Source organism: Lissotriton vulgaris, chromosome 3_1 (genome assembly GCF_964263255.1).
Source record: "Lissotriton vulgaris chromosome 3_1, aLisVul1.2, whole genome shotgun sequence".
Lineage (NCBI taxonomy): Eukaryota > Metazoa > Chordata > Amphibia > Caudata > Salamandridae > Lissotriton > Lissotriton vulgaris.
In genome coordinates, this window is record NC_141689.1 from 1,374,675,482 (window position 1) to 1,375,252,197 (window position 576,716).

Sequence of the window (576,716 nt, forward strand, 5' to 3'; positions counted from 1 at the left end):
ACTGATGATGGAAGAATTTGGAATAAGAGTCGTGTAGTTGTTGTCGATCCTGATTTGTCTTTTTCAAGTGACCCTGCTCATAATGATGATTTATGCAATAACTTTCACTTGAGTTCTAACAGTTCCTTCGACAAGCCATCGTTTTCTTCTAAGAGAAGTCAAAGAACTCGTAAAGCTCCCTCTTATTTGAAAGACTATGTTTGAGCTTGTTTTCTTTTTGCTTATGCTTAAGTAATGTTTTTTTTTGCCTTCTTATTGTTATTCCTATGTATAGAAGGGAGATGTGTGATGTTCTCTACCTGTCCCCTTTAAGCCTCATAATTCTTTATTTGTATTCTTAGTTCTTAGAATGTACATGGACATGTATTCTGACTGAGTCAGTTGCTGTTGGCTGTTTTAGGATGAGGTTTTAATAAACCCACCTTACCCATTCAAATGTTTGATTCCTTATTTTATTGAATTAATAACAATTTTACACAGTGTGGCGACTGTCTACTGTAATGTTGCAGGCAGTTGCATTAGGATTTACTCGGTCAACATGTTTCCTGCCTATATAGTCGGAGAGATCTGGCGGCAATTCTTCAGGACCTAACTAAGAAGATAAATCGGCACTCAATTATTTGGTAATAAGGTGTATTAGCCTAGTTTTACCAGTTAAGTTGCACCAGAGGTGTCCGTAGGTGCAGTAGCCAATCTAAAATCTAGTCAATACTAGCCCCATCGTATTTCGGCATAGAATGGACACAGTAAAGTAACGATTGTTGCTGTCTCATGCCCACTCAGCAGAAGATCTTCCCTGCGGTGCCGGATCCGGGAGGTGGCAGTGACATCTTAACAGAGTAGGCTGTGCAGGTGTTCTGGGCAGGGTTTGGCTAGTTATAGTCATTTTCCATCAACATAGGTTTGGAGAATAAAACACGATACTTCCATAGACGGTAATGATATTCGAAATATGCTGTATAAGGAACTGACTGTCCGTCGTTCCATCTGCCAAATTTTGAGTTTACCACCATCAACAGAGTAAGGAGGCTGTGGATGAATGACAGACTTTCATCTGTCAAACTGCAATAGTCTAAATAGGATGGATGGATCTCCATGGGGCGATCTGTTAATCAGCTGGTTTTTGATGTGCCATCCATATCCACCAAACTCTAATTCTGGCCCCAAAATTTTAAAAGATGCTATTGGTTATCAAAATGACAGTTATTTCAGCTTTGAAATTTAGAGCCAGATAGCACTTGACCGATTTAGTAAAAAGATGATTCGCAAGCCCAGCTCTCCAGTGCTGCTGCACCACTCTGCTTCCTTCCCATTTTTCTGAGCGCTTTCTCCTGCTTTTGTCTAATTTTTCACTGCTTTCTTCTTCCTTTCCCAGTTTTATGGAGTGCTTTCTCCTGCTTTTGCCTCGTTTTATACTGCTTTCTCCATCCTTTCCATGTTTTTCTGCGTGCTTTCTCCTGTTTTTGCCTTGTTTTTCAATGCTTTCTCCTTACTTTCACCACGTTTTTCTGAGTACTTTCTCCTGCTCGTGTCTCGTTTTTACTGCCTTCTCCTTCATCTCCCCCATTTTTCTGCATGTTTTTTCCTGCTTTTGCCTAATTTTCAGTTCTTTCTCCTTACTTTCCCCTCATTTTTCGCAGAGCCTTCTCCTGCTTTTACCTATTTTTTATTGCTTTCTCCTTCCTTTGCCTACGTTTTTCCGAGTGCTTTCTTCTGCTTTTGCCTAGTTTTTTTACTGCTTTTTCCCTCCTCTCTCTTGTTTTTCTGAGTACTTTCTATTGCTTTTGCCTAATTTTTTACTGCTTTCTCCTTGTTTTCCCCCTGTTTATCTGGCTGTTTTATCCTGCTTTTTCCACTGTTTTTATTACTGCTTTCTCCATCCTTTCCCTCTGTTTTTCTCCTGCTTTTGCTTTGTTTGCCTCGTTTCTCACTGCTTTCTCCTTCCCTTTGTCCCACATTTCTGAGTGCTGTCTCCTGCTCGTCTCGCTTTACTGCTTTCTCCTTCTTCTTCCCCATTTTCTGAGTGTTTTCCCCGTGGAGCTCCTTGCAACTCCATCGCCTTGAGATCCTAACAGGTGATTTGCACCGCTTTATAAATGCTGATTGATGGATTGAACATATAGTTATGAAGTCGGACATGAGTTTTATGTTAGTGGAATAGGTGTGAACAATATGCGGCGAGAAATTGTATGTTTTGAGTATGCTGGAATTACCTTGTGAGAGACCTTAAGTGCACTGGGTCTATTTCCGTGACATTACCCAATGATGTGCTGATGATAAATCAGAGCCATTTAAACAAGCATTTGCAATGCAATAGGTCTCGCATTTGCAAAAGATAGAGCTATTGGCATTGTAAATAACAATTCCTTTTATTTATGTATTGGTTTTGAAAAGAGATAAATAAAGGGTATTGTCATTTACAATGCCAAGAGCTTAAAGTATTGCAAAATAGGAGACCTATTGCATTGCAAATGCTTGTTCTCACCTGAACACTGGTCATGAGTACTTTGCTGCTGGTTTCTGCCCATGCTGGAGTTTTCCACAAGTAATTGAGTAAAGGGAAAGTATCACATTTCAAAAGATAATACTGGTGGTGCCAGGCTGTGTTAGAGCGCCACCATGGTAACAAAAGCATGCCTGAATTGATTTATTTTATGCACGGCTCCTTACTAGATGCTATGATTTCTGTTCCACAAAGGCAAGAGGCATTGATCTGAAGTGTTCACACTGTGTACCACAGTAACATACAGTTTATCTGGTGCTCTGCTAGCTCAGTCATCCTATCGAGGAGATTCTCACTGCATGGTTAATTATGCAACTCCAATTAGCACCAGAATGAGAAATGTGCACATATTCTGAAATTTCTCAACATGTGCAGAAAAACCACTCACCCCATTTGTATTATGAATATGTGATGGGTTAAGTGTTCCTGTGTGTACAGAACGAAGAGAATGACAAGGAAAACCAAATAAGGGCTGGCAAGAGGTGATCAAAGGAGTGCAGGATGAGCGGAAGCTTTATGACTGAGAGGATATGGAGTTTCATACCTCACTCTGAAGTAAACTGCACCTGAAAGCTTTTGAGGAGTGTGATGAATAATTAGGCAGGCTTTATGAGGCATAGACAGAAACCATGAGATCAAGAAGAACCGAAGAGCTAGAGAGACTCGGCCAAGGAAAGGCAGTGGCGTCACTAGGGTTGGTGTCACCCGGTGCGGGTAACTCATGGTGTCACCCCCTCACGACTTACCGCATGGACCTCCTCCGCTCCGAGTCCGCCAGTGGACACAGTTGGTAAGTAACGTTTGTAAATGTAATCGCCTTTGGGACCTTATAAGTGTTTAGCCATGCAACGGTTGACATTGTTGCACCAAGGATATTGTGCTGCATAACTAAATACTTATAAGGTCCCAAAAGCGAGACCTATTGGCTATACCAATGCTTGTTTTTTTGCGTTAGTCGCAGTTGATCAGAATCGGCAACAAGCACTGTCAAAGTCAAAAGATTAGCTACCACTTTCAAAGGTGTGACCTCTTGGCTTTGCCAATTTTGATTTTGTCTGTGGGTGGGTTTCGGCAAAATTCTAGCATGGAAAACAAAATAGGCTTAATTATAAAAAAAAATGAATTGCAAAATATGTGTAATAAATTAGGGTTATGATTAACTGCTATGTTATGAAGGAATGTTGACTAATTGGATTAAGGTTTACATTTGTGTGGGAATTGTTGTTAGGGTAAGGGTCTGGCTTTGATAAGAGACCAAATTAGTCTGTAATCTGTATTTGTAAAGTGCACCTTTGGCCCTAGAGGCATCTTGCCACTTAATAACAGATGATTGTTGGTACTCATTTTATCGACCTCAGATGAATGAAAGGCTGGCTGGACCTTACAGACCTCGAACCTGTTATCAGGAGGTCAAACAGATTTCTGGATTGGATGCCTTATTTCCAAATTATTTTTTGGGAACTAAATAAGTAGGAAACAGGTTTTTCACATAACTGCACAAATTGTAGGTGTGAATCTATGATGCCTACAATTTAGTAGGTGCGAGTCTGCATCGTTTTGGAGTGCGTTATACTAGAAATGAGAGTATGTTGGTGACAGTGCCTAGGGAAAAACGGGTTTTTGTCTCTCCTCAGTGATCTAAGAGCAGTAGAGTGCCCTGGGGATAGAATGGGACGAGGGGGCATCATCTCAGTGCTCAAAGACCTCCATGTCCTGAGGTTTGCATTAGAGCAAGCTATCCATTAACAAGTGACAGGGACCAGAGGGCCACAGGTGCTCTAATGCTGAAAGCGTGGTGCCAAATATCTGTACCAGCTAATAGCAGAGAGATGAGAGGGGAAGTAGCCGAGCGGAGACCACTGTGTCTGCCGGCAGTGACTTCGAAGAGCCCTGAGGATGGAGAGGGGCAGCCAGAGACGGCAGCATGGGACAGGAAGGGTCAGAGAGGGCAGAGTGCGACAGGGAGGGCCAGCCGGGGAGGGTAGGATGGGACAGGGAGGGCCAGCCAGAGAGCGCAGAGTGGGACAGGGAGGGCCAGCCACAGAGGACTGGATAAGACAGTGAGGGCCAGCCAGAGAGGGCAAGATGGGACAGGGAGGGCCAGCCAGAGAGGGCAGAGTGGGAGAAGGAGGGCCTGCCAGAGAGGGCAAGATGGGACAGGGAGGGCCAGCCAGTGATGGCAGGATGGGACAGGGAGGGTCAGAGAGGGCAGAGTGGGACAGGGAGGACCGGCAGAGTGGGACAGGGAGGACCAGCCAGAGAGGGCAGAGTGGGACAGGGAGGGCCAGCCAGAGAGGGCAGGATGTACACAGTAAAGTCAATATGGCCGACTTCTTTTAAGAACAGTGGGCATGGCTCGGGCTGCAGATATTGTTTCAAAGATAATTTACTGATGAAGCATAAAGCTGAGAAGGCGGTGCGAGGTAACGTCCTGCACACAGAGAACACAGAGCATCCCCCACACAGCTCCCCGTGTCTCCCCGGGCTTCGATGAGCTATACATGCCAATGTATTACAATAATCCCTTGGTGGTCAGAGCCAAGGTGCAATTCATCCTGGAGTGAGTGAAGGCACCCCGCCCACAACTAGAACCTGAACTATCAGTCCACAGAGAAACACTGACGCAACAGCACCTCCCCGCATGCCCCCCCCCCCATCCCCCGCAGCCCTATTCACCTCCCAAGAGGGATTCCAAGGCAAGTGAAAGCCTTGCTGGCGCTAGGGAGAGCAAACACTGGTGGGTCACTGTCTGCCAAGTCTACCCAGTGGCCACAGGGCATCATTCTGAGCACCCAGAGAGACTGAAAGTAAACAGGGCTTTCAGAGCTTCCCTGTGAGACCGCAAGACAGTCTAGGAGCTAAGCTGCTGCCTGGTGCGTGAAAGGGGAGCAGCATCTTAAATTTCGGTTTTTGAAAAATATTGCACTAGCCATTTGTAATGTTGGTGGGAGTCCTGCCTCCCCAGCCCCCCTCACTTTTAGCCACCCCTAGGATCCCTCTAGGCAAAACAATGTTTAGGTCCTTGCAGATGTTGAATCAATTTTTCATTCACTAAAATGGGCCATGCTGAGTTGAAAATTATTTGACACCTTTTCTATTTAAAAAAAGCAATTCGATTTCGAGGCTTCCTTTTAGTGAAACCGCACACACAAACATGTATTTCAGTTTCAGTTCAGTTTAAATGTATTTGTTTGATAGGTTGCCGACTAGGCAAAACAAACATCACAATCAACACGTACAGTTAAAAATGACAAAAAATGTAAATGGAATTAATAATATATTAATACTATACATCTAAAAAGATGTATGCTAAAATTACAAATTGGTCTCACTTCAAGTTTATGTAAGTTATACAATACAAGAAATAAAAAAAACGCATCCAATTCCTGCTTCGAATCACATAAGTATCATTCCCCAGGACGTCTGCCCACCCACAACACGTTATAACATTTAATCTGTCCATTAATACGAAGAGGCCTCCATATAAGGCCATACCAGACATGAAACTACTTTTAGAGGAGCTCCTTCTATCTCCCTTCTGCTCATCTTGCCAGCTAAGCAAAAACGAAAGTGAAAGACTGGAAGCAGCATTTGTTTCCCTTATTTGATCAAACGTGCTAAATATAATCACTCCACTGTGTTGGTGGCTGGGCCCCTACCATAGGGTTTCTGGAAATAACCCTCAGCACTCCCCTGCCGAGATAGTTTAAGTGCGTGGTGGTGGCGTCAGTGGCGCACGTCAGAGGACTCCGCACAGCGCAGGGGATGGCCCAGGGCCGTCATTGGTAGCGCTGTAAGACTGACGGCCCTGGGACCCACAAACTTGTTACGCCGCCGCACATCGCACCATCTTCACTACTATGCTAGGTGGTGCGTGCGTGGCTGCGTGCACTGCAGTATTAGTTGCTTGTAGGCAGATTGGTGTCACCCCATGACGATGGTGTCAGGCAGGTGTCACCCGGTGCGGTCCGCACCCCCCGCACCCCCCTAGTGACGCCGCTGTTAATAACTACCATTTCGGAGCAAGTGCTGAGGAACATGGCGGCTGGTTGACGCTGGCTGTGGGAGCTCTGTTTCCGACTGGGTGAGCCTCCTCAATTCTGCCTCTTTCTGAGGCTGGATGTTATCTTTAGAAACAGTGAGAGTGCCGATATAATGTAGCATTTTAACTTATAGCATATTTTTGAATTATTTTTCCTTATTTTTTCTTATCCTTTACAGCGGGCTGCCTGAGCCTTGAGGCGGCAGGACCCTTGGGAGAGCCGGATGGACGTGGAGGCTGCCGCGATGGAGCTGCAGGCGGGGTCTAACGCTGAAGTGACAAACGCCAAGGAAGCCTGCTGCCGGGCGAGACTCTAACGTCGCATAAGGGCTGCGGCTGCAAGAATCAATTTTCGCGTTTCCAAACGCGCTAGTGCCGCAATTATATGGTCAGTGACGGGGTCTGAAGGGAAGGGCAGTACGCTTCACTGTGCCACCGGTGCTGCCAGAATTGGGGATTACTGTTTAACATACTTGTTGCCGGCTGTGCGGAGGTTCGAGGTTCCCCTGCAGCCAGGTGGCGAGGGGATGGACATTGTATCTGAGGGGAGCACAGTACCTGAAGAGCGCCTTGTAAAGCAGACACAGAAGGAGCCACGAGGGGGGGAAGGAGGTTGGGGAGGATAGCAGGCATAGCGAAGGGGGGGTTCTGAAGGCTATATCTGAGGGGCTAGCGCAGCCCGCCCTACTAGTAGATAAGAAAAGATACCAGCTACGCTCTCAGCTGGATAGAGAGTTTTTATTGCCCCGTACTGGTTGCTCAGGAGGGGTGGTCCCTCTTACACCACGACAGAAAAAGGAGAGGAGAGAAAAAAGCAAGACAGGGGAGGCTAAGAAGCGTAAAAACTGACCCCCTTTATTAAAGCCTACCCACCCACTGAAGTCCTTTTTTAAAATAATGGAGCAGGTGACTGCCTCCAAGGGATGGGGGCACCTTCTATCACTAGTACAGACAACGTCAGTCCCCTAAAGGTAGCCAAGCAGGCAGCCCTGCCCGCTAAAGCCACTGCCCATGCCATATTTTGGTAGAAAACAGGTATTCCCCACTATTGTTTGAGCCAGAGACAGATCTAGGGGCTGGTCAACTAGATCCTTCCCCCGAGGTAGTGGCAGTTTCGGCATCCCAGGTACCTCCAGAGCCCAGTCCCCAGACCACGGCTAGACCACTAGGTGACAATTTTGTGATTGATCCCACAGGGGCTCGGCTGGCAGAGATGGGTAGTGGTCATATCCAGCTTGGGATACTCCTCCAATCGGTTTGAGAGGATTTGCTCTCTAAATTTGAAATTTCTGAGGGGAATCACAAGGAGATAAATGAGAAATGCACCAGCCTTGAAACAAAACTAGACGATATCTGTAATCGGACGGAGGCACTGGAAGGGGAGGTTGCCACTCTGTCTGAAGTGTCTCAAGCCCATTCAAGAGACATAGCTGATCTAAAAGCTCAGAATAGAACGCTGCAAATGGATATGGAGCGACTGGAGATTCATGCCAGGAGGAATAATTTGAAATTTCTCAAGATACCTGAAGGGGCAGAAAATGGCGATGTAAAGTCTCTGATATGTAAGCTTCTAAGAGAAGGGGTGCTAAAAGACAAACCGGATATTGACCTTGAAAGCGAAATCCAGAGGGCACACAGGGACCCATTTAGGCAGCACCCCGACAGAAAAGCTCCAAGGAAGATCTTAGTTAACTTCCACACATACGCGGTAAAGGAGCTGATCTTAGGTAGGGCACTCACAGACACATCTCTCCAGATAAATTCAACAAAATACCTCATTCGTTCAGATGTAGGCAGAGTCACAGCACAGAGGCAGTGGGAGTTGGGGTCATGAATGTTTGACCTGAGGAGTCAGGGTGCGCAAGTCTTGATCAAATTCCCTGCCTCTTTGAAGGTGGTCTGGTGGAACAAAACTTATAGCTTTACTTCTCCTCAAGAAGTCGACAGTTTTTTAACCAACATGAAAGAAACTCAACGCTAGAATGATCTCCCTCCCCCCCCCTTTTTTTTTTTTAAAGGTCCATGGTCTACGGCTCAAGTTCGATAGGACAGACACACTGACAGCACCCCCTCACATCTAGTTTCTGTGTGGGGGGGGGGAATCAAATATACACACATATAAAATATGAAAAGTCAGGGGCTATGGGGAAAGCTAGAGTGATAGTAGTTATAAGGCATCTAGGGGAATATAAATTGAATAATATAAAATATATAATAAAAAAGGAAAAATTGTTTTTCTCGCCTCTAGATTAAGGAAGGGCACAGTTTTCTTTCTAGTTTTCCATAAACGGAGGTATATCCTTAGTTGGAACAGAGGGTTCCCAAGTGGCGACAAGATCGCCAAAGGTTACAGGTGAGGGTTCCTCAAGGGAGGTGGGAGGGTGCAGGGGGGTTGGGATCAGAAAAGGGAAAAAGCATTCCTCATATTACCATGAAAACAAATAAAGATAAGGCGCAACTCTCTAGTGGGAAAAGAATGGAAGCAGAATTAAGTCTCCTCCAAGATATTCTCTCAGATGACCAGCACATTTAATAAAATAAAAATTGTAAGTTGGAACGTAAATGGGTTAAGGGACAGCAAGAAAATTTTTAGAATCTGTGACTTCTTGAACAAATCAGGGGTCCATATTTGTCTGCTTGAGGAAACGCATTTAGAACCACAAGAGTGCAGGGCAGCATTTGGAAAGCATAGGTGGGTCAAAGACCTTCTCTGCTCGAACCAGAGTGGAAACACAAGAGGAGTGGCAATTATAATCTGTGCAAATGCCGGGATTAAGGTAGAGAGGTTTGAGGCTGACCATTCAGGCAGATGGCTGACTGCATCTCTTGTGGTTAATAGCTCACGGTTAGCATGTGCAGTCTACTATGGGCCTAATGTGAACTCTCCAGGGGCCCTGTTGAGCTTAAAAGCTAGCCTCTTGGCTCTGGCGATACCCATTATTATAGGAGGAGATTTTAACCTGATCTTTGATGCAACCTTGGATTGCACTTCCAGGGCCAAATTTGCCCCCCCCTCGCAAATCACAAATCGAGCTTAAAAACATCATGAAAGATTTCGACCTCTTAGATATCTGGAGGGTGAAGCATGGCAATGTGAGCGATTTCTCCTTCTATAGCCGCAGATACAGACATCATTCTAGAATCGACTTCTTTTTATTAGATCAGGTGCTTTTTCCTGCAGTAGATACTATATCATACATTCCAGCTTTACTTTCTGATCATTCCATGGTAGAACTAACAATTAAGCTTAAACAGGGGAAACAATTAAGAAGGTGGACTCTGGATAGGTCAATACTTCAAAAAGAGGAGGTAAAAAATGACTTGGAGCTGCAGGTAGGGGAGTATTTTAGGCTAAATTGCGGTACTACGACGGATCAAGTCGTATGGGAGGCCTTTAAGGCCTTTATGAGAGGATCCCTGAGCACATTAATGATTTGGAGAAATAAAACCAGGAGAAGGGCGGAAGAAGAATGTCTTCGCAAGATCAAACAAAAAGAGCAGCAGCTCCAGAGGGCATCGCTGGATCAGCAGACTAACCTGCTTTCTATACAAAGCGAGCTAGATTCCCTACGAGCGGAATATCAGGCTACATTAGATAACACACTTAAAGACAGATGGGAGGCAAGCAAACTGCAAACTTTCTCCTATGGGGAAAAGTGCGGATGACTTCTCGCCTGGAAGGCCAGGACAGACAGGGTCAGAAATCAGATCAAGGGTCTGTCCGTACGCAACACAGGGGTCACCACTTATGATGATGACCAGATCCGTGAGGAGGCCAAACTATTCATGCAGAATCTATATACAGAAGAGAATAGTTTTTCTTCTCAAAGAGCAGAGGTTTGCTTAAATCAGCTCGTGCTGCCTCAGTTAGCAGAGTCGGATAGAGCATTTTTGTCCTCAACTATAAGAGAGGGCGAAGTCCGAAATCAGATCAATAAAATGACCAAGGGAAAGGCAGCCGGCCCAGATGGGCTCCCGGTAGAGTTATATCTGATAGGCTTAGACAAGGTAGTTGGAATCAGATCAAAACAAAGCATTTGCAATGCAATAGGTCTCGCATTAGGAAAGTTTGAGCTATTGATCTTGTAAATGACAATTTATGTGTTGGTTTTGAAAATAGCTAAATTAATAGCTTTGTCATTTACAATGCCAATAGTTATAACTTTTGCAAATGTGACACCTACAACCTGGGGTTGCGCTGAGTGATGCTGTGGTGGTGCTGAGTGGTGCTGCGGTGGTGCTGAGTGGTGCTGTGGTGGTGCTTAGTAGTGCTGTGGTGGTGCTGGGTGGTGCTGAATGGTGCTGTGGTGGTGCTGAGTGGTGCTGTGGTGGTGCGGAGTGGTGCTGTGGTGGTGCGGAGTGGTGCTGTGGTGGTGCTGAGTGGTGCTGAGTGATAATGTGGTGGTGCTGAGTGATAATGTGGTGGTGCTGAGTGATGCTGGGGTAGCGTTGAGTGGTGCTGTGGTGTTGCCGAGTAGTGTTGTGGGGTTGCTGAGTGATGCTGTGGTGGTGCTGAGTGGTGCTGTGGTGGTGCCGAGTGGTGCTATGGTGGTGCTGTGGTGGTGCTGAGTGATGCTGTGGTGGTGCTGAGTGATGACGGGGTGGTGCTGAGTGATAATGTGGTGGTGCTGAGTGGTGCTGTGGTGGTGCTGAGTGATAATGTGGTGGTGCTCAGTGATAATGTGGTGGTGCTGAGTGATGGTGGGATAGCGTTGAGTAATGATGTGGCGATGCGGAGGGCAGAAAGGCACAAAAAACGAGTCTAACAGAGGGCAGAAGGGCAGAAAAACAACGGAAAAACTAATCTAACAGAGGGCAGAAGGGCACAAAAAACGAGTCTAACAGGGGGCAGAAAGGCACAACGAGACCTATTGCATAGCAAATGTTTGCTTTTGGTAGGTATATATAGTTGTGAACGGTACAGAACATTATGCAGCTGTGTTATAAAGTGTTTTTTTTAATTATGTCTGAGAGAGATGCAGTTACAGTGCTACCGGCGCAAGTACGTCTTTTGTGAGTAAGTAAAAAAAATCACAGAGTCCGGCTGGAGACAGTTTTTAATTAAGTTGACGTGTGAATGATATGCAAACAGTATCAGTTGGGTAGCTTTTAAAAAAAAAAAATTGAGCATACTGTCTGAAGTTTTTAGAAATCGCATCAGAGTGGAGAAGTAAGGAGGATGTGTGTGTCTAGCTTCGGCTCTACTGGCGCTGTGTCTAAAAATTTAAATTAAAAGAGGATGTCTGTGTGTGCTTTGTGATCAACTGGGGGCTCGGCAATGTTTACAGCTAACAGCTAACACTTGCAACTGCAAAGGCATCAATCAATCCGGAAGGCTACTGCCTTCTGTCCCACTGGCGTCACTTGTGTATTGCCTGTGAAGCACTTGCGAATGTAGCATGCAAATCTAAGTGGCTTTAGCGACAATGCCATGCTTTCAATGTTATATGTAAGTGTAATATTTTAGCTGTGCATGTTTAAATCAAAGTTGGTTTGTCCTGGCACTTTTGCTTCTTGTTGCAGGATATACATGTGAACGTTTTAAAAAAATGTTGCTGCTGTGAGACCAAGGATTTATGTCAGAAGTATTTTGTGAACACCTTTTACTATTATAGTGGGCCCCAAAAAAATTCGTACAGCTTCAGGCTGGTAAATGGTGTGCACTTTTGCATTCTTATGTGTGAAAGGAAGGGATAATTAGGGTTTGGCTGGAGACACGAGGTCGTGGGCATCAGATACTATGATATTTTTTGAGCAATTAACAAGACATATGCTTGCAGTATAGGAAACGATCAGTAGAAGGAAGAGGGGCACACTTATTTATAATTAAGCAAGGCAGACCAAACACACTGCTCTTGAAATGAAATAAAGAGACACGGCCTGGCGGCTGTGAATAATTAGGGGCGAGGAGAAATGCAAGACACGGCCTGGCGGCCGTGAAAGTGGGAGGGAGGCTGATTGCTTTGATGTGGACGTACAGAAGAGAAATGCATGAGGCCTTTGAAGTGAAGCTCTGGGAGGCAGGGGGCTCGGGGAGCACGTGCACGAGCACATGCACTCGACGAAATCCGCGATGGTTTCAGAGCTTGGTCGAGCCTCTATTCTCTCGTCCTATTTATCACTTACGTGATAGAATAGGACGAGACCTAAAAATGACCAAGGGAAAGGCAGCTGGCCCAGATGGGCTCCCGGTAGAGTTATATCTGATAGGCTTAGACAAGGTAGTTTCGGTCCTAACAAATTTGTTTACTAAAATATATCTTTCAGGTGAGACTACCCCACAAACTTGGTCAGAAGCCACTGTCACTCTGATCCTGAAACCTAATAAAGACCCCTTAACAATTGAGTCTTACAGGCCAATCTCGCTGCTAAACACTGACTATAAGATCTTTGCAGGGGTTTTGGCAGCGAGATTGGCTAGAGTTATAAAAACCATAGTACTTCAGGATCAGAGAGGCTTCATCTCAGGCAGGCCACTAAACGAACTAACATTTCAAGTTATTGCCGCCATAGATGTCACTACAGATAAGAAGCTTCCTTCGACTCTTGTAGCTATTGACGCCGCTAAGGCTTTTGATCAAGTAAATTGGTCATATCTATGGTTTGCATTATCCGGTTTTGGATTTCCAGAGAATTTTATAGCATCAATTGATCTCTTTATTCTAGCCCTCGAGCAAAAATTCTTGTAAATGGGCTCCTCACGGACTGGATCACAATATTGGGTGGAACCAGGCAAGGATGCCCCCTATCCCCCCTGTTGTTCAATTTATATATTGAACCATTTGCTTGCCAGTTAAGATCAGACCCTTTGATTAAACCTTTTAAAATCGCAGACCTAGCTTTAAAATTTGCCCTATATGCAGATGATTTGCTTATGTTCACCTCCAACCCGGACAAAGCTATCCCCAGGCTTTCGATCAGGCAGAGGCCTTTGGGGAAAACACGGAATACAACATTAATAAAGATAAAACCGAGATTATGCAATGGAACCGGAAGGTGGCGACTCCAGGTGTTAAGCCGCGAATTAGATATCTGGGCATACATCTGGCCCAAAATATTTCTGAGCTATCCAAATTAAACCTAACAAGAGTTTATAAGGATGTTTGCGGTTTACTTCAACAGTGGTCAGGCCTCCCGTTAAACATCTTTGGAAGGGTGAACCTAATCAAAATGATAATTTTACCAAAAATCACTTTTCTTTTCAACTCAATCCCACTAATTTTTAAGGTATCAGACATTGCCAAATTACAGGGAAAAATGGGTTCCTTCATCTGGAACACCAAGACATCAAGAATCTCTTGGAAAAAACTAAGGAGAAGTTTAAAAACAGGAGGGTTGGCTCTACCAGACCTACTCATTTATTGTCATTCCTTCCACTTTAAAAATGTCAGACTTTTGGCCGATAAGGCGGATGCATCCTCTTTAGGTCTTTTGTTTCAGGCATTACTACATGGCATTCCACAAGGGCAAGAATATTTTCTTTTTAAATATGTTGACCCAAAGTTCTATAAAAAGGTGAGGCTTAGGATCTTGGGTGCGGCCTTGATAAATTGGGCATATATTAGAAAAAGGCTTGGAATTCCATACTATGCACCGCAGGCCCCGACATGGGACTCTCCAGGGACGCCAGACTGTCTCAATGATCAGCTATCTCGCCCCCTTAAAGTCACAGGGTTAATATGTTGGCAAAGAATTCACAACTTATGGATTGGGAGTCCCTGTCTAGTTTGACTGGCGGGACTCTTACCCGGTTCAAATATTATCAATTGTCAGGGTGGTGGGCAACCATACCCTGGGATTTTGATACATCTAACCCAAAGTTTGATTTAGTATCGAGGAAGGGTGGTTGGAAGAGGGAGGTATCCTTGTGGTACTGGGCCCTGATTGAGGTAGAGGAAGTGATGGAACCCGAGCTCCAAAAATTGTGGGGTAGTGCTACTGGTCTAAATCTTAACAATATAAGGGACCAATGGGGGGACTCTTTCACTATCCTGCAGGCAGTTGTCAAATCAGCCCCTCTTAAGAGAAACCATCTCTTTACTATGTATAGAGTCTACATATCACCGAAAAAATTAGTTAAGATCACTGGCTTAGAACACTATTGTCCCAGGTGAAAACAATTGGCAGCTGATGACTTTCACATGTTTGTAGATTGTCCGATGATAATAAGCTATTGGACCAAAGTACAAGAATTCTTGTCCGATGTACTACATACACAATTGGAGGTCTCCATTGGGACTATCTTGTTTGGGTTAGATACAGATTATCATCTTAATGACATGGCGTCCAAATTTATTTTCTATGTCATCATCCTGGCAAGACGAGAAATATGTAGGGCCTAGAAAGATGTTAATGCCCCTACGTTTACAGAGTGCCTGAAACATATCATTTTCACAAGTGAATCCGATATAGCATGTGATAGCACAAGCTATGGTAAGGTCTGGGCGGCCCTTGTGGCTTGGCGAAACAAATGACGGTGATCCAATGATTTCACCTGGGCACTGTTGGTTCTTTCCTTCAAAGTAACACAGGGTCACCAAGATAGTGTGAAATGGAGTGGATTAAGAAAACAGTCGCAGCTAGAGGGTTATAACCCCTTCTCTCTCTCCATGGGTCTCAAACATCGGAACCGGTACATCTCGATTAGAGGGGAGAGGTCGGAATTTCCCATCTGGAACGCCTAAAAGGGTATATGAGGAATACAAAAAAAAAAAATAACTACCATTTCATGTTTTTGCTTCTCGCACTGCGGGAAAGCAGAAGGGTTTGGTTGAACAGGCAGGTAGGCTGGGCCGCTTTGCGAGCAAGGGAGGAGTGGTGTGCCTCCCAAACAGGTCATGCACACTCTGCCCTTTCTCCATGCAGGCTGTAATGCAGCCTACATGGAGAAAATGGTCTCCCCGTAAGCCCCTGGCTGGGAGGCATCCTCACCAATCACAACGCTGCCATTGCAGCATTGTGATTGGCTTAGGGTAGGGGAAGGAGTCTGCCTGCTCCCTGCTCCTGCCCAAAGCAGAAGTCCAGAGAGCAGGAGCAGGCGCCGAGAAAAGGCGGGACCCGGCCTTTGGACAGGTACTTTTTTTTTCATTGCTAGATTGAATCCCCCTCCTCCCCGCAATCAATACAGCTGTGACTGCATTTGTATGTAATAGGTATTGTATCACCTTCAGTGAACGTGATCTATGTATTCCAGCTACTACACGGATCGCCAGGTTGGTCGTGTTTACGTGTTTACACATGTGTGTAAAGGTTTGGAAGCTATCATGTCAGCTTGAACAGAACGTAAAATGTTCTTATGTTCCCGTGTCCAATGTGTTATTGAAAAATCTGTTCTAATTAAATCGGAGAATGGTTTTACCCCTTCTGCGTAATCCAAAATGTATGTTCTGCCAACCTTTTAACTGTGAGCATTTTGTACTGCGAATGTGCAAGTAGCTGTGTTTAAATGTCTGTAATCTAATAACAGATTGTTTGAATTATCTGGTTTCATTACAGGAAACAAAGGATTATTCATTGATGAGGTGCAGTTTTCAATTACACCTGGGAATTCAAGTTAGAATTCCCCTAACTTGTCTTTTTAGCTTCAGGTTTTATTGGGTATTGTCTCGGGGGTTTAGGAATTGATTTTAATGGGATTATCATGATGAGGTGACTCATCATCCCACCCAACATGATGGCGGTACAGTGCAGGAGCTAGCACTACCTCCCACTCCTTGGAGTAAGAACTTTTAATTGATTCCAGAACAAGGTTGGAGAAAGCTGGTAACATTACAGGTTCCCCGATTGGGACTCCCAGTACGAACTCAGATGGCCAGTCTTTTTCAGCCAAAAGAATATCATAACTATATGTCAGGTTTTCCCTAAATAGAGCCTTGATGTTTCTGGGTATATCCCCCTCAAAATTGCAGTGTTATTTTGTATAAACGATGGGGAACACTCAGCAGCGGTGCGTCCATTGGGGCGTAGGGGCGTAGCCCCACCAGCCACCATGGACGCATCGCGGCTGCCGGCCGTATCTAATTAAAATACACGCTGAACAATCAGCCGCCGGGAATTGCCAGGGGGGGTGGCCTGCTGCAGCTTGAGTGACAATCCACACACTCAGGCTGCAGCAGACGTAGTGCGCACGCAGTATGGGGAACTTACAGTGCTCATGCTTGGGAAAGTTGGCAACTTTCTCAAGCATGCGCACTGTAAGTTCCCCAGCGGGACCCAGGGGTGCTTGTTCGCCTGCCACAGTGCCCCAAGCCCGGGTCTCCAAAGGGCGACAGGGCGAGGGCAAATGTGTCCCCCTAGCCAATCCTGGCGCTGCATGCAGCGCCAGGATTGGCTGGTCCACCGGCGCAGCGTCCCATTGGATGCCGCGCGTGGGGGTGGCCCGGCATTCGTTGCTGAGTCATAGAGGCGGGAAGTCCAAGGAAGGGGGAAGCCAGAGGTGTTCGGGGTCGAGAAAGTAAGGCAGTCCTCAGACAGCGCAGACACCGGCAGCGGTAGGTGCAGAAGTGAATGAAGCACATAGAAACATTCGGAGAGGACGCGCGGAGCGTTTCAGGCAGAATTGCAGAAAATGCTGTTTATTTTGTAGCCGTGAACGATTGTTTAATTCATAGTATGGAGACTTGGTTTTCAAGCCGGTTCAGCTCAATAAAGTTGAGCCGCTAGTGCAGAAAGTTACCATACCTGAATCACCTCTAAGCGCTTGGTCGACAGTTGGGAATAGATAACATTGGAGGTGTAATTGTCCCTTGTAGTCAGGAATGAGGTTGGGGGGATGGGGCAGGCTGGGAGAACAGGTAAACCAGTTTTAATGCAGTCTTGCAAACCAAGGGCATGCATGGAAACTGTCTGCGTTTACTCTGGCAACAACTCGAGAACAACTCTGAAATCATCGTGACACCCAAGGGAGTGGTTCACCCTCACTTCCTGATGGAATTTATTCGTGCAAGTCGAATACAGTTCGTCTTTTGTAAATGTTCATGTTACTTTTCCCCCCTCACGATTGCCTTTACATCACCTTAACTGTTTTGCTGTTTCGTACACGCGGCAGCTCTCCCGTTGGCCCGCTTTGGAATCGGTGGTTCAGTAGTTCAGTGCAGGCATGTAGAAACCTTTGCCTCTGGGTTACCAATCCATATGTAATGCAGCCTTCTCTCACTTTGTCCACAGCTGCTGAGTTGATGGGAGTCTGTGTGAGGTGTGTTACTGGCCTGCAGCAAGTAGTGAATTAATTCTGAGCACATAAAACGCAGCTTGGCAAAAGTGCAAGGATTTATTTTCTTTCTGCCGAGGAAATCTGCAAATGCTGTGGTCCAGATATATGAGTAGCCATTAGAAACTGAAAATGTGTTTTACCATCCCCCCAGGATGTATGAGGTGTTCCGAGCCGTGCAATCTCTTGTTTCAATCCCCTGTGATCGCAGTGGGAAATTACGATCGCAAAAAAAAATGCTTGTCCTTCATCACTGTCTTCAGCACCGCCCAAAAAAATAAGGAGAAGGGACAATCTTTCAATAAGAGCAATGAATTAACAGTGGCAGCAAGCCGAAAACCCTTTTCTGCTGGCGATGTCTGCATTCACTGAGCTCCAATATTTCACAGTGACATTTGCATGGCACAGTTGTTCTGCCTTTCTTTTCACAGACTTACCCATTATAAAGAGGACTTCAAGTATTAAGAATGTCTTCATTTTGCCATATACCTTTGCACCTCCAACAAAAGTACGAAATGTTCTGCAGTAAAAGTGAAAATAGGGTGATGGAATGGTGTGATCACCAGACACCGGCAGCGGTATGGCTGACACCGATCCCAGGAGTTTGAAGGTGCTCAATTAAATACCAATGTGAAGAGGTCATTTAGCAGTGATTTACTTAACTAAAGGAAGCTTTATTCAGCCACGCCGCCACGGTTCTGTGAGTTGTGCTTCCAGGTTGTTCCAGACTTTCAGTCCCTGAACCCTGATGGATCTTCTTCTATGCTTTTACTTTTTGAGGCTCGTGGCGGGGACAGGCGATAAGAGGCAAATTGCAGGTTTCTGGTCAAAATGTCCCAATTACTGGATGTAGCCAGACATTTAGCGCCGTAGGCCTTGTGAATGATTTAGGGCAGTGGTTCTTAACCTGTGATCGGGGCACTCTCGAAGTCCGAAACTCCTACGCAGGGGGTTCATGAGTGTGTTCTTCGAGCTGGTGATGAGTGCATGTTAACTGTAGAAATTAGTAACAGGAAACAGATGGGCTTTACAGCCGGCATAAGCAGGCAAAAATGGCAACGTCCTTCATCAACCCTACGGAGGAAGAGAGCCCACGTGAGTTCTTTGAACCCTGAGCAGTGACCGTTTTGGAGCGGTTTTGAGTCCCACAGCAGATGTAGCAGAAATAATTACAAATTGCTGTTTTATGTTACGCTTGGAGACATGACAACTGTTAACATACAGACTTGTTGCTCCATAGCGCTGTTAACAGCTGCCATAAAATATACTCAGCTTTCACAGTACTTACTTTATCAGCTTTACAAGAATGACAGGCTGTATTTCCCACCAACATTTCAACCCTGTTGTTTGTATGCAGAGCTTCACAGCAGATGCATTTACCAACCGAGCTATCGCAAGCACCTGCACATATGTGGAATGCATAATTTGAGAGTATGTTAGCTTTTTTGTTGGGCACTTATAAATGCCACCTGGTTTCTGAGGGGTGTGCATGTATGTCTGCAGCTCTCTGAAAAGGATGGCCCTGCGCGGCCTGTTAGATCTTGGTTTTCCTTTTTCCACTTAGGGATCCTCAGCGACTGAAATGGCTTGAGGCAAAAGAATGCAGCAGAACCACTTGAGACCTCTTTTGCAGCCCAGCCAAAAAACACAGTGCTAGCTGCAGACTTTTCTGTCAGAGAGCCTTATTGGGTCTTGTCAGTGCTCCTTAAATTCCTTTGTGTTTATGTATTATGTGCGCTGTGTGACTAACTATTCTGGTTGGCATAAAGGTGCCTAAAATTTGATGTCAAAATCACGGACATGACTTCTGAAAACAGACAAAGTAAACATTTTGCGAAAGGGGTTCCTCATTGAACCCACACTCTACCCTATCCTTTCCAAGAGCTCCAGATGCCTTAACCCTCTCATCTTTTCCAATCGGGAACATTGCAGATTCTACTAGGTAGTAAATTCAGCCTGCTGATGTCAAATGTCTCCTGTAATCAATGTATTGAATCATGGACTACTGTGAGGGTCTTACTCTGCGTGGCATTAATACCGATAGTGGAAATGTCTGCAAAGAAGCTTCATTTGAAGGAATTAGCCAATTTCAAGTGAACAACAAAATTCTTCATCCAGAAATAGTGGAGTGCCGTGTAATTAAGACCGACTTAGAGTTGGAAGTCTTGCGCTACAGTAACAGGATCTCCAGCGAGGCCCATAAAGAGGTTATGAAAGCGGCTAAACTGGGGATGAAAGAGTACGAATTGGAAAGCCTGTTCCTGCATTATTGCTATAAACGTGGAGGCATGCGGCACACGTCATACACTTGCATATGTGGCAGTGGAGACAACTCATCCATTTTGCATTACGGGCATGCTGGAGCCCCAAATGAGAAGACCGTTGGTGATGGCGATTTGGTGAAAGTTCATCTGGGTGCAATATTTATGCCACATGGTCTGGGACATTTTCTTGGCATTGACATGCATGATGTTGGAGGCTACCCAGAGGGAGTTGAACGGAGTACGGAGCCTGGTCTCAAAAGCTTGCGTACTGGACGGATTCTTCAGGAAGGCATGGTGCTAACAATTGAACCAGGAATTTACTTTATTGATCACTTGCTCGACCAAGCACAGGCAGACCCCGCACAATCCCATTGCCAGTGTAAAGTTCTAAACTTGCTAGATTGATTCAGACATTGGCTCTGAGCAGCCGTCTGTGTCTGGCGTTTCTTGCAGAGCTACAGTGTTGTGATGAAAACTTCTCCTATGCACAGCCTTTCAGCAACCTCTGAAATGCAAGAGCGCATGAATTGGTGAAATGCAAATGCTGATTTTTACAATGTGAACATTACTGAATATCTGTTTTTATAAGATGATCATCCCTCTAAGGTGATTCAGATATAAACTATGCATTCTGTGTAACTGCTTTCTTTGATTAACTGTCGATAATCACGTTCATCTGGATAGGCTGCTTCTGCTGATAGCACTCATAATGTTGTTGGAGGAGTTATTGCTGTGTTGGTTATGTGACACGTTTGCAAAAAGGCATGAATTGTTATTTTTTATTATTATCATGTATGTGTTGACTTTGAGAGAAGGCGTCCAGTGTAGTTCACATGAAAGCTGAGTTTGATAGCTGCGCCGATGGTAGCAGAGGGATCAATTTTGCATTTTTTACAGGTTTCTCAAAATGTAGATCACTTGAATATTAGGATCATGGCGGTTCTGCAACTTTTCAACTAACTTATTTCTAGTCCACCTCTGTAGCCAGATCTTCCAGTTTTAAAGAACGTTGCTTGATTTCTGCCACTGCCAAGCCTATGCTTCACTGTCAGAGGCTTAATGCGCTGGACGTCTCTGGCAAAGTTCAAGTGACACTGCGAGCTCTGAAGGTTAGAGGTCACTTGCAACATTCAGACAAGGTCTCTGCATCACTAGTTTGTTTCACACCTATAGGCAAGACCACCAGAATTATGCGATTCTGTTGCCGCAGTGTTTTCTGCATAATCGGGGATTAGTAAGGTTAAATATTTGCCTTAACGCCGTTACCATGTGTAAAACTGTCAAAGTTATGAAGTAATATTATCAGAGTGTGGCACATTACACTGCACAATTTGACTTTTCTTGATGCATAATCTAGCCAACCCTGCCACATACTTTGGTCCTTCCCTGCCGCATAATTCCAGTGGCCTTGTCTCTAGGTGTTGCCGTATTACTTAGATTTAAGACATGCAAAACTATCCAGTAGTAGTCTGTGGCCATGCCCTCTCTGCCCCTCCCACCAACACATCTCCAAAACAGCGATGGTCTGTGGTCTAAAGCATTTATGTCATAGCTCTCTGTTGGACTCCATGATCACATGTTCCAATCCTAGCTTGCCCACTTAGCCTTTCATTTTTCTAAGGTCGATAAAATATATACCATTGAGTTGGATAACAATAGCATCCGCTTTTCCGCGTTAAGATAGCCATCGGTGAATGTATGTTTTACCTAAGCATGCGTTATATACCTTCTTTTATTGACGGGTACATCACAACTTTAGGTACACATGTATGCATGTCATTCAGGAACACTAACCTTCCCGGCTTTTAGGAAGAGTAACGCTGCCTTTGTCGCAGGACCTCACAGCTCCATCAAGTTTCTTGCCCATGTTTATGAAGCGACGTGTTTCAGAGTGTTGAAGTTATGCAAAGGGTGATGGGGCAGGAAATATGTTTTAGAACTCCCTCAGGGGGAGCTCTCCCTCTAAGCCTGTCTGGGGCATATTTTCTTTTTCTGGCTACTCCCTTGTTTACATCAAATATTTTTACTCTGTAATAATATCCCTGTACGTGCTTAATGTACTTAAAGGCAGCCTAGTGCATGACTTGTAACATTTTAGAATGTATCATGTGTGATGTTTCAGAGGATTTTTTATGCCTTTAGAGAGGCAAGCTGCTGCGCATAACTATTAGAAGATATCCATGAGCTGAATAATGGTGTTTAAATTACCAACAATGTCCATGAAGTCTTCCTACACACTCCTTTCACATTTCCATTTTATATTTAAAATGCATTACCTTAATCAGTCCAGTTTGCGCCTTAGGCAAGACATCATGGCTCACATTAGGGGCTTTTACAAGTGTGAATGTATGAAGCTCTGTGGTTATACTGAATAAGCAGCTACCTATGTTATGCCATCTATTAATGTAATAACTGCACTTTCACAATTGCTTTATTAACCTTCCTGCTTTCTCAAATTTGCTTGAAAATGCACGATTTTTCTTCAAAATTTTCTTGGGGGGGTTATCCCCCAAAACCCCCCTTTTGGGGTTCGGCCTCGCTCGCTGTGCTCGCTCGCTACGGTGCTGTATGCAAATCACTTTGCGCCCCACCACTTTCAAATGTCACCCACCGCCCCTGGGAACACTTACCCTAGTATCAGGTATCAGGTGTTTCCAACGTGATCTGCTCTCTCAGCGCTACTGCCGCCAGATAATTCATCAGGTTCCTGCAAGCTATTGTGACTTCTGCCATACTGTCCAGCATTGTCACTGCCCATTCCCTGTTCAGAAGCAGAGTCCTCAGTAGCCTGGGCAGGCCTTATTTTAATCCCAACTACTTTCTTCTTTTTGAATTGAGGTTTAGTATTCTCTGGTTTGTCTTCTTTTTTAATGATGTAGATTGATGAGCATTATGATTCCTTCTTCGGCTTCACATACTCTTCTGATCTGCTGTCTGACAGGCCACCTCTCTCCAAACCTGTATCGGATGACTCCTGAAAGGAACGGGAGGAACGTGTATCAGTATCCTGATACCTGTCAGGCGTTCTAATGATATCACAGTTTCTAAAATTATATTTCTTTTCAGTGGTCTCCTGTTGAGGAGACTCACCTCGTGATTGAGTTTTGTTTTTATTCTTTGTTTACTGTCCCATTTCTCCTTGTAAGAATTGGGTGCCTGCTTAGAGTTATCCTTTTCAGAATTAATCTTAACTTGTGGTTTCCCAGGTCTGGCTAGAAATTATCTCTACCCTGCATAGCATAGGTTTGTTTGATCATTTTAGGCAATTCCCGCACCTGTTGTGCATTAGTGAACTCCCTCAGATGTCGGAAAGCTATTAGAAAAACCAAAAAACAATTTTATGCGGACTCTATTCAACAGGCAGAACAGTCAAGCAAACAGATCTTTAAGGTGGTACAGTCTTTTTTTGAACCCAAGTGCATCGAGAGGGAGGTCCCTCCGTCACCTACTCTATGCGAAAACATCTCTGAGTTCTTCGACCAAAAAATCAAAAAAGTGTACGAATCCTTTAGGCCAGAAACAAAAACGGTGAAATCGGACCTTGCGATTAAAGATGAGATGGGTGATACCCTCACCCAATTCAAGACTATATCCCTGAGTGAGGTGAGACAAGAACTTGCCCGATGCAAATCCGGCTCTCCGGACGACCCATGTCCAGCCAAACTATGGGGCTCCTTAGCTGATTTTGTAGCCCCTACAATACAACAAATCTGGAATTCATCCACCGCTTCGGGAGTATTCCCGAACGTCTGGAAACATGCTACTCTCCTCCCGCTGAAAAAAAAACCTAATGGGGATCCAGATGACATTAGTAATCTTCGCCCGATCTCCCTATTAGCTGCCCCTGGAAAAATGTTTGAGAAAGTAATACAGCGCCAGCTGAGTAAATTCATAGAAGTAAATAAGATACTTCATGAGACACAATCAGGCTTTCGTCCCGGCTTTAATACGGAGACAGCGCTAATTGAGGTAGCCGAGTCAGTAAGGTGGTCGATGGATGCAGGCAACTCAGCGATGCTGGTACTCCTGGATCTGTCGGCCGCCTTCGACACGGTTGACCACACCAGACTACTGATGCGTCTGGCCGAGACAGGTATCCGTGACAAAGCACTGGGGTGGATACACTCGTATCTGTCCCAGAGAACACAGAAGGTGGCACTAGGGACGGTCTCTTCAGCACCCAAAGTCCTCAGTTGTGGAGTCCCGCAAGGGTCGGCACTCAGCCCCCTTTTGTTCAACATCTACCTCGCTCCTCTCTTTACGTTGATTGCCAACTGGGGTGTCAAGGCAATTTCTTATGCCGATGACACCCAGTTGGTATTTCCGTATTCAGAGGTGTCGCAGGAGTCCTTCTCGAACTTCAAAGGCTGTCTCCAAGATATTGCCTGTTGGATGAATACGAACAAATTAAAACTAAATGCCAATAAGACTGAAGTGATCTTCTTTGGAAAAGGCCCTACTCCTCCCTCAGAACTATGGTGGCCTACAGAGATGGGCCAAGCCCCCTTACCCAGCCGCACGGCAAAAAATCTTGGAGTGAGGTGGGACGATAGCCTGTCCTTTACCTCGCATATTCAACAAGTTGCCGGCTGTTGCTTGAGTAAGCTGAGGAACCTCCGTAAGATCCTGAGACTCCTCCCGGAGAGCTGCCGGAAAACTGTAATCCATGCCACTGTTACATCTAGGCTGGATTACGCCAACGGACTCTATCTGGGCCTACCAAAATACCTGACGCAAAAACTTCAGGGGGTCCAAAATGCGGCTGCGAGACTGCTGCTGCGAATCCCTTTCAAGCAGTCAGTCTCTCCGCATCTGCGATCACTGCATTGGCTTTCAGTTGCCAGCAGAATCAAATTTAAGGCACTCACGCTGGCCTTCAGGTCTCTGTATGGTACCTGCCCGGAGTACCTGAAAAGCCGGCTCCCGAGATACTCCCAAGCCCGCGCGCTGCGCTCCAATTGCAGCGTTCAATTGGCTGTCCCACAAACTAGAAGGGCTCGACTAGGAGGTCGAACTTTTTCGGCAAATGTTACAACATTATGGAACGCCTTACCCCCATCAATCCAGCAAGCCCCCTCCGAACCTTGCTTCAAGAAGTTGCTAAAGACTTGGCTCTTCACTCAACCCCGCTAACTCTCTCACTTCCCACCCCCAGGTCAACTGTGTTCTATTCTACTAGCGCCGGGATACCTCCTAGTGAGGTAGCTGTTCGCGCTTTAGAAAAAAATGCTGTATTTGGTGTATAGCTAATGCTACTGCTTCCCCCTTTATGTTACTATAGTTCTGGTATAAATGGCAGCGAAGACTGTACCCCAAGTTGCGCATTTTTTCACCAGGAGAGTCATCCCCATTGGCAATGGTTAATTTTCTGTGTTTTTCCTGTGGGCCCTTATGGGGAAAAACTGCTTCAAGCTGAATCCCTTTTAGTGCTATCCAGAATGGAATTTGCTCTCTACTGATGGGAATCTTGCCCATAACGGCATTCAGGGTTTGTGGGCTGATATTCATGGTAGCCAATTGCGATTGTATGGCTTGAGCAGTCCGTGCAGGGTTTACACTGAGTGTTCGCATTATGAACTATATAAGATTTCTGTAAAATGTTACTAAATCTCTGTATAGTGTATGCATTTCTGCTCTAGTTAATTTAGCAGTGTTAGGATGTGGTGTGCATGCAGCTAAGACCGGCCACGGCACTCCTTCTTTACTTAGCGGACCGAGTCTCACATTTTCTATTTTGTGGAGTGGGCTTCTTTAAACCAATTTACATGCTCTTGGTAAGAGAGAGGAATTTCTATGTCTTCATATGGAATGTATTCCTCTTGGGTTTAATTTTCGGTGTAGGTATGAAACCTTTGTATAAGGGGATTTGCAGCTGGGAATTTAACCCAGGAATAGAATACCTCTATTCTCAATGCTTTGTGTGCCTCAATCATGAAGGTAATGTCTCCACTCGTTGTCAGGAGACCATACAGTAATAATTTTAGAGTAATCGCATGTCTGCAAATCTCTGCTATATTTAGTTTGTTGTCGCCTTTGTCCCCAGACATTTTTTTAAAAATATTTGTGGGTATAGGGTTAGCACAATGTGGGAATTTGTATCCTACAAGCTTTAATAACCTACAGCCAGTACATAGGGTATTCCTTGGCAGATTTCCGTACCACCACAGATGTTTATGGTTTGGAGGTGAGCAGGAGTCTCTGCGAAAGCACAACTGAACAACTTACATAGACCATTAAATAAGACCTCAACCAACCTGGCGGTGCCATGTCATGTGGTTCCTACTGATCTATAGGATCTGCCATTTGTTGGACAACATAAACTTTGAGTGAGGTGCCTAGACTTATTCCAAGCACCCCTCAGAATATGTTGGTCTAGAGACCAGCTAGCTCATAGTGCCACTATAACCCTTCGAACCCAAAAAAGGAGCAAATGTTTCTGACAACCACTGACCATGTTAACCCTGCCCCCTCTGAAATCGCGGTAACAGATCAGGACCCTTCCGCTCAGCCAATCATGCTCTTTTATTCTCAGAGAAATATACAGAGAATAAACTGTGGGACGCTTTCAATATATTTATTGAACCATCATTCTTCTTCTATAAATTACATGTGCTGGGAAAATCAGAAGACAGAAGCAGGTGAAAGTGATTACAACAACCAAAAGAGTAAATAGCAGATTTAGTTCCACCATGGTGCTAAGACAGTGTATATATGCAGGCATATAAAACAAGGCATAATCAGGCGTACTCCTACTATGCAAACCCAACTCTGTGTGTGTCTAGAATGTGTGTGGGTGTAGAGCCAAGAATTCCCCCAAGGGATGATCCAACCCCATTACCCAACGGGAGAATGTGAAACCCTATCCTGGTCATGAATTGGACAACCCTTACAGAGGTGTCAGACTGCTGCGTGGTGAAGTCTCAGCATGCAGGGACCCTTGGTGTAAGCTGAAATACCTCCTCTGCTAATCCTTTGAGATGCTTATTATTTATAATAAAAAAGCATCCTTGGGCACCACGAGCAAGGCGATGGACAGATGGGGGTATAAAATGGTGGCACATTCAGAGTTCTCTTCGGGGTACAGGGGGGTAGTTATACTGGTACGGAAACGATTCCCATTAATAATACATAAAGCTAAAACTGATGGATCACGGAGGTTCGCAGCCATAATCACTCAGTGGGAGGGGCGACCCCTTCAATATAGTGTCCGTCTACATCCCCCCTGCACTACACACAGTGGTGCTCCCGGATCTCAGTGAGTTTCTACTTGACCTACCGGAGGGAGAACTACTCATTGGGGGGGACTTTAATGCCATTATGAATGAAGCCCTAGATAGATATCCTTTACGGGCAGGTAACTTGGGAGTGTCACACCTGGAGAGTTTTATGGATGCACTAGGTCTCACGGATGTGTGGAGGCGGCACCTCCCAGCAGAGCGCCAATTCACATACCACTCAGGGGTACACAATAGCCTACCGAGAATAGATCATTTCCTGGGATCGGCGGCCAGCCCTAAAAATATAGACAGTATAGAGATCTGACCGCGAAGCATCTCTGACCACTCCCCACTGCTTTTAAAATACACCCACTATCCCCAGAAAAGACGTTGTATCTACCCCATACGTCCCGGCTATTTGCAAGTCCCCAAGATTAGGCGGGCGCTTAAAAAGACGGCGGGCCATTACTTTCAAGAAAATGCCGGGTCGGTTGCTTCTCCGACCATCCTCTGGGAGGCGTTTAAAACAGTCCTCAGGGGACAGGCTATTGCCTCCATTACAGCACATAAACGGGAGAGGCAGCTGGAGCTGCAAAATCTAGAGCTAGAATTACACACCGCAGAGACCCAACATGCCAATGACCCAACCCCTGACACTTCCCACAACTTGCACCTCAAGCAGCGGCAACACAAAGAACACCTTACAGAATTGACCAGACAGCAGTTAGAGGCCACACGACACAAGATATATGACGTCGGTGATAAAGCCAGGAAATTACTGGCTTGGCTAGATAGAAGGGACAAAGGTGATAGATGGATAGGGCAACTTTGCTCAGAAGAGGTACAGGCAACAACCGACCCACGGACGATAGTGGGCACACTGGCACGGCACTTTCAGACAGTCTACTCATCAGACTCTGAGATGTCACTAGAGGAAGCACTGACTTACGTAAAAAGACCTAGCTATGCCCAAACTAACCCCGGAAGCAGCACAGGAACTAGAGGCAGATATCACGGCAGACGAGCTGCAGGTCGCAATCGGAGGGCTGCAGTCGGGTAAAGCTGTAGGACCAAATGGCATTCCTGTCGAACTCTACAAGAGGATGGCAGAGACCGTCGCACCTCACTTGTTAAATATGTTAACTGACAGTTTGAAAGTAGGCAAACTCCCACTGGACTCGCACGGCCACCATAGTGGCTATACCGAAACCGGGGAAACCTGTTGATAAGCGTACCTCCTATCGCCCTATCTCTTTGATAAATGCAGAGGCTAAGATCCTCGCAAAACTACTGCCTAATAGGCTCACACCTCATTTATCAGCGCTCATACACCCGGACTAATCAGGTTTCATGCCAGGTAGAAACACGGCCCTCAACCTGAGGAGATTACATGGAGTGCTTGCTCAAGCGGTTTATATACAGGAACCGGCGGTGGTGCTCTCGCACGTTACGCGGCTATACCTGGAACCCCCTGCTACGGCGATGGTTTAAAACATCGTAGGTGAAGATGCTGTCTTCCTTCATCAAACTCTGGCACGTGTAAATACAAAATCCAATGCCCAGAACCACTAGATGACACGCCATAATTACCCATAAAGTACATCGCTCTTTTCAATATTATCTGGAGTTTTCCAAATCAATATTAACCCCTGGACTATTACATAATATTGATCTTCTTTGCATAGCAGAAATTACTCTTCCAGTAGCAGTCAGAGGGATTTAACATTTCCGCCTTTATATATATGTACATGTCATGTACATGTGACTACAAATAGAAAAAAGAAAAACATTGCACTGCCCCTGCCATTTTTAACTTCTGTATAGATTTAGTATACATGTTAGTTTGTTGTTTCTTGTTTAAATGTCTTTGGCCCTGAGGAAGGTGATCTAATAACACACTATCACCGAAACGTACGTAGGCCGTACATCCATAAAAGATTTGGAAAAAGAATCAAAGATTGGTCAACAACACACAGATCAATGATTAATTGGTGAAATTCTTAAATCTATGTTCCAACAGTGAACCATCAACTATACCTTCGGGTTACTGTCCTATTTTGTTTAGTTTTGTTGATATGATGTCATGTATTTTTAAACCATTGTAGAGGTATGACTGGTATGTGAGAGTGTATGTATGTTAGTAATATGTTGCTTTGTTAGGGGCACTACCTTTTTCAAAATTGCACTTTATTCAATTGCACAAAAAATATAATGAATGTTTATGAACTTATGTGACAAAATAAAATGTACAGATGCACAAATCTTTATAAAATAATAGTTCAAACTAAAATCCAAATATAAAAAAGATAAATAAAAATATGTTTTAGTAATATCCTGATGTCTTGGCTTCTGTCTTTAGCATCCTTCTCATGTAAACGTTTTTAGGATATATTCCTTTGGTAAAAAGCAATATAGGTCTTTCTAGAGGTACCCTTTATGCATGGTGCTATCGCTAGATGCACAAATGGCATTTGACATGGTCAAATGGCCTTTTCTGTTCGCAGTGCTCCATCACCTGGGCTTTGGGCCAAACTTCTGTGCATGGGTTCAACTTTTACATACCAAACCAATGGCTCATGTCACTGCAAATGGTCACATCTCTAACGATTTTCCCCAGGCGAGAGGCACGCGCCAGGGCTGTCCCCTGTCACCACTGCTTTTTGCTCTGGTACTAGAACCCCTGGCAGTGTGAATACGGTGGGAGCCAATGATACGGGGCCTCAAATGGACAGACAGTTGGGAAGATTGCGTCTCCTTATATGCAGACGATATCCTGCTCTATCTGAATTCTCCTAGGTGTCCATACTGACCCTTCTAAATATCTGTACGATTTACGGTAGGGCGTCTGGGTACACCATTAAATGGTCCAAATCAATATTGTATGTGCTACACGGACCCCCACACATCTTCCTGAGAACTGCCTACTCCAGATTGCGGGGAGTACATTTAAATATTTGGGCATCTACGTCACCACCGACTCTGGGGAATTTTTTACCAGGAATCTGCAACCACCACTGGAACATCTCAAAAGAGATGTACGACATTGGGGAACACTGCTACTGACATTGTTGGGAAAAGCAGAGCTTTTCAAAATGATGGCTCTGCCCCGCTTCTTATATGTATTAGAGTATACGCCATGCCCGGTGTCACCAACTTACTTTAAGGCTATCACGGCGCAGGTCTCCGGCCTTCTATGGGGTAACAAGCCAGCATGAATTGCGCAATCCAAGTTGGTGCGCGGCTGGTACGATGGAGGAATAGCACTCCCAAATATACAACTTTATTACTGGGCGGCGCAACTGAAGGTAATTAATCAATGGCTGCATGCCCCACAGTCAGACCCAGCATTCAAGGCGGACAGAGCACTATTAGGCATGAGAGATATGCTCTCTCCCCTCTATGACAGGAAAATGACCCCAGCAATGATTGGACCACTAGGACATACAATTGTCCTATGGCATGCTGCCCAGGCCAAACTGGGATGGTGTGGGGTTCCGACCAAACTTACTCCACTGTGGGACACGAAGCGATTAGGCAGACTCAGAAAAAGTAAGAGCATATCCACAGGGGACATAGAAAACCTGCTAAGTCAAGGAAAGGTCAGGCCCAAGTTTGCCTGACTCTAAAATGGCGGCCAGAATCAATATCTGGATTGTCACTATGGGGACCTATTGAGGACTAAATTCTGATGAGGATCAGGTTTCTAGTCACAACTCCTTTTTAGTTTCACTCCTGACAAGAGGACTGAAGGCAAGAACGATGGGTTGTCCCACAATTCTACAGACTTTGGAGCTGTCCCTTGCATCTCTTCTCTCTCCACTCTTGACCTGGGGGCGAGATGGAGGACGAGGCAGTCGGTGCTTCCCAGTAACACTGGGACCGGTGCTTTGATGGAACTATTACCATGCCCCCCTGGGCGGATACCTTAACTGTTCATACTTACAGCGGAACCTGAGCAACCTTGGCCGATGCCCGGTGGAGCTGTCCTATGCAGCTATAGAGGAGTTTGGCTCTGGTTCACCACCTCGGCCGTCACCTACCCAGCCGGACATCTGACACTGTTTTCCTTGCCTCCCCGCTGTGCTTTCGGTACCCAGAGGTTGGTGAAGTCTTTGCAGTGTTTTTAACAGGAGGGAGAGTAAGGGAATTTACGTATACAAATGTGAGGTGGGAACTCCTGGTCCCCGGAACTAATAGTAATAACAATGAAGGAGTGCCCCCTGAATGAGAGGAAAAAAGCAATTTGCTTTCTCCTATTAGGTATGGCTACGTAAGCACAAAGTGCCCCAAACCTGTTAACTGGACAGTAGTAGTCCTTTAAGAAGACCCCTCACTCACCAACCTGGTTGGTGACATGCTTCATCATTGGGGTCCCACCCCATAGGCCGAGTGCCTATAGGGTGTGCTACGACACCTGACTACAGTGGAGCGGGATATTGTTTCTTTTTTATATGTGCTAATTACAAATGAGTGAAGGTATATTAAAAAGGGCCAGTACTACTCCGTTCAAGACTTTATTCCTGAGCGTCTGAACCCTAAATAAAACCAATGTGGCACCTTTGCCCAACTAGGAAGGCTTTGGTGTCTCGAGAAGTGTGATATATTAAAAAAAAATTAAAAATAGCTATGTGTGCTATGTGAAAGAAATTATAAAGTAAACTAGGTCTACATGTTTCAACCAATATAAAAAATTCTCTGGTTTTCGTCAGGACCGTGTGATTTACAAGGGAAGGTACGCACACGCTAAGGCGCGCCCTGCCCACATGTAATTTACAGACCACAAATAAGGGTCTGAATGTAAAAGTGTGTTCAATCCTGGATTCAGGAAAAAACACTTAAAGCGGTTACTGTCGCTTCCTGGGCTTCGGATGAACCAAGACGGCGATTCTCCGTCACTTTTTGAAAGCGGTCATCTGTCGGTAAAACCTACTTGGTTCCCGTGCGCGAAGCCCCGATGTAATCTTTGCAGTCCCTGAGACTTCAGAATAGGAGGCAAGTGCTACTTCAAGCCCTTGGAGATATTCAGCACAAGTAAAAGAAAGTTCAGTCCAGTTCTTTCACTGTCCAAGGCAGAAGCAGCAAGCAGCAACTGCAGGCCAACCCAACAGTTTAGGTATCTCCCGGAGCAACAACGTGCTCCGGTTTCCCTGTCCGCCTTAGACTGTGTATCTAGGGATCTCCAGTACTCCCCAGTACAAGTCTACTAGGGTACTCCCTACCGCATCTGGCAATTAAACTCACAGAACTTCAATACCAGACGGTAGTGCACCATTCACATTTAGTTTTCTCGGTTCTGATGAAGTGCCAACTGACCCGTTAGGGGCAAACTGGGCACAAAACATGTTGACCAACTGTACCTTTACAGCCCTTTAGGAAGATTATTCCCACAGAGGGGCATTCACACCGTTTTTAACCAGTCTAGAGCTACCTAATCCATTAAAACTTGACCTAAGTAGGACTGCTCCAGACCTATTTTACTTATCTCTCTCTCCTGTGCACTACCAAGCCCCCGCACGCACCCAACGGCTTCTTCAAAAAGATCCCCGATAAAGAGCCCCGTTTACGGGAGCCCGTTAGGCATTGCAGCGCCGGCCTGATAAGGGGAAAACGCCCTATGATGAAGCATGACATCCCCCAGGGTGTGTGAGGGCATCACGAAGAAAGACCTGCCTGTCTCCCACGGCCAGCCAGGAACTGCACACTCTCTTCAGACTTAGCTTCTTTGGGAGTCTGCGTGCAGGACCTCATAACTCGGCTCCATGTCCCTCATTTGTTAAAAAGTTTAACAAAGAGCTACTGCAGTTACACTGACATGTACTAGTATTCCTCCCTGCCCTGGAGGAAGCTGGAGCTGCGTGATAGCCACCCACCTGCGTGAACCATGCCAGAAGAGATCTCCAGCATGGCAGGAAAGTCCCAAAATAAAGGAACAAGGGAGGGAAAGGGGAGGTGCACAAAATAATGAAGGAGGAGGGAGAAGCTGATCGTTCTTTAAATTGCTGCATGTCCTGAGACTGACATGAGGAGCGATGTCCAGTAAGGTCCGGGCTTATGTGATATACCTTGATCCCCAAGTATCAGATAGAAGCAGGTTCGCAGGAACCCCCCCCCCCCCCCCCCCCCCCCAAATCAACAGCCCTTGGCTCCAATCCCTGCACCAGTGGGAACAGACAGGATTTTCCCAACTGACCAAAAGTCCCTACACACGTCCTACATCAGCCAGGAGGGAAACAACAACAAAAACATCGGAGTCCACATCTTGCAGATTGAGCAGGACACCATCTGCTTAAAGAGAAGCCACATTGAGCCTGTCATGCACTTGAAATGCCCCAGCCTAGCCCATCCACCCATGCCCGAGAAGCCAACAGCTCCATAGTCATGGCAAAGAGCAAAGGCGAAAGAGAGCAGCCCTGCATGGCACCACGCCAGACCATGAAGTGGCCTGATGTCACACTCACTCCCCAAAGTGGATCTGAGCTGTAGGGGACTTATGGAAGAGCTGGATATGCTTAGTAATGTAGGAGCCAAGGTTGAATCCCGCAAGACCGTAAAAAGGTAATCCAAGCTGAGGGAGTCTAAAGCCTTATAGATGACTAGTGCTGCTACTTTAGGCCAGGAGGTCTGTACCACATCCATGACCTGAAACAGCCAAGGAACACAAAGAGAGGTAGTCCGTTTAGGATTAAACCCTTTCTTGTCACTACAGATTAAACATGGCCGCACCAATTGGACCCTCCTGACCAGGGGCAAGCTCAAGATCTTATAGTCTACACTCAGAATGGCAATAGGGTGATAGGACGTCAGGTCCAATGGGTCCTTGCCCAGCTTAAGCAGCAAAGCTATGGTGATGTCACACATTGTGGCTGGGAGGCATCCGGCAGCCAATGCTCCCTCATAGAGCTGGAGGAGTCGTGGGCCCAAATCACCCCAAAAGAAATGATAAAACTCGGTAGGGAGGCCATCTGTCCCGGGAGTCTAATTTCCCTTGACTGTAAGGGGGGCCTCAAGGTCCTCCCACTCAAGCGGGGTCAGCCTAGGATGCTGTGCAGGGGCCAAGGATTCCCCAAGGGCAAGCAGAGGAGGGAGCCGGGGGCGAAAGAGATCAGTAGTAGGCCGTAAAGACATCATGAATTTCCAGGTGGGAGTGAAGGACACCCCCGTCTGGGGCACAAAGCTCAAGCACTGGTACCTGTCTAGTGTCCCTGTTAGCCAGCCAATCCAAAAGCTTACCCGACCAATCACAGTCTGCATCCGTTCTGGGAGTGTAGGATGTGAAGTCCAGGCATTGTAGCTGTTTCAGCAATGGAGTCTCTGTCTCACGGAGAGAGGCCGGGGTAGGCAGGGAAGGGTCCTCTGCCACCCGTCATTCTACATTTATGTAATTACATTCGGCCATCTCCAGCTCACAGAGAATCACAGGGCAGACACCAAACACCGCCTGTATAGTCTCACTCTGCAACACATCCTTAAAGGCCTCCAATTACACAGTTGGGGAAGAAGCTGTGCCTTTGTTATAGTTAAAGAATTACAGAATCTTAGTAGCAAGAGTGTTGCGAAAGGGAGAGTCCTCTAGGAACTCAGGGGAAAGCCGCCGAGTAGTTATGGGGAAAGAAATCCAACCCTAATAGAGATTTGCCACCATGGGGCTATTATCCTATAATTCCCTTCCATGACAATCTGAAGCCGTTGTATAGGGGGAGAGGATTTGAGAAGACACCATACAATCCAGCCGAGCATAGACCCTATGCAAATGTCAGTAAAAGAAGTAGAGTTGAATGCCTGCATTCTGGTGTGGCCAGACGTCTGAGAGCTCCCACTTGCACAGCCAGGCCTGCAGACTCACCGCATTAGCAATCGCGGGGGTGGAGGGTTAGAGTGGTCCAGGGCAGAATCCAGGAATGCATTAAAATTGACACCCAACAACCAAGGCAAATGATCCCAGCGCAATGGAACTAAAGAGAGGCGATGCAGGAACCAAGGCTGATCAGTATTGGGGGCATAAATGCACACCAGCAGGACATGATTACTGTTAGAAATTGGATCTCTGGTTGGCTAAGGCTTGAGCCAAAGCCACAAAGTGGGACTGTGGGGAACCTACAGCCAAGGTAGTGCACAGCCTGTGGACAGTAATGTCTCTACACAATTTTTAAAAAATGAACTTAGACCTGATTACACAAAGGTATTCAAAAAAGAGAATATTTTATATACGTGTTGCAGTTGCCTGATCATCATTCATCAATAACAAAAAAACATGATTATGAACATTATATGCATGCTGATAAACATGTATGCAAATTCAGAATATCCAATTTTTTAAACAATCGAATAACAAAAACAATCCATGTTTAAATGTGAGAAAATAACATTATAGGCTTCAGAAAGTTCCAAAATCCCAATGCATTTCGGGTTCGTATTGCTGAACCCTTCGTCAGGGGAATACGATTCTGTCAATTGAGGTGTCTTCTCAATTATGTTTCAAATTCCACAGTAATCTATGAAACAACAAAAAAGCAGTCATTATGCTGCTAGGAGAAGTGTGGCTCAGGGGTTAGAGGCGGCAGACCTGGAGCTTGAGTTCGGCCCTGGACCAGGGTTCAATTCCCCGCCTCGGCGGGTCTTGAGCTCAATAATCCCACGGACTCGATAATTCTCGCTCCGGTGCCTTCTCGACTCACGGGTTCACACTCTGCGACTCTGGGCAATAGCTTGCTTAATCTCCACATCGGCCCTTCGCGGCGGGATGCCTGGCTTTCACCTTGTGGATACCCTTCCGGGGTTATCTCACAGGGGAATACCAGGACGGGTTCCCTAAGCAAGCGCGGAGATGCCCCAGGGTAAGTCCTGCGCTATATAAGTTTCATACATTTACACATTTACACTATGATATTAGGGTTTGCACTCAGGGTTAAAGTAGGTGCTCTTTGAAAGGAAAATAATAGTGTATTATTTTTGAAGAAAAGAGGTATATTCTAACTGATAGGAATCACCAAAGCGTGTCACAATTATATATTGTGTGTATCCCATGACCCATTGTAATTTCAAAAGAATAACTAACAACGATTTGTAATGAACTTGCCTTATGAGGATTACGACGGGTGTTGTATGGTATCGTTACTGGACACATAAAGATCTGATGAAAAGAGAGCCAAGTTAAAGTAAACCTAGTTTACTCTGAAGCAAAATACGTAAGGCGTTAGGGGCGTGCACTCTCACCTGTAGATGTAAAAGTATCTACGCTCGTCAACACTCGGAGCGTAGAACAGATGCAGTAATACTCGAAAAGTGCCGAAGCGCTGTAAGGGATGTAAGCGAACACACTGTCAGAATCTCGAGTTCGCCGTGAAAATAAAATAAAATGCCAAGAGGGTGTTTGAATAAATATCGTGAACATACCCGTTAAGGATAAAGGTAGCGGAGCTACTGGAAACCCGTCCATGCGGAAGTAGTGAAACGCCGGTTAGGACAAGATGTCCCACAATGCTTTGCAATTTAAAGAGACAGTGTCTGGTTCAAGCTGACGTGGGTTTGTTACGTATTAAAGGGGACTGCGATAACTCATGGAAACTATAAACAACTTAAATGCGGTGTGACGAAGTGCCTCACAAAGAAGGGAAACCCGGTAAAAGTGCTCACGAGAGTCAAATAGTATATAAAAATGTACACGGAGCAATCAATGAATTTGTCGTATGAATGAAAAATGAGACGTATGTCTCGAAAAGTGCCACAGAGCGAATAGGTACATTTAAACGGGGCTAGAGTAAAGGAAAAAGGTGAAGAAAATAAAATAAAATTGGTGAAGAAAATAAAATAAAATTGAAAACGGAGAGAGAGATAGCTGAGTGCAAATCCTTTACAGGTTAGTCAGTAATGCATAAGTTCTCTTGTGTTACTGTTACAGAAAACATAACATTTCGTAATGGTCATTGAGCCCAAAGGGGGCTACTGTGCATAATGTCTTGATCCAATATGTTTCCCTACGTGCTAGGGATGTGTTTATATCAATGCCGGGGCTGTTATTAATGCGCTCTAGAACAGTAAAACACAATTGGGGTATGGTGTGTCCTGCTGTTTCCCAGTGCGAAGCTAAAGGGGAAGTCGAGTTTTTGTTTCTGATTCTACTTTTATGCTCAATTATGCGAGTTTTGATTTTTCTACTGGTTCTGCCTACATATACGAGGCCACAAGGGCATTTGATGGCATATATGACCTTGTCTGTGTTACAATCAGAATTGTGTTTTAATTTGATTGGATTACCCGTCTGTGGGTGCATGAAATTATTGCCTGAGATCACATTGCCACATTGTCCGCAGTTGTAGCATTTTGTCATGCCTTTGAAAACTTTCGTTGTCTCTATCTGTCGAGGCTTCAAGAGTTCCCGCAAGTTTTTTGACCTGTTGTGTGCAAATAGAGGAGGATTTGGAAAAAGCTGATGAAAATCGGGTTCATTATCAATGATTTCCCATCGTCTCTTGATTATGCTCTTAATATTTGCTGCTTGGGTAGAAAATTTTAGCACAAAAACTTCTCGCTGTGTTGTAGTCTTTTTTGGGGCACTTAGTAAGTCCTTCCTAGATTTTTTTGCTGTTTTTTCTTCAGCTTCCTTGAGTATTTGTGCTGGGTAACCTCTTACTTTGTAATTGTGCTTCTGATCTTCAATCAGTTGTGTGCATAATTGTTCATCAGATGTAATCCTCTTTATTCTTGTGAATTGCGACATTGGTAAATGTTTTTTCAATGAAAAGGGTGAGCGCTCTTGAAATGTAGTGCACTATTTACATCCGTGGGTTTTTTGTATACGGTAGTGGTTAAGCCAGATGTGGTTTTGTGAATCTCAATATCCAAAAAATGTATTTTATCCGTCTGAATATCATGGGTGAATTGAATTCTGGGATTATGTGTATTGAAGGTTCTGATTGTGTCTTCCAGCAGAGTTTTCGGTCCTTTCCATATGACTAGAATGTCATCAATGTAACGAAAAAAGGCGATAGAATGAGTTTTCCAAATGGGATTGTTAAGGATGTACTGATGCTCAAAGTGGGCCATGAAGGTATTCGCATATGAAGGGGCGCCGGGAAAGCCCATGGAAGTTCCGGTTCTCTGTAAATAAAACTTCTTCTGCCAAATGAAATAACTGTGATACAGTGAAAAATGTAACAGTTCCAAGAGAAAAATAGCTAGTTCAGGTGGTATGGTGGAGGCCAGCAACCTCCATTCCACTGCCTCTAAACCTTCATTGTGTGCTATGGATGTGTATAAAGCCACAACATCTATTGGTCATAGAAGAGTGTCTTTGTCAATTTCCGCTTGGATTGCATCTAGTTTCAGTAAACAGTCCGTTGTATATTTTATGTAGGTTTCCCAAGTCTGTACCAGTGGTTGTAGATGATGATCCACAAAATGTCCTACTGCCTCATGTATGGAGTTGCAACCAGCCACTATGGGTCTGAAGGGAGGTCTTAAGTTGTCTTTATGCATTTTGGGAAGCATATATATATGCGGTATTTTTGGAGTTAAGTTGACAAGGAATTTACCAGTATTGCTGTTGATGATGTTGTCCTCAACTGCTTTAGCAACGAGGTTGGTTAGCAAGCTGATAAGTGCATCTGTGGGATCTTCATCAAGTTGTGTATATGTATCTTCATCCAGTACCTGAGAATCTACGCTGGAATTGTAGAAAGTTGTATCAAGGACCACAAGGGCGCCGCCCTTGTCGGCCGGTTGGAATGTGATGGATTTGTCTTGTCTCAAGGACTGCAATGTGCGTCGTTCTTTTAGTGTCAAATTCGGTTTCCTAGGTTGACTGTATTTGATTGCCTGGAGATCCTTTTTTACAAGGAGTTCACATTCCAACCGTCCGACAAGGGCGGCGCCCTTGTGGTCCTTGATACAGCTTTCTACAACTCCAGCGTAGATTCTCATGTACTGGATGAAGATACATATACACAACTTGATGAAGATCCCACAGATGCACTTATCAGCTTGCTAACCAACCTCGTTGCTAAAGCAGTTGAGGACAACATCATCAACAGCAATACTGGTAAATTCCTTGTCAACTTAACTCCAAAAATACCGCATATATATATGCTTCCGAAAATGCATAAAGACAACTTAAGACCTCCCTTCAGACCCATAGTGGCTGGTTGCAACTCCATACATGAGGCAGTAGGACATTTTGTGGATCATCATCTACAACCACTGGTACAGACTTGGGAAACCTACATAAAAGATACAACGGACTGTTTACTGAAACTAGATGCAATCCAAGCGGAAATTGACAAAGACACTCTTCTATGTACAATAGATGTTGTGGCTTTATACACATCCATAGCACACAATGAAGGTTTAGAGGCAGTGGAATGGAGGTTGCTGGCCTCCACCATACCACCTGAACTAGCTATTTTTCTCTTGGAGCTGTTACATTTTTCACTGTATCACAGTTATTTCATTTGGCAGAAGAAGTTTTATTTACAGAGAACCGGAACTTTCATGGGCTTTCCCGGCGCCCCTTCATATGCGAATACCTTCATGGTCCACTTTGAGCATCAGTACATCCTTAACAATCCCATTTGGAAAACTCATTCTATCGCCTTTTTTCGTTACATTGATGACATTCTAGTCATATGGAAAGGACCCAAAACTCTGCTGGAAGACGCAATCAGAACCTTGAATACACATAATCCCAGAATTCAATTCACCCATGATATTCAGACGGATAAAATACATTTTTTGGATTTTGAGATTCACAAAACCACATCTCGCTTAACCACTACCGTATACAAAAAACCCACGGATGTAAATAGTGCACTACATTTCAAGAGCGCTCACCCTTTTTCATTGAAAAAACATTTACCAATGTCGCAATTCACAAGAATAAAGAGGATTACATCTGATGAACAATTATGCACACAACTGATTGAAGATCAGAAGCACAATTACAAAGTAAGAGGTTACCCAGCACAAATACTCAAGGAAGCTGAAGAAAAAACAGCAACAAAAATCTAGGAAGGACTTACTAAGTGCCCCAAAAAAGACTACAACACAGCGAGAAGTTTTTGTGCTAAAATTTTCCACCCAAGCAGCAAATATTAAGAGCATAATCAAGAGACGATGGGAAATCATTGATAATGAACCCGATTTTCATCAGCTTTTTCCAAATCCTCCTCTATTTGCACACAACAGGTCAAAAAACTTGCGGGAACTCTTGAAGCCTCGACAGATAGAGACAACGAAAGTTTTCAAAGGCATGACAAAATGCTACAACTGCGGACAATGTGGCAATGTGATCTCAGGCAATAATTTCATGCACCCACAGACGGGTAATCCAATCAAATTAAAACACAATTCTGATTGTAACACAGACAAGGTCATATATGCCATCAAATGCCCTTGTGGCCTCGTATATGTAGGCAGAACCAGTAGAAAAATCAAAACTCGCATAATTGAGCATAAAAGTAGAATCAGAAACAAAAACTCGACTTCCCCTTTAGCTTCGCACTGGGAAACAGCAGGACACACCATACCCCAATTGCGTTTTACTGTTCTAGAGCGCATTAATAACAGCCCCGGCATTGATATAAACACATCCCTAGCACGTAGGGAAACATATTGGATCAAGACATTATGCACGGTAGCCCCTTTGGGCTCAATGACCATTACGAAATGTTATGTTTTCTGTAACAGTAACAAAAGAGAACTTATGCATTACTGACTAACCTGTAAAGGATTTGCACTCAGCTATCTCTCTCTCCGTTTTCAATTTTATTTTATTTTCTTCACCACTTTTATTTTATTTTCTTCACCTTTTTCCTTTACTCTAGCACCGTTTAAATTTACCTATTCGCTCTGTGGCACTTTTCGAGACATACGTCTCATTTTTCATTCATACGACAAATTCATTGATTGCTCCGTGTACATTTTATATACTATTTGACTCTCGTGAGCACTTTTACCTGGTTTCCCTTCTTTGTGAGGCACTTCGTCACAACGCATTTAAGTTGTTTATAGTTTCCATGAGTTATCGCAGTCCCCTTCAATACGTAACAAACCCACGTCAGCTTGAACCAGACACTGTCTCTTTAAATTGCAAAGCATTGTGGGACATCTTGTCCTAACCGGCGTTTCACTACTTCCGCATGGACGGGTTTCCAGTAGCTCCGCTACCTTTATCCTTAACGGGTATGTTCACGATATTTATTCAAACACCCTCTTGGCATTTTATTTTATTTTCACGGCGAACTCGAGATTCTGACAGTGTGTTCGCTTACATCCCTTACAGCGCTTCGGCACTTTTCGAGTATTACTGCATCTGTTCTACGCTCCGAGTGTTGACAAGCGTAGATACTTTTACATCTACAGGTAAGAGTGCACGCCCCTAACGCCTTACGTATTTTGCTTCAGAGTAAACTAGGTTTACTTTAACTTGGCTCTCTTTTCATCAGATCTTTATGTGTCCAGTAACGATACCATACAACATCCGTCGTAATCCTCATATGGCAAGTTCATTACAAATCGTTGTTAGTTATTCTTTCTAAATTACAATGGGTCATGGGATACACACAATATATAATTGTGACAAGCTTTGGTGATTCCTATCAGTTAGAATATACCTCTTTTCTTCAAAAATAATACACTATTATTTTCCTTTCAAAGAGCACCTACTTTAACCCTGAGTGCAAACCCTAATATCATAGCAGCATAATGACTTCTTTTTTGTTGTGTCATAGATTACTGTGGAGTTTGAAACATAATTGAGAAGACACCTCAATTGACAGAATCGTATTCCCCTGACGAAGGGTTCAGCATTACGAACCCGAAATGCATTGGGATTTTGGAACTTTCTGAAGCCTATAATGTTATTTTCTCACATTTAAACATGGATTGTTTATGTTATTCGATTGTTTAAAAAATTGGATATTCTGAATTTGCATACATGTTTATCAGCATGCATATAATGTTCATAATCATGTTTTTTTGTTATTGATGAATAATGATCAGGCAACTGCAACACGTATATAAAATATTCTCTTTTTTGAATACCTTTGTGTAATCAGGTCTAAGTTCATTTTTTAAAAATTGTGTAGAGACATTACTGTCCACAGGCTGTGCACTACCTTGGCTGTGGGTTCCCCACAGTCCCACTTTGTAGTTTTGCATTTGAGAAAACACAGGGTCCTTTCTCAATACAGGCAGTAGCACGCAATTCCCTTACAACCAAGAAAAAAACCCTCACATTGTTCTAATATAATTACTAAACCTACTCAATTTAGGTGTGCAATCACAAGTCCACTATAGTTGAGCCAAAGCCAGGCAGAGACCACCACTCTAGTCAGGGCAAGGGAGTTACACGCCAAGATAACCTCTGCTCACCCCCTTGGGACACGAGCAGTCAGGCTTATCCCGGAGGCAATGTGTAAACAGTTTGCGCAACACACACACACAGCAGCTACACACTAGGCACACCACAACAGCAGACTCCACATAATGTTATTTAAAAATAGCCTTTGTATTATCATAAAACACAATAGATCATAATCGCACAAGGTACACTGTGTCAACTGGCACTGGGCAGTATTTACAGGGGATTATACACACCTGAAAGGGGCCAATTGGCCACTGTCAGAACCATCACAAAGTGAAATTAGCAAATGTAGAACATATACTAACTGTAGCACAAAGTATAGATGTAGAGCATGTAGGAAGGTGGATATCTGACTATATGGTTACCCCAACTTTTCGCCTAGTGTTTAGCTGGTTTTCAACTTAGTTGACCTGGGATCCTGCTATTCAGGGCTCCAGGCTATCTGCTCTCTCTGTAAAATGGACTCCATGTACTTTAGGTACATATCCAATTGGGATTGGGTCACCTTTGTGAACCCCTGTATAGTGTACCATAGGTACCCAGGGCATAGGTGCATCCAAGGTCTAACAGGGGCTGCAGCATGAATTATGCCACCCCTGGCTGGCCATCCAGACTGACACCACAGGCTGATCACTCAGCTTGGGCAAGGTGGTGTAATCACCCCTTGCTTAGATATAGTATACCTATATCTACCCTTATACATAGACACATATATACCTATAAGTCACTCCTTTGGCAGGCCTTGACAATCCTGAAGGCAGAGTGCTTGGTTCTATGTGAGATGGTGCTCTAGCATGAGCTGAGCCCGTCTGCAGCTTTCGGAACCATGTCCTTATAGCTGTTCTATGATATAGCCATACCATATACTCTTAAGTGCATTATAATCCTCGCGGTTAATGCTAACTTTGGTTTGGCTTTATCAAAACATGTTGTGTAAGGTGTCAAACACTTTGGAATACTACCCTCCCACCAGTTCTGGCGGCGGGGGTAGCCTTCCACCCTTCTAGCGGGAGAAGACATGTAGTTACTGCTTTACCCGGTTAAAGTTAAACAGAGCCTCAGCATCACAAAATGGATGCTGCTGCCACAGACACGAGTCTCAACTCCTGCAGCTGGATGAAACTCCCACCTCTCCTCAGCCCCGGGGATGCCTCCCTATGTGCAGTCTTGTTGTGGAGCTCTCACTGCATTGGGCGCAGGCACGGCAACCCGCAGGTGGGGTGGGCTCCCGCCAGACCAGGCTCCACTCGTCGGCGCACACACGGGGCTCTCCACCTGGCACCGGGAAGTCCTGGGAGGTGGGGTAGGCTCCCTTCCTCCCTTTCTTCACCGGTAACTTCCTCTCATCACGCGGCCCCGCCCACAACCAGGCAGGGCCGCCTGGCTTCCAAGCCGCGGTGGCAGCGGCCCGGCAACGTTTTTCGCCACTCCTGGGCTGCGGCGGTGATTCTTGATGTGGCGGCTATACGGGGTAGGCTCCCGTTCAATGGCAAAAACGCGGTGTGGGCACCCGCTATTAATTATTTTCCCGAAGCGGCCATAATGCGGGGTAGGCTCCCGCCAATCAAAATAAACGTGGAAAGTCACCAAAAATGCGGGGTAGGCACCCGCCAGAGAGCACGAACGTGGGATGGGCTCCCTGCTCGATTCTCACGCCAATTAGGGGAATCCTGAAGTCGTAGCTCAGGGGTGGAGGTTACAAGTAGAAGCTCTCCGCAAGGCGCTAGGTCCTGGGTCTCCAAGCAAAGTTCAGGGGGCACAAGGCTGGGCTTTGGCAGGCCAGCACACAGGGCCCACCAGCGGGGAGGCAGTCCCTTGTGGCGGTTCCTCCTGGAGCCCAGCAGCAGCAGCCCCCAGCGTCAGGACAAGTACAACAGAACATTTTCATGGGGTCACAGCCCCTTATTTTATACACATGTCCCCTTTGTGTCACAGCACAGGGTTTAGGGATACCAGTTAGAACTAGTATAGGGGAGCTTTGGAGCACTTTGTTGTGCTCAGCTCCTCTCTGCTTTGTCAGGTGGGGGCTAGGTGCTCAGACGCACCACAGGGGGCGGAGACAGGATTGTGGAGGGACAGCACAGCCCTATTCAGGTCCCAGGTGCAACTCCTCCCTCCCATCTAGATGCAGATCTCCCTATTCACCACTGGGAAGACTCATCCTAGCTCCTGGAGCCAACCACACCATCCAGCACCTGTCAATCACAAGCCAGACATGCAATTCACATCAGGCAGGGAGACACACAGTACACAGAAATGCCAACTTCTAAAAGTGGCACTTCTCCACCAGTCACCATAAATCTTCGCACACCATTGCGCAGCATTTATTTTCATGAGTTTGCACATACTAAACTCACCCCTGCACTCCTCTCATACCAGGAATTATCAGGGACACACAACTCCCCCATGCATTCCTATGGGAGGGCAGGCCAAACTCACCACACACACTCAGAGTGCGCACACACTTTACAATGTGACACAGTGTTAAAGTGCGCAGAGGCCAAAAACTACTAATATCAGGTCACAGAAGAGGCAAAAAGTTAAGGGGTGAACCTGCCAAAAGGGCCAAGTCCAACAAATACCATTCTGGTGCGCTTGCAGGAGCACACACCTGTCCTCCAAGTCAACCTCCTGGTGTTACACCTCCAATGGGACTCCTGCCCTCACCCAAATCAGGGCCACTCTTGCATACTGCTGAGAAGTCGGTGGCAAATACCTTTTCCCTCCATTGTTTCTTCAGTTTAAGCCCTTCCACCTTAGTGATGTGAGACTCCTGTAACATGACTATGAAGACGCCCTTCCGCTTAGGAAATGCATGTATGAGGTAATATTTGGCTAGTGTTTGCATCCCATGGTTATTCCAAGAGAGGACTGTATATTTCTGAGTTGTCATGGTGACCCTAGAAGACCAATCCCAGCCACTTCCCACTGGGTGACAAAAATATGAGGACGCTCAAACACCAAAGAGCAACAGAACCCCCCCCATAATGCAGTGAAGAAGCTCACATTTAATTAGACCACCCACAGATGTGACTTGAATAAGAAACAATAAAACAGAACAACAATTGACGGGCTGCAAGGCAACGGCCCAGCCACCCAAACAAGTACAGCAAACCATCCTAGAGGACAGCAAGCAGAGAGGGCACTGGCCTAGTGGGAACAGTCACACAAACGCTGCAATTAACAAGAAGAGTGGATGAGGAGCATCCAGGACAGAAAGGGGCGGGAGTAGTAGATAAGCGATATCTATCCAGCTCAGAGAATGTCATTAGTTATCTGAGGAGTCACTCTTGGCGGGGTGTTCCCATCGGAGACAGAAGGAGTAGTGGACCCATCCATGTCAGAGAAAGCTGACGAGGCGGTCAAGCGACCCACTGATGGAACACATAATGTTGCTGCAGAATCCAAGGCTGAGAGGAGGTCATATTGTGCCTGTTCTGGGGAGGGTGCAACAGGGATCCGTGGCCGGGTGGAGGCGTCCCGTTCAATGGCAACGACTAGGCCGCTCCATCCGTTCTTCCTGGATCACCGGGTTAGGTGAAAAAGTCTTGATCCAGTCACCAGCTTTGGAAGTTTCTTGAAAGAAATAGGATCTGTTGTCTCGGATCATCCTAAGCCTGGAGGGGAAGAGAAATGCATATGTGAGGCCCAGTTCTCGAAGTTTGTGCTTAACTCACAGGAAAAAGGCCCATTGGTGCTGCACCGCAAAAGTAAAGTCAGGGAAGAGCAGGATACAGTGGTTGTCCCGCGGGAGAGGAGCAGGCAGACTGGCTACCTGGAGAACAGCATCTCTATCCTTAAAAGTGTATCAGCTTGACAATGGGTCTCGGGGGAGGGGGGCCCCAGTGGGGGTTGACGGGCCGGGACCCGTGTGCTTGCTCGATGGAAAAGAACGGAGTGAGTTCCTCTGTGGGTATCAGTTCCTGAAACCATTCCTCCAAACAGGCAACCATGTTCGAGTTCTTTCTGTCTTCAGGAAGGCCAATAAGATAATCAATGGCTACTGCGTTCACCTTCAAGCTAAGGTGTGTGATCTCTGCGGCAGCCAGGATCGCATCAAGCTTATCCGGGCCAGATTGGGCGCCAGCGGGGTCCCTGTCCCTGCTGGGAGACCTGTTTGTAGTTGGAGCCCAAGGAAGTGGTGTCTTGGCTGATTCCATACACTCCATGTCATCAGTTACAGGGCCCCCAAAGTCTCAAGCCAGACTCCCAGCTCCGGGACGATTTGTAGAGGTCCAAAGGTAGAGTGGTCGGCTTACCCCCCCACCCCCCACAGACGATTCCTCCAGGTAAAGAGGAGCAGCTCCAGCAAGCAATAGGAGGTTAAACAGGAATCCGAAGGAGGAGCCCCTAAAGAATGTTCTGGGTGGGCCCCCTACCGATGCAGAGAGGCAGGGGGGCCAAGGGGCCAGGCCACAGAAGGAGGTCTCATGACCAATGGTATCCTCACAAAGCTGAGCCACAGATGGGCTCCAAGAGGCGGCTCCCAGGCCCCAGTGATGTGAGGCTCTCCGCCAGTCTTGACTAGCCTCGCGAAGGCCCCACCCATGTCAAGTCTGGAGGGCCAAGTTAAGAGCCCAGAGGTCCCCCTCCAGACGGAGCCATATTCTCAATGAAGCTCCAGGCCAGGTCCAGCGATGCAGCCCATACAGGGCAGGCCCCAGGCCAGACGGCAGAAGGGCGCACAATGCAGAGCCCCTTACCACTTCTGCCTACCTCTGGTAGGCCCCAGATCTCCAGGGGTTTGGCTGACGAAATCCTATGCTGGAACAAAGTCTACAGCCGAAACCCGCCAGCCACCTCCTCAAACACCTCGAAGGGAGCGTGACTGGAATCTGGGGTGGGAGCTTGTGACGGGGTGGGTACGCAAGACCCCGTGGCAGGGGATCAGACTACGCTTTGGTGGGCAGCCGCCCCTGTTTCACCTACCTCCATTGCCTCCATGCAGCCCCCTGACAGCCCGGACCGAGATGAATGGAAGGCTGGAGACCCGGATTATTGGTGGCCGACGATACAGGAACAAGAACCCTACACCTTTAAGGGATGGGAGACCTCCTTGGTAGCCACGCCCCCCTCCTTCAACGTGACGACGTCAAAAGAGCTCCGGGAACAAGAAGAGACGGACAACGTCTTCCCCGAGTCGAGTGGACGAGAGGAGAAAGCGAGCCGTTGCCCCGGAGGAAAAGAACTACTGACGAGCCCCGCTGTCGAGATCCTGAAGAGCCCAACAGACGAGACCTCGAGGAGCCCAGGAGACGAGACACAGAGGCCAGGAGAGCCGAGGAGGAGCGATCCGCCCCGCCACACGCCCACGGGAGGTGTGTGGCTCAAACAGGTACGGGGGCGTATGGCGGGTTGGATGGGACAACGTACCCTACCCCCATTTGAGTAATTGTACAGCCCCCTGTACAGTCGTCCTGCTTCCCCTACCCGCACGAGCACAATCCCGTCACGAACCTTCCTTTTGAAAAGTCAAGCGTGCACTGGTTTCCTTTACCCTCGGTCCCTGAGAGCGTGATGTATATATGATCCTAATATCCGGTTTCTCTTCTCCCCACGGTACGGGCGGAGCTGCCTTCGGGAGAAGAACGGACCAGTGATCCCGGCACCCTGGAGCCTCCCCGGACTACACCTTATGACCCTGCAGCATTTGCGCGGGAGCGCCTCACGAGCCGACAAAGAAAAACTTATACCAAACCTATAAAAATAAAGCCCTCCCTGAAAAGTCAAGTACCGTATTCAGCCTCTCCTTCAGTAGACACGACCTTTCCGTCCTCCCCTGTGATAAAAGCAAGCAGCACTAGCCAGGGGCACTTCCCCAACCCCGTACAGAGCTGCACTGTGACAAGCTCCCCTTTGTCAAATGTTGCACCCTGCCTCCGGGAGCTCAGCAGAAGAGCGAAGAAGGGCCTCCGTGACGGTGTGGCTGCAGGATGTGGTGGCCGGGGTCAGGAGTTTGCGAAATAGGTAACTGCCATGCTGTGCGGCCAGACGACGTTTGGAATTTTATTCAGTTTCTTGTGCAAATCAAGAACTGAAGACGCTCAGATGTGCGAGGATAGTTCATTCCTGGCTTTGGGAGCAAGGGATAGGGCCCAACCATCAGGCTTGGTTCTGCATATGCGAGGTATGTGTGAGAGTAGGAGTGTGGCTGAGAGGAGGTGCCAGGTAGGTATGTGGAAATTAATGTGATTGTTGAGGTAAGTGAGGCTGATGTTGTGCAAAGCTGTGTATGTGTGTAAGGAGTCTGAAGGTTGCAACCGATATCACCCCAGCACAGAACCAAGGCAGAGACAAGTGGTATATAAGCTCTTATATTTGCTATTCAGCCGGCAGTGGAATATAAAGTGAAGTTTCTCTGCTATTTGCCTTGCCAACTGGTACAAAATATTTTAAATTTAAACTGGCAGTCAAGTAAAAAATTAAGTTATTTTGCTATATGCTATATCAACAGTAAAATGGTACATTATCTCTGCTATTTAAAAACTGACATATTGAAGTTCCTTTAGAATTTCTTAGACCACTAGCCAAACAGTCAATAATCTCTACTATTTACATTGGAACATCATGCAATTTGAGGGAGTGGGGCCCTAGTTTTTCTAGATTTAAATTCCTCCAGATTCAAAGCTGGTACGCGGTACCGGGCGATTTAAAAGGAACCTCTAGTGAACTGGAGAAGCTTTTTCTAATCTTATTTTTAAAAAGGAAATTGCACTATGGTATTGGTTGATGCTTGAGATGGAGGATGGTCCTTTCACACTACCAGAGAGCCTGTGGGGAAATTGCTTGCCGGAGAACGCGACGGAAGACCAATGGCAAGTAACAATGTCCATGCTTTATAAAACAGTAAAACCTGCATATTTAAGGAGGAACCATTTTTTACGGTGCACATGGACTTCTGGACTCCACGAAGGCTTTCGAAATTTGGCTCAGGTGGAGTTGTGGCGTGTCCTAAGTGCAGAAGCCCGAAAGAAGATGATTTGCACATGTTTCTGCAGTGCCCGAAGATTCAGACCTTTTGGAAGACCGCGAGTAGTTGCCTGTCAAGTGTCCTAAATCTGCAGATCAAGGTAAGTGCTGAGCTGGTTATATTCGGAAGATCAGATCTGCAAGGTAAGGGCACGAGTGACTGCGCGAAGCTTGTATTCTATGCTGCACTTCTGGTTCGAAGAGAGCTATGTAAACTATGGGTCTCCCCTGTCACCCCAACAGAGGGTGGTTTGTTACAATCAATGAGATTTGTTGCTAAGTTGTATATTTCGTATCAGACGAGAAAAAGATATAATTTCTGGAAGCCTTTTCTAGCACAATAGGGTTGAAGGTTGGGAGTTATGGTTTTACAGTCCACTGATTAAGCCTTTATCTGCCTCGGCTGGTGGAAATCTCTGTGTATGCAGGAAGATAAGGAAAAGGGTTCAATTGTGTGGCTGAGGGAGGAGACCCTCCAGTGGCATTCAAGGGTGCTCCGGTCTCGGGGGCCTCTGTTCCCTAAGCTTTTATCTATCTACCCCCTATATCCAGTAAATGAGGTTGAAAACCCAAGGCGGTTTCGTAAGAAGAAAGGTGGCAACAAGGCAGATGAGGACAAGGACAAAGCAAATCATGCATATTGAGCTTTCTTTGCTATCTGCGTAGCTGCTGGCCAAAGAGCAGAAAAAATTCACAATGACCTGGCTGTCGTCTAAACAGCAACTACTCCCACGCAAAGATTTGCAACAGTTACGAGTCACAAATGTTGTTTTTAGGTCGAGCATAGCGGCAGCACGCATGCACTGCTCGCTCTGCGAGACTGCTATAGTAGTGTGGGAGAGAAGCCCACGCTCACTATCCACCCATATTTTTCTTTGGCTTGTGTCATTGTCTTTTGTAAAGCCAGCCTTCGGATTCGTTAATAGGCTTGTTTGTCCCTTCTTAGTATGGCCTTGTCTTCATTTGTAACCTCCCATTGCTACTGACCCTTTACTTCAGTTGTTACACAGGGCCTGTTATTTAGTCTTTAAGCACAATTTACTTTATCGAGTTTCTCTTACTGCAGGCCCGACATGCGCTGCTTTAGCTGAAACCACATGTTTTTAAGCAGGATGGCCGCCCCCGATACACGGGAGCAAGCTTTCAATCACTTTAACCGGCATTATTTCATGTCTGTTTTAACACCCCCCCACCCCATTAAAAGGTATTTAGAAATTATTAGGGAATTAAATTATGTGAATTCTAGGTATCACATAATCGTGTGCTAATGGGCTGAAGCTGACAACAGCACATCTGTGTTACTTGTCATCTGGACTAAAGGCACCGGACGGTTGTTTTCAAAAGACTGTTTTATTAACAACACCACCAATATCAATACCACAACTGCCAATACCACCACAACCAATACCCCCACCCCCACCCCCAACACCAATACCACCAGTGCCACCAATACCACCACGTCAGCGCCTCTCGCTCATTAGTAATAGCAGGGATACTGTAAGAGACCTTCCCTCCCGCCCTCCATGCCTGCCATAAAGCACAGCCCGCCCTGCACCAGGAAGTGAAGCCAGGGCCCTACTATGGCGGGTGTGTTTTTTATTAGGCCAAAGATAGCAATGGCTTTACGCAATGCCACTCTGCACACTCAAATCACAGAGAGGGCAGGAAATAGCACCGCCCTTCCTCCTAAGCCACGACAGTGTAATCACAGAGCGAGAGGTGTTGGAGCGCTTTGTTAGTGTTTATAGCTTGGATCATATGTAACTCTTACCTCACATTTTGTCTGTGTAATTTACAACACTTACACATCTTCACTGCACTATTTATTACTACCTTAAAGACGTCGCAGGCTGGGCTCTTCCTCTGATATTTACAATCTAACAAGTGGTCAAGAAGGCCCTTTATTGCAATGCAATAGGTATCACATTTGCAAGAGCTTAAGCTGTTAGTTTTCTAAATGACAATGCTTTTTTAAATTTGGTTTGTTTTAAAACCCAAAACATAAATAAAAGGCATTGTCATTTACAATGCCAATAACTGAAACTCGCATGAATGCAAGACCTATTGCATTGATGATGCTTGTTTCAACTAGCCAGCAAACTTTTTGACACAAGTCTGACCCTATATTAATCCTCTGGATGGGAAACCTTAAAATAAATAAACGTAGAAATCACATTGCCACAAAGTTGTTGTATTTATTATATCACACAAGAAACAGCTTTAAGGCAACATTTGAACAAGCCAATTATCCACAAACAGCACGTCCATTCTGTTTTCATCAAACATTTTTTCCCGATTTCAGAGCATTTGGCCCTCACATTCGATTTTAATAACACTATCCTAGGCAACAGCAGCTTTCAGTATTCCTTGGTTCTTCCAGTGACACAAGTCTTTCCTGCACAAAGTCAGTTAAAATGTATATACAAGTATTTATTACTTTCTTATAAATTATTTAGTTGATCTGCTCAAACTAAACTTTCTGGGAAATGTGTCTTATGCCCGTGAGTTGCAAATCCTTCTCAGTTAGGAAGCTTTGCCAGAGGTGATTTTTTTTTATTCGAAGACAGCATAATAGCACGGAGTTGGAATTCATGTTTATTTCTTAGTGCTGTCGCCCCGCGGCGGTGTCCAGGACCCAGGCTCGAAGGCATTGGCGGTGCTTGTGGGCTCTTCAGTAGTTTCATGCTTTCCGTAGTAAGCGGCAGAGGCATGCCCCTTTGTTCTGGTGTGCGTGGGCTCAGACACAAGTCCCTCCTTGTAGTCTCTCTCTCGTATCATCTTATCCTTCGCTGATGCCGCCTCGCCCTTTGCTTTAATCTGATGTCTGTACTGTTCGTTCTGGAGAAGTTCTTCGATCGTGGGCGGGTCTTTCCTCCTTCCTCGGATCCAGGCATCCCACTCTGAGGGTATGGTCTCAGTTTCATAGGTGTGCACATCGGAGCGTACCATTTCCACTGTTCGTCTTTTCCGGATAGTTTGGCCAGTCCACGTCTTCTGCTCTGGGACGATATAGTATTTGTTCCCAAGGTGGTCGGTGCCGACATGCTCTTTTACGAGCCCCAAAGTTCTCTGCAATAAGGATCTTATTATATTCATTGTTTAGTAGTGTGCCCGAGGTTGCTGTCATACATCAGTCTTCCAACTTGAAACGACGTGGAGAAGACGGAAAAGAACGATGGCGACCCACTGCTTCTTTTCAGGCTAAACTCAAATCACAGGACGGTTAAGCAACGTCATATCGACTAATTTCTTAGGATGAAAGTCGCCTCTCCAAGATGGGCGCCGACCTCGCGCGGATATCTCAAGGGCGTTTATTATTATTGTCCTTCATCTGTTTTCACAGCTGCTTTAGGTTACACTGCCAGTCATCGCGCATCACGCACCTGATATTTACATGCAGCTCATTAAGAGACGCCTCTAAGTAATTGAAAATGCCTGGTAACGGTGAGGAGCGTGGTTCCAATAGATTTGGAGAAGTTACTCCTTCACTCGAAACCGGTGAGTGAGGCGTATCGGTCCGTGTTACACAGCCAACGCTTTTTATGTATTTGTGTTTCTTCTTTCTCTGTATGAAGCGACGTTCTAAAGACGTGCGCTTCAAGCCTCGATTTCATTTTGCTGAGGTATGGCGTTGCAAGAGAAACAAGCATTGGCATAGCCAATATGTCTCGCCTTTGGGATCTTAGCAGTGTTTAGCCCGCGCCATAGCTGCCAAGGTTTCAGATTGCTATGTGTGACATTTTTATAACTTCAATGTAATAATGAGTGACAGTTCAACAACTATGAGTGACATTTTCTCTCGAGTAAAAAATGAAAACAAAGAAAACATAAATATCAGAAATTGCATCCATTTGAGCAAGGAGAAACTCTAAGAAGGTATTAAAGCTGTTGCAAAACACTAGAAATGGAAGAGCACTAACCGAAACAGTATCCATGATTGCAGTTCTCAGCCACAGAGTGCACACTCTGCAGCTATAATAATGCATAGATCAATAGGAGAAAGCTGAAAATACACAAAGCGCTTAGTACATGCCAGAGGCACTAAACAATAATTAAATATGCTATTAGGCATTGTGTGTTACCCATGTGATAATATGAACGACAGCTGTTACTTATTGCATGTGAAAGGTGGAAGTCACAGACAGTATACTTAAAAATTTGCAAACATTTGTGACAAGAATTTTCAATTCTATTAAGGACACGGAGGCGAGGATTATGCTTTCTCTATTTCTTTACTACCAACAGCAGCCAATAGGAACATAGTAAAGAAAAACAGTAAACTACAACTCCCATGAGCCCCTTGGCAACCATAGAGAGTACATGCTATATAAGCCACCATAGAGGACAACACTTCCTCTTTCTTTGTCCAGGAACCATAAACAGTCAAAAGTCATTGAAGAAAAGTACAGCCGACCATCCAGAAAGGAAAGTCCGAAGGCAGAACCGCAAAGAAGTCCAACAGGAAAACAGGCAACCACTCAAAAGCGCCGAAGGTGCATCAGGAAACACAGCAGATCCAGGCTCCAAGGCGCGGAAAACAGTGCAGGAAAGACCAAGATGAAGAATCACTTCTGGTCCGAACCTGAAAGAAAAACAGAGCCGTAACACATATCCCCAAAACCTTGGAAGGTAGCATCACATTGGATGGGGAAAAAATCAATGCAAAAAACAATGCAGATCATAGTAAAGCAAAGATGCAATATAACAATGCAGTAGAATACAAATGGGTGGGATAATCCTCGCCTCCGTGTCCTTAATAGAATTGAAAATTCTTGTCACGAATGTTTGCAAATTTTTAATTCTATGGCAGGACAGGAGGCTCAGATTATGCTTGTTCAAAGCTGGTCCACCACAACAGAGGCAATATCCACAATGGGTTTGAAATAAAATGTCTTAAACACAGTATCAGAAGACCAATCAGCTGTCTTCACAATGTCATGCAAACTCACACCAACATGAAAAGCCTTAGAGGCCATGGCACCCCTCGCGGAATGAGCGCCAAAGATGGAGACATCAATTCCTGCCTCAGACATAAGCCAGCGCACCCAACGAGCCAGAGTAGCTGGCGCCACAGGCTTAAAAGGCTTTTGCAAAGCAATCAATAACTGTCCAGACATATCCTGACGAAAAGGAGCAGTACTCACCTCATAATCCTTTATGCAGCGAACCACACACAATTGCGGATTGTGAGGAAACGCTGGGTAAGTGACAGTAGACAGATTAGTCTTGGTACGTCTGGAAACCGTAAAAGTAACGCCTTCTGGGGAAAAAGAACGACCCGCGAGATCCAACGCGCGGACATCCGAAACACGCTTACAAGATACTAAGCATAAAAGCATTGTCAATTTTGCAGACAACTGCTTACGAGACAGAGAAGCGTTGGGAGGCCAAGCTTCCAGAAAACGTAACACAATGGAGACATCCCATAGAGCGACATATTTCGGACATGGCGGTTTAGCCATCCGAACACCACGCAGCAATGTAGAGATGAGAGGATGCTCCCCAACAGGCTTCCCGTCGACCAAATCATGGCCCGCAGAGAGAGCGGAGCGAAAAGAATTGACAGTCCTGTAAGCAGAACCAGCAGAAGCGATGGAAGCAAGAAAATTAACCACTAGAGAGACATCTGCTGAAGCGGGATCCAGATTCCGTTCAGAACACCAATCACACCACCGACGGCAAGCTGACGCATAACGCTTGCGCGTGTTGGGGGCCCAAGCTTCACTGATAAATCTCTCAGCGTCTCCAGATAAGCCAGGGACTTTCCAGCGTTCCCCGAAAGACGCCACGCCACCAGACGGAGCTGGCCCGACAAAATTAGAGGATGTGGATGGAGCAGAGGATCCAACAGCAAGTTCCACTTCGTTGGAAGCAGGAATGGAGTCGAGCAACTCATTTCCAGAAGGTCCGGAAACCACGCTTGAGCTCTCCAAAGAGGAGTGATCAGAATGATCTCCGACAGAAACTGCTTCGTCCTGGCCAAGACTCGCGGAATCATCGCGAACGGGGGAAAAGCATAGCAAAGCTGAGGAGGCCAAGTCTGGAGAAAGGCATCCGTGGCCAGGGCCTCCGGATCCGGATGCCGGCTGTAAAACCTGATTCAGAAAAGGGGGTGGTGATGAACAGAGTGTCTGAATTAAGCAGACCACTCTTACCCAGTCCAAAGATCAGGGCTTGATCCATCACCGTTTTTTAGCTCACTGCACCATCCCAGCTCAGAACTTGGCTATATGCAAATTAGTCTGACCCTGGCCCAGTGCATCATGGGAACAGGGCAGACCAAACTACCAAGCCAATTCTTATACTGGGAAGGAAACAAGCTACCGGGGACCGGTTTCTGGCATTTCAGCCGTCTTTGGCCCGGCTTGCTTGAATCCTGATGGTGCAATGAGCAAGGGACTCACATCTGAGTATACCCTTCCACGCTTATGGTGGACAAAAATGATTCAGAAAAGGGGGTGGTGATGAACAGAGTGTCTGAATTAAGCAGACCACTCTTACCCAGTCCAAAGATCAGGGCTTGATCCATCACCGTTTTTTAGCTCACTGCACCATCCCAGCTCAGAACTTGGCTATATGCAAATTAGTCTGACCCTGGCCCAGTGCATCATGGGAACAGGGCAGACCAAACTACCAAGCCAATTCTTATACTGGGAAGGAAACAAGCTACCGGGGACCGGTTTCTGGTATTTCAGCCGTCTTCGGTTTGTTCACATATCGCACCGCTGAGATGTTGTCCATCCGGAGCAAAATGCAACAGCTGGTGGCCTGCGGAGCAAGGCTGCGGATCGCAAACGATCCCGCCAGAAGTTCCAGGCAGTTGATATGAAGGGCTAATTCGTCTTGAGACCAACGGCCGCCCGTCGTCAAGTCCCCGCAACGGGCTCCCCAGCCCCATAGACTCGCATCCGATTCCAAAACCAAGTCTGGAGTTGAGCCGAACAGGGCTTTCCCGTTCCAGGCTTCCATGTGATGGAGCCACCACATCATTTCCGATTTCGCATCCCTGGGACAGAGGAACAAGGTCGGAATACCGAAGACCCTTCTGCAAGTGTCGGATTTTGAGACGTTGCAGGGCCCGATAATGCAGGGGACCCGGAAAGATCGCCTGAATGGAAGAAGCCAATAGCCCGACAATCCGAGCGATCGACCGCAACGATACATTCGGTGCAGACAACAGTGACTTCAACTCCCTCTTGATAGACCTGACTTTCTGGGCAGGTAAAAGAAGTTGGCAAGAGACTGAGTCCACAAGGAAACCCAGAAACTCTATCAATTGAGTGGGTTGTAAATGAGACTTCTGCGGATTCACTAGAAATCCGAGAGACTGAAGTAGATCGATTGTCCAAGATAAATGGGAACGTAGTTGCCGCGGGCACTGAGCCATCAAAAGAATGTCGTCCAGATACACTATCAGTCGCACCCCCCGCGCACGCAGCGATTCCATGACTGGTCGCAGGAGCTTCGTGAAGTACCATGGGGCGGACGAGAGACCGAACGGGAGAACCGTGTACTCGAACCATTCCCCCAGCCATTGGAACTGCAGAAAATGGCGATGAGGTGGAAAGATGGGAATGGACAAGTAAGCGTCCTTCAAATCCAGGCGCACCATCCAGTCGCCCTTGCGAAGAAGATCCCTGAGAAGATGGATGCCCTCCATCTTGAAGTGGCGATAGACCACCCCGTTGTTGAATTCCTTCAGGTTGAGTACAAGGCGAGACCCTCCCCCTTTCTTCTCCACCAGAAACACATTGCTGACGAACCCCTGTGGATGGAGGGTCGTTCGCACAATGGCCCCCTTGAGAAGAAGAGAATCGATTTCCTTGGATATCACCTCCCGATCTCGTTGGGAAAAAACAAGGGGAGAAGGGACGGGACCCTGAAGGGGCGGGTGGTAGAACTCGATGAGGTACTCCTGAACTGTTTGTAATATCCAAGCATCGTTGGAGATCGAGCGCCAATTCTTTAGAAAACACTGAACCCTGCCCCCCAAAACAACACTGTCGTAAGGAATCAAGCTCACCTGTAGCGGAGTAATCTTGTCGTCCTCCTTGGCTTCCACCGTAGCCTCCCTTGTTGCCCTGTCCTCGACCTTTACGGAAGGGGTAGAAGGTCGTCTTAGACCCGGAATAGGACTGTTGCTGCTGCTGACGCTGTCCGCCTCCACCCTGGTGGGACTGTTGGCCACGTTGTTGACCAGAACCTCGGCCGAACGAACGTCCCCCAGATCGTCCGGCCTTGGCAAAAACCGGGCGGAACGCCCTGCGCAAGGAAGATTGTGCCTTGTCGAGGCCACTAAAGGTCGCCACAAATTTTGTCAGCTCCTTCAAAAATGGCTGACCAAATAGTAGACCTTGGGCTAGAGCACCGGATTGGACGTAGCAAGCTCAGACAAGCGTGGATCCATTTTCAGTAATATGGAACGCCTACGTTCCGTTGAAAGGGCACAGTTTGCGTTCCCCAGAAGACAGATAGCCCGTTGGGCCCAACCAATAAGTACATCGGGGTCAATGCCAGACGCCTCCCCTTGGGCTTGATACCCCAGATCCAGGATTTTAGTCAGGGGACCAAGAAGATCCAGCAACTTGTCCTGGCACAGGCGCCAAGAACGGTCAATCCCCTTTTTTGGGTCTTTATTAAATTTTTTAAGATAGGTCAAAATCGTGGGGTCGACCTCCGGGGTGTCAGCCAATTTATCCGCCAACTCCGGACGAGGGCACTCGGAGCGGAACCGAGAACGCACCTCCTGATCGAAAGAGTCACGGATATGGGCTTGGATATAATCCGCGACCTCTGGAGCAGGGCACCAAACTTTGGAATTAGGGTGTATGATATCCGTAGGCTCAAAGGTCAAGACCGGTGGATGGGAAGAGGCGTCTACAAAATGTTCTTTCCGGGATTTCTTAGCAGGAGGGGGACCAGAGGGACCTGAAGATGACGAAGAAGAGGTATCCTCCGTGTCAGGAGGCGGAAGATAAGAGTGACAAACTTTAGCAGGGGTAGACAAAGACTTGGCTAATCTTACAAAGTCCGACCTGTGAGGATTACTGGGCGACTTAGAGGAATGTTTGGAAGCAGAGGATGGAATCCAACCCTGTTGCTGGGCATAGTCAGTCAAATGACGCTTCAGCGGCCCAATTGCTCGGACCAGCGCAGTATTGACGGAATGTTGAACGCCCTGGTCAAGGGCATCGACTAAATCGTACTCAAACGATTCCTCCTGCTCCTCCTCATAATAATACTCCTCAGCGTCGACATATTCTGCCATGGTGATGAAAAAACAATGCACACCACTGAGGAAAAACAGGCAAAAATATATAAATATATAGATAAATATCTATATGCCCACAGAAGACCAAAAGGCAAAGGTCAGGTCACAATCAAGCGACCCTGTCAGGGGGGGTGACAGCCCCACGCAAGTTAGAAAGGTAGAGCAAGAACTCGACCAAAACAACTAGAATAGAATGTGGAGGGACCAGCTTGCGCATGAAAGACACCCTAGGCACCGCCTCTATAAGTTATACAGCCCAAAACCTTCCGTGAGGTAGAGGGCGTCAGAAGGAGCTCTCCGGCAGACAAGTGGGCAGAGGCAAGAAGAAAACGCCGCCTCTTAGCGTGTCCGGGCTCCTGTCACACGGAGCGTCAATAGTCGCCAACGCGCATGCGCGGTGGCGTGCCTGCAACCCGGAAGAGGAGCGACGCGCGACACGCGCGCGCGAGTCCCCGAGCTCCGGTCCCACTCCACCAAATACAGACACGGGCACAAGGCGCCCGCAAGTCCAGAGAGGCGAACACGCGCTCTCTAAGAAGCACAAGACAACGTCCTGACACAATGAAAAAACGCCAGCGGCAGCACTACATGCACACGCAAAGCGGCTGCAATGAAGGAATAAAGCGAAAAGCGGCGTACAGCAACTGTAACAGGACAGCAAGGTAAACAGGCAATTTACATGCAAGTAATACAATAAACGTAGAAAAGCACTTAACTGGCTGCGAAGCAGCAAAGAAAGAGGAAGTGTTGTCCTCTATGGTGGCTTATATAGCATGTACTCTCTATGGTTGCCTAGGGGCTCATGGGAGTTGTAGTTTACTGTTTTTCTTTACTATGTTCCTATTGGCTGCTGTTGGTAGTAAAGAAATAGAGAAAGCATAATCTGAGCCTCCTGTCCTGCCATAGAATCAATATTTCCATTACATTATGGTTTTACCAGGGCTGGCTATGTACTCATATTCTCGAGTCACTGTTTGGTTAATGTATAAAGCAAAAATAACACCTGCCTTTTTTTTACAGTATTTTGAAAGATTAAACCAGAAGCAGTAAGCACTGTGTTATTTGTAAATCTGCAGATATACACATCTGGTGTCACTGTCACTTGAGTTGCCAATAGCAATCCCCCCTGTAATTGGGCTACGAATCTGCATGCTCGAGGTTGTAGGCGCATTATGAATGTTATTGTGTGTTAGGGTGGCAAGTGAAAGGATATGTTCACGCAAGTTTACAGTCCTCCACTTCATCTGTGAGGGCCGGTGCACCGCCAGACGTCCGAGCATTTGAGTGCAAGTATGCACCGGACCGCTATGCTGTATAAACTTAAACAGACAGAATCTGACTCTCCCTAAAGGCTGCTGCTTCAGCCGGGAAAATCATTACAAGCATTTTTTAAACAAATACTATACAGGCCCACAGCTGTAACCAACTGCAGGCTACTGCTGTTGGAGAAAGGGATTCGCCGTAAAAAGGTTAATAACTACTCTGCGGCCAATCATTCTTAAGAGATTAAGAAATACAAAAAACAGAAAAAGAAGTGAAACAGCAGTAAGGGATACTTAAGAGCCGCACCACCTCGCTATATACAGGTCATAAACCTACTCCTGAGTTACGTTGCCCACCTCCTCAGTCCACTGCCAAAGGACCCAAAAATTATAAAACAGTACAAAAATGCACGGAGAGGCAACATGGATATTTCAAAGCATAAATGCACAGAACATGAATCAATCCGGTCTCTTCAGTGATTCCAAAAGGTGATCCCTTAATAGCTTCTTGGACCACTTGTGGCGTAAAGTGATGTAATAATACAGCCAACGCGTTTCGCCCCAGATGGGGCTTCCTCAGGGCAAATTTCGCAACGCACAAATCTTTATACCGATCACTGTGGTTCCAGGATCATTATATCGTAATACTTAAAAAATCTGTAAGGCATCAATCCATTTAGTACATATATCCACAAGGAAGCACTTTCAATTAATCTTCCACTTTGGATAGAGAGTTCACAGTCACTTGAAACACAACACAAATTATTCAATATGTATAGTACATTCCAAATCACAAAATTTCTTCTGGTCACTATGATAGGTGACAATCAGGAAAGCGTACTCCACAAACGTTACTGCATGTCAGCAGCTGCCTATAGTGAATGCACTAGAGCCCAACTGTCTTCCTCACCCAGTTTTGGATTCTACAGGCAGGCTGATGCACAGCATGGTTAAACAAGAAAATGCCCATTTTCTAATAGTGGCATTTTCCAACATGCAATTTAAAAACAAACTTCACCAAAAGATGTATCAGGGCTCGAAAAATCCACTTGCGCACTCGCATGGTCAAGCAAGATTTATTCAACACGAGCTACTTTTAGGGACTACTCACCCTTTCTGGCCAGTTGAAAAGCATCTAACTTCATTCATAGAAAAATGGAAATGTAGGAATACAAACTGACTTTTGACCTTTTGTCTCTGAAAGCAGAGCAAATGTGACAAGATAACATGATTTAAAGGCATCTTTATTGCTCACAAAATGAATGAGCAATAAAAATGCCTTCAAATCTTGTTTACTTGTCACATTTGCTGGCTTTCAGAGACAAAGGTTAAACATCAGTTTGTCTTCCTTCTTTTAGTTTTCTTTCTGGGACTAAGGTTAGAGGATTTTATTTTAAAGTGAAATGTGTGACAATTGAACTATGCAAAGCATGTTAAATGAAAGCCTGTAAGATGTCAGGCTTTTTTCTACCACAACACTGAAATTGCTAATTGAACTTTTCAAACATTTCAAATATATTTCACTAGTTATGAAGACCCATTGTTGTAATTCTGTGGTGAAACAAATATTTTTTTTAGGATCAAAACAAATTAGAACACTTTAGTTAGTGATGTGCAAAGTTTAAATATTTTTGCTGTAACCCAATTTCCAAACATTGTTTATGCACTATTATCAGTAAAACTACATTTAGTGGGAAAGTTTTGTGGCTATATCAATAGAAAATATGCTATCTGTAAATTACAGTGAACTATCACATCATTCTTTGGTAATACATTTATGAAAAGTGAGTTTTTAAATATTAACTGGGAATTATTACTGCTCCTGCCCAGATGACAATGCTACTAGTGAACTAAGGCCAGCCCAGGATCATGTGCACCCTATATATGGGCTAGATTATTAGGTCAAGTATATTATTGAAGTTACTAGACCTGCAGGTCTAGTAACATTTTTATGATTTTTCGAGCCCTTTGTATTGTGAGTTCAGAGACCCTTATCTCTAAATCTCTATGTGCTCCCAATGGGAAATTACTCCCCAAAGATATTTCAAGGCAATCCCCATGTTACCCTGTGGGAGAGATAGTCCTTAAAACAGTGAAACATGAAATTAGTAGTATTTCGCTATTAGGACATTTTAAAACACACCAGTACATGTCCTGCCTTTTAAACACTCTGCACCCTGCCCATGCGGCTGCCTTTCATGTGAAACAAGCATTTGCAATGCAATAGGTCTCGTATTCGGAAAGTTTGATCTATTGGTATTGTAAATGACACATTTTTTATTTATGTGTTGGTTTTGAAAATAGCGAAATTAATAGCTTTGTCATTTACTATGCCAATAGTTATAACTTTCGCAAATGTGACACCTATAGCATTTGTAATGCAATATGTGTTGTATTTTCCTGACTTAGATGTATTGATTTTTCAAATAACAATGGCTTTGAATTTTTTAAAATAATTAATACTTAAAAGTTATTGTAATTTATAATGGCAATAGCTCAAACTTTTGTAAATAACTTTTGTGAACATTATGTTCTGTGTATTTTATTGTGATGAAAATCCAAGAACAGAAGTGAAATATTAACATCTTTTTGTGACATTTGTAATAAAGCTTGAAACATTGAGAGAACATATTTGAACCAGTTGTTGTTGAATGGTTGCACAGATTGATGCAGTGGTGGCGCTGAGTGATGTTGTGGTGGCGACGAGTGATGCTGTGGCATTCAGTGATGCTGTGGTAGCGCATAGTGATGTTGTGGTGCCCCTGAGTGATGCTGTGGTGCCCCTGAGTGATGCTGTGGTGGTGCTGAGTGATGATTTTGGTGATGCGATAGAGGGAGGGCGATAGATAGAGGGAGGGCGATAGATAGAGGGAGGGCAATAGATAGAGGGAGGGCGATAGATAGCTAGAGGTAGGGCGATAGATAGAGGTAGGGCGATAGATAGAGGGCGATAGATAGAGTGAGGGCGATAGATAGAGTGAGGGTGATAGATAGATAGATAGATAGAGTGAGGGCGATAGATAGATAGTGTAATTATGTGGCGTGTAATTATGTGGCACTGGTATTTGGAGTGCATGTTGCGTTGAGCGTAGTGTAAATATGTAGCATATAATTATGTGGCACTGAGTGGTATTTGGAGTGTATGTTGCATTGAGTGCAGTGTAATTATGTGGTGTGTAATTATGTGGCACTGAGTGGTATTTTGAGTGTATGTTACATTGAGTGCAGTGTCATTATGTGGCGTGTAATGTGGCACTGAGTGGTATTTGGAGTGTATGTTGCATTGAGTGCTGTGTAAATATGTGGCGTGTAATTATGTGGCACTGAATGGTATTTAGAGTGTGAATGATAGCTGTGCATAGCTTCTTAATATTAGCATTCATCAATTGTATATGTATTTGCAAATCAGGTATATCACATTTGCCAATTTTGTCATGCCGTGTAAATGAATCAACTGTTTATAAATGCATGGATTACGCTTTAAATGTAGATCTGCTTAACATCCACTGGTTTGCGTTCACAGGCAAGTAGATAGATGTACGTGTATATGTCATTTAGATATGAATGAATACATTGCATACATATATTCAGATAGCAAAGACTGTATCTCAACTTTGACTCATAAAAGCACATTCGCTTTTACATGGGGAATATTATATTGGTGTGAAATCACCTCTTATGATATCACTTTTATGACATCACTGAGTGTGATGTCATTGTAAACTGCATATGCTAATTAGTCCCCCTCCAAGTTTTGGGGGAATTGCGCTTCAGGGGCATATCCAGTGTGTCATGGGTGCTGGTGCAAGGAAGAAACCCCCCAGGCTGCTGTTTGAATTATAAAATGCAGCAATAATCAGGGTTCAATGGGCCTCTCAGGCCTCTGGGCCCTGGTACCACTGCACCTGCTGCACCGGTGTAAGTTACGCCCCTGTAGTGCCGAGAATGGGGTTGCCTAATTATTTAGACTGCGTCAACATGCTCCCTAGCTGCAACCTGATTAAGCAAACGGAGGTGCCGGTGAAGGAAATAACCGAACATACTGGGATTAAACTTTCCATTGCCCTTCTGACTGACCCAAGGAAAATGGACTCCTCGTGCGTTGAATAACTTGTACCCATTAGATTCTTTTGTGCATCTTTCCAGTGCAGACCGGCCATGGCCCTCATTACAAGTGGTGTTTTGAGATAAATATCACCAGATCCAACTTGCCAATATTTCTGGGGAAAAATACGGCTTATGTGCAGTAAGAACCAACATTTTAATGTTACTCCTCAAGAGCTTGTGATAGGCGATAATTATCGAACTGGATAAAATACTGAGCAACTCGGTGTCGATTGTTATGCCCTCCAATTGCGGACAACTCGTATGAGGGCCTTTGCAGAGAAAATCAAAGGAAAAATACACGCTCTCAGCATTCTCTCATAAAATGGCTGTGAAAATGTGGGTGAATTTAGTAATATGTAGCGCGTGGAATGACTGTAACGTGTGATGTAAACTGAGAATTTGAATGCTCTGCTGCCTTGGAAAATAGATTGCGTTTTAGATATATTTTACTTATCTGGGGTTGTCTGGGGTCGTTCACAGTAACCGAAGTACCGTCTTCCGGTCCTGCCATGAAGTACAGTACTGCTTCTGCCTGGCTTTCCTGCACGCACTCCTTCACACAGTGGAAGAAAGTGTATAACGCCGCTGCCATCCGCAGAGTGGGTGTGGGGTGTAGTTGTTGAGTTAGCTCTCGATTCTACAAGGGGCAGTTGGCAAAGCTCCTGGGACGGTACAGTCACAACTCAAGTTTGCTGTCATCCGAGAGGGCAGCAAGGCTTATCTTTAGGTGAGAACAGAGAACTTAAAGAACAGCGTGGATGCGCTGAATCAATCAATGCTTGTCGTTTTTTATTGTTTTTAATTTTAACCTCAGCGTCCGACAAGCGATTGGCTGATCTTTGCAAATGTAAAAACTTGTTACTTGCCAGTTAATGACAACAAGGAAGTTGCATCTTGTCTGATGACACAAGACGCAGCTGCGACTGACTGCGTGAGTCCGGAACAAACACCACCTGACAACAGATGAAAAAGATATAAGGCAGAAAGAAAAGTGGAGGAAGGGAGGGACGTCAAAGAAGCTCTTTTATTCAGATACCGAGGAAAATAAGACAAGGGGGAGCAGTACGTATAGATGTGCTAAGCAGATGTTTTGGGAGTGACAGAAACATTATTGGTTAGCGGTAGGGGTAGAGAGGCAGAAAGACTGAAGAGAGAGCGGGAAACTAAAGCGAGACTAACAAGCTCTCGGCATTGCGTGGCGAGGGGCGGTGGAGCGGATTCCTTTGAAGTCTGATGCGGGGGAGCGGATTCCTTTGAAGTCTGATGCCGAGGCTCACAAGCTGACAAAGGGTGTGCGATGTGCACGCGCCTTGCTCACATGCACAGTAGGCAATCCGCCTTTGGGTGCGCTTTTGAAAGCCCTTACTTTAATTTTGACAAAGCATCCCTAACGGGATGGCTTCAGCGAGACCTAAAAAAGGAAAGTGTGGGCCTGGCAAGTGGGTGCACTTGCCAGATTGATATGACAGTTTAAAACTGCTCACACAAGACACTGCAGTGGCAGGTCTGAGACCGTTTTACAGGACTACTAGTGGGTGACACTATCAGTGCTACAGGCCTACTAGTAGCATTTAATTTACAGGCCCAAGGAACCCCTGGTGCACTTTACTAGAGACCCTCTAGAATAATCAAATATGCCAGTTATGATTATACCAATACAAATTACGCAGGGAACTCTTGCACTTTAGCACCGGCCAGCAAAGGTAAAGTGCCCAGAGTTTTAAAACTAGCAAAAATAAAATGCAGCATCCAGTCAAAAACAGGAGGTCAGAAGCAAAAAGACTGGGGAATTCACTTGAAACAATGCCAGGTCTAACAGACACTCTTTCAAAATCATGTTGAACATGAATAATCGCCTAATAACTTCCATCATAGATACTAGCGCTTCGATTGACATCATGCCAATGGAAAGTTTTAACAGCCTATCCCCTGTGCTTTGCTCCCTCCATCAGGGATGAAGGTGTATAGCTGGCCCGCTCCAGAGCCATTACAAAGCCAAGAGTATCAGTGCAAGCCACCTTTCAGTGCCTGCTTGTTCAGTTTTGCCACCACTGCTGAAATGTGGTTGATATTCCTCAACTACAACCTGTGTGCTCCCCTTTCAGGAGGGGGCGTGTTTTAAATACTACCCAAGCTGCTCCTGGTCAAAGAAAGGAACATGGGGAGCACCTAACCACGCGCTGTGAGATAACAAAGTTAAGGTTGATTCCTTGGCAGAACCCAAGTTGTGTGTGTTTTTAAAAAAAGTCGTAAGCTCTTGTGGAGCTTAATGCAATGTGCACCATGCAAATTAGGCTGAGGAGCGCTCACCACACACTGTTCTCTAACTGCCAAGAAGGAAATCCAAATAAAGCGCTCACCAGAAGCTAAGTTTTCAAAAGCATAGGGTGATCACTGGCGACACCAATCAGGGATAGATGCAGCAGGCCAGTGTGAGAACTTGGCCTGATATATGATGTCTCCAATTCTGGGGGCACCTTGTATCAGTCCAAACAATCCCTTATGGTGATGGTTGTAAGTCAACCTTATAGACAGGCTATCCTAAGGGTAGCATGGACTAAGCAGCCTTAAAGGCTTAACTCAAGAGGTCGTGTTACGCAAGCTGTTTTACCAATCACAATCCTGTAATATCAAATGAAAGGACACCACACAAGTTATATATTATAAAAATATATGTATTTATTACTAGAATAATCCTCTGTACTCTTTATGAGTGCAGAGGCACAAGCGTTTAAACAAAAGCACAGTTAAACATATGAAAGTTGCACAATTATGGATGAGGCCCAGGGGCCACGCAAACCATATATTAAGAAAGTGGTATAAGAGATACCAATCGAACAGTGGTTAGGCCTAGGGCCTAGGGAATCGCTGGGAGCAGTCGGGACTAGCAATGCTGAAGTCGGGAAAAGCCCGCGGGATTCGGGTGCAGCGCTTAAAGCACAGGCATGCACCAATGCAAAGTCAATGGTGCGTAAAAGTTATAAAGTTACTGTTTAAGGAGACTTCCGCTTAACCTAGAAGGATGAAACTTTAGACACATATACTAGAGGTGTTTACCAGTGTGGGAGCACCGGAGTTGCTGAGTTACCTCACCCACAGGAAGCGGGTGCACAGGTGCGAAGTAGTGTCGGGTTTCGTCAGCAGGTTGATGGTGCTTGGAGCTGAAGATGCTGCAGGCGTCGAGAAGAGAAGTGTCCGGTGTGATCCAAGGGTGGATCGAAGATATAGATGATCTGAAAGCAGAGGGGACAGAGTCTGGGTCACTTAGCAGTGACCAGGGTGGAACCAGGAAGGAACCAGGCAATGTCGGGCGCAATCAGGTCGTTGATGGGAAGCTTGTCTCCGCTGCCACGTGGACTCTGGGGCACGAGGGCGTCCAGGAGTGGATCACGAGCTGTCCCACGCAGGCTCTCGATGTCGGCGGTGTCGGCTTCCGGATTGGAGCAAACAATTCTTGGCAAGCGCAACCCACGCAGGATTCGAAGATCGCTTAATACTCGGACCAGGAAGGTCAGAGCGGGTGCTCCTTTTCAGGGGAGCGAGGGCAAGTCTGGAGCAACCAGACTCACAAGTTAGATTTCAAAGTTCGTCGGCACAGGGGCCACAAGCCAACGGGCAAGTGACCGGGCCAACGCGTTGAGCCAAAAGATGCAGAAGGGCCCCACGCAGCACTCGGTGAGTGTAGAGGGGTGAGCTTGGGTGCAAGAGAGGCTCAGGGCTGGGGCTTCTCAAACCCCAATGCACAGCTTTGAGGGTCACTCGTGGGCTGCACGGTCAGCGCCTCGTGGTCTTTCCAAGATGGCGGGCCCCACGCTTCCACTCGCCTCCACGGGTCTCAGCTCTGCAGGGACTGTGGATCGGGCTGTTAGAAGACAGGCACGCTTGGTCTTGTCGAACTCTGTCGCTCGAGTTCCGGCGAGAACTCCAACAAAGCCAACGTCGAGGTGCTGGATGGTGCCTGTTTGCACAGGGTGGTCACTCCTTGACCACAAGGGAGATTCTTCAGTCTTCTACGTCGAGTAGGATGTCGAAGGGTCCAGAGTTTCATTTCATAAGTTTCAGTCAGGATAATCTGAGTGCTTTGGCACTGCTCCCATTCTTATACCAATCTAGGGGGCTGGATTACCTGCTAGGTCCCTCCTATGGGTGGGACCCAGGAAGGGGGTGGTTACACCCCTTTCCCTTTGTCCAGGGTCGCGCTGGGACTGGGGCTGGTGTGCCCCAGAACCGGTTTGACCGGATTATGCAAGGGGAAGCCTTGTGCGCCCCAGGCGCTGTCTGATTTCATTCAGCCCTCCCTGCCCCAATACACTATCTCCTGTCTGGGGAGGTGTAGCACCTCCCTGCGACAGGAAACCCTTTGTCCAGGCCTCCTCTGCCAAGTTTCGGTCAGCAGCAGGAGGTCAGACTTGTGTCAGTGGCAGCAGCATCCATTTTGTGATGCTGAGGCTCTGGTTAGAATTAACCGCGTTTCAGTAAAGTAACATGTCTTCTCCCTCTAGAAGGGTGGAATGCTATCCCCGTCGACAGGAATGTCGAGGGGATAGTATTCCAAATCGTATGACACCTTTCATGTAATGCTTTGATAAAGCCAAACCAAAGTTAGCACATAACCGCGATGGATTATAATGCACTTAAGAGTATATGGTATGGCAATATCCCGGAACAGCTAAGTGAGTTGGTCCCGACAGCTGCAGACAGGCTCAGCTCATGCTAGAGCACCATCTCACATAAAACCAAGCACTCTGCCTCCAGGATTGTTAAGGCCTGCCATAGGAGTGACTTATAGGTATATATGTGTCCAGTTTTAAGTGTAGATATATATATATACTATATCTAAGCAAGGGGTGATTACACCACCTTGCCCCAGCTGAGTGATCAGCCAGTTGTGTCAATTTAAGAACCAGCCAGGGGTGGCAAAAGCTATGCTGCAGCCCCTGGTAGGCCTTGGATGCACCTATGCCCTTGGCACCTATAGTGCACTATATAGGGGCTGACAAGGTGTCCAGTACCAATTTGGTTATGCACCTAGGGTGCATGGAGTCCATTTTAAGGAGTGAGCAGAGAGCCTGGGGCCCTGATTAGCAGGGAACCAGGCCAACTAAGTCGAAAACCAGCTAAACACAAGGCAATAAATCTGGGGTAACCATAGTCAGGTGTCCACCTTCCTACAGCCAGCACACAGAGTCCTTTTAGGGAAGTAGGCAGTCTTTCTTACAGCCCAGCAGGCCACAGTTCAGCACAGCAAACAAGGGAGTTCAATGGCAGTTTCTCCTTGCAGCATAACAGCTCCTTCAGGTAAGATGCAGTCTATATATCTAGCAGTACCTGGTTACAAATCCCACACAGGGTCTAAAATCATGGGGTCAGAGCCCCTGTAATTGTACTTCTTATGCATTTGTTGAGGTAACTTCAATACAAACTTTAAAAGTGCACAACACCTCCATTCAATCCCAGCCCTGGCTCTACACAAACTACAGGGGGACTGAGACAGTATTGTGAAATGTGGGCACAGCCCTATTCAGGTGCAAGTGACAACTCCTCCCACCACTCTAGCTCAGGAAGACCCATTAGGATATGCTGGGTACGCTTTCGCTCCCTTTGTGACTGTCTAGAGCGAATGTGCAAAACAAGCTCCTGTCAGTCTAAACCAGATTCTGATTATAGTCAGGCTGCAAAGCACAAAGAGTCATAAGCACACAGAAATGCCCACTTCTAAAAGTGGCATTTTAAAAATAGTAATCTACTTTCACCAATAAGGGGGACTTATCACTACTATTACTAACATACATGACATGACAGCACTACTTCATATCAGAAATGACCACTGAAACACATACCAGGGAATTCCCAATGCAAACCTAAGAGCAGCCTCACAGGAGTGAGAAGTCAAATAGATTGTTTGTCACTGCCAGGATATGCCACACAACAGAGGCACATGTCCTACCTTTTACCTACACAGCACCCTCCCCATAGGGCTCCCTAGGGCCTACCTTAGGGTTGATTTATAGGCAGTAAAAGGGAAGTTTCATACTTGGCAAGTAACTTTAAATGCCAAGTCGCTGTGGCAGTAAACTGCTCATGCACGCCCTATAGTGGCAGAGACCTGATACCTGTTTGGAAGGCTACTTTTGTGGGTGGTGCAAGCAGCGCTGCAGTCCCACTAGTAGCATTTAATTTACAGGCCCTAGGTATATAGATACCCCCGTATAAGGGACTTACAGGTAAATTAAATATGCCAAATGGGTGTAGAACAGTATTACCAAGTTTAAAAGAGAGAGTACGTGCACTTTATCATTGATCAGCAGTGGTAAAGTACCTAGAGTCCTAAAACCAGTGAAAAGAGGTCAGAAAAAAACAGGCAGAAGCCAACATGTTTGGAGATAATGCTGCAAAAAGGGCCAAGTCCAACAACAGGAAGAAACTTTTAATCATCATTAAGAAATTCTCCAACCCGGCTGCCAAGATGCGGTCCCGGGGAGGCTGAAAATAGGTATAGCTGAACGCTTTCACCAACTAGGAACAGTGTGTCCACAAGGGAAATCGAACCCCCTGAGAGACCATGAAGTGCCATTAAGCACAATACCAACATCTGAAGTCAGTACAAACGTATGTATTTCGAGTTCGAACGCATGCTTTTGATAATAAGAGTGTTTTTTAATTTATCTCTCCCTATCTGGGGACATAGGAGTGGCAAATGCAGGGCTGGTCCCGGCATGGTCCTGAAGAAATGCTAGGGGTAGCATGAAACATGTTGACCATTCACTGAACCAATCCTCATTATAGGTTGGTTAACAGTGATACTCACCCCACTTTTAATATACCTGCCTAGGAGCATAATAAATCTGTTGAGGCCCACTAAGCACGGTATTTTTAACTCACCTACACCCACTCCACCACTTGTCTGCACTACACATAGTCTTTCACATTTAAAGTGCTCCTGCGTAGTTCGTGAGTCGTAGCACGTCCCTTTTCATAGAGCACTGGGATGGCCCCAATGATGAAGCATGTCACCGTGGGGCAACCCCGGTGAGTGAGGGGACACTAGAAAGAAAATTTTCTTTCCTGTAAGGTTTCACTGATCATTGAGGTCAGTTACCATAACATGAGCTAGGTCTCGGGACCCAGTAATCTGGATTCCAACTTGTGCATCAAGACTTTGGAGGGTGACCTAGTCTCTCATTCCTCCTTCTCCCCCTGTCTTATATCTACCTTTTACCCACACAGCACCCTCCCCATAGGGCTCCCTAGGGCCTACCTTAGGGTTGATCTATATGCAGTAAAAGGGAAGTTCCATACTTGGCAAGTAACTTTAAATGCCAAGTCGCTGTGGCAGTAAACTGCTCATGCACGCCCTGTAGTGGCAGAGACCTGATACCTGTTTGGAAGGCTACTTTTGTGGGTGGTGCAAGCAGCGCTGCAGTCCCACTAGTAGCATTTAATTTACAGGCCCTAGGTATATAGATACCCCCGTATAAGGGACTTACAGGTAAATTAAATATGCCAAATGGGTGTAGAACAGTATTACCAAGTTTAAAAGAGAGAGTATGTGCACTTTAGCATTGATCTGCAGTGGTAAAGTACCCAGAGTCCTAAAACCAGTGAAAAGAGGTCAGAAAAAAACAGGCGGGAGCCAAAATGTTTGGAGATAATGCTGCAAAAGGGGCCAAGTCCAACAAGCACCAACAACAGGAAGAAACTTTTAAACATCATTATGCAAAAATTCGCGCCACACGCAAGGGGTTATTAGAGTTAGAGGTTTTTGTCAAGTGAGCTGTCTGAAGATATCATTTGTTTTTCTCTAACACATAACATTTAAATAAATAGCCTGCTGATTAATATTTCAAAATATATTGGGTATTATGAAAGCACATTTTTTTTGTAATTAAGAAGTGTGATGCAAACAAAGAATTAAATAGGAGCAAAACAAACCTGAAAACCTTACTTGGTGATATGCAAATGACATGTTTGCAGGAACTCTATTTCCAAACATTATTGTTTGTACGCTATATAGGTTTATCAGTAAAACAGCATGTCAGTGGGAATGTTTGTGGCCATTTTAATGCAAAATATGCGGAATACTAATGACCGCATGCTACCACTTCATGCTGTAAGTATGTATTTATTAAAAGTAATAGTTTTTAAAAATGATTTGAGAAACATTCCTTCCCCCGCCCAGATGCCAATGCTGTTATTGAACTAAGAGGCAAGTCAGGGGTTATGTGTGTCCTGTGGCTAGATTTGTATTATATAAGGGAAAAAGTTTAGTCTAATAAATTAAACAAAATAGTTTTTTGTACAGCAGTCATGCTGAACTCGCACATTTGAAGATGCTTTCAAATGTGATAATGAAGAAAATGGCGGCTCAATGAATTAAAATAGTTGCCCACGTTCACATCATTTGAAACCAGTTTATGGGTCAAGAGCATTACAAATAGGTCGAGTAGATTATTTAAGTCACTAGACCTGAAGGTCCACTAACATTTGTATGATTTTTCTAGGTCTGACATGGACTCCAAATAATTTAATTTTTTTATTTTTTATTTTATTTTTTTAAATGTTATTTATTAAATTGTTGCAAAACAGAAAACACTAGACACAAAGAGAAAGTCCGTGCAAAATCACAATACACAGCATTAAGGTATAGTCCAAAACAGGCATAGAGTTACAATGATGAGCTTTATGGAGGCAGAAGGAACCAGGAATGATGAAGCAGCAGCACCAGAAAACCCATAGGGTCACGTCCACCCCAAACGGCGTGCAGAAAAGAACAATAACCAAGAGGGACAGAGGATCGCAGGAGCGTCAATGGAAATACAGTTAGGGGCCCGCACGGGCCAGCACCGGCGGCTGCCGCGGACCAAAGGCCAGCGGGGAGCGCGGGAGAGGCAGCGCCACCGGGGAGGAAGCGAGAGAGAAGGGATAGGTTGATAGAAGGCCAATCAGACAGCAAGGCGGGGGACACACAATACCTACTCTATGAACCTGGAGACAATACCCCCCCCCCAAAGGAACACACTTGGAAAGACTACAGCGGAGAGGCGCCGGGGGGATAAGGTAAGGAGAATAGTGACTGACCAACATCGGTAGCCACCTCGGGTGCGGGGCCGGCGGGGAGCGCAGGAGAGGCCGTGCCACTGGAGTAAGCGGGAAAGGAGATAGGCAACCAAGGGGGCCCAAATGTCGAGAGGGCGAGACCTGGTGGGCATCAAATCCCAAAACTCAGATTAGAGTGTCTGACAGCGAGCAGCATCCTCCAGCCAACTCGCAACCTTAGGAGCGGGCCGCCGACCCCAACACATGGCCACCCTACGCCTGGCCAGCACCAAAAGCATTGCAATCAGACGGCGAGAGGTATCAGAGCAAAATTTAATGAAGCTGAGGAGACACAGGAAAGGATCAGGGTTTACCACCTCGCCGGTAATGTCAGAGATAGTGGCGCAAACCACCTGCCAAAACTCTTGAACCTTAGGACAGAGCCATGCCAAATGAGCAAAGTCCGCAGCTGGGACGGCACAACGCCTACACGAGTCCTCAGGGATAAGCCCGAGCCGATGGAGAGGAACGGGAGTGCGGTAAAACCTGTGCAAGAACTTGAAATGAATCAAGCGGAGCCGATAATTCGGTGAGAGTTTTTTGGTTTGGCAGCAGCAATAAAGCCAGTCGGCCTCTGAGATATCAACACCAAGGTCCGCACCCCACGCATCACGCGTCCGAGTCGAGGAGATGGAGGATGAAGACAAGGCAAAAGCATATAATTTGGTGACCAACTTGTGTGCCGACGTGGAAGTATATACGAAATCCAGGGCCGGAAAGGTAGGGGGGGTTGTGGGAAGGTAGGATGCAGTTTCCGGCAAGTAGCCCGCAACTGATAGAACAAGAGCTTGTCCTGCAACAATGGGGACTCTGGAAGCGAGTAGAAGGAATTCTCCGTGTAGAGATAAGCTAAAGTCCTCTGGCCCAGCCGTACCGCATGGCGAGACATGCTAGAAAACTGAAGGGACGGGAAGTCCGGGTGGTCCATAATTGGCACCGCAGTGGTAGAGAGAAAAGAAAGACCAGTAAGCCGGCGCAAGGAGGATCATGCCCAGCGCAGTGTCTCAACCGTATCAACCTCTGTCCGAGGGCGCACCATAGGAGCGAACAGCGCAGTAGTTAGTGGGCAGGGGGAGGCGACGTCAGACTCCACCGCAAAGTGGGGCTGATAGGGGGTGGGGTGAAGCCAAAAATGCAAGAAGCTGGCCTGAGCGCATAGAGCTTAGAGCCGAAAGTCAGGCGCACCCAAACCGCCATCCAACATGGGCAAAGTCAGGATATCATAAGCTACCCTGGGTTGCCGACCCGCCCACACCAGCGAGGCAACCAAAGAACGCAGCCTACGGAAGAAATGAGAAGTTAGGGGGATAGGTATGTTTGAAAAGAGGTAAAGGAATTTAGGGAGGACCCCCATCTTGGCAATAGCGATGCGGCCGGCCAAGGACAACGGCAGACGGCTCCACAGTGGGATCTTGGATTCGAGCCAGTCAACCGCGCGCCCAAAGTTCGACCTCTAAAGGTCATCTAAGTCTCTACTCAGCCAGATGCCCAAGTAGCGCGTAGGCCTGGACGCCCACTCAAATGGGAAGCCCGGACGAAGGGGAGGGTAGCATCCGTCAATGGAAAAAAATGGACTTACTCCATTTTACCTGGATGCCCGAGAGACCGCCAAATCGAATAACCTCCCGCACAAATGGACTGAGGTTTTCCTGGGGGTGTCGGACATAAAGAGTGATATCGTCCGCATACATAGAAACTAGGAGGGAGCAGGACGAGAAACCAAGGCCTCTGTGAGTATGATGCTGCCGTAACCTAGCGGCCAGGGGCTCCATTGCAATGGCAAAAAGCATGGGCGATAGTGGGCACCCCTGAGGTTCCTCGGGTAATGTTGATGGGGTCGGACACCTGACCATTAATGCGAAGACGGGCGGTGGGACTGGTATAAAGGAGTTTAATATTAGTCAAATAGTGGGCGCTAAACCCATGCGTGGCAGAACGTAAAAAAGGAAGGACCTCTCCAGCATGTCAAACGGCTTTGTGGCGTCAAGCGGGGCAGCCACGACCGGAAGATTATGATTAATTTGGTGTAAAACGGAAAAAATCGTACGTAGGTTGTGGGAGGTAGCCCTACCAGGAATAAAACCAGATTGATCAGGGAGGGCAATGGTGGGCATTAGTAAAAGAAGACGAGATGTGATCAATTTGGCAAAGATTTTTTTTGTCGGTATTTATAAGGGAAAGGGGCGGTAGGAATCACGGCGGTCGGCGCGCTTGTCGGGTTTAAGGAGCAGAGTTATTAGAGCCTAACGGAGAGACGACGGAAAGATGCCTGTATCAAAAGACTCATTGTACATAGCCGCCAAGTGCAGTTCCAAGATGGTGGCGAACGATTTATAAAACGAGGCAGGCAGGCCGTCGAGACCCGGTGCCTTGTCACTTGGTAGGCTGCTGATGGCAGCTAGAATTTCTTCCCTGGAGAAAGGCTCGTCTAGGAATTTACGATGGTGGTCTTCGAGCCAAACAAGGGCAATGGACTTGAAATACTGATCAAACTCCTCAGGGGGAAGCGGGGAGCCGGCAGAGTAGAGCTGGGAGTAAAAGGCTTGGAAGGGGGACTTATTCTCCTCCGGTGAGGTGGTCCGGTCCGGACCACCATCACTAAGGGGTGTGATATAGGAAGCTGCACACGGAGGGCGCAAAAGGTTGGCTTGGGTGCGCCCCGGGCGGTCCCCCTCTCCAAAGCGACGGGCCCGACAACTCACGGTCGGCCTCCTCCGAAAAGTCAGAGTGTTTTTTACGCAGTAGCGCCAGCCTCTCGGGGCTAGGGCACGCTGCTTGGGCGGCATCCAAATCCCGGATCGCCCCCTCCAGTCCAGCCAGGGTGGAGCAAATCGAGCGGAGAACGCCCGCCTGTTTGGAAATACATTCTCCACGGATGAAAGCCTTGAAACCCTCCCATAGGGTGGAAGCAGAATCGATGGAACCCCCGTTTAGATCAAAATAGTTATTGATTGCGATTTGGATTTCATCGCAGAACAGTGTGTCCTTAAGGCCATTGGGAGAAAGACGCCAAGTGAAAGCCTGACGCTGAGAGCAGGGAGGCCGGAGAAGAAGCTGGTCCGGCGCATGATCGGAAAGGGTGCGGGCCATGTGTGTAACCTCAACGGTCCAGGACAGAACGTCTGGCGAGGTGAGCCAGAGATCGATTCTCGACCAACAACCCCTCACACCAGTAACGCAAGTGCCCTCCCGAGCACCGGGACGCAAATGCCGCCAGGCATCATAGAGCAAATGATCAGTTAAAATAGACGAAAGAGCAGTAGCGTCGCGTGGGTGGGACATGTAAGAACCAGAACGATCCAAAGTTGCGTTGAGAGTAACATTAAAATCCCCACCACAGACGACTGCCGCGGGACCGCAAGAGGAGATGAGATGCCAGATGTGATGAAAGAACTTCGGTTTCGGCCGTAAACTGCAGCAATGGTGACAGGCTGAGCCAGAAGCAAGCCATGTAGTACAACATACCTACCTTCCGGGTCAATGAGGGCACGGGAGGTCTGCCAGGGGAGACCATGACGCAACAGGATTGAAACGTCCCTTGCATAGGATGAGTACGTGGAAGAGTGGGATTCCCCCCGTGGCGAGACTGAAGTTTGTACATAGAGCCGGATAGCAGGCGCATCTCCTGTAAAAGGCATATGTCCACCCTATGGCGCTGAAGATGTGCATGAATTAGACGAGCCTTGCGGTAATCGTTCAGGCCGCGGACATTCCATGTCCAACATATTATTTCAGCCATAAGGAGCGTGTCGGGGAGCAGCATTGTGCAGAGCGAACAGCAGGCAGAACAATCTTACATAACACATGGTGAGAGCAGGGGGGTTGAAGGACAGCTGAGGGAGCACAAATAGGGAGCAGCACGGGGGAGTAGAGCCCACCCACAGGCGGTGACCAGCAACAAGTGGCATAAAAGGGCAGCGTAAGCTATTAACGAGCCATTCAGATTGGAAGGGCGTGGCGCAAAAGGAGAAGGTCTCAGCAGCCCAGAAGCTGTGAAACGGAGGGACGTGACCCATGAGGCAACAGGAGCATCTAAAGGGTATCCGGTGGAGCTGTGAGGCATAGTAGGAGAGTGCCATCTGGAAAGAACATAGAACAAGAGTCGGGACCATACCAGATGCAGAGTGATATCGAGCTGCGACGAAGTTGCGCAAATTATACAGTACAGCAACAGAGCAAATTGTTAGCGCAAACAGACATTAGTAACGAAGTTGTGCACAGAGCACAGTAATGTGTCAAAAAGCAAGCAAGAAGGAACCCACCCACCAGACCCCCCCCCCACCGAACCACCCCCAACAGCCCAGGTAAAAAGAGACCCGACCACCCCGCACCCACACCAACCCCCCAATCAGGCTGGGAACACCACCCACACCTCCCAGGGGACCCACAACTTGGAGGAAGCAACACATTTTGAACAATGGGAATCATCCTAGTGGGGTCATGGCAGGACTCGGCGGTCACCCCTGCTGAGGAGCAGGGTGGCCAAGCTATAGAGGAGTCACGACATCTGAAACAAAGTCACATATGAAACAAAGAAAGAACCATTGTCCGCACTGTTAATCATTATCACTTAAACGGTCGGCCGTTGCATGTAGAGACTTGGAGGGGGAGGATCTAGATTCCTTGTCCATACGCTTGGCAAAAGTGAGGGCTTCTCTGGGATCGGGGAAAACAAGTGTCTTGGAGCCTTGCCGGACCTGCCGGACCCTCAGCTTCGCCGGGTAGGCCAAAGAGTAGGAGACCCCGTGCTTCTGGAGGATGCGCTTGGCTGGCATGAACTCTCGCCTGCCGGCCTGAACAGTCAAAGTGTAGTCCGGATAAAAGGAAAGGGTGTTACCCTGATGGGTGATGGTAACCTTGTCGCGAGCCGCCCGGAGAATGGCATCACGATCACGGAAATTCAGGATCTTCGCCACTATAGATGGGGAGGTAGACCAGAACCAGGGTGCGGACCCAGGGAGCGATGGGCGTGCTCCGCAACAAAGAATGGAAACAAGACCTCCTCGAAGATTTCTATGAGGAGCTGTTCGACAAAGTCTTCCATCCTGGAGATGTTGGTGAACTCGGGAAGGCCCGTAATGCGATGGTTACTCCGACGGGAGCGGGCATCCAAATCCTCGTTCTTCTCCCGAATCACGGCCAGGATCTTGGCAATCTGGAGTAACTTCTGTCTATCCTGGGTGGCCGCATCCTCGACGTCGGATACCCTGGATTCCACGTGTAGAAGCCTGTTGTCGTGGGAGTCCACCCGGGCCTTCACGGAGTCGGGACGAGCTGTTGAAAAAGGTACAGGCAGAAGACCTTTTCCGAAGTTGCCCGGCGTTAGCCGCCTCTATACCCACTCAAGTTTATCAAACAAAGAGGCAGGCGCTGGAGACTGGAAGGCAGGAAACAGAAGTTTTATTCTCTCCGGAGGAGAAACACATCAGTTCGGACAGCAAGTATCGTCACGAGGTGCTCTAACCGCATCTCTGAGGCCTGGCCTCTTATACACAAGTTTATGATCTTTATTGCATGTAACACATTCTTGCAATGCTTTGAAGTATGAAAGGACATCCTCGGAGTCTCCCCTTCAGGCCCGTTCCCACACACATTTACAGTTGAAGTCCCCACCCCGGTCACAACAGGTGATGATTATCGCGCAGCTGGACATTCCGCCGATTCACGGAATGTGTGGGGTTGATCGGATCTCATAGGGTGGGGGCTTTGATCAATTCGAGGGTCCTTAAATGGGGGAAGCTTCCTACTGTACGGGGGGGCAATAAACAGTATCCGCAGGGTCAGGTGGCGGTCTGGGAACGAGGAAGACAAACGGGCACACAGGAAGAGGGGGTTTGTATCAAAGGACCTGGGACCTTGAAAGGGATGAAGGGAGGTGCCGCGCTGGGAACAGGATAGGATTCCGAGGCAGAGCCGCGCAGATGGGGAGGGTTTATGGCCCATGCATGAGAGAGCGGGGGGGTGACCAGTGCGTGGGGGGTGCTTGTGAGGGCGAAGAGCCGTGCTGGGGGTCAGTGGCGTGCAGAGGGTGGTTCTGACCAAGGTACCTAAAATGGCGGGTGTGCACGAAAAAAGTGTGGCATCGGGAGAGAAGGCAAGATGGCGCAGATAATGTTTACCAAACCGTATTAATTTTCCACAGAGCGGATAGTTGGTCGAGCTGGGAGGCTATGCCAGTGACAGTCGACTTGACCTCGAGCATGATAGCCTTCGGATCGTCATCTCGGCTCGATGGGGGGGAGGGCTCGACTTGTGTTCCATCGCCTCAGCGGAGTCAGTTCCGTCCGAGCCTGCGCCGTCCTGGCGCGAGTATCTCCGAAGGTCGAAGGCGATCTTGGGCTGCTTTGGGTCCGATTTCCCCATGACGATGTGCAGCGCTGGTGGGCCCCCAAACACCCAGGATGGAGAGCAAGCCGGCGATGCGAGAAGTAGCACCAATAGTCAATGGCCAGTAAAATAGGGTTAAACAGGGAGCACAATCCGGGAGGCGGTAGGAAGGCGGCACCCCAACGCTCCACCCCCAGCACAACACGTGGCCAGGCCCATGGCCTGGAATAAATGACAGCGGCCACAAACCAGTTCTGTGCAGAGCTGCCACCAGCAGGAGGAAAGAAGGACAAGAATGGGCCCCGGCAGGGTGAGGGGTGACCAGGCAAGAGACATCAAACCACTGGCACTGGGTCAACGTGGAACCCCACAGAACCAGTCCCTCCAGCAAGGAAGGAAGAAGCAGCACACAATTCCGGAGAGCAGCAGAAATGTGGAGGCCTCAGCTATCAGCAGCTAGCCACACAGCATAAAGTCCGGAGGGCAGGAGCAGAAGCGATGGGAGGAGGGCTCCAGCAGCCGCAGTCAGGGCCCAATCACCGCAGGTGCACCACACAAGAGGAATCAGAAGAACCGCAGAGCTCCTGGCAGGACAGCACAGCCGGGTCCCAGGCGGGGTAATCCACGACGTGCAGGAGCCCCAAAGTGTGCCAGGGAAGAAGGGCAGGGACAGACTCAACGCCGCGCCCACGCGAGCAGGCCCCAGGGTAGGGGATCAGGCGCAGCGGGAGAGCCCACGCAATGGTCCGTGAATGAAGCCCCCAGGGCAGCACGACCTCGCAGCGGGCGGCGGCCCCAGCGCCACTCAGCAGGAATTCGGCGATGTGCGGCGGTCGGCGCACGACCAAAGGGGAAACACCAGCAAGGGAGACAAGGGGGGCACGCGGCTGCCACAGCTCGGCGCTAGCGACGCTGCACCCAGCGCGGGGCCAAGGGAGAGTCTAGGCCGCAAAAAGGCCACAGCGCCGCCCAACCAAGCCGCTCAGCGGGCGGCCCCCAGCCCCGCCGGAGAACCCCCCCCAGCACTAGCGCGACTCACCACAGCAGTGTCGTCCGGTGGCCGTCGTCTGCGCCGCCCCACAGCAGTAAAGAAGAGCAGCTACGGTGGAGGCCCAGTCGGACTCCCGGGACAGAGGCCCAGTGCCGGTCACAAGGGGAGGAGCACAGCCGGGGGGTCACGTAGAAGCGCCGGATTTGCACAGGTGAGTGTGCGGTGCTCCCCCGATGCGGAATGCAGATAGACAGCGCAGAGATTGTGGCGATGTCTGCCGAATATTTGCGGATGTAAGAGCTTGGCCGGCAGAGCCCACTTAGAGTGCGGCCATACCACGCCCCCCTATGGACTCCAAATAATTGACGAATGTACAAGTGGACAAGTTAGCTAGATCAAGATTCATTACCATGAAAACTCTGCAACGCATCTTCCCACACATAGGATTTCCACAAAAGGTCCAGGGTACTAACTCTCTTGTACTGTCGAACCTTCCCATCCACAAAAAGGGCTCTAAGGATTTTCCATCAAACTATAGGCCTATAAGCCCAACAGACATTTCCCCCAAAATATTCTGTAGACCGTTATTGAGTTCACTTGAAACATGGATTGAAGCTGCTAATGCACTTTCATCCTTTCTGGTAGGTTTTAGAAAACAAGTAAGCTCCATTGATCAAGTGTTTAGATTAATTGCTATCTACTGGAAAATGGTGAATATCCGAAAAGCCCACTTGTATGTTGTTTTTGTTGACTTAAAAACCGATTTAGTCTCTTAATTCGGCTACACATAGACACTAATGCCCCAGTAATGTGGGGCGGGCAAGCAAGACAAGCTCACTGAGGTAATTGAGGTTGAGAGAGGGGTGCGCCAGGGTAGTGTGCTTGCTCCCACACATTTGTCCTGTATTTGAATGGTATTGTGGATGCTATAAGCTGTGTAGAAATGACGCCCCAAGGACTGTAGTACTTAAGACCCCCATTTTTAGGTCTCGCTGAGCAAGCACATGCGCTGCTCTGCGACATTTAGGTGAGTTTACAAACTGCCACTGCACACTTTAGCAGGCCTAGCGCTTGCGTTCACGCAAGCGTGCATGCACACAGCCGCCATTTGTCTTTCACGGGTCATTAGGAGCACCACTCGGCCGCACGTCTTGTGGCTCCTGCCATGTCTGCCTTTGGGCCGCACGTGTTTTTTTTTTTTTACTTTCTGCGCGAGGCGTGCGCTTGTTTTCTTTGCTTGCTGGTTCCAGTTTTAGCCACCCTGCTTGCGGGTTCCAGTTTTATCTACCCTGCTCTTTATATGAATGGTCTTCTCAATCCAATGCTCCTCCTCTTATCACCGGCGCTCCCCCTCTTATCATCCGGTGCTGCTTTGTTTCCTGCTATAATTTGCATGGAGTTATGATGATAACTGTCTCAAGCTAGCTTTCCATACGGTTGTCACATACTGGTGCTCCTCATTTTATTGCGCACTTCCTATTGCCTGCTACTTCTGTCATCCTCGTCTGTGGCCATCTAGGGGCATTACTTCTCTTCCACCAGTGGTGCTCCACCACAATGTTGGTATGTTTTACCTACCCTGCTCTTTATATTAACATTATAGTTTGGCTTCTCCTCCTGTTATCATCTGCAGCTTTTTCTCTTATCATCTGCTGTGGTTCCTGCTATAATTTGCATTGAGTTATGAAGAACACTGTCTCCAGATTGCTTTTCATATGGTTGTCACATACTGGTGCTCCTCAAGTTATCGCGCACTTCCTGTTGTCTGCTACTTCTCGTCATCCTCATCTGTGACTCTTTATGGGCATTACTTCTCTTCCACCATTGGGGCTCTGCCACAATGTTGGTCTGCTTTACCTACCCTGCTCTTTATATCAAGAGTGCTCTCAGTGTTATCGTTCGGCTGCAACTCCTCTTATCATCTGCGGATCCTCCTCTTATCTTATCTTCTGCTGTTGTATCGCTCTTCTGTCTTTCCTGCTATAATTTGCATTGAATTATGAGGATAACTGTCTCAAGATAGCTTTCCATACGGTTGTCACATACCGGTGCTCCTCATTTTATCGCGCACCTCCTGTTGTCTGCTACTTCTCGTCATCCTCGTATGTGACTCTTTAGGGGCATTACTTCCCTCCAGTGGTAATGCTCCACCAGTGTTGGTCAGTGGAGCCTCGGGGACTGACTGCAGCAGGTCAGCAGTCCTTGCTGTGCTTGGGCCTTCTTGTTAAAGCCTCTTCAAGGAGGTCACCATCTTACTCCCTTCTAATTTTGGCAGGATGCTCTGGAGTCAGTGCTGTGCAGGGTCACCTTGTTCGCCTAACCCCCCCCACCCTCCCTGTAACTGACCTTCCCACCCCTTCTAATGGTGGCAGGATGCTCTGGAGTCATTGCTGTGAGGGGCTCCTTGTTACACCCCTCCCCATACCTGACCCTCTCACCCCCTTCTAATGGTGGCAGGATGCTCTATGGGTCAGTGCCGGGCAAGGTCTCCTTGTTAGCCCCACCCCCTTCGAATGGTGGAAGGATGCAGTGGAATCAGTGCTGGGCAGGATCTCCTTGTTAGCCTACCCCCCAGTAACTGACCTTCCCACCCTCTTCTGATAGTGGCATATTGCTGTGGAGTCAGTGCTGGACAGGGTCTCATTGTTAGCCCCACCCCTCATAGCTGACTCTCTCCCTTTTAATGATAGGACGCTTTGGAGTCAGTGCTGTGCAGGGTCTCCTTGTTAACCTACCTCACCCAGAGCTCACTCTGAGCCCTTCTATTGGTGGCAGGACGCTCTTGAGTAATGGCTATCCAGGGTCTCCTTGTTAACTCCCTCCACCCGGAGCTCACTTTCTAACTCCCTTCTGTTTGTAGCTGAATGTTCTGGAGTCACTTCTGTGAAGGGTCTCCTAGGTCTCTTTATGGGATTTCACCAAGGCAGAGTTCCTTGCTGCTACACTGCTGACCCTGAGTTCTTAAGTGAAAATCATTCTTTTGCTGGTCCCCTGTGTAATTTTGGCCTGACCCAGGTATGTGCGGATTCTATTCCTGTGGAACCTATCAAGACTATCCCACTCCTCTTAGAGCCTGTGATCCAGGGTTATCTTATCAACGCCAGATCATAAATCAAAAATAAGACCGCTTTCAGTGATTTTGTCTCCCTGCGCAAACCTGGTTGGTTGTTTATCACAGAGACCTGGGCAAGGGGCTGCTCTGGCCCTGATCTTGCTGAAGCTATTCCCTATGGGTATAGCTTAGCTAGACTTGATAGGGTAGGTAAAATGGGAGGGGGGTTGGGTATTCTCTATAGGGATTCCTATACATGTCGTACTGAGCCCATTACCTCTCCCTCGGACCATTATCAGGCTTTATATTTTTCAATAAACATTCTCCCCACCGAAAGTTTTTCTGGGGTGCTATCCTATCGCCACCCTGGTTCTAGATCCTCTTTTAGTCAAGAGTTTAGTAACCTTTTGGAACCTTTAACCCTGCTTGGGGATTTTAATTTACATTTAGATATTTCATCATGTAAAGACACTCAATCCCTTCTGGCAACTCTAGGCTGCTGTGGCTTTTCGCAGTTGGTTACTAGCTCTACCCATTCTGCTGAACATATATTGGATGGCATATTTTCTAATAATTCTCGGATTGAGGTGGGATTGCCTCTACCTCTCTCCTGGTCAGATCATCATGATATGTTATGTTAATATGAATTTATAAAGCGCATTATCACCCAGGGGTCTCTAAGCGCTATCAGCGGACGTCCACCACCAGTTGAGGAGAGAATAGCCTGCTCAGAGAGGCCCCCATGCCTCTAAGAAAAGCACAGGCTTCAATCTCTTCCTGAATGGAAGGAGATCCGTTTCCTTACGTAGTTTAACTGGAAGGCTGTTCCCTGCCTGAGGAATTGTGGTTGAGAAAGCTCTACCACCCATGGACGAAAGGTTAAACCGGGGGCAGACCAGGTAGCAGGCATCAGCTGACCGAAGAGTCCTGCTCGGAGTATAGTTAGTCAGTCGGTTCTTAATATAGCTAGGAGCGAAGCCATGAATGGCCTTATGCGCAATACAGAGGCTTTTGGAATTTAGTTCTCTGTACAATCGGAAGCCAGTGTAGGTCCTGCAATAAGGGCGTGGCATGTGCATGTCTGGGTTTTTTGAAGATTGATCTGGCTGCGTCGTTCATTACACCCTGGAGCCTAGCCAGAAGATTTTTTCGTAGACCATAGTATAGAGAGTTACCATAATCGAGACGCAACAGAATCAGAGCTGAAACTGCCAGTCTAAGGGTGGCAAAGGACAACAGTGGAGACAGTTTCTGAAGCTGACGCATTAGACCGACACTGGTACCAACCACAGCCCACACCTGTTGTGTCATGGATAACAAGGCATCAATTTTGATACCAAGGCTTTTCACAGCCACGGCAGATTCAGGAAAGGGCCCCAGTTCTGAAGGCAAGAACAGATCATTCCAGGGCTTTGAGGCTGTGGTGACCGCTAAAACCTCCATTTTGTGAGGGTTTATTTTTAGCGAATTACCGACATCCAGTTGATGGTGAACTTGAGAATATCTTGCTTTCTCAAGTGAGCCCTAGGTGAATGGTCAATCTGGATCAGAATTTGAGTGTCGTCGGCATAGTTATAAACCCTGCAATCCATCTGGTTCAGTGCTGCAATCAGGGGCTGCAGATAGGCATTGAAAAGCAGGGGCGATAAAGCTGAACCCTGAGACACTCTGGGAGCGGTCCCTAAGGAAGGAGGTCAGCCAGGCCAAAGCCATGCCCTGAATCCCTAGATCCACAATCCGCGATAGTAATTGGCTATGATTAATGGTATCAAACGCGCGGATAGGTCCAGTAGTACCAGAGCACACTGTACTTTTCTGTCAGCCCTGAGTCTCAGATCGTCCAGCACGGAGAGCATAACCAATTCCGTGCTGGGATGGGCTCTGAACCCAGCCTGATTAGACTCGAGAAGATGGTTAGACTCCAGGTGCCAGGTAAGGGAATGTAGAACATGCTGTTCTAGAATTTTTTCCAGAAAAGGCAGCTGAGAAATTGGCCTAAAATTCTTTAAACTCTTAGGATCAGCGCCTGGTTTCTTTTAAAGCGGAATCACCCAGGCTTCCTTTAAATTGGATGGAACAAGCCCTGTTTCCAAGGAGCGATTCAGGAGTGAGAGCACTTTGTCCTCAATACCCGGCTATGCCGTCTTAAAATTTTTAGGAGGGCATGGGTCAGCTGGAGAGCCTGATTTCACACGTCCCACTAAGATGGACAGAAGCTCCTTGGTGAGTAAGGGCAAGGTGGTCAATAAATTTGTCGTCAGCCTGGGGGAGGGATAAGGAGGCTCAATTGAGCAGTGAAAGGTCGGGTGTGATGGTTTTCTGTCATCAAATCCTTTATCTTTCGCAGAAAAAAGGATTGAAAATCATGGTAATTCTTTTGATTAAAGGTAGATTTTTGCACCCTAACCTTCCTTAACTCATTTAGGATCCTAAAAACCTCTTTCTGAGGGTTAGCAGCCTCCGCGATAGCAGCCTCATAAAATTCGGCCTTCCGCAGTCGGATGGCTTTTTTATATGCGGCAAACTTCAGTACATAAGTGGAGTGGGCACTGGGTTCATGAGATTTGCGCCATGCTCTCTCACACTGACGAAGTGCTTGTTTTAGTTCTCTAAGTGTAGTGTTGTACCACGGTGTCCCCTTACCCTTGTCTACCAATCTGATCTTTCGGGCCGGTGCCACAACCTCGATGGCTTCCCTAAGTTTAGAAAGTAGGGTGGCGCTCTCAGTCTCCAAGCTGTCCTTACCGAGTGAATGGTTATCTGGGTGCAATAAGATGGTTGTCAGGTCGGTCGCGTTGACCTGCTTCCAACTGCGCAGTGTTTTTCATTCAGGCATGGCATTTGACCTTCTTGTGGAGAGAGGATATTGACCATCAATTAGATAATGGTCTGACCAGGAGCATGGAGAGATGACTATTGGGACCAATCAGCGGGCAAGATGACCAGACCAGATATAATGTATGACCTTTCTCATGTGTAGACCCACCCACCAGTCCTAGAGAGGTTTAAGCCTCTTCTAACTGCTTTGCCTGGCCGTCCTTCGAGGTTATTTCCCAGTGAAAATTAAAATCCCCAAGAACCACCATTCCTTGGTAACGAGTGCGGAGATCGTGAACTAGTTCCAAGAAAGGCTCCATAAACCTAGTTGAGGTGTGCGGTGGGCGGTAAACTAAGAGGAATACTGCACAGTCTGTAGGGGAGCAAAATTTGACTCCCAATACATCTGCACCTTCAATACTTTCAGAGCAAAGGGTTTCAGTTTTCAGTGCATGGTTAAAAAGAAAAGCTATGCCCCCCTCATATTATTAGGTTGATTAAAATGAATAGCAGTAAAATTAGGGGGCAGCGCCGCAACCAGATCCGGCACAGAAGATTCATTAAGCCACGTTTCTGTGACACATAAGAGGTCCAGGCTGTCTTCTTGTAGAAGCGAAAAGACCTGAAGCTGTGCTTCTGTAGTGAGCGGGTGTTAAGTAGTACAAACCTGCACCCTTGATGGCTGGCCTGCTTTAACGGATTTACCAGTAGTGGGGCATTATTTAACTTCCTTGGGTTTACGTGCAATTTGAGGCAGTCCCTCTCGCTCAAGTTTTGCCAGTAATCTATCGGGCAACGGATGGGCTCCATTCTTCAGGGAGAGCAGGCCCTTCTTAGAGTAGACAAAAAGGCATCCAGGGCTCGTAGCCCCTGGTCCCGGCCGGTCGCGGACGGGTGCAGACGGGCTTGCCTTTGGCGTGCCCACTGCGCGCATCCGCTGCCCGTCAGAGCCGGCATTCCCCTGAAGTAGTGGCTGACAGGGGTGGCCCGCCTTCGCCGTCCCCGGAAGAACGTCACTCCCTGGGGGGACGCAGCTATTGGTCGAAAGAGCCCTCCACTCAAACGCCACAACCCATGGTTGACCGGAGCCAATGACCGTTGGGGAGTGCGGAGGAAGGAGTCCGAAGCCGGGGGTAAGTCGGGAGAGAAAGTTTTAAAACATCAAGCTGTGCAATAGGATTAAATGTGCAATTTAAAACAGAATGTGCAAGTCTGAAGAACAGTTAAAAGAAGTGTGTAAATTAGATCACGAAAAGCGCTCTGGGCCGCTAGAAAACCTCTGAGTAGCGTAGCTAGCTCCTTACCAGGTAAGTGCGTCCGCTGCGCGTCAGATCCGGCATTCCCCTAAAGTAGTGGTTGACAGGGGGAAGGCCCGCCAAACCGTCCCCGGAAGTACGTCACTCCCTGGGGGGACCCGGCTATTGATCAGAAGAGCCCTCCACCCAAACGGCACAAGCCGTGGTGGACCGGGGGCCAATGACAGCTGGGGGGCGCGGCGAGGAGCACCTGAGGAAGGAGTCAGAAGCCGGGGGTAAGTCAAGAGAGGGAGTTTTAAAACATCAAGCTGTGCAATAGGATTAAAGGAGCAATTTAAAACAGAATGTGCAAGTCTGAAGAACAGTTTAATGAAGTGTGCAAATTAGATCACGAGAAGCGCTCTGGGCAGTCTAGAAAAACTCTGAGTAGCGTAGCTAGCGCCTCACCAGGTATGCGGTCCCTTTTAATTTCCAGACTTCAACATTTAATCTTCCCTTAGCTAGTAAAAAGATTGGCGAGGAAAGGAGAAACCTGAGTCGTATTAGTAAGGAGGATCTTGCTAAATACTTATTGAATTTCCAGTTTTCCAATCACCTGGATGTCAATCTAGCAGCAGAAGAATTGTCTAGTGGGTTGCTAGGAGCCTTAGACACTCAGGCCCCCTTTTCGAACCACTATGTAGCAAGAAGAAAACTCTCCGCTCCATGGTACTCGGACAAACTCAGAAAGCTGAGGCAAGCTTGCCGTAAGCAGGAAAGAATCTGGCAAATAGATCTGGCGCCTGTGGGTATGGAGCTACATAGACAGAGCTTAAGGGTCTATAAAGCGGCCATTATGGAGGAAAAAAGAATGTATTATTCCAAGATCACTGAATCTATGAAATCTTCAAGAGAGCTCTTCAAGGTCATTAACTCCCTTATCTCTCCTCCGGTTGCTGAATCTGTGGATTGCTCTCAAGAACTCTGTGACAGAATGGCATATTTTTTTGCACCAAGATTACTGATATATTCTATTCTGGAGGACTATAATGTTGGAAGGGCTATGTTGGTTAACTCTGTATCTGATTCTAATGTTTCAGTATTATTGGAGGACATACCTAAGTTATGCACTTTCCTTTGTATCTCACCTGAAATGACTGACCATCTTATAGAACGGGCCACCTCTGAGTCTCCTTTGGATGCCTGTCACCTAAAAGTGTTAAAACTTGGAAGGAAAGTTATTGTCCCTCACCTTACTGCAGTAATTAACATGGCTATTACTCTGGGACAGTATCCAATTCCTTGGAAAACTGCTGTGGTTAAACCACTTTAAAAAAAGCCTTCTCTGGACCCTTTGGAACAAAAAAATTATCGCCCCATCTCCTTGTTACCAGTCTCAGCTAAGATTATGGAGAGATATTTGAATTCCCTGCTTAGGACATTTCTATTTGACTATCAGTTGCTAGATGGCTCACAGCATGGCTTTAGAAGCCATCAAAGCACTGAGTCAGCGCTAACAGCAGTTCTTGACAACATCCGGGTTCAGGTCGATGCAGGGCACACTACCCTGCTGATTTTGCTCGATCTTACCGCAGCGTTTGACACCATATCTCCTTTGAGGCTGGTTGATCGCCTCAAGGAGATAGGGGTTGGGCTTCTCTCCTCCTTCCTCAGTGAAAGGTCACAGATAGTGAAAGTGGGCCATTTTTACTCAGCCTCCAATCCTCTAATATGTCGGGTGCCTCAGGGCTCTTCCCTGAGCCTTACCCTGTTTAATATTTATGTGGCCCCTCTAGCTAGTGTCGTAAGATCCTTTGGATTTGAGATACTGTCCTATGCTGAAGACACTCAAATGATGGTGTCCATTACTAACAGCATTAGAGAATCAGCCGCTAATTTTAACAACTGCATGCAGGCAGTCTCAGCTTGGATGGCTGGAAATTATCTCAAATTGAATGGGGGAAAAAATGAAGATCCTGATTTCTGGCAATGAACATGGTATCTGGACAAAGGAGTGGTGGACAGACGCGCTGGGTAGCTGCCCTTCTCCTGTATGCCATGGGAAAAATCTGGGTGTTATGGTTGATTCATCTCTGTCCGTGAATTTACAGATTGGCAGAACTGTGTCCACTTGTTTTGGAATAATCGGGCTGCTTAGAAAATTTCCCCATTTCTTTCCTTTGAATCCAGAAAACAGGCAGTAATTGCTCTGGTAATGTCCAGACTTGATTACTGCAGTGCTCTCTATCTGGGAATAAATAAGGGTCTGGTGCATCACCTTCAGCTAGTGCAGAATGCGGTAGCAAGGTTGGTGATGGACGTACCCAAGTACCACTCAGTCTCGGCCTCCCTCATCTCATTGCACTGGCTGCCTTTGGATATCAGACTACTTTTCAAGACTCTTTGCCTCACCTATAATGCTTTATATGGTTTGGGCCCGATGCTATTAAAGCAATGTTTCAGCGCTATGCCCCTACCAAACCAGCTTAGGTCAGCCAGCAAAAATTTGCTGGTAGTTCTGAGATATAAAAAGGTTAGGTGGGGAGGCAGGGCCTTCACCACCGCTGCTGCCAGGCTGTGGAATGCTCTTCCTGATAGACTAGCGGGTCTTTTGTCTCCTGCTCTATTTCGCAGGGCCTTGAAAAACCTGGCTCTTTTCTCAATCCATGATATGAGCATGTTTTTCTGGCTGTGCGCGGTCCTCTATAGCGCCTTAATTCCCTTGGGTTAAGTTTGCGCTTTACAAGTTAATTTCATTCCATATAGGTACCCCCCCCCCCCACCCCCCCCCCGGCAGTCCCCTCTGGAGCTCACTCTCTTTTAATCAGAAAAGGAAGCTCCGGAGTCATTACTGTGCAGGGCCTCCTTGTTGCAAAATGTCCCGGTTTTGGGTCTTCACGATCTGGTCATTTTATCCCTTCTCCATGCTCCTTGCGGTGGGTGCAAGCAACACTGTCAGGCAAGGAATGGCACCGGTTCTTAACAAGATGCATATTTTATAACCTTTTACATCCCCTTTCATGCTAGCCATTTCCCAGTTTACGTGGTGGACGGAAGGCTGAGTGGCCGTGACAGCCATTCCCATAATGATACTGCCAATTGACGTTTTGTTCCTGGCTCAAGCGTTCAACTCGCTGAGCTATTCCCCCCTCTGCTGGCCACAGTTTAACAGATGGTAGAAGAGTGAAGTATGACAGAACCCATATTTAAAATGAACTCTATTTTATTAATAGAGGCATGCACTTGAATCGTTGTTTATCTAGTGTGTTTTAAACTCAAGGTTCAAGCATGTGGCTTGAATAACAAGTATTGCCATAGCCAATAGGTCTCGCCTTTGGGACCGTATAAGTGTTTAGCCATGCAACAGTTAATGTTGTTGCACCAAGGATATTGTGCTGGATAACTTAACACTTATAAGGTCCCGAAGGCGAGACCTATTGGCTATGCCAATGCTTGTTTTAATTGCGGAATGACACCCTGTTGGTGTCAAAAACTCTTAACAATTGCATTTATAAGTGCTACACTATTGAAATATTGTATTGAGGAGAGTAGAACATTAACAAAAAACCTCCACAAAACTATATATATATATATATATATATATATATATATATATATATATATATATATATATATATATATATATATCGTTGCAACTTCTGTTCACCACGGCGATTCACACCAATATATCTGCAATACCTCGCAGCTGCGCTCACCTTTGGTGAATTACGAGGCAAGGACCAACTTGTAACAGCATACATTATTTATTGTCAAACAGACAGACTGCCATGACGCGTTTCGGCCGTCCCAGCGGCCTTGGTCACATGGCGTTACAATATGCTCAGCCCTATTTAAAGTGCAAAATGCAGTCACATGTCATTTGATGGATATAGAAGAAATACTATCAGTATAAATACATATACTTTGTAATTATAGTTACATTACTAGCTGTATAAATACCAAAAAACTTTATATTAATTTTAGACATTTTTATATATTATAACTAAAAATGTCTATAGAGTGTTTTGGAATAAAGAATAGCGTGTTACAATCACATAGCGCTATTACATAATACCTGCATGAATGCTGGTTCCAATCTCCAAAACATAGCTAAGTTATTTTATCCTCATCCATCTCACACTACATATCTTAAAATCCAAACTAAAACACGTGCTCACCAATACGTGCTCAAAATCATAACTAAGAAAAAACTAGTATATTCTATTGTTACATTTAAATAAATGAAATCATAAAGTGATCAACTTATACAAAAGATATGTTCAATTATAAATTGTTATCCAGTCACTAGGTATACTTGACAATGCATATTCTAAACGATCATCATTATCTCAACATTCATCATATATCCGTATTTTGCTCATATACCTATTTTGCATATCATGCATTACCACGAGGGTAGCATACATTGAGTAGCTTATAAAGTGACCTCGTGCTATAGTGCAATTTATTCAAAGTGACTGGTGCATAGAGATTTCAGAAACTTGACAGCGAGGGAAAAATGAGGAGATGAACGACTAGGGGAGAAGGAAAAAGACATTTTCATAAGTGTCAGTAGAATCTATTTCAAGACACAATTTTATGAACTAAATTCATACTGTACTTAGTGTGATAGATAGTATATTAAAATTCATTAGACCGGCATCCAATTAATCATGCCATTAAAACGAATTACAACAACACCATAAAATCGACCTAATATAAAAAGGATATCGGTGACATAACTAAAACCAGCAATCATAAAAGACACTTGGATAAAACTACCCTAATATCTAAAAGACGGCTAAAATCAATTATATCTATCGTATACATCGCAATTGTAAATATGTTTTCAATAAAAACAATATGATTTACACAATATAAATATGTATAAATACAAAGTGTGCAAATTGTGCAATGTATTAGTCCAATTCCTCTTTCCGGTCTGACTAAAGTGCTGTTAATATATGTCTATTTACCATGTATCTCACTACAATGCGGTCGCCAGTAGGTAGTTATAGTTAGGACCTAGTTTCCATAGGAAATCCACAACATTCTATTTGGAATAACTTTGGCGCTGGTGGACGAATCTTCGTGAATTTCTCCAAGAGAATGGCCTTCTCCGCTCCGCTTCTTCCCTGTAAGTTTGGGGGTGATTCGTCAAGTGGGGGCCGAGATAAAAGGGGGGTCCCAAAACGTGTTTTCCCCATGCAATTTTCCATAGGGACCTTTAGCCAGGGCTACAGCCCGAACGGCTGAATGGAATTACACCAAATTTGGCAGAGAGGTAGAGTTTGGGTGGTAGATTGTGCTTTTTGTTAAATGGTGTAAATCCGTTCAGTAGTTCCTGAGAAAATCAAAAGTAAAATCATAGCGATATCTAGAGACGAAGTACAGCACGCGTACCGAAATCCGTATAATTACGAGCACGAGCTGCTTGCTGATTGGATGTCAACTGTCTGTCAACACTCCAAACCAGGAAGTGTTTGCAGCCATCTTGTGACTCGGTAGAACCGCGTCACAAGAAAACAGTACAACGAAGTTGAAAAAAAAAGGAAAGGGGGCAGTGTAAAAAGATCCTGATCTTCTAGGCCTGCTCAGGGGGTCCCACATGGATCTTTAGGCTCCCAATTAAAAAAAAAAAAAAAAAGAAGAAATCGCGGGGTATGCGTATAGGTAAAAAAAACTAGAAATACTTTTTATTCTTAAATAGCCTCCCGGGGCCAAATCTCGGGGGCAATTTTTATCCATAAAGGGGGGGTTGTAAGGCCCCCTGAAGCCCCGGGGACCACCACCCCCTCAGGGTTTAAAAAAAAACCATATGTTTTCAGCTCCCCCTCCCCCTGTACACACACCGGGGACCGCTACCTTCCTGGGGCAGTATTATGTAAAATGACCTTTCAGCCCCGGGGAGCTGCACCCCCCGGGGCTTTTTAATGTTGGGAGGGGGTCGCAGGGCCCCCCCTCCTGGAGCTCTTGATGACCATGGGGATCACCGCCTCCTAGGGGATGTATGACGTTACAACGCATACTTTTACAACGCCTACCTTTACAACGCATTTTTTACACTGCAACATCCATTACAACGCATACCATTACAACGCATGTCATTACAACGAATTCTTTGAAACTACCTTTACAATGCATTCCACTACAACGCATACTACATTTACAACGCATACCATTACAACACATAACATTACATTGCATGTAAGGTAAGTATTGGATAGTGTAGGGGTAAACATTACTATTCTAACTCCAGGGGGTACAACAGTAGGGTAAGTATTGGATAGTGTAGGGGTAAAAATTACTATTCTAACTTCAGGGGGTGCAACAGTAGGGTAAGTGTTGGAGTGTAGGGGTTAAAATTACTATTCTAACTCCAGGGGGTGCATCAGTAGGGTAAGTAGTGGATAGTGTAGGAGTTAAAATTACTATTCTAACTCCGGGGGGTGCAACAGTAGGGTAAGTGTTGGATAGTGTAGGGGTTAAAATTACTATTCTAACTCCAGGGGGTGCAACAGTAGGGTAAGTGTTGGATAGTGTAAGTGTACTATGTGTTGTAATGCTATGCGTTGTAATGGTATGCGTTGTAATAACTGCGTTGTAATGACATGCGTTGTAGTAGTGTGCGTTGTAGTGTCATGCGTTGTAATGGTTGCGTTGTAAATGCATGCGTTGTAATGGATGTTGCGTTGTAAAAGTTTCGTTGTAATGGTAGTGCGTTTTAAAAGTAGCGTTGTAAAGGTTGTTTCCCCCTCCCAGGGCCGGCTCCTGCAGTGTCTCGGTGTGCCTACCCCCTGGACACTGCTGTTTGCTATGTTAGGGCGTGAGCGTCGCTGTTCCCACTTTACCACAGCAAACCGCTTTCCTATTTGAAAGAGAGAGCATGTTAATCTGGTCTCTCTTTCAAGTAGGAAAGCAGATTGGTTTTTGATAGAGAGAGCAGCATTTAAGCTGCTCTCTCTGACAAAGCAATGCTGGCTCTCGAAGGCGTGGGGAGGATCGTGGGGCATTGGGGTAAAAAAACAGGGCCATATTATCAACCCTGGGCGATAAAATTATCGCAGCTTTATCGGCAGGAAACTGCCGATAAAGTGGCGATAATGGGCTTGATAATATGCATTATGGAATTCCATTCGAAGCTCATGTTAGATGTGAAGGACATCTAACATGAGCTTCGATTGGAATTCCATAGAGCATATTATGAAGCCCATTATCGCCACTTTATCGGCAGTTTCCTGCCGATAAAGCAGCGATAATTGTATCGCCCATGCTTGATTATATGTGCTACAGTTCTTTTTGGGAATTCATTTTTCTGGTGAAAAAAAGAGCTATATTTCTATGATAGTATGTGAAACTTTCAGTTTTTTTGTGCACCAGTTGTACTCTCTATGGATGAGCAACCTTGTTTCCAAGCCCATGTGTCTTTCTTTTTCTTTAAGTTCGCCAAGCAAAGCTGTCCTCATTTCAGGTATTACATTTTCCGCTTTCTTTTCCTGGGCCATGTGTGTCAATCGCTGCTATACTTTTGTAATATATTAATAATCATATTGTCGAGGAGCCAAACGTTCATTACATACTTTGTCCCCCGCCATTTTAGTAGTTTTCCTCCGTTTTTTTTATACCTGTTACTTTCATTTTATCCTCTGCCTATCTTGTCTGTGATCGATGAGATGTCCTGTGTTTTTTCTTTGGCCTCCGATGTTATCAGACTTGGTGACACGTATACGTAAAAAGTATTTTGAAGCATGTAGGCCACAGCCATTACAACGCGTGTCCGTCACCAGAAAGCCATTATTATGCTTATGCCTTTATCATGGGTGGTAAATGTATGTGGCTAACATACTCGTGCTCCCATCATTATCATTGCAGGTTGTTCACCCACTCAGGGCTTGGGCACCATTAACTGAGTGACCAAAGAGGCCACGCATGTAGTAGTGGGCCCCCTTGTACGGTAGTTTGGGAACAACTCTAAATGCGCCCCGTCTTTTTTATACATAGGGTCACGTGTGTAGTGACTGATGTGCTGGATAGGTGTGGTGTGGGTGTATACCAGCCATGAGAGAGTGTGTGTCGATCTGACAACTAGACCTGCAACTAAGAAATCACTACAATGGAAATCTGGGCTTTGTACTGTTGTTGTGTTTTTCTGGTAGCGTAAGCACAGTAGGCTGTACTAATGTATTCAGTCTCGATTAATTTATCACCTCCCCCAGGGGCTTTTAAATGTTGGGAGAGGGGTCAATAATTGTTTTGACTTTTCTTCTTTAGTGTGCAGTGCTATATTGTTTTATAAAATGTATAAGTCTTCAAACTATCTTTACCCTTACGACGTACGTGCGATATTTCCGTAATTGATTTTAAAAGTAATATACAATTTTTTACAGTTTTAAAAAACTATTTTTATGATTATACCAGATAATGTCTTCTATTAATATGTACAAGAAATACATGAATATATGTTTTTGAATAATTAGAATATTACGTGGAGTATGTGTACGGGGCGCCGTATATGACATCACACAGGTTATTTTTTTTTTATTAAAAAAACGCAGGGTACGTGTTTTGGGCGAAAAAGAAAAAAAACGTGAAGCCCCCTTTATTGTTAATTAGCCTCCGGGGGGTGGGGTCAAATCTCTGGGGCAAATTGTTTTTCATAATGGGGGGCCTAGAGGGTCTCCCCTGCGCGGGGATCGCTATCCCCCGAATCTTTAACTATATGTATGCGTGGGGGCTCATGGCCCCCCAGGGACCGATTTCTCCTCCACTCGATCCCCCCCCCCCTCCCCCACCTCCGGGGCCTCTTTTTATTTAAAAAAACTGTGCAAAGGGATTTGCAAATGTGGTATTTTGGTTTCATTTCTGTCTTGTAGAGGATCCAAGGTTTTGTTGTACAGCCACTACTTTTCTGCCTGTTACCATAGTAACAGTTCATGGATCAGTTACGTGAGTACAGAGGTTAGAAGTTCACCACAATATGTTGCCAATTGAAATACTTACTGTGCTGGAGATTTATTTTTACTTCTTTTCATAGGAACCGTTAGTCGTAGAAGAAGTTTGTGGAAAAGTTTTATTACGGATTCCTTCCTGTTCGGGGAGTATTAGTGTAACGTGCTCCAAGCGGGACTTTACGAAGTTTGATGTTCATTGGCTGTAAAGTATTAAAAGTAGAAGGCTTAGCAGTCATTTCTTGCTCGTCTTTGGAACAAGATGGACATTTTAATGGGTAAAGTGTTCCGAACACAAGTTTGCTCCTTATTGGGTGGGAACTGCTCACTGTTGTCAGTGATATTGTGGTGCATTTTCCAAAGGAGTATGGGGAAAGAAAGTAGTAGAGGGCAGGTTAGGAACACTATTAACACTGTACAGTGCCCATAAGGTGGTAGAGAGGGATTATGAGGGAAACTATTTTTTTTATATGTTTGAGGGCCATTTATATAATTGCCGTGTGGTGTATAAATCACAGCGGAAAAATGAGTGTCTTGGGCTGTTTGTTTTTATCAAGTTTGTAGGTGACATACTTCTTAGGAGTACTATTTACTTATAATGTGGTGTTTACTTTCATGATGGGGAGGTGTGGTTGCGCAGCAAAAATTTCAGTCTTGGTTTGAAACAGTTTTTATTAAGCAAATACAAATAAACTATCTTCAGAAACTGTTGCAGTATATATGAAAGGGGTGACAATTAAAAATGGAATTCCATAAAATATCAGTTAAGCGTGGCTATATAGTTCATTTTTGTGCTACAGTTTGTAAAAGTGTTGCCCCACATTCTTGTTGATGTAAGAGGGCATCAGTTACTTTTAGATAAGGTAGAATAGAAGTGCTACAACAAACACTCCCGCACTACATTATCTCAGATCAAGAGAACAAGTAAAACAGTAAAATCTAAATTGTTTAATATTACATAGAAATGCATGCATTATTATTTTTAAAATTTGTATTCTGTACAATTCAGAAACGTGCTGTCGTAGTGTTTACAAGTTACAGACTGTTCCGCTAATAAATCACATACTCACCAAAGAATATATAGAATGTTACTCTTATAATATATAGTACAGGTCTTATATATTCTTTTGGGAGAAGGTGAATAGGAATCGCAAATAAGAATAGAAATTAGAAAATAACATTCAGAAATGTAGGGTTTATTAAGTATTTAAAGTAACAAAGTATGCATAGCTATATTGTAATATATATAAAAATATCTGATCAAGTTTTTATAAATATTTCATGATTATATTACAGATGGCGCTGAAAAATCTCCCATTCCTGTTCTGTAGCAATAGGACAATCTATTATAATATAACGATTGATACCATTGTTACAGTAAAAAGAAAAGGAAAATAAAGTTATGTATTTAACAGAACATCCATAATAAAATAGTTTTGAGCGGTAATTATTTATTGAACTTCTTTTCTCCGGGAGGTGAAAAAATTAGGTCTTCGTGGCGACGGAGCATAAACTCCTCTGAGATCATGACATTGCGAATAATAATATGTATATATTCTCACAGCATATGATCACAAGGGGAAAATAGACTGAAAGCCACAAGCCGGTAACGTTGCTTACTTATTGTTACTGTTTGTGACGATGGATTGTGAATTCCGCTAGGATCACTAAGACTATATAATATGTTAATATACATATTAACAGTATGTGATCTCTAGGGGAAAACATAATAACAAGTGTATCATTGTCACGTTGATTGTAAATGTTTAGGGTTTGCGTCGACAGGTTAGCAACACCTCTGGAGCGAAGTACAGTATCAATATTAAAAAAAGTCACTATATATAAGGTAAAAGGAGCCAGAAAAAGAGTAATATTTGTTATAATATATCTGTTTCTAAGAACAAGCTGCTGACGTTACAGAGAAAAAGGGAAAAACATGCAATAACATTTTTTTCTACATATAAATGTTTAAATATTGACAAATAGTCACAATTTATAACTAAGTACTATGCCATCTTGAAACAACTTACAACTCCGGAATATGTTTGTTGACGCAAAAAGAGAATCCGATGCTAGAGAACGGAACCCGAGATTGGCGATTCAGAAATAACTCGGGAAAACGAAACTAATTGCACAGTAGGTGTGGTTTATATAGTTTTTTGTTGTTTAGTAGTCTATGGAAGGAAGATGTGGCTCCACCTATGTAGATGGCACGTTTTGCAGTTTACACGTGCTCATGTTTTAACTGTTTTTCGTCTGCACGTGTTTGGAAAAGTTTCAAGCTGAAAGGTTTCGATTTTGATAGTAACACGTATAAGGTATTATTATCTACATACGTTGGAGAGTTTAAAAAGTGTTACTCGGTAAAATGTGTTCTTTGCATTTTCATGATTAAAGGCATCCAAATAGAAGACGTATAAAAAAATATCGTTATCATTAGAAGAAAAAAAAAGGTTTAATATTGTTATTTTTATGGTTCTTAATTTAGAAAATGCTAGCATTTGTAGATCGTAATCCTACCCTCGGAAAGGTGTGCTGGCGCTTGGTCCTTTGGAAGGTTATTAAATAATAAATGCCCTTTTCTATGCACCTGTAGACTTGGCTTTTAAACTTTCAATTGCCTAGTCTGTATATTTACACTTCCTCCAAACATTTTGGTACTGCTATTTTAGTATTGCAGTGAGCCATTCAGCAGTATGTGTTTATGTATACACTGTTCTAAAACTGAAGCTGCTGTACATTTTGCCAGACACTCTCCTTGCAGAATTGTAATAATTCAGCCAGTACCCAAGTAGTCATGGTGCAAAGTGAGCCTTAGGGCATGGACTGCTTCAAACTCCTATACACTATGCATGCAGTCTTCTATGCATGGGAAACTTGTCTTTTATAGCTTTTATAATCCAGTCTATATTCTTACACTTCCAGCAAACTCTTTGTGATTGCTGATTCAGTATTGTAGTGAAGTAGTCGGCAGAATGCCCTTATGTATGCACTGTGCTAAAAATGAAGCTAAATTCAGACAGACACTCTCCTTGAAGAACTGTAATTATCCAGTCAGTACTCAAGCAATCATGGTGCAAAGTAGGCCTCGGGCCATGCACTGCTTTAAACCTGTATAGAGTATGCATGCAGTCTTCTATGTAGGTGCACATTTGTTTTTTATACATTCAATTGTCCAGCCTGTATCATTAGACTTTCAAAATCACTCTCACTCTACTGTTTCAATATTGTAGTGAGCCATTCAGCAGTCGTTCCTTATATATGTACTGTGGTAAAACTGAAGTTCTTATAAATTCAGTCATGCACTCTCTTTGCAGAACTGTAATCATGCAGTCAGTACCCAAGTAATTATGGAGCAAAGTAGGCCTTAGTATATGGACTGCTTCAAACACCTATTTACTATGTATTTACTGTTCTATTCACCTGCAAATTTACCTTTTATATTTTGAATTCCCCAGTCTCTATCCTTACACTTCCAGCAAACACTCTGTCATTCCTGTTATAGTTTTTTAGTGACTCATTGATCAGTGTGTAGTAATCAATTCACTACATTGAAACAGTAATCAGCAGATGTACAATAAGTGGTTACATTCCCAGAGATATGGCAGTTAATGTGCACTGTGATATCAGCACAATGGATGCACCGTATTTACAATGTAGTGTATTATGGAGCAAAAGCGGCACAGATATGTGATGTATTTGTGTTGTGAAGGTGGTGCATTGCTTGACTTCCGTTCCAAGTCTAACACAGCTCCAGCAATGCTCTTGAGGTTTAATGCTCACAAAGCTGTGTCAATCCTTACACCTATTTCAAGCAGGTGCAGGGTTTTGACGTAGCATAGGACTAAAAGTGACTGAATTAAATATTATAGATTTCACTCAGTCACTTTTAGGAGGTGTTCCTATGCTAGAACACCTCCACTCCCTCCCCCCTCCTCTCTACGCAGGAAAGTCTCTTTCTGGCGCCGGGCTTTAGAATGTGATGCACCTTACATATTTTTTCCAGTTTTTTCCTTATAAAACGAGGAAAAGGGACTCTTGTTTTTGTTGAATACAAACCCATTTCTTTTTCCTAAAAAGGTTTCCTCCCAATACTTTTTGATCCCTTCCATATGCATCACATTGTAAATATCAGGTACTATGGTACATCTTTTGCAACACCGCTGCATCACAAAAGTGATGGAAAAGATGTGTAAAAGAGGTACAAGGGTGTCCTAACACATACAAATTCACCCAGGCAGTTTCACTAGCAGTGCAAATTGAAGTATAGACTTCTAACATATTTATATGGATGTGTTATATTGAAGTGCTGCGGAGGTAGTACAGTATAGTATAGGTAAACACCTTATACATTTATGCTGTAGCACTCTCTTATAGTTTTGCACTTTCACATTCACCATACACTACCAATTCATTCGTTCATTTATGCACTACACATTCATTCTGACAAAGTTTTACACACTAATATAGAAATAGAGTTCTTTTTTAAGCCAGTGGAGGTAGTTCTGAAAAGAAGTGGGTTTTTTTCTTTTGAGTTTTCTATTTTTTTTGTATTTTTTCAGCAAGTATTTAGTTGTTTTTTTTTAAACCAAAAAAATGAAACTGGAAACAAAAACTGTGGAACAGGAAGAAAAAAAAATATTATTGTTTTGGGCAACGGTGCTCTTCTTTGCTCTTCACAATGAGGTGAATAGACTGCTTACCGTAACAAAGGAGTTCTCTGCAAAATTTACAATGAATTGTAAGGTCTGCAAACTGAGGCACAATATTAGGATGCGGACTGCTCGAAGGAGGTGGTGGTGCAGTTGAGGTAGAAGGAACTGCAGGTTGAGGGTTTTCCTGGAACCTTTGTGTTGCCATCCTTCCATAATTATTTGGATGCAAATTTTTGACATGGCGAACCATTGAGGCTGTCCCGAAAGAGTACTTTTTAGTGGGGTCAGCCCTGGAAAGTGTAACCTCACAGATCTTGCATGTTACTTTCGGTACATTCACCTTTTTCTGTCCCTCCGGAAATGAAGAAAACTTCCAAATGAAAGCTTCTTTTCTCTTTTTCTGAGATGGCTCAGTAACAAAATCTTGCTTAGAGGAATGTACTAATGAAGTCTCTAAAAGAGCATCCAGTGTAGAGTTTGGTTGTAAAAGACTACAGCTCCACAGAATAGATGTTTTTCCTGGGAAAGTCGAAGTAGGATGATCAAAATGAGAGGGCTCTTTTAACAGTCAATCAAAACTCTCCCTTTATGGTCACATGACTTTGCGTAAGCTTACAGTGCTCTTACGGTGCTCTTAAGATGCGAGTATGTACGACGTACCTTTGCGATTTGTGTAATTGCTTTTAAAAGTAATAATCGGTTATTAAAAGTAAAAAAAAACTATTTTCATGATTGTCCTAGATACTGTCTTCCCTTAATATGTACATTAAATACATAAATATATCTTTTTGAACAATTAGAAACTTTTGCGCCGTACGCTTACGGGGCGCCGCATATGACGTCACGCAGAAGCGTTGATGCGATGCGATGCGCAAGGTCAAAGCGTATCTGTAACGAGTGCGCAGCTATGTGCAGACGACCATTTGCCGTACAAAGTGAGGTGCGATCACTGTACGAGTATGGTGCGATTACCCCAAAAAATATGAAAAGGGAATTATACAGATTGTAATTGTAAAAAATGAAAAAAAAATGTTTATATAAAAAAAAAATTGGGGGATTTAGTTTTGTTATTTTACATTGAGAATATGAAATATAATTTAAAAAATGAAATAAATACAAATATTTTTAATAAAAATGTAAGAAATTAGTATAAAAAGAAAGAAAAGTAATAATTTATACATTTAAAAATGATCATTTACTAAACCTTTGAAATTCACTGAAAAAACCATAGGTTTCAGCCACGTTATTGTTAGGAATTAGCATTTAAAAAACCTTGCAAATTCACTGAAAAAAACCATAGGTTTCGCACATGTTATAGTTAGCTGGAGATTTCACTCATACAAAACCACTGAAATTCCCCTGTTATAGCTAGTTCAGCTAACTATAACTCGCACGCCCGCAATGCACTGCTGATGACATCACATACTACATCACTCATGACATGGTCAGTGACATCACTCATGACATGGTCAGTGACATCACTCATGACATCACTGATGACATCTCAAGTGAATGTCACGTATATATATATATATATATATATATGTATATATATCACGCTCCAAACATCCTCCAGGAATCTCCTGAAATAGATAGCAGCACTCGTAGGGGTGGTTCCAAAAGATGTTTATTTGAAAACCAACAGCACTCCAACAAGACGCGTTTCGGCGTATAGCCTTCGAAGGCTATACGCCGAAACGCGTCTTGTTGGAGTGCTGTTGGTTTTCAAATAAACATCTTTTGGAACCACCCCTACGAGTGCTGCTATCTATTTCAGGAGATTCCTGGAGGATGTTTGGAGCGTGATATATGTAACGGGTACACCCCCGTTAAGCAGGCATCCGCTCGAAGTTGCGGCTGGCTGGTGTTTTGGAGCTTTAAATATATATATACATATATATATATATATATATATATATATATATATATATATATATATATATATATATATATACATACACACACATGTGAAGAAGGGTGTTTTCCATGTTTCACGGCGTGGTCCTGCCGGGAGCAATGCACCACCAGTGTTGAAGTGCGCCTTCACTGCCTGAAATCGGACCGAAGATGCAGCCTGCGAAAGCAATTAAGGCAGCGGCGCTACCAGGGACTTGATCTTGGTTCTGGCTCCAGCATACTGCAAAAGTCAAGATGCGAGGAAATCATGAATACAAACAAGCAAAAGAACTTGAAACATTACCCACTGGAGGGAATCAATGTTTCGGAATTGGAACTGCACTACAATAACCAGAATGCCAAAGTAAAGCCTACGAGAGGGCGAACATTATAAAATGCATCTAATTGGTTTTTGTGTGGTTCCTGCCGCCTTTGAAGAATCTGGCGCACCCTTTGAAAAAGGTCTGAGATAGACCGAAATGCATTAGGGAGAAAAGACAATGCCAGCGCTTTTGAAAACAAAAATAAACCTGCCGGTTTTATCGTGATTGTGTGCGGCTCATTCCTTCGTGAAGAAGGGTGTTTTCCATGTTTCACGACGTGGTCCTGCCGGGAGCAACGCACCACCAGTGTTGAAGTGCGCCTTCACTGCCTGAAATCGGACCGAAGATGCAGCCTGCGAAAGCAATTAAGGCAGCGGCGCTACCAGGGACTTGATCTTGGTTCTGGCTTCAGCATACTGCAAAAGTCAAGATGCGAGGAAATCACGAATACAAAAAAGCAAAAGAACTTGAAACATTACCCACTGTAGGGAATCAAAGCTTCGGAATTGGAACTGCACTACAATAACCAGAATGCCAAAGTAAAGCCTACGGGAGGGTGAACATTATAAAATGCATCTAATTGGTTTTTGTGTGGTTCCAGCCCCCTTTGAAGAATCTGGCTCACCCTATGAAAAAGGTCTGAGATAGACCGAAATGCATTAGGGAGAAAAGACAATGCCAGCACTTTTGAAAACAAAAATAAACCTGACAAAATAAACGGCTGCAAAAAAAAAAAAAAAAAAGTAATTGCCCACCGCTGCATGACGTTTTAAAAGAAGCGGAGAGAGAGAAAATGTATGGAACGCCCACGAATTGCCTCGCACAATGACGGACGCCTCTCAGTTCCAATGGCTAGCCTCTATTTATGGAGCTAGCCAATGGAACAGAGAGGCGGGACAAAGCCCCATACTGGTAAACAAAAGTTTTCGCCTGCGTGAACGCTGCTGCGCAGCGGATCGCCAGGCAAAACCTAAAAAGAAAGCGCTTTCACTGGCAAACTCTGTAAAGTGGTTCTAATATGTGTGGATGTAAATAACAATCTGGCCTGTCTGCTGACCACTCTGTATTGCTTAATTTAGGTATTTAATTTTTTTTCTCTCCGTCCCGAGGTTTTTCTTTGGAATTATAAAACGGTCAGGAAATGAGGAAATATCCAGCCAAAGTGTCCGCCTATTTTGGATCCATTTCACAGAGAAACAAATAAAGAAAAGGAGATGCAAGAGAGAGTACATAAGAGCTCTTGAAATCAGAACTTAAGCAGGAGCGAGACAGAGACAGAGACAGAAATGGGTATAAAGGAAAAGAGACAGTTTCCCCCCCCATCTCTGCCCTTCCCAGAACGCCGAGCCTTCCTGCAGCATAACAAAGGGCAGAGGGCAGGTGGCCTCTTTGACTCCCGGCAGGTCAAGTGCAGGGCCATTAGGTAGCGCTTTCACGCGCTAATGGCCCTGCCACAGACAGGAGAGAGAGGGGAAATTCTTTTGTCCCTTCGTCCCCCCCACCCTTGTCCCCCGTGTCCCCCCACTCCAAAATCTGGGGGGGATATATCCCCCGCGTCCCCTACACTTCCTATGCCCATGGGGAAGCCCAAGGAGATACGGTTCTGTGGTGTGTACAGTTTTCAGGATGATGTATTTACTGGGGCGGTGCGCCATTAGGGCGCGTGGGTGTTGCCTCACCAATTAATTTGAGGCACTCGACTCGGGCTGAGTAACAAGGGTTGCCGTCTGTCTCTCACGCACATTAAATGAAAATCCCAGGCCGCCGGAGGCAGTCAGCGGCAGCTCAGAAGAGGGCGGGGCAGCAGTTCAGTCAAAGTGTCTCGGTCATGAGTCATCATCATGACTCAATAATATGTATAAGCCAGGTGCCGGTTGGCGGAGCGCACAGCAAGAGTGTGCATGCTCTGTTAAGGGCTTAAAGAATTTTGCACCAGCCTGAACCTGTGCACTAGGCTGCCCATTAGAAGAGCGAGGGTTCTTCCATGCCGCTCTTCTAATGAGCAGCCTAGTGCGCAGGTTCGGGCTAGTCACAAAATTTCATAAGCCCTAAACAGAACATGCACACTACTGCTGCTCAAGCGAATCCTGGCGCTGCTGGAGCAGCATCAGGATTGGCTGAGACCGAGAGCTGAAACAATGGCACTGGCAGTGACAGGAAGCCCTCGCTGCCCCATGTTAGGCGCTTGCTCGAACTCATTCACCCACTCCGTACTTCTCCTCGGTGGTGGGGGCCCAGGGTGCCATGGTGACCGGACGGAGGGTCTCTGCTCAGGATTTGGATGCACCAGTCCCCTTTGGAGCCTTCAGACTTACGCTTCCTCGACCTCTTCAGAGAGCTATGCAGTATGTAGACACACTACTCATGCAGCGCGCACAGGCCTGAAGTGAAACCTCTTCTGCACAGTTGCGTTAGTTAATTTTCCGTTCAAGGGTAGGAGGCCAGAGGGTAGTGAATTGCCTGATACTTGTGAGGTACTTTTTTTTCTTTGTACGCTTAGATTTGACCTTTATTGAAAAGTACACTTTCTTTTGATTTTATTTCCTCCTCAGTTCCGACTTGGACCACAGCGCACTTTTTCTTAAACATTCTTGAAACAGCTGCTCTCTGAACGTTACAAAAAAAAGTGGACACCAGGAGTAGCTTACTAGCTTTTCCGTTTTGTTTCAAATTTATACAAAGTTGCTGGAGGGCATTGTGAACTGCAGATAATTCATTGTAAACAAAATATTTTCTTCGGCTGGTGTTAAAAATTGCATGTTTTAAAGCATGATCAGAATTTTATTTCTCCCTATTCTGTTACGTCAGCACCCTTTGTCTGTTTAATATTCAGAGTCTCGCTCTGCCCACTGTGTATTTATTACAGTTTTTTTTGCTCTGCTTGAATAGCAAGTCTTGATAGAGGTTGTTGTAGTGTTCTAGGGATTTTGGAATGTTCCCTGTGGGTTTCTCCTTAGTGTTCCGAATGGAACCTGGGCTTTGAAGGGGAGTTTGACGGTTGTTGTACTTGCTGTTGGCTGCTGCGCAGCACTTGTGCCATGGAATAAACACATCTTTATTCTACCTCAACTGTGTTACGGATGTATTTACTACAAAATACTTGGCGACGATACATGGGCACAAGTGTCTGTCGAACCCACGATAAGAGAGAAACTGAGTTACCTGTTTGTACTAGCCGAGATCTGCGAAGAAGTCGTTCGAAAAAGTGGCAGACGACGAAGAAGTTGCGGAGGTGACTGATTATTGAAAAAAAGGTACTGTGGCAAATATTTAAGAATTTACGCAGCTGCAGGAGTAGCAGCAGCGCAACCGTTTGAAGGGAAAAGATTGCATCTAAAAAAAGCTGCGCGCGCAACGTTAAGGTCAGCGCACCATTTTGCCAAAGGCGGACATATTTCAAGTAATTGCTGGTGTCTCTTAAACGGATCTACGCAACGCACGTGTGACGCATTGGATGTGGGTGCCATCTTGTGTGTACAAATAGAGACTAATCAGAGCGGCATTACGCTAGTGCATGTGACGTATTTGACGTGGACGCCATCTTGGGTGAAGCAAAAAAAAAAAGGCTGCATTTTCGAGGGAAACAACGTGCAAGATGATGAATATTTAATCGGAAAAAGTTGTTTTGGAAAATAACGAAGTGACGGAGCGTGTACACGGTGACACGCACACCTGTGAGAATGTATTATTAACTCTCCTTCGAGAAAAAGACAAATACGAAGAAAGAATCGAAGAGTGAAATCAACACCTTTTCTTTACTTATTTACCGAGATGTGATGTGCATGTCGAAGCAACAGAGAGCTGATGTGTTTCAACGGTGATGTGCACACCAGAGACAGTATTTTTTTAAAAATATTTAAGTGTTAATACATATTTTGATTTTTATTAATTTTATTTTAGAGTCAACAAGGATTATTGTAGGAGTTTAAGTGTGGCTATTCTTTACTATTTTATACAGAAGCTATGCAGTCTGTTACTCCTCCACCACCTTTTTTAGAAGTACCAGGAGAACCCCCCATTGCCTGGAAGAAATGGTATGTTGCTTTCACTAATTATCTTGGGGCGATTGGGGCTTCTCGTTACAGAGTGGAAAGGAAGAAATGTTTATTGTAAATACACTTGGGTTTGAGGGACGCTCCATTTTCAAACATCTTCAACCTTTAGTGCGTGCTCAAGAGGAGGAGGACATTGATGAATTTGTGGAAACAGTTAAAAAGCTTGAGTTACGTTTTGACGTTCAACCGAGTTTGGTTGTTATCAGACACAAGTTCTTTAAAAGAGAGCATAGGCATGGGGAGAAAGTTGAAGATTTTATTGCTGCACTACGCATGTTGAGTGCAGAGTGCCAGTTTGAGAATTTAAGAGATCAAATGATCAGGGATCAGTATATCTGTAAATGTGTTGACAAAGTATACAACAAAAATTGCTCTCTTTAGGAAATCCCACTCTTGAGGAAACAGTGCGTGTTGCAAAGAGCATTGAAATCTCGAAGCTTTCCGTGAAAGAGTTGGAAGAAAAGCAGACTTCTGTCGCTAGTAAGGAGGATAGTGTGAGTGTTGTTAAATTTAAAGAAAATAAAAATAGTGTGCCTATACGCACGGAGAACAAGTTTTTTAGGCAAACAAATATCTGTTTCAAATGTGGGTATTTTCCACATGTGAAGTCAGGACGTCCTTGTCCGGCTAAAAATGTGACATGTAGGACGTGCGGGAGGGTAGGACATTTTGCTAAAGTGTGTCAGAATGTGAAGAGAAATGTGTCTTACTTTCAAGACAACAAACAGGGTTCTCTTCTTCCTCTTCTTCTACTGCTGTGGCAAATGTGAGCGTGACTGATTACAGACAAGAGGAATTAGGGAATATTCAAGATGATTTGAGAGACATGGTTGTTGTTGTCGGGGATTTGCATGGTGGCTCTGACTTGTCAACAGAATGTGTGGATCCATATACCAATATAGGTGTAGGTGATAAGGTTGTGTGTTTATTGGTTGACTCTGGGGCGAGAATTACAATGTTGACTCAAGAATCATTTGATGAAATTTGGAGTGGTCGTGAATTGCAACCACCTGATAGATCTCCTGTCTCCTATGAGGGTAGGAAAATTGAGCTTGTAGGCTATTTGAGGACACGTTAGAGTTCAGAGGGAGGAACATTTTTGGTAAGATTTATGTATCCATCAAAGGATTGAATATTCTTGGGTGGTTCCATCAGGGTTTGTTCAAGATGGTGCTTAGGCCTGGAACTAAAGATCCAATTTCTATTGTTCAAACGGATGACTTCGTTGACAAATTGGTTGATCAGTTTCCATCTGTCTTTGGTGACGAACTTGGAGAAGTAAAAGGATTCATGCATACCATAAAGGTAAAGGATAATGCTATTCCTAATAAGCATAGGCTTAGGAATTTACCTTTTAGTGTTAGGAGTCAGCTGGAAGAGGAACTTAATGGCTTGTGTAAGAAGGGAATCATTGAGCCTTCTCTATGGCTTTCGCCACTTGTCGTCGCGAAGAAGAAAATTGGCGATCTTCGCGTTTGTGTGGACCTGCGTTGTTTAAATAAAAATATCTGGGTGGACTCGCATCCTCTGCCAAAAATCCCTGACATGTCGTCCTTGATTATTGGTTCCAAGTGGTTTAGTAAACTAGATTTAGCCTCAGCCTACCATCAGGTTGTTCTTGATCCGTCTTCTAGGCATCTCACAGCTTTTATTTCTTCAATTGGGTCCTTTCAGTACTGCCGCATGCCATTTGGATTGGCCTCTGCGGCAGCAGTTTTTCAAAGGATTATGTCTAACTTGTTAAGAAATATCAAGGGGGTCTTTGTCTTTCAAGATGATGTTTTAATTCATGGTTCCTCCTGTGAATCACATGATTATACTGTGCTGAAAGTCATGGAGGCATTGCGTGATGGAGGGATTGTTTTAAAAAAAGAAATTTTTTTTTTAGAGTTCGGAAAGTAGAGTATCTTGGTCATATTTTGTCCGAGCAAGGTGTGGAACCGAGACCGGTCTGGTTAAAGCTATTGTGGACAGTTCTTCTCCAAAAGACAAGGTCGGTCTTAAATCTTTTATTGGGTTGTGTGAATTTTATTCCCGGTTTATACCTGATTACGCATCAAAAGTGCAACCCCTTTCTAATATGCTTAAAAGGGATGTTCTTTTTCTTTGGGATGATAAGTGTCACTCTGTTTTCATTTGGATCAAAGAGCAACTTGTTGGTTCGAGAGTACTTAAACCTTTTGTTCCGAATGCTATGTGCACTATTACTGTTGATGCAAGTGGAGTTGGTTTGGGAGCTGTGCTCGCACAGAAGGTCAATGGGATTGAGCATACATTGGGTTATGCTTCAAGAGTTTTGCGTGGTGCGGAGTTTAATTTTGCCGTTATTGAGAGGGAACTCTTGGCATGCTGGTGGGCTATAAGAAAGTTCAGCCCATACATTTGGGGTAATCATTTTCAGTTAAGAACTGATCACAGCCCTTTGGTTTCAATTCTTTCTGCAACAAGGTGAAAGAGCACACTCCCAGAATTGCTCGTCTTTCCACAAAGTTGTTGCAATATGACTTTGACATAGTGTATATCCCTGGCAAAGAGAATGTTAGGGCTGACTATCTTTCAAGGCATCCACTATCTTCTCAGTCTGAAAATGACTGTGTAGAAGACTATGAAGATGAGGATTGTTTTGTAGCATACTTAGGTTCGGATGACATGTGTGCTATCAGTGAAGAGGAATGGAGAGAAGCACTCTCGAAGGATGTTCTTCTTTGTGAGGTTATCAATTGCATTAGGCATGGCTGGCCAAGGGAGAATAGTGTCCATTATTCTCTTCAAACATTTGTGAAGGTTGGAGATGAACTTTCAGTTGAAGGTGGACTTTTGGTTCGTAGTGACAAGTTGATACCTCCGGATGTGCTTAGAACAAGGATTGTGAAAGGTGCACATGAGGGGCATTTGGGTAAAACTTTAACCAAGAGAAGGGTTTGTGAGCATTTCTGGTGGCCGCAAATGGATAAAGACATTGATCTGCTCATTGATGAATGCGTGGTGTGCTCCAGTGCAGAGAAAAGTTTCAAGATACGGTCTCCACCACTTCAACCTATTCCTTTTCCTACAAGACCCTGGCAGAAGTTAGGAGTCAATTTAGTTGGTCCGTTTTATGCATTGCCTTCTACCTCTAGATATGCCATTGTGGCTATTGACTATTATTCAAAGTGGCCAGAGGTACGGTTCATTGGTGAGCCCAATTCCAAGAATGTGATAGACTTTCTGAAAGATTTGTTTTTGCGTGAGGGTTTCCCTTCTTCCTTGGTGAGTGATAATGGGGTGCAGTTCGCGAGTCAAGAGTTCAATTTATTTTTAAAACAAGGTGGCATCATTCATCTCAGAAGTGCTCTTTATCATCGCCAAACTAATGGTTTGGTCGAGCGTATGAATAGGGTGCTCAACAACTGTGTACAATGGGCCTTGTCTCAGAAATGTAATATTCAAAATGCTGTCAGATCCATGTTATGGTTCTATCGCACCACACCACACTCATAAACTAAAGTTTCTCCGTATGAGCTTCTTCGTGGGAGAAAACCGTGTTCAAAAATCTGTCCGGGATGGATGTCACATTGGGTGAAAACTAATTCCTTAGAGAATGTGCATAAAGAAGTGAGGCACAATGTTTCTCAGGCACAGTTCAAACAGAAATTGGTCTTTGACTCTAGAAAAAGAGTTTTTTCACAAAATTGTTTTGTAGGAGATAAGGCTCGCATTAAGATACCTACTCATAGAAGCAAAGGTGTTTTTAAGTTTTCTGATGTTTTTGTGGTGGACATAGTGTGTGGGAATGCTGTGAGAGTGGATGGTAAGAACTGGTGGAATGTCTCAAGGGTTGTTAAGATCAATAGGCAAACTTTTGATACTATTTTTGCTGACAAGGATTTTTCCTGTTCTCCTGGTCCTGGTACTGGGGGGCTTTCTTCTTCTTCTTCTCGAAATGTTGAGCCACATTCTGCCAATGGTTTGCGCAGGAGTACGCGTCAATGTCGCTTTCCTGCAAGATATAGTTGATGTTTGTTTCTGGTGTTACTTCTTTCTAGCTCTTTTCTTGGTTTTTCCTCTTCTTCCCTCCTTTGTCCTCTTTCCTTTCTTTTACTCTTTTTATTGAACTTTTTCTTCTTTTTATCTGCCTTCTGTCTCTTTTTGTTGTTGTATTGGAAGGGAGGGGATAATGTAGTGTTCTAGTGATTTTGGAATGTTCCCTGTGGGTTCCTCCTAAGTGTTCCGAATGGAACCTGGGTTTTGAAGGGGAATTTGACAGTTGTTGTACTGGCTGTTGGCTGCTGCGCAGCACTTGTGCCATAGAATAAACACATCTTTATTCTACCTCAACTGTGTTATGGATGTATTTACTACAGTTGTCTCTGAACACAAAGCAATAGAGGAGAGAGAAATGTTAAGTGTTTATTACAGCACATGGGGTTTCTGGAGATTGTTAATAACACTTAAAATCTGTGATGGATTTTATAATCTAGCACACATAATTAGAATGTTGTCTAAATGAATGTAGGGCATGGAGGGAATGCGACTTCTATTACGTATGGGTAAAAAAAAAAACCAAAGAAACATGTTATGGAGAACAACTGGGTCAGCATAGCGTTAAAACAGAAAAAATTTGTGGTACAGACGTTTAGAAATGTTGGGGTCATAAAAACAGTCTCGTGATCAACAAATGGCTGCCAGTTAAAATGCGATCATATAAAAATTTGCAGCAACAGATCAATAGCAGCAGATTACGATAAAATACGATCAAATAAAAAATACAGTTTTTACAGCTTAGAAGATGGGGTGCAGTTTAATTTAAACTATTACTTAAAAGTAAGCGCATTGGCAGACCCTTCCAGTTACTTCGTAAAATTGCGGTATGCAAAGCGTATATAGGTTGTAAGGCCTATATTTAAAGCTGTATTTTCAGGGCTCAGAGCTGCAATAATTGCCTGTCTACAGGTCCGAATGCCCAACCTGTTCCACTCCATTTTCAATTTGCGTCTGCGCTGTAGGGTAAGCTAGGGGCAAAGACAGACCACGTGCTCCAAGGTTTCATCCGTCTTACTGCACCCTCTGCACAATAAGACTTCTGACGTACGACGCCAAGGGGTTAAATCTTTTAAGAATTGCCAATCGCCCAAACTGATAACTAAAAAGCGAAGTTTTGAATACAGGGAGTAAGTGCAGGACAGGTAGGTAGCAGGGGATATCCGCCCATAGGAATTCACAACTGCCCATGCGTGTCTGCGTTTGGCAAAGTGGGCTTTGTCAATAATAAGGGAGCTCATTCTAACGCATTTCTTAATGCTGGTTTTAAATGCTGCCATGCTAGGATTGAGAGGCCCATAGGTCGCCCTCAGCCAATTCGCGGATGGAATCCTTAAAAAGGTGACCATACGAGCCCCCTGGGTTTTTCTGGGTAATGTCTAGCCACACTAGTGACTCAAGTGAGCCTATGTCTGCCTGTCTGAGTTTGTGGCAAAGATTTAAATACATGCTGGTGTTAGAAACTTCATAATTTAATAAGCCCAGTTCTAATCTGATTTGGGCTGCTGAGGCAGTTTTAGGCAAATTAAGAACTTTTTTATAGATTTTGGTCATGTGTTGGTTTAAGTTGGTATTTAGTTTACCCCTGAAAATCTCGATGCCATATGATAGGGTCGGCCCGATTTTTGCCCTCATAACTTCCAATAGAGGTGATAAACTTGGACCAGACAGATTTTTTGAGAGCTTAGAGAGGGTCACCTGTGGGGTCATGGCTTTTGCTGATATCTCATTGCGCTGTTTGGCAAGGTTTCCCCTAGAGTCGAAATTGACCCCTAAGTATTAATATGTGCTTCCTGTTGCAAGGCTCATGTTGTTATACAACCAACCACCACCAACATTGAATTTTCTTCCAAAGGTAACCACTTGGGTTTTCTTTAGCTTGACCTCTAGTTTATTCACGGTGGTGTAGTTGTATAATTTGTCCAGTAGCCTTTGCAGCTCTACCCGTGTTTGACTAAAAAGGACCAAGTCGTTAGCATATAGGAGGATGCTTATTGGCAAACCTCCCATCTTGGGTGGATGACTATTTGTTTCTTCTAGGGAAGCCGTCAGGTCTGCTATAAACAGGTTAAAAAGAAGTGGGGCCAGCACACATCCCTGTTTGACGCCTCTGGTTGTCATAATTTTCCGAGAGAGATGTGTGCCGGTCCCCAGTTTACCTTGAACCCATGTACCTGAGTGTAATTGAATAATCGCCACCAAAGGTTTTTCTGTGATCCCCCATTTTTTTTAGCTTTTCCCATAAGACAGCCCTGGGAACCCGGTCGAAGGCGGCTTTAAAGTCAACAAAACAACAAAAAACAGCCCTAGATGTGAAAAATGCTTTGTCAACAATTATGGACAATGTCAATAAGTTAGTCAGAGTTCCAGATTTGGCGGTAAAGCCGGTTTGGTTAATTGGAATCAAGTTGTTCTGGTCTGCCCATGTTCTCAACTCCTTCAAAAGAATACCTGCCTAGTGCTTAGCCTCAATGTCCAAAAGGGCAATTAATCTGTAGTTATTTGGGGAGGCGTGGGACCCTGATTTATAAATTGGATGAATTATTGCGCCACGCCACGAGACCGGTATGAGTGAAGTTCTTAGTGCAAAGTTGAAAAGGTTAGTTAGGTATCCTGACCAAAGACCTATTTCTGATTTAAACAAGTTCTGTGGTAAGCCGTTTGGGCCCGGACTCCGTCTGATCTTGCTTTTGACAATACCTTAGTAACCATTTCTTGGGTAGTTTGCAGATCTTCACAGCAGAGGTCTAAACGGCCAGAGGACGTCCTCCTGCTCCTGCTCGGACTTATTTCCGTCAAGTTGGAGGCGCATGTTTCTATAGGTGCTGTTCCCTCTGGAGACGTAAACTGGGCTGTCAGGAAGGCTAACCAGTCAGCTTCTTGAATATTTGCCGACCCAGAGCTAGATGAGCTAGTGTTATGGCGATTGATTAATACCCAGAATTTTCTTGTATTACGGTTTTTACTCTCCCATAATAATTTACACCAGAATTGATTTTGGTGGAGTTGTTTATCTTTTTGTAGAATCTGCCTAAATGATTTTTGAGCAGTTTTATACGCACTTAGAGCTCGTTGTTTCCTGGGGATTTCAAAACAGACCGCAAGGCATTGTGTCTGGATTTCTGGTTTGGCTTGAGATTGAAAACTGGTGACTAGAAGAAGCCTTGTAGGTGTGCTGTTTGGCAGGAAAGAGAGTTATCAGTTGTAAACAGAACGTCGACCATGCAGCGGTGGGGGAAGGCGCCAGGTCAGTTCCGCCTGTTATAAGAGCCAGACTAGCCTTCATAACGTTAGGGCTTATATCATCACTCCATCTTAGACGCTTCAAATTTTCAGTAAACGTTCCTGTACCTGTCATTGAGGCAGGTTTATGGTACTCTGGCTTTACGTTGAGGGTAATGATCTGGGGACGATGGTCGCTTTCCGTTCGAGGATGAATATCGAAGTTGCCCAGATGTTTAAGCAGGGCTGAATTGCAGATGGTGTAGTCTAAGTAAGATTGTTTGCGGCCATTTGTCCAAGTCCATTTTGGTGGAGTGTCATTTGTGGATCTGCCGTTCATTACCAGAAATCCGGCACTGTAAAGTTGCAGCACGCAAAGTTCACCAGGCCGCAGTAGGCTTGATTTGGTGGTTTGGACTGTGCCTCTGCCTCAGATAATGTGAATGGTAAAAGCCCTTCATAATCAGCAGTGTTACCCTGAAAGAGGTTGGTGTTAAAGTCCCCTGAGATTATACAATCAGAATGAGGTTGGTCCACAGCCAAGTCGCACACAATTTTCATTAAACGAGTTAGATGCTCCTTTTTTGTGCGCGTGCTCGGATTAATGTAGATGTTAAGAAATAAAAGTGGACGCTGTTTGCTCCATTTTTTTTTTTAAATAATTTTTATTGTAGTCACGCCATTGCATAGATATTCAGCACCATAAGTTTGAGCAGTTACATAATATGATTCGTTGTCTCATACACAGCCTTCGTGCCCACAACCCGGGGGTTGGGCGGCGATGATTTCACGGCTCTCCCACGCCTGATGTTTAAAGATAAAGGAGTAGCTGGTTTCCGGATTGTGGGTATGACTACTTTTACATCCCTGCCTAACAACGCGCTGAACCCCAACTCCCATCCCCTGCTCTAAAACCTGAGACCCCCCCCTGTCCCGCCCCGCCCCCCACCACCTGTCTATGGCCCTTGCAACGATCATTCCTCCATTCCTGAAGTGCTTTCTTCGCCTCCCCTGTATACCTGCCGCCCCTAGGTCATCAGCTTGCTCCTTCTACCCTTCCTGCCTCGGGGGCCTCCTCTTCCTCGTCTGCCTCGCTATCTCTGAGTGCCTGTACCATCACTTCCCATGAGGTCGCAGTGTCCTCCGCTCTCTGGCTAGGGGTCCTGCGCGCAAGCTGGTACCTGTGTGTGCTGTCAGCCGTCGCCCATTTCAGAAATTCTTGCCGCCACCTCCGGGGAGTCGGACCCACCCTCGCTTTCCAGTTCCTAGTGATCTCCCTCTTAGCCACCATCAACCCCATGTCAATAAACTTGCTCGTGTGTTTGTTTTTGGGGGTATGAGGGAACCAGTGTAAAAGACACTCCGCCGGTCCAAAGGCGATGGACCTTTCAGTTACTTCGTTCAATACGTCGCCTATGTCCTGCCAATAGTCCCGAAGGGCCGGGCACGCCCACAGCATATGCACTAATTCGACCCCCTCTTCCGGGCACCGGGGACAGGTCGCTGTTACCGCGCCGAAATACCTCCTGATCCTTCCCGGGGTCATGTACGCCCTATGCAGTACATAGTAGTGTATAAGGTGAAATCTAGCGTTTCTCGTGCTGTTGCGAGCCCTACGGACAAGCTGTGCCCACGTCGTGTCAGGTATGTCTTTACCCAGGTCCACCTCCCATTTGGCTTTCAGTGATGTAAGAGGAGGGAGATTCTCTCTCATCATTCTACTGTAGAGGCACGTCACCGCCTTGATAGTACCCGCTGACATCATGGTGTATTGGACGCTGTTTGCTCCATGAGTAGATTTTAACACCAAGTAGCCAGTCTTCATCAAAATTTAGGGGCACGATTGGGCCATTTAGAGTGTTTGAAACATAGATCGACATGCCGCCTTTAGGGTGGCCATAAGGGCAGTCTCTGATTGCCAGTTTCCAAAATTCAATAAAGCCGGTCACTGGACAATTTTGAGTCGTCCATGTTTCTTGAAGGGCTATAACAGTGTGCCCAAATATAAAGGAGTGTGTCTCCAAATTGGTAATTTTATGTTGAAGACCACTAATGTTCCAGGAACACAATGTAAAAGAGGGATGTGGCTCGGGATTTAAGAGATTTACAGATGGGGATGCTTGGGAACTTAATTGGGCCAAGGCCTTGCAGTTTTAAGTCTGCAAAGGGTGCTTCGCATGGTCAATCTATTTTCTTACAAGACAGGGCAGCTGGAAGCCATCCCCAATCTTGGGTTTTGTCAGAATTAAGGTCTGCACTCAAAAAACTTGGGTTCAGTTCTGTTGTTCCTAGGGCATTTTTTAAGATTGAGTATGGCCTAGTTTTAACTCCAATTCTAGGGGCTTCGGCTTTTGGCAGGGTGGCTGGCTGGATTAGCAGCACTGTGGGGTAACCTGGAGAGGAATAGGGATACATTTTAATGCCCATTCCCGAAAGGTAACCTTATGTTCTAATAGTGCTCGTGGCCAAGTGGCAGATCTGAATGATACCAGGGTAACCTCAGAGGGTTGTGTGCTTCTTGGTGGTAGAAATTGAATGGACTCAATATCGTCCGATGTGAGAGCCTCAAAACCCGGGGCACCATTCGCAAGTTTTAATATGTTTGACCTATTAAGGGTGTCATGCCGTCGTTTTGATTTATATTCGGGGGCCAAGAGTATTTTGAAGCCCTGAGGATCGCATTTAGCACCCTTGTTACTTGAGCTTGGGTTAGGCTGGGTTATTTTGTCGATTGAGGGGCCTACGTCTGATCCCAGTTGAGGTTGTAGAGGATCTAGTGAGCCTGACCTCAATGTCTGAGAGTTTATAGAAGGATTTGGTTTTTTATTGTAGATTACTTTTGAAAGGTTGGGTCCTGTGTTTAGTTTTTCCAACGGGGGTGAACTTGAGGGAAGAACTGATTGAGATTGTGTTGTCGGAACTGTGGCCAACTGTGTTATTGATTCGTTTGGTTTGACCCTAGATTTTTCAAAGACAGGCTGTGGCTCTAGTGCCGCTGCTTCAACGGATGTGGTATTGAGGTCGTGACTACAAACAGGAATCTGTTGGCAGGCACTTGGAGTTGAGTCTTCCATAGGTAGGCTTTGACAGGGGGTTATTAACTTTGGTGGTGATTGTAGGACACTTAGTTTTTTTTTATTAGCAGCAGTTACGAACAACGGAAATAATTTAGGAGGGTCGACTATTGGGTTTGATCTTAATTTATTTCTTATTTTACGACAACGTTTGCGCTCTCTCTTGCTGCAAGGAGGCAGGGGAGCAGGGAGTGTTTCAAGGTTGGGGACGATGGCAGCGGCTGGGTTGGGAAGCGACCCTGCCACATTAATGCCGATGGGATGTGTTTGCCCACTTGCTGACCAAATTTCTATGGCTGGTGATGCAGTCGGCTCTGCTGAGATAGAGGGACCTTTAGGTTGGTGGGGGTCGACTTGGTGGTAAATCTGAGTTATTGAAAAATCTGGTACCCCACTCGGGTGAGTCCTGATTGCAGGTGTAAACAAGGGGATGGGTAATTCTGGGTTCAAAGTTGTGGGTTTTTGGGGTAACTGATAGGAACAGTCGGGTAGACTGCCTCCCTTCAATTGCTTAACCTCGCTTATAACGGTGGATAAGAAGGCTGGAATCGAGGAGAGTGAGTCAATAATGGGAGAACAGCAACAGACAGACTGTACTAGTTTTGAGGATGATTGTGCTCCTATAATTAGGTTGTTCAATTTGTCCAGTTTGTTGTCGATCCCTGCTATAAACAGTGCTAAAGTGTTCAGTAGGCCAACCTGCGTGTCTAGTTTGTCCGAGTGGTAATTTAAAGCAGTAACTGTCAATTAAAAGGTTTGAAGTAGTTGAGGCCAGATGCTCAATGCTATGGACGCATCGTGATGTGGCTCTGTTTTTGATCTGGGATTAGGTGAATTTTGAGAATTTTTGCAGAAAATGGACAAATCCGCTAACAGTTGGTCATTTGGATCAGTTTTCTGTGGTGATATTGGAGAGGTTATTATTGCTGCTGGAGATGAATAGAGGCGTTGTTTGCAATTTGTCGAATCTAGACTCCCCTCTAGAGGGGTTGGGACACGTGGTAAAGGGGGGCTAAATATGTCCAAATTGGGAGCAGGATCCTTTTGTTCATGGATTTGTGGGAAAATTAAATGGAGGTGGGGCACAGGGGTGACCTCCCTGGGCACATAGGAGGTTTGAGATAACGGTGTTGAAAGGATCTCTGATTGCAGTGGTTGCAAGGCTTGGGAGCTTGAGTTATGAGTAAGGGTCACTGAGGGAGATTGGCCGGAGCAGGCATCTTGCTTATGAATATCATGAGGGAGGAAAAGCTGACCTAGTGAGGATTGGTAGCTTAGTGAATTGTTTTGAGTAACCCTCGCAAGACCCTCAGAGATGGTGTTCTGGTCGTCAGGTGCGGACCCAAAGATGTACACCTCAGCTGCGTTTGTAGCAAGTGCGTGCTTGACTCTGCAAGTTGATCAGACTTAGTTGCCTCCAAGGATTGAGCGGTAGGAGGGAACTTGGCCCCACCCGGAGCTTTTTAGAAGTAGTCCAAAAGGGAGAAAGATTTTAAACCGTTCGAAGATGGTGCGCAAGGGAGATGTATACTGCTATTATAGGTGTGGTGCCATCCATTTGATGGTAATTTAGGAGCCTTCAGTATGTCCGTAGAGGCCAATGGGCTCATGTGGTTGGCAGATGGGTGCTCCGCGTCGGTTGGCGACTGTTTTAGTTTCTTCCGTTTTAGTGCGGAGGGGGCTTTTCTTATTTTCCCAGATCTCATCACTTCAGTTATTGGATGTGGCTATTCAAAGCCAGTCAATTTGAGGGATAGTACAGGTGGACCTTTTTTCCAGACGCTCTCTATTTTGCCAGCTGCACTTGAATGTATTTACTGTGTACCGGAAGGATCATGAAGGATCGTGAAAAGACAGAATAACTCCAGCGCGGGGTTGCTAATCTCGTCTTGTCTTGACTTATCTTATCATAAGCAGCAGGTTCACATGGCTGGTGTTATGTGTGTGGGCACCCCCCGCACGCTTGGTCCCTACCCAACCCCTGCGTTCGCGGCCGCCTATCCACTGGTCTCAGCCACTCCAATGGCCTGTGGCCCGTGCTTTGGCTCCTAAAAACTCCCCCCACATGCGACACCGCCACCGACCAAGGGGGAGTCACACGTAGGGGAGTGAGTTAGCCGTTGCAACCGTGCCCCAATCGGGGTGGTGGGACCAGCAGTGGCGGCAGCGAGCTAGGGGGGTTGGCGGGGGCAGGGGGAGCAAAACCAAAGCTGGGAAGACGAAGCTGCCGAGCGTCCTGAGCGACTGAGCAGCAGGCAGAGGAGGGCGGTGGAGGGGAGTGAGCAAAGCAGAATGGAGGGGGAGTGAGCTAAGCAGAATGGAGCAGAGCGGGGGTGGCGAGGCGGGCGGAACAGGGACTTGGACCTAGGGTGCAGCCGCACTTTGGAGGCTCTCCTACTAGGGACCTACACCAAGCCGGTGGCTTGGGCAGAACCGGAGGAAGGATGGATCGAGGGGAAGTGTGGAAGGCTGGCAGGGGGGGGGGCACAATGCGACCAGGTGGGAGGGAGGTCTTAGTCTTTGGAGCGGCTCAAGGGCTCACCTTAACTCAGAGCTGAGTAACTAATACCGCCTCCACTCACCACCACTCACTTGGGCGACTTACATGACCCAGCGCCACCGCGTCTCCTTCCGCTACCTCAAAGGGTCCACAGCCAGCCACTACGACTCGCAGCCAGCACCTGGACTTCTGTCCACGGTCGCAGTGGCTCGCAGCCTGCACCTGCGTTAGTTCGCCCGCCACAGTCCGCTACAGCCTCAGCCACAAACCGCCACCACCTCCGCCGCGTCGCTCACCCGACTCCTCCCACCGACCACAACCTCTCCTGCGTCAGTACTTTTTACGCGCTCTGCAATGCACCTCCGTCGGTCAGTGGTTCGCAGCCTGTAACAAATGCGATGGGGCTTCAAGATAGAGTTGTCGGACTCCAGGTGAGAGATGATGAGAGCCTGGACCACCAACCTCTCTGAAGCGGGAGGGAGGAAAGGGAGAATTTTTCATAGCATCCTAAGCAAACCGTTGCAGATGGCTGGAGCTTTACTGCTTGGTCATTGAAGTTCAATGATTTATCCAGCCACATTCCTAGGCTCTTAATGGCTGGTTTTGGGGCAGATGAGGAACCCAAACATCCTGGCCAAATCAAAGCTTCTGATCTGAAAAATCTGGACCACTGTGAGAAAGGCGAAAACTAAAACGCGTTGGTGACGAGGCATTAAGTTCATTAATAATCACTGAAGTGTCCTGGAGTGTCCTGGCCATCTCTATACGGAGGGGATTTGTTGATATATTGTAGGGCTGCCGGAGCCCATCCGGGACCACCACAATACCCAGCGTCGGGTCTACAGATCTCGTTGATATAAATCTGGTGGTTGCCAGTAGGTAATTATAGTTAGGGCCTCGTTTCACTAGGAAAAGCTTTTTTTGACTTGCGTATAACTTAGGTGTCGTTTGACACCTATTCATGAAATGTTCCCAAAAAAAGCGCCCCACTTGCAAATATATTACTAAAGCAAATAGTGCAATAGCGCACTGCCATTTACTGAGAGCACATTTTCCATTGAAAAAACCACTACATATGTACAGACATACAGTTTTACTGATAAAACTAAATAGCACACAAATGTTAATGTGTGGAAATCCATGTTTAATGAATATCATTTGCACATTGGCAATTAAAGCCATCAGGATTGTTTTGATCCTATTAAAATCTTTGTTCCCATCTCAATTCAGAGTTACAAAAAAGTGTTCATTTTTGCTTTCCTAACTTCTTTGTTCTGAAATATGTGTTCATATCAATTTTGTGTGTGTTACAAAATGACACCCTACAGCCTTTCCTTTCATACTCCATGTACCCCAGCAACACTTTCACATAGTTCACTTTAAAAACTCCTCTCACTTTACAGTCAGGAAAAAAAGTAAACACCAATCCTCATATTAAAAGAAATAGCGGCAGTTTATCAGAAGACATTGCCTGACATTTGAGTTCTGTCTTTGAATGCACAGCAAATGTGACAGGACAAATACAAAATGTAAAGCCCTCTTTATTTATTGCTCTTTCACAACCCATAAGAAGTTGGCTGAGGATCCCCCAGTGGGTCCCGACCCACAGTGTGAGACACTGGAGTACTCACATAAGATGACAAGAGTTATTGACTGAAGTAAGTTATCTAATCAAAACTGTTGTGTATTTCTACATAATCCAATTGAATTTGGACCCTCTTTAAATTCTCAGTCATAAACAACTTCAACATCATCAGCTTGTAGGCTGCTGCATCTGTTATCCTATGTGCTTGGATCCAAGGTAGATTTGCACCAGGAATCAGAGACAAAGGACTTCCTACCAACTATACAGCCAACCTAAATTTCTGAGGTGTCCACCAGGACACAGTGAGCTCATGTTTACCTGAGTTGTCTCCTTTTGTGGTCAAATTGGTAACAAGATTTTCACGTTTCAAGAGAAAGGTCTGTAATAAATGAAGCCTGATTGCCTTTATACAAATTGGTGCCTTCATTCTAGACCCCTACAAGAAGATGTACCTTGTCTTTAAGGGGAATATTCACATTGCGGCCTGCTTCTCTAGGACCCCATTGGCTGCTTCTGAGTTCATTTCGCACTGGGGTACTCTCCCTTTGCGTCCTTCTCAAAAACAGGTTTTGAAACATGCCTTGAAAAAGGTTTACATTGTTTTCAACTCTGTGCCAAACTTAACAGACTCATCCTCTCAGTCAATGAGTCATGCAATATGTTTTTGGAAAGCTGTCAGTGCTGTAGCTTGTGTAATTGTTTATTATTCCACACCATCCTATATACTTTTGTGGTCCTGTACTACTGTTATCTAAATTCGCCTCAGAATTTGTAAGTTCTGGTTAGAAAATTATTTTTCTGCTAGGATACATTTTTTTTCTTTCACTCGCCCTCATTACTGCAAGTTTGTCTTCCTCTTGCCTGTATTTACAGTACTTCCACATCCACAGCATGCAACTTAGGTGAGCAGTTCTTTGTGCTAATTTCTTAAACTGTCCTGTCTGCGCCCTTATGAAGCTTAGGGAATATATGTGGAGCAGGGTATTTGATACATAATTCCTGTGTTCTCTCCTTGAGCAAATCTGGGATCCAACAGCCACTACGTCAAAGGTAATGACATTCCAGTGGGCCTTCAGTCTGACGCAATGCAAAACACCACCTGCTGCATGAGAAACATAGACAACACCTACTTGTTGGTATTGAGACGGGCCATTGAAAACAGTAGACTTTTACCCTGTATTGCTACCCAATCCTCTATAACTTGTTTGTTCTTCTGTGCGACACTTTACCTAAATTGAGGAACCTCGCTTGATCATTGGCTTCTATAGGTTACTGTTTCCCACACAAGCTATCACAACTTTATGGTGGTGGTAGATGTTGACTGCGTGGTCTGGCCCCCAACCTACTTCCACATCTTCCTCGCAGTCTGAAAACTCCTTACCTAATTACATGGAGCTGCCTGCCCCAGCTCTGCACTCCATTGAACAACAGTTACCACTACCAGACAACATGCAAGGGCACGCCATTTACCTCACTCAGCTGTTCCTATTAATGCACAGTGGTAAAGAGGGACAGTGTATGGTGTGGGGTGCACTCAGGACTCACATCATTTCTCAGTCTGCAGAATTCTGTGTCTCTGCAAGCCACTTTACCTTCATCTACCATTATGGAAATGCTAGGAAGAGGGCAATGGATCACACGATCTGCTTGATGATCTGCATGTTGCACCCGGTCCATAAGCAGCATGGTTTGTGTAAAAGGCTAACAACGAATTGAACGCTATTAAAGATAAAGCCTTTAGATTGTCCTCCGATTATTGGCGTGACGTTGAAATGATCCTTGTTTAAAGGCTTTATAGGCCGAATTATTAAAATCAAAATGGAACCAACAGTGTTCATCGTGATAGTCAATTTAGTAATAATAATCTACCTTTTTAGGTCAAACCTACTATGACATATTGTGGGCTTCACAAAGAACTTACAAGGGCTTGGAGCTTGCATTGCTTCCAATTAGTTGGATTTTCGGTCACTCTCATTTGCCCACTTCTTATTTGTATCCCAGCTTGTCAATCTTATATTTGTCTCTCCCCTGCAGTATAGCCTCTTTGCCATCTCTTTTGACCGACTGGCTTATATGCTTTCAGTGCTTGCTTTTCACGCTTTACTTCTTGCTTTTGGGTTAAGCATTCAGGAATGCACATTTTTTCCAGCTATCTCTCTCATCTATTCTCTCCTCCTGCACTCTTAGTTGCCATCTGTTGCGCATGTGGTGCTTCAACCCACCCCCTCCATGTTGTGCTCACTCACGTAAACTCCCCTATTGCTTTCTTGCCTGTTGCTTCTCCTCCCATCACTGCCTTCCATTTTGTTTCCCCTGTTGTGTACTTCTCTATTACCCGTTGCTTCACCTCCCCACCATCCCTATTGCTTCCCCCAACTGCACTCTCCTTCTCTCTTGCCTGTTCCCTTCTCGTCCCCGACCTCTTGTGTTGTTTCCCCCCTCACAAGTTCTCACACCAGACCTCCATGCTATTTCCTCCTTCATCAGCCCTCCGTGGTACTCCTTCACCCAGTCTTAAAAATATTTTTGATGGTAATTAATTTTTTTGAGGTTCCAGACTCAGATTGGTAAATGCTTGCATCATAATGCCTTTGTTTAACATTGTTTTTTCTTTTTTAGCCATACTACACCGATTCTGTACAGCATGAGTTTTACAATGCTTGTTTTGTTAGCTATAATAACTTTGTGGAAATGTGAGGTATATCTATTAGTTATCTTGCACCTTGAGCATTGTCTGAGACTTATCGATGACTGCACGACCTAATATTTCCACAACTTAAATTGAGCAAAAATCACGTTCCTTCTAATTTTGTTGCTTTATTTGTCTACGTTCGTCTGACTACTTAAGAGGTGCCATGACTTATCAAACACATTTACTGGATTTTGTTCTGTGCCCCGTGTACCCTCTACTTCACTTGGTAAAACGTATTATTCTGGAAGATTTATTTTTGCATGTTTGTGCAAGATCTGATTTTGTACGGACTAATTTAGGCAAGGCTATTTTAATTGATATTCAAAAGTACTTGAGGGCTCAATTCATAGTAGTTCTTCATCCTCCTTGATAAATGGCGCTGCGAAGTAGTTTAAGTGCCTAGGGAGGACCCCATATTATTTGACCGAGAAAGTTATCATTTCTAGTGGGTTCAGATGGCCTGTGGCCTTTTACACAGCAAGCAGATTGTTCTGATGTGAGCCTCTTTGGCAACCCTGGTAAAGACTACGAATCTTGCCTCACATACTAGCAAAAATGGGATCGCTTCAGATTTGGTGAAGCACAGAGGAGGAAGACAGAGCAATCATTTTATACTACTGCTGCCTCTTTCGTTACATGTGCACCGGTATGCCTTAGGAGTCTGGGCAGAGACCCATATGCAGGTAGGAGATTCCTGGAGGCTACATGAGATCCTCCATGCCACCCCACAAAATGCGTGATCAGGAGGTGCACTAATAGTGTGCCACTAACTACATAGTGCACAATTGCACACCACCAAAGAATCCATTTGCCCCTCCACAAGCTGGAAATTGAGATGTTTAGATCTAGAAACTCCACATAAGAAGGGACTGTGTAAGTAGGGATTTTGTAAAAGATCTGGCCTATGAATCTCTTTGGCTTCCCTGGCGCAGACTACAAATGTTGCCTTAAGTACAAGCAGACATGTGTTGTCTTCAGATTTGGGGAAGCACAGTGGAGGAAAACAGAGCAGTAATTCTAAACTGATGCTACCTCTTTCGTTACATGTACACCTGTCTGCCTTAGTTGTCAGGGCGGAGACCGATATGCAAGTTGGAAATTCCTGGGGCCTTCATGAGATCCTCTATGCCACTCTACAAAATACTTGCTCCAGAGGTGCACTAATAGCATGCCACTGAGTAGATTGTGCACAATTGACAATGCCAAATAGTCTCACTTCTCTACATATAAGTGACACCGATTGGCATTGTCAGTGCTTGTTGGTTGGTTGGTTGATAGCTTTATTTCGATATGCTAATATCATAAAAGCATTACAAAAATATATAAAACAGCACATCGTAAAAAACGGTATAATTTAAGAACAAGTCAGATAAAAGATTTCTATTTGTTCAACAAATAAGTTAATTCAAAAACGAATTAAATTGATATAGACAGTCTTTTTAAGCGGATCAACCATGGCATTTTAAAAATTTAGACACGCCACAAACTATGGGGGAGGATGTGTCAGTTAATAAAATCCGTAAGGCCACCATGTGCTGGCGAGTTCCCAATTGTCTACAAAGAGGTTTGAGCCAATGTCTTCTTGGGCGGGTGTAATCAGGGCATTCAAAAAAGAAATGAGCCACAGATTCGGGCCTAGTTGTGCATAGGGCGCAATGTGGTGATGCCTGCGCGGGCGTGTTCCATCTTGAGAGCAGGTCTCCTAGGGGTAGGGTGCCTACTCTAAATTTAATATAGAGTGCCCGGTCAGCAGAAATTGTAATTAGGTCCAGGTAAGGCTCAAAAGCAACAACGTCTTTTATTTTCAGGTAGGCTGCGGTGGATGTGCAGTGACGTGGATTGCTGATGAGCTGGGCAGAGACCCAATCCCAATATAGTTTTTTTAGGGTCGCCTTCGGCGGGGCAGATTGTGTAGTCCAGCAAGACCCCAGACCTAGGTCTCCCAGGAGATTTTTGATGTCCCTGAGCCACTTAATCTTGTGCCAGCCACCCATACCCATCACCTCTGACAGCCCGTCCGCATATGTTTTCAATTCGGGGACCCTCCACAGACAAGCCCATAAAAGAAGGGGCCAGAGGCGAGCCTGGTCCTTGATTGATTTACAACCCGCATCCAAAAGCACCGGGACTGTTGGAGTGCTCAACAGGATGGCCAGAAGGTCCTTCAGAAATGTATTCTCAGCCTTGGATAGAACCTCCGAGTTACCAAGGCCCCATAGCTCAGCCCCATAGAGAGATGCCGTGACAGCTCTGGCTTTATAAATGTCAATTACTGGAGCTACACATTGCTTGGATAAATTACGATACTCGCTCAACAATGCTCCCCCCACCCTTTTGTGGCTAAGGGTCATTTTATTGATGTGGGGTGTCCAGCTCATGACATCACTCATGCGAATCCCCAAGTAATCAAATTCTGAGACTCTCTCAAGGGGAACAGAATTCAGTACTGGAGGACGACCAAGCTTGCGGGGAGGGTGCATGATCAAATATTTAGTTTTGTCCACATTAATGACCAGCCCTCTTTTTGAGCAAAAATCCTGAAAGCGGTTCAAAAGCTTCTGGAGGCCCTGGGGAGTCTTTGAAATGAGGAGGGTGTCGTCGGCAAACAACAGGGTTGGAATCCTCATGCCCCCCAAAGAGGGGGCGTCTGCTGGCTCTTCAAGCAGGTGCTCTACCACACCATTCACGTACAGGGAAAATAGTGTGGGAGCTAATACACAACCCTGTCGGACACCCCTATTGACCGGGATCCTATCGGTCTTTTCCCCGTTCTGTCCCCATCGCACCTGGGCATAGTTGTCGTTATGCAATTTGATGAGAAGCAGTAGGATTTAAGGGGGCAGCCCGAGACCCTGCAAGACCCTCCAGAGTTCCTCCCTAGGAACCAGGTCAAAGGCAGTCTTTAAGTCTATAAAGGCCAGGTAGAGACTGCCTTTGCCCAGTTCCACCACCTTTCAGTGTAGAAGCAACAGTCTGAACACTTGCTCAATAGTTCCTGTACCGGAACGAAAACCTGCTTGTAAGTCGGACAATATGTGTTTTTCGTCTGCCCAGTGAAGAATCCTCCCCAAAATCGCTTTTCCCGCCACCTTCTGGGTTGAGTCTATGAGGCTTATTGGCCTGTAGTTCCCTGGTTGGTTCCGACAGCCCTTTTTAAAAATTGGAACTACCTCTGCCCCTTTCCAAGACTCAGGGACAGGACCTCCCTCTAGGATGGCGTTCAAAAGAGCAGATATCAGTATTCCCCATTCACCCTGATAGGCTCGTAGAAGATCCCCTGGCAGCCCATCAGGACCAGCTGCTTTCAGGGGTATCAGGGATTCAATCAAGTTCGTAACCTCCCGTGCAGTGAAGGGGTCAGTGGCTCTATCCAGTGAAAATGGGGGAAGGGAAAATGGGTCGTCGAGTGGCCCTTCTACAGCTGAATATAGGGCCTTAAAGTGGTTGAACCACGTCTGGGCTGGAATTGTGCAAGTCCTCAAGGTGTCATCAGGACGATTCCTACTGCCCACCAGGTCCCAAAAGCCTTTAGCGTCTCTCCCTCGACTTGCGGCCAGGAGATCTTGCCAAAAGTTATCCTCCCATTCCTTTTTTGCAATTTTCAAGCAATGTGAATATAACCTTCTGGTCTCCCTGGTCCTTGTTTGGGACTTAGATTTCACTGCTTCGACGAGCAGTGTCTTAGATTCCCTACACTTGCGGTTAAACCAACCCTGTCTTTTCCGGGGGCGTGACTTCGTCCCGTTGTGACTGGATGGGGCAATAAACAAATTACTTATGGCCTGGGTTAGATTGCAGAACCGGTCGAACAACTCCACCGGCCCACCCTCAAGAGAATCCAGATTGTCTGAGGCTGTGGCTAGGAGCTGCGTTATGATGGACATCTTCTCAACCGAGAGCGTGAGCTTAGCCCACTTCAGCCGTCTGCCACAGTTCGAGACAACTGTTTCACCGGGAACAGTGGCGCATGAAGGCGAACCCCCTATGCACTCTAACCACCAAGGAGACAAGGCAAGAGAGAGCAGATTGTGATCGCTCTTGACGGAGGATATGATCTCCATATCTTCCACCGAGCTCCATAGGTGGACGTCAAGAAGAATGTAGTCAATTCTTGACGTGTGGTTAGGCCTATTATACGTATGGGCTCCCGCTTTGTCGGATCTAGTCCTACCATTAAGGGCCCTCAGGTCAAACTCCATGGTAAGAGTTAACCTGGAGTGCCACTTCCGTCCATCTCTTGATTGGGCTAAGCTCTAAAGCCGGTATCCCCCTCCTATAGTCTTCCTCCTCCTGGTCTTGGGTGACTTCTGAGCCAAGAGGCTCAAACGTGCAGTTAAAGTCACCCGCGACCAGGGTACATGACTTGTGGGGGGAAGATCAAAGCAAACCCTCTAGAAGAGCTATAGTGGGTGATTGTCTGCCTCCCTTTATGCCCCGATATGCGAGACAGCAAGGACCCCCTGATACAGATCAAATTTCCTGGGTCCGGGCAAATAGCATGTGTGAGTAAAGTACCCAGGCAAATATTTTGAAACCTAGTAGCACATGAAAATTGGCTTGAGCCACACAGAGAAATGATAATACACTACTGTTTGTACATATTAGAATACAAATTTAATACTTGTTACAATAACATGATATTCAATAAAATCGATACATGATTATACACAAAAGATAAAAAAGTTTTTTGTAGCATTATAGCATATGCATAACTTCAATTCTTTAAATAGTTCATAAATTTAAAAACTGTTGGATGGTTTCCTGTCTCCTGTCTACGCGTTTCGACACTTTTACGTGCCTTCCTCAGGACTGTACCATCGTGCTATTATAAGGATGAAGCAAAGTAGATATATAGGGCCGAAAACAGAATAAATGTCCAGATGCCGTAAAAATTAGTATGAATGTCAATGAAGGCCAGATCCGACTTCTAAGGAAGCTCAGATTGACTAAGTTTCAAACTTTGTATGTAGACTTAGTAGTCACCTAGACACAATCTCCTTTTCAATGACAGCAGCTACTCTTGTGATGAATTTGTCCATCGTGCCTATCATAGAGCTCCCAGCGGCACCCTCTTCCCCACCCCTCAAAGCTTTCCCGGAACGGGTAGACATGTGGGCCTCTGAACCCCCAAGGAAACTACTAACTCTGGCACGAAAGATGGTAGATGTAAGGGGGGTGGCCCAGCCCAGCCTCTGACAGCCCCGGACTGCCACAGACTGCCCGCACTTTGCCCGGGCTTCGCTCGGCGTCCCGCTGGCGTCCCGCTGAGCGCCAAGCAACCTGTTAAGTAGTGGCCGTTGCAGGGGGGCCTGTCTCACTGGGTGCGCGGCCGTGCACACCTGAGCGACGCAGGGACTCCTGGTCTTCCGAGTCCCTGCTTGCACACGCCCTCTGTAGATGGTTCACTCCTCCTTGCAGCTTTCACAACCGCCCAACAGCCTTACAGCCTTAGCCCCTCGCTGCAAACGAGGAAGCAGCGGTATCCCGAGGGATAAAGAGCAGGCAGGCAGCTCCGTGGGTCCGTGGGTCCTTCGTCTCTCCCAGGTAACAACAGTGATTTGGGCGTCCCGTCAGTGCTTGTTTAAAATTGTCTTCAGTGTCTCGTATGGTTGATGTCGTATCTTCCACATTTCTGCTGCAGTTTTCTAGTAAGTGCTGAAATGCAGTTAACTGGTAGTGTATTAGATGCAGTGCTCCATTCAGAGTAGGACAGAATGCCCGGTCTACTGACAGCAAAACCGAAAAGCTCCTGTGGGCGAGTTAAACACAGAAATTGAAGAAAGCAACAAATAAAAGTGAAGCAACTGAGAAGGACAAGTAAGCCATCTAATTCTGAGCAAGGATTGGCTCTGTGGATTATTATTTAAAATGCTCTCTGTGACGAGATCTATAGCAAGACTGCAAAAATGTCTGCATGTTTGAAAAGCATCGATGGAAAAGTGGCAACAAAAGAGATATGACATTCTTTTCTAGTTTTAGAATGAGCATATGCGTAGGCAGTTAGGAATCTTCAAAGACAATAAAATAATTGCTGATGGGGTCTTCCAAAAAGGGAAATGTCAAGTACGTATTTTCTACATCTTGCAAAGAGGGTGCTCTACAGTTTGGTATCTTAACCTTGGATTGTATTAATCCTTCATATGCTTTCATCGTCTGCTTTTTTCAAATGTCAAACACCAAATAAGTAAATATCTTTGTTTTACATTGTAACGTTCCAATTCCTTTGTCATGAAAGAAATGAAAGAATTAAACATACATTTTTTTTCTTTTAAAAACATATTTTGCAATTTATCTATTCAATCCTGTGGAAAATAACAAGCTATCATGGTATCTATTAGGCTAATGCAGGTTCCGTTGTTCGTGTCACCACTGTGAATGGGTAGCTATACAGAAAATGAGGTTGCAAAGCCTTATGAGGTTCAAAGGTGCGCCGTAGTACACTTGTTAACACATGTAAGCTACTCTGGAACATTCTCACCGCTCATGTTGCTTGATTTTTGTATACATGTATGGTTTCTCAGAGGAAGGGCATACATGCGCCACACAGAAGGGCCGTAAAGCTCAAGATGCCATCCAGCACAGCCTGTGTCCAGCAGTTCCCGCCCAAAAATATGAAGAAGCCTGGAGCTTTATGGACCATGTACTACTGAAACAGCAATGAAAGCAGCCGCTGTACAGCGCTCTAGGACTGTGCTGTGAATTGAAATACAGAGCTCTTGAAAACATTTTAACTTCTGTCAGTCTCCATGGGCGGTATAATTTGCTATGATGATGGACATAAAGCGGCAAATGGGTATTGTTTGAGTGAAAGATGCGTTTCAGCTTTGCCGCCAGGATCTTGTTGCCGCCTGCTGTGCAGCTGTCTTTGTCCTAAGGGCCTTGGTGTCCCAGAAGCCCCCGGACCCTATGAGCAGGAGGAGTTGGGCAGCACGCCTGCACCGAATGCGCTGAAAAGCGCTGGTTGCCTCCTGCGGCGCGAGACCCGCAGGCCGCGTCCTGGCAAAGCCCGGGCTAAAAGTGCGCCCGTCCGCACCCGTCCAAACCCGGAGGAGGCTGGGTTGGGCCACCTCTCTTTGCTCTAGAAATCGTATGCAGAAGTATTTGGTGACCTTGTGGACAACCAGGACTGGACACTGGCGTAACGAAACTTGAGGAGGCCTCCCTGCAAGGTGCCTGGAGAGGTCCCCTCTGGGCTCAATCAGGGGCTCTCCGGCCAGAGTGCTGTGCCGATGGGGCTCTCTAGAGCTAGGGGCCCTCCGCACCACAGGGGCTGCGGGGGCCTGTGTTGCGCCCCTGGGACTGGAGCCTAAAAAACAAAGCATAAAGAAAGGAGCCTCGTGGATTGAACCCAGCTATATACACACACGAAGGTAGGAGGCGTTTGTTAATAACCTGAATAGAAATGAGAGGTTTGTCAGTGACCGCATCTTAGTTCCCCTTAACACTGCAGCTGTCCATCCTGTCCAATTAGTATTTACCCCTGTGTGAGAATAATGGGGAAACGCAGAGGTGCAACGTCCGCACCCCCAGGTCCTCCAGCCACAATGATGGAGGCATTTTTATCATGGGCTGCAGGGATTATATATGCGAACATTAAGCCGGTGGCCCGCCGGGTCTCTTGTTCGCCTGTTTCCCGACCACTATGGTTGAGGGGGGGGGGGGGGGGGTATTGTATTGCATCCTGCCCAAGAGATCCAGCTTGAACATGAATCCTCATTAAGCCAAGCTGGATCACCATCCTTGGCGACTGAGGGAGACCACGGCCCAGTGGTAGCCATAGTCAGCAACATCGGACTCAAGTTTACAGTCCCAATTATATTGATCAAGGGCCCGGGTGTTAAGGTCAAGGCAGGGGGATCACAAGCAGGGGCAGGTATGGGAGTAAAAAGGAAAGGTCCGGCTACGGGCTAAAGCCAAACTCCTAAGGGCAGAGGTGTCAGGACAGTGTGTTAGTAACCCGCAACCACTGTGTAAGGAGGACATGAATGCCATTATGGACGGCTGGATGGGAGCCTTGATGATTAACATTGAACGTAAATGTTACCCCAACATGCAACGTCTAGTCTCGATGGAGCAGGAGCTCACAAGGATTTTCCAAAATAGTCCTGCTGGGAAGATGGTTTCTCCTGGGGGGCTGCAACTGGCCCCTGTCCAATAGGCTACATAAACAGTGAGCAAAGTTCAAGTGGGTATAGGCCTCAATTAACACCTGTGCAAAGTAGTGCTAACCTCTTTCCCCAGCCTTTGGTGAACTTAAATCCCTTGGGTGGTGGTCCCTATGGGTGGAAACGGGGCACTGTAGTTTGTGTCCCGCAGTTTGTTCTGGTTCAGCCAAACCCCTCACGGGAGAGCTTGGAAGAGGTAGGGGTGTACTCCCAGAGACCCAGGCATCAGACCTCATGGGGGAGAGACCGAGGCAGAGGCTACCAGCGGTACATCTTCAACCAGAATCCTCTCTGTATGTAGTAGTACTTGGTAATGTTCTGGTGCTACCTGGGCGCCGTTAAAGAATTTGAGCAACTCAAGAACAAGGTACTGCATTGGTTGGACCCTAACACGTCTTTTGGCCTAAGGTTGGAAAAACACATCATTATGGCACGAAGAGTGTCCTGGGTTGGGAGGACTACAAAAACCCTGGCAGGAGACTGTATAATTGTCAACCTTAACAGACCACACCTAGTTGAGGGAATCTTACATTCAGTGTCACAGAATAATAAGGATGGGATTGTATCATCTATCATGGCCGTCCCCCTGGGGTATTTTAACAGATCCTTCACCCGTGCTTTGATGCCCAACAGGGTGGGCTCCTGGAGGCTCCCAGTTTATTCAGATCATCCTGAATTGACCTGTCAGGTGGCAGCTCAAGACATACCCCTTTACAACTCTTTTACACCTTTGGAATCATTGGACGCTTGTCATTGACTCATTGATACTGTTAAAGACTCCATAGAGACGGCATCAATTCACTGTAGGAAAAGCGAGTCTCCCTCTATAGGTCCTGGGGATGGTAAAGCTTGTAAATGTATTTCATGGAATGCTGCCGGAATAGCTTACAAGATTAAAGATCCTGGATGGATTAGTTATATAAAAGGTTTTAATTTCATCTATCTCCAGGACACGTGGTCTATTACTAACAGTTTCTTTCTTGAGGGATGTAAGACCTTTTGTGTACCAGCCATTCTTTCACGGGCGGGAAGACCAAAGGGTGGGCTGCTAATTTATGTCTCCCTGGACATACAGTGCCCCTTAAAGGAATTACCAACTGATAATGATTGTCTGCAGGCTTTATCTTTTTTTCCCAGGGGCCGGTAAACTTGTTGTTGTTGAACTTTAATAATGCCAATTCTGCATCTCCAAATGTTTGTAACATTGCTAGGATGGGCCCTTTTTGTAAGCAGAATGATTACTAAGGCTTCCCAGAATGGCTATCTTATGATTGCAGGAGATTTCAACATTCATCTATGTGGGGATCCAAACGCAGGCCCTATAACCAACATAGGATGCTCTCGGATAGTTGGTATGCATGTTGAACACACCCCACAGGGAGATAGTCTTACTGCCCTAGTCAATGAGTTTGATCTAATCATGTCTATGAGTAGGATGGGCCATGGCAGTAACCATATTAATCCAACATTTACTGGGACGGTGAGCTCAACGTTTATAGACTTCATTTTTGTTTCTAGCCCCTTCTTCCATAACCTGCTGTGCATCTCGACCACTTGGCCAAGACCTGGGATAACCCGTATGCAAGCATCTAGGTGAACATTAAGGACAACAGACCTCGGCAGAAGGCTAAGGTGGGCAAAGATAATCCCAGACACCTTTCATGAGTCCCTTTTGGCCAAGTGCAAGAGGGAGATTGATATCTGTACAATCGGTCCTGGGGAGGCAGGGGCTGTTCTGGAAGCATTCTCGGCCATCTCATGTACAATTGGTCTCCTGCTTAAGGCACCGCCCATGTTTTCGAAGGGTTGAATTACAAGATGGTTTGATCACGACTGCTCCTGTGCAGCCCGGAATCGAAGAGAGGCACTAGGCACTAACCCAAGGGATTCTGCTTGGGTAAAAGATTGTAGAGGGATATATAAAGCTGAACTAGCAAGGTGTAAAGCGGAGCTAAGGGAGGAGACAAGGAGTAGTATTATTGACGCATGTACCATGAAAAATAGTAATCGGTTCTGGAGTATTGTCATTTGTCCTTTTCTGTTAGGTGGAAACTCACAGGCCCTTGACGTACATACCACAGAAGATGAATGGGTTGGCTATTTCCAGGATATGTTCAGCAGTCCATCAGATCCAAGTCTAGCTGGTGGCGGAGGGAAGTCATCCCTTGTCTTCACAGCAGATGAAGTTAGCAAGGGTATAGCAGGGTTGTCCAGGAACAAGACACCAGGACCTGATGGTATCCCTCTGGACCTGTACTTATCTAACCCCCAGTTGTGGGTACCAATCCTTACTACCGTTTTAAATGCTGCAATAAGAGGGGAGTTGCTTAGAACTTGGTCCCTATCCACCATTGTTCCGGTCTTCAAAAAAGGGAATAGGGATAGTACCCTCTGTTATAGACCCATATCCCTATTGGACTCCTCAGTTATAGTGATGGTAAGTTTTTTTGGATAGGCTGTCCACATGGGCAGATGGCAATAGCATCCTAACCAACATCCAGTATGGTTTTCGTCCAGGAGGTCTATAGTTGATCAATGTGTGAATTTATACATGATCATCAACAAGTATACCATTGCTCGATCTGGTAGTATATATTTGGCCTTCATGGACTTGTCTTTCGCTTTCAAACGTTTAAACAGAAACAAGTTATGGGAGACCCTGCTGGGTATGGGCGTGGACAAAGACATTGTCCTCTTTCTCTGTGAGCTTTTTTACATTTATTTTTTTAACTTTATTTATGCCTTTCCATCAATACAAAGAAACAGATAAGCATGAATGCTTAGCAGTCCAAAACCAAAAGATGTCACAGCCTTCCAGAATCAGCATCTACAGTGTCTAAAAGAAGATTCAACAAAAACACTAAATAAGAAAACAAATTGCATCAATAATAGCGTGGTATATTAGGGTCTGTAAGCCAGCCTCACTCATAACTGTGACCAGTAGCAGTATCCCCTTCAGGTAGCCATGTCTCCCACTTGCCCTGACTGGAGCAATTCCTGAATGCGGTACATTTTCTATTATGAGTATGATAATATGTAGACCAGACTTTCGAGCAGAATCCCCCCACTCCTGTCGGAACAATTCCCTGCTCTAACTGCGTTTCATTTTCTTGTCTAAGAGCCTCAACATATGACTTGTATGGACCCCAGATGTCCTTAGGGCGGGATGTGCTGGGTATTGTGTCTGCATAAAGCTCACTGTTCATGTTACAATATGCGATACTACGCAGCCATAGTATAAATCTCCCATCTTAGTCAGGTCAAAATTTGTCAGGGTACGTTTGGATGTGATGGGAATCAGTTGAGGATTAACAATAGGAAGGGCGGAAGAGTAGAGCCTCTCCGTTCCAGTGACCCGGCATAGTTTGTGCCATGCCCAACTCGTGGAAGATACAGTCTGACTATCGACAGGGTCTCTGAGAAAGCCTAAGGGTAAACCCTCCGACAGGCGCCCGGGTGATACCAGGTCTGCTGCCGGTCCCAAATAGGGAATACGGACGTCAGGATGATACCAAGAAAAAGCATAACTGCTCTGGCTACCAGATAATAGAGCTGAAAATCTGGCACATTATAGCCCCCTCTCTTATAGGGTAACGTGAGGACTGCCCAGGGGACCCATGCTTGTTTACCCCCCTAACAAGTTTACTCCGAAGTGAATGAAATGTGTTAAAAAAATTATTGGTGAGGGGAATCGGTATGTTATTCAAGAAATACAAAAATTTGGGTAGGACTACCATTTAAATAATGGCCACACGTCCTGCTATCAACAGGGGTAACTTCAACCATTTTTCTATCTGAATGTCAAGTGCATCTATAGCCCTACCATAATTGAGACCGAGTATTTGGGATCTATCCAGGTGAATATGAATGCCCAAGTACTTTAACGACTCAGTACACCATTCCAGAAGAAACTCCAGTTTCCATGGTTTCGTGCTGGGTGTAAGTGGAAAGATAACCGACTTATGCCAATTTATGCCCTGTCTTGAAAAGTTGCCATAGCGGATAATCTCCCTGATCAGCTCTGTCAAATTATCCTGGGGGTTGCCTGACATATAAGGTAGTGTTGTCGGCATATAACGATACCAATAAGGGGCCAGTATTGAATTGTAATCCCCTGTGTAGGTGTTTTTCCTAAAAATGACGTATGAGGGGTCCATGGCCAGAATGAACAATAACAGGGATAATGGGCAGCCCTGTCTTGTCCCTTGCGTTAACTGAAAAGGATTGGGAAGAGTGCCATTTGACCGCAATAGGGCTGTTGGTGTATTATATAAAAGGGTTGTTGTGGTAATAAAATCCAAAGGCATGCCCATGCGGCGCATTATGGAGAGGAAAAAGGACCATTCCAGAGATCAAAGGCCTTCTCCATGTCTAGAAGGATGGCGGCCGCAGGGGTCTCTGGGTCGATCCTGTGGAGGATCGAGAACAGTGTGCAGATATTCAGGGAGGTGGAGCGATGAGGCACAAACCACGATTGAGCTGGGGAAATTATAAATTGAGACAGCCTGTTGGAGATGACCTTAGCCAATCTCTTATAATTTAAATTTAGCTGGGACAGCGGATGATATGAGCCACATTGCGTAGGGTCTTTGCCAGATTTGGGAAGAAGGATTATAACCGTCTCGCGAGGGGTATGAGGAAGAATCTGTTGTTCTAAGGCCTCTGCATATACTTCAATAAGTTTAGGGGCCAGAATGTCTTTGAATGTTTTGTAAAATTCGCCTGTGAATACGTCCAACCCGGGAGCCGAGGAACCACGAATGATGTCAATGGCAAGAAGCACATCCACTACAGGAATAGGTTCAGCCAAGAAGTCCTGCATGTATTTTTCCAGGTATACCAACGCAACTTCATCCATGTAACCTTCTTGTGCTGCTTCATCTTCTCCAAGTGTGGGCGTATATAAATTGGAGAAGAACCTCAGAAAGCTATTCTGGATGTCTTTGGTGGGGAATAAGTGTGTGCGTCAGGGGACTTTAGCTCAGTGATCTATGTTTTGTGATACGGCGGACGCAATAATTGTGCAAGGGCCCTGCCGGGTCTCTCCCCCTCTCTGTATCTTCTAGCAGTCTGGTATTCACCCCAAAACAGAATTTCCCTTTCTGCTGTATTCCTGTAGTCCTCTAATAACACCAGTTGTCTCTGTTCATTCGTGGGAGATGCACGTCGCATTGAAGTCTCATCTAGTGTCTTGAGATCTAGCTCCAGTGTCAGCAGTGTGTTGCATAAATCTCCAAGGATGCCAGCATGTTTTGGTGTACATGTGCCCCGGAGGACTGCTTTAAACCCTCCCAGAGGACTGCCCATGAGTCTACCGAACCAGTGATTAAATCAAAATAGTGGACTATAGTCTCTTGTGTTTCTGCCCTAAAAACTTCATCTTGAAGCACACGGTTAGGGAACCGCCATTGTCGTTCAAATCCCTCTGGGCGGGGTAACTCTAACTGTAATTTAACCGGGGAGTGATCAGAATAAGTCCTAGGCAGAGTCTCCAACTGTGTGCACCAGCCGTATATGTCGGTCGAGAGGAGCCAATAGTCTATCATGGTCCATGTTTTGTGCTGTCCTGAATAGTGTGTGTACTCTGTCGTGTTGGGGTTGCGTTTCCACCAGACATCTAATAAAGAGAACTTATCGCATAGCTCGGGGTTTGGTGTCCTGTGCCCCTGATGTACTATCCATGACAGGGTCAGGTAAGAGATTAAAGTCTCCGCCCACCAGCACCGTCTGCCGGTCAAGCTTGTCTATATGGGAAGACAGGGCATGGAAAAAATCAGGGGCGTCAACATTGGGGGCGTATATGCACAGAAATGTCACAATTCCTGCAAGATAGGATACCAGAAACTGTTAAATATCAACCTTTATTGTCCTGTTGTACAGAACTCGTGCGGAAAGGACACCTCTGTTGTGAATCAAAATGGCTTTCCCCCTAGCATAATTACTATAATTCGCAAAATACCTATTTGCTCCCTAGCTAGACCCAAAGTGCGCCCTGCCAGTCTTGGGCAGATGAGTTTCATGTAAAAATGCAACATCCACCCTGTGCCTCGCTAAATAGTGCATGATCTGACGTAGCTTACGATTGTCATTTAAGCCTCGCACATTCCATGAGATTAGAGTGAGGCCCAATGGACACTCAACATTACAGAACCTGGTCATCTAAATACTGTAATGATCCCATTATTGCAAACTGTCTACTCTGGATAGCAGTGATCGATGTGAAATATTGTAACCTCACCTGAACGGATTGACTCATACTAGAAATACCCCGCCCCCCCACCCCACCCAGCCAATCCCCAATCGGGGAAGGGCCAAACTCCAAATGAAAATGAACAAAAAGTACCAAAATACTTTACATAGCAATGACATTCTCAAAAAACAGTACCCCAATATGAACTGAATTATCAGATATACCACGGGGGCAGCAACGCCCCGGCTGGACTCTTGCAAAATTGTGTGACTTGTTCCTGAAGGGTGAAACCTAAAAGAATGTCAAATAACAGAGCAATCATCCAGTGCCAGAATTCGAGAATAGTTCTGCGCTTGCATCTGAGCCGCTATGTGGGGGTAAGGGCCTGGACCTGGCCCCATCTGCGAGATTGTTCCTCTATTTGTATATTTTGCAGAACTCCTGTGCCTCCGACAGATTGTAAAATTCGGGCCCTTCCATCCACATCCACCCTCAACCGAGCAAGATACAGCATTCCATAGCGCAAATTCAGGTTTCTCAGGGCGGCCTTAACACTGTTGAATTTCCGCCTAGCATCCTGCTCCATGGCGGTGAAGTCTGGATAGAAGGATAACTTGGCGCCCTGCCAGTCACCTCTCCCTTTTCTCTTGCTAAGTGCAGGATTGTATCCCTGTCCCTGAAGTTCATGACATGTGCCACAATAGGCCTGAGAGGAAGACCAGAGTTTGCACGAGGGCCCAGAGAGCTATGTGCTCTCTCTATGACAAAACATTTATTTTAAATTTGAAAAGCAAATCTTCAAAGTTGATGAGAAAATGACATACAAAGAAAACACAACATCAGAACAGTTAAATCACAAAGCAAAAACAGGCAATTGCATACACCAAAATTGCAAAGTATACAGACATTGAAAAAATGAGTGAATAAATCTTTTTAGTTAGAGGTGTCGAATTTCAAAATCAGGTAGGCCTCTTTTTGGGCGAGGCGTGCGTCCGGGTCTCCACTTCCTCCTCTAATGATTCGTTGACGAACCTCTTGAGTGGTCTTCCCAATGTACTCAAGAGGTTCGTCAACGAATCATCCAACATCGATCGAGAATAAATAACAAGATTCTGACAGCCCCCATTGTCTCGCACTTTTTGCAACATAAACACTCAGCCAATGACATCAAATGGACCATGCTTGCGGTCATTAGAGGAGGAAGTGGAGACCCGGACGCACGCCTCGCCCAAAAAGAGGCCTACCTGATTTTGAAATTTGAAAATAATTGTTTGATGAAATGTACTATCCCGCCGTAGACAAAGTTCGTATTTGTGCAATTACGTTCTGTCCGTGATGAAATCGTTACTACCACCATGAACGTGTATGTACACTGATGTCCTGTCCGTGATGAAATCATTGTATTGGGACTTGGTTATTGCCACCATGAACGTGTACGTGTTACTCAAGGCATTCCTGACTCGCTCTGCAATAACTTGACAGTAACTACACATTAGATACTACGTTTCTGGTAATAAGGGACGTGTTGGTAGTACATTGCGAATCCTGCAGGTACTTAGATCATGCCTGCTACAGTTTAGGATACACAATAGCCTTGTGCTAAGAGATGCTGCCAGGTTCGGGACGCACATTTAACATCCCAGTCACTGAGTCGTGACCCTGTAAGACTACGAATACCAGCATTCCCGGCTGACCCTTTTGTCCTTTTTCGCTTTCGCTTATCAAGAAAGCTCTTAACAACTGATTCCCTGGCCGGCGCCAAGGACTCCCGGAACGCCTTAGCAGCGGACCTGATCTCCGTTTGACTTGTAAGTCGTTGTTTGACTTTGTGTCGCGGTTTGGATCAAAATTGTATCCGCTTTTCTATACGGGTCACTACATGTTTCTGACATTGCCCCCCACAGTTTGGAACTGCGGCAGATTTATTCCCGCCTCACTCGAACAAGAACCTCCGAAGCTGCTCGAGTTTCCAGACTGCACTCAGGTAGGCTGAACGCCGCCTTCTATACACGATGTTTTGCGGTACGGCTGCATGTATCTGGCGGCTACCGATTTTTGCGGGTACTCATGACTCCTCACTTCTCTTTCTTTAAGACACTAAAGATGAGAGTGTGGTCACACTTCACAACAGCGTTCCGCTGGGCGGACGCCAAGTATCCCTGACACCGACCGAACTGGCTCAGGTAATTGAGCTTCCCCTAATTTCCACTCAGCTCCGTGAATATGCAACAGTGACCGAATCTTCCATCCTGACTGCCTCCCCTTTTATTTTTATTTTTGTAGAGAGCCATTGTCCTGTTCACAGTGTTCGCTGTCACCCGTGCAATTACCTGTGCTCGCGGTGCAGGTAAATTCTTATTTTTATGTATATATGTCGAGATAGAGAGGGTGTATATATTGTGAGACCACATTTTTGACACCATCCCTTAAATTTTCCCTACAGTGAGTACTCCAGTCCCTGTCCTGAGGAGAACCGAGAACTATGTTGGTTCGAAACGCGTAGACCCCCAGCCTGTGACAAGAAGGAAGTGTGCGACTTGGGACTAACTTACCCCACAGTGGTGGGCCCTAGTTTGCAACTAGATAGAATACAGAGTCACAGGTCGTGTGGATAGGCAGGCAGTCGTTTTCCACCTTGCATTCCGCCTGTCCACTGGTATTGCAGTCAAAGGACTGGTTTTGCATTTGATTCTTAATGTTTTTGATTTTTCAATTGATTTGTATTGTCTGTATGGAAATCCAAGTCATCTTTTGGTGTCTATCGAATGTAAAAAGATTTATTCACTCATTTTTTCAATGTCTGTATACTTTGCAATTTTGGTGTATGCAATTGCCTGTTTTTGCTTTGTGATTTAACTGTTCTGATGTTGTGTTTTCTTTGTATGTCATTTTCTCATCAACTTTGAAGATTTGCTTTTCAAATTTAAAATAAATGTTTTGCTAACAAAAGGCTTGACCACGCAGCACTCATTGGCTGTGTGGGCCCCGATTGGTATTCTAAGTTATCTGACCAGCCGCATGCTTTTCTGTTTTTGCAATTGTTGAGGTCCTGGCTGGCCAGGTTGTGGACCCAAAACTTTTTTGAACGCACTCTCTATGACAAAGCCAGGGGTGAAAGACTCCTTGCCAAACAGCCCCAGTAGCAGAGTTTCAACGAACAGATCCTTGCGGCCAGTAGGGGTTAATTTCGGGACACCAATAATGCGTATGTTATTTCGTCGGCTCCGCGCTTCCAAGTCCTGATTCTTAAAAGCCACTCCTTTAAAATGCGCTCCACTCGTTCTAGACAGTTAGCTGATTGTGCCGTCCCATCCTCAATATCCGATATGCGGGCCTCAGCGAGGTCCAACCTTCTGCTGTGCGCTTGTACTTTGGTGCCTAAACTTGCAATGGTGTTATCGAGGGAATCGAATCGGCTATCCAGTGCCTTGAAGCCAACCCACATCTCTTGAAGTAATGAATTTGCAGCGTCGGAGGAGCCATCTCCAGGGGCCAGACTCTGCGCTGATTCCGCCATATTGGAGGTTTGCGCGACGGAGGTGTCCGCCAGTTTCTCAAAAGGCAATGTTTTCTGTTTCGGATCTTTGCGGCCCATGCCGCGCTAGGAGCTACTGCCGGGACCAGACAGTACCCAAGGGTGATTCTGTGGTGTATCAATCCCTCCTATGTGCCGTGAGTGTGTACAAGTGATAACCTGGAGCCCCCAGCAACAAAACAGTAGGGCCTGAGGTCTGCTCATAGGGGTGCTACGCCACCGCAGCGCGAGGAAATGACTCGTCTCTCGGTCCGGCTCAATGGTTACAGAAGAATGCTCCGCGGCCTAGTCAGCCTAGCCCACAATGTATGTATGTATAGGCATTTATATAGCGCACTACTTACCCGGAGGGTCCCAAGGCGCTTCGACTGCTGCGAAAAACCCTTCCTGGCTTCCCTGAGAGATGGTCCCTTAATGGGTATCTCCAGGGCGAGACCAGGCATCCCCGGCGGTCTGGTGGGGCCGTTAGTGAAGATGAGGCAAGCTAATGCCCAGAGTTGCCGAGTGTGATCGCTGATCAGAGTGGGTGTCATGACTTCTGAGGGAGAAAAAACCCAAGACTGCAGTGGGGTTCCAGAGTCCGTGACGTGTGAGCTGTACCACAAATTTAGGGGTGTCCTCGTTAGCGGGGCGCTCCGCTGTGGTCTATCTATGCGGGCTAACTTTCCACGGGGACGACGTGTGTGCAAGTCAGTCTCGCCAGCTTTAAAGTTTATTAGCAATGCTATTTGGCCTTATATTGCAGGCAGCAAAGATTTGGAGCGCCCTTCACCACGCCATTGTCTGATATCAGTCCACATCTCTGCCAAGGAAGGACGCACACTCTGTATTCATGGTGCACCCCACCCCTACATGTCCCTGCACGTAACGATTGGAGCGCCGCTATGCCGGGACCTTTGCGACTCCCAGCCTACGGCAAGAGTCAATGGCGGCTGCAGGAGACTTCACTGCGGGAGGAGGGACGCACTCACCAGGAATCCATGCAGCCGTTGGTGTTCCGGGCAGCCGCGGTCTCAGAAAGCCAGAAGGGAGACTTGAGCTGATCCCAGCGAGGGAGGAGTCTCGTTGCAGGGTCCCAGCGTCTGTCCATGGGTGCCAGGCGATTCCACACTGTGAGCTTTCCCAGTTTATATCTCCCCTCCCACCCTTTTAATCAAGGGAGCCCACCACCCTAGTAAAGTGTATTGTGGACTGACTCACCTTTTTAACTCACCTTCACCTCACAACTACACTTTCCCTTGCCCTCTCACACGCATGCACCATATGGCTGGAACAAAAGATCTCCGATAAAGAGCCCCTTTACGCGTGCCCGTCAGACATTGCAGCGCCAGTCTGACGAGGAGCAGAACCCATATGATGAAGCATGACACCTAGCTCTCTGGGTATATGAGGGTTTTAGTTCCAAAAAGGGATCTTCCCCCTTTTTCCTTTCTTCTACGCTACACACTCACTCTGTCCTTGCATTCCTATCGGGGAACTTTGTACCCTTTTTGTGTTACTAGTTGGTTGGACTTGTACACTGGACCCTGTTAAAGATAGTCCAATACGGTCCCCCCCCTTTGTTGATAGACTGTGCGCCGGTTTCCCCGCGGAACCATTGAGGTTACCTACAGTAACAATTTACTGAGAGGACCGTCTGTTCCCTCTTGATACCAATCCGGTACTCCAGGGTTCTTTACCTAACTTGTCTACATCCAGCGCACTCAGTACCTGCCTTTGACTATTCCTCCCAACTATGGAGGACGTCCCAGGTCTGAGTTTTGACGAAGATGCAATAGCTGAGGCTCTGAGATCCGCTCCTTCACTTTTTGGGGTAGGAGGAGCGACCGCCTCAGGCTCAGCGAACGAGGACTGGGCAACCCTTATGATAATGAAAAAAGAGTGGCTCAGGATTACTGTCCATGGGGCTATGATGACCGAATATTTGAGAGCTAACATAGCTCCCCAGGGACTTATTGTCAACATCATGCCGAGACTCTTCCTTGAGGATGGTCAATTCAAGGGAGATTGGTGCCAAGTCTTGTGGAAATGCACGAAAGACCTACTTTTCTTGATTGCGAAAACAGCCAAGAGACTGGCAGATGCTCTGCTTGTAAAAATCACAGCAGTTGAGACGGCCATCCGAGGTACTTTAGCCAAAACTCTTTTCACTACAAACCTTGCAGAGATTAATCAGGAAATCGCGTAGAACCAAGAGTTTCTCCTTAAACAGAAAATGTCCAAGTTACAGAAGGATGTGGCCAGATTTGATAAAGAGAAGGTATATCCGTATCTCAAGGAAGGCTATACCAATAACAGAAATGGCTACTCCTCTGATGAAAGTTCAGACAATGGGAGCCGGAGGGGATCCTCCGGCAGTGACTCTAGCGGCAGTAACCCTCCCCATAATAACCGCAATCAGCATCGCCCCAACTGGAACCAAGGATATAACAACGGAACTCTATGTTCAATGGGCCACCACAAATGATGCCACCCTGGCAATATCCCTGCTACCCACAGGGACCGGCACAGTTCTTCCCTATGAACCAACCTTTTTTAGACAGAGGCTGGGGAAGAGGAAGAGGGCGCAAGCGAGGAGGCCAAACGATTGTACAGTGGCAAGATCAGACAACTACACCAACCTCGGTGGGAAACCAGGAGCACGACCCGGCGAAAGAGAGTTTGATTGTGAATCTCTCTGACAGGACATTGACCCCGATTGAGACCAGGATTCTTGAGAAGGGCCTGGGCTTTGTTCCCACCATGCCTTTGAGAGGGCAGTCCTCAGGAGTTTGGATAACAAACCTAATATCAACACCTTTAATAACTTTAGCGTAGCCGAGAGACAAGCAGTGCAGTCACTAGGCAACGACACAACTATTGTTCTTAAGCAGGCGGACAAAGGGGGCGCCACAGTGATCCAAAATAGCTGTGATTATGACAGAGAGTGTCAACGCCAGCTGGCCAACACTACTCATTACAGACCTTTGACTATAGATCCCACCAAAAGGCTCACAACTACCATCACCAGCCATAATATAGAAGGTGAGACAAATGAATGGATTTCTAAGAACGAAGCAGCGTTCTTACTGACCACTGACCCAGTTATTCCTTATTTTTACACCCTGCCCAAGATCCACAAGGGTCAGACACCGGTCCCGGGGAGGCCGATTGTGTCAGGCATCGGCTCATTACTTGAGCCCCTCTCCAAATTTTGTGATGTCTTCCTACAGCCAGTGGTTAGGAAAATTCCATCATTCCTTCAAGACACCAGGGATGTGCTCTATCTTATTGATTCCATCGAGGGGAGAGAGGGTGTTGACCTCCTCCTTACTCTGGACGTGGAAGCACTTTATACTAACATCCCGCAACAAGCCACCTTGGAAGCCGTTGAGTCTACCCTCTTACTTGAAGAGTGGTCTTCACCTACACCGGTTTCATTTATCATGGCCTGTGCAACCATAGCCCTGACTGAGAATTTTTTCCAATACGGTACACAACTCTACCACCAGATTCGGGGGACTTCTATGGATTCCACCTTTGCCCCTAGTCTGGCTTGTATCTATATGGCCACCTTTGAAGAGAATACGTTCAGATCTGCACAAAATCCCTTCTGTGACAACATCACACTTTGGCGCCGATACATAGATGATACCCTTGTCCTATGCAAAGGTGACCGCGTGACCTGTGAAGCCTTCTGCGCTTGGATAAACCTACAGAATCCCTTTCTTAAACTCACTGGCACTATGTCTGACACAACAATACTTTTCCTTGACTTGAGTATTAATCTAAACGGTATAGGACTCAGTACCACCCTTTACCGCAAAAACACTGACAGGAACAGTCTCCTGCTCTATGAGAGCCACCATCCGAAAGCCCTGAGGGACAATCTCCCCTTCGGGCAGTTCCTCAGGGTACGCAGGAACTATACTGCCAGATCTGATTACCAGCAGGAAGCTAGGCTCCTCCAACACAAATTACAGGACAGGGGGTACCCCACCAGACTCAATCGCAATCCTTGCAAACGAGCTTTGAATAACCCCAGGGAGGTTTTGCTTGAAACACGCCCCAAAGCTTCTGAAGAGTTGATAACTTGTGTGACTTGTTTTACCAAGAACTCGGCTTTCATGAAGAAAACAATGAACAAGCATTGGAATATTATCAATTCAGGGGGCTTAGACATTCCACGTCCTCGCTTTGCTTTCAAGCGGACATCTAACTTGAAGGACTCTTTGATCCATACAAGGCCTAAGAAACAGAATATGGCTAGCCAGAACACACTATGGGGCCTCCCACCAGTAATAGGCCATTTCCCCTGCGGCGGTTGCGCTGTCTGCCCCAAACAATCCAGTGCAAGGAAATCAAACTTACTGACACTTTTATGTGGCACCTACAGAGACACACTAACTGCAACAGTACAAGATGCATCTACATGCTCACTTGTCCCTGCAGTAAACACTACATTGGGATGACTATGAGACAAGTCAAACTAAGAATTATGGAGCATAAGAGCAACATCAGATGCTCCAAGACACACACAAGACTATAAGAACACTACACGCAGCATGATCATCAAGCAGATAGTGTCCGGTGGCTGATACTGGAATCCCACCCGGCCATTACACAACAGGCATTGTTCAGGATTGAACAGAGATGGGTGCACCGACTCAAGCTTGACACAATGGGTTTGAATGACTCTGTCCCATGGTCATCCCTGGCACAGTAGAGGAAACCTTGGGGGTCCCTATCCCCCACACCCTTAGATTCCAACTTTGCTGTGACTCAGCACAGACACCACTACTTTTTCTGAGGCATTGCCACTCTACCATCTTTGACCATAATGGACCCTGGGCACCTCTTCCATTTCCTATCTACTGTTACCACTCCTTATTTGAGATGCCCACCCTAGTGATGAATCTGTCTGGTTGCCCCCATACGCAAGTGTTTATCATTTGGTCCTCAGCCGACCGCTTACACTGCACCATTGTTACATCGTCATTTTCTGCGCCTAAATCTCATCAGCCACAGTGATTGCGCCTAAATCTCATCAGTCACAGTGATTGCTCAGTTTTGTCTTAACAGTGAGGTCCCATACCCCACGGGACTCCTAGCATTCATCAGCTGTTGGCTGAATCGTTACGGCGCTGACATCTAATTCAATAACCCCCGCTTTCCCATTTTAACAGTCATTTACTATTGGTGTCAGTTACTCTAGTGTCTGCACACAGGGTTAACCGCTCCTGGCTGACGGTTCTGTTGCCTTAGACGCTGACCGTTGACTCGATATATTGAGCTTACCTCACCTTTTGACTCCCGGGCTTTTACCTTTAATTCAACTCTGCCCGTACATTACTGACAGCGGCTTGGCTTTCTCCCTATATGGGCGTCCACTTCTACTCCCTAGATCATTACAATACCCAAGATGGCCGCCACGTTTACCCCTCAGACCTTCTGGTACGGTCTAGTGGTTATCCCGCATCCAGTAGCTGATTTGGCGCATGCGTAGTCACATACTCTATCCGCCACGCCCATCCGCAGCGCTGACATGGCGGGAGTGCTTGGACTTCTTATTCTCCGCATCGACACGGAGTACGCCACCAGCTGCTCCACGCTTTGACCCGGCGCTGTTCGTGGGGGTAGGTGTAGATGGTAATAACCACACTCCATTGAGGTAAGCTGTCTGTTTGTTGCCTACACTGCCGCTCCTTGGATCACGCTGTTAACGCTCGGACAGTGTGTACCATGCCCTTCCTGGTTACGCCCGTGCCTCCGTTGTCGTGAGCAGTACTGCTATGACGCCTCAGTCCGTGTAAAGCACACGGATGTCTTTTGGTAGGTGCTGCTGGCCTGTGGGGTTGGTCGTTCCGCATCCGCCTTTCCCTCTGCAGGTTTCCTCTGACGGGGGGTCGGGTGTTCGCGGGGCGTTCTGACCAGAGGGTTAGCATTGTCTATCGGGACACATGGCCTCAACTACTTCAGTGCGCCTACGGGGCAACTACCTAGTTCACGCAGAGCTGGTTTGGGAGTATCTACGTGGCGGTCCTCTGCCCGAGTTGTTTCCAACGAGCCCCTTGAGACCAGCTCCCTTGTACTTTCCCTCTCGGTCCTTCTCATGACTGGCCTCCTACCTGCCGTATTTTCTTCCCTAGGTACATTACCAAACTTTGCAGGTCCCACGGGAGCAGACTGCGGGGCACCCAGGACACCCCTTAGGGTAAGGATCAAGCCCCGTTTCTCTCTAACTATTAATGTCTTCGTCCTCAGTCTCAATTGAGCCTGTTTTTACTTTTATGATGCCTCGTGTATCTCTGCTTTTAATTGTGTGTGTGTAACACGTAGAAGTATTTGTGATCTAATAAGCAATAGAGCCTCGCACTGACCTTATTCTTCTATTGCTTTTACATTTTCTAGGTCGCATGATTATAGTAGGACCTTTTGGCCTGCCCTTTACTGACCCACTGGATGAGGTTGTAATTTCTTTTTTATATTTAATTTCCCACTGTGTAGTACTGAACACTTAGGTCTTGAAGAATTGCCATGACGGCAAGAAACATGTTGACCTGACCTGAGGGTTGCAGATATTTTACTGTGAGCTTTCCCAGTTTATATCTCCCCTCCCACCCTTTTAATCAAAGGAGCCTACCACCCTAATAAAGTGTATTGTGGACTGACTCACCTTTTTTAACTCACCTTCACCTCACGACTACACTTTCCCTTGCCCTCTCACACGCATGCACCATATGGCTGGAACAAAAGATGTCCGATAAAGAGCCCCTTTACAGGTGCCCGTCAGACATTGCAGCGCCAGTCTGACGAGGAGCAGAACCCATATGATGAAGCATGACACCTAGCTCGCTGGGTGTGTGAGGGTTTTAGTTCCAAAAAGGGACCTTCCCCCTTTTTCCTTTCTTCTACGCTACACACTCATTCTGTCCTTGCATTTCTTTCGGGGAACTTTGTACCCTTTTTGTGTTACTACTTGGTTGGACTTGTACACTGGACCCCGTTAAAGATAGTCCAATACGGTTCCCCCCCTTTGTTGATAGATTCCACACAGCGACCGGAAAGTCCGGCACCGCTTCCAGTGTTTATTCACCTAATTCTTGCATCTCTGGGGTAACAATGTCAGCAGGTACATGCCAACATATTAGAGTGCTGGACGGAGCTTCAAAGCCGAGCAGCCATCTTGGTCGCTAGCTTGGCCATGCCCCCCTTCCTCTGTGAGCTTCAAAGGGATACTAAAGCAGAGGTACGGTACACAAATGACTGTAAGGTCACCAGTCGATTCCCACTTCAGAGAGGGGTGTGACAGGGCTGTACCCTGGCCCCTTTCTTATTTAACTTGTATATCAACGACTTTGAGAGGGTACTAGTTGACACACGGGTAGGCTTCTCTCAGGTGGGGCGGCTATTTTTAACTTCGCATCGCGGCTTGGTAAAAACCCAATAGGTGCAATCTTGGAGATTTACAGAGCTAAGTGTTTAGCACAGTTAACTTATGGCAGTGAAATTTGGGGTTATACATTGCATGAGGAGTTACAGTCGAAAATAGGTTCCTGAGACAACTCCTATGTGTACCTCATGGAACCTCTACTTTTTCTGTACACGAAGAACTGGGTATGTCTTACTTGTCAGACCTGTTGTCATTTCGCCCATTATCCTATTGGCTTAAAGTTTAGTTGAATAAGGGGACTGCCTTACACAAAGACATCTTAAGGGATTGTGATGCCCTTGACTATGCCCACCACATCCCTTGGTTCAAATATATTTGGGAAGGATTCAGGACTCTTGGCAGGTAGAATCTCTTTAATGACCCAGGTTCAATAAACAGGAAGGACTTACTTTGGGCCAAAGAGTCTTTTCGCAGACTTCGTGTGGTGAACAGGGAGTAGTGTGAGTTAATGAAGCCCAGTGTACGTAAATACATCATCCTGAAAACTGTACACACCACGGAACCGTATCTCCTAGGGCTTTCCTATACTTACGACTGTTTTGTGTTGATGAGGTTCCGTTTGACCTATTTTATCTCCTCGTCCACCCTCGAGGGAGTAGAAAGGTGAGACCCTGCCACTATGCTGTTGTGACAGCAAGTCCCCTCAGGACATGATTCATTTTTTACTGAGGAAGACCTAATAATCCAAATTTTAAAATCAGCAAATTTTAATCAAGTGCGTTCTGCTTTTACTTTTCTAGCTATGCTCTCAGGGTCCACGTTATGGTATGTTCTTTAATTTTTTATCTTTTTGGATGAAAAATGGCAATTGATGATACCAATTGGATGGGAGCTTATAGCTTTGTTGTATTTATGATTTTTATGGTTTTTATCACAAAAACTGAATAAAGTTTGATTGATTGATTGAGTGAAAGATTAACTATAATTTTAGACAGGAGGGGAAGGGTTGTTATTTGTACAGCCCATGTTGTCATCTGGAGCTTGATACTGTGGAAGCAATGTGTCAGTGGCTTGTGGAATCAGATACAGTACATTGTAATGAACAGCTGATTAAGTTTCTAACGAGCTAGCTCTAAGACAACCCCTTTTGTACTCCGGGAATGCTAGCTAGCTTTGTACCTGCGATGTATTTATTTATTTTGATGTGCCAGAGGAACTGTTGTACTAATGACATTAGCTACACAAGGTTTCAGCTCTTTGTGATAGATTCTGAGACGATTATTTCTAGCCTTTTGTCGGCATTTGGGATTTTACACACGTTGGAGGTGACCTTCTATGGCAGTCTGCAAATCAGTTTGTTTTGTAGGAAGCTACTATTTAAAATAAAATAACCGAAGGTATGAAAATAAAATCTACCAGTATCAAACTGTAAATGCAAACAAGCATTTACAATGCAAGGGTCTTGTTTTTGCAAAAGTTAGAGCTATTGGCATTGGAAATGACACATATTTTATTTATTTGTTGGTTTTGAAAACAGATAAATAAAAGGCCTTGTCATTTACAATGCCAATAGCTTAATCTCTCGCAAATGTGGGACCTATTGCATTTGCACACACACACACACACACACACACACACACACACACACACACACACACACACACACACACACACACACACACACACACACACACACACACACACACACACACACACACACACACACACACACACACACACACACACACACACACACACACACACACACACACACACACACACACACACACACACACACACACACACACACACACACACACACACACACACACACACACACACACACACACACACACACACACACACACACACACACACACACACACACACACACACACACACACACACACACACACACACACACACACACACCACACACACACCCCCACACACACAGCCACACACACACACACATAGATGTGGTGGTGGTGGATCTGGTGGATGTGGTGGTGTTGAATGTGGTGGTGGTGGATGTGGTAGTGGATGTGGTGGATGTGGTGGTGGTGGATGTGGTGGTGGATGTGGTGGTGGTGGATGTGGTGGTGGTGGATGACGCGGTGGTGGATGTGGTGGTGGTGGATGTGGTGGTGGATGTGGGGGATATGGTGGTGGTGGAGGATATGGTGGTGGTGGATGTGGTGGTGGAGGATGTGGTGGTGGAGGATGTGGCGGTGGTGGATGTGGTGATGGATGTGGTGATGGATGTGGCGGAGGATGTGGTGGTGGATGTGGTGGTGGTGGTGATGGTGGATGTGGTGGTGGATGTGGTGGTGGATGTGGTGGTGGGTGTGGTGGTTATGGTGGTGGTGGATTTGGTGGTGTATGTGGTGGTGGTGGATGTGGTGGTGGTGGTGGATGTGGTGGTGGTGGATGTGGTGGTGGTGGTGGTGGTGGTGGGTGGTGTGATGGTCTTGCACCAATAGTAAAAGAGAGTGCACGAACGAGGCCACGCCTCACTTCAGTGGCCACCCACCGTCAGGTTCCCTAAGCAGGGTGCTCAAACTGACTCGCAATAATTCACCACTGTACATTCATTGTAGTACCCATAGCGGATGCTTCAAAGGTGACTGAGGTCTTTAGTTGAGTGTGCATGGGTTCCTTCCGCACTATCTGGTGATCTTACTGCCTGTCGTAGCCAATATGTAGTAAGCATTTCCGAGAATCAGTGGGATTAATAACTGATTTATTGAAGCAGGTTTCCCATAGATAACGCTCCCTAAATCAGCCAGCTGGCAACTAACATCAGCTGCGTACTCGCGCGACCCCCGTGACGTAAAACAACCCTGGCAACGCTCGCGTTCCATGGAGCTGAACACAGCTGGACTCTTCACAGCAACTGGAACCATGTATGTGCCAAGCGGCTCCCGGGCGCCGGTGGGACTCTTTCCCCACAGGTGTGTCTGTCCAGGAGTCTGTGGCTCCCTGGTGGCTCTCCTCTGTCGAAGGGTTCGAGGGGTGGGGCTCTCGTTGAGCTCTCTCCTCTTAGTGTAGAAGAAGCACACGGTCGGTCTCTGGAGTATGGTTGAGGAAATTCATCTCACTAAATCAAGTGATGCACCTTTCTCAAAGAGAGGTACTAATCAGATCAACCTGATCGCCATCCTAACTTGTTACTGGGTCATGCTGATATTCGCACAGGAAGAACTAGGAAGTAGCAAATCTTACAAGGGTAATTTCAGGGGTAAAACAAAAAAAACACTTTCTGGTTTAGGATTTTATTTTTTATTTTATCAAAACAAAAGTCAAATGTAGCCAGTTTTAACTATTTTCTCAGCAAGCTCAAGCTACTCCTTCCTTCCCATATTCCAGAAAAATATCACAAACCACGTGCATTTTTACAAACACCAATATGTCGGAAAAGAAAGAAGGACACACAATTAGTCTACATATCTGTTGTGGAAACAAAAACATTTAATCTCTGTGTCATGTTTCTTGACACCTTCACGGCTCCCTTCTGGGAAATAGCGTTAACATTTACATTTTGAATTTTGATGGTTAATTTTCTGCCACAGACTCACTCTTAGATAGAACTAGCGACTCTTGAGGTGGAAGCCGGGAGTCAGGGGCTGAATACTTTTAATCATTGTGTAAATTCCACTCCTGTGACACTTCGTTGTTTTTAAAAATTTGTTGTGGAACATTGTGTGATCTTGGACACATGTTTTAATATCACTGTACTTACTCCTACCCTCCACGCGCTCCTCACGACGGTCCACACGCTCTCAGGCTGCCGATTTGGGGCTCCTGGACCGCGGGATCAGGCAACCAAGTATTTCCTGCTCAGGCGCCATCTTGGGGGAGGAAAGGTCGGCGCTCTAGTGGTGCGGGCGATTCGGCCCTCCCACTACATATAGGACCGGCGAAAGCACTTGCCCTGCGATAGAACTAGCGACTCTTGAGGCGGAAGCCGGGAGTCAGTTGCAGAATACTTCTAATCATTGTGTAAATTCTGCTTCTGTGACACTTCGTTGTTTTTAAAAATTTATTGTGAACATTGTGTGATCTTGGCCACATGTTTTAATATCACTGTACTTACTTCTACCCTCCACGCGCTCCTCACGAGGGTCCACGCGCTCTCAGGCTGCCGATTTGGGGCTCCTGGACCGCAGGATCAGGCAACCGAGTATTTCCTGCTCAGGCGCCATCTTGGGGGAGGAAAGGTTGATGCTCTAGTGGTGCGGGCGATTCGGCCCTCCCACTACAAAATGCCCTCTACACCTCATATGCGCAGCGGGCGTGCCGATGGCGCGCCGGAGGTGCGCCAGAGGTAAGCCCGTCTGCGCCCGTCCGCGCCACGCCGGGCCCAGGGCCCAGTATTTCGGACTCTTTCCACCATAAGAGTATAACATACTCCAGAGAACTCTTGGGCCAATTGAACCAGCTCCCCCTGTCCCTCTGTGCCCACTCCATTAGAGTAGATGGCCCTCACAACCATTGTCTCCAATGTCCATATAAACTTTCCCCTCCAAAGACCGGCCATTCTGCCCAGACTGTCATCAATATGGCCATGGTAAATTGCCGATCTTTGCCTAAACACGCTCAGGAAATCCATATGCTCTTAGAGGAGCAACAATTAGAGATTTTATTTTTGACAGAGACATGGCTCTCACTAGAGTCTGATCCGGATATCGTTCAGGCGTTGCCTCAAGGCTTCCTCATACAACACTTGGACCGAGTGAAGGGAAGGGGAGGAGGGATAGCCATAATCCATAGAGACCACCTCTCGTGTCGACTCCACGGTAGCCCCCTCTCTGACTGCGAAAATGTTCACTTCACCATCCAAGTGTCCCCATGTAAATCCCTCTTGGGAGTTCCTATGTATCGTCCCCCAGGTACCTTGGGACAGTTCTGTAGCTCTCTCTTAGAAACTTCCATGGCCATGGCTAGCACCCTGCCCAATTTCCTGACTCTAGGGGACCTAAACATTCACTTTGACAATAGTAATAACAGCACAGCCTCGGAACTGCTATTAGATCTAGCAACTCACCAGCTCTATTTGGGGAACGACCAACCCACGCATACACTAGGGCATCTGCTGGATCCCATCTTTTCGAACATATTCAACCTTAAAGTGAGAGCACCAATCCCGATACCATGGACGGATCACCTGCTTATTCAATTTAGCTGGTGGATCCCGACTACTCCGCTCCCCAGGCAAGCTCCCGGTAGACTCTCACGCCCTTGGTCTAAACTGGACACCGGCAAATGGAAGCATGCCCTGGAGCTTTCCTCGCCTAACTATGAGGCAGACCCCGCAGTTGCGGAGGCCAAGCTTTCCTCGTGGATCGAAAATTCCTTTAACACCGCCTCCCCAAAAAACCCCATCTGAAACCACGGGAAAAAACCACCCTGCCATGGTTTACTCACGAGGTCCGCCTCCTGAAAAAACTTTGTAAAAGGTCTGAAAGATTGTGGAGGAAGGACTATGATCCCAACAGGAAGAGGGATTATAAACTCACAATCCTCAACTTCAAAAAAGCTCTTAAAGCTGCGCAAGCAGCCTTCTTCGAAGAAAAAATCAGAACTGCCTCTAGCTTGTCGAGTGAAACTTTTCAAATTGTGAAAAAACTTTTTAAAACCCCGGAGCCTACACGCCCGGGTGATCTCTCGGACAGTCATTTTAACGAGCTAGCTACTTTTTTTGATCAAAAGATCCAAAATATCCTGAAACAACTTCACCCTCACTATTCTGCGGACCTATCTGATCCGTGCCCGATACAGTTGCAGAACCTCAATATAGGACTGGACACGTTTATTCCTATCAGCGAGGACACCCTGTCTCCTATCTTACAGTCTGTTAAGAGTGGCTCCCCGCTTGACCCAGCCCCTGTTAAGATCTTAAAACTTGTTGCACCTACCATTCTTGCCCCGATGGTGAATGTGATTAACGCCTCTCTGTCGGAGGGAACGGTGCCCCCTAGCTGGAAGAAGTCTGTGTTCAAGGCCCTACTAAAAAAAACAAATCTCGACCCCCTAAACTTGACCAACTTTAGGACAATCTCTCTTCTGCCAAGCATCAGTAAGATGACAGAAAAATGTATCAACAGCCAGTTGTCCAACTACCTTGAGTCCAGTGAACTGCTTAAACCCTCACAGACAGGCTTTCGTCCGGGCCAGGGCACAGAGACCGCGATGGTGGCGGTAGTCGAAGAGGCCAGGAAGATCATCGATGCAGGAGGATCAGTGGCAGTGATCCTCCTGGATCTAAGTGCAGCCTTCGACACAGTCAACCATCGTATGCTGGTCCAACGGCTCAGGGTCTGGGTATTTCAGGGCTTGCCCTGTCCTGGCTAAGATCTTTCTTACACAGCCGCTCCTTCCAGGTGGCGGAGGGTAATCACATCTCTAAAGAGACCCCAATACACTGCGGAGTGCCGCAGGGCTCTTCTTTGAGGCCTACGCTCTTCAACGTGTACATGTCTCTCCTCGAAAAAATTGTCACCCCGTATGGAATCAAACTACTGACATTCGCGGATGATACCCAACTTGTAGTATCACTTAGCCATCAGGAAAATCCTACCATTGATCTGCATTCCTGCCTAGGAGATATAGTCAGTTGGATGGACAGGTCCCACCTTAAACTGAACAGTGACAAGACGGAGATAATGGTGATGGGCAGCCAGTCTCATTTTCGCCCAGAGACCTTGTGGCCCCCCTGCATGGGTCCGCCCCCAACTCCTAAATCCGATATCAAAAGTCTTGGGATTTGGTTGGACCAGGAGCTCACTCTGAACACCCAAGCAAGGAAAACGGCTGGAGCCTGCTATGGTCTCCTCCTTACTTCCCGTAAGATCCTTCCGTTGCTCCCCTTTCAGTCTAGGAAGCTCTTAATCCAGGGCCTGATATTGTCCAGATTGGACTACGGAAATGTCCTCTACCTTGGTGCACCGAAGAAAGTGACAGCCAAACTCCAAGTAGTGCAAAACACAGCTGCCTGGATTCTGACAGACACCAACAATCGTTGCTCGGCCAAACCGGCCATCAGAGCACTGCATTGGCTGCCTGTACAGGAAAGAGTGCATTTCAAGGCCCTCTGCCTAACACACAAAATACTATATGGTAAAGCGCCACCTATTCTCAAAGACCTCATTGTCCCCTATACTACTACCAGAATCCTTAGATCTATGAACCTCCATCTGACCCTGACGCCCAGGATCAAGAGGGCGTGCTCTGGAGGCTGGCGTTTCTCATACAACGCCTCCAAATTGTGGAACTCACTCCCCCTGGACTTGCGTGCCCAACCCAACCTCCTTCCTTTCCGTAAACTTCTGAAGACCTGGTTGTACCCATAACTCTCCCCCTTCTGTTTTCGCTTGTTTCTATCATCAGTGCTGGGACGATTACGGGCAGCCATGCGCTTTAGAAATCCGTAAACATTAAACATTAACACTCTTGCTGAAGAAATTATAATATTGCTTTAATGTGGTAGTGGGAGTCATTATTTTGGCTATAGGCGGTCATAATGAAGCTTAACTTGCATTCAAGGAGAATTAATGAATGTCTGGTAGTATGTGTTCTGCAAACTGGCACCAAAAGTAGTTGCGGTTGACCAATTGGGTGGTCAGCTGCTCACATGATAGAATTCAAGCAAGGCTAACTCATTCCATCATACTCCCGAGGCCAATAAATTGAGTATCATTAAATTAGACTGGATAATTTATAGAGCTTGGAGCCAGTGCCATGTAAAAACGAATTTTTCTGCAAGTTAAAACGCCAAGGTATTGAAAGATCATTATAGTCGTCTTTTATTTTATCAAAGGTGGGGAAAATTAGACATTGGCCTTGTACTTCTCTTTCTCCTCTCTTGATTTCAATATACTTAATGTGACACGTCTCGAATTGGTGTCTGAGCTTTATTTAAAGCAATAGTGGTCATTTTAGAATAGTGACACATACAAAGCTGCTATTTGTAAGGTCTCAACATATCCACTGACGTCTGAGGTGCGTGAGCCACTGATATTCTCGAGCCATGAGGTCTTGCTGGCAGGGCCGGCCATTCAACATTTCAGATTCATCATGATATCCGTTGTTTACATCTAGTTCTCTGAACTTGCCAAATAACTGTTTGCCAAACGTAGCTTCACAATGACGCAATATATTAAAAAAGCTTTTGCGTGGCGTGAATGCATGTTTGCTTAAGTGCTGGCTTGCGTGCAGCGCGCGGCAGCAACACCACACAGGAGGTAGAAGAGCGCGTGCTGTCAGAATGAGGACAGAGTGCAGGGCTAGTCATTGCATTATTGGCTTTGATGCATTTCTATCTGCCGGCGCAGAGTACATTACCATGCTGACAGGCCTTTCAGTGGAAAAGAGAGAGACCAGACAAAGGAGAGTACTCGATTTCAGGAGGCTGACCTCAGAGCAGGAGCCTCAGGTCCAGGAAAAGCTAATAAACCATTCATGCTAGGCCCGGGGCAGCACCGAGAAGAGTCAGGCAGGTCACAGCACTCAGCTCATTAACTTGAACGGAGCATGTGGGTTCCATAGTTTCATTGCAATAATAAAACCACCATAGCGCCTTTGGAGAACTCATCATTAGGAACAGGGTTAGATTGGGATCAAAATTTTAAAAAAGCCCCGTCCTTTTCACATTGGGGGGCATGTTTTCTAGGATGTAAACAACAATCAAAAACACGCCCCCCAGTCTGAAAAGGACGGGGCTTAGAGACAAATGGTTCTTCTTTCGATCTAAGCCCCGTCCTTTAGCGATTGGGGGACATGTTTTTGACTGAGAACGTCACTAGTAGAACAAAACTAAAAAACACGCCCCCCAATCCGAAAAGGAAGGGGCTTAGATGGAGAGAATGATGACACTGAGACCTCTTCTTCAATGGCTGGCCGCAGTTTAGGAGGCCAGCCAATGGAGAAGAGGGGCGGGGTTAACCCTCGCTACTCAGAGTCATTAAATCTCACGAGCGAGACTGCGCATGTGCGCAGCCTACGCCACGCAAGACCTAAAAATGAATGTTGTTAATACTACAGTGTCTACATCAGTTGTTGGTTCTCTCGGTTTATGCATTTTTTATGTTTTGTAGGTAATATTTTGACCGTCCCCATTGGCTACATAGAGTCCTGTTTCACTGCAAAGAATGGGACGCCAAGACAACCGTCAGTTTGCAGCTTTTCACGAGCTTGCCTGAAGATACATAAAAGCGTTTTTAACAATCCCGAGCACTCCATAATAGGCCTGGATCAGTTTTCCCATGTTTGGTAAGTAAAAAAGTGAACCATTTCTGTTTTGATGAGCATTTTGAATTAGACTGTCCTGGCAGACTGTATTTTCTATAAGGTTGTTGGTAAGTGCATGAATTTGTTGTGTTGATGAGGTAACATGAACTATTTTTAGGTCGCTGAAGTCTTCGACAGAAGTCCTATTAGGTTACTGTACCCAGGGTTTGTTCAGAGCAAAACACTTCTGTCCTGCTTAATAACTTAGTGCATCTCTGATCAAAACTAATCAACCATTATCAGATATTTTTTGTCTCATTTCACAAGTTTTTCTTCCTTGTGATTTATATTCAAAAGTACACATCAGGAAAGCAGTCCCCTAAATCTGTTATAGATTCAGATGATATGTTTCCTACATGGCTATATATTCCTCACGTTGTCTATATTCCTACTGTTAGGAAATCACAGGCAATGTTTATTTACATGTAGTGGTATATTCCAGAATTCAAAGTAGATCCTTAAGACGAGAGGGATTTATTGCCAGAGCAACTCTTGTATACATTTACATAGATAGCTGCATTGTAGGGAAAGAAAGAACATTCATTGAAGTGCTGATAGCCCTGTGCAACACAGCGGTAATAATTTAGAATAGTGCATGTATTACCTGGGCTGAATTACGTGACATGCGTGGGTAAGGAACAATCATTTCCAATATCCCCTCAATCAGTTGTGTGGAGAATTAATGATGTAGAGTTATAAGTTGACGTTTCAACCATCAAAGATAATTCTATGTCTCAGTTCAGTTCAAAACTTTATTCATCAAGTTAAAAACAGTCCTAACTTTACATATTAATGATAAAACATTGATAATAGAAGAGAAGAACATAAAAATATTTCCGAATGGCAGAATTAAGACTATGGGTCCCATCAATACAACAACAGCATCCTCCGTTAAATTAGGTCAAAGAAAAAGTCTGCTTTGACCTAATAGTAAAGCTGCGAACACATGTAGTTTGGGAAAGCAATCATGTTTGCTAATAGTATGATTCAATGTGGTGCCTACACATCGTGGCGTATGTCTAAGGCTGAAGCTCTGAATGGGTCCAAAATCTTTTCCCTCCAGAGTTTAAACTCCGTTCCGCACGAAATCTTTTTTTCGTGAGTGGACCTTGGAAATTTGTATTTAGAGTCAAGGCGCAAGTTAGAATTTTCATCTTTAAATTTCATTATAAGTTTAAGTTCATTCAATGATAAAAGTTCTATTACAGTTTACAAGCTTTATTTCTCATTAAGAGATCAGTAAAGTTATTTTCTTTTTTTTGTCTTTATTTCAGTGACTCCACGAATCAAATAACTTTACAAATATCTCATCAAAGAAAAATGTTTAGAATCAAACATTAATTATAAATTGCATTTGAGCATGTTCATCAAAGGAAATAAGTTCCCTATGCTATAAATCATGATCAGAGAATTTAGGAAATCAAATTAGCATAAGGCTTCACATTCGAATTAAAGTAACATAAATCCCCATGAAGAGCAGTCCATAACACTCATCCGAGTCTTTAGGAAACCAATTAGATCAGCATACAGTTGCCTTAGCAAGTTATCAAATCAAGAACAAAATAAGGCCAGAAGAGGGAAACAGTGGTAGCAGTAGCCATGACTGTCAAGGTTCTGAAAGAGCACCCAAAAGAGTCTGCTCGAAAAACTCCTTTAACCTACGTAAGAACACGCATTAATATAAAAGTCAAGAGCACATATCGAAAACATTGTAGCAGGCTGCTTTCTTCACGACCCTGTCGAAAGACAGAGTTCCTCAGTAAGCAAGTACATCTCCTCTGTTACAACGGAAATACATCTAGATTAAAGTTTTTATCATGCGGTTAGCTACAGACATTCTTGCGTGGTTAGATTCTTGAAACATCAGGCATGGTTCCTATAGGCCTCATACACCAATGGACATTCTACATCTCTACTTATTTCACTGTGAGAGCAATGAACTACTAACTAAAAAAGGCAAAATCACTGTTTTTTTTCTTCATAAATGAGTTTGATTGATTTCAATAAAGTAACATCAAGAACGTTTGCATGACGATTCAATCTGGCATTGCCATTATACAATAGCAATACATTTAAATGGCAGTGGTGAGGATATAGGGAAACACTCATTTAGGAGACATAGAAGTCTACGTTACTGGCTGGCAAGCAGCTCCACTCACGCAGCGCTGCATAACTAAAAAATAACAGTCAATTAGATCAGGATTATCAAATAATGAATCAGCCATCGTTCCCCAAAACTCTTTCCCCTGTGAGTTACAAATAAAACTGCAAGATGAGTTCGAACCTGAACAAAAAAAAAACACAGGAAAAAGAGACATTGGGGGAATATAAAAGAAATTGGAGGAAGAGAATGAAGAAAAAGAAAAGGAAATTAAAACTTTTCTCTTCTTGAAATCGCAGTCGCAGGTGTGTCTGGCAAGTAAGTGTAGCAATGAGTAACATATATGTGGTTGCGGAGACGAGTTAGGTCATGCACTAATGTATATGCCAAGGGTAAGGGGGGGGTGCTGGCGCGGGGGCCGGGAGAAGAAGGAGAGCGACGGGAGGAGGGACGGACAGTTGGAACAAGTCTAGGTGGGAAGGGGATGTACAGATAATTTAGTCTCAATCACGGTCAAATACTCCCGCCATTGCATAGGGACCTGTCACGTGCAATAGTCTCTAGATGATTTTTGTGCTCAGAGACCAATGCCCTATGAAGATTATGCATCCATACATTGAAATTGGGGCCCATGTGTGTTTCCAGGCCATAGCAATCTTACCTTTGGCCAGGCCTAGAGCAAGGTCCAGGAATTTGTTCAGGCCCTTGCAAGACGAGCTACGTTTTGAGACTCCCAATAAAAAGGGGTTCCGCCGCCACCCGCGTGCCTGTTGCCTCTGCGGGTACAGCGGCTACCTCAGACCAGAACGTTTGAATAACATTACAATCCCATACCTTATGTGTGAATGCAGCTCCTTGATCAAGACATCTAGGACATATGTCTATGGTGGTAAGAAACATGTGTGCCAATCTGTGGGGGGAGCGGTACGTGTGGTGCAAATAATTGAGTGGGGTGTATTTTAGTCTGCCGTTGGCCGAAAAAATCTTCAGGTGGTTAAGGCATTGTAGCCACTGTTTGTCTGAAAGGGTGGTGGACAGTTCGCCATCCCAGTGCCCCCGCAGCGCGTCCAATGCGGGCGGGTCGTCCAGTCTGATGGAAGTGTGTATGGCTGTCCAGGCATGGTGGCCGCAGCCGTGTGTGAGCAGTGTTTGTAATTGATGCAATGTGGTAGGTTCTGTCCGGTCATTATCACACACTTGCCTGGATTGGCGCGTCAACAATGCATGCAGTAAGAAGGAACCCTGCGGCACTCCGTAAGTGTCTACCAAGTCTTCAAATGTTAGCAGTTACGAGTCTGCGTACATGTCGCCCCATGTATCCAACCCACTCTCTCTCCACACCCACAACTCCGGTCGACCATGGCAAGAATAACGGTCCAGAAAGGAGCTCTAGAGGCAGTCTGGGAGTGTAAGGCGTCGGGCGGGTCCTGGGCATCACATATCTGGACCAGTGCTGTCTAGCTGCTGCCATTGATATGTTGCCTCGCTGTTTCTGGGTCGGGGTAGTCGTTCCCGACATCCATTCCAGTAACGTTGGACGATCCCAACTCATGGCCCCCGTATCACTTCAGCGAGGTTGCTTTTGGCAAGCCATCGCATTGGCTATTGTAATTGAGCTGCTGCATAATATCACTCATAATTTAGGGCTCCCAGGCCACCCTCCGACAATGGAAGATATAATTTATGTAGAGCCACTCTAGCCCTCGAAGCTCCCCAAATCATGGAGACCAGTAACGATTCCAACTCCCGAAATATTCTCTGAGGTAGATGGTAGGGAAGTGTATAAAAGAAATACAGTAGGCGGGGCAGGATCACCATCTTTGAAATGGCCACTCGGCCCATTGGGGACAGAGGTAGGTTCAGCCAAAATGGAAGAGTCGATCAGGCACATGCTATTGCCCGACCGAGGTTCCCATCCACGGTGTCCGTCCCCAGATGATAAATCTGGACCCCCAGGTATTTAAAAGTATCAAACGCCCATGTCAACGGTGTGTCTGGTGCCATTAGCCTTTGTGCCGGTGTCCTTGGGAACACTACTGACTTAGTCTAGTTAACCTGAAGTCCGAAGACACTCGTGTGCTTATTTAAAAGGTCCATGATTGAATGTGGCATTGCAGCCCTGCGGCGCAGGTATATTAACGCATCGACTGCTTATAATGACACAATGTGCCATCGTCTATCTACCTGTAGGCCCCATTCCATAACTCGTTGCCGCAGTTTGCACACCTGTGGCTCCATGGCCAAGGCAAAAAGAATCGGTGACAAGGTGTAGCCCTGGCACGTGCCCCTCGCTATCGAGAAGAGCGGCAAAAAGGTGCGGCCTGTCTTTACCCAAGCCTGCTGTTTGAAGTATAGCAGACGAATCCATGTCAAGAAATTGGGACCAATACCGAATCTTGCTAGTGTCGCCTCAAGATATGCCCAACTTAAAGTGTTGAATGCCTTCTCTATTTTTAAGGAGGCGATCCAGGGCGCATCCGCCTGACTCTGCGCCCAATGCAACAATGTAAACAGCCGCCGCAAGTTCAGACCCGTGTTGCACCCAGGTATAAAGCTGTTTTGATCCTCGTGGACTAACAGGGGAACAACAGTGATCAGCCTATTTGCTAATAATTCCCCAAGCACCTTACAGTCGACATTCAACATCGACATAGGGCGATATGAGGCCAGTTGAAGAGGATCTCGACCCGGCTTGGGTAGGACCACTAGCGTAGCTTCCCGTAAAGTGGGCGGGAGCACGCCTGTCTCATATGCCTCGATGTACACCTTGGACAGCCTAGGCGCAAATTGCATGGAGAAAGTGGAATAGAATTCCACTGGCGTCTTAGATGCCAGTTGTCCAATTGCGTCCGTGATCTCCTCGCAATGGGGTCTTTCAGGGCATCATAGTGAGCTGGCGTGACCTGCGGAAGTTGTATTTCTGTTAAGAAATCCTGAATGAAAGTGGGGTCCTGCATGGCCAGGGCAGCATATAGCGTTGTATAGTATTCATAAAACAATTGGTTAATGGCTTCTTGTGCGTTCACCAGTGTCCAAGCTGACGTGTATATGGCAGTAGTACGGGGCTGAGCAGTATCAGATCTCAGCAGCCATGCCAGCAGCCTTCCTGACTTGTTCCCCTCCCTGTGTCTCCTTGCTCAGTACGTTCTTTATTGTAGCACGCAGAGGTCATCCATCGTGCTTCTATACGCCAGACGAGATAGGACGAGCAAGGGGCCAGTCTGTGGATCAATCGGGATACACTGCTCACTGTTTTGTATCATTAACTGTGTGCGGAGTGAGCAGTCAGTGTTTTGCGGGCACCGTATGTGGTCTTAGTAGCATGTCCTTGGAGTACAGATTTAAAGGCATCCCACTCCACTCCTGTCGTTGAGGCATTGTCATCATTATCCGTGAAATAGGAGGTGATAGAGGCTAGGACAGCGGCCCGGTAAGAAGAATCAGTGAGTGTGGCACCAGGTAGGTGCCAGGTCGAGATCTCAGGGCGCCGCTTGCCCCAGGCCAAGGTCAATTGTAACGGAGCGTGATCAGAAAGCGCACACGCTAAATAGTCAGTGTGTACTACACTGCGGAGGGCGTAATCGTAGCAAAATACTGTGTCTATCCAAGTATATACGTCATTAAATGCCGAATAATGTGAATAGATGCGCATACATCGTGAACCTGCATATTTGACACCCTTTCCGACATGTGTTGTGCTAGCTTAATAGATTGTGCTCCTAGGAGAGGAGGGCGGGAATGGTCCAAGTCATGGTCCCGCACTCCATTGAAATTACCACTCCAATATGTGGGGGCTGTTGGATCCGCCAGCTAGGAAGGTGTAAATGTTTGTAAGAAGTTGGACTGCCCCGTGTTCGGGGCGTATAGGGAGACCAGTGCCAGGGAAGACTCTGTTAGAAGACCCTCCATGGTGATGAAGTGGCCCTGCGTGTCCTATCTGGAATGTGTAATTTGCAGCGGAGTCCCCAGTGCAACCCATATAAGCTCTCCCCGGGTATATCCAGAGTACGTTGTGCCCAGAATTGTGCCCCTCCTTCGCTTACGGAGTGATGCAAGTGTTAGTGCTGTGAGATGCGTCTCCTGTAGCAGCGCAAATGTAATCCAGTGACTGCGCAGGTATTAATATACTTTGTTTCTCTTAGCACACCCCGCTAGCCCCCTCACATTCCAGGTTAGTAAAGCTTAATCTCCAAGCGGCATCGGCATAGTCGTAGGATGTAAATATGGTATATAGCATGTACCCCCTCTTTCGCCCCATCACCCCTATGTAATAGGACCCAAGTGTAGCCCAGTTTCAGTCCCCATCATCTGCAGACACACAAAGAGATAAACCTAAGAATCAGAGGTTTCCAACTCCCCACCCCAGGCTAGTTTGCCAATGGGCAATGGGCCATTCGTACTATATTGCGAGTCAATCAAAACAACAAATATAACATAAAACAAATTAATAAAAGTGATGTGCTATATCAGCTACTTATTGCTCGTTGGGGAGGGTGTTACAGAATCTGCACGTATCGACCATGTCGGCTCCTATGGCTCAGGCTGGCACTTAGTGAGCATGTGTTGATCGTCTGGTCACTCTAATGGCAAACATCTCAAAATCCGGAGGTATCAACCAAGTGCATTTGCTGTTTGCGGGGTAAGGGCTGTGCCGTTACTCGATAGCGCCTCAAGTTGCGAGGCTGTGATATGTAGTGTTTTGTCCATGGTTATGTCGGAGTCTGAGTCCTGTTGAGGGGAAGAATTGGAAGATCCTAAGTGTTCCACCGACTTAATTGCCTGCTCTCGTTCCTGGGCCACCTGCGCTTTAGTCAGACGGCGTGGCAGACCACTGCCTCGGCCCCTGCACGATTCACCTGTTGTCCAGGCTTGAGGGGGGCCCTTCGATGGTGTGGAGGGGTTTCATGAGCCAGGCCCTGTTGATCATTCCAGGTCCATGCCTCGTTGGGGGTATTGCAGAAATCCGTGCTGGGCATCGAAGGGAATATTGAACTTCCTGGTCCCAAAGACATTTCAGGACCTCCAGGTATGAGGAGCGGCGACGTTGTACAGCCAGGGTGTAATCTGGTAGATGTGAACTGTGGCGTTGTCGATTTGCCAGGGACCCCTGACACAGGTGACTTGCAGCACGTGGTCCTTGTCATGGTAGTTGAAGAACCTAGCCACCGCCTGTCTAGGGAAAGCACCTGGGTGGGGAGGGCCCCCCGATACTCTGTGCGCCCGTTCAATTGAGAAAACCTTCAACATCTTACCCTGCAGAACGTCTTGTGAGAACCACTCTTCCAGGAAGAGCTCCATGTTGGGGCCTTTCACCCGTTCAGGAAGTCTCACAATGCGAACATCATTGTGTCACAAACGCCCCTCCTGGGCCTCCACACATGCCTTGAGGAGGTCCATCTCTTGCTGAAGAGTTTCCAGTGGGTGGCCGTCCCCTTGGCAGTGGGCCTTAGTGATGCCAAGGCAGGCTCAGTGTCGTCCATCTGGCCTTTCAGCTTTTTGTGGTCTTCCCGTAAGTACCCCATGTCGATGCTGAGGAAGTCAATCTTTGTTCCTGGGATGGTCTTAATGTCTATTATTGCCTCAAGCAATACATTAACGCGATGGGAGTGATCGCTACGACCCCCCTAAGCAGGAGGTTGCGAGGAGTCCTCACTCCTGAACTCTGAGGATGCTGATTCCACCTCGGGTGGATGTGTCTGTGGCCGCTCTGCGCTGGGTTTACCATTTCGTTGCCTACGGGAAGCGGCAGGCGAGTGTAATTATGCGTCCTGTGGTGTGTAAGAGACAGCCAAGGGTCCCAGATTAGGGTCTCCGTGTGGCACAGGTGGAGACACGCAAGTGGGGCTGGGAATATGTGGCCCGTTTACGCTCTGTAGGTCTCTCCAATAGCAGCCGATGGCACTGTGCATTATCTCAGCTATCCTTCCCAGCGTGTTGTGGCTGATCGGTGGTTCACCAGGGGGGAACACCGCCTACATATATTCCCGCAAGGGGGGCCCCAGTCTCCCTGCACCCCGCTCACTCCCAAAAGTCACTCAGGAGGAGGTGGGTCAAGTGCGCCCTCACCTCACACAGTAAAAGTTCCCCAGCAATTAATCAGGCTCTCACTGGCTCCCCCGGGCTCAGAGTAGGCAGCCGCAGTTGTCGGGCTCAATTGCAGGCGGGTCCTTTCTTGGCACAAAATGGCGTTGCAAGAGCCAAGGGACGTGGGCTTAAGGGTTCAGTCTCGGCTCACAGCACTCCTACCAGCATCCGGCGAGGATCAATGGCCCAGGCTCGCTTGCCACATCGCAGGGGAGGGTCGACAGTGGTTTAGCAGGCCTCCGCTGTCCCCAACGTTCTCTCGCCCCCAGAGCCAGCCGCCGCCGGTCGATCTTCGCTACTCAACGACCCCGGCTGCACACTCACGGCAGGCCGGAGTTTGCGGGCACTTCGCCTCAGGCTCCGGCGGGCGAAAGTGCCGGAACACGCATGGCAAGGCTGAGGCTCGGAGGAGCCGGGCAGCGGCCCGCGCTGGGTCGTCTCAATCGCTCCCGAGATCCTCCGACCTCAATTGTAGTGGGGCCCCTTCAGTACGATCATGGGTTGAAGCCCACAGAGGACCCGTGGATCCTCCAGGAACTTTGAATCAGCTTGGGATGGTGTAGCTGGCTGTCCGATGTTATATCCGTGCAGGATATTGGGCCAGGCAATGGGGAATCAGGATTATTTCAGCAGACGCAGAGCGGAGCTTAGAGCTCTGCGACCGCTCTTGTTCAAGAGAAATCAAGCCATTATTATTCAAAATGCAAAAGTTATTCTATTCAACTTTATTTGAAAGAGAATGGGAAGTTCATGAAATTCAAGAATAAAATAAAGTAAAATGTTGCTTATGAAAATAAGCAAACACAAGGAGATGATGTACGGATCGCTGCAACTTTTCAGACACTCATCCCCGTCACAGATCTGGGTTGAATCCATCATCGTTCTTTAGCTCGCCTTTTTATGGCTTACATGGATAACTATGACTGTCTACTGCAAATTAGCACATTTCAAATGTGTGTCAGTTTAATATTAAGTACTCTTTTTACAGTACATTTAGCATACTATGTTAATTTCTTTTCACATATTTAGACTCTATTAGTCCCTCATCTGATGGTTTAATAACCGTCACCATACTTTTTGGTGTCACATGTGAGTTTGATTCAAAAGGCACTCTTGTCATCAGTTGGAGCCTTTCTCTTTTTTTATTTTTTTTTCAAATGTCATGGTTATCTATAGTCATCTTTCATGATGCCATTCAGTGTCACACTCTTTTCTAATCTTTTGTTCATTTCTTTTTCCCTTTTCTTGTGTAAGTATTATCTGCAGCCTTTGACTGAAGCTAACTGGAATAGCAAACCAAACTCTACTGCTAGCACTGGTATAAATATAGCCTTTAAGATACCTCCTTCTTCAGTTGCAATGCAATTTCCATTTGCATGAATTCCTTTCCCAAAATTCTCTAAAACACTGGATGTTTACAGTTCTTCTAACTGAAGCTTTAAATCTGAAATGTTTTTCGCCAATTTTTCTATATTTTCACTCTCATCAGGTATGTAGGAGCAGCAATGGGTTAATGTAGGCATCTTGCAGACTCCGCCTCTTTTGTGAGTAAAATGTCTAATGCCAGGTGGTATTACAAAACCATTGAACGTATGTCTATTTGCCCAGTGTTTACTACTAGTAAAGCTACAAATGTGCTTGTTGCCAGGCACTTTATTCACTGATTCCCTGACCGTTTGGGCCCTATTTGGCCGTGGGACAATTCTCGGAGTACTCCAGAAATATTGTCTGGAGTATTCACCTTGTTGTACCTCTGCGTATTTAATATTCAGATTGGGAACACACTTACATACCTGATGAAGAGAACTTAAAGCCTTTATTTTGAGAGTGGGACCGTGACCTTAGTACTGATGTCTCTGTTCAAAGATTATTGTATGGTCATCGGGGTCTCGCACCTTTTTAAGTTTTGGTGGTTTTGCTTTTCGTCTTCGTAGCCACTCAACATTTGGTTACTTTCCTTCGGAAGGGTTACTGCCTTTAGAAGCCCTGACGAAGTTCTCTTTCGAGAACAAAACGCATTGGCTGAACTCTGTTTTGAACCTTCGTAAACAACTGTTAAATAAAGAACATTGAAAATGTCAATATTCACTCTTGGACTTCTTGAATCCTGCGAATGCCTTTCATCTATTTGTACTAAGGATCTGGGAGCACAGAGGCATCACAAGACGGTTGTTGCCTGGAGGAGCAGGAATTTTGGTCCACCATCTGTTCTGCTTTGTTGCTTGTTGCCAGGTTGCCGACAACAGTTGACAGTTTTCTAATCTTCTCATCATTTAAAATAGTTCCCACAGTTGGAATGATCGCTCCAAAAATAACTCTTACTAATTGAGCTCCCTTTTCTGTACTGAAAGTGTGTATGTGGGCTGGTGTTATTGTTAATGCTTCTATATCAGTCACATGGTATATTTTAGGAAATAGCACCTCTAAATAACAAATGCCCTCCTAATCAGCCGGAAATAGAAAATATGCATTCTGTCCACATCACTATAAACTCATGGAATTGCAGATTCTTCTCCTTGCAAAATTTGTCATTTCCTTCCCATCAATTCAAAACGGTGTTCATAACTACTAATTCCCACATGACTGGTTCATTTTGGTGTCCTCCTTCTGTAAAATCAAACTTTCCTAATGTGTTGACTGTCTAATCTTAATTTTGGATAAACCTTTTTCTTTCTAAATCCATCTATATCCTTCATTCAAACATTTTTCAAAGCATAACTGTTTGTCTTTACTAGGTGTTATGTTAGTGTTTTTTTCTTCAAATGCCATTATAATTACTTCCTCTAACGGCCCACCAAACAGGTTAAATTATTCTGGTAAGCTTTCACACTATCTATAGATCTATGTGGCATGAAATAATACCAACCGTGCCCATTTCTTTTCTTTGGTAATGCAAATTCATGCTTTCTGTCAATGGCACTATAGTTAGAATATAAATATTGTTCTTGTCTATATATATGTAATATACTACATGAAATTCCATAAGATAACCGCATGTGGTAATAGGTGACTTTTTCTAATGCTGATGATGGTAAATGACCACACACATAACAGTCCTTGGCACCCATGGCATGTGTCTATTCCTATAGTAACCTAGAACTAATACATACGGGCATGCTGTAGGTGGTAAGTCAGGCTGATCCTTATTGGGTGCATACTTTATGTGAAAGAAACACGTTAGTGTTAGATTCCTTACCTTAGAATATCCCCAGGCATCAGACTGGATACGGAAAATGTTTGTCAGCAGTACCCCTGCGTGTCGGTAGTTGTCTGCGGTGTTATGTATCATTTTAGGACCCTATTGTAAGTTTCCCGATTCATGCCCTTATATAGGTATAAATCACCATATCCTTATATAGGCATAGAAATCATAACCATATTTAGGCATAGCTCATTCAGTCCCAATACGGCAGGGCTACTTCCACTAATTCCGAAAATCCACAACGATTTCTTGGAAAACTCAGCTTCAGCAGCGGGGACTTCCCCTTGCTTGAATATTGATTTGTCCAAGAACTCATGGAGTTTTCAAAGAACTGAGACTCTTTGATGACGTTATTATGTCCAACTGTACGCCAAAGTCGGCACCTTCAAGGTATAAATATGCCCACACTCGCCCAAGCAAACACATAGTGGTTTGGAGCAGTTCGACTATCTACTTGCCTGACGCGCCCTGCTACAGCAAGTGCCGAAGGAAGCCGACCCTCCAGCAGACGCACTGCGAGAGACGTTGTCTTTTCTCCTGCAGAGAAATCTAGCTCTAGTGTTTCCAAGCTACCCTTGCGAGTTGTTGGGAAATCGAGTCCCGAGACTGACCTTCTCCATTGTAAACTAAGGTACGGAGCAGATTAGCTCCTTAGAGAAATCTTGTGCAGATTCTTGGCAAAATAATACTACATTTATGCTACACCTCACTTACTTCCTCCCTCGTACTAAGCTTAGGGTAGGTACACCGGGGTAGGTGTATTTTAGAAGCACCAGTTGAGCACTTTTACCCTCTGTTATTTGTGTATGTATTTATATATGGTTTAGGAACCATACAATGCTCTTACAGTATTATTTTATTCTACTATTTATACTGTATGCATTATATTTTACAAACAGTTTTACTATTGTAGCAGTTAATTTCTTATGCTTGAGAAAGAAGACTGTTCAATAAAACCTTTCATTGAAAACGCCCGTCTTTCTACTCTCTCTGCTCCTCTGGTGAAATGAAGCATGCACGATTGACTGAGTGAAATATCTATCTATTGTTTCCACGACTCTGAAGATACGTTTTATCTTGGGGAAACAAAGTTGTCATGTTTATGCGGTTGTCGGAGACTAATCCCTTCTTGTGAATTCGAAAAAGTTTCTAGTGGCCTCTGAGCTAGCTGACACACACAATTAAGTCTAGTATATTCGATAGAGACCTAGTCGACCTCAGTCCTACGTCTAATCTATAGGATATACTATTCCAATGCGCAGAGCCTATTGGGAATATAGGAAGTACACTACATTGCGCCCAACGTTTGGTAAGGCACTAATTTAACGCTAGGTACTAGAGTAACTCAGTCGTGCTTTTCACAGAGACCCCTTTATCCCGTAAAAAACTCCAATAGACGTCTGGAGTGGGTTAAAGTATAGAATATCCGCCTTTACCTGAGTAGGACGAAAAATCCTATGTATTGGTTTTTGATTTTGTTCAACGTTGAAGGATACAGTGTTCCAAAATATTGTGCACCTTATCTTTATTTCCTTGAAACTTGCTCTGTGAAAACTTTCATTAAACAATGTCGAATAACGACAACAACGCAACTGGTGAAGCTGCAGCAGCCCAACCGGGTTTAGACATTACAGGGTTTAATAAAGACGACACGGATGCCATAATCATCCCGGAAAACGTAAGAAAAGCCATAGCTATAAAGCTTATAGAAAATGGCCTATCACCGAGAGGTGGTACGGTCATATTTGTCATAGAGGCACATGAATATCGGCAGACAGAGGTATTCTATTCATGGATTGTCTTTCCACAGGCAAATCCAACTACACATGTGTTCCACTTCTATAAGATGGAGGAACATCCAGCGGAATACGTTCCTTTCGAGGACGTTGAAATTCCTCTAACTTACCAAGAGCATCAGCTCTCGTTTAAAGGCGCCTAATAACATCAAAATCACTTTACCAGGCTTGGTCCACTAGGTAGACCAGGAGCTACATGACCGGTACTAGCCAGCTATACACCACATTCCTAACATTGAAAGAATGTCGGATGTAGAACTGTTAGCTCAGCTAAAACAATTAATTAAAATACATAGACAATTGGTACAATATGTCATGCGGACCTTAACAGTCCAACCTGCTATAAGAATTCCACAGCACACCCCTCATCAGGGAAACACAAACAAAATCACACCACAGACTATACAGTCAGTAATCGGTAAGTTGCCAGCAAAAAGGGAACACATTCCATTCTGGTTAGCCCAGAAAATTACTCAAATAGAGGCAGTATTTCCCGATAGTACACCTCATGAGAAACACAGGATTCTAACAATCTGTTTACCAATGGGGATTGCACCACACGTAGAGGACTGTGACACTTGGGGTACAGTCTTTGCTTCAATCTACACAAAAACACATGGTGTCCCGTCTATGGCGGTAATACCAGACTTTCTGAGACAGATTCAAAATGAATACGGTCCAGAATCAGCTTTGAATCTTGGTACGAAATTACTGAAAGACTTCAAACAGGTCTCGGCTATCTTTTTAGCTAACATTAAAGGTGAAGCAGCATCAGTGGCAATCCGCCAAAAATGAAAAGAACTTGATATTACTGAGCAACCGTATGAACAGGCCAAAATTATTGAAAAATCCTATGAAGAACTAGGAAGAGATAGTTTGGGAGGGAAACCTCTAAAGCCTGAACTAACAGAAAATCCTGAAAAAGTTTTTATCAAAAACAATCTAAGTACTCCTAAAAAGAAATGGGAAAATAGTAGACAGTCACTTCCTAAAGAGAAGCACTCTCAGTCCAGAGGTAGATCTCCTCAAAAGGAGCACTCTGAAAAGAGATATAACCTTAGAAATAGGGATAATATAAGAAAACCTGATTCAGGTTGAAACTGTTGACACCAGGGTTAGTGTACCCCATAAGTTATATGAAGTAACACTCCGAATAGAGGGGGATATAACTAGGAAGATAAAAGCACTCTTTTGGGAAAAACTATCTAGGGGTTATGACATCCTTCTAGCTGAAAAAGACTGGCCACCTGAATATGTCAGGGAGTGCCCACATGGCGAAGAGATCATTATGCCAGCCTTCTCTAATCATATTCCTATTCATAAAAAATACACCTATGCCAGAAAATGGGCTGTTGCCCAGGCTCCAGCATTATATAAAAATCATGTGGGATGGGATGAGAATTCTCCTCACCATAAAATCCAGTTAAAAAAATCAACCTATTGCTCAGAGGCAGTATCCAGTTAAGCAGGAAGCTAAAAAACAAGTCAGGGAGAAATTAGATCAACTTGAATACCAAGGGGTGATTGAAACATGCACCTCGTCAATTAACAATCCTTTGTTTCCTGTCTCCAAACCAGACAAAACATATCGTCTAGTTTTGGATAACAGACATTTAAACTCTTGTTGCAAAACTTTTGAAGTACAAACTTCACACAGTGCAACATTGATGAATAATATAGTTCGGAAGGAATGTAAAACTACTTTAGATATTTCAAACGGTTTCTTCTGTCAAAACATTGCACCAGAAAGCAGGTACTTGACCGCTTTCTCAATAATGGGGACACAATGACACTTCTGTTGTCTCCCCCAGGGATTCAAGAACAGTCCTGGATTATTTTCAGCCAGAGTAACAGAGTTACTACAAACGTATGATGATGAGGCATTATCCTATGTCGATGACATCTACCTTACAGATGATGATTTGGACAGGCACTTGAACAGGGTTAACACCATAATACTTGGGTTCCCCTCAGAAGGGTATAAATTCAACTTTAAAAAATCAAGAATTGCCCACCTCAACGTCCTATTCTTAGGATACAAACTTTCAAATGAAGGCAAAAGCCTGTCAGCAAACTTTTTAGAAAAATGTGCGCTGCTCCAAACTCCAAAAACGCTGAAAAACTTACAGTCAATTCTAGGATTCCTAAACTTACATTCTGAATTACGCAGAAAGGGTTAAACCTCTCTACGAACTAATCAAACCTGATTTCAAACCAACTAATTGGACTCAAAAACATACAGAAATTTTGCGTTCAGTACAAACAGACATGTTGGCAACAACACACTTACAAACACGCGACAATGTACGCAACCTTGTAATCCGAATCCTCCCAGGGAGATGCGGATTCACGTACCTAACCTTTAATGAAGGTGAAAAGGTACCAATAGCTTACAAGTCACACCTGTACACTCAAGCTGAAATGAAATTCACTTCAACAGAAAAAATTCTGACAGCGGTTCAGACTGCTGTAGCAAAGGAGAGAGCCCTTGCACAGGGTAAATGCATTAAAGTCGTTACACCGGTACCTGCCTTAGAGGCAGTGACAAAGGCAAGCATTCCAAATGCAAAAGCTCTACATCTGAGATGGATACAATGGGTTAATTCTCTTGCTGCAACAGACATTGAATACGTGTTTGTCCCTTACTTGAAGACACAAGAATTTCTGCAATACGAACAAGAATGTCCTCTGCCTACTGAAATTCTACCTCTAGAACATTACGGCTGTATAATATATACAGACGGATCAGCACAGCCCGCGATTGGGGTAAACAAGCATACAGTGCTCGTGCAAAAACTCAGTCACTAGGAGACTGTACAGCTCAGCGAGCTGAACTCCAAGCATTCAAGATGGCGCTGGAAAATACTGATTGCGAATTCCCCACACTCATAGTGTGCGATTCGTATTACTGCGTCCAGTCTTACAATGAATATCTCCAGAACGGGTTCAAAATGGCTTTAAAGATGCAAAAGGTGGCACAATCAAGCATAAAATGCTTTGGGAACAAGTAGTTCTTTTGCAGAAAGAACTACAAAAGACTCACGGGATCCATACACTGAGTCATCAGCGTGATGGCGTTCACGTTGAAGGGAATTCATTGGCTGATGAAGCCGCGAAGGCAGCTGTGCAAACGGCTTCCGTAGCTGCAATTATTCATTCAAAAACGAAAATAGACAGTGAAACAATGCAAGCAGTTACTGCTTCAATAAAAGACAGTGGTAAAACACTACTGAAGGGCTTTCCACTCAAGTACTCATATAACTGCTGCGAATAATGTTCCTTTTGCTCGAATCTCTGGAGTGGGGATAGAGTAATACCAAACATGGAACACAGGTTAGGACTAATCTTAGCGGCACACGAAGGGCTCGCCTCTGCACATGCAGGTGTTTCCCCCACAGTTTCATTATTAAAACAGCGATACTGGTGGCCACGCATGAGGAAACAAACCAGAAACTATGTTTTGAAATGTGAAATCTGCCAGAAAATGAAAGTTTCAACAGTGAAACGCCCGACGCAGACGCCCCTTCTGATTTTAGATAAACCACTAGCGTGTGTTTACCTGGACCACTGTGGTCCCTTACAAAGGGAGGGCAACTATAAATATATCATGGTCGCATTGGATTCATGCACAAGATTCATTTGGATGTGGCCTCAGTAATCAGCTGACGCCCGAACTGTTATAAAAGATTTGAGTCTTTATCGGCACATACGCAATCAGCACGTTACATTCTGACCAGGGTCCTGCATTTAGCTCTAAGGCTTACAAGGAGGCCATGGCCAGCTTGGGCGTTGCATTGAGATTTTCGAGTCCATTCCATCCTGAGGGAAATTCGGTTGTGGAGAGAAAAAACGTGACATAAAGTGGAACGAAAACCCTTTGATATCCAAGATAGTTTGGCTGTTTTACAGGACTTAAATGAAACAAGAAGAAGTCTAAGCAATACCAGCGAAAAGCCATTGACCACTGAAGAAAAACCACCTGTCCCAGCAAGACCTGTCTGGATTCCAAAGATTGGGGATCTGGTCAGGGAGAAAATAGCGGACAAGAAGGAATTTGGGCCTTCTTACAGAAAACCAGTACCTGTACTAGCAATCCTCGGATCAAGAACAGTACTACTGCCGCCCCTTGCTGGAAAAAAGGAGAACCGGTCTGTGTCAATTGACCTGGAAAAACCACACCATGTGGCCGATAATAAGTAGTATGCCCAGTGGACTCCCAAGATGTAGCAGATGACCAAATCTTGCTACTATCCAAGAGGTTCAAACTGAAAGACTCATCACCTTTGAAGATTCTAAAGTGAGAAAAGAAGGACTATGCAATAAAGCCTTGGAACTTGTGCCTCTTGAAACTCAAATAACAGTTTGTCAAGAAACTCCTGTCTACAAAGATGTAGCATCTGACTATACAAACATGTCAAAGGAAAAAACAGCTCCAGCGATTTCAAATAATCCGGATGCGATACCAACAATTGACAGAACTGTTGCTGGCTATTTTATCAACTTCGATGACTTTTCTGAGGATCCCAGTGAACCTGAAACGACGCCAGCAAACAAATCTTTCAAGGAAAAAGTAAAGGAACTTGGTCAAGAGCTTACAAATACATATCTGGTTTCACCATGGGTTGAACTTTGGATTGTGTTAGGTGTACTTTATCACCTGCCATGGCTCATTCTTGTGTTAAGTTTGGGAAAGCTGATAGATGGAAAGCACATTAAAATGGACACAGCAAGTAAGAACATCAACTTGCTCTTGAAGCCATACAAATCATCTCATAGTGAACAACGAGACCTGTCATCAGTAAACATCACAGCAGTCCCACTACCTGGTGGAATAGCATGGGATACAACTGATTATGACATTTATGGCCCTGTTGAGCTGCTAAAGATTCATCATCAATTTAAGGTTTCCTTGAGTGATTTCGTCTCACCAAGCATATTTTCTGATGATTCGGACTTTGAGACTGTTAATAACATGATGGCAGACTTAGAAATGTCGGCAACATTTACAAAACATGAATACTTAGAAGGTTCATCAAATTATAAAAAAATGTATTGTTTTAATCATTTTGGCCATCATTACTTGCATAAATCTGCAAACCCTAGAAATGTTTTAACTTATATTTAATGGGAACATTGTCCAACACCTCCAAAAGGTAGTTCTAAAACGTTTCTTAGAATATTTCCATATTTTAAAGGTTTTAATGTTACAAACCCAGAAAGTTTTTACTTTAAAAATGTGAATAAGACAGGCATGAAACGTATGTTGACAAATACTAAAAAATGTATTCTGCTGACTTCTATGCTCAATTGTCCACCTTGGGCTTTGACTTTTGGAAAGACAACATTGAGACAAAATCTGTTTGGGGTAGAAAATACTGGCAGATACAAGGTTTAGAAGCATTGTTCAGCCCCTGCATCATCCCAGAACAAATGATGTTCCTAAATGACACTGTTCAACAGACATCTTGTCTTGGCAATGCTAAGATAAAAGATTTAAACAAACCGTCCATACCTAAGCCCACACCTGATAGTAACCTAACTTCAGATGAGGAGGTAGACGTAATTTATATTTTGCATCAGAACAGAACAAATCCTGAATGGATAAAAAAGTTAATCTGGCCCACAGACACAAATAACTGTCAAGATAGATTCCTGAACAAGACACAAGGGTTCACAGTAACTCGGCCAGATCCAGGATATATCCAAAGACAACATCCAGGCAGGGGCGGTGGGTGAGATTTTAAAGTGGTGGGGCGCAAACTAATTAGCATACAGCACCGTAGCGAGCAAGCCCGAACCTCAAAAGGGGGGTTTGGGGGGGTTACCCCCCCCCCCCAGAAAATTTTGAAAGAAAATCGTGCATTTTCAAGCAAATTTGAGAAAGCAGGAAGGTTAATAAAGCAATTGTGAAAGTGCAGTTATTACATTAATGGATGGCATAACATAGGTAGCTGCTTATTCAGTATTACCACAGAGCTTCATACATTCTGTCCTATTATGCTCAAGTGCTGAATTCAGACTATAAGATTTTCATGGAAATCTCAGCTCTAAGAGTAGAAGAAGTTGCACAGCAGTGTAATGGTTGCCAGGCTCGTTCCGCAGGAGCTTCAGGAAGTTGAAGAAAAGTCCACAGTCTTCCCCTACTGCCTTCCGACTCTATTAGACTCTAGAGTAACGAATGGCACGCAAGGGGAAAACAGGGAAACAAAACAAGGAAAGGCGGGGGAAGAAAAACAGTCTTACAACATACTGAATATTAGACTCTAGAGTAACGAATGGCAAGCAAGGGGAAAACAGGGAAACAAAACAAGGAAAAACAGTCTTACAATATACTGAATATAAAAGAGGCAGCGCAATGCGCTGTTACCGTGATTCTGGTTAAGCTGAGCTTTGTACACACACTTCACATAGGTCCACGCAAGTACCCCAAACATAAATGGTATAAAGGTTTTCGCAATTTGCCAAGGGGAAAGGTTTGATAGGCAACACAAGCAACGAATCGTTCACCTTGCAGGAGACAGGTCCGGCCAGTGAACAAAGGTGAGCAAATCTGTGTAGTCTCCAAATAGAACAAACACTACAAAACTTTTAAAAATAGAGATAACAATGCATTTCTTACCTCAATCAGAATTTTTTGTATTCAACAAACAAGTAGCAGCATTCACTTTTTGTAAATGAAATCAGCACGTCTGTCTTTCAGTGTAGCAAACTTGTCAATTACTTTCATGTTGAAGTCCGGTATCTTTTGGACTAGCTTGCTCTCTACAGATAGCATCGCCAAAGCATTTAGTCTTTCCTCTAGCATGGTGTTCCTGAGGAATGTCTTCATGCGCTTTAAGGCTGAAAAACATCGTTCAGCTTCTACTGTTGTCATTGGAGTCGTAATCACAATTTTTAGTAAAGTCACTGTCTCTGTAAGTGAGTTTTCCATATGCAGTTTATGAATTAAACTCAGCAAAGTCAAGGCGCTTGTGGCCTTCCGGTACACAGGCATTCCGTAGAGTACAGTTAACTCAGTTCTCAGCTGCTCTTTTTTGAGCATAGGATATGCTTCCACAGCCTGATTCAGGGAAGGATTCATCATATTGTGCAAACTCTTTACTTTGCAATAAAGTTGCACTGACCAAATGTTTTGTGAATGAAAAACGTTCTTTTGCCTGCACAATTACAATGTCACATATCTCCTTTTCTATTCGAACCAGAGAGGTGATGTTTTGTCTGCGGTTTGCAAAAATAGAATGCTCCGGCAGTTTGCTCTCTAAATCGTCAACCCCATCTCTCACTTTCCTAATCGTTTGTACAAATGCAGATGTATTGGCTTTCACAGAGACAGTATCTAGGTCTTTTCTTTGCAACTGATCGTATAACACATCAACAGGAATCATTATGTCATGAACTAAAAACAGTAAGAACTGAAACTCTTTGTCGTGTAGTGTTCTAATAAAGCCATGGGCTTCACTCTGACTTGTGTGATCAAAGTCTGCTCTGGATGCTATGGCGACAAAACATTTCTCAAGGCCCTCCCTCTGTTCAAAGATTAAGTTGACTGTACGAATGTGAAAGTTCCAACGAGTTGAGGATCCCCTTGGTACGCTTTTGTCCACAATCTCATGAAGGGCTTCTGTTATTTTGGGGGAACGTGTGAAGAATGCTGCTATGCCTCCGATATCCTGAAAGAAAACTCGTGTCTCTCTGATCTTTGATACCACCTGTTGCATAATAGGATTGAGTTGGTGGGCGTAACAGTGCACAAAATGAGCATTAGGGTACACATCTCTAATTCGTTTCTGTACTCCACTAAGGCTTCCACTCATTACGGACGCACCATCATAGCTTTGTGCGATAAGTTTTTGTTTTTGAAGCAGGTCCGGGAAAATTAAGTCCAGTTGACACAGTATTGCTTCAGTGATGGTTGCTGCACTAGAGTCACTTAAATGCGTGAAGCCATAAAATCTTTCCACAACGTTTCTGTCACTGTCAAGGTACCGAAACACTAACACGGACTGTGTTTGAGTGGACACATCAGTGGTGTCATCAGCCTGAATAGCCACAAAGTCTGTGTTTCGCAACTCTTGCACAATATGGCTTCTTATAATTTCGAGCATACAGTCAAGGAGTTCATTTTGTATTGTATTAGAGGTGCCCCTAAAGACTGTAGCACGTGCTAAATGTCTTTCCAAATCCTGGTCTATGGTTGACATTAAATCCACTAGGCCTCGGAAGATCCCAGGTTTTGAGGAAGTTTCTGATTAGTCATGGCCTTGCAATGCCAGTTTGAAAACACCACAGAAACGAATGCAATCAATGATCTTGGATAGATTTTGTCTGTTCTTATCAACAGCTTCATTGTGTTTTTGAATGGATTTGCGATACGCATCATTTATCTGCTGCTCAATTGGTGCGTCTTCCCCCAATATTCCCAGCCTTGTCCGGTTTTCCAGATGATTTCTTGTGAGCGCATGCTTCTTTATTTTTTCAGCGATGTGCTTCAGGTCGACCATTCCTTGCTGTGTCCAAGAAAAGTCACCGCCAAACAGCAAGCAGGGGAAGCAGAACAGAGAATTTCTTATAGGTCACCCTGTAAGCCAATCAGCTTTTGTGTACCAGGCATTTGAGAATGTACGTTTTGACATTTTTCCTCTGTCCTTGGTAGTTTGCTGTAGGTTTATTTCAGGCTGATGAGGTCCTAATTGTTTTATCTGTAGTTTTTGTTCAAGTGGCCGTGACTGGAATGACTTTGTAATCAGCTCTTTTACTGTATTCATGATGGTGTGTTGCTGGCCTTACCAATATATATATATTAAAGAAACCTGTCAATAATCAAAGTACAACGTATAAGGTGCAGTGCAATGATATCAAATTTCAGTATAAATACATTATACATATATCTTGTGCATTATCCTAATACATCTCAAATGACTGCTAAAAATAGAGCCGTACTCGCTCCTGCCTCTCTGTGCCATAGTGGTTGCTGGAGGCACTTAAAGACACTGCTTCAGGGCCTGGAGAGTGACCAGATACATAGCCTTAACTCCCATGTTAAAAAATATATAGCATCAGTTTCCTTACCTTTAACACTGGTCACTGGTGTTTGCTGGGTTGAAGCCGGGGTCGGGTGAGAGAGCAGCCAAGGAGGTTGGGGTCCTCTTGTTGTTTGCTGATAAACCTGTCAATAATCAAGTACAACGTATACGGTGCAGTGCAATAATATGAAATTTCAGTACAAATACAAATACATCTCCAACAGCTCCCCTTCCCACAAAATGACTGCTAAAATACAGCCGTACTCCCTCCTGCCTCTCTGTTGCATAGTGGTTGCTGGAGGCACTGAAAGAGACACTGCTTCAGGGCCTAGAGAGTGACCAGATACATAGCCCTAACTCCCATGTAAAAAGATATATAGCATCAGTTTCCTTACCTTTAACACTGGTCACTGGTGTTTGCTGGGTTGTAGCGGCGGTCGGGTGAGAGAGCAGCAAAGGAGGTTGGGGTCCTCTTGTAGTTTGCTGATAAACCTGTCAATAATCAAAGTACAACGTATAAGGTTGAGTGCAATAATATGAAATTTCAGTACAAATATAAATACATCTCCAACAGCTCCCCTTCCCACAAAATGACTGCTAAAATACAGCCGTACTGCCTCCTGCCTCTCTGTGCCATAGTGGTTGCTGAAGGCACTGAAAGAGACACTGCTTCAGGGCCTGGAGAGTGACCAGATACATAGCCCTAACTCCCATGTAAAAAAATATATAGCATCAGTTTTCTTACCTTTAACACTGGTCACTGGTGTTTGCTGGGTTGTAGCCGGGGAAGGAGGAGAGAGCAGCAAAGGAGGTTGGGGTCCTCTTGTTGTTTGCTGATAAACCTGTCAATAATCAAAGTACAACGTATAAGGTGCAGTGCAATAATATGAAATTTCAGTACAAATACAAATACATCTCCAACAGCTCCCCTTCCCACAAAATAACTGCTAAAATACAGCCGTACTCCCTCCTGCCTCTCTGTTGCATAGTGGTTGCTGGAGGCACTGAAAGAGACACTGCTTCAGGGCCTGGAGAGTGACCAGATACATAGCCCTAACTCCCATGTAAAAAAATATATAGCATCAGTTTCCTTACCTTTAACACAGGTCACTGGTGTTTGCTGGGTTGTAGCCGGGGTCGGGTGAGAGAGCAGCAAAGGAGGTTGGGGTCCTCTTGTAGTTTGCTGATAAACCTGTCAATAATCAAAGTACAACGTATAAGGTTGAGTGCAATAATATGAAATTTCAGTACAAATATAAATACATCTCCAACAGCTCCCCTTCCCACAAAATGACTGCTAAAATACAGCCGTACTGCCTCCTGCCTCTCTGTGCCATAGTGGTTGCTGAAGGCACTGAAAGAGACACTGCTTCAGGGCCTGGAGAGTGACCAGATACATAGCCCTAACTCCCATGTAAAAAAATATATAGCATCAGTTTTCTTACCTTTAACACTGGTCACTGGTGTTTGCTGGGTTGTAGCCGGGGAAGGAGGAGAGAGCAGCAAAGGAGGTTGGGGTCCTCTTGTTGTTTGCTGATAAACCTGTCAATAATCAAAGTACAACGTATAAGGTGCAGTGCAATAATATGAAATTTCAGTACAAATACAAATACCTCTCCAACAGCTCCCCTTCCCACAAAATAACTGCTAAAATACAGCCGTACTCCCTCCTGCCTCTCTGTTGCATAGTGGTTGCTGGAGGCACTGAAAGAGACACTGCTTCAGGGCCTGGAGAGTGACCAGATACATAGCCCTAACTCCCATGTAAAAAAATATATAGCATCAGTTTCCTTACCTTTAACACTGGTCACTGGTGTTTGCTGGGTTGTAGCCGGGGTCGGGTGAGAGAGCAGCAAAGGAGGTTGGGGTCCTCTTGTAGTTTGCTGATAAACCTGTCAATAATCAAAGTACAACGTATAAGGTGGAGTGCAATTATATGAAATTTCAGTACAAATATAAATACATCTCCAACAGCTCCCCTTCCTACAAAATGACTGCTAAAATACAGCTGTACTGCCTCCTGCCTCCTGCCTCTCTGTGCCATAGTGGTTGCTGAAGGCACTGAAAGAGACACTGCTTCAGGGCCTGGAGAGTGACCAGATACATAGCCCTAACTCCCATGTAAAAAAATATATAGCATCAGTTGTCTTACCTTTAACACTGGTCACTGGTGTTTGCTGGGTTGTAGCCGGGGAAGGAGGAGAGAGCAGCAAAGAGGTTGGGGTCCTCTTGTTGTTTGCTGATAAACCTGTCAATAATCAAAGTACAACGTATAAGGTGCAGTGCAATAATATGAAATTTCAGTACAAATACAAATACATCTCCAACAGCTCCCCTTCCCACAAAATGACTGCTAAAATACAGCCGTACTGCCTCCTGCCTCTCTGTTGCATAGTGGTTGCTGGAGGCACTGAAAGAGACACGGCTTCAGGACCTGGAGAGTGACCAGATACATAGCCCTAACTCCCATGTAAAAAAATATATAGCATCAGTTTCCTTACCTTTAACACTGGTCACTGGTGTTTGCTGGGTTGTATCCGGGGTCGGGTGAGAGAGCAGCAAAGGAGGTTGGGGTCCTCTTGTAGTTTGCTGATAAACCTGATAAACCTGTCAATAATCAAAGTACAGCGTATAAGGTGGAGTGCAATAATATGAAATTTCAGTACAAATATAAATACATCTCCAACAGCTCCCCTTTCCACAAAATGACTGCTAAAATACAGCCGTACTGCCTCCTGCCTCTCTGTGCCATAGTGGTTGCTGGAGGCACTGAAAGAGACACTGCTTCAGGGCCTGGAGAGTGACCAGATACATAGCCCTAACTCCCATGTAAAATAATATATAGCATCAGTTTCCTTACCTTTAACACTGGTCACTGGTGTTTGCTGGGTTGTAGCCGGGGTCGGGTGAGAGAGCAGCAAAGGAGGTTGGGGTCCTCTTGTTTGCGAAAAATTGGCCCAAAATGCGCTAATGTCTCAGGTTGTCAGGCTTGACCAGGCGCTGGAAATAAAAAGATAACAATTTATTTTTCAAACACTAGGGTAACACTAACTTTAACGAGTACACATGCACTTTTACGGCCGAGGTAACTTAGAAATGGGTACATGTATTGCCATCCTCTGTGGCTCTGTGCATTAAGACAGTTGTGCCCATCACTACACCACCAGACAAAATCAATCAATGTTGAAACTCCGTTATGGAGAATTGTCATGATAAAATCCTGGGTTTGACATATGGATAAACAGTTAATACAAATGCTTACAGTTCCTAAAACAATAGGAAATACATTATTCATATTTAAAAAGTAGAAAAGGAAAAATAGCCACAGTAGTCGTTTATCAAATTCTACTGCAACTAAGAAAAAAAGTGCAAAGGTACAAGAAAGAAGAACGCAAATAAAGGGAAGTAGGGAGAATGTAGGAGAGGCTAGCAGATTAGAGGCTTAGATGAGAGAAATAGAAGAGAGGGCCTCCACCACATTGGGGGGGGGGGGGGCAGCGATGAGGAAAAGGTAGTGTGGAGGGGATAGGAGGGGAAAGGAGTCCTCGAAAATATATCTAGAGATATCGAATATGAAAAGTGCATTTTGCATTTCTTTCACCTACGGCCATTTTGGCACTTTTCTCCAGGCACTTGGATAATTACAATCGGTTTTCTCTCAAAATATTTTACATTTAAGGCTTAAGCACAGCTCTTCAGTTCAAAACTCAAGTGACATTTAGGAATGTACTTGAACGGTAGCGTCTTTAAATGCACAAAATCACCGTTGCTGCCTGACGACTTAAACTAAACTTTGGCTACTTGATCATCCTTATTAGGAAAAGTCCATTATCCATTACAACTACGCTTTATTCATCCACATTCGACACACCTCCTTTTTTCAATGCATCATTTGAAGTGTTTTTTGTTTTTGTTTTATATTTCACGAACTAGACCGGAAAGTATCAGAGGCTGCCTTTATATGAGCACTAGTTGAGATACAGACAGACACATTCATATTTTTGGGAGGAATCAGGAGTTTAAGTTATTTGCCCCGAATCACAAATTAACAGCAGAAAAGAACCAGAGTCACAAATTCCCTCAATAATTATTCAGTTCCACGGGGACACTCAAGGTCCAATTTATAATCACAACAGTCCCGGGCCGTTGCTCTGAAGGGCCGGCAGGGCTGGGACAGAATCAGTCACGTGTGAGTCACAGCCAGAAAATTTGAATTCTCGTGCAGTCAGATTTTATCCGCTGCTAAACGTGAACGCTGTGAAACTTTCCTCTGACACAATCAAAGTGGCTTAACTCCTATCTTCTTTGGCATCAGTGTTATGTTTCAAAAGAAAACGTGCCTCCTACAAAGAAAAGCCAGCGCGCAATGTGTTCCATTCAGAAATTGCAGTCTCAGTTGCCCTGTACTGGAAATCCCCCTATTCTGGAGGCTGTCGTTCTCCTTAAATTGTGTAAAATTGATGGGCAGCCATTTTATTGAGGCAAATGACACTTCTTCTCCTCCCCTCTCCCGCTACTTTTCTCTCTCTCCCTCCGCAAGCTCTATTCTCTCCCTTCTGTTTCTCTTGTCGCTCTCTCACCCCTCCTGCATACTTAGTGACCACTATATATATGCTTCCTCTCCGGCTTATGAGAGAATTTCCAGTGTTGCCCTTCCTGTAGTTCCCTTTACAGGACTACGAGGTCTTTTTTTACACACCTCAGATTACAGCCTTATATAAGGAATCACAAATTGTGTCTGTGTGTGCGTGAGGAGGTTTTGAGCAAGTGTATGTTGGTGCGTCTTCGTAAGTGTGCATTAGCGGGTGCACACCAGGAACCTGCTTTTATTTTCGTGGTTAACTGAAAATGTAAACATCTGAGGTAAATTTAAAGTGCCTTTGGATGTTATTGTTAAGAAAAGAAACGGTAACAATTAAACACCTTAACTCTGACACCATTAGGGCACTGTATCAGACAAGTTTATTTTAGTGTTTCCCATTGGTCAGCAGATCTATATGCCGACCCAGATGGACTGTTGCTGTGACTGATATCCTAAAGGCCGGGGCTTCGGAGCGGTTTGAAAACTTCTCACATTGGGAGGGAAGAAGCCTGTTCATATAGCACATGGCGCCATGTGCGCCTTGTACACACTTGGTGTGTTCAGCTCTATATTGCACAATAGCAATAACATGTTTTTTTGTTTTTCTGCGATTGCCAAGGCCTCAGGCAGCGCTTAATAAATGTCAGTGTTGTGTTTTATTTGCGTCAGTGGTTCCACCCAGAACAGTAGAGTCCAACTTCGAAAATATATATTGTCTTCTTATATGAGCCAGCAGTTGTTGTGTCTATGTAAGCAGATGTCCTTACATTTTAAAATCCTCTTTCAGGGAGGTGAACGACTGCTGCCTGCAGGGTCATAAGAACTGACGTAATCTCGGCTGCACAAGCCAGCACCGTGTGTCCTTGGGCAGTTCTGCTTCATCGCTCTGCCTCCCACTTTATCTGACAATATTTGGATGAACCAGAGGTCATTCTATGATACACCTGCACTGTTATAAAAAACATGGGGGTGGAACTATCGGAGGCAAAACATGCAGTTGATGTTCAACAAGGGTGCATGAAAGGGAATGCTGTGGTTATGGAAACACACGGACTAGTGAGAAAAGCAATGTAGCGACGCGTGCATCCACGTGCGCCCCGGGCGGGGCTACCTGTGGCGTGTGGAGAACACGAGGTGCATCAAAGACCTTCTACAAGGCACGGTTTTGGGGAGGAGGAGTGGTAAGCATTGGTGCCACAGTCAAAGAATAGAAGAAGTTCATGGGAGGAGCCCCTGGTGGACTTTAACCCCCCCCCCACACCCACACCACCACCCCCACAGGGAGATGGCAGTGGGGCCTGAGTGCAACACCAACACGGCTAGCCGGATCTGCAGCTAGAGCTATGGTTCATTACCTTCCCACGTCACCATAAAAAAACAGCAGTTTTATTTTTCGGGGAAATGTGTATTTATTTTACATCATAACGTTACCTTGTACCAAATACGCACAATGCGGGTACTGCTTCGTATATGAATATAACATTCCTAAGAGTCAAGAAAATAACGTCCAAAGATTCAGTCAGAAACGTATTCAACTCTTCACCAACTAACCTCCGGAAAGGGGGAATTTTTTAATTCTAAATTAATTGTTGATGTTAATGTTTTATTTCAGGCGCCTAGATAAGCGCCTAGGGGTTCGGGGACAGAATTAGCGCTCCATCTCACCTGCCTGCATGTTATGACCATTTGTATAGCGCCTTCTACCACCAGTAAAACATCGCTTCTATGTTTTTTAATCCCTGGGCCCAGGTTTTGGGGGTCATGTTAGACTAATATACATGAGTACCTACTTTAATATTAATCGTCGTCGAACACTGGCACGAACAGAGGGAATCGACGATCTCTTCGTCTTCAGACGGCGAGTGCGACTCTTGACGTCTCGTGTCTCACAGTCACACAGAGCCAGAGGGATGATTCTAGAACAACTTACACTAACGGCGCGCATGGCCAATCACTGAATGGCTTCATATGCTGAAGTCACAGTGATTGGCCAGCAGGATACAGTGCTGAGCGGCCTGCCTGAGCCACCCACGCGGCATCCAATGATGGATTGCCTGTCCTTGGCGCGGTTGACAAGCCAATCCTGGCGCTGCATAAGCACCAGGATTGGCTAGGGGGGGCACACACAGCACTCGCCCTCTCGCCTTCCAAACGACGGGGCCGGCTAAAGCCGCCCCCCCCCCCCCTTCCCCCTATCCCCTTCCGATTGTCTCAGCGTCTACATGACGCTGATGCGCATGCTCGGGCAAGTTTCTGCCCATAATGCGCAACTCTGACTCGGAAACTCGTTTCTGACTTTAAGTTTAAATGCCAGCCAGCCAACCCGGCCCCACCCCCTGCGCACTCCCTATTCCAGCGGGTGTGTCCCAAATAATTTAAATGGAGCTCGTTGTGCCGCCCGCAGCAGGTGCGTCCACCAGGCTTAGTGGGGCTACGCCCCTACGCCCCTACGCCCCAATGGACGCACCTCTGCTGCATCCAGGGATATTAACAACTTATAGTGTAGGAAAACTGTGCCTTGAAAGGCTACAAAAATCCACACTTCCAGAAATCAAACAACTCTTATCTTTGCTGGAAGATGGGGTTGATTTACGAGAATTCTTAATGGGACCTCGTAATCCACGTCATAAACGTTTCATATACGCCGGTATATACACTGCTTACAATGAAGCTTGGAAAGTCACGCCAATGGAAACAGCTGAAAGAATACGAGAAATTAATCGTATTAATTTAGAGAAATCACTCTCTGTAGTTGACAGTGGGTTAACAACTCTGTCGATTTAAGCCTGAAGGGAGATCCCTGGAAACAGGCCATGTAAGTCCTCACACCATTCTCTCATTCTTTCATACCGGATTCTTGTTGAGTTAGCTTCTATTCCCAATATATTATCAGACTAGAATGTTGTGCTTACAGTGTTTTTATTAATATAGAACGTTCATTAGCATTTAGAATTTCTGAAAAATTCTCGAAAAAACATACATAAAAATTATATACTTGAATTAAAAATTATTCACATACAATTTGAACATTACCTTTCATTTCGTATCACTGAAGAGTACATTACATATACATTTCTACAAAAGAAAAACCAAACCATAAAATTATATACCATAGACTACTGTAGTTACCCCTGCTCTCTAAGCAAATCTAATGCTCTATTTCACAATTCCTTAGATCCAATAGCCCTATATATTTTATACGGGACACTCAGTACAGGAACCCTTGTATCTACAGGTTCCCAGGCTTTATTTGGATTCTCTGTTTATCATAGGCGTCAACGCGTTTCGGTGGTTTAAACCAATAGATGTGGTGCCACCTTCCTCAGGACACTGTTACGTGATATCAGTTGTGAACTTGTGTGATCCCGAGTGTTCACTGGTAGAGTCAGTCAGCCAGTCAGTCAAAATACACTTTATTCGATTTTTGTTAAAATCATAAAAGGCAAAGATAATACATACATTTAAAATATTTAGCAAACACCTACAATACATTTATTTACACATCTTTCTTAAAAAAGTCAATTATTTAAACGCCATAAAATATTTAAAAATAGGTTAAACATTAATATGTTAGTGCAATTTTAGTTTAAAACAATGCAGTTCTAGGGATTCTTTTGTTTCTTCCTCTATAAGCAGCTGTAAGGAAACTTGCAACACAAAAAGGAACATGTGCGTTGGGTAACCGTTGAAGGCAAAGTAAAGCCGGTCTCACTTGTATAAAGCCCATGGTTTTCAAAAGAGGTATTAGATATTTTCCCCTCTCCATATTATATAACCCACAGAAATACATAAAATGAAGAGTGTCCTGGTTAGAGAACTGATCACACTCAAAAGGTGGTGCATGCTCTGTTTTTTCCCACACAGGAAAACGACCTAGCGAATAGTGGATCAAGTTCATTCTAAATCTGGTTAATAGGAATCTATGCAAGGGTTTAGTGACAAATTGCAAATATGGTTCCATAGAGGGGGAAGAGGATAAGACCAAATGTGCTCTTACTGATGGTTTGTTAACTTCAAACTCCTCTCTCTCTAAACGAGCCCTCCCCTGGAATTCCTGCTTGATCCATGCAATGTCTGCCCTCCTAATATTTGAAGGTGTTGTGTATAGGTCGGGTCTCCCAAGGGCAGTAAATGATGACTTTATGTATTTCAGCCATAATATTTTCATTGCCCCCTCCCTTGCAGTCACGTCTTTAAGTATACTGTGATTTAAAGACAACTCTGTATTTAACCAGATATTAGCCCAGAAAAGTAAAGGAGCAATTTTCAGTCCATCTATAATGTAGGGTAGGCCTACTTCCTCGTGTATAGAGTAGGTGGGTGTGGAATTTGGGACCGATAGAATTCGTCTGATAAGCTTGTTTTCTACCCTCTGAAGACAATCCAAGTTTACGTACCCCCACAGAGCTGAACCATATGAAGCAATGGAAACACATTTACTTTTATAAACTTTCTACACAGCTTCCATTGGTTTGGCCCCTAGTCTTTTCGTGAAGGCCATCAGGGCTGCTGTGGACCGTGCTAGAGAAATATTCTCGGCCTTAATCTACGGGGCCCAGGTGCCTTTCTCATCAAACAGGATCCCTAAGTATGGAAAAACAGGGACCCTGGAAAGAACCTCGCCCTTACAGGTTAAAGTTTTTGTGTGTAATTTACTTTTCTGTGGGCCCACAATCATTGTGTGTGATTTGGTTACGTTAATCTTTAGGTCTAAGTTTCCCATAAAAGAACCAAATAGCTCCAAAAGGGTCTGTAGTCCAATGCCCGTACAGGCGATGAGAACGGCGTCATCCGCATATAGGAGAGCTGGGACCTGCTTCCCACCTACCCAAGGGACATCTGCATTGCCTGCTAACAGGGACTTCCCCAAGCCATTTATATAGATAGTAAATAGAAGGGGGGCCAAGATGCAACCTTGGCGCACCCCTTTCTTTGACCTGAAGCTGTCTGAGCATCGCCCCTCCCTAGAAACCCGGACCTTCGCAGAAAGCCCCTGGTGTAAGCTTGCTATGAGTGCCACCAAAGAATCCTCAATACCAAGCTCACAGAGTAGGGACCAAAGCTTGGACCTATTTACCAGGTCGAAAGCCGAGGAGAGGTCCATAAAAGCCAAATAAACTGACCCTCCCCGGCCACCGTGTACTTGGAAATTAGGAGATGTAAGTTTAAGCATTGCTCCAGGGTGCCCCGTTTCTCCCTAAAGCCATATTGTATCTCTTTGAGGCCCCCACAAAGCTCCAGGTTTGCTCTCAGTTTAGTTAATAGTACTCTGCCCAAGATCTTAAAGGCAGAGTCTATTAAAGAGATTGGTCGGTAGCATCCCGGATCCTCCCTATCTCCTTGAAAATGGGCACTATGACAGATGTTGCCCATGTATCTGGAAAGCATCCATCATTTGTTGCCCTGAACACATTGGTGAGGACTTTGGACCAGGTAGTTGGGGCGTATCTAAAAAAGTCCACCGGGACTCCATCTTGTCCCGGAGCCTTGTTTTTGGTGGAGTCCATTATAGCTTTATACACCTCCTCCTCGTTAAACTCTACTGCAGGTAACCCCAGGCCTAACCCTGTGCCATTTTCTTCCACAGTGTCGTTACTGCCATATATATTTTTAAAATGGTTAACCCATTTCTCATCACTAATAATACAATCGGAAATTGTATTAACCTCCCCCGAGAAGAATTGATTATTTATAATGTCCCAGAATCTCCTACTATTACGTAGTACATCTACGTCAAGTAAGTCATTCCAGGCGTTATTTTTAATGATATTTTTTCTTGTCTTGATAACCAATTTATAGTCCCGTCTTAATTTGGAGATTAGTGTGTTATCCCTCGGCTTTGTTTTTAGTGCATTTTTCAGGTCTCTGTGGGCTCTTGAACAGTTGGTGTCAAACCATTTGTGGGGCTTAAGTGGCAATCGGGATTGGGGAACTATGAGCTCTTTAGCAGTTTGTGAGCAAATAAAATTAAAGGCTAAAATAATTTGGCTATTAGTGGCATTTTGATCTAGACAGATACACATGGGTTCCTCTAACTTGGGAAGCAGGGATGCCATAAAGGTTTCCTGGACCACCTTACCCCACTTGAGCCGTCTGCCCTGGTCACTGGGCACCGTCGATGTGCAAGCCCTAGGAAAACCCAGGTGTTTGCTCCATAAGTCACTCCAGTGAATCTTAGCAGACACTGGGTTGTGGTCACTATGTGGTGAGGCAATTACCTCATATTTTCTCACCTTAGAGGTTAATCCCTGAGAGATAAAAATATAATCTATCACAGACCCACTTTCTGAGCCTTTGTAAGTGGGCAACATTTCGCAACTTCCTGTGCTATGGGGTTCAAACATGTAAAGGCTAGCAAGAAAAAATTCAAGTGCCTCCCCCGCTTTAGTGTGCGCAAAATGTAAATTACCAGTGTCAGTCTGACCCTCATGTTTGCCTAAGTTACATTTTAAAACACATTTGTGGGTGTTAAAATCACCTAATATTATAAGCTCGAAATAAGTACGTGTATTTTGACTGTAATTATTAAGGACGTTTTCCAGGAGGTCCACGTGGGCTGTGTCTGTTGATCTAACCCATGAGTTATAAAAGTTTATTACCACAAGGATACAACCTGGTGAGATAGTCCACTCTATAATTAAAATGTTTGGGGAACCAGACTCTAGTTGCCTAAAGGTCCCTGCCAGTTTAAGAGAAAAAAGCAGAACTAGACCGCCTTTAGCTCTTCCTGCACTGCTTGGTATTGCTGGTATGGTGAAACTCGAAAAGCCATCTAACCAGAAATTTGGTGAAGTGTCCCATGTTTCTTGGAGTGCTATCACATGGTTACTGGTTAGAAAATCTATCCAGGTAGGGTCAAGTCTTTTGGCTCTAGTGCCCGCCACATTCCAACTAAGGAACTGACACGGAGGGGGTGTCCCTTCCCCTAGTGATACTGGTGACAATGGCTGAATAGGTGTTGATTGTCAGTCATTTAAGTCTAAGTCCACTAAGGGGGTAAAACTATTTGCCAGTACCAGATTAGGGTGCGGACTTTCGGTGACGCGTCTTTCCTGTTGTCGTCTAAAGGGTATCGTTTGCCATGAAGTACCATCTTTACCTGTCTTCGCGAAGGAATTTGGCTGTGTACTTGAGGGAAAATTCCCCTTGTGGGGTGGGTAGAAGAAACCTAGTGGGACTGGTCTGATAGTGTCGTATTCTTGAATCTCTGAACCATCCCAAAGTAGTCTATCTACGCATTGGATATTAACAAAATTTACCACCACACAATCACCCCTCACAGATTTTGGTCGGCGGCCCACCCACCCCACCCTTCTTGCAAAGATGACACTGTTTGAAATATTTATACCCCCACAGCTATAGTTTTCACACCATTCTTTTGCTATTTCAATCAGGCTATTGGTGGATTCTAATTCCCCCTCTGATAAGGGTGGTACCCCTACAAAAAACGCTACTAAAGGTACAACAGCTGGAGGGAGATGTAGATGTGCCTTAGAATATGCAGTTGCTTTTGGCTCTGCAGCTGTATTGGATCTAACTAGGGAGGGTTGTGCGGTGCCTACTTTGCAGATCTTATCGCCCATACTCCTCCCTGTACCCGGCACAGTCATAGGTCTATTTGTAGGGATAATCAGCAGAGGCTTAGAAGCAGATTGAGTACCATTCTTGGGTGCCAGGTTTGCCGATAGCTGTAGGGGAGCAGGTGTCTCAAGTTTCCTAACTAGGTTATCAATTAGTACACATTTCTTTAGTAACCCTTCAAGACATGTATTCATGGTATCAACAATGTCCTTTGCAATCCCCACTAAAAGGGGTTCAATCCGTTCCTCGAAGAGGACTTCAAGATGTTCTTTAAGTGTGTCCTCTGAGATATATTTGGTGGTGGGGACCCCATCTCCTTTCTTCCTCTTTCTGGATGTTGGTCTGACTTGAGTGGCAGGGTTAGTTGTCAGGGTGGGTGGGGTAGGTGGGTTCACTGGTGTACTACTATCTTGAGGATCTATTTGGCCTGATATTGATGGTGGTTTTAAAATGATTATCTCAGGTTCCAGAGGGGTACCTTGATGGGGGTTAGGTTCTAGGGATAATGTAGCAGTCACTTGTAAACCCAGTTCCTGTTGTGCGGTTTCTATCTCTTTAGATAGGGCCCCCACTGCAGATGTTAGATAGGAAATGATGTTTTCCAAATGTCTAGCCACCTTCGGTTTTTTACCCCCAGCATCTGTACAGGTAGTGTTTTTTCGCTTACCCATGGTCAAGTCGGATGCAAGGGGGGTGGCCCCGCCCTGCCTCTTCCTGCCGGTGACTGACGAAGACTGACCCGCCGTTGTCCCGGGCTTCTCCCGGCGCCGCCCGCGCGCGTCCCGCGTGGCGGGATATGCTCCGTTGCTTTGTAGCGCCTCCGGGCGCTGTTGTCCACGTCACAGGTGCGACGCCGGGGCACCTGGGTGTTGGAGTCCGCTGGCCGTTGCCCTCACAGCGCGGTGGCATACCCCAGAGCAAAGTGGCAAGGCGATGGTGTACTCGCGGTCCCTGGAAGCCTGAAAGCCGTTGCCCTCACGGCTGTGTCCCCCACGGAGCTCTGCAAGCCCCGCTGCTTTGTAGCGCCTCCGGGCGCTGTTGTCCACGTCACAGGTGCGACGCCAGGGCACCTGGGTGTTGGAGTCCGCTGGCCGTTGCCCTCACGGCGCGGTGGCGAACCCCAGAGCAAAGTGGCAAGGCGCTGGTGTACTCGCGGTCCCTGGAAGCCTAAAAGCCGTTGCCCTCACGGCTGTGTGGTAGTCACTTGGGTATATTGCCTAAAAACGAGTTCAAAACAGTAAGTTGAAAAAACGGGTGATACCGAGTGTATTCAGGTGTCACCGCTACCATAACGTGACTAAAGTGAACTTACATACATCGGGTGAAGTCCGCGCTGGATTCGAAACAGACGTAATTAACTGTGAATGAAAAAGATGTATCCACATTTTTATAAAAACACAGATGTTACGATATCTCCAAAAATAATCCGCAATCACTCGGTACGGGTGCGGTAAAATTACGGTTTAGAAGGTGGTGGCGTTTCTTCGTCAGTGACTGCCATGACATGCAGCACGATACACAGCACTATTTTAAAAAATGACCACCTGGTAGACCTATTGTCTCCTCGATGGGGAGTCTGACGGAGAATCTTTCTAAATTCTTGGACCATTTTCTATTTGATGCTGTATTAGAATTAAAATCACCACAGATTTAATCAATCACATAGAATCTCTGGAATGGCAGCCATCGTATTGTTTGATAGTTTTAGACCACACAAGTCTGTACACCTGTTTTGATCACAGACAGGGCCTCAATCCCGTGAATTATTTTCTAAACAAAAGAACTTTGAAATGTGCGATCCACAACACCATGTTGTTAGAACTTATTGAATTCTGCCTTTTTAATAACATTTTTGTTTTCAGGGACAGTTGTTCAGGCAGGTGTCAGGGACAGCGATGGGCGCCTTCTTCGCCCCAGCTACGCAAACTTGTTAGTCGGCTGGTGGGAGGAGCATGTAGCCTGGTCCCCTACTAATGAGGACTGGACCAATAAAATTGTGTAGTGGTATAGATATATCGTTGACCTGTTCCTGGTGTGCGGAGGCACTATCAGTGAGGCGGAAGAGTATATAATGCTCTTAAACAACAAAAAGTAAATCTTCGATTCACAGGTGAGATTAGTTTGGTGGCAGCAAACTATCTGGACTTGAGGGTGGAGGTAATAGATGGCAAATTAACTACTGCCCTTTTCAGGAAGCCGAACTCTGGTAACAGCACGCTTCATGCGTCAAGCAGTCATCCTAGGAAACTGATAAATAGCATCCCCTATGGGGAGTTTCTTAGGCTAAAACGAAATAGTTCTAGAGATTGTGACTTTGATTTGGCAGCAAGAAGCAGCATTGTTCGATTCCTGGCTAGGGGTTACAATGCGGGCCTTTTTAGAAAGTACTCTGAGAACAGTAAAAACTAAGTCTTGAAAAGATTTGCTGAAACAGAATAGATCTAACAAGGAGACAGGGCAATTCAGAATGATCACTACGAACTCAAGGTGCTAAAATACTGAAAAACATCATGAGAAAAAATTGGCACATTTTAAAAGCTGACAACATCATTGGTGCTGATATCCCAGCGGGTCCACTAATAACCTATAGGAAGGAACGTTCTCTGAAAGATAGCCTCGTACATAGTCATTTGTAAAACACACTGCCTAGACAGGGAACGCTGAACGAGATGAGGGGATTCTATCCATGCGGTAGATGTAAAGCTTGTGCTTTCAGTAGAAGGGTTCTCTCTTATCACATCAAAGGCTTGAAATCAAGCAAAAAGATTAAAAAGTTTATGACGTGCCTAACTACTCACGCTGTGTACTGTTTAACATGTCCCTGTGGACTTAGGTACATAGGGAGTACTATACACAGCGTGAAATTGAGAGTGTTAGAGCACATGCGCGCTATAACCAAAAAGGATTTGAATTATCCAGTAGCGCATCATTTTGCCATTAAACACAGTAGTAACAGGGACCTGTTACAATACTTCAGCATTGACTGCGTACCACCAAATGTCAGGGGGGGAGACAGAGTTTTAAAACTAAGAAGATTGGAATCTCGTTACATTATAGATTTGCAAACCAAATCCCCGAATGGATTAAACTGTGGGGAGGAACTGACATGTGGGTAACTGATTAATTTGGTATACGGATCTTAGGGTTCTGACAATATGAATCAAGCAGGAAAGTCTTAGCAGTTGTTCTTCCTGTGTTGTACATTGTTTATTTTCTTTTTTGTTCAATATTTAATTATAGCCGATACATGGCACTATTTTAGGAAACGTGGGGATCATGCCTGCAACCGGCTTGGTAGGTTGCGAATGCCGATCCACTGCGTGATTCTATGGTACTTTTTTAGGCCACATGCACAATGCTTTTGAAATATATTCAGTGTCAGATGTATTAATTTCCTCGACTTTTAAATGTACTGCAAATGTTGGCTTGATATGTACTTTAAAAGATTTACTCATTTAAATTATTATTATTATTTCTGAATTTGTATAGCGCCTGGTTACACTGTCAGTGTGTCCCCGCGCTGTCAGAAGGGCCAGTTACTCCGTCAGTCAGAACAAGACGGGCTAATCTTTAGGAAAGAGGAATGTTTTAAGTTTCCGGCGGAAGATGAGCTCCGATGTTTCCACTCTTAAGCTCAGGGGGAGAGAGTTCCATTTGTGGGCCGCCAAAGTACGAAAGGATCTACCTCCCATTCTGGCTTTCTTGTGTCTGGGGACAGCGAGAAGGCCTGCTCCTAATGAGCGGAGTTGTCGGGTGGGCGTATAGGGGCAGAGAAGGTTCCGAAGGAAGGCCGGGCCCTTGCCATGTACGATCCTGTGACCAATACATAGGACCTTGAAGTCGATCCTTTCATTGATCGGAAGCCAATGTAAAGTTTGTAGGGATTTTTTAGAGGCGGCTCTTCTGGGCAGCCGGAGGACCAGGCGAGCGGCAGCATTCTGGATTGTCTGCAGTCGCCGCCGACTAGTGGCGTTGGCGCCTAGATACAGGGCATTGCCGTAGTCCAGTCTTGACGTGACAAGGGCGTGGACCAGGGTCTTCATTGAGGATTCTGGGAGCAGGTCGATGGTTTTGCGGAGTTTCCGTAGAATCGAAAAGCACGTACCAGCTACCCGTCTGGTGTGGTAGTCGTAGTCAAGCTTTGAGTCCACCCATACTCCAAGATTCTTGACCTGATCACTGGGGGTAGGGAGGGGCCCCAAGGTCTGCGGCCACCAGGCAGATGACCAGACTGAGGGGGGTTTTCCAACAATCAGCACCTCAGTCTTGTCACCGTTAAGACGGAGGCAGTTCTTCGCCATCCATCCAGCCAGCTCCTGGAGGCATGCTGAGAAGTTCGCGGCGACTTGTTCAGCAGGTTGGGTCAGAGCGACCACCAGCTGGGTGTTGTCTGCGTATGTCACTACTTCCACCCCAAAGCGTTCCGCAGTAGTAGCCACGGGGGTGACATATAAATTGAAAAGGGTTGGGCTGAGGCTTGATCCCTGCGGCACTCCTTGACCGAGGTCAAAGGTGTCGGAGCGTGCTCCTCCTTGCTCCACCGAGAAGCTACGGTTGGTAAGAAAAGATTCCAGCCATAACCAGGCCATGCCTGTCACCCCTCCTTTCTTCAGACACTGTAGCAACGTATGATGTGCTACAGTGTCGAAGGCTGCGCTGAGGTCCAGGAGCACTAGTGCCGCCACATGCCCGGCGTCCACGTGCTTCCTCAGTGCCTCAGTCGAAAAAAGGAGGGCTGATTCTGTGGAGTGGCGGGCCCGGAAGCCCGATTGGTTGGTATGTAGGAGGCCTCTGGACTCTATGTGTGCTGAGAGTTGTTGGTTGACCAGCTTTTCCGCCAGTTTAGCGAAGAAGGGTAAAAGCGAAATGGGGCGAAGGTTGCTAAGCTGGGACGCACTGATGTGGGGTTTTTTCTTAAGAGGCAGTACGACTGCCTGTTTCCACCCGTGAGGGACCTTGCCAGTGTTAAAAGGGGTAGACAATATATGGCCAACATAAGGTGCCAGAAGACTCATGGCACTGGCCAGGAATTTGGCAGGGGCAGGGTCGTGAGGGGAGCCTGATTTGATTCCTTTAGCAGTGGCTATCAGGAGGTCCTCCGTCGGAACCTGGTATACTGTGAGGCAGCCTTCGCTCTTTGCCTCCCAAGTCGCTTCTTCCTGAGGAGGAAGAAGGTTAGAGCCAGTTCTGGCATCATCAGGGAAACTGGTGTAAATGTCGCGTACTTTTTTGTGAAAAAATTCCGCGATGGCGTTACAAGATTGTGCTGAGGTGTCGGCCTGCTCTGAAGAGGGGGGAGGTGTAGTGATCTCTTTATAGATCCTAAAGAGTTCCTTGGATGAGCAGTTAGCACTGTCTATTCGATCAGCGTAGAAGGTCGCTTTGGTTTTCCTAATTTGGAAGTGGTATTCTTTTATGCTGGCTTTGTACACATCTCTTGCCTCTGGTGAGTAGTTCTTTCTCCAGGCGCGTTCGAGCCTCTTACAGGCTGCCTTGGTTTCTCTAAGAGCTGTGCTGAACCAAGGTGCAGTTTTAGTTTGTCGCTCCGGGCCCTTATTGGCCCAAGGGGCAGTGATGTCCAGGGCTTTAGTGATGTGTCCGTCCAGGGCCATGCAAGCCCTGTCAACATCTACTCCTAAGTCTGTGGGGGAACCGTTTAGTAGGAAGTGATGTTCAAAAGAGTCCATGGAGAAACGGGCCCATTTCCTTTGTTGTTTATTGGCGCTATGGTGTTTTTTTTTATGGTGAGTCTTGACTAGGAAGTGAAAGGGGACTAGGAAGTGATCGGTCCACAGCAAAGGAATTGGAGGGTCCTGCTTCAGATCTTCCAAATTATTAAAAATGGGGTCAAGTAGGTGCCCCTGACGATGGGTCGGGAGGAGGGAGGCTGTTTCTAATTGTAAGGTTTGCAGCTCTTGGCGCGTGCTATTTTGCACCTTGGGCGCTAGCCCCTTTCAGTTTCTAAAGCATAGGCTTTAAATATGATGTCCGTCAGTGCGTTTCCGTAAACAAACACTGACGAAGTAAATTCTCCGAAACGCGTCTGTACAATAATCTGCTGCTGCAACTGAAAAGCCCTGCGAGTGCCGTTTTCTTTTCCACTGACGTGAGAAGATTGTAAGCAAAAAAAATAATTATATATATTATATATAGACATATTAACTGTAAAAGGAGTAAACGGTGTACAGTGGGATATGTAGACAAAATAGCAACAGGTAACCGAGTTGCACAATGTATAAACAAAGATGCATAGCAACATTATAAAAAGAAGAATCTGATAGACAGTAGGACATGTGAAGGTCATAGGTAGTTGAAATAGGGCGATGTGAAGGAGGGAATAGTTTTCCACCAAGGTGGAGAGCAAATATGGAATCTTAGCCCTTATGTTCATGACACCTTAGTGCTTTACATAGTAAGCACAACAGCAATAGCATGCGATACTTAGAGAGTAGGTAAAAATTAATATTAATGATTAAAAAAAGAGTAAACGAAATACAGTGGGATATGTAAACAGATTAGCTGCAAGTACTTGAGTTACATAAAGTGTAAATAAAATAAATAGCGACAAATCAAAACAAGCATTTGCAATGCAATAGGTCTCGGATTTACTCAAGTTTGAGCTATTACCATTGCAAATAACAATGCCTTTTATTTTTGTTTTAAACACATAAATAAAGGGCATTGTCATTTACAATACCAATAGCTTAAACTCAAGTAACTGCGAGACCTATTGCATTGCAAATGCTTGTTTTCTTTCTGACTGCGAAAGTGAAAAAGGAAATCCACAATATTCTCTCATGGTATGTAACCCATCACATGGCACACTAAAAATAAGAGGTCATTATCCTTTATAGCATACTTAATATTAAACATTAAAAAAAGAAACGAGACGGTCATACAAGAACAATCAAGAAATATAATCAGATAGCAATCGTTAAATACATAACGCATTGTCAGTGAATGAACATAAAATAGTAAAACTTCAACCACCTCAACTATAACGAGGCTCCTTTGCAGCTGTATAAAACGCTATTCATTCATTTCAAACACAAACTAGAAGTAGATTGATAAGGTTTAAGTAGCAAAGTTTAGGACGAGCCGTTAATGGGGAAAGGGTGAGGTGTGCCTTGTTAATTTGACGAGTAGACAGATTGAAATACAGTTATGCAAAACCATAGAAGTCTGGAGATAGTGGAAGGAGTCATCGAGAGAGGAGGAAGGAACGGCTAGGCGGAAAAAGGGAGTGTATGCAAAGGATGGGTGGCAGATAAGGATGAGCTGTATTGAGAGTGCAGAAGAGAGTTTGTTTGTCAAACAATGTATTGTGGTACACGCAGTAGGAAGGTGTTGTTGTGTCCAGGGCTTTAAGTGGGCCAGGTCTCATCGATGCTGAGTACCGGCAGTTTTTTAAACGGGGCTTCGAAACAGGTCTCTATCGGGCTCTGTGTTGTGCCCTGGCAGAAGTGGGCTGTTTTTTTCCTGACTGCAGTGACAGCAGGTACATCCTGTGCGTGCGCTCAAACTGCTCACTTCTCACTAGTAGGGAAGGTATTGTCATGGTGTCACCAGGCCTTTAAGTGGAAGCTTTATCAATATTATATACAAGCCATAGTTGCTGCTTATTTAGTATAAGCAACTAACAACCATTGACAAAGCCACTAATCCTGACTTGTTGTAGGTATGATGTTACTTGTATCATATATGTGGATGAAATGACAGAAACCGCAAAATACAGGTGGTACACTATGCTAAACACAGATTTTTAGTTTAGGTGTTTTTAAGCCACGCCCTTAATTACATTGGTCACGACCCTTTGGGAGATCCCCCAGTTTTTTCATCCCACTTAAAGCCCTGATTGTGTCTATCTTTAGAGCATGGTAAACCACACTAGACTTGAAACTGCATACATAATTTACCATTAAAATGGAAATATAGCGAATAGAAAAATGCAATTGGGGAGAATAAACGTTTCAATTTAACTTGAATGACGAGGATAATGCCCAGATGTTGCTTACCTCACTCGCTCCCGCCCGAGAACAGGTATTTCATTCACCCTGGTTCGAGCGAGAAGGCAGTTCAACCTGTTAATTCCAGTCTCAATTTAGAAACTTCTTGTGGTTTATGAAATGAAGGTTTTCTGTACAGTCTGTTTTTGATGTTAGACATGTTTACCGGATTCCTTTCAAAAGCGCAGTAAGGCTGGTTTGCAGCATGCCTGCTGTTTCTGTGTCTACATGCACTTCACTTCCTTAGTTACGGGGCCCGCTCTTCGTCGCCGCCCATTGCTAAGGACAAAGTGGAGCGTGCGCAGTGCTTCATCCGGGAGGGACGTCACTTCCTAGTTGTTTAGGTAACTTAGCCTTACCGGTACCAAAAAGCAGCGGAGCTTGAGCGAGCAGTCTCTTCCCTGTCTGGAACCCTCCTACAGAGCTCCACGGAGCCCCGGCGCTGCACCGTCCCTTCAGACCTCCCTCTCTAGACCCCACGCCATGGCAGAGGTAGAGCCATCCCCATCCCTGATCGTGATCAACGACTCGGACCCCACAGCTTCCAACTTATCTGCCCGGCTGCCGTCCTCCCCCTGAGGGTCGGCACTGGCCTACGGGAACCTGATGATCATGGCGCTGCTGCCCATCTTCTACAGAGCCCTGTGGAGCGTGACCTGCTCCAAGAGCAAGGTATGGAGCTCAGAGGGGTATGGTGTAGGTGGGAAGAGAGTGGTCTGGCCATGTGTGTGTGCAGTATATAAATGAAGGAGCAGTCCAAGGATTGGGATGTTAGGACCAGTTGGAGACACAAAGGAAGAATCAATGGGCAGAGTTCGAGAGACAAGGACGGACCTAGAGTATCCAGGGCGAAATAACGGCCAAAGGAGAGAGGGGGGTTGGAAAGGGGTCATTATTGAAGAAAAGTGAAGGTGGGGGGATACTCGAGGGCCTGAGAAGCGAGATTTAGAGACTGTCTAGAGAGAGTGGCAAAAAAGCGTATTTGAAAATTAAGTAGACTGGACTGAGGCGCCAATGTGTGCAGAATATGTCTCAGAATTATGGGGCTCTTTGGTCTTAGTTGTTGCTAAAGCCATCTGCAAAAAACATTGAGCAAATGTAACGTACTGGTTCTATTGTACAGCACTCTGACACCTTCGGTAATGTCCGCGCTTTATAAAAATGCACTAAATAAAAAATAAATAAAAATGTCATGTATTCCTCGCGTTTTGAAATCTAGTGCATTTGCTTATTTTTCTTATTGCCCCCGCACACACATGCGTTTTCTGTGGTTTTGTTCCGCTGCTGTTAATAACGAAACTGAAAGCTACCGGCAACAGTTCACAGTCGGAGCGCGTGTTCAAGCGCGCGTCCTGATCGGATTCGGGCAGTCGCAATGGAGCGTGTGTTCACGTGCGCGACCTGATCCGAATCCGGCATGCTTTGCGTGCCCATCTCCTGTCTCCTTGGAAGCACACTCGCCGACAATAGGTCTTGCTGCGACATCGCTTCGTGATGCGTCGCAGGTGCGAGACCTAAAAAGAATACGATACACAGTGTACAAAAAGGTTCGGAGGTAGTTGTGATGGAGTGTGGGTGCGGAGAGTAGATCCACAGGTAGTGACGGATAGATTTACGTGATGGATGTAGCATAACATAGGCCCAAGACACAGGCATGATACGGAGTGTCAAGAGGTGGCGAACAAAAGGAGGTCCGGTCTAGACATGCAACGGGGTGTGGCCTAGACCTCGGTGAGAGAAGAATTTTTGGGATAGAAACTTTTACTTCTTTCTTAAATAGGGATGTGGATGGGTTGCAATCAATCTCTGAAGGGAGAGAGTTGCACTGATTGCAATCAATAATAAATCTTTATCCGGATATTAGTATATCCATAAAAGCACAATACGCATAATAACAGAAGGGAGTACACAAATCCATTAGTTATAAAAACAATAAAATAATATCATGCATAACAAGACATGTTAAAACAGGTAAAAATAGTTAACAATAAAAAACCCTGTAAATCATTAAAAATATTGTGAGCTGGTTGAAAACGAATCCATAGACCATTAGATTCATTCAAAACATGACCACAAAATAGCAAATTAGTTTTGATAAAACTAACATCATAAAGTGCACATTGTCTTTCGGGCATGTACTGCATTTTTTAAAAAAGTGCCTACACGAACAGTAAATTTATCATCTTTCAACTTGAGAATTTCCATATAGGCTGCATCTAAATGGATAGGTGAGATTTTTTTTCGAAAAATGGAATCGGAAACAGTTTTGTGTATTCTTTGTTGAACCTACAAAAAAAATAGGAAATGGAGTGTTGTTTGCCCACTCCTATCATCACATGGGCATTGTAGCTGATCTAAATTAGCACTATACCCCAGAGGGAAACACAATACAAATTTCACTGTGTCAACCCTTAGACGGAATAGGAGTCCCCTCTCCCAGCGACCTATTGATTTTAAAAGATAACTAGATGGTATATTTAAAACATCCGTGATGGGCATGTAAATAGCTACACATTTTTTCTGGGGCTCCCTCTTGTGTCTTATAGTTCTGTAATGATCATAAAGCCCCCCCGGAGGACTTTTTTATCCATACTATCAACTTTGGTAAGATTTTTAAAAACTGATTCATGGTAATACTACTCAAGCTCTCCCTCACTGCGGCAAGCCATGGTATTCCTTTTCTCTTCTCACACTTGAGACAGTTGCTTATTATGTCTCTAGTGAGGGACGCTGCAGAATTTTTGCAGATACCAAGCCAAAAAACGTCAGGGCAAGCCTTTATGTAACCTTCAACATAGTGCAATTTTAATTCGGCATGGCAGCTATATTGTGACGTGGAGATCGGTGCTCCCAAAACTTTCAGACGGAATTCCTTTTCTCCGAGCTGGATGCTATTACTCTTAGTGTAGCTCCATACCTCCGCGCCATATGTCGCTGTTGGAATGCACTGTGTTTTATACATTTTCAAAAGACATTATCCCTGTCCCTTTGGGCTGCGGTAAACAAAGAATTGAATTAATAACTTTGGAAAAGTTATTCCTGCAGTGGGCCACATGATCAACCCAGGAACAAATGGCAGAAAAAACTAGCCCCAAATAGGAAAAAATGCTGGTGCATTGTGATGTTTGATTATCTACAAAAGTGTTTAAAAGATACTTTTTCGGCCTACAAGACATGAAATTTTGTTATTTTAAATTGGTACACAGATCTAAATTACCCATAAAATCCACAAAGCCGGCACTAAAATAGGTAAGTCATTAGTTGTTCGGCTGTTTAGGACTGCATTGTCGACATACAGTAGAGAGGGGACTAGCTTATCATTAATTCTGGGGACATCATTTGTCAGTACGATCAAATAGTTATTTAAACCATTAATATACAAACAATAAAAAGCAGGGGGGCTAAAACACACCCCTACCTTACCCCTCTGTCGACTCTGATGTCGTCTGAAACCTCCCCATTCTTATTGATCGTCACACGAGCTCTCAGGTCCTTATGCAGGTAGGCTAAGAAATGAACTAAAACCACATCTAAACCATATTCTAAAAGGTTAGACCATAAACAAGACCGGTTAACACAATCAAAGGCCCAGGTAAGATCCATGAAAGCCAAATATACTGGGGACTGCTGCACTACAGTACACTTTCCAATATTTGAGATTCAGGCATTGTTCAATAGTACCTACTTTGCTTCTGAATACCAATTGACACAGTTGTAAAATAAAGTCCTTCTCGGCGCATGTCTTTATCTTGTTATACAAAATCCTCCCTAAGAGTTTCATAGTATTATCTATCAGGGAGATTGGCCTGTAACAGGCTGGGAATAGTCGCCCTTTTTGAAAATTGGTACAGTAGTACTTGTAGACCAGGTACTTGGAAGTGGGGCATTAATTAAATTATTAAAGATATGAGCGGGCTTAGAACTCGGGTTTAAACTTAATCAAATCAATGAGCAACACATCAGCTCCTGGGGCTTTATGTCCCATGCTTTGATTAATAGCGTCTTCAACTTCCTGTAAGGATATTGAAATTCTTGGGGCGGCGTGATACTCTATAGATGCCTTACTCTGTGTTGGTACTGAGTAGATCATAGAATAATGGGCTACAAGTGCCTCACTAGTTAAACCAAAATAGGGCGGCCTGAACTATTTGAATAATATCAAAACAGAGCCCCCCACTAATCCCCCAGGGACTGGGTATCGTTAATAACAAAAACAAAAATGTCCCGGAAGGAACCATTCACATACTGATTCACTTTTTAGATGGTGTCATATACATGAACACTTAATTGTTCGTAATCACATGGATTAAATATAGAACAATATAAATGTATCAAAAATATAAGTTTTTTAATTCTTATTCCACATGTAACAATTCTGCAAAGTAAATGTCTGGCAACAAAATACTACCGATACAATCATAACAAATTAAACAGTTGTATATAAAACACCTTTCGCATAAAATGTGGACATTCAATTCAACCACATTCACGTGAAATTTAACACAGTGCATTGGTAAATTAGAATCCAAATAATTTTGATATGTATGCAAAAACGGTGTGGTGCGTCGACGTTTCGGTCCTCCGGTGATCTAGAAGATCCTTGGGACCATCTTCAGGACAAAACATTTGCACAAGAATATCTAATGTATGAAAACAACAATAAACATAAATGATACCCTATGACAGAAAGAGAATTGTGTAGTCTGCTCACACCACAAAGAGAAACAAACAGTGTCTTAACACCACTAAAACAAACCAATCACCCAATCACCACTACTGTGAATGATTACTAAAAAGGGGTAATTTAACCATCCAAAAAAGACACATTTAAATGTAAGTATCACCCAACGAACTCATGATACTTACATGTCTCAAAAATGAGACATAGTCGCAGTCTGTAAGTGGAAATGGCAATGTCATTATCCTGCACAAATAAGTTTGTAAAACCTAACTAATACACCACTAAAATAGTAGTATTACTCACATAAAAACAAGCCAGACTGGTCATCTAAAAGATAACAACATAAACCATAGTTAATAATAATAAATTCATAAGTCTTATAGTTCCACCACCATTTGTGGAACACCCTATGTGTTGAAGGAATTAGGAAACACTCACGCCACGAAAAGCCACAAAGAAAACCTAAAAATGCAAAAAGTTACACAAGGTTAACATCGAGCATACGATAAGCCTGAATCTACATCCAAATCGACCCGATAGGGATCCACAACTCCATAGCAGATCTACTTACTTAAGAGGCAGGAGAATCGACCATGCTCAGTCTCAGGACGCCCGACTAAAAGTTCAGGGATCGCCGGTCGCCCCATTGAGTCACGGTTAAGACGCCAGGAAAATAATGACGTCAATCGATGGAAACAGTGGCGGCTATATTAGAGTGGACCTGTATTGTCTTACCACATAGGCATATCCAGGCTAAAGAATACTTTCAAGCATATTCAAATATAGCTCAAACTGAATAATGTTGTGATACAACATTTTAACTGCAACGAACTCAGTTAGGTGTATGATACCACAAAATACAAAACCATTAACAACAACATAGTAGAGGTTATGTTGTAAAACGAAGCACTCAGCCGAGTGTTCACTAGGCATGCCAATATATAAACTGGTTGGACCATAAACAGTCCTATTGTAGATCACATATTTCTGATAGATTGTTGGTAAATGTCAACGCCTACTGTGGTATGGGAAACACTCATCCGAGTGTTTGCCAGATAACCTAATACCAAAAGATAGGGAAAACAATTCATACTCTTGGTCAATATTTACAACTCAAATAAACATCTAAAGTAAGAAATACCATAACAAATAGTGAAAGGTACACTGTGTCTATACTGTACACCATAATTATCTCAAAGTGGCCAATGTATGCCATTCAATTAAAGCGTTCAATCCAGTATCAACCGTGTTACAACACCAGATCCATTTGTTCTCCTTCTGCGCGAGCAGTTTGTCTACATTCTGTCTTCTCTTTGTGCCTTTTACAACTTCAAGAACAAACCATTTCATTTCGGATGGCATGTGTGACAGTTTTTGATAATGTTCAACCAAAGGGGCCGTACTGACATTGCAGCGGATGCGTGATTGGTGTTGTAGGATACGTTTCTTAATTTCCTGAGTTGTTTTTCCAATATAATGCAGAGCGCAAGGACACTGTATACAGTAGACGACATTCCTAGTTAGACAATTCGAATGATGACTTATGTTATAGATCTTCCATTCAAGCAGCAGCTTTTTGTTATCTCAGTGGTTGCACAAGCCGCACAACCATGACAAGGTTAATGTCCTACAATTGGTGTCAGACCCCATAGGTTGGTGATGGTACTAGGCGTTGGTTCAATGTAAGCTTTTACCAGGTGATCACGTAAATTCCTACTCCTCTTGAAGGCAAAACGTGGCATGTCCAGTTGTGGTTATACCTTTCTGATAAGGTGCCAATTTCGTCTAATGATTTTACTGATTTGGTAAAACTCCGTACCATAAGTCATAACACACATGATGGGTTGTGTTATAGTCTCATTCACTGCTTCCAGTTTCTCTTTTGGTAGTAGAGCCTGACGGTCATAGAACCAAGCCCTTTTCATGGCATGTTTGACTAATCTGTATGGGTAGGAGCTCATAACCAGCTTGGCCTGTAGTATCTTAGCCTCTCTGAAATAATCCTCCCTTTTGGTACAGTTCCGCGGATGCGTAGAAACTGACCAAAATGGAGATTATCACGCAGGTTCTGGGGGTGATGGCTATTATATTTAGGCAGCGTATTTCTCGCCGTCTTCTTGGTGTGCAAACTCATTGAAAGGACCCCTTCGTCATGCGTGATCTACAAGTCTAGAAAACTGAAGACATTAGTACTACTTTCCAGAGTAAAATGTAAATTCGGATTCTCCCAACTTGTCTTGATGCCCTTCCCATACTATACATACATCATCGATGTATCATAGGTATTTACATAGATTAAAACAAAAGGGGTTGTCATTATAGATCATCCTTTCCTCAAAGGCAGCCACAAAAAGATTCGCTATATTTGGTGAAAAAATCGCACCCATGGCCACGCCTTTGAGTTGACCATTGAATTTCTCCTTGCACTACCTCGCCCCATTTGTCTTAAACTGCGAGGGATTTTATGAATAAATACTTTCCCTGACTTCTTGTTCATGACTGAATGACAGCGGATTCTGGCACCCTACTACAGCGATGTATGTTAGTACTAGGCCCTGTGGGTGAGGTGATATCTCTAGGGATTTTGAAGTTAAAATCACCCCCAAACAGATACCAACATTATTACCAAGGCTGTTGCATTGTTGTAGGTACAAAATAAAATTGAACAAATTAACAACATTTATGTTAGGTGCAGAATAGAAATAATTATTATAAAAAATAATTAAACATATAAATACACCTCTTCTATATATTAACGCTTGAAATGTATCATTTTTTGTGTCTAAAACCTTTACACTAACTCCAGCAGCAATATTGATCCAAATTGAAAGTCCACCGGATTGCGGAACAAGCTTAGGAATGGAGGCAAGAGTGTTAAAGATTCAAACCCTTTGATATATTAATCTTGTGTGGCCCAGGTCTCCTGAAACATAAGAATATCCTGCTCTCGTACAATATCTAGCCAATCTGATAAGGATATTTTTTACTCTAACCCAGCGAGATTCCAACTGAGTATTTTAAATTGCAATCATTAGTTACTTTATTTAACATGACATATTCAGTTGGCTCTGGGGAATCCACATCTATAATCAATGTGGAACTGGGTTTGTTAGTTACCATAGATGGCATTAGTCAATCCTGGCTATCCAGGTCAGACAATGGTAGGAAGCTGTTGTTGGTGAAAGGGTAGGGGGTGTCGTTGATCGATGGCCCAGCAACCGGCTTATAAAAATAGCCCAACGGTAATGAGTGTGGGGTTGATAGGGAAATCTTCCTGTGCCCTCAGTAATGATTTAACCATGCAAAAGTGAATCACTATGCAGTCCCCCTCAATGTCCTTCGGTGACACCCCCCAATCACCCTACTCTTCTTACGATGATGATGTTTTTAATTTCTGACACCTTAAACCTCCTATGTTTGTATAGCTAGTCCACACATTTATTGTGTAGTCTATGCCAGGTCTCCCCCTGTTCTTTCTTAAGGGCTGGACCCCTGCCAGCACTTAATCGTAGGGCTATGCTTCTGGTGGCAGGCCAAGTACCTCCATATTAGACTCGTATTGTCCCTTTCTCTCGAAGTTAGGTAAGCTACTATTCAGACTACTTAACTTTGAGTTCTCCCCGGTTCAAACTGGCTAGTGGAGGGCAGGTTTGGAGCAATCCTAGATATGTTTATTCTATTTTTAAAAGAGGGTCGATTTTCATGCTCATCATTAAGCTTTGGTAAAAAAAAATCCTTAACTTTGCTACATGTTACACATGAGTTATCAGGCGAAGGACCTTTAAGCAGAGTTGGGATTGGGATCAATGATTCAGGTCTCTGCCTTGCATCAATTAATAAGGGCAAACCCGCCCCTGCGGTAGAAACAGTCTAAATAGTCTCTTGTTGTCCACTCATTTTGTTCATTATGGTGTCCAAATGGTTTAGTCGTTCCCAAAGCAAGGCGAAGTTCTTGTCTATCATCTCTTTGGTTTGTGCAAAGACCGTTCCAACAACAGTATTGAGAAGTGCATCCCCAAAGATACTATGTGTTGATTTAGGAGATGCAACATCACTGTGTTTGCTGATACAACTAATTTGTGCCACCTCTGGATTATGAACAATTGATGGAGGTTGTATCCACAAGCTCAAGACAGTACGGCATGAACTTGAACGGGTGGGTTGTTTCCCTTTAGAACGGGTGGGCTTTCCAGGCATCCTTTTGCACTTGGCCACTGGATCTGCAGCGGGCGCTAATATGTTCATATTTAACTGTGGTTGAGGGGCCTTTAGAACTGCCACTAGAGAGAGTTATATTGTTAGCACTAGTTCCCTGGGATATCATGGAATTGGATGCAATTATATTTATAGCGATTGGCTGTGGATTGGGTAGCTGAATCTGCTGGCAGCCCTCCCACGGATAAACGTCGTTCAGTGAGTTCAATTTCACTAGAAACAATGCTGACAACTGTTTCTTACAGGTTTTCTAAACTAGTGGTTGCATGGCGCAACGTCAGTGTCCCTGTGTGCTTCCCCATGATTAACCTTTAAAGACTGGTCGAAAAAGTGGGAAACTCACCTGAGTCACTTAACCATTAGCTGTTAGTAGCTGCATGAGGGGTAGCCCAGCCCTGCCTTTTCCTGGCACTGACGGGCGCAGACGGGCCTTACCTTGGCCCAGACTTTGCCCGGGCATGCCCGCACGCATCCCGGGTTGCGGGAGACTGACAGCGTCTTAGTAGCCCTCGCGCCTCCTGGCGCGTCACGTTTGCGGTGTCAGCCGCATTGTTAGCTGGGGGCTGAAGTCCCCGGTCACGGCATACAGCAGTTGAGAGTGATGGCGTTGTGGATCCCGCACTGTGGGAGACCAGCATCGTCTATGTATCCCTTGCGCCTCCTGGCGCATCACGTTCGCGGCGTGTGCGGGTTGTTAGCTGGGGGCTGTAGTCCCCGGTCATGGCAGGCATTAGCAGGGAGTGATAGCATTGTGGTTCCCGCTCTGCGAGAGACCGGCAGTGTCTATGTAGCCCTCGCGCCTCCTGGCGCATTGGGTTCATGGCGTAAGCCCCATTGTTAGCTGGGGGCTATAGTCCCCGGTCACGGTAGGCAGCAGCAGGGAGTGATGGCGTTGTGGATGCACCGATTTGCAAATTCCTGAGCAAATTGTGCATGCACTTGTGCAATCACATTGTGTTCATTCTCTCTCCTAAAGAATCTGAGTTGAAATTGTCACAAGGTTGTTGGACAGGACATTAAATGTGAAGACATTACACTACAGCAAACATCGGTATTAAACAATATACCATTATAGGTGGTAAAAGAGCTGGGTAGGCCTAAAATCTGTGTTGAGACCAAAGAGCTGAAGAGTTCATTTGAAAATAGAATGCTTGAACAGCAAGATCTTAGTTAAAGGAATTTGTTTGATAGCTTGAAGGAATTTATGGTCTTAGCACACATGCACACATTCTGTTGTCCCAGCAAATTAAAAACATTATTGAAGGATAGGAGCAAGAGAGTGACTTAGCCACGGGTACACAGAATCTGATAAGAGGTATTGGGAGCAGAACGATAAAGCCCACATGCAAATACACAAGCATTCAAAAGTAGTGAATAGTTAGTGTGTTAAGCATTGTTTGAACTGCAATAAAGAATGTGTAAGAAATATGGTAAAGGTTTAGGGATACAGGTGATGTGACCTTTTGTAAGAAACAAGTTACTGCTAATTAACTCAGTATTTGACCTTTTGTAATAAGCATTGTTCATGTTTCTGTATAAGAGGCTGCCTGTAAAGCAGCAAATTGAGACCAGCTATGTACCTGCGTGTAGAGGGTGACTCTTCCTGCTATGACAGTAAAACGCTGAGTTTGGCTTGCCAAGAGGAGTTTTGTCCTTTTCTATATTTTAAGTTGCCCCGCAACAATTGGCAAGCCAGATAGGAGTCCCTTTTTGCCCTCAACCGTCGGCTGCTACCGGAATACCACCGACCCGCATAGATCATTGCACATCTTTGATGAGGTAAGCAGACACTGTGCTCTCTAAAGTGCTGCGTATTCACAGGGCGAGTAGGATTGCCATCTTTATGGTGAAGAAAATGCAGACTTAGTTCCATGTTTTGTATGTACTCTATAACGTGTCTCTCTGGCAATGGCAATCACAAATGCAGGGAGTGGAATTTAATAAATTATCTACTTGTCCATGGGGCAGGTTGCTTCATAAATCTACTTGTCCTGTAACAAAATCCACTTGTCCCTTTGGTGCCATGTAGTGCAGCGACAAATTATGACAGCAATCTCATTATATTAGAGCTCTGATTAGCCTCTCTGCTTATGCCAGGGCTCATACCATGGTAGCATTTGAATACTCGCAATCAACTTATGTTGCCACTTTTCCGCAGATCTACCTACTGGGGCTTAAGGTAGTGGTAAGCAATGGTTCCAGGGTTAGAATTCCCTTTTGAGACTGTACAGACCTACTAACTTGCATGTTTTAAGGGTTTCAACAACTCTTCTCTAATCTTTTCCCATACTGAGGAATGTTGGTAATTTACTCCTGCCAATGGCAGACGTAAACCTCCTTCCAGAGTTGGGGAAAAAAGTGGTTGGAGGGAAAATGAATTTGCAAACACTCAGATTTTCGCATGAGCAAATCTACACATGCATATTTGCTCTTGCTAAACTGCAGTTCACAAATATTTTCTTGAAGTGCTATTTCTTGTCCAACTTCTGTAAATTCTTGGGAATTCACGAAAACTGTGTAGCTGTACTTAATGCAAGCACATATATTATAGGTTCACTTTTGAGACTTTCTTTAATAATTGGGCCCCTAATTTGATTGGCCTTGAGCATGACCTTTTGCATTTATTAAAATTCTCTCTCTCTCTCTGAATCGCTGGCTTCACTGTCTGTGACCGCATTCTGCTCTTTCACAAGCAGCGTATCTGCACACAAAGTAGTTTTGTTCAGTGCCAGTAACTACTGTGGCAGTGTGTGCTTTTTGAGACTAAAAACTATTTTTGCTTTTGCCAATGTTTGTTATAATGGTGAGGGCCCGGTAGCTCCCACACCAATAAGGTTTAAAAAAACTATGGCAGAACAAGATACACATTGACAAAACTAAAAAGCTGACCACCAATGTCAGACCTACTGGCTTTGCCAATGCTTGTTTATTTTGCTTTCCCATAATCTTATTGAAATTGGTTACACTAATTTTCCATTATGAGCATTTTTGGGAAATGCTCGCATGCATCAACACGTTACTAAATGATGCTGCAAAGAAACGGTACCTGAAATTTGACAGTAGTTTAGCAAAATGTTTTTTTTCCTGCTTTAATGTTTTTATAAACATTTTATTTTGAAAGCAAAGCATCGTCAATGTTGCTTTCAAGCTTCGGCAAATGTTTGCATCAAATCAGGGAGCATTCTGGGAGCAAGATACATAGCCTCATCTTGCTAAACTTTGAAAACGTGTACTGGAACCACTGTCAGTAGTGCAGTCAGCGCTTACAACATAATACAGGCTTTCAATTAGTAAAACATAAATACAAGTTTAAACAGCATTAACATATGGGCAAAAATATTTCCTTAACTGCAGACCGTGATTTTTCCTGATCCATAATGTTGAACTGCAAACTGGCAGCCAAAGGGTTTGTGCTACAGGGGATTGGGCCTGCTTGTCCCAGGGACAAAATACATATGAAAACTTGTTGCTCTTGACCCCAATCAATATGTCCTGGGAATTCCACATCCACATATGCCTGCAAATGTAGTGCAAATATAAGGATATAAGATTATCGCATGGAAGATTATGTTCATGTGTTGTACAATATTAAGGTAAGGCACTGCATAGTCTATAGAATGTTCATCCCAATATAGAGTTGGAAGTGGTCAAAGTGGGTGATTATAAGTTGGGTTTCCAATAGGTGTTTGAATATTTGAAATAGTAGGACGGCTGGAAGGTTGATGTTGCTAAACTTTACCTTTAAGTGCTATCTGAACACTTGGAAGTACCGTCCTGGTCCTAATGTAATGGTCTATGAGACGTATGGTTTGAGGGTTATCCTCTCTTGAGTACAGAGGGAAGTGGCCAGCTGCTGCCAACAGCAGTTATCGTTTAGAGTCAAAACAATTGTGATTAACATTTAGAAGTATTTGAAGTTCTCATATTTTTAAAATGTTGACGATTAGTGTGTGTGTAAGTATGCAAATAGAAATGCTGCTACAGAGTGATGTTGTTGTACAATGCTGGATTGTGTTATTATGAGGTGTAATGTTTAACATATGGCTGAAAAGACAAATTGACTGATTTCTTGCTTGTAAGGATTAGTGTAAAAAATGAAAAGAAGAAATATTGAATAGACAGATAAAAGTTCTATTGCAAAGGTTGTTAGAAACACAGGGAGATTATAAAGACTGCCTTGGAGCACATGCAAAAAACCTTTCAAGGTGACCAGAAAAATTACAAAAATATTGTCAAGAGTTGTTTCTTGCACAAAAACAGTAATGCAGAAAACTAAGGGCAAGTGGTGGGAGTGTTGACAATATGCTTACAGGTATCAGGCTTGCCTGCACTTAACTTTGGCACTCCTTTGTTTCGGATAAGGGCAGTGACGAAGTGTGTCTAGCTGAGGATGGAGGAAGACAGACTGAAGGGTTTCACAGGTGACATTCATGAATCTGCTGGCACTCCTTGGTGCACACTATAAGGCAATTTGGAGACAACCAGCTGGGGCTGGATAAAGATGGTGCCAATGTACATTGGTGTGGGCTTGGTGGAATGTGTTGGGACAACTGGTGCTGACCTTATGGGAGTACAAGGCAAAGTGAGGCCATCCTAATATTTTGGTCATTCATCTAAGGGATAATTATATGGTGCAATACACTAGGCTGGATTTGTGAAAGTCTACGAAGCGGGACCTGAAAATGATGATGGTCAGCTGGGTTTCAACAGATGTTTGGCAAGAACGGGGGTATGCAGTTCCTGAAGGATACGGAAGGGGGGCAGGCGAACTGTAGTAATGAGTGGTTATGTACCAGGTGTCCAAAAAGAAGGAAAAATAGAGGCGGAATAGCTCCTATTAGGAGCAAGGACCCTCCCACCCCGAGAGGTGTCATGTTTCATCATCGGGCAGCTCCTCGTTGGGCTGGCGCTGCAATGCCCAACGGGCCCCGCGAGGGGGCTCTTTGCCGGAGGTCTTTTCTTTTTGCCGATGTGCAGTCTGAGGGGTGGAGGGGCATATGTGTAGAGAGTAATATGAGTAGATGTGGGAGAGGGTAAGTGTAGGATACAAATAGCTATAGGGATCCCACATGATTCCTTTATTGACTGGGTTCCTATGCTGTAGTAAAAACAAAGGACTGTAGAATTGTGGCTAGAGAGGGGAAATTTCAGCCTCTCGAGCTCAAATTAGTGTGTGTGCAGTACAGGGGGTCACATGTTTCATGTCTATTATAGTCCAAGGGATCCTGGCATTTTGTCAGGACCAAGGGATCCCCGTCTACTCAAGCAGGGATGGTATAAGTGTGTGTCTGTGAGGTGCCGTACCCTATCATTTGGACTCGTGATGTAGTCCCACATAAAAATATATACAATATACCTTCTGGATTCACCTGGAGGGGGGAACAAACATTTACTTGGTTAAATAACCAAGGCAATTTGCGATATCAAGGCCATGGTGTACAGTGTTTGGAGATGAAACGGGGTTGTAAAAACGAGATAATCCCTTAAAAACAATTATAAAAATAGATCCATATAAGTCCATAGAAATAAATTTGTTAGTCATTCATGCAATTGGTTTTAACAGTATTCGTATGGCAGTACCAGAGATTTAGTGTGACTTTTTACATGGGGATGTTTCGTGAAGGCGGTGATGGAGTGCCATCGCAGGGAGGCCCCAGCACATTTGACCCTGTCACCCTGCCAAATAAGTTGCTCGGTAAAGGCTTCTAGGCTCCATGGTGACTTACCTAAAAGGAAAGAGGGGGCTACTTGCCCCAGCAGTGACTTTTGGGACGCTAGCACAATAGCAAGAAAGGAGCCTGCAAAGAGAAGTACAATTTGAAACCCGAAAGCAGGGGTGGTTGAGTTGGGTGGAATAGAAGGTGCCGTTAATTCCTCAAGCAGGAAGGTGGCTGTTTAGCCCTAGCACCAGTGAACAGACAGGGTATTCCTGGTCCCTTAAGTCGGGGTGATCAGCTGGGTGAACGGAAATGGCCTTATTGAAACAGCTACCGGGGGCTAAAGCCAGAGTGCCAAGTATCAAGGGGGGATGCCGGGAGGATCTCTTTCCGGGAGTGACCGCAGGCTCTCAAACTTGTTAGAGTGCCAAAAGCTGTAGGTAAGCAAGGCCGCCCAAGCACAGCAATAACTAACCAGGAGAGAATACTTACTATTATTAGAGCTCCTGAAGGTAGGGGACCTACCCCACACTGGGCGTCACGGAAAGTGACGCTTTCCTTCCTGGACAGGATTCTTAACTGTGGCAGGCCGGGTGTGGTTTTGAAAACTAGAGCGCAAACCTGGTGTCGAGTTAGTCAATCCACGGGCATCATATTGTGTTTCCAATTAACGGCGCCATCTTGGAGTGGTGTCAAGCCATATGCGCCATACTCGAGCAATTATTTGGCATAATGGTGTGATTGAAACTATACGCTTTTTCTTGCATTTAAAGCAAAGAAAGATTATAAATGTCATGCAAAGATAGGGTGATTGTTTCTGGTGGCAGGTACTGCATGTCACAAGGTGGTAACTTGGAATGTTGGCCCTCAGTGGAGGTGTATACATGACAGTACTCTGGGGACTGCGGCTACCCGTCTGCACACGTAGAACAGACCAGATGGGTAAAAAGGGGGAGCTGGCAAGGTGGTCTTGTGCCTTTAGTAGAAGTTGATTACATGGAAGTCACATAAAAGGTATTTACTAAATGGGTGGCATGGTGCGGGCTGTCAAATCAGGGCGGGACATCTAATTTCGAGATGGTGTTCGTGGGGAGACTCGGGTGAGTCAAGTAGTATGGTGGTAGCCAATTGGGAGCAGATCCACCTAAACCATGGTGCAGTCTAGGTGGTTTGATACACAGATCTAGTTAGGCCTGGTAGAAGGGGCTCATGCAATGTTTTCGGTATGCCAATTGGGCCAATATTGTAGGGCAGGAGATAGTGTTACTGTGACACATGTACCCATGGTATGTTGTCATTTAGTCCTATGCAGTGGATTGCAAGACGGTAAACCCATTGTTGTCCTTTATTAAACACGCATTGGCATAGCCAATAGGTCGCGCCTTTGCGACTTAAGTGTTTAGACATGCAACAGTTGATGTTGTTGCACCAAGGATATTGTACTGTATAACTAAACACTTATAAGGTCCCAAAGGCGAGACCTATTGGTTATGCCAATGCTTGTTGAGACTAGGGTATTACAATGTTAATAGTGAAGCTATTCTATTCAAAGTTGGCCGACCCTCCGGTGGCCTCACAATATGGGTTAAAAACTCACCAGATGTAATTTTTAAAAAACTGGATATCCATAGTAATGATATTTTGGGCCTGCCGCTGAGGGTCGGTAATGTTTGCATTATAGATTTATACAATGTTTACAATCGCTCAGTATCACATAGCAAGGAATCTCCCACGTACTTGCCCACCATCTTGCCATGAGAGCTGGTTGGATGGCCTAACATCTGTTTATGCTCAGGAAGATTAGGATCAAGGCATTCCCTCATTAGTGAGAGAACTCCTACTTTTCTGGTCGGTGGCAGCCACCCAACTCCTTACTCTAAATATGAATTGTGGCCTCAACGCATGCAATGGGAGATTTCCGTCTGACACCAAATGTGCCCACACATTTGTCCGAGGTCCTACCCTAAGAAGAATTTATTATGTTTTTTGGACCTCGATTTATGACACCTGGCAGTTGACTTTGAAATTTTGACATGGATGGACAGTGATCACCGTGCTTTGAGGCTTATGTTGAGCGGCCCTTTCTTGCAAAATTCTGTAGTTCCAGGCAATAAATTGGTAACAATCATTAGCCTGAACAATAAGTGGAAATCGATTAGGTGTTTGAAACTATGCCTTTATACATACACCTTACCAGGTGTTTGCGATGATTTTAATACAATCCTCAAACAGTTAATCAATCAACCTGGGGAGGTTTACCTACTAGCAGGCTATCATTCTATGCAGTTTGCTGCCCTAAAGCTTGACTGCACCAAGGCACAAAAAGGCAAAAAACCTGCACTCCTATAGACTCCCTCATTGTAAACCAAGGAGCGCTGCAAGCCAACAAGCCTACTCATCGGAGTTCACATGGTAATTCGGGCTGTCCAAATAAAATATAAAAGGCTGATAATATGGACCAAACAGAGATGAGTAGATTTAAATTGGTGATCCCTAGTACAGACATTATGTAACAATGATCTAGCGCATCTTTTCACATGGACGCCTGTGCTCTAGGAGTCGTATAGAATTAACTATTCAACCCCAGCAGTGGGTGGAACTCTATGACCGCTCCAGCATCTGGCTGTAAGCCCCAGTGCCAAGAGTACTCTATCTGGAAACCTCCAGTGATCGCTCCGCTTCGTTTTACCCTCCAAAAAACACTTTGAGCATTCCAGGCTATGCCCGCTGAGAAGGCCCCGGGCCCTGATAAAATCCCTGGAGACCTGTATCTCTTTGGGCCCCTACGTTAATGCCATTTCAAATGAAATACTGACAGGAGGACACGTTCCATAATCACGGAAAACGCGGAGATTGTCCCGATCAATTAAAAGGGAGATAGAGGCACCCCAAATAACTATTGACCCATCAGTCATATTGATAACTTGCTAAAAATCTTCGGCCTCCACATTTAGGCTAGACTACCAGATTGGGTTGATGAGGCTGCTACTTTAACACTTTTTAGGCGGGATTTCGCTTCAGGGTGTGCACAGTTGATGACATTTTTTGCTTTGACCTCATTGTGGTAAAATATCTTAGGCTCTCCCGGGATCACTTATACTTGGCCGTTCTGGACCTCAGGGCAAACTATGATCTGGTTCCGCGGTCGCACCATTGGGCCACCCAGGCCACTATGGGTATAGATCACACTCTGTTAGACACTCATATCAGGTTTCTTGACAATATTTTTGCGCAAGTGAGATGGGGGCTGGATGGTGACTTAACCGAAACCACATACCAGTCCAATGAGGGTTGAGGCAAGGGTGCATACACCAACTCTTTTTAGTTTACATCAATGATGTGGTTGCATTTTTGGGTGAGTGTGGCCACGATTCCCCTATATTCACTGGTTGTTCTATCTCAGCACTTCTATTCTCTGACAACACTCCCCTGCTCTCCAAAACCTCTTTAACAAATTCTCTGAGTTTTGTGACGCCGGTGGGCTGGAGGTGAACACTACCAACACTGGGATTATGATATTTAGCCCGCACAAATCATGCAAAGTGACTTTTTTACGGAAAGGGGAACCCCTCCAGGTGGTGGGCAAATTTGACTACCTGGGAATTAGAACAGATAAGAGTAGGATATGGAAATTGCAAACAGAGAAAAGCACAATTGTAGGAAGGTGGATATCTGACTATGGTTACCCCCACACTTTTTGCTTGATATTTAGCTGTTTTTTTACTTAATTGGCCTGGGATCCTGCTATTCAGGGCCCCAGGCTAATTGCTCTCTCCTTAAAATGGATTCCATGTACCTTAGGTACATACACAATTGGATCTGGTTCACCTTATAGGCCCCTGTAACAGTGTACCCCAGGTACCCAGGGCATAGGTGTATCCAAGGCCTACCAGGGGCTGAGGCATGTATTATGCCACCCCTGGCCTGGCCTCCATATTTGACACAACTGGCTGATCCATCAGCTGGGGTAAGTTGGTGTAATCACCTCTTACTTAGATGTAGTATATCTATATCTAACATATCTGGACACATGTTAACCTATAAGCCACTCCTATGGAAGGCCTCGACAATCCTGGAGGCAAAGTGCTTGGTTTCATGTGAGATGGTGCTCTGGCACGAGCTGAGCCTGTCTGCAGCTGTCGGGAACAACTCCCTTAGCTGTTCCGGGATATTGCCATACCATATACTCTTAAGTGCATTATAATCCTCGCGGTTACTTGCTAACTTTGGTTTGGCTTTATCAAAACATGTTGGATAAGGTGTCATACGAATTGGGATACTACCCCCTCGCCAATTCTGGCATCGGGGGTAGCATTCCACCCTTCTAGAGGGACACAACATGTACCTAACCTGAACCCCGGTTAAAGTTAACTCGAGCCTCAGCATCACAAAATGGATGCTGCCACCACAGACACAAGTCTGACCTCCTGCTGCTGGGAGTCCTTCCAGCGAGGGAGGCTTGGACAAAGGGGTTTCTGCCTTGAGAGGTGCGAGCACCACCCCAGACAGGATTTTGTGTATTGGGTAGGACAGGGCTGAATAGAATGAGACATGCCTGGGGCACACAAGGTGTCCCTGTGCATAAGCCAGTCCAAACCGGTGCTGGGGCTTTCCAGTCCCAGTCCTGGCGCGGAGCTGGACAAAGGAAAGGGGGTGTAACCACCCCCCTTCCTGGTCCCAGCCAGAGGAGGGACCTAGCAGGTGATCCGGCCCCTAGATTTGGAATAAGAGTAGGAGCTGTGTTCCAAGACGGCAGATCATCCTGAAGTCGACTTGAAACTAAGAAGAAAACTGGACTTCGACATTCTGCTGCACAGAAGACTGAAGAGCATCTCCCTTGTGGCCAAGGAGTGACCACCCTGTGAATACAGGCACCATCCAGCAACTCGACGTCTGCTTTGCCGCCGCCTCCCGCCGGTGCCCGAGCCCAGAGCCCGACAAGACCTGGATTCCCAGACATCTCAGAGCCCGATCCACAGTCCCTGAAAAGAAGAGACCCGTGGAGGCACCGAGAGACGTGGGACCGACCATCTTGGAAGATTCACGAGAAGCTGACTGCGCAGCACCCGAGGCACCCGCAACGCTGTGCTTTGGGGTTTGAGAAGCCCCACCACCGAGCAGCATCTGCACCGAAGATCAGCCCCCCAGCATTTCCACTATCTGCGTGGGGCCCTTTTGCATTGTGCCACTCGACGCGTCGTCCCGGTTACTGGCCCGTTGGCTAGTGGCCATCTTGGCGACGAAATCCGAAATCAACACCGCTGGTCTGGTTGCTCCAGACTGGCCCTCGCTCCTGTAAAAAGGAGCGGCCCCTCTGACCTTGCTGGTCGGAGTGAGAAGCTTGCATCGTTTCCTGCGTGGCTTGCATTAGCCAAGACCTGTTTGCTCCGATCAAGAAGCCGACACCACCATCAGCTAGAGCCTTCGTGGGACAGCTCGTGATCGACTCCTGGACGTCCTCGACCTCTCCGTGTCCACGTGGCTGCAGAGACAATCTTCACTTCTTTGCCTGTTTGCACCCGACATCGCCTGGTCCCCTCCTGGTTCCACGGTAGTCACTGACTAGTGGCTTTGAACATTGTCCCCTCTGCTTTCAGGTCTTCACCTTTTCAGATCCACCCTTGGATCCACCGGAACTCTCCTCGACGACCCGCCTGCAGCATCTTCATCTACAGGCTCCATAGACCAGCGCGACGAAACCCGACACACTTTGAGACATATGCACCCGCTTCCTGTGGGTGAGGTAACCCTGGCACTCCGGTGCTCTTGTGTAGCAATACACCTCCAGTGTCTATGTTCCAAGTTGCTAGGTTCTAGGTCATCCGGAAGGTTCCCTTTTCAGTAACTTTGTACTTTTTACGCACCATTGACATTGCATTGGTGTATGCGTGTGCTTTAAGCGCTGCACCCGAGTCCCGCGGGCCTTTCCCGACTTAGTCACTGCTAGTCCCGAACAGCTCCAGCGATTCCCAAGGCCCTAGGCCTACTTCCTTTTCGATTAGTGATACTTATACCACTATTTTAGTATATGGTTTAGGTGGCCCCTAGGGCCTACCCATATTGTGCAACTTTTGTATATTTAAACAGTGTTTTGTTTTATCGCATTTGCTTCTGTGCTCATAAAGAGTATAGGGGATATTTGTAGTAAATAAATATACATATATTTTTCAATATATGTCTGTGTGGTGTCCTTTCATTTGATATTCAAGAGGATTATATATGGTAAAACAGCTTGCTTCACATGCCTTTACAGAGTTTAGCCTTAGACTGCTTTGTCCACGCTACCTCTAGGATAGCTGGTCTATAAGGCTGACTTATTTATTTATAAGTTTGTAAAGCGCGCGGCTACCCCCAAACGGGGGTGTCCCGGTGCTACGGACTGCAGTCAACCAGAAGGGGTACAGCGGGGTCTAGAGATTAGAAAATAACCAGGCTTTGAGTCTGCTTCGAAATAGTGGCTCTGATGTAGTGAACCTAAGGTCCAAGGGGAGATGATTCCAAAGTTTTGCAGTGACCACAGCAAAAGCACGACCTCCCGTTCTGGAAAGACGGAAACGGGGAGTGTGTAGGAGGCGAAGATGATTTGATCTCAGAGTGCGAACCGATTGGACCGGTTTCAGCCTGTGTCTCAGATAAGCAGGGCCGAAGCCGTTGAGTGCCCTAAACGCAATAACCAGAGCTTTGAATTGTATACGGTAGGACACCGGCAGCCAGTGTAGTTTAGCCAAATACAGGGTAATGGAGTGGCGATACGGGATGTTACAGATCAGCCTGGCCGCGGCGTTCTGAACAGTCTGCAACCATTTGATCAGGTAGGCCGGGGCTCCCACATACAGACTGTTCGCATAATCCAAGTGGGACGTAATTAATGCATGAACCACAGTTCTCCGTGAGTCAAGCGGAAGGAAAGGGAAGATTTTTTTAATCATGCGTAGTTTACCAAAACATGCAGCTGAAACTTTATTGATTTGTGTCTTGCAGGACAAGGCATTATCAAATTGAAAACCCAAATTCCGTGCGGATAAAACGGGAATTGTGGCAGGGTTTAATTCTATAGGCCACCAAAATTTGGCTGGGGGAGGAGATTTTTGGTTAAAAAATAAGACCTCCGTCTTATCCGCATTAAGTTTCAGGTTGTTGGTAGTCATCCAGGAGGAGATGTTAACCAGGCATTGTCGAAAATTGGACAAATTGCCTTCAGAGTGATCTCTAAATGAAAACACAATCTGAGTATCGTCAGCATAAGAGATCACTCTGACCCCCCAGGATTCAACCACTTCCGCCAAAGGAGAAAGGTAAACGTTGAAAAAAAGAGGGCTAAGTACCGAACCCTGCGGAACGCCACATAGCAAAGGTTTCTCTGCAGAGGCATAGGGCGGAAGGAAGACCTGCTGGGTTCTGTCTCTTAAGAAGGATCTCACCCAAGCCAGAGGTGTCCCACCAATGCCGATGTCTCGAAGGCGATCCAGCAGAAGGTTGTGTGAGACAGTATCGAAGGCCGCGGATAGGTCGAGGAGGACCAGCATGGCCTCCTCGCCCGCATCCACGCACTCTCGAATAGCCTCCGACACCTCCAGCAGTGCAGACTCAGTGCTAAAGCCGGGCCTAAAGCCCTACTGAGAATCATGAAGAAGTTGGTTCGATTCCAGATGTTCCGGGAATTGCTCCTGCACTACTTTCTCCAAGATTTTTGCAGGCTTAGGGAGGAGTGAGGTAGGCCGATAATTACTAAAAAGAGTTGGGTCGGCATCAGCCTTTTTCAAGATAGGAATCAGCATGGCCTGTTTCCAAAGAGAAGGGAATATGCCAGAACATAGCGAGAGATTCCGGATCTCAAGAAGTGGATTGGACAGCAAGGGGGCCAGATTGCTTAGTATTTGTGCAGGGGCAGGGTCAAGGGGGGACCCTGATTTACATTGGTGTAACAGAGTCTGCGCATGTTCCGTTGTTGGGGGTTTAAATGAGACAAATGTGTCTTTGTGGCTAATTTTGGAAACAGATGGTATGGAAACCCTGTTCTGATGAAATTTGTCCGTAATCTTAATAATTTTCTCGTGAAAAAAATCTGAGAGACCATCACAAAGGGACTGACTAGGAACAATCGGGCAAGCCAGGGCAGGGGGATTGGAGAATTCTTTAATGATGTTAAATAGGGTCTTGGATGAATTCTCCGCAGCCTTGATTTTTTCTACAAAATGGTCCTTCATGATAGTGCGTTTTAGTTTATGGAAATGTTTAAGGGCGGTTCTATAAGTAATTTTAGCGGCCGAATCATATGACCGACGCCAAGTGCGTTCCAATTTCTTGCACCTGCTTCTTTCCTCTCGCAGTTCCGGAGAGAACCACGGAGCCGAGGGCTTAGATCTAAGAGAAGCCAGAGGTATCATAGGGGCAATATGATCAATCGCTGAGGAGAGACAAGAATTAAATTTGGAAACGTCAATGTTTAGATCATTAGTGGGCTGCCCTATCTGGGTAGAAAAAATAGGCTCAAGTGCCTCACAAGTGATCTTGTGCCATTTTCCCCCAAGGTCTCTAATTTTAGATGAGACCATAGGAGGTCGTGTCACAACCAACTCAAAAGGAATTAAATAATGATCAGACCAGGTAAGGGGTAAAGAAGGTTGTGTAATAAGCCCGGGAAGGTTCGAGAAAATAAGATCAAGGGTATGGCCCGCAGAATGAGTGGGCCCCTGTACCCGCTGGGTGAGGTTAAGGCCAGCCATAGAGTCTAAAAAATTGCTGGCTCGTGAACACGAGCTCACATCTGCATGAAGGTTAAAATCACCTAGTATTGTAAAGTACGGATGCTTTATTGATAGATCCGCTATCGTCGCTAAGAGGGTGGCAAGTGGGGATGTCGCGACCCCTGGGGGATTTTAAACCAAAATATCTGAAGCGATGGCTGACGAGGCATTCAAAATGGAAAAATACATCGCTTCAATGGGGTCTATATTAACAATTTTCCTGGAGGTAATGTTAAAATGAGATCGTAGAATAACGGCAATTCCTCCACCCACTTTTGAACCCTCACGGTTTATACCCACTAGGCGATAGCCAGGGGGGATGGCCAAAATAATATCAGGATTGGAAGAGTCCTTAATCCAAGTCTCTGTGAGAAATTACAGGTCCCATGCATTAGTAGAGAGCAATAGCCAAATATCACTTGAGTGGCAAGGAAGGGAACGGAAGTTGCATAAACCTGCTGTGATAGTCGTAGCGTGACTCGGCAAATCAGGGACATTACCCTGTATATTAGTACGTTTTTTTGAAACGGACAACGTGAATGCACAGAACTTACATTTAAAGAAAGACGAATCAGGTTCCGCAAAGTTACAGCGTTCCAGGGGCGTACAAGCTCCGATGTTCATGGTCAACAATTGCGACCTAGACCAGTGACGCTGAGGACCGGGCAAAAAACCAGCAGCATGGCTGGCACTAGGCGCGGGACAGGCGCGGATGGGCGCAGACGGGCTTGCCTTAGGCGTGCCTACAGCGCGCCACCGGCGCGTCCGCTGCGCGCGTCGTGTAGATCATGTGCTTAAATGCACTAGCCCGCTAACCCAGACTCCGCCCTCAAACCCGGAAGTGGGAAAAATACTGAAGAAACACCCACACTACCCTCCACAACAATCAGGCAAAGCCTGCGGTGGACCGAGGTAGGGGAAGGGGAGGGAGCAACAGGAGAGGCAAGAAAGATAAACAGGTAAATAGGTGCTCAATAAAAGTTGCAAACCTAAAATCGTTTACATTAAAACAGAGCACCAACACAAAGCAGCTAGTGCGACCGACCTCAGGGTAGCGCACGTCCGCTGCGCGTCGTGTAGATCATGTGCTTAAAGGCACTAGCCTGCTAACCCAGACTCCACCCTCAAAGTTACATCCAACTTACAACCAATCATCATAAGGGTTGCTTGGCATGGTACAAGGTGATCACTAGAACTAGTGAGCATCATATACCAGGCCAACTTCTCACAACAATGTTGTTGTTGCTCTCTGCTTCAGTAATTGTAAAAAGGTTTAAGTCAACAACACCCAAATTTGCGTCCCCAGACTTAGAGGTTTACAAGGCAAAAGCGCAGGCCGCTGCTCTTTATGGTGAAGAATTCTAGGGAATCTTGGATGTTAAAGGCTTGGTTTCTGAAGAAAATAACTTTTTGAGCTCTCTATTCAGCCTCCAACAGAGCACACCCGCGCGACCATTTTATTTTGACAGGGGACTAAAAAGTGTAGGAGATCTAGCAATGTTAAAACCTCTTCTGTACTCGGTGATGTTTTGGTCTCCTCAGAGCTCCACCATTATAGGTTGGCGATGGAGGAAATCCTGAGCCATAGCAAAGTAAATCTGTTCCCTTGGTTTCTGTTTGTCAAATACTATCTCAATGACCTAGGCCTGGGTGGGTATTGAAGTAACCCTTCCACTTTTGGGGAAGGCACCAAGGGTAGGGTCAATGAAAGCTGTGTTTTGGGATTAAAAAAAGTCAACTAACAACATCATAAAGCCAAATCTGGCTGATTGATTGAAACACTCCCAGCCTGCAAAACCTCCCCAACGAAAGAAGTGTATCTTGATCAGATCCAACCACCCATTGCTCGCACACTATGCATAAAATTTAGGCTCCAGACCCTCCCAGTTAATACATTTGTAAATAGATGGAGGTCCCGCCAGCCTACTCCATTGGCTTGCAAATTCTGTAAATATGCTAGTGAGGACGCTGAACATGTCCCATTCTTCTTTTTGCCCAAAATATGGCAGGCCTATGCGAAAATGGCTCAAACCGTTATGTATTCCATCAGCATAAGACACTATTGTGAGGCCTATTGTATCAAGAGACCTGATACAAGTCAAGTTGTGGTTTTTGGAATTAGCCAATACCTTTATGAAGTCTGGTTGAATAGGAAAAAGCAGACTTTTTTCTTATTCATTTTTGTATTGAGCAGAGCAAGGTCAGAACAACATTATAATTAAAAAAAAAAATCTGGACTTAACACTGATACACATTATTAAACATTTGTCAACTGAAACCCATCAAGCATACAAGCACATACCTGGAACAACTGACTATGAAAAAATACCACATAGGTCCCAGCAAAACCATCTATTCATTTAAATACTACCTAATAATCTATGAGACCCTAAAGTGACATGTGCATTTTTGCCTTCAGTTATAATAATATACATACATACATAACATCCTCCAAATTACAGCGGAAGTAAAAATATTTCTTCTCATAATCAGTGCGTAACATTAAATAAACAAACAAAAATGAAAATTCCTTTCCATCAATGCGTGTTTTTAAACCCTGTAGCTGTGCAAACAATAGCAATCTTACAGTACAATCCTACTTCCCCTTAAGTACAAGGGCCTAAAGTGCAAAGTGCTAAAGTGCTAAGTTTCTGTCAATATATATCCCCCAAAAAAACCTTCCAAACTTACGAGTAAGAAAGCCTAAAGTGCCATGTGCTAAAGTGCTAGGATTTTATCAAAATATCCCAATTATCCATAAACTTCCAAACCGCTGTAAACTTTTTTTATTGCCCCAACCCGTTTAGCATATGCTTCTTCCAATCTCCTTATCTTTTGCATTTTATTTATCCATTTAGGATAAGATGCTACCTCTTCAAATCTCCAGTTTTTAAGAATTAAGGGACGGGCTACTGTGGAGCAGATTGAAATGCACACTTCTTCGGCTTTGGTCAGATCTGACCTTACTTTAGAAAAACCGGAAAGTGCCACTTCTGTCTCGGGGTCAAGCTTTTTTTAATAGGCTGGCTCATCACTGAGATCTTGCTCCAAAACACTTCAAGCTTAGGACATGTAAAAAAATATAAGAAGCCAGTCTCCCTCACCATGAGACTGGCATCAAAAACACTTATTTTCAACGTCCGCATAGCGCATATTTAACTTTTTCGGAGTGTAATAAGCTAGCCACCGTGACAAAAAGGCCATTCTTTTAAAATTGGCTGCTCTCAGGGCCGTGCTCCCTACCTGGGCTATCAACTGCCATTCCTGAAGAGAGAAGGTGCAGTTAGTTTCCCCAAGTTACTTTTCCCAGGAATACCTCAACCTGGGGAAGTACCTTGTATTTTTATCAGGACAGAGAACCAATTTCCTACCCCCTTTAATTTAATTTTATATAGGACATTGACTTGATTAATTGGCCCATCACTTGACAATAGATTGTATTTTTTAAATAAAATTTACGATCTGCAAGTACTCCAGGAAGCCTGGTTTATTTTGATAACCAAATCTACTTAAAACCTCATGCCAAGAGATGCAATTAGAAATTGGCTCAGGTCCTTAAAACCACACTCCTTCCATCTCTTAAGCCGACTGGAGTGAATTTGCAGCCCAAAGACTCGACATTCCTCTAACTTCAGAAAAATAAACCCTGAAGAGTCCACTTGTTTAAAAAAAGATTGCAGTCTATCAGAATAATAACAAATTGTCTTATAGCTGGACGTTTTAGGTAGTTTAGAAGTTTTTTAAAAGATTGAAATTCGTGAGCCGGACTCAAGAATCAATCTTTCAAAAGAGAAGATATCTATCTGCCCCTTAGGTTCCAGTAAACGTGCTGTAAGGTCTAGCAAAGCAGCCTTGTAGTAGGTTTGAATTTTTGGTAAGGCTAGAGACCCCCTTGACTTATTTCCAGCTATAGTATGGGCAATTTAACCCTGAAGGCCTTCTTGTTCCACACAAAATCCCTGAAAATTTAATCCATTTATTTAAAATATTTAAGATTGATTTTCATAGGTATTTTTATAAAAAGAAATATTAACAAGGGAAGAATGGACATTTTTAAAAGTGCTACACGGCCAATCAAAGTCAAAAGTAAAAGGGTCCACTTATCCAAAAGTGATGTAATTTTATTTCTTATGGCTAGATAATTCAAACTAAATAGTTGTTCTACTTGATTGGAGACGAAGATACCGAGATGTCTAATAGGTTAATCTTTTAATGCCTAGAGTTTCAAATTAGGGGGTAAAAAGTTACAATCCCCATTCAGTATTCAAATCTCCATTTTGTTTTGATTTATTTTGTAGCCTCTTATTTGTTCAAATTTACTAAATTCTAAAAGAACTTCTTCCAAGTCCTGTTTATCCGGACATAAGTACATAATTATATCGCCCTCTAAAAGTTTCAACTTAGCCATCCCTTCGATTGGAGCTCTAATCAGGGGATTTCTGCGGATTCTAATGGCCAAGGGTTCAATAAAAAAAGTAAAGAGTATAGGTGACATCGGGCAACCTTGTCTGGTTCCTCGTTTTATTTCCACTACCCCTATTGAATCACCGTTTACTATAACCTGGGCTTGAGCACCTTGATATATGTTTCTCAGCATACTTGAAATTTGGGCTGGGATGCCGAATTTTCCTAGACCAAAAAAAAGTGCATCCCAGTTGACCAAGTTGAATGCTTTTTCTGCGTGGACCATAGTAATAAAGGTGGGTATTTTATTATTAGTCACATAATCAAGGGCCTGATTGAAAACCCTGTATTATTAGGCATCGACCTTCCTGCAATAAACCCAGTCTGATCACAATGGATAAATGCCTGAGAGATAGGAACAAAACCTTGTGCCCAGACTTTCATTATTATTTTAAAATCGGCATTAAGAAGACTAATTGGCCTATATGAATTAACATCCTTTCCACTTTTCTCCTTTTTAACAAAACTAACCAGTATGGACTACTTAAAAGTTGTAGGGACACCACTTCCCTGTTTGATATTATTAAACAGGTTCGCCAAAAAGGGGGTCAGGTCCTTCAATTTTTTTTTATAAAATTCAATTGGGAGCCCGTCGGCTCCGTAGGCTTTAGCCCCTGCAGTAGACTTTACCACACTTATAGTTTCTTCTTCACAATTCACAATTAGTATTTATTATGATTTAGAATTCCGAAGAATTCCACATAAAATACATATATAAAACATCATTCATTACATACAGAAATGGAAAGTAAAAAGTACAATTTTATACTACAATCCCAATACTTAAAGGAGAGGACCTATCCTACAATGGACTAAACTATACACTGGGATACGTCATATCAATACAAAAGGTAGTTTTCAGTTAGAAACACGGTATGGGCAGTACGGAGAACCTTAAACAAAATTAGTACACAGAGGAATTAATAAGAAATACCTGAGTTTAAAATTGCACACGCAAAACAGTACCAGATGTAATCCGAGTTTAGCGGAAGGGAAAGACAATCCATTAACATAGAAAAGTGCAAATGCTCTGTGCAAAATATGGCGAAGATATTACCAACGCTCCCCTAACAGCTATACAGACATTTCAACCCCAAAACATTAAACAACTATTTACATATCATACAAGAAAAGTGCAAGTGCTTAGTGCAATTTCATTTAACACATACAACAACGAATGAAGATAATTTACCTTAAGTATTTCAAACTTTCGGTTCACTTAAAAATATTACAATCCTAATAGACATTTAAAAATTGTTTAAAAAAACGAAAAATTTTAAAACACATCAGTTCAGATGGAGGGGACATAAGACAATTACGGGCCTGTTCAGCTGTGTAAATATTATACTTTAAAAAAGCAATCCTTAAGTATCTTCGTCGTATGGCGTGAAGTGCGGGGCACACAATCAAAACATGATTCAGATCTTGTATTCCACAATTACACAGATGACAAAATCTTTCATTTTTGGGAATACCCTCCCATGCGCCTGTTACAACTCTTAGGGGTAATAAATTCAATCTTAGCAACAGAATAAATCTGCGAACACCATGTTCCAAGTTCCACAGAACATATGGCTGGGGATTTTTGACAATAGAACTCCCCACAATACAGTCCATCCTCCCATTCAATGAACATAGTATCTTATCTCTTTCACGGGAGACCACATAAATTGACTTCTTAATTATCAGTTTTAACACGGTTTTACATAAAACTGCTGCCCCTTCCTTATCCATACCGAACATACTTAAAGCCTTTGTGTAATTTCTAAAAATTACGCTTTTCCCCTTCATATTTAAGAATATTTCTCTGTGCAATGCTGCCCTCAATAAATTATCGGGGCTATTATTCAAAGCATTGCACCATCTTAAACAGGCAGCCATTGATAACACATATGTTGACAGTAGACCAAATTCGAGCCTAAGTGCCGCTATTGGCGCAGCATAATTCAGATTACATATTTGGCGCCAAATCTTTCCCTCCACCTTCTCAAATTTGGCCCATTCACACTCATCTACTGTTTCACTTGCATAATTCAATGTCGGCGGTATTTTTATTTTGTACACCGCAATGATGTGGGAAAAATTTCTTTTCCCACATTGTATGTACAGGCGATTAATTGCAGATGCTTGTGAAATTATTATTATTATTTATTTAGCGATTTGTAAAGCGCCTGGTGACCCGAAGGCATCCCCGCGCTAATGGGAAATAGGTTTCCCTTTGGAAATAGGTTTCCCGCGCTAATGGGAAATAGCTTTCCCTTTGCAATGATCCATATGTCTGCTAGCAGAGCACCTGTTTGAGAATATTTTTCCCAAATATGGATAAAATTTCACAACTTCAAGTTTTTCCCTTTCCAAAAACCAACTCAGGTTTTTTCTCACTTTACACCCTTGATAACTAAAAATCATGACTTTGCTCTTTAAAATATTTATTTTTAAAAAATGCTCCTCTGTGTACTTAACCAACTCCCTCAGTCTTCTTTGTAACCCAATTGGTGTTAGATCCATTATTATTGAATCATCTGCATACAACAAACAACTTAATTTGAGAGGACCTAATTGGGGGGGGTCACCTTTACTCCGTCCCACACTACTCGGCAAATCATTAATATAAATAGAAAAAAGTAGAGGTGCCAAAAGGCACCCCTGCTTTAGCTCGTTGTGGGTATATATTTTCCTTGACAGGCTTTGGGATCCCCCCAATAATACTTGTGTCCACGTAAAGGAATGAAGTGCAATTATTAATCTTAAAAGGTTCCCTGGGATCTCCATTGTCACCAATTTCCTCCACAGCGTCCCCCTATCGACCCTATCGAACGCTGTGGAGAAATCTATAAAAGCGGTGTACAACGGGACCCCTCGGCCCATAGGATATTTTTCAATTAACGTTTGTAAAACAGAAATGTTGTCCAGAGTACCACTATTCTTACGAAATCCTGTTTGTTCCAGAGGTATATGGTTGTTCCCAATAGCCCACTCTTGCAGATGGCCAAGAATACTCTTCGCAAACAGTTTCCCCGTTGCGTCTAAGAGGGAAATTTGTCTGAAACTAGAAGGGGAATTTCTTGGACCCTTCTTATATAAAGGAACCAATATACTTCCTTTCCAGGAATAAGGGATGTTTCCAGTGTCATAACAATATGCAAACAATGGATATAAAAATGTTGCCCAATCTTCTCAATCCTGTTTTATTATGGCTACTGGAACATCATCTGGACCCATTGCCCCAGAGTATCTTGATCCCTTAATATACTCTACAATTTCCAATTCTGTTGGTTCCCCTACGTCAACCCCCAGTTCTGAGTACTTAAGAACTCCCTCACACTGGTCAGATGATTGATTAGGGGCATACAGATGGGAAATATACGTAGACCATTCAGATTCAGAGATTAAAATGGGTTTAGATTTTTCTCTACCATCACAAAATTTCGCTATCAATGCCCAATACTTTCTGGTGTCCCCAGTTAAGGACACTTCACGAAGAGTTATCCATTTTTCATCTTCTACTTTCCTCCTATCTGATACTTTTTTTCTGTTCCGTACCTGTTTAAGTCTATGAATCTCTCTCTGATTTTTTAAGCTAGGGGCTTTGAATTGGAGTCTAATCAACTCATTAATCTTTTTATTCAGTTTTTTAATTTCCCATGAAACTGATACTGTGGGGGAGGTTCTCATCTCTTTGTTCTTTCTTCCCAATTTTCTGATTGCTGCCAAGACTCTCTCATACCTCACAATCGGAATCTCTAGACTAGGCTTAAATGCAATATCCTTAAAAACCCTCTGGAAATTCGGCAGTGCCTTATATGACCAATAGGTACGGCCATTGTTTACGGAGTAGGTGACATTTTCCTTCCTCTGGTTCCAGCGTTCGGGCTTCTCGGTATTTATGACCATCTGTACTATTAAAATATTATGGTCACTCATCGTAGAGGGGAGCACCTTAAAATGTGTACACGCACTAAACAATTGAATGGAAACTGTCATATAATCAATAAGGGACTGACTATAGGTACCATTAAAAGTATAAGATGCGGGTGAGTCCTCTGGAAATCTACCATTCAAAAATATTAAACCAAGATTCCTAAGGTTTTGTAAAAGGGAAAGGCCGTGTTTATCAGATTTTAACTGAGCCGGAAATACAGGCTCTGGAATATCTCACACCTCCTCCAAATCTGTATTAGAGTAAACTATCGCAGCACTATTATTTATTTTAGCATTAAAATCCCCTACCATCAATATATGCACATTTTCTTCCGTATTACACAAATTATGCGCAAAACTACAAATAGAGTCAATCAATGAATTGGATGCTCTCCCCGGGGGGATGTACACATTTACCAGAAACAAAAACTTTACATTCCCTAAATTATCATTTCCCAATTTCAGTTTTGCACAAATGCAACAATTTGATGGGTGTTTGTATATCACGGGGTCCCAAGCTATATTATTACTGAGCAAAATAGCTAGGCCTCTGCTTGCGTGCCCTTTTGTGGATTTTTTTGCTAGACTGCAAAACACATAATAATTCTTTAACTGAAACTCTTCCATGGCCCATGTCTCTTGGAGACAGATAATCATGGGGTTTATCTCAACCAGTGATTTGAGCTTATAAAAAGAATTCCCTAGCCCCGCCACATTCCATGAGATAAAATTCCCCACTTGGCTACCCTTGTTCTATGGAAATTATACTCTGTGTTTTTACCCCATTTAAGGTACCAGCAACCCAACTCCATTTTGTCACCTCATCATCCCCATCTGCTTTGGGTGCCTCCTGTACCTTGAATGTTGGAAGCCTGATTTCTCTTACTCCTGTTTTACTTCCTACCGTTATTTCCATGGCGTCAAACTTTACATGTGCATTTTCATCCTTATGCTCAGTACCACTCATCCCTTGCCCCCGATGACATACTCCAGAATTTTTAATCAGAGTTCTATCCGGGACAACACTTGGTGAAATGTCTATTCCTCTTTTCCGGAAACTATCAATGTTTGTTAAAGCAAGCGCTGACACAATACTTGAGGAAAAAGTGGCTATAGTGCTAGGAGGGGAGCTACTCCAATCTAAGTATACCAGTTCTATATCTTTGGTGGTGATTAACCCCAGATCCTCTATCTCAGAGAGGAGTCTAAGGAGGGCGCTTCTATTCAGTAGCATTGGTTCATCGTCAAACAGAGAACTAAAAATTAAAACCTTGTTCACTTGCCTAGTACTTATATTAATATTCCAGGTTCTGTTCATATCTAATTGGTCCATAAATGAGTTACGTTTTGGCTCACCCCCCCTATTGTTATCAACCAACATTGTTTTTAGACCCATATCCAAAACATGACCAGATACTGCACTCAATAAAGGTAAAACGGGCCCACTGGAGTGTTTGGATACCCCTCCAGATGCTCCAATAGGGTCTATTATGGGGCTGTTTGAATTACCCAACTTTCTCCCTAAACCAAGGTCACTCAATAAGCCAATAGTTTGAGGACTAACTTCCTTATCCTCTTGAGAAAGGGGGGCATGCAGATCTTTGATTGAACTATCACATTGAGGTTCATTTTCCTGCCCATATCTTTGACTCTCTTCCAATATTGGTTGCGCCACAGGCCTTTTAGTTCCAAGGGAGAGGGATATGTCACTTATTCCAATTTCATTTTCGGGATGGAACCGTAGTTTTTTCTGTTTCCGTTTTGGTAACCAACGGTTCTTCATCTTCCCTTTCTTTCCCCTACTGCCATTTTTAGAATTTCCATTCCTTGCGAGAGAGGCCTCCCCCACAGTTGGACACACTAGGGAATTGCGTAAATCGTCAACTGGCTGTGGACTTAGATCTTTTGCAATGATTTTATTAAAGATTGGGGAAAGACGTACTGGTTTTAAAGCTGTGGAAACCTCTATCTTTATCTTTTCCCCAGAACTAGGAGCCTTATCACATTCTTTAAAATTAGAATTAGGTAATTCGGAACTTAGGTTCCTTGCAAGGGAACCTCTTTCAGAACTCTCAATAGGCTCTTTTAGACCCCCCACCACTGAGTTTGTACCCATGTTATGTATCCCAATATTTAATTGCTCAACTTGACTGGATACTGGAGGGGCCCTTTCCGGGATTAGTGGGGCTTGTTTATACTGCGTAAGATCTTTAACCCCTATCAATATAGGTGAAAGAACTTCCAATATATGATCAGAATTTAAAGTACTTTTTTCCAACAGGGACAAAATTGCCGACATAATCTTCTCCAGTCTCAAAAAGAACTCCAAGATCCCCCCAGGCCAAACATTTTCACTCCTATTCAGAGAGTTCAAAGAGTTCACTACACATTTGTCCTCAGTCGCTGAAGCTCCCAATATCTTTTCCACTGAAAGGTCTAACAAATCCCCAGCCAAAGATAAGTTAGTAGGTGTACTACTATACATGGCTGGCATATGTGTTTGAGCTCCTGTGTGTGGAGGGCTCACTTGATTATCCGGGGACAATACCAAATCCGTCTCTGAGATTCCCGGCTTTTTCAACTGCTTCAATCGTTCTACGTTCTTTTCTATTTGAACAGCAATATCAGGTAATGTAAGATCCTCCGATTTCAACTGCCCGAGGTTAAGGCTAGATTCTAACCCACACTCCGTCCTAGGCAAAGGATCAAAACCTGTTATGGGTTGACCGCCCCACGCCGATCTCTGTGTCGTTTTTGTATTGTCCATAAGGGTTACCAAATCAGCTAGTGGAGATAATAGTGGAACTTCCTTTTTTTCAGTACTCGTCTCCCGGAGGTGGCTACCTCCTTCCACCCACAGTATATCACCTTCAGTTTCCATTTCCGTGGTATTACCCTCTCTTTCTGCTTGACATAAATCTACTTCTCCTGGAGGAAATACTGGTCCAGATTCACCTCCATTGTTCTCACATATAATAATTGCAGGGTAAAGTGCCTCTGATTTTATAGAATTGCATTCAACACTAGACCCGGGTACTACATTTGTGTCCATTGATTCTTCCCCTATCTTCTCCCTATTCTCCACATCCATTGAGCCTTTACCGCGCTTAGAACTTCTTATCCCTTTTAAGAACATAGTCAACACCGATGGGTAGGATTTAATAAGTACAAGATGCTCACCGTTTCTCCGACGGCGAATAGTTTTCTGCGGCTTCAGGTTTTTGACTCTCAACGTACTGCCTTCCTGGGTCACCGCTAAATTCCCTTTTGATTGTGAGCGTAGAACCCTGTCTGGTTTTACCATTGCATAGGAGACGTCAGGATAACTTATACTTTAATGCATATACTTAATGCTTTTCGGATATTAAAATCTGGAAAATGAAGGATTGAAGATAGTCGGGTAATGGTATAACAACTGACCTCAGCAGCTTCTACCGCCTTCAAAAACCTTCAAAATCCAATCATTCCTGCTGTATTTTTTGGCTTATTGGCTCGTACTACATTACCACTGTTGCTTCCGCCTTCAGTTTGTTTAAAAACTTCGGTCCACTCCTTTATACTCCTTTATACTTTAGCCTACGCCAGCTCCAAGACAGAGCCTCAGCTTCACAGCTTGCCTCACGGCTGCCCAATAACTTCACTTCTCCACCAAAGCGGGGGAGGCTGGGGGGAGGCTGAGGGACCAGGCTAAGTTTCCAGGCATTGCTCCCGCAGCGTTCTTCAACCCACGCTACTGCAGCTGCTGCGACCGTTACTCCGTACCGCTGCTCTTGTCGTGAATCCTCCTCCACAGTGGAGGATGTGGAGGCAGAGGTCTGATGGTGGCTAGTGGTGGTGAAGAGGCAGGCAGGCAGCAGACAGATTAAATTAGACCCTCTGTGGTTTTACAGTAGGGCAGACAGGTGGGCACACTACTGCTGACAATCGCGGCTATCACCTAAGTGTGACCGGCTAAAGTGCTCACAGTTTATACAGCACCCGCTGCAACTGCGAGATGGCAGGGACCCCCCAGGAGGGGGGGGCACAAGTCCAAGCGCTCCTCCTGACACAAGCGCTGCAGCGGCTCACCTCCAACTCTGTTCGCTCTCTTCCGTTATCCCGTGTGTTCCCACCTGCCGCGTTCTGCCGTCTGCTTGCTAGTCTATGACGGTTGCGATCCTACTGCACACGGAAGAACAGCCAGCGCCTCCAAACCGCCAGCCAGCCACCGCCAACCGCAAACAACAAGGCGCCGTGGGCGTGGGTGCGGGCAAAAATGCGGCGGCGTTTCGGGCACAGGTGCAGCCGTCAGAGAAGGGCAGCTTGCCGACAGCAAGCACGAGTGACCGGAATTTGGTATTGGCAGTCTACACAGCAAAACGGCCAGGAACAGCTCGGCTCAGCACAGCGTTCAGCGTTCAGAACGGCTCACGGCTCGCAGCTACGGCACGTTCACCCCTCTTATGCCCTGATGAAATCGCTAAAACGTGGAGCGATGAAACATGTCGGCTTGAGGACAAAAATCACCATGGTATATAAATAACCATTTTTAACAAGTGGGGTTTGCTGCGTCAGAATAAAACGGTAAAGCAAGCAAAACCCTACTACACATCATAATTTTTCTGTGTGTTTGGTTTGGGGTCTATTTATTTGTTTCTGTACACTACAGGTGTGTGTCAGTGTACGTTTGTCACTATTTGTGTCTTTCACCACTATTCTCACGTCCGCACTATTATTCTCTTCTAGTGCACCTTTGTCTTTTCACATAGAGAGAGTGGCCAATGATGAGAAGTGGGTATACCGGTAATTACTAACCGGGAACCCCCTCGGGTTGTTCTACCGTGAGGTACTCTCTCTATTTTTCACACATTTTTTGGGTGAAGTGCATGTGGTCCTGTGTGATTTTATAACAAGTACGCATCCTGACCTAAGGATTTATGTTATTGGACAAATTCCTGGAAATATTAATGATAAGTAGTCCCGTTCTTGTTGGTCTTTTATTTGGATGCTGTTACATGTAGGTGAGGCTCCAATTGTTTGAATACTGTGTGAGTGGGGGGCCGCCTTACCTACTCCCTTCCCCCTCTACCCCCAGAGATTGTTCTTATTGGAGATGGACCCTGAGTCACAAGAGGCTGCATAATCTTTTTGATGAACAGTGGAAAATCCTTACAGTTCTTAGATTCAGCCATCTTGAGTCCCTGCGTAGCACTCCCAGTCAATCCTTTAGAGACCTCAGAGAGAGTATTAGTTACGAAGGTGGGAGTCCCACCTTGCGGTAGCGGTAAAGTTTGCACAGACTGTGGCTCGGATTGTAACTCCGAGTGATCTACTGTAGAGGTCTCAGAACTAGAGCTCACTTCAGACTGATTCAAACTGGCTGGGATTTTTACTACAGAAGACGCGCCTTTTGCTTGAACAAGGCGCTTTTTAGCTTTCACCCCGGTCGCCACTTCTACCCTGGCTACTGCGTTGGACTGCTTTTGGTGCCTTCCCATTTTGCTGTATAGTTGTAAATCTTCTCCTCCTTTAAAATGATCACAACTTGCAGTCTATCTGGAGAATCACCACTCTCCACCTCCACTTCTGCGAGCTTACTACAGGGAAACAGCAAATCGCTACAAAAATCGCAAAAAAACCCAAAAAACTCTCTTTTTGAGGCATAGCAGTTTCTTCCTTTTTTTCTTCCTCTCCCCCTTTGTAAAGTTTCCAGCTGTTACTGTCCGGCTACAGTCTCCACTTAGTTGTTTAGTTACTCCAATTTACAAAGACTAGCTAGCAGCCTTTCACGAGGCACAAAGATATGGGGCTGTGCACCTCCTGCGTTTTGAAGCCTCTTACCGTTCGAGGTAACTGCTGGTTGCTCCTCAGCCGTCCGCTTTTAGCCTTTTGCCTAAAATTGCTTCCCCACAGCTTCTCACCACCTTTCACCGCAGCCTTACACCTCCATTGAGGCGCTGTGCTTGTCTGCCAAATCAGCCCCCTTGGGGTGTTGGTAAGTGCTCATTATTAGCTCTTCTATCGGGCTCATTACCTTCACAGCGCTTCAAAAAAGTTTCAGACCGAAGTTCCGCATTCTCCCGCGATCGCCATTCCTCTCTCCACTGCAGGCTTCCTTCAGGTGGGCAGGGCCTCAGTCACCTTGGCTACGGAGAGGCGGGAATCTCCATAGCCATCCAAAATCATGGCAGCTATTCTGGCAGGAAAAAGCATACGTGCCTTTTTAAATGCATAAGCACTTCTCTTGCGTCTGGCCTAGATTCGCGTATATCATGTGACCCTCAGGACGCCATGGCTGAAGTTTCTTTTAGGGAAATGTATCTGTTTCATCATTTCTTTTAATATGTCCATTGTATTTACTATTTTTTATTTTGTACCAATATATTATTGTTATTACATGTTATGTTATTAATTCATATTTTATTCCTCTTGCTCTACACTGAACTGTATCTCAAATCTGTTTTGTCCTCTGACATTTTACACGTGTTATACAATGTTCTTTTATGGTTCCATGAACCAAAATTAGGTCGATTTGAATAGTCCTACTACTCTGTGGACTGTTTTGGTTTTATTCTGGTCGCCCTAAAAGTCACCCAACTATGTATTGCTGAACACTTTCCCCAAAGAAAAAGCCAGACCTGTTAGCTTTGGCAGTACTTAATTTATATATATATATATATATATATATATATATATATATATATATATATATATATATATATATATATATATATATATATATATATATATATATATATATATATAGCAGCGCATATCGACTCGATGAGGTCGATAAAAACAGCAAAAAATATATATATATATATATATACACAAACACGTGGTAGTCCCAATTGAGCAGCACATGAGGAGAGGTGGAGGTTAGCAGCCTCAATCACAGATACGGGCAAAGTTCATGCAGCGGGTAAAATAACGTGCGTGGGCTGAGGGGTGGGCGTTTGCTGCATCGCTCGTGAACGCTGCGGAGGCGGTGTGCGAGTGAAGTGGTGCAGTTGACTACGCCTGCAACCGAGCTGCTTGGGGAGAGTAGCCGGAGCGTGAGGACGTAGCGGTTTTTGAGAAAAGTTAAACATTACAGTAAACGGAACACTGCAATTAGATCCCACGCCTATGATCCATAATCAGTGAAGCGCATTGCAACGCGAGTAAAAGCCCATAGAAACACCGGAGAAGCATCCCGGGAGGTACGGAAACCGAGTCAATTCTTAAAGGGGCAGTACAGCATTTCTTGAGCCGAAAGAACACTGAGTGCTCTCGAGGAGCAGCAGGAAACTAACAAGGGGGGAGTCTGATTAACCTGAGGAGCAGGATTCCGACAAGCCCATTATCAATAACCATAAAAAAACACACCAAGCAAAATTAACGTAACATCGAAAAGTAGAAAAAAACTGTTTAACCTTGCGAATTGCCAACTGAAATATGGCAGATAATTCAAGAAATTGCCAGATAAGGGCGAGTGAACTGCTCAACGACGACAGCACCCCTGTAACTAGTACAAATGCCAAAAAGAAAACAGGGGGAGCTGAGAAAGACACCAGAACAGTGCTAACCATATTAAGGGAATTACAACAACAGAAAATCATGGAAATCAACAAATGGTGGGCAAAAACAACTTTGGAAAAATATATAGAGTACAAGAGGGTCCCTCGGGGCCTGAGGATACTCATTATGCCCACCCTTAATGATTTGGACCCAGACCTGATCAAATTATGGCAAACAGACACCAATGAGTGCTCTTTCAAGTTGATGAGAACCCTTATCATACATGCAGAAGGGAAATTGGAAAAGATAACAAGTGTAATTGAGGCACTGGAATTAGAATTGGCAGACATACCTGCAACTGAGGAGAAAAAGGAATCCATTGAAAATATGGAGAAGAAAGTGGCAAAACATGAACTAGAGGTGGAGAAACGCAAAGCCAATAAATTCACCAGAATAGGCTGGACTATGCGAACGGGCGAACTTACACATTCGCCCGTAAATATGACACTCTAAGAAGCTATGTGGTGATGGATAAAAATGAGGGAGCAGTGGACACGGATGCTGTGGACAGGTCTGAGATCAGTTCTAATGATGAAGAGATATCTAGTATGCCACTGGATTTTCGCGGGGAGATGCAGTTGGCCCAGATGGTCACGCGGCAGAGAGGAAGAGGAAGAGTCAACACTTGGGGAAGAGGGCAGTCAAAACCTCTGACGAAACCGCCAACAAAAGCACAATCAAAAGGGGCGGAAGACGCAACAAAGCAAAAGAGAGGCAAAGGAAAGCAAAGATAGTGATTAAGAAATTGACAATATCTTATAATCTTGTAATCAATCTGTCAAATAAAAAATTATCAGATGCACAATTGACACTACTGAATAAAGGACTATCTTACTGTCCGAACAAGAACATTGATGTACCCAACATAAGAATTGACATGTATAAATTCTGCCGTAAAGTAAAACTAAGAAAATATTTTGCTGAGAAAAAGACCAAAAAATCTGTGAATGCAAAACGCATGGAAGAGGTATCTCCCCCAGTACAAAGGGATTTATCAGCGATAATAACACTGGCATCAATTAAAGAAATACCATCATTAAGTCAAGAAGATACCACTAGCTCATTTTTAACAGACATTGAATTTTGCAAACAAATGGGCACACCTACGAATATGGGTGGAGAAAGTGGCTTGAAAAGACAATCCAGATTCTGTCCGCAACTCCCGCCTGGGAATAAAGTTGATCTGTTTCATGAAGTAATGATAGAAGAAATAGCAAAGATCTCACGGAAATCGTCCAACCTGAAAAATGATACGGGCAACAAGAACAACCTATCGCCTGAGGAGTATCGAGCAATATCAGAGTTAAAGAATGATTCCACAATTATAATAAAGTCATCTGATAAGGGTGGAAACATTGTTGTGCAGAATACAACTGATTATAATGCGGAAGCAAACAGACAGCTGGAAAATAGAGATCATTACGAGCCACTTAAGAGCAATCCACTGGAAAAATGGAAGGAAGAATATCACTCTCTTTTGTTGGTATGGAAAGACAAAGGTCTGATTGACTTTGACGAATATTCCTACTTAAAGACGGACAATCCCATCACAGCCACAATCTACTTTCTACCCAAAGTACACAAAGCACTTGTGAAACCCCCGGGTAGACCAATTGTGAGCTCAATAGGATCATTACTTGAAACAACATCTAGATTTATCAACATATTCCTAATGAACTATGTAACCACACTACCGTCGTTCCTAAGGGACACAATGGATTTCCTTAATAAAATCTCAGGAATCAAATGGAAAGCAAGTTATTTAATGGCTAGTATAGATGTAACATCACTCTATACGTCAATACGCCATGAGGATGGCATCAAGGCCATTAAAAAAGCTTTGGAAGAAAGATCCATCAGTTATTTGGAACATTCAGCAATGTTGATAGAAATGCTTACTTATTGCTTAACACACAATGTATTTTTGTTTCTGGGGAATCTGTACCTGCAGAAGCAAGGTACCGCAATAGGGACATCATTTGCGCCCACATATGCGAACCTCCTGATGGCCATGTGGGAGACTGGAGTGATGGAAGAGGAGAAAAAAACATGAATCAAGAATTAAACTCTGGTGTCGTTTATAGACGATCTATTTATAATCTGGGACGGAATCAGCAATGATCTCCAAATATTCATTGACTCACTGGAGAGAAATGACCTTAACCTGCACTTTACTTCGTCAATCAGTGCAACTAATTTGATCTTTCTAGACGTTGAAGTTTTTGTCAAAAAAGGAACCTAGTATACAAAAATTCATAGAAAACCGACGTCTTGCAACAGTTTACTTCACGCGAACAGTGGGCATCCAATTAAATTGAAATGGAGCATTCCGTACGGACAAATGTTGCGAGCCAAAAGGAATTGCTCAGAATTTGATGATCTTGAGAAAGAAATTGATGGACTAAGTAAGCGATTCCAGGAACGAGGGTATCCTGCAGAAGTAATCGCAACGGCACGGGAAAGGATGAATCTGAAAAGAAGAGCAGACCTCCTTTTGCCAGTAGATAGTAAAAGTGATGGAATGAGACATGATTCAGACAAAAAGGAGAATGTAACACATTTGATTGTCGATTACAACAACCAGAGTAACAAACTTAAAAAGGCTCTAAGAAAAAATTGGAATATCTTAATGCTTGATGATACTTTGAAAGAAAAGTTGACCTCCTACCCTAGTATCACCTATAGAAAAACTTCATCACTACGTGACATTTTAACTCAAAGTCACCTACAGTTGAAACTCCCTAAGAAAACATCATGGCTTTCAACTCCAGGGTTCTGGAAATGCTCCAAATGCAAGGCCTGTGAGCATGGCACAAATATTACAGATTACAGACTACAATACGGACGTATTGAAAAAATAAGGGACCACATAACGTGTGAATCTAAATGTGTGGTATACAGACTTATGTGCCCTTGCGGAAAATTCTACATAGGGAGCACAATCAATAAACTTAAACTAAGGATCCTGCAACACCTATGAGCGATCAAAAATGAGGACACGAGCTACCCTATGGCTATACATTTTGCGAAATACCATCAATCGAACCCCAACTTGCTAAAATAAAACTGGAATAAAACTTAGCAAACCATCTGAGAGAGGGGGTGATCAAACATTACTTCTACACAAACTTGAATCGAGAATGAGCTTAGCAATGGGCACGGAGTACCCCTTCGGTCACAACCTGGATGCCGAACTGTTTGTACATCTGTAAAGCTTTCATGGAACCATAAAATGAACTGTTTATCTAAAAATCCTTCTGTAAATTGATTAACATAATTGTAAATAGTATGAGAATCTTGAAAAGAAAAATCGCCATAAGAGAGAACAATCCCTTTCAAACTGCATACAACTCTGGGATAAATTAAGAGAATAAGCACATGGATGACAATGCCATTATGTTGAAATGTACCACAAAGTCCACTTTGAACCAAGAACTCATATTGTATATAATGTATTTTACAGATTGAAATTGCAAAAACCATAGGGAATACTGAATTGTGATACTCACTTTGAAACGTACAAGTCCAACTATGGTAGAATGCAATGACAATATAAGAGGATTGGTCTTGTGGACATTTGAACCACTGTGTAAATAATGTAGAATATGTACAGGTTAAGTGTACTTCACACTTAGGAATGGCGTTCAGACTGAACATGTGAGAATATGTGGGAGGCTATGAATTATGAGTACTTGACTGGAATTTAACAACATAGAGTTGAGAAATCACCCTCCCTCATTTGCCGGAATTTGTATATAGTTTGTAAATATCTAGGTGCAAATTGTATATACTGTAAATCAACTACAATGAGTACTTTACTGTGAGTGTATTATGTACAAAGTTTGATATTCACTATGTACGATAAAAACACCTACAAAATGGCGACTACCATTATACCATTACTTGCAAGCAAGGCTGACAGTCTAGACACACAATTGAAATGGATAAGGGGTTTTGTACTGCACATAGCCCTTTAAAAATGGTCTAGACACCAGGGACTCTATGGTCCAGTGGAAGGCTTGTAGTAGCCGAAACGTGTAGGCCGTCCTAATCGATGCACGTTATTTTGCACATGGTGTGTAAATAAATATTTTTTGTTAAAATCTACCTGTTGCTGTGCCGTGACTTCCATCGTAAGGAACGAAGTGGGAAGAGTCTAAGGAATATATATATATATATATATATATATATATATGTTCACAAAAGGTGTCCCCCTGCAAGGACGCACTTAAAAAAAACAGGCAAATCCTGCACCATTAAGCAGCATTCATTTATTCATCCAAAACCGGACATCACAGTGCTCGTTGAAATCCTTTGCCCTACGCGTTTCAGAGCTACAAGCTCCTTGCTCACGGGCTTCGTGCAATGTCAGCAGGCAGGTTCAGGTGAAATACTGAGTCAGTTAATTTGCTGGCTTTTAAACATCTTCCGATGAATCACGCCCTCTGGTGGGTTAATTAATTGATTCAGCCTTCTGGAACTCGTAGTTTTTCACCTCGATAAACACATCCTTCAGTGGATTCTGCCGATTTGACATCTAATTTGCCACAATTCTAACTCTCTGGTGAGTCCAAACTCTGGATTCCGGTTAGTTTTCATTTCTGTTTTTAATCCACAAAGGCGCTGTAGCAGATAGTCTGTGCGTCGTGGCCTGCCATTATTTTCAGCAGTAGTGCAGTCCTCTCGGCCGGGACAGGCCGAAATAAATGTTCACAAAAGGTGTCCCCCTGCAAGGACGCACTTAAAAAAAACAGGCAAATCCTGCACCATTAAGCAGCATTCATTTATTCATCCAAAACCGGACATCACAGTGCTCGTTGAAATCCTTTGACCTACGCGTTTCAGAGCTACAAGCTCCTTGCTCACGGGCTTCGTGCAATGTCAGCAGGCAGGGTCAGGTGAAATACTGAGTCAGTTAATTTGCTGGCTTTTAAACATCTTCCGATGAATCACGCCCTCTGGTGGGTTAATTAATTGATTCAGCCTTCTGGAACTCGTAGTTTTTCACCTCGATAAACACATCCTTCAGTGGATTCTGCCGATTTGACATCTAATTTTGCACAATTCTAACTCTCTGGTGAGTACCAAATTCTTCTGGATTCTGGTTAGTTTTCATTTCTGTTTTTAATCCACAAAGGCGCTGTAGCAGATAGTCTGTGCGTCGTGGCCTGCCATTATTTTCAGCAGTAGTGCAGTCCTCTCGGCCGGGACTGGCCGAAATAAATGTTCACAAAAGGTGTCCCCCTGAACATTTATTTCGTCCAGTCCTGGCCGAGAGGACTGCACTACTGCTGAAAATAATGGCAGGCCACGACGCACAGACTATCTGCTACAGCGCCTTTGTGGATTAAAAACAGAAATGAAAACTAACCGGAATCCAGAGTTTGGTACTCACCAGAGAGTTAGAATTGTGCCAAATTAGATGTCAAATCGGCAGAATCCACTGAAGGATGTGTTTATCGAGGTGAAAAACTACGAGTTCCAGAAGGCTGAATCAATTAATTAACCCACCAGAGGGCGTGATTCATCGGAAGATGTTTAAAAGCCAGCAAATTAACTGACTCGGTATTTTACCTGACCCTGCCTGCTGACATTGCACGAAGCCCGTGAGCAAGGAGCTTGTAGCTCTGAAACGCGTAGGGCAAAGGATTTCAACGAGCACTGTGATGTCCGGTTTCAGATGAATAAATGAATGCTGGTTAATGGTGCAGGATTTGCCTGTTTTTTTTAAGTGCGTCCTTGCAGGGGGACACCTTTTGTGAACATATATATATATATATATATATATATATATATATATATATACACAAACATGTGGTAGTCCCAATTGAGCAGCACACGAGGAGAGGCGGAGGTTACCAGCCTCAATCACAGGTACGGGCAAAGTTCATGCAGCGGGTAAAATAACAGGGGAGGATTGCCACACTTATTTATGAAATACAATATGTAAACTTAAAAACGGTTCAGACATATCAAACATGATTGTTTCCTCAGACACAAATGTTAACTTTATCACATTCACATTTTAAGTCACAAAGGGTTGCACGTAATTGTTTTTAGCCATTATTTATTTGCCAAATTTGCACATATATTTGCTGGATGTATTTTGCAATGTTTATAGCCCACTTGGGCATAACTTCAGTAACTCACGATCTTTTATGAACTGTGATTATAGGTAGCAATACTAGATGGTTTATAACGTATAGAATGGAAGAAAGGATAAGCTATGTAAGGATGGTATTATTTTGTAGTTTGATAAAATATTTATATTTTGATAATATTTATATTCAACAATCTTTTAAAGAACATTTATTTATAGTATTTGTACTTTAAGCACATTGCAATTTTACGCATTTTTTGCACAGTACCTTTGCCCTTTATTTGCTGCTATAGATGTATATAGATGAATTCAATCGAATAGAGATGTGTGTATTTATATTTTATATTTATATTCATATATGTACTTATACTTAATGTACAGTACAATTTGGTATATCAAACATTGTTTATCGCAGTTCCTGATACGTTCTTTGACCAGCAAAATGAAACTGCATTTAAGCAGTTAGCAAACATAAAAGTATGTTTTCTATGTTTATGGTTATGTGGCATATAACTATTGGTTACGAGCACTTTAAATTGAGCACATCCGCCCCATAACGTTGTCATGTGATCAAGGTGCTTCGGGCACCGAAACGCATCGTGGTGGAGTGATGGTGAGCAAATAAAATCACTATATCACTATACCCCTGGGTTTGCCTCGTCTTCTTTTGCTGCACAACGTCTTTATGCTGAATATATATATATATATATATATATATATATATATATATATATATATATACACACACACATGCGGTAGTCCCAATTGAGCAGCACACGAGGAGAGGCGGAGGTTACCAACCCTCAATCACAGGTACGGGCAAAGTTCATGCAGCGGGTAAAATAACAGCAACCTTTCGCAATGCCTGACGTGTTTCGCAAAATAGCTTTTTCAAAGGCTCTTAGCTGAAGATCAGTGTGCTGCGGTGTGCCTACTCCCTCATATATTGGCCAACAATGACACTCCCCTGGGGGGGGAAGCTGCAATCAACCAGTGCTGTAGGCATTATGGGGGACGTAGTGCAATTTATTTTCACCTTAAGGTACAAACGCACAATGTACTGCTCACGATAAAGTCCATAGTGAACCCCGCCACAGAAGCTTGTCCTTAATCCTGAGCCGCTCCTCCGTTACAGGCCAATAATTTCGACCTACCGGCCCCCTTCAATCTGGGGTGGTGCTGTGTCGACAGCTTGGCCGCCGTCCTTAGATGCAAACATGTGGTAGTCCCAATTGAGCAGCACACGAGGAGAGGTGGAGGTTACCAGCATCAATCACAGGTACGGGCAAAGTTCATGCGGCGGATAAAATAACAGCAGCCTTTCGCAATGCCTGACGCGTTTTGCAAAATAGCTTTCTCAAAGGCTCTTAGCGGAAGATCAGTGTGCTGCGGTGTGCCTACTCCCGCATATATTGCCCAACCACGACTCGCCCCTGGATGGGGCAGCTGCAATCAACCAGTGCTGTAGGCATTATGGGGGACGTAGTGCAATTTATAATTTCTTTCACCTTAAGGTACAAACGCACAATTTACTGCTCACGATAAACTCCATAGTGAACCCCCGCCACAGAAGCTTGTCCTTAATCCTGAGCCGCTCCTCCGTTAACAGGCCAATAATTCCGACCTACCAGCCCCCTTCAGTCTGGGGTGTTGCTGTCTCGACGGCTGGGCCGCCGTCCTTAGATGCAAACATGTGGTAGTCCCAATTGAGCAGCACACGAGGAGAGGCGGATGTTACCAACCCTCAATCACAGGTACGGGCAAAGTTCATGCAGCAGGTAAAATAACAGCAGCCTTTCGCAATGCCTGACGCGTTTCGCAAAATAGCTTTCTCAAAGGCTCTTAGCGGAAGATCAGTGCGCTGCGGTGTGCCTACTCCCTCATATATTGGCCAACAATGACACGCCCCTGGGTGGGGCAGCTGCAATCAACCAGTGCTGTAGGCATTATGGGGGACGTAGTGCAATTTATTTTCACCTTAAGGTACAAACACACAATTTACTGCTCACGATAATGTCCATAGTGAACCCCGCCACAGAAGCTTGTCCTTAATCCATAGCCGCTCCTCCGTTAACAGGCCAATAATTCCTACCTACCGGCCCCCTTCAGTCTGGGGTGGTGCTGTCTCGATGACTGGGCCACCGTCCTTAGATGCAAACATGTGGTAGTCCCAATTGAGCAGCACACGAGGAGAGGCGGTTCACCCCAGTTCAGATATGGCCATAAAATAACAGGGTCAAGGCTGATTTGCATATGGTCATGTCAGAACTGGGGTGGTGTGGTGAGCAAAAAAAACGATGGATTTAGGCCCAGATCTCTGTACTGGGGTGAATGTATGACATTGTTCTGCATTCTGTCCATCAACTGTTGTTTTTGCATTTGTTACCCCGAGTGGGACGGGTATGCTCAGACGTGAGTCCCGTGCTCTCCACGCCACTGGAGTCAAGCTTTCCTGGCTGAAGAAGGCTGATAGCCAGAAACCGGTCCTAGGATGCTTGATTCCGGTCCAGGGAAGACATGGCTTGCAGTTCGGGCAGGACTGTTTCCATGAGGCACAGGGTCAAGGCTGATTTGCATATGGCCATGTCTGAACTGGGGTGGTGTGGTGAGCAAAAAACGATGGATTTAGGCCCAGATCTCTGTACTGGGGTGAATGTATGACATTGTTCTGCACTCTGTCCATCAACTGTTGTTTAGGTCGAGCTGGAGAAAGCAATGTGAAGCATTGTGTCCAGCGAAGTATCTAATGTTGCCCGCTTCCTGGGAATCTGAGACAGGGATCGGGCACGCGCAGCGATTGGTGTCTGTGGACGCGCACGTCTAGGCCGGCGCCGTGCACATCTCCTGCCTCACATTCCCTGAAGTGCGCAAACACACACACACACACACACATACACACATGCACACACATACACGCACGCAGGCAGGCACGCACGCACACACACACACACACACACACACACTGCATACACACCCATGCGCACGCACACCCCCCATAAAACTAAGCCCCACCCGCCCCACTCACCGGGCTGCAGGATCCATCACGTGGGGCTTCCGATTTAGAAGGCTCTGTCCAGCACTTCGAGCAACCAGTTGCCTTCACGCGAGCCTCTTCAGTTCAGGTCATCCCCTCATACCATACCACAAAGTACTTCGCTTCTCTTCACCCGGAAGTGCATGTACTCGTCAAACGCGCATGCGCAGTGACCAGACGCTCCAGCCAAAGCAGCTCTGCGCCTCCTCGCACCTGGCCCATACAAAACTTGGGAGGCTACAATAACCTTTCCCAGTCTCCCCTGGCACCCCCTATATTCACCCGTTGGTTCTGCTGGAACTGTACCACGGTCCTCAGGCCTGGCGAAAGTGCAGCGACTACCTACGCTCTGAGCACACACTGGACCTGCAATGGCCCTGCAGACTGCGGCCCAGCTCCATCCAAGATCCACATTGTAAGCACAAATCCCCTACGCTCTCTTTCCAATTACAGACGAAAAGAAGAGCAGCAGAAACAGGAGCTAGCCCTTGGTACGTATCAGGCCACGCAGTACAAAGGGACGGAACTCAACCAACAAACCCACGCAAAAGCAAGCGACCGACAACACGCTATCATTATTGTAAAAACAGCAGACAGACAGTGCGAACACCAAAACCTGCGAGGAAAGAAGTACGCCGAAACTAGCTTCCTTACCCAGCTGTGAATTAATAGCCCGGTTACCTGACGGGTGGGCAGCCATCACAATACTGCCCCCCCCCCCCCGTCCAGCGCCCTAGAAACAGCTCCGAACTTGACAAGAGAGACCCACAGCCAGGGCCAGACTGGCCGTAGGGCGCACCGGGCGTTTCCCTGGAATGTTCCACACCGCACTTTTATTTGTTCATGTTTTTTGTTTCTGTTGCATGGTGGTGGGCACGCCCAAGGGGTTACGGAATAAAAGACCAAACCCTTCCAGAACCCTCACCATTGGAGCTGTCTTATAAGGAACAGCAACAGGGTTTCACATTTTATCTGAAATGCCTTCTTAGAAAAAAACACATCTGTTGTGGACCAGAGGCGTGATACGCCCACTGCGGAGATCTTTGTATTCACACCTCCAGGCTCCAAACCTTTAAAACACATGTGTGGGAGACTTTCAGCCACAGGTTCCAACGCAGGTAAAACATCTGAGCCGGTAGCCCCCCCCCTACAGTGTGTAAGTAGCATGTTACAATGCGAGTCACTGCTCAAGCTTTCATCTTTCCTCAGTTGATAAAATAAGCACTACTGCGTTGATTGGTAGAACCGGTGGCTATACACTATTTACCAAGGTTAGGTAGGAAACTGCGAAATCGGAGGCAGTGGCTCGCGCAGAATCAGTTTTTTAGGTGTATCTATATTATTTTGATATATTTTGTTCAGTCAAAAAATCGAAAATAAACACTTTTTCCTATAAATGCATTTCTCTACCTACCAGCAAGCAAGCAGTTGTTTTTCAGTCTCTGTCACCGTGTCCATATAGGGCAGTCGTAACCTGATTTTATTTTTGTTTAAATGTAAATCATTCTATATCAAGCCGTGTGCTTCCAGCCTGCAGGCGGCTGTACCGCTCTGCGACCAGACGTTTGAAGCCCATGTTTTGGGCCAAGCAGTACCCCGTCACATATAAACACAGCCACGTGTATTGGAAATAGATAAAACAACAGAATGCGTCTTGTGACCCTAGAACTGGATGTACAGACGATTCAAGGGCTTCCAAGGGGTTTATAATCCTGCAGTGCCGGTCTAAATCTAGCTGCTATGAAGTGCAGGTGCGTCATTCATGCTGAAGTAACAAGGGCCTTCCACACATTGGACACTGTGCTGCCTCACATACACTGCACTGCCTCACACACACTGCGCTGCCTCATATACACACTGCCCTCCCTCACACACACTGTGCTGCCTCACACACACACTGCGCTGCCTCACACACACACTGCGCTGCCCTCCCTCACACACACACTGCGCTGCCTCACACACACACACACCGCTGCCTCTCACACACACACCGTGCTGCCTCTCACACACACCGTGCTGCCTCTCACACACACACACAGCACTGCCTCACACACACACACTGCGCAGCCTCACACACACTGCGCTGTCTCACACACTGCGCTGCCTCACACACACACTACATAGTCATACACTGCTGTGTGTCACTCACACTGTCCTATCACACACACGGCACTGTTACACACAAACTGCACTGTGAGACACACACTGCACTGCCTCTCACACACACTGCCCTGCTACACACTACACTGCCTCACACATACACTGTGCTACCTCACACACGCACTCCGCTGCCTCACACACTGCACTGCCTCACACTCTGCGCTGCCACACACACACACTGCGCTGCCACACACACACTGCCTCAAACACACACTGCGCTGCCTCACACACACACTGAGCTGCCTCACACACACACTGCGCTGCCTCACACACACACTGCGCTGCCTCACATACACACACACTTCGCTGCCTGACACACACACACTGCGCTGCCTCACACACACACACACACACACACACACTGCGCTGCCTCACACACACACACACTGCGCTGCCTCACACACACACACTGCCTCACTCACACACACTGCCTCACACACACACGCTGCGCTGCCTCACACACTGCGCTGCCTCACACACTGCGCTGCCTCACACACTGCGATGCCTCACACACACTGCACTGCCACATCATTACAAAGCTCTCAATGCAACATACACTCCAAATACCACTCAGTGCCACATAATTATATGCTACATAATTACACTGCAGTCAATGCAACATACACTCCAAACAATACAACTCACTGCCACAAAATTACATGCTACATAATTACACTGCATTCAATGACCCTTGACCCGGTCACTCCACTACCCCACGGCCCCCGTGTGCCCGGATTCTGCTGCCGCTGCCTGCTTGGCCCTCTTGCTGCCGCCTCTCCTTAGGGCCCCTGTTCTCCAGGCTTGCCCTCGCTCTCCAGGCTTGCCCAGGCTTGCCCCGATCTCCAGGCTTGCCCAGGCTTGCCCTCGCTCTCCCCCGCTCCGCTTTCCCGCTCTTTCCCCTCTCTGCTCCCCGCCGCTGCTCTCCTGCGGCCCCGCCCCCCTCTCCTGTCTCCTGCTCCCCATTTGCCGCCCCGCTCCCGCCTCCCAGCTGCTCCTCCCTCCCACTTGGCCATAAATGGCGAGGACCGCGAGGCAGTGAGCTGTGACCCTTGACCCGGTCACTCCACTACCGCATGGCCCCGTGTGCCTGGATTCTGCTGCCGCTGCCTGCTTGGCCCTCTTGCTGCCGCCTCTCCTTAGGGCCCCTGCTCTCCAGGCTTGCCCTCGCTCTCCAGGCTTGCCCAGGCTTGCCCTCGCTCTCCCCCGCTCCGCTTTCCCACTCTTTCCCCCCTCTGCTTCCCGCCGCTGCTCTCCTGCGGCCCGCCCCCCTCTCCTGTCTCCCGCTCCCCATTCGCTGCCCCGCTCCCGCCTCCCAGCTGCTCCTCCCTCCCACTTCGCCATAAATGGCGGGGACCGCGAGGCAGTGAGCTGTGACCCTTGACCCGGTCACTCCACTACCGCAGGGCCCCCGTGTGCCCGTATTCTGCTGCAGCTGCCTGCTTGGCCCTCTTGCTGCCGCCTCTCCTTAGGGCCCCTGCTCTCCTTGCTTGCCCTCGCTCTCCAGGCTTGCCCAGGCTTGCCCCGATCTCCAGGCTTGCCCAGGCTTGCCCTCGCTCTCCCCCGCTCCGCTTTCCCGCTCTTTCCCCCCTCTGCTCCCCGCCGCTGCTCTCCTGCGGCCCCGCCCCCTCTCCTGTCTCCTGCTCCCCATTCGCCGCCCGCTCCCGCCTCCCCGCTGCTCCTCCCTCCCACTTGCCCATAAATGGCGGGGACCGCGAGGCAGTGAGCTGTGACCCTTGACCCGGTCACTCCACTACCGCATGGCCCCCGTGTGCCTGGATTCTGCTGCTGCTGCCTGCTTGGCCCTCTTGCTGCTGCCTCTCCTTAGGGCCCCTGCTCTCAAGGCTTGCCCAGGCTTTCCCCGATCTCCAGGCTTGCCCAGGCTTGCCCTCGCTCTCCCCCGCTCCGCTTTCCCGCTCTCTTTCCCCCTCTGCTCCCCAACCGCTGCTCTCCTGCGGCCCCGCCCCCCTCTCTTGTCTCCCGCTCCCCATTCGCCACCCCGCTCCTGCCTCCCAGCTGCTCCTCCCTCCCACTTCACCATAAATGGAAGGGACCGTGCGTACGCGCAGCGGGTGTGGCGATTGCGCGCCAAAGGCGCACCAACGGCAAGCCCGTCTACGCCCGTCCGCGACTGGACCGTGCCCAGCGCCAGAACCCCTGGACCCCGCCAGAGCCAGCCAACCTGACTCAGCTACGACGCCGCCACCCTCCACGCACTCAACACCGGCCGACATCCAGCCTGCTACCAAGCCACCCCGAAACGCACCCACGGAGCCTTCACCTACCGCGCCTGCTACTTCACCTGCACTCGGTCCTGCTCCGCGCCAGCCAAAACAGACGCCAATAACAACCACCTCAAGTGCATCCTGCTCAATACCCGCTCGATCCACAGGCACGCCGTCGAACTATGGGACCTCCTGGACAAAACGGCACCAGACGTCGCCTTCTTCGCGGAAACCTGGATGAACGCCTCCTCAGCCCCCGACATCGCCATTGCCATCCCGGACGGCTACAAGATCATCCGGAGGGACCGCGTCAACCAGACCGGAGGAGGTATCGCCATCGCCCACAGAAACACTATCCGCATCACGACCAACACCGACGACACCCTCGCCACCGCAGAGCACCTGCACTTCCAGATTCACACCGACCCCAAGACCACACTCAGAGGAACCCTCATCTACAGACCCCCGGGACCACGCTCACACTTCAGCGAGGCCATCGCAGACTTCATCAGCCCGCTCGTCCTCGCCTCCCTGACTACATCCTCCTAGGAGACCTCAACTTCCACCTGGAGAACGACCAGGACAACAACACCACCGCCCTACTAGACAACCTTGCCAACCTCGAATTCAGGCAACTGGTCAACACCCCCACCCATTAAGTCGGCCACACGCTCGACCCTGTCTTCTCCTCCAGCTACCACGTCTCCTTCAGCCACACCACCGAGCTCCACTGGACCGACCACAGCTGTGTGCACTTCAACTTCAGGAAAGCAACGACCCACCACCGCCCTTAACAAACCCCCCGAAGATGCTGGAGCAAGATCACCACCGACCAACTCACCACCTCCTTGCGCCTAAACCCTCCCACCAACACCACGGACCCCAACGAAGGAGCCCGCAACCTCACACAGTGGATCACCGACTGCGCCGACACCCTTGCTCCACTGAAAAACCCTCCCAGCAACCTCAACAGCAAGAAAGCTGCGTGGTTCACCAACGATCTCAAAGACTCCAAGAAATCCAGCTGTGACCTCGAGAAAGCCTGGAGCCACAACCAGTCAACGGATAACATGACAGCCCTCAAGAACGCCACCCGCAAACACCACCAGCTGATCCACACCACCAAAAGGTCATCCTTCAGAGAACGACTGGACAACAACACCCACAACAGCAAGGGACTCTTCAACGTCGTGAAAGAGCTCTCCAACCCCAACGCCAGCGACAACGACATCACGCCTTCTCAAGACCTCTGCAACTCTCTGGCCACCTTTTTTCACCCTAAGATCGTCGACATACACGAAAGCTTCGGCGCTCAGAACACGTACCCCACCACCAAACCTACACCCCCCACCACCACCATGTGCGCCTGGACTCAGGTCAGCACAGAAGATACCACCCGCACGATGAACACCATCCACTCGGGCTCCCCAGCCGATCCCTGCCCACAGCACATCTTCAACAAAGCCGACACCATCATCACATTCATACTTCGGGACATCATCAACAACTCCTTCATATCCGCCACCTTCCCGGAGAGCAGGAAGCACGCATAGATCAGCGCCCTCCTGAAGAAACCCACCTCAGACCTCAAGAACTTCCGCCCCATCTCGCTCCTCCCCTTCCCTGCAAAAGTCATTGAGAAAACTGTCAACAAACAGCTGACAGCCTTCATGGAGACGAACGGCTCCCTCAACCCATCGCAGTCCGGATTCCGAGCGAACCACAGCACCGAGACGCCCTCATCGCAGCCACCGACGACATCCGGACCCTGCTGGACAACGGAGAAACCGCCGCCCTCATCCTGCTCGACCTTTCGGCTGCGTTCGACACGGTCTGCCACCGCACCCTGACAACCCGCCTCCGCCACGCCGGGATCCAAGGAAAGGCCCTGGAATGGATCACCTCCTTCCTCTCCGACAGAACCCAAAGAGTCTGTCTCCCGCCCTTCCTCGCAGAAGTCACCAAGATCATCTGCGGCGTACCTCAAGGCTCCTCGCTCAGCCCCACCCTCTTCAACGTCTACATGAGCCCCTCGCAGCCATCGCACGCCAGCACAACATCAACATCATCTCCTACGCCGACGATACCCAACTGATCCTCTCCCTCACCAACGATCCCACCTCTGCCAGAGCCAGCTTCCCGGACGAAATGAAAGACATCGCAGACTGGATAAAGCTCAGCCGCCTGTAACTGAACTCAGACAAGACGCAAGTCCTCATCCTCGGCCCATCCATCTACGCCTGGGATGACTGCTGGTGGCCCCCTGCTCTGGGCCCCCACCCAAGCCCACGGACCACGCACGCAACCTGGGCTTCATCCTTGACTGCTCCCTCACGAAGGCCAGGCAAGTTAACACCGTTACCTCCTCCTGCTTCAACACACTCCGCATGCTCCGTAAGATCTTCCGCTGGATCCCCACTGGAACCAGGAAAACGGTCACCCAGGCCCTCGTCACCAGCCGTATGGACTACGGGAACGCCCTCTATGCTGGGACCACCGCCAAACTACAGAAAAGACTCCAGTGCATCCAGAACGCCTCAGCACGACTCGTCTTGGACATCCTCCGACACAGCCACATCTCCGCCCACCTGAGGGACCTGCACTGGCTCCCCGTCAGCAAAAGGATCACATTCAGACTCCTCACCCACGCACACAAGGCTCTCCACGACTTGGGCCCGGAATACCTCAACAACCGCCTCACTTTCTACACGCCAACCCGCCAGCTCCGTTCCGCCAGCCTCGCCCTCGCCACGGTCCCAGGGATCAGCAGAACCACCACAGGAGGAAGATCCTTCACCTACCTGGCGGCCAAGACCTGGAATACCCCCCCCCCCCACTCACCTTCGACTCATCCAGGACCATCTCTCCTTCAGGAAGCAACTCAAGACCTGGCTTTTCGAGCAGTAGCAGCCCCCCCCCCCCCAGCGTCTTGAGACCCTAGCGGGTGAGTAGCGTGCTTTACAAATACTCTTGATTGATTGATTGACATACACTCCAAATACCACTCAGTGCCACATAATTACACGCCGCATAATTACACTGCACTCAATGCAACATACACTCCAAACAATACGACTCAGTGCCACAAAATTACACACAACACAATTACACTCTACTGAATACAACATACACTCCACACAATACCACTCAATGCTTCATAATTACATGCTACATAATTACACTGCACTCAATGCAACATACACTCCAAATACCACTCAGTGTCACATAATTACACGCCGCATAATTACACTGCACTCAATGCAACATACACTCCAAATACCACTCAGTGCCTCATAATTACACTCCACATAATTACACTACACTCCATGCAACATACACTCCAAATACTACTGAGTGCCACATAATTACAACCCACATAATTACACTGCACTCAATGCAACATTCACTCCAAATCCGCCTCAGTGCCACATAAGTACACTTTACTGAATGCAACACACACTCCACACAATACCACTCAGTGCCACATAATATAATACATAATTACACTGCACTCAATGCAACATACACTCCAAATACCACTCAATGCCACATAATTACTCTACCGAATACAACATACATTCCCCATATTACCACTCAGTGCCACATAATTACACCCCATATAATTACTCTTCTCAATGCAACGTAAATACACCCCACATAATACTACTCAGTACCGTATAATTACACACCTCATACTTACACTACTCAATGCAACATAAATAAATTCTATCTATCTACCGCACTCACTCTATCTATCGCCATCACTCTATCTATCTATCGCCCTCACTCTATCTATCGCTTCGCCACAGCATCACTCAGCACCACCACAGCATCACTCATGGGATATACAACAGCACTAGGCGCTACCACAGCATTAATGAACCCAACAGCATCACTTGTCGCCACCACAACATCACTCAGCGCCACCACAGCATCAATCTGTGCAACCATTCAACAACTGGTTCAAATATGTTCTCTCAATGTTTCAAGCTTTATTACAAATGTCACAAAAAGATGTTAATATTTCACTTCTGTTCTTGGATTTTCGTCACAATAAAATACAATTAACATAATCTTCACAATTTTTTTTTACAAAAGTTTAAGCTATTGCTATTATAAATTACAATAACTTTTATCTAAGTATTAATTTAAAAAAAATGTAAAAGCCATTGTTATTTGAAATATCAATACATCTAAGTCATGTAAATACAACACATTGCATTACAAATGCTATAGGTGTCACATTTGCAAAAGTTAAAATTATTGGCATTGTAAATGACAAAGCTATTAAGTTTGCTATTTTCAAAACCAACACATAAATAAAAAAATGTGTCATTTACAATACCAATAGCTCAAACTTTCCTAATGCGAGACCTATTGCATTGCAAATGCTTGTTTTGCATTTGTCACCCCAAGTGGGACGGGTTGCTCAGACGTGAGTCCCGTGCTCTCCACGCCACTGGAGTCAAGCTATCCTGGCTGAAGACGTCTGATAGCCAGAAACCGGACCTAGGATGCTTGATTCCGGTCCAGGGAAGACATGGCTTGGCAGTTCGGGCTGGACTGTTCCAATGAGGGACGGGGTCAAGACTGATTTGCATATGGCCATGTCTGAACTGGGGTGGTGTGGTGAGCAAAAAAACGATGGATTTAGGCCCAGATCTCTGTACTGGGGTGAATGTATGACATTGTTCTGCATTATGTCCATCAACTGTTGTTTTTGCGCATGTTGTCATCCTTGCATAACGTTTTAGGCAATATAGGCAGATTGTGTTGCATTTTTGTGGAATTTTTTAATCCACACATTTGTAGGGCTCAGATCAGTCTGTTTGGAGGGTTGTGTTAGGGGACACACACTGCATGAACCACAGGCGGCAGGTACCACAGTGATTGTGGCTGTGTTTGTCTTGGAGTGGTTGGTTTTCTGTGTACATTAATGTCCTTAATGTTGTCCGTTTGTTTATAAGCAAAACGGGGTGGGGTGGGAAATATGGCTCCTGTATGTAGTATCGACCAGTGCTTCTTAATGGTTTTCTGTATGTAATTTGAGTTGTGAAGTTGTGAAGGACGTGACACAGATAATAACATCAGTAGATTCTTGCCCATCGGTTTCTAGTAGTCCCTTTCTGTTGTTATTCCTAGCTCTAATATAGGCTCTTTGTACCACGTTTTGGCGATACTGCCTCACTACTAGATCCGAGCTCAAGGATTGGGTTTGCTGTTTATAGTCATTGATGGTGTTGCAATTGCGGCATAGTCATAGAAACTATCCAAACGGGAGGTTTTCATGTAGGTGTTTGAGATGATGACTGTCACACCTGATTAGACTATTGCTGTCTGTTGGTTTTTTGTACATCGTGGTCTTAAGGTATCCTCCTGTAAGTAAAATCAGTAAGTCTAGAAATGGTAGTTATGTGGTGGGGACATTCTTACTAAACCTCAAATTTGAGTTTAGTGTAATGATCCACTCACAGAAATCCTGGCAGGTGGTCAAAGTGCCCTGCCACAGGAGGAGTATGCCGTTGATATACCTCTGCCAAACCAAGATATTGGTCTGGTACGGGTTACTGTCCACCAGGATGTGTTTCTTCTAGAAGTCGGCCATAAAAAGGCAAGCTAGACTTGGGGTAAAGGTACTGCCCTTTGAGGTACCCTGTGTTTGATGGTACAGCTGGTCCTCAAATTGAAAAAAATTCTCCTTCAGTGTTAAGGTAGCACATTCCATAATAAAGCTCACTGGGGTTGGGGAGGTCCAGTTCTCTGTCATGAGGATGGTTTCTGTCACTCTAGGGTGGCGTCCTGACGTATGTTGGTATGCAGAGTGATCTAGAGTGATTAGCAGATCGACGGAGGCAATGTTGTCCAGACCTTCAAGGAGATTCAAGACATCGGTGGTGTAATTGAGGAAGGATGGAGTTTTTGTCACCAGGGGCTTCAAAATGTGATCACAAAGTTGTTAAAGTGGTTCTAATATAGAGCCGATCCCTGACACCATGGGTCTGCCTGGTGGGGGTCTGGTGTCTTTGTGATTCTCTGGCAGGGTGTAGAAATAGGGTATCCTTAGGTGGTCATTGATAAGGAAGGCGGATTCCTTCTTACTAATCCAGCCCTGTGACTCTGCTGAGAAAACCATTGAGCGTATATGGGTGCTCAGTAATCCAGTGGGCACCCACTACTACTACACCTAATGGGGGTGTAGTAGTCAGTGTTGGTCAGTTGGTGTTTGCATTCTAAGGTGCAGTCATTGATGTTCATAATGACGATCGTCCTTTCGTTTGTCAGCTGGTTTTATGTTATTTGCTGTGTTGTTCCAAGGGTCTGCATATTGGCAGTCTGTAGTTTGGACATATTGTAGAAAGGAGACTTACGTGGACATTTTTCTCCACATCTTTGACGACTGCTTGTTTAAAAGGTAAGACCTCATGTGGAACCATCCCTGCCGTGGGAGTGACGGTGGAAGGGTTATGGAGGTCCGAGTCCGGGTTTTCCATGTTCAGTTTGTCTAGAAAGAAGGCATGTAGGTGGATATTTCTGAAGAAGCAATGCTGTTCCTGTGCGGTCCTAAATTGGTCTTCCATGGATGATAAGTTGCCCACCCATTTAGTAAATACCTTGTATGTGACTTCCATGTAATCAACTTCTACTAAAGGCACAAGACCTTCTTACCAGCTCCCCCGCCCCGTCTGTTCCACGTGCACAGCTGGGTGGCTGCAGTCTCTCAAGTCCTGCCATGTAAACACCTCAACTGAGGGCCAACATTCCAAGTTACCACCTAGTGACCTGGAGTATCGGCCACCAGAACCAATCATCCTATCTCTGCATGACATATGTAATCTTTCTTTGCTTTAAATCTGAGAAATAGCGGGTAGTTTCCATCAAACCATTATGCCAAATAATTGCTTGGGTATGGCGCATTTCGCCTATATTTGGAAAAAAATATGGCAGCTGTGGAGTGACTAATTCGGTACCAGGTTAGCGATGTAGTTTTCGAAACCACGCCCAGCCTGCCTGAGTTAAAAATCCTGTCCAGTCGGGAAAGAAGCAATATCCGTGGCAGATGAAAGCCGGGGTTGGTCCCATACCTTCAGGAGCTTTAGTAATAGTAAGTACTCTCTCCTGGGCCGCTACAGTTTCCCGCTACACCAATGTGTAAGCATGCGGCATTACTGGGCTTGGGCCGCCTTGCTTCCCTCCGGGTTTTGGCACTAACGAGTTCCAGAGCCTGTGGTCACATCCCAGGAAGCGATTCTCCCAGCATACCCCTTGATATTTGGCACTCCGGCTTAGGCCCCTGGAGCCGTTTCAATGAGCCCATTACCGTTAACCCACCTGACCACCCTGACATAAGGGTCCAGGAATGCCCTGCCTGTTTACAGGTGCTGGGGTTAAACAGCCACCCTCTGCTTGAGGAATCTACCGCACCTTTCTATTTCACCCAACTCAACCACCCCTGCTCTTGGGCTTTTAATTGTACGCTTGCAGGCTCCTTTCTCGCTATTGTGCGAGCGTCCTGGATATCACTGCTGGGGCAAGCAGCCCCCCACTCCCCATTTTAGTTAAGTCACCATGGAGCCTACAAGCCTTTACCTGGCAACTATTTTGCAGGGTGACAGGGTCACATGCGCTGGGGCACTCCCGCGATGATACACCACCACCGCTTTTGCGGGACATCCCCATGTTAAAGGCCACACAAACCTTCTGGTACTGCCATACGAATACCGTTAAAACCATGGACCATGCATGAATGACTAACAACTGTATTTCTCTGGACTTCTATGGATCTATTTCTATAAAAACATTGTTAATGAATTATCTTGCTTTACGGCCACAAACACGCTTCATCTCCCAAATGATTAATTACTGTTTTTTGAGTGTTATGCAATGTTCCCTTACCAGCCACTCTACACCATGGCCTATATGTCACTCGTTGCTTTGGTTATTTACCTGTGTCAATGTTTGTTCCCTTTCCAGGTGAATCCAGAAGATATATTGTATATTTGTGTATGTGAGACTGCATTACTAGTCCAAATTATTGGGTACGGGACCACACAGACACACACCTATCCCGTCCCTATTTGAGTAGACGACCATCCCTTATTCCTTAGGAAATGCCAAGATCCCCGTGGACTATAATAGGCATGAAACTTGTCCCCTTCACTGCACACACACTAATTTGAGCTCAAGAGGCTGCAATCTCACCTCTGTAGCCACAACTCTAAAGTCTTTTTTTTTTCTATAGCATAGGAACCCAGCCAATAAAGGAATCCTATGGTATCCCTATAGCTATTTGTATCCCACACTTACCCTAACCCACCTCTACTCATATTACTCTCTACACATTTGCCCCTCCACCCCTCAGACTGCACATCGACAATAAGAAAAGACTTCCAGCAAAAAGCCCCCATGCGGGACCAATTGGGCATTGCAGTCCCGGCCCAACGAGGAGCTGCAATCAGCTGCCCGATGATGAAGCATGACACCTCTTAGGGTGTGTGAGGGCCCTTGCTCTTAATAGGAGCTACTCTCCCTCTATTTTACATCCTTTTTGGACATGTGTTACATAACCATTGCTTACTACTGCTCACTCGCTCGCCCCTCTTCCGTATCCTTTAGGAACTGCATGCCCCTGTTCTTGCCATTCATACATAGGGGCACGTATGCTTTACCCCCAAGCCCTAGTCCCTTTCCTATTGATTTGATTTTAATTTCATCAGATGTTCTCTTGACTAACCTGTTGCCTATGAGGTTGTGAAGGGGCATGAAGTGGCCTGCTGAGATAGAGCCAGAAGGAACTGAACAGAGAGATGCTTGATTTCTGCACGTGAGAGGTGTGCGGGTGATAACACATCAGAGCATTCTGTTTGAGTCCCTGCATTTGTTCATGCACAGTGGTGTGCTTTCATCTGAGCAGGGCAATAACCTGTATGTAAAAAGGTTGATGACATCACTGGAAGGGTGGGTGAAAGACTGTAAGAAGCTCAAATGTATTGGGGGGGGGGCAGAAATGACCCCTCGGGTGATCTTTTTGATGGCGGAGGTAGGGAAACTGTTTATCTGTTTGGGAGAATGATGGGGGGTGTAAGAATGAGCAAAGAACAATGGAGCCAAGATTTGAGGGAAGCCTAGTTGACAAGTTAGCTTGTGCGGTTCAGCCGGAGGGCTACGTACTCTGCTTGCCAGTTGTAAATAAAGCAGCCTTTTGCACCCGAAGCAAGTGGAGTGGTGTGATAATTTCCCAGTATGCCATCTTCACGATATCCAAACAAATGGGAAGGGTGGAACACACCCTCCACTCCCTGGCTGCACTTCACGATTTCCCCATAATTTGTAAATATTATATTTTCTAAATTATCCAGTAAAGCTAATTCGTCCCTCCCTTTCTGTTCTTAGGATTTTGTTTGTTTTTCATCAAAATGGTCGCCTGAGCTGTAAAGCTAAAGTCCAGCCTCCAAGGCTTAATGGAGCAAAGACTGGAGTGTTCTCCACAAGAAGTCCTCACCGTCCTAATGCCATAGGACTAACTCTTGCCAAACTCGAAAAAGTGGAAGGTAATACCAAAACATATTTTATTGTATGTTTGCTCAGCCCAGACACTGGTTTGCTAACTTTTCTTGAACAGAATTGTGTGTGAGCATTGTAAAAAGAATACCACACTCACAGAGATGTTTAGGATACAGTTGATTAAAAAACAATCCAGCCTTTTTGGACCTTCGGCTCAATTCGAGTAAAGGATTTATAGCAAGTAAACTACCCTCAAGTTTATTTGAACATCAGGGAGGGTTTTAAATTATAGGCTGTTTACACTGTTAACCTCAGGCTGTGCTAAAACAGGAGAACATCCTTTACGACGCGGATTTTACTCCGCAGTGCTTTTACGACGCGTCCGTTACAACGCAAGTCGTAACCACGACTTGCGCTGGAGGGCGCTAGAGGATAAAGAATAGTATATTTACTATTCCAACACCTTCCCTAGTATCCACGGGAACTGGTGTTAGAATAGTAAATTATACTATTCACTATCAGCGTCCCCCAACGCAAGTCGTTGTAACGACTTGTGTTGTTAAAGACGCGTTGTAAAAGCACGCGTTGTGACGGTACGCGTCATACATCCGCTAAAACATGCATAGAATATGTGGGAATACCACATGCTACGTCTACTGATGGTCAGTAAGTTTTGTGTCATAACAACATATTAATAACTGCAGTTTCGAACGACTTCCTCCCCCATTGTGATGCTTCCTGCTGGGATACTGGCCTACAATTTGGACCAATGACACCCCGCTCTTTCATATCACAAGGGTGAGGTGTACTACAATTTATTACCTTTTGTGAAATGATTTTTAGTAGTTGTAGGGGCATTTTGTGCTTCATGCATGTCAGCGGATATATGGGCTAATTTCAACGGCACAAAATCATAGGGGATCCTTGACTTCACCCTGGTCTTTCAGGATATGATAAATGGAGTACCTAAGTACGAACTTTTCCGAATTCTCAGTCTGATAAAACATTTCCTTTTCAGTGTTTTTTAGATCCTTTGCTTGTATCGCGTTACGATGGAGTACCTAAGTAGGAACTTTTCCAAATTCGCAGACTGATAAAACATTTCCCTAAGCATTTCCAGGAAGAGTCTGAAGACCCCTTACTGGAGAACTCTAGTCCCCCAGGGATTAGTTCTAGTGACACAGAAGGATGCCCTAGAGGTGGGACTCCCTTGTTACTTCTGCAGGAGTTTGGAGCAGAAATGCGGAATATGGCCGTTTCCCCAGGACCATCGAAAGGGGGAGGGGTTTGCCGCCTTGAAGAGGTCTACTGTGCTGGTAATAATGCTGCTTCTTTTGCTCTTCATCTCTCTATAGTTTCACTTCTCACCCTCGAACTGTCTGTGCTGAGTGTCAGTGTGGTTATCTTTGGGCCCTTTGGGTAGTGGTATGGAGCCCTCTGGTTCTAAGTTTTGACAGCTGGGTGATGCTAGGTTTGCTTCTCTGTGCATTCTGCACATTGGACTCGCTTTTGTGCTTTGTCATCCTTCATTGGATGAACTACAGTATGCTGACTGGATTTTATAACTATATGGAATGTCATCCACCCATTCCTGGGAGCTTGTTTGGAACATCCCTTGGCTTCAGGTTGCTTTACAGGGGCCGGTGGTGGTGTTGACTATCTTCCAAGCGGCATTTTAGGGAGGCTAGTGGGACGTGAAAATTGACGTTTTATTCGAAGTATTATCACCTGTTACATGTTTATTTAAACATGAAATAAACATCTGGCTTTTCAACCTTGTTTTCACTGTACTCTTACCCCTCGTCTGCATCTTGTCAACTCACTTTTAATGATTGTACCACACCATTAACCCATCTAAATCACTTTTGGTAAAAGTGCTATATTGAATCTAACGTATAAATAAATAATTTAACTGATAATGTGCAGAATTTCATGCGTTATTGGCATTACCATAGGCTTTTCACAATTAGTTCCACAGCATTAGGCTCCTAGTTTATTCCTCACATTAATTTTGTTTCCAATGCAGAGTTGTACTTATAGAGACAGGGAACTTGACAAAGGGGTTAAGGTGGCATGTGCCTTAAAGAAATGTGTGATAATGGGAGACCTTGACTGCTGAAAGCCCGGTCTAGACTACTTTACGTTAAGTGTACTCATGAGATTATTTTGGAACCCTGAGGAGGCTCCTGCTCGGACTCATATATTTCTGTCCCCCAACAAGCATTAGCACCTAACAAAACAAAGAGCTCGACGTCACTCCATCCTTCGTCCTGCCTTACAGTTTTGGACTCGCTGGTAAATGTATATTCTGTGGAAAAGGTGAAAGGACGAACTCATTGTGGCCTGCCTAGTACTAGTGCCTAATTTATAAATAATGAATTGCCAGGGCCCAAGGTATTACTCACTGGTCCAGTGCAGCTGGCACAATCAATATCTCTTAAACTTCAGGCTTGAGATTAAGTTTTATGATTTTTTTAAAGTTATATTAAATAGTTTAATGCTCCACTAGTGAACGTTGTTTAAAAATACACAAACAGCACCAATTTGTTATTTTTTTGTTGTAAACAAATGTTATTGGGGTTTACAGAATTTTGCAGAATTCATTAAGGCATCACATTTATCATGTATTTGAATACAAAGTTACTGGACTCTGATATGTACAGCTCCGTAGTACAACAACATGGAGGAGACTCAGGTCCTTGCTGTACTCAGGAGACCTCCTCCCCCCGCAGTTATACAATGGACAGGGTTCATTTGTGTTCAGTCCTTGGAGTATTCCATACATTGACGTACTCCACTTCGAACTCCCACCTGTCAACTGCCCCCCTCCCTTCCCCACTTATCCCCCCCCCCCACCGCACCCCACCCCGGCGTATCACTTGTATACAGATTGCTCATTTGTGATAAACTTCTGGTTCAGGCTGTTCTTTGCAATTGTCTGAGGTATCACTATAGGAACCCTTGGACTATGAGGACGGCGGTGCACTATGGTTGCTAACCAACGCTCCGGGACTAATTCTTGGTCAGGGGTGTATAGGGCCTAATTTACCCCTACCGGAGGCTCTACAATCGATTCTTCATCTTCAGCATCATCTAGGACTCAGAGTAAGACTACTCGGGTTTGCCATGCTCTAGCTGCCTCTAGCGCCGTTTCGCTTTTCGTTCATTTTGCTATTTGCATCCTAATTATCCCTTCACACTCCGCCCACTTAATAAGTTCTTTCTTCCACCTAGTTGTATTTGGCCCTTGTTTTGCTTTCCAGTGCATGGTTATATCTCTTTTGGCTAGTACTAAGCCCATATCTATGAATTTGCTTGTGATATTGTTTTTCGTTGTGTGTGGGAACCAGTGTAATAGGCAATATCCCTGTGATGCCACGACTTCCCTGTCTGTGATATGTGAGCATAGTTACCTCTTCCCAGAAGCTACTCAGCTGTGGGCAATCCCAGAGCATATGTCTAAACCCAGCTCCCTCCCTATTGCATCGCGGATGAGCCACCTGTTGAGAATTAAAATACTGAATTATCTTCTCCGGGGTAAGGTATGCCCTGTGTAAGATATAAAAATGCATCATTTGGGATCTGGCATTTCTGGTGCTCTTCCAAGCCCTCTCTACTATCTCCCCTCATGATTTTTCTGGAATAACCTCGCCGATGTCCACTTTCCATTTTAATCGCAGCTCCGTTAAGGGCAGCAGTATTTCCAGCGTTATTCCCCTGTATATACACTGACCGCCTTAACCGTCCCTGCCGCCATTACCAGATACTGACATCCTCATGATGTTGGTGGCTCAGTGAGTCCCTCCCCACAATGTTTTCGAATGGCTGCAGTGAGGGCAGAGTGCAATAGCAAGTCCCCCCTGGGTAAGTCATATCGATCTTGCAGATCATTGAACAGGACCATAGTGCCCTCCTCATATAAGTCACCTAAAGTATCCAGTCCCTGTTCCGAACAAGCCACCAGTCTCTGCCAACTACATTCATGTGGCAGGGCCTCGCACATAAGTAGCAGAATTTCCGGAGCATAAGGGCATCTAATTTTGGCACGTCTCGAGTACCTGTGCCAACACTGCCAGGCTGTGCGTAGTTCCAACGAGAGGGCTGAAGGTCGAACAGGCAGCCTCAGTGCGATTTGGGACATTACTCTTAGGGTCACGGAGTCCTCTCTTGGCTTCTCCAGTCTCCGAATGAGGTTTGCTGCCCATTTTTTGAGCCACTGTAGCTGTCACACACAGCACCACTATGTAGTTACTTCTCATAAATATGTGCCGGTGATTACAAATAAGTGCCGGTGCTGAGCGCTGAAAAACACCAGCACAAATTAAGTACTGTTTCAAGAGCACTTTATAATTTCAAACTCTGTCATCCCATTAATCCCCTGTCGCCACTCAGTTTACCTGCTGGATTTCTGTTCCATTCCTTTCCTGTCCTCTCACTCCTCTCCTTTCCAATCCCTCTCTTACTCTTTTGTTACTGACCTCCTCGTCAGTCAGAAGTCCGCCAGCACCCTGCTATCTGAAAGAAACAGGTTAGTGTTAGATTCCTTACCTAAGAATATCCCTAGGCATCAGACTGGATCCGGAAAGCTTTGCGTAGCAGTACCCCTGCGCGTCGGTAGGCGTCGTCTGCGGCTCCGCGTCAGTCGTCGGCGTCGTTGGCGCTGGTATGATGTCATCAGAGTACTTAGACGCCGCCCTCGCGCACTGACGTCAGTTCTTCTTTTTTCCGTTCCAGCAAGCGCAGATCCGGAAAAAGCAGTACTCCTTCGTCATTTTTTGACTAACTTTTTCGATCTTTTTGATCCTGTTTTGAGTCGTAAGACTATCGGTGCCGGTAGGGATGCCCGGGTTCAAGCCCTGTGCCGATTGCAACCGACTAATGTCGGTTACCGACCCCCATCGCCGGTGCCTGTATTGCCTTGGGGCCGACCATGATGACAAGTCGTGCCCCAACTGCTGGGCCTTGATGTCGAAGGCTAGACGGGAGCCGTCCCGTAAGCGCCTCGAGCTCCGGCAGTCGACCCGCGTCGTTCCTGGTCAAGGATGAGGCCAAAGGACCGGTCGCGGGGCCACAGTCATCAAAGCTCGGCGAGTCGACACCATTCTTCGGGCTCCAAGTCCTCAGGTAAGAGGCACAAGAAGTCGAAGAGACGACATCGCTCTTCCGACTCCTCCCGACGCTTGCGCGATGCGGCCGGGGGTTCGGGTGACACTGCCCACGCGGCTCCGCCGGAGTCGCAGGCATCGCTGCCAGCTCTATACCCGCCAGTCCCTGGGCTGAATGCGATGCCGGAGGAGTTCGATGCCTTCCTCATGGCCATGAGGTCGCTCTCCTCCGTCGGGTCCCGCTGTGGCGCCTTCGGGCCCGCGGCCCCGACCGGGAGCCCAAGCAGGCAGGGTGCTTCGGCCCCGGCGCCGTCGGGTGCTTCGGCCCAAGCGCCGTCGACGACTTCGGTCCCGACGCCACAGGTCCCTGCTGGATACGGTTCTGGATCCGGGTCGCCGCTGGTCGACCTCATGACCCCTCTGCCGGCGCCAACTCCCAGGGTATCGCCCCTACGCCGTCCCCGGACGACGTCGTCCCCGATCCCCCGCTCGATCCGGTTCTTGGGTCGGAATGGCGTAGCTCAACGCCTCATTCGACGACGAGAAAAGAGCAATTCTTCTAGGATCCGGCCCCATCCTTTGTACACTACCAGGAGATGGAAGAAGAGGGCGATTGGGAGGGGTCTGAGGAGCCCCTGGCATGGGAGTGCCAGTCATTTCAGGACTGGGCAGTTGAGCTAGGGGAGGCCAGTGGTTTGGACACTTCGCCCGACACTAGATTTGTCTCCACTCCTACCATGGCTACGGAGGGGGGGGGCTGCCTACAGTGTGGTGTTGACGAGGGCAGCCAAGGCCTTGGCTCTTGAGCTCCCCGTCGCGGCCGTGAGGACTAACCTCCTCACTGAGGTCCTCAAACCGCAGGCAAGCTCTTCGGAGCCTCTACTGCAGTTCAATGAGGCCCTTACTGACGTTCTGTTGGGCACTTGGTCCAGGCCCGATACAGGTCCCCCTGTAGATAGGAACGTGGCTAGATGCCACCGCCCGGCCCCGGACGACCCTTGCTTCCTGCCACCCACCCCAAGAGTCTCGTTATCCAGGCCTCTAATTCCCAGACCGCATTCCCGACAGCTCCTCCTAATCGGGAATCCAAAAGGTATGAAAAGTTCGGAAAGAAGATGTTCTCCTCTCTCAGTTTGGGGTTTGCGGTTGGTCAGCACCGCTTGCCTTTTGGGCCATTATTCCCACTCTTTATGTTATACGGTCGTGCTGCCAACTTGCCTGGAGGAGGCCCAGGTGAAGCGCCCAAGCCCTTGCGGAGGGGTGAGATGCAGCACGGTACTCTATTCGTTGTGGGCTGGATACTACGGACTTGCTAGGCAGGGCGAGTGCAACAACGGTGGCTGTTCGCCGCCACGCCTGACTGAGGTCCGCCAACTTTTCGGCTGATGTCCAGAATTCCCTCATGGACATGCCGTTTGATGGCCGTCGCCTCTTTGGCGACAAGGCAGACAGTGCGCTTTAGCGTTTCAAGGACTCCAGGGCTACGGCCAAGTCCTTGGGCCTGTCGGGCCAGCGCCAACAAACTTCTGCCTTTCGCTCCTTTCGTGGCCAAGGAAGGGGCCCCAGACTAACATCCAGCCCAGCGGCGGACGTGGTAACCGCCGTGGTGGTGCCAGGAGACAGCGGCGGGGACAGTCCACATCCAACCCTGCAGCATCCACCTCAAAGCCTTCCTAGTCTGAGCTTTCAGGCCCATTTGACGCCAGTGGGGGGCAAGGTTCGCCATCACCTCCTCCACTGGCGCTCCATCAAATCGGACAGGTAGGTGCTGCAAATCGTCCGAAGGGGCTACTCCCTCCCCTTCGAGGCGACCCCTCCAGCCATGCCACAGCAGTACCACCGCGTGTCGGGGGATCACTTGCAACTTTTGCAAGAGGAAGTTACGGCCCTCTTGGCCAAGGGGGCCATCGAGCGCGTTCCTGGGCCAGAAGTAGGGTGTGGTTGCTATTCCCACTACTTTCTGGTTCCCCAGAAGGGCAAAGGGGGCCTACCCCCTATCTTGGACCTGCGGAACGTCAACGGCTTCCTCCGGAAGGAGAAGTTCAAGATGCTGACTTTGGCTCAGGTCTTAGCTGCCCTAGACCCTGGAAACTGGATGGTAGCGTTGGACTTGCAGGACGCTTATTTTCACATCCCCGTCCTGCCGGCCCACCGGCGCCACCTGCGGATCACGGTAGGCCACGAGCACTTTCAGTTTACGTGCTCCCCTTCGGGCTTACCAGCGCCCCTCGGGTGTTCACGAAAGTGATGGCGGTGGTCGCAGCTCATCTGCGCAGATTGGGGGTGTCAGTCTTCCCCCTATCTCGACGACTGGTTGTTTAAGACGGGCTCGCCCCAGACAGTCGTCAGCCACCTCCAGACTACGGCCGACGTCCTGCACCTGCTGGGGTTCTCCATCAATGTGCCGAAGTCACACCTGTGTCCCTCTCAAAAGCTCCTCTTCATCAGAATGGTTCTGGACTCGGCGCGGTTTCGGGTTTATCCTCCCGAACAGCGGGTTCGGGATATTGAGGCTCTGATTCCGATCTTTCAGCCTATATCCCGGGTCTCGGTTAGGTTGACGCTGCGGCTTCTGGGGCTGATGGCCTCCTGCATCCTTCTGATGCATCATGCCCGGTGGCGGATGCGGGCTCTGCAGTGGGACCTGAAGTTTCAGTGGGCCCAGCATCAGGGCAACCTGTCCTACCACGTCCATTGGGTTAGCGGCAGATCCCTCTCCCTACCCCAACCGGAGCACGTAGTCTTGACGGATGCGTCCCTCCTGGGCTGGGGGGTCACATGGGAGAGGCGGAGATCATAGGCCTCTGGTCTCCAGCGGAGTCCCGGCTCCACATCAATCTTCTGGAGCTGCGGGTGATCAGCTTGCACTGAAAGCATTCCTCCCCTCTGTCAGTGGGAGTGTAGTGCAGGTGTTCACGGACAACACCACCGCCATGTGATACTCCAACAAACAGGGTGGGGTGGGGTCGTGGACCCTGTGTCAGGAGGCTCTGTGCCTCTGGCAATGGCTGAAACATCAGGGCGTGACCCGGGTGGTTCAACACCTGGCAGGTTCGCTGAACGCCAGGGCGGACGAACTCAGCCGTCGGTGCATGATGGATCACGAAGGGCGTCTGAACTCGGATATGGCGCAAGGTCTCTTTCAGCAGTGGGGAGAGCCTTGGTTAGATCTATTTGCCATCGAAGAGAACGTGCAATGTCATCAGTTCTGCGCGTTGGAATTTCCAAGGCGGCACTCGCTCGGCGACGCTTTTCGTCGCGAGTGGAGCTGCGGTCTGTTGTACGCCTTTTCGCCTATACCACTTCTGCCCAGAGTGCTGAAGAAGATCAGGCGCGACCGGGCCCAAGTCCTCCTTGTGGCTCCGGACAGGGCACGAAGGTACTGGTATCCCGAGCTACTCAGCATGTCAGTCGATCCCCCGATTTGTCTGCCTCTTCAGGAGGACCTTCTGTTGCAGCAGCAGGGGACGGTCCTCCACCCGAACCTGTCCAGCCTCCACCTCAATGCGTGGAGATTGAGCGGCGGCAGTTGAGGCCATTTGACTTTCCTCCTGAAGTCTGTGATGTGATTCTGGCAGCCAGGCATCCCTCCACAAAATTGGTATACGCCTGCAGGTGGAATAAATTTGCGGCATGGTGGATAGCAAAGGCTGTGGATCCCCTTTCTGCCCCCTTTCAGAGGTTCTCCTCTTTCTTCTTTCTCTTGCCCAGCAGGGCTCTGTTCTGGGCACTATGAAGGGCTACCTCTCTCCCATTTCAGCCTCCTTAAGGCTACCTGATCAGCCTTCTCTTTTCAAGTCCCCTGTTGTACATAGATTCTTGAAGGGCATCACTCGCATGTTTCCTCCTGTTCCTTTCGTGATGCCTCAGTGGGACTTGAACCTTGTTCTTACTTATTTGATGTGCGCTCCTTTCGAGCCACTTCACAATTGCCCTCTTCGTCTTCTCACTCTTAAAACTGCATTCCTGGGTGCTATCACCTCTGCCAGGAGGGTGAGTGAGCTCCAGGCTCTATCTTCCAAGCCTCCTTTCCTTTCTGTCCATCCAGACAAAGTTGTCTTGAGAACGCATCCCTCTTTCCTGCCCAAGGTAGTCACAGCCTTCCACATCGGGCAGTCCATCACCTTGCCCACCTTCTTTCTGCCTCCGCATCTCTCAAAAGAGGAAAAGAGGCTCCACCGTCTGGACAAACGTGCGCTCTCATTCTATCTGGATCGCACACGCCAGTTCCGGGTGGACGACCAGCTCTTTGTTGGTTACGTGGGCGCTAAGAAGGGACGGACGGTGCACAAGCGGACCATCTCTCGGTGGGTCATGTTGTGCATCAAGGTATGCTATTCTTTGGCTAAGAAGGAGCCTCCTGTTGGGCTGAGGGCCCATTCCACTTGGGCCACGGCGGCTACTACTGCCCTGGGTCGGGAGTCCCTTGAAGGACATCTGTCAGGCAGCTACGTGGGCCTCGCTGCACACGTTCGCTAGACACTACTGCCTGGACAGCCAAGTCCGGAGAGACAGCTTTTTCGGCCGTTCTGTTCTCCAGGACTTTCTAGTGTGATCATTGGTTCGGGGTTGGTATTGCTGAGGTATCTATACTAAGGTAAGGAATCTAACACTAACCTGTTTCTTTCAGATGCACAAGTTACTTACCTTCGGTAACAATATATCTGTAATAAACAGTAGTGTTAGATTCCTTACCGCCCCACCCATCCTCCCCGTTCTGCGAACCGATATCTGGGGTTAGGGTTCATCCCTTAAAGGGCCCTAGTTTCATGGCACCAGTGTTGGTTTTTATCATGGCTCTGCGTTTCTGGCGCGAAAAAAGCTGTTTATAAGAACTGATGTCAGCGCACGAGGGCGGCATCTAAGTACTCCGACGTCATCCCGGCGCCAACGACGCCGACGATGGACGCGGAGCCGCAGATGACGCCTACCTACGTGCAGGGGTACTGCCACGCAAAACTTTCCGGATCCAGTCTGATGCCTGGGGATATTCTAAGGTAAGGAATCTAACACTAACTACTGTTTCTTACAGATATATCGTTACTGAAGGTAAGTAACTTGTGCTTCCTTACTTGTGTGCAAATCAAATATGTCGTATGGTAAGGTATTGCAGGGTTCCAAAAGCATTTACCATATACCATGCATAAACTTTGAACAGAGCATAGTAGATAAAAACGCAAATATCCATTAAAGCATGTACATCAACAGAAGACAGTGGACAGAATACCTCACTAAATTACATTCATCTCACAACTCGGACACAGGCAGAAAGAGTACCAACAAGTATGGAAACATTTGCACATACAAACACAGCACAAATAACACTCACATACATGTTCAAACGCACACATACCCACGCATGCGGCAAAGACTTCAAGCACATTAAACAGCATCGTTCAGATTATCAGTAAAAGTTTTCCTGAACACTCTAACCTCAGATATAGCACAGCAATTGGTAGAGGACTCTGGTCACATCTCTCTAACATCAAAATCACACACTTGACGTTCAGTGAATTAAACATTTACACCCAACCCAGAGACAGACTAAAACACTATACTCGAACATATTGCTTGCAAGACAGCTCCCGTCTGCGATGGAAACCTCAGAAACATGTGGGATGAAAACTGGAAGACAAACAGCGCTTTGAGGCCATTTAACAGCTTAACATTCTACAGTCAAAAGCCATTACTGTAAAATATTTAGGATCACCAGCACAATGGAACCGGTTACTACATGCATTTTTTATGGCAAAAAAGGGTCATCTTTCGGCAAGGAACTTCAACAAAAAGCACTATGTACCGTAAATGTGAAGTGCATACAATTAAGGCACACTTTATGTAAATGCCTGCACCGAAGATTTCATAAACCGCCTCGAGCATATAATCTCAAAGTTTATTTTAACGTTGGAGTCTAGAAGTGTATGCCACAAGATGCATCATTAAGTTTCCAGGTGCACGTGAGCAATAGAAAGTCAACCTGTTGTACAACATTGCACGATTACATAAGTATTGTTTGGTCGTGTTTTTTGCCATCTTGTTGGTTATAGAGACAGCAACCACATTACATCTTTTTTTATAGCCCATACTCTCAATTGATGATTGAATGTGCCTGTGTTGCTCTCTTTCCTTTTCTCTGTCACCCTCCTACAAATCTGTCTTTCTTTAACCCATTCTACTGCCTCTCTATGAATCTTTCGCATTGAGATTGTCGTCTCAGCCATCCAAGTCAGCAGAGTTCTTAATTTGGTTCTTGTTGCATGCCTTTAGTCATGCAGTTAACCAGTTCTGGGCTATCTCGTGGAAGAAGAATAAGTAATGGTAAGCAGAACTAAAACACTACCGGGCAAGGGGATACGTAGAGGAATCCACTAACCATGTACTTTTGGGTACTGACTTCGGTCCTGAGAATTTAATATGGGAGGGGGCCTTAATTCATCTCTGCCAAGTCAAGACTTATCTAGGCAAGCAGGGGGGATAAAAATAAGGCCTGCCTAAACAATGGACCACAGCAGATCACCCATGTTAGGTTTTTTCTCTGCGAACAACCTCCTCCGTAGGTCGAATATATATGGTAAGAAAACTAGTAAGTGCTGACTTTATGACTCAGAGTAGCAAGACTAGTTTTGTACATAGATTTTGTTTTGGCCCCATGAAAATGGCTCCTAAACTTATTTGTGCCTGCAAGTCCTGCAATTTGAGAGTTTTTGTACTATATGTTTTACCGCTGAAGTGTCAGGTGTACATTCCTTACAACGAGTTGCAAGATATTTCCCTTTTGTACAGAATGCGGGCTACCGGCTCCTCTGTGCATCTCTTTGTCCTTTCCCTCTTGCATTTTAGGTCTTCTCAAGGCCATTATGTTTAGACACCAGCTCAAGCTGTCTTCTCTGTATTCTTTTTACAGACTGAATAATAGGCCCCAAAGCACTGTTCTCAAGCCCCTGGTGTCACTTGCGCATTTCTTCTACTTGTTGATGTACTACTTATATTGATAACTTTTGTTGTTCTGGATAGCCATCTTTGTCCCTATTTTTGCCACTCTGGAAGCAATAGCATAATATATGTTCTATCCCTCTACTACTTGACCTAGCTGCAGCCTTTGACACTATTGGTCGCCGTACCCTTTTATAATTGCTAATGAAACTCATCTCTGGGTTTCCTCTTACCTCTCTGATCAATTTTTTACTGTCTTTTAGTAACCCAACTATTACCATATACTATACCCATTATCATTTGGAGTCCTACAACACACTGGTTTGGGTCTTCTTTCTTAATGCTACCTTACTTGGTGACCACACCGGCTAACATGTCTCCTTTTGCCACTTATATATTGATGACACCCAAATCTTGTGCTTATTCCCAATTTCCTCGCCCCACGTTCAGGTACTTGTACCACATAGTCTAACAGTTATCCGTCACTGGAAATCCATACATTCACCAATATTGAATTTGACAGTGACTGATGTTCTTTACTTTCCTACTTTCTCTGCAACTACTTGTCTTCCTTCCTCAGTCTCATTTCCTCCTAACACCCTGACTTTCACATCTTCTGCCAGAAACATTGGTGTTCTCTTTAGCCTATGTGGATGGAATCTATCATCAAAAAACAGCCTCTGCTGCAAGGTACTGGATTCGCTTTTTGGCTAGTATCTGTATTGACTTTTAATACTGTAGCCATCAATGAACATTAGGACCACTTATCAAAAATTAACAAGGTTTAAACTGAAGTACTGTAGAGAAAGGCTAGTGATAAGATATCTAGAGATATGACTACAAGTTAAAAAAAACAGAACTTTTCATAACAGCTAAACAAGTAAGAAGAGATTGGTAAAAAGTAAGAAAGTACAAATGCAACAAGCATTGGTAAATGTTTCAGGTTTTGCCTATGGGATTAATAATGGGTGCTGTAGCAGTGTATGAGTGCAGGGAGAACGGTGTGAGTGCTCTCTGTGCAGGCTGAGTGGTGCGTGAATGAAGTTTGAAAAGTGTCTGTGCAGGGTGAAAGTGCCTCAATGCATGCTGACTAATGTGCGTTCATTGCTAAATGGGAATTGTGTGAGTTTACAGGGTGAGAGGTGTTACCCTGTACAAGGGTAAGAGGGGTGCGAGTAGAGGGTGGGTGGTATTTCAACAGTATAAGGATGAGCGGTTTGAGTTCAGGGTGAGAGGTGTGTTTGGAGGGTGAGAGGAATGTGAGTGCTGGGTGAGAGGTATGTGTATGAGTGCGGATTCAGCACTGCCCAAACGTGCAATGCATATGTTTCAGCATAACTCCAATGGGGTAAAGGAGGGATGCAGAGGACCTCGTGGGACTCAGCAGGCCACTCGTGGGGCCCGCAGTGCCACTTCGGGTGGTTTGATGGTCTCTGGTCGTGGGAGAGGAGTGGGAAAAAGCACCCCTTATGTGCTGTGGTAAAAGTAGCCAGGAGCAGTGCACAGTGCTCCACACGTGCTGGGCTTCCTGGGGTGGGGGTGGGTGGTGTAGGCAAGCAAGACGGCTCCTCATGCCCACATTGCCTGTGCGGGACGGCCCGCAAAACGGCCACCCCATTCCTAAGGAAACCCCTTGCACAGGGGATTCCTCGAGCCAGAGTGGATGCCTGCTTGTGCCCTAGACACACTGTAAAGGTTAATCTCGATCGAAATGCTGCAGATAGAAAGAAATGGCACTAGAAGCACCAAGTCTCCACAGCGCTGAGCTCTAGGGCAATTGGGCAGCGCAGATAGCGGCACAGCTGCTCCAAAGCAGTGTCAAAAGCAAATTACAAGCAGGATTCAGGATTGTTGCTGGCTGATTCTACGTTAACAACGTTGCGTTTCTAGCAATATCAAATGATCTTCTATGAAGCCATGCGCCTCAAGGGTTTCTTTTATTGACTGCACTACAAACTTTAGCCTAATCCATTATGACCACCATTATACGTCACTTGCCATGAATACATGGGCACACCTATAGAGTGGTACCAGGTAATAAAAAAAAAATAGAGTGGGTGCCTGCTTCGGGTCCAGGGGAACTGGTGAATGCACTTTGTCCGGGGTTTGGTGAGTGCCCTTCCATCGGAACTTTGCTTCCCAGCACTCAGGATTGGGATCATGAGGTCTCCATGCGCTGAGCCCATTCACTCAGGCAGCACTGTAACTTTAACCCCTTCGATGCTGATGACGAGCTCAGCTCGTCATCAGCGACGGCGCTCGTATGCTGATGACGAGCTGAGCTCGTCATGTAACGTGGGTTTTCGAAAAACCCAGCACACAGCGGGAAAACCGCTAGCGCGCAAGGGGTTAAAGCAAGGGTGTAGCTCTTGTTTTTATTTTGTTTTCCTGATCGTTGCTTGAGATGCTTAAAAGAAGTTCCACCAAAGTGGATGAACACAGTACTTTACAGATAGGAAACTGATTAGAGAAACACACAAGGAAGAACAGGAAATAGAACCCCCTACAGCCAATAGAAACGGGGAAAGGTAAAGTGACAAGCAATAGGACCAATAAGAAGTGAAGACTTGGATGTAAATCCCTTTAAAGATAAATGTAATGCAAAAGATTTCAATAGCACAGCGCTAGCGCTGTACAGGCGAAACCTAAAAAAGAAGTGTTTTATACATTCATACTAATTCCATGACAATAAAGTCATCAGATTTTAAACGTTCATAACATTTTCTCTTGTGTCCTATTCATTACAGCTGAGGCTCTAATTAACTCACTAGAGTTCAGCGGATTGAACTACCGAAACTTCCCAGTTGTGTGTGTTGAACATTATTTGTTTCCACATTGGACAAAGTCATAAAGGTTGCCTCCTTAACCTTATTCAGTCTATCATACAGACACCTATTTCTGACTGTCGCCACAATGCAGACAAGCTGGCTTTTGACAAGAATAGGACCCTACAAAAGTTATTGGCGAGGGTATACAAAACCAATAATGGCTTGTTTTAGGTCAACTTAACATGATACACCCTCAACGGAACCCTACGTCTTCACTTCAGCAAGTCTTCACATCTTAATTTCTCCTAAAGAGTCAGGTGTAACATTTAAATACCAGTCTTTCCTTCTAGGAATCCTCCAGTGGAATTAACTTCTATTCGTCAACAGGGCTAGTATCTTCAAAATTCAAAACAACACTAAAAAATAATCTCAGTTTTCTTATCAACCAAGCAGTAAATAATAACCTATAATAATCACCGGAAAAAAACATTGACCTTGGGTTCCTAACGGTGAGCTACCCAATGCAAAGCACTTCAACACCTCACTGGGGCTAGTAAGAGCTATATAAATGCAATATATCCAGTGCCTCTAGGTTTATGCGGCAGAGAAACCCCAAATTATGCGGCATGGTTAACTGTATCTGCAGCAAGAAAAGGCGAAATGATGCGGCATAATGGGGTACTTTTTTATAGTAGTAGTTAATTGTTGTGTCATTTTTTATATGTGCTGATGCTATCTGGGCAAATATTTATAATGCAATTTCCAGTTTAACAGCCTAATGCAGAAATAAGCAACTGAAAGTTGACCAGCTTCCCTTTGCGAAGGCCTTCCACTGCGCAAAAACACATGTTTCCACGTTTTTAGTAACATTTGATCTGTTTGAGCTAGAAACAGCTTTCTGTTAAAATCTACAGAGTATGCAGTAGATTATGGATTATGTGACAAATGCGGCGATGCCAAAAAAGCTGTGGTTGGGCAGTTGATACATAAAATATATAGATTACATAATGAATGGTTGAATAAATGATTGATACTACTAAAGTGCACTGCTACTCCAAAAACGGGGTATTCTGGCGCTTTACATAAACAAACAGGTGGTCATTGCAACTGCTGAACAGCCATTTTTTAAATATCTTTCTAAAAGAAAGCTAATCAGAAGCCAGCCTCAGGGTAGCAGGCAGTGACTTCCAGTTTGCTGGTGTATTATAAGAAAGAGCACCCTCTGATACTATGGCACCTAAAACTGTGATCCCGGAGAAATCTGGCTCCAGAGGAGTGAATAGTGCATAATGCTGTATGCAAAGAGATCATTGTGAACAAATAGGCTGAGTCAGTAACCTTAATGGTTTTGAAAGCTAGGCAGAGCACCTTAAAAGCACACCTATGCAGAATAGGTAGCCAGTAAAGCTTGGGGAGTAAAGATTTTAACATTCAATAATATTCTGTAATCAAGAAGATAAGCTGGTATGCCTAAATATACCGCATGTGTATAGTCCAGTCGAGAAGAGATAAGGGACTGAAACGTGGACCTATGAGCAGAGAGAGGCAAATATGGAAGGATTTTGTGGATGGCCTAAAGCAAGGCTAAACACTTAGGGCTTGATTATGAGACTAGCGGTTTCCAGACAACTGGACTCGTAGGGGTGCGGTGGTGGCTTTCTCCCGACAGCCCTGTTACATTTAGGCCAGTCGGACCACCTTTTCCCCACCACAGCGGCCAGAGAACCACCGTTCCCTGGCGGTGGTGCTGCAATGTAGAGGCAGTAATAGCTTGACTGGACTGCTGCGGTCCCATTAAGCATAATAAATGTTTTCTCTCCGCCACGATTTTCATGCTGGAGAGGAAACACAGGGGTCCTCTCAGTCATGTGGATGCACACAGGGAGGCACAACGTGTGCCCCCGTGTGCCTGCACACCAGTTCCTGCACTGCATCGACTTTTACAGTCCTTGCTGTGCAGGAACTGTTTTAGGCATTCCCATTGCGGTGCCCATTTTCTGAGTCACCCTCGTGGGAACGTCAAGAAAAAGCCTGCCAGGCACAAGAAACTCGTAATCTAGCCATGGGGTTTGGCTGTGTGGCGGCAGCAGGGTGGACCCGGCGCCGCACCGCCAAACTTGTAATCAAACCCTAAGATGCTACCATAGTAATTTGTGCTGAGGATAACATATCAGAATCAAATAGCACGCCTACATTTCTGGTGCGAAGAGTGGGTGTGGGTAATGTGCCCAGTTTTTCATGCTAGGGCTGTTGTCTCAAAAGAGAAGTATATCAGTTTGCTCCGCATTGAGCTTTAAAAAGCTTTGTTTCAATCTGCGATAGCTGACATTATAGCAGAGATGCAACTCCTGGGTTTTACCCAGGTTGCCTGAAATAGAAACCACAATCTGAGTATCATTCACATAAGTCATGAAGAAGAATCCTTTGAAGTATCTGATCAGGGCTGCCAGCAGAGGCATATATGCACATTGAATAATGCGGGGCTCAAATAAGATGCCTGAGGCAACCCAAAAGGTGTACTGAAGCCATTGGAGACGAAAAGAGGTAGAAAGACTCAGTTTGATTTTTCTGAGAGGTTGGGTTTATTCCAATTCAGGGCTAGAGCAGAGACTCCAGTGCTAACTATCCTCCCTATAAGCACAGAATGAGCAAACATATAAAAGGCAGCAGAGAGGTCAAATTGGATCAGTGTAGCAGAGCCACCCTGATCCAACATGGTTCTAATATCCTCAGCAAGAAGGGCAACCTCAGTGCTATGAACAGTTGTAAAACCCACCTGGGCTATGTCCAGTAGCTGTTTTTTACAAAGTAAACTGAGAGTTGACATACATTTCGATCAGCTTGGTTTGGAATGGGAGCAAGGAAAATGTAGTTGGCCAAGATGGTAGTGCCTACAGATGGCTTTTTGAGGAATGGCAGAATGTAAGCATGTTTCAAGCTAAATGAAAGAGTAGTAGTAGCCATGTATTTATTGCAGATTTCCACCAATTTAGGTGATGCTATATCCTTGTCAAGAGCCAAGATCCAAGGCAGACAGGGGGCCCATAAGAGATATAAGTATCTCAATACATAAAGGAGAAAACTCTGACATGCCGATGCTAGGATGTGGAGCATCGGTTAAAATTCCATCCCAGGTAGCACTACCAGTGACTTCAGGCTCTACGGAGGATCATAGTTTAAATATTTTATCTTGAAAAAAGACTGGTAGGTTGTTCCTCAGGTCCTTAATTCCCTTCTATTGCGTTACACTCACATAAGATAAAACTGCTACCGGTCATGTCCATCGCACAGTACTGTACCATTCCACAACAATAAACCACCCATCACCATGTGAACATGGAATAACCAGCAAGATCTGCCACATGGAGCTGGCCAAAGGAGGGATTTAATTTAGTCAACCACTGCAGGTCCTCAAAAACTACAAACTATCACTGCTTCTTGATATCTCAAAATTTCAACCGATATGGGATGATAATAGCGAAGTGCATCTCAGCAGCTCTCTCCATCTTGTCTTCGTATAACCTGTGCAAACACAACAAGATAACGGACGGTGTGCTGAAACTTTTCAACCACTCACTATCAGTCACAGTTCTGGGTTTAATCCATTGTTCTTTTGCTCACCATGCCACCCCAGTTTGGACCCAGCCATATGCAAATTAGCCTTGTCCTTGCTGATGAGGGGTGATACCCCGAGAATGATCCCAGGATGCTTGTTCCTGGTCTAGGGAGAAATTGGGTTGGCAGTTCGGACTGGACTGTTCTAATGGGAAGCGGGGTCAAGACTGATTTGCATATGGCCGAGTTTAAACTGGAATTACATGGTATGAAAAAAACCTACAGATTTAGGCCCAGATCTCTGATGACGAGTTGTGGAGGGTGGGGGTGGTTTGAATGTATGACTTTGTTGAGCATTCCGTCCATCAGTTGTTCTTTTTGCATTTGTCTCCATATTACCTGTGCCTGCTCAGGCCCTTGAATTTCAAACAATATATCTCTGAATGGACAACCCAGTACAGTAACCACCTAAGTGGCCTGCAATCATAAGAAATCCCATAAAGGGGCCTGGAAAGCTGTTCAAAGCTGCCAGCTTACTGAAAAAACATAAACTGTGTGCCTTTTTCTCACACTTCTTCGTCTATCACATTGCTAAGCCCTGCATCCCATAATGTGATAACCACCGCTCGGTGGTCCTCATGCACAAAAAGAGAACACTTCCCATAAAGGATTAACAAGCATTTACAATGCAATAGGTCTCGCACTGACATTATTTTGAGCTATTGTCATTGTAAATGTCATTGTTTTTTGTTGTTGTTTTTCTTTTTTTTTTAAGTTATAGACCATATCACTATGTGTTTTTTACACAATCCTTAATGCTGGGCAACCAATTTCTGAGCCCGGGCATAAACGGATGATACACCTTGGAGTGTGACCAGAGCTGTCACAGCTCATACAGCTCTCAGAAGTCACACAGCTCACGAAGCTCACACAGCTCTCACGGCTCATATAGCTCTCACGGCTCATATAGCTCTCACAGCTCATACAGCTCTCTCAGCTCATACAGCTCTCACAGCTCATATAGCTCTCACAGCTCATATAGCTCTCACAGCTCATACAGCTCTCACAACTCATACAGCTCTCACTGCTCATGTAGCTCTCACAGCTCATATAGCTCTCACAGCTCATACAGCTCTCACAACTCATACAGCTCTCACTGCTCATGTAGCTCTCACAGCTCATACAGCTTTCACAGCTCATACAGCTCTCACAGGTCTCAGCTCACACAGGCCTCAGAGCTCACACAGTTCTTGCGACTCTCGCGTCTCACAGCTCACACGACCGTCACAACTCTCACAGTTTACACAGCTCTCACTGCGCTCAATCCTCACACAGCTCACAAAGCTCTCACAGCTCACAGAGCTCGCACAACTCTGAAGACTGTCATGACTCCAGCAGCTCACAGAACTATCACAGCTCTCATTCTTCACATGGCTCTCACAGCTTACACAGCTCTCCCCGCTCAAACAGCTCTCACAGTCCACACAGCTCTCACAGTTCAAATTTCGTACACAGCTCACACAACTCTCACAGCATACACAGCTCGCTTAGCTCACACAACTCAAACAGCTCTACCAGCCCACACAGCTCTCACAGTCCACACCTCTTAAAGTTGAGACAGCCCACACAGCTCGAACAGCTCTCCCAGCTCTTATTCCTCACATGGCTCTCATAGCTTTCATAGCTCTCACAGTCCACACAGCTCACAGCTCAGACTGCTCTCATTCCTCACACGACTCTCACAGCATACACAGCTCTCATAGCTCATACAGCTTTCACTTCTCAAACAGCTCTCGCAGCCCACAGAGATTTCAGCTCACACAGCTCTTACAGCCCACAAGGCTCACAGCTCTCACAGCCCACACAGCTCACAGCTCAAACAGTCCACACAGCTCAGACAGCTCTCACAGCCCACACAGGTCTCACAGTCCACACGGCTCTCACAGCTCTAACAGCCCACCCAGCTCTCACAGCCCACCCAGCTCTCACAGCCCACACAGCTCTCACAGCCCACATAGCTCTCACAGCCCACACAGCTCTCACAGTCCACATAGCTCTCACAGTCCATACAACTCAGACCGCTCTAACAGCCCACACAGCTCTCATTCCTTACACAACTCACAGTTCTATCATAGCTCAGTTGTGAATGTAATGCAAGGTCAAAGACAGCATTTCAGAATATATATCTATTATAATGTTTTATATGCCACTTGACACTACTTCTAATCGCGGTAAATGCCAGGTGTTATTTTTTAACAATTTATGATACTCTTAGTGACCGACCGCAGAATGATGAAAGGCTGAGTCTGGCTTGCTAGGAATCAAACTAGTTGCACCTAATCGCAGCATTTGTTGCCAGCCAGCGTTCAACTCGCTGAGCCGTCTTGCCAGCTAGACAGCGTCTTAATGGTGTTTCATTAAATCAGGAGTAGTGACGTCCAGCGGTGATTAACTATCAACGGTCTCCCATGAACATGGAATTAAATCATAAACATGGATGAATACAAAGTGCACTGTGGGTCGGTCCTGGGTAAGGGTCAGTGGTGGTGAAATGCGGGTTTTGAAGCGTTTTCTTGAGTGCTTAAGAGACGGCTGCTGTCTCCCCAGAGGAAATACCCAGTTTATACAAGGCGCCCCTTTGATGTTATCATCGACATACCACGAGCAGTTAGCTTGATTTGAACTCATTTCAATCTCTGCTTAGAACAGGAACGGGTGACTAAATCCAAATACCCAAAATTAATCCATTTTAAAACTGTAGTGCACGTCCATTAGACTTCCCCGATCACAGCTCTCAAACAGCTCTCACAGTTCTCATTCCTCACACGGCTCTCACAGCTTACACAGCTCTCGCAGCTCAAATTTCTTACACAGCTCACACAACTCTCACAGCTCGCATAGCTCACACAACTCTCACAGCCCACACAGCTCTCACAGCTCATACAGCTCTCACGGCCCTCACAGCCCACACAGCTCAAACAGCTCTCCCAGTCCACACAGCTCACACAGCCCCACACAGCCCAAATAGTTCTCACAGTCCACACAGCTCACATTTCTTACACAGCTCACACAACTCTCACAACATACACAGCTCACACAATTCTCACAGCATATATAGCTCACACAGCTTTTACAGCTCAAACAGCTCTCACAGCTCTAACAGTTCACAGAGCTCTCAGCTCACACACAATAAAGCAGCCGACAGCATTAGGTCTCATGTAGCGCACTGTTTGCTGTGTGATAAACTCAGTAGTTATTTGGTAAAAGATAATATTTATGGCGGTCGGGAGTGGGATTTAATGATCGTCCATCAGGAGGTCGTATAAGGGCTCTACGGCAAACGTGCACACAGTGTCAACAGTTACACTGTGGAACACGATTTGTGCAAAGGGAAAATGTACAAGGTGCAGGAGGGGGTCCAAGAAAGGGACCTGCTGGCACATACAGCGCCTCAGAAGGAAGGTGAGAGCAGGAAAGAGAGGGGTGGAAGGAAGGAGAGAAGAAGAGGGGGCTGGCACAGACAGCGCCTCGAAATTAGGAAGAGGCAGAAAGGTTGAGGGAGTAAAGTGGAAGGACGAGGAGAGAAAGACGGGGAGAGAGAGGGAGATGTAGCCACATACAGCGCTTCAAAAGGAAAGTGAGAGGAGGAGAGAGGCGGAGGGAAGGAGTGCGGAGGAGCGAGAGATATGCTGCAACATACAGCGCCTTGGAAGAAAGGAGAGGCGCTGTCAGATATAGTACTTTGCAAGAAAGGAGAAGGAGAGAGTTGCAGGGGCAATGGTACTGGCACTACAGTATATCTCGGGAGCACAACAGACCCCTCCTTCTTTTTCTTTGATGTGCTTCACACTCCATAGACACCCATGTTTTAACACCACTGTTTTATCTTCTAAGGCACCGGCTGGTGCCATTCTAAAACCGAGTCTGGGTCACACGCTCACTTGATAAAGATGCCTCAAGGACAGGCGAGAAGTTGCCCAGGATCAAACTGCGGATTCTAATGTACGATGTAATTGCACAAATCAGGAATTCGGAGCCAGCCCCCTCTGCCTGCCTGGAAAGAAGATCCCTTGGTAAACTCTCCCTGAACCTTAGAAAATTCACCCAGATTTCACAAGAACAAACGCTACTGTGGAAGGTCATAGTGGTCCTTTGAATACGGGGTTGGGTATATGGTATCTGCCCTCTCGACCTGAGCTGAGGAAATGCGCCATCTGTCAGAGAAGCAGAGGCCACCGACTGCTGACTGCTGCCTCTGCGTATGCTACGTCTTCCAGAATGAACTGTTGGTAAAAGTACTTTATTGCACGAACCTCTCCTTTGGTGGGTTACAACGGACCAAGCCCAGTTACACGTTTTTTGCCCAAGACAAAATAAATCAAATGATTGACGGGCGCTGCAGTCTCTTGGCCCTATGAAAACTATACCCAGCCCCCCAGTGCCCGGTCCTAACATCCACAACCCTCCCCACTCCCCCTCGTGAATTCCCCTGTCTTCACTCACTGTGCTGCTGCAGAGTGCGGTGTCCCTGAAGCAGGCAACGCGCTCCTACCAGGAAGCGGCTGAAGGTGGGAGGGCGGGGGAGATACTCTCCCCTGCTACAGTGGCTGCCGGCAGATGCTGGGAGGGAGACCCATGCCGGGGTGGGTGGGTGGGGGTAGAGCTGCACTCCCCGTGCCCCTGCGCCTCGGATCTCCATGCCAGCTTTACAGCTGTGGTGAAGAATGTTCTTATCTGCTTGTTAAATAAAGAAGCAGATAAGAAACGTCTTCACAGCAAGGCGTAAAGCAGGCCATGCTGTCCAGAGGGGCCGTCTGAAAAAAAGGACAGGGTGGCACCCAGAAACCCTCCTTTCCATTGGGAAGCCAGCATTTTCCATAAACGCTGACATTACCCAATGGAAAGGAGGGGCGGGGCTTACAGCACCCTTTTCTAACAATATCTCTCGGAGAGGCGGGGCAGCTCTGCTGCAACGCCCACCCGAGACCTAAAAACGACAACACCCTTCCAAACACTCAGTGTCCTTTGTGTAGTGTACTACCCATATAAGCAAGCGCTTGATCGCTCCACTTAGTGGTTGTAAGTGCTATATAAATGTTGCAATACAATACAGTTTGAAACCTTCATGAAGCCGGTGTTCTAATTTGATTTGTAACTATGTTGTTATAATTATGTTTGTCTGCGATGTAAATGACATACAGAAAGGCTTTTTCTTACCAGTTTTCTCCATGTCGGTACGTGTAAGCCACGTAACCCATCTAATAGCCTTTGTAACAAAAAGAATGCATTTCTTCTCATAATATTTTGAGCTGCTAGAACTAAATATAATAAAAGGCATTTTTCTCACTGGCCTGTCAATTTTGTGTACAATTTATCATATTCTTTGTAAAGCCTCTAATGATACCATAAGCATCCCTTCTGCTTTCTTAAGTTCTCCGATGCACTCAACCTCTAGTACTGCATTTCCCTTCAAATATCTCCTCCTGTGTATCTCTTTCCCTCAACTCAGGCACGAAGGCTACAGTGTGTTCACCAAGGGTTCGCTGCACCTCTGTCCTTGCAAAACGCGTTTGTTATCAAATTGACTGACAACACAGATTTCAAAGTAACGCTGGACATTTTGATGACAAGACAACCAGTCTCCCACTTACCACAAGGGAGGTAAATGCTGCCTTGGAGTCACAGCTGTTTTGGACCGCTCTACTATTCTGAAGTCTCATGCTGCTCCGGGGTTCGGAAGCTTCCTACTAAGATTTGGAACCACAGTACTATGGAGCTGGGTCAGCATTCAGAACCTCGAGAGAGCTCAGTACAAGTGTCCATCTGCCGACCCCTTGGCTCTACCCTTCATGCTCCAATGTTCTAGAAATGTTTTAGGACATGCTATTTTGCATGTGTGATTTATGGCTCAGACGCCTTATTTTTGATTTACCTGCCAGTGTTCAGTTGGGGCTGACTTTTCTTTCACAAATTGATATCTAAACAGCGTCATACATCCCTGCCACTTCGCCTACAACTATAATTGTTTATTAATACCAGAGATGTTACTAATCAAAAATGGAAGAAGCACATTGGTCCTGCAACAATGAAGATGTATCGGTTGGCCACCGACCTGTGTATGAATATGTAATGGAATTTTCAAACCTTTTTTATTTTGAACAACACAGTCTCTGAGTCTAATCAAAGTAATGCAATTATTTCACCTTTGAAGAATAGGTTTGTGGCTTTCACAGGAGGCGCGGAAGCTTAATTGCGTAAAGCACCTGTCAGGTAAGGCTGATTTGACCTAGAGATGCAAATCATTAGCCAGACAAATAGACGCTGATCTTGTCTGTGGAACCAGAGAAATAAGGGAGAGGATATGGATTAGGACAATTGTAGCTAGTTAATCGTTTTTTTTTCTTAAAATAAGTAACCATACACCGAGAATCACTCTCTGGCTATGTACGAAGCTTATTTGTTCTTAACTTAGACCTCAACTGATAACGTCTTGTTGTGAGACCTGTGTCTGAAGTGAGGCATGAGTTGTCACTCTTCTAAGAAGTGTATGGTTCTCATCCAATCAGAAACCTATATAATGTCTACCTAGAAAGCTAGTCTATTTTTAACGCCTTCTCTTAGAATCTACATTGTTGGTACAAGGAGCAAATGTTGCTTGAAATGTTTCCCTCATAATAAAAATAACTTCACTGCCCCACCTCGCCCTCATCTCCCTTGTCCATGTTGACTGCAAAGCAGTTGCCTGGCTTTGAAAAAAATAGAGAGGTTTAGTTTGATAGAACCTGTTAATTGTTTCCAAGCTTTAAGTAAATAAGTGAGATTGATGCTTTTGCTGTCTACATGCTTGTACACCATTTATTATGTAATCTCCAGAATATGACAACCTTCCATCTACATTTTCTCGTTGTGTCTCTACTTGGCTATTGCAGTTTAGCTTTATTTGCTCTGTTGAATTATTTCACAAGTGTAGATGAAGACCATAAGACTTGTAGGAACTTTGGTTACTGATCGAGGGGGGTGAAACACTATGGGAGCAGCAACCACAATTCATGTCAGGGTGAAACGCAAGCAAACCCAAGATTAACCTGTGCTTAACCCTCTGGTAGCTTGACATAAAGCAGTCAGGCTTAAAATAGAGACAATGTGCAAAGTATTTATGCAGCATTTCAAACAGTAAAAAAGTGAAAATACAGCACAGAAAAAATATCCCACACCAATTTAGAAAAATAGAGTAAAATGTAATAAATACTTTCAGACCAAAATAACAAAAATGCAATCAGTAGAACTGGATATGTGCAATATTTCAACCATGGATATCTGTTTGCACTGGCCTGGGTCAAAGTCAGAAGTACAGGCTAAGACAATGGAGCGTGGGCTGGATTCATGGACCATGTTAGGCGCTCTGAGCAAAATCCCTTAAATCCTGTTTGCAGAGCGTTTCAAGATCCCGCATTGAATATACGTTGCTGAGCGGTGGTTCAGATGAGCTACGGGCGGTGATGCAAGGTCCTGCATTTGAGGATGCATGAGGCAACAGCGGTTCTGATGGAGCAGGCGACGAGGCTTGTGATGCGAGGTCCTGCATTGTTGTCGAGGATGCCATCGAGAGACGTTTGTGATCCGAAGTCCTGCATTGGGGTTGTTTTGCAGCGGTTCCAATGAGATGCAGACTGTTATGTGGGGTCCTGCGTCGTGCAGCAGCGATTCTGGTGCATGGCTGCAAGGAAATTCTGGCCACTGTATCAGTTCTGCCCAAGAGACTACATCTGAGCTGTCAAAGCATCTCCAGGTATGACTTTTAAATGAAAAGAGTGGATCTGCACACCTATTTGTTTTCCAATACTCTTATGTTATCATAAAATTGACAGTCTTAGCGTGCTTCTGGATGTAAGGCGGGCCAAAAATCTACGAGAATGGTTAAAACCCCAAAAACGAAATAACATAGTTAGAGAACGAGGCATGATGAAATGTTATAACTGTGGACAGTGTTTTAATGTGATTACAGGAAATCAATTTATGCATCCTCACACAGGGCAAAGCATTACACTTAGACATAATGCAGACTGTACCACAGAGGGAGTAATATACGCAATTCAATGTCCGTCTGGACTTGTGTATGTGGGACGAATCAGTAGGAAGATTAAAACGTGCATAGTGGAACATAAAAGCCGCATTAGAAATCAAAACACTCATTCCACATTGGCCAGACATTGGGTAGAAGCGAAACATACTATTCCCCAATTAAGATTCACAGTCTTGGAACGTATCGCAGCAACCCCAGGTTTGGACACTCAAACTATTTTAGCAAGGAGAGAAACAGTCTGGATTAAGAACTTGGGAACAGTCATCCCAGGAGGTCTTAATGATCACTATGAGTTATCATGCTTTTTATAAAGAGTATAATGTGAATATAGATTGTACGGGGACACATAGGGATCTCCTCCACATGGGCACATCTATCACTTGTAACAAGGCGATTCTTTTTACTTTTCTTACTTTTTTGGATTGGAGCATACTACATATGAGCTAGAATTCTTTTGTATTGTGGATAGATTCTTCATGTAGATATGCTGTTTGAATTACGGACAACACAGGTTTTTTTGATTGCTCAAACATGCAAGTGCAATCTCGTGCACCTATTTAAATATTTTTTAATTCCTCATTTTTTTCAATTCCTCTTTTTTAATTCCACATGTCTAGTTCATTTTTTTCCTAAATAGAATCACGGAAAATACACCATCATTGTATTAGAAGGGGCATACTGGTAGGTTTGGTAGGAATATCTTGTTCTTTAATTTTACCTTTTTCGCGAGGGTGAGTCTGTTAACAGTTTCCATGGTTTGTTTCTAAAGCCGGCGAGTTCGGCACCACGTGACTGGCTGAGCGGACTCTGAGGAAGTGCTTGCGGTAGAGGAGGCGTTTGTTTCCAGGATTTACAAGTAGGTTACGGGCGATGGGCAGTAGTCAAGTTACTATTATCGCACATTTACGTTAGAACCATCTATCTAAGGTTCCTGTATTTATCCATAGGCTCCACGTCGGATCGAACGTTGGATACGTGAGGGCTAAGGTACTTGAACCGGTAAGCGTTGCACAGTCATTATGGAAGTTACAAACAGAACTTCGGCCTTGGAGTATTCTAGATTTTATATTATTTTCTACAGGAACTTTGGGCATAGTGTGGACCTCGAGGAACGGTCCGAGGTGAACAACGCCACACAGCGTTTGTGACAGGCACTGTAAGTAGCAATCCGTGTACCGGACAGTGCGCACAGGGTGAATGATACATGTTTTTATTCTGGTAGAGGTTTTTCTTTTAGTATTTCTTCACACACGTAGGTTTCGGCCTGGATGATACACATCACTTCTTTTTCAGCTGTACCCATGTGGAGGCTCCTCCGTTTGTAGCTCCCCAGTCTTATCTCTCTTTCTGTAGCTGTATGTTTATAGGAATTGGAAATGTTGGATACCATCCTTGTATTGCTGTTTTCTAGGTCCAGTAGAGACTTCAAAGCAGAAGCTCATCTTCTCAAGATTTTTACAGTACACTCCTGAATTGAGTATCCCCTGAAGAAGGGTTCAGTTTGAACCCGAAATGCATTGGGACAAACACACTTAAGTTTTATAATTTTTGCTGATTTATGTAATTCTAATATCTATGACATTTGTTGAATATGCTTTATGAACGTTTTTTCATTGATATATAAAAAATCAGAGCTTGATTGTGAAAAGTAACACACTGCAATGTTTCTGAATATGTTTTTCTAAGAGCATTTAATAATTTTGAGAATTAAATGTAATGTGATTACTAACTTAAGTTATATGAGCATGTTGGAAGATAATTTTTTGTATAGGCATATAGCCCACAAGCTGTGCATCTGGTAGTCCACGGTTTTCCTTGGCCTCATACGTACATTGAAAGCATCTCCAGGGCCACATCAGAGGATGCAGGACTGGGGTGGCACTACTTGGAGGGAGCGGGGGGAGGGAGAGGCAGGACTCGCGGCAGGAAGAGACCAGGTGCTGATTTCAAGGTGGTTGAAGACTTTTCTGTCCCTGAGAATCTAATCCGGAGGTCAGCCAACCAGCATGTAGAGTCACTCTGAAGGTCCTTAGGTTCAAGATGCATGTCCATTCCTTTTCACTCAGGCAGCAGAGTAGCATATTGTCTTACAGAGCACCACAGAAGTCCTTCTGAGTTTTCCACAGGTCCAGCGGTATACTGAAGAGTAGGGTCTGAAAGTCTAATATGTATACTAAGTTCCAGCTTTGAAGTAGGAGAAGATTTTGGAAGTTTCTACTCCGAGAAGTGTTTAGACTGTCCTGCCTGCCCTGGCCCCAGCTTGTCTGGGGGCACAATAGAGTGGTGTGAAACCCATTGTGAGTGTGTTGAGGCAGAGACTTTGTGATTTGAAATTATGGTAGGTGACAGCTCCTCCACCCTATCAAGTCAGTGATGGCCCATCCTGCTACCTTCTATTCCCTCTTAGCAGGGGCGTAACACAGGCCCCTGCAGCCCCTGCGGTGCGGGGGGGACCAAGTTTAGGGGCCCCCTCAGCACAAAGCAGACTGGCTGCACGATTCACCTGGGAAGAGTGTCCGAGGCCGAGAAGCATTTCAATAATGATATTGACCTGCCGCCCACGCACTGCAAAGGCTGCCTCTGTGCACGGGCAGCAGGCCATTATTAAAACGGCCTCAGAGACAGAGCAGAGGCTGGGATCACACGGCCCCTCGCACACTCACATGTACTGTGCACATCAGCAACAGTCATCTGAGCTTGCTCCCGTGAACACTACAGAAGAAGGCCTCTTGTCATCTTGGTTGCCATTCCGAGGTATACATTTTTCATGATAACAGTTTCAGGAGGCAGACTGTGGGTGCGGTTGTGGTTGGCAGCGCGTGGCAAACTCAACTGTAATTATCCGGCCTTATTGGGAAGTCAAGGAGTGCGCCCTTGACGTGTGATCACTGAATAGTCACAGGTGCAGAGGTGGTTGAACTCCCTTTTCCTAACACCTCCCATCCTAGACACTGCAGCTTCTTGAGGTTTTTTGTTTTTTTACTTTTCTGTATTCGATTTTTCCTTTTCAATAAGGTTCCGCTCGCTTCAGACTTCTTTGCTGATCCCTATCACATTTACTTGCTTCGTGCTCTGAGCAACTTTTTTCAAGTATTTAATTTCCCCTTTCCGAGCAGTTTTCTATTGTACAAGACAATCGAGAGACCAGGTCTATACTTTCTGTCCTGCTGCGCGTCAATACTGTCCTACAGTCATGATTTAGATTTAGTGCTGCATTTCATTTATTCATAGCTGCCAAGGTTTCAGATTGCTATGTGACATTTCCATAATTTCATTCGAATTATGAGTGATATTTCAACGACTATGAGTAACACTTTATCATCACGAGCAAAATCAAGCAATGAAGACGAGGGAAACAGTCTCTCTCCACCCATCACTCTCTCATCATCCTCTATCTCTTGTATTACTCCTTTCTCTCCACTCATTTCACCCTCTCCCTTTTCTCTGCACTTCCTCCGGTTGCACCACTTTTCCCCTGGTCTATCTCTTTCCTCCACTCTCCCAAGTCTTGATGTCTGACTCCTGTTCATATTTACAGCTACTGACTCTTTTAGTCTGAAAGACTCTTATTTAATGTTTACTTCCTACATTTCTCTTTATCCTGTGTAACACCTTGTTATAGTTCTAACTTATTAACCTACATGACGTTGCATTTTGGGACTATTGATACTACTGGCTAAAACAAAGTATGAAAAGACGACAGCCACTTGAAAGCTACAACAACTGAAATAGCTCAGCTGGTTTGTGTGAGAGACTGACTGAGCTCTTTCCCACAAGGTGCATCCGTGGCAAAACATGTCTCACATGAGCACACAGAGGCCTGTTCTATCTACATCTTTGGAAAGAATGGTTTACAGTGCAGCTTGTTTAATGTTTTGCAGTGAGATTCCCGTGTAGAGGATCATGTTCTACGGAGGGCATGACTGATGAGAACGCTTCCAATCACTAATAGTTTACTTAATGTGGATTCTGTGCTTCAGTGGTGGTCATTGCACCACACACCACTCCCATACTCTCATTTATACTGCATTGCCTATGTGTCACTGAGCGACGAACTCAGGACCTCGAGCTGTGTAAATGAAAGCCCCTCTTATCTTTCTGCCACCATGACCCGGCCCCTGTAGCTATTCTTGCCGGCAGGCCAAGACTTCTCCGGTACCAATCTGGGCCTGACACTCTGCACCAGGCACTGACCTGCCCGAAGGGCACAGAGGCCTTCTGGGATGGCAGTGCTGGCATCATAAGCATACAAAAGACACATAGAATTGGCAACCCAAGCTTCACAAACACAGAAGAGCAGCAAAAGTAGGAGAGGCAGAGTAAGCTTCATTCCTAGTTCCATATAGAGTCAAGCAAAATAGACAGCAGCAGTGAAATCTTCACTTTTACACACAAACACAGAAGTGGCCCAGCAAAGAGAATAGCAGGTCAAGCCTCATTTTCATACAGAGCTGCTGAAAAGCTATTATCAGTCCAAGTGTCTCAAGAATGCAATGAAAGTGTACGTCATAAAAAGCCGGGCCTATATGGCGATCTGCTCACCTGGCACCATCGAACCTCGGAAAAAACCCAAACAGTTGTTAGGTGATATCACAGCGTCTCGTGGACACAACACCCTTGCAAGCATTCTGATGCTATTTTGTCTCAGTTCCAGTCCCAGATGCTTTTTTGTCTCGGTCCCACTGGGCCATACTTAAGCGACTGCCAAACATCCCATACCAGCACACCTTCTTCTGGCAGAGCAGCGGTGATTCTCGTGGTGCAGCACAGGCGGCACAGAGCACGCACGTGTGTAATGGTAGTGACCAATCACTGTGCTAACAAATAAAATGGCGTCCAATCGGGGCGAATCAGCCAGCCTCATCATAACTTGTTAGAACATCAATTTGCTTCTGAGGGCCCTTGGCCCACGGGTCCATCGATAGCCACATGAAAAAACATAGGGAGCCGAGCCTCATGAAAAAACATAGGGAGCCGATACTATGGATCACAAAAACAGGTAATACGCTCGCATTTTATAATAAGCTGATGTGCTTGACAATATGTTTGCTTGCGGAAATGCAATTGACTTAAAATGCATTAGTATAACGCAAGATGTGTGACACTTGGCAGGGCTGTCTAATCATGATCCCTGATTGGGTTAGTTTTATTGTACTGGTTGTTTTTTGTTGTCAGTTGTAGCTTTCAGTTTCATTTAACATTATATTTGTATGTACTGATCCTTTATTTAAGTTAAAATACTTAATGCGCATTGAAAGTACGTTTGGGACACTCATGCCATTGATTTTTCTCATTTCTGAGCGAATTAATATTTATTTTACAAAACGTGCAAAAAAAGGAGTGAGTAGGGTAATAGTTCAGCCAAAAGAGGTCATTTGATGCACAACAGGTTTAAGGGTTAAGGTGCAGAAGAGTGCTGTTTTTAACTTGCAAGGATAGTGCTCAATTATTTCCATTTTTGAAGCTTGCAAAGTATCCCATTGCAATCCCACAAAGTTTGTCCCTGCAAACTGTGATAATTTCTACAGCATAGTAGTATATTTTTTCACTTTCAACAAAGCTAGCCAGGATGAAAAATATGTCTGCGAGTTTACCTTTTGAAGAGTTTTTCTATGTGTAATCACATTGCAGAGGGAAAGATATAGGCCACAATCTCCAAAGGTTTTTGCTATAGCTTAATTTTGTAATACTACTGGCTTATGCTTGAATTCTGTGAGGAAGGCAGGAGTAATTTAGGAACAGTCTACCTTATGTCTACAATTCATGAGTAAGATAGGAGTACTATATGTGTAAGTCTCACCTACACCCAGCTAATCTTTTGTGAATTGGCTCATGGAGCTCAATTCACACACGGCCTGATTCACAAAAGGTTTTGTTATGAGTAGGTATGACGCATTCTTGCAGTACTCCTGGCTTACTTCCAAATTTCAATAATAAACCAGGAAAACTCTTGACTTACTTCTGGCATTCAGTCCCAAGAATACACGCCATTCTCTCGTCCCCTTCTCCAACATCAGAAACCATTGCCTCTTATTCCCCCTGAAGCCCTACCCACCCTACAAAGGCTGACCTGGTCCTGCACCCATTTATCACCTCCTAATAGCTGATGGCGAATCGAAGCAGGTTTATCCACAGAAGGAAGGCTCCAGATGCAGTTTTTGACCAGGTAATTCCCATTTCACATGTTAATTCACATTCTAGAGACCAGTACTCCGAACAGCAGGATTCAGGTCTGGATATATCGTCTAGAATCGCTCTTTCTGGCTGGAAAGTATCCTGACATCTCAATCCAGACCACCTGGAATTGGGGGCTTAATGTGTTCTTTCATTTAAACCCATTTATTTTCTCTGCACCAGTTTTGGGGACACCTTGAATTGGCTTACCCTGAGTGCTTACCCAACGGCCCATGACTGTTGCATGTTCTACTTTTTTTTTTTTTTTTTTTTTGTGGACAACCTTTATTTATCAAAACAAAGTACACCGCTATTTAGCCGTACATCCCGGAGGCCAGGCAGCATCTTATCTCAAATCGGAAACGAGTACAAAAACAAGGCACAGGAGTGGTCAGGTTTAATTTTACAATGAAGAATACTAAAATAACAATAAATAGAAACAGAGTCAAGAAGAGAAAAATAGCCAAAGAAGAGAGGAAAGAACAGAAAAAGGAAGGTGAAAAGAAGAACAAGGCTGAGGGCCAAAAGGATATACTAGGCACATATCACGGGGAGGGGCGGGGTGCGTACATCCCACAAACAACTGGTCGAATAACAGAAAGGTGGACGGGGAGCAATGATTCAGGATACAACACATGGAACCTAGGGAAGGGGGAGCTACGGGGAAAGGCGGGCCTCAGGCTGTGCCATCGCAGGGGGTGCACAAATGTCTCCCCTATACGAGTTCCATGCTCCCCAGATCAACCCCCACATCTTGGGCCTGCCCCGGGCCATATAAACAGTCTTTTCACGGAGCATGCACCAATCCATGTTGGTCTTCCACAGGCCAACGGTGGGAGAAGCTGAAGCACCCCACTTCTGGGCAATATCACTTTTGGCTATCATATTGCCCAGGGTGACCCAACGGGTCTGAGCCACATTGTAGTCATTCGGACCCCACACGTTAAGAAGGCAACGACGGGCCTCCGCATGCAGGGTCACACCGGTAACCTCCCTCATCACCTCATGCACGCGTCCCCAGTAAGAGGCAACCGCCGGACACTCCCAGAGTATATGCATAAAGGTGGCCAGTGCGCCACAACCTCTCCTGCACAGCCCATCTTGAGAGAGTCCCATACGAATCAGCCTTGGGCCCGTGACGTAAACCCTATGGAGTATTTTCAGCTGAACAAGTCTTAGCCTGGCCGAGATCGCTACCTCCTTAGGGGAGGAGACCGCAGATTGCCATTCCTCATCATCCATCTCGATCCCATCATTCACCCAAAGGTCTCTCAATTTCACCAGCAGGTCAATCCGCACATTAATAAGCTTTTTGTAGATCAAGGAGATGGCACTATCCGGCATATGGCCGTCCAGTACCCTATCCTCCAGCGGAGATGATTCAGGCACTTTCTCACCCACGGGCATAGAAGATGTGAGAGCATGCCGGAGCTGCGCATAGCGGAAGTATTCAGAGTTACCCAATTGGAACTCGGCCTGCAGTGCCTCAAAGGATTAAACCTCTCCTCTAGCCATCATGTCTACCACCCTAGAAATACCGATTAGATCCCATCTGTCGAACCCCTTGGAGTGCCACAGTTTCCCAAGCAGGTCCGAATCGTATAGGGGAGTTGCCATGGTGAGCTTACCCTGCCAGCCCAAAGTTTTGGTCACCGCCCTCCACAAGTGTACCGCCGTCTTAGTGGGCCCAGTCAGTTTACGATCCAGAGATCTAGAGTACAACGCCCTGTAGTAATTCCCATCGTTCATGAGCCAGCGATCCATGGCGTATCCCGGATTGACTGCCGGTCCATAGAACCCGTGGTTAACTGCCGCCAGCTGGGAAGCCCAATAGTAACGACGTATGTCCGGCAGTGCGATGCCGCCATCATACCACGGTATCTTCAGTTTGACAATGGAGATCCGCGGCCTACCATCCCACAACAGGGTACGCTGCAGGCTCTCAACCTCTCCGAAATATTTGGCCGGCACTGGGTCTTGTGTGTTCTGGAGCGCATAAAGGAACCGAGGCAGGGACATCATTTTAAACAATGCCGCCCGGCCCAACAGGGATATCGGCAACCTTTTCCAGCCCTCCACGTCTCGCCGCAGCCGAGCCAGAGGAGGGAGCAGGTTATTAGCATAACGGGTACGGGCATCCTTTGAAATATAGATGCCCAGGTATTTGAATCCCTGCTGCGAAACCTGTATAGCACATCCGCGAGGGAGGCGCGGAGTGTCACCACACAATACATAGAGGGAAGACTTGGACCAGTTAATGACCAGGCCAGAGTAACCCCCAAAAGTGCCCAGTATATCAAATGCCATAATCAAGGACCGGCAGGGAGAGGTAAGATATAAGAGGATGTCGTCGGCATAGAGCGATACACGATCTTCAAAGCCCGGCGACCACCTGATACCTGCAATGTCGGGATGCACCCGGATCCACGCAGCCAGCGGCTCAAGTGCCAGAGCAAACAGGAGAGGCGACAGCGGGCAACCCTGTCTAGTGCCCCTGCGCAAGGCAAACGAGGCAGACAAACGACCGTTCACAGTCACATTAGCAAGCGGGGAAGAGTAGAGGAGCCGGACCCATGCATGTTCTGCTTTTATAACCATAATGAGAAATACCACTTTAGCTTTCAAAAGAGATTGCTGAATATTTTAATCTTGAATAAGTATTAGTGCCCTCCTACTGTGGCTCTTTTTTTTAGCAGGAACTCAAAATAGACAAAGTAAGAGGGGATGAAGTGTTACCTCAATTTATGGTACCATGCCCCCCTTCAGGTTTGAAGAGAAGAGTAACAGGCTATTTGCCTATACTATTAGGGTTTCAGAGAGAGGTTTTCGAAACCTACAATCATGATTTTGATCCTGGCTTGAAATGCCTTCATAATCGCATACAAATGACATTTCCCCCTTAGAAAATCTATCTATCTATCTATCTATCTATCTATCTATCTATCTATCTATCTATCTATCTATCTATCTATCTATCTATCTATCTATCTATCTATCTATCTATCAAGTCCTCTGCATGTCTAAAGACGTGTACTCCTGCCCTGATGGCTCTACTGGCTCTACTGTACTGTTGTCTGTATCCCTAAGGCTGATTTTTTTTCTCATAGGTGAGCACAGATCATGCGGGTGCGCCATGACACAAGTCTGTTTCACGGTATGTGGTCTGGTTGGACCAGGAGGGGCACCCAACGTGCTATCCTTATAGTGGTGGAAGGCTACAGCCTTCGCCAGGTGTTAAGCAGCACAAGCACCGTGGTAGCAGCATACTGTGTAGTGATCAGTAGTAGTGAACAGATCCTTTTTACCCTGTCACTGGAGTGAGGCCAATAGTCACACTCACTTTAAAGTTCCACTGCTGTGTGCTTTACTCACCCTTGGCCTACTTCAGGTAGATGTGCAGTGCTGTGCAGGAGCAGTGACTCTGCCCTAGATGTGTGTGTGCCTGGGAAGGGTACAGTACAGGGATTTTTATATGCTGCTGTCTGCTGTACTTATTATTGTTTTAACAGTGACTTTGAAATATCTGTACCTTCATGCACAAACCAAAGGGACATTGGTTGACTAAGCTGGTTTGATTTTTGTATGCTGCTGCCTACTGTACTTATTGTTTTAACAGTGACTTTGGATTATCTGGTTGACTGAGCTGGTTTGATTTTTGTTTTCTGCTGCCTGCTGTACTTATTATTGTTTTAACAGTGACTTTGGAATATCTGCATCTTCATGCACAAACCAAAGGGGCATTGGTTGACTAAACTGGTTTGATTTTTGTATGCTGCTGCCTGCTGTACTTATTATTGTTTTAAGATTGACTTTGGAATATCTACACCTTCATGCACAAACCAAAGTGGCATTGGTTGACTAAACTGGTTTGATTTTTGTATGCTGCTGCCTGCTGTACTGTTGTAGTTTAAAAAGGCATTGTGAAATATATGCACATTCATTCACAAACCAATGGGTCATAGTCTGATTAAGCTGGTTAGATTTGATTTTGCTATGCTGTTGTGCTTGTTATTGTTTGACCAGTCACTTTGAAATATTTGCTCCTTCATATACAAACCAAAGGGGAATTTGTTTGACCAAACTGGCTTCATTTCTGCATATTGCTGGATTTGTTTTTATCACACAATTTGATTAAAGTGTTTTCACCTTGGTGCAAGAAGAAAGGGGGATTGTTTACAAAACATGCTTCAGTTTTGTATATTGCTGGATTGCTGACTCTTTTATTATCCACTTTGAAAGTATCTGCAGTTCCTCAAACAATAGGACGTCTCCTTGGCATTGCTCTGATTCTTGTCTTTGTTAAATAATCTGCTCTTGACAATAATGTTGCAAATGGCTTAGTTTATATGCTAAGAGTGTTTCTTACTTTCTTATTCGAACTTTGAGTACGCGATGTAGAGGCATTTCATTAAATGTTGGAGGTTTCAATTCAAAATATACCAGATTTTTGGGCGGTGGGGCAAAGTGGTGGTCCCCAGTGGTGGTCCCCTCACATGTCCTGTGCAGGGTGGCAACTTCAGGTTTCGTTACGCTACTGCCCCTTTGTCTCACTGTTTGAGAGCAATACACAAAGGCCAACTGCCAGCTATACTTAATCATTTGACCTATGATACAGGCTGTAGGCACAAAATGATTAGGACGGGAAAATGCAACTTTATAATAGTGGCATTTTTAGAACAGTGACTGAGAATCTAACTTTACCATTAAAGAGGACCTTTTATTACAATTCTTAAGATAGCAAACTCGACATTCCTACTAGATCCCAATTGAAAGTTATCAATTTTTAAGTGAATTAAGGTAAACCAATCTTATCCTATGGGAGAGGTTGGCCTTGCAGTATTGAAATTCGAATATAAGACGTTTTCACTACCAGGACATGTATAACTAACAAGCACATGTCCAACATTTTAAATACACTGCACCCTGCCCTCTGGGCGGTGTAGGGCTTACCCTAAGGGTGACATACATATTAAAAGAGGAAGGTTTAGGCCTGGCAAAAGGTTTATTTTGCCAGTTTGAAATGGCACTTTAAAATTGCAATGGCATGCCTGAGGCTACATAAGTGGATGACACAATAGGTGCTGCAATAGTAGCATTTAATTTGCAGGCCCTGGCCACGTGCAGAACCGCTTTACAAGGGACTTAAAGGTAAATTAAATGTGCCAATTGAGTATAAGCCAAATGTACCATGTTTAAAGGAGAGAGCACATGCACTTTAGCAATGGTTAGCAATGATAAAGTGTGCAGAGTCCTAAGACCAACAACAACAAATTCAACAAAAGCACAAGGAGTAAGGCAAAAAGTTTGGGGACAGGCCATCCTAAGGCCGACAGGTCTATTACATGTACTCCCCTCACCCCACCCCAACTGTAGTGAGGAGAACTCCCCAACCTCCCCCAATAGCATTAGTGTGATCTGACCCAGGGTGGTGATCCACCATCAAGTTCATTCACTGTAGGGAGATGGACCCCCTCTATAGCATGGGCTTTTCACCACTTATTTACATGAGCCATCTGAGGGGCCTTTGGTTTGTCTGAACACAAAAGTGCGTCCCAAACAGATATGGTCTCAGCGTCTTTGGTGCCCAGACCAGAGCAAAGAACCCACTCTAAATAGCACTCCACCTTTGTTCAATGGGAAGTAACCTCCTGCTAACGAAGGCTACAGGTTGGTCTAGGCTCTCCTTATTTAACTGTGCTAGGACAGCACCAAAGCCATGCTATGAAGTGTCTGTCTGCACAATAAACTCATTGAAGAAGTCAGGAGCCTTGAGTACATGTGCTGTACGCATGAGTGCTTTCTGACAAGCCTCTCTACAGGGCACCTTATTGAGCTGCTTCTTGAAAGCCAGCTCAGTTAAGGGGGCACCAATGGTGTCATAACCTTTAACAAACTTCCTGTAATATGTTTTGAGAGGGTGTCAGGCCATGATAGTCTCAATCTTGACCTGGAGTTGCTTCACCTTGCTCCACCCACCATGTTGCCCAGCTATACCACAATACCCAGCTCTTTCTGCCACTTGATGGCCTTGATAGTCTGGCAGGGCTGCTGCAGGGCTTGAAGTACTGCCTGGAAGTAATACAGGTGTTCCTCCCAGCCAGATAGAACTAAAGACCTCTGTCATCCAAGAAGGCAGCACAGAAGGCCTCCTTCACAGCCAGGACCCTGTTCAACAACATCTGCATGGTGGGAGGGGCATTAGTTAATTCAAAGGACATCATCCTGAACTGGAAGTGACCCTCGGGGGTCAAGAATGCTGATCTCTTTTGTAGCCCCTCAGAGCAATCTGCTAGTACCCTGATGTGAGATCAAAGGTATTGAAGAATTTGGCAGCGCGTAGCCTGGCTATGAGCTCATCAATTAAATAACAATAAAGCTCAAAGATAGCCCTGCATTATACGTGGATTCTGTGATACCAATGTGATGTATTTAATCGAGGGAGATGGACAAACAGATCTTCATTAGTATTTAGGTCACAGGTGTCTAATTCAATAAGACACCTGTATTCCAGCCTGTGAAAGATGCCCTCTCTATCGTTTTCTCTAAGCATTTGAGAATTATATCGATACCATAAAAATGTGTTTTTTGTCCAATGAGCCTCATGGTATTTCTCGAAGCGGAACCGCATATTTTTGATTACAGTTTCAGGGCTCAAACAATTCACTTGCTGAGCAAGATTTATCCAGGAGGAGCTATAAAATAGTCTAGCTTCAGGGAAGACAAACTGACTCTTGACCTCTGTCCCTAAAAGCAGAGCAAATTTCTTACAAAGTGAAAGAGCAATAAAAATCCCATTAAATCTTGTTATTTTGTCACATTTGCTGGCTTTCAGAGACAGAGGTCAAACGTCAACTTATCTTATTACATTTAATTTACATTCTGTGAATTTAGTTAGAGAATTTTGTAAAGTGAACTGTTGGTGGTAAGAAAATATTTTTATAGGATCAAAACAAATTAAAACACTTTACTTGTTTTTTTTAATGTAGTTTATTGGTGTTTTGTGCAAAAAAGGAAAAAACATCTTAACATTTACACAATAATTGCCACGTCAGCCTCTTAGGGCCGATCGAAAACCCCCTATTCACCGTCCATTACATGGTATGTTAATTTAACAGCTCTGTACCATCAGTTTACCAAGTTAAACAACGTCCTTTAAGATTTAACCCTCCAACTCCCTTCTAGCTGAACTGTACCCTCCCTCTTTCCTCTCTAACCCTCCCCATCACCGACGCGCTCAACCTGTTCTATTCCCCTGATCATGTGTGCTCAGGAGTTGTCATATATAAAATCGTGTGATGTACCTGTCATGGCTCGGGGCTATCCTCATTCAGCTACCGTATCCGCTCAGTCATCTCGTGGTTCATACTCTCGTAGTGTCTGCACTAGGATCTCCCACGCTGTCGCTGCCTTTAGCTCTTTATCATTGTTTTGCCTACGCTCCAGCTGATATCGTAGCACGCTCTCGCTAGTGGCCCACTTTAGGAACTCGCCCTTCCACCGTGTGTAGCTGGGCCCTACCTTTGCCTTCCAGTGCGTCTTGATTTCCCGCTTCGCTAGTATAAGCCCCATGTCCACAAACTTACTCGTGATCTTATTCTTGGATGTGTGGGGGAACCAGTGCAGTATGCTAGTGGCCATATCAAACGTTAGTTGTCTCCCTGTTATCGCATTTAGGGTGTTTCCTACCTCCTCCCAATAAAGTCCCTTCACTGGGCAGGACCATATCATATGTTCTAATTCTGCCCCAGCTCTCGTGCACCTGGGGCAGAATGCTACTTGAAAATATTTCTTTATTTTTCCTGGCGTCAAGAACGCTCTGTGGAGTATATAGAAGTGTACCAGCTGAAACCTTGCATTCCTTGTGCTCTTCCAAGCACTTCTCACTATCTGCGCCCAGGCCGCATCAGGGATGGGTTTCTCTAGATCTATCTCCCACTTTCCTTTTAATGTTTCCAGGGGTGCCAACCCTTCATTGAGCATTCTGGAGTACAGGCATGTGACCGCCTTGAACGTCCCTGCCGCCATCATGGTATATTGGCAGGCCATCGATATATTAGGCTCCACCAGTCCTTCCCGCCTGTGCGCCTGTATCGCTCTTGTCAGTGCTGTGTTCAACAAGAAACCCCCTCTTGGTAGGTCAAACCTCTCCCGGAGCGTCTGGTAGGGTAGCATAGCCCCGTCCTCGTATAGGTCCCCCAGCATTTGGAGTCCTGCCTCTTCCCAAATCTGCAATTGCTACCAGTCTCCGCCGTGAGGTAACGCTGTCAGCATTCCTAACGGGATTTCGGGTGCGTATGGGTGCAACACTCCCCCCCTGTGTTGGGAGCGATTCCAACAGAGTCTGAGCGTTTTCTCTTCTGTTAAGAGTTCTTTGAGGTCCAATCTCTGCTGCAGCGCAATAAACAAGAGGACGTGGCGCTGTATCCCTTTACCTCTCTTATGGTCCGGTCCTCTGAATTCCCTTGCTATTTCCTGCGTGAAGATCTGCAATTGAGCCGCTAAGTAATACAACTCAAAGTCTGGGACTGCTAGTCTGCCGTCATCCTTAAGCCGTATGAGCGTCGCCTGCCCAACTCTGCGTCTGCCTGCACCCCATAGGAAAGATACTATGAGCGACTTCAATGTTTTAAACGTGGAGCACGGTATCCACACTGGTAGTGTCCGAAAATAATATAGGAAGCGAGAAAGCGCTATAATTTTTAACAGGGCTACGCGGCCCATCACCGACAATGGGAGGGTGGCCCAAAATGCCATACTGCTCTTCAACGCTCTCACACCGCGACCCATATTACCCTTCAGCATATTCGTTGCCGTGCGGTATATGTGCACTCCCAGGTATTTCAAGCAGGCGGGCTCCCACCTCACTGTTCGAACCGTGGCTGGGCAGGGTTCCCCCTGCCTCACCGGGAACACACACGTCTTTGACCAGTTTACCCTCAGGCCCGAAAGTTCTCCAAAGTTCGAGAGCAAGTTCTCAGCTCCCGCCAACGCCCTGTCCGCATCTTCAAGAAAGAGGAGCAGGTCGTCCGCGTACAATGATACATATTGTTGACCGTCTCGGCTCGCCAACCCCCCATAGTGGTCCCCCATCCGAATCGTAATCGCGAGGGGTTCCACTGCTAAGGCGAACAACAATGGGGATAGCGAGCATCCTTGTCTACTCCCTCGTTCTACCGGGTATTGCGAAAATATCAGCGTGCCCACTCTCACTCTGGACACTGCCGAAGTATATAAGACCTTTGTCCATTGCAGGTAATCGCTGCCCAAGCCGAAACGGCCCATCACTTTGTACAAGTACTCCCACTCTAAACTATCAAAAGCCTTCTCAATATCCACTGACAATACCACTGACTGTCGCGCTCTCGGGTGGTCTTCCTTTAGTAGGCGCACCAACCGCCTAATATTCGTAGTCGTGTTCCGAGTCGGTATGAAGCCAGCCTGATCCTCATGGACAAGCGTGGTCATATACTTTAACAACCGGGTCGCCAGAACGCTGCTCAGTATCTTGTAGTCGGTGGTTAACATCGACAGTGGGCTGTAAGAAGCCATGTTCTTACTCTCCCTCCCTGGTTTCAACAGTGGGATCACTAGTGCTTCCCGCATCGACTGTGGCAGCCGCCCGTCACCTTCGCCTCCCTATAAACTTCCTGAAGTCTTGGTGCCAATAAATCAACGTATTTCCCATAAAATTCTATGGGCAGTCCATCTAGCCCAGGGGTTTTATTGCGGGCCATTTGCTTAAGCGCACCTCCAATCTCTCTCAGCTCTATGTCTCAGCCTAAGTCTTTTGCCTGTTCTTGCTCTAGTTCCGGTAGGTGCAGTCCTTCCAGGAAAAAATCAATGGCAGGGTCCCCAACCACCAGCTTGCTCTTATAAAGTTCCGCATAATAGCGCGTGAAACACTGCAAGAGCTCATTTTGGGTGTAGACCACCTCGTCCTCCCCTGTTTCTAGAGCCAGGATTGGGGAGCTTCTTTTCTAGGGGCAGGTGAGCCTGGCCAGCAAAGTTCCAGCCTTGTCTCCCTCTGCATGGGCCCTCATCGTGTAAGCCTTATAGTCAAAGCTACGCAAACGCTCCACTTCTGCCGCCACCGCCTCTTTCACTGCACTAACTTCCTCCTGTAGTTCAGGGTGGCCCGGCCTCACTAATTCCGCCTGACGCAGCTTATCTCCAGCTTTGGTCAAATCGCTTAACAGGACTTTCCGCACTCCCGCGTGTTTCCCTGTGCAGAGCCCCCGTACAACTACCTTAAAGGCATCCCATTCCTCAGCCCTCTACGCAGTCGACCCAGCGTTTTCTGTAAAATAATGGGTAATTCCCTCCTCCAGCGCCACCTGGAAGAGCGGGTCATCTAGCGTTTCGGGGCGCAATCTCCACGTGGGGACACAAGAGATTCCAGTCATCCATTGCATGGTGACTAGCAGCGGGTTATGATCAGATATTGTTCTGGCTAAATATTCAGTCTGCACAATAGCTGGCAGTACCGCGGGGAGCACAGCACCGCATCTAATCGTACATGTAGCTCATGAATGCCAGAGAAATAGGAGTAATCACGGTCCCTTGGGTGTTGCGCACGCCAAACATCCACTAACCCCCATCATGTCTGCCAATCTAGCCTACCCTTGGTCAAGCGATGCGTCGGAGAGTCGGCCAAAGGGGGATGCGATCTATCCAGGGTCACGTCCATAATAGAGTTGAAGTCTCCCCCCCCCATCATCAAGGGGTTCGCGAGATAGTGTGCCAGAGAACCAGATATCCTCGCCAGAAAGCCCAATTGATCAACGTTAGGTGCATAGATACTACAGAAGGCAATGCCCCTACCTCTCAATCTATCTTCGATGGCCACATACCTGCCCTTCGGGTCTATCATCTGTCTAGTCATCTGGAAAGGAACCCCCGCTCTAATCCAGATCAGCGCCCCCCTAGCAAAAGCTGAATACGTGGTACTATACACTTGGCCCCTCCATCTTCGCTGTAGCGCTATACTTTCCACTTTTGTTAAGTGTGTTTCCTGGAGTAGTGCGATGTGTACCCCCCTACGAACTCGATAGCTGTGAATCTTGTGGCGTCTTGTCATGGTATGAAGCCCTCTCACATTCCAGGTTATACAGCTTATATTAACTTGATCAACCATTCTCCCACAGTTACCTGCACAATTGGAGTCGCGCCTTCGTGTCTGCATCAATGATTACCCCTCCCCAACTCCCCCCCAAACGCCCAACCCATCCCTCCTTCCCAAGAACAGGACCTAGCATCTCCCATCTAGTTCCCATCCAAACCGGTATTCCTACCAAACAACTATGACATCCAACAGCAGATGCTGTGGGTATGCCTTAAGGGCGATGAGGGGGGACTATGCACCAACGTGGAGCCGCCCTACCTTATCAGACCTCCCTGGTCAACTGAGCCCCTATAATGAAACCCCCTCCCGCACCTCCCTCCCTCTGATCATCACAAAGCCGAAACCTCGGAACAGTTCTCACACAGGAGTCCATACTAGCTCCAAGTCCGCCATCTGGGTCGTCCCCCAGGACCGTTCACCCCTCATCCAACATTTCCTCCGCTGTCTCCGGAGCTACCTGCGGTAAGTGTTCACTGTTCGTTTCGGAATGTTCGGAGTCAGATCGGTTACTATCCTTCTCTGAGTCTGTGCCCTCCAATGATGGGGCCTCCTGCGCACCCGACAGTGTGGACACCACCTCTAACACATCTCGCCTCTCCGCAGCCGTCTGGAATGACGAAGGCTTCCTCAGTCCTCGCTGTCTACTTCGGTTTCGTCGTGGTTTACGCTGTGGTAGCCCCTCCGAGGTAACCAGTGCGCCGCTTCCAGCGCCATCCTTTCCCGCTTTATACAGTTCCCGCCAGGAAGTAGCATCATCTGGGGTATCAAAGAACCATGTTTTCCCATTCATTATGACTCTCAGCTTGGCTGGAAATAGGAGGGAGTATTGGACACCCTCGCTGCGTAATTCCGTCTTGACTGCCAGAAAAGAGGTTCGCCGGCGCTGGGTCTCATAGGTGTAGTCAGGGAAAATGTTGACCCTACTGTTGTCTATCTGGAATGGACCATCTAATCGAGCCTTCTGTAAAATGAGGTCTCGGTCCCGAAAGTGCAGCAGCCGGGCCACCACCGGCCGCGGGGGTCTCCCTTGCTGAGGCGGTCGTGCTGGCACCCGGTGGGCTCGCTCCAAGGTGTAGAAGGTGGACAGGCCCTCCGGTACCACCACTGTCTTTATCCAATCCTCGAGGTACTGTACCATGTCTGACCCTTCGATTTTCTCCATCAAACCTTCTACACGAATGTTGTTCCGTCGATTACGTCCTCTGGCCTCTTCCGCTCTTCGTTCTAGGGCATCGACCCGGTCCATGACGTTTGCCACAGTAGCTCCGAGGTCCTTTTGCGCTGGTTCAATGGTCTGAAGTGTGCTTTCCACCAATTTGACTCTATCCAAGAATTTACCATGATCAGCTTTTAACAGTCCTAGTCCTGTGGCTACTTGCGATATGTCCTGCTGGAGCGCCGTGCGGAAATCTGCTATGGCCGCCAGGATTTTGTCCAGCTGCTGCTGCAGGTGGGGGTCTCGCACCGGGTCAGGCCCTGCTCTTTCTTCTCCATCCGTGGGCTCTCCCTCCGTGGAAGACTGGGCGCCGCCTCTGCCCCCCCTCGGTTTCCCCATGGTCGAGCGCGGTCAGAGCCGTCAGCTCGTGCACCGCCTCAGTGAGTAAGTCGCGGGTATGTCGTATGGTCCAGCTACTAGCGGCCAGAGGCCCCTGGCCCTCCCAGCCCGGTCTTCAGGATGGTTCCGCCCGAAGCGTGGCCGGGCACGCGCGAGCTCGACTCAGCCCCACGCGAAATCCCGGGCTCTCCACAAGAAATCAGCGTCAACAGCTGCCATCACCGCCAGTATCACCAGCCTCCACTTTTTGACCTCGTCAATTGGTTCCAGGCGTGACCTAATCAAGAGTCATCACGGCCGCCATCTTTTTGGGCCCAGCCATTGGGCTACTCTCTTACTCGGATAACTAGTGTGGGCTCCACTGTGGAACAAGGTCGCAGGGTCAAGGTCCCAACGTGTAGTGAAGACTCAGGTCTCTTGCGGGTCATCCGGCCTAGTGCGTGCGACCCACGCCAATGACGTCCCTTCGGTCATACCATGGCCTTCCTGAAACCAGCACCTCACACTCCCAGGCCTCTTTCCGCTCCGCTAACCGCGGAGCCCCGCACCACCGTTGGGCGGGCGCTCTCGGTCCTCTTCAAGGCCGCTCCACAACCCCCGCCGAGCTACGGCCCGCCGCCTCGGTCCTAGTGGGTGGGTCGCGGCTGCGCTATATTGTCCAGCTAGTGTTGCTCGTGGTTGTCTGCCCTACTCGTTCCACTCCTCAGGCCCAGCCGCAGCAGGGCACTCACAGATCTGACACAGCCCCCCTCAGGGTGCCAGCCCGTTTTAGGGGCAGCGGCAGCCACTGCTACCACCGCCGGGAGAGTCACCAGCCGTCGCTACACAATTCCTTTCAAGGGTCCCAGCAGCCTTTCAGTCAGGGTGCATCTAGGCCACCATCTTGCCAGACCCAGCCGGGGAGTGGTCACCGCGCGCAGGTACCTGGATCGGTCCCCTCGCTGATCCCAGGCCGTAGGTCCCAGGGCTCCTCGTGCAGCCGGGTTTCAAGTGCCCCGTCGGCCGACCGGCTCCTCGGGTATGATTCGCTCCAGGGCGGCCACTCCAGTGTCTGCACGACCCCACCCAGCCGTCGTGGGACCGCCAAGGGACGTCCTCCACTCTACCAGCGGGGGGGGGGGCTCACACCGCTATCAGTTTAGTGCCTACAGCCTTAGCCACTGTCTCTGCCCTTCGGCTGCCGGTTTTCCGGCACGTCTCCACAGGCCTCCTGGCTCCAGCAGGCTCCTCGCTGACTGTCTGCGCAGCCAAGAGCCAGCATTAATTCAACATGGGGCAACGCGCAGCAGCTGGACAGCCGCTCGCAGCACTTCCCCCGTTCTCCGGTGGTCCCTGCAATGGTCGTTTATGGCTCCGGGGGGAGGGGGCCACCAGCAAGGCCCCCAGCGTGACGTGGCTTGGTCCGCAGGTATGTCGCCCTCGGCTTACGTTGCGGGCGGGGGATACTTCCGCCTTGCCGCCTAGGTCAGATGGATCTCCGATTGTCTGTACTGGTGCGCTCCACTCCGGGAGAGGCCACAGCAGCTCAGCGTCGCGCCCAACAACGCAGCTCCGCGAGCCGTCGCGGGCGCCATCTTGAGTGCACCGCTCGCGGCCCCCCGGCAGTCCGCAGCCGGACTTCAGCAGGTCTCCGGGCCGTCCGCCCTCATCAGTTTTTGGCCTCGGGGGAGGGCCGCCCCTTTCTCTACCGCCGTGCCGCAGGTGGGAGCCTAAGCGCTGGTTTTGCAGGATAAATGGGGACTCGTTGGCGGAGCTCCCCGTTCAGGCAGCCTCCATCGCCGGCGTCAAACCACGCCCCCCCACTTTACTTGGTGATGTGCAAATGTTAAATATTTTTTGCTGAAACCGAAATTCCAAAAATTGTTTATGCACAATTATCAGTGAAACTACATGTTAGTGGGAACGTTTTGTGTCCATTTCAATGGAAAATATGCTATCTGTAAATGACAATGCACTACCACATCATGCTTGGTAATATATTTATGAAAAGTGATTTTCAAAACATAAACTCTGATTTATTACTGCTCGTGCCCAGATGACAATGCTATTAGTGAACTAAGAGGCAAGCCAGGAATCATGTGTGCCATGTATATGGGCTTGATTCTTGCTATACATGGCACATACATTTAGTCTAGTACATAATGAGTTTTTTGGACAGCAGAAATAGTGATCTTGCATATTTGAAGGTGCTCTGTCATGTGATAATAAAGAAAAAGGTGGATCCATAAGACAAAATATTTGCCTAGGATCACACAATTTGAGACCAGTTCACGGGTCAAGTACATTCCAGTTAAGCCGAGAAGATTATTGAAGTTACTAGACCTACAGGTCTAGTAACATTTTTATGATTTTTCCAGCCCTGAGTTTATCTCTCTCCAGAGTTCCAATATTCTCTTTTGACCAGGGAAGATAGGACTGCCAATATATCTTTTCGGGTACCAACACATAATAACATAAAGTGTATAGCCTGATATGCATTAACCTGTAGGGTGATATTACGTTCTTTTTCTGGGAAGGTTGTAATGTAGTGTCTTGTTGGCCCACTTCTTTCCTTGCCTTGCCGTTTTTGCATGGTGGAAGCCTGATTGAGTTCCCCCGACCAAGTAGTATCATAGGAAATAGGGGTGTCTTTTCGTTAATACATCTCTAATTTATTTACCATTTTGGTACGTGATTTTGGAGGTATTGTTAAAAAAGGTCCCTATGGCAGTGTCAATTTTCAAAATGTGATAGTGTTGGTTAATTTTCTTCTTAAGGATATGCAGTTGGGGGGGGGGGTGGCGCAAGGTGGCGCATGACTAAAATGGCAGCGCACCTGTGAGGCTCCAGCCCAGCCGGGCACAAATCAAATCTATCCTTTAATGCCATCCTGCTCAATTAGGACCAATTCTGTGGTCACCATTAGCTCCGTGATCCCTCGCTGAATCCACCGATGCCCTGCTTGGCCGTAAGGACGACTTCACTGCGAACCTGGCGCGATAGAGCAACTGAGGAGCGGAAAGGAGGAGGCTCCTGTGGAAGCGAGATTGCGGCAGCGGCGGCCAGGAAAGCCCGAGGCCGCAACCACGATGGAGGGTGCTGCTTTGATTTAGGGCTGGGGGAGTGCATGCTGGACTCATCCTGGGTCCCCTGACTGCCCAGACTCACTGCGCGGCCCGAACAGAAGATCGCAACCTCTTGGCTTTGCCCCCCCCCCCGGACACTGACCGGGGGCGAACCCACATGTGAAGCTACGCGGCCTGGAGACTGCGCGGTCTGGGCGGATAGTGGCGGCGAACGGTAAGAGGAAACGTCGGCACTGCCCTGGGGCACACAATTAGCTGCTGCATCAGTGTCGGGGGCTATTGAAGCATGGACTCTTGCCCCCCCCTTTCCCCCCCCCCCCCAAGGCTGACCAGTACAACCGGGCTCTGAGCGCAACGAAGTAGAGCCGCAGCCGCCATTTTGTAGCGAGCCCTGACCCCATTTTGCGGAGTGAAGCGCCGTCGCCCCGCCGACTCAATAGACTCGTGAGTACTGTTAGCTACACCCCTCTACTCACAGGACACAAAGGGAGCTTTCACATATTTTTCTTTCTTTGCATGCCCATTCTTTTTGTGGCCTACATTCTACCCTTGGTATCTCGGGGTGCATATATGCTGCTGGTGCCAGAGGAAGGCTAAATGCACTGACTCCAGTGGCTGGGGAATGGCTGCTGGGACGAGGAGGCACCCCAACTGACTGTCTCGCCCTGCCCCTCCAAGGGACAGCATTACCTTCATCAACGCGGCTGCGCCGATCCAGACTCCCGCTTACAGCGCCACTATGCAGATCTTGGCCGGCCTGGGAGCCCGCACTTGGCCATTGCCCCCACTGCAATGGACTGAGTCCCTGCGCATAAGTACAGTGCCACTTCACACGGGCACGACGGGCTCTTCCCAAATAGACTGTGTGCTACATACCTGTGTCTTCCGCTACGTGGCTCCTGGCCTGGACTCTACCGAGATGGGGCGCACCGACACGAAACAATAGAAAATTCCATTTGAAGCACGGATAGGGCCCACCTCGCAATCAACAGAGCGCACTGACTCGGGAGCCACTGGTGAATCGGAGGAAGACTGGAAGGCGATTCTCTTAGGCATGAAACAAAACTTAACCTCGATCTACACCAAAATGGACACTATGAACGCGCGGATGGAGGCTATGGTAAACAAACTTGACCAACATGACAACCGCCTCAAGGAAGTTGACACCAGGGTGTCGGACCTTGAAGATGGGGCCACTACCAGTAAAACTCAGTTGACGCATATGGACGAATTACTCCGCATCATTGCTGAGAAGAATGAAGATTTGGAGGCGCGGTCTCGCTGGAATAATGTGCGCATCTTAGGCCTTGCGGAATCCACCAATGTGGGCCTAATGGAAGACTTCATTGAGAAACTGGTGACGTACCTGTTCAGCTCATTTGGTGATAGAGCGAGCGCATAGATCCCTGACAGCTCGGCCTCCCCCAGGAGCGACGCCACGTCCGGTAATCGCCCGCTTCCTTAATTACCGTGACAGGGACACCGTGCTTCGCCTTGCCCGGGAGCGTAAACAAGTCCACTATGAAAACACGACCCTGGCTTTTTTCCCTGACTTCACACAGACCGGACAGGAAGCCCGACGAAAGTTCGCTGCGGTCAAGAAGAAACTACAAACACAAGACATTCCATATGCAATGCTATATCCAGCCAAATTAAAGGTCACCCACCTTGAGAAACAGCAGCTCTTCCAGACCCCACAACAAGCTGAAGACTACCTTAAATCCACATCCAGGGGGTCCCACCCACAGCATCGTTCGAGATCCCCCTCTCCGTTATCGGAACAGGGATGAAGACTTTGCCATCTTCACAGACACTATGGCCCTCTGTGCGTTCTGCAGATTGTAGTCCTGCTCTACGAGGGTGATGTATAAAACTGTTTGTTACATGTTCGTCCTATACTATCTGCCCGGCACTCTGCCCCCGTCCCGCCTGGTTTGACGAGTGTGGACCCGATGGCGGGTGTAAGCAAGGGAAGCAGAGGGCCGTTTGTGTGCCCCTGGCGTCTCCCATGGGGGCATTCCCCACATCACAATGTTACACTGGGGTTACATGATTGAAGTTGGGGTGGTTAACGAGGGGGGGTGGGTTACTATCCCTGGCCAGTTGGGGAAGCCAGTGTGGGTGGGGGACTTTAATCCCTTTGATGTCCATTGGTCAATTGTATATTCATCAACAGACATAGCAGCACAATTAGATGTACAATGGTCCTGGTGTGATGCCGGCGGATAGCGTGCAAGAACGCTACATGATTACGATAATGTCATAGAACGTGCGGGGATTGAATAATCCGAGAAAAAAGAGGCAGGTGCTGGGTTACCTAGATCGACATCATGTTACAGGAGACACACCTGGGTCCCGATACTGTCCCCTTGTTTGCATCAAAGTTTGCATCAAAGTGGGTGGCCTATCGCTCCTTTGCCTCCTACTCGTCCTATGCCCGGTAGTGAAGAAGGGTGTGCCATTTGTGATGGGAGGGACGGACTCTGACTCGGGCGGGCGCTACTGCCTCCTTTGGGGCCGACTCAACACGCATGATGTACTGTTCGCAGCCCACGGCTTGCAGAGCATCACTTCAAGGCATCAGGAAGCATGGACACTCTTGCTCTTCACCACCATAAAGTTTTCCTGCCCTTCTAGCAAACAACGCAGCCTGTGGCTAGGTGCACCTCGCAGAGTGTGGCGCGCTGCGCGAGAGTGAAGCATCGCTGACTACGTGGGAAGAGGCTTTATCGGGAGAGAGTTTCCGGGATGTGGTGAGCCGGAGGCTCCCTAGATTGCAGCCACGCCAAATTGCTTACGGAGCTGCGCTCAGACAGACGCGAAGGTGGCGATGGCAGCATGCAGTTATTACAGTGTGCAGCGGACGATCCATAGGCCCTGCGTGCTATAGGAGTAAGGTATTGCATAGTGTGGGGGCAACGGCACAATTGCAAGCCAGCACTGGGGGCGAGACAAAGCAGCAACATGTAAAATGGCGGCGCGCTGAGTTGCTCTTGCACCGGAGTGTTTGGGACGCTGTAAGTGAGTGCCTGCGGAGGCAAAGGCGGAAATATCGGCTGCCCTCCGGCGCCTAGAGGAGTAATCTAACAGATTGGACACCGATGGGAGTAACCGAGTGCTAGATCAAAGCGGCGAAAACTGTCTGTAATATGCCTTTGGAGTCCTAGTAATCACTCATAATGGGCTAATACAGGCTGCCGCCCACACGATGCAACGAGTGACCTGCTTCTCCAATTGCGTGATCCTACTAGCCTTACAAAATGGTGCCAATAGCCTAGATCTGATGACTTCTAGGCCCCTCAAGATGGACGTGTTGCCATTCGAATAACAGCGCCTCTTTTCCCTTGAATTTTAAACTGCTCCCTTCCTTAGCCTGGAGCTCCACCTTGTGGCCTGTTTTTAACAATGCTCCCACCTTGAAAATCTGTGCTGATTGATGACCCGATGTTTTTGATCCTGAACCTAGCGATCCTCTCCTTCTAGAGCCTTGCAGGGACTGATTGTTTGCTTTGCTAGGGTTATTTCAACATTGCTTTATTATAACTCCCTCCAAGTGTAGCTGTGCTGTAATTGTTTGCTTTGCTGGACTGTGTCAATCCCCCCCCCCCCTCCCCCCCCCCCCACTCACCCCCTTTTTGAATTTTTTTTCTTTTGCTACTATTGCCTAGTCTCCTTTGCATTTTCTATCCCGACTACCCTGTTTCCTACATGCTTATATTATTTACCTTGTCCTTTTGTTGTTTACCATCTAGTACCTCTGTTTATTGCACCTTGAGATCCCTGGTCTATGCTTCATATATTGATTTGGAATTTTATTCTCTCTTTTTGCTTAGGTCTATGTTTTTTACTTTGTTCACAAACAATCATGTAAAGCAGTATTGCTGATTGTCTACGGCAGGCCCTACAAAGTTGTTTGACAAATCTAACTTACGTCCGATAACTTTTGCCTTCTACCTCTCAACTACTGTCTCTCCCACTACCTCCTAACTCCGTCTGACTACCGCTCCTTCGTACCCATTTACATGACTCATATTCTCAAGTCTCTGGCCCCTTTCTCTCATATCATCTTGTGACCACATTCCCTCTCTTTGTTCTTCTCCTCTGCCGAATCCTCACCTTACCCTTTCCCAACACCGCGTCCTTCCACTCCTCCCTTTCCACGTCTCTCCCTCCACAGCTTCAACACACTGCCCTCCCTTGACTTCTCACGTGACTATCTGATTTACCTCTCTCTCTTTGCCCAATATGCCTCCTCTCAATTTCTAAACATGGTCCCAACAATACAGCCCCCAGGCAGGAGATACGTGACTCTGTCTGTTCAAACCTTATGCACCTTATGCAACCTTCCCCCTCTCCGCTCCTATTCTTTCCAGCTTCTGTCCTCTGTCCTCAGCCCTCACATGCCCTTGCCCCTTGTTCCCCACCCTGTTTTTCTGTGAACCTTAGACAGACTTCCTTTCGTCTCTATGGTTGTCTCTTCCCTTATCCTCACTCCCTCTCCTCCCCTACCCCCACTACTTTCTCTCGCCTTTTACTCCTTCCCTAATTGTATTTCTGATTATTTTATTTAAGGTTTACTTGTTGATTTTCTTCTAGTATATTGTTGAACCACATTGTTGCACTTCCTGTTGTCTCTCCTTTTGTCTCCTACCGCATTCTCCTCTCAATGTTTTGAGACTTAACTATTTTGTCTGATGCCCGATGGAGCTACTTGGTTTAGCTATAGGGGAGATGGGCCTTAGATTCCCTCCTTGGTCGTCACCTACCCAGTCGGTCTCTAGGCAGACTTCTTTTCGTCTGTCCTTATTGTCTCTTCCCTAGCTCCTATCCTCTCTCCCCTGAATCTCTCCCCTTGCCTGGTACTCTGCCTCCCCCTGTCCTTTGTGCCCTTTGACTAAGCACTCCTTCTCCCCTTGTTGGGGAAAGATCCAATATTTATACTCTGGAGTCTCAGCGAACCCGCTGAGTGAGTCCACTGCGCCCAGGGAGCCACTCACACTTGAGGTATGGTATGGCACCCCTTGCCAAAGCACTCCCTCTCCCCTTTTTGGGGAAGGATCCAGTATGTAGGCCTTGGAGTCTCAGAGACCTCTCTGAGAGAGTCCACTGTGTAAAGGGAGCCTCTCGCAATAGAGATAAGGAAGGGATACCACTTCCCCTGGGATCACAGCTTACTGGACTTTGCCTTGACTCGTTTACCGGTTTTTGTCCCCGTCACCCTTCCCCTCCTCTCCCCATGCTGTGACTCTCACCCTCCCCTCCTCTTTCCCACCTTCATTATCTGTCTACTTCCCCTACTCCAACCCCCCCCTGAATCTTTCACCTTGCCTTCTTTTCCCCTTACGTATTTGTGCTTATTGTTTATCTCGACCTTACAAGTAACTATGTGCCATTCTCTAAGAACTGTGTAACCTTTGTAACGATGTAACCTGTAACTATGATCTGATGCTCATGTAAAGCGCTCTGATACCTCCGGGTCTAGCCAGCGCTATATAAAACTTTTAAAATAAAATAAATTAAAATAACGCAGATGATACTAGCTCCCTTCTCCAATTATGGAGCAAGATCCAAGAAATAGGCATGACGTATGTTATATGGGGGGGATTTCAACACGACATTGCAGCCTCGCCTAGACATATCCAACGTCTCCCCTGCCCACTATACCAATACAAGCAGGATGCTGCGGGAACTCATAGCAGATCATAGCTTGATAGACTCCTGGAGGCATTTACACCCTGCAGGGAGAGAAGGTACACACTATTGGGCGGTGCACTCCTCCTGGTCCAGGCTAGACTACATATTTATTTCCGTGGGGATGACGTCCTGGCTGGGCCGAGCGATACACTTAGCGCGTACGTACTTGGACCATTCACCTGTTGTAATAGAATTGGCGTCTTAATCCCCTGCACCTGCAGGATACAGTTTTTAAGGCGGAACTAGAGCAAGACATTAGAGATTTCTTCGAGCAAAATATCGACTCAGTCCCTAGCATCACTACATTATGGGAGGCCTTCAAGGTCACGACTCTGGGCTGGTGTATCTCTAAGGGAGGAGGGGTATTAAAGGCACTGCGAAACGAACTCACCACGCTGGAAAAATCACTTAAACAGATCGAAACTAACATTGCCAGGTACCTTGACGACCACACTCTTAGGGCCAAATTGCGAGATATGTTATCGGAGTGTGAGGAACTGGCTGATTAGGAGGCAAAGTTTCGGGGGAAGCCATACGCTGCAAGGGTCTATGGCGAAGGAGACAGACCGAGGAAGGCGCTGGCGGCTGCAATCAGGGCCCCTAAGTTCTCTAATTAAGTTATATATGCCGCACAGGGCAACCCACATAGGAACCTCCCTGACATGCTTAATACATTCAAAGACTTTTACAGTACGCTATATGCCTCGCAGAGAGGGACCCCGCTAGACCTTCCGACCTATCTAGATGACACAGCCCTGGCGTGGTTAGGAGACACCCAACAAAAGTTCTTAGATTTGGATTGAGAGCTCACGAGATAACTGATGCCATAATGCAAATGAAATCGGACAGTGCCCCAGGATCGGCCGGACTACCGATTGAATTTTGTAAAATGTTTGCCCACATACTAGCTCCTATTCTCGGGAAAGTATTTTACACAGCGCCGGAGGAGGGATGTCTGCCGGAATCTAAGCGAGAGGTTTACTCACTTCCTTGCTCAAACCAGGGAAGGCCCCAACGAGTTGCGACTCCTACAGACCCCTCTCTCTGCTGAATTGCGATATGAAAATACTTGCGAACGTAATTGCTACTAGACTTAATCTACTGATGCAGAGATTGGTCTTGCCCGATCAGGCAGGATTTATCCCAAAACGCGTCACAGCACACAATCTCAGAACTCTTGCCTCCGTATTACAGGATATTGACCCCAACAGTGCTGCAATGGCTGTTTTCCTTGACGCTACCAAAGCGTTTGATTCCCTAGAGTGGGATTACCTGATGGGCATACTAAGCCGCATGGGCATGCCCGTTTCTTTTCTCCAGTGGATACACCTTTTATATCGCCACCCAGTGGCATCTGTATTGTTGAATGGTGCCAGGTCTAGCCCCTTTCCTATCTCCAGAGGTACACGCCAGGGCTGCCCCCTCTCCCCTATCCTGTTTGCCCTTGCTATTGAACCACTTGCGGCAAAACTACATCAGCACCACAACGATAAAGCACTGATATACCTAGCCAAACAGTTGCTTATTTCCTTATACGCGGACGATATGACCTTATATGTTCATAAACCACAAAACAACCTGAACCCCATACTCAGGGAAATTACCAAATTTGGAGTCATATCTGGTATCCAGATAAACTGGTCGAAATCCGCAATATTTCCTCTCACTAATGCCACTAAACCGCAGCAGTTGGACTACCCCTTGCTCTTGGAAGCGGAGGAGCTCAAGTATCTGGGAATATACATCACAAGGGACAGAAAGGCACTGATGAGGGCCAATTACGGCACGACAATGGATAAAATTACTGATTCCATTACTAAATGGTTGCACCTGCCCCTCTCCATGGCAGGAAGAATCTCTTTGGTTAAAATGGTGCTCCTGCCTAAGCTGCTATACCTCTTCATCAACATACCGTACCACCCGGACAGTTTCTTCTTTAACCACATGCGTGCTAGTGGAATTCTGCACCCATGCTGATATTTTGTAAAACCCATTGATCATGACGAGCTGGGCTCGTCATCAGTGTTTGAGGAGGCTACACCATGACGAGCCCAGCTCGTCATGAGCCTGGAAGGGGTTAAGACATTCAGAACACAAATCACACGACTCGTATGGGGAGGGAAACAGCCACGCCTAAGGCTGCACACCATGATGCTACCCTATCATCAGGGACGGTACGATGTACCCAACTTTGAATACTATTACTACTGTGTGCAGGCCCATTTCGCGACATATTGGTTTCACCCACCTCCATACATGCCCCACCTGGCCGTGGAGGATGGCTACATGGTGCCAACGCCTCCATCAGCATATCTGTTTTAGTTGGTGAAGGAGCGTGGGAGAGACCCGTCCACGGTAGACTGCACAATAATAGCGTGGCAGAGAATAGCCCCCAAATTGGAATCCCAGATGCTCTACTCACCTAATATGACCCTTGCCAATAATCCACTACTTCATGTCACGAGTAAGGGGATATGTCGTAGGCTCCTAGAGAATCTTCAATACTCCACCTAGGGCGACTTGTATGTGGGAGGGCAGTTTCATACCAAGAAACAGTTCTTTGGCCAACACGTGCCTACGGGAATAGAGACGTTCCTTTATATCCGGTTACGCCAGAGTATTAAGGCGGTCACCCCCTCCTTTCCGGAGGAGCCACCTATATTTGACCCGCTACATGCCTTCCTGCAGAAAGACCCCCCCAGATATGCGGTGTCTCTCCTTTACAAGCATACACAGGCGGCCAGACCCTCCAACACGATTAGAGCCAGACAGGAGTGGGACAAGGACTTGGAGATCACGCTGACTGACGAACAATGGGAACATAGTTGCTCACATACAGAGGCGGTCACCGGGAACAGTAGGTTACGATTAATACATTTTAAATTTCTGCATAGACTGTACCACACTCCTGACAGGTTGCACAGACTCCAGCTCAGGGAGGACGATAGGTGCACCAGGTGTGGCGAGGAGGGAGCGGGGTTCCTACACCTGGCATGGAATTGTCCCCGGGTCGCAATTTACTGGATGCGGGTCTTTGATGGTCTGTCCACCATGCTGGGCATTGCATAGAACCCTTGCCCACTGGTTGGTCTTCTGGGACTATCTCATGACATTAATACCCCATACCATAGATTCCTAGCGATGAGTTTACTTTTGGCCAAAAGGCAAGTGGCCTGTAGATGGGGGAGGGGACGCGCACCCAAATTCAAAGATTGGATCCACACCATGACTACATCGCAGGACACTCTGACTTTTTATGCAGAAATGTTACCAACAAAATCACGCCCGAAGGATATTTGGGGCCCCGTGACCACTTATCTGTTAGCGCAGGAAGAGGTGGTGGAGGATAATGTCGTGGAAGCAGAAAGGGCCGCTGGGCCTGAGGGGTGCACCCCAGGTTGCATTTGAAAAATGTTTTGGATATGATGTGTTGTGTATAACGGCTGGGTGGAGGGAGGTTCTAGCTCTAGGGGACTGGTTGGGACAGCACATGCATCTGGCAGAGAGGGGTTTTTGAACTGTCAATGGACCCGTGCCTCGGAAAGCTGTGTTTATGGAAGATATGTATTCATGACTAACTGACTTTAAGCCTTATTGCAGATTACTCTATATGCCGCTGTCTTCTATTGCAACTGTGGCAGATTGTGCTAAAAGGACATATGTGGATATCGGGGGATTCCTCTTTTTTTGGGGTTGGGGGGTGAGTTATCAGCATGTCGATATTACGGGAAGGTGGCATATACTGTTATACAATGCATTTACTGAATTGCGGAATATATATTGCACTGATGTACCGTACAATATTTGAATAAAGGTTTTTGAAACGTTATAAAAATAAAAAAAAAGGATATGCAGTTGGGGGAGACAGCCATAATCAGTCTAATATGCTGTTGCATGACTTAGTAAGTTGAGCTATATTACTTTTGAATAGTATATCTTTCCTAGTTCTCGTGTTTGCCTTCTCCAAAACTGTTTGCCCCAAGGTATCCCCTAGATTTCAATCTTTCTATTAGGTTAGCCTTGGCTTTTCATAATATTTTGGGATACTGCAATTTATTTTCAAACAGGTGAGGTCCCCATGATGGATGCTCCATTTTAAGAAGGTTGGATGGCAGCTTTTTGAATGGAATACATGGTTACCTGCCATGGATTTTCTGTATAAGGATGTGACTGGTCTGTCATCTTGTATTTCCACGCTTTGATGTAGGAAATCCACACGTTAGCTTCAATTCAATGTTAGTCAGATATTAATAATGGAATGGGGGTTGGGAGCACACTACCTGACAGTCCCAGCACAGTTTGCCCTTTTGCATCCTGGTAAATGCAGTGAGAGAAACCTGGGAGCATTTCCAGCAACCCCAGATGATTTTACTTTGCTCTCTAATACTGCTGCTCTCTACTGAAGATGAGCTCAACCCAGAAACATGTGTCTAGAGATATACAGCAATGTCTGCACCAACTTTGGTGAAAAACTCCAGCTAATTTTGAAGTAAGTTTGAACTGCGTACTGCATTTACCAGGATGCAAAGCGGCAAATTGTGCTGGGACTGTGACGCAGTGTGCTCCCAACCCCCAATCTAGATATTAATAATGTTATCTTTCAAAGGTATCACAAACTTGTTCAATTCCTCATTGGTTCCATACCACAAAATATATAAGTTGCCTCCATAACAAAACCATAGGCTGACCTTTGGTAGGAATTTCTGATATTTGGACTCACTGGACATCTGGTCTTTCCACCAGCCCATGAACAAATGTGTGTAGCATGGCTCAAAGCAGCTGCCCAATGTCGTTCCTCTTAGCTGTTTGTACAAATCATTTTAGGTTGCAGCCTACCAGACAAAGAGGTCTTTGGGACTTTTGGAAAGTTGGCCTAGGAATGCATTCCCACAGTTGATTATCATTGGCTTTGTGGTTTATAACTCACTTATTCTGGCTTTATTTGCTTTAGGGTCTCCTGGTTCAGTTCCTCCCTCCTGTTGCCTAAATCGTGTTTACTATATTCTTCTAAAAACTCGCTTTCAGTAAACAGGCATGTAAATGATGTTTTTATCTTGTCACATTTGCTGTGCATTCAGAGAACGATGTCAAATGTCAGGCACTGTCCTCCAAAGGCTACTGTTTACTTTTCTTTCTCCAATTTTAAAGTGAGAGTCAGTCAAAAATTATTTATTCAATAAAATTAATATCATGAAAGACATGGTACAATCATTTTAAATAGCAAACAAAAAACATTTACAGAAATAACCAGTAAAGTTAAAACAATTCATTGTCATTATTAAAAATACAGTACATTTAAAAAAATGTTATATCACCATAAAATTGGTACCTTTAAAATCCTTTAAAACTACAAACCTTAGTACGCAAGTATATTACATAATTTTACAAAGTACATTACTCAAAGCAACTTTGAATCTGCGGAAAGCTAGTATTGTTTTTCCTTACACGAATGGCTGCTGTCAAAAAACTAGCTACAGAAAACATAATGTAAGGGCTACCCAGTTGCATTAAGTATACTAAAGCTGGTCTAACCTGAACAAAGCCCGCCTTCTTCAAGACTGGTAACAAATATTTCCTTCTGCACTGTTCATAATATGTACAGAACATTACAAAATGTAGTGTGTTTTGTGATGAAAAATAATCACAACAACAAGGGTCTGCTTTATCCGGAGTACACCAAGTACGGAAAGAGCCCAGGGTGTAATTAATCAAATTTAGGCGAAATCTTGTCAGGAGGTATCGGTGGTACCGGTTATTTACCACAGATAAGTATGGTTCAGGGCCTGAGCAGCTAACCAGCCCATAATTAGCTCTTACAAGAGGTTTTCTCAGCTCGATCTCCTCCCGTTCTAGTGTTAAGAGATCCATTAGAGCGTTTTTTGTTAGGGTGATGTCTTTTTTGGTTATTGTGTCGGGGGAATAAAACAGGGCTGGACGGCCTATCTTCTGGAAACCCTTTTTGATATAGGTCAACCAGGCAATATTAGCAACCATCTCCAGATGTAAACAATCTTTGATAATAGTGTGGTTTAAGGTAATTTCCTCGTTAAGCCAGATTTGTAACCAATATAATAGGGGTGCTATTTTAATTTGGTCTGAGACGTATCCGATCCCCACTTCAGTGTGTGTGGTAAAAGTGGGGGTTGACTGGGGGACTGAGAGGAGCCCTCTTAAGAATGTATTTTCCACCAGTTGGATTTTATTAGTCGGGGTATGGCCCCATATTTGGCATCCACATGAGGCCACGGCCAAACACTTTGCTTTATAAACCTTAATAATGGCTTCAACTGGTCTACCTCCCAGTTTTTTGGCAAACCCCATGAGGCCCGAAACACTCCTACTAAAAGCCACACTACGGCTTGTGTTTTGAGGGCGCCATGTGCCCTTTTCGTCGAATACTACCCCAAGATAGGGAAACGAGGAGACCCTACATACTACTTCATTATTACAATAAAAGCTTTTTGATTTCCCCTTATTTTTACCCCTCCCTGCAATTAAGACCTGGGACTTTTTTGCGTTTACCTTGAGGTCAAGGTTGCCCATGAAGGTACCAAAGGCATTCAACAGTTTTTGGAGGCCCACCCCGGTACGAGCCATGAGTACAGCGTCATCCGCGTATAGGAGAACTGGTATAACCTGTTCCCCTATACGCAGAATGTCCAGGGAAACCTCCCCCAGCTCTGTCTCAAGGGCGTTTATATAAAGGGTAAACAACAGGGGTGCCAAAATGCACCCCTGTCTTACCCCTCTTTCAGATCTAAATGGCCTAGTGCATCGCCCCTCAGTGTTCACTCTAATTTTTGCGGGGAGATTCGTGTGTAGGTTTGCCAAGAAATGTACTAAGGGAGGATCAAGACCTAACTCGAGCCTTATCCAAAGCTTTGACCTATTAACTAGGTCAAACGCCGAGGATAAGTCCATGAAACCCATATATAGGTTACCCTCCTTGGCCACCGTATACTTGCTAACCAAAAGATGCAGGTTTAAACATTGGTCAATGGTACCTCTATTTGGCCTAAAACCATATTGCACATTAGACAGGACCCCTTTCTCCCTCAACCATTCACTCAGTCTATGCATGACCACCCGACCTAAGACCTTTACAGAAGAGTCAATCAAGGAGATTGGTCTATAGCAGGAGGGATCCTGCCTAGAACCTTTTTTATGGACCGGGATGATAGTTGAGGTTAACCATGATGAAGGAATACTGTCTTGGCTAATGGAGTTAAAAAGGTTTGCTAAAATTTTTGACCACATACCAGGGTCAGCTTTAAACAAATCGGCGGGGACCCCGTCCGGTCCTGGCGCCTTGTTTTTGGACATTTCCTCAATGGCTTTTGCAACCTCTGAGGTTTCAAATTTCAATAGTGGCAAGGTGTTTTCGGGTAAATGGGCCTCAGCGTTTGTGCATTTGGAAGGCAGGCTATAGATCTCTTCAAAATGTGCAATCCAGACCTCATCTGTAATATTGCAATCCAGAGACGCATTGTCTGTATTTGCAAGGAGAGGTTGATTTACTGTAGCCCAGAATTTGCAGCTGTCTCTCAAAACTTCGGGTGACAATAATTTGTGCCAAGCTTCGTCCCTTAATTCCCGCTTCCTATCAGTTATCGCTAGCTTGTATGCCAATCTATGCTTGGTTACTAATCCCTTGTCCCTGGGGGTAACTTTAAGGGCTTTGAGAAGTGCAGCGTGCGCGTTTGAGCATCTTTTGTCAAACCACCTCCCTCCATACCCAGTTTTTGGCTTTCCTTTGATGGTTAGATTATCATTTACATATGAGCAGATAACATTATAAGCATTTACAATGTCGGAACCAATTGCCTCATTATCTAAACATATAGTTATCTCTGCCCTTGTCGATGCCAACAAGTCCGCTATGAAAGTGTCAGGTACCACTTTCGTCCACTTCAATCTTCTGCCTTGATCTTTTAAGGCAATATCACTTTGTACCCTAAGTTGTGAATTTCTAAAAGACAAGGATCCCCCCGTTACCAAATCCATTAACACAGGGTTGTGGTCACTAAAGGTCGAGACCTCCACACAATATTTTAAGACAGAACATAACAAATAAGATGTAACAAAAACATAATCAATGATTGTACCCCTGTCCTTTCCCTTAAACGTGGGGTTCCTGAATTCCTCCATCCCACAACATGATTCATAGAGGTTCCAGTTAGCTAGGAATAATTCCAGGTTCTCCCCCTCTTTTGTGTGTTCAAAGTGGGATGGCGCAGAGAACTGTGGCCCCTCGTAATCCTTGCTCCCACATTGGTTCACACAAGGGTGGATATTTAGGTCCCCCCATAAACAAAATCTCAAAAGAATATGACTTCCTGCTATAGCTATAGACACATTGGTCTAATAGATCAAGGTTGTTTTCTGTTTCCACAGCGTTATAAAAGTTTAAAAATGGTAACTTGTTTGTGTCAGACACAGAGAGTTTTACCGCTAGGCAGTTCTGACTACCTGTGTCTAGCTGCTTAAGAGAGCCTTTGAGCTCCAGAGAGAACAATGACAATAGTCCACCCTTAGCTCTACCTGCAATACTTTGCCTAGCGGGAGTGTAAAAATGACAGAAACCATCCAATGAGTAGGAATTGTGGAGGTCCCAGGTTTCTTGTAGGAATATGATTTCAAATTCAGAGATATATTCCCTCTATATCTAATCCCCCATTTTGGCCCTTAAACCAGCTATATTCCAGCTTATCATTTTGCAGTGTCACGGGATCGGTTATAGGCGGGCACTGCTTGTTTAGTCAGTCGTTCTCAGAGAGGTTCGAAAGTGGTGAAAAACGATTGGTCAGGGTGCTACCCAGGGGGTTAGATGTCTCCATACTGGAGGTGCCCTCCCCCAGCAGTGTCTTCTCTCTTGGATCAGGCTGAGTATCCATTGGGGTGTGTGTTTTAGGTGCTTTTACCCCACTCACAGGGCGGGCCACAAGTAGTTGGGGCCTCCTTAATCTGTGGTGAGGGGGTGGGTAGAAATAGCCAAGGGGGAGAGGTCTGATGTAGTCCCAACAGCACCTAACCCCGCACAGCGGCCGCGATGGAGTTGCGGCGGCTGGGGTTAGCAGCGCTCAGAGGTTGCAGGCAGCAGTCAGCAGGTCAGTGGTGGCGAAAAGTGAGAGGATTTATGTGACAATCTTGCTGGATACTGGGTGTAGTAAAAGAGGTTTTATTTTAGCACAGAACAACATTTAAAGGAACTATGTAAGTATTTAAGAATACATCAGAATTAGGAGCAAAAATTAAGCAAATTTTCAGTTATTTCTGAGCTTTGCGTCACTGCACTCTGCACCACTGCACTCTACTATGCACCACTCTAATCTAAGCCAATACATTCTACGACGCTGTATTGAACGCCACTTATTTAAATGCCACTGCACTCTACACCACTATACTCTGGAACACTCTATGCCAATGCACTCTGCTCCAGTCCACTCTACTCTACGCTACTCCAGTGAATGCCACTCTATGCAACTCCAGATTATGCCAGTCCATTACATGAAACTCTCTGCCACTTCACTCTGCAGCACTCTACTTCACTCCGCCATTCTACTCTAAGGCACTCTGCTCTATGCCACTAGCTCTCAGCCATGATGAACAGCAGCCACACTTAAACAACAAACAAAACAAGCCAATAGCTCTTGTATAGGCGAAACCTATTGGCTTTGCCAGCGATCGTTGACCATGTAAACAATTCTCAGTAAGAAACTGGTCAGTCATATCTAATCACATTTTTGTGTGTTTGTATAAGCTAATGGGTCTAGCTTTTCAGATATGGTTGCAAGCCCTGATAACATCATTATGAGGCATGCTTATAGTAGAAGGCATTTAAATCCATAGGTACCATGTAACATCATGGTTTACAGTGCATATTGTAGTTTTTCACAATGAGATCGGTGCTGTGCTTCTAATAATTGGCCAGAAGTTTGATTAGGGGATTAGGAAGTGATCTATGTAGGTATACATATTTTCAGACACACTCCATTTTGATGATACTTGAAGACTCCCCAGGGGTTTGGAGTTCTGATGTAACAGATAGGGTGGGGTAATTATATGGTCTTCTGTTGTGAGAAATAACTATTCTTTTGTATTCTAAAAGGTCTTAATCTTTTAGCGTCATTAAAATGCGAACAGGTTTTTTCACCAGGTCCTTATGGTAGCCCTTTTCAATGTTCTAAAAACATTCATTCATTAATCATGTAGTTGTCTCAGCACTTCCCCCACATACTTGTTCCTTGGCCTGATCATCTAATGTCTCCCTTTGGCTGAGGGTTTAATAAGTATCCCTTCATTGTTTCCTCGTTCTAGTGCATTTAATTGGACCAAGTGAGAGTATTTTTGTTTTTTCTTAAGTTGTTGGTGACTCATTTGTTTCAACTCCAAGATCATTAATTAATTAGACACATCAGTAGAGTCATAGGGCACTGTGGGCCTTGTATCGGATTTGATCTTAAAGCCACTCTTAATATATACATCTGTTTTATACCCATATTATTGAAAATATTGAAAGCACTATATGTATCTTTTGTTATTATCAAATCAAACATATCCAAAGTTTCATTTTCAATGTTCAAAACACATACCACACATAAACTCGCAACGTTCCTTGTTGTCCGCATATTGTTGTCACTCCTTTGTAATATTTGATGTATTTCACTTGTAATATGATGATGAAATGCAAAATGGCACCCACTCTGAACAAGACTTGTATTAAGTCGAAACATCTTTGATCCACTTGCTGATTTCTCAGAATAAATGCACACGCAGCATCTCTTGTAGTGTGTGTTCTCTTTACAGAGAACATGTATTTTAGTGCGGTGATGCTGGGACATTCACTAAAATTAACATTATACTAGCCCACAATGCGTGGCACATGGCAGGGCTGGAAATAACTGACCTGCACAGGATGTGTGTGATCTGTTGTTGTAGTCTATTTTGTTTTGTTGTATTTCTTTGTGTGAGGTCATGATGACAAGTAGTATTGGTACCCTCTAAGTAACGACCTATGTAGTGTAACTAAGCTGTGTTGGATATTTGTGGAGTTTTCTATCCCATAAGTTCTGCTGTATGTTTAAATTTGACCTATCTTGCTGGCAAGTACTGCTGGGAACAAAGTGATAGTTATGAAGCTTAGTTGTACTGTATTGGTAGCCCTCTAATTATACGCCATTTCTGAGCAGTGCTGTGTGAATTGTCTAATGTATTATCCTTGTGAATTTGCTTTCAGGTAGTTTTTAGGTCGAGCCTAGCGCAACGCATGCGCTGCACTAGGAAAACAACCTCTTGCCATCAGTTCAGCTTTCCTAAAAGCTTGTGCATGTGGGGCTCACACGCCATTGGCCTTTTCTTCTGGCTTTAGCACACAATTGGCCAAAGGTGTTTGGAAGTCCCAGCTTCTTTTAAAAGGTTTACTCCCAGAGCGATTTGCTCTCGGGAGCCAGCAGAAGTTTCCAGGGCCATCTGGTGTTTGTCCTGGGATTAACCAACCACAGAATAACGTCTACAAATGGTCTTCATTTAGTAACCCTATGGAGTCAATTAAACAACTGCAGTCTTTCGATTTGAAGTGTACAAGGGTTGCTTCTCTTCCCTGTTCCTTTGTACTATGTACGATGTGATGAACACTTGATGTGCATTATCCAAAATCATTCATTTACTGCTCTGTAATAGAAATGCCAATATATCCTTATTTCAATCTTAGATGATAAGGAATGCACGCTATCACCCGAGTTGTCCATGCTATGTAATTCGATATCTTCCCGATAGGAGCAAGTGCAGATTTACCAGATGCTCTCATTTAAGGACATCTATGATGCACCCACTAAATGGAAGTGTTGCCAGATAAATACTGTCAGTAAAAGTGGCATACCCTTATATTCATATTGACTTGCATCAGAATCTCAAGCGTACATGTCTGGAATTCAGTAAAAATCCAGGACCAAAACAGTGCTAAACGGAGGGGGGAGGGGGAGCATTTTTGCAAAAAAGACCACCAGAAACGTTACACGATTCTGTTGCAGCATATTTGTAGGCATGCTGCTTTGGAAAAGTCAGTTGAATTCATTGTTTACCGAAATAACCCCACAAGCACCACAACTGCACAGTATCCTCTGGAGGATATTCTTTTGGGGCACCTTTTATCAGTTCAGAGGCCATTTATTTTAAGAATTCAGAGGGTTGTGCTTTTTTAACATTACTCAACCAGTTGGCTGAATCCGTACTGACAGATCTTGCATTCTTTATGTATGTGCTCTTTACCCATATTATCCAGAGCAGCAGCTCTTAACCGGTTGAGTTCTGTGGACCCTCAGTGAATTACTACTGGAAGCCAGGGACCCCACCCTAAGACAAGTCTACAATTTGAATCACAAAAACGTACACAGAAATAAGTGTCGAACTAACGCATACACAGATCATGAAATAATTTGATCAACAAGCAAAAAAGAATACTTTATTTTAGTTTCAATGGGAAGGCTGGAGCTTTTAAAATATGGGTTTATTTCTAAAAAAAAAAATGAAACAATATGTCAGACTCTAGCATGTCATATACTCACTTGGTCTTTTTTGCTCTGAATGCATACTCCATTTTTTCTCAACGTCCACCAGTGCTTCATTTGAGGCCCCAAGCAGAAATACTACATTCTGTTTGTTGAACTTGTACTGCTGCCACGAATCAACCTAAGGATACCACTTAATTTTTAGCATTTAATTTCAGACTCCGCCTGTTCACAGACTTTTTTAACATTTGTAATTTAGCATTTTTTGGGTGTTTATATACATTATTAATCTAATATGATTTAATATTGTATACAGCCACGCATGCCCCGAACAGGCCTTGCGTCCCCCAGGGTTTCTTAAAACATGGGTAACAACCACTAATCTGGTGTAATTTCTTCTGAAAGTAGAAGTAAACTCCTGGAACATGACCCGCTTTCTCAAAACTTGAGCATTTGAACCTTTGCAGACATGCATGGAAGGAAGATGTAGATGGATGTGCTTAGAGGGATACTGCAAGTGCATGATTTGAGATTAATGAACAAGTCTGGATGCTATCATTGGCGTCCGCAAAATATTTTCCTGGGTTGGGGGGCTAACCTGGCAAATGAAGGGGCGTGGCTAATGTTAATCAATAGGGACGGGGCTAAAATAAATGGCAGACAATCGGGATCGAGTAATGCTCAGGCCAAGCTGAGAAAAACAAGCATTGGCATAGTCAATAGGTCTCGCTTTTGGGACCTTATAAATATTTAGTTATGCAGCAGGTCCCAAAGGCGAGACCTATTGGCTATGCCAATGCTTGTTACACTTTTGCTATTGTACTAGAAGCAATGCCAAGTAACCATGTTCTCTTGTTTTCTAATTTCAAGGAGTTTCACTTTTGAAAGTTAACTTCCTCTCACCCTAGTATTTCTACATTTTTCAACAAAGAATTTGGCATTTTTTTGTGTGAAGTTGACTGGAAATGGGATAATGGAAATGTCTGATCAATGTAATGTGAATGCAGTCCAGTTTATTTACTTAATTTACAATTTAAGTCACTATGTCACTGTGCTCCTGAAAAGCCCCACTTTTATGGATCATCTTTGCCATTGCTGGGAGTAAACTGAGCACCCATAGAAATCCAGCTAAACTCCTGCAGGCAACCAGAGAAGCTATTCTAGGTACCATGCCGAGCTCCTGCAGGCACCTCACTGAGCTACTTCAGATACCCAAATGAGCTCCTGTAGGCATCTCATAGAGCTTTTTCAGGGAAACTAAAAGAGCTCCGGTATGCACCTCACAGAGCTTTTTCGGGTAACCTAAATGAGCTCCAGCATTCACCTCACAGAGCTCTTCTGCTGAGCTCCAGCAGGCAACTTCCTGAGCTCCTTCCTTCACCTAACTGAGCTCCTATAAATACATCACTGAGCTGCAGGCATCTGATGAGCTCCTGCAAACGGCCACATGAAGTGCACACTCTGCCACACACCCAGTGATGTTCTGCATCTGGACAGACATTGTGATACAATCAGCTGTGATCAGAATGATATGCTTCCCATGCATTGTAAATGAGAGCAAACTGCAAAACTTACAAAAGGTTTCTTACTTTAGCGGGACCGCACAACCATACTGAGCAGCCAAGGAGAGAACCAGACTCCCTCTGTTTGCTTTTCTGGTAAAAGCATCCTTAATGGCCACATGGGGCATTATTCAGTCAATGTTATTAAATGAAAAGGAAAAACAATTGCAGCTGTATTAAGCGTTAGGGACAAACAGTGTGAACTAGAATATCTGTTGTCCTGTACATGATGTATTTTCTAATGGACAGTGTGCATTTTGCTGGAAAGATATCAATATTTTTTTCAATTCAGGTTAATGCTGTGAATGTTCACATACGTGTCTTTCTCTGCATTAAGGTGGAACCCTATACCTCTCTGGAATTGACATGATACAAGGAACACCAGTTCTTGACATAAAGCCTTACATTGCGGAATATGACTCTCCACATAATTCAAGGCTGTCTTCGAATGAGCTCACAGTGCATGAAGAACAGCACGAGAGGTGCTTGCCCATTGATGAAGATACCCCTGCTGACTGCAAAGCTGCTGACCTGCTCCTATGCAGTGACGAGCCTGTCCTCTCAAGTGGGATGGATGGTTTTGAGGCTGCAACGCCAATGAAGTCTAAAGAAGATAAAGAAATGTATTTGAACTGTACAAACTATCTGAAGAAAACAAAGAAGACTGGAGGCAGTTATTCTGACATGGCTCATGTTTGTGAAGAAAATAGCACTTTTCAATCAAGAACTTCTATTCAAGTGGCCAAACAAGACCTTTTAAAGGAGGTATCAAATGAAACCACAGAAAGTGGCATAGACAATAGCATGCAGTCAAGTCTGCCTGAGAACAAAGTAGAGATGCAACCTCTGGAAAAATGTACCTCAAAAGGTTCAACAAGCAGTGTTCCATCCTGGGTGAGCAACTCTCCAGTCACCACCTTACATGTTCGTTTTACTCCTCATGCTGAAATGGAACTCAGGACATTTAAAGCTGCTGATGACACAGGTACACCAACATATTATGTTTTGTTATGGGTTATTTCTTGGAATCTGTTTGCTGCAAGGGCCCTCTTGTCATCGGTACTGCTAGCTTACAGAAACCAACTCAATGATTTCAACTTGTACAGTATGTCTGCCAGCCTATATTTCTTGATGTTAACTGTGATTAACCTGGAATGAGTGAGGTGAATGCTTGAATAAATCTGAACCAGTGGCTTCCACTCGGCCACTTTTCAGTCTGTCGTTTTCTGGTCACTATGCCACTATAGATCGAAACTAGCCATATGCAAATCCGTCTTAGTCCTTCTACAGGAGGAACAGTCCAACCGGACTGCCAGACAAGGCCCCCTCCAGAAGCAAACACAAACAACTACAGACCGATTTTGGTCTATTTAGACCTCACCAGTGAGTTATAGCTAGAGTTCCCTCCGGGCATACCCATTGGAACAGGAACAAGACTGTTTTGCATATGGCTAGTCTCTAAATAGGTTAATTTAACATTGGTTTCTTAGGATTCATTTGCAAAAACACTCAATTAGTAACAATATACTGTAACGGATTCCCGTAATGCAGAATCTGTGCAAGTATTGGAGAGCAAACAACAAAGTAATAGGTGAGGGGAACCATTCATGCTAATAAATAGTATATTGTCATTCAACATGCTAACTCCATTACAAGACGGCACAGTGCCCCCAAGTTATAAATGACAAACTCATAAGTAAGCCATGTTTGTAACTGTACGGAGCAAGTTGTAGTCCTGCACGTATCTTACAGTGTGAGCATTAATTATTTTTAAAACCTCAAAGTACCAGCTGAGTGACCTGGCTGCATGTCAGGGTAGTTCCACACTCCTAAAGATGCATTTTGGGTGAATTCACATGGCATTACCAGCCCTCTATCCACAGGAAAGTCTGAAAAACTAGGGTCCTCTCATAGGAAAAGCCGGGTACACCACAGGACATGTTGAATTTCCTACATTCACTTTATCTCTAATGAGCCATCATTAACTGCTCAATGAAAGTCACGTTAATCTTCGATATTTCAGGATGGCTATAAAAAAAGATTTCAAGTGAGTGCATAAATTGAAAAAACTGCTCTTCCAGCTACATACCAGGTGGAATTTCTGACAGCGATTTAATTATGACCTCAGTTACTGTTCTGGGCTGTGTAATACCTGCAATTCCTTTATAAAAGCCTGTTTCTAATTTTCTTATTACAGTCATGTTGAGATCTCTCTAAATGACATAGCCGTTTGCTGCAGTAAGTTATATTATTTGAGATGTGATGTCATGATGCCACCTGCTAGAACAAACAGCCAAGGAGGTGAAAGGCAGGTGACAGCAGAATTACAGGTGAAATGAAGGTCACACAGCAGAATAGCAGCTGCAGTTTAAACAACAAAAATGAAAACTGTCTTTTTATTCTTCTGATCTGTTTTCTGAACACTGATATGCAGAAGGGTGATACTTATGGCAATGTTTATTTTTGGCATAGTAAAGGTATTCACCGAAATGATGGAATCACCCCGTATGCTTTTTGGTGTTTTGAGTTTGCACTACAGCTTCTGCTTTTATTTTTCAAATCTGCAACCTTACTATCTTGTCCATATGAAAAATGTAAGCAGTTTATGAAAAGGGCAATGGTATGACCATGTAGTATAAGAAATTAAAAAAAAGTCTCTTTAGCAACATGAAAGGATATTGCAAGTCACCTCGGATTTCCATGACCTTATAAACAAACTCAACCTTCAGCCTTGTTCCTCCACAGCAGCCAAGTATCACGCATCAGACGTGACACTAACGCATTTCACTGTGGTGCTCCGCATCACCGCACTGAAATGCATTGTCATGCATAATCATTACAGACTTATAGCGCCTACTGTCAAGCCGTTCACGCTGCCTACTATGTAAAAATAAAGCTGGAGTGTGTTGCAGCGCTCTGTGGCATGGATGCACTACTCCCGCAGGCTTGGGGCTCAGCTGGCTGCTACAATGTATTCATGTAGCAGGGGTTTCTCGCCACGGCCCTGCTCTGACTGACCTGTGTGTGATACAGAGACTTCTTTACGCGTGCAACTGGGACGTCACCTGACCTGAGTCCTGCTAGTGCTGCAGTTGTTTGTGGGAGGCTACTAGGTGATTGGAGCACATCATGGCAGCACTGCAAGCACCACCATGGTTGCAGTAAATGTTAAATGATGACCGTCAACTGACCGCAAATTGCAGAGGGAGTGACGCTGCCGAAGCCAGGACCAGACTGAGGAGGCGACCGCCGCACCAGTGCGGTGCTCGGGGACTCGCAAGTGAGTGCTGCAGCCAGCCAAGTGTGTACAGTGTGTGTTAATTTGGTAATGCGAAGATCTGACCGTAGCCACATTGGTTTTGCACTCTCTTCCGTGCTCTTTGGGCAAGATAATCTGCAACTTCATGCATATAAACTGACTGCCAATGTATTTGTGTTGAGAAGATGGGTGGAAGTGATTTCACATTGGGCTTCCGAATGCGAGTGTGAATGACAGTAGTTCTGAAGTGCCTTTGCATTTTTTAAATGATTCTTATGCTGCGTGTTTCCTAGGGAAATACCTACTGCTTGCAGACTGGCCTGTGCGCAAACCCGCAGATGGAGAGACAGAACTGTGCTCGTGAAAGACCATAATTCACGTCCCCTGCCACGGTACTCCTCCCTCCGCCCACACTGGCACTGGCTGCCCTGGTCCCTGTCGGGCAGCCTTGCTCTGGAAGCACATGGTGTGCTGAGTGCTCTGCCACATGCCCCCGTTGGCTCGCTGCCCGTCACGAGAACTGCCCGTGAAAGGTTCGGTGGCAGCTGATGGATGAGAGGTGACCCTGGCTCAGCCTGATCAGACTCCATCTCTTATACTACTGCCCTCTCTAACCCCCTCTTCTGCCACTGCTCCTACCCCAGCCCTCAGTACACTGTCCAAGCCATTGACAAAGGTGCCCAGGCAACCCACTCCTTTATCCTGACCCGACCCGCCCTTGCTCGATACTTTCAGCCCCTCAGGATGTCGGAATGTATTTACAATCCAGTGAACAATTTCGTCTTAATTTGCATAACATGCTAGACAGATAACATGCCTACAATGGATCTTACAAAAACTATAAATATGTGAGCACGTTTCTAGGCCAGTTTGTGAGCTACAGCTCTTCTTGCCTCTTGGATTCTTGAAGTGTACTTCCATCCTCTTCTCTTTTGGTGCTAGCATTCCAGTTTCATGTTTCTTCTCAGTTGTGAAGTAATTGCCGCAAATATACTTGTAAATGTAGTGGTGCAGGAGAAAGCACATGGCGGCCTCGGTGTCTGGTGCTTTGAAGCAGTTGTAAGATCGTATTAGAGTTTTTTGTTCCTCAAATTTGTGTAATTTCTGAAATTCAGGTTTCCTTTTTCTTCCCAGCTTGATTTTTGATCGCAAGAAAATGTCACTCATAGTTGTTGAATGTCACTCATAATTACAGTGAAATTATGAAAATATCACACATAAGCAATTTGAAACCTTGGCAGCTATGTTCCTCTGTGTGGTCACAGGACTTCTCATGACTTAAAAAATCCTTGTAATGTACAGAAGCGGGAATTTGATCCCATATATTAGGTTTTTAGGTTAGCAAATAGCGATCAATGCCTCAAGAAGGTTCTAGAAAATGTAACATTTTTTTTTCAATATTCTTGTAGGAGAAATTTTAATTCTCATTGTTGGACTTTGCCCGTTCTGAAGGGTCATCCCCAAACTTTCTTCCTTCACCCTCCAGTTTTCTGAACCCGTTTTTTCTTGGCATTCAGGACTGTGTACACTTTACCATTGCTACCCAGTGCTAAAGTGCTTGTGCCCTCTCCTCAAGATGTAGTGAAATTGTCTTATTCCCAATTGGCACATTGATGTACTTATAAGCCCCTATTAAAGTGGTACAACATGTACCTAGGGCAAGTAAATTTAATGCTGCTAGTGGGCCTGCTGCTCTGATTGTGCCACCCACTTAAGTAGACCTTTAAACATGTTGCAGGAAGGTTATTGCATCCTGGTTCTGCACTTTTTAAACTGCCACTTCGACCTAGCAAAATAAACCTTTTGCCAGACTCAAACCTTTCTTTTTAATACATATAAGTCACCCCAAAGGCGGCCCTGAACACCCAGAGGGTAGGGTGCAGTGTATTTAAAAAGGGGGACTTGTACTTTTAAGTTTTAGATTTCTTGGTAGTATAAAACTCTTAATTTGTTTTTTTCAGTGCTGCAAGGCCTACCTCTCCCATTGGATAATATTGGGTTGCCTTATTACATTTAATACGGGTGAGCTTTCAATTGGGATCAGGTAGGCGGGTCTGGTTTGGTGTCTCAAGAATTGTTATTAAAAGCCCCTTTAATGGTAAGGTTGGATTTTTAATCACAATTCTAAAAATGCCACTTCTAGAAAGTTAAAATCAAACACAAGGAGTTGATGGACAGAGCGCTGAAACTTTTCAGACACTCACCCCCAGAAAGTTTCCAATTTCCTGTTCCAACCGTTTGGTGCCTGCAGCCTGTTCCTGGGTCACAAGGCTAGGAGTAGCTGGCAGTTGGTCTTTGTGTAGTCCTACCAGACAGTGAGACAAATAGAAGATAGGTGTTGGCAGGATTGTTGTCTAGTTTCAACTCTTCGGAAGACACTGCGTGGTTGTGGACAGCATAATCAGGGGGATGGCGTCAGACTGATTCTGTGCAGCCCCCTTAAGATATGTTGTCCTGTAAGCCAGCTAGCACACTGTGCTGCCATAAGCACCCCTACACCTAGACAGGTAGGAAATGGCTCTGACATGAAAATGACAACCCCTGATCCCCTAGGAAACATAGTCATCTGCCTGTCATCAAGCCACAGGGACACAGTTGGCTTCTCTGTGCCAAGCACCTTATACACAGGACCGTGCATCACCCGACAGCTCAGCAAGCTTGATCCAGTACAGTGCATCTTGACACGGACACCCGTCCCAGCACCTCACAGCTTCAACGCATTACCGCGCATGACCTCGGCCGCTCCACCAGCCCTACCCAGCACAACGCTCTTGACGCTGACAGCCTGCCCAGGTTGACGCAGCACAAATCATTGCAAGCCCCAACGATTTCAATAGCACCGGCCTAGCATGATGCACCTGGTCCTCAGCACAGATGCATCACTGCGTAAGTCTTCACAAACCCCAGCTTCTTCCTCGACGATGACACAGGAACTCACATTGCAAGCTCCTGTCAACTGTCACTGACTTCGCTGCGCAACCATATTGTTGCAGGGCCTCATATTTCAAGCTCCACTGTTTCTCGACGCCGGTCAGGTCAACCCAAAGCAAGGACTTCGCATCACTCCGCAACCAGAATTTGTGGTACTCTTGTTAAGCGAGTCTGACTGTGTCTCTGTAGCTGGCCCACATTCTATCGCGGTCCGTCTGAACTTGTGACTTCGTCCCGTCCGCTGCTTTCTGCCGCTATATTTACTTAAAAATTGCCTATCTCCGAATCTACTGATTGGATTTTTGTGATTTTGTTCTTGTTTATTTATTGAAACTTATTCTATTTTTCTAGTTTGGTGTGGGATTCCTCTTGTGTTGTGTCTTTACTTTGTTACTGCCTTAAGTGCTACGTGAATACTTTACACATTGACCCTAAGTTAAACCTGACAGCTCTGTGCCGAGCTACCAGAGAGTTAAGTACAGGGTAATTTGGAGTTTGCATGTGACTTTACCCTGAGAAGGATTGTAGTTGCTGCTTTAGAAGCGTTTCAACTCCATCAACTATTAACCCAATTCCTTACACTCAGTCATCTGTTTTTGCGTCTGTCTATTACATAGGGAGCAGTCCTGCTTCCATAGTGATGTCTTACATGACACTTCATAGGAAGATTTATTTTTTCCTTGCAGACTATGATAGTAAATTGCCCTTTAAGCTATACGGAGTAACTTTATTGACATCAAGGCGAAACTCAGCCCTTCTCCGACTGCAGTTCCATCTGCAGTCCAGATGAAGACCCGTATGATGCAGAGAAAGTACACGCTTCCTAAGAGGGTCCAAACGTCAACAGTTTTATACTCTGCCTGTACCAATCAATTCCTGGGCCTTGGGTAATTTATGAACTGACGTACTTGGCCAACCACTAAGAACCTACAGATTTGAACAACTTAGACAGGCTTATTGAAGTCATCAACTGTTTTTGTACACGGTTGAGCACTATTCCTCTTTATGCACTGCAGAACTTTCTTTCACCCATAACATATGGAGCACCTTAATGCGTAATTCATAGTAATGTATGTTGCTGCATTAAACAAATATATATCATTTTTAGTAATTTTTTGTCTGGACCTCCATGTTTCTTTTCTATGAGTTATCCGACAGAACCAATTGTTTGTTTGTATGGTAAATTTTATACAGCATGCAGTTATCCCTAGAAGTGAACTTGTGCTGGGATTAACCAGATGAGAGACTCTGGATATCCTATCCTAGGGTAGATGAAAAGAACCATTGTTCAGTAATTTCAAAACAGCAGAATAATGTCCAGAAAGCACTTGCTAGGAGAAAGGGCTTTCCAAGTTCTTGGCCGCTTGATCAGAGAATTAATAATACCCTATGTGGGCTGCACAAATGCAAGCGAGAGTCAGTAGATGTTCGGACTAGGTCTTCTCGGCTGTTATACAGATGAAATTTCAATTGAGAATAAGAAACTCTTTCGTAATCTTTGCACAATGGACGAGACAGAATATTGAAGTTTGTTTGATGATTAGGAACCATTGTAGAGAAGATAGATGATGGATGGGGTAGTATTTTCTTTTTTGGTGGGAAAAGGAGGTTTTCTGTATATACCATTGTAACATTTTGCAGTAGGTTAAAGCAAGAAAATAAAAGCAGAGGACGGCAGAGGGAAAAACGCTAAGCCATTATGTAAATGTGAGTAGGCTTGCTCACTCTCCCACAAAAGTTATCAGTTTGATTGTTGTGGGAGAAAAAAAGCTTTGAACCCCGAACCAGTCCGCTTGCCCAAAATCGGGAGTTTAAAAATGCCTGCCCAAAGGGCAACAAAGGACGAATTTCCTCTGCCTTCTTCCTGGCAATGAAAGTATATGTTCAGCCTGCTCACCACTTCTCCTTATCTCCCTAGCCTTTCAGAAGGATCAGGTGACGCATTTCAACAACAAATGGCTTTTACTAATGAGCTGCATCTTCTTCCCTCTATTTCACTCCTTCGGCCATGTCCAACTGCAGGGAAAGGACAAGGCATCTGCTTACCCCTGCCATACCTACATACCTATAGGCAGATCAGAACAGCAAAAAAATCCTAAAGGAATTATGTAAATTCTATTTTATCACTTTTTAGTTTGGGCTTTTAGGATCCAAGTTCAAGGTTGAATATTAGCTATGTTGAACGAATATTTGAGTGCATATAAAAAGATAGGTAAGTAATCAATAGTTTAATGACAATAAAATGTATATATACATTCTATACAAAACAAAACAGTACAAACAAATAAATGAAAGGTCACGTATTTACAGAATCCACCAGATAAGACCTACAAGTATCTGATATATTTTGAATTTACTCACGGTTCTACTTGATGAATCTTACAACACAACTTAACAACCAAAACCTTAAGAATACTAAAGCGTCCTTGAGACTGTCCTCAGGACTATGAGTATAAAAAGCACTCTTAAAAAGAAAAATTGAACAAAACCTTTTTCAAGATTTCTCACGATGTGTGCACAGAAATACCACTGCCAAACTGTGTGTGTGTGTCACTACAAACACACAATGTGGCCTCCATCCTATATTGTACAGATTGATGCTAATTGTTTGCTTCTCTGTGACATGGTGAGACAGTAACAGTTACATGTTTGTTTAACACAAATGTTTTGGTCCTAACGAGGACAAATTCGAAAACTGAAAATAGAGATTGAAGAAATACATACATGATTACTTTTTTTTTTAGTTAAGATGCTGTCTTTTTGATGTACCACTTTATCAATCAAATAAGGACAGTATTCACAACCTTTATTTATTTCAAGTCCTTTTCCTTTCACTGGCATACTGTATAAATATATCCCAGGTTTCCAGCAACATTTGAGGATGTCTCTCTAAAGAAAAACTAATCTTTCACAGCTTAAACTAGTCCACATCCTGGTGTACCACTCTAAATGACTAAGCGCATCTACCTTTTTAGAAGAAAACAGCATTTGAGGTTCACCTGGCATTAGACCTATTTATATAATTTGTCCTTGCATGTAATATAATCTTTAGTTAGTGATATCACCATGAGAGTTCCTAGAAAAGTTGTTTCTAAAAAATCTTAAATGGCCTCAAAGTGTTTCGCACTAAACAATTTAATTTTGTCACATTCTAATTACATGTGGAGAAAATTGTCCTGTACTACACTTTGTCATCCAACAAGCAGCGTAACGTGCGATACATATGTCCTATCTCAGTAGGACATAAGCTTTACAGTAAGTTCCTTCAACTGGATGTTCCTAGATCAGTGGTTCCCAAACGTTTTAGAATCATCTACAGGTATTTACATGTTGTTCTGTTACAAAAAAAATTACATCCTACAGCCTTTTCTTTAATAATCCCTGTGCTCCATCAAGATTGTCACATAATTCACTTTACGTACATTTGACCTCCTTCTTTGAAGCGCAGAAAATGTGACAAGATATATACAGAATTTTGATGCGCTATGATGGAGGAAACTCTTATGGCATGTTGCCGAAATAAAGTATTTTGGAATATACTGAATTTAAAGGCATCTTTATTTCTGTAGTAGGGGTTCTCTGTGTATAGTCATAATCTAGTGAATAGTCCCGCCCATGTGCGTGGACCCCGGAGCAAGCAGAAATAATCTCTTAAAGTGTCGAAAAAATGCAGAACTGCACAGACACTTAAGAGAGAATTTAAAGACAGATAATGCAGCCTATAACCAGTCTACACTGTCCAGTACTTCAACTAGAAATTCCACCAAAAAATCCACAAGCAGCAAAGCCTGTCCAGATTTCCCTTGCCTTAGCAGCAAAAACCCTCTGGAATGATAGAGAGGAAGACATGGACAGACTAGCCCCATAGGCTGCCATTATGTGGCTCAAAACAGGATACTGTGCCTTTAAGAGAACTTTCCAGAACTTCACAGTATCCCAGAATGCACTGCAGGTCCCTTTTACTTTCAGTTCTTTTTTCCGGCTCCTGCATGCAGGACCCTGGAGCATTGAGCTCTCCCTTTTTAAGGGTTTTTGGTGATTTTTCACTATTTTTCTCATAGTTAAGTACTTTATTGTACTTTGGTGCCTTTCTCCTTGGTTCTTGCACTCTGTTTATTGTCGAATATGCCTGCATTATTCGATAAATGCCCGAAGTGCTCCAGGAAGAAGGCCAAATCGGATCCCCATGAGGTGTGTATCCTCTGCCTTCCATCTTCCCATGTCCCAGAGGAGTGTGTGATCTGTCAAGGCTTTTCTGGCAGGACCCTGAAGGACAGAAAGAAGATCAGACTTCAGGGCCTCGAGAAAAGAAGAATGAAGGCACAAGGTAGGTCTGGAGGGGCTTCCTCTGCCCATGCTGAGGCCTCTGGGGGGCTCCCCAGGGGCAGGAAGGCCAGCAAACGTCACCATTCTCCACCTGGGTCGATTGCGCCCACTACGGCGTCGAGAGGAATGACTACGGTCTGTTCCCCATCGTCGGAGTCGAAACGACGTCGACGCTCGGCGTCGAGGGATGTTACAAGACCATCGAAGTCCCCGGTGACTATTTCATCGTCGTCCTCGTCGAGCGATCGACGTCGACAGGCCAGACGTCAGCGCTCGCCGTCGAGGCGACACCGCCGTTCGCCGTCGGCGAAGAGGAGACGTTCATCGTCGAGGAGGTCCTTGTCGTCGAGGTCGCCGTCGAGGCACAGGTTGCCGTCGAGGCACAGGTCGCCGTCGAGGCGTAGGTCGCCGTCGAGGCACAGGTCGCCGTCGAGGTGCAGATCGCCGTCGAGGCACAGAAGATCGCCGTCGAGGCACAGAAGATCGCCGTCGAGGCACATAAGATCGCCGACGAGGCACAGAAGATCGCCGTCGAGGCGCAGAAGGTCGCCGTCGAGGCGGGCGAGGTCGCCGTCGAGGCGAAGGCGTTCGTCGCCGGGGAAGAGACGCTCGACGACGAGGGGCCGACGCTCGCCGTCTGGTCGCCGTTCTTCGACGTCGAAGAGAGATGAAAGGAGGCCTGACGCCGTGGGAGGTTCGCCAACATCCCAGGCTGGTAGAGAAGGAGGTTCGCCGGGCTCGGTGTATTCCGAGGTGTATACCCCGTCGGGGAAGGTGACTCCCCCTCCTCCATTGCCGAGGGGTCCCCCTCCGAGGAATCCTACTCCTCCTCCGTTACCTCCACCGCAGCCTGGACCTGGGTTGCCAGTGAAGCCGCCTCCGATTCCACCGAGGTCGACTTCGTTGCCTATTCTTCCGATGCCTCCCAAGGGTACGCCTAAACCGAAGGCCCCGACCAAGCCCAAGTCACCCGCTCCGGTAGAACCGGTTGATCGCCCTAGGCCGAGGAGGTCACGTTCACGCACCAGATGGAGAGGAAGATCGAGGAGTCGTCATAGATCCTCCACCAGATCAAGGCGTCGCCATAGGAGGCGGGGGTCTAGGTCCGGCACGGACTCTTCCAGGACCCATTCCTACTCGCCGACCTTATCGGACTCCTCTGAGACCAGGGTTTCTCTGGTGGACGACATTGCCACATTCCAGGAGGTTCTCCTGAGGGGGGCTGCAAAGTTGGGTATCATGGTGACGGCTCCAACACCTATGACGTCCATGATATTCGAAACGCTTCACAAGAAGCATTTGTCTCGCCCTCTTCTACCACTAGTACCTGGATTAAAGGAGCCTGCAGATGAGCTGTTCCTCACACCAGCAGTGGTGAAGGCCGCTCCCTCCCGACTTCTAAAGAAGTACACGGCCCGGGATTCGGACCCTGCCTTTCTGAGAGTAGATCCGGTACCGGATTCGGTGATAGTGACGGCGGCCAGGAAATTACACTCTACCTCCCCGTCATCCACCGTGCCGCCAGATAAAGAAAGTCGATGGATCGACTCGGCTGGAAGGAAGGCGTGTGGGACCGCTTCCACAGCCATGAAGGCATCCAGCGATACAGCTCTGCTGGGGGGTTATGACCGGGCGCTGTGGGACTCCCTGCAACAGTTCGTGGAACTGCTACCAAGAGACAAGAGGGAGGACTTCCAAGAGATCCTCAAGGAAGAGATGCTGGTGTCAAATCAGGTCATCAGCGCGGCTGCGGACGCCTCCCTGTTGGCTGCACATGGTTACTGCCATGGAATCAATCAGCGGCGACATGCCTGGCTCCGGCTCACGTCACTAAAGCCGGAGGCCCAGCAGCGGGTGGCCAATCTGCCCTTTTCCGGGGAAACCTTGTTCGGAAAACACGCATATGATGAGATGGCCCGCATGAAGGCGGAGGCGGAGACCCTTACGGTTGTGGGCTTGGAGAAGCCCAAAGAGAAGAAGTCCTACCGAGACAGTTCGGTGCACAAGGAAAAGGACGGGGGCAGTCTTCGGGACAGCAGCAGCAACAACAGCAGCAGTTCCGGAGACCCTGCCAGAAACGGCAAAAGGGTAGAGGGGGACAGCAGTCCTCTACCGCGAACAAGGGCCCGGCCGGGTCTCGACCCTGAGCGATTACTTCCCCTTCATCCGTTACCCGCTCCGGTGGGGGGAAGCGTTCAATTTTTTCTGGCAGAGTGGAGAAAAATTACTCAGGATAAGTGGGTGCTGAATATTGTTTGCAATGGATACAGTCTTCGGTTCATCAGCCCTCCTCCGGCGATCCCTCCGGTCAGCTCGCAGTATCGACTGCACGAGCTCCAGGCGGAGGCCGATATCCTGTTAAGGAAAAGGGCGATAGAAGACGTACCTCTGTCTCAAAGAGGAAGAGGTCTGTACTCCCGGTTCTTCCTGGTTCGCAAGAAGGACAAGAACGAGTTCAGGCCCATTCTGGACTTGCGGCAGGCAAACAAGTGGATTCGCAGAGAAAAGTTTTGCATGCTGTCGTTGCATCAGATTTACCCTCAGTTGCAACAGGGAGACTGGCTTTGTGCAATAGACCTACAGGATGCGTACTTCCATGTGCCCATTACATGCAAACACAGGAAGTTTCTGCGATTTCAAGTCGGCACCAACCATTATCAGTACACAGTGCTGCCATTCGGGCTGAAATCTGCACCCAGAACATTCTCGAAGTGTATGGCAGTGGTAGCGGCACACCTAAGGAAGAACAAGGTGTTTGTCTACCCGTACCTGGACGATCGGTTTATCAAGGCCTCCTCTTTCTCGGAAGCTCAAGCACACTTCCAGAAGACGTGCGTTCTCCTGAACAAGTTGCGGTTGCATATCAACATGTCCAAGTCTGTCCCGATCCCGGTCCAGTGCATTTAGTACTTGGGAGCCACCATCAATACGCTGTCAGCAAGTGTGTCTCCTTCGGAGGAGCGATGGCGATCGATCCTTCGGAAGACTCAGGCTCTTATGACCGCACCATCTACAACAGTGAGGACAGTGTCTTCTCTACTGGGGTCGATGACCTCTTGTATCTTCCTCACTCCTCATGCACGGCTACACATGAGACCTCTGCAGGAGTGCTTGGAGGACCAGTGGGATCAGAGGAAAGGATCTTGGGACGACATGATACGACTGTCGCTGCATGCTCTTCAGTCCCTGAAGTGGTGGTGTTCAGCGTAGAATCTCCTCAGAGGGGTTCCCTTCCACAAGGACATTCCTACTCAGACTATCGTGACGGATGCCTCTCTCCACGGCTGGGGAGCGCATTCGGGAGACTTACAGATTCAAGGAACGTGGTCTCCGATGGAGTCCACGTATCACATCAATTTCCTGGAACTCAGAGCTGTTCACTTGGCGCTGAAGGCCTATCTTCCGTCCTTCCAGACCAACTCTCTGCTTGTACAGACGGACAATACGACCACGATGTATTACCTCAACAAGCAGGGGGGCTCGAGATCCCGCACTCTGTCTCGGGAGGCGCAGACGATCTGGCACTGGCTTCTGGCCAGAGGATTGACGATAACGGCTACCCATCTACCAGGTGTGCAGAATGTTCAGGCAGACGACCTGAGCAGACTGATTCAGGAAAACCATGAATGGGTCATAAACGACGAAGTTCTAGGAGAAGTCTTCGAAAGGTGGGGGACTCCAGACGTAGATCTGTTCGCCACCGTCGAAAACAGCAAATGCCGAGACTTCGCCTCCAGGTACTACCAGCAAGGGATGCTGGGGAATGCGCTATGGATCAACTGGTCGAACAGCTTTGTGTACGCTTTTCCACCCATTCACCTGATTCCAGCGGTGCTCATCAAGCTGTCCCAGTCCAGGGCATGGATGATCCTGATTGCCCCGGAATGGCCCAGGCAGTGGTGGTTCACGGACCTGCTTCACCGGTCTCTCCTTCCGCACATACGGCTGCCGTGCAGGCCGGACCTTCTCTCGAAGTTCGGGGGGCAGATGTTGCACCCCAACCTCTCGTCTTTGAGTTTGGCGGCATGGCTCCTGAGATAGTGCAATATGGCCACTTGAATCTGCCCGAAGATTGCATGGGCATACTGAAGGAGTCTAAGCGACCTTCCACTCGGACATCCTATGCTTACAAGTGGAAGAGGTTTTGTATCTGGTGTGCGTCCAAGAACTTTGACCCGACGACGTGCAAGGAAGATGTCATCCTTCCTTACCTTCTACATTTGGCACGGTCTGGCCTTAATGTTCATTCCATTAAGGTTCATCTCGCTGCATTGACTGCCTACAGGAAAAGCCCTTCACAGACTTCCTTCTTCCAGATCCCTGTGATCAAAGACTTTTTGGAAGGCTTAAAGAAAGTGTTCCCTCCTGTCAGGCTTCCTTCGCCTTCATGGGAATTGAATGTGGTGCTGTCCAGATTGATGAAGGAGCCTTTTGAACCTATTCATAAGGCTTCATTGCAGCACCTGTCCTGGAAGGCGGCGTTCCTCGTGGCCATTACATCGGCCCGCAGGGTGAGTGAAATTCAGGCGTTGTGTTGCCAAGAACCTTATACTGTATTTTATGCTGCTAAGGTTGTTATGCGTACTCACCCTAAATTTCTTCCCAAGGTTATTTCTGATTTTCATGTCAACCAGACTATAACTTTGCCTACGTTTTTTCAGAATCCTTCATCTCCAGCGGAAAGGTCCTTACATTCCCTGGATGTTAGGAGGGTGTTGAAATTTTATCTGGATAAGACCAAAGATATTCGTAGGTCAGACCAATTGTTCATCAATTATGGATCAGGCAGGGCGGGTCTTGCTACCTCTAAGCAGTCCATCTCTAGGTGGATTGTGTCCTGCATACAACTGTGTTACCAGAAAGCTAATAAGACCTTAGGAGGTAAACCTAAGGCTCATTCCACCAGGGGCAAAGCTGCCACGACGGCTTTGCTCTGTAATGTTCCTATTGCAGAAATATGCAAGGCCACCACTTGGAAGTCGGTTCATACCTTTGCTAAGCATTACTGTCTGGACACTGATGCCAGGGCAGATGCTCAGGTTGGACAGGCTTCGCTGCGGAATTTGTTCGCACAATAGTGGTGTTAATTTCTTTTCTCCACCGCCGCTTTGGTGTGGGGATGGGCTTGCCATTCTATTCACTAGATTATGACTATACACAGAGATCCCCTACTACAGAAGGAGTAGTTTCTGTCCTGTAACTCCAGTTCTGTAGTAGGGGTATCTCTGTTATAGTCATAAGCGCCCGCCCTCCTCCCCGGTGGAGAGAGATATTCATGTAAGGAATGCTACAGGTCTGGCGTGTTACGCCTTCAAAAAGAACTGAAACTAAAAGGGACCTGCAGTGCATTCTGGAATACTGTGAAGTTCTGGAAAGTTCTCTTAAAGGCACAGTATCCTGTTTTGAGCCACATAATGGCAGCCTATGGGGCTTGTCTGTCCATGTCTTCCTCTCTATCATTTCCAGAGGGTTTTTGCTGCTAAGGCAAGGGAAATCTGGACAGGCTTTGCTGTTTGTGGATTTTTTGGTGGAATTTCTAGTTGAAGTACTGGACAGTGTAGGCTGCATTATCTGTCTTTAAATTCTCTCTTAAGTGTCTGTGCAGTTCTGCATTTTTTCGACACTTTAAGAGATTATTTTTGATTGCTCCAGGGTCCACGCACATGGGTGGGACTATTCACTAGATTATGACTATACACAGAGATACCCCTACTACAGAACTGGAGTTACAGGACAGAAACTACTCCTTATTGCTTGGACATTCGCAACTCACCAACATGGCCCCTCCCATGCAAGTAAATCATCTGCCAGTCTATCATCGAGTCTCTTCTTTTTCATATGTATTCTTCTACCATCGCCCATTCTGTCATCTCTCTCAGCCATTCAGCTGTCAAGGGATGCCTAGGGCTCAGCCATTTAATGGCCATGCGCTGTTTTCCCAATGTCAACCCAAGTATTACAATTGGTCTGCTAAGTTTTATTTTTTTCTTTGTGAAAACTAAGTCCAGTAGACAGTGTTTTAGCTCTTTATGGCATGTCCTGCCCGTAGCCCTATGCAAATGTTGCAATATCTCATCCCAGTAAGGTGTGATTGAAGGACAGCCCCACATGACATAGAAAAAGTCTTATGGTTTGTGTCTGCAGTGCAAACACCCGGATTCCCTGCCGGGATAAATAGCATGTTTGGGGGGAGAGGCGTGCATTGTGGATTATGTTATATTGAATACTTTTAAATCTCAAATGTACTGAGACTTCCTGCACCTTTGTATGTATCCTAGTCCATTTTGCAGATGTGAAGGGGAACTCACTCATCTGACGCCACCTGTCCTCAATCTTTGGGTGGGCTGCGGCCTGTCTGTTAGGAGGCAACAGCATATGTGTGTGATGAGTCTCTGACCTCCTGATATGGTCAACAGAGTGACAAATGTCTGTGTGAGCTCCGGGGCCTAAGGGAGCCCCTGCCATATCTCCTGTGCTGTGGCTGCAATCTTGGCATATTGCAGGAACTGCCCATTTCCCAGATTAAACGTTTCAGTTGCATCATGTAATGTATTTATTTGGCCTGCCAGGTATAACTCATCTAAAGTGACATAGCCCCCTCTTGTTCTATGTCTATGGCACCAATTGCGCTATTTGTGCAGTTGGCCGGATTTTCCATATCTCCATTCCAGTGCATAAGGTGCTCTATTAAGCACCCCCACTCTGCCCATTCCTAGAGCCTACATACCAGATTGATCACATGTGGCAAAGTCCTGGGTGTTCTGTTACCACGGAGCAATAGAGACCCCAAATCAGCACCACCATATTTTCCCGACAGTTGGGATGTCTCCCAATTTGGCTCCTCCTCAAACCAGTGAGCTGCGAGCTGCAGGTGTGATGCCAAATAATACATCTTGATGTCTGATATCTTCATAAGACCACTAGCCCATTCTAATTTAAGCCTGGCCAAGCCAACCCTACATCTATTTCCCACCCACAGTAAGTCTAAAGAATACGGTCTAGTTCCTAAAAGGTGCTTTGAGGGACCATACATATTACCCTGTAATACATACAACCAACGAGGTAGCATCACCATTTTAATCCAGGCTATTTTCCCCATCAGGGAGAATTTGAGAGTGTTCCAAAAATGGATGGATGGGGGGAGGTTAGTGAGCATGCGACCTGTATTAAGTGTGTGGCACTGTTGCACACCATGCGCTATGTACATACCAATATAATGTACGTTATCTGTCTTCCATTGGAAGCCCCCTGCAGGGAGCCATGCAAGCTCCACTCAGCTGCCCCACTGAGAACAACGCTGATTTTAGGTGATTCACATATAACACAGAGAGCTTTCCGAATCCCCCCATTTAACAGGATCGGGCCGATATGCCTGGTTGGCACAAATAAACCAAAGTGCCTTCTGAGTGTAATGTTCAATAATTCTTCCTTGTACTTATAAGAAATAGAGTTTTTGATTGGGTGTGAAAAACTTTCTGACGCAACAACTACAGTGGTTGTCTGGTTCAACCACAAAAGTCACTAAATTAACCTGCGCTTACCCCTCTGGTAGCTGCCACTAAAGCAGTCAGACTTAACTTAGAGGAAATGTGTAAACTATTTATGCAGCACACAAACAGTAATATAGTGAAAGCATAACACAATAAAAATCCCAAGCCAATGTAGGAAAATAGTATACATTTTGAATGAGACCAGAATGACAACAATCCAATGAGTAGAAGCGGAGATATACAATTTACAGGTTTAAGCAATATTAGCACAAAGAAGCAGAAAGTGCTAACTTTGGTCAGTTAGACTGGGACATGGTCTCAAATTCAGGGCTAACGCGATGGAATCCAGGCTGGATACAGAGACCGGGCTAGTTCTGCTGAAAAAGGTACCTTCTAAAAGTCTGGCGCACAGACTTCAGAATCTCAAGATTTCACAGGAGTAGCCATGCCAGCCAATGGTCCAGGAGTGGGGGAGGCACCTTTTGGGTATCAGGAACAGAATCCAGCAGAGACCAGCAGGACTTGGGCATGCCCAGTGTGGTAAATATTTTACCTAATCAATTTTTCCGTATAATTATCATTACAAGACAGCTCATTCAAATGAGAGGCAGAGTCCGTGGTATCTGAGTCATACGGGTTTTAATGAAAAACCTCGAGGTTGGAGATCATGTTCCGTCACCACTAGGGTTCGGGAAGGGACAGTCAACGTTTTATTAACAGTACACATTATATATAGTAAAGTAACATCATTGAATCCAATACAGTAGGCGTAACAGGTGAAAAGAAGAAGATAAGAACACATGTGCGTAACAAGAGGCGTGAAAGAAGGCGTGTAATAGGCGTACACGGAGGCGTATAATGTGAACGTAATGTAGACGTCACAGAAAGTGTCATAAGTGGGTGTGTGCACAGAGGTAATCTGCAGAGTCAGCAGGAAGTGAGGATGCGCGCGCAGCTAGCATGACGTGACAGACGTGTAACTGGGGAGAACTTTAACACTAGTAGAAGAGACAGAAGTCTGGGATGTCAGAACGACCTGGACCTATAACATATCTGGTATCTTATGTTTGGAGGATGTATTATCTGAAGTAAAAGGTCTCTCGGGCAGAGGCTAATCTATACTGAATACTAGTGCGTGCATATGTATCTACGTGTCTACGTGCAGGGGCCATGGGCCTACTATGGCAACGGGAACTGTAAATTACTTGCATGGAGACAAGAAGGCTTGCTTCTTTGCTCTGCAGCCGGGGAGATGTTTACCTAAATCACTAGACAGGAATGTATTTTCGAAGAGGCTGAACAGATAACTTGAAGGCAAAATACTGTCTTGGCAGGCAGGCTAGGTTGAGCCAGGCACCGCTTCGCTTGGCAGGAAGTAAGGCAGAGGTCAGGGATACGTGTCCATGCTGCAGCTTTCAGAGGCAGGAGGCAGAAAGGGCTCGGAGACAGAAATCAGGGCCTAGCTCGGCAGAGCCAGGAAAAACGTAAAAGTGTACCATGTAAAGACGTTGGCATGGTATGGTTAGGAACTGAATTATCGATCAATTCATGGTGGATCTGAAAGAGGACATGTTAACGTTGGACGCAAATGTATTTGCGTCTTCATATTCGGTCATGGAGGGAAATTACATGTACTTGAAGCACGTACATGGAGACGTTGGGGTACACGTTAGGGGACATACTGGACCATAAAAATTTCAATTACCTCATTCCCTCCTTGTCCCCTACGTTCCCTTCAGGATATATCAATCTTCATGAGTCCATCTATCTGTTCATATAACATCATTTGCTCATCTTTTTTCGTTCGGGATTTGGAACGTGGACTTGGATGGGGAATACATGATGTGGCGCACAAGCCACAAATCGCCGGCCCACATTGTAGACATAGGCAACAACTAAATACTATGAGTAGGGCTATTCCAAGGAAGGATAGGACTTTCCATCCCCAGGCTGATATCACGCTCCAGAGCCAACCGGACCAAGTCCAGGTGCCTGGATTTTGGTGTATCTGACTTGCAATCTTGTGGAGCCGAGTTATGGCTCTGTATACTGACGGTGCGTTATTTGGAATGAAAACACAACAACTGGATCCGATGACTCTACAAGCCCCGCCCCTATCTGCCAGGATGACGTCAAGGACGAGACGATTTTGAAGAACGACAAGTCTCATAGCAGACTGCTCTTCTGTTAAGTTTCCTAGGGCAAAAGTAGTTTCATTCACTACTGCTTCAAGGGTTCTGGTCAATTTACGTATCAGTTTACTATTTGAGACAGTTCCTAAATAAGGAAAGAATCCTTTATTGAAATCTGTGTATTGTTCCCATGTAGTTTCAGTATAATCGACAATCGGGAGATCTCTCCTGGGTCTAACATGAATGAGATGAGAATTTCTATAGTAGTCAGGTGGGGCTAGAAAAACAGGTGGCAATAGAAATGCAATGTAACAAGTACCATCCCAGTCTAGAGGTAAACGTATATAAGCTGTATGGCCACAAATGAAATAGGAATGTCGGGAAGCTTTGAATGTAGACTTGCCTTTATCACTGAATTCAATAACTGTATTACAATCGCTGTGTCCTAGTTGTACTGAACCTTTCTTTCTAACGCATAGGTCACCCTTCACTGGCAAAACTGATATTGAGGGTAAGTTTGAACTAGATTCTGACTGAACATTCAAAATCATGAGGCTAAGTGTAAAATTACCTAATCCATATACTTCGTTTTCTAGATCGGTACCTGTCATTTGGGGAAGACCCTCCTTGTCAGGGAAACATGCCTTATTCATAACTGTATTCAGGTCTCCCCATATCCAATTACCTTGGGAAACTTTGGACTTACTATCTAACGAGGACATCAATGTAAACCATGCCCCACATGAACCATTATGTGTAAACGGGTAAGGAAAAAGAGGCAGGGCTCCCATCATTTTCTGGTAGGGAGGGAGTCGGCCACATACCCAGCAATTAGTGGCATTGCTGGTCTGGTGAGAATGATGTAACATACGGATGAAGGAATTGTTACGCAGTGCAAGTCGATAAGAAAGTTTGTGCGGGGGCAGATCACTAAAGGTGTGATCTGCAGTGTCATTAAAGGAAGAATGTGCTTGTATAGGGATATATACGTGTAACACATAGCTTAGGCATATAACCGTAAGACTCAGAAAAAACATGACAAGTAAAAATACAATACATCGGCTACGGAGATTCTTGCAATATTTCTGTTTCTTGATCTCCTGTCTATCTCTCTCACTATGTGGGTCTATCTTGTACATGTCAGGAACCTGTCTAACCGCTTCACCCAGGGGGGGACTTAAACAATTAAACTGTCTGACTTACTAGACCTCAACTTTAATTTGTACTCCTGGGACGGAGTTTTCTCTACCAGGGGGAGTTTAGTATCAATTGGAATGCGGCAGTCCTGGGAATCAGTTTTTGGCGGAAGTCCATAGCATTTTTTCACATGGCTCGAATGGAGCCAATTTTTTCTCCCTTCGAGTTTCACTGCAGTCCTTGTGGTCATCAAAACGATCTTCGGCTCCTTCCAACGGGGCTCCAGAGGGCTCGACCGGTAAAAATTACGTACATACACGTAATCACCAGGGACGATCTTGTGTGGCTTCACCTCGGTGTTGTCTGGAAAGGCTGCTGCGACCTGCGAACGACATGATTGTAGTGCAGACATCAAGGAAGCAAGGTAATCTGTCAGCATATTACTGTCAACATCAGTTAATTTACGGGGCAGAGGCGTCCCCCACATATTCGGTGGCCGGCCAAAAACCACCTCATACGGGGATAGCCCTGTCCTAGAGTGGGCTACCATTCGCATATAGAAGAGAGCAACTGGAAGGGCTACTATCCAGTTTACTCCTTTTTCTGCACAGATCTTGGCAAGCCGTGTTTTCAGAGTCTGATTGTGTCTCTCTACTAATCCAGCTGCTTCGGGATGCCGAACACAGTGGAACTTCCATTGGTAACCTAACAAAAGGGAAACCTGCTTCATGAGCTCGGACGAGAATGGCTGTCCGTTATCTGAATACACGACACGAGGCAAACCATACCTCGGGAAAAATTCATGAACCAACTGCTTGGCAGTGGTCGGGGCAGTGTAATCTGGGACTGGATATGCTTCTGTCCATCGGGAAAGTGCACATACAACTACGAGGACGTACTTGAATCCTCGACAACGGTCCATCTGGATATAATCCATCTGGAGGACTTCAAAAGGGTGATCAGGAGGATGAAATCCACCTTGCTCGACGGGAATGCCTTTACCTGGGTTGAACTGACAACAGATCATGCAAGTACGCACTTTCTGTTTTGCTGCTGCTCGTAAATGTTTATTGAACCAAAGGTTTTGAATACTGTCTAACATGGCTTTTTCTCCTAAATGTGCAGGACTATGTGCTGTGTTAATGATAACTTGAACCATAGAGTCGGGGAGAAACCATGTGGCTTTTCCCTTCGTCATCCATCCCTGTTCTGTCTGGATCCCTCCTAGTTCTGTCCATTTCTTGATTTCGTCTGGAGTGGCATGTGTCTGTATGTCAATTACATCTAGTGCGGGATCCCTAACTGTCATGCAATGTGTCGGAACTACTGTCTTTGTCATATCAATCTGAGTGTGAGTCTGAGCTGTATGCTTGGCTGTTCGATCTGCCAGGTCGTTACCCTGGGAAATGGTATCTGTGACTTTCGTATGTGCCTTACACTTCATGATGGCTATGGCTGTAGGCAAATGTATTGCTTCCAACAGAGCTTGAATGAGGGGACCGTGCTGTATCTTGGCACCGTGGGAAGTTAAAAAACCTCTCTCTTGCCAGAGGACTCCGAAGTCGTGTACAACTCCGAATGCATAACGGGAATCTGTGTATATGTTAACTTTCAGATTCTTGGCTCGAATACAGGCTTGGGTCAGAGCAATGAGTTCGGCTGCCTGGGCAGACAGTGTGTCAATACGATGTGTTTCTATGACTTCAGTTTCAGTGGTCACTGCATATGCGGCCACTAACTCTCCTGTACTTGTTCTCATACATGAACCATCCACATAAAGTGTCAGGTCTGGATCTGGTAATGCGATATCTGTCAAGTCTTGTCTGGGCTTCGTCATAGTGTTAATGACTTCCACACAATCATGTGACATAGGGTCTGTTGTACTTAACGGTAAAAGTGTAGCAGGATTTAATGTATTGCAGCGTCTGATTTCTATGTGTGGCTGGAATAACGTCAATTCATAACCTGTCAGTCGTGCTATAGTCAAGTGCTGAGTCTGTGTACGGTTTAAAAGAACTTCCACGGAATGTGGAACTTGTACTGTCAATTGGTGTCCTAATACTATGGAATCACTTTGTCTAATTGCTAGAGCTGTTGCTGCAACAGATTTCAAGCACGCAGGCAGAGCCTGGGCTACTGGATCTAATGTACTGGAAAAATAAGCACATGGTTTGTGTGAACTAGCTTGATCTTGGGTGAGTACTGACAATGCAGTGCCTTCGCGTTCTGTGACAAAAAGTGTAAAAGGCTTGCTGTAACATGGTGTCGCTAAAACAGGTGCTTGACATAAGGCTTTCTTCAAGTCGTCAAAAGCTTGTGTATGTTCCTGAGTCCAAGGGAGGACAGTCGATGACGCTGCCTCCTGGGTTGTCAACTGTATAAGGGGCTTGGCTAGATATGCGTACTGAGGGATCCATTGTCTACAGTAAGAGGTGAGGCCTATGAAGGCCCGTACTTCTTTTTGTGTCTTGGGTTGTGGCATATGTACAATTAACTGGATGCGATCAGGTGTAAGCTGTCTCCCCCTCTTGGACAGCAAGTGACCAAGGTACACAACTTGCTGAACACAGAATTGCAGCTTCGAAGGAGACACTTTGTGTCCCTTGTCGGCCAGAAAATATAGGACTGTCAGAGATGCATGTTCACATTCTTGTTCACTTCGGGCGGTGATCAATAGATCATCGACGTACTGAAGTAGGGCAGTGTTAGCAGGCATGTGGATACTGTCAAGTTGTCTTTTCAATGCTTGGCTATAGATACTCGGACTTTCCGTGAACCCTTGAGGTGCACGTGCAAATTTAAAGCTTCGGCCATTTAAACTGAATCCGAAAAGGTACTGGCTCTCCGGATCAATGGGAACACTAAAGAAGGCATTCTTGAGATCTAATACAGTAAAGAACACCGCTTCAGAATCAATGGCTGTCAATAGGGATGAAATATTTGGGACCACTGGAAACTGGGGTATGATACATTTGTTAAGTTCTCTGAGATCAATCACTAGACGATATACAGGAGGTGCATTTGGATCAGTACGCTTTAGAATCGGAATGATTGGAGAATTACAAATATTGGAGTCAGTTTCTACAACTACTCCTTGAGCAATAAGCTCGTCAATGATTTTCAATAAGGCTACTACAGCCTCAGGTGGCAATTTGTATTGTCGGATTCTGGGCAGAACAACACCTTCTCTAAGAGTAACGCGATATGGTGTAATATGCATACAACCTACATCAGTCGGACCTTGTGCCCATAAATGCTGTGGTACGTTCTGTAATCGGGGATCAAAATCTCTCAACACAAAGTGACCCTTGAAGTCACGCAAAAACAATCTCACTCCTTCCGGAGAACAACAAATTACAGCTCCTAGAGCTTTCAGCGTTTTAATACCAAGCAGGTTTTCTGGACATGATTTCGTAAGCAATAAATCTGTAGTACGGGACAATGGACCAACTGCAAGGGGAACTGGTTTCGATACTTCATTAACAATAGGTTTTCCTGAAAATCCAAGGGAAACATTCTGTGAGCCTGAGAGGGGTGCCCCTGGAACCTCGTCATGACTAATGGTAGTTCTGCTTGCCCCTGTGTCAATCAAAAATTTTCTGTCTTTTCCTAATACCTGACTATGTACATAAGGACCCTCTTGATCTACAGGAATCTCGATGAGAGGCAAACCTACTTCCCTCTCTAGGCTATTTCATGAATACTGTTGGTAATCTGGATACTCGGATTGTGCATACTGGTACATCTGTTGTGTAACGTGTTGTGTTGCGGCAATGGGTTGAGGTTGGGGAACAGCTACTGTCTGTTGCTGTACATGTTGTGGAGCAGGTTGCGGATTCTGTTGAATATTCTGTTGAACATATTCTGGTCTAGGCTGACGTGGTCTTTCTTTCGTTTTGCCTGTAGCAATATTGTGTTTCAGAACGGCACATTCACTTATAAAATGACCTGGCTGTTTGCAATAATTACAATTTCCTTTAACAGGACCTGTAGGACGACTAGTCTGGGTATTCTGCATGTTACCCCTCTTCTGACCATCTGCTGGAACAGACTGGGCAACTAATACTTTCATTTTGGTGTCTTTCATGCGTCTTTGTTCATGATCGTGTTCCTCTCTGATTCTATTCTGGTGGTACTGTAACATTTGTAACATTTGGGAAGGCGTATTTGCTTGCCATGTACTTTCGACTTTCAATACTCTGTTCTTAACCTGGGGTAAGGAATTCTCAACTAATTTGGTTACAAAAAGATGTGGAAATGACTCGCTACTTGTTTTCAGGCCACTATTAATAATAAAACATTTCTCGAATCTTGAATAGAAATCACTAGTGTCTTCGTCTGGTTTCTGTTTGCAGGCTGAGATTGCATCCCAATCTTCCTTTTTAACTGTCAATAATCTAGGCAAAACTTGTACTAACAATCCTGGTAATGCTTTAGTTTTGTCCCCAAGACCTAAGCCTGGGGTGCGTCCTTTTTCTTCGTCCTCTAATTCGGTCCAATTAATCTTTTTATCTCCCACCTCCCAATCCTTCTCTTTCAGTTTTTCATAAATCCCTGCTGGCAACAATACCTTTAACATTTTAAGAATGTCTGAATATGTGTAATCGCCCATCAGTAACATGTCTTTTAATTCACGGTGAAACCCTGCAGGATCTTTATCGTGACAAGGTACGATTTTCTTCATTTCCAATAATTCCATTTTAGTCAAGGGAGTGTATACAAATACACGTTCAAGCGTATCATCTGGCTTCCGAATTGGATGTACTTCTCGTAAGGGATTCTGTCTGTCTAGGTGATATGGCTGTCTAACTGGGGGTGGAACGGAAACAAGACGTGGAGTCAGGAACGTACTATATTTGTGACGTTGTTCTAAAATGATGTCAATCAAATCGGTACCTAGGCCTCTCCATCTTCTCAGGAGTAAGTCTTGCAGTAAATTATATAGCGGACCTGGATCAGATTGTTGGTTTTCATACTGGATAATGAGATGTTGGGTCATATATATACCAGCTAATCGCTGTTCTTCTGGAGTAAGACTTAAAAACGTTTGCACTACTAGTTCATCTTTATATATACTGTCATCCTCGGCCCATTGGACTGCTGACCGGGCTAGTTCCTGATCACGTAAGGTAGTGAGTTCATGATAACCTATTCTTTCTTTCAGGATTTTGTCAGTAACTTGGAAAATATGTTCAAGAGAACATTGCTCTGGTATCGGGGAAAGGTAACGTTTCTTGCTTTCTGGACGAATGGGTCTATCGAAAGGTCTATCAAGAGAATACTGTTTAGGGACTTTCGCCCTACCTACATACGCTATCGTCTCTTGAGTCGCTGCTGGATTCTCTGGTTCTTCCTCCTCTGAGGATTCCCTTTCGTCTGACTCGGGTGTTTTATCAGCTTTGCGTCGGGCATGTATGGCTACTATTGCTTTACGGATCTTTCTGGACATGGCATCTATACATTTCTCTTTGTCATGTTTACAATCTGCAATATTCTGACTCCATTTTGTCAATCCTTCCATTTCTTTTTGAGAATATCCTGGCTGATCTTGTTCACTTATCAAACAATTAATCAAAAATCGCAATATTAACCCTTGAGTCTCGACTTTCTGATATGCCATGGCTTCACGAACACATTCTCGACCCTCCCCCGATCGAATAAAGTGATATATTTTGTCTAGATGTTCTGGCATTTCTGGTAATGTCATCAAGTAATCTGTAACACGCCTCAAACGTAATGAAGCTAACAACAGGTCCCCTTGTTTGCCAGGGACCGGATCGTACCTACAATCTCCAATTGTTTGTTTGATCTTTTCAGCTGGGCTTGCTTTAGGTGTACGCTGCATTGCTAATTCTCTCATTGTCAACCGATGTAATTGTGGCGGGGTGCGGTAGGGACCTCCTGAGGCCCCGCCTGAGGCATGAGCATGACTGGACGTCATTGGGTGTGGGAAAGGTACATTTAACGGGGAAGACTGACCCTGAGTCACATCTGTAGCAAAAGGGTTAAGAGGACCAATAGTAGGGGGACCAATAGGGGAAGTGACAACAGGTGCGGGAATTTGCTGACGTGGAGGGGTCGTGACTTGATCAGCAGGAATATGCTGTGGCAGATTATTATTGGCAGGACGTACGGGAACATTGTTATATGCGGGAGCTACATCATCCAAATAGGAAGAAAGGAAAATATCTGCTGCGGTCTTATGGTGACGTACTTTAGTCGGAACCAATGGTGGTGGTAAATTACTTGGCATCTCCGGGTTGGCCCTAGATGGGCCCTCGGTAAGAACTGGATACATGCCTGTAATAAGTGCATTTCTTTGGCGGTCTAATTGTTCTGATCTGACCTGCTCTCCTTCTTCTAGTAACTCTTTTTCTTTGGCTTTTTCGGACTCTTCTCTACTTCTATCTGCTTTTCTGAATTCTTTTTCTGTTCTTCTATGCGATTCTTTACGCCACAATTCTATGGCATCTTTCTGAGATTGTCTGGCTTTCTTTTTCCATAATGCTTCTTCTACTCTCATGATGCATTCAGCATCCCATGTTCCTGAAACAGGCCATCTAAACTTCTCTTCCAGATTCTTAGTATAATCCACCCATAAATCTAAATACAACACAGCGTCTAAGCCGTGCTTGTGGTACATAAAATATCCTGGAGTGTCCCTAGGCGGGACAGGCACTGCTTCTTCGAGTATCCCTTTTCTAGTTCCTATCTGACGCAACTTTGTAAATAACGGCATTATGACTTGGACTCGAACACGATAGACACAGTAATGAAAAGCAAACAGTCATTCATACCACGACATACAACACATTTAAAACATTTCGAATAGATACTGTCTAGTACATAAAACACAATACTTGGGATCACGTGAGCTAATACTTGAAGGCTTGAATACTGAATCACTGAATTACTAGATGCACTGCTAAACAGTACAGACCGGTCCCATAAAGAGACACGTCATACCGCGCTCACCTAAGTGAACACGTACGGACCAGGACTGTGTACCCAGACCTGTCTTTACCGGACACAAACTAATGCACCCGTCTGGATGCTTCCCTAGCAACGGTACTCACCGGGAGCAATACTTGAACTTGAAGGCCTCGGACTGGACTGGACTCTGGACTGGACCGCTACTGCTACTACTCATGCGCCTCGGTGCTTCGGAACAGGTGGGCCTCTGGATACCTCGGACACTGCTACTCTCCGCTGGGCTCTGGTCGGGATCCTCCGCACTCCTCACCGCCTCGTCTGGATGTCGACCGCAGTTTCCGTCACCTCCGTAGGCCTGAGGGAGATACAGGAAAACCTGCAGATGCGCATAGGTGTCCGTCACAGCTGTGGCAGGGGACAAGGCCTGCGACGCATCGCCGGCGCGTGGGGTGGGGTAGGGGTCCCTATTCGGGCGCCAAATTATGTGGTAAATATTTTACCTAATCAATTTTTCCGTATAATTATCATTACAAGACAGCTCATTCAAATGAGAGGCAGAGTCCGTGGTATCTGAGTCATACGGGTTTTAATGAAAAACCTCGAGGTTGGAGATCATGTTCCGTCACCACTAGGGTTCGGGAAGGGACAGTCAACGTTTTATTAACAGTACACATTATATATAGTAAAGTAACATCATTGAATCCAATACAGTAGGCGTAACAGGTGAAAAGAAGAAGATAAGAACACATGTGCGTAACAAGAGGCGTGAAAGAAGGCGTGTAATAGGCGTACACGGAGGCGTATAATGTGAACGTAATGTAGACGTCACAGAAAGTGTCATAAGTGGGTGTGTGCACAGAGGTAATCTGCAGAGTCAGCAGGAAGTGAGGATGCGCGCGCAGCTAGCATGACGTGACATAGACGTGTAACTGGGGAGAACTTTAACACTAGTAGAAGAGACAGAAGTCTGGGATGTCAGAACGACCTGGACCTATAACATATCTGGTATCTTATGTTTGGAGGATGTATTATCTGAAGTAAAAGGTCTCTCGGGCAGAGGCTAATCTATACTGAATACTAGTGCGTGCATATGTATCTACGTGTCTACGTGCAGGGGCCATGGGCCTACTATGGCAACGGGAACTGTAAATTACTTGCATGGAGACAAGAAGGCTTGCTTCTTTGCTCTGCAGCCGGGGAGATGTTTACCTAAATCACTAGACAGGAATGTATTTTCGAAGAGGCTGAACAGATAACTTGAAGGCAAAATACTGTCTTGGCAGGCAGGCTAGGTTGAGCCAGGCACCGCTTCGCTTGGCAGGAAGTAAGGCAGAGGTCAGGGATACGTGTCCATGCTGCAGCTTTCAGAGGCAGGAGGCAGAAAGGGCTCGGAGACAGAAATCAGGGCCTAGCTCGGCAGAGCCAGGAAAAACGTAAAAGTGTACCATGTAAAGACGTTGGCATGGTATGGTTAGGAACTGAATTATCGATCCATTCATGGTGGATCTGAAAGAGGACATGTTAACGTTGGACGCAAATGTATTTGCGTCTTCATATTCGGTCATGGAGGGAAATTACATGTACTTGAAGCACGTACATGGAGACGTTGGGGTACACGTTAGGGGACATACTGGACCATAAAAATTTCAATTACCTCACCAGTTGCAGGTCCAGGCAGGATGAGTTGCAGCAGGTCAGCTGGGCAGTTGCAGGGAGGCCTCTGGAGCTTGTACTGACTCTTGGAGTCAATCAGGTAGCCTGGGATGGGGGAACAGTTCCAGTCCTCTTCACAGAGAACCTCAAAAAGCAGGACAATCCTCTGGGGAAAAAGTATAGCCTCAAATAGCAGTACAGTCCTCTGGAAAACAAGGCAAGACTCAGGCAGCAGGGCAGTCCTCTGGGGAACAAGGCAGGCCGACCTCTGTAATGTCTGCAGGCCCAGGAGTGTATTGATCAGTGGCTCAGGAGGTCCAAAAGGTATACCTGCCGCCACCTTTTGAAGTGGTGGAAAGTTCTAGCCCACCCCCACATCTTTTTTTGGAAAGTTCCTTCCCCTGCCCAAACTCCAAGAGGTCTAGGGTGACAAAACGTTGGTGTCAAGTTTTCTTGTGAGTGTGCTACAGGCAGCCCTTTGAAATGTAGGTGGGCAGCGAACAGCTTCACTCCTGCCATCCTGGTATAGTGGCTCTCTACCAGCAACACCAAGATCCTGTTGTCCACTGTCTTGTCCCAGTACGCATTCCTGATAGAGGAGCACATAAAAGGCGAAGGCCTCAGAAAGTTTAGGGCAGCAAAATGCCAACTTTCTAAAAGTGAATGTATGACATTGTTCGGCATTCTGTCCATCAATTGTTGTTTTTGCATTTGTCACCCTGAATGGGATGGGTATGCTCAGACGTGAGTCCCATGCTCTCCACACTGCTGGAGTCAAGCTATCCTGGCTGAAGACGGCTGATAGCCAGAACCGGTCCTAGGATGCTTGATTCCAGTCCAGGAAAGACATGGCTTGGCAGTTCGGGCTGGACTGTTCCCATGAGGCATAGAGTCAAGGCTGATTTGCATATGGCCATGTCTGACTGGGGCGGTGTGGAGTGCAAAAAAACGATGGATTTAGGCCCAGATCTCTGTACTGGGGTGAATGTATGACATTGTTCTGCATTCTGTCCACCAATTGTTGTTTTTGCTTTTTTTAAAAGTGGCATTTCAAAATTGTAATCTAAAATCCAACTTTACCATTAAATAGGGTTTTAAATTACAATTCAATTTAGTCCATACATGGCATTTCTACCGGCTCCTAATCAAAGGTATCACTTTGTAAATGTAATAAGACATCCCAGAGTTAGGCTTTACAGGTGTGAACAACTAATTTAGGCGTTTTTCATTACCAGGACATGAAACACTTTTTAAAAAAACATTTCCTACTTATTAAATGCAATGCAGTCTTCCCTATTGGCTGTTTAGGACCTACTTTATGGGTGGCTAATATGTATGAAAATGGAAGGTTTAGGCCTGGCAAACAGTGTACTTTGCCAGGCCGCTTGGCAGTTTAAATATCCACTACAGGCAGCAATGGCAGACCTGAGACATATTTTAAAAGGCTCCTTTTAGTGGGTGCACAATGAGTGCTGCTGCCTACCAGAAGCATTTAATATACAGGCCCTGGGTACCTATGGCACCATGCACAAGGGACTTACAAGTAAATTAAATGCACCACTCAGGTGTACATCATTTGTGACCTGTTTTAGGGGGAGAGCGTGAGTACTTTAGCACTGGTTAGCAGTTGAAAAGAGCACAGAGTACAAAAAGCCAACAAACGGGTTCTGGAAACAGAAGGGGTGAAGGCAAAATGTTTGGGGATGTCCCTGCAGAGTCGACCAAGTCCAACAGTATTTGTTTAAGTCGTCAACGGCATTAGATCTGATTCAATGCAATCAGTCTCTAATTTCCTTAATACAGGCTGTTAGAAATCGGGGTCTCTAGTTGGCACGGGTTTGCACCTTTGTCCAAATAGGAATCCGTCTTCCTAGTCAGGGTAACTTTGGTAGTTTGGCACAAGCAGACAGGTTTCTCTCAGAGACAGTGTGTAAAGCATTTGTGAACGCATACAGTTAATACAGTTATACAGTGAAAACACTACAAATGGACACCACACCAGTTTAGAAGAATAAGTAATCCTAGCTATACCAAACAAGACCAAAAATTAAAAAAAATCACAATACAGTACTAAATATATGATTCTTAAAAGGTAGAAACAGTTCAGTTTCAAGAAAATGTGGCATGCAACACTTTTACACAAAGTACCTTGGATGTGTCAAAAAATTCATGCAAAAAGGGTTGGAGGGAAGGTGATGCATCGGTTCCTTGCTCTGGGAGAGGTGATGCGTCGGTTCCTTACTGCTGCGCAGGGGAGGTGATGTGTCAGTTCCTTATCGAAGACGTTGTTATGCATTGGCTTTTTAGTGCGTGGGGAGTTGATGCGTCGGTTTCATAATGCGTCCTCCAACGATACGACAGACTTGACGCTTCAATGCGATGCATGACGATCCGGTACAATGCGTGAAGACTCGGGATGCGCTGCGATGATTTCAGCCGCTTTCCCTCATTGTGCCGGTTCTTTTCCAACAGTGTTTGCGTCAGATCCAGTGCGGTGATCTCGGACGTCAGAGATCAGTGCACAGGATTTGTTGCACTGCAGACACTTCAGCCACAAGCAGGCGATGCGGCGATTCTTCGGCGGCGGCAATGCGTCGGAAAAGAAAATTCTTCTTGCACAACTACAGTGTGTCGAAAACAGGTGATGCGTTGATTTTCACATTTCTTGCCGTTTCCAGTCCCCAAACAACCTCCAGAGGTCCAGGACACTGGCAGGCACCTCTCAGCAGGTCAGAACTCCCTGCAAAGGAGTGCAGGGGGACAAGTCTTTGTGTCTCTTGAGACTTCAGAACAGGAGGCAAGTTCTATTTTAAGCCCTTTGTTATCCTCTCCGTCCTCAGGATCAGCTTGTGGTATAAGTAGGCCACCTCCAGATCTATCCAAGCCCCGAATGCTGTTATAGCCGTGGGCTAGAGAAGGATCAGGTGAGGGCAAAATAATAACAGGAAGGAAAGGAAGGGGACTGCAGGGAGGGAGAGCTGTGAAGACAGAAAACAAACAAATAATTGATTGGGATCTATTCTCATGAATGTCTTCTTATTAATATGACTATCAATCAGGATATACGGTGCTATACCTGTAACGGGAATGCGAACAGCACTAACTCAGGAGATGCTTCTCTTCCACTGAGAACACTTAAATTCAGCCTGTGTCTGCCTTCCCCTGTGAACACAAAACTCACTTATTGAAACAGCCCGTAAGACCCATGCAATGGCAGACCTACTCTGGTAAAGAAGGTTACTACATACCCTGATCTCTTTCCATCAGAGTCCTGAAGAAACGTAGTCAGGGTTCTAAATACTGCAGCTTAAGTACATAGTCTCTCCCATAAACCAAACAAGGGTTACGTCACCCAAAAGAAAGAATAACAAGGTTACCTGAATGAAAGTGCTTTCAGGTGCAGGATAAACTTTTCGTCCCACCCTGGGACCTAATGATACAAATCCTCTGCAATAGCCGGTGCAAGAAGGCTTTCCAACAGAGGATTTACTTCGGTAAATAACGCAAAACCAAATAACTGTTTCCTCCGCAATAGCCGTAGCAAAAAGGCTCGCCAACGGAGGAAACGGAATTAGCATAAACCCCTTCTTCCTCGGAGTTACGCAAACGTGTCCTCCGCATGAGCCGAGGCAAAGAGGCTCGCCAACGGAGACACGTGAACAGGGAACACGGCACAATACAGACCGTCCTCCGCAATAGCCGGTGACAAGGCTCTCCAACGGAGGACAGAAACGAAGCAACAAAGCCGGAAATACCCGCAACAGACTGGGTCCAAACTGCAGGGTCAACAGGAACGCTGGAATACACCACTCCGCACGGTCGTCAGGAACGCCAGGAATCACGAACCAAAATATCCGACACCGGCTGCAGGACATGGAGTCTACTTATACCCCGCCTCCTAGCCGCTGAGCATCATGGGATATGTAGTCTTTTCACCCATTCCGTACCCGTAATTACCGCGAGGCGCGACGGACTCTGACAGTATATCCCCCCTCACCTAGAGCGCCGAAGGGGGCCGGGGCGCTCAGGAAATTGGCGATGAAAATCAGCCACCAGGCGAGGAGCATGAACACCAGATGCAGGCTCCCACGAGTTCTCTTCGGGACCGTACCCTTTCCAAGCCACCAGATACCTAAGGCCCCGTCCCCGCCACCTTGAGTCCAGAATACCCTCCACCTCGTACTCCAGGCCTTCAGGGACCACCAGAGGGGGAGGGAGACGTCGCACCACCGCAGCTGCAGGCTTGAGCAGGGACACATGGAAAACGGGATGTATACGCAGATGTCTTGGTAGCAGCAACTTCACCGCCACCTGATTGATGCTTTGCACCACACGGAACGGACCAATGAAGCGAGGGTTAAACACGCTGTAGCGCCTGAACCTGAAGTTCCGGGTGGACAACCATACCCAGTCCCCCACCTGATACAAAGGACCTTGACAACGTCTTTTGTCAGCCGTTTTCTTATATGCCACCTTGGATGCTTTTAGGGAGTCCTGTACACGCTCTAATACCTTCTTTAGTTGGGAAACCCTCCTGGCGGCTTCAGGCACCGTCTCCTCAGTGTAAGGCTGTACAAATGGAAGAAACCGGGGATGATGACCATAAGTACTAAAGAAAGGTGATACTCTCGTGGCAGAATGTGTCGCATTGTTGTATGCCACTTCCGCAAGCCAAAGGTGTTCCACCCAATTATTCTTACCCTGAGACACATAGCATCGCAAGAATTGTTTCAATGTCTGATTGAGACGCTCCGTCTGTCCATCAGTCTGTGGATGGAAGCTCGTGGACAGAGCCGTTTCAATATGAAGAGAGGAGCACCATGCCTTCCAAAACCTTGCGGTAAATTGAGAGCCCCTGTCAGACACTATGACATTGGGTAAGCCATGCAGACGCACAACATGGACCATGAGAAGCTGTGCCAATTGACCTGCCGTAGGCACTTGAGGACAAGCAATGAAATGCCCCATTTTAGTTAAATAATCAATGACTACCAACACGGCTGTACAACCCTGATCTCTGGGTAGACCTACCACAAAGTCCAATGAAATACGCTCCCACGGAGTAGAAGGGGTAGGCATGGGCTGTAGAAGCCCTGCAGGACGACGGTGATCTGACTTGGCGCGGGCACAAACATCACACTCAGTCACCCATCTCTTTACATCGTCTCTTATCGTTGGCCACCAACATCTACGCTGTATTAAATCCATGGTCTTGTCAACTCCAACGTGTCCAGCACTGGGAGAATTGTGACACCAAGAGAACATTTGTTTCCACAAGGATTCAGTGGGCACCAACATTCGCCCTTGTTTGATCGGAAAGCCATGTTGCAGGTGCCATTCAGGATGTGTCTGTAACCATCTCTTCCAGGGGTCCGTCCTTATCCCATATCTTATGCCCTGCAAAAAGGCATCAGGTTGGATACCACAGACCACCTTGACAGGGTCCACTATAGGGGTTTCTGTCCTGGCCTCAGAGGTCTTTGTGGATGATTGACGGGACAAGGCATCCGCCTTTCTATTGTCCGCTCCAGGCCTGAAAGTAATAATGAAATGAAACTCTGAAAAGAAAAGCATCCACCTCAGTTGTCTAGGGGTTAGATGTCTGGCCGCTGACATAAACTGCAGATTACGGTGATCGGTATAGACCGTCACCACATGCTTGGCCCCCATGAGAAAATGTCTCCATTCTGTGAATGCATTCTTGATAGCCAGGAGTTCCTTTTCTGCAATGCAGTAGTTGAGTTCTGCCCCCGTGAGTTTACGTGACATAAAAGCCACGGGATGTAATTGTCCTGTGGTTTCATTTCTTTGTGAAAGAATGGCTCCGATAGCCACTTCTGAAGCGTCTGCCTCGACTATAAACGGGACATCAGAATTGGGGTGCGTCAATATTGGAGCGGTGACAAACGCTTCCTTTAGAGTTACAAACGCCTCCTGGGCTTTCTCATCCCACCCAAACCTTTGGTCTTTTTTCAGCAGTCGGGTTATGGGAGCCACCACTTTCGAGAACTGGTTAATAAAACGCCTGTAGAAGTTGGCGAATCCTAGGAAACATTGAACATCCTTGATGTTTCGAGGAATCGGCCAATCACGCACTGCTTGAATCTTCCTCTCCGCCATTTCCTGCCCCTGAGGGGTGAGCATAACCCCCAAAAATTCTACGGTGGTGACGTGAAAGTCACACTTGGACAGTTTGCAGTATAGATGGTGTTGTTGTAGGATCCTCAGGACAGATATGACATGCTGTACGTGCATGTCCTCCGACTCAGAATAGATGAGTATATCATCTATATACACTATGACGTGTCTATCCAGTATTTCTCTCAACACGTCGTTAAGGAAAAACTGGAACGCTGCAGGGGCATTACATAGCCCGAAGGGCATGACCAGGTATTCGAACAACCCATACCTGGTCTGGAAGGCCGTTTTCCATTCATCCCCTGCTCTCATTCTCACAAGATGATATGCTCCTTTCAAGTCTAACTTGGTGAATACTTTGGCCTTCTTCACCTGTTCCAATAGTACGTTAATTAAAGGTAAAGGGTATCTGTTCTTTACCGTTACCGCGTTGAGGGCTCGAAAGTCTACACAGGCTCTTAAATCCCCATTGGCCTTGGGGATGAAAAACAAAGGGGATGCTGCTGGTGATCGTGAAGGGCGTATGAACCCCAGTTCTAATAGTTTGTCTAGATATGTTCTTAAGTAAGCGTTTTCTGGCTCCGTCAACGCATACAGCCTGCCCTTGGGAATCACTGCCCCAGGAACTAACTCAATCTGGCAATCGTATGGCCTATGTGGAGGTAACTCTTCAGCCAGTACTTCATCAAATACCCCTTCAAAGTCCTGATATACCTCTGGAAGAGTTACTGCCTTTTCTGCTGCCGTGGCTATCCGATCCCCACATGCCAAAGCAAACGAAGGACTCTGTGCGTATCTAAAACAATGCTCCTCGCAATGTTTGGAATTCATCATTATTGTGTCTGTTTCCCAATTGATGTCAGGGTTGTGTCTTTTCAGCCAAGGAATGCCTAGGATCACCCCATACTGCGGTGCCTCAATTATGCTGAACGAAACTCTTTCTCTGTGATACCCAAACCTCATCTCTGTCAGAGCTGTTTGATAACTTATGGGCCCTGTATTCAGTTTCCTGCCATCTACTGCAAACACATCGGTACCATCTTCCTTAGGGATCAGAGGAATGCCTAATCTTTCTGCTTCCTTCATGTCCATAAAAAAGCCCGTGGCCCCGGAATCCACCATGGCTTGTGTATGTACCTCCATCATGCCTATCATCAATATTATTTTAATGAATAAATGTTGCGCTCCCACTACCGTACTCAACATAGAAGGGATAATAACATGACTCCAGGGAACCCCTTTATCAACCCCAGAGCCCTTCAGTTTTCCGCCGGTTTCTCTGTGGCCGTTGACACCCCCCTATTCAAGCGGAATTTGGAAAACTTGGGTTTGACAGGGCACTCTAACAAAATGGCCCTTTTTGCCACAGTAAAGACAAAGACCAAACTTGCGCCTCTGTTCCTTTTCGGTAGCGGTTAAGGCCGCACGGACAGCTCCTATTTCCATAGGCTCAGGGGTGTGAGCTACCGAACTGTCAGGGGTCTTTACCGGTACAGAAGAGGGAATTGTCCGGTTCTTAGCGCCGCTACCGCCTTTACGATTCTTCATCCTATGATCTAATCGCAATACCAAATTGATCAAATCCTCACATGACACTGGTTGGGGGTCTATTTGAGCTATGATGTCTTGCATTTCCTCAGTTAAACCCTGATGAAAGATTGATGCTTGTTTGGCTTCAGGCCACTTAGTTTCAGCAACTAGACGTCTGAAATGATTCAAATAAGTTACCATATCTTGATTCCCCTGACGTAAGCCTAATAGCTCTTTATCCGCTGTATACGTATCTGCTCTTCTATCGAACACTTTCGTGAACTCGGCTAAGAACGCGTCCCAATCATGCAACATTGGGTCATTTCTCTGGACTATTGGAACAGCCCATTGAGCCGCGTCCCCTACTAAATACGAAATGACGAACGCAACCTTTGACTGGTTGGTGGGGAATGATCGGGGTTTGCATGAGAAATGCGTCATGGCTTGCGTCAAAAACACTTGCACTGACCCAGCATCTCCGTTAAATCGTTCTGGCTGTGCTAACGGAATGCTAGGGGGAATCTCCACCACTACTGAACCGGCTGTACCAGACCCTGAAGCCCCAGCACTAAAAGGGTTTTTCTGGATGTTATCTAACCGGTTCCGTAATTCAGTGCTTTCTTGTCTAGATGCTATCAACTCAGATTGCACCACGACTAAAGCAGCCATCACCTCGTCCAGAGTAGCCATAACACTTAACTGATCGGGAGGAATACAATTCTTGGGTCGGATATTCTGTTATCCTCTCCGTCCTCAGGATCAGCTTGTGGTATAAGTAGGCCACCTCCAGATCTATCCAAGCCCCGAATGCTGTTATAGCCGTGGGCTAGAGAAGGATCAGGTGAGGGCAAAATAATAACAGGAAGGAAAGGAAGGGGACTGCAGGGAGGGAGAGCTGTGAAGACAGAAAACAAACAAATAATTGATTGGGATCTATTCTCATGAATGTCTTCTTATTAATATGACTATCAATCAGGATATACGGTGCTATACCTGTAACAGGAATGCGAACAGCACTAACTCAGGAGATGCTTCTCTTCCACTGAGAACACTTAAATTCAGCCTGTGTCTGCCTTCCCATGTGAACACAAAACTCACTTATTGAAACAGCCCGTAAGACCCATGCAATGGCAGACCTACTCTGGTAAAGAAGGTTACTACATACCCTGATCTCTTTCCATCAGAGTCCTGAAGAAACGTAGTCAGGGTTCTAAATACTGCAGCTTAAGTACATAGTCTCTCCCATAAACCAAACAAGGGTTACGTCACCCAAAAGAAAGAATAACAAGGTTACCTGAATGAAAGTGCTTTCAGGTGCAGGATAAACTTTTCGTCCCACCCTGGGACCTAATGATACAAATCCTCTGCAATAGCCGGTGCAAGAAGGCTTTCCAACAGAGGATTTACTTTGGTAAATAACGCAAAACCAAATAACTGTTTCCTCCGCAATAGCCGTAGCAAAAAGGCTCGCCAACGGAGGAAACGGAATTAGCATAAACCCCTTCTTCCTCGGAGTTACGCAAACGTGTCCTCCGCATGAGCCGAGGCAAAGAGGCTCGCCAACGGAGACACGTGAACAGGGAACACGGCACAATACAGACCGTCCTCCGCAATAGCCGGTGACAAGGCTCTCCAACGGAGGACAGAAACGAAGCAACAAAGCCGGAAATACTCGCAACAGACTGGCTCCAAACTGCAGGGTCAACAGGAACGCTGGAATACACCACTCCGCACGGTCGTCAGGAACGCCAGGAATCACGAACCAAAATATCCGACACCGGCTGCAGGACATGGAGCCTACTTATACCCCGCCTCCTAGCCGCTGAGCATCATGGGATATGTAGTCTTTTCACCCATTCCGTACCCGTAATTACCGCGAGGCGCGACGGACTCTGACACCCTTGAAGCTTTTCCCCAAGCATGGGACACAATACCCAGCAAAGTCCTTCCTCTTTCCTTGGCAGAATGTAGCCACTGCAGGCCAACCGTAGACAGCAGACAGCTCAGAGGCAGTATTCGTCCTCAGTTTATCCAGTTCTTCTTATTGGCAAAGGTTCCTCTTGATTCCCAGAATGATCTAAATGTCTGGGGTCTGGGCCCCTCTTTTTATAATACAAAATCCTGTGTTCTCTGTGGCAGAGAAGCTCTTTGCCCAGCCCAAACCAGTTCTGTCCTCTCTGGTGCAGCTTCCTGACAGTAGTTGGAGACAGCATTGTCTTAGGCAGGCCAGGCTCATTCAGGTGTAAAATAAATCTCCTCCACCTACTCTGAATGCAGCCCAGGTCTATTCACCTGGCTTACCACGGACAGGAAGGACCCACCTAACCCCCCCTCCCAAGTGGCTGTCTGTACAGAATGCACATCCCCAGCCATTGTGTCACTCCAAAGCCAGACAGTCAATACACAACTTAGCAGAGGCACACTAGATGGTTTGACAAGAAAATATCTACTTTTTAAAAGTGGCATTTTCAAACCCATAATGTAAAAATCATCCTAACTTAAAGATGCATCTTAACATTTTGAGTTCAGGCATATCAAACTTTACTTTCCTATCTTGTTCCCATGGGCAGTAATGCTCATAAGATGTTATGAGCAAACTCTCTGTTCTATCCTATGGGGACAGATAGCCTTACAATAGTGAAAAAACAAAATTGGCAGTATTTCACTATCAGGACATGCCACACACATCAGGGCATGTCCTACCTTTAACATACACTACACCCTGCCAACAGGAGTACCTTGGGCCTACCATAGGGGTGACTTACATGTAAGAAAGGGGAAGGTTAGGGCCCGGCAAGTGGGTGCACTGGCCAGGTAAATATGACCGTACTAGACAGCACACAGGCCCTGCAATGGCAGGACTGAGACCTTGTTGCAAGGCTGCTTGTGTAGGTGGCACAATCAGTGCTTCAAGCCAACTAGCAGCATTTGATTTACAGGGCTGGGCACACTGATTGCACTGTACTAGGGACTGACTAGTAAATCAAATATGCCAGTCATTGAATCACTAATCCATAACAACAATTTTCAAAGGGAGCACTTGCACTTTGGCACTGAACAGCAGTGGCAAAGTGTCCAAAACATCTAGAAAAGCTAAACAAAATCCAACACACAGCAAAAACACAGCAGGTAAAGGCAGAAATATTGGAGAAACACACTCCAATGATGCCAGGTCTAACACAGGCGAGGTCTGACGTCTCTAGTTGCATTTCCAATCCAACTTATTTCAATTGAATTATGCCTTCACAATGCCTGCTGCCAGAGCCAGTTGCCAAGTGGAAAGGCAGGTTGCAGAGCATAATTAAAACTGCACTTTAAAAAGCAGAACATGGTTTTTCCTTCTTCTTCCACGTTTATTAGATGATCATTGTAGGAAAGAGACTCTTTCTACAGGTCTTTATACATTCTAAGCTATAGTGTTTGTTTACATTTTATTTGCCATACCCTAAACTGTTTCTAGCATATTTTAGCAACAAATATCTAACTGCTTTATGGTATGTTTAATCTTACACTAGATGTTCAAATTGTGTTCTTCATGTTTAAAAACATCCTAAATGTTTTGTATGAAAGAGTATCACATCAAATATATAAGTGGTTTTCGGTAAGGGTTATGGCGTGAATGATTAAAAAATATAGTACCCCCTGCTGTAAATTAGATAGATATTGCATGTCAGCTAAGAGTTCCATAACCTTGTAAAGTAATTCAGCAATCTATATGGTCACACTAAACTCTGAATTGACTTGTAACGTCCTTATAAAAGTACTGCATGTGTGAAAAATAAAGTGTGTTGTCCATGAATCGGGTGCCGCACTGAGCCATGGAACTGCTGCAAATGTAAAGGGACAACCAAAATAAACCATTAGTGAAATCGCCATTGGATGAAGGAGCCACACAAAGGAGAGACAATTATAGTAACAAATTAATGAAAAGCCAGCATTTATGAATGCCACAGCTAACAGCCAATGGCAATGGGTGGGTTTGCTATAGCCCCACAGAGAGATACAACAGGTCAGCGCTGATGCTCGACCTAACCAGGGAACACCCTCCAACATCAGCCACTCAGATATGTGAGCTTGGACTACATTTCCCATCACCACAAATGAGCTAGCTGACACTATACGTTGGGTAACGCTCACTCTCAGGCCATATCCGACATCACGCACACTTGCTGGAAATGTCCTCTCACAACAAGCCAGTGATGATATCATTACTACAGGTCTGATCAATTTTAGTGGCTTTATTTCAGACTGTCTGGTTTTGCCAAAATATCCTATTAACCCCTTCGATGCTGATGACGAGCTCAGCTCGTCATCAGCCACGGGTGGCGTGTGCTGATGACGAGCTGAGCTCGTCATGTAACGCGGTATTTTGAACCGCGCAGCACAGCGCAAAAATCACCGCAGCAGCGATGCGGTTAAAAATGCAGATGAAAAGAATGAGAGAAGTGGAACCGTGTTTCTCATCTGGAGGAATTCATTTTCCTTCGCGGGTCACAGAAATTAAATCGTATCCAGTCCTGGTGAACTCTTAACGTTAGAATGACGCTTCCATAAGTACCATGTTAAATATTTTGTTGAAAAAGGACAGTTTGTAAATCTGAGTTTTAGCCCTGAAAGGCCAATCGTCAATGGTACCCGGAGTATGTCTTTCATAGGTTTTCTGGTCCTCGAGAAAAGCTTAAGTTAGGGTTTGGGTCAAGGCACATAGGAGACTTACACAGCACTGCCTCTCTTCCCAATAGCCAGTTCTAGTTACTTGGAATGGTTTCAGGGTGTGATATTAGAGGGTAGATCATGGAGGAAGCAGTGGGTGCGAGGTAGAGACCAACATGAGTCCATTTTCTAGCAGGACCTGGTCCCAGTGGATGAAGTGCCCTTGATCTGTTCGGAACGGCGTTCCAAATCTATTTTAAGTTTACAAAAATAGTTTCCTACTTTTTGTTTAAAAAAAGCATCTCGGGGGAGTGGCCAAGATGTTGGCATGAGCAGTCGGAAGACTCCCAAGCTCCCGCCGACGGCTTGAAAAGCACCGGTTTCTGTCCGCCTTAGCACGCATCGATTGAGGTGGCCGGGGCGTCCCGGTCTGGGGAAGCCCCTGGGCGACTTTGGCGCCGTTAGTTACCACTGAGGCGAATTCCTGTGCCCTAGAATAGGAGGCGCCAGTGTTATAGCCTGCATCGGACTGACTGCGCTGCTGGGCGCGAAGCAGGGGGGCCCGGAGGTGAGGAGCGGAGATCGCCTGAGATCTCGCAATAGGAGTACCCTACCTGGGGAAGCGGAGGGGTCACAGGCTGCCTGGCGCCACAGACTGAGGCCGGGAGAGTAGTTCCGGAGAGCCGCCCGGGCCGCCATCTTGGATAGGGCACGGACCGGCCTTCTAGTGTATAGGGGAGACACCGGCGACGGCCCTCCCTTCCGGTGCCGGAGGGTGCCTGTGAGCAGGGGGTCCCAGAGGTAAGGAGCAGCGATCGCCTGCTTCGGGGACGACGGTGTGCCCCCCAAGAGGAGTAGCCTACCTGGGGAAGCGGAGGAGTCACGGGCTGCCTGGCGCCACGGACTGAAGCCGGGAGAGTAGTTCCGGAGAGCCGCCCGGACTGCTATCTTGGATACGGCGCGGCCCGGGACTTCTAGTGTATAAGGGAGGCGCTGGCGAAGACCCTTCCTCCCGGTGCCGGAGGCTGCCTGTGAGCAGCCCTGAGTCAGCAGCTGTGCTTCGGGACCCGACAGGCAGGCCGGGAGAGGGAGACGCGCTGCCTTTGGTGTGCTCGAGGACAGAGAGGATCGCAGACGGAGCCCTGGTCCCCTCCGTGTTGGTCTGGTGGTAGTGCTTGGCGACCCCCAGGTGCTGGAGGGACGGGTCAGAGAAGCCATTTTGTGAAGAGACTGCCGGGACTGGCCCGGCGTGAGTGCAGGGGAGAGCCCACTGGGGATGTTGCCGGGCGGAGGGCCTGGAGCTCATTGTGCGGCAGGGACGACACCTCGAGACTGCAGGAGTGGAGACCCACAGAAGCGCTGGTGAGCGGCGAGCCTGGGGTCTGGCCTATCGACGAGCCTGTCTGCCTGCCGGAAAGGACGGTGAGCGAGCCCATCAGTGAGAACCTGCTGATGCCGCTGGTGTCTGGGGCTACGGATGGCGGAGCGGTGCTGAGCTGCAGCGTGGTCTGGCGTGCCGCTTCCAACTGGACTACAGGTCAGAGCGGCTGAAGGAGCGGAGGTGCGGTGCCCCACGTAGTCCTAGCTGGGGGCTGGAGGACTGTTTGGCAGCCAACAGTGCGGCTCTGAAGTGGCGTTGGAGGTGGAGGAGAGCTGATGTGTCCTGGGGAGTCCCTGCCGCAACTGGGGGACTGTATCTGAAGGGCTTGGGGTGCCAGTGTTGGGTGCGGCCCTTCAGGGACGTGGCCCATCAGGTCCGCTTGTGCCCTTCGTGAAGCCTGACCTTGGCGGGTGAAACCGCTGGTTAACAGGGGGCACGGGAGCTGGCATAGCCCTGAGGAGCTGGGGTGCTGCGGGTCTTGGCTGGGGATGACTTTTCTACATCTCTAGTCCACCCAGGCGTACAACTTCTTTCGGGGGCCGGAGGAGCACTCAACTGAAGTCCGCTGACGAGTGGGTGTTTGCAACGGCGACAAGGGGGGACCCTACACGATTCACTTGAACTTATTCGGAGAGTGCCATGTCCTCTTCCAGAAACAGGAAAGAAAAGTCCATTAAAGACTTGTTTGTTAAAGCGCAAGCAATTCCAATGGCCTCCACCACGGCGGCGGAGTCCCAGGGCACGAAGCCAGGGAAGGAGGATGGGGCGGAACCCATCATGAAGGTGTTCCTCTAATCCATGTTTTTTCGCTCTAAGGGAGGACATTCACACCCTTAAGCAGGAGTTCACATCAGAGATTCGAGAGGTCCGACGAGAGGTGGATGGCATTGGAGAGAGGGTCGCTGACTTTGACGGTAAAAGTGACAGGAAGGACGTGAAGATATCCGTTCTGCAACAGGAGATTCTCCGGATCCACGATCAACAGGTGGGCCTCCAAATACATGTCAAGGACCTGGAAAAACAGGTCCCGGCGCAACAATATATGCATCAAAGGGGTGAGGGTGGATGAGGACTCGACAGATCTCTTCTCTTACTCCAGAGAACTTTTCAATCACATCCTAGGTAGACCACTGGAGACAGAGCTGAGAGTGGACCGGGCACACAGAGTGGGGCCCCCAAGAACACTGCCCGCCCGCTGCCTGACATACTAGTCTGTGTCCAAGACTTTCGTACCAAAGAGGCTATCCTCCAAAAAGCGCGGCAGCTGCAGCCCCTGCAGTTTCGGGGACAATCCCCTGGACTTTATCAAGATCTATCCGCCCTCACCCTACAGAGGAGGAGAACCTTCAAACCTATTACTATGCACCTCCAGCAGCACAACATCACCTATAGCTGGGGCCATCCGTTCCGGCTGGTGTGTCGCATGGATAATAAGCTGTACCAACTGCGCTCTTTGTCGGAGGCTAGCAGGTTGCTGGGTGTGGAATTTCCAGCGTCGAAAGGTGGTGGCGAGGAGGAGACTGATGATTCCAGACCCCAATGGCGTCAACAGGGCCGCAGTCGCCGTGTCAGGAAACCGCGAGCCGGAGAAGTCGTGGAGGGCAGGAGGTCGGCTTTGGAGGCAGCTTCTACTGATCTTCCCAGCACCCAGCCCGCCTGACTGTAGACTCTATACATGGCCGGTTGTTTGATTTCCTAAGGCCCAGGCCGTTGGCGGAAGGGAGGGACATTCCTGTTGGAGAACCACCCCGATATCCTTTCACGGATCAACTATGATTGATGGACTAAGTGGTTTTGTCTTTTTTTGTTTCCTTCACAAGTTTTGCAGTTTGGGAATTGTTGGGGGGGGGGGGGTTGAGGGAGGGTATCCAGTGCTACAAGTTCGCTTTTTATCTTCTGCTGGCGCAGCTCCATGGGTGAAGGCTGCCTTCCCATATCTAGAAATTAACTGCATTAGCGGCGCCTAGCGTAATTTCTCCGGTCCAAACCAGAACCTGCTGATTGTGTATGCCTGCTTCCACCCTTAAGATTCTTACCCTCAATGTGAAAGGAGTTAACAATCCAGTAAAGCGCAGGGCGTAACTGATCTATGTTTACTTCAGGAGACCCATTTGTTAGTGCGCGACTGTCATAGGCTGCGGTCCCGCAGGTTTCCCACTCAGTTCTTCTCCTTCTGGCGAGGGTGGCGATTTTGGTGGCCCAGCGGTTTAAGGGGGAGGTACTGCATAAAGGTGCTGAGATTAAGGGGAGACTTCTGACCTACCGCTTCGCCTTAGGCGATATAACGTTCACTGTTGGCTCCCTGTATGCTCCGAACGAAGGTCAGGAGAAGTTCCTACAGACTGCTCTTACTGAAGCCACAGCTACTCCGGACCGTAATATCATCCTAGGGGGAGACTTAAACCTTGTGTTTGACAACCTTTTGGACAGATCCAGTCAATGCACTCACCAAGTAGGTGCACTGTCGGCAGAGGGAATCGGGCTACTGCAGGACTTAGGCCTACACGATCTTTGGCGTAGTTTTCACCCCCGGGAAAGGGAATATTCTTACTATTCTAATGCACACAAGACCTATGCAAGACTTGATCATCTGCTGACTTCGGCCCCAGTATGCGGGTTTACGACCACAGTCGAGATGGGGGTAGTCTCACTTTCGGACAATGCCCCGGTAATCGCCACTCTCACCCTGCCACCCACATCGCGCCCATCCAGGGCATGGCGTCTTAGGGACACTCTCTTACACAGGGCGAAGGTCGTGAAGCATATACAAGGCACCATTACTGATTACCTTTCTCATAATGCAAACCCAGACATGACCCTTGCAGTCCAATGGGCGACGCTGAAGGCGGTGGTTCGGAGGATATTTATTGTCCTCTCGATTGCTGACAATAGGGAACGCCAACGCAAGCGTGAGGAACTTAAAAAACGTGTTTGGTAATTAGAGCAAATGCACCAAAGGACGGGGCACTGAGAGTGTGGCGACAGCTTAAGACTATGAGCCACCAATTAACGACGCTCAACCAAGAAAGAGCGGAGTATGCGGCCTTACGACTGCGACACGCTTACTATATGGGGGGGACAGAGGTGCGGGCGCCTGTTGGCCAATAGGTTGCGAGAGGTTCGTCAGCAACAAGGGGTCAAAGAGATTGCCAGAACTGACGGGACTTGCATATCGGAGGATGCTGAAATAGCGGAAACATTCCGCGATTTCTATGCTACTCTTTACGCTGGGAGTCCAGCTGATAGCTCTGCGGGAATTGCCTTCTTAGACTGTTTCCCTGCCTCCTCTGACAGCATCCCAAGCCGAACACCTAGATAGAAACATCCAAACGGAGGAGGTTATTGACGCTATTTCCCACCTTAAGTTGGCGAAAGCCCCGGGGCCGGATGGCTTCCCCGCTACTTTCTACAAGACGTTTTGCGCAGAGCTTGCCCCAATACTCACTCGTCTGTTTGATTCATTTGCTGAACAAGGAGCGATACCGAGGGACCTTTTAGGTGCCTCCATAGCAGTCATCCCTAAACCTGGGAAGGATAGAACTAGATGCGGGGCCTATCGCCCGATTTCCCTTCTCAATGTTGACCTTAAATTGTATACTGGGATTTTGGCCGCTCGACTAGCCCCTCATATGCCCGGTCTCATTGACCCGGACCAGGCGGGTTTTATACCTGAACGCCAGACGTCAGATAATACCAAGCGGATTCTCCACCTTATAGAGAAAGCTACTCGAGTGTCTGGGGAATATATGATGTTGGCCATAGATGCTGAAAAGGTGTTTGATCGCGTTCATTGGCCTTATTTGGAGCAAGTACTGGAAAGGGTGGGGATAGGGGAGAAATTTTGCACCTTTATTTTTAATTGCTACAGATTCCCTACAGCCACGTTTAGAGTGAATGGATATACCTCCGCTAGTTTTACCAATGAGAGGGGCACGAGGCAGGGGTGCCCACTGTCGCCCCTTCTCTTTGCTCTGTACATGGAGCCCCTGGCCCAGAGAATGCGGCAGAATCCAGCAGTTGAAGGGTTCAACTTCGGTGGCTATATCCACAAAATTAGTTTATATGCTGATGATGTGCTGATCTCACTAACTAACCCAAAGACAGACTTACCAGCATGCATGGCAGATTTGGATGCCTTTGCTCGGGTGGCCGGATTTAAAATAAACACGGACAAGTCGATAGCCTTGGACCTCTTGTTGCCCCCTACCACCAGGGAATATCTGCAGAGACTGTTCCCCATCCAATGGGCAGTGGATGCTGTCCCATATCTGGGGATACAGTTAGCCTCTTCACTCCCTGCTATGGTTGCCACCAACTACGCCATCCTTCATGGGAAAATCAGACGCGAGGTTGGCCGGTGGAAGCATTATCCTCTATCTTGGTTAGGCAGGATCGCGGTGGTTAAAATGACTATTTTGCCCCAGATCCTCTACCTATTCCGCACCCTCCCCCTCCGACCGCCTGTTGGCTGGATTCTTCAGACGCAATCCGACTTGGCCGAGTTTTTCTGGAACGGCCGGAAGCCGCGAATGCGTAGATCATTGGCGACTCTTGCCCCGGAGATGGGAGGACTGGGCGTTCCCGACCTCCCAACTGTACTTTTAAGCGGCACAATTGCGATACCTAGTTGAATGGAGCAGATGGGAATCAGAGAAACATTGGTTGTTTCAAGATCAGGCAGTGGCGGCGCGACCATTGCAGGAAATTCATTTCCTGCGCAAGCACCACAGGCCCCCTAACTTGTATGCCTCACACATAACCCGGGTTCCTCTTGAGGTGTGGGATGCCACTAATATCGCACATGACCTTACAACCTTCCCATCTCCCCTCACCCAGTTGGTTGGTTAACCCTGACTTCACCCCTGGCGCAGAAGGGGCGGCCTTTGCACATTGGAGGCCTGCTGGTTGCCGGTCTTTGTATCACATGTATGGAGCTGGGGGGTTGTTCCGTTCTCCCAATTTAGGCAAGAGTACGGCTTCCTGGAGACTGAACGACTAAGGTATCTGCAGGTGCGACACTGGGCATTACACCCGCAGGTCCGCGCTAGCGCAGGTAGACACTTATCCTCATACGAAAGATGGCTCATCACCCGCACGACAGACTCCAAACTAATCTCCGACCTCTACAAGATGTTACAGATCACACAGGTGTACACACATAACCCGGGTAGGGAGCAATGGGAGAGAGAACTGGGCAGAACCCTCAGTCACAAAGAATGGGGGGAGATATACTATAGGGCAAGACACTCTGCTTACCACATGGGGCTCACGGAGACATTCACAAAAGTTGTGACATATTGGTATTATACTCCAGACAGACTGCATGCGACGGACCGCAGCCGAGATGCGACTTGTTGGTGTGGCTGTGGCCAGACTGGTAACCTGGTGCACTTGTTGTGGGAATGCATGCACATTCAGCCCTATTGGGCTCAAGTGTTAGATGAAGTAGATAAGCACTTCGAGACGGAAATCCCACGCTTCCCAACTTATGTGCTACTAGCTGTGCCCAATTCCCTAACCTACCCTCTAAAATCCCGCAGGGGCAGACAGATGGCTATTGCAATCGGCTCAGCAGTTCAAAATATACTTGCACATTGGCGTACTCCCACTATACCCTTCTTTGTAGGATGGCTTCACCGATTATGGCATGTGCTCAGAATGGAGAAATTGTCACTTACTATGGCGGGAGAGGGATCGCATATGATGACCTGTGGCAACCATTTCTATCACTCTTGGCCACCGAATTCCGAGAAGTCACATGTCCCTGATATCTTAGGCTGCTGGGCCTCACAGACCCTCGGAAGACGGACTGTTAAGCAGGTCACTGAGGGCTTTGCATAGGTGGGGGAAGGAACATGGGGTTAGCGAGAGACAGGGAGCACTGGACGGGAGGGGGAGGGGGTACCTGGGGAAAAGGGGTTCCCTTTGTTTTCTTTTCCCTTTGTATCTTCTTATAGTTTTTATTCTATGCACGAGCAATAGGCAGATACTGTCTTGAACGCTGAATACATGCTCTCAGCTGGCAATACCCGGCTGTACTGTTTCGATCTTGTTTGAAGTCAGCTAACTGTACATGGAAATGCATGCGTGTTTCAATTCAATAAAAATATTTGAACCATAAAAAAAGAATCTCTTCCTGAATGGTCAATGTTATACTTGAGGCTCCCCTGGTTGTTAGAGAAGGGAGGGCGCTGTGGTCTGCACTACTGTGAAGCTAAGGGGTAGGCCGGCAATGAAAGAAGAAACTAGCCATCTCATCACAGGACATCTAAAGGCAGCTTTCGAGGCAGTATACGGCCTTATTTGATTTTCATTTGAAGCTTCTTGTTGATATCTTGCTTATGTCACAATGCTTTCAGGCACAGGCTGCGACCTTCTAGCACTATAAATAAACGTAAATTACCCGTGGTTGAAAGGCCAGCAGATTAGTTACAGAATATTGTATTATTTTCAGCCATGTCTCAGGCCCCACACTCACTATACCCAATTCATTGAACTCCGAGTTACCTTTCCCTTACTTTTTTATGCATTTCATGACTGTCCGCGATGCCAAAATAAAACAATCCTGTAATACTACAAAATGATAGCAGCCCTGTGCAAAAGTGCACGTACCGTTGTCGTGTTTATATCTAGGACCCTAATTCGATATTCCCAATTTATGCCCTTGTGAGGTTATAATCAATAATATCCTGATAAAGGCATAAGAATCAGATCCATATTCAGTAATAGCCCATGCAGTCCAAAGCACAGCACAGCTACTCCCATCGACTCCTAGAAAGCACAACGCGTTCTTTAAAGAAACCAAGCCTCCAGCAGCCCGGGAAATCCCCTTGTTTTTTTTTTGATTTGAACAAGAACTCCTGAAGTCCAGAAAGAACTGTTAGTTCTTAGTGACGTCTTATGTCCAACCTTACGTCAAACCCGGCACCTTCCAGGTATAAAATACCAACAGTTGCCTTAAGCAAACACACAGTGGTTTGGAGCAGAGCGGCCATCTACTTGCCCGAGAGCCCAGCTGATGCGAGAGCCCACGGAAGCCGCCCCTCCCGTTTGACGCACTGAGAGAGACGCTGTCTTTTTCTCCAGCCAAGAAAATCCAGCTCCGGTGTTTCCAGCCTACCCTTGCAGGTTGCTGGTATATCGAGTCCTGAGGAAAGAAATACCAGACCTCCCACATTCTATTACCAAGGCACGGAGCTGACTAAACCCTTGAGAGAATTCTTGATGCAGATTCTTGGCAAAATAATCTTAACCAACTTAACTTAAACTGCTACTTACTCATCCCTTCCCAAGTATTAGGCTTAGGTCAGGTACACCGGGGTAGGCTTAGTTAGAAGCACCAGTTGAGTACGTTAGTCAATGTATTTATGTATGTATATATTTTATCCATTTTAAAGTATCATATGGCTAAGAAACCATATCAATGCTTTTACAGTATTATTTCCTAATACTACTTTCACTGTACTCACTTTACTTTACTTTAAGTATTGCAATTGTGGCAATTCATTTCTCTTGCATGAGAAAGAAGACTGCTCAATAAATAACACCTTTTATTGAAAACGCCTGTCTCTCTATTTCTCTGCATTCTGGTGAAACTAAGTATGCACTGCTGACTGAGTGAAATAGCTGTCTATTGTTTTCACACGACTCTAGAGATATACTCTTATTCTGAGGGAGCAAAGTTGTCATGTTTATGCGGTTGTCGGAAACTGAATCCCTTCTTGTCTGAGCCAGGGGAGCTTGTCCCTCCCTATTCATCAAGAAAGTTTCCAGTGACCTCTGAGCTAGCTGGCGCAAACCTAAATTAAGTTTAACATAGTCAGTAGAGACCTAGATGACCTCAGTCCTACGTCTACACTGCTGTTTATGTTATTCCAATGCGCAGAGCCTATTGGGAAAATAGGAACTACACTACACCGTAATGTGAATAGTATAGAATCACTTATTGAGCAGTAATTTCCGAGCGAATCAGATAGTTAAACAAGGCTTTAGCAATGCAGATGATACTAGGGGGTCCATTGCATAATTCCACACAGATCGCCCCCCTATGCTGACCCCATGTAGCCTTCTTATGGCAGGAAATCGTAACTCAGCTCTTTCCGGTCCTGTGGCCCCAGACACTTGTTGGTGTCGCTTGTCATGGCGCCCTCACCTGTCAGCACAGAAGCACTTCAACAAGAGCTCCGGAATATACATGTACTTGGCTGTACAGCAATACAGCAGAAGAGCTAGAGCATCTGACTTCGAACCTGGAGGAACCTGGTTCGAGTCCCGGCACAGACACTCAAACATCCTGTGATTCCAATACATGTATCTTCCTGTGCCTATAAATTAATGTGTCCCCTTGTAAAGCAACTGGTGCTCACGTAATGGGCTCTGACACCTTACTGTTGAGTTAGCGCTATTACCAGCATGTTAAAATGCATTGTTTATGAAAGTAAATCGTGTTTGTTGTGATAATCCGCTTGTAAAGCTACTGGTGGTCACGTAATGGGCTCTGATACATTACGGTTGAGTTAGCACTCTTAACAGCATCTTCAAACTCATTGTTTATTAAATTAAATCATGTGTGTTATGATAATCCCTGTTCCAACCAAAAGTCCACAGACAGTTTCAGTCTGTAACTGCGATGCCCAGAGGTGAGGAGGGGCCATCACACGCGCTGTGCTGGAGGAAGCTGCGATGACCAACGAAAGCAGTCACTTAGTGAAATTGCCTCCTCTGAAACAAGCACCGGAGGGAGAATTGAGGGGAATGAGCCAATAGAAAGCCATAATGTCGGAATGGCACAAGAAAGAACCAATGGCAATTGGCAGGTGTGACAAAAGTCCACAGAAGAGATACATCAGGTCTTGCAGACAGCGCATGTGCTGATGAGGCTCGACCTAAAAATGGTCACACGAGAGAGGCGAGAGAGCAACTCCTGGGCAAGAGATCTGCATGTAGCAATGTGCAGCTGCTGAACCCTTTCTGAAATAAGTAAATAAAATGGTCCGGAATTGAAGGGGCAAGAAGCTTCAGGTGTGGGGGGATTGTGTGTGTGGGTGTGTGGGTGTGTGTGGGGGGGGCATGGGGGGCTTCACAAACAATTCACACCAAGTGAGAAGAGGACTACCCAAGTACTTCACACTAAAGGGTTTCTGAATTATATTGATAGTTCCTTAGCTTAAGACCTTTCAAGGACATATTAAGCCAGATAGGCACTTTAGTGAATCAGTCTGTGTATTAATTGAAAGGCATGCCCAGACCTATGTGTACGTATAGTAATCTCTTTTGCAAACAGAAGTAGTTTTATTTAGAGGGAAGGATAATTTAACAACCGTTCGAAGTGAATATATTGTGCTCCTCGGTTTAGCATTATACTTGCTTTGTCTTTTTACTATACAGATCCTGAAAAAACGCCATTTAAATATTTCCAGTCCACAGAAGAAGCAAAGCGTGCCATAACAACTTTATTAGCCGCCGACCCTCGCTCCGTATACAGGAGGAAGCGCTGCGAGGACCGTCTATATTACTTCACACTGGACATGGTACACATCACTTGTTGGTTTGGAGAAGGCTTTGCAGAAGTGCTTAGAGTAAAGCCCATCAGCTCTGTTCACCATTCCGGCAATGGCTAAAAAGATGTGATGTACTGTACTTATGTACTTAACAAAACAAGAATGTTATTACCTGCACTGTTATTCAATGATTATGCGGTAAATCACAATACACAGTGCTGACATTTTGTTTGCCTTTGGTCAGCGACTTATGGGGGAACTCAGCAGTGAGGAGAAGGGTCAAAGGAACATGCATTTTAATTTAGTAAGACTTTGGCTCTGCAAAAAAAACAGTGGGAATGGAGGGTCTATCAAATTGACCAATTTGTCTAGAGATTAATCTTATTTTTTAAGTTATGTGATGGCTGGAGTGGCATTAAGTTAAAAGACACAAATTAGGTGATTTTTTTTTTATTTGGGGCTAATTCCCAATTTTTTTCCCCGCATAAAGGTATTCCTTAGTTTCGCATAAAAAGCATTTACATTTTTTTGTGAAAATTTACAGGCCATACTCCACTTACGAAAGGGAAAATCCTTCATTTTTTACTGATGTAACTTTGGGAACATGGAATATATTCACACAGAAGGGGCATGACAGTAATAATGGAAATGGGATAAACACTGTAAAAGTATAACTCTGCCAGTATTGAACATGTTTAATTTAGCTTTCTATATCTAAATATGCCCTTGTGAAACATCCCCAAACAACACAAATCTGCCCTGGGGCTTAGTGGGAAAGGGCTTTTGCTCGGGAACAAAAAAGTTATGGTGCATTTGCACATTTTAAATAATCTTAAACTGGCAGATTTCTATGAGAAGATCATCCAGCAAATTATAGTTGGACATCTGTACATGAGTCTGTGATTTTTGTAGATCTTAAAGTGTATACCTTTGGATTTATTTGAAACCCAACAACATCCATAATTATGCTCTAATTATGTGCGTCTTCAATGAGTTTGTTTATGTCTTTTAAAAATGTGCAATCTGGTCCTTATTTGGCAAAATGTGTTATTTACTGGTTCATTTTTAGATGTTGTACCTTTGTTTCATGTGAAGTGTAATGATTGTTACTCAACAAATAAAATTAAGTTTCGCTTGCCTACTGTCTGCTGACAAGAAAAGTCAAACAGGCCATTCTAGTATTCCATTTAACCATCTTTTCTCTAAAGCTACACACACTGCTTGGAAGCCGCTTTTACCTTCATGTTTGCAAAGAGAACCATTAACACTGCCTTAAGGTTAGCTGTCATCCTAACATTTTGGAAACCACACTCCCCATCCAAAATGCCTAAAGCGCTGTACAGCTTCGCCAGTGAGAAAGAAATCACCACTTTCTGTATATAATTTCAGACAACTGAGTGATAAATCCCTTTTTATCTGCCACACCCTGTTTTTTTTTGTTTTAGTTCAGAAAGTAAGTTTATTTAAGAAAACAATAGATACAGTACAATACAATATATAGGGGGAAGGAACAGAAGAAAGGGAAACATACATTTTTAATGTATCATATAAAGTATCTAGGTTGGAATGAAAAGGCATTAAAATATCAATATATGTATAAGTAAAATCAAGTCGCATATAAAAACCATGTAACAACATAGCTTAAACCAACATATAATAGCATACTATAAAATAGGGAGATAAAGAGAAGGAGCGTTTAGCACTATGATCAAAGAACAGTGTAACAGGTGACCAGATAATGGATCGCTTCATGACTAAATGGATGGGATGGGCACATGCTGTATCTAATCTTTGATGATAACAGACTGCATACCACCAAGCTTGGAACAATAACTTTGTAAAGTCTTTTCAATTTTTTGTAATCTGTTGAAAGGCGATGCCAATATTAAGTCTACAATCCTAGTGTTGGAAGTATGGTCTTCCCAGGTGGGAGATAGGCTACCCAAGAATATATGTGTGGTAGAGAAAGGGAAGTTAGAAAGGAAAATAGAATTCATTTGATTCCAAACCTACGTCCAAAAATTGTGTAGGGGGGCAAGTAAAAAGCATGTGTTTTAAATCAGCAATTTAGGAGGAGCAGGACCAACAGGTGTCTGGTATAGTGACATGTTGTTTATGTAGTACAGCTGGGTGAAGCAAAAGCCTGTTATCGATAAAGAATAAAGTTTGCGTAACATTTGCTGTTCTAGATGTTCTCCTAATTTTAGACCATATTTTATTCCATAAGGAAGAAGGCCAGTCAATCTAAAGGTCATCCTCCCAAGACAGTTCAACTTTGGTCTTTGGTCTAATGGGTGGTGAGGATCGTATATGAATGTAGATATTGGAAGCTTTGAGAGATGAAAGTAGAAAAGAATATAAACTGTTAACCGGGAAAGGTGTTGGATGTGCTTGAATTCAAGTGTAAGCGGTTAAAAGGGCTTGTGAGAGTAAGTTATATTTAGAGTGGAAAGAAGGAGGTAAATTAAATGGTTGACTAGCTTCAGAGAAAGACAAGATCTTATTTTGAGAAAACAGTTGAGACGTCCAGATGAGACCTTTGTTTCTCCAAGATTCCCCTTAATTAAAATAGATGTGTTATGCCATAAGGAAGATTTAAGAAAGGAAGCTGGATCAGTAGGAGATGAGGATGAAGAGAAACCTAAAAGTTTACAGGTATATTTGGAAATAGGAGTAAATAAAGAAGGGGGTTTACGAGTAAAGGAGAGAAATTCCTGAAAAGAAAAAGGAGAAAGAAAAGAGCATTCAAGCATAACCCACAAAGGACAGTTGATGAAGAATCAGAGAGCCATCTCCAGGCTTGATGGAAGGAAAGATCTATGGTAAGTGGGGAAATCTGGAAAATTAACTCCTCCTTCTGCTTTAGGTTTTGTTAGTCATAACAAAGACATGCGAGGAGGTTTTTTACTCCACAGAAAGGATGATAATATCGAAGTGACTCTAGTAAAAAGCTTTGAAGGAATGGGAACAGGGATATTAGAAATGATGAATAAAACCAATGGTACCAACATCATCTTAATGGTATCTAAACGACCCCACCAGGAGAGGTATAGCGGGTGCCATCTAGCAGTCAAAGAAGAGATTTTTTGTAGGAAATTCTCCATGCATTGAGATACTGTTGATGAAATTAAAGGGGTAAAGGGTAGACCCAAATATTTAATATGCTGTGTTTTCCAAGCAAAATTAGAGGAACTAAAATCATCTTTGAATTTGGTTTACAGCAATATTTCACACTTGTCCGAATTAAACCTATAGCCAGAGACAGTAGCACAAAGAACTACCTCCTTTGAAAAAGCAGGAACAGAGGATTGAGGTTTAGAGAAAAATAATAAAATCATCAGCATAAGCTGCTAACTTAATTTGGATGTCTTTGGTTTCAAATCCTTTTATATCAACATTTTGACGAATCCTGAACAAAAAAGGTTCTACGGCTAAATTAAAAAGAAAAGGAGATAATGGACAACCCAGGCATACCCCTCTTTTTAACTTAAAGTAAGGAGATGAAATACCTTTCACTAGGACATCTGCTCAAGGGTCCGAATACAAGATAGAAATGAAAGAAATAATTTTAGGACCAAAACCAAACCATTTCAACGTATGAAAGAGGTATGACAAGTTTACTCGATCAAACACCTTTTCTGCATGCAAGGCTATTGCAGCTAAAGAATGAGGTAGGTGTGGGGCTTTTGATAACATTTTGAAAAATAGACGAGTATTATCGGAAAGGAGACATCCTTTAACAAAATCAGACTGTTCAGCACCTAGTAATTGAGTTAGGAATGATTCAAGCCGAATAGCCAGAGCTTTGGAATAGATTTTATAGTTAATATTTACAAGAGAAATGGGTCTATCATTTTTGTAATGTTTCAAGTCCTTTCCATTCTTGGGTATTCGACAAATAAGAGCTTCTAAAAAGGATCCTGATTATTTTCCAGACTGTGTAAAAAGATTTAAAAGACTAAGTAATTAATGAAGAAGGAAAGGGCCGAAGTGAGTAAAAATATCTACTGTAAATCCATCCGGACCAGGGGCTTTGTCTTTTTTAAGTGAATGTAAAGTACTAAGAAGTTATTTATTTATTTATTTATTTATGTATACCATTTGTAGAGCGCACTAACACCAACCGGTGTCCTGGCGCTAAGTGGTAACTCCCTGAGTTTCTAACCTCTGATCTAAGTCGTAAATAGCCAAGTTTTCAGTTTTTTTCGAAATGCCAAGAGGTTGGCACTTTGCTTTAGGGCTAAAGGAAGGGCATTCCAGGCCATTGCTGCCCCTCTCACGAAGCTTTGGCCCCCCAGCGCACCTTCCTAATACGGACAGTCTTGATCAGCCCCAAGTTAGCCGACCTTAATTGTCTTTCCGGTGTGTACCATTGGAAGAGCTGCTGGAGGAACTTTGGACCTATTCCATGGAGCGCTTTGTAAACAATGCATAGGGACTTGAACCTGATCGGTTTCCGCACCGGGAGCCAATGCAGCTTATCCAACTCCCTGGAAACGGAAGCAAATTTCGGCAGACCGACAATAAGACGGCCCGCCGCATTTTGTAATACCTGCAGCTTGTTAAGCAGCCCCTTTTGAGCCTCAAGAAGTAATGTGCTTCCAATGGGGAAAGGTCAATTTGAGTATCGGAAAAGTGAAGATTATCAGTCTGGTTGAGGGAAAAATTCTCATTAAAAAAGGAGACAAAACAGGAATTACAATTCTTATCTAGAAGAAGTGAGTTATTAAATCTCCATCTTCTAGGTAAGCTGGAATTTGGAACTATATCCAAATGAATGGAGATGAGAGCATTGTCTGAAATTAGAATAGAACCAATATCAGCGCTTCTCAGAAACTGGGATATATCATGTGAGACAAAAAAATAATCTTATCTGGATTGGGTTATCTGGATTGGGTTTGGTGGGCTGGGGAAAAAAACGTAAATTCTCTAGTAGTGGGGTTGCAGATCCTCCAGGCATCAATAAGTTGATACTGTTGAATTGTTTGAACAAAAACTTTATGTGCTTTATGAGGTTTAAAGGAAGCCAGTAAATTTCGGTCTGTGAAGGGGTCCAAAACATGATTGCAATCCCCAGCGAGGATAAAATTATCATTGGGCCTGGCCGCAAAATTCCGTTCCGCTCACAGAAGTTTCAAAGTTTGGGCAGTTCCGCATCCCGCAGAGAACGCGAAGATCTCAAAACTTCCGCGATCCACTGCGTAGCAGAAGTTTTTTCTTGTTGGCACTTCAAAAATACTTTCTCGCGTGCGAGGTAGCAACTTACCGGATCCCTGCATTCGCCGACGGGTTTTCCTATCTGTTTGCGTGCACCACGAGATGTTGGATTGTTGGTAGCCGGTGGCGCTATCCTGCGAGAGTTCGCGATCGGGAACACATAATTCGACCCGGAACAGGAAATAAGCATCATGAGCAAGATGGCGGCGCCCATTAGCGACCACACGGGCAAGTTAGAGACATATTACCCCACAAGCACGCAAAAACACATCGCGAACGGGCGGGAAAAGCCATCTCTGCGTCTTCACAAAAGTTCTGCATGCTCGCGAAGATTTGGAGCAATTTCGTGATAATTTGCATAGGGCAACTCTGCAAATTCTGCCCACCCCTAATTATCGTCAATACAGGAGGAAATTTGCTGAGACAAACGAGACCAAAACATAGGATCCCCATCAGTCGGTGCATAAACTTTAAACAAAGATAACAATACACCTCTTACTTGTAATTTAGTATATAACAATCTGCCTTCATCATCAGACTGTTGTGAAAGCAAATTAATCTTTAACGATTTATGGCAAAGAGTAATAACACCATTACGTTTCCCATCACCCATAGGAAAAAAAAACATCCCCAACACAGTTCCTTTTTAACTTTAAAGATTTAGTAGCATTTATATGAGATTCCTGCAAGCAAACAATATCCGCTCCTAACTTGGATAGATGTGTTAAAACTTGTTGTTGCTTGATGGGGGAATTCAGACCTCTGACATTCCAAGATATGATTTTCAGGGACATAAAACCAGCAATAAAATTAGCAAGCATAGGATGTCAAGTAAGACCAACAAAGAATAAAAGGTAAGATTGATAGCATTCCAACTATATGAGCAAAAAATACAATGATAGAGAAAAGTTAAGAACATTAAATGTAGAAGTAAGCGACCAAAATGAAACCAAGAAGAATAAGAAGTGAAAGACTAAGGTGTGGAGAAAAGATATAGTAAGGGAAACAAAGGAGAAAGAGAAAAGACAAAAACAGAAGACGAAGAAAAGACATGCAAGTAGAAAATAAAAAAGAAGAGGGTAATTGAAGAAAGTAGATATTTATCTGAGAATAGAATGATGAGCCAGAAGAAAACAAAGACGAAAAAGGGGAGAAACAGAAGAGCGAATAATACAGGAATAGGAAACCGGAAGAAAAAAAAGAGAGGAGGGAGAAAAAGAATTGAAAATGAAGGATAGAGAACATACCTAAATCAAAAGACATCACAGAAGAATGGGGTTAGGTGAAACCACGAGGAACGATTTGCGCGTCCAGACTCCACGAAACGAGGACAGGGACATACCACAGCAAATCGAATAGGGCGAGGGTGCACAGTAAATGTAAACATCCAGGGATCTGTCAAGACGAGGGAATAAAAAAAGAAGAAATAACAATAATTATTAATACAAAAAAGTAAAACAGACGCAATGTAGAAACAATAACCTGAGAGAAACAAAGAGAGAAAGAAAATAGAATGAGCCAACCAGACAAACGGCGAAGAACAAACAAATATGTTAAGTAAGAGCTATAAATGCTAACACCTAGAAACCATGAAACCTATATGAGAATTCAATACAGTAAACATAAGAACCAATTAACAGCTTCGGAAGAAAAGCCCCAGAAATGTCCATAGAGTAAGTTTTGCTCAAGTTGAGGAAACTCCGCAGTTTGACAGGATCATCAAACGTCGTCTTTTTATTGTTATAGGTAACCTTGAAGAGGCATGGGTGGAAGAGGCCATATCTAGCACCCAAGGCACCTAAAGCAGGTCTCATATTCAAAAACTCGTTGTGTCTATTGGCTGTAGATCTGGCATAGTCCTGAGCGAAGAATAAAGTAGAGCCTGACCAAGAAATGCGTTCAATGGATTTGGCAGCCAGGAGCACCTTAAGTAGATCTGTATACTTGAGAAACTACATTATAACCCCTCTTGGTCTACGAGAGGTGGAGGTGTCAGCGCGGTGATGACCATGTCTATGGGCTTGTTGAATGTTAACTGAAGTTCCTTCAGGTAGATGGAGCAGCTTAGGAAGAAAGGGCTTGAAGAACAATATAGGATCGGAACCTTCTTAACCTTCCGGCAAACCATAAATGCGAAGATTATTCGTCTATTTCTGTTTTCTAAATCTTCAACCTGTTGCTGTTAAAACACGATCTGGGATTGAAGAGTATTAACTTTCTCATGTGTATGAGAGAGGGAGGAGATATTCTGCTCCACTGTCATAAGACGATCATTCATCTGAGACCAATTCTCCGTTAAGAACTGTAGCTTGGTGGAGGTATCTTCCATGAAGGGGCGAAGTGCTCCTATCTCCTCCAGCAGAACCTCCAAGGAAACAGGCGAAGATGCATTGGATGGAGAAGGTGGATCTTCCTTAAGTCTTTTGGTAGTACCTTTACCAATCGTGGTATTATTTGCACTCAAAGAAGGAGGAAACTTGGAAACAGAGTTCAGCGAGTTCGGGAAACAACCTTTACAATGCAGTCATTACATCGCACTACACTTACAACGCAATCATTACACCGCAACATCCATTACAACACAGGCATTACAACGCATACCATTACAATGCATGACACTACAAAGCAGGCATTACAACGCATACCATTACAATGCATACAATTACAACGCAAAGTACCCCTACACTATCAACATTTACCCTACTGTTGCAACAGCTGAAGTTAGAATAGTAATTTTTAACCCCTACACTATCCAACACTTACCCTACTGTTGCACCCCCTGGAGTTAGAATAGTAATTTTTACCACTATATTATCCCATACTTCCCTTAAATGCAATGTAATGGTATGCATTGTAACAGTGTGCGTTGTAAAGGTAGTATGCGATGTAATGGAATGTGTTGTAAAGGTAGTTTTTAAAAATGGGATGTAGTGTCATGCGATATAATGGAATGGGTTGTAGTGGATGTTACGATGTAAAAACTGTGTTGTAAGTGCATGCGTTGTAAATGTATGCGTTGTAACATTCGCGAGTTCTCCATCCCGGCGAAGTCAGAGAAGATTCTAGAATTTTTAATGAAGGTGCGCGTTGAATGTGACGTAGGAGGCCCCAACTTTTTCAGCCTTCCCATAAAAAAGGCACAAGATTAATATATTGAGTCCAAGGAAAATTGTGCTACAGTAGAGACAAAGTTACAACCTGAGGAAAAATATTGATGGATAAATCACACCAAAATTCAGCTTAAGTAGAAATGTTACTCGCTGTAAAGTAACTGAGACAAGCTGAGGTAGACTTAATAATTATGACTTCCTTTCTTCAAAATATAATAGGTCTGCCCTGGACCTTAAAACACTGCAGGTAAATAAATATCACCTCAAATGTTCAGCTGGGCCAAAGCGTCTTTGAGATGCAGTAGTGATAGCTAAGTGACACAAGCATTTGCAATGCAATAGGTCTCGCAGCATTAAAGTTTGAGTTACTGGCATTGTAAATGACAATGCTTTGCATTCATTTTTTTTTACATTTGCAATTGGTATATAAACATTGTTTGTGAATGGTTAGCTGTTGCTTATGCTAAGCTAAATTGGCAGTAATATAGTTTGCTAGTCTTGCTTGTTATAAGCATGCTGATTTAAAGCGCTCTGATATCTGTGGGTAAAGTTTGTGCTATATAAAAGTGAAAACAAATAAATAAGCAAGGTAATAGCCAGAAAATTACAAATAGTGAGTGTATGGGTACTGGGGTTGTGGGGTGTTGATCTCCTAAAAAAAATTTAAATATGGCAAAAAGGTGCATTTTAAAGCAATTTTGTGAATTTTTAGGGATATACAGAATCTTGAAAAGTGAGAGGGAGTACTGTGTAGAGCCAACCAACAAACATTAGAAAGGAACAATCGGCTGCAGGCTGAGGAAAGACTGGATAAGATTCTCGATGGGGAATATACACAAACGCACACACACACACACACAGATAAACAAATGGGGACACACAGTCCGAATGCACTCCCGCAGACAGGCACACAACTAGGCAGACAGAAAGAAATATACAAACGCACGTAGAGGCATGTACAGTCGAACACACGGACAAACAAACACCAGACACCCGCAATACCTCACACCCAATGTGGCCAGCTAGAACTGTCTCCTCTTAATGGTCCCCTCGAAGTTCGGCAAAGTTTGGTAGGAATCACTCAATGGGGGGGGGGGGTAGGGCATGATGAGGGGGCAAGGGCACAAGCCGGGGGCAGTGTCGATCACACCGAGGAACACATGCCACAGGGGGTGTGAGGGTCCATCACACTTACTCACACATGCCAGCAGGGGGTATTAGGCCAGTGATACGGGGTGGGGGAAGAGGGCAGGGTCCATCAGGTTCGATCACGTACACAGGTCAGGAGGGGGTCACCAGGGCCGACGCGTAGAAGGCGGAAAAGCAGAACACCCTGTTCTCCATTATCGTGGCTGTGCTAGGACTGCTCTCTGTCAAGGATCACAGAGGAGTCCGGGGCAAGCCGGGAAGAGGCGGCTAGTTAAACAAGCGCTTTGACACCTTCGGGTAAAGTCTGCGCTATATAAAAACGCATTAAATTAATAAAAAAATCAAAAAAGAGACAGCAGCCACCGCAGCAACCAGCGAGCACAGAAGAAAAAAAAAAACAAGCGTTACAAGTATTACAAGTGGTAATTAATGTCCCATTACAAAATTAAATCACATCTTAAAATTCGGCAACAAAAGAAAGTAAACTCGTAGACTAATTGGGAGGGCGTAGCCCGGGATTGGAGTCAATAATAGTGAGCAGTGTGAATAATCGTGGTGTGAGCAGGGGGGTAGCACAGGATATCGAAGTTGGAGGTTTTAGTGACCAATATCGTAGCTCGCATACGGCTGGGGGCACCTTGCTGATTGGTAAGGAACGTGAAGAGTTAGCTCCGTGGGGTCTCGAGGAGCTTCCGTAGAGAGAGTTTGTGAGGTAGAGTCCGCAATGTAATTAGAGGAGGTGCTGGTGCCGGCCGGGCTAAGCCTAAGTGAGCGTGATCACTATAGGAGCGAAGTAAAAGGTGAGGGGCAAGGAGCATTGCTCTCTGGAATGTGCCTGCAGAACAGCTCCCAAGGTGTACTGGGGGTGAAGTTAAAATCCTGCTGTAAAAGACGGCAAAACAGGACAGCTTGAATTAAGAAGGTTGAGGTCCAAACGTTACTTTCTGGTATGCGCGTGCAGAGAAATTCGAAATGTGAGTATTTAACCTTTCTGCATTACATGTATTTGATAGTCAACCCCTGGCCTTCGAGCAATAGTGAGCTGACAGAATCTAAATAAGCATTTGCTTTATGAGTAACACACATGCCCAGATTTTGAGGCACAAAGACAGAATACATCCTAGGCATGCATTAAACTCAGGTACTTACAATAAGTTTTTCTCTGTTCCCACAACACGAAACCGAAACCTTACATGGGGCGGGACTTCCGCTTTCGGAAGCCCGCGCATGTGCCCACGGATGGCCAGAGAAGCAGTGCTGGTGACGCGGGGCTCCCATGCCCGAGGGAGAGCCCCATGGAGTCTGCAGAAGTCCAGAATGCCGGTAAGTGGGGCTTAGTTGGAGGGGGGGGAGCGCTTGTGTGTGTGTGCGCGCTTGTGTCTGTATGAGTGTGTGCGTGTGTAGGTGCGCTCGTGTGTGTGTGTGTCTCTGTTTGTGTGCATGCGTGCAGGGGGAGGTGTAGCTGTGTGGTACAGCTTTCCAGGAGAGGAGACAGGAGCTGGCCACAGCGAGCGCGTTCGCGTGCGCGTGGCCCGCTCAATTCCGAGCGCACGGCCAGCTCCTGTCTCCTCTCCTGGAAAGAAGACTCGCTGACTATAGGTCTCTGGCGAGACCACGCTTCGCGCGGCTAACGCCTACGAGACCTAAAAAGCCATGTTGAACTAGAAAAATCCACATATGGTTAAGTCTTTAAATCCAGCGAGATAAAGGAGATAGCATTTTGACACAACATTCCTGCTAAAACGTACATTCGGAGAAACAGGACCAGATAGAGTAAATGCAAACTTTTCAGTCAAAAATAATGAGCAAGAGGTTTTCTGAGGGCAGTGGCCGCATAGTGACTGTTGCCCAAGGTGCCATAGGAAAATAAGGAATGCCAGGAATTTGAGCGCCGAGTAAAATCCTCACCAGAATGTCTTTAAATCAAACGAGATAAGGGAGATACCATTTTGACACAATATTCCCGGTAAAAGATAAATTTGGAGAAACAGGACCAAATAGAGTAATAGCAAACAGTCAAAAAATAATGAGCAAGAGGTTATCCGAGGGCAGTGACTGCATAGTGACTGTTGCCCAAGGTGCCATAGGAAAATACAAGAATGCCAGGAATTTGAGAGGCGAGTTAATTCCTCACCAGAGTGTCTGCTCAGGTAGAGGCGACGAATCGAAGATGACGGCCACCCACGGCGCCTCAGAAATGCTGAGCGCGTTGTGTTCAAAATAAAGAAAAGAGATCCAAGAAGACTCGCCAAATGGAGACAGTAGAAGTCAGGGCATCTTCCACGTCGGAAACCCCTCACTGAAGACAAAGGGATAGACTCAAAATTTGGATATCCGAGCCCGCTCCGTGGAGCATCACAGAAACGCCGCCATGCACATCGGGCGCCAAGCAACAACCCCCGCCACACCCTGTTTAAATAGACCCTCTGCATGGATTTGAACTGTCTCAGTAGACATCAAGATGAGGTTACAATTTCATTTGGTTGCATAAGAGTCTGTGTCCAGTCCTCTAACGTCAGCTCACCCACGTTCATCTCCCAGGTCTTGAGTTTCACAAATTCATTCAGTTAATAAACAGCAAGTGGTATATATGTGTCAGAGATCATTTTATTGTCAACATTATTGGTTAAGTTTGATTGAAGTCCGAGAGCAGCCCACCCATTTTAATGTGCGGGCTACGGTTGTGCAGTAACTGGAGATATTTGTAGCACTGGTTTACTCAAGCTGTAATTCTGTGTATAATTTGGCAAAGGCCCATAAACAGTCCTGGCATAGCACATCACCCAATCCTGAAATGTCTACTGTGTTCCACTCAGCAAAGGCCTCTCTCTTGAGAACTAGTAAGTTCCCTCCCTCAGGCCTGTCTCTTCGTTAGAAGGTTTACTTGCTTGACCAAATTTGCTCACAACTTTGTTATTAACAAAACAATGACTAATGGTGATATTTTTAACATTCATGTGCATGAAAATATTCGAAGGTACAACGTGAAAATGTGCGAGAAAATAGAAACTGCAACGTTTAACATGCTGAAAGCATGGAACATTTTATGAAGTGTTCCTACATGTTATGGGAGAGAGAATTGAACCAGATATATATTTAGAATCATGCACTTAGAAATATGAAATGTTAATAATATAGAACGCTTACAGAAAATGTTTTGTAAAATGTTTATTCTATCCTCTTTACTAGAGAAAAACAAATCTTATTAAAGTTAGATTATACTTATGGATTTATTTAGGATAATGAATCTTTAACTCTATTTCTTTGTGTTTCTTTTCCTCAAAATATTAATGTGTGTGTTTTATTTCCTCAGAAAAGTGACAAATTATGTTGTCTCTATGAATTCCTCGAACCCCGTTAGAATAATTTTCTTTTCCTTGATGTAGTCCACAGAAGAATGTATTTTGTCCTTCACTATTTCAAAATTGCTGATTTATTTGTTCAGTTGTGCTTAGCATATCACTAGAATTTCCTCCCTACGGGTAGAGTATTGCTTTCTATAAATAATTGTGTCCACAATTTTGCAAACTGAGGTGGAAGAGGGCGCGAGGACATGAAGTTATCATAATTTCTTTCGTGCTTCCCGAGAGTGATGTTGACTTTCAGTTTTAACAAAGAACTTTAACAGAGAAAACCTGGATGAACTGACAGAGACGATGATCGCCTCTTAAGCCTGACCAGTGGAATTGCGTGGAAATTTGAAATTGAAGCTTTAGGGGGACAAAACGTTTTAGCATTTGCGGTATAAATATTACTGTGATAAAAGAACTTGGCAGCAGCTGTTCCTATGAGAAGAAAGCCTCTGCAGCTGTACTCTCTATGCTACTCTGGCTAGCTGTTATGCTTGCAATTCCTAAGCAAAACTAACCTGATTATCTTGCACTTCAGCAGCTGGTGTTGTTGCTCAAGTTATACCTTTCCGGCTGTAAGGTTAGCTGTTTCTGTTTTTTGCACGCTGTGCATTAAGTATTTTCTTTGATCTAGGTTCTTATGAAAAATCAGATTTGCATACTGATATTGCAATGATCTATTCTTTTGTCTCTCTTCCTATCCCATCACACCTGGCATAGCACATCACCCAATCCTGAAATGTCTACTGTGTTCCACTCAGCAAAGGCCTCTCTCTTGAGAACTAGTAAGTTCCCTCCCTCAGGCCTGTCTCTTCGTTAGAAGGTTTACTTGCTTGACCAAATCTGCTCACAACTTTGTTATTAACAAAACAATGACTAATGGTGATATTTTTAACATTCATGTGCATGAAAATATTCAAAGGTACAACGTGAAAATGTGCGAGAAAATAGAAACTGCAACGTTTAACATGCTGAAAGAATGGAAAATTTTATGAAGTGTTCCTACATGTTATGGGAGAGAGAATTGAACCAAATATATATTTAGAATCATGCACTTAGAAATATGAAATGTTAATAATATAGAACGCTTACAGAAAATGTTTTGTAAAATGTTTATTCTATCCTCTTTACTAGAGAAAAACAAATCTTATTAAAGTTAGATTATACTTATGGATTTATTTAGGATAATGAATCTTTAACTCTATTTCTTTGTGTTTCTTTTCCTCAAAATATTAATGTGTGTGTTTTATTTCCTCAGAAAAGTGACAAATTATGTTGTCTCTATGAATTCCTCGAACCCCGTTAGAATAATTTTCTTTTCCTTGATGTAGTCCACAGAAGAATGTATTTTGTCCTTCACTATTTCAAAATTGCTGATTTATTTGTTCAGTTGTGCTTAGCATATCACTAGAATTTCCTCCCTACGGGTAGAGTATTGCTTTCTATAAATAATTGTGTCCACAATTTTGCAAACTGAGGTGGAAGAGGGCGCGAGGACATGAAGTTATCATAATTTCTTTCGTGCTTCCCGAGAGTGATGTTGACTTTCAGTTTTAACAAAGAACTTTAACAGAGAAAACCTGGATGAACTGACAGAGACGATGATCGCCTCTTAAGCCTGACCAGTGGAATTGCGTGGAAATTTGAAATTGAAGCTTTAGGGGGACAAAACGTTTTAGCATTTGCGGTATAAATATTACGGTGATAAAAGAACTTGGCAGCAGCTGTTCCTATGAGAAGAAAAGCCTCTGCAGCTGTACTCTCTATGCTACTCTGGCTAGCTGTTATGCTTGCAATTCCTGAGCAAAACTAACCTGATTATCTTGCACTTCAGCAGCTGGTGTTGTTGCTCAAGTTATACCTTTCCGGCTGTAAGGTTAGCTGTTTCTGTTTTTTGCACGCTGTGCATTAAGTATTTTCTTTGATCTAGGTTCTTATGAAAAATCAGATTTACATACTGATATTGCAATGATCTATTCTTTTGTCTCTCTTCCTATCCCATCACACCTGTTATTGAATGTTTGGTGTATTGTCATGAGCTGTGTTTCTTGTTGTGAATTTACTTGTAATAACAGATTAATTAAGAATTTATAATTCCAATGTACTTGTGTATTGACCATTCATATTTTGAACTAATAAGATAAAAGTAACTTGATATGTATTTCAGAGTATCATTATTTTAAACATATGTATATTGTGATTACTATTGTTGGACAGGCTTTTCTTTCATTATAGTTCCTCATGAGGGAAATATCATCTGTCTCTTAATATTGAGTCCTTAATAGCTTTACCTAAGATCTATCGGAGAACCTGATATATGAAAGTGGATATTGACTTTCATTGGACCAAAGTCTTAGATGTAGAATATTGCTAAATTAGGGATAAAGTGAATGTTTATAAAATTTACACTACTTTTGCTGGATCAGTTTCTGGTAGCGCCATTGGATGGTTAGTTTAGACTATATATACTAGGCAATGAAGAGACAGAATTTAGGGACAGACATTTATTGACAACCTAACTTTGATTTATGTTGTGGTCCATCGTTCACCTTAATGGAAGTAACAAGTCCATCGTTGGCCTAAGATCCCGGGATAAGCCCAAGGGTAGTCTTAGTGTGGCATACACTAAGTAAGTGTGTGTTGTCTGCTGTTGATGGAGGGCTGAGCAATGGTCATATTGTCGGTACTTGCACAGTGAATCTTGGTGTGTGAATAGTGGAGAATTATTTGGGTCACTTCAGAAAGCTCATCTGGGGAAGTTCTGAGAGTTTTCACTTGAATGTGGGTAAAATTGTGCTCGTTGAGATTTTGCTAGAAGTGAAAGGAATTGTTAGAGTATGTAATTCTATTGATTTATTCTTTTAGTGGAGCAAACAAGCTGTTTTTATGTCGTTCTGTTTTTTAAAGATGCTGACGCTGATTTGTAAAGGAAGGGTCAGTACCCGGAGTTAAACTGACATTACAGAGTACCGCACTGGTATTGGTCAGTTGATGAGAATAGTCATAGAAAGTGCCGCGCTGGTATAGGTTGGTTGTTGTGAGTCGCTCTGGGATTGAACAGCGTCATAACTTTTGATTGGTAGCAGAGAAACATAGCACGGAAGAAGAACTTTGAAGATTTACTTATATAGTTTAATATTAGTGTAAATGAGTCATGAAGTTACTAAAATTGTTGAAAACTTTATTCAGTAAAGATGAGCCGATACTCATTAGAGAATGAACTCCTGTAGCTCCTGAAGGAACCCCCATTGGTTATATGTCATTAGAAAGGGGTTATCATACGTGTACCTGGTTAGAAAATTGATGAAATACACCGAGCAAGATGGTATTTTAGCATTTCCTGAAAATTGTACTTTTAATACCAAAGTTTTATAGAATTTAAGGAAACAAGTGAATAATTTGAGACCTAATCCTAGACCTATGCAGTATGAAGCTCATGAAGAATGGGAGCATGAGGCATACAAGAGAGAAAGAGATAGGTATCAGACTATATATAAGAATACTATGAGTAGATATTCAGAAGAATAATGGGATGGCCAAAAGAAAACAGAGACATAGCAGATGGAGCGGAAATGTTTCCAGTTATGGTAGCTGAGACAAAAGATGGATACAAATGTAAGAAGAAAATGAAAAATGTGGAGGATCAAAAATCTAGAAGTACTGAAAATACTGAGAAATTTAAGGACATAGATTATGATTTCGTAAAGGAATTATTGATGAATAAGCCTCTACCTTATCAAGAAGAACTGGATAGAGCAGAGACAACTTTGTTACCAAGCGCTCCTTTAATTCAGGTAGAAGTGCCTCAGGAGAATACTCCTGTATGCAAAAGCCAGAATCAAAATGTAGTTAGAGAAGAATTGTCAAGAATAATGACACCAATGAATCCAGATATTTTGTCAGTCCCAGTGACTATTGGTCCGATTGTTCCATTATACAATGATGGACAAAAAGTTTCTCGAGTACATGCTCTAACGATACCAGATAGAAATACGAATGGAGTTCAGACAGCCTATAGGAAAATAAATGAGACTAATCAAGGATTGATTGATTGATAATGGTAGAAATGTGAGTGCAGATACAGGAGAAACCAATCAACTGATCAATATCTCATAAAGATTTGTTGAAACCCCAAAGCGAGGTATATAAATAGATCCAAAGAGATTGTTGCAGAAGGAAAATAGAGTGACACCTACATCAAAAGGGTAAAATGGTGAGATGAGAGAAGATATTTAGAATGTATTAGGTTCTTCTCTGGAATAATTAGATGAGTGGATAAAAGAAATAGCACGTAGTTGTAGTGTGCAGATTAATACTTCTGGTGTAGATGGTTAAAAGCAGATTTTGAAAACATTATTCTTGGTACAATCAGCCCAGATAGATTAGGAAAATATCAAGATGAAGAATTGCTTTTTATGCGTAAATATATTGCAAGGAAAGCAAGAAACCTACATGAGAGGTGTGCTGAAATTATACAAACGTATGAAGTTGAAATAGAAAAGTCTAAAGCCTTACAAAAACCATATAGATTAGATTTCAGTGACAAAGATTTCAAGAGTTTACATGTTTCAGTAAAGCATTTACAAATGAAAGAATTAACTAGCACACTAAAACGATGGGGTGAGTTAGATCGATGGAAAGGAAATTGGGCGAAAAGAAGGCAGACACAACATTGACTTCAGTGGCTTTGCCGTTGTATCCTGTGGGGGAGACAGGAGCTGAAATAGCTGATGTAACAATATATCCCATTAGAGAAGTACCAGGAGGTGGGTATGTTCATGACCCTTGGTCAAGACAGAATATAAATGATTCCCCGAGATTGAGAGAAAAACCAGTGGAATTGTACAAACAAGTAGAAAGGTTTGTGAAGGTTTTGTGGAGGAATTTGGATGACTTGTTTGATATTGTAGTATTAGCCGACTTGTGGGTTGGCTTGTAAAATTGCCATAGATTGGCCAAAAGAAGAATATACAAGAGATCCAAAAACAGGAGCACCATCTGAAGAGGGTATGAAAAAGTACAATCAGGTTATCACCTATTTGAAAAGGAAAATCTCGCCAAAAGAAACAGATTTCGTGGGGATAGACAGGACTACTCAGGAGTTGAAAGAATCAGTACATGCCTATTGCGAAAGACTTCTTCAGGTGTCTAAACAGTACAGTGGAATTGGAAACATTTCTGAGAAAGATATGGGACATTTTGTGCATAGATTTGTGTATTAATGAAGACCAGAAATTTGTGCTATGACTCAGCAGCATTTAATTTGTTTGCAAAGTAAGATGATTGATGAAATTCTTCTTTATGCAGAGTATAGTGGTGATGACATTGAAATGATATGTAAGTTAAAGGAGAAATTAATGTTAGCTCAGATGAAAGCGGCAAAGAAAAGAGGAATTTTTGATACAGATGTTACTAAAGCTTTCCAAGGAAATGGTCAGACTACTGCTGGTATGAGAGGTGTAGTGTCAAATGGAAATACTGTGACTCAAATGATACTGATTCCATAAGGAAGAGGTAGAGGTAATAGAGATGAATTGAAAAAGAAGTTTCCTTGTCATGCGTGTGGAAAATTGGGGCATTGGATCACAAATGTAGAAGTCTACAGGTAAACACAGGTGAGGCAGGAGTAGATGGAATGAATCAGGTACAGATGAATCAACAGAATCAGCAAATGACAGTTAGCAGAGGACAGCATTTGCAGATTCCTCAAGCTCCTATGCCAAATCAGAATGTGAATGGTCAAGTACAGAAATGCAGTGCGAATGTGGGTTTCCATACAAATGATCAAGTGAGTTCAAATGTACAGGTGTCTTCCCAATATTTGATCCAGTGGGAAGCGAATGATTCAGATACATCTCAATGACAATGCCGGGGGTGGAGGGTTGTGTACTTGGCGCATCCTTAGAGGTTTATCAGTCTGATCCTTATGTGGATGGCGAGGTAGAAGAAAATTCAATTACTTTCCTTGTAGATACTGGTGCTACCCGTTCCACTGTGAGAGCTGTGGGAATTCCCAACCTACTCCTCTCGGTAGAAAGTATCCAAGTTGTAGGAGTTTTAAACAAATTGATTAAGACCCCAGTGACTAAAACAATGAAAGTGCAAACTGGGACATTTTGAAGATTTACACCGATTTGGAGTGTGTGACACAAGTCCAGTTAATCTATTTGGAAGGGACTTGTTGTGTAAGGTGAATCCCCCCATCTATTGTACACCAGATGGAATAGCATTTCATACAAAAGATGAAGACGTCTTTTAAATGGCGAGGCAGGGAACAGAGGTGAATGATTTATATCCTCTGTTTACAGTGAATGATTGGCCTGTTGAGTTGAGAGATACAGTGTTGACTGATGTGTGGGATTTGTCAGGAAAAGACATTGGATTGATGAAAGGAGTAGCTTCAAATCAGATTATAGTAAAACACAATGTAGAATTTCCAAGAACACCAGCTTACAAAATAAGTCCTGAGACAATTGCAGGAGTAACACCTGTGATTGAAATGCTGATTAAACAAGGTATCCTAAAAGAGATTTTAGGGAGTCCATGCAATTCACTCATGGGAATTTGAAAACCTAACCGTAAATTCCGGATAGTGCAGGATTTACATAAAATTAAACAAATAGTAATATCTTGTGTTCTGATGGTGCCAAATCCAGCTGTGATTCTTCATCAAATTCCTTGTGAAGCAGAATTGTTTTCAGTGATTGATCTATGTCAAGCATTTTTCTTGATACCTTTACATCCAGATAGCAAATATTTGTTTGCCTTTTGGTTCGGAAACCATGTTTTGGCATGGTGCCGAGTTTTTCAAGGGTATACGGAGAGCCCCTCAATCTTCAGGCAGATGTTGAAGAAATGTTTGGAATCACTGGTAATGCCTGAAAATTCAGTCTGTGTGAAATATGTAGATGATCTATTAGTTGCATCAAAGAGAAAAGAGGCTTGTGTGACAGATACGATTGCTGTACTGAAGCATTTGGGAGAAGGTGGGCATAAAGTGTCACCAGCAAAATTACAATTCTATCACAAAAAAATTCTTTACTTGGGTCAAAAAATTGAGAAAGGAACGAGAAAAGTGTCTCACGATCGGATCAATGCTAATATACAAATGAATCCTCCAAAGACACAAAAGGAAATTCAAATGTTTCTGGGAATGGTTGGATATTGCAGGCAGTGGATTATTGTTTTTTCCCTAATAGCCAAGCCATTGCAAAGACTGATGCATAAAGACGTGTCAGATCCAATACTTCTTGATGTTGAATGCATGAAAGCATTTCTCTAATTACGAGACAGTGTATGCCGAGCACCTGTATTGGAAATTCCTGATTTAAGGATTTTGCATTATTCTGCAGTGAATGTGACGGATGTGCACTTTCAGTTCTAATGCAAATGCATGTAACAGCAAGCCGTCCAGTGGCATTTTGTGCACTAAATTCACATACAAACAATGAGTAACATTTGAAAGAACGATCTTATCAAGCAGAATGCAAGTTTATGTTCTCATCTATTGAAACATGGGAAGAATTTAGAGAATTACAAGATGCAGCTAGTGATGTAGAGAAAGAAGGGTGGATTAAAGCAGGATGTACATGCAGGCCAGACGATGAGGTTTGGATTTACACTGATGGAAAACTGATTTTGCCAGATAGTGTGTTATCTCAAATGGCACATTTACAATGGTCTTACAAACGTGGGTAGAGATGCTATGATTAGACTTTTTGAACAGACATGGTTTAATCCAAATTTAGAGTCATTGCGGAAAGTCTCTGTCAAAGATGCATAATTGTGTAACAACAGAATGCAGGGAGGAAAACAGTTGTCTATTTAGGTCAAATTGGAAAAGCAGCAGGTCCATTTACACATAAGCAGGTCGACTTTATTGACATGCCTCTTTGCCATGGTCTGAAACATATACTAGTAATTGTGTCTGTTTTCTCGTTGGGTCGTGGCATATCCAACATGACATAATGACAGTTTAACAGTTGCTAAAATTCCAAGGTTTGGATTTCCAGTCTTGGTAGAATCTGATAGAGAAATACACTTCAACAATGAGATAATTCGGATGATTAGTGCAGCATCACAAATTGAGCAGAAATCGCATTGTGCTTATCGACCTGAGACATCAGGTGTGGTTGAGCAGGTTAATGACACAATAAAGTCAAGACTGGCCAAAGTTTGTGCATCCACAACATTGAAATGGCCTGATGCATTACCATTGGTATTGAGAAGTTTGAGAAGTATTCCAGACAGAAGAACTGGACTGTCCCCACACAAAATAGTGATGGGAAGGACTATTAGACAGCCAACAGCCCCAGCAAATCAGCTTGTGAACATAACAACGAAAATTTAGTGCTCGATTATTGCAAAGGATTGGCTGATGAAGTGCGTTCTGTGTCTCAGCAGGTTGGAGAAGTGGCAACTACAGTTCAACAAGATCCAGCACATGATTAAAGCACTGGAGAGAAGCATGTGAGAAAGTCTTGTTTGGAACTTTGTTGGCGTGGGCCATTTCAAATGATTCTTGTGACTACAACAGCAGTTAAATGTGGTGGCTTGCCTAACTGGATGTTCACAAGTCATAAACGTCGAGTCCCATGTCCACTTGAAAGCACAGTCAGTAGAAGGTGAACAAAGAGAAAGAAGAGAACCTGAACATACTGAGAATCAAGTAAAGTGGGCACAAGCTACCAGGTATTGCAACACTTTCTTTGCTGATGTTGAGAGAGAGTTGGTCACTGAAAGAAACAAAGATGAAAAAAGGGAATCAGCTAAACAAAGCCTTGATTCAAATGAAGTAGGCACTGTTCCTAAAAAACGAACAAGAAAAAATTATAAGTGGCCTAGAGGTATTAAAAGTGTGAAATATACTTTGAATGAATTTACAGAAAATATAATTGAAATTTCTAGCCAATCTGAACAAAGCAATACCGAAAGAGAAGAAAATACAGTATGCAGAATGAAAATAGCACAAATCCCAACCAAGAAGTACACGGCCCCTGAATGGACATATTTGGCTGCTGCAACAAACGATTGGGAAAAAAAGTTCATCAAATTTTGTTCCAAAGACAAGTCATCATATGAGCCACCCTAAATGAACTGTGCATAAGAAAAGAGGTGCAGAAAGAATTGAGAGGAGATTTGAAAATAAGGCCGTGACCTGAGGCTCAGAAGCTCAGAAAATGTGTAGTACACAGAACTTGTTTTGCTAAAAAAACTTTTTGGGTACACAGATTTTTTATTTAAACCTAAAATGGATAAAACTGAGACTGATAATCAAAACCAAGGTTTATTTAGGCGAAGGTGTTTCAGCGCTTGCTTTAGAAGTGTTCTTGTAATATTGTTTGTCTGGTTAATTCTAATGTTAGTTGTACCGTATTTTATGTACCCTAAAAATGTTAATTCTACTAATAATTATGTGACTGTATCAACTGAAGAGAAGACATTTTTTAAAGAAGATTCAGAGATTAATATTAAAAAACTAACATAGAATGGCTTACATCAAGATAAGTCTATTAATGATTTTTCAGTAAATGTTTTTACAAAACCTCTTTACGAGTATGTGGATACGATGGACACAAGAGATTATTATGTGTTTATGCAGTTACCGCCAGTGTCAGAAGGGGTGCCTTATCAGCACCTTCCACCAATATATGGAATTTCTTGTAGTGTACTAACAGGGGGAGAGGAGTTGCCCTATCGTCTAGGGCGGGCTAACTTGAATCTGGGGACCTGGGTTCAAGTCTCGGCAATGACGCTGAACATCCTGTGATTCTGGGCAAATCACTTAATCTCCCTGTGCCTAACAAAAAATGAATGTGTCCTCATGTAATGCAACTGGTGCTCTGTAAAGTTCGCACTATATAAAACTCTTAAGAAAAAAAAGCGGTGGATCTGATCCAGTTTATTCTTGAGTTTATTATGTGTGTTGCAGAAATGCTTATTATAGATTACCACAACATTGGTATGGGTGTTGTTACATGGGTATAGTTTTCCCCAAAATCTACAATGTGGATGACAATCATGGAACCAATGACCAGAAACTAACCCGGAGGAAAAGAGGAATTAGCGCAGTGGAATAAGTTAGAGATATTTTTGGTGCATTATTACCTTCAGTAGGAGTAGTCTTGAACTCACATAAGATTAGAAAAGTGGTTGATCCTTTAACAACGGATACTCCTGGTGGGTTCTTGATAATTGACACTGAAATTGTTGCGATAAGATCTATGGCTTGCAATATAGGGGATCTTAGGGCAGGCAGCGGTGACTAACCTAAGCTGCCCTGCCCGCCTAATGAGCCAAACTGCACCGTGGCCATCCCAATCAGTGCTACCATTTATGTGGGCAGTTCTCCCCTTTACATACCATGGACCTCTAGTCCATCACTTTTACTCACGCCTTTTTAGGGGCGGAGGGTATCCAGGCAAGCACCAATTTGCCCTGGCTTACAACCGCCTGAACTAGCGGGGCACCGTTGTTTTCAACCAGGGTCCTGCCGTAAAGGCTCCTGGGATTTTGGCATAATGCACCCCTATTGTGCTCTTGAAAGGGTACCCCTTGTGCCAGTCAACCTCCGGATCGCCCTGTGACTCCGCCTGCAACCCATATGTGTACATTAATATGTTCAATTCATTAGCCAGTCCACCCGCCAACACGCAGGATAAGCGGATGGGAGGGTGACCGCTTGTCCAGCGGGGACAATGAGGGTAGCCAGTGGTTGGGGGCAGGTATAAGTACCTAGCCCCAGCCCACTGCACACCGGAAAGATGCCACAGATGCGCCGGACGTAGGAGGGAGTCCTAGAGTAGGGGGTCCCGGCAACAGGGTGCGGGGAGGTGCCTAATGCAGCCCTAAGGGGGCTGCCCTCTTACAGGGCCCACTGCATGTGCCATGGGCAGCCTCATGGTGCTGATATCGGCAACCCCTCCGCTTAGCAATATAAGTCACGCTGTGTAAAATAAACAGTCCACACAAGTTTTGTTGGAAAAACAATTTGCTGCAGGTTTATTACATAAAAGGAGTATGCCAACTTGGTGGGTTAACTTATGGGCGATTAAGGACAGGCAGCAGTGACTAACCTAAGCTGCCCGGCCGCCTGATGAGCCAAACTGCACTGTGGCCAACCCGATTGGTGCTACCATTTATATGGGGGTTATCCCCATTACATACCATGGACCCATTGTCCATCACTTTTACTCGGGCATTTTTAGGGGCGTAGCGTTTCCAGGCAAGCCCCCATTTGCTCAGGCTTACAACTGCCTGAAGCACAACGAGGGCCCTGCCATAAAGACTCCTGGGATTTTGGCATAATGCACCCCTATTGTGCTCGTGAAAGGGTACCCCTGGTACCAATCAGCCTTCAGATCGCCCTGTAATTCCGCCAAAGCCCTGGATGTGGCCGCCATCATATCCGGGGCACCCCCACCATGGCAGGCTCCATAACCTCTTGCAACATGCGGTTACCAGTCCTTCTAGCTGTACAATTCCCATTTACCTCTGAAAGATTACCAGTCCCTCTAGCTGGACAATTCCCATGTACATCTGCAGGTGTTCCCCGTCCATATCAGGGGAACCCTTGTGGTGTGTGCACTAAGACCATGCTTTGTTTACCAAGCCCTTCTTATTTTATTTGATTTTGAATTTGAGTTGAACCAAGCCCTACTCCTTGGTGGGCTTGTGCATGGCTTATTTACCCTTCAGTAGGCAAGTTTGATGGCTTCCACTTAAATTGGGAACTACTGTTCTCTTTTTTAACTACAGCTTTTTTTACCCATCCGTAGGCATGTTCGATGGCCTCCCCGGAACTGAGAACAACTGTTCTCTACTTAAACCACAGTTTAGGGTTAAATCCCTAGGTGCCCTCTTTGCCAATAAGGGCCTACTTGTTAGGTGTTGCTGGGTCATTCATGTACCTATCACCTCCCAGTCACTGATTTCAGAATACTTTGGAGAACATATTGGAGTTTGCCTCCCAGGCCAACAGTATATTTGTTAACAAGTTATTGTTTGTGGCCAACGCCATACCCTTAGGTCTGCCAGCTGGCCTCCTCCTGTATAGGAGTACTGCGTCGGCAAGAAGTCTAACACAATAGGGAATGCAAAACTACTGCTCTTCGTAACCATAGTTATGTCTGATTTAATCCATTATGAACTGCGTGCAATAGTGCCTTACATTTCGGCTTAACTAAGGCCTTGTTTATCCCCTTACATAGTTATTACCAAATATGGGGGTTCAAACTGATAACCGTGTGCCGCACCAGCAGTGTGAAATTTACCTGCTCCTTCCAAATTTAAATGCAGGCTGTATTCTAGTAACTGTCAGTATTTGGGCTCTGAACCCTTCTTTCTTCACCTTATGGAGACACAGCACACATTTTATGGAATGGCAAACTTATGCAACCCACCTTTTTAAAACCCACACTATTTGCGGGTTCCTGGCACTGTACCCTTCTGCCTGTGTATGGGCCAATGTAACGCCTATAGCATTGCCCCTGCAACCCCCGTATTCTGCTTCATTACATGTCCATAATGCATGCCAGCCCATCACCATCTGACTCTGATATTTAGCTGCTGTATCGCCTTGCTGATGTCCCCTCACTAGTATAAGTTGTCCACTTCCCAAATTCTGCTAATGTGTGCCAGGGAGCAGACAAGTGGGTGGGAACAGGAGGGAAACAATATGTACAGATACCTGCCCTTTCTTAAATAATGGCAGTGCCAAATGTTCTTTAATACATTTTCGCCTTTTTGTGCTCTAACCTATTGTTTTCCCAACTTTTGGAACAGTAGCACACTTGTTAGATGACAACTTCCACAACCCTCCTAGCTGCCCTTGCTATAGGGCAGGTACTTTTTTTGCTTAACTGAAGAAAACTGTAACATGCCCTCGTTTACAGCGTGCGCCTACATTGCTGAATTGACCAGACCTTTGCACTTACAGTTTTCTTGATAAACTATGGCGAACAATTTAATGATGTGAAATCTGGTTTCAGTGAGTGTTTGTCTATTATGCATCTGCCAGTGAGTACCTTGATTTGTTTTGGCTGTGTTAAAATTGTTGCTTCCGTCGCACTTCTTCAAGATTATAGAGCTGTGCTGATTCTCTTGCTTTCTTCACTGCTGAGTGAGCCTGGTACATTCACAGTTTTTTTTAATGTTTTTTTTATATTTTCCATATCTAACTGCAAAATTGAATGAGATTGCCAGCACCCAATCCCAGGCAACTAAACTTTCATGTATTCTGTCAGGGGGCATTGCCTTGTCTTATCCCTATGTGATGTGATCTGGACTGCTAGGACAAAGCATCAGTGGGGCCTCAGCAATCACTTGTACTCGTCATTCTGTGATAAACCTGCTGTGATAACTAATATGCTCCCTAGCCATGGTACTTTGTGATAACTCAATGATGGCAACATCAGGTCCTTTACTGGGCTGTGACCATGTTGCTTAATCCAGGAACTGGACCTAGATCAAAGACTTTTCCTCAGAATTAATTGCCCTACACCTGAATGAAAGGCCAGCCAATTTCCTGGTTTTTACTTTGTTATAACTCAATGATGGCAACATCAGGTCCTTTACTGGGCTGTGACCATGTTGCTCAATCCAGTAACTGGACCTAGCTCAAAGGCCTTACCCCGGAATTAATTGCCCTCCACCAGAATGATTGGTGACAGTCTTTTATTGCATAGCTGCCAAGGTTTCAGAATGCTATGTGTGACATTTTCTTAATTTCAGAGTAAATATGAGTGACATTTCAACGACTATGAGTGACACTTTGTCACGAGCAAAATCTATCAATGAAGGTAAGAGAAACATATAGATATCAGAAATTACACCCATACGAGCAATGGTAAACTGTAAGGAGATCTTAAAACTGCGGCAAAGGCCCAGAAATGGAAGGGCGCTAACTGGAGACTCCTCCTTGCAGTCCAGCTGCACAGACTATTGACACTAACTCAATTTACTAATCTGAAAGTAATCTAAGATTTACGGGCAAAACAATATTTCATAAAGTAAACAGCTTCAGTTATGGTCCACAGCAGAACTCCTTACAAGAACTTTATTAACGTTTCTTGCACACTCACTTTTTGTTAATACTCCAGTCTTGCAGCGGACTAACTCATGGGGGCTGGAGGTCACACGGACTCTGAAAATGCACCTCAATTCTTAATATATTTGTAGCTAAAGTGAACGATTAAACGATCAGGGGTCCCCACCGTTTAAAACAGATTTGCATGTAGATACTAAAATACGCTACTACCTGGCAAAAAAATCACAGGCCCAGACTAATTTTGATACCATATGTAATAAAATTAACTCGTAGTTGTACTCCATTTATCAACACAGAAAACTTTCATTTTTCAAGAAGCAACACTTGTTTTACATTTCGGTGCGTACACCACAACGAAGAAAATGCAAGCACCTGACTCCATCTCGTAATTGTTTGGGGTAATATGAGCAGCTCTGTACTTACCACACAGCGCGTGAAATTCCGTGGTGAAACACTGCCTTGGATCAGGGATAGGAGGACCGTGTTAGCAACACAATAGCAGGAATCGTTCGATGCCTAGTGACCTGGTGACCAGTGTGTGGGTGGAGGAGGGTGGGCAGGCATTGGCTTTAAACAGGGACAGCCCTTGGCGCGCATAAGATGAGATCTGGAAGAAAGGCACCGCTTGGACGCCTGCGTGCGTGGCAAGGAAATACAAAACTCCCGCCCGCTTGCGTCTGCCTCTGGCCAATCACACGCAGACAGGGTGTCACTTCAGGGTTCACGAGGTAATAGCAGTCCGAGTCTGACTTTGCTATTACTGACACAGACCGAGTTCTCGGCCATAATGATTGCCAGCAGGAATGATTGGAAGTAAACTATGAGTGACTGCATTGGTGAAATTCCCATTAGTATATCTGCGCCGGTTGCCACTCATCCCTCACCACCGAGAATATATCCACATGTCCCTGGGAGGTGACACCGCCCGGCGATAGGCTAGCATTATAAAACCAATAATGAAGCAGAGTGAGAGATGTCACACGCACTCTCTTACTTCCAAATGACTCCCTGGCTAACGCCGACCCGGGAAGCAGCAGCTGCACAGTGACTTCGACTGGTGTGCTGTGGACTGCTGAACCACAAGAGCTATGTCCCTGCCCGGTACTTGTCTCAGCCGCCGGTGGCTTCGGCTCTCAGCGCGCTGCAATTAATTACCATAAAATAATCGCTCCTGGCATACGCGATGCAGCGCTGCATGTGTTTTAACCAAAGTGCCGCAGTGTCTCAGTCAAATGATTTTATGCCCCTCACTGTAGGCACACTTACTTTATCAGCAATGGCAGGTGGCAGCGAGAGCAGCTACACTGCGGCCTAGCTCGCCTCTCGCTCTCTGTGCCTGGTGACCGTCTCTGCTCTGGGCACCTCGGTTCCGTGCTCAGTTAGCCGCCGCCCGCTCTGGGCCAGGCCAGGCTAGGTTGGGCCGGACACCCATTATCACGGCGAGCTCATTGCAGGCAACAGAGCCAATAATCTAAAATTCAACTGCTGCCCGCTCAGGCCACGAGCAACCTACGTACCTGTCCCAGACATCCGTGGTCCGGTCTGGATTCGCGCAGAATCAACAGAGGCTGCAGGCACCACTTAACCCTTTGCCCAGCACTGCAGTGACCGCGGTTCTCCAACTCTGTTCCGGAGCAGGCAAGCGGCTCCTTGATAAGAGGGCAGCACAACAGGTGCGAGCAGCGGCAGGCTCCATGGACTTAAGTCAAACGTTTGGAGGCACTCAACTCTCTTGAGTCTCCCGCCGCTTCTAAGGACCAGGGACCTCACTTCCTCTGCAGGCAGCCGGACGTGATGAGGTCACATCCGATTAACAATCCCCGGCCCAGTCGATACATTTGTAGCGCGCCAGCTCTCAGAGAGCTGCGCAGTCTGCTGCTGTTAACTGTTTCGGGACACAGGCGGCACCTCGGGCACCAGAGAGAGCCACGGTGACGAGCACAGTGACAGGCGCCGTTGGCTCGCCTGGCAGGTGCACAAATGCGTGACATTTCATTTCAGTGCGGTGATGCGGATCACCACACTGAAATGCGTGGGCGTCACACGTGTTGCGTGGCGCTTGGCAGGACTGTTATTGCCATGGCCTTCACACCACCTATGACCCTTGCAATCACCCTCCATCCTCCTGTGCAGTGGTAATTTGGCAAAATGCCAAGGGGACCCTGAAATGCTCTTTAACCCTCATTTCCTCTACACTAGTGGCAGGCATCAATCAGTTTCCCACGTAGGGGCTCCCGTTTGGAAGAGTGTGAAATTGTCTTGGTAGAGTGGCCACCCTATGCTATTATACGTTTTTGACCGTCCTCACCAAGCTACCTGCCTGCCCAGCCTCTGGTGCATATGCCGGAGTGGCTTTGCAAAATTGCATGTCTGTATAGCACAATCTGTCCATTAACTTCCTAAAGGAAATTTCCACATGCAGTTGAATCCTGTGTTGTGCGACTGACCGTCCTCGAGGCCGTTTTAAAGTAGACAATATGAGCGATGCAGTGACCTTATGTCGGAATCAAACAGTTGCAGTTTCATGTTCTGTTGCAGTCCCCATATATGTGGTTCCTACTGGAAACCCTATGCCAAATGTGCCTGGCCTAGGTACCTAGTATGGCTCATTAGGCGCCCATGCCTGTGGCTCAAGACAAACTAGCCCCAGCTGGGCTTGCTGCTACTGGCAGAGTCTTGCTTCTACGGGTAAAAGAAGCATGTCAAACCATTGATGCTCTGGTTGATATACATGTCTGTACGTGCCCTGCCAAAATGACCCCCTGAAGACCGTTTTTTGTTGGTGCCTGTCCCCTCTAACATACAGGACGGTAAACCTTCTGGTGGGATGACCTTAAGTAATGAAAGCCCCTATACCCAGCTTGACTAAATTGTGTGATCCTAGGCAATTGTCTGATTTTCCTTGTACCTTCATTTGACATAAAGGCACCCTGAAATACATGTGGCAAATTCATCCACTCAATACACTTTCTCTTGTATTTGAATGTTGAGCTATAATATTCTTTATCTATCATTACATTCTAGAGGGTTCCTTCTTGATGCTCTCTGAGATAGGCCAGTGATGCCACACCAGGGGTTTATTGACCCCTTTTAGGAAATGACCTTTGACTTTACAATATCCTTGTAATAAAATTGGGGTAAATTTAATACCATTGCTAGGGGCGGACTGGTGGGTGCTGTGGACCTACTGACAACTAATCTGCCCATGCTCCGTCTGGGTTTTTTAAGCACCAGTTTCACACACCTCGTAATACCCCCTTGGATTTAACTGAATTGACATACCAACCAATAGGTTCAGCCCCACTTTACTATCAAACTTTGCAGTGCTTTTGCCTGTACGAGATAAGGAGTTATTAAATTAGGTGCTCTACAATATCACTTGAAAATGATATTGCTTGAAATTAAATAAAGGTCTGAAACTGGTCTTTCCACACATCCTGGTCAAACACGTAACCCAAACTGTGAGCTAGATTTCAGCCCTTCACACTGGGCCCACCTGGCCACAGCAATGGTCCTCTGTTATCTACATTAAGGAACAAGTCAGGCCAGCTGTTTTATTAACAAAGCTGCCCTGGGAGAGGGTGCCATAAATGTGCGAGCTAGCAGCACACCTGTAGAAAAGTATGCCAATAAGCTAACCATCCCCAGCACCAGAGAGTTACGCAGCCACTCATAGGCCCGATTACTAAACCAAATTAAGTTTATGGTGTTGCATGGTGTCGAAAAACCCATCTCTCGGAGCAGGCTAGCAACAAATTCAACTGCATCACCCTAGTCAGTGAACCCAAGCTAAGCCCTCAAAGAAATGACCGATGCCTGCATGCAGACCAATCATCCCTCGCTCCCTGAGCCATCCGAACTGGTAATCCAACATATTGCCTGCTAGGCAACTCGCCCCACCCAGCTTAAACAAGGTGGACTTGACCTAGATTCAAGTCAAAGAAAAATATTCAAGGGCATGTCAGAAATAGGCTAATAATCCCTTCTCACTGAACAAAGTAGTGATGAACATGTGTTAATCTACAAATTGTACCCATTTGACTGTCACAAGGTGGACCTTAAAGGAACAATTATCCTGCCCCATTATCAAATGTGCCATCTGTACGCTTAAAAGTACTATATTCGAGCCACCCGGTTGCGTGATTATTCTGGTCCGAACCTCGAGGCTCTCTTTGGCATTGGATTAAAACATTTACTCTGAATTCTATGCTTGGCATCGTAGTCTGCATAGTTTTGTCTCTTCATTCATCGTATCCGTCTGGTTAATCAACCCGTAACATACGACCTATCGTCCACCAGGACTATTAACTTGGTCAATGGTTGATAGTTGCATAAGGTAAATAAGCAACATCTCTGGCTTCCTTGTAAATATATTGAAAATGCTTATATATTCGAAATGATGAGACTGTACATGATCGATAATGAGTTTTTGGGAAGTTACATCACAGTCACAAAACTCCACCAAACTACAACTTTATCCGCAGTGTTACTCACGTGCACGCATGCTGCACGTGGGCCAATTCCGGGTAATTTTCTCTGCAAAACGCCACCACCTGGTTTGCATCTTTTAATTAATTATATATCTGTATTGTAGTTCTATATTGCGCGGGCTCGCCAAGCAGGTGTTAGAGCACTGTACTTGGGCAACGGTTGCCTCACACAAAGGCATTGGTCAATAGGATTTAGGTCCTCATACGGCACAGAGCACACAAGGCAGACCCAAAGGGCCATGATCGGTGAATTATGGGCATGGCTTAATACACGTAAGCTGAAAATTGGCGCTTAGCTGTTAGTGACGCCGGCAGGGATTTTGCAGCTTCTGACATTTCATCTAGATATATACTACCAAAGCAACACTACACCTACAGCAAGCCTGTGCTACTGGCTTTGTTAAAGCATGTTAGTCGCATAAGATAATTAAGCCACAATTGTGGCTTCTTTGCATATCATATTGAAAATGCTTCCATTTTGAAATGGTAAGACTGTGTAGCATCTATGGTTTTGAACATTGAATTAAATGTCTTGATTAAAATGACAAGCAGATTCTACAGCAAATGGAATCATTACTACTAAGCAGCTTTACATTGTGTTGAGGAACATCAACGGCACAAACCAAAAGCCAACTTGGGCCACCCACACCCCCCAAAAGGGCCCTGGTGCCGACTCTGCTCAAGGGCCCATCGCTGCTCTTCACAGCACAGTGGGCGTGTCACCTGTGAACAGCGTGTGCCCAAACATGCTCCCCTGACAGTAATTGTCATGCAAGAGGTCAGCCTGGCACCTCACGCCCTGATATAACGCACAGACTGTCACCCAGTCTCTAACCCGGCTGCACAGATGCACACCATATAGCTCAGGCGGTAATCCACACCTCTACAACACAGGCTGCATTCCCACCATGGCCACATGCCACCCAGCTGTTTCTCTGCTCCCGAGAGAAACCAGTGATAGACCTCAGTGCCCCCACCCCACCTATGTGTGCCCCTTCTGAGCCCTTTGATGGCTCTGAATAAGGAAGTAGAGTAAAGTTTTCAATAAGCAATAACCGCGCCTTGGTTAGACCTCATTGCTATAATACTGCCACTGTGTGACAACGGTGCAACCCAATGAGAGTGGCTCTCACTACTTCCAGGTTGGGGCACAGCTGAACACAGCTCTATTTAACTATGGTCCAGAGGGGCTCGTGACCACAGGGGAGAGGTCCCTGCTTACAACCTCCTGCCTTTGCCGCATCGGCACTCACACTGACATGGTGCATGGAGGGGGCAAGTACATCGTGACCGTGCACCCTTTTGTGCTTGCGCCGGAGCTATTGGGCAACTGGCCATCCATTGGGGCCCGTGCTCGACCAGGCCGCAGGCCAACCAAAACTGTTGCTCTTTGTCCCCCCACCATCGGACAAACCATGCAATCTGTGGTGGACATAGCCATACCATTGGTCCTCGCTCAGTCCGAAACCATAACCCGTGACCTCCCAGTCGGGAACAGGACACGCAGAGGTCAATGCACCCATCATGGGGCTCGAACCCAAGACCTTCCAATTAAATGTCTCACTAACTAAATTGGCTGATCGTCTACACAGTGTGCGTGCCTAACCACCCCAAGCCTCTATGCTCGAGCAACCACTGAGATGGAATGAATAAGAAAGGGGGGGGTGTAAATCATAGTATGTGACAGGGCACCCGTGAGAAACTACCCCATAGCACTGCTGCACAGGAGGCCGGAGTGGCCGGCTGGGCTCCTGCGAGTGCACCCCCACGCGCAAGGGCTGTGGCCAAAGCCACAGCTCCCATGCCACTCCTTCAAAGTATTGCGCCCAGCGACTGATACCGTGGCCCACGCCGACCCCGAACCCTCCACCACAGGGACACACCAACTGATGGGAGTACATCCTTCCCATGTGCACCATGCAACAACGAAGACACAGCCATCATTACTGGGGCCTGAACCCTTGTCTCTGTCGGAGCTGCGAGCCCAGCTCTGATTGCCAGTGAGCTCAGATAACCCCCAACAAATCACCTCAGGCAGGGTTACTCGGACCTACACCTCTGTGACGAGAGCCATCCACTCAGGCCTGTCAACAACGCGACGCAACAGTCACCGCACCAAAAGACAGGGGGTGTACAAGGGATGCAATCACCATACTGCCGATGCCGACCAAGGCCTCTGGTCAGCATGTCCAACGGGGGACAAAGAGTCTCGCTCTATACATATTATTGGCAAAAGAGAGCGGAGTCGGTAGTATGCTGAAAATTCAACAATGTTGCACTTATATCCCTGACAATAGCAAATACTTGGAGGGCTATATTAGTAACATTATATATTTGCATAATGATTTAGCAGAATTAAAAGTGGATGGTGCTTGGGAAAAACTTGATAGGGGTTTTTCCTCAGTAGGTAATTGGTTTCTAACATTAAGTGATAGCTTGCTAGGGAAAATACTAACACCAATAATTGCCATTGCTGCTGGCATACTAATAGTAATATTAGTATGCCAGCAAAGCAAAAGAGACAGAACGAAGAGCAAGGAAAAGGAAAGATTGTTGCAAGGATTCTGTTCCTACGCAGAACTGTGCACAGAGACTAAGGACATTAGTGAATTCTGGTGTACCAGAAACTCCCATCAGTACCCAGGGAATCCCAACCAGCTAGCAATCAGTGTCACATTAGCTCTTCGTCCTATAGCAAAACAACCAATGATTCGACAATGTAGAACACGCAACTTAGTACAAACTCAGGAATGGTGGGGAGTGAGAACACTCTTTTGTTATACTCTCATACCAGCCCACAACAGGAGTAAAGAAGAGACACTGTAAGGTAATAATATTTTTTTTAACGATGTGATCTCATGTGCAGTATTTTGGACAACATAAGCAGACATATGATTAAAAATATTATGGTCAGCATGGTTACAATTCCATAAAATACAAAAGGAGAAAGCATATTATAATGCTAATGAAAACAGGTCTTATAGTGCCTAGTTTCAACACCCTCCCTATATAGGAACTATGTAATATAACTAAAGAAGTTCTCTTGGGCTTATTTTGGGGGACCCCATTACCTGTCCGCTCAGTAAGAGTAAATTACATCTGGATCAGCAAGGCTCTCTGCATCTCTGGAATAGGAATCTTCCACGTGTTAAATCATGGCGAATGTGTGTATAATAAAGGCGCCAGAATCTTTGCTGGCTCACATCTGCCAAATTGTTGTGTCTACAAAACGTTACTCGAACATGCCGAAAAACAGCAGCCCTGTTATGATAACCTTGATGTGTTCAGCACTAACTGTGCAGACTATGGGCACAATGTAAGCCTAGAGATGTCGAAAACAAAAACCCTTTTCTCATATGTAGACCTTAGTGAAGTCTAACTTAAAACAAGCATTTGCAATGCAATAGGTCTCGCATTATGAAAGTTTGAGCTATTGGTCTTATAAATGACAATTATGTGTTGGTTTTGAAAATAGCTAAATTAATAGCTTTGTCATTTACAATGCCAATAGTTATAACTTTCGCAAATGTGACACCTAAAGCATTTGTAATGCAACATGTTTTGTATTTACGTGATTTAGATGTATTGATATTACAAATAAAAATGGCTTTTAATTTTTGTAAATAATTAGTCTTTAAATAAAAGTGATTGTAATTTATAATGGCAATAGCTTAAACGTTTGTAAATAACTTTTGTGAAGATTATGTTCAGTGTATTTTATTGTGACGAAAATCCAAGAACAGAAGTGAAATATTAACATATTTTTGTGACATTTGTAATAAAGCTTGAAACATTGAGAGAACATATTTGAACCAGGTGTTGTTGAATGGTTGCACAGATTGATGCTGTGATGGCGAGGAGTGATGTGGTGCAGCTGAGTGATGCTGTGGTGGTGCTGAGTGGTGCTGTGGTGGTGCTGAGTGGTGCTGTGGTGGTGCTGAGTGGTGCTGGGGTGGCGCTGAGTGGTGCTGGGGTGGCGCTGAGTGATGCTGGGGTGGTGCTGTGGTGGTGCTGTGGTGGTGAGTGGTGCTGTGGCAGTGCTGAGTGGCGCTGTGGTGGTGCTGTGGTGATGCTGAGTGGTGATGTGGTGGTGCTGAGTTGTGCTGGGGTGGCGCTGAGTGATGCTGTGGTGGTGCTGAGTGGTGCTGTGGTGGTGCTGAGTGGTGCTGTGGTGGTGCTGAGTGATAATGTGGTGGTGGTGCTGAGTGATAATGTGGTGGTGCTGCTGAGTGGTGCTGTGGTGGTGCTGAGTGATGCTGTGATCGTGCTGAGTGGTGCTGTGGTGGTGCTGAGTGGTGCTGTGGTGGTGCTGAGTGATAATGTGGTGGGGCTGAGTGATGCTGGGGTAGCGCTGAGTGATGATGTGGTGATGCTGAGTGGTGCTGTGGTGGTGCTGAGTGATGCTGGGGTGGCGCTGAGTGGTGCTGTGGTGCTGTGGTGCTGAGTTGTGCTGTGGTGGTGCTGAGTGATGCTGGGGTGTTGCTGAGTGGTGCTGTGGTGGTGCTGAGTTATAATGTGGTGGTGCTGAGTGATGCTGGGGTAGCGCTGAGTGATGATGCTGAATGGTGCTGTGGTGGTGCTGAGTGGTGCTGTGGTGGTGCTGAGTGATGTTGTGGTGGTGCTGAGTGGTGTTGGGGTAGCGCTGAGGGATGATGTGGTGACGCTGAGTGGTGCTGTGATGGTGCTGAGTGATGCTGGGGTGGCGCTGAGTGATGCTGTGGTGGTGCTAAGTGGTGCTGTGGTGGTGCTGAGTGATGCTGTGGTGGTGCTGAGTGATGCTGTTCTGGTGCTGAGTGGCGCTGTGGCGGTGCTGAGTGATAATGTGGTGGTGCTGTGGTGGTGCTGAGTGATGCTGTGGTGGTGCTGAGTAGTGCTGAGTGATGCTGTGGTGGTGCTGAGTGGTGCTGTGGTGGTGCTGTGGTGGTGCTGAGTGATGCTGTTGTGGTGCTGAGTGATGCTGTGGTGGTGCTGAGTGGTGCTGTGGTGTGCTGTGGTGTTGCTGAGTGGTGCTGTGGTGTTGCTGAGTGGTGCTGTGGTGGTGCTGAGTGATGCTGTGGTGGTGCTGAGTGGTGCTGTGGTGGTGCTGAGTGGTGGTGCTGAGTGATGCTGTGGGAGTGGTGCTGTGGTGGTGCTGAGTGATGTGGTGGTGCTGAGTAGTAATGTGGTGGTGTTGAGTGGTGGTGCTGAGTGATTATGTGCTGGTGCTGAGTGATAATGTGGTGGTGCTGAGTGATGCTGTGGTGCTGCTGAGTGATAATGTGGTGGTGCTGAGTGGTGCTCTGATCTGAAAGAAACAGGTTAGTGTTAGATTCCTTACCTTAGAATATCCCCAGGCGTCAGTCTGGATCCGGAAACTTTTGGGTAGCAGTACCCCTGCGCGTCGGTAGGCGTCGTCTGCAGGCGTCCCCTGCGGCTCCGCGTCCGTCGTCGGCGTCGTGCGCCGTGATGACGTCGCTGGAGTATATAGACGCCGCCTCCGCGCGCTGACGTCAGTTCTTCTTTTTTCCGCGCCAGTGGACGCAGATCTGAAGAGCAGTACTCCGGTCTTTTGACCAAGTTTTTTGATAGTTATTTCTCTCTTTGTGCCTGTTAGGATGCCTGGGTTAAAAAACTGTGATGACTGTGAGCGCACGATGTCGGTCACAGACCATCACCGCCTCTGTCTCCGGTGTCTGGGCCCCGACCACGACGTGGACTCCTGCGTCGACTGCCGGGCCCTCACCACCAAAGCTAGGCGGGAGCGGTCCCGCAAGCTACTGGAGTTCCGGGTGTCGGCCCCACGTCGGGACCGGGAGCAGTCCCGGTCCGGCCGGAGGTCGAGAGAGCGTTCGAGGGAGCGGTCGCGGAGCCGCGCCGAGCGTTCCGGAAGTCGACACCACTCGCCAGGCTCATCAGGTAAGAAGCACAAGAAGTCGGGGAGTCGTCATCGTACCCCCGACTCCCCCCGACGCTCGCGCGATGCGGCCGGGGGCTCGGGTGACCCCAACCCCGCGGCTCCGCGTGAGTCGCCGGCGCGGCCTGCCTCATACCCTCCGGTCCCTGGGCACGGCGCGACGCCTGAGGAGATCGAGGCGTTCCTCATGGCCATGAGGGCGCTCGCTTCTCCGACGGGGCCTACGGCGCCTTCGGGCCCAGTGCTACCGTCTGGGGGCCCTGGCGGTTCGGGTGTCCCTGCCTCGGCGCCGTCGGGTGCTCCGGCCCCGGCGCCGCCGACGGCTCCGACCCCGGCGCCGCAAGGGCCTTCGGGATCGGCGCCGGCTGGTCTTCCGGCCTCTCCGGCGCCGTTACCATCGGGGTTACCCCCGACGCCGCCCCCGCGCGGCGCCGGTTCTCCGGTGCCGGCTCCGGCCGGCGGCGGGGCTCCGGCGCCGGCTCCGGGCGGCGCCGTTCCCCTACCTTCCCCGACGCCGGACGCGGAGCCGGACCGGCGTTGCTCGACGCCGGTCCCGGCGCCGATGGGGCCCATGAACCCCGAGGAGCCGGTCTACATCGTTGACTCCGAATACGGAGAGGATGAAGAGTTCGGTGAAGGTTGGGAGGGGTCCGAGGACCCTCTGTCACGCGAGTGCCAGTATGACCCGGACTGGACAGGTGACTTGGGGGATGCCAGTGGTCTGGACGACTCTCCTAACCCTGGTTTGATCTCTCCTCCAACCGTGGCATCGGTGGAGGGAGCTGCATATTCAGTGGTGCTGATGAGGGCTGCCAAGGCCTTACACCTTGAGCTCCCCGTCGCGGCCGTGAGGCCTAACATCCTCACTGAGGTCTTCAAACCGCAGTCATGCCCACAGGAGCCACTGCTGCCGTTTAATGAAGCCTTGTCAGACGTTCTGTTGGGCACGTGGTCCAGGCCCGCTTCAGGTGCGCCTGTTGATCGGAACGTGGCCAGGCTCCACCGTCCTTGTCCGGACGACCCCAAGTTCCTGTCTACCCACCCCACTCCTGAGAGTCTGGTGATCCAGGCCTCGACCTCCCAGTCCGCGTTCCCGTCGGCCCCGCCCGACCGGGAATCCAAGAGGTATGACCAGTTTGGCAAGAAGGTCTTCTCGTCCATTAGTTTGGGCCTGCGGTCTTGTAACACCGCTTGCCTCTTGGGCCGCTACACCCACTCTGTGTGGGATACGGTCGCGGAACTGCTGCCAGAATGCCCCATGGAGGTGCGGGCAAAACTCGGTCAGGCTGTGGCTGAGGGCCGAGATGCAGCTAAATATTCGATACGGTGTGGTCTTGATACGACCGACTCGCTGGGCAGAGCTATGTCAACGACGGTGGCGATTCGTCGCCACGCCTGGCTGAGATCCGCCAACTTTTCGGCAGATGTCCAGATTACATTGATGGACATGCCGTTTGATGGCTGTCACCTGTTCGGTGATAAGGCGGACCACGCGCTGGAACGCTTCAAGGACTCCAGGGTCACGGCCAAGTCCTTGGGTCTCTCGACCCAGCGTCAGCAACCGGGTTTGTTTCGTCCCTTTCGTGGCCAAGGAAGGGGCGCCCCCACACGTGCTGTCAGCCACGTGCCGCAACAATCCTTTCAACGCGGTGGCGGCCGTGGAAACCGCCGTGGTGGCGGTCGGGGACAACGGCGGGGTCAGACCACACCTCCCCCCGCAGCATCTGCCTCAAAATCCTCCTAGTCCGTGCTTTCGGCCCCATGTGACGCCAGTGGGTGGCAGGGTTCGCCATCACCACGCTCACTGGCGCACGATCACTTCGGACAGGTGGGTGCTGCAAATCGTCCGAAGGGGCTACTCCCTCCCCTTCGAGACCACTCCTCCAGCCATGCCACCGCAGAACCACCGTGTGTCGGGGGACCACTTGACACTTCTGCAGGAGGAAGTTACGGCCCTCTTGGCCAAGGGGGCCATCGAGCGCGTTCCTGGGCCAGAAGTAGGGCGTGGTTGCTATTCCCACTACTTTCTGGTACCCAAGAAGGACAAGGGGGGCCTACGTCCTATCTTGGATCTAAGGAACGTCAACGGCTTCCTCCGGAAGGAGAAGTTCAAGATGTTGACGTTAGCTCAGGTCTTGGCTGCTCTAGACCCACAAGACTGGATGGTAGCGTTGGACTTGCAGGATGCCTATTTTCACATCCCCGTCCTGCCGGCCCACTGGCGTTACCTGCGGTTCACGGTAGGCCAGGAGCACTTTCAGTTTATCGTGCTTCCCTTCGGCCTTACCAGCGCCCCACGGGTGTTCACAAAGGTGATGGCGGTGGTCGCAGCCCATCTGCGCAGGTTGGGGGTCTCAGTCTTCCCCTACCTAGACGACTGGTTGTTGAAGGCGGGCTCGCCCCAGACAGTCGTCCACCACCTTCAGATGACGGCAGACCTCTTGCACGACCTGGGGTTCTCCATCAATGTGCCGAAATCACACCTGTGTCCCTCTCAAAAGCTCCTTTTCATCGGAGCGGTTCTGGACTCGGCGCAGTTTCGGGTTTATCCTCCGGAACGGCGGGTCCGGGATATTCAGGCTTTGATTCCCATCTTTCAGCCGCTATCCCGGGTTTCGGTCAGGTTGACGCTGCGGCTGCTGGGACTGATGGCTTCCTGCATCCTTCTGGTGCATCACGCCCGGTGGCGGATGCGGGCTCTGCAGTGGGACCTGAAGTTTCAGTGGGCCCAGCATCAGGGCAACTTGTCCGACCACGTCTTGATCTCGGAGGGCACTGCGAGACAACTGCAGTGGTGGCTTACGGACCGCGATTGGGTCAGAGGCAGATCCCTCTCCCTTCCCCAACCGGAGCACGTTGTCGTGACGGACGCGTCCCTCCAGGGCTGGGGTGGCCACTTGGGAGAGGCAGAGATCAGAGGCATCTGGTCTCCGGCGGAGTCCCGGCTCCATATCAACCTGTTGGAGCTGCGGGCGATTCGTCTTGCACTGAAGGCATTCCTCCCCTTTGTCAACGGGAGTGTAGTACAGGTGTTCACCGACAACACCACCGCCATGTGGTACTGCAACAAACAGGGCGGAGTGGGGTCGTGGACCCTTTGCCAGGAGGCTCTGCGCCTCTGGCAGTGGCTGGAACGTCAGGGCGTGACTTTGACGGTTCAACACCTGGCAGGTTCTCTGAACGCCAGGGCGGACGAACTCAGCCGTCGGTGCTCGATGGATCACGAATGGCGTCTGAACTCGGACGTGGCGCAAGGCCTCTTTCTGCGATGGGGAGAGCCTTGGTTAGATCTATTCGCCACAGAAGAGAACGCGCAATGTCATCAGTTCTGCGCGTTGGAGTTTCCAAGACGGCACTCGCACGGCGACGCCTTTCGGCGCGAGTGGAGTTGCGGTCTGTTATACGCCTTTCCGCCTATACCACTTCTGCCCAGAGTGCTGAAGAAGATCAGGCGCGACCGGGCCCAAGTTATCCTTGTGGCTCCGGACTGGGCTCGAAGGTACTGGTATCCCGAGCTACTCAGCATGTCAGTCGGTCCCCCGATCCGCCTGCCCCTTCAGGAGGACCTTCTGTCGCAGCAGCAGGGGACGGTTCTCCACCCGAACCTGTCCAGTCTCCACCTCCATGCTTGGAGATTGAGCGGCGGCAGTTGAGGCCATTTGACTTGCCTCCTGAAGTCTGTGATGTAATTCTGGCAGCCAGGCGTCCCTCCACTAAGTCGGTATACGCCTGTCGGTGGAACAGATTTGTGGCATGGTGCACAGCAAAGGCTGTGGATCCACTCTCTGCCCCTCTTTCCGAGGTTCTTCTGTTTCTTCTCTCTCTTGCCCAGCAGGGCTCTGCTCTGGGCACTATCAAGGGCTACCTTTCTGCCCTTTCAGCCTTTTTAAGGCTTCCTGATCAGCCTTCTTTGTTCAAATCCCCGATTGTAACTCGATTCTTGAAGGGCATCACTCACATGTTTCCACCTGTTCCGTTTGTGATGCCTCAGTGGGATTTGAACCTGGTTCTGACCTTTCTGATGTGTGCTCCCTTTGAGCCCCTTCATTCTTGCCCTCTCCGTCTCCTGACTTTAAAGACGGCTTTCCTGGTTGCCATCACCTCTGCCAGGAGGGTGAGTGAGCTCCAGGCTCTTTCTGTCAAACCTCCTTTCTTGTCCATTCATCCTGACAAGGTGGTTCTGAGGACTAGACCTTCTTTCCTGCCCAAGGTTGTTTCGGCCTTTCACATCGGGCAGTCCATCACCCTCCCTTCCTTCTTCCCGCCTCCGCATCCTTCAAAGGATGAAGAGCGGCTCCATCGTCTGGACCCAAAACGTGCGCTTTCATTTTATATGGATCGCACACGCCAGTTCCGGGTGGATGACCAACTGTTTGTTGGCTACGTGGGTGCGAAGAAGGGACGGGCGGTCCATAAACGGACCATCTCTCGATGGGTCGTTCTCTGCATCAAAGCGTGCTACTCTTTGGCTCGAAAGGAGCCTCCTGTTGGGCTACGGGCCCATTCCACTCGGGCCACGGCGGCTACTACTGCCTTGGGCCGGGGAGTCCCTTTGCAGGACATTTGCCAGGCGGCTACGTGGGCCTCGCTGCACACTTTCGCGAGGCACTACTGCCTGGACAGTCAAGTCCGGAGGGATGGCTTCTTTGGCCGTTCTGTCCTCCAGGACTTTCTGGTGTAGGTGTGTATTGGTTCGCAGACCCACCACCGGGGTTGGTATTGCTGGGGTATCTATTCTAAGGTAAGGAATCTAACACTAACGTGTTTCTTTCAGATGAACAAGTTACTTACCTTCGGTAACGATATATCTGTAAGAAACATTAGTTAGTGTTAGATTCCTTACCGAACCCTCCCATCCTCCCCGTTCTGCGAACTGATACCTAGGGTTGAGGACGTCCCTTTCAGGGCCCTAGTTTTACATGGCACCAGTGTTGGTTCTCTCATGGCTCTGCGTCTCCTGGCGCGGAAAAACTGTGTACGAAGAACTGACGTCAGCGCGCGGAGGCGGCGTCTATATACTCCAGCGACGTCATCACGGCGCACGACGCCGACGACGGACGCGGAGCCGCAGGGGACGCCTGCAGACGACGCCTACCGACGCGCAGGGGTACTGCTACGCAAAAGTTTCCGGATCCAGACTGACGCCTGGGGATATTCTAAGGTAAGGAATCTAACACTAACTAATGTTTCTTACAGATATATCGTTACCGAAGGTAAGTAACTTGTTCGTTGTGCTGAGTGGTGCTGTGGTGGTGCTGAGTGATAATGTGGTGGTGCTGAGTGGTGCTGAGTGGTGCTGTGGTGGTGCTGAGTGGTGCTGTGGTGGTGCTGAGTGATGCTGTGGTGGTGCTGAGTGATGCTGTGGCGGTGCTGAGTGGTGCTGTGGCGGTGCTGAGTGATAATGTGGTGGTGCTGAGTGGTGCTGTGGTGGTGCTGAGTGATGCTGGGGTGGCGCTGAGTGATGCTGTGGTGGTGCTGAGTGGTGCTGAGTGATGCTGTGGTGGTGCTGAGCGGTGCTGTGGTGGTGCTGAGTGATGCTGTTATGGTGCTGAGTGATGCTGTAGTGGTGCTGTGGTGGTGCTGAGTGGTGCTGTGGTGGTGCTGAGTGGTGCTGTGGTGGTGCTGAGTGGTGGTGCTGAGTGATGCTGTGGGAGTGGTGCTGTGGTGGTGCTGAGTGATGTGGTGCTGAGTGATAATGTGGTGGTGCTGAGTGGTGCTGTGGTGGTGCTGAGTGATTATGTGGTGGTGCTGAGTGATAATGTGGTGGTGCTGAGTGATGCTATGGTGGTGCTGTGGTGGTGCTGAGTGATAATGTGGTGGTGCTGAGTGGTGCTGTGGTGGTGCTGAGTGGTGCTGTGGTGGTGCTGAGTGGTGCTGTGGTGGTGCTGAGTGGTGGTGCTGAGTGATGCTGTGGGAGTGGTGCTGTGGTGGTGCTGAGTGATGTGGTGCTGAGTGATAATGTGGTGGTGCTGAGTGGTGCTGTGGTGGTGCTGAGTGATTATGTGGTGGTGCTGAGTGATAATGTGGTGGTGCTGAGTGATGCTATGGTGGTGCTGTGGTGGTGCTGAGTGATAATGTGGTGGTGCTGAGTGGTGCTGTGGTTGTGCTGAGTGGTGCTGTGGTGGTGCTGAGTGATAATGTGGTGGTGCTGAGTGGTGCTGTGGTTGTGCTGAGTGGTGCTGTGGTGGTGCTGAGTGATAATGTGGTGGTGCTGAGTGATTCTGTGGTGGTGCTGAGTGGTGCTGTGGTGGTGCTGAGTGATGCTGTGGTGGTGCTGAGTGATGCTGTGGTGGTGCTGAGTGGTGCTGAGTGATGCTGTGGTGGTGCTGAGTGATGCTGGGGTGTTTACATTCCTGGATGGATGGGAAGCTGTCCATAATAGCTGGGAGAAGTAGAAGGAAGGGAGCCAAGCAGAAAGAAGGATCAGAACTTTGAGGCATCAATGGTCAGTTTGGGCGAGGCTAAATGATTCTGGTTTATACGTCGTAAGCTGTGAGTAGGGTTATATCAGTTAAGATTACATGCAACGTAATCAGATGCCAATCTATAAGTAGCTCTGAATACTAATTTTAGTTTCATGGAGACGTTGGAAAAACAGAAAATGAAAATCCCATCTGACTCCTTCAATTAAAATCAATGTTCCTTTTTGGAGCATTCCTATAGACAATACATTTGATAACTAAGCCTGTTACAGCAGATGAAAAAAAAACAGACCTATCAGTGTGCGGAAATTGAGTTTTAGTAAATATTCATCATTTGCACATCACCAAGTAAAGTGTCTTGATCCTATTAAAATCTTCCCCTCACACATCAGAAAAAACATTTAACTTGTGCATTCCTAACTGTTTATTTTTTAAATATTTGTACAGTTCATTTATAGGTATTTAAAGGTTGTTTTATGTTAGAAGAAAGAAACATCATTCAGCCTTTCCTTTCTCACCAGCAATACTGTCACATAGATCACTTCACAAAATCTCACACTTAACAGTAAGAGAAAGAAAATTAAACACCAATCTCTAAATTAAATAATAACCAACAATTTTTCAGATGACTAGACTGACATTTGACCTCTGTGTTTGACCATACAGCAAATGTGACAGCATAAAAACAGAATTTAAAGACATCACCAATGCTCTTCCACCTTCCGAACTCCAGCATGGTTAGTTATGTGCCCTGTCAGGGGTCAGGGGGCTGTTCTGGTTTGCCCTCTCCCATTTCTCAGCCCAGCGCATTGCACCGGCTGCACAACTGGTAGTTAAACGCCTGGCTGATGGGGACTGCCTGAATGGTTATTCTTCCATTCTGACGTTTCCCGGTAGAGTGCAAGTAAAGGGGCTGCTTTCGGAGCAAGAATGACTGCCATGACCCATCCATGCCATTATCGTTACCTTTTAGTAGCAACCTCCTGAAGTGTGGGACTGGTCTGATTTTTTTTGCCAGGGATGATTTTGGTTTCCTTTCTCGCACGGACAGTCTGAGGGTGCAAGGCACAGGTTCTAGCCACAGAGCTGTTTGTCATGTAATCCCACATATTGTCCTAGTACCATCTGTCTCTGTAGACCAAGGCTGAATGATATATACATATATGGTGATCGTCAGCATAAACACATGTGGACTATATCTGTGAGAGGTTGTCCCCTTCTAAATATGTGTTTTACGCAGAGCTCTTTGTTATCAGTAAAACATCTGACCACTGTTAAAGCTTATAAACACGAAACACCTGAGCACACCAATATCATTATTTCAAAAAAAAAGGACGTATAGGTATTTCTCCAAGCAATCCAAGTGTCTCAACACCCTGTATATTATAGATCCGTAATGTCTCAGAAAAAGGAAAAGAAAATCAAGTAGTCCAATCAGATCTTCTATGTTGAGGTGTGTTTTTAATTTCCACAATTCAGAAGAAGCACCACAGCAGCCGACACGCGTTTCGCCCACAGGGCTTTCTCAAGGCTGCAAAGAAGATATTTATACATGTCCATCAGACAATGTATCAGTTTCCATCTTGTTGAAACATTTTTAATCCTCTATTGGCATGCAAAATCCCTTGTGGTTAGGAATAAACAACATAGTTTTATACAAGTTTTGTATATATAGCACCCTTGTGAACAATGTCTACCAGAGACCATCTATTTATGCTGGTGGAAGGAACAGAGAATTTTTTTTCAAAAAGGACAGAAAACTAATGGGTTTGTCACAAAATTAACCAAAAGTATCACAAAAGTAACCAAGTCAGTGAAAAACAGTCACAGGTGGCCATGGCGTGAGGGAAAAAAATAGATAGCTTTTTAGAGATAAAAAGAATATCATCAGACTTGACGTAAAAAATAATTTTACCATCAGTGCGATACGTGTCTAAGAAGCAGAAAAAATGTCACACCTCAATCCAACAGCGTATAGGCACCGTAAGTCAACACTGCCCTCAATAGGAAGTCGTTTTCATCATCCATGAACATATCAGCCATCCAATTAAGCAACGGAAATGAACATTCATGTTCCTCAATAGCCGGACCCTCTAGCACCATCAGAGGACAACTCGGGCTTACTTCAAGATAACTGCGCACCAGAAAGTCATTGGCCGCAGTCCATATGTTCCAATTGCCCAGTACCCCATGAGCCGCTGCCCAGGCCATAATCCCAAAACCAGAACAATTGAGGTTCCGTGACGATTTGAACCAGTGTTTTCAACATTGTCGTAAACTCACAATTTTGGTACCAGTGAACCGCAAATGATCCATTTAGCATATCCTGGTGTTTTCGCTATGCTACAAGCAAGAGCACTCTTGTTATAACCACATTTCTGATTCACCCATGGCATCCATCTTAGATTATGGCAGCCATTTTGTATTCTTGCCCTCACATAGTCAATGGACACACAGTGACCTCTGATCAATACATTTCACTTAAGGACACGTAAGCTTTAGCCGGCGATTCACCTTGCTAGTGACACGTGCACCTTAGGACAGAAACGCTGTGGCCGCATGACTCGGCAAAAGCTGCCTCCCCGGCCTGAGGCCAGTCCTGCTATACTGGTTCTCGTGTTCGTTGGCCTGATCATGATTAGGCGGCCGAAGCTGGTAGCCTTGCCCATTTACGACCCACAAACATCTCTTATCCTGTTTTTCTATCTTCTGCACCTGGCTCTGCTCCTTTCCTTCTGGGCCTTTATTAGGGGGAGGTAACGAAATTTACGATGAGGCGGTCCGGCCCTTGAATGAAAAGATGACATGGGATTATGATGGAACAGTGGGAACCCCTCGCTCGTAATGTTTTGACATCAGATATTGTTGACGATTCCTGTGTAACGCCAAATATTTATTGTTTAGGACATAAAGGTTAAGAAACGTACGAGTATGTGGAGAATGTTGCCCCCAGCTAAATAATTTGTATTTAAGGAGCAACCCACTTTGTGCAAATCGAACAGGCTCCTAGAATCTGCCCGTGTGTAGTTTCTGTGACTTCTGTGTCCCTGCAGTAATAAACCTTTGGTCTTTGACGCCACCATCGAGAAGCCCGTGTTTCTGTTTATTTGTGCACCGAGACAGGTAGAACTCAGGGGTCTTCGGTGTTGTCCCTGACACCTCTGGACCTTAATAAAAGTCCAGAACTCCAATTGGCGCCCAACGTGGGGCGACGTCATTCGGTACCGGTCCAAAAGCCTGAAGAGTTCGAGAAGCTTTGTGTGAAGATTCCAGAGGGAGGCGCCCCACTTCATCGATCCCGGCATATCGCAAAAGTGGCCCGACGTTCTCTTCCACGAGGGTTCCCGTTCGGACGGCTGCAGTGGTCCGCTGCCTTGACTGTCGCCCTGTCTTGGACCCGAGGTGCAGACCTTAGTACGGCGAGACGAGACGGGTTTCTCCTTGGTGACGTCTTCAGTGCCTCAGTTAAGTATTAAGTGGTTGCTAGTTGTTTGGTTACTTCGTAAGAGTTGCTCCTGTTTGGATAATCCTTTTAGTTCCTTGGTTTGGTTTGGTTTCGTAGGATTATCACTGGTTGTTCTAGTTACGATAATCTTTTGGTTTAGTTTGGGTATCGATACATTTGTTCACTTTGGTAGGCCTAAGTTCTTAGTTCGAGTGCGCACCTTTGTTTGTGTTTGTTCTGTGTTCCGGTTTATAAAATGGTAAGTCGGAGAAATTGTATGTTGTCGTGTTTTGGTTGCAACAGGGATTCCCGGTTGGAGGACTCATGTCTGGTTCCTCCGATTGGAACTCCTCTTTATGATCTGTACTGCAAGCACGGTGTGGGTCCTATATCTTATAATGAGGTGTGGATCCGATACACAGAGAAAGATGGTGTCCTTAGTTGGCCACTACATGGTAGTTTTGAACCCGAAATTCTTGATAATTTAGAAATGAAATTGTTTAAGAAGAAAGCCCGGCCGGCAATGTTTGATTCTTTCCGTTATTGGCGAAAAGAATCCAAACAGAGAGAAACTAAAAAGTTAAAGAAAGAGCAAAAAGAGCAAGAGTTGACTTTAGAACAGTCTGCCAAGCAGCTGCAACTCAATGAATCTGAGAAAGCGATAGAGGTGGCCAATAGAGAGCGTAATTTAGCGATAGACAAATGCTATCCTGCCTTGTCATCGAGTACAGCTAAGATAGTAGAGGACCCTGAAAAGGATCCCCTGTTGTCTTACTTGTTGAGGTCACCCCCACCGTATGCACAGGGTGCTACGGCTCCACCTTTACCGAATGCTTTGTTACTGGTTGCTGGACAGCCTGGTATACCTGCTCCTGCTCCCCTGAATCAAGCTCCTGCACTCCCTGTGGTTAACAATATTCCTCCGGCACCCCCTCTTCCAGGATTGCCAGCTCCTCTGCCTGCGCCTGTACCTCTAATACCTGTTGTTTCACAAGCTACCTTGCCTGCTACCCCTACTATTGCTGTTTCCTCTGTTCCGACTACTACTCTACTTCCAACTTCTGCAAGCTATGTGACTCTGCTTTCTGTTCGTCGGAGAATCACTGATTCTGTCACTAACATTCTATCTCCCTTTTACAAAACTCTGATGAGGAGTCCTGCCTCTGAATCTGTTCAGAGACGTAGTCAGCTTCCTAGTAGTGAAGAACGAGGACTATTAGATTCTACTGCCCTTAGGTGGATTTCGAAAGTTGGAAGGTATAGTGTACGAGATGTATTAGATACATTCATGCAATGGAATGAACCGACACAGCGCTATGTGTTTGATGTCATGTGTTCTCTTTTACGTGAAGAGTGGGAGGAGAGCGAATCTGAACAAGTACCGGATGAATTAATCCATGTTCAACAAAAATTTGCTGCAGGTATGATAGTTGGTCAAGAAGTAAAAGAAGCAATGGAATTAATTTTAGATTTTAGATTCGATCCTTCCCTCCGTTCACCAAGAGATCTAGAAAAACGTAGTACGAAACAAGGTCGTCAATATCCTATGAGAGAAGTTCCTCCAATATGGCGCGAAGCTGTGCAAGCTGATGCGGCCCATGGTATTGCAGCCACTCCGGCCCAATTCCAGAGAGTGTGGATACACATTCCGTGGAAACGAGCTGAAGTGTTGGCAGTAAAACAGGCCTTGCCAGATCCGCGTAAAAATCCAGCTGGATATTACAAAGAGTTGGCCCAAACGGTTGAAGCTTGCGTAATGAATTTAGCGGACATTGACATGTTATTTGGCAATGTAGTACCGCAACCAATTTGGGCTAAAATTCGTAAAGAAAACCATCCAGTTGCATTAGGTGGTGATTGGGCAGCAATAATAGCGGCAGATGGTCAACAAATAGGTGGTTCTAAACCCGAACCTCTAATTGCTGATTTGCCTGGTAGAATAATCGATTTAATGAAAACTCTGATGCCAGCATTGCGCGTTAACTGGGACAAGTTGTCCGCATGCAGGCAGAAGAAGGACGAAAGTGTCTCCGACTTTTTCACAAGGTTTGAAGAAACTTTCGTAGATCACAGTGGTCAGGATATGAGCACGGAAGGAGGACAGAGATTATTCGTTGATAAATTTGTGCACAATCTGTTACCAGAACTCAGCAATAAATTAAAAGATTCTGAAAGTGCGTGGGCTGTCTCTACGACTGCGCAAATACTTGCAACTGCCCAGTATTATGAAAATAGGGATAAAGAAGAGAAGGAAAAGTCAGATAAGAAAACAAAAGATTTAAAAACTAAAGTCCTTTTGCAGCAGGCATATCCGCCTCGCACGAATCAGACAAATACACAGCAAGGGCCATATCAGAGGACCGATTATGGTTCTCAGAGACCGCAATACCAATGGAATCAGTGTGCTTACTGCAAAAAGGAAGGTCATTATAAGAATGAGTGTCCAGTATTAGCACAAAATAATGCTGCTGCAGCTCAGAGAGGTCGTGGTGGTTCTACGCAAAATTCTAGAGGTCGAGGACGAGGTGCTATGCCTCCACAAACGAATGACCGCCCTTCTAATTATTTTGATCAGCGAAACGGACAATCTGCCCAACCAACTAGATCTCAACAGTATCACGTTGAGGACTACTGTGAAGTTAGTGAGGAATTTCAGCAAAATGAGTACTAGGACAGCCATGGACAAAGAGAGGGAGTAGTATCAGTTCCAGTAGATCAGAGTGGGCCTTATGTCGCAGTAGCAACATCAGGTGTAGTCGAACCGTTTCTGTTGGATACTGGTGCAGCAAAAAGTTCTATCATACATGCGAAACTCCCTGGCGCACCTTTGTCTGGCTTAACAAATGTTTCAGTAGGTTTTTCAGGCGCCCCTGTTCACAACCCCGTATCTGGTCCTTTGTCTATTTCTGTTGGACCTCGTCAATTGAAAGCACCCCTGATTTTGACGACTGGTTGTAATGAAAATCTGCTTGGTTTAGACTTGTTAAAACGCCTGTACGCGACTTTGTACTGTTCTCCGTCAGGAGTACAGCTTACATTGGGTAAGAGAATCATCTCCCCGATGTACTTATCAATGGATGCGCTCCCACTGGAGCTGCGTTCTCTCCCTGATACTCTTTGGGCGACTGGTCCTAACGACGTTGGTCTTTTGGAAATTCCACCATATGTAGTCACTTTGAAAGCAAATGCCAAATTTCCACGAATCCCACAATACAAGATCTCTAGTGAAGGTGAACGTGCGCTCTTATTGATCGTGCAAGATTTGATCAAGAAAGACATAATAGAGGAAACTAGAGGAAATGTCTGTAACAGTCCTGTACTGCCAATTCTAAAACGCACTGATCCTTCAAAGCCTCCAGTCTATAGATTTGTAATCGACCTTAGAGAGGTTAACAAAATTGTGATCCCACAGTTTCCTGTGGTTCCAGACATTACTGCATTGTTAACGTTGATTCCTGCTACAGCCACATGGTTCTCAGTTATCGACTTGAAGAATGCCTTTTTCAGCATTCCGATAGCCGAGGAAAGCAGAGATATTTTCGGCTTCTCTCTAGGAGGCCGAAGCTTCAGGTTTAAACGTGCTCCACAAGGCTATTGTGAAAGCCCATCCATTTACAGCCAGGCATTAAAAAGTCAGTTAGATTCTTTTGTACTTCCTCCTGGTTCTGCTTTAGTGCAATATGTCGATGATCTTCTAGTGGCTGCCGATGACAAGGAAACTTGCAAAGCAGCTACAATTTCCCTACTGCATCATTTGTCTAATTTAAATCACAAGGTGTCACCTTCAAAAATGCAATATTGTTGTCAAGAAGTGACCTACCTAGGTCATCTCTTGTCAAAGGAGGGAAGAAGGTTGACCCCAGAGAGAATAAAAGCAATTACGCAGATGAATGTTCCTAGCACACAGAGAGAAGTGCGTGCCTTTTTAGGTATTACCTCATACTGTAGGCAATGGATCCCAAATTTTTCTCTTTTGGCAAAACCATTGGTGGCCTTGACTGGAAAAGATGTTCCGAGTCCGGTGCCATGGTCTGCCGAATGTCAGCAAAGTTTTTCTGAGTTACGAAATGCACTGTGTTCAGCTCCTGTATTGGGTACACCCGACTACAGTAAGCCATTTACACTCTATGTCCACGAGAGAGAAGGTTGCGCGTTGAGTGTTCTGACGCAACGATTTGGTGATAAACAACACCCTTGTGCGTATTTTTCATCAACATTAGATCCGGTAGCCAGAGCGTTGCCTAGTTGCTTGAGAGCTACAGCAGCAGCTGCAGCGTCCATTCGACAATCTGCTGGTTTGGTCATGAACAACATGCTAGTGGTCATGGTTCCACACGCCGTGGACACGCTCATAAACCAAACCAAGACACAGCACCTTACCAGTGCTAGATTATCAGGCTATGAGCTGACACTGCTAGCAAGTCATATTCAGATTAAAAGATGCAATGTATTGAATCCAGCAACATTGTTGCCGACCAGTCAGGAGTCGAGTGATTCTGAACCACATGACTGTTGTTTCAGAACCGAGGAGGAGACAAAAGGACGGATTGATCTTAAAGACACTCCATTATCAGATCCAGATGGCACGTTGTATGTTGACGGGTCTTGTTTTAAATTGGAGAATGGTGATGTAACAGCTGCTTACGCAGTAACGACTTTGAGTACGATTGTGGAGACTGCAAGAGTGAGTCAGAATTCTGCCCAAGCTGCAGAATTAATTGCATTGACTAGAGCGTGTGTTTTAGCTAAGGGAAAGAGAGTGAATGTGTTCACAGATAGTCAGTACGCGTTCGGTGTAGCGCATAGTTTTGGCCGTTTGTGGAAGGAAAGAGGTTTCATTACGTCCCATGGGACTAAGATCCAGCATGGTCAGCTAGTTAATGACTTGTTGGAATCTCTAACCTTACCGACTGAAGTTGCGATTGTGAAGTGCAGTGCTCATCGAGCAATCACGGATGATGTTGGTCGTGGAAATGCCTTTGCTGATGAGACCGCTAAACAGACAGCTAGGAATACGATGAGTAGAATGTATGTTGCAACGTCTGCAAGATGGATTACTGACTCGGGAATGTGTGAGGATACAGTGGAAAGTGTGAAAGCAATTCAGGAAGAAGCGACTGAAGAGGAAAAGCTTGCATGGAAAGAGAATACGGGTAAATTGGACTCGAGTGGATGTTGGATTGATTTGTCGGAACAGCAGCGTTGGATGTTGCCTGATGCATATGTGCTTGCGGTGGTAACGATGGCGCATGGAGCAGCGCACATCAGTTCTAAAGGGATTTGTAAGATGTTGGCTCCAGTCTGGAAGAACGATGGAATTAGTAAGTGTGCAGAAAGAGTGGTGAGAAATTGCATGATATGCCTGATGCATAATCCTGGCAAGGGAATCCTCACACCCGCTGGTCACTTCGCTCCTCCTTCTTGCCCCTTCGAAGTGATTCAGTTGGATTTCATTCACATGGATCGTTGTAACAACCTTAAGTACGTTCTAGTGGTAGTCTGTGCTTTTTCAAGGTGGATCGAAGCATATCCACTAAAAGATAATACGGCCTTGTCCACAGCCAAAATCCTTCTAAAAGAATACTTCCCCAGGTATGGCATGCCACGGATTGTATGGTCAGATAACGGAAGTGAATTCGTAGGGAAAGTCATGCAGAGTGTGTGTGCAGGTTTGAGTATTAAACAAAAATTTCACAGTGCGAATCACCCCCAGTCAGCAGGTTTAGTTGAAGGCTACAATGGCACCCTCAAGCTGAAACTGGCCAAGATACAAGCCTCCACGGGCTTGTCCTGGCCAGATGCACTACCTTTGGCCCTGTTATCCACAAGAGCGACTGTGCATTCTCGAGAAGGGCTTAGCCCCTATGAGATTGTGTTCGGTCGGCCTGCTAATGTTTGGGGGGTACCTAGACCGAGGGAGTTCAAACAACTGGAATACCCAATGCTAATTGATTACCTTTTTGACTTGACTGCTAAATTGAGTCTTATTCACCAACAGGTTTTCGATGCATTGCCAAAGCCTCCGGAAAGTCCAGGTCATCAGCTGAAACCCGGCGACTACGTCATTAGGAACTTTGGACGGACCAGAAATCTCCAACCCAAGTTCGTCGGACCGTTTCAAGTACTTTTGGCGACAAGGACTGCTATACGTGTGGCTGGTAGAAAAAACTGGGTCCACGCAACACATGCTAAGCGTGTACCCCTTCCACTCCCTCATGATAACTGGGTGAGAAAAGGAATTGGTGCCTCTGAAACCGAACCAGTTCCTAGATACGTTTCTTTCAGCGATGCAGAACTGATAACTGATTCACCGAACTCTGACTCCCCTTCTGAAACTGCTCCTTTGAACACTGAACATTTGTCCTCTGCATCAAACGAACATTTGCCATCTGCGAACTCGAACATTGTAACTCCTGCTGAAAATAGACTATTTCCGGATCAAACAACTCCAGGAAAATTGAGATACAACCTACGTTCTCATTCTAAAGACTAATAAAGCAGGAAACTGCCTATTTTACATATTTTGATTTGATACATTGCCTCCAGCCAGGAAGTTTGCTAATATTTTGTATTTTTCTATGTATATTATGTTGTTTTAATCACCTTGCCGTCTGGGTAGCCGTAGGGTCGTGGCTTTGTGCCTAGTTGAATCTGCTGGGCCAGACACAAGGTCGGTCTTTCTGTTAGTTCTGGGAACTCCCAGGGCTGATAGAGGCATTTTCAACTACGTACATATCATCAGTGGTCGCGAGCGGTTGTAGAAGATGGAGCTTCCTGGGCTGCACCGAGAGAATGTAATTTATGTTCGCAGAAATAGACTCTACAAGATTCTTCATAACAAATGTTTTCTGATGCAATGTGCAATTACGTTTTTGATTGTTTTGATAACGTTGGTGGGTGGAATCGTCTTTGGTATACATTTAATTTTTGCACCGATAACAACTACAGTACCTCCCCTTGATCTTGTTTCTTCTACTGTTGCTTCTTATCATTCTTTTCACCCGTTCCCTGAACATGAGCAAGCTCGACGCTCAGAATTTATAAATAACACTTTTGTACAACTCTTGCATCAACACCAACTGGTAGTTAACACAACAGACTGCTGGGTATGTGGATTGATACCACACACTATGGATAAAGGCATTCCCTATCTGGTCTTGCCTTTTAGCTATAATGGATCATGTCGGGCCTTCCAAACTGTATTTGTCTATGCTCTCGAGACCTATCCCCCGCGTCCTCCACGGTCCGCTAAGTATACATCCGTTAATAAAGCCTTGATAAAGGGAATAACTGACATGATTAAAGACGTCAATAACTCCCCATCTGTCCCTGGAGATGAACTACGGGTTTATCTGAGTTGGAATTCTACGGAGTATAGTATTAGTTTGGGTGAAAGCAAGCGTAAAAGCTCCACTCCAGTCTGGGTCGTACCTCACCGAGGTCAATTCTGCTTGCAAGGTAATGGGAGAAATCCAAGAGCTCGGCTAGGGAAGAGTGACTGTGTTGAGACTTATGTGTATCCGTCGAGCTCTTCCCCTGCCTTCCTAACTGCTAAGGGTACCTACTTCATCTGTCAGGATAGGGCATATACGTGGTTGCCTGCTGACTTTTCAGGTTCATGCTATATTGCTCGACTGTTGCCTCCAACATACACTGCTTCCCCAGATTATCACAAGACCAGAGTAGCAAGAGGTGTTTTTAGCACAGAAGATACCGCTGGTCAGGAAGCCGGAGACTTTTTCAAAGGTTTCCTTCCGTTCTGGGGGCCTATGGCCAATAGTAGAAACCTACGTCAACTAACACGGGTAGTTGAGTCTACTATTACAGAAACTGCTGGTGCCCTTAGTAATTTAACAGCTGAGCTCCAGGCGGATCGTCTCATGACGTTGCAGAATCGTATGGTTCTTGACGTAATACTTGCAGATCGAGGTGGGGTATGCAGAATGATCCAATCGAGCTGCTGTGTTTTCATCCCCAATAATGCTCCGACCGTGTACGAAGCAATCTCTAAGCTACACAAGATTTCCGACTCTATTCACGTAGACAAGGGAAATTGGTCCTTAATGGAGTGGCTTTGGACTCTATTATCAGCGTGGGGATGGAAGGTTCTGATGGTCGTTGGTATTATCCTAGTATTCCTGTTCTCGTACTGCCTTATTATCCAATGCGGTCCCGCTTTGTGTAGCCTCTGTGCTGCAACCTGTTTCAGAAAACAGCCTGTGTTTGGAGACAAGGTACGAGAAAGGATGATGATGCAACAACATATCACTGACCTAATGAACATCGAGATGGACTCTGACATAGACTGAGTAATTGCCTATGTAAGGGCAAAAGGAGGGTCTGAGGTTCCGTGACGATTTGAACCCGTGTTTTCAACATTGTCGTAAACTCACAATTTTGGTACCAGTGAACCGCAAATGATCCATTTAGCATATCCTGGTGTTTTCGCTATGCTACAAGCAAGAGCACTCTTGTTATAACCACATTTCTGATTCACCCATGGCATCCATCTTAGATTATGGCAGCCATTTTGTATTCTTGCCCTCACATAGTCAATGGACACACAGTGACCTCTGATCAATACATTTCACTTAAGGACACGTAAGCTTTAGCCGGCGATTCACCTTGCTAGTGACACGTGCACCTTAGGACAGAAACGCTGTGGCCGCATGACTCGGCAAAAGCTGCCTCCCCGGCCTGAGGCCAGTCCTGCTATACTGGTTCTCGTGTTCGTTGGCCTGATCATGATTAGGCGGCCGAAGCTGGTAGCCTTGCCCATTTACGACCCACAAACATCTCTTATCCTGTTTTTCTATCTTCTGCACCTGGCTCTGCTCCTTTCCTTCTGGGCCTTTATTAGGGGGAGGTAACGAAATTTACGATGAGGCGGTCCGGCCCTTGAATGAAAAGATGACATGGGATTATGATGGAACAGTGGGAACCCCTCGTTCGTAATGTTTTGACATCAGATATTGTTGACGATTCCTGTGTAACGCCAAATATTTATTGTTTAGGACATAAAGGTTAAGAAACGTACGAGTATGTGGAGAATGTTGCCCCCAGCTAAATAATTTGTATTTAAGGAGCAACCCACTTTGTGCAAATCGAACAGGCTCCTAGAATCTGCCCGTGTGTAGTTTCTGTGACTTCTGTGTCTCTGCAGTAATAAACCTTTGGTCTTTGACGCCACCATCGAGAAGCCCGTGTTTCTGTTTATTTGTGCACCGAGACAGGTAGAACTCAGGGGTCTTCGGGTGTTGTCCCTGACACCTCTGGACCTTAATAAAAGTCCAGAACTCCACAATCCATTTCATGAGTAACTAAGGGACTCATTAGTAGATTAAAATCTAGGTGAGGAGACACCGTATTGCAGAGGCACAAATCCAGGGCCCATTCAAATCCACAATCCAGGCAATGGAAAACAGGCTGCACGCAAGTGAAGTAACAAAACCGGAAGGATAAACCATACGCTCAGCAGTACGCCGGCTCCCAAAGTGAGAATCAACGATAAACCGCCGAAGACACTCGAAAAGATTGAATGAAAAAATGCAGGGATCAGGGGAGGAGCTATTGACTAAGATGGCCGCATAGACCCTCGGCTCCGCCAAGACCGTCCGCCGGCACCATCATCCTTTTAACTATCCTGACCCCCAAGCATCGTAGTGGACACCGGAGGTCAAGTGGAGCACGTACGGCCTGTTCCGGTGCTTCGGGGACATCGTGGGCCAGAGTGGCGCCTGCCGTGAGTTTGGGCCTGTGCGGGCAGTGAAGCCGGAGACTGGAGTTTGAGTCCAGGCCGCCCCCGAATGAAATAACAAAAGCGGCCCGAACCGGAAGTCGCCGGCTGGGTCCGCCGGAGGAGAAGTCACTGAGAAGGTGGGCGAGCATATCAAGAGCTACGGCGGCGGCTGGATAGCAGGCAAAAGGAGAGGCTGAGGGACCCGGGGCCCTCGGAACTGCTGGAGGCGGGTGGACATCATCCTGGGCTGAAAGGGGGGTGAGTGAAGATTTAGGGTACGCGGTGATCCCCCTCCCCCTTGAACTTTCTCTTGAGGCCATGGTGTGGCACGCATCCAGGAGAGACCCGGTGCATTGTGAGCCACCCTATGTAAATCGAAGGCCCCGGCTCTCATATCCACGAGCGATCCAGACATTGCTGCAAGCGGGCGGACCGGAGCACAGAGTCGCCTGGCTGAGAGCAGAAAGAAACTCTGAGGCAAATCCAGCATTGTGTATTGGCGCCTGCCGTGAGTTTGGGCCTGTGCGGGCAGTGAAGCCGGAGACTGGAGTTTGAGTCCAGGCCGCCCCCGAATGAAATAACAACAGCGGCCCGAACCGGAAGTTGCCGGCCGGGTCCGCCGGAGGAGAAGTCACCGAGAAGGTGGGCGAGCATATCAAGAGCTACGGCGGCGGCTGGATAGCAGGAAAAAGGAGAGGCTGAGGGTCCCGGGTCCTGCGGGGCCCTCGGGACTGCTGGAGGCGGGTGGGCATCATCCTGGGCTGAAAGGGGGATGAGGGAAGATTGGGGGTACACGGTGATCCCCCTCCCCCTTGACCTTTCTCTTGAGGCCACTGTGTGGCACGCATCCAGGAGAGACTGGCTGCATTGTGAGCCACCCTATGTAAATCGAAGGCCCCGGCTCCCATATCCACGAGCTGGACCAGACATTGCTGCAAGCGGGAGGACCGGAGGACAGAGTCGCCTGGCTGAGAGCAGAAAGAAACTCGGAGGCAAATCCAGCATTGTGTATACAGTTTGCCCGTGGGAGCAACGGTAGGTGGAGGTGCGCTGGTGGCGCCTGATTGCGACTGGGAGGCGGAGTGTGCGGATGACCCCCCCCCGGTGTGAGGCTTATCTGAAATAACCTGCTGAGGGGTGTATCGTACCTGGGACCCTGGAACAGCGTGCTTGCTGGCAAGGGGGAATTGGACTACAAACCAAGCGGTCCTATACACATTACAGGCATTGACGTCCAAGCAAGATGGGGAGAGGCACTCCTCTAGGGGGGCAAGATCGCTAAAGCCGGTACAGTCAAACAAGCTTGACCGCTACACGCTACCGAAGGGTTCGCCGGCCGGCCTAGGGTTCTCGACTGTCACGGCTGAGGGGTCCCCGGATCAAGGGGGAGATGTTATGCTGCAGGACATTATGGCTGTCATAGATGGGATTAAATCCTCCCTAGGACAGCAGGTGGTGACACTGGACACCAAGTTGGACCCAGTCTCCATTGAAGTTAACCTCATAAGAGCAGACCTCACTAAAGTCAATGAGAAGGTTAAGTCGCTTGATATTAAAACTTCCAGCCTGGTAGATGATGTGGCCCAACTGCAACAAGATGTTGGTGTGCTTAAACCCTCTCATGAACTGACAGAGCGCAAGCTGTATGAATACGAAAGTAGGGCTCGGCGAAACAACTTTCGTATCTTGGGGTGCCTGAAAGATCGGAGAGCCCCGCCCCGGATCTTTTTGTGGAAGACCTTGTCCTCCAGCATCTCCAACCTAAAGGCTTCAGCAAATTTTTCACCGTTGAGCGTGCCCACAGGGTTCCAGGGGGGAGGCCGGGGCCCCAACGCGTCCCATGATCGCCAGGGTACTAAACTTCAGAGATAGAGACGCTATCCTACAAACTGCAAGGACCGGGGACCCTGTCCAGTTTGAAAATGCTACCCTCTCCTTTTTCCAGGACTTTACGCAGGCGGTCCAGAAACAGCGACGTAACTTTTTGGCTGTTAAGAAGAAACTGAGAGAGGAGGGGTTGAAATATGCTATTATGTTCCTGGCACGTCTAAGGGTGGAGGTCAATGGGAGGGTCTGTTTTTTTAACAACCCAGACGCTGTGACAGATTGGATAGACACTCTCCCTCGAGATGGAACAGGTACGCCGGACCGCTCAGATGAGCGTGAAAAACGTGACAAATACTGTTTACAATTTTGATGTGTGGCTTGAATCTGTCAGGTATCAGTGATCGTAGGGCCATGGAATTGCCGTGAGACTCTTTAGTAGGTTGGGGTGTTGTTGGGAGTAGGGGCTAATACTAATATTAGAAGGGGGTCTGGGGTGGGGGCGGTGAAGCCGAACCCTCCCTCCTTTTTTTCTTTCTTTGAATCATTAGAGGCTACAGGCACTCTGCATCTTCTGTGGGCAGTTTGAAGCCCAGCGGGCAGGGCAGCGGGGTGGGGGGATTTTGGGGGGTAGGTTTGGTTTATATGTTGATTGGTTTGTTTGTTGCATCAGCATGATAGCCTGTTCCAATAGACGACATGCAGGGGCGCATTGGAGGTACCAGGTACCGGGTAGACGATGGTGGGTAGTGAAATAAAAGTATTGAGTAGGAACGTTAACAGGTTAGGGGATAAGATCAAACAAATTGTAGTTCTTCAATTCCTTAAACGGCAGGCACCGGATGTGGTCCTGCTATAATAGACGCATCTTATTGGGAGCTCCTGCAATGCTCTGTACAGAATGGGGTACAAGTTAATCGCACATTCCAGATTTACGTCAGGCTCAAGGGGAGTGGGGATCTTGATTCGTAAAACATTTCAGCAGGCAGTGTCCTCCACATGGGAAGATGGGAGGGGCAGGTATATTGGAGTCTCGGGCATGTGGAAGGGACAACATATAACCTTTTTGTCTGTTTATGTTCCACCGGGGTTACAAGGCACAACACTAGCAGATTTGGGGACGGTCCTACTTTCGCTCCCTGAGGGGCTATTACTCTTGGGAGGTTACTTTAACGCAGTCGTCTCTGGTATGATGGACAGGTATCCCCCACGAGATATGGGGAGGGTGATGTGGTGGCTGCCGGACGTTATAGACGCAATGGGACTGGTCGATGGTTGGCGGTTACTACACACAGATCAAAAACAGTTCACTTTCCACTCTGGGGCACATAATAGTCTCTCGCTCCTGGACTACTGTTTAGTCCCCGCTGCACAAGCTTCAAACATAGCGGAGGTTACACATTTAGCCAGAGGCATATCAGATCAATCTCCACTTTGGATTCACATTGTCATAACTCGTGGCACAGCGAGAAGGGTGGCTCCAATATATCCATGGTGTTTGCGGAAACCCCAAGATCCGCAAAGACCTCCTCACTAAGCTAGATGATTACTTTGCCAACAATGTGGGTTCAGTGTCTTCACCTGAATCCCGATGGGAGGCCTATAAGAGAGTTATCCAGGGCTACACCCTATCTGCAATAGCGGGAACTAAAAAGGAGAAACAGAGGGAAGTTGTGGAGTTGGAAACTGATATCAGCAAACTGGAGGGTGATCTGGAGCGGGAAGTGACGAGGGCTAAGCTTCACCAGCTAAGCCTAAAGCAGCATGACTACAGGGCATTGGTCACCGATACAGCTAAGGCTCTTGGTAGGGAGCAACAAGGTAGATTGTTCGAGCTGGGGACAAGGCAGGGAAGCTTACTGCATGGCTGGATAAGAGAGATTGGGCTTGCAGATTGGTCCCTGAGCTCCTGACAAAAGAGGGGGCACGACTTACTGAACCGCAGGAGATAGTAAACGCATTCGCTGCGCACTTCCAGGCTGTATATACATCTGCATCTTCCTGCCCGGAAGCTGATTCCCACTTACTGCTCCGAGATATACAACTCCTGTGTCTTTCCCTTGATGATTGCCAGTTTATGGACAGTGCAATGACGGCAGACGAGATTGCCCTGGCCATCTGTTCATTGAACTCCGGTAAGGCACTGGGCCCCAATGGGCTGCCCATTGAACTTTATAAGCTCAAACCTGATAAACTTGCGCCTTATTTGAAGGACATGTTCATGGAGTCCAGGGATGCAGGGATTCTCCCTAGAGACCAGAGAATAGCGTCAATAGTAGTGATCCATAAGGAGGGCAAGATTAAAACTAGATGTGCCTCCTACTGACCCATTTCACTCTTTAACGCCGAGCCGAAGATTTTAGCCATGCTCCTGGCAAATAGACTGGTAAAAGTCATCAGCGATCTGGTACACCCTGATCAGTCGGGCTTTATGCCCCATAGGAACACTGCCCTAAACTTGCGCAGACTACAGGGGGTGTTAGCCAGGGCTCACACTCTACAGGAGTCAGCCATAATTGTGTCACTTGACGCAACAATGGCATTTGATACAATAGAATGGCTTTATTTGTGGGCAGTTTTGGGGAAGTGTGGGTTTGGCCCAGGGTTTATTGGATGGGTGCGTTTGCTGTACTCAGAGCCGCTAGTAGTGAATAATAAAGCTTGGCTCCCTTCTTGCTGGGACGGGGCACCCGTCAGGGTTGCCCGCTGTCTCCCCTGCTTTTCTCTCTGGCTCTTGAGCCCTTGGCCGCCTGGATACGCTGGGAGCCTTCGTTCAGAGGTGTCGTAAATATTTAATTTACTATCATAATTTCTATGCAGGTAAGTACTTAATCAATAATAACTCAATCGGAAAGAAAGAACCAGAGTCCGTGGTGTTAGAGTTCTTAGGGGTTTTATTCCTTAAAAAGGAATGGTCATGACCTAGCTATCATGTTCCCGCAACCACACAGGGTTCAGGAAGGGATAGAAGAGTGCGCTCGCTGCATTTTATTGACAGTACATAGCTTATATACTTAATTCATTGTCATGAAAAACGTATGGTAGGCGTAACAGCTGAGAGAAGACAAGATAACAGCATCCACGTGTTAGCAATACGTAATCAGAAGGCGTGAACTAGGCGTGAATTAGAGGTGTGTGCTAGAAACGTCACCAGGTAGGTGTCACAGAAGGGGTGGCACTAACAGAAATGTTGCAATGTCAGCAGAAATCGGAAGCTTGGATGCGCGCGCAGCTGCATGACGTGTGATTGACGTGAAACTGGAGGGTGCAGGGGACTTGACATTTACACTGACGGAAAGAGACAGAAGTCTGGCATGTCAGATCAACTTGTACTTCTATCATATCTGATATCTGATGTTTGGGAACCATACTATCTGGAGGGAAAGGTCTCTGGGGCAGAAGCTATTCTATACTGACTGTGAGTGCGTGTATAAGCGCCTGAGTGTCTGCATGAGAAGCGTGGGGGCATGGGCCTTCCATGGGAGCATGGAAACAGAGGCTATGAATTATTTGCACGGAAACAGGTTAGCCCTTTGCTCTGCAGATGAGGGGGATGTTTACTGAAGCTAGTAGGCAGGAATGTATTTTCGAGGAGCGGAACAGATAACTCGAAGGTTATAGTCAGTCTTGGCAGGCAGCAGGCTGAGCTGAGCACGGTGGGCCGCGCTGGAAGTAAGTCAGAGTTCACGGGTACAGAGGCAGCCTGGGCTGAGGTTTTCAGAGTCAGAAGCCAGAAAAATGGCTCGATGGCAGAAATTCAGGGCCTACTTTGCCAGAGCTGAAAAACGTGTAAGGTACACTATAAAAAGACGTTGGCATAGCATACTTAGGAACGGACTATTCAACCCATTCAGGGTGGGTCTGAAAGAGGACATGTTAACGTTGGACGCAAATGTATTTGCGTCTTCGTAGCTGGCACAGGAGGGAAGTTACATGCACTTTAAGCTGGTACATGGAGTCGGTGGGGTACACGCTAGGGAACACAATCTTGACCATAAAATTTATATTTCCTCATTCCCTCCTTGTTCCCTACGGACCCTTCATGATATATCGATCCTCATGAATCGATCAGTTTGTTCTTGTAACATCATTTGCTCTTCCTTCTTTCTTTCACGTTTTGAGAGGAAACTGGAATGTTCAATGCACGATGTGGCACACAGTCCACAAATCGCTGGCCCACACTGTAGGCACAGGCAGCAACTGAATACTAGGACTAGGCCAATGCCTAGGAAGGATAGGATCTTCCATCCCCAAGCGGTTAACGTTGTCCAGAACCAACCGGACCAAGTCCAGGTGCCTGGATTCTGATGTATCAGATTTGCAATTTTATGAAGACGTGTAATAGCTTGATATACAGATGGTGCGTTTTGTGGAATGAAAATACAGCAACTTGACCCGATGACCTTACAGGCTCCACCTCTATCTGCCAAGATGACGTCAATCACAAGACGATTCTGAAGAACAACAACCCGCATGGCGGACTGCTCTTCTGTTAAGTTACCTAAGGCGGAGGCAGTTTCATTCACTACTGCTTCAAGTGTTCTAGTTAATCTGCGTATTAGTTTACTATTTTGGACGGGACCTAAAAAGAAAAAGAATCCTTTATTAAAATCGGTGTATTGTTCCCATGCCATTTCTGTATAGTCGACAAGTGAGATATCTCTTCTGAGTCTATTCTTTGCTAGATTTGTATTTCTGTGATAATCAGGAGGAGCTAGAAAAACAGGTGGCAGAAGGAATGCAATGTAACAGGTACCATCCCAATCTGGAGGTAAGCGTATGTATGCGGTATGACCACAAACAAAATAGGAATGACGGGTAGCTCTAAAAGAAGACTTGCCTTGATCACTGAATTCGACCACAATAGTACATTTACTATGGCCTAAGTGTACTGAACCTTTCTTGCTGACACATAATTCACCAGTGACTGGTAGTACTGACATAGCGGGCAGAACTGGAGCAGGTTCGGATTCAACTGTAAGGATCATAAGGTTAATGGTGTAATTACCTAATCCATAAACTTCGTTTTCTAGATCAGTTCCTATTCTAATGGGGAGTCCCTTCTTGTCAGGATAACAGGCATTAAGCAGAACTAAGTTCAAGTTTCCCCAAACCCAGCTCCCTTTGAAAACAGCAATATCAGGATCTACGGAATTTATTATTCTAAGCCAGGCACCACAGGAACCGTTGTGAGTAAACGGGTACGGAAAGAGGGGCAGAGCTCCCTTGTATTTCTGGTAGGGAGGGAGTCGGCCACATATCCAGCAGTTTGTAGCATTGTTAGTCTGATGGGAATGATGTAACATACTAATGAATGTGTTGTTGCGCAGCGCAAGTCTGTAAGAAAGTTCATGTGGAGGTAGTTTACTAAAAGAATGTTCAGCAGAAACATTATAAGCAGATTGTTCACGCTTGAAAATAGGATAATAGATGGGGAGCAGTATACTCGCAATAATTATCAGAACACTTAGAAAAAACATAATTAATAATGTCACCATACAGTGACTACGTAGTGATTTACAATATGTACGTTTCTTTAATTGTCTTTCTCTCTCTCTATCTCGATCTAGGGGATACATGTCAGAAACTATTTAACCGATTCACCTAGGGGAGGACTTAAACAATTAAACTGTCTGACTTGCTAGATCGGAGCTTAAGTCTGTATTCCTCTTGGGGAGTTTTCTCTCGTTCGGAAGTTTTAAAGTCACTAGTTTTGATACAGTCTTTGGTGGGGGTGGACGAGCCTGGATCTGGTTTCAGTTCATTGTATTTTTTGATATGGCTCGTGTGGACCCACCCCTTTCTGCCTTCCAGTTTCACTGCGGTCCTCGTTGTAAGAAGGACGGTCTTTGGCTCCTTCCAGCGGGGCTCCAGCGGACTCTTCCTGTCGAAGTTCCGTACTAAAACTGTGTCCCCAGGACGGACATCATGTGGCTTTACATCAGTGTTGTCGGGGAAAGCTGCGGCAACCTGTGAACGACATGATTGGAGTGCAGACATCAAGGAGGCAAGGTAATCTGTCAACATATTACAATCAACATCAGTAATCTTCTTCGGAATGGGCGTCCCCCACATATTCGGTGGTCTACCAAAGACCACTTCGTACGGGGATAGTCCTGATCTCGAGTGGGCAACCATCCTCATGTAGAACAGTGCCACGGGCAGGGCGACTATCCAGTCGACCCCTTTCTCTTTACATATTTTTGCAAGGCGTGTCTTTAATGTCTGGTTATGCCTTTCTACAAGGCCTGCGGCTTCGGGATGTCGGACACAATGGAATCTCCACTGGTATCCTAGCAATAGGGAAACCTGCTTCATTAATTCAGATGAGAATGGCTGACCGTTATCTGAGTACACGACACGAGGCAAGCCGTACCGTGGGAAGAATTCACGAACCAGCTGCCTGGCAGTGGTCGGAGCAGTATAATCTGGGACTGGGTATGCTTCGGTCCAACGGGACAGTGCACAAACAATTACGAGGACATATTTGAATCCTCGACAACGGTCCATCTGGATATAATCCATCTGGAGGACTTCAAAAGGGTGATCGGGAGGATGAAATCCACCTTGCTCTACAGGGACGCTTTTACCTGGATTGAACTGACAACAGATCATGCAAGTACGCACTTTCTGTTTTGCTGCTGCTCGTAAGTGTTTATTGCTCCAAAGATTTTGTAAACTGTCTAGCATTGCTTTTTCTCCTAGGTGTGCTGGACTATGTGCTGTATTAACCATGATTTGAACCATAGAGTCAGGGAGAAACCATGTAGATTTTCCCTTCGTCATCCAACCTTGTTCTGTTTGAATCCCTCCTAGTTCAGTCCATTTCTTTATTTCATCTGGAGTAGCATGTGCCTGAATATCGATTACATCTAGTGTAGGATCCCTGACTGTCATACAATTTGTCGGTCCTATTGTCTTTGTCATGTCAGTTGTCTGAGTGTGAGTCAATGCTGTATGTTTTGCTGTCTGGTCTGCCAGGTCGTTACCCTGGGAAACAGAATCTGTAACTTTAGTATGTGCTTTACACTTCATGACGGATATGCCTGAAGGCAGATGTATTGCTTCTAACAGTGCTTGAATGAGGGGACCATGTTGGATCTTGGCACCATGAGAGGTCAGAAAACCTCGTTCTTGCCATAACATGCCGAAGTCGTGTACAACTCCGAACGCATAACGGGAATCAGTGTATATGTTGACATTTCTGTTTTTGGCTAGAATACAGGCTCGGGTCAGAGCAATAAGCTCTGCTGCTTGAGCGGACAGTGTGTCAATACGATGTGTTTCTTTTACTTCGGTTTCAGTGGTCACTGCATAGGCGGCCACTAATTCTCCTGTACTTGTTCTCATACATGAACCATCCACATAAAGTGTCAGGTCTGGATTTGTCAGTGGAACATCTGTTAAGTCTCGTCGGGGCTTTGTTACTGCATTAATGATCTCTATACAATCATGCGGGGCTGGATCTGTCATAATTGTAGGTAACAGTGTTGCGGGGTTCAGAATGCTGCAGCGTCTGATTTCTATGTGTGGCTGGAATAGCGTCAATTCATAACCTGTCAGTCGTGCTATAGTCAAGTGTTGAGTCTGGGTTCTGTTTAAAAGAACCTCTACAGAATGTGGAACTTGTACTGTTAACTGATGCCCTAGGACAATTGAATCACTCTGTCTGATTGCTAATGCTGTTGCTGCTACAGACTTTAAGCACGCAGGGAGTGCCTGGGCTACTGAATTCAATGTACTTGAAAAATAAGCGCAAGGCTTATATGAACCTGCTTGATCTTGGGTGAGGACAGACAATGCTGTACCATCACGTTCTGTAACAAAAAGTGTAAACGGCTTGCTGTAACATGGTGTTGCTAAAACTGGTGCTTGACATAATGCTTTCTTTAGTTCCTCAAAGGCTTGTGTATGTTCCTGAGTCCAAGGGAGGACAATCGAAGTCGCTGCCTCCTGTGTCGTTAACTGGATGAGTGGTTTAGCTAGAAATGCATATTGAGGAATCCATTGTCTGCAGTACGAGGTGAGGCCTATGAAGGCCCGCACTTCCTTTTGTGTCTGGGGTCGTGCCATATTTACAATTAACTGAATGCGGTCGGGAGTGAGCTGTCTCCCCACTTTGGACAGCAAGTGACCCAAGTATACAACTTGCTGAACACAGAATTGCAGCTTCGAAGGAGACACCTTGTGTCCCTTGTCTGCCAGGATATGTAAAACTGTCAGTGATGCTTGTTCACATTCGGGCTCACTTCGTGCGGTGATCAGCAGATCATCGACGTATTGCAGTAAAGCAGTGTTAACTGGCATTTGAATACAATCTAATTGTCTTTTCAGTGCTTGACTATAGATGCTGGGGCTTTCTGTGAATCCTTGAGGTGCGCGGGAAAATTTGAAACTTCGTCCATTTAAACTGAATCCGAAGAGATATTGGCTCTCTGGATCAATAGGTACACTAAAGAAGGCGTTCTTGAGATCAATTACAGTAAAGAACGTCGCTTCTGAATCAATAGCAGTCAATAGAGAAGAGATATCGGGGACCACAGGGTACTGTGGTACAATACATTTATTCAGCTCTCGAAGATCAATCACCAGCCGATATACTGGCGGTGCATTGGGATCAGTACGTTTAAGAATTGGAATGATAGGGGAATTGCAGATATTGGAGTCGGTCTCCACGACCACTCCTTGGGCAATGAGCTCTTCAATGATTTTCAGTAAAGCCACTACAGCATCGGGTGGTAACTTGTATTGTCTGATTCGTGGTAGAACAACTCCTGTCTTGAGTGTAACACGGTATGGTGTGATATGCATACAACCTACATCAGTTGGGCCTGTTGCCCACAAGTGATCTGGTACATTTTTCAATCTGACATCGAATTCTCGCAAAACATAATGACCCTTGAAATCCCGCAGAAAAAGTCTAACTCCCTCCGGGGAACAGCATATTATAGCTCCTAGAGCTTTCAATGTTTTAATTCCTAACAGATTTTCTGGACATGATTTCGTAAGTAACAAGTCTGTAATACGTGATAATGGACCCACAGCCAGGGGAACTGGTTCTGATACTTCATTTATAATGGGCTGTCCTGAAAAACCAAGGGAAACATTCTGTGAGCCTGAGAGGGGTGCCCCTGGGACTTCGTCATGACTGATTGTGGTGCGGCTTGCCCCTGTGTCAATTAAAAACTTTCTATCTTTTCCCAATACTTGACTGTGTAAATAAGGACCTTCTTGATCTACAGGAATTTCAATAAGAGGCAAGCCAAATTCCCTCTCTAGGCTGTTTCATGTGTATCGCTGGTAATCGGGGTAAGCAGATTGGGCATACTGGTACATTTGTTGGGAAACTTGCTGAGTCGCGGCAAGAGGCTGTGGCTGAGATACCGCTACTGTCTGTGCTGTATGGGATGAAGCATGCATAGGCTGTGTGTTCTGTGAGGTCTGTACATTCTGTGGAGTCTGTTGCTGGACCTGATCTTGTCTTGGTGGATGCGGTCTCTCTTTGGTTTTACCTGTTGCTATATTGTGTTTCAGAACTGGGCATTCATGTACGTAGTGACCTGGCTGCTTGCAATAATTGCACGTCCCTTTAACAGGACCTGCGGAATGATTTGTCTGATTCGTACCTTTCCTATTTCCGTCGGTATGTACCGACTGGGCTACTAACATTTTCATTTTTGTGTCTTTCATACGTTTCTGTTCCTGATCTTGTTCTTCTCTAATTCTATTCTGATGGTATTGTAACATTTGTAACATCTGTGATGGCGTATTTGCTTGCCATGTACTCTCGACCTTGTATACACGGTTTTTAACTGCTAACAGGGAATTCTCGACTAGCTTTGATACAAAAAGATGCGGGTACGATTCGCTACTTGGTTTAAGACCACTATTAATAATAAAACATTTCTCGAATCTTGAATAAAAGTCACTAGTATCTTCGTCGGGTTTCTGTTTACATGCTGAGATTGCATCCCAGTCTTCTTTTCTAGTTGCTAGTAATCTTGGCAGAACCTGTACTATTAAACCTGGTAATGCTTTAGTTTTGTCCCCGAGGCCTACCCCTGGGACACGCTTGCTCTCTTCGTCTTCTATTTCTGCCCATACAATCTTTTTGTCTCCCACCTCCCATTCCTTTTCCTTGAGTTTCTCGTATATGCCCGTAGGCAGCAGTACCTTTAACATTTTCATGATATCTTCATATGTGTAATCCCCCATCAGTAACATGTCTTTAAGCTCTCTGTGGAAACCTGCAGGGTCTTTATCATGGCTCGGTACTAGTTTCTTCATTTCTAACAGTTCTAACTTAGTCAGTGGCGTGTGTACATACACGCGTTTCAAGAGATGATCCTCACCCATAACTGGGTGTACTTCTCGTAAGGGGTTCTGACTTTCAATGCCACTTAGGCATTCCATACGATACATTTTTCTTTCTGGGGGTGGAGCGGGAACATATTCAGAGCTTACAAAAGTGTCATATCTATGTCGTTGTTCTAGAATTATTTGTATTAACTTGGTACTTAGACCTCTCCATCTATCCATGAGTAGTGCTTCTAGAGTTTCGTGTAAGGGACCTGGATCGGAATGTTTATTTCTGTATTTCGTGAGGAGGTGCTGCATCATGTATACACCTGCTAATTTCTGCTCGTCTGGGGAGAGGTTCAGGAATGTCTGTGCTACGGTGTCATCATTATACATATCCGGATTTTCAGCCCATAATATAGCTGACCGGGCTAATTCCTGTTCATCCATTGAATTCAGTATGTGGTACCCCACTCGGTCTCGGAGTCTTTTATCAGTCTCCTGGAACTGGTGTTCAGAAGAATTCGGGTTGGTTAAGGCAGAGAGAAAAACTCTCTTGCTTTCCGGACGGGTACCTTTCCTAAGGTAAGTTCCCTTACCTACATACGCTATAGTATCTGCAGTCTTTTCTGATTCTTCGAGTTCTTCCTCCTCCTCGGAGGAGGCCCTTTCTTTCCCTTTTTCGTGCATTTCTATCACTGCTTTTCTTATTTTCTTGTACATACTGGCTATGCAAGCCCCCTTATCATGTTTTCCTTCAGATATATTTTGACCCCACTTGTTTAGTGCATCTAACTCGCTCTGATCTGTCCCAGGCCTATCTCTTTCTCTTATTAGGCAATTTATGAAAAAACGTAGTATCTGTGCTTGAATGTCAACTTTCTGATGCTCCATGGCATCCTTAACACTGTCAGGGTCTTTACCAGTCTGAATGAACTGATATATTCTATCTAGGCGCTCCTTCATCCCTGCAAATAACAGCAGGAAATCAGTAGCAGATCTTAACCGTAGTGAGGCCATCATCATTCTGTCGTTTTTGCCGGGTACTGGATCATATCTGCAAACTGAAAGTTTTTCTTTGAGTATGTCAAGACGGGGTGACTTGAACGTGAGAGGACTCTGCATATCCCTAAGGTTTACTCTGTGTGTCAATGGTGGGGTGTGAAGACCCCCCGTCGCACCTCCTGAAGCGGAAGCTTGGGCATTATCTCTCTGTGGAGTCTGTATCTGAACTTGAATTTGTCCTTTGGTAGCGTCAGGTAGACGTGGTTTCGGTAGATCTATTTTAACTGCGGGAAGTGGTGGAGGTGGAGGAATCTGTTGTGGTACTGGCGGAATATGATCTTGGGGCGGGTTACCACCCCCATCCCTGTCGTTAGGCAGGGCGCGGACAGGCAGATTGGTGTAAGCGGGTGCTACATCCTCTAGATAGGAATTCAGGAATATGTCTTTAGTGGTCCTATGATTTACTTTAGTTGGCACTAATGGTGACGGTAGATTTTTCGGTATTTCTGAAATGGCCTCAGGCGAACCCTCGGCCGCGAGATACATACCGTTTACGAGGTTATTTCGTGCACGGTCTACTTGCTCTGTTTTTACTCGGGTCCCTTCAGTAACTAATTCGTTTTCTTGGGCTTTATCTGATTCTCTAAGTCTGTCTTCTCTACGTAGTGCTTTTTCAGCACGCTTATGTGATTCCTTACGCCAAAACTCTATGGCGTCCTTCTGAGATTGTCTGGCTTTCTTTTTCCATAGTGCTTCCTCTACCTTCATGATGCACTCAGCATCCCATGTTCCAGTAACTGGCCATCTATGTCTCTCGTCTAGATGTTTTGTATAATCGGCCCATAAATCTAGATACAATATGGCATCTAAGCCATGCTTGTGGTACATGAAGTTTCCTGGAGTGTCCCTAGGGGGAATAGGAATTTCTTCCTCCAGTATCCCTTTCCTAGTTCCTATCTGCTTTAACTTGTTGAAGAACGGCATCTTGTTTCGATTTAGTACTGAAAACTCGATGTTACCTACTTAATACTGAATACAGCTATTTATACAAGAACGCACAATAATGCACATTAAAAACAGTCACACTCATACCACGACATTAATCACATGAAAAAAACATTTAAAACATATATCACTACCCCTTTATACTGATGTACTGCTAAACAGCACAGATACACTGTCTAAAAACAGTGCAGACCTTGAAATAACGGAGGTACTGCTAAACAGCACAGATACACTGTCTAAAAACAGTGCAGACCGGACTTGTGTACCCAAACCCGTCTTGATACGACCCAGCAATGGTACTCACCGGGAAGCACGGAAATCGGAAGGCCTCGGAAAACTCGACTGGACTAGACTCGGCTCAACTTCGGAAAACTTCGGAAAACTTCGGAAAACTTCGGGAAACTTCGGAAAACTGGTGGGCCTCTTGACACCTCGGACCTTGCTTCTTTCGGCTAGGCTCTGGTCGGGATCCTCCGCACTCCTCACCGCCTCGTCTGGGTACTGATCGCAGTCTTCGTCACCTCCGTGGGCCAGAGGGAGATGCAGGAAATCCTGCCAGTACGCGTAGTTCCTTCTAACTGATGGCAGGGGACAGAGCTTGCAACGCACCAACCGGCGCGTGAGGTGGGGGAGGGGTCCCTGTTCGGGCGCCAAAATGTCGTAAATATTTAATTTACTATCATAATTTCTATGCAGGTAAGTACTTAATCAATAATAACTCAATCGGAAAGAAAGAACCAGAGTCCGTGGTGTTAGAGTTCTTAGGGGTTTTATTCCTTAAAAAGGAATGGTCATGACCTAGCTATCATGTTCCCGCAACCACACAGGGTTCAGGAAGGGATAGAAGAGTGCGCTCGCTGCATTTTATTGACAGTACATAGCTTATATACTTAATTCATTGTCATGAAAAACGTATGGTAGGCGTAACAGCTGAGAGAAGACAAGATAACAGCATCCACGTGTTAGCAATACGTAATCAGAAGGCGTGAACTAGGCGTGAATTAGAGGTGTGTGCTAGAAACGTCACCAGGTAGGTGTCACAGAAGGGGTGGCACTAACAGAAATGTTGCAATGTCAGCAGAAATCGGAAGCTTGGATGCGCGCGCAGCTGCATGACGTGTGATTGACGTGAAACTGGAGGGTGCAGGGGACTTGACATTTACACTGACGGAAAGAGACAGAAGTCTGGCATGTCAGATCAACTTGTACTTCTATCATATCTGATATCTGATGTTTGGGAACCATACTATCTGGAGGGAAAGGTCTCTGGGGCAGAAGCTATTCTATACTGACTGTGAGTGCGTGTATAAGCGCCTGAGTGTCTGCATGAGAAGCGTGGGGGCATGGGCCTTCCATGGGAGCATGGAAACAGAGGCTATGAATTATTTGCACGGAAACAGGTTAGCCCTTTGCTCTGCAGATGAGGGGGATGTTTACTGAAGCTAGTAGGCAGGAATGTATTTTCGAGGAGCGGAACAGATAACTCGAAGGTTATAGTCAGTCTTGGCAGGCAGCAGGCTGAGCTGAGCACGGTGGGCCGCGCTGGAAGTAAGTCAGAGTTCACGGGTACAGAGGCAGCCTGGGCTGAGGTTTTCAGAGTCAGAAGCCAGAAAAATGGCTCGATGGCAGAAATTCAGGGCCTACTTTGCCAGAGCTGAAAAACGTGTAAGGTACACTATAAAAAGACGTTGGCATAGCATACTTAGGAACGGACTATTCAACCCATTCAGGGTGGGTCTGAAAGAGGACATGTTAACGTTGGACGCAAATGTATTTGCGTCTTCGTAGCTGGCACAGGAGGGAAGTTACATGCACTTTAAGCTGGTACATGGAGTCGGTGGGGTACACGCTAGGGAACACAATCTTGACCATAAAATTTATATTTCCTCAGAGGTCTGCAGTAGATCCCTGAATGGGAGGACCGTACATCACTGTACGCAGATGATATACTGCTTTATTTGACCTCTCCGCGTAAATCTCTTATTGTGATCTTTGATGTCCTGGCTTCCTTCGGGAGAAACTCGGGACTTTCCATCAATTGGGAGAAATCCCTGCTATATGTTTTGAAAGGAGACCCCCCTGCCCCTCTATGAAACTATCCTATACAGGTTAACAAAGAAGGGTTCAAATATTTGGGAATTTTTGTTTCATTGGATTACTCACTTAGATACACCCGAAACCTTCTTCCTCCTCTCCAAAGGCTTAAGAGTGATGTTTTCAATTGGAAGAAACTTCCTCTCTCACTGTTGGGAAGGGCAGTCCTCTTTAAAATAATGGCCCGCCCCTGTCTTCTATATGCCCTGCAAAACACCCTTGATGGGGTGCCATCTAGATACTTTGGTGAGATAGAGAGCCTGCAGCGGAATTTGTTGTGGGAGGGTCTGCCCCGTATTGCATTGCACAAATTAACACTCTCCTGGTATAATGGAGGCAAATCCCTCCCGGATATCAGGATATATTATTGGCCGTCCCAGATGGCTGTGATCAATCATGGCATATATGGACGGATTGATGACCCTGGGTATGCCATGGATAAGTGGCTTCTCCCTGGGGGTAGGTATAGCTGAGCCCTATATTCACGACCGAATAGACTGGCATTGTTGGGGCCGACTAAACACTCGGTCAAGGATTGGCACATGGCCACGGGTGCCTTGGCTGGAAGAACAAACTGACTATGGCCAGCCCGCTGTGGGATTCGGAACAATTGGGCTCGCTCTGGAAGACGAAAGGCTTCGACAAGTGGGATCTCATAGGAATTTCCACGATTAAGGATATTTGGGGCAGGGGGGAATTAAATCATTCGAGGACATGCAGGTAGAATATAAACTTGCGGAGTCCGAATACTTCCGGTATGGACAGATTCGTCACTCCCTTCTCTCAGTGCTTCCCGGGGACTCGGCGCCACCAGAGGCTTCCCCCCTGGAGGACAGGATACTAGACGGACACCTACCTGACAAAACTATCTCCTTGAATTACAAGAAATTGATCAATCACAATCCTGACCCTTTGGAGGCGCTGAGAGATAAATGGATGCAGGGCGGAATAGAGCTGGATGAGGAGGATTCGCAGACAGCAGTGTCCTCCCCTAGGGAGGTTGCAATTCCTGCCCGCTTGCGATAAGTTCAGCTTAAAATTCTCTTCTCCACAGGATCTACATCACGGTACCGAGGTTGGTGCATGTGGGGCTCTCAGATAGGGGGCTATGCAAACGACAATGTGGTCAACTGGGTACATTTATGCATATCATCTGGGAATGTGAGCTCATTAGTACATATTGGCGCAATATACATGATACCATACATAAAGTCCTTGGGGTCACTCACTAGAGGCGAGGAGGTGCTTACTTAATATCTGGGAGCCTACTAATTTGAATACCTCACAGATGAAATGGGCTACTTTGGGATTCATGATTGCTAAACAAAATATTGCTCAACTGTGGGGTGCTGGCCAACCACCTACCCTGGAAGTGTGGGAAAACAATTTGGACTGGTGCATGTTTAGGGAGAAAACTGCGTATCTCGCAAGGGGATGCCCTTGAAAATGGTCATTGATTAGGGGGGCCTTGGAATGACTACAGAGGTGGAATTTGTACACCACCCCTGTCTTCTACTTTGGACGACCCCCCTTCCCCGTGAAGTTCCCATACAATCTTGAACGTTGTTTGCATTGCTGCCCCCTGATGTATGCCTGTATGCTTTAATTGACCCTCTGTAATGTGATTTAACTGATGCTTTTTCAATAAAAAGTTATTTAAAAAAAAGAAAAAATGCAGGGATCACACCAAATATAGTTTGGAATGAGGTCACAAGGCAATAACTTACTACTTTAAAAAAGTGTGCCAGGCCCGAGGTTGACAAGGCATTAAAGATTGTGTGATTCAAAGTGCCGAAATGCAGGGGCACGTCAGTATTTAATAAGGCATGTACCTCTGTACGAGTGCTTGCAATGTGAAGGAAAAATGTGTCACGCACAGATGTAAGAGCGACTTCTTTTTGAGACAAAAGAGCTCTTATTCTTCTCATCTTGTTGAACTCTGCTTTCAAGGTCGGAATAGAAGGCCAGATGGAAACATCGAGCCTCCCATGTGGAGGAGGAAACAGAACACTTTTACAACAAAGTACACGTTGGGAAACCGTAACGATTTAAGGAATTCCAGCAAGCATACCACAACAATCTTCATTATTTAATAACAAACTACTACCGTTTGCAAGCAGCGTGAAAGTCGGTGTAATAGCCGGGGTGGGAGTGCCTTTCAAAACACATGCAAGATTAGGCGCTGTAATGTTACAAGAACCGTGCAATTGCAAATGTCGACAGACTAAAGAATGATCTGGTGTGGAAGTCCAATCTTCACCTTTTAAATAAACCTCTTTCCCTTCTCTCAAGCACCTATATTCAAACGGGAGATTCCACACTTCATGTAAAAAGGCGCCACCTAACGGCTCAAATCTGCCTATGGCATAGTGTTTCATACATGAATCGAATTTGAAAAGCGGGAAAGGGAGAGTAATTAACCCATCGATGAGCCAAACTGCCCAATTCGACTCGGCCACTGGGAATGGCAATGGTTCCAACTTTTAAATGTGCAGTAATGAAAATGTGGCATCTTTCATTGACATACATTGTTGTTTAACAGTCAAATTAAAAGTAAAAAATAACGATGTTGTGTTCATGTAATCCCAAGGCACTGAGCCAGCCTTTAACGTTTGGAGAGTCCATGCAAACTGCATTATAGAACGCAACTGAATCTGTCCATGGTACACACAGCAACGTCTTGTACAATATTAACAACAGATGAAACAATATTATCTAACGTGTAAATGCATGAAGAAAGGGTGTTAATGCTATTATCGACAACAGCAAGCACTTTTTCTAAATTTGCCTGATCGATAGCTCTGAGCCTAGAAGCAGCCTCAATTTACGACATTTTCCAAACTTCGATATAGACATCATATATCCATCTTTTTGGTCTGCCTGCTGCAGGCCCTTTTACGAAATCATTCAAATCAACAGCGTCCATTAGTTTGGACAAGTGCAGTTTGACAGACACTAAGGTGGAGTGTTTGAGCCAACTCTGACACAATTTGCCAACAGAATATGTGGTGACTGAATGTTGACTCTGAAAACTGGGATCTACTTTAACCTCTGTATAGCCAGAGGTCAGACCCAGAAAACGGTGTTGGCAGGAATCTGCAGTTCTTTGCCATAGCAACCAGCCTTCGGGATTAATGCTGGAGACATTAAAAGAGGAATTACTCCATACGGAATGCAATTCACTCTGGGAAAAACTGGTGTAGTTATTCCAACCGGGATATTCACCCAAATCAGGAAATGAAGGAGCATTAAATTTTTTAGAAGTAGCCAATCCAAAGTAGGTGGTTTGTGAAATAGTGGCATTCAGAAACAACATATGGTTCGGGATGAGACAAGCACGATGTAAAGCTTCAGTGCCCTGAACTTGCCAACTTTTAGAACCCCAAACAGATTTACGATCAACAGTATCTTTCCACAGTTCATAGCCCCCAACCGCCAACTGGTCAATAAAGGGCATTGAATACAGTAATGTAATGTGGGTAAGTCTAACCTTGGAAGAGGACTTCTCAGTCATCTTAAAATAAAATGCATTAGGGTTTGATTGATCAAAATCAGTAAAGTAAGAAAACTTTTTCAAAAGAGCTTTGAAGCTGCCTTCAACAGGTGTGGGACAATGGTCCCACTGTGTTTAGTTAACCACATTTCTAAAAGAATTTGTCTTATGCAAAAAGTGATTGCCAAAATGCTGGTAAAAGTACAAATCACCATAGTTTGCAGATTCTAAATACAAATCTTCAGCATCGAACGCAGCATAATATTTCTAATCAGAAAGCAAAGCCTCAACAGCTTAGACGTCCCAATCATCAGAGCGAATGTTATGTTTAACCACATCCCCCATAGAAACACGGAGTACATTGGGAACAATAATAACCTCAGTGGGCCCATGAATCTGGAACTTCACAGCATCCCATACAATCTCATCTAAAACAGGCTAAGCTGTTATATTCGCAAGTGTCTGGTCCCTCTTCATGATGTGCGAGGAGGAGTGGGGAGCCAAAGTTCAATCAATTAGTCTAATTGAAGTTCTTTCCCGAATGTAGTGTCCATTTACAAAATGGAAAAAATACACCACAAATCCGATGGACATGAACAAAAATATTGAAAAAAGCACCAACCAAATGTAAGTCCAAGGCAAAAATCGAAACTCTTGAAGGAGGCTTAGATGTGGTCGAGCCAGAGTCAAATGAAAAACGGGATTGATTAGCTACATGGGTCTCCAAATCAGGCATAGGCAAGCCAGTGGGGTAAGTATATTCAGTATCATTAAGAGGATCACCAGCCGGTGTATTCAATAAAGGATTCGCAACTGTATTCATCTCAGTGGCAACATCAGGCCTGATTGCAGGATCTTGGACCAAAACAGAGTGTTGCCCCATTGCTGGACACGAAACCGCAGGTGTCATACTATAGAGAATCGGCCACCCTGTGTGGTTTGACATTGTCAATGGAGATGTACCTGTTTCCCTTTCACCCAGGAAGAGGTGGTAAAATGACTGTTCTTGTACCCTGCACACCAAGCACGGGAACTGGAGCTCGATAGGAGGGACTGAATTCTTTCTTGTTGTCGATCTTCTCTCGGACCTGTTCACCAACTTGTCGTAGCCAGCCGACTACCAGAATCTGCAACGCAACATCAGACGTGTAGAGCAAGTGTTCCTTTGCAAGACTGTCTCTTGTCTTTTGTAGGTTCTGCAAAACATTAGAATGTTCATCTACGTCAAAGGATGCGGCGGCCGCCGCCAAGTCTAGACCATCAAGGTCCGGGACAAACATTTTGATGCCAAAGAGCATTTTGTATGTGGTCCGCCCACACAGAGACCTTCTAGGGAGATTATTTAGTGCACATTGAACGCTATTGAGATGGTTAAGCCAGTCTCGGCCAGTACCTAAAACCTTTGCTGTCAAGGATTGCTTTAAGTCACGGTTCATCTGCTCCACAACACTATTGCCCTCAGGCCGGTATGGAGACACAAATTTGATTTGGACCCCCAAAGAACTCATGGCATCCTTGTATGCCTTAGAGGAAAACTCTGGACCATGGTCCGAATGGAAAGTACCACACACAAAAATTCCCACAAAGACACGCAAATCCCTTATGACAGTTCTGGCATCAGTACTCCTTTGAGGCCATGGCCAAACAAAGTGTGTGCAAGAGTCAACTGCTACTAAGATGTACTTATACACAGTATCTGATGAGAAAGAACTGCAGTGATCCAAATAAACACAGGCAAGCAGTTTATGGATATGTACAACTGTGTTTGGGGCGGGCGTGCAGCAGTAGAAGGTTTAATTTGCAAACAAACGTCACATTGAAGGACATAATCATGCATTTGTTTGTACAAACCCCGCCACCAATATCGCTGTTGCAGGAGAGATACAGTAGCTGACACGCCGGCATGCAATGAAGCCATCCCAGCGTGGGCTGCTGTAATCAAAGTCTGTCTGCGGTCCGCGTTGGGTATTAACCTGTCACCAAAGTCGTTTAATTCTCGCATACAGAACTTTATCAGGGCTTAAATGATAAGAGTATTTAGAAGGGAAACCTTTCGGGTAATTACCTCCCTTCTCTGTAGCAGCAATAGCTGCCAAGATGTCATCATCAATCTTACTTTTGGAACGTGTAACTGCTGCCACTGCATATGTTGCAACTGCTGTCTTCGCATCCTCGTCTGGGAGAGAATTGCCAACAGCGTGAACACCAACACGCTGGTGACCCAGAGTATGAATTACAAAGACAAGTGGCAGTCGCTCTTTAAGCTCAGCCACTCGAACCCAGATCAATTTATGTTTTACAGTGTGACCTTTGGAGTCACGATAATCATTTTGAGTCCAAAAGGTGAGATTGTCATTGTATGATTGAACACAGTAGTAAGAGTCGCTTACGATAAGAGTAGTCACACTCTGATCGGCGAACTCAAATGCAAGCATCAGAGCGCGAAGCTCTGCCAACTGAGCGGTACAGTCCCCTAATGTCTGTGTATGCACGACATCGGGCTTGAAGTCCCCATCCACCATAGTACCAACCACAATTGCGCAGGCCGAGGAATAGGCATGCTTTGAATCCGTAGCCTCTTGCGCGCTTCCATCAGTGTAAATGATACAACGGAAATCCTCAAGTGGGTGCATAGTCAGAGGAGCAGGATGAACAAATTCATACTGCAAGTACTCTTGAGTCTGCAGAAAGGGGATGTTAAGGACGTGGCCCATTGTATCCACTGTGGGTGCAAAGCTTTGGAATTAGGTACACTGGCTTTCGTCACTGCCTCCAAGGCAGGATACAGAGTAACAACCAAAATGCACTTTCCCTGCGACAGAGCACCTTTCTTAAGAATCTCCATTTGCACTGCTGTCAACACATTTTCCACAGTGGAAAACCGCAACTCAGTCGAAGTGTACAAGTGTGACTTGTAAGCGATAGGGACTGTGTCACCCTCATTAAAAGTGAGGTACGTGAAACCCACCGTTCCTGGTATGATTCTTATCACTAGGTTGGTGTCGTTTTCACGTGTCAACAAGAATTTAGATTCTAGAAGATCAGCCTGCAAAGATTGAAAGATGGCTTAATGTTCAGGCAGCCAGCACGATTTGGAGAAAGTAGGTTGTATCAAAGTGTAAAGTGGTTTGATACGCTGGGCATATTCGGGAATGTAGGTATGCCCGAAATTCAAAAGGTCCAGTAGGGATTGTAGCTTTTTCAGTGTCATAAAAACTCGCAAAAGTACGCATTTCTCCAAGAAGTGAGGAGCTAAACTTCAACCTTCATTGTTGGGCTCGTAGCCCAGGAACAACACTGTGTACTCTGCAATGTGTGATTTTGCAAAGTTAAATTTGTAACCGAAGTCCGCAAACTGACAAATGATGCGGTCAACGCGACACAGATGTGTCCATAATTCGTCATCTGTGAGATAAATGTCATCCACATACAAACATGCATCTGCATCTAGCCTCTCCAAGAGAGACGCTACGTGGGCGGCAAAGACGCCTGGACTGTTCTTATAGCCCATAGCCAAACAGAAAAATTGGCGCTGTTTGACCCCACATGTAAATGCTGTCCATTGACTACTAAGAGAGGACAGATTGTGGGCAAAAAAACCATTGGATATTTCAAGTGTGGTTTTAGTATTAAATCTGTTTATTAACAAATAAATGCACAGACCGCAATAGTACATATCCACAAGGCCTTGGCCATTTAGCGCATCAAAAGTCATGCAATAAGGAGACTGACCATAGTGACTGTTGGGCCATACAGAAGTGAAGGGTCAATGCCCCTGCTGAGACAACTGCCTGAATGAACAAATGTACAAAACATTAAAAAAACAGAAATCCCCCAAAGCCCAACTTCCCCCCCAACCACCCACTTCCCACCACGGTTCCAGGTCCAACCCTCCTGTATCAACACGACTGGCCACCATAAAGCGCCTCAAACTTCATCCTGGGACAAACGTAGCAAGAGTAGATATCTGAGGCAGGTCACCTCTCTAAATTCTGTGGCTAGTAGGGATAGAAAAGGCTGCCACAGTTCTACATATTTAGCACCCTCTCCGGCTTTAATCAAAGACAGTTTTTCCATGCCCAGAACATTCCAAAGACGGTGGACGGTGCAACCACCCTTGAAATGTGGGGACGTGTGAGGTGCGCCAAAGGGATAAGATGTTCTGTAGTGTTGACCCTATATCAATAGCAATCAGACAACCCCTGCGGGACCTCAACAGATAAGTAATGGGATTAGGCAAACCCAATAATACATAGGAGGGAAACTTCGGGATCTCCGTATAAAAATGTGCATCTACCTCATCAAGGACCAACCTCCAGTACCCCTGAAGCTGGGCGCAATCCCACAATAGATTTACTAGTGTGCCCCTCGCACCGCACCCACGCCAACAGGTCGCCTCTTTCGTATGATCCATTTCATGAAGCTTCTCTGGAGTGTAATACCAGTAGGACACAATTTTGGTGAGGGTGTTCGTCAGGCCCATATGGTAAGCGGAGTGCCGCGCTCGGTAATAGATACCCTCCCACTCTTTATTGCTAAGTGTACGCCCCAAGTCCCTTTCCCAGCGCGCCCTCCCTGAGTTGTAGACATGCGTGGAACCTTCTAAGAGCATGCGGTACAGGTCTGATATGAGTTTTTTTATCCGCCGCCCGTGTGATTAGCCAATACTCATAAGGCCGTAGTCGACGATCCACCCCCTCTCGAACCTGGCCACTGGGCGCCCAGTGCCTGCAGGTACCTAAGCCGTTCTGATTCTGGCAAGCCATATTCCTGCCGGAAATCCTCGAATGGACGGATTCCCTCCTGCGTGTAGAGATGGGACAGGAACCTACAGCCGGCCAGGCGTCACCGCGCAAAAGCCGAGATATCCTGCCCGGGGATAAAATCCGGGTTCTCGAGCAGGGGAGTAAGAGGGGACAGAAAGGTGGTCAACTCATGCTTAAGATTGGTGCTATCCCACACCTCCAACGGCACCCTCGTTATGTGCGAGGCAAAATATTAGGGGGCCGATGCTGTCTGCGAAGGAAGGGAACCTCCTGGAGCGGACAGCCCGCAACAGCCTGGTCCTGAAGGAGCCAATGCTTTTCGGACTCCCACCTGCTCCACTCCACGAGTGTCCCCAGTTGGGCTGCCTGATAATATAGAAGCATGTCCGGTAAACCTAGTCCTCCCTTCTCAGGGGGCAGTGTCGCCAATCTGAGCTTCATCCGTGGCCTTCTCCCGTTCCAAATGAACTGGGCAAGTTCAGATTGGGTCAGGCGGATCCAGCCATGGGGGCCGCAACAGTATGGCATGAAACAAGTAGAGAATCTGCGGCAGAATTGTCAATTTTATGGCAGCTACCTTACCCAACCACGACAGTGGGAGGTGTCTCCATCTACCCAGCTCAAGTCGGATCGTGTGGCGAAGTTGCGCATAATTGATGCAGACCGTGTCTTGCAACTTGGGCGCCAACTGAATCGCCAGGTACGGGACGGCCTCCGAAGCCCAGCGAAATGTAAAATGGTCCTGCAGGTAGGCCCGTGTGTGCTCCTCCAGGGAAAGATCCAGAGCCACCGATTTGTCATATTGACCTTGAATCCTGAATCCTGAACGCGTCCATGATATCAATGCAGGCAGGTAGCGAGTCTCTGTGCGAAGATAAGGATAGCAGGACATCATCTGCGTAAAGACTGATGGTATGTATGTAGGCCCCAAACTTAACCCCGCAGACCCTCTAGTCGAGCCGCATCACCTGCGCCAACAGCTCCATATAAAGGGCAAAGAGCAGGGGCGACAAAGGGCACCCTTGTCTCGTACCCCCCTCGATGGGGAAGCGGGTGAGGTGCAGCCGTTGACCCTGACCGTCGCCGTAGGGAAGGTATAGAAGTTCAACACTCAATTGCGGAACTTCACGCCCAACCCTGCCTTCACCAAGACCTGCTCCAGATACTGCCAATGGACTCGATCGAACGCTTTCTCAGCGTCAATTGCGAGCATCATATACTCGCCGGCCGTCCGCGTAGCCTTCTCTATCAGGTGTAACGCCCTTTTAGTGTTGTCGGGTTGTTTGGCGTTCCGGTAAAAATCCTGCCTGATCTGGGTCGATAAGTTCCGGCATCAGCGGAGCAAGCCGAGCCGATAAAATGCTGGTGTGGAGCTTAAGATCTACGTTAAGAAGAGATATAGGGCGATAGGCCTCGCATCGCGAATGATCCTTCCCTGGCTTGGGGATGACGGAAATAGTGGCGTCCCGGAGGTCCCTCGGGATCGCTCCCGGTTCCGCGAATGAGTTAAAGAGGGCGGTCAACTACGGAGCCATCTGCAAGCAGAACGTCTTGTAAAAGATGGCAGAGAAGCCATCTGGCCCCGGTGCTTTTGCTAATTTGAGGCACCAGATGGCTGTGATTACCTCCTCCGGCCTAATAGGTCGTTCTAGCAGGTCCTCCTCCGGTGCCAGGACCGTGTCCCCCACGGCCAAGTCAAGCGAAGAGCCAGTATAAAGGGAAGTGTAAAAATCACTAAATGCTGCCGCAATGTCGGCGTCCTCCGTGACCACCCCTCACCCTGTGTACCGTGTGACGGCGCTGAGCTTCCCGGAGTGCACCGCCTAGTAAACGCCCGCATCTATCTCCACCAGTATAATACATATGTCACACCCTCAAGGCCGCATATTCCGCCCGGTCCTGATCCAACGCGGCCAGTTGTTGTCGTACCAGTCGCAGTTGTTTCTATACCCTCGGCGCCCCGGTCTGTTGGTGCATATGCTCTAATTCCCTCGTCTGTTGTGTAAGCTCATCTCTCTTACGCGCCCTTTCTTCTTTTTCAACCGCCGAGATCGCAATAAACTCGCCACGCAGTACCACTTTAAGTGCTGCCCAGTGCGTTGCTAAGGACGTGTCTGCAGTGCTATTGTGTGCTAGGTAGTCCGTAATGACCGCCGTGATTTTCTCTACCACTTCCTTGCGGTACAGCAGTGAATCGCGCAACCTCCAACAGCGTGCGGCTCGTTGCACTGGCGGGAAGGAGAACACAGCGGTTGGGGCGCATGATCAGAAAGGGCCGCAGCACCTATATCTATCCCTGTCGTGAGTGCTTGGAGGGACGTGGAGGCCAAGAAATAATCCAATCGCTCCCAGGTTTTATGGGCATTAGAGTAATATCCGTACTGCCGGGCACCTGGATGAAAGCTGCGCCAAAGATCCACCATTCCCATCTCACCCAGTCTGGCCAGACCCCCCCGGAAAGAGTCCCCGCCTGAGACGAGCGCTGGCCTGACCTGTCCTGAAGATTGTCGAACACCAAATTCAAGTCTCCTCCCACCAGAATGTGCCTATCGGGGGAGGTGGCCACTTCGCTTAGCGCCAAATGGAAGAACTTCTCCTGGCCTTCATTAGGGGCATAGATGGAACAAACTGTGAAAACTGACCCCCCCCCCCAGGGAGAATCCATAGGACAACAACCTCCCCTTGATCTCCAACCCCTTCTGCAGAACCTTCCCCCTGAAGCGAGGGCCACCAGAATCGCTACCCCTGCAGTTTTAGTAGGAGCGGAGGAAAAAAATTGGAGTAGGAAGCAAGGGGACCTCATCCTCTGACAATCTTTTTGCAATAGGTGTGTCTCTTGTAAAAGGCAAATATCAGCCCTAGAATGCTCCAAAAATGAGAGGACAGTCTTCCTTTTCACAGGATTGTTAAGTCCCCGCACATTCAGCGTGAGGATCCGTAGTTCAGATGCAGGCATCAGTCACCTCCCAGTCAACACCCTCTACTGCCAAGGGATGCCCTCCACCCATCTCGGGCCTAGCCTGAAGAAACCGGCCATCCCCCCAGCTACACCGGGAATTGAACTCTCCGCTCACAAGCAATAATGTGACTCTGCAATCCCCCTGAAGGAACCTTTGGACCTGGAACTCCCCCCTTTCCCCCACATCCCCCCACCAAACCCCCCAAAATAGAAAACCAAGAAGCACCCAACATTTCAAAAAGTACAAAGTGTCCATCATCTGTAGATGATTGGTAAATTACAGCAATGGGGTAAACTGCTCTCTGCATAAAAGCTCTCTCTCCCGCCAACAGCATTATACAAAAGAAGCTCAGAGACCATAGCCAGAGATCAAGTCCGCTTGGAGTTCAGCTGAGATGTGGCACTTTGGCTCCCGAAGAGACTGCCACCACCGCCGCTCGTTGGCCATCTCGAATCACCTCCACAGGGGGCTTCCGGACCCGACGGCGTCTGGTCTGCTGCCGCCAACACGGCCTGCCATCCTCTGAATCAACTACTGGCACCTCTTCTTTAGTAACATCCGCTGGAGGATCCAAGCCCAACACGCGGCAAGCTTCTGTCTGGAGCTTATTGTCCTTCTTGAAGATCAGGCGGAACGGGTGACCCCAATTATAAGAAAAATTGTGCTGTTGTAGATAGGCCGTGACCGGCAGGAATGTCCTGCGCTTTTGTAGTGTGAGTGCAGAGAAGTCCTGATACAACACCGGGGACTGTCCCCTAAAAGAGAGGGGGTGGTGCTGCCTCGCCTTTTGCAAAATGTCTTCTTTCGTGCGAAAGTCCTGCACGCAGGCCACAATATCTGGAGGGGGGCTGACGGCAGTCTCGGGGGGCCCACTCTGTGAACCCTGTCAATCCTCAACTCCGACCCCGCCGGACGCCCCAATATGTGGTTGGAGAGGTCGCCAGTAAAGCCCAGCAGGTCCTTGGTGTCCTCAGATAGCGTGACCCCGTATGCGGACGTTATGGCAGCAGGAGCGGTTTTCTAGATCTTCCACATGCGACTCTAGATCGACCTGTTGGTCATGGATCCTCACTATCTCTTGACGCAGTGCCTCCATCTCGGTGTCACGACTATCACTCTTGGTCTCCAAGTCTGCCACGCGCTCCCCAATGCCATCCACATCCCTACGCACCTCCTTTATCTCATCTGCAAATTCTTTATGCAGGGTGTAAATATCGTCTCGCAAGGTGGTAAAGAGCGATTCAAAAAACGCCTTGGTGATCGGTTCTGCGCCCTCTGTTTGCTCTGCAGCAGAGTGGGTAGCGTTTGCCGCCATATCCTTGGCTTGTTGATTCGCCTGCACCTTGGCGAAGAGGTCCTTGACCGTCTTGTCTTTCCGAACTCTCGTCGTGGACATTTCATCCCTGAAGATCCAAGGGGGCCGGCAACCACGCCCGCCGACGTTCCGAGGCCCGTGAAAGCCTCTACCAGACCCGCACACTCCACCGGCAGCTGCTCTTCTCCAAGGCCCGTCTTAGTCCCCCACCAGGCAAGCTGGGCACCTATGCCTCAAGCTCCAGGCGTCACGTACCACTATCCAGCTCAAGGGGCCTCCACAGTGTCAGCCAGAAGTCAGGACAATGGCCCACTGCAAACCTGCTCATGCCACCAGTGACTCCGGCGTGCTCAGCCCACGTTGCGCCTCTTCTCGTGCCCCTCGGCCTCGCAGCTCTATACTCAAGCAACCTCCCAGGGCCGCGTTTCCTTCCTCTACCGAGCCGCAGCCTTCCGCACTCTATGGCGCCCTGGGCAGTTTCAGGCCCGACTGGCCTCCCAAAAGCCACCAATAGTCTCCCTGCTTAAGGGGCAGCGTACTCCACCGCACTCTTGCCGGTCTCCTGCAGCCTCCACCAGCCCCCACAGGGCAACAGCACTCTCAGCCGTGGCTCCCGCAAAGCCCCTTCAGCGCTACAGTCCACTCAGAACAGGAGGGGGTCAGATGCACCTTCAGCGCCAAAGCTCACCAGCAGTCGCAGTCCGCGAAATACGGCCTCCAGCTGTCACCAGGGGTGATTGCGCCGCACAGCCCTCAGTAGTCACTCAGTCGTAGCTCTCTGCACCAGCCCGGGCAAGGCTTCCCTGCATTTAATCTCTACCACAGGCTCTGGTCTCCTCTCACCTCAGTCTGGGCAGATCCCGGCGACCCCCAGTCTCCTCCGCTCCTGTAGCGTCTCTCGGAGCTACCTCAATGTTTGTCCTGGCCAGACGCGGGCGGCCGCTCCCAAAATGGCAGCTGGCTCTGTCCCTCTCTCTTCCACCAAATGGCGCCGTCCAATCAATGTCGGCGCTTCCTCGCCAAGGTGGCCGGCCGCAGCGACAGCTCTCTGAGTCCTAGATCTTGGCGCACCTCGTCCCCTCTGCAGAGGCCCTCGTTCGTCGCTGCGCAGTCCGACTCTGCCGATCCAGCCCAAGATGGCGGTCAGACCAGGGCCGTCACAGCGCCGTGGGCTCCGTGAGCTCGCGTGGAAGGGGACCTCCTCTACGCCTTCCCCCCGCAGTGGTAACTGCTTGGCACCGCCTTTTAGCTCCCAAGGGTGCCCATCCGCAGCCCACGCGTCCCGCCAGCCATCACCATCGCTCGCTCCAGGCCACCTCTCCCCCAGGGGCAGAAACAGGCGCCCGGATCTCGTCCACCGCTCCAAAAGTGTCCCCGGCAGAACTTGAGCCGGACCGCTCCAGGAATTTGTGCCGACTGCTGCAATTACGGCCAATATGCCTGTGCTAAGAGATGCCGTCGGCCGGAGCTCCAGAGCAGAGCGTCCGCTCACGCCGCCATCTTAGCCACGCCCCTCAAGTGTGGTTTTAAACCGTTTACGCACAAAACTATCCACAAGAGCAGAACTGTGAGTATTCTGCACCACGCACGTACGACAATGTGAGTTTAAGTGGCGGTAGTCCAATACCAAACGGTACAAGCCATCTGGCTCGGTCACAGTAAAAAGTGGGTTATTCATCGGAGGCACAGACGTTTCAATTACACCTTGATATTCCAATTGTGCAAGGATCTCCTCAACAGAAGCTTTCGCTTCACGTCACATGGGGTATTGGGGTTGAGACTGTGGCATAGACCGCAAAGGAATCTCATGTCGAGGGGAAAATTTGTCCCATCCACAGTGAGTACGGTACAATGCCAGCGCAAGCGCCTAAGCCCAATCTTCTGCAAACTGCAGCTCCTGCTCTTTCGGAACAGTGTGTGCGAAGCTGGGGAGGATCCTCTCCTCCCCTTGGGGAGCAGCTAAGACAAAGGTGGCCAATCGACCTCCGCCAACAAAATGACATAGGTGGTAGAAAAATCCTCCCAAAATACCCTTTTTATGGTACGTTCTATGTCAACTTCAATTACAAGGACAATTTCATAAAGCCTGTCAGAGGGAGCCACTCTAGTGTCAGCTGTCTCTACTACAACAAAAGTCTCAGTCGCTGTCACCTTCAGTAATGGACGCAACGCCTCTCGAATTATGGTAATCTCCGCCGCACTGTCCAACAAAGTCAGCGCCCATGTCAGATTCCGAAGCTGCATTCTCACGATCTGTGGCATATCTCGCTGTTACGGCAGCAACTTTCTTCTTCTGAAACTGAGGTCTTTGTTGCGGTGACTCGTCCTGCTTGCCTTTTCCGTCAGCCTTACGAGGCTGCTCACAGCCATGTTGGGCACCTTGACCTCTGCCTCCGCCTCCTCCTCCACCGGTGGATGAAACCGATGTTTCCTGCAAAGAGCGAGGAGAACGTTGTCCAGGGACATTAGACCTATCAGGAGACTTAATCGTAGCGCTGTCTCGCAACTCATATATACGCTCAGTAGAGGCAGGTGTAGGTGATGTAGGACGGGACCCATGTTTCTGCTGCTGTTTCCCCTGCTTTTTGTTCTTATTCCAATTTTGTTTCTGATCTTTTGGGCGGTCATCTTTCTCAGATGACACTTCCTTAGTCTGCAGCTGTGTTTGTTTTTTTAGCAAAAGGCTTAACACCCAAACTAATATGGCCTACAGTTTTATAAGCCTCCGTAATAACTTTCGGTAACTGATGGGGTTTCTCGGGTTCGGGAACATCGCGCAATGCGTTAGACACCTGGAAACTCACAGCATCTCCCTTGACATTAGCAAGGACAAGATTGCGTACCATGTCAAATGTTCCCACGAGTCTCATTCCCAACTCCACAGCCGCCTCCGGTCCGTGTTCATCCTGAACATGCTTGATCACAGAGGGTAGGACAGCCATCGACGGGGTGCCAAAGCACCTAGAATAGACGGCCGCAAAAATCACACCCCAAGTTGTACAGTCATTTACCTCTGCCACTAAGTCTTTCTGCAAACTAATCGTAAGGATCCTGTGTTTCTCAACAGGAGTAGTATTTGTGAACACTGCTTCCAGTCGGTTGAATTTCTCGGCAAGCCAAAAATGCATCTCATCCTTATCTAGGGGACGCTTGCCCATGACCACATTAACCATGACGGGACTAAGCTTCAAGCCGCCCCTGCCAACTGGATGCGCCGCACCACCTGGGGCCCCACCCGGGAGGTTGCAGGAAATGTAATGTACTAAACCCTTTATCAATGCCACTGCAGAGGCATAAAGGGGTCTCAATTCCGGAGCTGTCAACCGCGGCGCATTAGGATGCGGGGTATATGCAGCTAAAACAGGCCAAGTAGCGCCTGGAATCGACAACGGCCCTTGTCAGACCACCGATATAACATATGGGAGGGCGCCATCAAACCAAACGGCATTCTGCCAAGCATTAAGCGGAATCTCCTGTGTCCTATATGGAGCGTACGCTGCTGGGACGGCAGACGGAATGTATAAATAAAATACACCAGAATTAGCATTGACTGACGAGAATTTAATCCATGAGTAAAACAATTCAAACGGGTACGCAACGTCCGTAGATACAACAAAAACCACCGCCTGACCTTCCATTGAGACAAGGAATTCCTGCAAGTGATTCCGCACAGCCACACGGCTGTGCGCAGCGATCTGCACCGCAGCCATATCGACACAGTTAAAGAAAAGAACAATGCAATGCAAAAAGGCACAACTGGGTAGTAATTCAAATAGAAAAATGTTTTAAAATATCAAGCTTGGAAGGACCTATGTAACTATAGGTAGGTTTTATCTGTCACTACTGTCAACCGGAAATAATAGTGAGGGAGTCGTAGACTGATATAAGTACTACTCATGTGTCTGACAATAAGATCACACTCGTTGGCGGTGCCATGTTGCAAGGATGTTGTTCCTACACAGAACTGTGCACAGAGACCAAGGACATTAGTGAATTGTGGTGTACCAGAAACAAACCTCAGTACCCAGGAAATCCCAACCAGCTAGCAATCAGTGTCACATTAGCTCAGCGTCCTATAACAAAGCAACCAATGATTAGACTACCTAGAACACGCGACTTAGTAGAAACTCAGGAATGGCGGGAAGTGAGAACACTCTTCTGTTATACTCTCATACCAGTCCACAACAGTAAGATTGAAATATTTATTTTAAAGACGTGATCTCATGTGCAGTATTTTGGCCAACATAAGCAGACATATGATTAAAAATAATATGGTCAGCATGGTTACAATTCCATAAAATACAAAAGGAAAAAGCATATTATAATGCTAATTAAAACAGGTCTTATATTGCCTAGTTTCAACACCCTCCCTATATAGGAACTATGTATTATAACTAAAGAAGGTCTCTTGGGCTTATTTTGGGGTACCCCATTACCTGTCCGCTCAGTAAGAGTAAATTATATCTGGATCAGCAAGGCTCTCTGCATCTCTGGAATAGGAATCTTCCAATCTTGATATAATGGTAAGAGTGTGTATAATAAAGGCGCCAGAATCTTCGCTGGCCCACAGTTGCCAAATTGTTGTGTCTAGAAAACGTTACTCGAACATGCCAAAAAATAGCAGCCCTGTTTTGATAACCTTGACGTGTTCAGCACTAACTGTGCAGACTATGGGTAAGTAAGTCTAGAGATGTCGAAAACAAAAATCCTTTTCACATGTGTAGACCTTAGTGAAGGCTAACTTACAAAAACAGCTAATGCAGTGTTGTGCGCAAAAGCGGCATAAGGTAAAATGACGTTTAAACTTCTAACAAACCATGCTAACATAACATACACGCAAAGCAGGCCTCAAACCACACTACAAGATGAAATAGAATTGGAAGATAAAAAGGGTGCTTACTATGAAGTACTGAAAGATAAAGAGGGTGCTAGATTGAAACAAATGAGAACAACTGCATTTTGAAGCAAATCCTATTGTAATCAGATTTTTATAGATTGTGTGATGGCTTGAGTCACCATCAAATGGTGCTTGATGAAGCGTGACTTTTGCAAAATAATCTTGCTTCATCAGATCTGCTCATAACTGTGCTATTAACAAAATAATGATTGATGGTGTGATTTTTAACATTCATGTGCATGAAAATATTCGAAGGTACAATGTAAAAATGTGTAAGAAAAACACTGCATGTTTAGTAATATAGAAACTGCAATGTTTAACATGCTGAAAGCATGGAAAATTCCATGAAATGTTGATACATGTTATGGGAGAGAATTGAACCAAATATGCATTTAGAATCATGCACGTAGAAATATGAAATAGTAATAATATAGAACGCTTACGGAAAAATGTTTAGTGAAATGTTTATTCTATCCTCTTAACAAGAGAAAAAAAATCTTATTTATAGTTTGTTTATTAGGAAAACTAGATTATACTTATGGATTTAATTAGGATAAAGAATCTTTAATTCTATTTCTTTTCCTCATTATAGTAATGCGTGTGTTTTATTTCCTCAGAAAAATGACAAATTATCTCTTCTCTATGGAGGCCTTAAACCCCGTTAGAGTAATTTTCCTTTGCTGCTTTATTTGTTTCGTTTTTTCCCCCCTACGGATAGAGTATTTCTTTCTATGAATAATTGTGTCTACTATGTTGCAAGCGGAGGTGGGAGCGCGTGCAAGGACATGAACTTATCAAAATTTTTCTCCTGCTTCCGAAGAGTGATGATGACGACATTCAGTTTTAACAAAGAACTTTAGCCCCTTCCACGCTCATGACGAGCTGGGCTCGTCATGGCGTAGCCTCCTCGCACGCTGATGCCGAGCCCAGCTCGTCATGTAAAGTGCATTTCATAAAATCTCAGCGTGCGAGCAGAATAACGCTAGCGCGCATGAGGTTAACACAGAAAATCCGGATGAACTGACGGACTGAGGAGCCTGACCAATGGAATCACGTGGAATTTTGAAATTGCAACTTTAGGGGTACAGAACTTTTTTAGCATTTGGGGTATAAATATTACTGTGAGAAAATAACTTGGCAGTAGCTGTTCCTATGAGAAGAGAGCCTTTGCTGCTGTACTCTCTATGCTACTCTGGATGGCTATTTTCCTTGCAATTCCTGAGTGAGACTAACCTGATTATCTTGCACTTCATCTGCTGATGTTGTTGCTCAAGCTATACGCTCTACCAAAGATCTATTGGAGGACCTGATATATGAAAGAGGATATTGAGGTTTCATGGGCCCAAACTCTTAGATGTTTAATGCTCCTGATTTTGATAAATTAGGGATAAAGTGAATTAATATAAAATGTACACCGCTTCCACAGGAGCACCGTCCATGTTTGCAAAGAGAACCTTTAACACAGCCTTAAGGTTAACTGTCATCCTAAAATTTTGGAAACAACACTCCCCACCCAAAATGCCTAAAGCGCTGTATGACTTCGCTAGTGTGTAAGAAATCATCACTTTCTGTCTATCATTTCATACAACTCAGTGATAAATCCCCTTTTATCAGCCCCACTCTGTTTTAATCGACACTCTGCATGCAGTTGAACTGTATCAGTAGACATCAAGATGAGGTTACAATTTAATTTGGTTCCATAAGAGTCTGTGTCCAGTCCTCGAATGTCAGCTCACCCACGTTCATCTCCCTGGTCTTGAGTTTCACAAATTCATTCAGTTAATCAACAGCAAATGTAATATATTCATCAGATATCTTTTTGTTGTCAACATTATCGTTTCCGTTTGATTGAAGTCCGAGAGCAGCCCCCCCTTTTAATGTAAGGGCTGCGGTTGTGCAGTAACTGGAGATATTTGTAGCATTTGTAGCACTGGTTTACTCAAGCTGTAATTCTGTGTGTAATTTAGCAAATGCTCATAAAGAGCCCTGGCATATCACATCACCCAACCTTGAAATGCCTACTGTGTTCCACTCGGCAAAGACCTCTCTCGCTTGAGAACTAAGGTAAGTCCCCTCCCACAAGCCTGTCTCTTCGTTAGAAGGTTTACCCAATCAAGTTCTCTTAAACCTGTCATGTTAGACCCAAAATACAATTAGAGCCAAAAGAGGATGTCCTCTGGAACATGTCTGACATGTTTTTCCATCTGATCAGTAGGGTCTGCAGAAGGGCTAAATATTTAGAACAATAATGTGTAATAAGGTCTGCCACCCTAGTCCCTCATCAAATGTTTATTTATGACATTTATTTAGTAATTAATTCAAGGAGCAACACCATCTTAACGAGCAGGATCATATTCATGATTGATATCAGCAGGGCCCCCCAGTACTCATGTTCTTTCTAAGTTAATGTGATAGAGGAACAGTGTACCCTTCCTAATGCACACTTCTAAATATTCAAAACTAGTGCATTCTACCTTGGGCTCAGATTGCTTTCACTCACCCTCTCATACCTTTCAACAAGGCCAATCTCCATCTACTTGACTAGCTTCCAAAGCACCAGACCAAAGGGCAGTAGCAACAACAAACAGCTGTATTGCTGTGCCCAGTACAGAAGGGGTGGGTCAGTCCACAATTGACTTAGACCTTAGCCAGCATCTTGCAATTAGCAATTTAACATATTTCCTAAGCAAGGGGTCATCGTTCATTTTCTGAAATTCTCGAAACAGGTAGTCCCAATCCATGCTGTTAAAGACCGGCTACATGATTAGCAGAATGAGTACCAGAGGCCATTCCGATCAGTGTGCCAGTGGTAATGCTTTACAGTGGCATGTTATGTTTCGTTTATAGTGGTCTGCATGAACCTGATTTAATCTGCCTCAATTATTAAGCCAACAACCAACTTGATCACACCTTTGCTGATATCATGCCCTAGTGGATTCTGCCAAGCCAGGTCAATGCCAGCCAACACTAGCCATGCACCATACAAGGAATATACAGTGAAGGATGCACCAGGGTTCACTATGGGCCAATCTCCAACATGCGGGTCCCACTGATCTCACTAAAAATCTGTGCCGAAATATATTGGAAGGTTTCAGCTTCAGAAGCAGTCTCTCCTTTTTAGGGGATTCCAATGATTCAGTTTCTCACATGGTGACCGATGCAGTCCGGATCATGGAATAAACTAGGCCCCAGCAAGATCTCGTATTTAATAAAGCCCTAGTAGATACCACCACCACCCCAGAGACAACAGGTATAAGCCATGACAAGCCACTGCATACAATCACAGCTTTTAATTGGAGGGGTGTGTTTTAGCCCTGTCTACCACCAATCCGTAAAAAGAGGTGGGAGTGTTCCAGGAGCTGTGCAGCAGAGGACAAACCTATGCATTAGCCACACATTTAAACATGTCTTTCTCTTGCACTCTAATGCAAGCAGTAGTGACCGTCCTACAGCCACTGTTCCTCATCTTACCCATGCATGGCTTCCTCTACCATCAACTCCCAGACTTCAGCCTATCCCGCATTCGCACTCCTCCCTGTTCACAGACGTCAAGCGGCATGTCGGTTGATTGTTTTGGCTGCTTCCTGCCTACTTTCTCCTCCAGAGCCCTGCCACTGTATGTTCATCCTTGTTAGATAAACATGCAACGTCACAAGAATCCAGAGGCCAGCTCAGCATGAGGACCAGAGCACATTGACAACACCTCCTCTGCCCACCATCGGGCATCCCCATGGATCCCCCTCTCACACAAGTACCACTGCTGCATCTAACTGAACCACACACTGCCACTGCAAAACACTGCAGTCTATTTTGCTTGCCACTGTCATCTGTGCAATTTTGATCTTCTTATTTACAATACATCTGACATCCAAAGACCTGTCCCCCCTAGCCAGCTTCAGCTGCTAGTGACACTGAGGTCCTGCCAGTGACACTGAGGTCCCTGGCTTTACCAGCTGCCACAGCCAATGGAGGGGGTGAGTCGGAACTCTTCACTCTCCTGCCAAAATTCATCTGAAATCTCTGATTGGTTGGGTCACCTAGCATCACAAGATCACTTCAATTATGCAGTCATTGTAAGCTGGAAATGTATTTCTCTTTTTCCAACGATTTTGCTGAATTTGAGGATATTTGCCTTTGGAAACATCCCACCATTGTGCCTCTGCAGGCCATGCACTCATCCAAATATCTTTCTAACTCTTCAGAATTTGTGACTTCACTGTAAACACTACAAGATGTGTTCATGTATTCACTGTCCTCATCTTCAGTTCCTAATTTGACTTCCAAGTCCATGTGTCCCCAGTTTCATATAATGATGATCCCAAGTCGTAGACTCATTCCTTCAAATTACTTATTCATTCTGTTGTTTTACCCATGGAAAAAGGGAATCTCTCAACAGGTTTCCTCTAGTTTGAACATATTTAATATATGAAGCATCTATGTTATATTTTACATTATAGAAATCTCAGCTTCTTTTTATCAATCAGTGTTTGACAGTACCTTTATCATTCGCATAATTTCAGAAACTCGACACTATTCTTTACTCATTGTCGTGATTGAATATCTATTCAGGGCAAACAATGTTTAAATCTATATTTGCTGCAACTATAAATGATGGACAGAATGATGAATGAATCAAACATTCACCCCCACTCAAAAGTTCTGGGTTGAATCCATTGTTCTTTTTCTCACTACGCCACCCCAGTTTGGACCCTGCCATATGCAAATCAGTGTTGACCCTGTTCCTCATGGGAACAGTTGAGCCCAAACTGCCAAGCCGGTTTCCTCCCTTGACCGGTAACAAGCACCTTTGGATCGTTTTCGGAGTAACACCCCTCATCATTTAGGCCAGCTTGAATTTTTTTTTATTTTTTATTTTATGAGACTTATATAGCGCCTGAATCACCCCAAAGGAGTTTCTCTGCGCTGAGACTGCTTGTGGCCCTACCTGGGAAGAGTTAGAAGAGTGCCGTTTTCAGGAGTTTTCTGAAAGCCAAGAAGTTAGTACACTGGCGCATCTGTATGGGTAGTTGGTTCCAGTAGCAGGGGGCCAAATGGGAAAAGGCTTTTCCCCTCTGCGTGCCAGTTTGACACGGGGATCGGTGAACTCAGATAGGTGTTTGTTTATATGTTTTTCCAGAAGTTTACTGTATAGGGGAAGCAGAGAGATGGGACGGTAGTTAGCGATGTCTTCTATTGGGCCTTTTGGGTTTTTACTTATGGGGATAACTTGTGCTGCTTTCCACTCAGAGGGGAGAATACCTTCTACCAAGGAGCTGTTGAGGATTGAGCAGATTGGTGCCGCAAGAGTTTTGAATCGCAAGGCAGAGGTCTTGGCAGGTAGGGGATCTAAAAGGGATCCAGATTTTACTATTTGTATGAGAGAATCTACTTCTGTAGTAGTGAGAGCTGGGAAGGTTTCGAGGGTGGAAGTGTCAGTTACAGTGAAGGCAGGGTCTATATGAGGATCAGAATGGCGAGCAGAAACGGAGGTGATTTTTTTGTAAATAATTTCAATTTTCTGAGATAGGTGATTCGCGATGTTGTCACAGAGGTTTTTAGATGGAGCCTCTTCAGTAATGCATGGTCCTGGGTTGGTAAATGATTTCAGTATCTGTAACAGTGAGCGGGGAGACTTTTCTGCTTGATCAATCTGTTGCGCAATGCGTGATTTATGAGCTAATTTAAAATGTTTATAATAGGCTGCTGATGCACTTTTGAATCTATTTTTATCTAATGAGTTATGGGAAAGGCACCAGAGACGTTCTAATTTTCTACAGTGGCATTTTTCGGTTCTGAGGATAGGGGAATACTATGGGGTATGTATACGTTTGTTAGAGTTCGATTGAGGTTTCAAAGGTGCTAAACGATATACGTTGGATAGCAGACTTGTAGTCAGAGAGAATAATCGTTTCTTTGTATTTTCGGATTCCGAGTTGTAGGGAGGGGTGAAGACTTCCTTGAAGTTGATAGGTAGGATTTTATGCCATTGTCTGTGTTTCCTAATAGATTTAGTTTTAGGCCCAATGTGGCCTGTGGACCTGAAGGAAAAGTCGATCATAAAATTATCTGACCAATCCAAGGGACTGGTGGCTTTGTAAATTATGTTAGGAGAATTGGTTAGAATAAGGTCTAACATATGTCCGGCCTGATGGGTAGGGTCCTTATTGACTTCATTTAAGTCGAGCGTGGTAAGGTCAGTCAATATTATTACTGCTTCTTTGTGTTCGGGATTTTCACCAAGCACATTAAAATCTCCCAATAGTAGAAAATTCTTAGTTGAAATCACAAGGGGTGAGATCAGTTCCACTAATTGGGAAGGAAAGTTGGTTAGGGGTCCTGGGGGTCGATACACCAGGGCACCCTTCCAGCAGAGTTGGGGATGTATTTCAGCTCTGAAAATTAGTATCTCCAAGGTGTCACTACATAGTTGATCAATGATGGAGATTTTGATAGGGTCTTTGTAAATAATTGCTAGTCCTCCTCCTCCTTTCAGGGGTCTATCTAGCCTCTGAATGTGGTAGCCCTCCTGAAGTGTGATGGTGATGTTAGGGTTGGAGTGGGGCTTAGTCCATGTTACGGTCAAAAACCCGATGTGGGGGAGAGTGGAAGATAACAGATCCCAAATGTTGATTGCATGTTTGGGTATGGATCGGACGTTAGCCAGGAAGCAGTTCCAGTCTCTATTATTCTAGTGAGCATCATGGAGGGGCTCTTTTTGTGTCCTGTTAACCTGTAGTGGCTTGGTGTTTTGGTGGGGCCAGGCGGCGTTGATTGCCTTGGGTGGGGGCCATGCATGCACTGCGCATTGGCATCTACAATTCCTGCAGGAGAATGGTCCTTCTATGGTTTTCGGAGGGGAGCATGATCTATTGGGGGAGTATATTGGTGATGACTATCTCTGATACACGTCAATTCTATGCTGGAATATTTCTTCGGAGTGATTGTTTTATGGAACCAATCTGGGACTTGACTGGCAGGGGTTCTGGCGACAACCAGGCATGGAATCCAGTGGCACAGCGAGCAAGGAACCCACGTCTGGGCATACCCATCCTACTTAGGGTGAAAAGTGACGCAACAACAAATGATGGACGGAATGCTGATTGAATCAAGCATTCACTCCTAGTCACTATATATATATGAAGCAACTATGTTTTACTTTTCACAGTATCAAAATCTCAGCTTCATTTTATCAGTCTGTGTTTGACATCCCCGTTATCATTCCAATTATTTCAGTAACTCTGAAACTATTCTTCACTCATTTTCATGATTGAATATCTATTCAGGGCCAATAAACAATGTTTACATCTAATTTTATGACATTGAGTTATAATAAATTATACTTCCAGAAATGTATGCTTTCCTCCAGGCAAATAATTTTGGTGAAGTCTAGTTGCTGGAAGAAAAAACGAAGACCATTGGAGAAGCCTATTACATCCCCATTTCAAAAGGAAACCACATGAAAAGATATTTATAGAGCAAAATACTTTGATTTAACTAGGCATGTCACAACTAGAGTCATATCCATAAAGGACAGGATGACACACTGTGCAATCCTTGAAATGTGGAAAACTATATAGTCATTAATTTCAATTGATAGTTAATGAGGAGTAATATAGGAGAAAATGCATTGTGGCTGGGAACCTTTCTTCATTCTAACAGTCACTTTGACAGACACTACTACTATTGGTAAATTATTTTGTACCCAGTCTTATTAATATTCTGCTGGGCCTTCTGTGCCCATTTTAATATTTTACTTTTCATCACTGATTGTTGCTCTTTAAAAGTGACTGGGATCTCTCTAATCTTTGATGTCAAGGTGATGAGAACAAGAGGAGTATTATTACGTTTATAGTGGAGAAAAGAAAATAACCTGGTTTGGTTGAATTACTCTAATAGGTCTCCTTTCAGATCACAGTTGAGCAATCGAAAAGGTAATTTATTAATTGACTCTATCAGCATCATGTGTCCTATTTGTTAGAAGAGGGATAACATGTACCCGGGGCTGCATCTGTAGCAATATCAACTACTATCTCTTAAAATTGCACAGTAATCCTCATGTTAATATCACTAAAGAGCAGAATTTTAGTTTTTGGTTATGCAATTTGAAAATTCTCAATTAATTAATATTTCAGTTCATTGTTGCTAGCTTCTTGTGGAATAAAGACATCCAAAGGAAAATATCTTGTGTATTTTTTGTGCAAGAACATCTTGGTCAATTTTTAAAACCACTGTCCTTCTATTTGGGTATTATGTTAGTAGCTTCTACTCCCATTTATGATCCCAGTTCAACCAAATTGCAATGTTAAATTTTGTCTGACCTTTTGTTGCTTATGATTGGCAACTGGCAATTAATATTTTGTTCAGACAACTATAAGGTGCAATTCAACAACACAGATTACCATACCTAACGATAAAGGCTATTTAACCTTCAATTTTTTCATACCGCTCTAGGGTTTTTTGAACATCCAACATATCCATTACGCAGAGCCTTTGGCCATTCTCAATGAGGGAGTTTGCACAGACCAACTCACTGCTAGTATTAAACCAACCGCAGCTCTCCGCCTGCTTGCCCTTCATTTTCCATCTTCAAGTCCCTGCCCCCTCTGTCATCAGCTTGCTTCCCCTGTCCCCTCCTGCCTGCCCAAAGTTCTCTGTTTGCATGCCCGACCCCTCCCGCCAGCCCTTGGTGGTCAACTTGCTGCTCCTGCCCTCTGTTGTCTGTGTGTGTGCCTCTGCCCCTCTCACCTGGCCTATGTGGCTCATTTAGATGCCCCCAACCCCTGCCCTCCATTCTCTATGTACATATCTGAAACAAACATGTTAGTTATTTATTCCTTACCTTAGAATTACCCCCAGGTGTCAGGCTGATCTGGAAAGTTTTTTGTCAGCAGTACCTCTGCACGTCGGAAGGTGGCGTCGGTCGGCTCCAGGTTCGTCATTGGCGTTGTCACCAGAATGTCGCAGCAGCTACTTAGACGCCGCCCTCGCATGCTGATGTAAGTTTTTTCTTTTTCCGTGCCAGCCAGCGCAGATCCGGGAAGAGCTGTACCTCCTGTCACTTTTTGATTGACTTTTTTCTCGACTTTTGTCGACTTCTTTTTCGAATCTACAACTCCTGATGCATGAGGGATGCCTGGCTTCAAGGCATGCGGTTCCTTTCACCAACTGATGTCGGTGACGGATCCGCACCAATAGTGCCTCTTTGGATGGAGCTCAACTACGACCCTAAGTCGTGCTCTGACTGCCGGTCAATGGCACAGAAGGCTTTGCGGGAGCTCACCCAAAAGCTGCTTGAGTACCAGCAGTCAGCCCCGCGTGTTCAAGGTCCCGGTCGTGAGGGAGGTCGAGGGACCGGTCACAGAGCCACCACCATTCGTCCAAGTCATTGAAGTCTTCGCACTCGGGGTCGGGTAAGTCGAAGTATAAGAAGAAGTCGAAGAAGCATTGTCACTCCTCGTCGGTCAGCCAATCCAACAAAGGATGCAAGTGGTGCCCCTCCCACGGCTCCGCATGCAGAGCCAGAAGAGTCGACTCTGCGTTTCCCTCCCTTCCCGGGACCCGGAGCGACTCCCAACACCCCAGATTCATATGTTCTACGAGGCGATGCATGCCATCTTTGGGTGGCCCGAACCCGCGGTGCACCTTCTGGCCCCACAGACTTGGTTGGGGGCCTAAGCCTTTTCCACCAACGGCTCCGGCCCGCAGGTCCCTCTTGGATCCTGGTCCGGATCTGGATCGGCACTGGTTGACCTGGTTATACCTTTACCAGCGCCTCTTCCTCTGGCACCAATACCGCATTTGACACCGGTCGGCCCCCCGGCCGGCATTGCCCCCGGCCTCCATCCTGACGTGGACCCGGAGCCGGACCGGCATCGCCAGACGCCTAATCCAGCGCAGAGAGGGGCTTTTCTGCCCCTGCTCACTCCTGGGGTCCCTTTACGACCACAATGGCACCCAGAGGATGAGGCGGAGGACTGGGAGGGGGTCAGGTGACCCTCGGACCGACCAGTTAGATGAACAGGACTGGAGAGAGGAACTGGGGATGCCAGTGGTCTCGACACCTCCTCTGACCTTGGTATGTTGTCTCCTCCTACCGTGGCTACAGAGGAGGCAGTGGCTTTGCATAGGGCGGCCGAGGCTCTCAACCTCGAGCTTCCTACAGTGGCGGTCAGAGCTAACCTCCTGACAGAGGTGCTTCAACCGACTACAAGGTCTTCGAGCCCCTGCTGCCGTTTAATGAGGCCCTTACCGACATCCTTTTGGGCACATGGTCCAGGCCCAACACGGAGGGTCCCGTGGACGGGATGATTGCCCGACGCTACCGCACGGCGCCGGGCGACCCCACTTTCCTTTCCCAACACCCCACCCCGGAGAGCTTGGTGGTCCAAGCCTCCACTTCCAAGCGCGCATTCCCTACCGCCCCACTGGAACAGGAATCCAAGAAGCTGGACCATTTTGGGAAGAAGATTTTCTCTTTCTCCAGCTTAGGACTGCGGTCGGTAAACACCACATGTCTCTTGGGCCGTTTATCCCAATCTGTGTGGATATGGTTGCGCAGGTGCAGCCTCAGTGTCTGGAGGAGGGCTGGGCAGTGCTCTCCCAGACTGTCGCTGCCGAGAGGGATGCAGAGAAGTTTACCACCCGTTGTGGGCTGAACATCACCGACTCTCTGGGCAGGACCATTTCAATGTCAGTAGCACTTCATCGCTACGCCTGGATGAGATCGACTGGCTTTTCGGGGGATGTCCCGAACACCTTGATGGACATACCTTTTGATGGTCGTTGCCTTTTTGTTGACAAAGGAGACAACGCTCTAGTGCGTTTCAAGGACTCACAGGCTACGGCCAAGTCCTTGGGTCTCTCCACCCGCATTGCCCAGTCTGCTTTTCACCCCTTTCGTGGCTAGGGAAGCAGTGCCCTGCTAGGTTCCACCCAGAGCCACAGGCCGCAGCAAGTTACCCAACCTTCGTGCGGCCGGGGATGAGGGAACAACTGTAGTGGTTCCGGCTGGGGATGAGGGAACAACTGTAGTTGTTCCGGGGGCCAGCAGGCGGGCTAGTCCACTAACCCCCCCCCCCTTTGCAGCAGCCTCCAAACCTTCCTAGTCTGACATTTCAGGCCCATCAAACGCTAGTTTGCCACAGTGGGCAGCAGTCTATACTTAGCAACAGTGGTCAGCAGGACTCGCCATCACCTCCCCCACTGGCGCACCATCCCGTCGGACAGGTGGGTTTTGCAGGTAGTCCAAAGGGGTTACTCCCTCCCCTTCGAGGCTACCCCTCCGACCATGCCACCGCAATACCACTGCATGTTGGGGGATCACCTGGCCCTTCTCCAGCAGGAAGTTCCAGCTCTTTTGGCCAAGGGATCCATCAAGTGCGTTCCTGTCCCAGAAGTAGGTTGTTGACAAGGGCCTGCGTCTTATCTTGGATCTCAGGAACACCAACCGCTTCCTCCGGAAGGAGAAGTTCAAGATGTTGACGCTTGCTCAGGTCTTGTCTACCATCGACCCGGAAGACTGGATGGTAGTGTTGGACTTGCAGAAGGCTTATTTTCACATCCCAGTCCTGCCGGCCCACTGGTGTTACCTGCGGTTCACGGTAGGCCACGAGCATTTTCAGTTTACTGTGCTCCTCTTTGGCCTTACCAGCACCCCTCTGGTGTTCACAAAAAATATGGCGGTGGTCGCAGCTCATCTGCGCAGATCAGGGGTTTCACTCTTCCCCTATCTCGACGAATGGCTGTTGAAGGCGGGCTGCCCCAGGCATGGGATTCCCACCTCCAGACTACGGCCAACCTCCTGCACTCGCTGTGATCTCCTCTCAGAAGCTCCTCTTCATCGGAGCAGTTCTGGACTCGACGCGGTTTCGGGTCTGTCCTCCCGAACAGCGAGTCCGGGGTATTCAGGCTATGCTTCCGATCTTTCAGCCTCTATCCCGGGTTTCAGTCAGAATGACAATGAGGGTGCTGGGCCTCATGGCCTCCTGCATCCTGCTGGTGGATCATGCCAGGTGGCATATGCGGGCTCTGCAGTGGGACCTGAAGCTCCAGTGGGCGCAGCATCAGGGGAATCTGTCTGATTGCATCCAGATCTTGGAGTGCACTGCACGGCAATTGTAGTTGTGGCTCACGAACCAGGATTGGATCAACGGCAGATCCCTCTCCCTCCCCCAACCAGAGCACACGGTGGTGACGGACGCATCCTTTCTGGGATGGGGCGGCCACATGGGAGAGGCGGAGATCAGATGCCTCTGGTCTCACGCAGAATTCGGGCTCCATATCAACCTCCTGGAGCTTCGAGCCATTCCTCTTGCACTCAAGGCATTCCTTCCCTCTGTCCGGGGAAGAGTAGTGCAGGTGTTCATGGACAACACCAACGGCATGTTGTACTGTAACAAACAAGGCAGGGTGGGGTCGTGGACCCTATGTCAGGTACCCTCCACCTTGGGACATGGCTGGAACTTCAGCGCAGATCCCTGGTGGTTCAACACCTGGCAGAATCACTGAATGCCAGGGCCGACGAACTCAGCCACAGGTGCATCATGGACCACAAATGGCGTCTTCACTCGGAGGTGGTGCAAGGTCTCTTTTAACAGTGGGGAGAGCCTTGGTTTGATCTATTCACCACCGGAGAGAATGCGCAATGTCAGCAATTCTGCGTGTTGGAAGTTCCAAGGCGGCACTCATTAGGCGAAAGCTTTTCATCACAAGCGGAGTTGCGGTCTGTTGTATGCATTTCAGCCTATACCACTTCTGCCCAGAGGGCTGGAGAAAATCAGGCGTGACCGGGCCCAAGTCATTCTTGTTGCTCTGGATTGGGCACAGAGAGTCTGGTATCCAGAGCTGCTCAACATGGCCATCTATCCTCTGACCCGTCTGCCTCTTTGGAAGGATCTTCTGTCACAGCAACAGGGGACAGTCCTCCACCCAAACCTGTCCAGCATCCACCTCCTTGCGTGGAGATTGAGCGGCGGCAGTTGACGTCATTCGACCTTCCTCTCGAAACCTGCAATGTAATTCTGGCAGCCAAGCGTCCCTTCACTGAGACGCTATACACCTGCTGGTGGAACACATTTTTGGCATGGTGCACAGTAAAGGCTGTGAATCCCCTCTCTGCCCCTCTTTCTAAGGTTCTTTTATTCCTTCTTTCTGTGGCCCAGCAGGGCTCTGCTCTGGGCACTATCAAGGGCTATCTCTCAGCTATCTCTGCCTTCCTTCCGCTCCCAGATCAGCCTTCCCTTTTCAAGTCCCCAGTGGTAAATCGTTTCTTGAAATGCATAACTCATCTCTTTCCTCCTGTATCTGTTGTTATGCCTCAGTGGGACTTGAACCTAGTTTTAACTTATTTAATGTGCGCTCCCTTTGAGCCACTTCACAACTGTCCTCTGAGGCTCTTAACTCTCAAAACCTCTTTAATGGTGGCCATCACCTCTGCCAGACGGGTGAGTGAGGTCCAGACGCTTTCTTCTAAGCCTCCTTTTCTCTCTGTGCACCCGCACAAAGTTATTCTCAGTACTCGTCCATCCTTCATTCCCAAAGTAGTCACTGCTTTCCACATCGGGCATACCATCACTTTGCCCATCTTCTTTCTGCCTCCGCATCCTTTGAAGGAGGAAGAGAGTCTCCACTTTTTGGACCCAAAACGTGCTCTTTTCTTTTATTTGGATTGCACCAAACAGTTCTGGACGGATGACCAGCTCTTTGTTGGATACGTGGGTGCCAAGAAAGGTCGGGCCATACACAAACAAACTATCTCCCAATGGTTTTTTTTGTGTATTAAAACCTGCTTTTTTTGGCAAAGAAGGAGCCTCGAGTTGGGCTGCGCGCCCATTCCAACAGGATGACGGCAGCAACCATTGCTCTGGGACCAGGTCTTCCTCTGAATGACATCTGTCAGGCAGCTACACAGGCTTCCTTGCACACTTTTCTTAAGGACCACTGTCTTGACAGTCAAGTCCAGAGAGATGGCTTCTTTGGACGTTCTATTCTCCGGGACTTTATGGTGGGATCTTGTTTCGCAGGCCCACCTCCGGGGTTGGTATTGCTGGGGTATCTATTGTAAGGTAAGGAATCTATAACTAATGTGTTTCTTTCAGATAAACAAGGGCCAGATATAGGAAGCCTAATTCCGGTCGGTAACAGCCGAAATTACCAAATTTCGGCCGTTACCGACCGGAATTAGGCTTTTCAGATGTAGGTGGCTACATTTCAGATTCGGTAATTTACTAAATCGGTATTTAAGAATTCTGTAAATTACCGAATTCTTAAATACCGATTTGATAAATTACTGAATCTGAAATGTAGGAAGCACTCAAGTGAGTGCTTTTCACCTGTAAGGATTTGTTATTTGCCACCAACTACAAGTTGGTGGTAAATAACGAAAACCATTAAAAAATCAATTTTGTGCTTTTTTAACAGTACCATGTGGCAGACATACTGGACCTTAGGGCATGTATGTGTGCCACATGTGCACCCATACACAATTCAGGGGTGCAACAGGGTGTCAAAGTGACACCCTGCCACCCTTCAATGTTTCCCCCCTTTTACCGAATCGGTAAGGCCCATAGGAATGAATGGGGAATACCAAATCGGTAAATACCGATTCGGTATTTACCGAATTTTACAGATTCGGTAACATTTACCGAATGGATACCTACATAGCATTTACCGATTCTGAAATACCAAATCAGTAAAATTCGGTATTTTAGAATCGGTAAATGCTGATTATCTACATCTGGCCCCAAGTTACTTAACTTCGGTGACAATATATCTGTATGAAACATTACTGAGTTACAGATTCCTTACCACCCCACCCATCCTCCCCGTTCTGCGAACTGATTTCTAGGTTTACGGGCAGCCTTTTAGGGCCCTAGGTTTGTCCACCAGTGGTCAGTGTCTGGCATTGCTCTGCGTTTTCTGGCGTGGAAAGTTGTGTACAGAACTGCCGTCAGCGTGCGAGGGCGGCGTCTAAGTAGCTGCCGTGACGTCATACCGGCAACAGGACGCCAACGACGAACGCAGAGCTGACCAACGCCACCTTCTGACGCACAGAGGTACTGCTGACAAAAAACTTTCTGGATCCAGTCTGACGCCTGGGGGTAATTTTAAGGTAAAGAATCTATAACTAACTAATGTTTCTTAACTAACTAATGTTATTGTTACCGAAGGTAAGTAACTTGTTCGCCTATGCTCTTCCCTCCTACCTTCCATGGTTCATTGTGCTGACCCCGCCCATGCTGGCCTGCTCGCCATGGTCAGATTGCTGCCCCTGCCCCCTACTTCCTGTGCTCTGATCATCATCTGCATGCCCCTGCCCTATCCTGCTAGTGCTCTGTAGACAGCTTACTGACCCTGCATGGCTTGCCCTACCTGGTGAGCTTGCTGTCCCTGCCCCACTCATCTCTGTCCTTTATTCTCTGTGTTTTCGCCCTGCCCCATCCCCCCTTCACTGCATGGGTTTTTGTGCTGCCATTACCCCTCCAGCATGCCCTGCTTGGTCAGCTTGCTGCCCCTGCCCTCCATAGTTTTTCTGCGTTCCTATACCCCTTCCCATCATACCCTCCATTCTTCTGTCAGTGTGAAGAAATCAATTAACCTTCTTAGGGGTCCCACTGATACTTGGTCCTTTTAAACTAACAAAGAAGAAATTGGCACAGAAGCTGAAATATAAAAGAGCATTTTTATTAACTTCAAATGAGTGAGACTACGTCACACAGAAGCCTTAGCAACTGAATGAGGCAGTCTGAGGAGTACAGAAAACTGGGGCTTTATATATGCTTAGGATTACATAGTAAGCATAAATGCAAGGGGCAGTCCTGGCTCATGTAAGCATGCAAAATGACTAAGTTCAGCTTACAAGATCTACTTGCTCAACAAAGTAGGGGGAGAGTTACTTCTCCATACAGCAGCAAAAATAGCCTGACAGTTATACTAGAGAAGCAGGTGCATTCTACTAGCTAGGCCCTTCTGGGCATGTGCGAAAGTGGAAGATACTAAGTATAGTTTGTCTCTAGGCAGATTACAAGAGCAGTTAACAGAAAGGTAGGACAGAGCACATGGCAAGCACATGGCAAACAAAATTGCTGCCAGACATACAAAATGGCTTTCACAAAGCGGATAAGATAACTTCTAAATACAGGATGGCTTCAGCTAAATGCTAACCCATTGCTGTCAATTTACGACAAGTGCTCCCATCTGCCATTTATGGTCTATTTTGCTGTCACTATCCCTTTCTGCCTGCCCAGTGTGGTAAGCATGCTGCCCTGGACACCTACCCCCGGCCCTCCATTGTCTAAGTCTATGCCCTACCTTATCCCTCCTGCCTTCCATGATCCGTTGTAATGACACTGGCCCTCCCTCCTGCCGTCCAAGGTTTGTCATGCTGCTACAGCCTCTCTTGCCTGTCCTTCATGGTTGCCTTGCTGCCCCTGCACACCTCCCTGTGCCCTCCCTGGTCTGTTGTCCTGCCACTGCCCCTCTGCCTGTCCTCTGTGGCCCATTGTAGTGTACTGCTTTTCCACCTTCCCCGCATGGTCAGCTTGCTGCCTCTGCCCCTGTTCCCTTCCCCCGTCCTCCGTTGTCCGATTATGTGCTCCTATGTCCTCCCTCCCCACAGTGTTCTAATGAACAGTTAGAGCTCTAACATTGTACATTCATGAAAAAAAGTGTGTTACGCCTGAAGTCATTTTGATGGAATTTAAAACTGTAAAACCTAAAACGTTTCTTTTAGAAATTAAAACAACTAGAGGCCTGTTTTGTCAAAGAAATTATGGTTAGTGCTGTAGAAACCAAAATTAGGAAACATTTTCTAGGAGTTCTTTCATCTTCCTGGTAAATGTCAGTAAATCATTCTGACATTCAGACTGAAGCATATACTTCCAACATCAGCAGCAGCCTGCTGTTTACCTTCATGCTGATCCCCTGCAGATTTAAAACCCTGTTCTAATGAGCAGCTAGAGTGCTAGCCTACTGTATTTATGATACAATGTGGCACACCTGAACACCATCATGATTAACTCAAAGCTGTCAAACTGACAGTATTTCCAATAGAGGATACAGCCATAAATGAAGAAATAAGGGAGGCTGCAGTAGAACACTGGAAATTGACTGATAAGCTGCTGCTGTTATTTTCTCCTCAATATATCTGATTTTATTCTCACATGGATGAGGAAGATACTGTGAATTTACAGAAAAGGTATCTCATTTTAGCATCTGGAGCCCCTTCTATAAACTCTGAGAAAATCATGGGAAAAAAACAGTTTTCTTTCAAACATGGTTCCTTGAATCCCAGCAGAGATCCGCATTTTACACAGGGTGAAATCATCTTAAACTACACCTCGATTCCTAAAATTAGTATGATACCACCAACAAATGATTTATATTGTGACCAAAACTGTTATCACCCTTTATATGTGGGTCTTTTTGTAACTCAAAAACAGGCTTTCTCTACAATGCATGCATTTTAACACCTTGGCTGCTAGGCGTTTTCCCCCTCCTGTGCTGGGAAATCCCTAGTGCCATTTGTTCATGACGAGCTCAGCTCGTCATCAGCACACGACACCAGTGGGTGATGACGAGCTGAGCTCGTCATCAGCATCGAAAGGGTTAATAGTGACTATGTCCTAGAGTAATTGCAATAGTAATTGCGTCAAGAATTGAGAATTTTATAACGTTTGTCACACCGAGGTGAAGATTATGCATTCTCCTCTTTCTTTTATGAAGACAGCAGTCATGTAAACAAATAAAGTAAACAATAGAGTTGCAGTTGAAAAAAATACAAATCCCAGAGTTCCAAAATGAACTATAAAATCTCAGCAGCGGAATGTCCAATAGCCAATCAGCACTAATGTCGGCCTACAAACATGGTGAAGAATATAAGCACCGCTTCTCCTGCTGCGAGAAATCTCTCTTGGGTAACATAAGCCCAGGCTTAATTTTTGCTTTTAATTGGAAACTGAAAATAAAGAACTAAGGGCCAGATGTAGGTAGCCTAATACCAGTCGGTAACTGCCAACATTACTGAATTTCGGCCGTTACCGACCGGCATTAGGCTTTTGAGATGTAGGTGGCCAATTTACAGATTCGGTAATTTACCAAATCAATATTTTAAGGAATCGGTAAATCATTGATTCCTTAAAATACCGAATCGGTAAATTACCGAATCTGCAATGTAGGGAGCACTCAAATGAGTGAATTGCATAGTTAAGGATTCAGTATTTACCACCAACTAAAAGTTGGTGGTAAATATCGAAAACCTTTGTGTTAGACCTGTCTGCTTCTGAGAGTCCCCTCACCACTATGATTTCTTTTGTTCCCCTGTACCTCCCAAAATTTGTCGCTTTTCTTTGTCTACCAGGACCTTTTGTGTGCTATTTCATGGGGCTGGATGTTCCTTGACGCCCAGTTGTTCACAAGGTTTTTGGCACCTATTTACAAGGAACCTGTGACATTATAGACTGGGATTGACAACCTGTATGAATGGCCTCAAAATGGTGGCCATCCATTTTCCTCATGTGAGTGACTCCCCTTGGAGCCTCCATGAACCTTGACCTTTCAAGGTTTTGGCGCCCTTTTGCTTGGCGCGCATTCCTGACAGGAATTACTTTATTTCCCTCAGGTACACAAAATGGCTGCTCTAGAACCCCAGTATGGTGGCTGTTAGGGTCCCAAATACCCCAGAAGTGCCATGTCATTGGCCTAGGCCAAAGAAGGTTCTAGAACCTACTGGCATGAGCCAGCACCTCAGGGCACTGGCTATATAAGGTCCAGTCCCTGGCGGCCATTTTAGATGACTAGAAGACTAGATAGGATAATGATGTTCCAGATCTAGGTGAAAAAGGAGATTCCAGACTTGACACCAGATTGACACCTGCCCTGTTGACCCCTGAGGCGGCTGGTAGTGCAGGCAGTAGACCAAGCAAGGGTTACTGGCATGGACCCTGACTGGCGTTCCAGTCAGCTGTGTGTACGGTGACCTCGCGCCTACAGCGCCTACCCAGCGAGTGCCTCGTCACCCCCAAGAGACTGTGGCCCTTTCCGTGTGCCTCCCCGCCCCCCGGTGGTGAATTACGACAGACTCGGGTCGCGAGGCGAGAGCAAGTTTGCCGCAACCAAGAGCGTCCTCTGTGCCTCCTTGTGACAGGCGCCTCCAGCGAGGAGCTCTGACGTCTCCGAGCTCCACCGGCGTAGAGTGCTTCCTGCGCAGACTGAGGTGAGGTGGTGCGCCGGGGCGGGGAAAGGCCGGCCTTCGTTGGGCGGGACTACTGTCTCTGCCCCTCCCCAGTGACTCGGCGGCTGTAGCTGTGGGCGGGAACCATCCCTGTTTGAGGAAGTCGGAGGGAGGTCCGTGGAGCCCCTGAGAACCCGTCGCTGGCGAGAGAAGTGCTGAACCTGACTGAATCGCTTTTCGATTGCAGCCGGTGTGAGGTGGGCCCGTTTCTTCAGGTGGGAAGCGCTGTTGTAAAGGAACTGTGAACCGGCATTTACTTGACTGAGCGCGAAGATTGTGTGACCTCTTCGGCAGCCCCGTTTGGCAGTCTAAAGACTTGGAACTGGTGCCGCCTGAGTGCTAGCGGTGGTAGAAACCCCTAGGCGCGCTTAGACCCCCACCGGCAAGCAGAGATCTCAACTCGGTGGCAGCCGAGTGTAAATGAAGTGTTCACTGTCTTTCCTTGCCTTTTAGATATACGCGCATAACCCCCGTGTGATTCTTAAAGAGTCCCAGTACTCCCTTCTGTGCCCAGAGAAGCCTGTGTACATTAGTGGTGAAAACGTCATAAACTGTAAGAGTTATTTTTCCAACCTGAAATGTATTTACAAATGTAGTGTTCCTGAACTATTTAATTGGTGGCAGCGATACCAGAAAGAATATGTGGTTGTCTATTTAACTGAACCAGTGTTTCTTCTGCTAAACAGAAATATTTATGCTATTTATTGAAGATATTTATTCCCGATATTTATTCTATTTATTGACTCTATTTATTATTCTATTTATTGACAATATTTATTCCTGATATTCATTCTATTCATTGATGAACTGTACTCCTAAGCCTATTTATTGAATCTATTCCAAAATCGAAATCCAGCAAGTTATGACCAAAAGAAATGTAAATGTGCTTTCCTAATTGATCCCCATTCACAACAGAGAATTTTTACATAAAGGAATCGTATTTTTCTACAACAGTGGTGTGGTGTCCTTCTTTTTGGTGGTTGTACAAGGAGATATTATTGGGTCAAAGCCGGCTTAACACGATAGCCTTCACTTGCCTTGACACTTGAGCCAAGCTACCCCCTTTGTGCTGGGCTTGCCCATCGCAGGTCCAACATAAAATTGGCGCTCTGCGGGTGGGATTACGAGCCGTGCTTGTTTTGGACCCCATAATAATTCAGTGTGCGCCACAGGTACACACCCGGAGTTTTCTCCCAGCGGCCCTCCAATTCAATATTTTGCTTTTTCCAAATTCTCTTCTGGAGGTGGGTGGAGGTGACCCTCAGAGTTCCTATCCTTGTAACCTACTTCGAGGTGGTTGTCCACACTTTTCACTGACAAGATGGAATTCGATATGTCAGAGCTGGAGACCTATACCGTGGCACAGCTCAAGGAGTTCTGTCAGGAAAGGGGGGTGTTCGTTAGGCGAGGGGCCAAAAGAGAGGAGCTCCGCATTAGTCTGCGAGCCTGGTTGGAAGCGCATCCGGAGGGTATGGTAGAGGAGGAGGAGTCAGACAGGGGTACTGTCGTTGAGAGAGCTGCGGAATGTCCCCTGGGGGTGGGTGAGATGATAATCAGCCCCAAGGTAACCTCATGGGAGGGCAGCAGTGCATCAACAGGAGGGTTGTCAGAGACCGAGTTAGCTGATAGAAGAGAGGAAAGACAATTGAGGTGGGAGTTAGCTAAGCTGGAGATGGAAGGGAAGAGGATGGAACACGAGTTCAAGCTACGAGAACTCGACCTCAGGGCCCATAACAACACTCCGGAGGGTGTCGAGTCTAAGGAATTTGCCAGGGAACTCAGACCTCACTTACCCAAGGACGTGGTCGCTAGTTATACCGTTGGAGATGACATAGCTAAGTGGCTGGCAGCCTATGAGGTCTCCTTAAGAGGCCATGGGATCCATGAGAAGCATTGGGGTGGTGGATTGTATCGCTACATGCCTCCAACAGGTAGGGTTGCCCTATTGGCCCTAGACCGGGAGGATCAGGTAGACAACCCCGCCATGAAGGTGGCGCTCATCAGAAAGTTTGGGTTGACCCCCGAGAAATACCGGCAGAGGTTTAGGGGCAGCCATAAACTGAGCTCACAGAATTGGGTTGACTTCCTGGATTATGCCAAGAAAGCCCTGGATGGGTGGGTCCAAGGTAGTGAGTGGAAGACTATCGAGGGTTGTACAATCTCATACTCAAGGAACATCTACTCGAGAAATGTCTTCCCGAGCTGAGGCAGCACCTGGTAGACAGCAAACTTACTTGCCCCCGTAAGCTTGCTGAGGAGGCGGGCATTTGGGTAAGTACTCGAGTGTCCACGAAGGGGAAGGGAGGAGATTCTCAGAAGTCCAGACAGGGCGCTCCCCAGAAGAAAGAGGGGGGAGATAATAAGAAACAGGAGTTCTCAAAGGCCCCCAAAATAACTTTAAGGGGAAAAGTTTCTTCTCTAACTCTAAGGCTAGCCCGCAAAAGAACCCTAATCCTGGCCAGAGTCAGCAGCCAAGGTTTGTCCATTGCTTTGAGTGCGGTGGTGTTGAACATTATAAGGGAGACACGAAATGCCCAAAGAGACCACCCCCTCCCACTGGAGGAAAGGCCCCAGGAGTTGCTAGTGTAGCGCTCGGGGAGGAGATGCCCTTAGTTAAGGGGAGGGAGTGGGCAGGTGTCACCTTAGTGTCCCTGGGTAATCAGGAGATGGTTCCAAAGAACCAGGTGCCCCCAAATACTACCAAGAATGGGCAATGGGTCACCATCAATGGCCATAGAGGGGAAGCTATGAGAGATACAGGAGCCAGTATGACTATAGTCAGGAGTCATCTGGTGTCCTCAGAGCAGGTGATTCCAGGCGTACTTCATCCAGCCGCGATGGCTGACGGCAGAATGAGCCACTATCCCGTGGCTGAGGTTCCCTTTGAGTGGGGAGGGGTTGCAGGTTCACTTCGAGTTGCCGTAAGCCCCGCCGTGCCAGTCGACTGTCTGCTGGGCAATGATATGGAGCACAATGCTTGGAAGGAGGTGGAATACCGGACTCATTCTGAGATGCTGGGTACACCTGATTGGGCCTGTGTGAGTACCAGGTCGGCGACTGCTCGGGAGGAGAAGTCGCATGGGTTGGAGCCTGGAACAATGGCCCACCCAGCTGCCCATGAGGGAGCATCTCGAGGACAGGAAGAGCCTGCCTCGATGTCCGTGCCCCGTGAGACGGATAGGCCATCGGAGGAGATGGACCCGGAGTCTGCGGAGGAGGACATAGTTCCGTTGGAGGATCTGCCTATCCCCGCTGAGTGGCGAGTGGAGGCGGGACCATCCAGGGAGGAACTGAGCAAGGGACAGAGGGAATGTCCCACCCTCGAGGGTCTGAGGCAACAGGCTGAAGCCCAGGCAGCAGGTAACGAGTCTGGGAACTATCGTGCTCCAGACTTCACAAAGGAATTCATTGTCCAGACAGATGCATCCGACATTGGCATTGGGGCGGTGTTATCGCAACTCAATGAAGAGGGTCTGGATCAACCCGTGGTCTTTCTATCACGGAGACTGCTTCCCCGGGAACAGAGGTGGAGTACCATTGAGCGGGAAGCCTTTGCGGTGGTCTGGGCACTGAAGAAGCTGCGACCATACTTGTTTGGTTCACACTTCCTGGTTCAGACAGACCACCGACCCCTTCGCTGGCTCATGCATATGAAGGGGGAAAACCCCAAACTGTTGAGGTGGTCTATCTCCCTACAGGGAATGGACTTTCGGGTGGAACACCGGCCCGGAGTTGACCACGCCAATGCAGACGGTCTCTCCAGGTATTTCCGCCTTAGTGTTGAGAACTCCCAAGGGGTTGGGTAGCTCTCCCCACTTTCAGCTGGGGGGGATGCGTGTTAGACCCGTCTTCTTCTGAGAGTCCCCTCACCACTATGATTTCTTTTGTTCCCCTGTACCTCCCAAAATTTGTCGCTTTTCTTTGTCTACCAGGACCTTTTGTGTGCTGTTTCATGGGGCTGGATGTTCCTTGACGCCCAGTTGTTCACAAGGTTTTTGGCACCTATATTTACAAGGAACCTGTGACATTATAGACTGGGATTGACAACCTGTATGAATGGCCTCAAAATGGTGGCCATCCATTTTCCTCATGTGAGTGACTCCCCTTGGAGCCTCCATGAACCTTGACCTTTCAAGGTTTTGGCGCCCTTTTGGTTGGCGCGCATTCCTGACAGGAATTACTTTATTTCCCTCAGGTACACAAAATGGCTGCTCTAGAACCCCAGTATGGTGGCTGTTAGGGTCCCAAATACCCCAGAAGTGCCATGTCATTGGCCTAGGCCAAAGAAGGTTCTAGAACCTACTGGCACGAGCCAGCACCTCAGGGCACTGGCTATATAAGGTCCAGTCCCTGGCGGCCATTTTAGATGACTAGAAGACTAGATAGGATAATGATGTTCCAGATCTAGGTGAAAAAGGAGATTCCAGACTTGACACCAGATTGACACCTGCCCTGTTGACCCCTGAGGCGGCTGGTAGTGCAGGCAGTAGAGCAAGCAAGGGTTACTGGTGTGGACCCTGACTGGCGTTCCAGTCAGCTGTGTGTACGGTGACCTCGCGCCTACAGCGCCTACCCAGCGAGTGCCTCGTCACCCCCAAGAGACTGTGGCCATTTCCGTGTGCCTCCCCGCCCCCCGGTGGTGAATTACGACAGACTCGGGTCGCGAGGCGAGAGCAAGTTCGCCGCGACCGAGAGCGTCCTCTGTGCCTCCTTGTGACAGGCGCCTCCAGCGAGGAGCTCAGACGTCTCCGAGCTCCACCGGCGTAGAGTGCTTCCTGCGCAGACTGAGGTGAGGTGGTGCACCGGGGCGGGGAAAGGCCGGCCTTGGTTGGGCGGGACTACTGTCTCTGCCACTCCCCAGTGACTCGGCGGCTGTAGCTGTGGGCGGGAACCATCCATGTTTGAGGAAGTCGGAGGGAGGTCCGTGGAGCCCCTGAGAACCCGTCGCTGGCGAGAGAAGTGCTGAACCTGACTGAATCGCTTTTCGATTGCAGCCGATGTGAGGTGGGCCCGTTTCTTCAGGTGGGAAGCGCTGTTGTAAAAGAACTGTGAACCGGCATATACTTGACTGAGCGCGAAGATTGTGTGACCTCTTCGGCAGCCCCGTTCGGCAGTCTAAAGACTTGGAACTGGTGCCGCCTGAGTGCTAGCGGTGGTAGAAACCCCTAGGCGCGCTTAGACCCCCACCGGCAAGCAGAGATCTCAACCCGGTGGCAGCCGAGTGTAAATGAAGTGTTCACTGTCTTTCCTTGCCTTTTAGATATACGTGCATAACCCCCGTGTGATTCTTAAAGAGTCCCAGTACTCCCTTCTGTGCCCAGAGAAGCCTGTGTACATTAGTGGTGAAAACGTCATAAACTGTAAGAGTTATTTTTCCAACCTGAAATGTATTTACAAATGTAGTGTTCCTGAACTATTTAATTGGTGGCAGCGATACCAGAAAGAATATGTGGTTGTCTATTTAACTGAACCAGTGTTTCTTCTGCTAAACAGAAATATTTATGCTTTTTATTGAAGATATTTATTCCCGATATTTATTCTATTTATTGACTCTATTTATTATTCTATTTATTGACAATATTCATTCCTGGTATTCATTCTATTCATTGATGAACTGTACTCCTAAGCTTATTTATTGAATCTATTCCAAAATCGAAACCCAGCAAGTTATGACCAAAAGAAATGTAAATGTGCTTTCCTAATTGATTCCCATTCACAACAGAGAATTTTTACATAAAGGAATCGTATTTTTCTACAACAGTGGTGTGGTGTCCTTCTTTTTGGTGGTTGTACAAGGAGATATTATTGGGTCAAAGCCGGCTTAACACGATAGCCTTCACTTGCCTTGACACTTGAGCCAAGCTACCCCCTTTGTGCTGGGCTTGCCCATCGCAGGTCCAACACTTTGGAAAAGCATTTTTGTGCATTTCCAAAAGTGCCATGAGGCAGACATACATGCCCTTAGGGCATGTATGTGTGCCACATGTGCACACATGCACGATTCAGGGGTGCAACAGGGTGTCAATGTGACACCCTGCCGCCCTTGAATGTGTTCCCACGTTACCGAATCGGTATTTACCAATTCGGTAAATCCCATTCATTCATATGAGCCTCCAGGCCCATAGGAATGAATGGGAATTACTGAATCGGTAAATACTGATTCGATAAGTACCGAATCGTACCGATTCGGTAAATCCCATAGGCCCATAAGAATGAATGGGAATTACTGAATCGGTAAATACTGATTCGATAAATACCGAATCGTACCGATTCGGTAATACTTACCGAATTATTTCCTACATAGCATTTATCGATTCTAAAATACCGAATCGGTAAAATTCAGTATTTTAGAATCTGTAAATTAGGATTACCTACATCTGGTCCAAAACCTTTTTGCTATAAACATATGTGGGGTCAATTGTAATCAACTTATGAATGATAGCATTATTGAAATACATCATGAGCATTAAAAAGCATTAGAGGAAATTGTTCATCTTCCACAATTGCTGTGTGGGATAATTTTTGCCTCTGTGTTCTTAATCGAATTGATTATTCTGGTCACGAATGTTATAACATTTTTGATTCTATTGCAGAATGGAGGCTTCAGATACCGCAAGTTTAAATCTGCTTTATTAGCTTCCAATTGTGTAGAAAGGTATGGATTTCTGGATGGGAAGAAGGGAGATGTCTTAACTTACAAATCAGAATTGGATGATATTCCACAGAAGTTCCTGCTTTGGAATCGCCCTCTGAAACTACTTGCTCGAGAAAGGAAGAAGGGGATCTCCTGTGCGATTTGTTCCAGTTGGCAAAGCGTCTCTTGGATTGGCCTCGGAAGGAGCCTTGGTAGAAGGAACAGTTGGTAGAGCAGCCCCTGCCTCAACCAGCTGTACTGAAAAGATAGGATGAAAAAACCTTCTTAAGTGCTGTCTGCACCTTATCCAAGAACGTTGAGGTATTTACAAAGTGGCTATTCCTTTACAATAGAGTAACTGGAAAGTAATCATTCAGCCGAAGGACCAGCCTCATTTGTTGCCAGTTCCCATAATTTGGGCACTACCCGGAGAAGAATAGATCATCTGTGTGAGAAGTTGGCCTGGCATATGATGTCCACTATTCTAGTGGGCACCTTGCACCAGTCCAAACGACCCTTCTTGATAGTAGGTTTAAGACAACCTTTATAGAAAGCTATCCTAGTGATAGTTGTGGAGAGCAGCCTTCAGGCTAAGTCTTGAAGGAATGTAAAGCATCTTGTTTTACCAGTCTATAATCTCTTGAATAATCAAATGCAAGTACACGCTCAAGGTACATATATAAAATATATGTATTTATTCTAAACATAACCCCTCTAGTCTCTTTATGAGGCTGGAGGCAAAAGTACAATACAGGAACTTAATTAACATACAGTAAATTAGCACAGTATACATTATGCCCTAGGACCTTCACAAACCGTATACTAAAATAGTGGTATAAGAACCACAGGAGAGTTAGAAGTGAGGCCTAGGGCCTGTAGAACCGCTGGGGCAACCAGTAACCACCCAAGGTAGGGTCGCAGGAGACCCACGGGAGAAGCGTGCAGTGTCTAAACACAGCTGCGAATCACCATAGACTTCTATGAGGAAAGCTTGAGTTACAGTTTTAAAGATTAAGGACACTTAGGAGTGAACTACGATGGAACCCCTTAGACTTAGACACTTTGAGAGTCAAGACCCACGGGAGCACCGGAGTACTCGTGGTACCTCACCCAGTAAAGCCGGGTGCATAGGTGTCTTTTGGTGTCGATTTCAATGGAGAGCTGCGAAGAAGTGCTGCAGGCGACCAGAGGAAAAGTGTCCAGGTGGATCCAAGGGTGGATCAGAGATCAGAAGCACCTGAAAGCAGTGGGGACAGAGTCTGGGTCACTAGCCAGTGACCAGGATGGCGACAAGAAGATGCCAGCTGATGTCGGGTGCTTTCCAGTGAAGTAGGTGAAGCTTGACTCTTCAGCCATGAGGACCAGGAGGCGTTGATGACAACCAGGTGCTGGATTCGAGCTGTCCCACGAAGGATGTCGAGTGCTGCAGCGTCAGAATCCGGATTGGACCCAACAAGCCTTGGCAACAGCAACCCACACAAGATTGGCTTCGGTGCAGACCATCAAGGTCTGAGGGACTCACCCTTTGGAGGGGAGTCAAGGCACGCCTGGAGCAAATGAGAACACCCTAGAAACAATAGATTGTCCTTCGTGGGGACTCACTAGCCAACAAACTAGGGATTGCGAAGAAGCCTAGAGCTGCGGTGAAGAAAGCGGGCCCACTGAACACTCGTGGAGTGTAGGCCTCTCAGCTTTGGTGCAAAAGGTGCTCGGGCAAGGGCAACAAATAGCCCATTGCACAACTTCGGGAAACTTCGGGAAGTAGGTGCACTTGCAAACTTGCAGGATGTCCAGGAGTTCCGGTCCCACGTCTCTCGTGTCAGCTACAGGTCTCAGCTTTTCTGGGGACTTGTGTCAGCCTCGGAAATGTCTGGAAGTCCCTGTCCTGTGTCGCAGATTCTTCGGGATCCGGCAGGAGCCTTGAAAATGCAGACCGGCAAGATGTTCTTTGGGGCCTGTTTGAACAGGGAGGTCGCTCCTTGACCTCAAGATAGATTTCTTCTGTCTTCCAGTCGATATGGAATGTCGAAGGTCCAAGATTTCTTCTTCAGAGTTTCTTCCAGGGTAATCTAAAGTCCTAGTGACTGGGTTCCTATACTTATACTAAGTTTAGGGGTTGGACTAACTCTAGGGTCCCACCTATGGGAGGACCTGGAGAGGGGGTGGTTACACCCCTTCCCTTTTGTCCAGTTTCGCGCCAGAGCTGGGGCTGAGGGCCCCAGCAACCGGTTCGAACTAGGAAATGCATGGAGCACCTTGTGTGCCCCAGGCAGTGTCTGAAAAGCATTCACTGAATGCAACCCACCCTGCCCCAATACACTAAAGCTTGTCTGGGGAGGTGCTGTCACCTCCCTGGACAGGAAACCTATTGTCCAGGCCTCCCCTGCCGGAGTTTCGTCTAGAAGCAGGAGGTCAGACTCATGTCTGTGGCAGCATCATCCATTTTGTGATGCTGGGGCTCTTTTAAACCTTTACCAGGTATACCAGTGTGTACATGTCTTCTCCCTCTAGAAGGGTGGAATAATAACCCCGTTGCCAGAACTGGCTGGGGGAGGGAGGGGGGTAGTATTCCAAAGTATTTGACACCAAACACAACATGTTTTGATAAAGCCAAACCAAATTTAGCATTAACCGCGAGGATTATAATGCACTTAAGAGTATATAGTATGGCTATATCATAGAACAGCTATAAGGAGGTATTTCCGAAAGCTGCAGAGGGTCTCAGCTCATGCTAGGGCAGCCTCTCTCACAAAACTAAGCACTCTGCCTTCAGGATTGTTAAGGCCTGCCATAGGAGTGAATTATAGGTTAATATGTGTCTATATATAGGTAGATTTAGGTCTTCTATATCTAATTAAGGGGTGCTTACACCACCTTACCCAGGCTGCATGTGCAGATATGTGGTGCCATTTTGGAAGGCTTCCCAGGGGTGGCACAATACATGCTTCAGCCCCTGGTAGGCATCTGGGGTACCTATGCCCTTGGTACCTAAGGTACCATATACTAGGGGCTCACAAGGTGACCCAGTAACCAATCTGGTATGTACCTAAAGTACATGGTATCAATTTAGAGAGAGAACAGCTAGGCTGTGGTCCTGATTAGCAGGGCCACAGCCAGACTAAAGTCGATAAACCAGTGAAATACAGCAAAAAGTGGGGGTAACCATAGGAAGCAGATCCTACTCTCCTACACAACCCCCCAAATGCAGGGACAATAAACTAACCTTGACCAGTTGAGTCTTCATGTTCCTAAGTGGAAATATCTGGAAAGTCCATCTGCATTGGCATGGCTACTCCCAGGTCTATGTTCCACTGTATAGTCCATCCCCTGTAGGGAAATGGACCACCTCAAAAGTTTGGGGTTTTCACCCTTCATCTGTTTTAGCCATAAGAGGGGCTTATGGCCTGTCTGAACTATGAAGAGAGTGCCAAACAAGTATGGCCTCAGCTTCTTCAGAGCCCAAACCACAGCAAAGGCCTCCCTTTCAATAGCTGACCTTCGTTTCTCTCTAGGGGTCAGCCTTCTGCAAATAAAAGCTACTGACGGATCCTGACCTTCATCATTCAATTGTGACAGCACAGCCCCACCCCCAACTCAGAAGCATATATTTGGACAATGAATTCTTTGGAGTAGTTAGGACTTTGCAGAATTGGTGCAGTTCACATGGCCTGCTTCAGGTCATCAAATGCCCTATGACAGCTGACTGTCCACTGAACTTTCTTTGGCATTCTTTTAGGAGTTAAGTCATTCAGGGGTGCCACTATAGAACCATACCCTTTGACAAATCTCCTATAGTACCCAGTCAGGCCCAAGAAAGCTCTGACCTGAGTCTGGGTGGTTGGAGCAACCCAGTCCATTATGGTCTGTATCTTGCTCTGCAATGGTTGAACCTGGCCTCCACCTACAAGGTGGCCCAGGTACACAACCTGACTCTGCCCTATCTGGCACTTAGTAGCCTTGATAGTTAGGCCTGCCTTCTGCAGGGCCTCCAAAACATTTTTCAGGTGGATCAGATGATCTTCCCAGGTGGAGCTAAAGACAGCAATACCATCAAGATATGCTGCACTATAGGCTTCCACGCCTTATAAGACTTTATTAACCAACCTTTGAAATTTGGCAGGTGCATTTTTCAGACCAAAGGGCATTACCACAAATTGATAATGCCCACTAGGGGTTGGAAATGCTGTCTTTGGCTTGGCATCATCAGCTAGCTTGATTTGCCAGTAGCCAGCTGTCAGATCAAATGTTCTCAGATATTTGGCAGAGGCCACCATATCTATGAGCTCATCTGCTCTTGGTATTGGATGGGCATTAGTCCTGGTGACTGCATTGAGACCTCTCCAGTCTACACAAAACCTCATCTCTCTCTTACCACCCTGGGTGTGAGGTTTTGGGTACTAGGACGACCGGACTAGTCCAAGGGCTATCTGAAGGTTCAATTACTCCCAATTCCAACATTTTCTGGACTTCAGTCCTGATACAGTCCCTGACATGATCAGGTTGCCTGTAAATCTTATTTTTAACAGGCAGGCTGTCCCCAGTGTCCACTTCACGAGTGCACCAGGTAGTCTGACTTGGAGTCACTGAAAACATATGTCTGTACTGTTGTAGAACTTATCTGCAATCAGTCTGCTGCTGATCAGTGAGGCTGCCTGCCAAGGCTACTTCATCAACTGATCCATCATCAGGGTTCTGAGAGCGCAGGTCTGGGAGCGGGTCTCTCTCTCACTCCTGTCCTTCATCAGTAGCCATGAGCAAGCCCATGTCTGCCCTGTCAACATATGATTTCAGTCTGTTGACATGAAGCACCCTATGGGGGGCTCCTGGGAGTTCCAAGATCTACCAAATAGGTAACTTCTCCCTTCTGTTCAACAATAGTGTGGGGTCCACTCCACTTGCTTGGAGGGCTGCTGGGGCCACAGGCTCCAACACCCACACTTTCTGTCCTGGCTGGTAGACAGTCAGTACAGCCTTTTGGTCATGCCAGGCTTTCTGTAATTCCTGACTAGCCTCAAGGTTTTTAGTTGCCTTTTCATGTACTCAGCCACCCTGGAGCAGAGACCAAATACATAATTCACAATATCCTGTTTAGGGGGTTTGAGAGGTAACTCCCATCCCTCCTTCACCAGACAAAATGGACCTCTGACAGGGTGCCCAAACAGAAGTTCAAATGGGCTGTAGCCAACCCCCTTCTGAGGAACCTCTCTGTATACAAACAAAAGGCAGGGTAGCAGGATATCCCATCTCCACCTGAGCTTTTCTGGGAGACCCTTAATCATACCCTTTAAGGTCTCGTTAAATCTTTCAACTAGACCATTGCATTGTGGGTGATAGGGTGTGGTGAACTTATAATTCACTCCACACTCCTTCCACATTGCAGTTAAGTAGCTAAACATAAAGTTTGCTCCTCTGTCTGACACTACGTCCTTAGGGAAACCCACTCTTGAGAAAACTCACAAGACGGCTCTTGCCACAACAGGTGCTGTAGTGGTCCTAAGGGGAATAGCCTCTGGGTACCTGGTGGCATGATCCACTACCACCAGGATAAACCTGTGCCCAGATGCTGTCTGAGGATCCATTGGTCCAACAATATCAATCCCCACCCTTTCAAAGGGAACCCCTGCCACAGGTAGTGCTATAAGAGGGGCCTTTGTAGTGCCACCTATTTTACCAATGGCTTGGCAGGTTACCCAGGAGTGACAAAACTCCTTGGTGTCTTCAGACATGTGGGGCCAGTGAAAGTGAGGGACAATTCTGTCCCAAGTCTTGTTCTGGCCAAGATGTCCTGCTAAGGGAATATCATGGGCTAGTGTCAATAGGAAGCCCCTGAATGCCAAATGTATGACCAACCTCCTGGCTGCACCAGGCTTGGGGTCTCTACTCTCTGAAAACAGGAGTCCGTCATCCCACTAAATTTTGTGGGTGCCACTAGCATTCCCAGCAGCCTCAGCAGCAGCTTACTGTCTGGGGGATTAAAGAGAAGAGCAGCTCAACTGTGCCTCAGTAAGATCTGCCCTGGAAGGGCCCCCTGTCCCCAGAAACTCAACCTGATCAGGCTCAAGCTCTTCCGGGACAGTTCCTTCTTCAGGCTCGCAATCAGTTTCCGTAGAAGACGGATCCTCACTCTGAGTCAGGGGGGAAGGCACTGCCTTAACCCTACTGCTCCTTGTCTTGGTAGGCAACTGGTCCATTATTCCAGAATCCAGTGCCTGTCCAGTGTGAGACTTTCTGACCTGTGACCTAGTCACTGCAAGGACATGTGCTGAGATTCCTAACATTTCTGCATGGGTCCTATACTCCACTTCAGACCAGGCTGAAGTCTCTAGGTCATTGCCAAGCAAGCATTCAACAGGAAGGTTTGCACTGATCACAACCTTCTTAAGGCCAGTTACCCCTCCCAGGAGAAATTAACAACTGCCATACTATGGGTGGTACTGACGTTGCTAGCATTGATCACTTGGTAAGTCTCTCCAAGTATGACTTGTCCAGGGTCCACAAAGTCTGGTATCACCATTGTGAGACTTGCCCCTGTGTCCCTGTTGGCCTCAGCCTTTTTCTCATTATTCAAAGGTGTTTGTCTGTACTTGCCCAGGTTACTGGAACTCACAGAGGAGGTCATATCCATGCCTCCATCACATATCAAAACAGCCTGAGTTGGTACTCTGACTAGGCCAGAGCCCATCTCAGTTCCCAGAGTTAACCCTACCACACCCTTCTGTTGGGAACCACCACTTGTAGCTGTACTAGGGGGAACAGTTGCCTTAGGGGCAATGGTGGTTGGAGCTGTCTCCTTTTTGATGCATTCACTAGTCCAGTCCAGTGAGTATTATTCTTACAAATTTTGCACCATGGTTTCTTTGGGCCTTCTTTCTTTTTAGATTGGGGACCCCCCCATTAGAAGCTTTTTGGGGACCTTGTGAAAACTTCTGGTCTTTACCTTTCTCCCCACCCTTTTGATCTTGCTTCTTTTGGTCACCACCTTGGTTCTGTACCTTCTGCTTCACCCTGGTTCTGACCCATTTGTCTGCCTTCTTTCCTAATTCTTGGGGAGAGGTCCGATCAGAGTCAATCAGGTGCTGATGCAACAGCTGGTTCTGACAGTTATTAAGAATCTGTTCTCTCATGATTAGATTATACAATCCTGTATAGTCATACACTTTATTGCCCAGTAACCAGCCCTCCAGAGCCTTAGTAGCACAATCCACAAAGTCAGCCCAGTCCTGAGTCTGTGCCTTCTGGGTGTCTCTGAACTGCAACCTATACTGTTCAGTGGTTAAGCCAAACCCATCTATCAGAGCACTCTTTAGGACATTGTAATTGTCAGCATCCTCTTCTCTTACAGCGAGGAGCTTATCTCTACTTTTGTCTGCAAAGGAGAGCAACAAGATTGCTGCCCACTGCCCTTGGGGTACCTTCTGTATATTGCAGGCCCTCTCCAGTGAAGTAATCCACTTGTGGATGTCATCCCCAGTCTGATAGGGAGGAACAATCTTGCTTAGGTTTCTATGGTCATAAGACCTATCCCTACCACTAGAGATATTGCTGCCACCATGGGGCTATAGCCCAATCCTTTTCCTCTCTCTTTCAAGAGCTAGGGTCTCTTTTTCTAGGGCTACTTCGTGTCTCCTTATTCTAAGCTGGGCTTCGCTCATCCTAGCTTTGTGTTCCCTCTTCTCAAGTGAGGTACCCCTCCTATGAGAAGAGACAGAGGACCCTACTGATGTACCAGAATGAGTGGACTCCAGAGAAGGACACCTATTCCTTCTTGGCACAACACTACCCCTACCTGAGAGAACAAAGGGAGGCCCATTTTGTCCTTCTTCATCTCCAGGTAGACCTGTATTCCCCAGGTTTAGATCATCATCTACCTCCTGGTTGTCATCATTGCTAGAGTCCTGGTGGGGCAACCCACCAGGGTTCTCTTCCTCAGATGTGTCCACCCCATTACCATTGTCTACCCTTGTGGGATCTGATGCTTTTAGGAAGTCATCAAGCAACAACACCTCTATAAGGCGTTGGGTATTGGGGTTCTGTCCTGGCTTCAATTTTCCCATAGAACACAGAGCCCTTAACTCCTGGAAAGCGAATGTGTCAAACTTAGATGTCTGTACTTGACTGACATCTGGAACAGACCCACTGGGTCCCTCCTTTGAAGACATGACTAGTGAGGTGTGGTGTGTGCACCTACCTACACTACTTGGTTTCCTACTAAACCTCTCTTAAGTTGTTAGTCAGGGAGTGCTTAGGCCCTTGAGACTTACAACTCAAGTTCAGTAAAACTTACTGTGTTATAAGCTTGTATTATATGTACCTATGGTACCTTTAGTGATTTTTCAAATGATATCTCAAGATTATCTTGTAAAACAATGCAAGCTGGAATCCCACACGTTGCACACCAGTTGGCCTGGCATATGATGTCCACTATTCTAGTGGGCACCTTGCACCAGTCCAAACAACCCTTATTGATGGTAAGTTTAAGACAACCTTTTATAGAAAGCTATCCTAGTGCTAGGTGTGGAGAGCAGCCTGCAGGCTAAGTCTTGAAGGAATGTAAAGCAGCTTGTTTTACCAGTCCATAATCTCTTGAATGTCAAATGAAAGTACACAACACAAGGTATATATATATATATATATATATATATATATATATATATATATATATATATATATATATATATATATATATATATATATATATTACCTACTGGCGGTCGCCAGTAGGTATATATAGTTAGGATTTTTTTTCTATGGAACTTTTGAGAATTCTATGTCTAATAACTTTGGCGTTTGTGGACGGAATCGGCTGAAATTTTCAGGAAAATGGCACATTTTGTTTCTGAGCAGCCCCTGAAAATTTGGGGGGGGGGTTTCGTCAAGGGGGGGCCGAGAAAAAAGGGGGGTCCCAAAACGCGTTTTTAACATTGAGTTTTCCATAGGGCGTTTGGCCTCACTTTTAGCTCGAACGGCTGAATGGATTTGCACGAAACTTGGCAAAATTGTAGGGACTGTTAGCCCGATGTGCCTTTGCTGGGTCTCAATATATGTGCTCCAGTGGATTTTGAGAAATTAACGTTTTAAAAAACAGATATATCTGTGACAGCGTCCCGGATAGCGCACCGGTTCGCATACTTTTCGCGTAACGGAGCTTTGCGAAGCGAAGCTGATTGGCTCTCCGGTGTCTGTCAACATTCTAAACAGTCCGGAGCGGCCGCCATCTTGTCTCTCGGTAGGATCGAGAGACAAGAGGAGGCCAAAACGAAGGGGGAAATGAAGGAAAGGGGGCAAGGTAGACCCCTTCTGACCCCCTAGGATTGATGAGGGGGATATTAAAGTGCCCCGCGGGGCCAAAAAGAAAAATTTTGCGATTTTTCGTCGTAGAGGCGCGTCTCGGTACGCGAACCGTGCAGCTAACCGGGCAGCTAACCGGCAGCGTAACGGGAGTCTGAGGAGAAGCTGATTGGCTGTCAACATTGTAAACAGTCCGGAGCGGCCGCCATCTTGTCTCTCGGTAGGATCGAGAGACAAGAGGTGGTGAAAAATGAAGGGGGAAATGAAGGAAAGGGGGCAAGTAGACCCCTCCTGACCCCCTAGGATTGATGAGGGGGATATTAAAGTGCCCCGCGGGGCAAAATAAAAAAAAAAGCAGTAGAGGCGCTTCCCAGCTAACCGGCAGCGTAACGGGAGTCCGACATCTTGTGTTTTTGGAGCGTCCGGTTTGCGTACCGGGTAGCGTTCCGGTAAGCGTAACAAGGGGAAAACCAAGAGAAACAGTAAAATAAAATTTAAAGGAATAGATTTCCACCAAACTTGGCAAAATTGTAGGGACTGTTTGTTTGATGTGCCTTTGCAAGGCCTCAAAATATGTGCACGTGTGGATTTTGTCTAATTAAGGTTAAAAAAATATATATATATTTCTGTAAGCGTGCTCCGGCGCGCTTACGTTACGGGTTTTGTTTGCGCTGCAGAGACGATACGTCACGTTTATGCGACGCGTCATGAGGCGTCTCACGTGGCTACGTGATACGCCACGTAATAAAGAATATATTTTACAGCTATAGATATTAGCTTTTAAAAAACCAATGAAATTCACTGAAAAAACCATAGGTTATAGACCATATATAGTTAGGAATTTGCATTTACAAAAACATTGAAAATTCACTGAAAAAACCATAGGTTATAGACCATATATAGTTAGGGATTAGCATTTACAAAACCTTATTTTACTCGCACAAAACCATAGAAATTCGCATATATAGTTAGTTGCAATAACTATATATCGCGCACCCGCAATCCACTGCTGATGATGTCACATATTACGTCATTCATGACATGGTCAGTGACATCACTGATGACATCACTGATGACATCTCAAATGACATCACTGATGACATCACTGATGACATCTCAAATGACATCACTGATGACATCTCATTTGACATTACTGATCACATCACTGATGATATCATTCACGTGATAATATGATGAACCTCTTCAGACTCTAATATAACCTTAGATACAATCAGTGTAAACAGACACTCACAGACTGTCACTCATCCATGGAGTTACTCAGACACCTAGTCAGTCATGCAAAGAACCAATCACACCTCCATTTCTTCAACTATACAGTTATACACACCTTACTTATTCAAACATATACTAACACATATTTACTCTCTTATACAATCCCTGATACAAGTTCACAATGATCCATACAGCCACTCACACATTCACTGGCTCTTATGCACAGTTATTTATATATGTCAACTCTCACATGTACTGTGTTTTGCATATGTACTTACTTTGACATGTAGCACTGAGATATCCATTCACTCACCAATACACTCATGCACACAGTCAACCGCCCATACAGCTGTTTCCACATGCACTTTTGAACCCATACATCTAGTGAATCAACTGCTCACACATCTATGCACAATCATACACCTCCCAGCCACCCACACACACACTCAGTCTCCCATACAAATACTTGGGCAACCAATCAATAACCCATATAGTTACTCATTTAGCTACTGATCAACACATGCAGCAGTTTACAGAACAACAGACATAATGATGCTCAAATTAAGACAGTTTAGTCACTAACCCATGCACTCAGTGAGACACATTTAATCACTCACTCATACAGTCAGTCATGCACCTACTAAATCCTTCATCCAGACACTTATACATCCACTCATTCTTCAATATGTAAGACATATTTTAACTTTACAGAAACATACAGTCACTGGATGTTGTCATCAGTGATGTCATCAGTGATGTCATTTGAGATGTCATCAGTGATGTCATCAGTGATGTCACTGACCATGTCATGAATGATGTAATATGTGACATCATCAGCAGTGGATTGCGGGTGCGCGATATATAGTTATTGCAACTAACTATATATGCGAATTTCTATGGTTTTGTGCGAGTAAAATAAGGTTTTGTAAATGCTAATCCCTAACTATATATGGTCTATAACCGATGATTTTTTTCAGTGAATATATATATAGATATAAAATATATGTACTTATTCTAAACACAACTCCTTTAGTCTCTTTATGAGGCTGGAGGCAAAAGTACAATACAGGAACTTAATTAACTTACAGTAAATTAGCACAGTCTACGTTATGTCCTAGGGGCCTCACAAACCATATACTAAAATAGTGGTATAAGAACCACGTAAGAGTTAGAAGTGAGGCCTAGGGCCTGTAGAACCACTGGGGCAACCAAGAACCACCCAAGGTAGGGATGCAGGAGACCCACGGGGGAGTTACAATTTTAAAGATTAAGGAGTAAGGACTTAGGAGTGAACTACGATGGAACCCCTTTAGACTTAGACACTTCGAGAGTCAAGACCCACGGGAGCACCAGAGTACTCGTGTTACCTCACCCAGGGAAGCCGGGTGCATAGGTGTCTTTTGTCTTTTAGCCAGTGACCAGGATGGCGACAAGAAGATGCCAGCCGATGTCGGGTGCTTTCAAATGAAGTAGGTGCAGCTTGACCCTTCAGCCACGAGGACCAGGAGGCGTCGATGACAACCAGGTGCTGGATTCGAGCTGTCTCACAAAGGATGTCGAGTGCTGCAGTGTCAGAATCCGGATTGGACCCAACAAGCCTTGGCAACAGCAACCCACGCAAGATGACAAGATTGGCTTTGGTGCAGACCAGCAAAGTCTGAGGTACTCACCCTTTAGAAGGAAGTCAGGGCACGCCTGGAGAAACCAGGAACGCCCAAGAAACAAAGGATTGTCCTTCATGGGGACCCACTAGCCAATGGAATAGGGATCGCGAAGAAGCCTCAAGCTGCGGTGAAGAACGCGGGCCCACGGAACACTCGTGGAGTGTAGGCCTCTCAGCTTTGGTGCAAAAGGTGCTCGGGGCAAGGGCAACAAATAGCCCAATTCACAACTTCAGGAAACTTCGGGAAGTAGGTGCACTTGCAAACTTGCAGGATGTCCAGGAGTTCCGGTCCCACGTCTCTCGTGTCAGCTACAGTTCTCAGCTTTGCTTCTGACTTGTGTCAACCTCGGAGATATCTGGAAGTCCATGTCCTGTGTCGCAGATTCTTCGGGACCTGGCGGCAGCTTTGAAAATGTAGACCGGCAAGATGCTCTTTGGTGCCTGTTTGAACAGAGAGGTCACTCCTTGACCTCAAGGGAGATTTCTTCCGTCTTTCAGTCGATATGAAATGTCGAAGGTCCAAGATTTCTTCTTCAGAGTTTCATCCAGGGTAATCTAAAGTCCTAGTGACTGGGTTCCTATACTTATACTAAGTTTAGGGGTTGGACTAACTCTAGGGACCCACCTATGGGAGGACCTGGGGAGGGGGTCGTTACACCCCTTCCCCTTTGTCCAGTTTCGTGCCAGAGCTGGGGCTGAGTGCCCCAGCAACTGGTTTGAACTGGGAAATGCATGGAGCACCTTGTGTGCCCCTGGCAGTGTCTGGAAAGCATTCACTGAATGCAACCCACGCTGCCCCAATACACTAAAGCCTGTCTAGGGAGGTGCTGGCATCTCCCTGGAGAGGAAACCTATTGTCCAGGCCTCCGCTGCCGGAGTTTCGTCCGGCTGCAGGAGGTCAGACTTGTGTCTGTGGCAGCAGCTTCCATTTTGTGATGCTGGGGCTCTTTGAAACCTTTACCGGATATACCAGTGTGTACATGTCTTTTCCCACTAGAATGGTGGAATGCTACCCCCGCCGCCAGAACTGGCGGAGAGGGGGTAGTATTCTAAAGTGTTTGACACCAAACACATGTTTTGATAAAGCCAAACCAAAGTTAGCATTAACCGCAAGGATTATAATGCATTTAGGCGCATATGGTATGGCTATATCACAGAACAGCTATAAGGAGGTATTTCCGAAAGCTGCAGAGGGGCTCAGCTCATGCTAGGCCACCCTCTCACACAAAACCATGCACTCTGCCTTCAGGATTGTTAAGGCCTGCCATAGGAGTGATTTATAGGTTAAAATGTGTCTATATATATAGGTAGATATAGGTCTACCAAATTTAAGTAAGGGGTGCTTACACCGCCATACCCATTGCAGACCTGTGGTGCCATTTTGGGAGGCTTCCCAGGGGTGGCATAATACATGCTTCAACCCCTGGTAGGCCTCTGGGGTACCTATGCCCTTGGTACCTAAGGTACCATATACTAGTGGCTCAAAATGTGACCCAGTAACCAATCTGGTATGTACCTAAAGTACAGGGTATCAATTTAGAGAGAGACCAGCTAGGCTGTGGTCCTGATTTGCAGGGCCCCAGCCAGACTAAAGTCGATAAACCAGTGAAACACAGCAAAAAGTGGGGGTAACCATAGGAAGCAGATCCTACTGTCCTACATTCTGCATTTTGAGGATAGGGTACACTTTGCATTGCCTAGTAAACATATATCTCTGTGAGCCCAAATAGCCAACGCCTCTAGATCAAAGGGCATGTTCTCTTCATATATCTCTGTGAGCCCAACCATCCAACACCTCTAGATTAAAGGGCCTGTTCTCTTCTTTTGCTGTGAAGCGCAAAGCTAGGATGTTAGCTTGAGAGATGTAAAGTAGTTTGTCCTGGCATGCTTTACAGAAACAGTCTTTGCCTTTTTTGAAGTCCACAAATTTCCCCAGAAAAGTGGACAATTTGGGGTCTATGTCAAGTGTCAAAGAAACTGTTCCCGGGAGAGCAGGTTGTTTTCTGATGTTTTTGAGGAAAGGTTTCTGGGGTCTATTCTGTATATAAGCTGCCATCTTGAGGATGGTGTCCATTAGGCGGGACAAGGATGTATGATATCTTCCAGATCAAAGGGGCCATGCAGCAAGGAGCAATGAGAATCAGAGGGACCTTCCCCTGCATGAAGGTTTTCGGAGCATCCCTTTGTCAGAGGGGAAAGCCAATGTCTAACTTATTTTCTATCGGAGACTTCTGTGCCCCATTCAGGGATCTTGATGTCAAGGAGGGAGGTAATACTTTCAGTAGCCTCATCATCTTCAATTTCCTCCGGAAATGGTGCAGATGAATCTAAATACTCTTATTTTACATTTTCGAGAGCGTCTGCTCTAGAAGCAGATTTGGAGGACTGTTTTGATTGGAATACAGCCGGTGCCGATGGCCTGGGGGTAACTGTGATGGCAGACGAGGTAAACCAGCAAAAAAAAAACTGAAACTCATCAGCCATAGGGCCAGCCAGGCTATGAAGGTTTTCTGCATTTAGTTTGAAGTGCTTCACTCTCAGGTGTAAGGTCAGTGGGCACATCGGCCGGATTACATTGACACATCGTAAGGTATGCTCAGAATTTGGTGGGGTCAATTAAAGACCCCAAAAAAGATCACCTGTTTGTTATTGAAAGGTTTTGGCCACAGAAGAGTCTGTTAACTAAGGAGGGATAACTCTCACAAGGAACAATGTAATGTATTGATTAGACTACTTAACTATAAGGAAAGATCAGTATAGTACATAGGCTATCAAGAAGAGGAACAGGTAGTAGTGTTCCCTATAAGGGAAATAACCGCATATCCAATAAATAAACATTTTTTTCAAAATATCAGTGATTGGCGTGAAAAATCATGTAAATGTTGCTATATTGGCAACTGGGTGCTAAATCAGCTTCAAACACCTATTACCCCAGAGGTGCTAACTGCACATTCAAGACTAACATGCATATCACTAAATACAATACAAAAGGCTATTGCAGCACACCCCTATCATCAATATACATTAAATCCAGAAACAATACTGGTCATAAAATAAATAGATTCCATAATCAGGTTGGTATCTGCACGGTGAGGACGATGAAAGAGAACCAATAATGTACGTGGTATTCAAAATAATCCAATAAGATCATCAGTAGTGATTTCTTGTCTCCTTTATTACTGTCCAAAGATTAAAATTCCCAGCACACGATTAGCCGACACGTCCTCACCATGCAGATACCAACCTGATTATGGAATCTATTTAACTTATGACCAGTATTGTTTCTGTATTTGATGTATCTAGATGATAGGGGTGTGCGTGCTGTAATAGCTTCTTGTGTTGAATTTAGTACATAGACTAATTGTGTTGGTTCAGGCAAAGGATGTAGGGAATGTTATAATCCTTAGGTAAAGACCTGTAATCAATTATTATTGCAGCCCAATTGTCTGGGCATCAAAGGGTTAATATTTTAGCAAACCTGAACACAGGGCGTCCGGCAGGAAAAAGGGAATCAATGCGAGGCAAGGGGTGGGGCGCAAGTGAGGGGAAAAATGCCTAAGAGGGCAGTCTAACAGTGCTGAGGAAGGGCGGCTTGCTGCCCAACAAAGGAATGCCTCGTAGAGTGACAGCAAGGCCAGCTAGAGGCTGAATTAAGAGCATGGAAGAAGGGACTGCAATTCAGCCAAGCTGCTTCCAAGACAGTGTCTGCATGCAGTTTTTAAACCGGAGCTGAAGAGTAGCTGTCCCACGTTGGCCCGAAACCCTATCTCAGGGCCTGGAGGGTTCCCTAAGGGAGCGCCAGGTCAGGGGCCTAGGCTGTACTTACAGGTCATTTGATGAAGATCTTCCTGTGTCTAGAGGATGGGGAGTGTCTGTAACCAGAACTCCGGCGGTCCTGGTGTTGAGGAGTACCGCTCCTAAGTGGAGGGTGCAGAACTCTGGAAGGGGGTGCAGAGGGACGGTGTACTTCTGACCCCGGTGCAACCTGAGGGTTTAGATCCTAGGTTGGGAGATTAGGAAGCTTCCAGGTCAAGAGGAATCTCTACCAAAGTGGATCAGCTGAAGAGACTGAGGGGGCTGCCCTTGCTGTGTGATCTGGGGCTCATCTGTAGTTTGTTGTTTCCACTAAGGTAGAGGAAAGGGGACTTTGCTGTGTGCTGTGTCCCCCCACCTGCTTGAAAGGGGACTTTGCTGTGTGCTGTGTCCCCCCACCTGCTTGAAGAGGAACTGTGCTGTGTGCTTTGTACCTCAGAAGTGAAATAGTTTCCAGGTGGTAGACCAGTGATGGAGTGAGGTCCTGATCTGGTAGGAGAATTGTGTTCTGGTGAGTTCTTCCCTGTGAGGGTGCGGAAACCCAAAAGTAGAGGTAGGGTGGGGCATTCTTGCCCGTGACTTCTGGTCAGCCTGAGGGTATGGTCCCTATGTTGTAGGATCAGTGGTAGATGTAGCTACACTGAGAGGGAGAGTGGAGAATGGCTATTGTGTGCCAGGGGTTACTGCCCCCCACTCTGTGGATTGGTCAGGACCTGTGATATTTGGATGGCCTAGGGCCTGGTCCTGGCCGTGGACCGCTAGAGAGTACCAGTGGGGTATCCTAGTTGGGTCAGAGAGTCTTGTTTGGAGGAAACCATTTGGGTTCAGAGTGGCGAAAAACCGGAGGGTGTCCCTGCCGTGCGGGTCTGTGTCCGTGTTTTGTCGCCCAAAGCAGGGAAGCCCATCAGTGGAGTGATTGGTCTACCCTGCGTTTTGGCTGGAAGGGGGTTGTGTTGGACCCGGCCCTTTTGGCAGGTTCACCCCGAGACTTTTTGCTTTTTCCTAGCCTGTTTCTGGAACCTGGTGGTGGTGATTTTAGGCCTCTGCGCACTTTTTCACTGTGGTACAGTGTAAAGTGCTTGAGCTCTCTGTGTATGTGTGGTGAGTGACCTGCCCTCCCATAGGAATGCATGGGGAATATGTGTGACCCTGGTAGTTCCTGATGTGTGGGGAGTGCAGGGTCGAGTTTGGTATGTGCGAACTCGTGAGATTAAATGCTGCGCAGTGGTATATGCGGCATGATTGTGTCTAGTGTGAAAGTACGACTTTTAGAAGTTGCCATATTTGTGTAATTTGTGTCTGGCACGAGATTGGCTGAGGCTGGTTGGTGAGCCTGGCTCCAAGAGTCTGGGAGGGTCTGCCCCGGTGGTGAATGGAGTGTTTAGCATGCTGATGTGAGGGGAGGAGTGAGCCTGGGCCTGCTTGTGGATTGACCGTCTGGTTTGAGGGTCCTGAATGAGGCTGGGTTTTCCCCAAACAATGCTGGCTCCACCCCCTGGGGTACGTCTGATGTCCCTAGCCTGGCCAGTGAAAGGAATTCCCTATAACCAGTTTTAGCTGGTTCTCACACTGCCTGCACCCTGCTAGACAAAGGACTTTACAGTATAAAAAGGGGCTGTGTCCCCTTACAAAATGTTCTTGTTTCTGACTTGAATCCTGCCAGGGGTGTGCTGCTGCTTGGGCTCAGGGGAAGGCTTGCCTCCCTGAGCCCTACCCAGCCCCTGGACACCTGATGGACGTTCCTTCTCTGGGAGCTGCTGTGCTCCACCTTATGTCCTGGACTGCTGAGGTCCTGGACTCCTTAAGGACTTTGCTGGACTTGTTCCTGTAGCACTGAGGGAGCGCTTTATTTGCATCTAGCGCTGAGAGAGCGCTTTGTTGTCCTTCCAGCGCTGGGGACGCTGTGTTTCTTCTCTTTAGCGCCTGTGAGCGCTTCACTGGGGCAATAGCGCTTAGGAGCGCTTTATTTCTGATTATAGCGCTGGTAGCGCTCTGTTCATTTTCCTTAGCGCTTGGAAGAACTTTATTTCCCATTGCCGGTGCCCACCCGGCCTGGCCCCGCTCACTGCCGCATTTGTTTTCTGGCTAAGATCGCCGCCACCGCCCGGCCGGAAGTCAGGCAGGCCGGGGGCGGGACGAGGAGGACAACAGGAAGTGGTGGAGAGAGGAGGTCGGGAGCCTACCCCCACCTACTCGTGGTCCATGAGCTGTGCGGCGTGGGGGAAGCCTTGGTTTTTCGTTGCCGGTCTCACATGCGATGGAGGGAGACCAGAGATGTGCCCGGAGGTGTGGCGTCCTGTAGCGGGGCTCCCCTGTGCTGAGGGAGCCCCCGGAGAAGAGGCTTTTTTTTTTGTCCTCATTTTCGCCCTTGGTGATCAACTAGTAGCATGTGGAAACGATCTTACTGTCTCAGATAAACTGGAAGGAGCTCCGGGGAGTGCAGCTCTAATTGCCCCACAGTAAGAAGTATCGTAGTCCAACAAAGCCACCTTGAAATAACCATATGGGACACATGCTGCGTTCATATACCCATCGTGTTGGAATATATTGGGTATAGTCAAACGGAAAAAGAAGAGGATGCCAAGCAGCGTAATCATTGGACCTTGGGAAAAAAAAATCCTCTTCTCCGGGGCTCCCTCAGCACAGGGGAGCCCCGCTACAGGACGCAGCATGCAATGGAGCAATGGAGGGTCCCGAGGAGCGGGAGCTCTCCTCCGACGGCCGCCGCCAGACCCGGTGAGTGGGGCATTGGTGGTGTCGGCAGCAGAGGGGGCGTCGGGCACATTGCCGGTGCCCGCCCCCCCGTGTGCTCTCTCCGAGTGGGGCGCTGGTAATTCAGGAGCCCCGAGGCTCCCAGGGCATTTCCTGCCTCGGATTCCCCCGAGAGAGACTCCAGTGTCCGGGAGCATGTTGTGGATGAGCCCTGAGAGGCTCAAGGTGCCAGATTTGTTGTGAGAGGCTCGTGGGGACATATTTGTTGAGCCTGAGAGGCTCCCTGCCCACATGATTGATTTAGAGCCACGAGGGCTCTGGGGGCATTTTCTGTTCTTCGAGCCCCGAGAGGCTCCCGTCCATATTTGATTTATGAGCCCAGCGAGGCTCGAGGTGCCATTGTTTTGCGAGCCCTGAGAGGCTCTTGAGGGACACAGTCAGGTGGTCGGAGCCCCGAGGCTCCCACGCTGTGTTTCTCCCCACCAGTTTAAGAGCCTGTGTGGCTCCAACGTTCTGCGCAATGTGACACGAGTGTTTTCAGAGACTGTGTGGCTCCAACAGTTGCCGCAGTTCTGTTCTAGGGTCAGTGAGGACCCTGTCGCAGTTTTTGTTCCCAGCTGCCCAGCAATTAGTGGGCAACTGCACTGTTTAGGTCTTGTGATGTTCCCAGGTGCCCAGCAAGTAGTGGGCACCGGCAACGTTTAGGTTTTGCGCCGGTGGCGCACCCCTGACTGGCGCTGCATTGGCAGCGCGCCCTGGCATTCTGGACACAGGGCTCCTTAGTCCCTTTATTAGTTGGGGGCTGGTATGTGATTTTATTTAGGCGCAATGTGATTATCTATGTGATGTTAATTGCCTAATGAGAGTTTTGCGCAATGTGATGTGGTGCTAGGAAATGTAATGCATTTAATATGATTACGCACCTTGATCTTACACCTCTGAATGTTTTTAGGCATCATGTGTTTTTGCGCTATTGAGTTGTGGTCTGGCACCTCTGAATGTTCTTATGCATCATGTGTCTTCCTTGTTCTTACACCTCTGAATGTGTTGGTTTATGCATCATGTGTCTTCCTTGGTTTTACACCTCTGAATGTGTTGGTTTATGCATCATGTGTTTTTCCTTCCCTGCACCTCTGAATGTGATTTTGATGCATCATGTGCCTTGTTCTGACACCGCTGAATGTATGTTTTATGCATCATGTGTTTTCCTTCCCTACACCTCTGAATGTTGTGATGCATCATGTGTAATGTGTTCTTGTTTATACCCCTAATTGTATTGTGATACTTAGGTGGTTGTTCTTTCTAGTACAGGTGGTCTTAGTAAGGTCCTGGTTCACTGCGTGACAGTCTCCTAAGGTGTTTAGGGTTGCGTAGGTGGTACTTACCTGTTACCAGTGTTTACTGGTTGTGTGCTATATTTGCTAATTTGTACTACAGTGATTTTATATCCTATATTCTATGTTCTAGAAGTGCTATTTCTACTAAGTGCTGATTCTGACAGGCGCCCACGTGGCCCTGTCCTGTGTAAATAATCCCTTGTGAATATTGCCCGTGCCAGTTGGCACCATGTATATGGTGTGATTACTATCTGATGTGTTTAGCAATACAGAAGTTATTTTTATATAACCTTGTGTGGAGTTCCTTTTGTGGTGTGCCTAGGATGTTGTTGATGTTGTGTGCGTGCGCAAATGCTTTACACATTGCCTCCGGGATAAGCCTGTCTGCTCGTGCCAAGCTACCAAGGGGGTGAGCAGGTGTTATCTTGGCGTGTGACTCCCTTGCCCTGACTTAGGAGTGGTGGTCTCTGACTGACTTTGGCGCAAGCCCTGGCCAGCCAGGGATCCCATTTCTAACAGTGAACCACAGTCTTACGGCAGTCGGTAGGCAAATAGTTGATGAGCCTTTTTATTGTTTTCATCTTGGCAAAACAGGAAGCTGCTACTGTTTGCACCTGGGCACTAAAAGAAAGGTGATTGTCCCAGCGAACCCCAAGGTTCCTAACTGAGTCTTTAGGTATGGGGGCTTGACTCAAATCTTCCGGCTACCATAGGCTAGGTTCCAAGGGGGATGGCGAGTTAAAAACAGTATCTCCGTTTTTCCAGCATTGAGTCTCAAAGAATTAGAATCCATCCATTTCGATATCTCCCTGAGATAAGATTTCAGGGGATCGAATGCCAAATCAGTGGGCTCATCAAAGGTGAAAAGAAGCTGAATGTCATCAGCATAGGAAGTAGATTTCACACCGGTCTGTGCAATCATTTCAGCAAGAGGACTGAAATAGACATTGAAGAGCAGCGGGCTCAGGGAAGAACCCTGGGGAACCCCCCATTTAAGTGGTCTGGCGGAAGATGTATAAGGAGGGTATATACCTGCTGAGTGCGATCAGATAAAAAAGAAGTGATCCACTTCAGTGCGGTGCCACCTATGCCCAGGGCCCTTAGCCTCTTCAGCAGAATCTTATGAGAGACGGTGTCAAATGCTGCTGAGAGATCCAGCAGCACTAACACCGCCCTTGACCCGCGGCCCAGCGTCCATCTCACCGAGTCAGCCATTGAGGGTGGGAGGGGCCAGGCAGCTGGACCGACAACCCTCCAGTTCCCCCAAGATGGCGGCTCGGTGTTTCGAGTGCTCCGCGAAAGCGCCTACTCGGCTGCGTGGTGTCTGGGGGAGAGGTACGGCTCTGTCGTGTGCCAGCAAGTAAGTGAAGGTTAAAAACAGTATGCCTAAGGCAGGATCACAATTTTTAAAATAACACAATTTTTAAGAAAGTGCTGCAGTCTTCCTGGCTTCTGCCTCAGGAAGAACTGCTGCCAAATCCAATGTGCGCAAAGTAATTACACTGGCTAAATACCGGTGAGGGCGGGAGGGGCCAGGCAGCTGGACCGACAACCCTCCAGTTCCCCCAAGATGGTGGCTCGGTGTTTCGAGAGCTCCGCAACAGCGCCTACTCGGCTGCGCGGTGTCTGGGGGAGAGGTACGGCCCTGTCGTGTGCCAGCAAGTCTTTCTATCCATTAATTCCGTGTGTTTATCCCCCAGCGCAATATCTATGCTGGTGAAGATGCCACCATATAATATCTGCCCCATCGTGTGTAACTGCATCTTTTACAGTCGCTGGCAGAGCCCCGTCCCAGCAGAGAAAGGTAATGCCGAGTGTCTAGTGAGTGGCACTGAGGGTGCAAATAGTCTGTCCAAACATGCCCTACGATGAAGTTCCTGCCACGCCCATACTGTGCATCCAACCTGGTTAACCTCAGCCCGTGGGCGGTTCTGTTGTTTAAACAGTGCCATATGCAGCAGAACCAGATCTGCCTAGTCACTTTCAGGAGCAGTGTGCGCTATAAACTGAGTTGGTAAATCCAATGAAATCCGAACGGGGCTTGTGCACAATTATAGTAGAACTCCATGTCTGAAACACCAAGACCCCCTTGTCCAAATGGAAGTGTTAGGATCTCCCATGCAATTAGTGGCTGCCCAAACAAGGGACATAAGATTCGAGTGAAGCCTCCTCTTAAATTCCGCAGTGAGAGGTAGCGGGAGGTTGATGAAGACATAAAAAAACGTGGGTAATGCCACCATTTTGGATATTGCACTTCAGCCCGCCAGAGACAACGAGAGCGACTTCCAATGGTTCAGCTGGCTCTCCTACCACCCCTTAAGTCTGCCGTAATTATAACACCACAACTCCTCAGAATCCTGACTGATCCTGATACCCAGATATTTCACTTGGGATTCTGCCCATTTAAGGGGAAATTCCTACTGAAAAGTGTCAGTGGCCGCAGTGAGCAGGAAGATTGTGGACATCCCCAAGTTGATTGTAACGCCTGAGAGGCCTCCAAACCTAGTAGTTTCGTGAATGAGGGGGGTCCAGATTTATTGCCGGGTAGTCACGTCGTCTGCATACATAGACACCAAGATCACCTAGGGGTTCAAGACAAGGCTGTAATCCAGCTGCCAATAGCTCCATAACCACAGCAAATAGGAGGGATGATAGCGGGCACCCATGCCTCGTACCACGAGCCACCTTGACTTGGGGGGAGATCACTCCATTAATCTGTAACCTAGCCGTCGGAGTAGATTATAGTAGAGCAATTTTTTTGAAAAAGGACGGACTCAGACTAATACGGGCAAAAAGTGTAAAAAGGTACGGCCACTTCAAGGTATTGAATACCTTGGTAGCATCCAAAAAAGAATGGTCACGATGAACGCCTCTCTAAGAGAGGGAGGAAGAAATCCCCTCTCCAGTGATTCCTCATACATGTTGAGGAGGTGAGGTGCGAGGAGTGGTGCAAACTCCCTATAGAATGCGGGCGTTAGTCTGTCCAATCCCAGCGCTTTGTCCCCGGGCATGGCCCGAATTACACCAATCACCACCTCCTCTGAGAACGCTTGTCCAGATATCTGCGATGACCATCATTTAGCCATACCAATTCAATTGAGTCAAGGAAGGGGAGAAAATCGGGATTTGCTTCTGTCTGGTGCTCGCCATATAATGAGGAATAGAAGGCAAGCATTTCTGCCTGTACAGCCTCCTGTACAACAAGTAATCCATTTTCACAAAGAGTCCACTGAGCCAGCATTTATCTCAAAATATTTGGTGATTGCAGACCTAATTTCCTCGCAGAAGACCTGGTCCCAGAGGGCGCCAGCGGGGAGTCTCCAGTTGAAAGCCCTGTTCGGCGCATCAGGCAGTGAGAATTTTAACAGGACCGGTGTTTAATCTGGGAGGGATTGGGTGAGATGAGTGCTGTTGCAGACCCAAGTGTCCACATCACTCGATGTCAACCAATAGTCAATTCAGAACCATGTATGGCCCGCTGTCGATATGCAAGTTCCCTCCCTTCTGCGAAGATGTTGATGGCGACAGACATCCACCAATTCATGATCCTCCATGAGGACCTGTAGCTGTTCCGCCGCCCACGGATGAGGCCGTCAGGGTCTACCCCATCTGTCCTTTTCTGGATTGATCATCACATTGAAATCCCCCCCCCCATAAAACCGCACGGAAAAAAAAGAGGTCATCTGTGTTGGGGCCGTACACCAATATCAACCTAACCAGACGACCTCCAAGCACCTCTGCAGCTATAACGTAACATCCTTGGGGATTGCATATTGCAGTGTGCGTGTCCCATGGAAGCCCCCTCCTCAGAATAATACCTGTACCCCTAGCATAATTGGAGTAACCCGCTATAAATTTTGCCATCCGTTAAATGCAACTCATGTAAGATACAGATATAAGCTCCATGATGTTTAAGATACGCTGTAACCAGACGCACCTTTCTACAATCGTTCAGGCCGTGCACATTCCACATTACCGCTTTCAGTGTGGTCACTCTGTTAGCATTCTCGCCCATGCGAGCAGCCCCATATATCTATGTATGTCAGCGTTAGGGTAGCGCCCTTCACCTGTTGATGTGAGGCCAGAGAAGGAAAGGGAAAAAGGAGGGGAGAAAAACAGAAAAGGCGCAATGCAACCAATATAAACCACCCATCACCGAAAAGCCCTACCTCCCCACTTACTACAGCCACCCAACAAGGCTGAAAGACATTTCCTGTACCCAGTGGCGGCTGGTGACATTTGGTATTCGTGCGGCGTAAATGTTTAGGATGAGTCCCCTGTGACGCGCGAGTGTAGCAAATGCGCCCGATTGTCATAGGGGGGAGTTGCCCCCACCCCTGGGAATTATTTTTTTTACAAGAGTGGGCAAATGGTGCATTGTTAAGCAAGTTTGATAAAGCAAAAAGGTTAATAAAGTAATTATGGTTAGGCCATCAATAGGGCACAAGAGAATGTAAGCCTGTAACCCTGTCATCCACGGTCGTATCATAAGGTAGAATACAAAAAACATTTCACTGTAAGTATTACAGAAACATACCAGGACAGCTATTATGACTGTTAAAACCTTGTATCCCATGTCCAACCATCAGCTCACTGAGCCATCATTTCAGTCACCACACTAACTGTATATTGTTTTGTCTATACTTTAGGCAAGAATGTAATTGGATGCAGCACAAGTAAAAATTCTGAAGCAAAATATTATAACATTAACAAAAGTAAACATCAAAGACTCATCAAAATGGTGTGTTGATAAGGCATGCAGATGCTGAAGGAAAGTTTTGCTTCATGAGCAATCTTTCAGCTTCTCCTATGCGCTCTTTAAAACATTGACTTTCTAAATGCTCATTCACTGAATGTAATAAAAGTAGAAATGCTAAGCACTGGGAAATCCACAAAAAGAATGATGGGTCTGCTCCTATACCAGGTATGAGCAGGGATAAACGAGACATTTACCCACGGGTGTGAGTTTGAGCAAGAGAAACACAGTAGAAACTAATTCTGTGTTTCAACCTTAAAAACGATTGATGCCGCAATCTTTGTATTTCAGGACTGTCAGTTAACATAATTAGAGCAACGTTTAATCGCACATGTGAAGTTATCTTAAGGTAACTTTGAGTAATTAATACAATCACATTCTGGAAACATTAATTAGGCTACTTTTTGAAAATAAATTTAGTAGCACTGTTAAACTTAGAAATCAACATGAACTGATGTGCATGTTTTTTTCTTAAACGGTGCCCTTTTCTTTCCAAAAAAGACACCAGTGACCACAAAACAAAGCACAAAATGATCGTTTCTCGAACATATAAGCCTGCTGCTTCTTGATTGGCTACTGCTTGTTCACTCCCACGTAGGAAGCTTATGATTGGAAAGATAAAAGGACTCTTTGGAGTTAAGACCGAAGTAACTTGCTTTGCCTGCAAGGTTTGACATTTAAGAACCAAGGGAAGAAATCTCATACTTCACCCTGCCTGGCCTCCTGAACGTCCTCAGTCACAGTGTGCATTTGCAGCGAATTGTGGCCACTAATAACTTACAAGGAGCTGAGGAGAAATGGACCTGTTTCATTGTTTGTATCTGCAACGCGCGTCAGGCTCTGAATAATTGCCCGGATCACTGTAGCACTGCAGTCCCCATCATTAATCAGAGACCAGGCCATTATATCACAAAATTATCAGTCAGTCAGTGATCATCACATGTGCGGGAGGCCCGAGGTCCCTGCAGGGGACCCCATAGGAGGGCAAACCCCATAGTAGGGCGCAGGGAACCGCAGGCCAGCCCGGGGGAGGGAGGGGGGGCGGGGTCACGCAAGGATAGGCCACCCCCTTTTCTGGGACTGTTATAGGGGAGCTCCTCTCTCCTGGCGCCCTCTTTGCTGCTGCCCCCTCCATCACTGACGGTCGTGCAGGCTGCTCCTCACCAGCCTCAGGCCATTTATTTCCCTTAGGCCCCCCCCCCCTCACTTCCCCACGACACCGGACGCGAGGCCCGCAATTTCTGCTCCCCTCCCTACCGCTCAACCGCTGAAGGGGGGGAAGTGGGGAGGGGGGAATATTAATGATGTATTTATGTTTTCTAGGTTGCAGGAGGAGTTACAAGGCGACCCCCCCATGCAGGACAGGCGCAGGAACAGGACCTGAAGCCCCAGTGCAAAATGCACAGCGCTGAGTCATACATAAGCCGAGGGGCCCTTCTTGGGGACTTGGTTAAACGGCACTCCGTTAGTCCTTAGGGCGGTTGTAAGCCTGAGCAACCGGGGGTTTGCTAATAACGCCCCGCCTGGCTGGGCAAAGTGTGAGTTGACTCTCCCTTGTCCGGAGGGTGGGGCAGGTGGACGATAGGTCCACCGGTGGGAGGCTGGTGCCTCCCAGGTTCGACACCTGGCTAGGGCCACTGGTGTCCGCTTCCTTGGCTCAACTTCAGGCGCCCTGCAACAAGGGGTTGCGGGGTATAGGGGGGTCACCTGTCAGTTAACCCGCTCTGTTATTTGTATCACAAATAAACCTGCAACTTCTTATTCCCAACATGCTTGTCTGTGTATCATTTGGGTGGTGAGGGTTGTGGGACGAGGTGTACCGATGCAACTACTATGTACAATAATACGAAGGCCGGCCAGAGGTTATGCCGGCCTGGGTCACAGAGGGGGCCCCCGCCCGACTCTTACTTGTTGTTTTGATGTTTTCCAAGCCAACGATTCACGAACAACAACAAATTATTAGCCACGACCACGAGCAGTAGACTGACGCAGCAGGCACAAAGAAAGTGAAATGCGAGCACCTCAGTGCACCAGGGCACCTTCCCTGACTGCAAACCTCCCTGTCCAGAGAACATTACTGGGAGGTGTGGCCGAAATGTGCAACCCAAGACCTGTTTACAGCAATTCCTTTAAAGGCCTGGCGCATGACACGGACTGATCGCCGGCTTAACAGACCAAGGTTATTGTTGAGGTGGCTTTTCTCTTCGAGCATAAGAGGAAACTGCACAATGGATGGTCTTTCTGCAGGGTCCTCTGTGTGTGTGTCCTGCCACCTTTGCTCAGTCGCATCACTGAAATGGACGCCACAGCAGACGCAGGTCTATTCATGCGCGAGGCACTACACTCTGCAGGGTGTCACGAAGAGGCCAGTCCATGTTCATGACACTGCGTTAAAAAAGGTCCCACGAAAAACTCATGAGGAAATTAAAACTAGCACGAAAAAACGAAAGTATCTCTCTCAGTTCTGTGCTTGAGGTGGTTCAGTGTTAGGCGTGCGGATAAATGCTGAATGAATGATTGTAGAACTCTAGTCTGTCGGGTGGATGGTCTGGGCGTGCCTGCTTTACTGAAGATGAGAAGATTTTGTAGTGATTTCTTTACACCCTGGGATTTAAGTGGGATGAAAAAAGGGGGGGGTCTCTCCAAGGGGCGTGACAGATGTAATTAAGGGCGTGCCCACCTGCTCGATGCACTCACTTCTAACGGACAGGAGGTCCTAGGTGACGGCCTGACATGTGCTGGGCGGATGTTCTTCAGAGAGACACCCTGTGTGTGCAGCCGCCCACTGCTCTGCCCAGTACGCGACCTAAAAAAGTTGCTATTAACAGTCTTAGACTAATAACTAGGCACAACTCCGTCACGAGGTCTGTGTACGGTGCGATTCGAGTCGTGACTCCTCATCGTGTGGCTGCGGCGCTGTGACGTACCGGACTGCGCTGCGAGTATGGCCAATCACGACTGCATGGCTTAACATAAGCCACAGTTATTGGCCGTACAAGCGCGGCACCCATACATACAGGCTGCGAGGTGTCTCAGCCAATCCTAGTGCTGCATTAGAAGTGCCACTGTGCCACAGCGCCAGGATTGGCTATGAGCAGGGTTACCCCCTGCCCACAGTGAGACCCGAAGGGCTGTGGTATGAGGCAGCACCCTCTGGTCCCTCGCCGGTGGCAACTGTAAAGGGAAGGTACTACCGTGCGCATGTTCGGGCTGGCCATAGAAATGACCAGCCCAAAAACGGACATGCGCACTGCTGCTGCATTGCTGTGCTGTTATTGCCATGCACGCTCACTCAAGCTGTAGCAGCCCCACCCCCACCGTCTTCAGCGCGGCCGGTCCGATTGAGTCAGGCTTGTGCCGGTAGCGAGACAGCACTGCGACTCGCGAGATACCTTTTGTTTATTTAACTGACTGAGATTGAATGAAATTTTAGTGTGGCAGTTGTTTCAGTGTGACGGTCGTCCATGTGGCTTAGTGGGGCAACGCCCTAACGCCCCCAATGGATGCACTGCCACTGCCTCTACCCCAAATGGGCTACAAAGGGCCAACTGTAAGGCACAACATAGGACTCGTCCCAGAGGGTAACACCAGGGGGCTTGGCATATCCCAGTGATTTGGTGCTGGGTGGCTGGATTAATAGCACAGAGAGGAGTAACCTCTCAGGATACCATGTTCCGTCCTCGTGTGGTTAGTGTGTTAAGGCAGGCATAGCTAATGGAGGGGCACAGAATAGATTCAGGCACTGCCAGGCTGTTAAGATCCCAAGCCGGCCTGCCCCATAGTCCTTAGCTAGGTCTTTAGTAGTTTTTCGCTAAAAGGATCTTTTCTACCCAGTCCATATCTCTAGGTGCAGTTGATTTGGCAGGCTTGAGGCTGTGTACCAACTTGGTGGGCAGCTTAGGGTCGGTATAAAATGAGGTTTTGCCAGAGTGGAAGATATGAAGCTTTGCAGGTTAGAGCAGAGAGTATTTAATGTCCTGTTGCTGCATTAGTCTTTTTACCGGTAAGTAAGTAAAAAAAAAAAAAATATTTGCACAATTAATTAAAATCATTGCAATATACACATTCAAAATTGACTGTTGTGAAAAAATGAGTATTCAAGTCTTTTAAAAGGTCAGTAGAATTGTTGGTAAAAAAAGAGCGGTGGGAATATCTCATGGAGAGGATAGCTCAAACTTGGTCAGATAGTGAAATCAAAGAGTTAATTTCTGTCATAAACTTTACAAAGCGTGTCGCCATCTGAGGTGAGTCCCCCCTCATACAAATGTCTAGTGCTTCTTGACATGACCTGATACCAAGGTGAAGCCAGATTGGTCTCAACCAGAACATTCTTTGGGCTCGTAGGCGATGTCAGATACACAAGATGTGGGTGAGATTTTCCTCTTCCTGGTTGCAAAAGTGGCATTGGGTGGTGGCTTCTTTCTTATATCCTTGGCCAAACTTATATGCCTTCAGTGGGATTAAACCAAAACTGAATCTCATTAGTTTGAATTTTGTATATGCTTTCATAGAAGATGCAAGATAGGGCGGTAAAGTTTTCGAGGCATATAGCTTGGAGGCCCAGGAACCATGGGAGAGCTGGAGTACCTGTTGCGCGTCAAGGTAATTTGATAAGATTTTTGCTTGTTTGTTTAGAAGCTTCGATTTCGCCTCGATAGGCAAGGAAGTTGACCATATGTCTCTTGCTTCGAGAGAGGTGAGGCAAAATGTTAGGTATTTATTCCATGGTGTTTCGGGATTACTAAGCACTAACCATATACAGCTCTTTAAGGTGAGGGAGCAAGCTTGTTTCGCCTTTAGGCAGTAGGTGATGTACCTCGCGCTCATAATCCATTGCATGGATGATACAGAAAATATTTTCCGAATTTGGGCGTGGGAGGTCGAGTTGGGCAGTCGAAAGACCCTGCGGTAACATGATGATTGCGCTCTATCTAGCCAATTATTCATTTTATCTTTAAAAATTACCCCAAATGGGCCACAAACTCTCTTCTGGCGGCTGGAATGGATAAAGTGAAATCAGGAAAAAAGAAACCGCATTGCCCTGATATCTGGGTTCCTGCAAGTCTCGGGCTTTGCGGAGCACAACATTGTGATGTCTATCATTTTAAAGGCTCGCAATTATTGGTCTGGCCGAAGCTCCGGCGGGGGGTTCTCGGGCCGAGGGATCTGTGGACTTGCTCGACTATGCAGACCGCTGATAGGGCGTCACCAAAGAGGGAGCGGAGCATTTCTTCAAAGTAGTCCTCAACCCGGGTCCTGCCTCCGGTGTGATCTCTGCGATTCCAAGAATTCTCAAATTATTGCTCCGCGACCTAGCCTTGAGGTCTTTGTTTATATTCCTTATTACTTCCAGAACCTTCACTATTCGCAGCATTTTCTCGCTGGTGGTAGTGTTCTCATCCTCCAGTGCAGAGGTCCGCTGCTCGTCCTCCGTGATGCGCTCCTCGTGTTTGGAAACCTTATCCCTGAGCCGATCCAGGCAATCAGACAGAGTCAATTTTGAGGTTGATCGCCGACCGGGACTGCTTCAGCAGTCGCTGAGGGGTTCATAGTTGTTTCTGCTTGCTCCTCTGCTGGAGGGGTGTTCCCTCTGGGGGGTTTGCACTGCTCGAAGGAGATCTTAGGTTGTCTCGCATCTGCTTTGCCCATGACTCACTGCCTGCCCCACGCACCAGGTCATCTGTTCTGCTGAGCCATTGTCACAGGGGGCAGCAGCAGTGTGAGTCTGCCTCTCAATGTTTCACTACCTCGATTTCCGTCAGCGATATCACAGCCCCCCTTCAGGGATTGCGGCCAGTTTAAGTGCAGCGGATGAGAAAAAAAGGAGAGAGGGCGCCCATCATCCACCAAGCCGCACCGCTCTACTAGACCAGCCCGCAGTACCCAAATGTCTTCTCTGCTCTAGGTGGGGTCGCCACCGCAGTCAGGGCCTGTGGCGGCCCAGTAATAGAACCACCGGGACTGTCCTAGACTCACTTTGCACTGCACCTCTCAGTCCTGCCCCTCAGTGCACCCAGCACACAACTGCTATGCTGCTCAGTGCAATCCCTGGTGTTGCTGTCCAGTCTCTGCTATCCCAGTTCTCATGTGGCGGACAATAAAGGGAGGGACACTTTTTGCAGTTCCAGCCTCGTCCCCCCCACGGTTGCTGCTGATGTCGTTCCTAACTGCCCTCAGGTGTCTGCGTAATGAATCCATGCCCCCCCACACCTGGTCCTCTGCAGGCCAGTGAGTCCAGCACAGCGAAGGCAAGAAGGCCCAGTCAGAATAGGTCATGGCCCACTTATGCAAGTTGCAGCATGCCGGTCCCCACCGCTGGCCAGAACAGTCGGATTCTCACACAGCCACTACGGCACCCCGCCGGGCAGTCTTCTGGCTGATTCCACCACAGGTCAGGCGCACCCTGTCTCACCTCCGCCCCAGGTACACAGGGGGGCCAACTGCACACAGATGTCCAGTGTGGTGTGTATCCGCTGCCGCCATTCCTCTTGGGCATCACCAGGGTCCTCTGCTTCCCCTTGGCACAGGGGGCCATAACGGGCCCGTCGACCAGCAGCTTCCCTCAATCTGGGAGCAACGAGGGTTCCAGGGTGCGCTGCTCTTCCTTCTTCTCACCTCAGCAGCTTCTCCGCCTGCCGGTGAGCCTGCTGATTTCTTCCATGCTTCTGCGCCGGCTGCGACCTTACTGGCCCCACTTGCTCAAATCAGGGCTGCCATCTTTGTCGTTGCAGGCAGCGCCCGCGTTCTTTTACTGCTGTTGCCCCCCGGGGAAATGTACATTGCCCAAACAGCAGTCATGAGCTGCTGTGTCAGGTCGGGAATACTTCCTGTCCTTTACAGGCTGTATTGGTTGCCAGATCCGCAGGATAATTAACGTATCATCCGTCCAGCCTGTGGAGCCTCATTATGTGGCGGCCATTTTGCAGCCAGCACACCAGCATCCCCAGCGCTAGTTAAATGCAGCGGAGACTCCATGCCGGCTCCAGGCTGCAATAATAGGAGCATGCATGGCACAAGTAAAACATTTGGGGTAGTGACATTTAAAAGAAAGTATCTCCTGCTTTATTGAAGACCACAGAGTAATTACATTGCTCAAGTTCATCCCCTTGCTCCCGGTGACATCACACCCCAAAGAATCAGCCGGGGCTGGTAGAGGTGGACGAGCTACTTAAGGTTCGAGCCAGAGACATGGTTCTGCCTGAGTGCCTCTTGGACACTCAAGCCCAAAACAACCTGAGCTTTATTATGGCTTTTGCCTGCCACCCACACTCTTTCATCAGGTGTCAAGATTTAAAAACAAAGTATAAATGCTTGTTGCTAAAAAGGATCTAGTGGGTAAATTTGCATAGACCCGAAAACCTGGAATTAATCTTTGTTGGACTTATGATTTCATAAACCAGAAAACCTGGGACGAATCCGGTCTTCCCTGCTTGACCAAATTATGTAATCCATGTCAAATAATTTATTTTATATTTTAAAGCTTCCTTTTTCTTCGTTATCACATACAAGATGTAGAATACGTACGTTCAGGGTGTGCACTCTACAAAATTATTCTGATGTATTAAGGTGAAACTCTTCTTTATGTTCATGAAATACCTTCTTTTTAATTGTAAAAAGACTGTAATTTGTTTGCATGCTATTTGCTGAATGATTTAGATGCCAGCTATTTTCAGGGCTTGGCTTGTACATGGGCTGTTGGAGCCCTGCCAGACCCCTGGCTCTGCTCTGATTAAGCTGCCTCTGTTAATTTCATGTCTCACCCACCTCTAGAGCTATTATAATTAATTTTACAGGTTTTGCCTGAGGGGCTATTTCGGGTCATAGAGTGATAATAAATAAATAACATTATTATTATTTTTATTGATCGAACAATAACATGATCATATACTGCATAAAAGCTCATATATACATTATTGCATAAAAACATTAAAACAGGTTCTTTAAAACAATGATATAAAACAGCGTGGCTCACCTATCAGGTAGACTTAAGACGGGTTACAATTTTTCAAGTCTAAAAGATAAGGATATCAATTTAAGGACACATATATTAAAGCTAGTCTAGCCCCAAGCTCATTATGATATAACTTTCGATCTATGCCACTATGCATTTAATCGGTATCTAGTTATAGCAAAGACAAGCCACTTTGTTGTATCAGACCTGAATAGGCTTAAATCTTCAAGGGGGCGTGAGAAGGAAAGCAGTCGGCAGACTGATATAATCCATGATTTCCTTGAGCTTGCATACATGGGACACCAAAAAAATAAAATGTTCTGTGGTCTCTATGGCAGAATGACAGGACGGGCACAAAGGAGATATAGTAACATTTGCCCAACTATTTGTCCATGCATTTAGTGGAAGAGTACCAGTCCTAAATTGTATATAAAGTGCTCGTGCCTGAGGTGGTTCGATGTCATCCAGATACATGCCAAAATTAAAACTACTTTTAACATTTAAAAATTGAAGAGTTAAAGTGCCTCGTGCTGCAGTATCAATACAGGAGAAATCTACAAAATCCCAATATCTCTTTTTTAACAAAGGGGCCATTTTTTTTGTAATAGACTCTGGGGCCTCCCACATCGCATCCAGTCCCAGTCTAAAAAGCCACTCCCTGACCCTATTAAACCAATGCAATTGTACTGTTTGTTTTTGGAGGGTTAGTGATTCCACCACCAATTCTTTTCCTGGGATCTCTGTATTATTAGTCCAAATTCTGACCCAAAACATTAAAGCTTTAAGGGGCACATGCATCAACCTATTTAGGAAGTGCAAACGGTGCGAATCGGTAAATTCGGCCGTTTGCACTTCCAAAATATGTGTTTGGGATGCATCAAGCATTTTTGAGTAATTCGGTATTTTTACCGAATTCCAAAAATGCGATTGCTTTTAAGGAATTGCAAATTTGCGATTCCTTAAAAGCTATGCATCATTTAAAAAAAAAATTGCGATTATTCAAATTGGAAGTGCAAATTACCACGAGGTTCAACCTCGTGGTAATTTGCGAAATTATTTAAAAATGCTTAAAAATGCATTTTTTGAACTGTCCAGTTACAGACACACATGTCCTTAGGACATGTGTGTGTGAAACATGCACTTTCAAATGCATTTCAGGGGTGCAGGGGGGGGTCCTTTGGACCCCCCCCTGCACCCATGAAATTTTCTAAGTGCCACTCGCAATTTGCTACTGCCTTCCAATTGACTACATTGATTCCTATGGGCCTCTAGGCCCATAGGAATCAATGTAATGCCATTCCTTAATTGCACTTCGCAATTAAGGAATCGCAATTTCCGAAAATTAAGAAATCCTAAAATCTTTTAGGATTTCTTGATGCATAGCATTTTGCATTTCCTAAATAGCGATTCCTTAATTTTCGCTATTTAAGAAATGCAAAATCCTAGATTGATGCATGTGGGGGTAAGAACAGCAAAACATGTAATGGACTTAAGCCCTAGGTCAAGGCGTAGTGGCAGTATCGGTGGATTAATTGAGGATTGCCCTTAAGAATTAGTTTTCCGCTACCTCTAGCAGTTTCATATTCTCCAGCCCCCACAATTCGGACCTGTAAAGGGCCGCACCTAGGCCTTTGGCCCTATGTTTTTCAAGTATGGGAGAGATTGGACGAAAGGTTGAGCGCTTTGCCCTCCTCGCAGTCTGCGTGTTGCAGTACCAGCTCACTCTTCTGAATTTGAGATGTCCATGCTAGATTATCAAGAAATCTGACTCCCAGGTAGTCGAAAGCCTTGACCTGTTCTAAATGTTGGGTGCCAAGCATCAGTTTACCCCTGGTGGATTTATAAGGGTTAAAAACCATGGGGCAGATTTACAAGCCCCTTGCGCCACTTTTGCGTCACTTTTCCCATGTTAAAAGTGACGCCAAAGTGGCTTTTAAATCTGCCCTCATGTATTTTGTTTTAGAGCAGTGAATCTCAAGACCCTGATCTTTGCATGCTTCGGCAAACTTATTTAGGGTATTCTGAATGCCCATCGGAGTCTTGGAGATGAGCAATGTGTCATCTGCGAATAGCAAGGAAGGAAAAAAGCTACCTGCCAATCTACGTGGATCGCCTCCACAATCGTATAACTCTTTTATTAGCCCTTTAATATAAAAAGTGAAAAGAGTTGGGGCAAGCACACAACCCTGGCGTACACCCTTGGAGATTAGTATGCTGTTAGAAAGGCTACCATATGACTTCCACCTACCTTTGACGTAGTTATCCTGATGTAAACGGACCAATAGGTGAAGGAAGACGCCTGGGAGTCCTAATTTTCTGAGTGTGGCCCAAAGCTTGGTGCGATCAATGGAATCGAAAGCCGATTTAAGGTCAACTAATACAATGTATAAGTGATCCTTCTGGATCGTCACTTCCTTCCAAATGAGCAACAGGAATCTAAACACTTGATCTAGGTTGGTCGTAGATTGCCTGAAGTCTGCCTGCAAGTGTGAGATAATGTTATTACCCTCTATCCAATTCTGGAGACGTAGCAGAATGACTTTGCAAAAACCTTTTTGGGAGACGTCTATAAGACTTATTGGTCTGTAATTTCATGGTTCCTCTTTATCCCCTTTTTTAAAAATGGGAACCATTTCACCTCCTTTCCAGATTGGGGGGATAACCCCACCACGCTGGATGGCATTGAAGACCTTATGGAGCAAAGAGCCCCAGATGTAAGGCTCTGCTTTTTACAGGTCTCCTGGACGTCTATATAGGCCATGGGATTTCCCAGTATGGAGTGAGTTAATTGCTATTATAACTTCCTTTAAGGAGAAACATTCAGCATATTCCTGTGTTGACATTAGAATACCTTCCCCTGCTACTGCTACTATTTCCTTCTCTGGGTCAGGGGCCACACCAATATAAAGTGTTTTAAAATATTCTTCCAAGACATGTGGTTGTATGTAATGTTTCGTTTGGACGTGTTAAAATTGGACAGTTTACTAAAATGAGGTTTGATACTATTGGACAGTTTTTGGAAGCTGGCCACAATAGGATCATCATCTTGTTGGTCTAAGTCACTCAGGGCCATAAGAGTCTGTGCCACTTCTTTATAAATTATTGGGAGTATTTTCCCATCTGCCATGACCTGAGGTCATTTAATTCTCCTGTTATTATTCGTGGTCACAATTGGGGCTGCTGTTTGATTATTAAAGAGTAGGAAGGTCAGTTAGCTCCAAAAGAGGGCAATGTTGTCGCTATCTTCACAGTTTTGGACGATCATATCCTTGACATATGGCCACAAGTCAAGGTCCAACATAATATAATCTATCCTACTTTTGGTACTCCGTCTTGAATGTAAATTTGGCTTCTTCATCAGATGGTGTCGACCCATTACAGGCAAGCACCCCATAGGCTAGAGTTAGGGGAAATGTGTAGCCTATTTCACCCCTAGCTTGCTCTTCTTCCTTTACTAATTGGTGTACAAAGTCTACTGGCTCGTAAGTCATATTGAAATCTCCAGCCAGGATAATATGATACTCTCCACTACAGGTTTCGAGAAAATTGGCAGGCGTTGCTAAAGTTTCAGAGTGCTTATGATAGCTACTAAACCTATTATATATGTTGAATAATCTAATAAGGATATTCCTTTTGGGCCACATCAAATCGATTCCAAGGATCTCCTGGGATTCTACCTTAAGTAATTTGATTTTAAACTCCAGTGTTGTCCTAACCCAAATTAGCAGCCCTCCAGCTGTGCGGCACGCTGTTGATGGCCTAGCCTCAATACTAAATGTGATGAACCCCACCCTGTGCACCCTCTCTGTTGCCCGGGTTTCCTGAAACAGGCATACATGGCAACTGTCCACCATCCTGCCCCATTCAGGGTCACTTAACTTGGATTTTATTCCTGCGATATTTCAAGAAACAACCTGAAGTGACTGTTCAACACCCACGCTTCCTTATTGTGGGCAGCTAGTTGTTAAATTTATTTGCAATAGATCCTGGGCAGTTTCACTGGTAATCGATTGGATAGGTGAGGTATTATTCACTAACTCATTATAGAAACGATTCCCAGCAGTAATTATTCCCTCTGCTAGGATGCTTGTAGCTACACCGTAGGACGGCTTTATATTTCCATTCCGTTGATTTAGTCAGTCAGGGCTATCCAAATCAGTAACAGTTGCATATCTATTACTGACTTCTATGGGGAAATGAACTCTTCTGTTTGATGAATTCTGATATCCTGTTGGTGTCTGTCTAATTGCAGAATGTATTGTGTTTTATATAGCATGCTTTTATGGGTTTAATTACCCGAATAAAGGGAATTTGGCAGACTGACTGAATTCTGAACAAAGCGAGCATTCAATGGGGGAGATAACCCATCTGGCTTAAGATGCTTTTAAGAAGAAACCTAGTGGCACTAGCTCAATCCCTTGACCTGAGCCCCTCCCAGATGACTTCTTCCTACTTTGGAGTAACTGCCCTGAAAGATCTGGATATCTGCAGTTAATCACTATGCAGTCTCCTTTTGCAACCTTTCGTAACAGACCAACCCAACTCACTCTTCAAACAAACAGGATGTCATGGAAGCGAGAATTGGAAAGAGATAGCCAATGGCATACTTTGTTGTTCAACTGAGTGGTAGATTCCATTTAATTGTCCTTAAGTGGTGGAGCATTAGTTAAAATAACCACATATGGACAACATTCTGGAGGGAGCTGAAGAATCACATTATTACAGGAGTCTGCCCCTGTGGAGGATTACCTAAATGTAGATTGGACTGTCTTGCTAGTTCAGTTCCTTTCCTATATAGTGGAGGGCTGGTGGTGTTAAGTCCAGGGTAGTTACCAGAGTTATGCGCCATACTTCTGTGCATAAGTGGAACTTCCCGTATGTCATGACCATTTTCCTGAGCATTGGTCATAGCTAATTATTGTATTGGATTACAGGGGTGAGTTTCCACCATGCTTTTGGACTTCCTGCAACTTTTAGCCTCCAATTGATCTAGAGTATCCGGACATGAGGGGCCGTGATTTCCTGTCTTTATTGCTAACATCGAGTGTGACTTTTTTATATTTTCCACATTAACTTCTAAGTTATCAAGCCTATTGATAATGGTTAACAAGCTATTTTGCATTATTTTGCCAAATCCATTCGTTAAAAGCTTGATATCTTGCGAAGATAAAAATACAGGGGGAGGTGGCACAGGATAGGGGTGTGATGCTGTTGGTAATGCTAGAACAGAGCTATTACAGTCCACAATTGGGGCCTCTTTAGCTTTTCACTTTGATCTAGTATTGGATGCTAGTGCGGGCTCCAGATGTTTTTGCTTCCTCTTCCTTTTAGCTGGGGGGCAAGGTATTAGGGATGTTTGAGGTTGGGGCAAGGGCATCACAAGCGGGGTCAATTCTAATACAGATTGATCAGCAGTAAGGCTCTGCAAGTCCATATTCTTTGGGCACTTGTAGAAATATCTGGCCGTGAAGATTTTTAAGGTGCCTCGGGGCGTGGAAGAGTGACGTTGGCGGTAGCGGCCACGTGGGAGACTGGGACTGGTGATCCTGGACCCCCCTCTCTCCCTTTGGCAGCAAGAGGCGGCAGGCAACACAGTCAAGACGGGTTTTCCGTACTACGGGAGCCCGCAAAGATTTTTAAGGCGCCTCCGGGCAAGGAAGAGTGATGTTGGCGGTTGCTGCCAAGTGGGAGGCTTGGACTGGTGGTCCTGGTCCCCCCTCTTCCCCTTTGGCAGCAAGTGGCGGCAGGCAACACAGTCAGGACAGGCTTCCCGCGCTGCAGGAGCCCGTGGAGATTTTTAAGGCGCCTCCGGGCGCGAAAGAGTGATGTTGGTGGCAGCAGCCACGTGGGAGGCTGGATCTGGTGGACCTGGTACCCACCTCCCCCTTTGGCAGCAAGTGGTAGCAGGTGACACAGTCAGGACATGTTTTCCACGCTGCGGGAGCCCGTGAAGATCTTTAAGGCGTCTCCGGGCACTGAAGAGTGACATTGGCGGCAGAGGCCGTTTGGGAGGCTGGGACTGGTGGTCCTGGTCCCCCTCTCCCCCTTTGGAAGCAAGTGGCGGCAGGCAACACAGTCAGGACGGGCATATTAACTTATAACGTTGTCATTGGCTGTTGCATTTGGACAGTTGTGACTAGGCCTACCACAGTGAAAATCTTTTTTGGGTTCTACTCACTGTAAAGACATTTCAACATTAACATCCTACTTTTAAATACCATCTACCAAGCCTTGTGGGCCACAAGACCTACATAGGGCGCCTTGTTAATATATAAAATGGAGGTATTGACCTGTCAAATGGGTTTTCTTTTACAGTTCATTGATACAATGAGGCCACACTGGTAAGTCTGAAGCTATGTTTTACACTGGCTCTTTAGTGGATGGCACAGTAGGTGGTGCAGTCCACTAGTGAAATTTAACTTACAGGCCCTGGACATAATTTGTACCATATATTTATGGACTTATAGGTAAATTAAATATACCAATTAGGAATATGCCCATTCAACCATGTTTAAAGTGGGTGGCACAGGCTCTTTATTACTGGTCAGCAGGGGTAAAGTGCACAGAGTACCCTAAACAGTGAAATATAGGGCGACCAAAAGGCGAAAAGTACAGGGTGACCAAGCAGAAAAGGTGAATTTCCTACACATGGGTGTACGTTACCTTTACCGGTCAATGGGGAAGAACACGATGTGTCTGGAAGACCAGAGGCATTTTAGCAGGTAAAACTGCGGTAACCAGTAAGCTCAGTGAAAGACAGTGAGGGCCTAATTACAAGTCTGGCAGTCCGAGTACCACCAGACTCATGATGGTGCAGCTGTGCCGGTCTTGTGACCACTGCATTACAACCCTAGGGGTCGTGCCGTGCTGGGACCACCCACTTTTGCCAGGGAACGTCCGTTCCCTGGCTTTGGCACGGTGGTCCAGAGGTATCTATGGGCTTGGCAAGAACGCCGCAGTCTCGCCAAACATATACCGACTTTCATTACCGCCACTGATTTCATGAAGGTCTGTTCTCCATGAGAACAGTAGTAGTGAGGAAAGACAGCGGACCCTCCAGGGCCCCCTTGTGTCTGATGCCTTGTGGATGAGCAGTTCTAGCTTGACATGGACTTTTAAATCCATGCTTGAAGTTCCCATTGTAGTGCCTATGGGAACAGCAAAGAAATACCTGCCAATGACTAAAAAAAGTCATTCTATGACGGACGGACCTCATACGGGTTTGGCGGTGCAGCCGCAGGGAGGGTCCTGCCATAATGTCAAACTCCTAATCGCGCCCTGAGTGGTAGGGTTAGATAGATTCTGAGGTGTGAGTTGGAAGAAGATGAAGTTGGGTTTAAGTAAGACTGCTGAAGGAGAGTGGGAAGGGGATTGTTTTTAAAGAGAGTAGCTGGGTTGGAGGAAAATAGGTGGAGACACTTATGGAGCATGGGGCTGTAAGAAATGCTGATTAGAAGGGCAGAAACTAAAAAAAACAGTTGGGTTGGAGTGAGGTAAGGCAGGGTTTTCGGGGGAACGAGTAGGGTAGGGGGTGAACCAATGAAAATTGAAAAACGCTCTTTTCCAGGGAAATGAAATGAAGTGGGTGGATCGATAAGTGACAGAGGCTGGGGTGAACTTCCAGGGGACAGAGTCTAGGATTATGATCAGCTATCAGGGAAACAGACAAAGGTTAGAGAGCCTGGAAAGATATGAAAGACTCAGCGTAGAAGTTGGCAGGGCAGGCTAGGTATGAGAAATAGGATTGTTGGTTGAATATGGTGTGAGCCCGGGTCAAGCAACAGCCACAATCCTTTGCAGGGTGAACAACCAAAAGTCACTAAATTAACCTTTGCTTAACCTTGGGTACCTTGCCAGAAAATACTGTCAGCATTTACTTATAGGCAATGTTTGAAGTATTTATGCAGCACACAAACAGTAATAAAGTGAAAACACAACACAAGAAAAATCCCACTTCAATTAAAAAAATAGAGTAGAGCTCAATAAATATTTGACACAAAATCGATAAAAAGAACCGGTGTAATGATGTTTTTAGTAAAAATGAGCTACTAAAAGATCAAATGCCAACCACTGATATCAAGCCACACAAGAGCAGGTTAAAGTTGAAAAATATGGTCGACTGCGATGGAGCATGATTTGGGTTCAACAAGTGAATTGGGCCCAGTAAGTGCTTACCTTCGGACTTAAAAGGAATTTTGAGAAAAATATTCTGAGAAAGTAAAACAGGTCAAGGCTGCAGAAGGTGTCCAAGGAGAGAGTGTCGTGATGTGGGAGCCTTGAGTTGAAACTGTAGTGAAGATTTCTACTTTCGAACTTAGTCTCTTTTTTGGAAGTCGAACATCTTCTACAGAAAGAAGATAGTTGCCAATGGCTTGGATTCCCCTTTGGTGAAGGACCCCTGAACAGGATTTGTTGCTGCAGAGAAGAATATAGTGGGGGAAGCTGCAGAGTCAATCCAACCGGCGATGCACCTTGGGTGGATAAGTGAGCTGGTTGGTACCGACATCGACCTGTTCTTGAAGCAGTTTTTGCCCAAAAATGTTATAAGTCTTTAGTTTTAGGTTTTGCCATATGGGCACCTTCGCCTCCACAACCAAGGGTCCAGGGTTGGCTAGGGGGAAACACTTGGGGGTACAGGACTCACTCAGGCTGGGTCCAGGTGCAGGTTCAAGATGGTGGGAGCCTTTTGTGTCCCTGTGGCTCTAAACAGGAGGCCAGCAAACGAGCCCCTGGTGTTATTCTGGTAGTCCTGGGCTTAGGTGAAGAGGCAGGGCTCAACAGCAGCGATGCCCTCTGAGGGTCCAAGGCAGGCTCCAGGTAGAAAAGCAGTCCTTCCAGATACAGCAAAGGAGTCTTACAGAGTACAAAGCCACAGCAGATCACAGCAGCAGACAGTCCTCTGAGAGTCCTTCGCCTGGTCCAGGGGTGAACTGAACAGTGGGTCTGAAGTTTCTAGTCTAATACTCTGGATCCCTTCCTCTGGAAGGTGGGTGACCTTTCTAAAAAGGTTCTTTAAAATGCATGGATTTTCCCGGCTTCCCTGTCTTGGCTTCAAGCTGGCTGAGGTGACAATGTGGTGGTGATAGGTCTTTGTGCAAAGGCAGAGCACAGTCTATTCAATTGAAAATGGGTCTGTGCTCAGGTCTGTCCCCATCCCCATCCTGCCAGCAGATGGCTCATTCAGGCACACCAAATCCCTCTATTGTGGGACTGTTTGGGAGCAATTCACAAAGTCTGGCAGTTACACCTAGTCATGTGACCTATGACAGGCTGTAGGCACAATTGGGCCAAGGGTAGTAAAATGCCAACTTTCAAAATAGTAATTCAAGATCATACTTAAAGAGGATTTCTTATTACAATTTCGTAGATGCCAAATTTGGACTGGCGTCATGGTCCCAATCAAAAGTTTAATGTAATAAGGCAATCCAAAGTTATACAGTGGGGCAGGATGACCTTACAGTAGTGGAAAATGAATAGGACTTGTAAAACTTAAAAGTATATGTTTAACCTACTAATTAAAATGCACACTGCCCTTTGGGCTACCTAGGGTCTACATTAAGGTTGACATATATCAAATTAAAGAGGAGTTTAAAGTTTGGCAAGGGGGTTATACTGCCAAGTCAAACTAGGAGTTTAAAACTACATTCAATCTCAATAGCAAGCCTTGGACATGTTTGACGGTGCTACTAAAATGGGTGGAACAGTACGTGCTGCAGGCCCACGTGTAGCATTTAACGAACATACCCTGGGTATATGGTATACCGCTATACAAGGGACTTAAAGTAAATTAAATATGCCAATCAGGGGTAAACCAATCAAACCATGTTTTGGGGAGTGAGCGCAAGCACTTTAGCACTAATTAGCAGTAGTATAGGCCACAGAGTCTTCAAACTTACAAAAACTACTTTCAGCACAAAAAGGTGATGGGTAAAGGCAAAATGTTTAGGGGTGAACCTGCAGAGACTTCAAGGTCCAACAGTAGGATTAATTGAACATAGTGGTGGTTTAGAAGAATATCGTCAAAGAGATTGAGAGAAATTGTTGGAAACGAGGTTTGGGCTGTAGATACAGATGGAGGGAAAATAGCTGGGATGGAAGTGGAGGGAGAAGAAAATGCTTCATGTTGAGACACTTGGCCCAAGGATTAATTAGCTCACCGGTTTTGCTTGATATCCCTGGCACTTTCAGAGTCCTTTCATTGTTGTTTTTTTTAAGGAATATATTGTGTTACTTTTCCACATCTCCACCAGCCTTTAATACCAACAGATTTATTACCAATAGTTAGTTTGTGCCTAGACTGGAGAGACTGTTGATCTCTCTTTCTCTGTCTCCCTCTTTTCCTCTTTCTTTAACTCTGTTTCACCAACAAAGCTCATGCCAGACCAGGCATAGTGATGGTGGTGGTAGGGGCCTAGCTAGATTCAAACTTGCCCACAGGCCAAGGGTATGTGCCAAAAGGACAAACGGTATCTGCAGGAGTTAAATATGTCCTATGTTCTAACAGAGCTGTCAGATCTCTTCGCCCTGCATGCTGCCTCAGGCCAGTCATGCAGAGGCACACTGGCTTCCATTAAGTCTAGAACATGACCTGCAGGGCCATTTCACCAACAGGCCAATATGACAGGGATAGTATCATACGCAAGCAATTCCAGCTTCTAAAAGGCAGGTTGACCAGGAAAGGTTGGGCATTTTTCAGGCAGAGGCTAACACTTCACTGACCCTGCCACTGACCTGCTGGCCGATTTTAGAGACATGAACCCAGGACAGTAGCCCAATCTGCCTCAGTTTTTCTCACTGCCTCTTCAACCAAATCATCTCTCTGAAGAGCTTATTATTCAGCATGTCTTCTTTTTTTTATTCTCTTGTGCATGGCCTGCTAGACACAGGTTTCTCTTTCAGATCTTCATTTGTCCTTCCCTTCTTGCTCTTTAGCCTCTCTTCATATTTCTCAATGCCCTTTGCCTCCTATTCGTACTTCCTCTGTTCACTTCTTCCACCCTCTTTTCCATTTCTTTCTCCATGTCCTTCTCCTCTGTCCACCCTTCTTCCCATTTCTGTTCTTTTGCCTGTTTCATCTTATTTCCTCTCTAAATTTCCCATGCTATCTCTTACCCTCTTTTCTTCCTTTCTGTCATCCTCTCTCACCAAACTCTCTTCTTCTTTGTTGTTCCTTATGCATCATACTATTTTCCTAATGTCTTTCCTTTCTTTTCCTCCTCTTGATCACACCTCCTGTCTAAATCTCTACTGTACTACCATCTATCTTTATTTTTAGTAACCAACAATGCCATTCTCCCCTCTTGTCCTTTTTATTAATCTTTTCCTTTTTTGTTTTCACTCAGTCCAGCTCCAGTTCTGTTGTCCTATCTTCACTCTCTTTCCTCTTCCTGCGATGGACTGATGTATAAATGCCTATGGAGAAGAACTGACAGGCATGTTAGTTGGAAACGCAAATGAGTGACGTATTGTGCACCGCCTTACACAAAGTTTGACTTTATATTCAAATGATTCTTCCTCAGCTCAGCTAGACTTCTAGTGTCTGGTTCTGTGGAGTGTCTAATCCTCTCCCCGCTTTTACAGTGAACAATGGGTGAGGAGGTGGCAGGCTGAAGTGCTGGGGGCAATGCAGATGTACAAAGCATTTTTATGGTTGCTAATGTCCCAATTAACAGAACCGGGTGCTTTGCATCCAGAAAAATGCTTTTTCAAATGTACAAAAAATGATTCAGTATTTGGAAGAGGTGTGTTTAAGGCGTCCCCTACAAATACCGAATCAGTATGGTATGTATTACTGTTTTGAAACCGAATTCTGGCCGCAAAACAGTATTAGTCTACCACCATTTTAAAACTTGTGGTAACCCATTTGTAAAGAGGAAGGGTTCCCCAAGGGACCCCTTTCCCGTTAGGAATGTAAATATTATTTTTTAAGAGCAGGCTGTGGTCCCATGGACCTTGTTTCAGTACACCTTGGAGCAGATAAGCCATACAAACTGGAATTCAAACATTGATTGAATGCCCCTGTAAGTGGTGCTGCATAGACATGACTCCAAGAAAAATCAAGATGAGGATCAGTGAACATCATAGCAATACCAGGTGTCAAAGATCCTCAACCAACCTTACTGCTCACTATGTAGAAAAAGGACACTGTGACACTCCCCTCTACTGGACTAGAACTGAGAAAATACATGCAATACTTTGCTATGAACCCTGTTGGAGTGAGAACAACGGTGGGTTTAAAGGATTGGAACCCACAAACATGGTTTAAATTATGATATTCCCTTCAACCAGCTGAATTCTGCTTTCTAAGTTTATGTGGGCTCCTCCCTTAATCTCCAAGAAAACAATAAATCAGTTATCAAATCACCTTGGGATGACAGGGCAGAAGTAAGATACAACTTTCTTTGTATGCTTCCCTTTTCCACATAATTGAGAGGCATTTCATATAGGGTAAATTCCATCTCTTAAACTGAAAATGGAAAAGAAACTACTTTTTCTTTGAAAATTGCCATTTGGATCCACATGTACAACACCTTTAATTGCATTCCATGTTCATTATAAATCAATCAATCACAGGCTTGTAAACTGCGGCTACTCGCCCGTGAGAGTCTCAAGGCACTGGGGGTGGGGGGCAGCTGGTCAGACTAGGTGAAGGATCATTCGAAGAGACAGATCTTGAGGTCTTTCCTGAATTGGGTCAGTGGCGCTGATTGCCTGAGGTACAGGGGCAGGTAGTAACATGACTTGGTGGCAAGGTAGGAGAATGATCTTCCTCTGGTTCTGGTCTTGTGGATCCTGGGAATGGAGGAAAGGGCAAGTTGGGAGGATTTGAGTGATCTGATTGGTATGTGGAAAGTGAGTCGGTGGTTTGGGTACGCTGGTCTTTCATTGTGTAGGGCTTTGTAGGCGTGAATGAGGAGCTTGAAAATGACTCTCTCGTTGACTGGAAGCCAGTGGAGTTGTCGCAAGTGTTGCGTGATGTGGCTGCGATGGGGAACGTCGAGGGCCAGTCTATTGGCAGGGTTTTTGGACATACTGTAGTTTATTGAGCTGTTTCTGTGTGATGCTGGTGTAGAGTGCGTGGCTGTAGTATAGTCTGCTGGTGATGAGTGAATGGGTGACCGTCCTTCTGGATTCTGTGGGGATACATCTGAAAGTCTTTCGGGGGAGGCCGAGCGTGTGGAATCAGATTGAGGAAACTGTGTTGATTTGGCAGTTCATTGTGAGCGAAGAGTCTAGTATGATGCCAAGGTTGCATGCGTGGTCCGTCGGGGTGTGAGGAGCACCCAGAGTGGCTGGTCACCAGGAGTTGTCCCAAGCTGACACGGTTGGTTCCCAGGAGAACTTTGGTCTTGTCTGAGTTGAGCTTGAGGCAGCTGTCTTTTATCCATGTCGCGACAGCCTTCATTCCATTGTGGAAGTTGGTTCTGGTGGTTGAGGTCTCATTGGTGAGGGGGAGGATCAGTTTGGTGTTGGCGTCATAGGAGACGATGTTAAGTCTGGCTTCTGACGATGGCTGCGAAGAGAGTCATGTAGGTGTTGAAGAGGGAGGGGCTCAGGGAGGAACCCAGGGGGACTCCACAGCTGATCTCCGTGGGTACTGAGAGGAACGGTGGTAGTTTGAATCGCTGGGTTCGCCAGTGAGGAAGGAGTGGATCCAGTCCAGAGCCCTGTCGCGGATGCCAGCGTCATGGAGTCTGGTGATTAGGGTGCTGTGGGAGATGGTGTCAAAGGCGTACCAGAGGTCTCATTGCACAAGGGCTGCTGTCCCGCCCCGGTCGAGGAGGAAGCAGATATCATCTGTGGTGGTGAGGAGTGTAGTCTAGGTGCTGTGGTTGCTTTGAAAGCCAGATTGGGAGGCGTACAAGACAGTGTTTGCTTCAATGAACTCGCAGAGTTGGGTTTTGCTGGCCTTCTCTATAACCTTGGCTGGGAAGAGGTGGAGGGAGATCGGTCTGAAGTTGTTGAGGTCTGTCGGGCCTGAGGGTGGCTTTTTTAGCAGGGTGTTGATCTTGGCGTGTTTCCAGTCATCAGGTAAGGTGCTGGATTCGATGGAGCAGTTGATGGTGTGATAGAGCTGGGGGCGATGGAGGCGGCTGCTCTGTAGAAGATGTGGTATGGGCATGGGTCCATTGGGGCTCCTAAGTGGATGTTCTTCATGGTCTTGAGCATTTCCTCTTTAGTAAGGAGGCCCAGCAGAGCATGGTCTGTTGATAGGCGGCTAGGATGTGTGCGATGGTGGTGGGTGTTGCGGCCATGTCTAGGGTGTCAAAGCTGTTGTAGATCTTCCAGATCTTGTTGTGAAAGAAGGTGCCAAGTTTGTTGTAGCGGTCTGGGGGGATGTCTGTGGCTCCACTGTTGGCCCTAGCAAACTCCTTGATGATGGTGAAGAGTTCTTTGCTGTTGTGTGCGTCAGTGTTGATTCCATCTTGGAGGGTTGTTTTCTTAGTGGTTTTGAGAAGAAGGTGGTGTGCTTTGACAGTGGATTTTAAGGTTGCGCCAGTTTTAGGGGTTTTGTTGCTCCTCCATTTCTTCATGAGACATCTGCAGGTGTATCTGAACTTGTGAAGCCTGGGGGTGAACCAACTGGCTGCCTTAGATCATTGTTTACCTGGTCTTCTCTTTAGGGGTGCCAAGGTGTCGGTGCAGTTGGAGATCCATTGGTGGAGGTTGCATGCTGCAGTGTTGGTGTTCATGGGCGTTGTGCTGAGGGAGTTGACAAGTTCTTTGCTGGCCTTGATCTAGCTGCGGCTGGGGGGGCAACGATGTCGCTGGTGTACGTTGGGCTTGTCGTAGGTAAGGTGTACACGGTGATGGTCGGTCCACGAGAGTTCGGTGGTGTGGCTGTAGCTGATGTTCCAGCTGGCGGAGAAAACAGAGTTGAGCAGGTGTCCGGATGTGTGGGCTGGTGCAGTGACTAGCTGCTTGAGTCTGACGTGGAGAAGTGTGGCTCAATGGTTAGAGCGGCAGACCCTGATGCAGAGGTCTAGCCCGGGACCAGGGTTCAATTCCTCGCCTCGGCGGGTCTTGGGCTCAAAATTCCACGGACCTGATAATTCTCGCCTCGGTGCCTGTTCTAATCATAGAGTCCCACTCTGCAACTCTGGGCAATAGCTTGCTTAATCTCCACAATGGCCCCCACAATGCTAAGGATGCCTGGCCTTCACCCTGGGGGTGCCCAGGAGTGGACGCCTCACAGGGAAAGCCAGGACGGGTTCCACAGCGGTATTCGTACAAGCGCCTTGAGACCCTTGCGGGTGAGTAGTGCGCTATACAAGTATCAATTTACATTACATGTTGGCGAAGTTCTCCAGGAGAGAGACGGTGTTCTGGTAGCTGGGGTTATCCAGGTGGAAGTTCAGGTCTCAGTGTAGGATGTAGTTGGTGGGGTGCAATGAGGTCTATGATGGAGTCGGTTAAGGGGGGTCAGGGAGGCCTGTAGACAAGGGTGGTGTTGAGACTGGTGCTGATCTGGAAGTGGAGGTGTTTCATGTTTGTTGTAGGGCCATTAGTGTGTGGTTAGTTGGAGTGTGCTTTTGTGAACAATGGTGATGGCTCTTCCCGGGCGGTTGTGGCAATCCTTGCGGGTGATCTTGTAGCCTTCGGGGACGGCGATGTCCAGTCCGAAGCAGAGGTTGGTCCAGGTTTCAGTGAAGAAGGCGATGTCAGGAGCAGTGGCGTCAAATCGGTCCCAGATTTCTGTCGTTTGGTTGTGGAGGGACCGCATGTTGAGATGGATGCAGTTGAGGCGGACGGGTGCGCTCTTGGTCATCTGGGTGGCTGGGCAGCTGGCGTGATGGCATGGCTGAAGTTGCGGTTAAAGCTCCAGAAGGCAAATGGTCCAAGAGTTTTCTTCGGTAATGCAAGGTTGCAGGCAGCATCTCGTTCTTGGTTAAGGGCTGGTGTCTTAGCAGTGGGTGGTCCGAGAGGCAGGGTCCCTGGTGCTGGGCATGGTCCAGGCACGGATGGGTGCAGACAGACTTGCCTTTGGTGTGACAGTCATTCAGCAGCCACCATTAATTAGTGCTGCAGGGGGACTGGACAGCTGAGAGGCAGGAAACACAGGAAACGGGAAAAGGACAATGAAGGGGGAGGGGGACGCAAGGGGTTGCAGCGGCAATGAAGGTGAGGGCAGCAAAAATAGGAGAAACAGGAGGAAAAGCGAAAAAGCAAGAGGAAGCAAAAAGCAGAGGCAGAAAAAACAAAAAAGTCAGAGGAAGCAAAAAGCAGTGCATAAAAAAGAAAAATTCAAACAAAGAGAGGGACTTAAACAGTGAAGAGAGGGACAGGAGGGCGGTCAAGCAGCAGAGCAGTGACGCTCTACCAATGAACCACCAGGGATGAAGTGCAGGCAGGAGCTTGTGGGTGGCAGAGAGCCTCGAACCTCTGACCTCTAGGTCAGTGGCACCAGCAGGAGAGGACTGCAGCAGCAGCTATCAGACGGCACTGTGCTGTGGAAGGAGCAAATCCACTAAGGATAAGTGCACTATAACTAAGTGTAAATAACTGTCTCAGCAGTTGACAATTTCTTGAAACTATAAATAGGTCACCGCTAAATACACTGTGCTCAGTAATGCAGTATTTCCCTGCCAGGGACCGGGTTTCTAAAACTGCACCCAGACTCAATTGCACCTGCATATACAGGACTACATTTCCCTGACCACCTAGGTTATGCACAGGCCACGATGATAGCATTCCACTGCACCCGCCCGTGCATGCACACTGACAAAGGTACTGCTGGAAACTTCCATTTATACAGACACTCCTCTGAGAGTAGAGCTGGTAGGAGAACGGGGTTAAGTAGGTTTGTGGGCGACATGGCACAATTGACAACCTAAGTAGACACCAACTGGGGCTTCTTTTAGACCTCAATGAGTTTGGCTTAGGAAATCTTTAACTATAATTGGCCTTCTTTATTTTGTTTTATCTCCATGCATGGCCAGTTTACAACCATGCAACAATAAGATATGTGATTACTGAAATCCAAGTGGGTGACTACAGGGGCATGTTCCCCAATTTATTTGTAGTAAACTGAGCAATGAACACCCAGAATCTTTTCTCCTTATACCTAGCCGATCTTAAGGAAATGCTAAACAGCGACAGCCCGAAACTTGGCCATGAATTATAGTGTTCCTTGCATACGCAGATGACCTGATTTTTATTTTCGAAGACCCAATAGAAATATAATGACTGTTAATATGTTTACTTGGCTACAACCACATCAATATTTTGAAAATAATTTGTAATAATACTAAATCATGTGATTTGGTAATATGAAACCTAATTACAACTCTACAACTGACAAATGGTAAATTGACCGTGTGAACATTACACATGTTTTAGAGTTGAATTGAAGGAAATCCAAACTGGTCTCAATATATTATCAAACATATCAATAAATGTTCAAATATAGCTAGCACCATCAAAAGAGTTGCGGAGAAATATTTAGAAGGCATCATCACTAAAATCAACTCCAGATTTGTCTCATTACTAGTGTACATCACTTTAATCATGCCCACTTAGGCAGTTTTGAAACTAAGTAAATTTCTGTTTATTTGTGTAAGAAAAATATAGCACCTCAGACAATCCACCTCATTCTTGACTGACACTGGAATTGGGAATACCTTCGATCTAATTTATTTACAGAGCAATGATCATCCGATTTATAAATGTGGTTTTGTCTCATCGCAAGACAAAACTGTTAAAGGTTTAATACCAGCAGAGGTACTCACTTCTAGTGGGATAAAATATTTGTTTTCACATCACTATCACCCATGCTGTGAGGAGAATATGCATTATCACAGTTATCCATATATATATATCTATATGTATATATACATTCACTGAAAAAAGCATAGGTTTCACAAATGTTATAGTTAGCTGGACATTTCACTCATACAAAACCATTGCAATTCCCCCGTTATAGTTAGTTCAGCTAACTATAACTCGCGATCCCGCAATGAACTGCTGATGATGTCACATATTACATCACTCATGACATGGTCAGTGACATCACTCATGACATCACTGATGGCATCTTAAATGACATCACTGATGACATCATCCAGTGAATGTGTGTCTTTATGAAAAATAAATATTTTTTATATATGTATATCTAAAGGTCGATGGAAGAATAAATGGGTAAATAAGTGTCTAAATGGATGTTTTTTTTGTAAAATTGATTGTGTAACTGACTTATTAAATGTATCTTACTGAATACATGTATTAACGAGTAATGTTTAAATATTTAAATATCTGTATCAGTGTCTCACTTTGTGTATAAGTGGCTGCATGGGTTGGTGAGTAGCTACAGGAGTGTGTATTTGGGTTATTAGTTTATTTTTGAGTATCAATATGAGTGTCTGTATGGTCTGTGGGGGATATTACTTAGTGCAGAGCTTTCCAAACTCTGTGTCCGGATACAGTACTCTGTCACCTGCCATGTGTGAGTGTGTCGCGCGATGATGCATAGCTGCCAAGGTTTCAGATTGCTATCATGGTTCCCTCTACAATCAGCGCGCACTTCAAAGGATTCCACTGCATTCAGTAAATACTTCATTGGAGCCTCTGAAGTGCAGCTGATGCTGCTGTGCTTCCAAATACATGTCATTAAACAGCAGGAGACAATTCCCAGAGCTTTCTCTGCAGCCCGTGTCCCGTTTTACAAGTCCACAGACCTCTGGCTCCTCCATCTTTTGTTTTCTCCTTCTCTGTCTGGCTGTGATGTCACACGTGCTTGTCTGAGGCCTTACCAGTCGGTATGCTGGTTGGTCTCATTTCAGCAGCCTCTGCTATTTTTACTGGCCAATCACCTCTGCCGTACTTGTTAAACTTTTCTGTACTAGACTTTTGGTTCTCGTTTATAAAATGCAAATAAAATATTTGGAACAAAAAAGAGTAAGATGCACAGCTTGAAGTCTGTGCTGCTCTTGGAGGGTGGTGCTTTTTACCTGAAATGTTAGCTTTAGAAAAAAGAAGACTAAAAGGGTAACCTGATTTAGTCCTTACTAGACTGTACCTCACCTCTAACATCTGTACTTTGAGAACCCTCCCCCCCACCCCCTTAGGGGGTTCACGCTCGCTCGCTACGCTCGTTACACTGCATTAGCGTGTCGCAAAATGATGCATGTCTAGAAAGTGTGTCACCGACATGGAAAGTTTGGAAAGCTGTGGCTTAGTGTATAGATGCATGAACAAGTGACTCACTGTTTGTATGTCTTTTGAAGACAGCATGTGTGCAGGACTGTATGGGTAGATGAGTGTGTGTATGAATGTGTTAATGAGTGAATGACTGTCTCAATAGTGTCTTTATGAGTAAGTACATATGTTTTAAACTAGTATATGTGAGTATTGATGTATATAAGTGAGTATATGTGAGAGTGAGAGATTGGAAGAGTTCCTGTATAAATAAGTATGTGTTTCTATAAGTGATTGTTTAAGAGAGTAAGTATGTGTACGTTTATGTAGAAGTAAGTGTAGTGGTGTGTGTATAGCTGTATATGCAAGTAAATGGATGTTTGATAGTTTATTTGCATGTGTGAGTATGTGTGTGAGTAACTCTATGGTTGAGTATAAGTGTGTAACAGGATGTATAGGTGTATGAGTACATATGATGAGTGAGTATATGTATGAGTGACTATATGGAACTGTTGGTGAATGAGTGGATGTGTATGTAGATTTTGGAATTACTGAATAGGTTGTTGTAACTGGTATTGGTATCTCCATTGTTTTGAAATTTTTAGTTTCTATTTTTGAATGTGTGTATCAAAGGTTATATTACGCTGAGAGGAGGTCTGCCACTCTTTCACAAGGATGATGTCATCAGTGATGTCATTTGAGATGTCATCAGTGATTTCATGAGTGATGTCACTGACCATGTCAAGAGTGATGTAATATGTGACGTCATCAGCAGTGCACTGCGGGCGAGCGAGTTATAGTTAGCTGAACTAACTATAACAGGGGAATTTCAATGGTTTTGTATGAGTGAAATGTCTAGCTAACTATAACATGTGTGAAACCTATGCTTTTTTCAGTGAATTTCATTTCTAAGGTTTTTTTAATGCTAATTCCTAACTATAACGTGGCTGAAACCTATGGTTTTTTCAGTGAATTTCTAAGGTTTTTTAAATGCTATTTCCTAACTATAACGTGGCTGAAACTTATAGTTTTTTCAGTGAATTTCAAAGGTTTTGTAAATGATAATTTTCAAATGTATTAATTGTTATATTTTTTATACTAATTTACTACATTGTTTTAAAGTATTTATTTTTAGATATTTAATTTTTTTAATTAAATTACATATTTTTAATATACATTGCAAAAAAATGTCTTTAAAAATATGGAAATTGTAATATTTATATTTTTATTTTATATATTTTTTATTTATATATATTTTATATAGCAGGCAATGATATCCCATGGAAGGAAATTCAAGTTCCTGGTAAGTTCAGTTAAATTTACTTTTCAGGAATAGTAGTGAGCTGAAAGATGCAGCACTGAGGTCTCTCCAGATAACAGGTGAGTAAATCGGAATTCGTAGTTCGGCTGATTTTTAAGGAATTTTTTTAATTTCCAAAACTCCACACGTATAAAAATTTCCAAGTGAAACCAGTCAATGTTAGCCTATGGAAGGAATTTCAAGTTACTGTAACTACGATTAGAATCACTTGTCAGGATCAGTAGTGAGCTGAAAGATGCAGCACTGAGGTAGCTCCTGATAACAGGTGAGTAAATCAGAATTCGTAGTTCGGCTGATTTTTGAGGAATTTTTTTAATTTCCAAAAATGCACACTTAGAAAAATTTCCAAGTGAAACCAGTCAATGTTAGCCTATGGAAGGAAATTCAAATTACTGTAAGTATGGTTACATTTACTTTTCAGGGCCGGTCCTGGGCTCAAAGATGCAGCACTGATGTCTCTCGTGATAACAGGTGAGTAAATCGGAATTCGTACTTCGGCTGATTTTAGAGGAATATTTAGCTCAATAGTGAAGGAAGGGGCGGGGCCTGAGGTGACATGTGTGCAAACACGCCCTGTGGCGCGTTTTAGGTTGGGGAATATATTCCTCTTCAATCCTGAGGTCACCTGTGAGCCAACTAGCTCACCAGGTACCTCCAGTATGCGCCAGGGAGCTGCGTTGCAGAGAGTTGTTCAGAGGGCACGCCCCCTTTTTACAACACTCTGCAACGCAGCTCTTTGGCGCTTACTGGATGTACCTGTTGGACTAGTTGGCCCCTAGGGGACCTCTGAATTGAAGAGGAATATATTCCCCAACCTAAAACGCGCCACATGGCCTGTTTGCACACGTCACCTCAAGCCCCGCCCCCTACCTTCACCACTGTGCAAACATGCCCCATAACGTGTTCTAAGTTGGGGGATTACGTCCCCTTGCGTACTGGGGGTCCCTGGGAGCCAACTAGCCCACCAGGAACCTCTAGTATGCGACAGGGGGCTGCGTTGCAGAGAGGTGAAAAAAGGGGCGTGGCCTCAGAACACCTCTCTGTAACAAAGCCCCCTGGCATGTTTGCAGAGGGGGAACTAATTCCCCTTGCATACTGGGTGTCCCTGGGGGCCAACTAGCCCACCAGTAACCTCCAGTATGCGCCAGGGGGCTGCATTGCAGAAAGGTGTAATGAGGCCACGCCCCTTTTTACACCTCTCTGCAATGCAGCCCCCTGGCGCGTTTTCAGAGGGGGGAACTAATTCCCCTTGTGAACTGGGGGTCACTGGGGGCCAACAAGCCCACCAGAAACCTCCAGTATGCGCCAGGGGGCTGCGTTGCAGAGAGGTGTAATGTGGCCACACCCCTTTTTACCCCTCTCTGCAACGCAGCCCCCTGGCACTTTTTCAGAGGGGGAACTAATTCCCCTTGCATACTGGGGGTCCCTGGGGGCCAACTAGCCCACCAGCAACCTCCAGTATGCGCCAGGGGGCTGCGTTGTAGAGAGGTGTAAAAAGGGGCATGGCCTCATTACACCTCTCTGCAAGGAAGCCCCTGGCCCATACTGGAGGCTCCTGGTGGGCTAGTTGCCCCCCAGGGACCCCCAGTATGCAAGTGGAATTAGTTCCACCTCTGCAAACGCACCAGGGGGCGCGTTTGCATGGAGGTGCAGGGAGGGGGCATGGCCTCCTCCCGATCCCGTTTAAAAAAAAAGATATACTTTTAAGAAGGGGGGCTGTGTAGCCCCTCTTCTTTTTCTTTTTTTTTCGGCCCTGGACACCCCATCCCCCAGGGCCTGCCCCCAATTCTTTAAAAAAAAAATGATGGGAAGGGGGCCACGTGGCCCCCCTCTCGTGGCCAATTCTGGCCCCGGGACCCCATCCCCCGGGGCCTGCCATTTTTAATTATTATTTTTTTTAATTCTGGTGGGGTGCCGCGTGGCCCCCCTCCTGGGCAACTTATGGCCCGGGGACCCCATCCCCCGGGGCCTGCCCTCTCTGTTGGGGACCCTGGGGGGTCCCCAAGCCCCCCACGGTCCCTGCCGGCTCGCCGCATCCTGTGGGAGCCGGCATTGCTTTTGTGCTTGGGGAACAGCTAACATGCTGCTCCCCATGCCGAAAAGCAATACGCTTTGATTTTTGAAAGAGAGAGCAGGTTTCCTGCTCTCTCTTTCAAAAATCAAAGCAGTTTGCTGTGGTAGGGTGGGAGCCGCGAGGCTCCCGCCCTACCACAGCAAACAGCAGTGTCGCGGGGGTGGGCACCCCGGGACACTGCAGGAGCCGGCCCTGGGGTGTGGCGGTCCCCAGGGCCATCAAGGGCTCCAGGAGGGGGCCCCCCTCCCACCTGTTAAAAGCCCCGGGGGTGGTGGTCCCTGGGGCTGGGGGGTGCATCACGACCCCCCTATTTTACATATTAGAGCCCCAGAGAGGTGGCGGTCCCTGGGGCGTGTGGGAGGGCTTGAGCCCCCACACATGTTGTTTTATTTTAAAAAACAAAGCCCTGGGGGGTGGTGGTCCCCGAGGCTGCGGGGGGGCAGTGATTCCCCTCATACTACATAATAAAGCCCCCGGGGTGGCGGTCCCCGGGCCTCGGGGGCCTTAGAGGCCCCCCAACATACATATACAAGCCCTAGGGGGTGGTGGTCCCTGGGGATGCAGGGGGCCCGTGTGCCCCCGCTATTATAATTACTTTGCCCGGGGGTGGCAGTCCCCGGGGCAGTGTGGGGGGATTGAATTTTTTTTTAACTACGCGTATCCCGTGATTAAAAAAAATAATAATAATAATTTGGCCCTTGGGGTCCTTGTGGGATCCCCTGAGCAGGCCTAAGGGGTCAGGGTGTTGACGGTTCTACCGATGCACAAGATGGCTGCCAACACTTCCTGGTTTGAAGTGTTGACAGCCAATTAGCATGCAGCTCGTGCTCGGGAAAGTATGGAGTACACTACAGAGTACAGTACAGAATACGGTACTTCATCTATAGATATATCTATGATTTTACTTTTGATTTTATCAGGAACTACTGAACGGATTTTCACCATTTAACAAAAAGCGTGATCTGCGAACCAAACTCTACCTTTTTTGCCAAATTTGGTGCAATTCCGTTCAGCCGTTCGGGCTGTAGCCCTGGCTAAAGGTCCTATGGAAAATTGAATGAGGAAAACATGTTTTGGGACCCTCATTTTTTCTCAGCCCCCACTTGACGAATCACCCCCAAACTTTCAGGGAAGGAATGGAGCGGAGCAGGCCATTTTCTTGGAGAATTCCGCGAAGATTCATCCACCGACGCCAAAGTTATTCCAACTAGAATGTTGTGGATTTCCTATGGAAACTAGGTCCTAACTATAACTATCTACTGGAGACTGCCAGTAGGCAATATATATATATATATATTCACTGAAAAAACCATAGGTTATAGACCATATATAGTTAGGAATTCGCATTTACAAAACCTTATTTTACTCACACAAAACCATTGAAATTCCATATATAGTTAGTTGCATTAACTATATATCGCGCACCCGCAATCCACTGCTGATGATGTCACATATTACATCATTCATGACATGGTCAGTGACATCACTGATGACATCACTGATGACATCTCAAATGACATCACTGATGACATCACTGATGACAACATCCAGTGACTGTATGTTTCTGTAAAGTTAAAATATGTCTTACATATTGAAGAATGAGTGGATGTATAAGTGTCTGGATGAAGGATTTAGTAGGTGCATGACTGACTGTATGAGTGAGTGATTAAATGTGTCTCACTGAGTGCATGGGTTAGTGACTAAACTGTTTTAATTTGTGCATCATTATGTCTGTTGTTCTGTAAACTGTTGCATGTGTTGATAAGTAGCTATATGAGTAACTATATGGGTTATTGATTGGTTGCCCAAGTATTTGTATGGGAGACTGAGTGTGTGTGTGGGTGGCTGGGAGGTGTATGACTCTGTGCATAGATGTGTGAGCAGTTGATTCACTAGATGTATGGTTTCAAAAGTGCATGTGGAAACAGCTGTATGGCCGGTTGACTGTGTGCATGAGTGTATTGGTGAGTGAATGGATATCTCAGTGCTACATGTCAAAGTAAGTACATATGTAAAACACAGTACATGTGAGAGTTGACATATATAAATAACTGTGCATAAGAGCCAGTGAATGTGTGAGTGGCTGTATGGATCATTGTGAACTTGTATCAGGGATTGTATAAGAGAGTAAATATGTGTTAGTATATGTTTGAATAAGTAAAGTTTGTATAACTGTATAGTTGAGGAAATGGAGGTGTGATTGATTCTTTGCACGACTGACTAGGTGTGTGAGTAACTCCATGGATGAGTGACAGTCTGTGAGTGTCTGTTTACACTGATTGTATCTAAGGTTATATTAGAGTCTGAAGAGGTTCATCGTATTATCACATGAATGATATCATCAGTGATGTGATCAGTAATGTCAAATGAGATGTCATCAGTGATGTCATCAGTGATGTCATTTGAGATGTCATCAGTGATGTCATTTGAGATGTCATCAGTGATGTCATCAGTGATGTCACTGACCATGTCATGAATGATGTAATATGTGACATCATCATCAGTGGATTGCGGGTGCGCGATATATAGTTAGTGCACCTAACTATATATGGAATTTCAATGGTTTTGTGTGAGTAAAATAAGGTTTTGTAAATGCGAATTCCTAACTATATATGGTCTATAACCTATGGTTTTTTCAGTGAATTTTCAAGGTTTTGTAAATGCTAATTCCTAACTATATATGGTCTATAGCCTATGGTTTTTTCAGTGAATATATATATATATACATACATATATAAACATATATCATCTGTATATCTATATAAATACAAACATAAATGCATGCATACATATACTTATATGCATACAGATGCATGTTATTTACATGAAAGTTGAAAAAACACTAATAAAAGCAAAGCTAAAAAGCCACCTCATTACAAACAGAATGGCTTTAACTTAAACGAGGGCGAGATCTATTGCATTTTCAATGCTTGTTTACTTTGGTTCCATCAAGAAGGCATTCAGATGTGTCACACATTTGCCATAAATTCTGAATGTTAGCACTCTAGTTGCACATTAGATCACTGTAGTAAAGCTACTGCTCACCAGGGACGTCTGCTGCTGGTATTCAAAGTGCATGTTTCAGTCTGCATGTCAGAATTTTTTTAATGAAATAGAAGAGGATTTGAGAAGTCACTCAAAATGATCCCTAATTTTTCTTTCTGAAGCACTAATCATACTTTCTATGGCAAAATTAACCCCCTCATGTTGTTCCTTTTTAAATTGAGTGTTTTCAGACTTACCACTTCATTCCAATCAAGATGGCTTCTGGTGTGCCATACTTTTGTCATAAGTAAGACTGTTAGCACTCTAGTTGTTCTTTAGAACACTCTGGGACATTCTGTCATTGGGCTATACTTGGGGTACATCTGGGTGATATTTGGGCTACATTTAGGCTCTTTTGTCTCTGGTGGCCATCTTGGGAGACTGTATGTCAGAATTTTTTAATGAAATTGAAGAGGGTTTGAGAAGTCACTCAAAATGTGCCCTAATTTTTCTTTCTGCAGCACTAATCATAATTCATATGGCAAAATATACCCCCTCATTTTGTTCCTTTTTAAATTAAATGTTTTAAGAGTTACCACTTTATTCCAATCAAGATGGCTTCAGGTGTGCCATACCTTTGTAATAAGTAGGACTGTTAGCGCTCTAGTTGTTCTTTAGAACACTCTGGGACATTCTGTCATTGGGCTATACTTGGGCTACATCTGGGTGATATTTGGGCTACATTTGGGCTCTTTTGTCTCTGGTGGCCATTTTGGGAGACTGCATGTCAGACTTTTTTAATGAAATAGAAGAGGATTTGAAAAGTCACTCAAAATGTGCCCTAATTTTTCTTTCTGCAGCACTAATAATACCTTCTATTGCATAATATACCCCCTCATTTTGTTCCTTTTTAAATTAAATGTTTTAAGAGTTACCACTTTATTCCCATCACGATGGCTCCAGGTGTGCTATACCTTTGTAATAAGTAGGACTGTTAGCGCTCTAGTTGTTCTTTAGAACACTCTGGGACATTCTGTCATTGGGCTATACTTGGGCTACATCTGGGTGATATTTGGGCTACATTTGGGCTCTTTTGTCTCTGGTGGCCCTTTTGGGAGACTGCATGTCAGAATGTTTTAATGAAATAGAAAAGGATTTGAGTAGTCACTCAAAATGTGCCCTAATGTTTCATTCTGCAGCACTAATCATACTTTCTATGGCAAAATATACCCCCTCATGTTGTTTCTTTTTAAATTAAATGTTTTAAGAGTTACCACTTTATTCCAATCAAGATGGCTTCAGGTGTGCCATACCTTTGTAATAAGTAGGACTGTTAGCGCTCTAGTTGTTCTTTAGAACACTCTGGGACATTCTGTCATTGGGCTATACTTGGGCTACATCTGGGTGATATTTGGGCTACATTTGGGCTCTTTTGTCTCTGGTGGCCATTTTGGGAGACTGCATGTCAGAATGTTTTAATGAAATAGAAAAGGATTTGAGAAGTCACTCAAAATGTGCCCTAATTTTTCATTCTGCAGCACTAATCATACTTTCTATGGCAAAATATACCCCCTCATGTTGTTTCTTTTTAAATTAAATGTTTTAAGAGTTACCACTTTATTCCAATCAAGATGGCTTCAGGTGTGCCATACCTTTGTAATAAGTAGGACTGTTAGCGCTCTAGTTGTTCTTTAGAACACTCTAGGAGGCTGCAGTAGAACACAAAGGAATCAACTGACAGTCTCTGTCCTTGTTGGATGTACATGTTTTACTGAGAATGTCAGACTTCATTTTCACATGACTGAGAAAGATAATGTGAATTTACAGAAAATATGCTTTCAGTTTAGCTTATAGATCCCCTTCCAAACCACTGTGGGAAAATCATGAGATATCAGTTTTCTTTCAAACAATATTCATGATATCACAGCAGAAGGTTTTTTCACATGGTAAAATCACCTTAGAACCCACCACAATTCCTAAAACGAGTATGGTACCATCAACAAATGATTTATAATGTAACTAAAGTCCTAAAACCCTCTATTAACTACAATGCTTTTTAATGAGGTGCTATCATGTATATTGGTCCCAAGATGGCTGCCAACACTTCTTGGATGAAGTGCTGACAGCCAATCAGATCAGATGTCTGGTTAGGCTCCGCCCAGATATATATCTTTTTTTGAACCTAAATTACTCAAAATCCACTGGAGCACATATATTGAGACCTAGCAAAGGCACATCGGGCTAACAGTCCCTACAATTTTGCCAAGTGTCGTGCAAATCCATTCAGCCGTTCGAGCTAAAAGTGAGGCCAACCGCCCTATGGAAATTAACATGGGAAAAACGCGTTTTGGGACCCCCCTTTTTTCTCGGCCCCCCCTTGATGAAACCCCCCCAAATTGTCAGGGGCTGCTCAGAAACAAAATGTTCCATTTTCCTGAAAATTTCAGCCAATTCCGTCCACAAACGCCAAAGTTATTAGACATAGAATTTTCGAAAATCCCATAGAGAAAAAATCCTAACTATATATACCTACTGGCGACCGCCAGTAGGTAATATATATATATATATATATTCACTGAAAAAACCATAGGTTATAGACCATATATAGTTAGGAATTCGCATTTACAAAACCTTATTTTACTCACACAAAACCATTGAAATTCCATATATAGTTAGTTGCACTAACTATATATCGCGCACCCGCAATCCACTGCTGATGATGTCACATATTACATCATTCATGACATGGTCAGTGACATCACTGATGACATCACTGATGACATCTCAAATGACATCACTGATGACATCTCAAATGACATCACTGATGACATCACTGATGACATCTCATTTGACATTACTGATCACATCACTGATGATATCATTCATGTGATAATACGATGAACCTCTTCAGACTCTAATATAACCTTAGATACAATCAGTGTAAACAGACACTCACAGACTGTCACTCATCCATGGAGTTACTCACACACCTAGTCAGTCATGCAAAGAATCAATCACACCTCCATTTCCTCAACTATACAGTTATACAAACTTTACTTATTCAAACATATACTAATACATATTTACTCTCTTATACAATCCCTGATACAAGTTCACAATGATCCATACAGCCACTCACACATTCACTGGCTCTTATGCACAGTTATTTATATATGTCAACTCTCACATGTACTGTGTTTTACATATGTACTTACTTTGACATGTAGCACTGAGATATCCATTCACTCACCAATACACTCATGCACACAGTCAACCGCCCATACAGCTGTTTCCACATGCACTTTTGAAACCATACATCTAGTGAATCAACTGCTCACACATCTATGCACAGAGTCATACACCTCCCAGCCACCCACACACACACTCAGTCTCCCATACAAATACTTGGGCAACCAATCAATAACCCATATAGTTACTCATATAGCTACTTATCAACACATGCAACAGTTTACAGAACAACAGACATAATGATGCACAAATTAAGACAGTTTAGTCACTAACCCATGCACTCAGTGAGACACATTTAATCACTCACTCATACAGTCAGTCATGCACCTACTAAATCCTTCATCCAGACACTTATACATCCACTCATTCTTCAATATGTAAGACATATTTTAACTTTACAGAAACATACAGTCACTGGATGTTGTCATCAGTGATGTCATCAGTGATGTCATTTGAGATGTCATCAGTGATGTCATCAGTGATGTCACTGACCATGTCATGAATGATGTAATATGTGACATCATCAGCAGTGGATTGCGGGTGCGCGATATATAGTTAGTGCAACTAACTATATATGGAATTTCAATGGTTTTGTGTGAGTAAAATAAGGTTTTGTAAATGCGAATTCCTAACTATATATGGTCTATAACCTATGGTTTTTTCAGTGAATTTTCAAGGTTTTGTAAATGCTAATTCCTAACTATATATGGTCTATAACCTATGGTTTTTTCAGTGAATTTTCAAGGTTTTGTAAATGCTAATTCCTAACTATATATGGTCTATAACCTATGGTTTTTTCAGTGAATATATATATATACATACATATATAAACATATATCATCTGTATATCTATATAAATACAAACATAAATGCATGCATACATATACTTATATGCATACAGATGCATGTTATTTACATGTAAGTTGAAAAAACACTAATAAAAGCAAAGCTAAAAAGCCACCTCATTACAAACAGAATGGCTTTAACTTAAACGAGGGCGAGATCTATTGCATTTTCAATGCTTGTTTACTTTGGTTCCATCAAGAAGGCATTCAGATGTGTCACACATTTGCCATAAATTCTGAATGTTAGCACTCTAGTTGCACATTAGATCACTGTAGTAAAGCTACTGCTCACCAGGGACGTCTGCTGCTGGTATTCAAAGTGCATGTTTCAGTCTGCATGTCAGAATTTTTTTAATGAAATAGAAGAGGATTTGAGAAGTCACTCAAAATGATCCCTAATTTTTCTTTCTGAAGCACTAATCGTACTTTCTATGGCAAAATTAACCCCCTCATGTTGTTCCTTTTTAAACTGAGTGTTTTCAGACTTACCACTTCATTCCAATCAAGATGGCTTCTGGTGTGCCATACTTTTGTCATAAGTAAGACTGTTAGCGCTCTAGTTGTTCTTTAGAACACTCTGGGACATGCTGTCATTGGGCTATACTTGGGGTACATCTGGGTGATATTTGGGCTACATTTAGGCTCTTTTGTCTCTGGTGGCCATCTTGGGAGACTGTATGTCAGAATTTTTTAATGAAATTGAAGAGGGTTTGAGAAGTCACTCAAAATGTGCCCTATTTTTTCTTTCTGCAGCACTAATCATAATTCATATGGCAAAATATACCCCCTCATTTTGTTCCTTTTTAAATTAAATGTTTTAAGAGTTACCACTTTATTCCAATCAAGATGGCTTCAGGTGTGCCATACCTTTGTAATAAGTGGGACTGTTAGCGCTCTAGTTGTTCTTTAGAACACTCTGGGACATTCTGTCATTGGGCTATACTTGGGCTACATCTGGGTGATATTTGGGCTACATTTGGGCTCTTTTGTCTCTGGTGGCCATTTTGGGAGACTGCATGTCAGAATTTTTTAATGAAATAGAAGAGGATTTGAAAAGTCACTCAAAATGTGCCCTAATTTTTCTTTCTGCAGCACTAATAATACCTTCTATTGCATAATATACCCCCTCATTTTGTTCCTTTTTTAAATTAAATGTTTAAGAGTTACCACTTTATTCCCATCACGATGGCTCCAGGTGTGCTATACCTTTGTAATAAGTAGGACTGTTAGCGCTCTAGTTGTTCTTTAGAACACTCTGGGACATTCTGTCATTGGGCTCTACTTGGGCTACATCTGGGTGATATTTGGGCTACATTTGGGCTCTTTTGTCTCTGGTGGCCATTTTGGGAGACTGCATGTCAGAATGTTTTAATGAAATAGAAAAGGATTTGAGAAGTCACTCAAAATGTGCCCTAATTTTTCATTCTGCAGCACTAATCATACTTTCTATGGCAAAATATACCCCCTCATGTTGTTTCTTTTTAAATTAAATGTTTTAAGAGTTACCACTTTATTCCAATCAAGATGGCTTCAGGTGTGCCATACCTTTGTAATAAGTAGGACTGTTAGCGCTCTAGTTGTTCTTTAGAACACTCTGGGACATTCTGTCATTGGGCTATACTTGGGCTACATCTGGGTGACATTTGGGCTACATTTGGGCTCTTTTGTCTCTGGTGGCCATTTTGGGAGACTGCATGTCAGAATGTTTTAATGAAATAGAAAAGGATTTGAGAAGTCACTCAAAATGTGCCCTAATTTTTCATTCTGCAGCACTAATCATACTTTCTATGGCAAAATATACCCCCTCATGTTGTTTCTTTTTAAATTAAATGTTTTAAGAGTTACCACTTTATTCCAATCAAGATGGCTTCAGGTGTGCCATACCTTTGTAATAAGTAGGACTGTTAGCGCTCTAGTTGTTCTTTAGAACACTCTAGGAGGCTGCAGTAGAACACAAAGGAATCAACTGACAGTCTCTGTCCTTGTTGGATGTACATGTTTTACTGAGAATGTCAGACTTCATTTTCACATGACTGAGAAAGATAATGTGAATTTACAGAAAATATGCTTTCAGTTTAGCTTATAGATCCCCTTCCAAACCACTGTGGGAAAATCATGAGATATTAGTTTTCTTTCAAACAATATTCATGATATCACAGCAGAAGGTTTTTTCACATGGTAAAATCACCTTAGAACCCACCACAATTCCTAAAACGAGTATGGTACCATCAACAAATGATTTATAATGTAACTAAAGTCCTAAAACCCTCTATTAACTACAATGCTTTTTAATGAGGTGCTATCATGTATATTGGTCCCAAGATGGCTGCCAACACTTCTTGGATGAAGTGCTGACAGCCAATCAGATCAGATGTGTGGTTAGGCTCCGCCCAGATATATATCTTTATTTGAACCTAAATTACTCAAAATCCACTGGAGCACATATATTGAGACCTAGCAAAGGCACATCGGGCTAACAGTCCCTACAATTTTGCCAAGTTTCGTGCAAATCCATTCAGCCGTTCGAGCTAAAAGTGAGGCCAACCGCCCTATGGAAATTAACATAGGAAAAACGCGTTTTGGGACCCCCTTTTTTCTCGGCCCCCCCTTGATGAAACCCCCCACCAAGAAAAAGGCCAAACTTAGAGTATTAGAGCACAAAAGAGCCATCAGGAATAATAATGAACTATATCCTGTTGCTCGTCATTTCAAGAGCTGCCACAATCAAAATGAGAAACTTTTGGCCTTCGTGGTACTAGATGCCATTAGACCTCTAACCCGTGGGGGGGACAGAGAACGCCAACTCAGAATTTTGGAGTCTAAATACATTATAGACTTCGAATCTTTGATGCCCATAGGGCTTAATTCCAGTGAGGAACTGGCAGTCCATTTGTGATGACATGAAGAAAATACAGTCTGGAACCTCTTGTATATATGTATTGCTGCACACCTATTCAGGTTTTTTAAATGATGAATGATTGTTGTTCTTTTAATACAGTAGTGTGTTTTTTGTCTTTTGCAATGTTATGTGAGCACTATATTTGTTTGTATTTTTAGGACTATGCTGTCTGATGACGAGAAAATATTTTGGGGAAGTGAATCTGACCATCTGACAAGACTCTCGCAATGTTTGCCCACTGGGGCGGGACAATTGGATACGTTATGGATTTGTATACATGTAGTGATAACATAACTCCAAGTGTACTAATAACGTTTGTGGCAAGAGCAAGTATCTATAATTTATGCATACTGCTAAACTAGCCCACTGGGGCGAGAGTGTTAACCATATAACCATTACAAGATGGCGGTCACGTTTAAGTTTTGATTTGTGCATAGTCCTGTTTCCATTACTATCACTGGGTGTATGTATGCAGGTGGAAAATGTGCTGACATTACCGTGAGCAAGCCTAACGGCGAAACGCGTCGGCTTTGTTGAACCTTTGTGGTAAATAAACACCTTGAATATCTCGGAGTGTCCCGACCTTTTTCTATGCCCTGTAGGGCAGACAGGAAATTTGGAATTATATTTATATATATATATATATATATATATATATATTACCTACTGGCGGTCGCCAGTAGGTAGTTATAGTTAGGATTTTTTTCAATGTTAAATCTCAAAATTCTATTTGGAATAACTTTGGCACCGGTTGACGAATCTGCCTGAAAATTTCCTGAAAATGGCCTCGTCGAGCTCCGGTCCTTCCTTGAAAGTTTGGGGGGGATACGTCAAGCGGGGGCCGAGATAAAAGGGGGGTCCCAAAACGCGTTTTCCCCATGTTAATTTCCATAGGGCGGTCGATTTCACTTTTAACCCGAACGGCTGAATGGATTTCCACCAAATTTGGCAAAATTGTAGGGATTGGTAGCCTGATGTGCCTTTGCTATGTCTCAAGATATGTGCTGCAGTGGATTTTGAGTAATTTAGGTTACAAAAAATATATATATCTATAGCAGCGCACCGGTGCGCGCACCAGGGAGCGCTCCGGGCGCGTGACGCGAGGTGCGCATGGAAAGCTGATTGGCTCTCGGGTGTCTGTAAACATTCGAAACAGTCCAGAGCGGCCGCCATCTTGTGTCTCGGTAAAATCGAGACATAAGAGGTGGCTAAAACAAAGGGGGAACTGACCATAAGGCGTCAGGGATAGACCCCTTTGACCCCCTAGGTTTGATGTGGGGGCTATAAAAGGGCCCCGCGGGGCATTTAAAATATTTTTTTTTTTTCGTTTTGCGCGGGGGAAGCACCCGGTACGCGCGCCAGGTAGCGCACCGGGGAGCGTAAAATGAGGGAAAAAGATGACAGAGTTTTTAAAAAATGAAGTTTTGATTTAGAAATTGGAGGTAGTTCTAAAAAGAACTTTTTCTTTTCTTCTTTTTGTTGTTTTATATTTTTTTTGTGTTTTTTGAACTTTTTGAACTTTTTTTGGCTTTTCAAAACAGTTTTATATTTTTTTTGTATTTTTTTAGGGGGAGAAACAAAAAAAGGGAATTGAAACTGGCTCAACTGGAGCAAAAAAACAAAAAACCCAAAAAATTACTTCTTTTTGGGGCACTTGTGATTATCACCTGCAAGGACGATGAGCTTAACGCTTTTTTCGCCATAGGCGATAAGCTTGCCACATGCAGAACAAGTGATTTTAAAATCAGCAAATCTCGGCTGAATGCAAGGCATCACCTCGGATGTTTCTGGTTCTGATGAGGTGGGTTGGTTTCTTTGGGAGGGGGTCCTTGATGACTGGGGGAGGTTACTGGCCAGTTCCCTGAACTCTGCACGAGAGTAGTTGTTTGGGTGCTTTCTGGTCATGTGCCGAATCATGGTATAGTTACCAAAAGAATATTTTTTGTTTGGGTTGCCCCGTGAAAGTTCATCATTGCAGATGAGGCAAGTCACCTTGGGCGCATTCACCTTTTTTTTCCCCTCTGGGATTGAAAAAAACTGCCATACAATGTGTGGTTTGGGTTTGTAAGGTGTATTTTCTTCTGGCAGCCATCTTCTTCTCCCCTCCTCCTCTTCCTCTTCCTCCTCCTCCTGTTCTTGACCACCAATATAATTTGGAGCTGGTCCTCTTGGTGGTTGTGGTGGTGGTGGTGGGGCAGATGCACCAGCTGATGCTACTACTGAAGCCATTATTTGGAGCAAAAAAGTAGAGAGAGCAACAAACAGGTCTTCCTCAGTCAAAGGACAAAGTCAGAATAAGGAAAAAAGGTGGGGTCTTTCATCATTTAGAAAAAAAAACTGTCCTGAACCAATGAGAAGTGTTATTTTCAGGTCACAAGACCAGGGGCTTCATCATTATGAAACTAAAACTGTTATGAACCAATGAAAAGTGTTATTTTCTGCTCACATGACCCGACGCGCTTACGCTACGCGCCCGGGGCGCGCCCGGGGGCGCGCAGCGTAAGCGCGTCGGAAGTTTACGTTGTGCGATCGTATTCGCTCGAGTACTTCCGGATGCGCTTACGCCGTGCGTATCACGCGGTCGCGGCTACGCGATACGTCACGATCATGTTTTCGTTTGCGATATTGGCGCTCACGGGACGCTCCCCGGAGCGCGCAAGGGGGCGCTTTTCAGAAATACGCTTTTCGGGGCGCACTCCGGGGCGCGCTCCGGGAGCACTCCCCCCAAAAATTAAAAAAAAAAATGGGATAATTGTAGGGACAGGTAGCCCTATTCTGAAGTGGTTTGTAAAAAAATTAACTTTATAAAAATATGTATTGTGCTACATTGGGCTTAATATATGTTAGAGCCAAAATGTAGCCCAAATGTAGCCCAAAGTAGCCCAATGTAGCCCAAAGATGGCCACCAGAGACCAAAAATTGTAAATGTAGCCCAAATTTCAACTAGATGTAGCCCAACTGTAGCCCAATGACAGAATGTACCAGAGTGTTAAAAAGAACAACTAGAGTGCTAACAGTCTTATTTATAAAGTGAAACTTATAGTTAGGAATTAGCATTAACAAAACCTATGAAATTCACTGAAAAAACCATAGGTTTCACACCAGTTATAGTTAGGAATTAGCATTTAAAAAACCTATGAAATTCACTGAAAAAACCATAGGTTTCACACCGGTTATAGTTAGGAATTAGCATTTAAAAAACCTATTAAATTCACTGAAAAAACCATAGGTTTCACACCGGTTATAGTTAGGAATTAGCATTTAAAAAACCTATTAAATTCACTGAAAAAACCATAGGTTTCACACCAGTTATAGTTAGCTGGAAATTTTACTGATATAAAACCATTGAAATTCCCACGTTATAGTTAGTCGGACTCACTATAACTTGCGCGTGCAATGCACTGCTGATGAGATCACATATTACATCACTCATGACATGGTGAGTGACATCACTCATGACATCACTGATGACACCATCCTTGTGACACAGTGACAGACCTCCTCTCAGTGTAAAGTAACCCTTGAGACACATATTCAAAAATAGAAACTGAATTTTTTAAAAAATGGACATACCTATATCAGTTACAACAAGCAATTCTGTACTTCCACTATCTATATACACATCCACTCATTCACCAACAGTTCTATATAGTCACTCATACATATACTCACTCATCATATGAAGAGATACACCTATACATCCTGTTACACACCGACATTCATCCAAAAGTTACTCACACACATATTCACACGTGCAAATAAACTATTGAACAACCATTTATTTGAATATAGAGTTATACACACACTTCCACCTTACTTCTATTGAAAATTACACATATTTATTCTCTTAAACAATCACTTATAGAAACACATACTTATTTAAACAGGAACTCTTACAATCTCTTACTCTCACATATACTCACTTATATACATCAATATTCATATATACTAGATTAAAACATATGTAGTTACTGATAAAGACACTAGTGAGACAGTCATTCACTCACTAACAAACACATATAGACACTCATCCACCCATACAGTCCTGTACATATGCTGTCTTCAAAACACATACAAACAAAGAGTCAGTCACTCATGCATCTATGTGCTAAGTAATACCCCCACCAAACCATATAGACACTCAAACTGATACTAATAAAAATATCAAATAACCCATATACATACGCATGTAGCCACTTATACACAAAGTGAAACACTAATATATGTATTTAAATATTTAAACATAACTCACTAATATTTATTTTTCAGAAAGACACATATTCACTGGATGGTGTCATCAGTGATGTCATGAGTGATGTCACTCACCATGTCATGAGTGATGTAATATGTGATGTCATCAGCAGTGCATTGCACGCGCAAGTTATAGTGAGTCCGACTAACTATAACGTGGGAATTTCAATGGTTTTATATCAGTAAAATTTCCAGCTAACTATAACTGGTGTGAAACCTATGGTTTTTTCAGTGAATATATATATATATATATATATATATATATATATATATATATATATATATATATATATATATATATATATATATATATAAACACCAATCTCTCTCCCACCAAGTCGGAAAAGAGTGTGACCGTGCTCCAGGGGACTGAAAAAGCGGCTTTATTTGATAAAAATGCACAAGCATAAAAAGTGGGTCTCTGAAACGCTCCGCAGACACGTTTTATCCTTCAAATGGATTCCTCAGTGCCTGTTTCAGATGTGTCCTTGTGAGGGGTTCTTTGCTGTGATGTTATATCAGCTGTGGCCACTCCCAGTCATGTGATCACGCCCCTCCTCTGCCTCACAGGTGTGATGCTCCTTGTGCTGTGCCTGGTCCTCCACTGCATGCTGGACAACGTAGTTTGCCGCAAGGACCCAAACAGTGAAGGGACCCACTGAACACCAGGTGATGTCTCCAACTCGAGTTGGTCAGCGCTCCACAGCCACTGTAGTGTAGAAACAGGTAACAAAGTTCTCCTCAGTCCCCCTTATCAGGCAGAAGATTATGCCTCCTCTCTCCCCATGCGCCGGGACCAGCACTGGGGGGGCGACGGGAATGCCGTTTGCTGCAAAGTACCAAGGTTTAACAGGAAGGTCGCGTAGCATCAGACCAAGAGGGCGGTCACACAAGCCAGCTCCTGCTAGCTGGCACAAACATAAACACCAGTCTCTCTCCCACCAAGTCGGAAAAGAGTGTGACCATGCTCCAGGGGACTGAAAAAGCAGCTTTATTTGATACAAATGCACAAGCATAAAAAGGGGGACTCTGAAACGCTCAGCAGAGACGTTTCATCCTTCAAATTGACTGCTCAGTGCCTGTTTCAGATGTGTCCTTGTGAGGGGTTCTTTGCTGTGATGTTATATCAGCTGTGACCACTCCCAGTCACACGATCACGCCCCTCCTCTGCCTCACAGGTGTGATGCTCATTGTGCTGTGCCTGCTCCTCTACTGCATGCTGGACAATGTAGTTCGCCGCAGGGACCCATACAGTGAAGGGATCCACTGAACAGCAGGTGATGTCTCCAACTTGAGTTGGTCAGCGCTCCACAGCCACTGTAGTGTACAAACAGGTATTAAAGTTCTCCTCAGTCCCCCTTATCAGGCAGAAGATTTTGCCTCCTCTCTCCCCATGCGCCGGGACCAGCACTGGGGGGTGACGGGAATGCCGTTTGCAGCAAAGTACCATGTATAGTATATATATATATATATATATATATATATATATATATATATATATATATATATATATATATATATATATATATATATACATATATATATATATATATATATATATATATATATATATATATATATATACATATATATATTACCTACTGGCGGTCATCAGTAGGTAGTTATAGTTAGGACCAATTTTCCATAGGAAATCCGCAATATTCTATTTGGAATAACTTTGGCACCTGTCTTCGCAAAATTTTCAAAACTGGTTGGGCGCTCCAGTCCGCTCCTATCCTAAAAGTCTTGGGGTGATTCGTGAAGCGGGGCTGAGAAAAAAGGGGTCCCAAAACATGTTTTCCCCATACAATTTTCCATAGGTACCGTTTATCGCGGCTACAGCCCGAACGGCTGAACGAATTACACCAAATTTGGCAAAGTTGTAGTCCTTTGTTCAGACTCGTGCCTTTTACTTATATCGTGTAAATCTGTTCAGTAATTCCTGAGAAAATTACAATTAAAAGTACACATATATCTATTGCCTCGGTGGATCCGCTCATCTTGCGCGGATTGTAAGTGCACCGTCCCTTTCACGCGCAGAATGCTGATTGGCTGTGAAGTTGTTGTCAACATTCTAAACCAGGAAGTGTTGGCAGCCATTTTGTGCCTCGGTAGAAGCGAGGATCTAGAAATTAGTGGATCAAGCGTTTAAAAAGTATAAAGGGGGCAGGTTAGAAATATTTTGACCCTCTAGACCTGCTTAGGGGGGTCCCACAAGGACCCCTAGGGCCCAAAAAAGATTATTTTTTTGTTGAAAAAACTGAGAAATGTGCGCTGGGTGCATGGATCCGCCGTAAAAAAACAACAAACAAAGCCCAGGATCCTGTGCTTGTTTAAAAATTAGCTACGTGGGAAGGAGAAATTCCGGGGTGTAAAATATTGGATTTGAAGCTTGGGCTGAGAAAAACGGGGGTCCTGAAACGTGTTTTCCCCATGCAATTTTCCATAGGAATTGTTCATCACTGCTACAGCCCGAATGGCTGAACGGAATTACACCAAATTTGGCAAAGTGGTAGTCCTTGGTGTAAATCTGTTCAGTAGTTCCTGAGAAAATTACAATTAAAAATACATATATATCTATGACCTCAGTGGATCCGCGCATCTTGTGCGCACTCTAAGGTCACAGTCCCGATCACGCCCTGAATACTAATTGCCTGTCAAGTGGCTGTTAATATTCGAAACCAGGAATTGTTGGCAGCCATTTTGTGCCTCGGTAGAAGCGAGGAGCTAGAAAATAGTGGGACAAGTGTTCAACACGTATAAATGGGGCATGTAAGAAATATTTTGAATATTTAGACCTGCTTAGGGGGTCCCACAAGGACCCCTAAGGTCCCAAAAAACATATTTTTTTGTGGAAAAAATGAAGAAATGTGCGTAGGTTACATGGATCCGCCGTAGTAAAAATAAAAACGAAGCGGAGCTCCTGTGCTTGTTTACAAATTAGCTACCTGGGAGGGCCAAATCCCGGGATCTAAAATATTATATTTGATGGGAGTTCCGAGGGGCTCTGTAGCCCTGGACCGCCATTCCTCGGTGCTAGAAAATAAATGGTTGAGGGAGCTCAAAGGTCCGTCTAAGCCCCGGGGATTACGACCCTCCGGGCTTTTTAAATTTTTAGAGGGAGGCCGTGTGGTCTCTATTCTGGAGCAGTCGAAACCCTTGGGGAACACCACCCCCCAGGAGCAGCTCCTGCTGTGTCTCAGGGTGTCTACCCCCGGGACACTGCTGTTTGCTGTGGCAGAGAGGGAGTCGAGGTTCCCGCTGTGTCATAGCAAGCTTGAGGACATATTAACAAATGACATTTCGCTGCAATTTTTTTTAAAAAGCCAAAAATGCAGTGAAAAATATATTGCCCTATTTACTAGGTGACGCCAAGATGCATTAATGCATGTTAGCAGCCGGTTTGCTAAGGGCTCGCCTCGTATCTCCAATGAGTTGCAATGTAGGTCTTCTCAGTGGCAAGGTAGGTGTTTCTATGAGAATATAAAAAGGAAGAGGGAGGTATGACACAGCGATTTATTTACCAGGCGTCCCTGGATTTAAGGACCAATAGGAAAACTCTCGCTAATTGCGGTTTATGTCGGATCCTAACATCTGTTCTGAAGTAGACTTAAGCATGTTTAATATGCGAGGTGGATTGATATGTTGAGCCCACAGTCTTATATTAATAAGGTTTTCACTTGCGAACATAAATTATTGCTGTATTTCTTGCGATATTGGGGGCATATTTACAAGGACAGTGTTAAAATTATCGTCGCTTTAGCGTTAGGAAAGTGTTGTTAAAGTGGCCATAATGGCTTAATAATAGGCTTTTGAGAATTTGTGAGAATTCCAATAGAAGCCCAGTTTTACACCAGAACATGTTAGCGCTGTCGTTGATAATATGCCCCCAACTTTACTATGGCAGGGCGAGAGCCTCGACTCTCACTCTTGCATAGCAAACAGCAAAGTTGAAAAAATCTTCCGGTAAGATAACAAAGGATTTTGAAGTCCATTATCGCCGTATTAGTTGTAGTTTGCTGCCGTTAAAGCGGCAACAATTTTAACGCCGCCCTTGTAAATATGCCCCTAGGTTTTGTGATGTGGAGAATCCCGTCTCCCATTTAAATAGGCACAAAGTATTTAGTGAAGTGCATTGTGAATCATGAAGCAACACTGTCTAATTGTGATCTATAAAGAATTTGAAGAGTTGTGTATTTCTTTTGCTCGTAATGTACATAGGGGCAGATTTACAAGTCCCTTGCGCCACTATTGCATCACTTTTAACATGGAAAAAGTGACGTGAATGTGGCGCAAGGGGCTTGTTATTCTGCTACACAGTGTTCTGTCTTAGTTTCCTCTCTGTCATGTAGAGGATCCTGGGTAAATATAACGGTTTCTGTACAGCCAGTACCTTTCAACCCTACCCCCAAACTGCTTACTTCCTGTTACCATAGTAACAGTTCATGGAACACTTAAGTGAGCACGCAGGTTACAAGTTCACCACACAATGTTGCTAATCGAAACAGTTACTGTGCTGGAGTTTTTAAAATTTTCCATAGGAACCGTTAATAGCAGCTACAGAGTCTGGTAAAGAGCTGTAAAGAGTTAGCCCCATATACTTCTAGTTATAAACATCATTTCTATTTTTAATTGTTTCATGTTTTCTAAGCATATGATTATCACACTAAATAATAGTGAGATGTTGTCAGAAAAAGAAGACATATATACTTTTTTAAATGAACTTTTATTAAAACAACAATAAATAACTAGAAACGTAACTTTAAGATATCAATATAATAAATAACTAGAAACATAACTTTAACATAACAATATATTAAACAAAATGTGAGATGGACTCCAACGGAAGGAGGGTAGGTAACCTGCAAAACAAAAATGAAAATAAGTGTTTACAATTAGATTGATGTGACTGAATGAGGTCAAAGATCACAAATTAAGGTAACACTTGGCAATATTAGTTAATTTGCACGTCTGCAGTGTACCTGATACATTCCACCTCTCTTATAGGCCCATATTGAAGAGGTGCCTGTACGGAAGTGCCTACCGCGTCAGATTTACACTATGGTCTAACAGGTCTTTAAAACGATTCAGAGATGAGACAGAATTAGGTGAGAGATCACGTCATTATGCAGGACAATATTCTTTATTTCGCATGCATTTAATCTGAGCCATTGTGTATCTAGGCCGCTCTGCTTACCCTGTATAAACACTGTGACAAACAGAGTTCATAACTTGAACTCAGCTTTGGTTCTTCACTGCAGACTGCATTAAATTCAGCCTTGATTTTTTTATCGGCAGAGTGGACAGCCCCGTCCATAACTTTAAAAGAGAAAGAGAAACAATGTGAGAGAGAGTGAGAGAAAGAGGGAAAAACACGTGAGAGAGAGAAAGTAATAGATGGAGCAGTTAATACTGGAGAAAATCTTCGTAGCTCACCTTTTTGCCGCCTTTGTGTGTCCAAGCATGTGCCGGTTCATAGTGCACCCTCAAGTTTAGTGATCTGAAAGATAGTATAGGTTTAGTAATAGCATAGTACATACAACTGCACAAGTATATTTTTGCATTATGTCTTTGTACACTCAGGATACTGTATTTCATCAACTTCCACTGCAAGGAGGTGTCTGTGCGCTGTTTTTCTTCCAAAGTACTATACCCCATGCACTCCCACTGCATAGCGGTGAGTTCTCATTACTGCGTACTCAGACTATTGCACCCTATTGACTCCCAGAGTCTGGAGGTAAGTGCTTTCTTCTTGCGCACTCAGGGGCAGATTTACAAGCTA

General features: G+C 45.8%; 2 protein-coding genes and 1 pseudogene across 2 annotated transcripts; 1 reads left to right on the forward strand and 2 right to left on the reverse strand.

The window, feature by feature from the left end:
- Positions 1 to 52,026: 52,026 nt before the first annotated feature.
- NDUFAF2 (NADH:ubiquinone oxidoreductase complex assembly factor 2) lies at positions 52,027 to 52,789 on the reverse strand. Its single transcript, XM_086961847.1, has one exon. It carries the CDS (start codon positions 52,656 to 52,658, stop codon positions 52,158 to 52,160), a length of 501 nt encoding a protein of 166 aa, XP_086817973.1. The 5' UTR covers positions 52,659 to 52,789; the 3' UTR covers positions 52,027 to 52,157.
- A 95-nt stretch (positions 52,790 to 52,884) lies between these two features.
- TRMO (tRNA methyltransferase O) lies at positions 52,885 to 386,179 on the forward strand. The gene is made up of 5 exons (XM_086961846.1): positions 52,885 to 53,060; positions 159,048 to 159,222; positions 263,746 to 263,903; positions 332,316 to 332,963; positions 384,929 to 386,179. The coding sequence occupies exons 1-5, from the start codon at positions 52,994 to 52,996 to the stop codon at positions 385,159 to 385,161; spliced, it is 1,281 nt and encodes a 426-aa protein (XP_086817972.1). The 5' UTR covers positions 52,885 to 52,993; the 3' UTR covers positions 385,162 to 386,179.
- Positions 386,180 to 417,383: 31,204 nt separating this feature from the next.
- LOC147727927 (U4 spliceosomal RNA) lies at positions 417,384 to 417,509 on the reverse strand (annotated as a pseudogene).
- Positions 417,510 to 576,716: the final 159,207 nt, after the last annotated feature.

Bases quoted from the DNA above. Each gene is read 5' to 3' on its own strand.
- NDUFAF2 (XM_086961847.1), bottom strand. From the start codon at position 52,658: ATGAATATAATAAGATCCTTATTGCAGAGAACTTTGGGGCTCGTAAAA.
- TRMO (XM_086961846.1), top strand. From the start codon at position 52,994: ATGCCTGGTAACGGTGAGGAGCGTGGTTCCAATAGATTTGGAGAAGTT. The intron at 53,061-159,047 runs GTGAGTGAGGCG...TATGTTTTGTAG, and splicing joins TACTCCTTCACTCGAAACCG to GTAATATTTTGACCGTCCCC. The intron at 332,964-384,928 runs GTACACCAACAT...TTTACTATACAG, and splicing joins TAAAGCTGCTGATGACACAG to ATCCTGAAAAAACGCCATTT.